General features: G+C 45.7%; 8 protein-coding genes and 1 long non-coding RNA gene across 20 annotated transcripts; 2 read left to right on the forward strand and 7 right to left on the reverse strand.

Moving 5' to 3' along the window:
- Positions 1-4,056: 4,056 nt before the first annotated feature.
- Positions 4,057-30,726, reverse strand: LOC309381104 (meiosis-specific coiled-coil domain-containing protein MEIOC-like). Of its 3 annotated transcripts, none has more exons than XM_081931591.1 (8): positions 30,577-30,726; positions 24,357-24,488; positions 22,317-22,483; positions 20,667-20,768; positions 16,890-18,654; positions 15,946-16,080; positions 11,227-11,407; positions 4,057-6,971 (listed from the first exon to the last, which is right to left on the reverse strand). In XM_081931591.1, exons 1-8 carry the CDS (start codon positions 30,637-30,639, stop codon positions 6,721-6,723), a joined length of 2,796 nt encoding a protein of 931 aa, XP_081787717.1. In that variant the 5' UTR covers positions 30,640-30,726; the 3' UTR covers positions 4,057-6,720. The 3 variants fall into 3 exon arrangements, with proteins under 3 accessions (XP_081787717.1, XP_081787719.1, XP_081787718.1); XM_081931593.1 differs by lacking the exon at positions 30,577-30,726 and adding an exon at positions 27,625-27,812; XM_081931592.1 differs by lacking the exon at positions 30,577-30,726 and adding an exon at positions 26,513-27,600.
- Positions 30,727-32,895: 2,169 nt separating this feature from the next.
- IBA57 (iron-sulfur cluster assembly factor IBA57) lies at positions 32,896-40,880 on the reverse strand. The gene is made up of 3 exons (XM_081882665.1): positions 40,432-40,880; positions 36,760-37,106; positions 32,896-34,534 (listed from the first exon to the last, which is right to left on the reverse strand). The coding sequence occupies exons 1-3, from the start codon at positions 40,731-40,733 to the stop codon at positions 34,140-34,142; spliced, it is 1,044 nt and encodes a 347-aa protein (XP_081738791.1). The 5' UTR covers positions 40,734-40,880; the 3' UTR covers positions 32,896-34,139.
- Positions 40,881-42,856: 1,976 nt separating this feature from the next.
- LOC309353458 lies at positions 42,857-382,146 on the reverse strand. The gene is made up of 2 exons (XR_014161872.1): positions 382,022-382,146; positions 42,857-43,624 (listed from the first exon to the last, which is right to left on the reverse strand). It is a non-coding gene; the product is annotated as an uncharacterized lncRNA (long non-coding RNA).
- GJC2 (gap junction protein gamma 2) lies at positions 46,435-134,732 on the reverse strand. 4 transcript variants are annotated; one of them, XM_081882606.1, is made up of 3 exons: positions 134,664-134,732; positions 115,767-115,863; positions 46,435-49,998 (listed from the first exon to the last, which is right to left on the reverse strand). In XM_081882606.1, exon 3 carries the CDS (start codon positions 49,976-49,978, stop codon positions 48,713-48,715), a length of 1,266 nt encoding a protein of 421 aa, XP_081738732.1. In that variant the 5' UTR covers positions 49,979-49,998; positions 115,767-115,863; positions 134,664-134,732; the 3' UTR covers positions 46,435-48,712. The 4 variants fall into 4 exon arrangements, with proteins under 4 accessions (XP_081738732.1, XP_081738731.1, XP_081738730.1 ...); XM_081882605.1 differs by lacking the exons at positions 115,767-115,863; positions 134,664-134,732 and adding an exon at positions 105,740-105,912; XM_081882604.1 differs by lacking the exons at positions 115,767-115,863; positions 134,664-134,732 and adding an exon at positions 91,297-91,931.
- GUK1 (guanylate kinase 1) lies at positions 157,739-175,227 on the reverse strand. Of its 2 annotated transcripts, none has more exons than XM_081882734.1 (8): positions 175,063-175,227; positions 165,069-165,182; positions 164,135-164,176; positions 163,344-163,440; positions 161,632-161,770; positions 160,334-160,418; positions 158,789-158,874; positions 157,739-157,921 (listed from the first exon to the last, which is right to left on the reverse strand). In XM_081882734.1, the coding sequence occupies exons 1-8, from the start codon at positions 175,097-175,099 to the stop codon at positions 157,886-157,888; spliced, it is 636 nt and encodes a 211-aa protein (XP_081738860.1). In that variant the 5' UTR covers positions 175,100-175,227; the 3' UTR covers positions 157,739-157,885. The 2 variants fall into 2 exon arrangements, with proteins under 2 accessions (XP_081738860.1, XP_081738861.1); XM_081882735.1 differs by having other exon boundaries at positions 165,065-165,182.
- Positions 173,567-182,191, forward strand: MRPL55 (mitochondrial ribosomal protein L55). Of its 5 annotated transcripts, none has more exons than XM_081882769.1 (4): positions 173,567-173,590; positions 177,347-177,511; positions 180,772-180,973; positions 181,945-182,191. In XM_081882769.1, the coding sequence occupies exons 2-4, from the start codon at positions 177,486-177,488 to the stop codon at positions 182,092-182,094; spliced, it is 378 nt and encodes a 125-aa protein (XP_081738895.1). In that variant the 5' UTR covers positions 173,567-173,590; positions 177,347-177,485; the 3' UTR covers positions 182,095-182,191. The 5 variants fall into 5 exon arrangements, with proteins under 5 accessions (XP_081738895.1, XP_081738893.1, XP_081738897.1 ...); XM_081882767.1 differs by lacking the exon at positions 173,567-173,590 and adding an exon at positions 175,284-175,310; XM_081882771.1 differs by lacking the exon at positions 173,567-173,590 and adding an exon at positions 175,284-175,310 and having other exon boundaries at positions 177,352-177,511.
- LOC309353292 (multiple myeloma tumor-associated protein 2) lies at positions 186,858-205,064 on the forward strand. Of its 2 annotated transcripts, none has more exons than XM_081882678.1 (9): positions 186,858-186,951; positions 190,130-190,327; positions 190,971-191,121; positions 191,823-191,868; positions 194,195-194,277; positions 196,933-197,005; positions 198,182-198,261; positions 199,501-199,650; positions 202,952-205,064. In XM_081882678.1, the coding sequence occupies exons 2-9, from the start codon at positions 190,234-190,236 to the stop codon at positions 203,292-203,294; spliced, it is 1,020 nt and encodes a 339-aa protein (XP_081738804.1). In that variant the 5' UTR covers positions 186,858-186,951; positions 190,130-190,233; the 3' UTR covers positions 203,295-205,064. The 2 variants fall into 2 exon arrangements, with proteins under 2 accessions (XP_081738804.1, XP_081738803.1); XM_081882677.1 differs by lacking the exon at positions 186,858-186,951 and adding an exon at positions 186,999-187,074.
- ARF1 (ARF GTPase 1) lies at positions 221,795-240,966 on the reverse strand. Its single transcript, XM_081882753.1, has 5 exons — positions 240,575-240,966; positions 228,483-228,666; positions 227,222-227,332; positions 224,237-224,361; positions 221,795-223,391 (listed from the first exon to the last, which is right to left on the reverse strand). The coding sequence occupies exons 2-5, from the start codon at positions 228,628-228,630 to the stop codon at positions 223,230-223,232; spliced, it is 546 nt and encodes a 181-aa protein (XP_081738879.1). The 5' UTR covers positions 228,631-228,666; positions 240,575-240,966; the 3' UTR covers positions 221,795-223,229.
- Positions 382,147-384,400: 2,254 nt separating the features above from the next.
- WNT3A (Wnt family member 3A) lies at positions 384,401-480,090 on the reverse strand. Its single transcript, XM_081882661.1, has 4 exons — positions 479,518-480,090; positions 433,747-433,988; positions 390,830-391,095; positions 384,401-389,600 (listed from the first exon to the last, which is right to left on the reverse strand). Exons 1-4 carry the CDS (start codon positions 479,586-479,588, stop codon positions 389,121-389,123), a joined length of 1,059 nt encoding a protein of 352 aa, XP_081738787.1. The 5' UTR covers positions 479,589-480,090; the 3' UTR covers positions 384,401-389,120.
- Between the last annotated feature and the right edge of the window lie 42,130 nt (positions 480,091-522,220).

Raw genomic sequence — 522,220 nt, forward strand, 5'->3', positions numbered from 1 at the left:
CTGGATCAAAAGTCCATGTATTTGCATAAGGCACCAGTTGAATAGTGGGAAATAGAACAGGTTGTAGATTCTCTTAATCTGGGTAAACCTCTATTGAGAATTAAGGTAGGGTGCCCTTGTTCTCCCATCACATCTGGAGGAGACTCCTTAGATAAAGTTGTCTGGGGTTTGTGACTAGGTCTCCCACTTTCCAGTAGATGGTTTCACACTGCTTCTTCAGAAGGAATATTACCTAACAACTGTACAGCTACTTCTATGGCAAAAATGACTTAATCAAGGGTATGATTAGAATTACTATGCAGACTCTGTACTCTCCAACACTGTTACTCGGCTCCAATTCGCCAAATGGGGAAGGAAGCAACTTTTGGTAATTTCTCTTCTTTGCAGTCCTCAAAGCCCCCTAAATCTTTTCCAGAAGACTGTGGCAGATTTAGAGATGAGACATGGAAGAGTGGGAATGCTCAAAAATCTCTTCCCTCCCTCTTCCGCAAAAGGCTTACCATCAGCAAAGCAGTTAGATGCAACTGTACACCTGCAGTCCGAAAGACACTTAACATTAAACCTACCGTATTTTTCGCCCCATAGGATGCACTTTTTCCCCTCCAAAAATGAAGGGGAAATCTGGGTGCGTCCTATGGGGTGAATGCAGGCTTTCGCTGAAGCTTGGAGAGCGAGAGGGGTCGGTGCGCACTGACCCCTCTCGCTCTCCAGGCTTCAGGAAGACATCCGCAGCCTAGGCAGCCCTGAAAGCAGAGCGCCCGGCGCTTCGAGAACACATCCACAGCGTGGGGAGCCCTGCAGATAGCAGCCTGCCGCCCAGCGGGCAAGGCGCCCTGAAGCAGAGCGCCCCACGCGTCGGACAGACATCCGCAGCGTGAGGAGCCCTGCAGGAGTTCCCCGCAGGGCTCCCCATGCTGTGGATAGCAGTCTGCCGCCCGGTGGGCAGGGCGCCCTGAAGCAGAGCGCCCCGTGCGCTGGACAGACATCCACAGCGTGAGGAGCCCTGCAGGAGTTCCCCGCAGGGCTCCCCACGCTGCGGACAGCAGCCTGTCGCCTGGTGGAGCGCCCCTTGCACCGGACAGACATCGGCCAGCCCCACAAGCTCGGGGGACAGCAGGGAGGTGCAGCGCCGCCATCCCGCTGTTCCTCGACCTTGTTCGGTTTCCCCGACCTGCTCTTGGGGGGGGAAATAAAGGAAAAAATGTTTTCCTTTATTTCCCCCCAAAAAAACTAGGTGCGTCCTATGGGACGGAGCGTCCTATGGGACGAAAAATACGGTATCTCACTGAAGAGTAGGGCTTGCTTCCAAGCACACATAAGTAGGCTATTAAGGGCTTCTTCCCACTTTGATTTCCCTTATTTCTTCCTCATGGGTAATTTCTCTTCACTGATTTCTTGAAATCACACAACCAGAGTCATTTAAATATTAAATACTTTAATTGTTTAAGTGTTAGCCAGCACACATAATAAGCACTGAGAGAAAAAATTCAAAAAAAGAAAACAGTATATCTTATATGGGAACCAGCAGCAGATAATGAAACATAGAACTGAAAATACTTGTAGCAATCAAGCTCATACCAAGTTAACATTATATATAAAAACAATGCTAGAACAGGTCACTCACCATGATTTTTATAGGATTCACCAAAACTCTTAACTAACCTTTTTCAAGACATCACAACTTTTTGTGCCTTTCTACAAGCAAACCATTTTCTTAACATAATGGACAAGTGCACACATGTTAAGTGACTTCACACAAGTGATGGTTTAGCCATGGCTACACGGCATCCCATTTCACTTAAAGTAATACCACAGGTCAGTGTAGAACAAACATCATCATCATCACCATCGCCATCATCATCAACCAGAAAGTTACAGGAGAGGTAGAAGTGAGATTTTTGCAGGTTTCAGGCCCACAATTGTTTCCAGATACAACGAATTAGCACCTGAACTGACCAGCGGTAAAGTATCTTATAGCAACTGACCTCTCTGTCAACATGTTTCAATTCAAACTAGCCAATCGATCAAATCACAATAGTTTTTTCAATTATGTAAGCAAAGTGTACACATTTTTATCATTCAACAAGATCGGCTGAAGATGCAACAAGGTATTAAACAGCATAGTAAAATAGTATGTCTTCACATTATGATAAAAACAAATTTAAGCTTCTCTTCCAAAATGCACTGGAAATGGTCTCATTTGAAAGAAAAGGCTCATGTTTCTGCACACCACAGACATTCTGTACTCACTTGTTTTGAGATGACCTCCTGCCCAGTATCCAGTCATCTCTTTTTCTTATCAATTTTGCCAACAAGTACAATAATTTATAGTTTATTTGGCAAAGCAGGCAAGATATATTACTAATTGTTGCAGTTTTGTTAAACGTTTCTCACTAACTAGCTAAACCTGTCCACAAGCTGAATAAGTAACTTAACACTTTTTTCCACTCAAAACTGTAGTATTGCTATTAAGTTTAACAAAACAAAAAAACCACCCACATTTTTCTTTAAAAAAATGAAACCTAGAACAAAAAAATTGACTTTTAAAATTACTTACAAGATGCTACGAAATTCTGTTGTAAAAGCACTTACAAGTACAACTATTCATTTTCGTAATTTTATATAAATGTTTACCAAAAGTTTAAGTGTGCTGGTGATTAAGACCCATAAAACCATGCAGGGTACAATTTCAAGCTGGGTTTCCAGACAAGCGAGTAAACACACACACACACACACAATTCTCAAAAACTTGTAAATTTGCAGGCTGACTAGGTGTCTACAGTAGAATATTTAGGCTTAAATGAAAGCAGTCTCTTTTCCTCATTCTAAAGGTGCATTGTTGTTTTTTTACAGATAATCCTGTTTCTAGCATTTATTGGTGCAAAACATTAAAGGAAAACCAAACACCATCAAACATAAAAATAGGAAACTAAAACAATGGTCAGTAAGAACCATTAAAACCAAAATAATGTTGTCTATGCAAAGTATTCCATATGCTCGGTAGAGCTCTGTTCAAAGCAGCAGCCCCGTGACAGCCCCATGGGAGACTGTGAATTTTAAAACTAGTTCACAACAAAGTGTTGAGAGTGTTGCTCCAAAGAGGAGAAACAAAAAGCACAAGTGCTTCTGGGCACATGCAAAGCAACCTTTGGTGAATTCTGTAGCTTTAGGTAACAGAAGATCAAGGTATTTTTTTTAAAAAGGGGAAATGGATCCAGATACTGGTCGGTGGTCTTCTGTTTACAGAATTAAACACTTTCCTGCTATAAAGGATCTGCAGAGTTGGGCGATCCTTTGGAGCAGCTAGGGTGGGAGCAGATGGGATGGAAGGAGAACACCTCCCCGCTATTGAATTTCAATTTGCAGAAGGGCTCCTCTGGAGCCAAGCCATTAATGTACTACTCACTTTGTATCTCATCCTAAGGCTGAAGGTTGCAACATTCTAGTAGCATTTTGTCTACAAATAAACAAGTCCTACGTAAACAAAATGCCAAATAATAAACCAAACTAGACTCACATTTAGCTTTATGGTCATCTGGTTACTATAAGGTTCGTCTTTGCTACTCTTCTCAGTTTCCAACATCCCAGCATAAGAAAACAACAGAACTCATCTTCACAAAAACACACACACATGCACACACTTTCAGACAAATCTCTTATTTTAGATTAGGAACCTCTAAATTTTGCATATCTAAACTGCATAATAATTTAACACTCCTGATATCTGAGTGCTCACAGGGCAAGTTCAGCAGGAGCTGTTAGCGGGGACATCACAGTGTGCTTTATTTGGAACATTGGTACATATGGACATGAGTCAGAGAGGGAAAGAACTGCATTGGTCCTGAGCATGCCTTATCTTCCAGCTTAATGTGTATAGGCGAAGTTCAGGATTAAAAGCAATGCAACTGTTCTGTATCTCCATGTGAAGAGCCCATGTATTGATTCTACAACACATGTAAATGCATGCCCTATGTGGCATTAGTACCATGTGGCCACCAGCCAGCTTAAATTAATACTGCTAGAAAAACATCCTGCACAAATCTAGAACTCCCCCCCCCCCCCCGTTCCAAAGCAGAAAACTGAATTTCAGTTCACATGAATTAAATTTAATTTTATCTTTTGGTGGGTATATGTTATAGCCATTTTCTACTTTAAAAAAAAAAAGCCAGCACAAAAGAAAAATAAATGAGAATGGATGCCTTCATAGGCAATATACGGTAACTAAAACAGGCACGTTTTATATATTCTAAAGCTAGGGAAACCAATGCTGGAAACTGATTATGAAACATTCATACTGTAAACTACAGCTATCAAATGCAGCTTATTATAATCCCTTTAAATATATTGCTTGGTTGCAACAAAAAGTGAGTACACAGTTATATTTTATCTTTTAAGACTTTGAAAGGCACATGACTTATAACCACCAATTATAACCACAGCTTTAAACAGTTTTCACAAATTAATTACTCGGGAGTGTCTAATACACCCATTACTACAAAGCAGTCCTGGAGAAGTACCATGATTTGGTCAACAGAAAAAAGTAAAGACTACCAAACCACTGTTTCTAAACACAGTAAGATTGGTAAGAGTTAAATATGATCAACTCCTCACACTGTAGACTCATTCTAATCCACAAAGCATATATGACCTCATGACATTTAGTGCAAAATGCACAAAGCATAATTTCTCAGCATTAACCTTCAAAGTAATACAAAGGCTGAAAATACCAAATGAAGAAAATGGCACTCTGATTATTATGATTCAATGATTCCATTGTTTTTTAAAATGAAGAGGGAGAGCATGAGGTATCTGCAAGTTCCTGCTGCACACACCTTACAGTCCTTTCACTCATTATTACATTTACTTTAAACATTCACAAAGCCAGGCTCCTTTTTGCTTTACTGCTCCTTTTGTGCCAGCATTTCGTGGGAGGGAGACTGGGTGAAGATCGCGCTACATATTGTCACCACAGTTATAGGTGGCTGCCTAGCACTGCCTGTCTCTGCTCCCTTCTCAGCTAATCAGGAAGTGGCTGGGAGGGGGCAGAGTTTGACCTAGACAGGCCAGAGGTAGAACTTCTTCATTACCTGTACACAATAGGGCTCAAAGCTGGGCCTGGGGTGTGGGGAGAGAGATTAAGTACATTTATGACGAATCCATTTATTATGCTTCTGGGAGCAGTAACCAATTTAACAACTTAGTAAGCAAGTAAAATCCGTTCCAAGCATTCAAACTAGGTTTCTTCTACCAGGATCCCTCACATTTCCAAAATGGTTCTTTGAGCTGAGACAACTGTTCTCCAGAATTTGCCACGGACGTATAAAACACACACACACATTACTTGTTTATCAGTACACAGAGGTATTCTCACGTTTTACAAGATTGTTAAAACATTAATACTCCTAAGTGATGAGAACCCAAACATTAACGCCCCAATCCAGAGATTCCTGTCACACACTGAAGCTCAGGAACATACACACCACTTCCTATATGGACTAGGGTCTCCTCTCGCCCAATTCCAATTTATGTGTGTGTACCCCTTACCCCATTATTTGTATGAAGCTGTCTCCAACATTACAGTGAAACTTTTGGACTAGTGCCTCATATGTTCCAGTTCTTGCCTTATACATTCACAATGGCCATATAATATATCTGATTGTCCAAGACACAGTATGAAGTCTAATAATGATGGTGATTAAACATACAAAATTTCCTCATGCTAAAAATAAATCAGCCAGCTTTGGTAACCTAGTACAGATTAGTTTTATATAGCTATTCCTACAAACATCCCATCTCTACAAACATTATATACTGTGTATATTTATAGGTTATATATACACACACATACAGACCCTGAGCAAACGTAAGCCTGATTATTAGGTCTTGCAATAGATCAAAACATACATTAAAATAAAATAAAAACAATATATTAACCATGAAAATAAATACTCAAATCATTAATAGCCATGTTCATTAAGTGCATAACAAGTTAAAATAGTAGTTTTAAGCCACTAAGGCATCGATATATTCCATTTCTAAAGCTAAACAATTTAATCTCACTGGCTAATGCTCACTATAATGCAATACTTAATACTACAAATTTATAACTCCTTTTGATTTTCTTTCAGAATCAACAGATTCTGTTGTTCTACCACACTTATGGAAGATGAAGTTTCGATTAGAGCAGATTGACACCTGTTGCTAATACACCTTCCAACACTCCTTCCAGATTTAATGCAACTAACATAAGCTGCTGGTTTAATGTAACTACTGTGAGCCAGACCATTGGCAATTTCTTCCTCAGCTTCTGACAATACCACAATAAATGTGCATTATTGATTATCAGTGTGAAACAAACAGTATTCAGTAATGGCTTTGGCACTTAAAATATTAGCATTACAAAACCGAGGAATGAAGTGGCACTATGTGTTTGATTGGTATCACAATTAGCTTTGCCACTTGCTAGTTTCCTAGTCAATGGCTTGAGTTACAGCTTTGGATTGGTGGCCAAGAATATGAACTACTATTGCTTGTCTCCACTTAAGCTGACCTTTTCTATTTTACATCCTATATACCACCAATATTAAGACCGCTGCAATACTACTACAGAAATGCATGTTGTCTAGGCTTGAATCTCAGCAGTGGAAACGCAGCACAGATCCACTAGACTTGGCAGCCAGGCGTATTTTCTACACTGCTGCAATATCTGCTTGGAAGCATTCACTGTGTGACCTGTTGAGGCAGGTTCTCTCTCTTGTTTTCTTTGTCATCATGCTCCACGACGTCCTTCACTTGCAAGCTGCCAATGACAGGACAGAGCTCTTGCAACGCCCTTTCCACTTCTTCTTTTTTTGCTGGCGTGTTCATTGATGTTTTCGACAGGGTCATCTGAAGAGCACACCATAAAGCTGTACGTGTTTTTCGTGTGAAGAAAGCCAAATCTTTAATGGCAACCGCCAGAGCAAGGACATCTATAACAAAACCAGCATAGCATCATTTACAATTTCAAGAGGGATTTTTCTCCCCAATACTGTAATTATAGAGTCTGCTAACGTTTTCAAAGAACCAGCCTCCGGATGTGATTATTTTATTTATTTTGATTTGATAAAATTTATATTGCTTGATAGTAAAAAAACAAACAAACCTCAAAGTGGTTTACAAAAAGATAAAACAAGAAAATCAAGAAAGAATTGCAACAGTACTGCTAAAACAGATTAAAATTACTTCAATTTCCTAAGCATCTGGGTAAGGTAAAGGTAAAGGGACCCCTGACTATTAGGTCCAGTCGTGGCCAACTCTGGGGTTGCGGCGCTCATCTCGCTTTATTGGCCGAGGGAGCCGGCGTACAGCTTCCAGGTCATGTGGCCAGCATGACTAAGCCACTTCTGGTGAACCAGAGCAGTGCACAGAAACGCCATTTACCTTCCCGCCGGAGCGGTACCCATTTATCTACTTGCACTTTGACATGCTTTCGAACTGCTAGGTTGACAGGAGCAGGGACTGAGCAAAGGGAGCTCACCCCGTCGCAGGGATTCGAACCGCCGACCTTCTGATCGGCAAGTCCTAGGCTCTGTGGTTTAACCCACAGCGCCACCCACATCCCAAGCATCTGGGTAGGCTTGTCTAAATAAGAATTTTTTTAGCTGACAAGAGTGCAGTGAATTATTTCACTGCCAAAAGTATGCATTAAGGACTTTCCAAATCCATATCACATCATTAAATAGATGCACAAACAGTCCGTTGGTGATATTTTCATGCATTTAGGGCATAGGACTTAAGGTGCATGTTTCTGCAGGAGACTGTTGTAAGCAACACTACAAATGAACATTTCAAGATTCTACTGCAGGGCTAAGGACACTTTTCATCCTGGCAGCTGAATCCAAACTATGCTGGAAAAAAAATGATCCTGGCCAATCCAATTCCAATTCAATTGGAAGCTCCTGGGTGGAACCAATCTCAGTGAGGTTTGCATTTGGCCTCAAAGCAGTGAATTACAAGCCCCACTTGCCAATGAACCATCAGGGGTTGCAACCTTGCCTTTACCTGCCTCACACCTGAGCAGGGCTTCGGGGAAAACAGTTGCAGGCCAAATTAGACCCCCCCCCCTTTCAGGTTTAATTAGGCCTTTGGGCCGGAAGTTCCCCTCTGCTTTACTTTAGCATTCAGCGCAGGATTGAGACCTCAGTTACTGAGTCTTACTTGAATATTTAATGCTTGGACATAAAATAACACTGAAGTTTTACAATTCTATAACAGAATGAACCACCCGTTTTCTACTTGCTATTTGAACACACCTGTCACAAGTTTTGACTCAGGATCTCTTGTAAACAAAAACAAAATGCCTCTCTGGAGCAACCTACTTTTCTCATGCATCCCGATAATTTTAAGAAGAGCAAAGAACTATGTGATAATAAACATGACGTGTATAATCACAATATTGGCATTTACATGTCATAAAGCAAAGAGCTATGTGGTAATCTGTGTCTCAGTTATAGAAGGTCCTTCTTCAGGATTTTTGTTGACTGAGAAGAGGTCTCTGATGAAACTCCAGATATGAGTTCTGTACTAAAATACATTACAAATACAAAATATAAATCCAGACACTTTGCACCCAACCAACTAAACCTGACAGTAAACATGCAGCAGCTTCTCAAAGCGGAAAGTTGCCACTTCAGCAACTTTCCTTGTACTGTATCATGATGTTACATGTTTTCTCTTTGACCAACCACCACAAGCAAGAAGATGCATAATGTTGCAACATTATGACATAAACAAATTATATTAGAAAAGGAACTGCAACAAGATGTGTTCCTGCTTGCAGCGAGTTGGACTTAGATGACCCTTGGGGTCTCTTCCAACTGTACACTAAGCCTAAAAAGGAATTATCCTACATCATGGGTAGGCAACCTAAGGCCCGGGGGCTGGATGCGGCCCAATCGCCTTCTAAATCCAGCCCGCAGATGGTCCGGGAATCAGCGTGTTTTTACATGAGTAGAATGTGTCCTTTTATTTAAAATGCATCTCTGGGTTATTTGTGGGGCATAGGAATTCATTCATTATTATTTTTTTCAAAATATAGTCTGGCCCCCCCAAGGTCTGAGGGACAGGGGGCAGGCCCCCTGCTGAAAAAGTTTGCTGACCCCTGTCCTAGATCAAACCACCTGGCACAGGGCTTTGAGGCCTCTTGTAGGAGGCAGTGGGAAGGGTGGGGAAATGTCCACTCTAACATAACAGGAACATAGCAAGTCTTATACAGAGCCAGAAGAATGGCAGACAAAAATAATGGACTATGCAGAATTGGACAAAATGACAGGAAGGATTCAAAACCTGTGGGACCAGAGATTTATAGAACATTGGAAGAAGTATATGAACTATTTGAAAAGCAATTGTAACCAACAAATTACGCTAGCAGGACTACAAGAAGTTTTGTAAGGAGGAATATATGAAGTGCTACAAAGTAGATAAAGAATAAAGATATTGGTTATGAGTTTTAAATGTAAGAGGGAAAATAAGAAATGTATACTAAGAGATTAGATTGGAAAATTTTCAGACAGGACTGATGTAAGTCAAAAAAATTGAATAAGATGTAAAAATATGTTTAACTATGGTTGAAAATGGTATGTTAGAAACACACACACACACACACACACACACACACATATATATATATATATATATATATATATATATATATATATATGCAGGTTTTGGTGTCCTCGGGTGTCTTCCCGTGTAAAAGTTGGGGTGTCTAGGCGACGTTTCGACGAGGTCTCACTCGTCATCTTCAGGCTGGTGCTTTCGGCTTCTTGTTACTGGAACAAGCCGAAAGCACCAGCCTGAAGATGACGAGTGAGACCTCGTCGAAACGTCGCCTAGACACCCCAACTTTTACACGGGAAGACACCCGAGGACACCAAAACCTGCATTCCTGTACCCGTGAAAATCTACGAAAGCATATATATATATATATATATATATATATATATATATATATATATATATATATGACGTCTTATACAGAGCCAGACCACTGTTGCAGCTTAGTACTGCCTACTCTGATGGGCAGCAGCACTCAAGGGTTTCAGACAGATGACATTTCCAGTCATACCTGGAGATGCTGAGGACTGATCTTGGGATCTTCCGCATGCAAAACAGCTGCTCCACCAGAGAACTATGACTCTGCCCCCTAATGCCTGCTGTAACAATGTGATCATTACATAAAACAGGGCAGGCTTTTCACTTCAGAATGCAGATTTAACCTAAACCTGTATTAAGATTTTGCTCTCTGAATGGGAACATTAATACAAAAGTCTGTTTTGCAGGTGCCACAAAGAAATTATAGCGGTACCTCAGGTTAAGTACAGTGGTGCCTCGCAAGACGAAATTAATTTGTTCCGCAAGTTTTTTCTTCTTGTGAGCTTTTCGTCTTGCGAAGCACGGTTTCCCATAGGAATGCATTGAAAATCAATTAATGCGTTCCTATGGAGACCGCTTGCCAGGCTGGCAATGCGGAGAAGGGCTTTTCTCCTCACCGCAAGCCTTCAGGACAGGTACGGGAACAGAGGGGAAGGCGCGAGGCACTTCTCCTCTGTTCCCGGGGCTTGCGGTGGGAGGAGGATTTTTCCTCCCCACGCCAACATTCAGAACAGCATTCTGAAAGTTGGCGGTGGCAAGGAAAACCCTCCTCCCACCGCAAGTCTTCAGGACAGCCATCCGAAGGCTGGCGCGGGGAGAAGGTCTCTCCGCTCCACTGCCAGCCTTCGGAGGAGCCTTCCGAAGGCTGGTGGCAGGAGGAGGTCTCTCCGCCCCACCGCCAGCCTTCGGAGGAGGTCCGAGGACAGTGGGGAAGACGCGCTGCGCTTCCCCGCTATCCCAGAGATTTCCCTATGGGCTTTCGTCTTGCGAAGGAAGCCCATAGGGAAATTCGTTTTGCGAAGCACCTCCAAAACGGAAAACCCTTTTGTCTAGCGGGTTTTCCGTCTTGCGAGGCGTTCGTCTTGCGGGGCACCACTGTACTTAATTTGTTCCGGAGGTCCGTTCTTAACCTGAAACTCTTCTTAACCTGAAGCACCACTTTAGCTAATGGGGCCTCCTGCTGCCGCCACACCGCCGGAGCACAATTTCTGTTCTCATCCTGAAGCAAAGTTCTTAACCTGAAGCACTATTTCTGGGTTAGCGGAGTCTGTAACCTGAAGCGTATGTAACCTGAGGTATCACTGTACTTGCCTTTTTCATTGTTGTAACGTGCTATTCCTTGCCTCTGATGATTAGCAGCGTTAACAATCTCATCCTTGCGTCTTGCTCGGGTAGCACAGATGGCTTCCAAATGACATCTCAAAGTGGCAGATATGTTACCATGGATAGGATTACCACAAAGCCGTTCCATTTTCCCAACTAAAGTGTGTACCTAAAAAAGAAGAATACTTCATTAGGGTTTTTAATACTTAAAAACAATCAGATAGCCAAAATCATGTGACAGCAGCTAGGCACTTCACGCTGAATGTGAGAACACAGCTAATCTAAATTTAGTAGAAAATAGTTTGGAGGAGAAGCAGTTAAAAGCAATTCAGCCATGAATAGAAGCGACACTCCTCATTGCAGCATGAGAAACATAAAGCTATGTTATGAAATTACTGGCAGGCAGGGAAAGCAGAGGAAGCAAGAAAACAGTGAAGCGGCCCTTCAGGGTTCAAGCATCCAGCCATCCTCATTTGTATTGTACATTCATTTATATTTTTATCCCACCTCGCCTAAGCTTGAAGGAACACACAAGACACAAAACAGCCACTTTAAACCAGAACCCCAACAGTTCCCAAACGTCTTTTTAAGATGAGTCTTCCAACCCCTTCTGCAATGCGCTCTACGTGGGGCTACCTTTGAAGGTGACCCGGAAACTACAACTAATCCAGAATGCGGCAGCTAGACTGGTGACCGGGAGCGGCCGCAAAGACCTACATTGGCTCCCAGTACGTTTCCAAGCACAATTCAAAGTGTTGGTGCTGACCTTGAAAGCCCTAAATGGCCTTGGTCCAGTATATCTGAAGGAGCGTCTCCTCCCCCATCGTTCTGCCCGGACACGGAGGTCCAGCTCCGAGGGCCTTCTGGCGATTCCCTCACTGCGAGAGGCCAAGTTACAGGGAACCAGGGAGAGGGCCTTCTCGGTAGTGGCGCCCGCCCTGTGGAACGCCCTCCCATCAGATGTCAAAGCGATAAACATCTACCTGACATTCAGAAGACATCTGAAGGCAGCCCTGTTCAGGGAAGTTTTTAATATGTGACATTTTAGTGTATCTTTCATCTTTGTTGGAAGCCGCCCAGAGTGGATGGGGAAACCCAGCCAGATGAGCGGGGTACAAATAATAAATTACTATTATTATTTATTATTACTAAAGGCCATCACAGTTTTTCTTCCTCTGGAAGGCTGCTGCCCGCCTCAGACTGGGCTAACATAATTTCTCAAAAACGTGACGAAGCAAAGCATCAACTAGAAAAATAATCAACAATTTTTGTGCTACCTTAAGCAATTTGACATCATCTTCTTTCAGGAGACATGGCAGAATGACCCTATATTTCTTAATGGGTATAACTGCCACTACCTGCCTGCCTCTCCATCTCTAAGGGGCGGCAGATCTAGTGGTGGCCTAGCTTGCTTCATTTCCACGGAGCTGGCGCATTCTCTAACAGCCCTACCCAGCTGCAATTCTTTAGCAACAGCCGCTCTACTTAGCTTCAAGAGAACTACTCTCTTGCTGGTCAATGTCTATATTCCCCCAGGCCAAAAAAACCCCGTTGTCAAGGCTACATGGGCTGAGCTAGAGGCGTTTTTAGAGCCTCTCGAATCTACTTACCCGTCTGCCCTGACTATTGTGTGTGGAGACTTCAACGCCCGTATAGGAACAGATGACAACAGTCTATACACTCATTTCAACCTATTTATGGACCCTGAAGAACAGACGGATATTGGTGCGACACGACTGTCCAAAGATAGTAGAAGTAATTTCCCAGGTCTCTGCTTAGTGCAGGCTGCCAGACGGAGGGAACTGCTGATATTAAACGGCAATATAGAGGGGGACCGCCCCGGGGAATATACTCATTTCTCCAAGGCTGGGGGAAGCGTTATAGATTATATCTTAATCTCAAGATTTGCTCACAGCTTTGTAAGGAAGTTCCAAGTGGGCCACAATACTCTGAGTGATCACCTACCTCTAATTTTAGAGCTTGCAGGTCGGCCTTTTGACTATTCTATTGCCGAGCCACAATATATACCTTCTGTAAATTTGGATATACCTGCCCCCAAAAGACTCAAATGGTCCCCAATACTGAATGAAAATCTAACCCTCCTTCTTCAGTCAGTGGAGTTAAAGCTTATTCGCTCCGCTATTGTATCAGGCAATTCAGTAGATGCGATTATGGAACGCTTTAAATTACTTTTGGAAAGATTGAAACCCCATTTAACAACAGTGATACATAGCTCCGCTACAAAGAGGGCAAAGGACGGAGCTAGCTGGTTTGACCTGGAGTGCAGGCAAACAAGGAGACAAACGAGAACAGCCTACCAGAGATACAGGAAATCAGGGACTGCCCTCCTACTTAATGCTTATATTTATCTGAGACGGTCTTACAAACAATTACTAAGGAGAAAGAAACTGGAAGCTGAAAGAGCCGCATGGCACAGTTTGGTTAAGGCATCGCACGAGAAAGATACTACTTGCTTTTGGCGAACCATATCTGGTCTACTGGACCAGGAGCGTACTAATTCCATCTGTACAGTGGAACCAATGGAGTGGTTGCGCCATTTTCAATCTTTGTTCTATGACCAGGAAGCCCAACATTACAAACTATGCATTCAATTGGAGGACCTACCTCATTGGCCACCAGTAACTGCAAAGGAAGTTGAGAATTTAATCGCACAATTAAAGAACAACAAGGCCCCAGGGAATGATTACATCCCTGCCGAACTTCTGAAGTCCAACATTGGCTGGTGGGCCCCCCTGCTGGCGTCTTTATTTTCTTGGATCGACTCAACGGGTTTACTCCCAGATGGTTGGACTGAGGCAATAATTATCCCAATCTATAAAAAAGGACCCATGACAGACCCGGCGAGTTATAGACCAATCAGCCTTCTGCCTATACCCAGCAAACTATATGCCAAACATCTTTATATCAAGCTAACTAGCTGGCTGGAAACTGAAGCTATTCTAGCGGAAGAGCAAGCGGGTTTCAGGCAAGGCAGATCCACCATAGACCATTGCTTCACCCTAGCCTATTTAATTGACAAATATGCCAAAAAATCCCGTGGGGTGTTATATGCAGCCTTTATTGATCTAAAGGCTGCTTTCGATTCAATTCCACGTGTAAGACTCTGGGATAAATTGAGCACATCAAGTATAGACAAAAGACTATTATTTCTGATCAGCTGTTTATATAAAGACACGTTGCTGCATGTAAGAACTTCGTTAAATGGCCATCTTATAGGACCAGTTCCTGTCAGTAAGGGGGTCAAGCAAGGTTGCATCCTGGCCCCAGTTCTATTCAACATCTACATCAATGATATGGTTAACTGTTTGTCATCTCCGGACTTCCACGCCCCCAAACTGGCTGACAAATCAATATCAGTGCTTTTGTATGCTGATGATGCGATACTCCTATCTCGAACAAGAATAGGCTTAAATAGGCTCATAGGTGAATTTTCAGCATACTGTAGGAGAGAGCAACTTGCAATAAACTATCAGAAAACCAAAATTATGGTTTTTGCAAGGAAACACAGACAGTACAGCTGGAGGATGGATAACCAGACAATTGAACAGGTTAAAGCCTTCAAATATCTGGGTATCGTTTTCCAGTCGACCGGGTCCTGGGATGTCCATCAAAAATGTGCCAAAGAAAAAGCAGCTCAAAGTATCAAGATGCTGTCCCGCTTCTTTTACACGAAGGGGGGCAGATACATCCCAGCAGCCCTTGAAGTTTTTCAAGCAAAACCTCTGGCGCAGTTACTGTACGGGGCACAAATCTGGACGGGGAACCACTGCTCCAGTCTTGAAACTGTTCAGTCTAAATTTCTAAGGCAGATATTCGGCGTCCCCTCCTGTGTTCCAAACGCAGCATTACGACTCGAGGCCTGCCTTCCATCTGTAGAAACTCAGACCTGGCAGAGAACATTCAACTATTGGCTTCGTCTTAATCTAAATCCACCTGGTCTACTGCCTCTAGTAATGCAAGACCCTCACAAAAGCAAGTGGTTCAAAACTGTGCATCAAAAACTCCTTACATGCGGTCTGCATTCACAGTCCCTACTATCAATGGGCCTCATTAAAGCAAAGAGTCTAATAGGCCAGCGCCTGAAAGACATTGAACGACAAAACAACCTGATTATCTTAAAGAAACTGTGCCCATGGTATACCTACTTTCCCCCTTCTCATTTTGACTCTCCAGCTTCATATTTGTTTAAACTAACCATCCCAAAATACAGACGTGCCTTTACATTGGCTAGATGGGATGTTCTTCCCTCTGCTGTACTCGAAGGTCGTTACCAAAAGGCTCCATTTGAAAAACGACTTTGCCCATGTGGAGATGGTAACACGGAAACAGTGTCCCACGTCCTTCTATCTTGCCCCCTTTACAAAGACCTAAGGAACGAGATTATTACTCCACTCATTCTCTCCAACCCCGGCCGTTCACCAGACATTACACTGTATTTTCTATTATCTGATACGGATAGTCAGATAACAGAGAAGGTCGCGAGGTACATCGAGAGAGCTGCGAAATTGAGGGCCACCATCTGAGTGACAGACTTGTTCATCTGACGGACCTCCTTTTGCTTGTTCTTTTCTTCCTTTTATCCCTATTTTCACTTTTAACTCTTGTATAGCTGTGGCCTGTTGGCTTTGCTAATAAAGTTTTGATTTGATAGAAAGCATCAACTAGATCTGGGGTGAATGTGCTTACTCTCGCCTGCTCTCGGAATTGGTCCACAATCAGACGATCCACTCGGGAAGGCTTGTCGGGAAGCCGGGAGAAGGGAGCATTATTTGAGCTGGATACCTGCTTCCCTGGGAAGTTTCTGGCCAGATCTGCCTCTGCCTGAAGAGAAAGCCAGAGAATTAATGGAATATGTTCCTCTCTCTTGCTCTTTCTCATCCTCTCCACCCATTTGTAGCTGGCGAGAAAAAAAGTAAAAATGCTCCCCAGTTTCCTACCATCAACCCAAAAAAGCCTACAGACAAAAAAAAAAACAAAAAAACACGGGCAGAGAACAACAGGCACTGTGCAGTTTAATCATTCTTGGCCATATAAGAAGGCAATTTCAGCTTTGCCCCAGTCCTTCTGGAAACTGGGGATAACGAAGAAGCCATGCAGATTATGTTATCCAAACTTGGAAAAAGATTTGTCAGGCTAGATATAGTCCCCAGTCTTAAGTTTTCCTACCTCTCCACAATGTTACCAGTAATGCTATTATGAATTATGGCGCTGGAGGAGACTCTTGAGAGTCCCATGGACTGCAAGAAGATCAAACCTCTCCATTCTTAAGGAAATCAGCCCTGAGTGCTCCCTGGAAGGACAGATCCTGAAGCTGAGGCTCCAATACTTTGGCCACCTCATGAGGAGAGAAGACTCCCTGGAAAAGACCCTGATGTTGGGAAAGATGGGGGCAGAAGGAGAAGGGGACGACAGAGGACAAGATGGTTGGACAGTGTTCTCAAAGCTACCAGCATGAGTTTGACCAAACTGCGGGAGGCAGTGGAAGACAGGAGTGCCTGGTGTGCTCTGGTCCATGGAGTCACGAAGAGTCGGACACAACTAAACAACTAAACAACAACAATGCTATTAACATAAAAGCTAATGTCACTATTAACTTCCCCTAGGTTTCACCTTACTAGAGACTACGTTACCTTTTTCCTTTCCCTCTCTAGTGCTCTCCACTGTTCATAACAATCTTCTAGATGACTATGAAGCTCATTTGCAGCTCCACTGCGATGTTTTGGAGGTCTGTAGTGGTTAAGAGGTGGTGGAAAGGCAAAGTATTGTGCAGGCAAATCTCCACAGAAGAGTTCGTTAAAGAAAGGACTCAAATAGGGTAGGTCCTCATAGTGAAGGAGGTCAGCAAGTTCAGACAACGGAAATGGCAATGGAGAAAACGCAACATTAGCTGGTGATGAAAATGTGGGAGGATTAAATGGAGGAAAATTAGGCATATGTTTATAACCAGGCATTAATGGGAAGAGAGGGAGGAAAGAAGGATTGATGAAATCAGACAAAATGCTGCCATTCTGTTCTTCTGTTCTTCTCAATATATCTGGCTGCGTTTGATTTGGGCTTGCATAGCCTGGGTGTGGAATCCAATTATTTTTATGTCTTCTCTCATTCTGCCTAGTTCTCTCATCAGTACTGAACTGGCTTTGCTTTTTATGAAAACTATAGTGTTTCGCAGACTCATTTAGGGAATGCTTTTGTGACAGCCACCTGGAGGAAGCATTCGTGGATACTTCACCACAGTATCCCTCTCTAGTAGCTAAGGAATCCTTCTGGGCGTGTCCAATAGGGTTAGGTTGCTTCCTATTTTCATTGCAGTTTGAAAACCCTGAGCTGTAAGGAATGTTAGCAGAGATGTGTTTCCCATCTTTTCTTGAGTTCAACATTGGTGCCACCTGTGAATAAGAAGGCTGGGCTATAGATTGACTGGTGGAACATCCAACAGAATGAGTTGAACACCTTGAAGACAACTGAGAACTCATTTGCTTTTGCTTCCCATAAGTTACAAACGATGTAGCCACCGGATTTAGTATCTTACTATCCAGCCATGTATATCCATTGTAAGATGAATTCATATTCTGTAGTGCTGGCTTAAGAGGCAAGTGATTGCAGGATGCTTTCTGATGATGTAAGGACATCTTACATTCAGTATTGCCGAAGTCCCCCTCTGTAGTGATGCAACTATGGTTATTTTGTGGGTGGTTTTCCTGCAGTTTTGCGTTCCTTCCTTCTGGAAAGCTATTCTCTTTATTAAGTGGACTGAGAAGGTATGGAGATGAGCAACTAAACTGTTGAGAGTCATAAATAGCTGGAAAACCTGTATATCTTATATTCTGCTGGATCACTGGATCCCATATTCCATCAGAGGGAGAATTAGACAATTGAGTGAAATATTTGCTTGATCCTTCTGTGTCATTTTTCCCAAGCACACCTCTTGCATGGTCAGCTTTCTGGAGTTCTTTAGGAGTATTCGTGCTATCTTTTATTCTAGTATGAGATGAGAAAGTGCTAAAATCAATATGGCTCTTCCCATTGCCACTGTTTAACTGATTTTTGTTATAATTGGGTAGATTCTGATATGCAAGTCCACCTTGGTGATTGATTCCCTTACTCTTAAAAGCCTTGTTTTCTGAATCAGCATTCTTCAAAATCTCATCAGATGACCGACTGCAAGGATCAGACGTCACAAGCCAGGATCCTATAACATGGAGATCTTCAAGTTCTTTCTTTAGTAATTCTACAGATGATGTCTTTTGCAAGTTTTCTTCATAAATATTTTGAGTACCAACAAAGTTTGTAGGATCTCCATTTTCCAAGCATTTTGTAGGAAAAAGCCCTGAGAAGTTTTCAGTTTTTTCAAAGTCGGATGACCACACGGGTGGAAATAATCTTGATAGAGAATTCCTGTAACAAACCAACAATTTAGTGCTGAAGACATTTTGTTTCTATAACATAACAGATGAAGCTGCTTTATACATTCAAATCAATGAACCACTTGCCACTGTATTATCTACATTTAACAGGCAAGAGGTATTTTCCAGCCCACTGGTTGAGATCCCTTTTCAACTGGAAATGTCGGAGACTGAACCCCATTTGCCTCCTCTAACAATCTTTGTTTTCACAAATTCCGAAAAACATGCCATTTATGCTAAAAACATTAAAATGTGAGGATTAATATACTCTTTTGCTGAGCTGAATGTCATCTTAGGAGTTTTATTATGGTGAAAGAGCAGAACAGCTTGACCTATATAGAAGATCTGGGGGATGAGATGAAGCAATCTTAGCCTGATATAGAATTGTAGAGTTGGAAGAGACCCAAAGGGTCATCTAGTCGAACCCCCTGCCATGCAGGAATCCCAACTAAAGCATCCATGACAGATAGCCACCCAACCTCTGCTTAAAACCTCCAAGGAAGGAGAGTCCACAACCTCCATAGGGAGACCATTCCACTGTCAAACAGCTCTTACTGTCAGAAAGTTCTTGTTGATGTTTAGTCGGAATCTGCTTTCTTGTAATTTGAAGCCTTTGGTTTGAGTCCCACCCTCCAGAGCATATATGCTTAGATTACCTAGGAGACCTTTCCTGCCAGCTAAGGCTAACTGCAGAACCAGGGGGAGATTATTATTTGTTTGTAATTATGGCTGGACAGGGAAGGGTTAAATCTCTGCTCCCCAAAAGCTAGTTTGATTAAAATTACCCTCTGTGCCTTATATTACATTTTTTAAACCCTGTTGTGTGTAGTTGCTAAGAACTAACTCTGACCCTTAGAAGCAGACCAAATAGGCTGCTTTTACAGGAATGTTATTAGTTATTCTACAGGGTATTAATTGTTTTATTAGGAATAGCAGGCCATAGAGGGCTGCCCTATGTGATCAGTGAAAGATTTATTTTCTTTCTTTCTTTTTTGAGCTCTGAAGGAATCTCACTCCTAGTTCTGAACTAGTTAGCATTTTAAGTGCCATCTGCTGGTAGAGATAGGTATTTGTTTACCAGTTTAGACTGCTATGGCAAAAGAAAGAACCATTTAAGCAAGTCCAACCTGCTTCTTTTCCTACAATTGTCTAGACCGAATAAGGCTCTCGCTGCCATCCTTGAATGCTATTGAATTCAATCTGATATTCTGAAGGACTCCTCTAGACAACCTGTTTAGCAAGGCCAAGAGGGGGTCTTATCAGATGGGCAGCCCAAGACCTCCATACACGCTGCCCAGGCTTGTGCCCAGGGGAGGTCTCTTCCGACAGATGGATGCCAACCTCCTGGTCTGCTCACACCCAACTTACAGAGAATTTAGACTACATCTGGGCTTCATTGAGCATTTGTTCTGATTTGTCTGTGACACTATATGACAAAGAGCATCCATCCAGATTTGCTTGGAAGGTGTTTACATGTCTTCCCATTAACCACCTATTAATCTACTTTTCAAACCAGTTTCCCATCACCTTATAAACAGCAAAAGTCTGGCCTTTTTAAAGTGGATTGGTTGTGCTACGTCAACAGAGCCTTTAATTCATTTTGATTGTGCAAACTTAGGGCTTGTTCACACATCTGCTTGTCCAGCCACTTTCCCCTAGGAAAACCTGCTGCTTATTGTTGAATCAGAACGTACATCAGTCATTTTTCCTTTGGCTTGATGTTTGTTCTGATTCAGTGGTAAACTGCAGGTATTCCCAGGGAAAGTGTCAGGGCAAATGAAAAAATGCTCTGAAAGCACAGGACAAATGGAAAACCTCTTGGATCCACGGAACAAAGGAGAAGTGTGGACAAGCCCTTAAAGTTTTGATATGCCCTGAATTCCTTCCGCTAAAGACTTTAATGTGCTTAGGATCAATAGTTAGCAAAGGTAAGGAGAGAACAGTTTTCGTGAAGCTTATAGGCGACCTTAAAATAGATATTTATATAAATAGTCATCAGCTTACCAGCCTGTAACAGGTTCTTGCTTGTTTGGCTCTTCTAGGATGCTTGTCACTAAGCCAAACATATCAGGGCCATTGCCAGAATAAGATAAATTTACCTGTGTTCTGAAAAGAGAGATATTTGAGTATCACCTGTACCAAGAATCTAAGAAGAATGAGCCTTCTAAATGAAGTACCTTGAGTTTAGGGGTTTTTTCAGAGCAATATTTTCATGTTACTGAACAGTTCTGTAAGCCACCTCAACCTTGGTGGAAGCAACATAAAATAACTAAGGTAAGCAGAATAAATAATTAATAAAAGCATTTAGGAAACTGAGAAGCAATATTTACTGAAATTAATAAGCACCTCAAATACGAAAAAGCTCAAGTATTACCCCGCTTGGCCTTATCAAGAAGATCAGAGAGCCACTAATGCATGGGAAATAAGAAACACTGTGTGTAGCAGTGAGGTAATAGGATGAGATGTAAGAATGTAACTAAAACAGAACACGTTAACTGTCTTCCATTGTATCTTCCCACCACTTTTAAAGCAGGAGAGAACATGACCAAATAAAGAATCTTGTTCTGTTTTTAATCTTATACATACTGATCCCAGCATAATCACTCTCCCAAATGACATGAACGAAGAAAGGGTATGTGCAGAAATTCTAAGCCAACAAGCCATAGAGTAATCTTGATTTTAGAAAATGCATAGAAATGGAAAGAAGCGAAAGAAAACCAGACCAAAATCAGCAAATGAGAGCTTGCAACCATTTCATAAGCAAACAAGCCAAAGTCAGACATTGTGAAGTAAATTCAGCACCAGTTTGATAGCAGATCAGTAAATAAAACAGACAGAAAAGGAAGCAACAGTGAGCATTGTGCACAGTGTACTATGAAGTCTCACAACCTGGTAAAATTAAAATGAACTCTCTTCTTAACTTGGCTTCTCTCCAACTTACTTCATTAGGCAAAAAGCCAATATAACTCCTGCTAATTGCTTTAATATGGCATTTTAACAATGTCACCAAGCAATATTAAAACTGGGATACAAACATCAAGCAAGGAGACTTCATTCATCAGAACAGCACATGCAAATAGGTAACTTCACTGTATCACTTATATCAAAATATTGCTCAAAGCAAATTTATGAGACATGCAACTACTGCAAAAGGGGGGAGAAATCTAAATATAATGGATTAGTTCTGAAAATGGAGAGGATGTTTCCTAAGTCACTCTACTTACTGCATTAAGCTGTATTGTCATGCACTGTCTGAATTACAACTGCAACAAAGTTGGCCATACATTACAGGAGTTTTATTCTGTAACAATATCTTCACTGCAAACAATTGAGTAATGTTAAGGAAGAGTACTATATAAAACTTTGCTGAAAGGTGTACCCAGTAGTGTAAAAAGGCAGGGGAAGTGTGGGCGTGTACCCAGGGCTCATCCATACTTCTTGTCCCACTCCTTTCCCTCAGGGAAAACTACTCTTTAGAAGCTCAATTGGAGCAAACAGCAATTTGAGATTTTCCTGGGAAAGGAGCAGGGAAAAAGGGGAAACTGCTCAGATCAGTGCTTTCTAGGCACAGGGCAAGTACAAGTGTGGACCAGCCCTCTATCAATTCATTTGTAGATTTCTAGAAAGAACCACAAGGTGGCAATCACTTCATACCTTTTTTTGGTGCAGCCATGTAATGGGGCAATAGCGTTGGCATCATCTCCACATGTTGACCAGCTACTGTAAAACTGGGGAGACTCCACAGTGGACGGTGTGTTAGTTATTCCTCCAAACAAAGGAGAGAAGAGCTGTGTGTCCATTTCTTGCTTTGTGCGGTTTACCTGAGTTGAAATTCAAGAGGGAGACATTTTAAGGGGAAAGAGCTTTTTACAGGCCAAATGACCAGACAAGCTCACTTTGTTGCCTTCCCTTTTGATATTAGAAAATGAAACAAAAGAAAATTATTCTTGTCATTACTGTTTTACAATAATGAAGCATGGGGGAAAGGTACAAGTACTGGCAGTTATGACGTGCAATGCCTTGCTTTAGAAGTGTACTCACAGATCAACATACTCACATCACATTTTGGTAAAGCATGTATGTTCCTACAGAACTATTAACTACACATATGGCAGTCTTCTGAGCAACAGCAGAAAGTAAGTAACAGAGCACAAATGAGACCTAGAGGAATACTATATTCACCAGTGGGCACTGGGAGAGTGTCAGGTCAACACAGCCCTCCCTCCGAAGACAAAATTTAAGATTAGTACTGCATTCTCTACACAGCTACCATTGTTCAAGAGAGTGTGACTTACTTTGGTAGTATTCATACATGCTTAAAAGGGGGAACATGTAATGCTGTCCCCTGCCTTACCCTATTGTCAGAGAATACAGAGTACTCTGTGCAAACTACAATAAATAACCAGTTGGTAAACAGGACTGCATTTGTGCTTCATGTAAAACGTTCAGCAGAGTTAAGATGTTGAATTGCATGGAATGAAGCAAACGAACATTTATTTGATTTTTGCCTAGAAGGACTTCTTACTGTTCAGGGAGAGCCTGCAAAATGCATTTGGGCACCAGAAGGAAACCTCCAGGCTGCAGGCCTAATTAGGTTTTCCCAATGTGGTTTTTTTAAAAAAAAAAACACTCTCACCTGTTGATTACCTGACATCAGGCACTAGACTGGTGAATCTGTGGCACTAAACTACAATAGAATTAGGAGCACACTTTAAGTTCACTTCCAAGTCTTCCTTTTTCTGCTGCCCCCACCTCCAAGACAGAAAAAGGTGGCAAACTCAAAAAAACCAATGGATTCAAGCTGAAAGAAATAATCAGGAAAGCACTTAGTGCATTCCCGGTTTGTCATTTTCAGTTGCTGCGAGTGAAGCCGAGTCATCAGACACCCATCCTATGACACCAAGTGAACAACAGGTGAGTGGTCCTGCTCACTTGTCAAGCTGGAATGCCGAGTGAGCCAGTTCCAGACCTGGCCCACCAGCTGGATCCAACCCCACACCTCTGAATTAGAGTGAAAATAAAAATATACCCTAAGAATTAACAAATAGGGCCTGCAACTAAAAGTTGCAGCCTACCCCATTTTCCTAAAGAAGGATGTTCCTCTTCAAAATTCCAGGTGTCCAAGAACAGTAGCCTTGTAGTTAGGTCTGAGGGTGCTGGAGAGGCAAGGCATTTCCTCTGCTACACTACGTAATTTCAGGGGGCTCAGGTTTAGCTGCCAACACTGTACTTGAGGAGTTGCCTTGCTTGTCTTCCATGTTAGGCATGAATGATTTGACTTCCTCAGTGGCCAGCACACCCAGTGGATGGCATAGGACAGAGAGAATTATCAGTTCCTCTTTAGTCAGCCTACTGCATTTCACTGCTGGCTCCTTCGGGTTCCGACATGGAAACAAAGCAGACTGGTGGAGGAAGAGGGACATAATGGCCTGTGCCTTTTACACCAACCTCTTTACTTGCCTGCATGAATTCCTTGTTGCCGCCAATGAACAGGCAACTAATTAAGCACAAGGCTGATTTGCAAACCTATATACATCTATACCTAGCAAGTCATCAGAGCATGTCTAAACTACCACACTCTTCCGGAATAGTCCTGCTTCATTTCTGAACTGCTACACACATACACACAACACACCCTGCATTTGCCAGGAGGGCGAATGATTCCTAATAAAATTCTATTTGCTGTGGACTCACCTGTGGCTCATAATGACTGAATGTGGTGCTTTGCCTAACCATATCCTCATTTTCAGTGTGCAGATTCTTGTTTCTAAAATGAGTAGCATTTCCAAACAGACAGAGGTTTGAAGTCTTAACCACAGGTCTCACCTGTTCAAAAATAATCCAGCATTACACTTAATAGTAGCTTGCAAAACATTTAATAAAGCTAAACATTATTAAAAGTGAAGTGGCATTCTCCCCAATATTTTGATGAAAAAATCTGCAAAAGTTGAACCAAAAAATGAGAAAACATTCAATATACCGGTACTATTGTCCTTTTTTCTAAGGCTCAGTTGCTTTCCAACCCAGTAAGAAACATTCCTTGACAGGTACTAAATGTGCACCTTGAACTCCAAAACAATCTGTGAAATGCTGTACTAAAGTCTGCAGACTAGCAGATTGATTAAAAACTAAATTATGTGTGATGCCTGGCTGTGTGGAGCCTGTCCCAGCCTTTGTACTTTTTACACACACACAATGCGGTTGCATAGGCTACAAATCAAAGTGCAGGGCCAACATGTTTTAAACCCCTTCCCTTTGCGCTGTTTTGGGGACTAAAACCGAATCTCTCCATTTCCCTTTTGCCCTGCAGGAGAAACAATATGGCTACCTTCATTTTCCCAATACAGCAACACAAAGCAGCTGAAGTGGTGCTGAAAAGTTCTGCATCTTACTTTGTACCTTGCCAATGGTAAGCCATCTATTTCTTCTTCCTTTCTTCAAATTTATATCACTTACCTACTTCAATTAAACTCTCTTCTTTTATTATATTGTTAGCTTTGTATTTATAGATTTTCCTAGTGGCAATGCCTCTACTTGCATTGTTCACTGACACCTTCCTACCCACCCACCGACCTCTTAAACTTCACCAAGCCCTATTCCCCTTACAGCTCACCCCCTGCCCCCTCCTGTCACAGCTCACCAAACCCCCACTCCCTCTATTTACACTGAAGTAGCTTGCCTGACTTGCCTCTTCTTTCCTCTTCACCCTCTGCTGCTGAAGGTTTCTTTTATTCTTTCTTTTTTTGAGGGAGTGAGCTATCATTGAGCTGCAGTTCGCAATGTCAGCTGTCTATGGCTAAGCGAACTACAGTGTGACAATATCCTTATGCAAATCTCAGAATATATTGTTCCGCACCACCCCAATCTCCAAGCGATTCCAGGGGTTCCAGGCTCCTACCCAAGGTTTGGTTTACTTGGAATGAGGAACAGCAGACTGTGGTGTCTTTAGGCTGTATGGCTTATAACCTGAGTCTACGATGCAGGGGCTCACAGCATTAACATCCCAGAAGACCTTGCTTCTCCCATAGTCGCAGTCTTGGAATCATGCAGACATCAAACATGGCCCTCATTCTCTGGCTTCTGCCAGTAGCCTGCTTCTAGCCCAGCTCTCACACACTCAACTCTGGCTCTTGTCCTTCTAGCCTCCAGGTGAGCGAGGGGGACCCTCTGACACAAAACTACATCCTTTGTTAATGTATTTTTAATCTTTTGTTGGAAGCTGCCCAGAGTGGCTGGGGAAACCCAGACAGATGGGCAGGGTAGAAATGATAAATTATTATTATCATTATTTCTTTGTTATTCTAAGGACCATACTTAGGTGGTAACTAGATGTTGCTATTATCTATATAGGAACACCATCTCTTTGACCAGGAAGCCTCTTGACATGGCCTAAAAGGGCCTGTATCTGCTGCTAAGTGAGAGAGACAGATTGGGGATGCACAGGCCAGGTTTTAAAACTTATATTACTTTCCTGTATTAGCAAACTGTAACCTTTCTCTCCACACCCCACTAAGGCAGACAGAAAATTTTCTGCTTCCAAATACGAGTTTTATGGATGGATATAATGGTAGTCAAATTGGGCACTTTTGAAATCATACAGGAACCATGAGTGCCTATATAATAAATATAAATGCAAAATTATTTGGGCATGTTAAAATTAGTATGTTAACAGTTTTCAGTGTTTTAATTTTCTCTCTTGGAATTTCTTAGAACATATGTTGTTAAGTTATCATGGCCTTAAAATATCTAGAAGCATTCCTTTAAAAATAATTTCAAATAAAGCTTTGAATTTATTTGAGTATTTTGGGAAGATGAAGCAACATTCATGCTGCAATCCTATACACACATACCTGAGAGTAAGGTCCATTGAACTCAACAGTTCTTACTTCTGAGTAGACATGTCTAGGATTGTGCCATAAGTGCAGTTTATTTGAGCAGGGAGCAAAATCAAAATTTCAGTTCAAATACTTGTAGCTACTTGGGGGGAAAATAGAAATTATAAGGCATATAAAATTGACATAGTGTATATTTTTAGTTTTAAAAAAAATATAGTCAAACATGCTAAATTAGAGCCAATCTATTTAGGGCATTGCAAACTTTTCACATTAAAAGTTTTCCAGAAAATCCACATCACTTCTCCACTCAAAAGTGGTTTCAAGTATCTGGTTAACATACCCCTTGACATTTAACCTCTCATGTTTTCAGCATTTTGAGTAAAGAAACTCAGCAACTCCCTGTTTAGAGAAATGACAACACTACCACCTTTCTAACCATACAGCAAATTCAGCTTCTTTAAATGCAACTTTGCAGAAGTTACTCTTTACATTTTACACCTTCCCTCCCCAGATTCAAAGTGCAGGAAGGGATAGAAATTAAATTCCCCATCCCACTTAAATGTCCAAACAAACCTGCACAGGGTTTATATTACAGTAGTTGCTTCTTGCATATACACCTTATCATGAACACAAACCCGAGACAGAAAGTCAGGCACAGGCTTTACATACATTCAGCTCTGGTGCAAAATTCAATCTAACAGCTATACTGTGTTACATCGCACCTTGTCCAACTGCCCTCAGTGCTGCTATGTGACGCCTAGACATGACAACTCCGTTACTACTCAGATATAGAAACTGTTGCCAGGCTATTGTGTTTCTTCTCCACCCACTGGAGAAGCAGGATAAACAAAGCGAGGAGAATGCAGGGTTGGGTCTAAACACTGACACAGATTCAGAAGAAAAACTAACAGCATTATCAAGTACTGTACTCATATGCTCTAAGAACCACATTTAATCTGCATACAACAAACCCACAGGAAGCCTGATGGTACTATAAAGCCACAATGCATTTTCTAAACATAAATTGCTATTTGGACAGATCTGAAGTGATATGCCTCCCCACAAAGATTTCAGAATGCCAAAGGCTCTGTCTGCCTTTGCAAAAACAAGAGAAACTCCGAGCTTACGTTTTTGGCCTTCTTCCTTTACGGCCAGCCTCAGCTGTGACTGATGTCACTGGAATACCAGTATGTGAAAGTATTATGGGAATTGTAGTTTTCAGACTATTGTGAAACAGCTATAAAGTAACAAGGCTCTATTACTGCAGTAACTCCCCAGAAACATGCAAGAGCTATTGTACATACAGAATGAACTTGGAAGGGGCATAAATTAACTATTCTGTTCTCTATGTCTGGCTAGAATGCAGTTTCTATGTGAAAAGAGCTCTCTTCTGCTTTCTATCCTTTTAACATTCATAAGAAACAATACAGTACAGTACAATACTGAGCTAGTACCTAGAGGAACCAATGGTATGATGGTGTAAGGCAGTTTCCTACATTCTTAGGAATCTAAAAAACTTGAAAGTGACTTGTGGCAGCTGGCCCAAAAGTCAAAATTACTTTGGAACTGAAGTACCATGTCTGTCCTATTAGAAGTAGACTCAAATTGCTGCACCCATGCTAGTCCCATAAAAAAACAAAATCAAAAGTAACAGTTGTATAATACCTTTATTGAGATAATAAAACAAGTAGGTTTTTAAATTTCTCTCTAGCCCACAGGTCCCATATAATGCAGAGGTGAAAGTGAACAACAAATGTGGTTGCTGGTGCACTGTATTACCGAAGGAGATTAATTTTAGGTGGTAGAATTAGATATAAAATCAACAGAAGCTGAATTTGGGTAGTGTCATCTAGTGGCTAGAGGGTACTAAACCAGTTCTTTATTTCACTTTGTGTTTTCTGCCTCATGGGTTACCTGAGTGTCCCACTAGAACTAGAGACACAATCCAGTTAACTGTTGACTGTCACATTTTCAAAGGGAGAGCAGCTATGCTTCTGTCCTATATAACCTTATACACCAAGCGTTCTCCAGCCCAGCTAAATCTGCATTAGTAGTTCCCTCATTCCATCTTATTATTAAACTACATTCTGGGATTTTTTCCCCCCCATCTAGCAGACAACAGCTTTTATTCCTTTTTAACGTCTAATTCATAACCCAAATGAAGTTTTAACGAACCCAAAGCTCGCTTACTTTTGCTTTCTTCATACAGCCCCAATGAAGACACTCCCCTACTTTTCCTTTCTTTTCTTGGAGGAGAGAAGGCAGTAATACAAAGCCACCCTTTGGAGTGACAGGTGCGCCGTGTGAGAGGTTAGCAATCCACAAGTCACTGGAAGGCCGTGGCTGATTTAAACGCAAATCCACCTGCTCAAGGACTGCAGTTTTAAAGACAGGCCAATTTATTCACTGTGCCAGATTTTGATTTTTATCAGCCTGGCGGCAAGATGCTTTGCTGTGCATTGCTAGTAAATTAAAGGTAAAGGGACCCCTGACCATAAGGTCCAGTCGTAGCCCACTCTGGGGTTGTGGCGCTCATCTTGCTTTAGTGGCCGAGGGAGCCAGCATTTGTCCGCAGACAGCTTCCGGGTCATGTGGCCAGCATGACGAAGCCGCTTCTGGTGAACCAGAGCAGTGCACGGAAATGCCATTTACCTTCCCGCCGGAGTGGTACCTATTTATCTACTTGCACTTTGAGGTGCTTTCGAACTGCTAGGTTGGCAAGAGCAGGGACCGAGCAAGGGGAGCTCACCCCGTCATGTGGATTCGAACCGCCAACCTTCTGATTGGCAAGTCGTAGGCTCTGTGGTTTAACCCACAGCGCCACCCGCATCCCATGTATCGCAAGTAGACAACGTTAAATGAGATTGGGGGTGGGCCACATACACCACCCTGGAGAGGTGGTATAAAATGTAAGAAGCAAATGAATCAATGAATAAATAAAGAGATATATGAGGGGAGTAGCAAAAGATATGTGATTACCTGGGCTGGCCCAAGACATTCTGGCCCCAGAGTCGAACCACCGAAACAGGCATAGGCAATCTTCGGCCCTCCAGATGTTTTGGACTACAATTCCCATCATCCCTGACCGCTGGTCCTGTTAGCTAGGGATCATGGGAGCTGTAGGCCAAAACATCTGGAGGCCACAGTTCTCAAGCTGTGGGTCACCATATGTTGTTGGACTACAACTCCCATCATGCCTGACCACGGGTCATAGAATCATAGAATCATAGAGTTGGAAGAGACCCCAAGGGCCATCGAGTCCAACCCCCTGCCAAGCAGGAAACACCATCAGAGCACTCCTGACATATGGTTGTCAAGCCTCTGCTTAAAGACCTCCAAAGAAGGAGACTCCACCACACTCCTTGGCAGCAAATTCCACTGTCGAACAGCTCTTACTGTCAGGAAGGTCTTCCTAATGTTTAGGTGGAATCTTCTTTCTTGTAGTTTGGATCCATTGCTCCGTGTCCGCTTCTCTGGAGCAGCAGAAAACAACCTTTCTCCCTCCTCTATGTGACATCCTTTTATATATTTGAACATGGCTATCATATCACCCCTTCACCTCCTCTTCTCCAGGCTAAACATGCCCAGCTCCCTTAGCCGTTCCTCATAAGGCATCGTTTCCAGGCCTTTGACCATTTTGGTTGCCCTCCTCTGGACACGTTCCAGTTTGTCAGTGTCCTTCTTGAACTGTGGTGCCCAGAACTGGACACAGTACTCCAGGTGAGGTCTGACCAGAGCAGAATACAGCGGCACTACAGGGTCATGCTGGCTAGGAATGATGGGAGTTGTAGTCCAACAACATCTGGGGACCCACAGGTTGAGAAACACTGTCTGGAGGGCCCAAGGTTGCCTATGCCTGCACCAAAAGGACACCCCCACCCACCCGCCAGGGAAGGAGGCGGGAGTGGAGAGCGACACCAGGACCCGCTGCCCCTGTGGATTCTGCCGCCTGAGGCGCTCGCCTCACGGGTGGGCCGGGCCTGACTTCCCCGCCCCACGTCCCCCCCTAGACCCTGCCACGGGCGCAAATAGGGTCGCCCCTCTTTCCCTTCCCCGCCGCGCCTCCCGCAGGGCCTCACCTCTGGCCGCCGGTTCCCTCCTGAGAGGGGAACAGCCAGAGCACGGGCGCCGTCCGCCACCATCTCCTCCTCCTTTTCCTTCCCGCCTCAGCAACAGGGGCGGGCGCTGGTTGGTTGGACGGAGGAAGTGGGCGGGGCCTGCCGCCAAATTCTTCTCTTTCGCCGCCGCCGGCTCCTCCAAATAGATGGCGAGGGGGCGGGGCCGCGTGCGTGCGTGCGTCTCTAGCAACTCCGCCCACTTTGACAACCCAGCCGGGAACAGGCCAGGCGGCTGCTGCGCGCGCTCCGCCCCGCCAAATGCGAACGTTCGAAGCGCCTTTTTCGAACGGCTTGCGCGCGCCCCCGCCCGCGGCACGCGATTTTAAAGTCGTTAACGGCCGTTAGGCTAAAGCTGATAGGGTTGGGAGAAACCATTTTGTTCGCGGGGGGGGGGGAAGGGAAACGGGAATGTAGAGGGGGAAGAGAGATCATTTTATAAGTTTATAGGCATTAATAACAGTCCTTCCTTTCGGTTTTTTTGGTTCCCACAAGCTTTTTGGGAACTGCTTTTAATGAGGGGGACTGCTGCCCTACTGTTTTTTTTATTGTAGCTATTCAAATGGTTTTAATTGATTTTATACATTTATATAGTCTTATTTCTATGAATGTTCAATTGTTTTGAATGATGGGTTTTTTAATTTAAAAAGAAAAAGTTTTAGCGGTTCTTATTTTTATATGGAGCGAGGTATAAATAAATAATAATAATAATTCTCTTATCTTATTCCACCTGCCCTTTCTATTTCAAATTGAAACCAAATCAAAATGTGAAATATACTCAGAGTCCAGAGTGGATTTCATGCTCTTTATTCATCTCATACTAGTGAGGAAGGAAAGTTTCCCCAGGATGTCTGCTTTATATACATTATTTACACAATGGGCCTCACGTGATTGGCTAATTCCGGGATTCACCTGTAGGCCAATCAGGTTGCGGATTCACTTCCACCTGGAGGTGGATTCGGTGGCTCCTGGATCCTATTGTTATAGGATCAATCAGACTGCTGCATTCTGGATCCTATTGTTCTAGGGCCAATCAGACTGCTGCATTCTGGATCCTATTGTTCTAGAGCCAATCAGACTACTGCATTCTGAATCCTATTGTTCTAGGGCCAATCAGACTGCTGCATTCTGAATCCTATTGTTCTAGGGCCAATCAGACTGCTGCATTCTGGATCCTATTGTTCTAGAGCCAATCAGACTGCTGCATTCTGAATCCTATTGTTCTAGGGCCAATCAGACTGCTGCATTCTGGATCCTATTGTTCTAGCGCCAATCAGACTGCTGCTTAAAACCCTGAGTCGTATTTCCAAAAGCGCTGGCTCAGATGCACTCTCCTTGAACAGTGTAACCCAGTTCCCATGCTCTGATCGGCCTCATCCATCAGCTTGTGGTGAAGGGGAAATTCTATGCCAGCAATGCTCCAATTCAAGCTGCCATTATTTTCTCAGGTTAACAAATATGATAGCATCATGTGGATTGAACATGAAATGACCATTGTTAAGATGCCATACTGAAAGGAGACAGGATGGCTAAATAGTCACAGATGTAGCTAAGAAAGGTTCATTGGCAGAGACCAAGGCAGGGGCTTGGCAGGTAAGTCACACCAGCCCTATCTATTGCAGAACAAGCACCATCTGTTGAATGAGAATTATGAACAGATTCCTTTAAAAGGTGACCTACAACTTGTAGGCCAGCCTGAGGCTTAAAATTAGAATTTGGGTATTTATGCCATATTGAACACATCTACTCACATACCATCATGCTTGTTTCAAGCAGGAGCCAAAAGCTACCAGATAAGCGAGGGCAAGGGTTTTTAGGTAGCTGCAGCAACTATCAAATGCTAGCTGCTACAGTCACCTGGAGGCTTCTCGGCACTTGACGTCAAATTCATTGGCTCCTGTGATATCTGGTGAACACACTCTTTCCCAGCGCCCCAGAAGTTTCCATAGTTGCATGCACCTCTATGGAACAACACACCACCACCTAACTTGTGCATGAAAGGTATTGCACAAGCATTAAAAGTTGTGGAAGTGTCTCTGCGATTTTATATCTTAAATTGATTTTTTTTCTAAAGTGGTTTAAATCCTTTCCCCCTCCTAACTAACCACAAAGGCAAATTATGCAATAGGACTCTGATTCAACATCTTTGAACTTCTTATTTGAAAAGCAAATCCACAATTTTGGTAGGGTTTTATGAGCTGCAACTAGAGTTCTGTAAATTTAAACCTCAAGCAACATTTGCTTCCTCTAATTAACAGCAGCAACGGGCTGCGGAGAATAAACCAGCAGTCAATAAATTTTAATTTAAAAGTATTTGCAACCCTAGTGATAAACAGAAACATGTTTGTAGAAGAAAATTACACAGCGCTTCACTGTTGGGATTTTCACGGTGGCAACAGTTATTCTCTTTAATGTTATTCCGTATGTCATAGATTAATATAATTCCTTATGTCACAGATTGTTACATTTTTTATATTGATAAATTATAATAAATACTTTTATCACACCCCAAAAGCTGCTGTGCAGTTCTGCAAAAACACTGGGTTGTATCCAACATTAGTTATGCTTATAGCAGACCCACTGAGATTAATGGACCCAAGTGAATCATGTCGATTCACTTCAATAGGTCTACTCCAAGTTTGATGATTGGAAACAATCCAGTGTTGCCCAAAGTAGTAATGGCACCATTCAGAAATCTCTCCGTAGCTACAGCACACTTCTCACCACTCTAATTAAATAATAAATCACTATTAATCATACTGCACACGTATGTTTTTTCTCCACCAGCAACTTCCCCATCTCAGACCTCTACCAACTGCAGCAAGAGCAGCTGCTGCAAGAGAGAAGCCCAAAGAGCTGTTCAATCATTTCTTTTTCTTCTGACTAGGAAGTTGTGACTGTTCTGAGGGTGAATCACCACCAAGGGCAGGGATTCTCCGCTTGCTTGGAGCTGGAGCAAGGCACGGCTTTGAAATACACTCTCCACGTGCAAATATGTACGCTGGCTGTTGCAACGGGAAGCCAGCACAAGTAGACAGAAGCTTCCGTAAATGTGGTACTACTTTAGGAGGCTAACATGTGAATCGAGGTTTTAGCAACGTTCCCTGTATATCCGTTTGCTTTGTAACATGAAAAACCTTAATAGAAACTTTTTTCTTTTTGGTAAAAGTGGCCTGGGGTTTTAAGAACTCAGTTCTACTTTCACATATGGTACAGACCCTTTCTGGAAGGAAGGCATGGACAAAAGTGAAGGTTGTTTGGCTAATTTAGAAAAATATATATAGTCCTAAGAGGAAACCTAATAGAGCCAATGCAAACATACTTTAGTCTTCCCTGCTGACCAATGTAAAAAATGAGTGCAACTGGACAGGAAGCCCTCCTTGACAAGCTACACAGAAATGAATTAAGCTGTGTAAGATGAATTGATCCATCGTGAAAAGGAAACACCGTAATTCTGGATGAACTGTATGTAAGCTTTTTGGGCATCTTCAAGACACAAAGCAGAGGATTGTTAGCGCAAAGCTCCTCTACTTATTGGCAGGCTTGGGCCACCATTTTGGGATTGAGGCAGTGACTCTCACATGCAAATCTCCTGATATTTTTAGATGCAGCGGTTCGTTTATGTTAGCCAACCGCAGTAATGCCATTCCAAGTTCATCTACTCCGGCACGGTACTTTCCGGCCGGCTTTCCTGATTCCAATACAATTTCAGTTCCTTCAGGGATGCTCTCGGAAGACATGGGAGTTGAAAGCTGTATGGGCAAGAGGCGTTTACGGATGACACCCATATGATGCGTCCTAGCTGTTAACTCCTGGCCGATGTAACAGCCTTTGGTAAAACTGATGCCATTCATGTAAGTCAAGTTGGATTCCAAAGGGAGGGCTATTCCAGAAGGGAGGTCTTTAATTCCTTCTGGGACACCTGGAAAAGGGAGAAAATAAAGAGGTAAGTGTTGAATAACACTCATACCTTGAGTTTGACTGGCACTTGGTGCTGCTACTGGTGAGTAGCTAAGTGGCTTATGGGGTAAAACATTATGATCCAATTCCTAAAGATGATAAGTCAGTGGGAACAGCACCTTCGTTCTGGCACCTGCACTGATTCTCAACTGGTTCTACACACAACAGATTTCTAACAATGCTTGTCCTTAGGTTACTATCACTTCCCCTGCCAGTCACTGTAGGTATGATCCTATTGTGGGCTGGATACTATTTAAAGGTAAAGGTAAAGGTACCCCTGCCCGTACGGGCCAGGCTTGCCAGACTCTGGGGTTGTGCGCCCATCTCACTCAAGAGGCCAGGGGCCAGCGCTGTCCGAAGACACTTCCGGGTCACGTGGCCAGCGTGACATCGCTGCTCTGGCGAGCCAGAGCTGCACACGGAAACGCCGTTTACCTTCCCGCTAGTAAGCGGTCCCTATTTATCTACTTGCACCCGGGGGTGCTTTCGAACTGCTAGGTTGGCAGGCGCTGGGACCGAGCAGCGGGAGCGCACCCCGCCGCGGGGATTCGAACTGCCGGCCTTTCGATCGGCAAGCCCTAGGCGCTGAGGCTTTAACCCACAGCGCTATTTACCAGTGAGTAAATAGTGAGTAAACGGCAGTATTTTCAATTACAACCTGTTGTTATCTCTTGATGGCCCATCTGCTTTGAGAATGTTTATTGGAAGCTTGTAAAGTAGAAGATCAGCAACTTAGGGAAGACTGGGACAGGAAATTAGAATGAACTTCACAATAGAGAAAACGAATACAGGTCTTTATTAAAAGAAGAACATATACCTTCCGAACTTCAGAACTGCTTGTTCATGAGAATGTTACCGAACTCCCTTCAGGCCTTTCCAACAATTTCTCTGTTTGCCAGAAAAGCACATCTTTTCTGGGACATAGAATGATAGAGCTGGAAGGGACTCAAAAGGGTCCTCTAGTCCAGGCATCCCCAAACTCGGCCCTCCAGATGTTTTGGGACTACAACTCCCATCATCCCTAGCTAACAGGACCAGTGGTCAGGGATGATGGGAATTGTAGTCCCAAAACATCTGGAGGGCTGAGTTGGGGGATGCCTGCTCTAGTCCAACCCCTTGCAATGCAGGAATCTCAGCTAAAGCATCCATGGCTTCACTGAACGTGATCCTCCTTCATGGCGAAGATACTTCTGTGTGAACCAGTACAGAGGGACACCACGCCCTCCAGAATAACAGCTGAAGAAATAGCTAAATTGTCTTTTGTTCACATTTATGCCGTGATAGTGATTATTTCCAAAATAATGTGTTTATCTGGAAAGTACATGCTGTCATGAATGAAGCTGTGTTTCCTTTGAATCCAGAGACTCACAATTCTTTTTTAAAATTACGTTTTGGAGAACTGGCGATTATGGAAATTGTGCACAAATACCAGCAGATCACCACCAAGGAGGTTCACACAATTTACATTAAATTCTATATGGGCCAGGGTAAGAACAAATCGGATCCAAATTTAGCAAGCTGTCACCACTAGCCCACACTCAAGCGTCAGTCTCAATGTCAGTTTAATTGTTTACAAACATTCCATTCACAAAGTGGATAGCTGATGAATGTCACTTTAAATAATGTTCAGGAAAGCTGAGTCTTTAGGTTTTGTTTCATCCTATAGGCATGTTGCCATTCCCACCAACAAACTATTTTTACAACTTAGTGGGGAAAAAACCACAGCCCGGTGGTCATATTATGTTGCAATTTATAAAACAAAACTTAAAATCAGATTTGGTATGGTTCTCTCTATGCCCATTACAGGGTTGGCAATGTGGAGAAAGCCTTTCATAATATATATCAGCCTTCCCCAACATGGTGCCCTCCTAATGTTTTCGACTACAGCTCCCATCATGTAACTTATTGTTTGTAGGTTACTTGAATGGGAAGTGGCATCAGTATCCAAACTGATGTTTTGAAGGTGTTATTATTGCATTATTATATGCTTGCTGCCCTTGGACTCCTTCGGGAGAAGGGGCAAGATATAAACTTAATGAATACAATAATAAATACCACAATCATTCAATTGATGCGCTAAGTGTTAATTCCGCAAACGTTCATGTGTTTAGTTATCATTGTGCAATGCCTACATAAAGCAAAACTTTTGCTTCCAGAACAGCTGTTCAAAGATGGGGGCAGTTTTACCTTGTTTATACCTGTGCCTATGATAATCCTTAACGTTCCCAATCTGGCATCCGGGAACAACCTCCAGTGGTTCTGTGCCTTTGCTGGTTATCAGCCTCCAACCCATAACACCCACTCTGGGGTCAGGCGTTGCAACCACTGCTTTGTCGGCACACTGTTGAAGTTTACAGGCCCCCTCCTGAGACAGTTCCTTTGGGATGACAGCCCACAAGGAGAGGTCAAGGCAGGGGGTGATGTTTACTTTCCTCCGGATTTTATACAGTTTCAAATGCTTTTGAAGGGACTCCAAGACGCCGGCATCACACTCCAACAGGATGTGAGGCTCTTCTTGCTGGCTTTTGTGAATTCTGAAAAAGAGCCAAGATCAGGAGAAAACGAGAGTCGTTAATAGGAAGCCTTGATCCCAGTTCTCTCCCTTTCCTTTGCTGCAAAGAACCTCAAACTTTTTAAAGCTCCTCTTCCTTATATTGTGCCGGATTGTTTCCGGTGGCAGAAAACAAAGCAAATTAAGGCTGCACCTATAGATGCTTACTAAGTACCTCTGAGTAAATATGGGTGGAATTCACCAACCTGGATGGTTTTAAAAGAAGATTAGACAAACTCATGGAGGAGAGAGCTCTTAATGGCTACTAGCCATGATGGTTATTGCTCTGCCTGGAGGCAGAAATGTTTCCGAATACCAGTTGCTGGAAACTATGGGGAAAGAGACTACTCTTGTGTTCATATTCTGTTCCCTGGTTTCCCACAGGAATCTGCTTGGCCACTGTGAGAACCGCATGCTGGACTAGATGGGCCAGTGCCCTGATCCAGGAGGCTGTCTGTAGATTTTCGCTGTCCCACACTGCGTACCTTACGCAGCCCTGTGTCTAGAGGGCGGTCAACATAAGCTAGAGACAGTTGCCTGGGCGAGTTTTCTTTTATGCTGGCTAAACAATTGTTTTTCAGCAGACAAAGATACTTTACTTAGCGAAGTTCTGTCAGACTCCTTCCCTTCCCCAGGGCTACAACTGTTTTGAACAAAGATACGGCAACTTGGGCTTTCAGAGGATCTCCTGGGTGCTGTGGCTTTTCCAATCGCCTAGGCCATGTTAAAAACTAGGCTGTGGGACATAAATCACCAGGAACTAATCTCAGCTGCGGAAAAAACATGTTCCCCTCTTTATTTTCGACTCTCTTGGGTGCAGGAATGTAACCTTAATTATTTACCATTAAGGGCTTTTTCGCTGGCTAGGTTAAATTCTAATCCTTCTAACCTCCTTTGGGGTAGGTTTGAGGGTATGGCAGGAGATAGGCTCTGCCCATGCAATGCCCACCTGGTGGAAACTCTAGCTCACATGGCCCTTAAATGTAAAATGTATGATCTCCGCCAACAATTTCTAGACCATCTATGTATTCCAACATGGAAACCAGACAGATGTCATATGCTTCTTATTACAGGAGAGATACCAGGATCTCACCAAGACAGTAGCTAAGTTCCTCTATTTGATTTTTTTGTCGCCGAACTATGCTACAGGATCCTGCCCTTGCTGGATACCCACGGAGATGAAATAGATTGCTCGCCTCTTCTTCCCTTTGGCAAATGACTGTACTGTTGAAATGGCGATGAGATCGCACTGGCCTATTTATTCTGAATGTTTGTATGTGATGCCAATAAAGGTTTGATGATGTAAAAGTTTTAAGAAGCAAGAAACAAGCTTTCCTTGGTTGGGCTGAAATCAGAGCTATAAAGTGCTAATGATGAATTAAGATGACAATGATCATGTTTGGCAATCTGCTACACTTCAATAGTTTCTTCTTGTTTGTTGCCTATGTCAGCACAATCTTAACCATATCTATTCAGAAGTAAGTTCTACTGAATTCAGTTGGGCTTGCTCACAGGAAAGTGGGGTTAAGACTGCAGTCCAAGGCATTCTTTGACATGAATCCAATTGGGCCACCTATCCACTGAGTTTTGATAGTACAGAATATCTAGGAGTTTTATAGTTTCCCTAATTTTCCAGTCACAATAATAGCTGTTTATAGTATAGATTTCAATGATTATCATAAGCCATGAACACTTATTTCAACAGTGTGCAAATTTTTTGTACTAGCCAGTTTGGCCAATTTCATGTTGGGGGCGGAGGAGCGGTTAATTGCTTCATCTCTCTTCTGCCAGCCCAACTCACTTGCCCACATTCTTGGTCACTTATGGCTACCATGCCAATACTTAAATACAAGGCTATCAGAACAATATGTTCTCTGATCCAACAGAGGCTCAGTTTTTACTGGTTTGGAATCTGCATTTTTTTCCATCCAGGAACTGTATTTGGAAATATTATATATGTTCAGTATACCATATATTTTCCATTATATCTTACAGTTGTTACTTTTTATTTTATTTTATTTTGATCCGCCCCCGCCCCCCCCGGTAGACTTTCTTGCCTATTAGTCCTATGTAGTCAAAGCTAGGTCTCTTTGGTTCTTCAGAGGTCTCTGCCAAAATTCATGTTCTACACCGGCTGGTCACAACAGGCAAAACCCTGGCACCCATGTAAAGAGTTCTTTTTTGTTTTGCAATCCCTTATTTTGCACCACTCTAATTGGAGGAGGTGCGTATCCGATGCCTGAGAGGGTCTCCAAATCCTGGAGCCAGCTTTGCCTTTAAGAAAACTGGCACAGGACTCCAGCCACAATGTCTTGCATGCTGACTTTGGAGCAAGACCCAGAGCATTCAGCGGAACTTCCAAGAAAGCGCATGTAGACACTGACTGTTAAAAGTGCCTTCCTTCCCTTTTGGCCACCCTGCTTATATGTTGCAATAACCCTATACTTAAATATTTCTTTGTTCTATTGTTACTTCATGTACTGCATTCATCATGAGTAGTCACGACAAACCAGTAGATCCTATCTGCTGCAGCCTTCATCCGCCTTCACAGCAGTTGTAACAAACCACTTGTTATCATCTGCCTGTTCTGCCGTTGAGGGCTTCTTGGATCATTCTCAAGGCAAATCTAAAAAAAATTAGTATAAACACCGACAACTGGGAAACACTGGCCTGCAAGCGCTCCAGTTGGAGAACAGCCTTTACCAAAGGTGTCATGGGCTTTGAAGACACTCGAACTCAGGACGCAAGGGAGAAAAATGCTAAGAGGAAGGCACGCTTGGCAAATCCACACCGTGATCAACTCCCGCCCGGAAACCAATGTCCCCACTGTGGAAGGACGTGTGGATCCAGAATTGGCCTCCACAGTCACTTATGGACTCATTGTTAAAACTGTGTTTTTGGAAGACAATCTTAATCTTCCACGAGTGATCGCCAAAGAAGAAGCATTCATCAGCCTTTGCAATAACTAAAACATTACAAATATCTGCACTGCTGAAGGCATTTTTTTCATCCTGCATAAAATAATACTATACCGTTGTTGCTATTTTATGCATCTTTTTTATATATACTGTAAACCGAACCTGTGATTTTCAGATTAAGGGCTGTATATAAATTTAAACTATTATAATAAAACTATTATAATAAAAAGATTAAAAATTAAAACAATACTAATTTTTATAATACTTAAAATAATAATAATATACAGCAGCAATTATTATGCCTGTGGGGGACTAGAAAATCGCGTCCCCTACTTTGCACTCACTATAATGCGCCCAGGCAGCTGCAAAGCAGGGAACGCGTCGACTGACCTGTACAGAATGACGTCATAGAGGCACCTCCCCTGGACGTTGAGGGCATGCGCGTAGATGGCGCGAGGCGCGTCCGCAGCCCCGCCCTCCGCCGCCGCCAAACGCGTCACGTCATTGGTCAGCAAGCCCTGGAGGAAGGTCACCGCCTCCGGGCCTTGGAAACGGAGCAGGGCGCGGCTCAGCGGAAAGCAGCCGGTGGTCGCTTCCACGCCTCGTCCGCCGCTCAGCCTCCTTCCTTCGCTGCCGAAGCGCAGCCTGCGAGGGAGGCCCCTCCGCAGCGCTGCGCTCGCCCTCACCAGCATGGCGGCCTGAGGAAAAGTGCCGAGGGGAGAGGCGCCGGCCTCCCTACCGCCATATTGTGTGTGGCGGAGAGTCTGAGGGCGGGAAGCGAGGCCGAGTGCGCAGGCGCACAGGCCTCCTTTGCTGCCTCGGGCGCACCCTCCTGGCCGTTCCTTGTTACTGCAGCGTGGAGCGTAGCACCGAGAGGGGGCGGGGCTGTCGCTTCAAACCCCGCCTCCCATTGGCCCAGGCGCTTCTGTTGCTGCTACATAGAGCCCGGGGGCCGGATCCGGCCCGATCGCCCTCTCAATCCGGCCCGCGGACGGTGCATGTTTTTATATGAGTGGAATGTGTGCTTTTATTTAAAATGCATCTCTGGGTTATTTGTGGGGCATAGGAATTTGTTCATTCCCACCCCCCCCAAAAAAATAGTCCGCCCCCCCACAAGGACAGTGGACTGAAAAAGTTTGCTGACCCCTGTCCTAAGGTCTCTCTGCAGCTCCAGGGAAGCAAACCTTCCCTGAGTGAGATGGCGTTACTCCCAAGTAAGCGTGCATAGGACTGCAAGCGGATTGGACTCAACCATTTGGGGAACGTGTTCCTGTACCTGTCTGTTGACTGATTCAGTGCACTAATTCCAAACCCTATTCAGTCTGCTGGTCTGTCTCCACAGGGAATCAATGAAGCGCTGTACTCAGACACTTTCTTCTCTATTCCCACAGTAAGAAGTAAAGGTAAAGGTACCCCTGTCCGACAGGGCCAGTCGTGACCGACTCTAGGGTTGCGCGCTCATCTCGCTCAAGAGGCCGGGAGCCGGCGCTGTCCGAAGACACTTCCGGGTCACGTGGCCAGCGTGTCGAAGCTGCATCTGGCGAGCCAGCACCGCACACGGAAATGCCGTTTACCTTCCCGCTATAAAGTGGTCCCTATTTATCTACTTGCACTTAGGGGTGCTTTCGAACTGCTAGGTTGGCAGGAGCTGGGAACAGTGATGGGTCTAAATTACGCAGCATATTGATATCTGAGTCATTATTACTTGGACAGTCCTACTGAAAGCTGCCCTGAGCCATGCTTGATTCTCTTATAATATGCTTCCTAAGTCTAATTATTTCAGAATATTTGTTTCTTGTTGCTTGAATAATGTGCAGCGTACAAGTATCTAGCATGCAGTATGAAATCTCTGGCATAGAATTTTAGAGTTGGAAGGGACCCAAGGGTCTTCTAGTCCAACCCCTGTGATGCAGGAATCCCAGCCAAATGTAAAACGAGATAATTTCTGCTGGTTTCAGTGGGGCATATTGACACACAAGTACATAGCTGTGTAGTATAGTCATATCTGTGTTTTCTTGGCAGATGTTTTAATGGGACTTCCTCTCATTTTGTTCTAATGGGGCTTACGCCTTAGCCTTTTCACGTCTCACTGCAAGAACAATGAATGAGAGTCAAACTAAAATGTGCTACCCCAAAGGAGCGCTGGTGCAGAAATGCACGAGGTGTCCTGTGTAACTCCAAAGCTTGCATCCAACATCCTTCAGCACTATTTGGACCAAATAAAAGGTATTTCCTCATGTGTTCTATTGATGAGGACACATGCAACTTCCCTAGAGCAGTGGGACGAATTTAGAACTTCCCTTGCTCTGCATCTGCTTCAACTTTTGCCCTCAGGACAGAACCTGAGAAGGTATCATTCTTCAGCTTTGCAACAAGAATTAGTGAGCTCAGCACTGATTGACTAGCGCCTGTGTCGTCTCTAAGAAGCCTCTAAAATTTTCTGAGCAGTTTTGTGATGTTCAGATACTCCCTTTTGTTTTTAATAAGTTAATGAACACACAGAGCTTTTGAAAAGGGATGGGGAGAGGGCAGCCTTTCTGAAGGGTAACCACAACAGGGAAGATTGACAGGTGAGCCAGTGTTCCATGTGCTGGTATTTCAGCTGTTGTGATTGACATCAGGAGGAATCTTGGCTGATGAGTGGCAGCAATCTTTACATCAAGTATGTCTTTACCCTGTGTTTTATTGTTAGGAGTTATAATGTAGCAAACATGGAAACATGTCCTCGTGGCTGCATTAAAAAAAAACCACCTTTGAAGGACACATTAACCCTTCTACATAATTGCATTGCACTTCTCATACAACAAACCAGATCAAAAGTTTGATTCCATTTTATTAGTATTGAACAACGAACATCCAACAGTTTTGTGCTGTTGCTTTTTAAAATGTCCTATCATTCTAAATACAATCCAACGGTAACAATTTACATGAAAAATATTTACAGAGAAAAGAGTCAGTTTTGCACTCGAAACGTTTCTCATACAACTTGCAAGTTAGTACAAAAAAATAGTAATATAACAGCATAGATTTGTTATGGCCTTTTAGTTAATTTCAAGTATTTTCCAGTGGAATGGAATGTGAGTGACAGCATAATCTGGCTTCTGTTCTGGTTTTTAAACTTGAAACCTTTTAAAAACCATATTAACTGTTAGAGCTTCCCACATGACCGCCTGGGAACTGCAGGGAAAGTGTTGCAATTTCTTTGTGGCAGATCTCAGTCTCCTTCATAAAACTACAATTCCCAGGGTGCCTTGTGAGGAAGTGTTGACTTTAATAGTTAAAACGATGGGTTCTTAAAAACTTTCTCTACTGCAGATCATTATTGTATGTTGCTTATTCTTTGCAGGGAATCACATTTTTTTAATGCAATAGATACCACAAGACAGGGTCCCTTGAAAGGCTTCTGAACGAAAATTCACGATAACTTCTGCGTTCCAATGCAGTTGTAAAGTGAAGTAGCGTATGCACAAATCTGGCAACACCTGCCACTTTCTATGAACACTTGCTATTTTCCTTCTCCCACTGGGGTCATTGCAGTAACACTGGAGTGTAGAAGGAGTTGACTAAATTTGCATCTATTTATCTAGCAGTTCGAAAGCACAAAGTGTAAGTAGATAAATAGGTACCGCTCCAGCGGGAAGGTAAACTGCATTTCCGTGCGCTGCTCTGGTTCGCCAGAAGTGGCTTAGTCATGCTGCCCACATGACCCAGAAGCTGTACGCCAGCTCCCTCGGCCAGTAAAGCGAGATGAGCGCCACAACCCCAGAGTTGGCCACAACTGGACCTAATGGTCAGGAGTCCCTTTACCTTTATCTTCATTGGGGCAAGAATTGGAAAGGATAGTTCCTCCATCACCCTTACGTAAACCTACAGGGAGTTCATGGCCACTAGCCAGAATTTTCCTGTAATTTCCGATTTGCTCTCTTCTCATTTTGGGAACAAGCGATTAGCCAGCGGCCACAGACTTGGAGGAAACGGATGGGAAAGGTTTGAAGAAACTCAAGAAGCCTCTCTATTTGCTAGGACGAAGTCTGAAAAGGGATGTGGGATATTCACACAGCCATTTTAACACTGAAGTCATTGCTGCAAAGTGCCCCCCACCCCTGGTTCCACTGTTTTTGTTTTTGCTTCATTCTTTCAAAAGCAGAAGCTTGGTGGACTGTTGTCTATAGCGATATTGTGCTGATGATGATGATGATGACCACAATGCTGTTCACCAGGACAAAGATAAAAATGGTTGAGGCTTCAGGGACTAATCTACACTGGGGAGTTATAACTTTAAAAATGTGCTATAAAAATGTGACACCAGAGGGCGCTGTAGAGCAGCGATTTGTCGCCAAAGAAATTGCATTGGGAGCTATATATTTTTACGGCGTTTTCCTTGATTACAGTATCAAAATGGCCATGTGAATTGAAATTTTGAAAGGGTATTTCATAATGACACCCAGTATTTGTGCCTGGTGTGATTTACATCTCCGACAGGAACAGGGAGCTTGTTGGACTTGAACTCCCAACAGTTCCAGACAGCCCAGCCGATGGACAGGGGATGATGGGAGTTGTAGTCCCATTACAAATGGAGGCCCCCTGGGGACAACCTATTTCCCTAGGGAAGGGAAGGTTGCATTGTGGAGCAATGAGTCTCCTTGCCATGAAAAATGGCAGATATGTTTATTTTTTTTCTCACCTTCTGAATTTTTTTTTTATTAAACCTCCCAGTGCTTTATTCCCACCCACCCTCCAACACTTTTGGGAAAAGAGCAGAGATTCAAATATACCTGCATTCACTGCATCCAGAATTGTAAGACTTTCTTCCTAACACCTGAATGAGAAACTACAGGGGCTCCTCAGTGGCAGGCAACAAAGAGGAGCAGGGAGTGCACTCTGTGTGTGCTCAGGGGTAATCTGTTCAAATCTCTAGAGCTCCTTATATCAAAGTTTAAGCAAGAAAACAGCCTGATGGCAGCTGATTCACACAACTATTTCTGTAATGGTTATAGGGGTTGCTCGTGCGTAAGTTGCCGCCGCTCCTGGCTAGGTTACCTGGGTGAACCCTTTCTGTCTGGACAGCCCTTCACTCTGTGGCTGTTTCAGTCGCTGGCAGAATCCGTCAGTGGGCGTTTCTTGAACCTCTTCCAGCAAAGAAGTTCTTTGACGCCAAGTCTCCGCCTACTCTCCCTGCGCGGAAGTCTTCTGCGCAGGGTGGGTGTGGGTAGCGGAGGACCCGTGCTCTCCCCGCTGGTCTCCAGCGAGGAGTCCTGGAGCCCCCTCGCCGATTCCCCCATCTGCCCCCCTTTAGCCCTGGTGTTACGCTGATTTCCTTCCCCAGCCGATGAGCTGCCTCTCTCCCTGCTGGGCCCCTCTCCAGCATCGCTTTGGAGCCTTGCCTCTGCCTCTAGCTCCGATGGCAGTTCCCTGACAATTTCAGTATGGGGATGCCACCATGAAAAGCTGCCCTCCTGCTTCTCAGCACCACAATTTCCGCTGGTGCTCAAGCCAAAAGGCTCCGAAACTGTCTGCTTGAGTTTTGAATTTGAAAGAGTGCTAAAATCAGCAAATTGCAAAGGTATGGGGATTTTTTTTGTTGGTTGTGGAGAGACTTGTAGCTGCAGCTCCTCTGGGCAACCCCCAATGTTTTTTTCCCCGGTAACCCAGGAGTGATATTCAGAGAAGAAAGAAAGAAACTGGAAGACTTCCATGCCGGCAGTGGATACGAACATAGCATAAGGAGAGTCTGCTGCGTCAAGTCAATGGCTCATCTAATCCACAATCCTGTTCTCACAATGGCTGACCTGTGGGAAACCTGTAAGCAGGGATCAGAGCCCAAGAGCCCTCTCCCCTCCTGCGTTTTCCAGGTCAGTAGCCACCAAAAGCCCTCTCTTCCATGAAGCCCTCACTTCACGACCCACAGATTTGCCATGATGTTAATTTCTGCTCCATCATCCCTTCAAAATATAGGCCGAGCCATCAGCTTTCACTGAAGGTACCGTATTTTTCGCTCCATAAGACGCACCAGACCACAAGACGCACCTAATTTTTGGAGGAGGAAAACAAGGGGAAAAAATTCTGAATCTCAGAAGCCAGAACAGCAAGAGGGATCGTTGCTCCAGTGAAAGCAGCAATCCCTCTTGCTGTTCCGGCTTCTGGGATAGCTGCGCAGCCTGCATTCGCTCCATAAGACGCACACACATTTCCCCTTACTTTTTAGGAGGGGAAAAGTGAGTTATAGAGCAAAAAATATGGTAGGTGCTGGGGCTCAGATCTGGTGAATCCCGGAACAGATTTAGCCCTGCTTCATCCCTGGAATATTGATTTCCTTCTACCCCAAATTGGAAATGGAGCCCAGATGTTGTCCCTGTTCTGTGTTCTGTTCCCTGAGATTATAGAGCTCTTGCCTGATGGGAAAGCAATTGACTTTTATTTTACTGTTTCCTTGACTGCATATGTAATTTTCCCTCCTCCAACTAACTGCTTGTCGACAAGTTAGCTATGGTTGCCTCCTTTTCCAAGACATACTTCCAGCAGCCACACAACAGACAGAAATTCAACAGTGTTTGCGCTCCCCATCATTTTGGAGAGGACTGCACCTGTCAAACATCTGCCTGCCACACAGCTGCTAAAACCACAGCCTCCGATTGGAAAAGGGGAGTTGGCAACCCCACTACATTTACAACCCCCCTTCTTATGTTAGCAAAGAGACTCTCTTCCTCCAAAATGAATCCCAATTTATCATAAATATTGACCACGATTTTGGCTTACCCATTGTATGGCAAGGACACTATCCCGACCTCAGTTCCTGAGGCAAACTGGTCTCTAGAGACGTTTGCAGTCTCTAGACTCCGAGGACCAAATGGAGCAGGGGCAAGCGACGGTGGTCATCCATTTGTTGCAGGACTCCCAGTCTGTCCAGCCATCATGGTTAGTGGTCAAGGATGCTGAATATTATAGTCTGGCAATGAGAGCTATAGGTTCCCCATGCCTGAAACAGAGGTTTGGTTTCAACCACACAGAGATCTATTGCAATTTGGCAAGGGGAGACCCAGCTCAATATTTCATTTTGAAAATATAATACATATTGCCTGAGTGCTTTTCCACACGCAGATGTGTAAGTGCTTGCAAATGCAACACCGTGATCAATTTCCCTGCAAATTATGGGTACTCCTCAGATGCTGGCTTTGTCCACATGCCCGAGCAACTGGTATGCTGATTATCTGCAACATCCATGCTCAGGTGGAGGAAAGTGAGGGCGGCCACATCTGGGAGGTGGGCACACTGACTTCTGGAGTCCCAGAAGATCTGCAGAGCCACAGGTTTCCCCCCACATCCCCACTCTACACAGAGACACAACAAAGATATCACAAGTGTTCAGGTGTTCCGTCTTTGCAGCGTTACTTAAGGCACTTTTGGTTAGGGTGTGGTACAAGCAGTGGTTAAAAACCCTTCTCAGTGACAGTGGCCGAAGGGAATGCTCCATTTTCCACTGCAAAGGAAGAAAATGTCCTTGTCTGCTTCTCAGCTCACTGCCGAGGATCAAGGGAGTAAACGCTGCGCATCTCTGAAGCAGGTGACTCCACTGAAGTCAACTGTGAAAATCCCACAGACATGCTAGATTTGGGGTTTCAGCCTCGTCTTGGAAAGCTGACTCCTGCTTTGCGGAAGCCATTAAACAGTTCAGAGGAGGGCATGGCTATGTATATGGATTAGTAAACCTTTAGGAAGTGCAGCGGTGGTCTTCCTGCAAACCTGATCAACTACTCAGAGCAGCGTTGTAAGATGTTGCAGCAGCTTCTGCAGGCGGGCAGGTTGTGTTCCACCAACGAGGTTAGAAATTAAAAGGGTTATTTCAGTCATTTAAAGCAGAATAGAAGGAGGAAAGGGGAGGCATAGTTTGGACTGACAGTTGCTTAGCACAGACAACCCCCTATGGAGGAACAGTGGTCTTGATGCAATAAAGCCTTGGGTGCAGAATTCTCACACTTTTTCCTCCGTAAACCCAGGCCCTGACCACAAACTTGCAAGCTGGTGTGGGCTGCCGTTGGAATTGATGCAGCCAGAAGTGACACGATTTCCAGTTCATGCACAACCTATCAGGTATCAAACTTAAGGAGAAAATGTAAGAGGCAGCAATGGATAGATTGGCAAGTGTGGAACGCAGAAAAGGATGGATTGGCAAGGAGGAAAGCAAAGGAATGGGGAAAGCAGAAGAAGGGAAGGCATCACAAATGCAACCAGCACAGCAAGGGAGGTGATACCTGAGAGCCATACTGAGCAAACTGGAGTCCCAGGCCCTCTACATCACGGGGATAAGCCATTTAACTGGAGGGCAGGCCTTGCAACCAGCACACGCTCTCCCCGTTCCATCTGACAGGGGACACTGCCCAGAAATATACTCTGAAAGCATCATGGCACAACCTCGTGACTTCTCTTTAGGAGTAACAAGACATGTGCAAAGGGTTCTGCCACTTCCAGGTAGCTGATTCGTGCATCGAGGGGGCAGGCTTGGTGAAGGATGGCGCAGAGAGGCTTCTTGCCAACCCACTAGATGGTCCTGAAATGCATTGCTCATTTGGCAAGACCCCCAAAAAGAACCCCATTGCTAGCGCCATCTTGGGGCCGGTTCCGTTCCCGACAGAGAAGCCACCCTCACCTCGTCGTCATCAGGCTATATACCTTGTTAGATCCACACAGAGTTTTTCCCATCCTTGCCGTTTGAGCTACCTTTCTCCGAGCTGGCTTTGGGCTTGGCGCCTTGCTTCTCCTGCGCGGTGTTGGCCCGGTTCTGCTCTGCCACCATCCCGCCGGAAGCCGAGCTGCTGGTTCTGGACGGCTGCCCATTCGCCTGCGTGTGGTTGTAGCTCTGGAAAGCAATGTCCAGCTGCTCCTGAGCCACCCGCAAGTGTTTGTGGAGCGTGGACAAGTCCGGCGGGAGGTTCTCGTCGGGGCTGGTGCACTGCTGCTCCTGGGCCACGTTGGCCAGGTTCTGCTCGTGAGCCATCAGGCTGTTGGGGACCTTGGCCTGCTTGTCCGACTTCACCACCAGGTTGTATTCCGGGGGGCAGGAGATGTTCTTCGGGTAGGCGGCATAATTGTAGGGCGGCTGGCGGAAGCTGTGCACCTTCCGGTCGCGGATGGCGTCGCGGATGGTGCCGATGCCCAGATGACACATCTCGGCCACGTTGAGGAGGAGGCAGAGGCAGCTGACCACGTACATCACCAGGAGGAAGATGGTCTTCTCCGTCGGCCTCGAGACAAAGCAGTCGACGTCGTGGGGGCACGGCTGCCGGGTGCAAAGGTAGTAGGGCGTGACCTCAAAGCCATAGAGCATGTACTGCCCTATCAAGAAGCAGATTTCGAAAGAGGCTCTGGTGAGGAGCTGGAAGACGTAGATCTTCATCAAGCCCTCCTCTTGAATGTGTCTCCTGCCGTCGTGCTTCTTCTGTTGCTGCTCTTTCTTCTTCTCCTCCTTCGTCTTGACCTTCTCTTCGCTTTCCGCCACATCATCCACAATCATGGGCTCTTCCTCCTCGGCTCCCAGGGGGTCCTCCAGGTTGCGGACGGCTTGCCAGTTGAGCGCAAACTGCTTCTTCTTCTTGAAGCCCCGGAACCTCTTCTTCTCCTCCTCGGAGGACCTGGCGATTCTGTGGATGGCGTAGCCCAAGTAGATGACGGAAGGGGTGGAGATCATGATGATCTGGAAGACCCAGAAGCGGACGTGCGACAGCGGGGCGAAGGCATCGTAGCAGACGTTGTCGCAGCCGGGCTGCTTGGTGTTGCAGGTGAACTTGCTCTGCTCATCCGAGTAGATGGACTCGCCCCCGACGGCCGTCAGGACGATGCGGAAGACGATCAGGACCGTCAGCCAGATCTTCCCCACAAAAGTGGAGTGATTGTGGATTTCTTCCAGCAGGCGGGTGAGGAAACTCCAGCTCATGTTTGTCATAGGGGCTAATCATTTATAACCTGCAAGAAAAGGACAAGGGAGGTCGAAGCACAGTTAATGCCGGTCTGTCCCACAGAAGATGCTGCTGATACACCATAATTGTAGAGTGGGCAGGGACCACGGGAGTCATTTAGTCCAACCCCCTGCAATCAGGAATCCTTTTGCCCAACATAGGGCTCAAACCCACAACCCTGAGATTAAGAGTCTCATGCTCTGCCGACTGAGCTATCCCACCTGCTTTCTATTGGGAGTTTCCCAAGGCTTATATATGCTCTGCCTCCCCTGTTTCTGCATAAGAGTAACTTAAATAATGGATAAAAAATGACAATAAATCATATGCAGCAGGTACTGCATAAAGATAAAGGTAAAGGGACCCCTGACCATTAGGTCCAGTCACAGACGACTCTGGGGGTCTGGTGCTCATCTCACTTTATTGGCTGAGGAAGCCGGCGTACAGCTTCCGGGTCATAATAATAAATAATAATAATTTATTATTTCTACCCCGCCCATCTGGCTGGGCTTCCCCAGCCACTCTGGGCGGCTTCCAAAAAATATTAAAATACTGTAATACATCAAAATATTAAAATACTGCAATACGTCATGTGGCCAGCATGACTAAGCCACTTCTGGCGAACCAGAGCAGAGCACGGAAACGCTGTTTACCTTCCCTCCAAAGTGGTACCTATTTATCTACTTGCACTTTGACGTGCTTTTGAACTGCTAGGTTAGAAGGAGCTGGGACAGAGCAACGGGAGCTCACCCAGTCACAGGGATTTGAACTGCCGACCTTCTGATCGGCAAGTCCTAGGCTCTGTGATTTAACCCACAGCGCCACCCGTGTCCCTGCGCCACAGACCTTTGCATAGGTATGCTCCCTCCCCTCACCCTTCTGCCAGGGTGGATGGGCAGGAAATGAGCTGCAGCCGCGGTAGTGCATCTGCTTTGCATGCAGAAGTACCCGGGTTCAATCCCAGACATTTCCAGGCAGGGTTGGGATCTGACCCACTCTGAAATCCTGGAGAGCTGCTGCCAGTCAGTGCAAACCTCACTGAGCTAGATGGACCATCAGTCTGACTTCGTACCTCAGGTTACAAACACTTCGGGTTACACGCAGTGGTTCTCAACCTGTGGGTCCCCAGATGTTGTTGGACTACAACTCCCATCATCCCTGAGCTCTGGCCTTGCTAGCTAGGAGTGACGGGAGTTGTAGTTCAACAACATCTGGGGACCCACAGGTTGAGAAAGGCTGGGTTACAGACTCCGCTAACCCGGAAGTAGTACCTCGGGTTAAGAACTTTACCTCAGGATGAGAACAGAAATCGCGGAGCGGCAGCGGGAGGCCCCTTTAGCTAAAGTGGTACCTCAGGTTAAGAAAGGTTTCAGGTTAAGAACGGACCTCCAGAATGAATTAAGTTCTTAACCCGAGGTACCACTGTATAAGGCAGCTTTCTACAATTCTAAAAATAGAGGCACTGAGTCAGAGAGGTATGAAATCTCCCTGTGACACACAAGAACTTTGTACACACTTTTTCCTTACAAGAGGAAACCCAGGGCACAGCCTGGACTTCCCTCTTGATAAAGACTGGGCAGAGCCATCAGAGGCTGGGTAAAATTGCTTTGCAGGCTGTGGAGCCAAGTGCCATTGGCGAACCCTATTCTGAGACCCTCTGGCAGTTTTGGGCTGTGTTTTCATATCTCTAATAACATTTACAGTGGTACCTTGGGTTACATATGCTTCAGGTTACAGGCGCTTCAGGTTACAGACTCCGCTAACCCAGAAATAGTACCTCAAGTTAAGAACTTTGCTTCAGGATGAGAACAGAAATCGTGCTCCGGCGGCGCAGAGGCAGCGGGAGGCCCCATTAGCTAAAGTGGTACCTCAGGTTAAGAACAGTTTCAGGTTAAGAACGGACCTCCAGAACGAATTAAGTTCTTAAGCAGAGGTGCCACCGCACTTAGCATTTCCACAGTGCTTACCACATCTCAGTAATTCTCACAACAACAGCTCTGTAAGGTAGGGCAGCATTATTCTAAACCGGTGGTTCTCAAAAGGTGTGACAGGAGAGGATGGTAAGTGTTGTGGGAAGATTCAAGCACCATCAAAGAAGCATTTAAACATTTCAATGTAGTATAGCATAGCATAGTATAGTACAGTGGTACCTCTGGTTGCGAACAGGATCCGTTCCGGAGGCCCGTTCGCAACATGAAAAGAACACAACCCGCAGCAGTGCATCTGAGCACATGCAGGTTGTGATCCACCACTTCTGTGCATGTGTGTGACGTCATTTTGCGCTTCTGCGCATGCACAAGCGGCAAAACCCAGAAGTAACCCTTTCCGGTACTTCTGGGTCGCCCCAGGACATAACCTGAAAGAACGTAACATGAAGCGGACGTAACATGAGGTATGACTGTATAGTATAGTGTGTGTGTACACACACACAACCAAGAACAGTATCCACACCTTTCTTCCAGAGCACTGGCTTTTCTCCTACAGGCATATTTTTATGAACAGGAATTTTTCATTCTAACCAATAAGAAAGAGCAGGAAAGAGAAAGGCCGCTTCTTTGCATTGATCAGGAGACGAGAGTTAGTTTGTCTCTAATTAGATAAATGAGATTATCTGGCAAAAGGTACATATGGAAGAGGCTCGTTTATAATTGTATTTTGGGAAATGATTCGCTTTCTTATGTACAGTAGCTGCCTTGTTTTATACCTTCAGCATGTCCCATGATCGTTTTATAGTAGCTGTGTTCTATGTCATAAATCAAGCACTGCTGGGAGCCGACTCTTTTTTATTATTATTTTCAATAAAGAATTCACTGTGGCATTGAGCACATTTATATTCTAAAAGCATGGCCCAGAGAAAAAAAATTAGAGAACCTCTGTTCTAAGCATATTGTACGGTTGTGGCCAAGAGAACAGGGGGAGGGGGCTGCCTAATGTCCCCTAGTGAGGTCAAACCGGAAGTGGATCTTAAGCCCATCAAGCAATTCCTGGTTTGTGCGCCATGATACCTAGCGTTCCTTAGTATTTTTTTTTTTTTGCCTTACTTAAAGTTTATTTAGAACAAACACATTTTTCGAAATGACAGTCTAACATATGCAATCCAGAGTTCTGCCAGCTATCTACCCTCTGCAGAACCTATTTGGGCTTCTGTATTGTGGACTTTCTCCGTCACAATGACTAGAAGAGTGACTAGTGGGGTGCCACAGGGTTCTGTCTTGGGCCCAGTCTTATTCAACATCTTTATCAACGACTTGGTTATGGACTCAAGGGCATCCTGATCAAATTTGCAGATGACACCAAACTGGGAGGGGTGGCTAACACCCCAGAGGACAGGATCACACTTCAAAACGACCTTGACAGATTAGAGAACTGGGCCAAAACAAACAAGATGAATTTTAACAGGGAGAAATGTAAAGTATTGCACTTGGGCAAAAAAAATGAGAGGCACAAATACAAGATGGGTGACACCTGGCTTGAGAGCAGTACATGTGAAAAGGATCTAGGAGTCTTGGTTGACCACAAACTTGACATGAGCCAACAGTGTGATGCGGCAGCTAAAAAAGCCAATGCAATTCTGGGCTGCATCAATTGTTGTTTTCTGCTGCTCCAGAGAAGCGGACACGGAGCAATGGATCCAAACTACAAGAAAGAAGATTCCACCTAAACATTAGGAAGAACTTCCTGACAGTAAGAGCTGTTTTGACAGTGGAATTTGCTGCCAAAGAGTGTGGTGGAGTCTCCTTCTTTGGAGGTCTTTAAGCAGAGGCTTGACAACCATATGTCAGGAGTGCTCTGATGGTGTTTCCTGCTTGGCAGGGGGTTGGACTCGATGGCCCTTGTGGTCTCTTCCAACTCTATGATTCTATGATTCTTCAGAGGGACTTCAGAGCTGTAGTAACTCAACAGGCCAGATTGCTGTTGACCTGCAAGATGCTGCTCCTGTTGTGAGAGCACCACAGTTTCCTCACAGTTAAAGCTGCTAGCTGTCTTTTTTGGACAACTGAGACCTCCAGGTATGGGGCAGTATAAAAAATCAGCTAACAACAACAACAGCAACAACTGTGTTTCCTGTGCCTCTGAAGGGCCAGGTGCTCAGCCTGGGAGTCATTTTGGACTCACAGGTGTCCATGGAGACGCAGGTCAATTCTGTGTTGAGGGCAGCTGACTACCAGCTCCATCTGGTACGCAGGCTGACACCCTACCTGCCCATGGACTGTCTTGCCGGAGTGAGCGTTCCTTATTGAAGTCCAGGCTTCTAGTATGGCGTGGGTGAGCTGGGGGCAGAGCCCAGAGCAGGCCTCAGGAGAAGCTCCACGATTTGGGGCAGGTTCAGGGATGGATTCCCCTGGCCTGGTACAGAGCCCAGCACAAATGCTGTCTCTTGTTGGCATCCGTTGCTGCAATATTTGTCAACTCCTCTCCACATGGTTCCATTCCAGCAGGCCATTATGGGAATTTTGTACCTTAAGCCCAAGTGCCCGAGCGTCCTTTTTTCCTCCTCCCTCTCAATTCCCTTTTCCTTTCATGCTGTGTCTTTGACGTGGTAAACCTGATGGCAGGTACTGTCTTCACACTGATACAGTGGTACCTCAGGTTACAGACGCTTCAGGTTACAAACACTTCAGGTTACAGACTCCGCTAACCCAGAAATAGTATCTCAGGTTAAGAACTGTGCTTCAGGATGAGAACAGAAATTGCGCAGCCGCGGCGAGAGGCCCCATTAGCTAAAGTGGTACATAACAGCTTCAGGTTAAGAACGGACCTCCAGAATGAATTAAGTTCTTAACCCGAGGTACCACTGTACTTGTAAAACTTTTTCAGTGGAAGAGTGATCTTAAAATGCTAATAATAATAATAATAATCACAAATAGCAGTTTTCTGAGGAAGACAGAATGGTTCATTGCTAGAAGGAAACTCTCCTTTCTATATCCTCTTCAGTCTTTATTCAGCTAGCAGGAGAAACATCATTTAAACTTCCCACAAGACTTCCAATGTGAATGGATAGCCTGTGTTACAGCTCTGCCTCTGACTGTTAACAAAGGGCTCAGCTACACAGCTGCGAATATAACGTTTCAAATGTGTTGTAAAGTGTAATATACAAATGTGACACTCGAATGGAGACAGTGATCGATGCAAAATTCAATGTATTTTTCAAAAAAGCATTTTCCCAGCTTTTTTTATATATGTGTGTGTGTGTGTAGATTCCACCAAACTATGTTTGGTCAGAGGGACTGGCTTGGTACAAACTCAGGGTGGAAAATGGGGCTGATAATAGCTCAGCTTCTAAGTAGGAGTGCCATAAAGACTTCCTTGTATAACGAATAATTATGCATTGTAAAAACCATGAGTCACAATCACTGACTGACTTCCTTCTATCTCTCCCCTCAATTTTTTATTAAAGCATGACTTCATTGGCCTAGGTTCAGGGATGGAGAAAGGGGGGGTGCGGTGGGTGTGGGTCGCCCCGGGTGTCACCGCTGAGGGGGGTGACAAAATGCTGGGCGGCACTCACCGTGGGGCCTGCAGTGCGCTCAAGCCACACGTCTCTCCTGGGAGTGACGCGGTGGCTTGGAGATGCGCAAGCTCTGCGCTGCCCAAACGGTCCTCCCGCTGCCTCCCCCCCAGCTATAGGGTGGCTGAGTGGGAGGAGGCAGGCATCCTCCAGAGGCTCCGTGGTGCGGCCTGCCCCTACGGGTGGCTCACCCCATCTCTATGGGCAGCTTGCCCCGCCCCTGGGCACACCGCCCCAGGCGCCCAAACAGCTTCCTCCGCCACTGCCTGGGTGGCCGTGTGCTGCCATGTTGTTTTCAAAGACTCTGTTGTTTTCGTAAGCTGTGCTGATTCACAGGGTACATATGTGAGGCCTGGGGACACAGGATTATTCTATTTACGCATTTATTTATTACTAAAATGTGGATCCAGATATCTTATGCTCTGGTGATGGGAAAGTTTGTGCAGGGACAATTGTGATAAGAACATATTAGGGTTGTCATACGTTCAGGTGGAAGTAAGGCTAAGTACATACAGTGGTACCTCAGGTTACAGATGCTTCAGGTTACAGACTCCGCTAACCCAGAAATAGTACCTCGGGTTAAGAACTTTGCTTCAGGATGAGAACAGAAATTGTGCGGTGGCGGCGCAGCAGCAGGAGGAGGCCCCATTAGCTAAAGTGGTGCTTCAGGTTAAGTACAATTTCATGTTAAGAACAGACCTACGGAACGAATTAAGTACTTAACCTGAGGTACCACTGTAAACAATAATACGTACAAAGCCTTGGGCTTTTAGTCTGTTGCATTAAGACAACTAAGGATCCTGCTGTAGCCCATTAAAGACTAACAAATTATGGGATGCACTTCCGCAGGCCCAAGAACACAAACACACTGCTATCTATCTTTTAGACTTCAAAATACAGACTTTAAGAGAGATACAGGACTCGTTGCAGTTGGAGCTTGGGTTGTAAGAAGACCACAAACTGTATTCGCTAGGCAGCCCCATTAAACTGAGGATGCTACTAGAGTGTTGCTATTCAATCACATGCCGGCAGATTCAGGTTGTGCAGTTGAAGTTCATTGGGGGAGAGGTGTCTTGCGCAAGAAACCCGCTTCCCCCCAAAATAAGTCCTTTTACAATAAGAAATGCACTGGGAGGTGTAGGATAATGCTTTGCTTTGATGCAATGCTATCCGAATTCCTTGCGGATAAATCAGGATGAATGCTCAACAAACCACTCTGGGAGGCTTACTGAAGAGTAAATCGGATTGCCCTGGAACTTTAGGAGCGGGGTGTGGCTGGACGGAAGCTCGATACATTTGGGAAAGTGCCTTAAGAAGTGTGCATTGTGGCCTGAGCGCTCAAAGGCAACAGACCTTTTCTTTGACTGAACGCCATAGCTGAGATCTCTCGTCTTCCTCACCGTTACATGAGCTCCAAAGGCCGGCACATAATGCAAGGAATGTGTTCTACAGATAACAGGGAAAGAGAGAGGTGGGATAGGAAGCTCAGGAGAAGTCCACACCCTCCAACATTTCTCCGGTGAAAATAGGGGCGTCCTAAGGAAACGCGGGACAATCAGAGACCGGGACAGCAGTGGCGTAGCGTGGGTTGTCAGCACCCGGGGCAAGGCAAGTAATTTGTGCCCCCTAACCCGTGGATTTGCGCCCCCTAACCCTAACCCCCAGATGTTGCACCCGGTCCCCCCCTGCACCCCCCATGCCATCCCCCCCACGCTACGCCACTGCGGGACGGCGTCTGTAAATCTGGAAAACAGGGACACTTGGTGGGTCTGGAAAACTCCTGTATGATGAGGACTGCCCCTGGCCTCTTAAGTGAGATGGGCGCACAACCCCAGAGTCTGTCAAGACTGGCCCGTACGGGCAGGGGTACCTTTACCTTTTTAAGGAAAAGTGGGTTTTGAGGCAGTGGAAAAGAAAGCAGGAGAATTAAAATGCAGTGGTTTGGTAGCATTTCATTTTTATATCATGTTCTCACCCACCCTGATACGGTATCTCCTCCATACTTCCCCCGATTCTCACGCCGTGAGACGAAAACAGAGAGAAATTGATAGGAATAAGCTACTCACAAAGGCATGGCTGAAGGCTCCCTTGCCATCCAGATCTTCCCAAGAAATTTTTTCCACAGCCACCGTTTCTTCAGGAAGGCAGCGGGGAATATGCATCCCCATCAGTAAAAAGTCTCGTGAAACTAACGCCCCACCAGCTTGAGAAGGAGACTTTTCAGCGAACTTTTAAACACATCCTGCCGGACTCCGCCTTTCTGACAACGAAGCTGCCACCCCCCTTCTCCACCTCTATTCTCCCCCCCCCAAAAAAAAATCCCAACAACCCCAGGAGCATCGGCTAAGAGCAAAAGCCACGTTTTCCTTCTCAGGAGGAAAAGGAGAAGCATTCGAACAAAAGTTTCATGGGAGTGGATGGGAAGGTATTCCAGTCTCTGCTCTCACTGGGTCCATCCATGCGTCCTGTGCTGGAAAAAGCTGACTAAGCAGGGATTTTATAAAAGGGGGGAAAGGAAAGGGAAAAAAGACCCCACTCTGAAACTCTCCTTAAAATCCTTCTGGTTTAACATTGCTGTGTTTTGCTTTCCCCTTATTGGGCGAAAGTTAAGAGCGCCAGTCTAGGGCATCAGTAACGGATTTGGAGGAGGGAAAGCGTGACTAATGAGAAACATCTGGGAAGCACATGGGCTGGGATCTGGAGGGGAGTCACTGGCAGGAAAGAACGACTAGACTCCTCAAGGAAGGAGCAGGAAAGCCATTTCTACACTTAAACAATGAGAAGCTATTGGCAACTTCCAGGGCAGGAAGGTGGCTTCAACCTGAAACCCAGAAAGCCAGTTCATAAAGTAAGATTTCATAGAATCATAGAGTTGGAAGAGACCACAAGGGCCATCGAGTCCAACCCCCTGCCAAGCAGGAAACACCATCAGAGCACTCCTGACATATGGTTGTCAAGCCTCTGCTTAAAGACCTCCAAAGAAGGAGACTCCACCACACTCCTTGGCAGCAAATTCCACTGTCAAACAGCTCTTACTGTCAGGAAGTTCTTCCTAATGTTTAGGTGGAATCTTCTTTCTTGTAGTTTGGATCCATTGCTCCGTGTCCGCTTCTCTGGAGCAGCAGAAAACAACCTTTCTCCCTCCTCTATGTGACATCCTTTTATATATTTGAACATGGCTATCATATCACCCCTTAACCTCCTCTTCTCCAGCCTAAACATGCCCAGCTCCCTTAGCCGTTCCTCATAAGGCATCGTTTCCAGGCCTTTGACCATTTTGGTTGCCCTCCTCTGGACACGTTCCAGTTTGTCAGTGTCCTTCTTGAACTGTGGTGCCCAGAACTGGACACAGTACTCCAGGTGAGGTCTGACCAGAGCAGAATACAGTGGCACTATTACTTCCCTTGATCTAGATGCTATACTCCTATTGATGCAGCCCAGAATTGCATTGGCTTTTTCAGCTGCTGCGTCACACTGTTGGCTCATTTTGTGATGCCTGAAATTCTGCATGGGTTTCCCCCCCAAATATCCACATTTCTGCAACTGGAGGAAGGCTTTTTGAAATATACTAAGAGTCGAGTAGTGATTTCATGCTCTTTATTTCAGCTCATAGCAACAGTGATTGATTTCCTCCCCAAAAACCTCAGGCTTTATATACATTATTTACACAATGGGTCCCGTGTGATTGGCTCACTCTACTTCCTTCCTGGAGTCTGATTGGTCTGCTCCTGCAGGCCAATCAGGTTGTTGCATTCTAGGATCCTACCTGTTATGTACTGAGCTGAATCCTAGAACAGTAGGATCCAGAATGCAGCAGTTTGATTGGTCCGCAGGAGCCACCCAATCCAGCTCCAAGTGGAAGGGAATCAGCGACCTGATTGGCCTGCAGGAACAGCCAATCAGGCTCCTGGATGAAGTGAATCAGCAACCTGATTGGCTTACAGGAGCAGCCCGGAATTAGCCAATCTTGCGGGGCCCATTGTGTAAATAACGGGGGAAGTTTCATTCATTGCTACTATGAGCTGAATAAAGAGCATGAAATTCACACTCGACTCTGAGTATATTTCACTACCTATCTATTGTTCTAGGACCCAAGCTCAGTAAATAACACTTTTTGGGGGGGAGGGCATTACCCACTTTGCTTAGTCTGCAAATAAATTAAATGAATCAATTGGCAATGCGCTGCATTCACAGCAGTCTGTGCAATTAGCGGGAAAATAATTCAATACTTTGCCCGGTGTTCAGGGATAATGTTTGAGATTTCCAAGACCTTAAAGCTAGAGAAAAGGGGTGTGAGTGTGCCTTTCAAACTCTTGGTTGGAGCCTTCTTCAACCCCAGATGTTAGTCTATTAATTGCCATCATCCTCTGACCAGAACTGATAGGAATTGGAGTCCAACATCTGGAAGTCACCATGTTATAGGAAATTGATTTATACCAGCTCAACTATCTGCCCATTTGCCCCCAGTACTGCATACTCTGGTTGCAGGAGCTCTCCAGGGTCTCAGACAGAGGTCTTTGCCATAATTTGATTCCTGACCCGATTGCCAGGGATGAGACCTGAGACCTCTGTACCCAAGTGCAAACTCTCTACCAGTGAATTACAGTCCCTCCCTCTTGAGATACTAACAGCCCAGTCCGCCGCACATCTACTCAGAAGTAAACCCAGCAGAGTTCAATGGGGTTTACTCCCTGATAAGTGCACAAGACAGCAGCTAAAAAAAACAATCTGCAGGCATTTCTTATTTGTCTTTTTAAGACACCTCATTAAAAAAGTTATCTAGGCACTGCACAATAAAATGCAGCAATAAAACCAAGATGCGGGGAAAAAACCCCCGCAATGAACTTTTAAAACTCCAACCACCATAAAAAACCAAACACAAAATAAAAAGCAATTTTTGAAAAGCACAATAGTGAAAACCAACTGTCAAATACAAGGGGTAAAACCCAGCAAACAGAAGCTAGCTCCCCCACTCACCAAATATCTTAAAAGCTCTGGTAAAACCACTATGTGGGCACCAAGTGAGCTTTCCTGGGGAAATTCTACATCCGGGGGGGGGGGGGCCACCACTGAAAAGGCCCTTCCTCTGCCATTTTCTGAACTTCAAACCAAAAGGGCACCCTGAGAACAGCCTTTGTGGACAATGCTAAGGTAAGGGTAGGGGCATATGGGAGAAGGAGAGATGTACCAAGCGCTTTTATCAGTCCTTGAACTGGACCCAGAGATGAATTGCAAGCCAGACAGAAAATGTTAAGAATAAAATTGGTGTACTATGCTTCAGAAAGGCAGGGAGGACCTGGAAGTTGCCCATTAGCTGTTAGCATCTGAACAGCAGACTGAGCAGGCAAACCAATTACCTGGTCACAGTATCCCTACTATACTAAGAGCTCCATCTGATATGACGGCTGAGGTTCTACCTGCCTGCGCACAGTCTCACCAGAGTGGTACATGCTCTGGTTATCTCCCACTTAGACTACTGCAATGCGCTCTCTGTGGGGCTGCCTTTGAAGGTGGCTCAGAATCTACAACTAATCCAGAATGCAGCAGTTAGACTAATGACTGGGAGCAATCACTGGGACCATATAACACTGGTCCTAAGAGATCTACATTGACTCCCAGTATGTTTCCAAGCACAATTCAAAGTGTTGGTGCTGACCTTTAAAGCCCTAAATGGCCTCGGCCCAGTATACCTGAAGGAGCATCTCCACCCACATTGTTCTGCCCAGACACTGAGGTCCAGCGCCGAGGGCCTTCTGGCGGTTCCCTCCCTGCGAGAAGTGAAGTTGCAGGGAACCAGGCAGAGGGCCTTCTCGGTGGTGGCGCCCGCCCCGTGGAACGCCCTCCCATCAGATGTCAAGGAAACAAACAACTATCTGACTTTTAGAAGACATCTGAAGGCAGCCCTGTTTAGGGAAGTTTTTAATGTTTGACTTTTCACTATGTTTTTATATTCTGTTGGAAGAGTGGCTTAGGCAACGCAGTCAAAGTGGGTGGGGTACAAATAAATGATGATGATGATATGAATTGTGTTTCTTCTTAAGTTATGGCAATTGTTTCTATAATCCTCTCTCTCTATACATGCAAATGTTATACAAATCTCTTGTCCTTTCTTTGTGGGGACGCCTAAGCGGCCACTGTAAAATTGCATATATATGTATTATGTAATTTAAGAAAGAACTAGGCTCTGGTGCTGGTCTGATTTCCAGCAGCAAGAGAGATCTAGACATTTCCTCTGAAACCTAAAATGAGAGACTGACCTAGAGTCTACCAGAACCTCCAGGAAGTTTTGCCATGTTGCAATTTCAAGACGGACGGAAGTTTCATCCCAGGGAACAATGGGATGCAAGGGAGAAACAGGACTGGTGCAAGTTTAGAAACAAGAAAATAAATACAAAGAAGGGAGGAAGCTTCAAGGACCGAGAAGATTTTTTTTTTTAAAAAAGAAAAGAATAGAGACAATAATGTTTACGGTGGGGAAAGACAACGGGAGGATGTCATGCTAGACAGCTAGGAAGAGAGTAAGGGCAGATTTTATTGTTTCAACCAAGGGTTGTGATGGTGTTAGATAGGAAGATAAGAAGCCTCTGGGAGAGATCATCTGCCTTGCAGTACTGATAAAGAGATGTACAATTTGGGGTGGATGAGAATTTAATTTGCAAACCTGCCTAATTTGCAATAGAGAACCAGAATAGAGCCATCCTATGAGTTTTGGGTTAAACCACAGAGCCTAGGTCTTGCCGATCAGAAGGTCGGCTGTTCGAATCCCTGCGATGGGGTGAGCTCCCATTGCTCGGTCCCTGCTCCTGCCAACCTAGCAGTTCGAAAGCACGTCAAACTGCAAGTAGATAAATAGATACCACTCCGGCAGGAAGGTAAACATAGTTTCCGTGCGCCACTCTGGTTTGCCAGAAGCAGCTTAGTCATGCTGGCCACATGACCCGGAAGCTGTACGTCGGCTCCCTTGGCCAATAAAGCGAGATGAGCGCTGCAACCCCAGAGTCAGCCATGACTGGACCTAATGGTCAGGGGTCCCTTTACCATTCATGAGTTTTGCAAGGGTATTCTCCAGCCAAGTGCACAAATACCGGGGTAAAGTTTGCATTAAAAAATGCATGCATTTGTGAAAATAACATGCAAAAAGGCATGATTTGGGGGGCAAATGCTTTGCAGAAATGAGACCAAATTTGCATTAAAAATGTGCAACGCAGGCAAAATTCACACTGCAATGCCAATTAATTTTCTAAGCCTGGAAAAGTAGCTCTGTATCTGCCAGCTGGAGACTCGCTCCTGCAGCTGCTGGACTGTAGTTTGCGGCCGCAGCCCTTTAGCAAGGCCACCATTGTCACCGCGGAGTCCTAATATGGTTTTTAAACAAGATATTGTTCAGGCATAAACATGTGCTTAGGAGATGGGCACCCTCCTCCTTAAATAACTTCCTGCGTTTCCTGAACTCACCTCTTCCTGGCGGCCGATATCTTGGACAGGGGGAGCACAAAGCTGCTGTGGACTTGAGGCAGACACAGGAAGATGAAAAAGAAATGGACACACCACAGACAGGGCACGCTGTGTTGGAAAGGTTACAATCCCAACTTTCCTTGAACACAATCCAAGGGAACTCTCTGGTGCACGAGCTCCCCTGAAAGGGAGGTCCATGGTATATAATAAATTAATAATAATAATAATAATAATTAATAATAATAATAATAATAATAATAATAATAATAATTTGTTTATACCCCGCCCATCTGGCTGAGCTTCCCCAGCCACTCTGGGTGGCTCCCAATCAAGTGTTAAAAACAGTACAGTGTTAAATATTAAACGCTTCCCTGAATAGGGCTGCCTTCAGATGTCTTTTAAAGATAGGATAGCTACTTATTTCCTTCACATCTGAAGGGAGGGCGTTCCACGTGGCAGGTGCCACTACCGAGAAGGCCCTCTGTCTGGTTCCCTGTAACCTCACTTCTCGCAATGAGGGAACCGCCAGAAGGCCCTCGGTGCTGGATCTCAGGGTCCGGGCTGAACGATGGGGGTGGACACACTTCTTCAGGTATACACGTATGAATTTAAAAATATCTTTTAATATAATTTCAGTAAAAAACCAGAGATGTTTTTGTTAGGTTTAATTGGAGATGAAATTCCAAAAAAAATAATAGATGTGAATCTGTTTATGTATGCCACAACGGCCGCAAAGGTACTTCTGGCTCAGAAATGGAAATCACAGGAGCTTCCAACATTGGAAGAATGGCGGACTAAAGATGGTGGAATACGTAGAGTTAGCAAAGTTGACGGGGGAGATCCGGAATCAGTGTGACAAACTGGAGCAAAAGGACTGGAGCAAATTCATATTATATATGAAAGAACATTGTAAACGTTTGTAGCGTAGATTTGAAATGTTTTGTAATGGGAATATAAGGAACTGATTTACATTTAATGGGGCGAAATATAAAAATAAGAGAGAAGGTAAAAAAGTGGTTATGGAAATGTTAAGAATAAAGTAAATATGAGCGGAAGTCAGAAAGAGGGGCAGGAGGAGGTTGATGCTTGGATAGAGTGATGTTTGAGTTTACTGAATTATGTATGGAAACTGTGATTATGATAAAATTGAAAATGCAATAAAAATTATATATATATATATATATAGAGAGAGAGAGAGAGAGAGAGAGAGAGAGGTGTCCATGGAAACATCTAGCCTTGTGTGCAGCAGCTCCGTGTTATTGTGATCTATATTCCATACATTTTGGACAGTCTATTACAGGATGTATATTGTAGGTGAATGCGAACGTTGTGCACATATATGGGGTTGCAATGGAGCCTGCTGGTCTCAGTGGTCCAGCTACCTGTGAAGGACAGGTAATTGTGCTCTGCCTTCAGTCCAGTTGGAGCAATTCAATGAACGGAATTACTATTGCAGAAATTAATACTGCACAGCTTGAAGCAACTGGGTGCTTAAAAATAAGACTCCTTTGGGGATGAAGCATTGCCCAGACCATGGGTAGGCAAACTAAGGCCTGGGGTTCAGATCCGGCCCAATCGCCTTCTAAATCTGACCTGCAGACGGTCCGGGAATTAGTGTGTTTTTACATGAGTAGAATGTGTCCTTTTATGCATCTCTGGGTTATTTGTGGGGCATAGGAATTCATTCTTTTTTCTTCTTCTTCAAAATATAGTCCAGCCCCCCACAATGTCTGAGGGACAGCACTGAGGGACAGTGCTGAAAAAGTTTGCTGACGCCTGGTCCAGACCCATTAGACATTATTCAAAACTTTACTTGCAGAACTTTCTTCACAACAGAGCAAAAACATCAAAGATACATCCAAACAATTCCATAAGACATCTTGTGCTGTCCGGCATAGGCTCAGCATCTTAGAAAATGTGAAACACTCTGAACAAACCTATAAGCAAAGGTATTTCTCTCTTTACAGCCCTCATTAGCCTTGAGTGAGCTCCATTAGACATCCTTATTTCCACGGAGCTTGGGAACAATGACTAATCAATCGGAATCAATCAAAACTTTATTAGCAAAGCCAACAGGCCACAGCTATGCAAGAATTAAAAATAAAATAAGAATAAAAGGAAGATAAGAACAAGCAGAAGGAGGTCCGTCAGATGAACAAGTCTGTCACTCAGATGGTGGCCCTCAATTTCACAGCTCTCTCGATGTACCTCGCGACCTTCTCTGTTATCTGACTATCCGTATCAGATAAGAGAAAAAACAGTGTAATGTCTTGTGAACGGCTGGGGTTGGAGAGAATGAGTGGAGTAATAATCTCATTCCTTAGGTCTTTGTAAAGGGGGCAGGATAGGAGGACGTGGGACACTGTTTCCGTGTTACCATCTCCACATGGGCAGAGTCGTTTTTCAAATGGAGTCTTTTGGTAACGACCTTCGAGTACGGCAGAAGGAAGAACATCCCATCTAGCCAATGTAAAGGCACGTCTATATTTTGGGATGGTTAATTTAAACAAATATGAAGCTGGAGAGTCAAAATGGGAAGGGGGAAAGTAGGTATACCATGGGCACAGTTTCTTTAAGATAGTCAGGTTGTTTTGCCATTCAATGTCTTTCAGGCGCTGGCCTATTAGACTCTTTGCTTTAATGAGGCCCATTGATAGTAGGGACTGCGAATGCAGACCGCATGTAAGGAGTTTTTGATGCACAGTTTTGAACCACTTGCTTTTGTGAGGGTCTTGCATTACTAGAGGCAGTAGACCGGGTGGATTTAGATTAAGACGAAGCCAATAGTTGAGTGTTCTTTGCCAGGTCTGAGTTTCTACAGATGGAAGGCAGGCCTCGAGTCGTAATGCTGCGTTTGGAACACAGGAGGGGACGCCGAATATCTGCCTTAGGAATTTAGACTGAACAGTTTCAAGACTGGAGCAGTGGTTCCCCGTCCAGATTTGTGCCCCATACAGTAACTGCACCAGAGGTTTTGCTTGAAAAACTTCAAAGGCTGCTGGGATGTATCTGCCCCCCTTCGTGTAAAAGAAGCGGGACAGCATCTTAATACTTTGAGCTGCTTTTTCTTTGGCATATTTTTGATGGACATCCCAGGACCCGGTCGACTGGAAAACGATACCCAGATATTTGAAGGCTTTAACCTGTTCAATTGTCTGGTTATCCATCCTCCAGCTGTACTGTCTGCATTTCCTTGCAAAAACCATGATTTTGGTTTTCTGATAGTTTATTGCCAGTTGCTCTCTCCTACAGTATGCTGAAAATTCACCTATGAGCCTATTTAAGCCTATTCTTGTTCGAGATAGGAGTATCGCATCATCAGCATACAAAAGCACTGATATTGATTTGTCAGCCAGTTTGGGGGCATGGAAGTCCGGAGATGACAAACAGTTAACCATATCATTGATGTAAAAGTTGAATAGAACTGGGGCCAGGATGCAACCTTGCTTGACCCCCTTGCTGACAGGAACTGGTCCTATAAGATGGCCATTTAACGAAGTTCTTACATACAGCACCGTGTCTTTATATAAACAGCTGATCAGAAATAATAGTCTTTTGTCTATACTTGATGTGCTCAATTTATCCCAGAGTCTTGCACGTGGAATTGAATCGAAAGCAGCCTTTAGATCGATAAAGGCTGCGTATAGCACCCCACGGGATTTTTTGGCATATTTGTCAATTAAATAGGCTAGGGTGAAGCAATGGTCTATGGTGGATCTGCCTTGCCTGAAACCCGCTTGCTCTTCCGCTAGAATAGCTTCAGTTTCCAGCCAGCTAGTTAGCTTAATATAAAGATGTTTGGCATATAGTTTGCTGGGTATAGGCAGAAGGCTGATTGGTCTATAACTCGCCGGGTCTGGCATCCTTTCAAAATGGAGATTTGCAACCAAATACCTTTGTCACCTGATCTAAAGTTAAACACTCAAGTGTTAGCTAGCAGAATACAGCAGCAGTTAATTATCAACCAATCTAGGAGTTCAGAGACCGCTTACTATACTCCAGTGGAATTTCCAGTGTCAAACCTTTCAGCGATCCACACAGGCATGTTCCATTCCGGTGTCAATCAAACAATTATACTTAACAATTACCAGCTGTCAAAAGAGCCTGCCTTTTGGATTTCTGCCTGAGACCCCACTCTGGGCTCACGTCCTTCTAATCAGAAGGCATACTGAGCAGTGATTCATACAGAGAAGCAGCAAATAAGTTCCATTAGAGTAAACCTGCTCTGGCGTAAGCCTGAAGTCTATGTCCAGTTTTAATTCAGAATAAAAAGTGTTCCTCTGCGGTCAAAAATTTCGGAAGCACTTATCCAAATGTCTAGGTATTCTTTGGAAAGCTTTTGCCAAAGCACAAACAATGGAAACACATAAACAGCCCCCCTCCAGCCCTGAACAAAGGTTTATTACACTAACTAGATATGGACCACAAAAACATAGCATTTCTGGTACAGTGTTTGTGTATGGAGCAACAAAAAATAGCAGGGAAGTCATAAACACTGGCCAAATATTTGGTCTGGCAGGCAGCTAACCATGTATTTCAGGGAGAAGCTCAGAAGCTCAGATAAACACTAATTAGATACGGAAGGTTAAGCTGTCAGCAAGAGTTTAACAAGGGAAACCTTCACCCAGCAGGACAACAGCTCTGAGAATAGAAAACCGGGTCAGATTCTCTCTTGGATATCAGATCCACCTCTTCTTAAATATCAACACTGTGCAAGTTTCCCTTTCTCCAACACCAGCTGGATTCCTCATTTTGCATGACTGACATCTGGCTACAAATCAATGCAAATTCACTGCACATAAAAAGCTAGGCAAAAGTTCCGACAAGTAGAAAAAAATGACAGACTGAGCAGTTTCCTGCCAGCATAGTAGCCTATTTTAAGGCTTAAAATGTTGTGAGGTTTCTTTGAAGCGCCTTTGCTGATTAATCTCTCCTTCTTGCTTCAATTCCTTGTCTCCTCTGCCCTTTAATCTTATTTCCAGTTAATTTTCTCAGCTAACAAGTCTACTACACACCCTTCCTTTAGACAGATTGCCCATCTCTACCCCACGTTCCAAACAGTCTCCCAGTTAGCTGCCCATGTGATATTTTTATCCCAGCCAAACTGACAACTTTCCCTTTCCTCACAGAACTTGGACTTCAAACTGCTGGGTTCCTGGAGAAACTGAGCATTCCATTCCACAATGTCAGCTCAGCCAATCAGTGTCCAGGGCTTCTGCCACAAGCACAACACAGAACAGACTAAGCTTTTTTTCTGAGCACCAATGTAGTAGAATCTTCCTTTGGAAACAATGCAAGGCAAAGGGAAATCATATTTTGGGGATTAGAAAAGAACTACACGTAAATGAAGTTCACAAGGGGAAGGACAGTAAGGAGAGGTCAGAGAACCTATGCCATTGGTAGTCAAGCTGAAGGTCAGGACCATAGCTTGGTACAAGATTTGGGACACAGGTTCATATCCACAAATCTCCCCGTTTTTGCCTATGCTAATTTATATGTGCAGATGCATATGTAAAGGTAAAGGAAAGGTACCTTGACCATTAGGTCCAGTCATGACCGACTTTGGGCTTGCGGTGCTCATCTCGCTTTATTGGCCGAGGGAGCTGGTGTACAGCTTCCAGGTCATGTGTCCAGCATGACTAAGCTGCTTCTGGCGAACCAGAGCAGCGCACAGAAATGCCGTTTACCTTCCCACTGGAGTGGTACCTATTTATCTACTTGCACTTTGATGTGCTTTCGAACTGCTAGGTTGGCAGGAGCAGGGACTGAGCAACGGGAGCTCACCCTGTCGCAGGATTCGAACCGCCAACTTTCTGATCAGCAAGTCCTAGGCTCTGTGGTTTAACCCACAGCGCCACCCACGTCCCACATATGCATATGTACATGCCACAAAAAACAAGGCAACGAATGGCCCGACTTCCGGGACAGCGTGAACGGCTAATGGCGGATTCCCTCCGAGCTCCGGAGGGAGTCGGCTCTGCTGAGGACGGGTCTTGCCGTGCCGGCGACACGGGGACCCTCAGAAACCGCAGGCGCGGAAGCCTGCGGACCTGGTGACTCGGTGGGCACCTTAAGCGCCCTCCCCGACCCACGAAGAGCCTTTTTAAAGGCTACGGAGAGGACCGGAGAGTGGCGTGGTGCTGAGAGTACATCGCTACCTCAGTGGAGCGAAGCCGCGAGCCATGGCCGGAGAGCGCTGTCTTTCTTCCTAAAATTTGGACTGAAACAAGAAACCCATGAGTAGAATGAAATTTCGACCCTAAAAATTTATTCCTGAATTTGAGTACGATCGGGGGATGTGTTAAAAGGAAGTCCACATCCCCCCACCTGTAAGATCCAAAGTAAGGAAAAGAGACTAAGGTGGAGAGACTTTGTGTTTAGATGGACAAAAGAATATCTACACGAATTAAATAAAAGAAGTTATTGTGCTGGAGAGGAGAGAGGAATCTTAGAAACTGCTGTGCAACCCCCCCCCCCCCCTTTGGACCCGGGAGCGTCCGGTGTGCGAGCCCGAAGAAAAAGAATAAAGAGTTTGACAGCTGTCAAAAGAGCTGTCAAACGGGCGGTTGAAGTTTAGAACTGTGGTATTTAATACCTTTCTGGATTAAAGGTGTTATATTTGAACTGAACTGGTTGGAAACAAAGTGACTGTGAACAACAAAGTAACGGATTGTTGGAAAAGAACTATTGGGTGGCTATCCCCTTGGAGGGAATTAAAGATATTGCAATGGCTGCAGAAGGAAAATTACTGGCAGAGATAGAAAGAATGTTCTTTCTCGTGGGAATTTTACAAGAGCAGAGCACGGCTATGAACAAACAACTTACGACCTTGAATCTTAAACTAGGCAGCTCTGCTGAAGATACAAACTTCGCAGCTGAAGCAGAAAAGACAACTTTGGAATTGGAGGGAAAAGATGAAGAAGGAAAGGAAGGACAGATGGAAAACATTAATCAGAAGCCTATATTCTCAATAAATAAAGGAAATAAAGAGGATGATCACTGGATTACAAATCTGCAAAAGGAGAGAAAGATAAAGGAAGAAGTCTGTGGAACATTTGGAATATTGGAATATAAAAGAACAAATAAGTATGACTGGGACTTCTTCTTAAAGTTCGAACATGGAAAATTGGTTGATCCTTTGCAGCAACTGTTTTTGGCAGATTTGGAGGGAGGAAAACAGGAGGGGCTTGTGAGAAAACTCCTTCGAAAATTGAGGGCCAACAAAAAGGACTACCAACAAAACCGGCGGAGAGGGGTTAATTGGGACTTTAGAGCCTCGGATGTGAGAAATCCGGGCTGAGAACCGTTTTCTGAGGACATTGGTTCGGAAGGGGACAAAGACCGGGGCAGGGAGGGAGGGGGGAGTAGATTAGTTAAAACTTTAATTTTTGTATTTGGTTATTATGGTTTTTTGGTTAAATTTAAAAAGGGAGGAATTCGTGGGAGAGAAACTAGGTCGACCTTAGAAAAAGGATTTTGTGTAAAAAGGGAAATTCTGGATATGTAAAATTGGGCCTAGTAAAAAGTGTTAAGCTTTAGAAAAAAGAAAACAATACTATTCTTGAGAAGATGGGGAAATAACTTGCTGAGTTAATCACGAAATTGGGAGGGGGGAAGGGGGGGATGTGGGGAAGTCCGGGAAAGAAGGTAAAGAAAGTAAGGGTATAAAATTATATATGTGTTGTTATGTCTTTTTATGTTTGTTTGTCTATATAAAATGTGAAAACCCAATAAAAATTTAAAAAAACAACAACAAGGCAATGAATGTCCCATCTAAGTCATATATTTCCACACACCCCAACCACGATTCGTCTAGCTCAATTGTTCATTCAGCATTCATCCTGACTTGCTTTCAAAAACCTTACATGGAGGTTAGACTATGTTTGGTTTTAGTTGAGTATTCATTCTGATTCGTTTGTGGGGATGTTTTACAGTCTCTCTCATGGGTGTTGTTGTTGTTGTTGTTTAGTCGTTTAGTCGTGTCCGACTCTTTGTGACCCCATGGACCAGAGCACACCAGGCACTCCTGTCTTCCACTGCCTCCCACAGTTTGGTCAAACTCATGCTGGTAGCTTCGAGAACACTGTCCCACCATGTCGTCCCCTTCTCCTTGTGCCCTCCATCTTTCCCAACATCAGGGTCTTTTCCAGGGAGTCTTCTCTTCTCCTGAGGTGGCCAAAGTACTGGGGCCTCAGCTTCAGGATCTGTCCTTCCAGTGAACACTCAGGGCTGATTTCCTTCAGAATAGATAGGTTTGATCTTCTTGCAGTCCATGGGGCTCTCAAGGGTCTCCTCCAGCACCATAATTCAAAAGCATCAATTCTTTGGTGATCAGCCTTCTTGATGGTCCAGCTCTCACTTCCATACATCACTACTGGGAAAACCATAGCTTTAACTATACGGACCTTTGTTGGCAAGGTTATGTCTCTGCTTTTTTTGCTTTTTCATGGGTGTAGCCAGGATTTATGTTGGGGGGGGGGGCAGAACCGAGCTATCTGCAATGTGATTTTGTCAGTTAGTTAATTATTTTTTATATGTTTACTTGATTTAGGGCGGGCAGCTATGCACATGGCCTCTCTCTGCACCCCTCCACTCTACATCGAAGTTAAAATGCCATTCTGTGTCCAGAAGAGGGTGACAAAGATGGCAAGGGTCCTTCTGCCCAAGTCCAATGAGGGAAACATTGAAGGACTTGGGTATATTTAGACTTGTGAAGAAGGGACGACGAAGAGGTTATCTGGTAGTTCTCTCTGACTATGGCTTTCACAGAGATGGTGGAGCAAATCTGTTCTCTCTTTGCCTCAAGACCCAAACCGATGGGTTCAAATTATAATACAATCCAGGTTGTTAAGAAAGCCCAACAGAGACTCCATCTCCTCAGAATATTGCGGAAGAACGATGTCAATCAACATTTGAATGAGAGCCAGTGTGGTGTAGTGGTTAAGAGCGGTGGACTCGTAATCTGGGGAATCGGGTTCGCGTCTCCGCTCCTCCACATGCAGCTGCTGGGTGACCTTGGGCTAGTCATACTTCTCCGAAGTCTCTCAGCCCCACTCACCTCCCACAGTGTTTGTTGTGGGGGAGGAAGGGAAAGGAGAATGTTAGCCGCTTTGAGACTCCTTAAAGGGAGTGAAAGGTGGGAATATCAAATCCAAACTCTTCTTCTTCTTCTTCTTCTTGATGATCTCCTTCTACCGGTCAACAATAGAAAGTGTCCTTTCCTACTGCATCACGGTGTGGGACGCTCTTTTGACATCAACAGATAGGAAGTGCCTACAGAGGGTGGGGAATACAGCACAAGATATTATGGGCTGTCCCGTGAATCCGCTGGATTACATCGCGGAAGAACGTTGCCTCAGGAGAGTAAGGAAAATTCTCAGGGATGATTCACACCCTGGCCGGCACTTTCTTGATCTCCTGCCCTCGGGCAGAAGATATAGAAGCAGGATTAGTCGCACCAACAGGGTAAAGAACGGCTTCTATCCATGGGCTGTTAGGCTGCTGAATGAAAAGATAACAACAGGGCAACTGACTTTCGGGTTTGGTGGGTGTGCGTCAGTAAACGAGGGGAATTAAGACTAAGATAGCTGAGTGGGGGGTGCTCGTGTAATCTTACTGTATACAAATTGTAAAAGTGACAATAAAGTATTTCAATTTCAATTTATAAGAAAGGGGGTGGACTTTGAGTAAATATTATTAGGCCAGTATTAGCCATTTGACGGTGGGACAGACTGACTCTTCTTCCTTTGAGGCTTTTATGCAGAGGCTGAATATCCACCTATCGTTGGTGCTGTAGTAGGGAGACTGGACTTGAGATCCTTGCCAACGCTGTGATCTTCCTCTCTCACATGGCTCCAGTTCACCCCAACTCCACTCCTTGAGTTTCAGGGTCCCCCTCCTGCCGGCTCACATGACTCCATGTTTTGCACTCTGCTATCAAACTCAAGTACAAAGAAATCTTTTATGACGCTGACCTTGGCTCTCCGTGATTTATTTGCGGCTAGGTTTTTCCCTTCTCTGAGCAATCTGGGCTCCTTCCCAAGACAAGGACAAAATGCTCCAGCTTGTTTTCCACCCAAACATTTGCCCCCAAGGAAAGAAAGCCCCTGCCACACTTCGAGTTGTTGCACAGCAAAGCCGCTCACTGGCGGAGCTCACACACAAGTTGTGATGGGAAAGACAGACACTGCCCTTACACAACCGGCCTCTATTTTTGAGCTGCTTTTGAGCGGCAACTCAGGGGGAGAAGAATGAGGGCTGCATCTCTCAAAGCTGGCCAGCAGAGCTGGAAAGGGAACGATCCTCTCCATCAGTCCCACACGCAGAGGCTTCTTAAGGCATTTGGTGGAACGAACATCAACTACATCAGAAGGAGGACTTTCAGTTTCTCTGGGGCAGATAAGAGATTTGGGTCTATCAGCAGTAATGCTTAACAGCATTTTCAGTTACAGCCCTGCAAGGAAATACTGTATTTTTTGCTCTATAAGACTCAATTTTTTCCCTCCGAAAAAGTAAGGGGAAATGTGTGTGCATCTTATGGAGCGAATGCAGGCTGCGCAGCTATCCCAGAAGCCAGAACAACAAGAGGGATTGCTGCTTTCACTGCACAGCGATCCCTCTTGCTCTTCTGGCTTCTGAGATTCAGAATATTTTTTTCTTGTTTTCCTCCTCCAAAAACCAGGTGCGTCTTGTGGTCTGGTGGTTCTTATAGAGCGAAAAATACTATACTTCATTACAGCGATGGAAGACATGATCAGCAGCACAAGTCTGGAACTGGGTGTAGGGCAGGCTTCCTCCACCTCAGCTCTCCAGATGTTTTGGGACTACAACTCCCATCGTCCCTGACCACTAGTCCTGCTAGCTAGGGATCATGGGAGTTGTAGGCCAAAAACATCTGGAGGGCCGAGGTTGAGGGAGCCTGGTGTAGGGGCACAGATTTTCTCTTTTCTTTAAATTAAAAAAATTACTGATATAAACACATGCAAAATCCAGTAAAAGTAATAAGTGTAACCAATTGAAATGCTTGCAGAGATAGGGAAAAAAATGAAGATACAAGAGAGAGGAAAACCTCGATCCTTGCTGGCGTCTCCAGGCGTGGTTGGGAAAGGTTCACAGCCACAAACCCTGGAGAGAGCTGCTGCCAGTCAGTGTAGACAGCATTGAACTAGACCAGTGGTCTGACTTAGGCTGCATACACATTACTGGCTTATGATGCAGCTAGTTGTTCTTTTTCCCAGTTTGGATTGAATCTGGTTTGTGGGACAATGCATCAAAATGCAGTATTTCCTAAGAAACAATGGGATAACTACAGGGTGCTCATGCTTCTCAAACCAGCAGTGGAAGCATAGTAAATGGGAGCATGCAAAAAGCCTCCAACATTTCTCCGATGAAAATAGAGGTGTCGCCTCCTACATTTCTGCAGGGAAATCCCACCATACCCTTCAACATTTCTCCGGTGAAAATCGGGATGTCCTAAGGAAAAGAAGGTTGAAAGAGGATTTCATGCTCTTTATTCAGCTCATAGTGGTGAGGAGGAATGGAAGTTCCCCCAGAATGTCTGCTTTATATACATTATTTACACAATGGGCCTCACATGATTGGCTAATTCTGGGATTCACCTGCAGGCCAATCAGGTTGCAGATTCACTTCTACCTGGAGCTGGACTGGGTGGCTCCTGTGGACCAATCAGACTGCTGCATTCTGAATCCTATTGTTCTAGGACCAATCAGACTGCTGCATTTTAGATCCTATTCAACTCAGTACACAACAAAGGGCATTCTAGGATCAGCATTCCAGGACTGTCCCTGAAAGAATACGGACATTTTGAAGGTCTGGAGCATGTACAAAGTGTAAGTATCAAACACATATTATAAAGCACATTCCTTTCCGGCACATCAGCACACCTCAAAGCACAGTGAGAGAGGAAAACAGGACATGAAGGAAGATTCCGGGCGCATTGATGGTGACGGCCTTGGCACGCTCTTTAAAAGTTCCCCTCTCCTTTTCGTCTCTTCTCTCTCCAAAAACAGCAGAGCTGGGATAAAAATGTCTGCGGCCTTCTGGTAAGAGGCGATGTCAATTAATTAGCTGCTTTGCTATTTGTTTCCCTTTCCTGAGATTATAGGGATCATTGAGGAGATGTGGAGCCATTGGGGAGCTGTTGGAACAAGGGCTGGCCCTGGGTCTCTCTCTCTGAAGCATCCATTACGGCTCCTGAAACCTTCATAACAGGAAGCAATCAGGTTTCCCATATTTTCATTTGACCATATCCCCCTCTTTTTCAAATGAAGTGGAGCCAGAGACCATATAACTGGAATCCCTTTCTGAATGGAAGGAAACGGGATTCCCCCCCCCCCTGTAGTCCTTGCCAAAGTCCACCCAGAGCTGCCGTCCGCTCCACCTTCCATATTCACATGCAAACAAGGGCTCCGCTTGGAGTTCAAAGGCGAGAAAGGCTTTATAATAGCGAGAAAAGGAGGGGAAAGGAAAGACAATAGGCCGAGGGGAAAGGGAGGGGGCCGGCACTGTTCAATGAGAGAGGGGGTGTCTTTTTCGGCACCTGTGCAAAGGGAGGTGGGTGGCCAGGGGTCATGGCTGCTGGACCAGGGCTCTGGGCAGCCAGTGAGAAAAGGAAGCAGAGGCGTAAAAAGAGAACAAAGCCATGGAAAGATCTGTGCAGCAAGAGCACCGGCGGGAAAGGGAAGCCAGCCCCTTTCAGAAGGTAGCTTTTGCAACAACAACAAAAAGGAAGGGACCTCTCTGGTCCCTGGCCTTTGCAAACCTGCCCACTTTGCACGGTGGGAAAGGAGCTTGGCCAGGTGTCCGCCGTGCATTCCCGAGAGTGCATTTGTTCCCAAATGTTTCGTGGAGGGAACAGAATCCGGAGCAAACCTGCCGGTTACATCACCAGCTCAGCCGTCATCCTTCCAGTGCAGGTCCAGGTGAATTTAGAAGATCAAGAGCTTCAAGGCACTTCTACTGCAGGGTCTATGCACCTCGTGAATCAGTGAATCAATTGCAGCAAACACCATTTAGCAAACAATTTTTTTTTTAAATGGGAGCAATTGCAGAAGTCTGCTTCAAACAGTGGTCCAGCCAGAAAGCTCATGAGCTTGATGCGCTGATTCTGACTCAAGATCAAGTTCCAGCACCATAATTCAAAAGCCAAAGGATTGATGCTTTTGAATTCTGGTGCTGGAGGAGACTCTTGAGAGTCCCATGGACTGCAAGAAGATCAAACATATCCATTCTGAAGGAAATCAGCCCTGAGTGCTCACTGGAAGGACAGATCGTGAAGCTGAGGCTCCAATACTTTGGCCACCTCATGAGAAGAGAAGACTCCCTGGAAAAAGACCCTGATGTTGGGAAAGATGGAGGGCACAAGGAGAAGGGGACGACAGAGGATGAGATGGTGGGACAGTGTTCTCGAAGCTACCAGCATGAGTTTGACCAAACTGCGGGAGGCAGTGGAAGACAGGAGTGCCTGGCGTGCTCTGGTCCAGGGGGTCACGAAGAGTCGGACATGACTGAATGGCTAAACAACATGTGAGAGAGAGGCGTGTGCCGATATGTATGTGTCCAGCACGTGTGTGCTGTTCGTGTGTTTCCTGTGTGCAGAAGCAGATCCCCGGGCAAGGCAGAGACACCACTCTAGCATCGCAGCTTACTGGGAGAACAGTGGGGAGGGCAAATCAGTGAGGAGGTCCGTGTGAGTGATGGATGGGTTCTGCTGTTGCATTTGCACCGTGTCAACCTCCTTGCTACCTTGCCCCTCCCTGTCCTGGTAAACAACAGGGGCTCGCTTGCTGGGTAGCTGGTGTAGTGGCTCCCCCCAGTGGAAGTCCAGTGTGGAACAGTACAATGGTACCTCGGGTTACAGACGCTTCAGGTTACAGACTCCACTAACCCAGAAATAGTACCTCGGGTTAACAACTTTGCTTCAGGATGAGAACAGAAATTGCACGGCGGCAGCAGGAGGCCCCATTAGCTAAAGTGGTGCTTCTGGTTAAGAACAGTTTCAGGTTAAGAACAGACCTCTGGAATGAATTAAGTATGTAAACAGAGGTACCACTGTATATGTTCTGCATGCAAGAAGCCCATCACTCCCGGTTCAACACCTGCAGATTGCACACACCCTGACTACCAGCTGATTGTCAGGGCTTGCATAGCTCCATGCCCATCACTTTGTAAGGTCCGATGATCAGCTGGGCAAAATTAGGGCCACCTGGAGTCAGCAGAGCTTATCTTTTCTAGCTCGTGAGCTGTATTTATTTACCCTTGGTGAAACCTCCAGAGGCCACATGGCAGGGAAGGGGGATGTCAACACACTTTTAAACCCAGGAGAGTCATTGTGGCGCAGTGGTTAGAGTGCTGGACTAGGACCTGGGAGATCAGGGTTCAAATCCCCACTCACCAAGTGACCTTGGGGAGCAGTAAGTAATTCTCAGCTTAACCTACCTCACAGGGTTGTTGTGAAGATGAAATGGAGCTGGGAGGAGAAAAGTTCATTAGGAGAAAAGGGTGGGGTGTGAATGTGGTAATAAAATAAAATAAACATATAAGGTCCGTATAGTAAAAGCTATGGTTTTCCCAGTAGTGATGTATGGAAGTGAAAGCTGGACCATAAAGAAGGCTGATCGCCGAAGAATGGATGCTTTTGAATTATGGTGCTGGAGGAGACTCTTGAGAGTCCTATGGACTTCAAGAAGACCAAACCTCTCCATTCTGAAGGAAATCAGCCCTGAGTGCTCACTGGAAGGACAGATCCTGAAGCTGAGGCTCCAAGACTTTGGCCACCTCATGAGAAGAGAAGACTCTCTGGAAAAGACCCTGATGCTGGGAAAGATGGAGGGCACAAGGAGAAGGGGACGACAGAGGACGAGATGGTTGGACAGTGTTCTCGAAGCTACCAGTTTGAGTTTGACCAAACTGCAGGAGGCAGTGGAAGACAGGAGTGCCTGGTGTGCTCTGGTCCAGGGGGTCACGAAGAGTCGGACACGACTAAACGACTTAACAACAACAACAACAACAAAACATATAAGCACAGACAAAAGGTGCACACACAGAGGCACACAACCCTCTGCTTGCCTGATCTCTGCAGAGCATTTAAGGAGGGAGGATTATTGCCAAATGGATCGATCTGATTACCGGAGAGGTGGCAGTTTGCACCCCCATTTTGGCATAGCTCTGCCCACCCCCACAGCGCTGTATCTTCTATCTTTTTGTAAATATTTTTGCCACTGCCAAAATCAGCATCATCTTCATGGGTCAGAATAATTTGCTTGATGGAGAGTGGGATTGAAAAAGAAGAGTTTGGATTTGATATCCCGCTTTATTACTACTCGAAGGAGTCTCAAAGCGGCTAACATTCTCCTTTCCCTTCCTCCCCCACAACAAACAATCTGTGAGGTGAGTGAGGCTGAGAGACTTCAGAGAAGTGTGACTGGCCCAAGGTCACCCGGCAGCTGCAGGTGGAGGAGCAGAGACGTGAACCCGGTTCCCCAGATTACGAGTCCACCGCTCTTAACCACTACACTACACTGGCTCTCACACTGGGCCCACAAACTGGGGGTAAGCTTTAAAAGCTGGCCATCAGAAGCAGACCAGCACCCTGCAGAACTGGAAAAGTGTGGCTTGGTGTAATTTGAGCCAGCTTGCTGGCTGCAGACAAAACCTCACAATCACCTTCTGGATCAACTCAATTCAAGGGCAGCCCCACCCAAAACACACCTAGATGGCTATATCTGCCTGCAGAGCCCGAATAACTGCATATGTCTTGCACAATGTGTGAATAATTAGCAATACAATAAGCTGTAGCACTATGTTAGCTTCAAGTTATACCACATCGCCTGAATTATATATAAATATATATAATCATCCCCCTCCATGTTTGCAATAGGCACCTGTTTCTAGCACAGAAAACTGTTGTGTCTGCAGTAAGTTCAAAAATAAGTCCACTCTCCACAGTTTAAAAGCCCCCAAATTAATGATAAGACTGTTTTAAAAATACTGCAAGCCTTTTTGTTAATCTTCATTCCCAGCATAAGCAAGCTAATAATAATAATAATAATAATAATAATAATAATAATAATAATAATAATAATAACAACAACAATAATAGAATCATATATTTGTAGAATTGGAAGGAATCCCGCAAGTCATCTGGTCTAACTCCCTGCAATGCAAGAATCACTTCACTGCTGGAAAATCCTTGACAGACAGCCATCTAATCTCTGCCCCGTGATCCTCAGAAGGGTGGTAGAAAATTTCAATAACTAATCACTAATAATGACAGTCTGTTTCGCGGTTGAGCAGCTCTCATTATCTGTAAGACACTGCATCAAATCTCATTAAATATATGTGTGTGTTTGTATGCGCACATGCATTATATATGCACAATCAGGTGCGCGCACACCCAGAATTTCCTCTTCAAATTTGCAACTTATGGGAAACAAAGTTCATAAAAACTCCCTCAGACTTCAAGGGAAAATAAATAAATCATATAATCAGGAGCAGGAAGGTTTCAGCAGGCTGCAGACATGTGAAGAGAACTTACTCAGAATTACCGTATTTTTCACTCTATAAGATGCACCAGACCACAAGACGCAGCTAGTTTTTGGAGGAGGAAAACAGGGGAAAAAATATTCTCAATCTCAGAAGCCAGAACAGCAAGAGGGATCGCTGTGCAGTGAAAGCAGCAATCCCACTTGCTGTTCTGGCTTCTGGGATAGCTGCGCAGCCTGCATTCGCTCCATAAGATGCACACACATTTCCCCTTACTTTTTGGGAGAGAAAAAGTGTGTCTAATAGAACAAAAAATACGGTATTTTCTTTCCCACTCAAGCTTAGGGATTATTAGCATTGGCATGATTATTCCCGAAAACAAGCATTCCCTAAGCTTGCATTGGGAAGAAAATAGCTTTTGGAAATGCATTTGCTCCTTGCTGAAGCCCCAGTACCTTTTCCAGAGAGCTGTTGGGGCAGGCAGCTCCGAGCAGAGCAGGAGAGACGCCTCTTCTTCCGAAGCTCAGGTCCCGCTCGCTCACAGCTGGATGGCAACAAGGCTGATGTGCCAGCGGCAGCAGGATGCTGGGGAAAGTGAGCTGGAGTGGCTTCCTGGAAGTGTTTACATAGGTGTCTCCAATCTCCACCTCCCCACACCCCAAATGACACCCAGGAGAGCTGGCTCTGTTCGTGCAGGCAAGCAGGAGGGGGGGGGGGGCTTGTCCATCACCGCTCCCAGGTGCGGACGATTGACGGTTTCCGTGTAGGCAAATAGGTCCCAGGTTCGTTCCCTGGTGCCGCCAGGTAGGGCTGGGGGTGTTGCTGCCTGAAACCCTGGAGAGCTGGAATTTTCAGATTGGGAAAGGTTATGGAAAACTGACCTGAAATTCTCACCATGCTGTACGTTGAAAGAAAACTATATGAAAACAATGTACCAGTGATATTTGACTCCTAGTAAGTTAGCAAATAGGGCACGCAGGTAGCGCTGTGGGTTAAACCACAGAGCCTAGGACTTGCCGATCAGAAGGTCAGCGGTTCTAATCCCTGTGACGGGGTGAGCTCCCGTTGCTCGGTCCCTGCTCCTGCCAACCTAGCAGTTCGAAAGCACGTCAAAGTGCAAGTAGATAAATAGGTGGGAAGGTAAACGGCATTTCCATGAGCTGCTCTGGTTTGCCAGAAGCGGCTTAGTCATGCTGGCCACATGACCTGGAAGCTTTCCCTTGGCCAGGAAAGCGAGATGAGCGCTGCAACCCCAGAGTCGGCCACAACTGGACCTAATGGTCAGGGGTCCCTTTACCTTTAAGTTAGCGAAAATGTATAAGGCAGGTACTAAATCTGCTGGAAATGTAAAGAAAAAGAAGGCACCTTTTATCCTATGTAAGGTAATAAAAGCATTATGGGGAATAATATATAAGGGAATAAAAAAAGTTTAAAATAATGTTTGGGGGGGGCAGAAGCCTTTTTATTAGGAATTGTAGCTGCTGATATTCAAAGGGAGCAGAAAATATTTTTATTATGCGACAACAGCTGCCTGGATGCTATTAGCCCAGAGATGGAAAGACGACAAAGTATCTAGCAGAGAAGAATGGCAAATTAAACGGTTGGACTATGCCGAAATGGCAAAACTGACTGGAAAGCTCAGGAACCAAAACTTTAACAAAGAATGGGGGAAATTTATAATTTATTTTAGGGACCACTGTAAGCAGATGAAAACATTTGCAGGATTGCAATAACACATGTGATTTAGCAAGTACTATGGAGATAATGGATTTATATAAAATATGGACTAGTGAAAAAGATGCAGTAGAAAAGGTTTAATAATAGGACCCACAGAGGGGAAGGTGGGAAGTCCAGAAATTTGGAGGAATCTATAAATGTGGATATGTATGGTCGTATTGTTATAATTTTATATTTTAAAAATCAAATAAAAATTATTTCAAAAAGAACGAAAGAAACCCTGGAGAGCTGCTGCAAGTCAGGAGGGAGGGAACCTTTTCAGCCTGTGCTGCAGCCCTGGGCCCACGCAATGATGGTGAGGTCCAGCATGTGGTCTCTCTGGACTTTGCTCCCAGGCGCTGATCAGATCCCAAGAAACCTGCTCAAGTCTCCATTTAAAAAATAGATAAAGCTGCCCTTTGTAGGTCACAACATTAAGATGGAAGATTGGGGGAAATTACGGAAAACTGATTTAAAATTTACAGATTGTTCCTTACTGAAGGAGAATTACATGAAGATGATGTAAAGATGGTATACGACACCAGTGCAGTTAGGGGAAATGTACAAAACTAGTTCAAATATATGTTGGAAGTGTAAGGAAAAGGAAGGGACATTTCATCATCTGTGGTGGGATTGTAATGTCATTTTAAAAAATTGGGAAATGATATATAATGAATTGAAGAAAATGTTCCATTTAACATTTGTTAAAAAACCTGAAGCATTTTTGTTAGGGATTGTAGGGAAAGATCTGCCAAAAAAGCTGAAAAACATCTTCATGTATGCGACAACGGCCGTGAGAGTTCTGGTAGCACAAGGATGGAAGACTGAAGAAACCCCAACTAAAGAAACATGGCATGAAAAATTGATGGACTATGCAGAACTGTCAAAACAGACATACAAGCTACGGGACAAGGATAACTGTGACTTTAAGGATGAATGGGAACCCTTTACAAAGTATTTGAAGACGCACCAAAGAGAACTGGACTCCTTGGCTGGCTTTGAATAAACATTCACAAACTTTTCTATTGATGACAATCAGCTAAATAGATTGAAGATCTATACAACTGTGAAACATGCAGAAAACAGCATTCTTAGAGAAACTGGAACTGAGGGAAGCTGGGAGGTGGGGGTGGGTGGGTTTTGTGTGGGAGGATGGGGGGAGGGAGGAAAAATGGGGGGGGTAAGGATGATATGTTTCTGGTTACTATGTTTTGTTTTAATTTTGAATTAAAAAGTTTTTTTTTAAAAAAAAAGATAAAGCTGCCGTCCAAATAAAGCACATTAGCATTTCATGTGCCTGTTCTGGTTACAGCACATCTTTCCTCTGAGGAGTTCAAGGGGGGGTTTCTCCACCTCCCCCCCTCCCAACCCATTTTATCCTCACAACAGCCCTGTGACATAGAGACTGGACCAAGGTCCCCTAGTGAGTTTCATGGCTGAGTGGAGTTTTCCCTCTAGTCTCCCAGATCCTAGACTAAGACTTGATCCACATTTTGTATTTTCTGAGAGTGTGGAAATAGCTGAGGCCTGGATGGTCAGTCCTGTCTCGTTGCAATACAGTCCCCCATAAAGGAAGCTGCCTTGCACCATTGTTCTAGGTAGCTCAGAAATGGCTACACCAGGAGTGGGGGATCTCAGGGGTCATGTGTGGCCCTCAGAGTCTCTCTCTCTGGCCTTGGGCCTTGCCCTCTGGCCACACACCTTCTCCCCAGGCCACACTCTTCAACAGCCATCGCTCACACCCTCCTTGAGTGTTTTGGCCTGGCTAGAGGGGGTCCTTGAATTCTGGACGTGCTTCAGCCTCGGTTCAGTAGACCTGAAGGAGCATCTCCACCTCCATCATTCAGCCCGGACACTGAGGTCCAGTGCCGAGGGCCTTCTGGCGGTTCCCTCGCTGCGAGAAGTCAAGTTACAGGGAACCAGGCAGAGGGCCTTCTCGGTAGTGGCACCTGCCCTGTGGAACGCCCTCCCACCAGACGTCAAAGAGAAAAATAACTACCAAACTTTTAGAAGACATCTGAAGGCAGCCCTGTTTAGGGAAGCTTTTAATGTTTAATGGGTTATTGTATTTTAGTGTTCTGTTGGAAGCCGCCCAGAGTGGCTGTGGAAACCCAGCCAGATGGGCGGGGTATAAATAATAAATTATTATTATTATTATTTGCTTGGACAGAGGTTAAAGAAAAGTGATATCACAGACAGGTTGAACACAGAGGAATAGTGGAGGAACCAGTTGGGGAACCCCAAAGCAAGAAGGCTCACAGCCCGGGGAGCGGTGGTGGGGTGACGACGAGCGGTCATAGGGAGAAGACCGGGAAGAGAAGGTGTTGGAAGCTGAATAGGTAACAGGGCTTAGTGAGCTGGAAGAGTCTGGGGCAGAGAGAAGCCCAGAATGAGAGACAGAAGCTAAGGCCAGAGAGGAAGACAAGGGCAGAGATGAGTCAGGCTGGTGAAGAGTCGCGAGTGTCTTCCCCTCCTGCTGCGAGAACCTCCCCTCCCCACTGGTCTCCCAGAACCAGGAGAGGCATGAAAAGGGCAGATATGTTTGCTTCATGCAGGCTCAGGCTCAGATTGCTTGGGGAAAACCCTGGAGAGGAGGGGACTGGCAGAATCCGAGACCAGGGAGAAGAGTTGGTGGAAGAAGATTGGAGGAAATTTAAAATTTATTTACAGAAACATTGTAAAAATTCTGAATGTTGATGACATTGAAATGAAATGAAGGGGTTCTAGCAACAAGGTAAAATGTAAGATTGGATTGATAATAGATGAAAATTTGAAGCTATAATATGTGAGGAAAAACTATTAAGGATAAACTAATAGGATATGAATTTGCTGAACCAATTTTTAAAAGGGATACAAAAAAGGGAGGCGTGAGGAAGTCAGGAAAATAAGTTAATCAAAGACGAGAAATTAAAAAAGAGGGATTTTGGTGGGGGGTTTTTTGTGTGCTTTTTTTCTTTTTCCTTTTTATGTTAAATGTTTGTATTTTTGTATTTTGTAATTTTGTATTTTTGTGTTTTTATATTTTTCTTGTGTTTTTTTCTTTTTTCTGTTTGTTGTTCTGGAATTCTTTTATTGTTAAAACTTAATAAAATATTATTATATATAAAAAAAGAGGAGGGGACTTAGGCAGCTGTGGGGAGACGGGGACCTTCAGCCTCAGCAACTGCAAGGCCTACCGGAGATGAGTTGCTGTGTTCATTATTCCTGATGCTCCTGTGCAGATCCTAAAGATAAAGAGTTAACTCCAACTGATTTACCGCTGGCTGGCTCCTGACAGATGTACACAGAAACAAGTCCACTGTATGAAGGCAAAATTCACATTTGCTGCACTCGCCACTTTTGCCTCTGGTCTCAGCCACCACTGGCCATGTGGCCCCTGGAAGTCTGAGCAAAAGGGAATGTGTGTCATGGTCCGGTTCATGGGCGATCGAAGTCCCGGCAGGGGACGTCAGGACCGGGAGCAAGATGGCCGGGTGGGACCAGGAACAGGGGTCTAGAAGACATGAAGCCAAGAGTCCGAGGGTCAGAGAGCCGGGAGTCAAGAAGCCAAGGGTCCGAGGGTTGAGAAGCAAGGAGTCATGGAGTCAAGGTGAGAGGATCAGGAAGCAAGAAGCCAAACGCTGTGGCAAAGAGCCAAAGGGAAATGCTGACCTTACGTCCCTTCCTAGCTCTTGCCACCAGGTGCTGTGAGTTACCAATCCGCCTCACCTGTGAGGCCACGCCTTGCCTCTTCAGAACAAACTTAGGAAGGTCCTGCAAAGTCCTATTGGCCGCAGGGCCTGTCTCCTGCACGCACACCTGACAATGTGGCTCTCAGGATGAAGAAAGTTCCCCATGCCTGTCTACTACAGTTTTTAATCTGTGTGCATATTTAATGTGGGGGTGGCGCAATGACAATAAAGTAGCCTTCGGCCGCAGTCTGAAGTGGCGTAGTCCTCGTCTGCACAGGACCAGGCCGCAAGCAAGTCCTTTTTCCTCCCACAACTGGAATCTGGCGTTGGGGTGTGCATGTTTCATCCCAATATAGAAATATGAGCACATATAACCTTGCTGTTAACAAGCCACTCCAGAGAACGAGGAGTAATAAAGAGCCCCCGAAAGAGAGGAGAGGGGGAGAGAAGCAGCTGTAAAAACAAAGATTAAAATGAGCTGAACTCCAACAACGTTCGAGTCAGCAGCCTCCACATGGCAGCAAAACCTCCACCTGGTTCAACGCTGGGTTTTTCCTTCCTTCGTGGGGTGGCATGATTTTCATGAATGAACGAGCATCTATGAATGGTGGAAGTTGTGTGCTCAATCTGGGCTTACCCCCCCCCCACTCCTATTGAAAAAAACGGAGGTAGGGCCCAAAGCTGGCTGCCTAAGGCAGGCACAACGAGGTGACAGTCTGTGAGGATGGAACAACGATGCCAGGAGCAGCAGGCAAGTCTGATTTATTTTAGCACTGTTTCTAGCGTGGACCCCTCCTGTGAATGGAAATGCACCCCCAGAATTCTCTGGCTGTCGGGAACTCCAGAGCTTGAATCAGGAACCTGACGGGAGTGAGGCTGCCTGCCTGGGAAGGCAGTATCAGTCGCAACAGTTAGCAGGCCGTTCAAAAACTCAATTGACCAGGCCTAGGGTTAAAGGTAAAGGTAAAGGGACCCCTGACCATTAGGTCCAGTCATGGCCGACTCTGGGGTTGCAGCGCTCATCTCGCTTTATTGGCCGGGTGAGCCAGCGTACAGCTTCCGGGTCATGTGGCCAGCATAACTAAGCCGCTTCTGGCAAAGTAGAGCAGTGCACGGAAACACAGTTTACCTTCCCGCTGGAGCGGTACCTATTTATCTACTTGCACTTTGACGTGCTTTCAAACTGCTAGGTTGGCAGGAGCAGGGACTGAGCAACAGGAGCTCACCCCGTAGTGGGGATTCAAACCGCCGACCTTCTGATTGGCAAGTCCTGAGCTCTGTGGTTTAACCCACAGCGCCACCCATGTCCCAGGCCTAGGGTTAGGTGTGAGCAAATTTGCCAATTTCAGTTTTCTCATTTTTCAGCTCTGAAGTTACTGTAAGTTCTCCACATTTTCACATTTTCAGTTTGCAATTTTAAAAGCGCCCATGAACATTTGTCAGCAAATTTGTCCTAATATGCAATTTTGCCCAATCTAAGTCATTTTGCAAGCCATAGGCACCATCCACCACAGGGCCTGGTATAAACCCGCTTTATACCAGGTCCTAATAAGATATGCGGGTGGCGCTGTGGGTTAAACCACACAGCCTAGGACTTGCCGATCAGAAGGTTGGCGGTTCAAATCCCCGTGCGACAGGGTGAGCTCCCGTTGCTCGGTCTTTGCTCATGCCAACCTAGCAGTTCGAAAGCACGTCAAGTGCAAGTAGATAAATAGGTACCGCTCTGGCGGGAAGGTAAATGGCATTTACGTGCACTGCTCTGGTTCGCAAGAAGCGGCTTAGTCATGCTGGCCACATGACCGGGAAGCTGTACGCTGGCTCCCTCGGCCAATAAAGCGAGATGAGTGTCACAACCCCAGAGTCGGCCACAACTGGACCTAACGGTCAGGGGTCCCTTTACCTTTAACTAATAAGATGGTATGACCACTGGTGCAGGAAGGTGGGGGCCAGGGGCGCCGACTTATAAAAATTATTGGGGGGGCGTGGGCCCATACCGACTTATAAAAAAGATTGGGGGGGGGCCCAAGACCTCCAAACCGCTGCTGCTGGGGGAACGAAAGGGGTGAGCCCCGGGCTGCCCCGACCTTAAGTGAACCTGTGAGGGCCCGCCCTTTGCGGCAGCCGATTGGCTGCTGCCGTGGGCGGTGAATATTAATGAGCTAGGGGGAATCCCCGCTTCTCGCGGGGCTGACATCAGCCCCGCGAGATTGTTGATGGGTCGAGAGCCCGCAACCCCACCCCCTCTCTAGATCGGGAGTGGCTTTGTTTTAACTCATTACTGAATGTATTTTAAAAGGTAACTATCGTCAAACAAGGAAAATAAAAAATACCAACATAATTTTGTGATTTTACAAAGCATAATATAACTAATAACTTTCTTAAATTATTGGGGGGTGGAGCCCCCCCAAACGAATTTTTAAGGGGGCTCGGGCCCCCTCAGGTCCCATGGAGTCGGCGCCTATGGTGGGGGCGGTCTGTCCTAGGTGTCATCCCTGAGTGGGGGTGACATTGCTGCCCCACCCCCCTGGGACACTTGCAGTGGGCGGCGCCCTCCTGGGATGCTCACCACTTGCTGCAGGCGACTAGCTCTGCCTCTGTGTAGGACCCTGAGATTTAAAAAATGAAACACATACCCAAGTCACCCCAAAGGGAAATTCAAGGAAGGCTCCAAGGCCCAACACAAGGTCCCTTGCAGAACCAGAACCTCCAGCAGGCAAGCAGATGCAGAACATGGTTCTCCAGCTGTTTTTGGACTACAACTCCCATCATCCCTTGCTAGCAGGACCAGTGGCCAGGGAGGATGGGAACTGTAGTCCCAAAACAGCTGGAGACCCAAGTTTGGGAAACTCTGAACTGGAGGCCGCTGAGGAACCGCACATGAAAACCCAGGAGGAACGATTGCTTTTTTCCAGCCCATGAAAGTCATCCCTGCACATGCATGAAAGACAGTGGGCGATTTTGCAAGATGGGGTTGGGGGGTCTGGCAGCCCCAGGACTTCACTTTGGGGTGAGCAGATCCTGGAGGTGAAATGGCGGCTCATCATTCTCCATCCCCAACTAACCTTTGCATTCCTCGGCTAAGGCGAGTCTTCCCGACCTATCCCCAGACAGCTGCCCCAGCCCACTGGAATTCCAGCCTCAACGCACACACACATGGACAGAAAGAATAGGTAATAAACCCTGTATGTCATCGCAGCTTCCTCCAACAATGGAAGGGTCAGTTCCTGTGAGCCAGGGACGGCTGCCGGCATTTCAATAGCTGGAACTAGGTGTAGCTCAGCTCCCAAATCCATGAGTCAAATATACAAGCAATTCAGGGTCCGAAGCGCTCTACCGGTCCGTATCTTAATGCTCTGGCAAGGGAGCAGGAAATGAACAAGGCATTCCTAAAGGCCACAATATTGCTGTTTCAATCCTCGAATTTTCCACCACCGGTTGTGAAACTCCTCTCTTGGCCACCGCCAAGGGGTAATTAAGAGGAGGATGGCAGTGCTTTTGCCAAGGGGTGAGGTTCATGCTGAATCCAGTTCCACCTGGATTTTTCATGGGAAGCCAGTGGTAGAGTGCAAGCATGGCGCTACAGATGAAGAAACTCTGGGCGCAGAGTCCACAGGTTCAACCCCTGCTGTCCTACACTAGTGTAGTTGTGATGGCCTGGGAATCCGATTCAGAGGCTGAACCTGAGGAATCCCAGCCTGCACAGGAGTCCCTGCCTCCAGAACCAGCTGAGCCGGGGCTGGGGCTTGAACCTGAAGGGTCTTCACCTGTGCCGGATCCTCAGGAGCAGACACCAGCTGAATCCGCTCTGGCTCCGGAGGTGATGGAGGACCCATTCCCTGCTCCTCTCCCAGCCCTGTCAGGAGGTGAGGTTGCCTCTGGGTCCAGTAACCCTCCAGTCTCTCCTGAGCTGCAGAGGCTCAGGGCAGAGAGGCAGAGGGAACTAAGTTCTCGCAGGAGGATTGCTTGCCTCCAGGCCAGGAGAGGCGAGTCACCTGTGGACCAGGGCCGCCCTATGCCTCAGAGGAGATAAAGGCCAGTCAGCCCAGTCCCAGGTTGCGGGAGCAACATCGTTGGTAACCTGTCCCTGCCTGCACCCTGACCTGCTCTCCTGAGTTCCTGACCACGCCCAGCTCCTTGCCTTGGACCCCGCTTCGCCCTTGATGGACAGCCTCCATACCCTCGACCTAGGACTGGACTCCGCACGGCAACTCCCCCTCTCCAGGACCAGCACAGTAGTGGTTAGATCAGGGTGGGGTAGGGGACTGGTGGGCCAGATTACTACATTCCCCCACCCATTGCGGGGTGGCCATTTGTCAATCATGTGGTGTCACAATAAAATCAGGTGGTCTTTCTTGCCCACTGAGGTCCTCAGGTTATACACCACTGTCCCATTATACACCACCCCCTAAATGAATCAGAACAAGAGTGCACACAGTCTACCCTCCTAGTAAGCTTCCTGCAAGAAAATCAGGACAAACACTCAGGAAACAGGTCGTCTGGAACAGCCCTCTGTCTCTTGAAACTAGGAAAGTCTAGCTCCAGGGGAGTTATACTGGGATGTGGGGAACTGGAACAGGCTAAGCAACAAGAGTGTGAATGGACGGGAAGGAGGAAACAGCCATTCCCCCCAGGCCCAATCTCCAGTATCTCCTGCCTGACACCCTCAGGGGCTGCTGCCGGTCAGTGTCAACAATACTGTGCTAGATGGACCAATGGTCTGGCTCTGAATAAGGCACTTTCCGGTGTGCCCCTTGTTAGGGCTTGAAGCAAAGAGACAGTTCTTGCCAATGACCCTTGTCCTCCCCTTAGCACACCCTCGGCACCAGTCGCTGAATGAAGCCAGCATCCCTTTCCACGGCCATCAGAGCACACGCCTGCATCCTGCAACCCCTCCTTCGGCCAATCTCAGCCCGTGCTGCAAATATTTGCTTTGGCTCCCCTTGGCGGAGCTCCCTCCTCATCAGGAGCTACAACAATGCGGATTTAAAAATAATAATAATCATTATCATTATTATAATGGGGAAATGCCTCTCTCCACATTCCTCAGGTCGGAGTCTCCTCCCGGGCCAAAGCTTTGCCTGGTTTTATACACGCGTGAACATGGAAGTGGTTTCGTTCCAGGGCAGCCCATCCAACCATCTGGAACAGATATCCCTCCAAAAACAGGACCTGCTTCCCACTGGAGTGCCAAGTTGGAAAGCCAAAAATCCTAGAAAGAGGAATAAAAAAAAGAACTGGAAGAATAAAGGGGTTCTTCTTTTATTGCTTCATGTTTCGAGCATGATTATGCGCAGGAACATGGTCCTGTTATTAGGCTGACTGAGATGGGGCTGGGGGATGAACTTGGCACCGTCTGCATTCAAGGGAAGTGCTACCGTATTTTCCGGCGTATAAGACGACTGGGCGTATAAGACTACTTACCAACTTTTCCAGTTAAAATATAGAGTTTGGGATATACTCGCCGTATAAGACTACTCCTCTTCTAACGCACACCAAATAATTTTTTTAAAAACACCAGTCTCCAGTGCAGCTCGGAAATCCGCTCCACTTCCCAGTAACCGGGGGCTTCTGGGGCCAATTTTCAAGCTTATTTCTGCTTCATCTAGAGAGCTGGGTGTCCTCTGATTTAATTTGCTGTCGTTTTATCCTTTGGTGGGGAGTTGCTGCAGGAGCTGCTGCTGTAGCCGGCGTATAAGACGACCTCTGACTTTTGAGAAGATTTGCCTGGGTTAAAAAGTAGTCTTATACGCCAGAAAAGACAGTAATTCACTGAGATTTGGCCCTAATAGGAACATAAGTAAAGGTAAAGGGACCCCTGACCATTAGGTCCAGTGGTGGCCGACTCTGGGGTTGCGGCGCTCATCTCGCTTTATTGGCCGAGGGAGCTGGCGTACAGCTTCCGGGTCGTGTGGCCAGCACGACTAAGCCGCTTCTGGCGAACCAGAGCAGCACATGGAAACGCCGTTTACCTTCCCGCAGGAGTGGTACCTATTTATCTACTTGCCCTTTGATGTGCTTTCAAACTGCTAGGTTGGCAGGAGCAGGGACCGAGCAACGGGAGCTCACCCCATCATGGGGATTCGAACCGCCAACCTTCTGATCAGCAAGTCCTAGGCTCTGTGGTTTAACCCACAGCGCCACTGTAGGTTATAGAGCCTATTAAAAGTAAAAAATGCCATCCTGAGTGCTTATTGCAAACTAACCAGGGCTACTATCAAAATGTTGGAACAAATGCTCAGACCCGCTTCTTTGAAGTAAAATTACAAGTTAAGCTGCAAACGTTTTGAACTGTGCACTTGGACTTCTTTTAAAGATTGATGTAAGACTTTTTCTATTTGAAATGATGCTCCAAATAATAATAATAATAAAAGGAACAAGGAAACCAGATGTCTCTGCTGCTCAGTGCTAGACACTCCCCTCCTCCCGTATTTAACAAATCTGAATAGTCACTTACTCGGAGTTGCCAAAACCTCTGTCTCTTGCGGTTTCCATTTGACAAACGGTCTTTCAGCAGCATCTGGGCTGCAGCGCAGCCAGTGGCACACGCCGGGCAGCGGATGGCAAATATATATTTGAGAACCTAGCAACGCTTCACTGCTAAGGCAAAAACGACCCCCGCAAAGGAAAACAGAGTGCAGTCCCCCACGTGTCCCCAATTACCAGGACCTAACCACGGCTGGAACATCCATCTCATCGGTTTGGCTCCTCTTTCTGTTTTCGGCTTGGCATCAGGCAGGCACATCTGGAATTCGTAAGCTCCAAAGCCAGATCCTCTGACCAGGGGCGGGTGGTGGCAATTTCACAGATGTTTATATTAGGCAATCCCCAGTCCATGTTAACAGCATCTGGAAACATGGCAGAAAACGAGTTCTCCTCCTGAGAAAACCTTCCCACCAGGATCTAAGGCCAGAGATCATCCCTGCAGCTCTGGAGAGAGCAAGGCAGGCATCAAATCGTAGCTGAGCAACCGGAGGAAAGTTTGCAGAACGCTCTGCTTTGTTCTGGGGTGGCTAGCAAATTTCAGCTGCCAAATGCGCTCCTATTCTTCCTCCATCCCTTTTCTAAGAAAATAGTTTATGCCCTCTGCTCCATGGTCAGATTGTTCAGGGACCTTTGGCCACAGCCCATCCGTGTCAAGGGAGTCTTTATCTGAACTCCACAATTGGCCCATTGAAAGCGTAATCTCTGGAGGCCGTGTGCTTTGGAGAGTCTGCAGCTTGTGCAAAACTGATACATCACTGGAGGTGGTGTGCATAAAGACAGTCATCTTCCTCTCTGTGGTGCGGGGATGTGCAGAAGAACGAGCTGCAACTGCAGAATGCGCCCATTGTCTTTTGGACCACAGACCCTGAGCTTTAACCCTAGAGTCGCCGTTTGATGCTCACGTATGCGCAGAATCCGGGAATCAGGGCAGGACATTCCCCACACAAACTTATTAAGTTATGGGATACGCCACACACGATGCTCAGTTAACGTAAGGCATGTCTTGCTGCAAGATGTCCCAACACCCACCAGCTAATTAGATTCCATTTTTAAAAGAAAAATAAAATTAAAGTAAAAGGTTGAGACAAATTTGAAGGAGGTGTGTCAATAGCTATTGATTGCGATAGGTATGTCGAACCTTCATGTTCAGAAGCAGAAAACCTCCAAACACCAGGCGATGGTGCAGAGTAAACAACAGCAGGGTGTGGAATAAAGAACAGCCTTTCTGTTCTTCCCCTGTGTGTGATACAACTGCACATGATCCTGCAAAACTGTTCTTTCTTACAACTCTGGGGCGCAGAATATGAGAAGGTAAGACACTAAGTTTCTAAACCACACGACGAGAGAAAAGACTGAAAATGTGCCGGCAAGTTCTTCTTGATAAGGTTCCGAGGAACTTCAGCCAGGGAACCTTTAAGCGGGTCCCATTTGCCTTATTCTGAGCCACCGTGGTGAACTTGTCAACGTAGAAAGTCCCACCAGCTCACTGTTGTACTTCAGTGACACTACTGCAAACAGCCAGAGGGTGGCACTGTGTCCTGGGACTGGCAGAAAAGAAGTGAAGTGGGAAGAGCAGAGGAAGCTTCCGTTCAGGCATAGTCTCTGGCTATGTCAGGGGAAGGTACATAAACTGGTGGAAGGGGAGTGACCCCCAGTTGCTGCAATTGCTCCATAGAGCACAGAGCTGGGAACAGCTGCCTAGATGCTAGACAGGTGTGAGTATCTCCGGCAATAAGAGTTACCGTATTTTTTGCCCCATAAGATGCACCTAGTTTTTAGAGGAGGAAAACAAGAGAAAAAAAAATATTCTGAACGAAACAGTGGATGTATGATTTTTGTGGTGCAGGCTGTAGCCATGGACATGCTATGTGATCAGATGGTGAATTTGGGGTGACCCAATGCAAAAATCCTGAGGATCCATGGGCTTTTACCTCCCCCCTCCCAGGTAGCCTCCTTTATCTGTAGCGTCCCTTATCTCCCTGCCCGATCGCTTGCCGATCAGCTGCTTCCTTTCAACACCCAGTTCCTGCTTTCAAAAAAAAAAAAAGAAAGAAAGAAAGAAGCATGATCTGCTTTTCACCCCTGGGCAATTCGGCTCCAGGGACCACACATTCGCACAGACATTTCCCCTTACTTTTTAGGAAGAAAAAAGTGTGTCTTATGGAGTGGAAAATACAGTAACTCTCGGCTCTTTCTTTGGCTGAGAAGCTCCCAGGATTCACTGCAGCTACCAGCTCAGTAGAAGTCAGCCCCTGCCCCTCTAGTCTTATAAAGTCACAGTCTCTGGCCTGGCTCATTATGCGCTGAGCATCGTGCACAGAATGAGGTCAATGGACTGCAATGGCCCTCCTTGGCTCGAGACCGTGAGCCCCCATGTTGCATAAGGATCAGATCTGGGAATCCCTAATACGGTTACCAGATTTTCTTCAATGAATCCAGGGACACTTTATTTTATTTTTGAAGCTGAGTAGCAACAGGGAGTCAGTAGTGGGGATGGTGAGGCGAAAGAGCCTGGGCCCAAGCAAACATGCACAGTGTATAAAGGTGCAAAGTCCTTCTTTCGCACCCTGTGAAACATAAATGTGCAGAGTTTTTTTAAAAAACGGCAATGGCACGCCACCCACCCGTGACTGCCAAGCCTCCCCTGATATCCTCTCTCCTCGCCCCTTTGTTTTGACTGATAGGGGCAGGCTCACGAGTTGCGGACGGGCAGCTGTTGCCCAGTTTTTTTAAAAAAAACTCTGTGCATTTATGTTTCACAGGGTGCGAAAGAAGGGCTTTGCACCTTGCCTGGCAGAGAAACTGTGTGCCTTGCGCCCCTCCTGGGTAATGGCCACCCACTCGTGACTCCCAAAGGGAGAAGAGGACAGAAGATCTGTACCACCGGACATCCCCGGTTCCCCTTTGGCAGTGGCGGCGGCAGTGAGGAGTTCCTGAAGGCAGCCAGAGCCAACTGTGCTACCAGGCTGGCTCTGGGCTGCTGAGGCTGCCACTGCCACGTTTCCCGGGGACAGATTTGCAAATCCGGGGACATTCCGGGGACGGAATTTGTCCGGGGACAGATTTGCAAAACTGAGGACTGTCCCCGGGAACCAGGGACGTCTGGTAACCCTACTATAGAAGAGTGGTGATAAAGCATCTGCTTCTGCGAGTGGTGGGCGGGGACAGGGGCCAGAGCGGGTGGGGCAGCAATGTAAATTTGGCCTTTGTACACAAGGGACACAGGTGGTGCTGTGGGTTAAACCACAGAACCTAGGACCTGCAGATCAGAAGGTCGGCAGTTCGAATCCCCGCGATGGGGTGAGCTCCCGTTGCTCGGTCTCTGCTCCTGCCAACCTAGCAGTTCGAAAGCACATCAAAGTGCAAGTAGATAAATAGGTACTGCTCCGGAGGGAAGGTAAACGGCGTTTTCGTGCGCTGCTCTGGTTCACCAGAAGCAGCTTAGTCATGCTGGCCACATGACCCGGAAGCTGTACGCCGGCTCCCTCGGCCAATAAAGCGAGATGAGCGCCACAACCCCAGAGTCGTCCGCGATTGGACCTAATGGTCAGGGGTCCCTTTACCTTTACACCAGGCTGGTTTCTACATGCAACACGCCTCTCTGGCCTCCATGCTGGCAATTATCATTTCACTGACATCCCGGTTCTCCTTCAGGAAGCTCAGAGGAGCTTGTGTGCAGCCTCCAGGCAGCATCATGTCCAGATGCTTGCCAGGATGAAACCACTTTGCTATAGGAATGTCAGAGCGCCACAATGCAGATGTGACAAGCAAAACAGGCGAATCCTGTCCACCTACTTGCAAGCGCTTCAGCAAAGGAAGCTGAAATTTGTCGCCCCCTTGAAGAGGGCACGACTGAACGGTTTCTCCCTGCAGAGCGCAGAGGAAATAACTAGGCAGAACAACAAGCGGCTCCATTGTCCTACACGGGAAGGACGACGGCAGCCATAAAAGTAGATCAGAAAAGGGGTCCGCTGAGATTGCTCTCTGGGCAGGAGTCAGATCGGCAGGCGCTCAGAAAGAGGAGCCACCTCCACCGGCCAGAGTCCGTGCACAGATGCAAGAAGACACTGTATGGTAGCATAGCCTATCGCGGCACAGAGCACAACAGCATCATTGTGCAACTGGGTGTGATCTTTCAAAAGCCAGTGAAACATGCTTGACATCTGCACTATACATTTAAAGCACTCCTGCACTGCTTTAGCAGTCATGGCTTCCCCACCAAACAAGAACCCTGGGAACTTTGGTTTGTTACGGGTGCTGGGAACTGTAGCTCTGAGAAACAGTCTCCTAACAACTCTCAGCACCCTTAACAAACTACAGTTCCCGGGTTTGTTTGATTTTTTTTGTAGGGGAGCTGGGACTAAAATAGTGCTTTAAACAGATAGCGCAACTCATCTTTATGAACAAAAGCATATATTTGATAAACTGCTTTTGGGTGACCTAAAAGCGTTGAAGCGGATTTCAACAATGCCTTGTGTCAGGGTTTTGTGTGGAATTTAGCTTCAAACACAGGATTTAGCTTCAAACACCCTGCTTTCATTTTCCTTTTATTTTTAAAATGGCGGTTTTCAAGTCCTCCGGGTTCTAGGCAAGGTTTTTCGCCATATTCTTATTATTTTAATTAAACATATTTCTACTCCGCCTTTCTTTCTTTTTTTCTTTTTTTAAAAAAGAATATTTATTAAAGTTTTCAATAGTGATACAATAAAAGTCAAAAAGAACAAAAATACAAAAATAATTAAAAACACACAAAGTTTCCATTACTTATTTTCCATTAACTTATTTCCCAGACCTCCTCGTACCTCCCTTTTTTGTATTCCAATTCAAATTGTTAGTTCAGCAAATCCTTATCAATAAATTTTAACCTATTTCTAAACCTTTTTTTCCATATTCTCTTAAAGCATTACAGCTGGAAACCACTCTAATCCGCCTTTCAGGGCACAATGCCCACGCAATGTGGGCTACAGTTTGATTCATTTATTTTGTAAGGGCGTTAGAACAAATTACAATTTTAAAAGCCATCACTTAAGAGAGAGAGAGAGAGAGCATGGCACATTAATGAAATGCAGGCTGGGGTTAAAAATGGGAGATGAGAAAGCTTAAGTATGGATGAATTATTCGAAGAGAAAGCCCTTCATTTAGCCCAGCGACTTAACAGCTGCTCACGATACCACATTCTCTGACCTCCCTCCTTTGCAAGTTTAGGACATGATCCAGCACTTTAAAGCTGCCGTTCAAGTCAGTCGAACTCTGGCTTCAGTTAGTGGAAAAGAAAACGCCCGATTTAGCTGCTGACTTGAACTCTGGTCTCCCAGGGTCTAGTTGCCCCCTCTGACCATGACGTCACATGCACCGATTCAAAACGATTTGCTATCAGTATTGAGATCATTTACAACTGCCCTGACAGCAACTTGAGCACAAATAATCATAAAAGCACAATAAAAATAATGTTGGGAGGACCTCTGAGAATAAAGAGGGGGCTCTCTTAAGATCAGAGCTCCAAGACCCTCCTTCAGTGCCCCCCCATTCAATTTGCTATGACTCACTCCAATTCTGCGCAATTTTGATTCACTGCCATAGTTTCCATTTGAGTCACTTGCAGAATCAGATTTTCCTTTGACCAAGGAATGCTCTGGTTCCCTGGGCAGCTATGCCATTAAGAGAAGAGGGGTGCTCCCCCTAGTGGTGCTTAAAAAGAAGTTTTTTTGGGGGGGGACAGTACTGGCTCAGAAGAGGACATGCGCAGTAATATCTCAAGTGGTGGCCGCACCATTGATATGCATAAGAACAATATGACATTGGCAAAAATCCACAGCAAAGAGTCCTGTGACATCTTATAGACAATATGAGTTGCAGCCCAACAACATCAAGGGCACTGCACTGGCTATTTTTATTTTACATTGGTCAGGCTGTCCAACTAGTATGGTGTTGTCTACTCTGCTAATGCTGAAGGTCTCCAAAGGCTGAAGGAGAAAGACCTCTTTCACATCACCTGATACCTGAGACCCCTTTTCCATAACAGGAGACACCAGGGATTCAACCTGGGAACTCCCACAGGCGATTGCTCTCCCACTGAGCAATGGTTTCCAATAAGGCCACAGTACGGAGGTTCTCAAATATATATTTGCCATCCGCTGCCCTGCGTGTGCCACTGGCTGCGCTGCAGCCCAGATGCTGCTGAAAGACCGTTTGTCAAATGGAAACCGCAAGAGACAGAAGTTTTGGCAACTCCAAGTAAGTGACTATTCAGATTTGTTAAATACGGGAGGAGGGGAGTTTCTAGCACTGAGCAGCAGAGACATCTGGTTTCCTTGTTCCTTTTATTATTATTATTATTATTATTATTATTATTATTATTATTATTATTATTTGGAGCATCATTTCAAATAGAAAAAGTCTTACATCAATCTTTAAAAGAAGTCCAAGTGCACAGTTCAAAATGTTTGCAGCTTAACTTGTAATTTTCCTTCAAAGAAGCGTGTCTGAGCATTTGTTCCAACATTTTGACAGTAGCCCTGGTTAGTTTGCAATAAGCACTCAGGATGGCATTTTTTACTTTTAATAGGCTCTATAACCTACAGTGGCGCTGTGGGTTAAACCACAGAGCCTAGGACTTGCAGATCAGAAGGTTGGCGGTTCGAATCCCCATGATGGGGTGAGCTCCCGTTGCTCGGTCCCTGCTCCTGCCAACCTAGCAGTTTGAAAGCACATCAAAGGGCAAGTAGATAAATAGGTACCACTCCTGCGGGAAGGTAAACGGCGTTTCCGTGTGCTGCTCTGGTTCGCCAGAAGCGGCTTAGTCGTGCTGGCCACACGACCCGGAAGCTGTACGCCAGCTTCCTCGGCCAATAAAGCGAGATGAGCGTCGCAACCCCAGAGTCGGTCACAACTGGACCTAATGGTCAGGGGTCCCTTTACCTTTACCTATGTTCCTATTAGGGCCAAATCTCAGTGAATTACTGTCTTTTCTGGCGTATAAGACTACTTTTTAACCCAGGCAAATCTTCTCAAAAGTCAGAGGTCGTCTTATACGCCGGCTACAGCAGCAGCTCCTGCAGCAACTCCCCACCAAAGGATAAAACGACAGCAAATTAAATCAGAGGACACCCAGCTCTCTAGATGAAGCAGAAATAAGCTTGAAAATTGGCCCCAGAAGCCCCTGGTTACTGGGAAGTGGAGCGGATTTCCGAGCTGCACTGGAGACTGGTTTTTTTTTATTTTTATTTGGTGTGCGTTAGAAGAGGAGTAGTCTTATATGGCGAGTATATCCCAAACTCTATATTTTAAACTGGAAAAGTTGGTGAGTCGTCTTATACGCCCAGTCGTCTTATACGCCGGAAAATACGGTAGCACTTCCCTTGAATGCAGACGGTGCCAAGTTCATCCCCCAGCCCCATCTCAGTCAGCCTAATAACAGGACCATGTTCCTGCGCATAATCATGCTCGAAACATGAAGCAATAAAAGAAGAACCCCTTTATTCTTCCAGTTATTTGTTTTATTCCTCTTTCTAGGATTTTTGGCTTTCCAACTTGGCAATCCAGTGGGAAGCAGGTCCTGTTTTTGGAGGGATATCTATTCCAGATGGTTGGATGGGCTGCCCTGGAACGAAACCACTTCCATGTTCACGCGTGTATAAAACCAGGCAAAGCTTTGGCCCGGGAGGAGACTCCGACCTGAGGAATGTGGAGAGAGGCATTTCCCCATTATAATAATGATAATGATTATTATTATTTTTAAATCCGCATTGTTGTAGCTCCTGATGAGGAGGGAGCTCCGCCAAGGGGAGCCAAAGCAAATATTTGCAGCACGGACTGAGATTGCCCGAAGGAGAGGTTGCAGGATGCAGGCGTGTGCTCTGATGGCCGTGGAAAGGGATGCTGGCTTCATTCAGCGACTGGTGCTGAGAGTGTGCTAAGGGGAGGACAAGGGTCATTGGCAAGAACTGGCTCTCTGCTTCAAGCCCTAACAAGGGGCACACCGGAAAGTGCCTTATTCAGAGCCAGACCATTGGTCCATCTAGCACAGTATTGTTGACACTGACCGGCAGCAGCCCCTGAGGGTGTCAGGCAGGAGATACTGGAGATTGGGCCTGGGGGGAATGGCTGTTTCCTCCTTCCCGTCCATTCACACTCTTGTTGCTTAGCCTGTTCCAGTTCCCCACATCCCAGTATAACTCCCCTGGAGCTAGACTTTCCTAGTTTCAAGAGACAGAGGGCTGTTCCAGACGACCTGTTTCCTGAGTGTTTGCCCTGATTTTCTTGCAGGAAGCTTACTAGGAGGGTAGACTGTGTGCACTCTTGTTCTGATTCATTTAGGGGGTGTTTATACAGTGGTGTATAACCTGAGGACCTCAAGAAAGACCACCTGATTTTATTGTGACACCACATGATTGACAAATGGCCACCCCGCAATGGGTGGGGGAATGTAGTAATCTGGCCCACCAGTCCCCTACCCCACCCTGATCTAACCACTACTGTGCTGGTCCCGGAGAGGGGGGGTTGCCGTGCGGTGTGGTCTGAGCCCGGTCCTAGGTTGAGGGTATGGAGGCTGACCGTCAGGGGCGAAGCGGGGTCCAAGGCAAGGAGCCGGACGTGGTCAGGAACTCTGGAAGTGCAGGACAGGGTGCTGGCAGGAACAGGTTACCAATGATGTTGCTCCCGCAACCTGGGACTGGGCTGACTGGCCTTTATCTCCTCTGAGGCATAGGGCGGCCCCGGTCCGCAGGTAACTCACCTCTTCTGGCCTGGAGGTGAGCACTCCTCCTACGGGAACTTAGTTCCCTCCGCCTCTCTGCCCTGAGTCTCTGCAGCTCAGGAGAGGCTGGAGGGTTACCGGACCCAGAGGCAAACTCAGCTTCCCCTGACGGGGCTGAGAGTGGACCCGGAAGCTGTACGCCGGCTCCCTCGGCCAATAAAGCGAGATGAGCACCACAACCCCAAGAGTCGTCCGCGATTGGACCTAATGGTCAGGGGTCCCTTTACCTTTACACCAGGCTGGTTTCTACATGCAACACGCCTCTCTGGCCTCCATGCTGGCAATTATCATTTCACTGACATCCCGGTTCTCCTCCAGGAAGCTCAGAGGAGCTTGTGTGCAGCCTCCAGGCAGCATCATGTCCAGATGCTTGCCAGGATGAAACCACTTTGCTATAGGAATGTCAGAGCGCCACTCGGGCCAATGAAGATGTGACAAGCAAAGCAGGCAAATCCTGTCCACCTACTTGCAAGCGCTTCAGCAAAGGAAGCTGAAATTTGTCGCCCCCTTGAAGAGGGCACGACTGAACGGTTTCTCCCTGCAGAGCGCAGAGGAAATAACTAGGCAGAACAACAAGCGGCTCCATTGTCCTACACGGGAAGGACGACGGCAGCCATAAAAGTAGATCAGAAAAGGGGTCCGCTGAGATTGCTCTCTGGGCAGGAGTCAGATCGGCAGGCGCTCAGAAAGAGGAGCCACCTCCACCGGCCAGAGTCCGTGCACAGATGCAAGAAGACACTGTATGGTAGCATAGCCTATCGCGGCACAGAGCACAACAGCATCATTGTGCAACTGGGTGTGATCTTTCAAAAGCCAGTGAAACATGCTTGACATCTGCACTATACATTTAAAGCACTCCTGCACTGCTTTAGCAGTCATGGCTTCCCCACCAAACAAGAACCCTGGGAACTTTGGTTTGTTACGGGTGCTGGGAACTGTAGCTCTGAGAAACAGTCTCCTAACAACTCTCAGCACCCTTAACAAACTACAGTTCCCGGGTTTGTTTGATTTTTTTTGTAGGGGAGCTGGGACTAAAATAGTGCTTTAAACAGATAGCGCAACTCATCTTTATGAACAAAAGCATATATTTGATAAACTGCTTTTGGGTGACCTAAAAGCGTTGAAGCGAATTTCAACAATGCCTTGTGTCAGGGTTTTGTGTGGAATTTAGCTTCAAACACAGGATTTAGCTTCAAACACCCTGCTTTCATTTTCCTTTTATTTTTAAAATGGCGGTTTTCAAGTCCTCCGGGTTCTAGGCAAGGTTTTTCGCCATATTCTTATTATTTTAATTAAACATATTTCTACTCCGCCTTTCTTTCTTTTTTTCTTTTTTTAAAAAAGAATATTTATTAAAGTTTTCAATAGTGATACAATAAAAGTCAAAAAGAACAAAAATACAAAAATAATTAAAAACACACAAAGTTTCCATTACTTATTTTCCATTAACTTATTTCCCAGACCTCCTCGTACCTCCCTTTTTTGTATTCCAATTCAAATTGTTAGTTCAGCAAATCCTTATCAATAAATTTTAACCTATTTCTAAACCTTTTTTCCCATATTCTCTTAAAGCATTACAGCTGGAAACCACTCTAATCCGCCTTTCAGGGCACAATGCCCACGCAATGTGGGCTACAGTTTGATTCATTTATTTTGTAAGGGCGTTAGAACAAATTACAATTTTAAAAGCCATCAGTTAAGAGAGAGAGAGAGAGAGAGAGAGAGAGAGAGAGAGAGAGAGAGAGAGAGAGAGGGAGAGAGGGAGGGAGGGAGGCATGGCACATTAATGAAATGCAGGCTGGAGTTAAAAATGGGAGATGAGAAAGCTTAAGTATGGATGAGTTATTCGAAGAGCAAGCCCTTCATTTAGCACAGCGACTTAACAGCTCCTCCTGACACCACATTCTCTGACCTCCCTCCTTTGCAAGTTTAGGACATGATCCAGCACTTTAAAGCTGCCGTTCAAGTCAGTCAAACTCTGGCTTCAGTTAGTGGAAAAGAAAACGCCCAATTTAGCTGCTGACTTGAACTCCGGTCTCCTAGGGTCTAGTTGCCCCCTCTGACCATGACGTCACATGCACCGGTTCAAAACGATTGAGTATTGAGATCATTTACAACTGCCCTGACACCAGCCTGAGCACAAATAATATAAAAGCACAATAAAAATGATGTTGGGAGGACCTCTGAGAATAAAGAGGGGGCTCTCTTAAGATCAGAGCTTCAAGACCCTCCTTCAGTGCCCCCCATTCAATTTGCTATGACTCACTCCAATTCTGCGCGATTTTGATTCACTGCCATAGTTTCCATTTGAGTCACTTGCAGAATCAGATTTTCCTTTGACCAAGGAATGCTCTGGTTCCCTGGGCAGCTATGCCGTTAAGAGAAGAGGGGTGCTCCCCCTAGTGGTGCTTAAAAAGAAGTTTTTTTGGGGGGGGACAGTACTGGCTCAGAACAGGACATGTGCAGTAATATCTCAAGTGGTGGCCGCACCATTGATATGCATAAGAACAATATGACATTGGCAAAAATCCACAGCAAAGAGTCCTGTGACATCTTATAGACAATATGAGTTGCAGCCCAACAACATCAAGGGCACTGCACTGGCTATTTTTATTTTACATTGGTCAGGCCGTCCAACTAGTATGGTGTTGTCTACTCTGCTAATGCTGAAGGTCTCCAAAGGCTGAAGGAGAAAGACCTCTTTCACATCACCTGATACCTGAGACCCCTTTTCCATAACAGGAGACACCAGGGATTCAACCTGGGAACTCCCACAGGCGATTGCTCTCCCACTGAGCAATGGTTTCCAATAAGGCCACAGTACGGAGGGAGTGTACAAATTTGCTCGTTTTCTCAGTCTCTCCTTTGTACAACCTTCAATTCAGTTTGTTGCATTTCTTTATCGCTTTGTGATTTTTTAAAAAACAAGGGCTCATGAAAACCCATCCGCATATTCCCCCCCCCCAATATACACAAACTGGGATGCAGTTTTGCCTAACATACACACTTTTGAAATCAACCCCCCCAATGTAATGCATTTCTGTATGCAATTTTTCACTAATATATGCAATTTCACGCACACTTTCGCCAAATACACATTTTGTACAAATGTGCCTAATTTCAGCAGGGGAATGGGACCCCGTGGGCAAATTTATTGCGGTGAAAGCTGATGCCGAAAGGTTATGCTGTAATAAATAAATTTGTTTCCCCCGACCACTGTCCATGCTGGGTGGGAATTTGCACTCCAGGGCTGGTTGGCCCGTAGTCCTCCAGAAAGTTATTGGACTACAACTCCCATCATCAGCTCCAGGCAGCATGGTCATGGATGATGGGAACTGTAGTCCAGCAAATTGGTTTTCCTAGGCAGGGACAAAATAAATGAATGCCTTCATCGTTGCACCTCTTTAACTCCACTTAAAAACTGGTCTGCACACACCCGCACGCTGGCAGATCTGTTGCAAGGCCTACCCTTTTCCAGACCCATCGCAAGTTCAGAGGTGGGGTGGAGTCCTTTGAGGAGCTTAACAGCTTCCAGATACAACTCTGCTATGTCGAGGCCTCTCAGAACCACTTCAATTCCTCCTCTTCAGCCATCTCGCGGGCAGTCTGTTTGACAGTCCGCCCTGGGCTATCCATTTCCCTCCTCTCTTGTCATTTTAACAGGGTCGTGAGGTTCCTTTCCAGCTGTAAATCAAGGAGATTCTTTCCTTGGCAAACACCAAACGCCTGGGACCTTCTGCATGCAAGTCATGCTTTGCCACTAAGCTACGGCCTCTCCCCGTATATCACATCTGCACAGTGATCAACCTATTGAGATGTCACTGGAGGCACAGAAATACTTGCATTTGCACAGCCTTGAGAACACTGCACTGCTAAGTACCTGTGAAACTCCAGAGGTGGATCGGGTACCGGACACCTGTAAAACGAGCGTCATCCCTGCTTTCTTCCTACCTGGTTAAGGGGAAGGGATGGAGCTCAGTGGGTGAGCACCTGCCTCGCCTCCAGGAGGTCCCAGGTTCAATCCCAGGCTCCTCCAAGGAAGGCTGGGAATGCCCCGTGCCCTGGAGAGCATCTGCCAGTCCGTGTAAACAATACTGACCTAGATGCACTAGTGACCCGGCTCTGAATGAATGTCCCAGTGTACCATCAAAAGCTTGCTATTTTATCCACAGGGCTGGTACAAAAAGAAATAAGGAAATCTCTTAGAAAATCACATTTATTAAATCCCAATCAGCTTCATCGCAGTGTCTAGGGCAGAAAAGAACTACCCATGTGTAGGGGGTGAAAAATAATAGAAATGAAAGGAGCCACAAGCGTCACCTAGTCCAACCCGCTGCACTGCAGGAATCTTTTGCCCAATGTGGGGTTCGAACCCATGACCTTGAGATGAGATCCGTGCTCTTTCAACTGAGATATCCCAGGTCCAGCTGTGTATCATTATTATCAACATCATCATCATCATCATCATCATTATTCTCCTGCCCTTCAATCTAAGGTCCCGTGGTGGGCTAAAACATTAAAAAACGATGCTAAAAACAGTTTAAAGCAACTTACTATCACAGAAATGCAATGACAAACCTAGACAGCATTTTAAAAAGCAGAGACATCACCTTTCCAACAAAGGTCCGTATAGTTAAAGCTATGGTTTTCCCAGTAGTGATGTATGGAAGTGAGAGCTGGACCATAAAGAAGGCTGATTGCCGAAGAATGGATGCTTCTGAATTATGGTGCTGGAGGAGACTCTTGAGAGTCCCATGGACTGCAAGAAGATCAAACCTCTCCATTCTGAAGAAAATCAGCCCTGAGTGCTCACTGGAAGGACAGATCCTGAAGCTGAGGCTCCAAGACTTTGGCCACCTCATGAGAAGAGAAGACTCCCTGGAAAAGACCCTGATGTTGGGGAAGATGGAGGGCGCAAGGAGAAGGGGACGACAGAGGACGAGATGTTTGGACAGTGTTCTCGAAGCTACCAGCATGAGTTTGACCAAACTGCGAGAGGCAGTGGAGGACAGGAGTGCCTGGCGTGCTCTGGTCCATGGGGTCACAAAGAGTCGGACACGACTAAACAACTAAACAACAACATCACAGGTGGGTGCTAAAAAAAAAAAGACACCTCAAGTGTCCAAGATAAATGGCCCAAATACACCCGCTTCCTGTCATTTAAACCAAAGCAATGACATTTCCTGCTCACGCAGTTAAGAGAAACCCTGCTTCACCCATAGATTTGCACTGTGGTACATGAGAAGCCTCCAAGTTGCTCTGCCTTTAGACTGCACGTACGACTGAGGACTTCAGGGACATTAAGACGAGGGAGTGGATCTGCACTAAGGGACCTTGACTCTACCGCACCCTGCCTACAGCATAAAGGGTAGATCAAAGTTGGCTAAGTAGCGTAATTGATCCTTACAAAGCATAATTCATCCTCTTGCACGCAAGCACACATTTTAGGATTGGGGCTGGGGGCTGACGCAGCTTGCCTCTGAATCTCAACCACCACCACACCCCATCTCAAGACCAAAGTTTAAAATGGAAGGGGAATTATCAAATTTGCAAACAACATTCTGAGGTACGCTGCTTATTTGCAAAGCATTCTGAGAAGGTAGCAGTAGCAACATTTAAGCAGCTTAGACATGCAAGAAGAGGAAGAAAACAGACATACTAGGAACTCCTGGCCTTATCCCTTTGCAAAAGCGTCCCATCGTCTTTCCGGAGCTTGTGGAATAAGTTCCAGTCTCCAAAGGGCAGCCTCTCCTGGGTTCGTTTCCTTTTGGCACAGAGGGTCTCAGCTCTCCAGAAGGCTTTTGACAAGAGTGCGCAGTCAGAGCAGACCTCTGAGCTCCCGGCTTGCTCCCCGTCCTCCCCTCCCACCCCCCCTTGAAACCAATCTCCCTTCCCGCTGCAGACGTCTTGGAGAGTCTGGCAGCAAAGTTTGGCTTCCTGAGTGAGTGAGCTGGGATGGGATAGGAGAGGGAGAGGGGATGTTTGGCTCCCTCCAATAGGAAGTTGAGACTGCGAGACCGACTCAAGACACAAATGGGCTGCACGCTTTCTCCTGCTCTGCTTCCTTCACACAAATGCACAGGCAGGAGTGTGCATCTGTATGCCTCAAAGGCTGCAACGTTTGGAACTTTTCAGAGACAAGACAAGTTGATAGAAGTTTATAGAATCATGCACTAGAACATCAAACAAAGCTGGATGTTGGAAGATTCAGGACAGGGGAAAGAAAGTACTCTCTCACACTGACCTAGCCACTGTGATCCACACGACGGTCACCTCCAGACTGGATTATTGTAACTCGCTCTACATGGGGCTGCCCTTGAGACTCACCCAGAAACTCCAGCGGGTGCAGAATGCCGTGGCGAGACTCCTTACAGGATCCTCGCTGCAAGATCACATTCACCCAGTGCTTTACCAGCTGCACTGGCTCCTGGTGGAGTACAGGATCAGGTTTAAGGTGCTGGTTTTGATCTTCAAAGCCCTATATGGCCTAGGACACATGTACCTATGGGACCGCCTCTCCTGGTATGCCCCGCAGAGGAACTTACGGTCTTCAAATAAAAACATCTTGAAGGTCCCAGGCCACAGAGAGGTTAGGCTGGCCTCAACCAGAGCCAGGGCTTTTTCGGCTGTGGCCCCGATCTGGTGGAACGCTCTGTCACAAGAGACAAGGGCCCTGCAGGACTTGACATCTTTCCGCAGGGCCTGCAAGACAGAGCTGTTCCACCAGGCCTTTGGTCAGGGCGCAGCCTGACTCCCTCCTTTGGCAATCTTTACAAAACTTTAGTTTATGGTTGCCATCAATTTTGATTTTAATTAATTTTTATAATGTTTTTATAATGTTGCACTGTTTTAGTGTTGTTAGCCGCCCTGGGCCCAGCTTCGGCTGGGGAGGGCGAGATATAAATAAAATTTTTTATTATTATTTTTATTACTTCTTCACATGGCGTGTAGTTAGACTGTGGAACTCTCTCCCACTGGAAGCAGTCATGGCCAATGACTTGGAAGGCATTGAAAGAGGACTGGTCATATTCATAGAGGAGAAGGCTATCTACTAGCTACGATGGCTATGCAGTCAGAGGCAGCAATGCTTCTGAATACTAGTTGATGAAAACCACCGGAGAATAGAGAACAGGCCCTTGTGTTTGAATCCTGCTTGTGGTTTTCCCACAGGCATCCGGTTGGCCCCTGTGAGACCAGGATGCTGTACTAGATGAGTCGCTGGTTTGGTCCAGCAGGCTCTTATGTGTATACGTATACACACACACACTATGCCCAAGTCCCATAGCGTTGTAAGAACCTGAAATATACTCGGAGTCGAGAGTGGATTTCATGCTCTTTATTCAGCTCTGAGGAGTGAGGAATGGAAGTTCCCCCAGAATGTCTGCTTTATATACATTATTTACACAATGGGCCTCACGTGATTGGCTAATTCTTCTGTAGCCAATCAGGTTGCGGATTCACTTCCACCTGGAGCTGGATTGGTTGGCTCCTGTGGACCAATCAGACTGCTGCATTCTGGATCATATTGTTCTAGGACCAATCAGACTGCTGCATTCTGGATCCTATTGTTCTAGGACCAATCAGATTGCTGCATTCTGGATCTTATTGTTCTAGGGAGGGAAGTCATGAGCTCAGCGGAGCAAATGTGATTGATTTGTTATTGTAATTTTGTTATATTATATGTGTTTCGTTTTGTGTTTATTAAAGAAAATCATAAAAACTATATTTTAAAAAAGGACTAATATCCACATTGGACAACAGTATGGATGATCCCCAAGAGGTAGCTATTGGGCTATTAGTAACTCAAAGAGCTTCACATCAGAGGGGAGATTAGATGGTTGTCTCTGCTTTAAGTGCAAAGCTTTAGCCACGGATTCAACCATTTCCAAACATTCGAGTTCCTTGGAAATTGATTGGAGACTTATCCATGAGAAGCTCACTGATAATTGATATTGAATTGTAGTTTTCTGTGGTACCTTTTGCATTTTTAGCCTTCGTCTTTCTTGATAACGAAGATTTTTGCAAGTAAAGAAAACACACACATATTGCCATGGACGGATCTATCAATTCTAGTTCTCTTGGTTTCTCACTTTTCCAAACTTAAATTCTGTTCTCCACATTTCTGCAGCAATTCGCCTTTTTATATAAAAAAAGAAGAAAATATCATGAATATTCGTCAGTGCGAATTTCTCCTAACAACATTTTTTGCACGCCTTCTTGATTCATGCAGGCATCTTTGAAAGTGATTTCCCCTAATAAGGATGCCTTTCCCCATGCAAACCATCAGGAGCCATCATTCAGGCTAGCCATTACAGTGGAACCTCGGTTTTCGAACGTAATCCATTCTGGAAGACCGTTCAACTTCCAAAACATTTGAAAACTGAGGCACAAAGGGCTGTTGGTGAATTCAGTTGAGAAAATTGAGAAACGCACTTTAGAAGCCATTCAACTTCTGAGGCGCATTTGAAAATGGAAGCATTTACTTTCGGGTTTTTGGCTTTTGGGTTCTGAAACATTCATCAACAGAGACGTTCAAGAACCGAGGTTCCACCATTAAAGATGTGAGACATGCAAAACTCAGCTGAAGTGGCTCTGCCTATTCTCTACACGCTTGCTTCTGCTTTTAGCAATTCAGCTTCAAAGTTCTCTGGACCTGTTTAGTTCTTCCCAGCTGTGATATCTCCCTGTGCAATGGATTCCAAACTCTGAGAGGATTTAAAACCACCACAACAACAAACCTGCCAGGATGTTGTTTCGTTACTATGCAAAAGTTTGGGTTTATGGTCTGGAACAGGGGCAGGGAAGCAGCTAGAGTCTGTCACACAGCTGCTGTCAAAACGCCTCCACGTTCAATTCTCCTCGGTTAAGAAACTAATGGCGCAGTCTTAAATTGCTCCATGAGGCTCTGTTGCCTGCAGTGGCAACAAAATGGTGGTGCTACTGCAGTCACTGTGAGGTGTGACCTAGCTCCACAGAGGGATGGGTGAGTCATCTTATTCAGCTTATGTTTAAAGGTAAGCCTACCTTGTTCGTGTTTTCTGGAAGAATATGAAAAGTGCAACAGCCATCCTTCAAAATTCACACCTCTCTGAATTTTGCGACGCAGTTCTCCAAGCAAACAATGTTTACAAAAATGCATTATGCTTGCTGAAAGTGTACATAAAATGCATACGCTCATGAAAATAACATTCGGAAATCTTGGGGAATTGCTATTCAAAAATTTGTGTATCAGGCCAAACTACCTATGCCCATGTATATTTGGAGAAAGCTACCCTAGACAGCATCTTAAAAAGCAGAGACATCACCTTGCCAACAAAGGTCCGTATAGTTCAAGCTATGGTTTTCCCCCCCTTCATGGATCACTGCCTTGCCGTGGCGAAGGGGCTTGAAGAACTCAGAGAAGCTATGAACTATGCCGAGCAGGGCACCCAAGATGAACAGGTCATAGTGGAGAGTTTTGACCAAACGTGATCCACCTGGAGGAGGAACCGGCAAGCCACTCCAGTATCCCTGCCAAGAAAACTCCATGGACAAAGACAACAGGCATATAAAAGTTATGACGCTGGAAGATGAGCCCCTCAGGTCGGAAGGCGTCCAACATGCTACTGGGGAAGAGCGGAGGGCAAGTACAAGTAGATCCAGAGCTGATGAAGCGGCTGGGCCAAAGCCGAAAGGACGCTCAGTTGCGGATATGCCTGGAAGCGAAAGGAAAGTCCAATGCTGTAAAGAAAAATATTGCATAGGAACCTGGAATGTAAGAACCATGAACCTGGGTAAGTTGGAGGTGGTCAAAAATGAGATGGCAAGAATAAATATTGACATCCTGGGCATCAGTGAACTAAAATGGACGGGAATGGGTGAATTCAGTTCGGGTGACCATCATATCTACTACTGTGGGCAAGAAACCCGTAAAAGAAATGGAGTGGCCCTCATAGTCAACAAAAGAGTGGCGAAGGCTGTACTGGGATGCAATCTCAAAAATGATAGAATGATCTCGATACGAATCCAAGGCAGACCTTTTAACATCACAGTAATCCAAGTTTATGCACCAACTACTGGTGCTGAAGAAACTGAAATTGACCAATTCTATGAAGACTTACAACACCTTATAGAAGTGACACCAAAGAAGGATGTTCTTCTCATCATAGGGGATTGGAATGCTAAAGTAGGGAGTCAAGAGATAAAAGGAACAACTGGCAAGTTTGGCCTTGGAGATCAAAACGAAGCAGGGCAAAGGCTAATAGAGTTCTGTCAAGAGAACAAGCTGGTCATCACAAACACGCTTTTCCAACAACACAAGAGACGACTCTACACATGGACATCACCAGATGGGCAGCATCGAAATCAGATTGATTATATTCTCTGCAGCCAAAGATGGAGAAGCTCTATACAGTCAGCAAAAACAAGACCTGGAGCTGACTGTGGCTCAGATCATCAGCTTCTTATAGCAAAATTCAAGCTTAAACTGAAGAAAGTAGGAAAAACCACTGGGCCGGTAAGATACAATCTAAGTCAAATCCCTTATGAATACACAGTGGAAGTGAGGAACAGGTTTAAGGATTTAGATTTGGTGGACAGAGTGCCTGAAGAACTATGGATGGAGGCTCGTAACATTATACAGGAGGCAGCAACGAAAACCATCCCAATGAAAAGGAAATGCAAGAAAGCAAAGTGGCTGTCCAATGAGGCCTTACAAATAGCGGGGGAGAGAAGGCAAGCAAAATGTGAGGGAGATGGTGAAAGATACAGGAAATTGAATGCAGATTTCCAAAGAATTGCAAGGAGAGACAAGAAGACCTTCTTAAACGAGCAATGCAAAGAAATAGAGGAAAGCAATAGAATGGGAAGAACCAGAGATCTGTTCAAGAAAATTGGAGATATGAAAGGAACATTTCGTACAAAGATTTCCATAATAAAGGACAAAAGTGGAAAGGACCTAACAGAAGCAGAAGACATCAAGAAGAGGTGGCAAGAATACACAGAGGAATTATACCAGAAAGAAATGGATGTCCCGTATACCCCAGGTAGTGTGGTTGCTGACCTTGAGCCAGACATCCTGCAGAGTGAAGTCAAATGGGCCTTAGAAAGCACTGCAAATAACAAGGCCAGTGGAAGTGACGGTATTCCAGCTGAACTATTTAAAATTTTAAAAGATGATGCTGTTAAGGTGCTACACTCAATATGCCAGCAAGTTTGGAAAACTCAGCAGTGGCCAGAAGATTGGAGAAGATCAGTCTACATCCCAATCCCAAAGAAGGGCAGTGCCAAAGAATGCTCCAACTACCGCACAATTGCACTCATTTCACACGCTAGCAAGGTTATGCTTAAAATTCTACAAGGAAGGCTCAAGCAGTATGTGGACCAAGAACTCCCAGAAGTGCAAGCTGGATTTAGAAGAGGCAGAGGAACCAGAGACCAAATTGCAAACATGCGCTGGATTATGGAGAAAGCTAGAGAGTTCCAGAAAGACATCTACTTCTGCTTCATTGACTATGCAAAAGCCTTTGACTGTGTCGACCACGGCAAACTATGGCAAGTTCTTAAAGAAATGGGAATGCCAGATCACCTCATCTGTCTCCTGAGAAATCTCTATGTGGGACAAGAAGCTACAGTTAGAACTGGATATGGAACAACTGATTGGTTCAAAATTGGGAAAGGAGTACGACAAGGCTGTATTTTGTCTCCCTGCTTATTTAACTTATATGCAGAATTCATCATGCGAAAGGCCGGGCTGGATGAATCCCTAGCCGGAATTAAGATTGCCGGAAGAAATATCAACAACCTCAGATATGCAGATGACACAACCTTGATGGCAGAAAGTGAGGAGGAAATAAAGAACCTTTTAATGAGGGTGAAAGAGGAGAGCGCAAAATATGGTCTGAAGCTCAACATCAAAAAAACGAAGATCATGGCCACTGGTCCCATCACCTCCTGGCAAATAGAAGGGGACGAAATGGAGGTAGTGAGAGATTTTACTTTCTTGGGCTCAATGATCACTGCAGATGGTGACAGCAGCCACGAAATTAAAACACGCCTGCTTCTTGGGAGAAGGGCAATGACAGGCCTAGACAGCATCTTGAGAAGTAGAGACATCACCTTGCCAACAAAGGTTCGTATAGTTAAAGCTATGGTTTTCCCAGTAGTGATGTATGGAAGTGAGAGCTGGACCATAAAGAAGGCTGATCGCCGAAGAATTGATGCTTTTGAATTATGGTGCTGGAGGAGACTCTTGAGAGTCCCATGGACTGCAAGAAGATCAAACCTCTCCATACTGAAGGAAATCAAACCTGAGTGCTCACTGGAAGGACAGATTGTGAAGCTGAGGCTCCAGTACTTTGGCCACCTCATGAGAAGAGAAGACTCCCTGGAGAAGACCCTGATGTTGGGAAAGATGGAGGGCACAAGGAGAAGGGGGCGACAGAGGACGAGATGGTTGGATAGTGTTTTCGAGGCTACCAGCATGAGTTTGACCAAACTGCGGGAGGCAGTAGAGGACAGAGGTGCCTGGCGTTCTCTGGTCCATGGGGTCACGAAGAGTCGGACACGACTAAACGACTAAACAACAACAAATGGTTTTCCCAGTAGTGATGTATGGAAGTGAGAGCTGGACCATAAAGAAGGCTGACTGCCAAAGAATGGATGCTTTTGAATTATGGTGCTGGAGGAGACTCTTGAGAGTCCCATGGACTGCAAGAAGATCTAACCTATCCATTCTGAAGGAAATCAGCCCTGAGTGCTCACTGGAAGGACAGATCCTGAAGCTGAGGCTCCAGTACTTTGGCCACCTCATGAGAAGAGAAGACTCCCTGGAAAAGCCCTGATGTTGGGAAAGATGGAGGGCACAAGGAGAAGGGGACGACGGAGGACGAGATGGTTGGACAGTGTTCTCGAAGCTACCAGCATGAGTTTGACCAAACTGCGGGAGGCAGTAGAAGATAGGAGTGCCTGGCGTGCTCTGGTCCATGGGGTCACGAAGAGTCGGACACGACTAAACGACTAAACAACAACAACAACAAGGGAAGACTTTATATGAGTCATTGCACCCACAGATGCCATATTAGGGACCCCTGACATGCACTTTTGAAGAGGGAGGACCTTAGAGAGATGATAACCAACCCTCTCTTCTCTGGGTTCATTACTATCGGTAATCACGATGCAGCGAAACAGTTTGTCATGCTGACTGCAGTTTCTGAGAAGCAGACAAAGTGATTCTTCTGATTTCTCCCACGCTATCTGCCCTGCTGAGACTCAGCCGATGTCGCAATTGCTAAGTTCTTCACAGTTTTGGGGAGAAAAAGCCAGGGAATTAGAAGGAAAATGAGGTTGTGTAAATAAATGATGCAAAGATTCCATTGCTTCTGCTTAAGAAGCCCAGAGGTAGAAAGAAAAGAAAAATGCAATTCCTGATATCCTTATTCAGGCATGATTCCAAGTTCCCTTGGACGGTGCAAAACTGGTCCTTTTATTTCCATAGGTACCTCTATGTTCCCACACACTGGTATTATACGTTTGGGACACTTATCTCCAAGAGTAGAAATTACGTTCCTGCAACAGAAGTGTAAACCACTGTCGCCCGTCACCCAGTAAAGATTATCCACATCTGTAGACCTTACAACATCTGGCAAACTCAGCCACTGATTTTTATTCATGTGTTTATTGGCGGATACAACAACATTTCTCAAACCACACGCCTCTTCAGGAACCCTTTTCTGCCACAGTAAAAGTCCAGTTTTTGCACTAGAAAGGGAAAACCACAGATATTAACCAAATCCCAACTGTTACCTCACTGAACTGAACCTCCAAATTCAGCCTGAGTGTAAATTAAAGGGATGTGTTTGTTTGTTTGTTTGTTTGTTTGTTTAATTGACATTCCATCTTCCTCCAAGGTGCCTAAGGAAACCTCCACAGCGCTGCCCCTCTTCAAATTATCTTCACACCAACCTTGTGATGTAGGCCCAGGATACTAAACCAGCTTCATGATTGAGTGGAGATTTGAACGCTGGTCTGTCTCCTAGATCCTAGGCAGAATCTACACACAGATAAAAAACGCTGTGGAAATGCTTAAAAAAAAATTAATACATTGAAATGGCCATAACTCACTGTTTCCATCTAGTGTTATATTTGTTTGTTGCACTTTACAACACACTTAAAACGTTTTATTTGCAGCTGTATAGCTGAGTCCCTAGTCCTATACTCTAATCCAGGCATGGCCAAACTTGGCCCTCCAGATGTTTTGGGACTACAATTCCCATCATCCCTGACCCCTGGTCCTGTTAGCTAGGGATGATGGGAATTGTAGTCCCAAGACATCTGGAGGGCCAAGTTTGCCTATGCCTGCACTCATCACTACACGACACTGACTCTTGACTGGTTCCTAACTTTCCCTTTAGGATAAGAAGCAAAGCAGCTGTTGACACAGCAACATGGAGATGGAAGATCTGAGAACAGATGTATTTATTCTATACAGTTAACAAAATTTAAATACCACTTGATGGCAAGGAAAGCTTTAAGTGGGTTGCAAAAATATAAACCAAAACATTAAGTTACAGATAGGTAGCCGTGTTGGTCTGCCATAGTCAAAACAAAAAAAATTCCTTCCAGTAGCACCTTAAAGAACCAACTAAGTTAGTTCTTGGTATGAGCTTTCGTGTGCATGCACACTTCTTCAGATACACAGTATCCGTGTATCTGAAGAAGTGTGCATGCACACGAAAGCTCATACCAAGAACTAACTTAGTTGGTCTTTAAGGTGCTACTCAAAACATTAAGGTTATTGATAAATCAGTTAAAAACGAGTATTTAAAGACATTTGAAGGATGATTAAAATCAACAGGAGCTAAGAAGAAGAAGCCTCCAATTGCAGCTTGACTGCAAACTGAAAAGGCACAGAATCTGAATTATTTTCCTTTCCTGATAAGAAGCAACGCCGGCGAGGACCAGCAGTTGTTGATGCAGCGCCCATTAAAGACAACACAAGAGAAAGTCCAGGCTCAGGACAGCCTGACAGCACATCAAAACATCCACGAAGGATGCATGCAAAGAATCGGAGCTAAGCGCCGCTTTGAATAAACACAGCGTCAAAAGTTGCCAGCTCTTCTGCCTTTGTAAGGTGCACATGAGAAGGCCTGAAAGATCAGGAGGGGGAAAATATGCGCAGGACGATGCCAAGTTGCCCAGAATAAACGGGACTTCGACGTGTTAATGAAGTGGGTGGCATATTTGTTATGCAAAACCTATTTCTCCTAAGGTGATTTGGGAGCTCATATGTCATTACAGTGGTACCTTGGGTTACATATGCTTCAGGTTACAGACCCTTCAGGCTACAGACTCTGCTAACCCAGAAATAGTACCTCAGGTTTAAGAACTTTGCTTCAGGATGAGAACAGAAATCGTGCTCCGGTGGTGCAGCGGCAGCGGGAGGCCCCATTAGCTAAAGTGGTGCTTCAGGTTAAGAACAGTTTCAGGTTAAGAACGGACCTCCAGAACGAATTAAGTACTTAACCCGAGGTACCACTGTATTGTTAACAGGAAAATAATTATATGGGTTTTTAAAATACACATATATATGAAAAAGTAATGTGACAAGTACGAAACAACAGCACAATGGATCTCCTGGCTGCAAAATAAGGCTTCTTTGCAACCCAGCAGACACAAGGAATCTTCCATTATTAAGAAACATTCCATACCTTTCACAGACAGGAAAAATGGGTGGTTCTTAGCTGCGAATCTTCCTTCTTTTTCCCCACAGAGGGTTCGTGCTGCACAGCTTCACCGCCTTCACCTCTGACACAAAAGAGAAGAGAAAAGGAAAAACAATCCCTCATTATCTGAGAAGGGTATCAGCAGGCTCACGCCACCAAGCACAACGAGGCATCGTTCCACAGCCCTCTTTGAAAGGGCCCCATTGTTGCAGGGAAGCCAAGGCTCGTGCGCATGGAACCGCACTCAGCAGATCTAGGATCCTGCCGTCGCGCTGATTCGCGCATCGCTTTGGAAACGGGTGGCCTTCGTGGGCGCATGGCGGTGCTTCAACAAAGCTTTCGGGAAGGGGGACAGACAACTTTTCAGAAAAGTATGACACAAGTCTAGTCCAGAGTATGAGATGACGAAGCCCTAGCCGTGTGTAGCGCATAAGGGGAGAAGAAAGCAGCCCAGTGCCATAAAGGCAGGCGAGAGCGTAAGGCAGCGGTTCTCAACCTGTGGGTCCCCAGATGTTGTTGGACTACAACTCCCATCATCCCTGACCTTGGGTCATGCTGGCTAGGCATGATGGGAGTTGTAGTCCAACAACATCTGGGGACCCACAGGTTGAGAAACACTAGCGTAAGGTATAGAATCCAGCACCCTCCAGATTTGGTTGGACTGCAACACCCATCATTCCTTACACACTGGATCTGCTGGTTGGGGGTGATGGGAGTTAGAGACCCTACCTGTTGGTAGACTGTCTCGCCGGAGTGGTACGTGCTCTGGTTATCTCCTGCTTGGACTACTGCAATGCCCTCTACGTAGGGATGCCTTTGAAGGTGACTCAGAAACTACAACTACCGTATTTTTCCGTGTATAAGACTAGGTTTCTTTCTTAAAAGGTAATGTCAAAAATTTGTTGTTGTTTAGTCGTTTAGTCGTGTCCGACTCCTCGTGACCCCCTGGACCAGAGCACGCCAGGCACTCCTGTCCTCCACTGCCTCCCACAGTTTGATCAAACTCATGCTGGTACCTTCGAGAACACCATCCAACATCTCATCCTCTGTCGTCCCCTTCTCCTTGTGCCCTCCATCTTTCCCAACATCAGGGTCTTTTCCAGGGAGTCTTCTCTTCTCATGAGGTGGCCAAAGTATTGGAGCCTCAGCTTCAGGATCTGTCCTTCCAGTGAGCACTCAGGGCTGATTTCCTTCAGAATGGATAGGTTTGATCTTCTTGCAGTCCATGGGACTCTCAAGAGTCTCCTCCAGCACCAGAATTCAAAAGCATCCATTCTTCGGCGATCAGCCTTCTTTATGGTCCAGCTCTCACTTCCATACATCACTACTGGGAAAACCATAGCTTTTACTATACGGACCTTTGTTGGCAAGGTGATATCTCTACTTGTCAAAAATTAGGGGGTGTCTTATACATGGATAGTGCCAAGGATGGACTGGAAAGTGGTTGTTGCCGCAAAAATAGGGGGCATCTAATAGACGGAAAAATAAGGTGATCCAGAATGTGGCACCTAGACTGGTGACTTGGAGTGGCCACAAAGACCATATAACACCAGCCCTGAAAGACCTACATTGGCTCCCAGTATGTTTCCAAGCACAATTCAAAGTGTTGGTGCTGACCTTTAAAGCCCTAAACGGCCACGGTCCAGTATACCTGAAGGAGCATCTCCACCCCCCATCGTTCTGCCCGGACACTGAGGTCCAGCTCTGAGGGCCTTCTGGCGGTTCCCTCCCTGTGAGAAGTGAGGTTACAGGGAACCAGGCAGAAGGCCTTCTCGGTGGTGGCGCCCGCCCTGTGGAACGCCCTCCTGTCAGATGTCAAGGAAATAAACAACTCTCCAACTTTTAGAAGATATCTGAAGGCAGTCCTGTTTAGGGAAGTGTTTAATGCCTGATGTTTTATTCTGCTTTTAATTTTGTTGGGAGCCGCCCAGAGTGACTAGGAAGGCCTGGCCAGATGGGTGGGGTATAAAATTATTATTATTATTATTATTATTATTATTATTATTATTATTATATTATTATTATTATTATTATTATTATTATTATTATTATTATTATTATTATTATTATGAGTCCGGATAGCTACAGGTTTTGCACCCCTGCTGCCCCCCCCCCCTTCAGAGAACCACTTCAGAGCCTCTTTCCACCTGTGGCACATTTTCTGCAAAGCAATTCCGCCGGATATAATGCATACATTAGAAGGCTTTCTAAAGTCAAAGGAGGCCTGTGTTTCTGTCCACATGGCGTCTCTGAAAGTGCGAATTAGGGACGTTTGCCTGCAGATGAGAACCAAATCCAATGTCACCCACATCCAAGCCGCTAAGCTATGGGGCTTAGTAAAGAACCAGAAATAACACTGTCTCACCCGAAATCTGCACTAGATTTGCGAAAACAAAGGAGACAAGCTCTCTAAGGGTACATCCATACCAGCTGTTGTTCTTGGACTACTCCCAGGACACATGGAGTCTGTCCCCAGCCTCTGGAGAAGAGGTAGGGTCAGGGTTTTCGCAAAAACACCAAACTACCTTCATTGCAACACTGCTCAGCTGCAGTCGGTTTCCTCTGCAAACCGTTGCTCTGTATATAAACACACACACACACACACTTCATGTCCTTTGTCCTACGGTTCCCCTTTAACCTCATCAACCTCGCCACGTACTCTATTGGCTACGTGATGCCCCAGAGTCATGTTTCAGTTCTTCCATGACCTACTTCAGCCGTAACCCCATCTGCATCAGCTCCATTGAGCAAAGGCCTGCCTCTTTATAGACTTCCGCTGTCATGTAAATTGGGAGTTTGGGGACGGGTTTAAGATGAAGCAACTTATTACAAGACTGCAAACGGAGGCAGGGTGCTTTTGTAAAAGGTCCTGAAGATGCTCTTCAAGAGCATGTGTGGAGCATGAGGCTAGCAATTGCCACAAGGGCTGGGCTCGGAATCCCTTTAAATTCCAGTTGCTTGGGAATCCCACTAGTAGGCGAAACACTCCGGTCTTCCTTGTGGGTTTCCCATAATAGGTTGGCCACCATGAGAACCAATTGCTGGACTAGATGGGCACCATTTGGACCTGATCCACCAGGGCTCTTTTTCTGCACTTACGCGTGCTGAAGTATCTGAAAGCAGAGCTGTAGGATCGGCAAAATATAAGGTGGGGGACACTTGGATTGCCAGGAGTACACGTGAAAAGGATCTAGGGGTCTTGGTGGACCACAAGATCAACATGAGTCAACAGCGTGATTCAGCAGCAAAAGAAAGCTACATGCTCTTCTAGGCTGCGTCAACAGAAGTCTAGTGTCCAGATCAAGGGAAGGAACAGTCCCGCTCTATACTGCCTTGGTTAGACCACGCGGGTGGCGCTGTGGGTTAAACAGAGCTTAGGACTTGCCAATCAGAAGGTTGCGGTTCGAATCCCCGTGACGGGGTGAGCTCCCCTTGCTCGGTCCCTGCTCCTGCAAACCTAGCAGTTCGAAAGCACGTCAAAGTGCAAGTAGATAAATAGGTACCACTCTGGCGGGAAGGTAAACAGCGTTTCTGTGTGATGCTCTGGTTCGCCAGAAGTGGTTTAGTCATGCTGGCCACATGACCTGGAAGCTGTCTGCAGACAAATGCCGGCTCACTCGGCCTATAGAGCGAGATGAGCATGCAACCCCCGAGTCGGTCATGACTGGACCTAATGGTCAGGGGTCCCTTTACCTTTATACTGCCTTGGTTAGACCACACATGGAGTCCTGTGTCCAGTTCTGGGCGCCACAATTTAAGAAGGAGATTGGCAAGCTGGAATGTGTGCAGGGGAAGGTGACCAGGATGATCAGGGCTCTGGGAAACCAAGCCTTATGAAGAAGAGTTGGGTATGTTCAGCCTGGAAAAGAAGAGTCTGAAAGGAGATATCTTCAAATATCTCAACGGTTGTCACAAGTAAGATGGAGCGAGCTTGTTTTCTCCTGCTCTGGAGAGTAGGACTCGAACCAATGGCTTCAAGTTATGAAAAAAGGAGATTCCGACTAAACATCAGGAAGACCTTTCTGACAGGAAGAGCTGTTACAGGAAACCAGGCAGAGGGCCTTCTCGGTAGTGGCGTCCGCTCTGTGGAACGCCCTCCCATCAGATGTCAAAGAATAACTATCTGACTTTTAGAAGACATCTGAAGGCAGCCCTGTTTAGGGAAGTTTTTAATGACTGATGTTTAGATGTATTTTTAATCTTTTGTTGGAAGCCGCCTAGAGTGGCTGGGGAAACCCAGCCAAATGGGCAGGGTATAAACAATAAATTATTATTATTATTATTATTATTATTATTATTATTATTATTATTATTATTGTTGTTATTATTATTGTTATTATTATTATTTATTATTCTTCTTCAGCAGTGGAACAGACTCCCTTCAGTGAACGTTTTTAAGCAGAGGTTGGCTGGCCATCTGTCATGGATGCTTTACCTGAGATTCCTGCATTGCAGGGGGTGGGACTAGATGATCCTCGGGATCCCAGCTCTATAATTCTATGTAACATGTGCCTCTGCCAATCAAGTGTAAACAATGGTGAGTTAGATGGACCAATGATATTACTCAATACAAAGTAGTTTCCTGTATTCGCTTGAAATTCAGAAAGTTGTTATCTCTGTCTGGCCTTGGCACAGCAGCTTGCTCTAGCAATAAATAATAATAATAGTAAATCTAATTAGCAATTGGATTTCGATCCATAAAGTCTCTGGGCTTGCTTTCCTAGCTAAAAGGGAGGCAGCCTCAGATTGCACTGTGGATAGCTGGCAAACAATCCCGTCATCTGCAATCCATTCAGGAGTGCCGTGATTTGTAAAGTAATTGAGCAGGCCTTTCATCTTTATGGGGCTCTATGGGTGGCGCTGTGGGTTAAACCACAGAGCCTAGGACTTGCTGATCAGAAGGTTGGCGGTTCAAATCCCTGCGATGGGGTGAGCTCCCGTTGCTCGGTCCCTGCTCCTGCCCAACTAGCAGTTCAAAAGCATGTCAAGTGCAAGTAGATAAATAGGCACCGCTCCGGCGGGAAGGTAAACGGCGTTTCTGGTTTGCCAGAAGCGGCTTAGTCATGCCAGCCACATGACCCGGAAGCTGTACGCCGGCTCCCTCGGCCAGTAAAGCGAGATGAGCGCCGCAACCCCAGAGTCGGTCACGGCTGGACCTAATGGTCAGGGGCTCCTTTACCTTTACCTTATGTAAAAAGTTGCTTTACCTATCCAATTGCAAGCTTGTCTTTAACCTACAAAGGTGCTCTAAATTTGATGAAACATTTGTATTCTGTTTTTCCAACAACAGGTGCCGAGCTCAAAGCGGCTCACAACACAACAGAAATAAAAAAAACAACCAACAATGTCACAATCACTATACTATCGAACAGAACAGAACAGAAAATAAAGCAAATAACAACAAATTCATCAAAATGATCAATGCAAGTCAAGCAAAGTCATAGGAACTCTAAATATCAAAAAATAAAATAAAACCAGGAATCAAAATGATTTATACAATTCAACAAAGTCATAGCAGCTCAAACTCAAATTGCTCAGATGCCCTCCTCACGTTGCGTCATGCATATTCCAATGAAGGTCTACTTTGAAGTAAGTCCCGCAGTGCTCAGTGGGGCTCATTCCCACATACCCTGCCTTCAGCTCCTTAGAGGAATGGAGGGATAGCAATGCAAAATAAATAAATAAATAAATAAATAATAATAATAAATTTTATTTATAACCCGCCTGCCCTGGCCCAGAGGCTCAGGGCAGCTAACGCCAATAAAATAAAATCACAGTAAAAACATAATATGAGGGAAAGAGAGGGAGGAAAAAAACCAATTTAAATACTGGTTAAAATGCAATTTAAAATGCAGCCTCATTTTAAAATAGCTGATAAATCAAGACCATGAGGGAAACATAAGGGTCAGACCGAGTCCAAACCAAAGGCCAGGTGGAACAGCTCTTTGTGATAATATTTTTTATTCACTTTCCAATACAAAATTATACAATCAACACATCTTAATTACATCCAATTTCTCCTTGTTGACTTCCCTCAACCCGCCTGGTAAACCTTCATATCCTTACTTTCTCCACATTTCTTAAAATTATAATTAACTTACTATTAATTAATCTTAATTTTAACATTTCTAATCTTCTTTTCACAGAGCTTCGTTGAAACTTATCTGATTATCACTTATTTTTTGCATATACTCTGTAAATTTCTTCCAATCTTCTGTAAATCTCTGATCCCGTCGATTCCGGATCCTTCCTATTAGTCTATCCAGTTCAGCATAGTCCATCATTTTCATTCTCCATTCTTCTTTCGTAGGTAGCTCCTCTTGTTTCCATTTCTGGGCCATCAATATTCTTGCTGCTGTTACTGCATATAAAAATAACTTCTTTTCTTTCTTGTTTATCTCATTTTCTTTTCTTTCTTGTTTATCTCATTTCCTCAGGTGGAACAGCTCTGTCTTGCAGGCCCTGTGGAATGATGCCAAGTCCCGCAGGGCCCTGGTCTCTTGTGACAGAGCATTCCACCACATTGGGGCCAGTGCTGAAAAGGCCCTGTCCTAGTTGAAACCTTGTATGGACTGCTTTGCAAGGCTAGTCTTCACTCCTGGGGTTGCCAGCTTTCCTGCTGTGTCTCGACCAGCAAGCAGCCCCTAAACACCAAGAATCTGAACAAGCTGGAGAAAAGCTGGCTAAGCAACGACCAGAACCTGGCAAATGGAAGCCCTTCATTGCAGAAGCTTCTGGGTCTCAGCTCAACACCCCCACATGGTGAGCCACTGAACTGCAGGTGGGCACATTCTCCATGAAGGACCTGACTCTTTCCACCCTGTTCCACTAGGGTCCAGCTTGAGCAACATGGTCTTCCTGAGCTCTGACTCTCTGGTTATTCTTTGGTGGTGGTTTCTGGCCTGCTCCTTGTCCCTTCCTGTGGTTCCAAGTTGTCTTCGGTCCCGACCCCTAGCTTGCCCCACAACCTCTGGCTCTCGGCTGGCCACAGGCAGCTGCCCATGACCTTCCTCAGCTCAGCTCAAGCTTCTGAGCCAAGCGCTGTCCATGCATTTCCAAACTCACTTCAGGGAGCTGAAAACATTTTTGTTTTCTATAAAGTAGACGTTCTCCAGATGCTGAATTCTGGAGGAGACACCAAATTCTGAACATGTGCTGCTGCAAGCACATGGGAGCAAGCTATGAATAGCAGGGATGGGGGAACCTCGTACTACCAGAATCCGGTAGGGCCATCCAAGAAAGCTGAATGTTGGAAGATTCAGGCACCAGCTTGGAAGGCTTGAAAAATGAATTAGACAAAACTATGGTGGGCAACTGGGACGCGGGTGGAGCTGTGGGTTAAACCACAGAGCCTAGGACTTGCTGATCAGAAGGTCGGCAGTTCGAATCCCCGCGATGGGGTGAACTCCCGTTGCTCGGTCCCAGCTTCTGCCAACCTAGCAGTTTGAAAGCACACCAGTGCAAGTAGATAAATAGATACAGCTCCAGCAGGAAGGTAAACAGCGTTTCCAGATGCGGCTCAGTCATGCAGGCCACATGACCTGGAAGCTGTCTGCGGACAAACACTGGCTCCCTCGGCAAGATGAGCGCCACAACTCCAGAGTCATCCGCAACTGGATCTAATGGTCAGGGGTTATTGTTGTTTAGTCATGTGCGACTCTTCGTGACCCCATGGACCAGAGCATGCCAGGCACTCCTGTCTTCCACTGCCTCCCGCAGTTTGGTCAAACTCATGCTGGTAGCTTCGAGAACACTGTCCAACCATCTCGTCCTCTGTCGTCCCCTTCTCCTTGTGCCCTCCATCTTTCCCAACATCAGGGTCTTTTCCAGGGAGTCTTCTCTTCTCATGAGGTGGCCAAAGTATTGGAGCCTCAGCTTCAGGACCTGTCCTTCCAGTGAGCACTCAGGGCTGATTTCCTTCAGAATGGAGAGGTTTGATCTTCTTGCAGTCCATGGGACTCTCAAGAGTCTCCTCCAGCACCATAATTCAAAAGCATCCATTCTTCGGCAATCAGCCTTCTTGATGGTCCAGCTCTCACTTCCATACATCACTACTGGGAAAACCATGGCTTTAACTGTACGGACCTTTGTTGGCAAGGTGATAGGCAAGGCTATCAATGGCTGTTAGCCACTATGGCTATTATACCTCCAGTGTCAAAGGTAGCATGCCTCTGAACACCAGTTGCTGGGAATCACAAACTGGGAGAGCGCTGTGGTGTCCAGGGCCTGCTTGCTGGCTTCACAGATGCATCTGGTTGGTCCCTGTGAGACAAAGATTCTGGACTAGGTGGGCTTTTGGTCTGATACCATCAGCCACACTGTTCTTACATTCTTTTGAAATGACTTGGTTCCCTAGGAAGCAAAAATAAAATCTCCATGGAATGGGTGTGGGTAATGAAGGGGGAAAATAAAGAGATGGACTGCCCCGTAAAATTACTCGGCAGTCCTGGTTATGACTACATAAAATCTGGATCTCAAACAGTTTGTGTTCTGCCACAATATTTATGGAAGTGTAGACACGTACCAGACAAACGGGAGTCACAGAACCTCCAGTTTGATGCTCTGCATTCATTTTTTTCCCGTTCCTGGATTCCAAGTGTTTGTATGCTGTTATAACAAAACGTCTATTGTCAGGGCGCAAACAGCCTTCAGTTGATGTTCTCGCTTTTTCCGCCGGTGGCGAAGGAAGAGACAGAGACGGAAAGTTCCAAAATCTAAACTAAACTCACAAAAATGTCCACTTGGCAGCGTTAAGCTAGAAGGTGGAAATACCATAATTCTGCACAACCGCGTCCCAAATTTTGGAATACTGCTCATGGCACGGCGTCCACCAAGTTGTTCCAAATCTTAAGCAGTCTTGGATCAGGCCAGCTGCCCCCTCCCCCAACCCCTGCCCTCATGTGTGGAGATGTTGACCTCCTGTTGGGTTGTTGAAATTCTGGTGAGCCTTCAGCATGTGGAAAGGGGTGGAAATAGGAATGCTCAAATTGTTCGGGCCACTGGAAGCAAAAGGATGAGGTTGTGGCTCAGCTGAGATGCAAACGGAAGGAGCGTGGCCGTGGCAGTAGGGGCTCATCCACCAAAACATTGCCACAAAGGACAGGTGGAAAAGAAAGTACTTCTTCACACAGAGCGTAGTGTGGACTATGGAACTCACTTCCACGAGAGGCAGCAATAGCCATCAACTTGGATGGTTTAGACAAATTAATGGAGAAGAGGGCTATCGAAAGCTACTAGCCTTGATGGCCATGTTCTGCCTCCACAGTCGGGGACATAAATGCTTACAAATTCCAGTTGTTGGGAACCACAGGATGGAAAGCGCTCTTTTCTCATATCTCATAGAATCGTAGAGTTGGAAGGGACCCATGGACAATCTAGTCCAACCCCCTGCAATTCAGGAATATACAGATGTCTCTTACCAGGGATCGAACCTGCAAGCTTGGCGTTGCCAGCACCAAACTCTAACCAGCTGAGCTGTGATGGAATCCTCCTTACTGTTTTCCCGCAGGCATCTGGCCACTGTGAGAACAGGATCCTGGACTAGATGGGCCACTGGAGCATCTCCACCCCCATCGTTCTGCCTGGACACTGAGGTCCAGCGCCGAGGGCCTTCTGGCAGTTCCCTAGCTGCGAGAAGCCAAGTTACAGGGAACCAGGCAGAGGGCCTTCTCAGTAGTGGCACCCATTGTGGAACGCCCTCCCATCAGATGTCAAGGAAATAAACAAATATCTGACTTTTAGAAGACATCTGAAGGCAGCCCTGTTTAGGGAAGCTTTTAATGTTTAATAGGTTATTGTATTTTCATATTCTATTGGAAGCCGCCCAGAGTGGCTGGAGAAACCCAGCCAGATGGGTGGGGTATAAATGAATTATTATTATTATTATTATTATTATTATTATTATTATTATTATTATCCAGCAGGCCCTTCTTGTGTTCTTATCTTCACACATGTTCCAAATCTCCTACCAAAAATAATGAACGTGAATGTCCACACCAATAGGGACTGTGGATATACAGTGGTACCTCAGGTTAAGTACTTAATTCGTTCCAGAGGTCCGTACTTAACCTGAAACTGTTCTTAACCTGAAGCACCACTTTAGCTAATGGGGCCTCCTGCTGCCGTCGTGCCGCCAGAGCACGATTTCTGTTCTCATCCTGAAGCAAAGCACTATTTCTGGGTTAGTGGAGTCTGTAACCTGAAGCATATGTAACCTGAAGCGTATGTAACCTGAGGTACCACTGTAGAATGGGTAATTTTTAACAGATTTTCCATGAAAAGGGGAACTCTGAATTAAAGCGGTGTTGTATTTTTTTTAAAAAAAAGAATCAGCTCCCAGTTTGATAACATCATGTGGGCAATTCAAAGAACTTGTGTACATAAACAGCACCGATTCCGCAATAAACTTCTATGTCTGGAAGTAACTGTAGTTGGATTAGCTTTTTTAAAAGGGAGGAGAGGGGCTTCTGCAAAGCCCCAGGTTGTCCCCCAAATTTCCCATAAAGCCAGTTTTAAAACAAATGACAAACTTGAGATTATTTGGCGCCTCCTCCTCAGACAATTCATTCAGGAAATTTTAAGAGAAGCTGAAGGGGTTTAGAGAAGCTGGAGACACTGGTAATTTTCAATCTCAAGATTCGTTTGAGATGCAGGCGACCCGCTAGAGGTTGCCGTGCAAGGAGAAGTGAAAGAGAATGATGAAAGGAGAATTTGGGGGCAAAGTGGACCTCAGAGGCATCCCAAGACTGTTTGGGATTCAATCACATAAAAGCAAATTCAGTTTGCACAAGTAAAGTTGATCTGCAGCTCTTGCACAACAAACCTGCTCCCCTAAAAGTTCTGCCTTTTTTTTTTTTGTAATGAGGAAAGTGACAGGGAAATGTGCTAGAAAGTTGGGAATAATACCTTCTTGGTACAGCAGTATCTAACCTCCCTGCGAACGAGCCAGGATAAATGTTCAGTAAGAAGGTTGCCCAGAAGCGGCCCAGAATCGTAGCTTTCCTGCGCTAAACAGACAAAGCGAGATCCTCCCATATCACAGCTGACAAAGGAATTGCTCTCTGCACGTGGGCAGGGTGGCAGCAAGCACAGCAGGGTGCCCTATTCCCTCACCCCCCAGGGGTCATTCCCACACTGTGACCTGACAGCCAACCCAGAGAGCCGTCCAACAGGCAAACAAATTGAGACAAGTTTTGATTGATCCCTTGATTGAGGGAGGAACAAAGCGCACTCTGATTCTGCTCACAGCAAGCAAACAGCCTGCCCAGGAGCCGAGTCTCCCGGTTTGTCCAGGAAAAATTGTTGCAGGCAGAGGGTCGGAGGACAACAGGGACTTTTAGACAGCTTAAATGCTGTGGGATACCCAGCCTCATACAGTATAACCAACATAAAAAGGTAAAGGGACCCCTGGCCATTAGGTCCAGTCGTGACCGACTCTGGGGTTGCGGCGCTCATCTCACTTTATTGGCCAAGGGAGCCGGCGTACAGCTTCTGGGTCATGTGGCCAGCATGACCAAGCCGCTTCTGGCGAACCAGAGCAGCGCACGGAAACGCCGTTTACCTTCCCAACGGAGCAGAACCTATTTATCTACTTGCACTTTGACGTGCTTTTGAACTGCTAGGTTGGCAGGAGCAGGGACCGAGCAACGGGAGCTCACCCCGTCGCGGGGATTCGAACCGCCAACCTTCTGATCGGCAAGTCCTAGGCTCCCACAGCGCCACCCGCGTCCATAACCAACATACCTAAGTCTATTTAATGCGTGAAGGGGTTAAGACTTTTGTGTCCAGAAAGTGGTGTTGGGGGGTGAGTGTTCAGACCCCTGGGCTCTCACTTGTGGGGTGCCTCAGGGCTCCGTCCTCTCCCCCATGCTTTTTGACATCTATATGAAGCCGCTGGGAGAGATCATCAGGGGGTTTGGGCTGGGTGTTCATCAGAATGCGGATGATACCCAGCTCTACCTCTCTTTTAGATCAGAACCAGTGAAGGCGGTGAAGGTATTGTGTGAGTGCCTGGAGGCGGTTGGAGGATGGATGGCGGCTAACAGATTGAGGTTGAATCCTGACAAGACAGAAGTACTGTTTTGGGGGGACAGGGGATGGGCGAGTGTGGAGGACTCCCTGATCCTGAATGGGGTAATTGTGCCCCTGAAGGACCAGGTGCACAACCTGGGAGACATTTTGGACTCACAGCTGTCCATGGAGGTGGAGGTCAATTCTATGTCCAGGGCAGCTGTCTACCAGCTCCATCTGGTACGCAGGATGAGACCCTACCTGCCCACAGACTGTCTCGCCAGAGTGGTGCATGCTCTGGTTATCTCCCGCTTGGACTGCTGCAATGCACTCTACGTGGGGCTACCTTTGAAGGTGACCCAGAAACTACAACTAATGCAGAATGCAGCAGCTAGACTGGTGACTGGGAGTGGCCACCAGGACCACATAACACCGGTCCTGAGAGATCTGCATTGGCTCCCAGTCCGTTTCCGAGCACAATTCAAAGTGTTGGTGCTGACCTTTAAAGCCCTAAACGGCCTCGGTCCTGTATACCTGAAGGAGCGTCTCCACCCCCATCGTTCAGCCTGGACACTGAGATCCAGCACCGAGGGCTTTCTGTCAGTTGCCTCATTGCGAGAAGTGAGGTTACAGGGAACCAGACAGAGGGCCTTCTCGGTAGTGGCGCCCACCCTGTGGAACGCCGTCCCATCAGATGTCAAGGAAATAAGCGGCTATCTTATTTTTAAAAGACATCTGAAGGCAGCCCTGTTTAGGGAAGTTTTTAATATTTAATGCTGTATTGTTTTTAACACTCGATTGGGAGCTGCCCAGAGTGGCTGGGGAAACTCAGCCAGATGGGCGGGGTATAAATAATAAATTATTATTATTATTATTATTATTATTATTATTATTATTATTAACCATAGATTAAGCTGCCCTGACAGGCTTAACTCGCCTTGGGAGGAGCTATGTGTGCATGTGCACATTGCGTGGCCCCGATTCCCTCAATAGCGGAGGCAAGCCGTTGTGCTTGGCGGGGGGTTGGACTAGATGGCCTTAGGGTCCCTTCCAACTCTACAATTCTATGACTTGAGACACAAGATGCTTGTGGGCATCTTGCTGGCCCCTGTGAGAACAGGATGCTAGACTAGATGGGGCAGTGGCCGGATCCTGCAGGCCCCCTTTCTCTGGGGGCTGCCAAGTCCTACCACCCCAATCCTGACCTGGCGAAAATCAGTGATTTTCACAAAGATGCCAGACCCAAGCAAAGAGCTAAATGCCAAGTGAAGCCAGATGCAAAATTAAGCAGATGGGGCCCTCACCTGCGTGTGAACTGAGGCAGCCATAGCTGCAGCTGCCTCCCTCCATCCCCGGCGCTCTGACACGGCGGAGACCGTCTGCAATCAATTCTGCACACACTTAGAGAACCTTCAAGTGCTTCAAGAGGGCGAGAGAAGTACGATGTTTAGAAAAGGCACCCAGAAATGGAACGGGGCACGTGGGCTTTGCTCCTGCTCTCATAATACCACAGCTTGCGGCCATTCGATGATGCTTAATGCTGGAATATTTGAGGCACAGGAAAGAAAGGGAATATTTTTAAACTACAGCCGTACCTTGGTTTTCGAACAGCTTAGTTCTCAAACGATTTGGCTCCCGAACGCCGCAAGCCTGGACGTGACTGTTCCAGTCTGCAAACTATTTTTGGAAGGCGAATGTCCGACAGGACTTACGCAGCTTCTGATTGGCTGCAGGAGCTTCCTGCAGCCAATCAGAAGCCGTGCTTTGGTTTCTGAATGTTTTGGAAGTCGAACCGACTTCCGGAACGGATTCTGTTTGACTTCCAAGGTGCGACTGTAGGTAATTCACTTCCACAAGAATCAGTGGTCCCAGCCCAACTTGGATGGATCAGACAGATTCTTAGGCTGTTCTCCTTCTGGGCATCCCATAGGGATCTGGTTGGCCAATGGGAGACCAGGGGGCATTTGGCCTGATCCACAAGGTCCCTTCTTATGTCCTTAAACCTGGGGGGGGGGGAGAGAAGGAAGTTCAAGATCTTCTGCTAGATCTCTGGATGGTTTGCAGAAGATTGGCAAGGGCTTCTGACTTACAATAGCAAGAGCAAAACTATTTTACCCTCCTAAATTAAGCTGATGAAATGAAGACAACCAGGAGCAGGGATAGTCATGAAGTTGGTTAAAAGCAAGCTCCGAACTGAACAGTTGGCTCCTCCCTGCACAGGGAAGATCTCGCAAATGGCCTGTGATACTGATCTCTCCATAATATTTTAACCTCAATGTTATGTACTGAATTGAATAGGATCCAAACTGCAGCAGTCTGATTGGTCCTAGAACAATAGGATCCAAAAGGCAGCAGTCTGATTGGTCCTAGAACAATAGGATTCAGAATGCAGCAGTCTGATTGGTCCTAGAACAATCATGCTCCAGATAGAAGTGAATCCACAACCTGATTGGCTTACAGTAGAATTCTGGAATTAGCCAATCGTGTGCAGCCCATTGTGTAAATAATGTATATAAAGCAGATACTTTGAGGGGACTTTCATTCATTCCTCCTCACCACTATGAGCTGAATAAAGAGCATGAAATCACTTTGCGACTCTGAGTATATTTCACTCAAACTATCTTTTTTACACCTAGGTAAGCTGGTGTAGGGTTGGCCTCATCCCCTCAGAGAGTAGGAGCAGCGAGAGGGAGGGATGAGGGGTGAATCAGGTCCTCTCTCCACAGAGGATGAACTCCTATGAAGTTTTCTGAACCAGAACAAAACAGCTGCAAAGTGAAGAACTTTCAACAGCTATGGACTGGGATCCAATGTACAGCCAATGAACAATGAATGAACAGGTATAGTGTCACATTGCATCCCTAACTAGGTGTTGACTTTTGTATGAATGAACCGCAAACTCAGATCAGGTACTGGAAGCAAATTCCTAAGCTTAGAGAACAGGAATTCTTTAAACAGCTTGGATGCGCTCTTAGTTTAGCCTCTCCCAACTGGGTGCTCTCCAGATGTTTTGGACTTCAGCTCCCATCACCCAGCAGAAACATCTGGAGTGCACACTTTGGAGAATGTTGACATAGTTCCCTCAATCCTAAACACCCATTTATTTGGCAAAGTCCCTTTAAATTTGGTAGAACATTTCTCTCTATATAAGAAAAACGTAAGAATGTCATCACACGGCACTCCATTGGAGGATCTGTTGTCTCACATCACAATCCTGGATTTGCAGGAAGCCACAGCACAGCTCCCATTGAAGGATTTGTCCTGCCTTATTACAATCCTTGATTCGCAAAAAGTCCGGTTGGAATAGGGGAGAAAATGTGAAGGCAAGTTGCACAACAGCAGTGCCCATGGCATGGCAGCAGGATGACAGAAACACTGAGGGGGAGAGAGTGGTTTAAAACAATGGCAAAAGTTTGAGTAAAGCAGGAATGGAGGAAACTGAGTGGAAAATTGTGGTTTCAAACAATGGCAGAAGTTTGAGCAAAGCACTACAGAATACCGTATTTTTTGCTCTATAAGACTCACTTTTTCCCTCCTAGAAATTAAGGGGAAATGTGTGTGCGTCTTATGGGGTGAATGCAGGCTGCACAGCTATCCCAGAAGCCAGAACAGCAAGAGGGATTGCTGCTTTCGCTGTGCAGCTATCCCTCTTGCTGTTCTGGCTTCTGAGATTCAGAATATTTTTTTTCTTGTTTTCCTCCTCCAAAAACTAGGTGCGTCTTGTGGTCTGGTGCATCTTATAGAGCAAAAAATACAATACTTTACTCAAATATTCTGTAGTGCTTTACTCAAACCTCTGCCATTGTTTGTACTATGGAATACCCCTTCATGGATCACAGCCTTGCTGTGAAGAAGGGGCTTGAATAACTCAAAGAAGCTATGAGCTATGCCATGCAGGGCCACCCAAGATGGACAGATCATAGTGGAGAGTTTTGACCAAATGTGATCCACCTGGAGCAGGAACCGGCAAGTCACTCCAGTATCCCCATCAAGAAAACTCCATGGACAAAGACAACAGGCATATAAAAGTTATGACGCTGGAAGATGAGCCCCTCAGGTCGGAAGGCGTCCAACATGCTACTGAGGAAGAGCGGAGGACAAGTACAAGTAGATTCAGAGCTGATGAAGCGGCTGGGCCAAAGCCGAAAGGACACTCAGTTGTGGATATGCCTGGAAGCGAAAGGAAAGTCCAATGCTGTAAAGAAAAATATTGCATAGGAACCTGGCATGTAAGAACCATGAACTTTGGTAAGTTGGATGTGGTCAAAAATGAGATGGCAAGATGGTGCTGGAAGAGACTCTTGAGAGTCCCATGGACTGCAAGAAGATCAAACCTCTCCATTCTGAAGGAAATCAGCCCTGAGTGCTCACTGGAAGGACAGATCCTGAAGCTGAGGCTCCAATACAAGGAGAAGGGAACGACAGAGGACGAGATGGTTGGACAGTGTTCTTGAAGCTACCAGCATGAGTTTGACCAAACTGCGAGAGGCAGTGGAAGACAGGAATGCCTGGCGTGCTCTGGTCCAGGGGGTCACGAAGAGTCTGACATGACTAAACGACTAAACAACAACAACAACTATGGAATATTTGAGGGCTCTGCATCCTTCATCTCTCTCACACGAGGCAGCTGAAGAATAGAAGAAGGAGACATCTGAATACAGTGAGAAAGGGTGAAACTGAAAGGAGAAAAGTGGTTGTTTCAACAATGGCATAAGTTTGAGTGAGGATAGAGAGACACTAATAGGAAAATGGTGGCTTTAAGCAACAGCAGAGGTCTGAGTAAAGCAGGGGTGGGATAGAGTTAATTCATTTTATTTATATATATATTGAATTTATATAAAACGCATGCACATACATCAATCCCTGATTAGAGCCATAGGAAGCTTTGGCAGCACACAATCAGCATCACCACCAAAAACATTTCATAGAATCATAGAATCATAGAGTTGGAAGAGACCACAAGGGCCATCGAGTCCAACCCCCTGCCAAGCAGAAAACACCATCCGAGCACTCCTGACATATGGTTGTCAAGCCTCTGCTTAAAGACCTCCAAAGAAGGAGACTCTACCACACTCCTTGGCAGCAAATTCCACTGTCGAACAGCTCTTACTGTCAGGAAGTTCTTCCTAATGTTTAGGTGGAATCTTCTTTCTTGTAGTTTGGATCCATTGCTCCGTGTCCGCTTCTCTGGAGCAGCAGAAAACAACCTTTCTCCCTCCTCTATGTGACATCCTTTTATATATTTGAACATGGCTATCATATCACCCCTTAACCTCCTCTTCTCCAGGCTAAACATGCCCAGCTCCCTTAGCCGTTCCTCATAAGGCATCATTTCCAGGCCTTTGACCATTTTGGTTGCCCTCCTCTGGACACGTTCCAGTTTGTCAGTGTCCTTCTTGAACTGTGGTGCCCAGAACTGGACACAGTACTCCAGGTGAGGTCTGACCAGAGCAGAATACAGTGGCACTATTACTTCCCTTGATCTAGATGCTATACTCCTATTGATGCAGCCCAGAATTGCATTGGCTTATTTATGACCCTGGAGGTCAACTTTGGGAGAAATTTCCTATCCCACCACTAAAGGGTGTCAGCACCACAACAAAACACCTCAAAGTCATTTGTGGAGATACAACTGGACTGTTTTAAAAGCTCTCCTGTGAATGTGACAGAGAAATACAATTACCAGTCTTCTAGTAGAGAAGGGGCCACCTCATCTCTAGGTATGGCTGAGAGAGTGTCAGGAGTGCATGCAGGAGCCAGGCCCTGTGACCAGTAGGGCTTCGCAGGACTGGGGCCTTCCTAAGTTTGTTCTGGAGAGGCAAGGCGTGGCCGCACAGGTGAGGCAGCTTGGTAACTCACTGCACCTGGTGGCAAGAGCCGGGAAGGGATATAAGGTCAGCATTTCCCTTTGGCTCTTTGCCACAGCAACATGTTTCCTGCCTTGCTGCGTTTGGCTTCTTGCTTCCTGATCCTCGGACCCTTGACTTCGTGACTCCTTGCTTCTGGACCCTTGGACCCTTGACTTTGTGACTCCTTGCTTCTCAGCCCTCAGACCCTTGACTTCATGACTGCCTGCTTCTCAGCGGCGTAGCGTGGGTTGTCAGCGCCCGGGGCAAGGCAAGTAATTTGCACCCCCTAACCAGGGGCAAGGCAAGTAATTTGCGCCCCCTAACCCCTAACCTGCCGCCGCTGCCAGCTTCTTCTTGCTGCTGCCTGGGCTGGGGTATTTACGGTAAGGTAGCCACGGCGGCGGGTCCATGTCAGGTGATCTGAGACGAGTTGCCGCTGGCGCTGCCGCCCAAACGACGCCGCTTGCCCGGAGGAGGGCAGAGAGGCAAGGAAAATGCAACATGGGCCAGCAGCTGCGGTGGCGGGGCTGTGAGGAGGGGCTGCCTGGCGCGTCCTTGACGTGTGGGGACCGTGGCAAGTGCTGAGAGCCGCTGCCTGCCGGACGCCTTCAGCCTGGACGCGCACACAGCTCGTCGGTTCCGCGAGACATGGGGCTCTGTTACAGCCTGCTCCCAAGGCTCTTCGGCGACTCCGGAGGCGGTGAGCACCCCCCCCAGATGTTGCGCCTGGTGCGGCCGGGCCCCCCCCCTGCACCCCCCACGCTACACCACTGCTGCTTCTTGACCCTTGGACCCTTGGCTTCTGGACTCTCGTTCCTGCTCCCACTCCGCCATCTTGCCCCTGGTCCCGACGTCCTCAGCCCGGACTTTGATCGCCCTTATACCAGACCATGACAGAGAGACTCGCTGTCTGAAACCCTGGAGAGCCATTGTAAGTCAGCACAAACTATACTGAGCTAGATGAACCAAATATCTGACTCTACCCAAGGCAGATTCCATTGTCCAAACATGGCTGGCCACTAACCTGGAGCATGCTGGGAAGTTTCAGCAACTGCTCAATCTGGGTGCAGGAGAATGCTGGCTTTCAGTTTCTGAAAAAGGAAAAAAACACAAGGTCAGATCATGTTTAACTTAGGGTTATTTTTGTTTCTTTTGCCATGCAGGCACCATCGCCAGTTTGCCTTAATTGTTCTCCGGCATAGTTCAATACCCTTTTAAAGCCATCATGGACATCACCGCATCTTGTGGGAGTTTAACTATGCGCTGTGTGAAGGACGGCTTTCATTCGTCTGCCTTGAACCATTCAACATTCAAAGCACCATGGCTTTTACTCCATGAGAAGTTGTTATGAGACCCTAACCCAGAATGGCTTAACAACCGATCACTCTTCCATGAAAACTCTGGGAATTGTAGTTCTGTGAGGGGAATGGGGGTCTCCAAACAAACCTCAGCACCTTTAAAAAACTACAAGTCCCAGGATTCTTTGAGGAAGCCGTAACTCTTTAAAGTGGTTCAATACTGCTTTAAATAGTACGGACGCAGACAGAGTCTGGTCTAAGTCCTGATTGCAAGGGCAGAAAGGTTGCTTGAGAGATTCTTTCTCCTACATACACAGAGCATGTTCTGAGGGGTTTGTTTCCTCTGAAGGCCATACCCCAATCCCTGTACTCACGGGCCTTGCTAAAAATAAGTTTCGAAACACTCCTCCATTTTAACCCTGCCCTTACATAATTTTTGCAGCGTCTAATATCTACTGCTGGAGGCGACGAGTGAACCACTTTAAAACAATTTGCTGAACATTTTCCTGGCAGTGATTTTGGGAGGGCGAGCGGCCCAATAAATAACACAGGCACTGGGTCAATAATGCAGGGAGGGAGCCAAATATGTGTTGGGTTTGCCACTGTAGCAGAATGAACACAGGGAACGCAGAGAATCAATGCCTCCGCAAACCTCTTACACTGAGGAAGCACCTCACGAGCAGGACTGGCTGCGCATTTCTCCACTGTATAAAGAAAGCCCGAATAAATTTATTAATTGCAGGGAGGGAGAGTGCTTAATTTGGACGCCCAGGCAAACTATATTGTTTTTTCAGGATTCCCCCCCCCACACACACACAAACAAACAATTTTATGAATTAATAAATACTAAATGCCTTGTTTACATTATTCTGAACACAGGTACAAGTTCTCTCTACACATGTGCAACTATATATTGTTGAGTTGTGGGTGAACATATCAGACGACACAGTGATCCTTCAAACAGCTCTTGTTTGTTCACAGACCAGAACAGAACTGGGCTGAAGGGTTCAGCCAACCTGCTTATATAGAGCTCAACTACAACGCAACAGTAACAACTTTCTGTAACTATCCAATCACTGAATGTCACTTTCAATTCCTTATTTGCATATGTGGACCTGAGTGAAAACTATCTACAGTATCCCCCTGCTGGCCCAGGGTGAGAACTTCAGTACTTAACATATGTGTTGAAGAGGTTGCACTTGTACATTTCAAATATTGTGTACACAGACTGTACACTCGTTGAATGTTACGTGTGAATAACTGCCTCTCCCCATATGAACCAACCCAGACCCCGAGATCAACATCGCATGCCCAGCTTCATGTGCCTCCTCAAGAGGTCTGGAGGGCAGCAATACAAGAAAGTGCCTTTTCTGCATTGGCTCCTTGTATGTGTAATCCTCTCCCCGGAGAGGCCCGCCTGGTGCCTTCATTACACATCTTTAGGTATCAGCAAAAGGCATACCACTTCTCCCAGGCCTTTGGTAGATTAAACAACCTATTGTCTTTTAAAATGTGGGACGGTGGAAATTATTGATTTATTATGTACTGTTGTGCTTTTATAGTGAAAACTGCACTGTGATCCTCGTATGAAAGGCGGTATATAAATTTCACAAACAAATAACTAGAATATTTTAGTATTACAGCCCAACTGTTTGTACATTCATTGAATGTAATGTGTGACACCACTCTTAAATTTGTTTTCTTATGCTTGTTTAGGGCTGGGCGGTGGGCAACAGTCTGCAGTGAGCCAGAAGTCCTGGAAAGGAGCCAATAGCCAAGGCTGAAGAACAACAAAGGGGACAAGAGCACACCACCGCTCAAGAAGGCCATGTTGCTCAAGCAAGTCTCAGCTGTCCACAGGAAGCCCCTTATACTCCTTCCTGTTGAGGCAGATCCAATGGCCAGCCCCAAGTGGGCGGAGTCAGTCCAGGACCTGAAGGTCCTTCACTAAGAAGGCTGTCACCTGCAGTTCAATGGTTCACCACATGGTGGCGCTGCAGAAGATGGTGGACTCTCATTTGGAAGACCATCTATCAGGGGTTCTTTAGCTGTATCCCGGGGGGTTGGACTAGATGACCCTGGGGCTCCCTTCCGATTCTACAATTCTATGATCCCTGTGTAGGGTTGTTTACAAAGGGCTTTAGAAAAACAGATTTCCCCACTTTGAAGTTTGAAGCAGAAATGTGGGTAGGGCCGCCATATGTCTGGATTTTACTGGGATTTCAAAGGCGGAATTGGCGTCCTGTGGGGATTTCCGAAATGCAGCGCTTTGTCCTGGATCTTAGGCAAGTCAATAGAAAAAAAATTGCAGGTTTTTTTGGTGTCTTTGTTTTTAAAAAGCTCAATAACTTTGGGGGTTGCCTAAAAAAAACAAAACCCTCAACATTTTTGGGGGTCTTCCTAAAACAAGCTCAACAATTTTGGGTTGTTATTTTTTACTTTTTGAAATATGGCAACCCTAAATGTGGGGGAATTGAGGCACACTCCTGTCCTCACATCAGCTGATGGGCATGTGAGAGCACACTTTGCTGGATCTAAGAAGGAAGAAGAAGTGAAGAAGAGTTTGGATTTGATATCCCGCTTTATCACTACCCTAAGGAGTCTCAAAGCAGCTCATAATCTCCTTTCCCTTCCTCCCCCACAACAAACACTCTGTGAGGTGAGTGGGGCTGAGAGACTTCAGAGAAGTGTGACTGGCCCAAGGTCACCCAGCAGCTGCATGTGGAGGAGCGGGGAAGCGAACCCGGTTCACCAGATTACGAGTCCACCGCTCTGAACCACTACACCACACTGGCTTGAAGCTCCCAATGCTTCCTTAGAAATCCGGCCCTTTCCTGCCCCACACCTGAGCATGGCACAGGTGGGTGTAGCTTCCTAAAAATGGCCTGGCAAGCAAAATGAAGACACCTGGGCAGACCGTGTTGGGTACAGGCTCAGTAGCAAACACAGTGCTCAGGAGTCACGATGCAGGAGTTCAGGAGCAGACCAAGACTCCGGCAGGAGTGCTGAATTTCGCCCACCGTTGCATTTGCACCATGCCGGCCTTGCTGCCACCGTGTCCCTCCTCCCCTCTCCCCTGATGTTGCAGCAACTCAACCGAATGGAGATTTGGTGAGCAGCACAGGCCTGAGACACCGCTCTGTGTCTCCATGTGGCAACAACTTTGCGTGCTCACCAACGCAAATCCGGCCATTTCCTCTGTGCAAAAGGAAAAGAGTTTATCTTTCGCCTGAGGCACCCACTGTCCCAGGAATAAAATAAAATGCAGCTCTGGTTGAGGACGCCTCAGAGATAAAGTGCCAACTTTTCTGGGGGTGTATCTCAGGAAAAGGGACGCGGGTGGCGCTGTGGGTTAAACCACAGAGCCTAGGACTTGCCGATCAGAAGGTTGGCGGTTCAAATCCCCACGACGGGGTGCACTCCCGTTGCTCGGTCCCTGCTCCTGTTCACCTAGCAGTACGAAAGCACGTCAAAGTGCAAATAGATAAATAGGTACCGCTCCGGCCAGAAGGTAAACGGCATTTCCATGCGCTGCTCTGGTTTGCCAGAAGTGGCTTAGTCATGCTGGACACATGACTTGGAAGCTGTACACCGGCTCCCTCGGCCAGTAAAGCGAGATGAGCGCCACAACCCCAGAGTCGGCCACGACTGGACCTAATGGTCAGGGGTCCCTTTACCCTTTACCTCAGTGTTTCCCAACTTTGGGCCTCCAGATGTTTTTGGCCTACAACTCCCATCATCCCTAGCTAGCAAGACCAGCGGTCAGGGATGATGGGAATTGTAGTTCAAAAACAGCTGGAGGCCCAAGGTTGGGAAACACTGCTTTACCTATCTCAGGAAATGCGACAGGTACAGCTGCCTCCTTCCTCATATCTTGTGCTCATCTCGTTGAAGTAAAAACATCGCCTGAATTAATGTAAGGTATTCTTTTCACTTTTCCTCCCCTCCCTCTTATGCAATCTAATTTTTCTCCACTCTCCTCTGCATCAGTATGTTTGGTGTTGTTCGTATTTTGTCTTTATTAAAACAACAAAGTTTATTCCCCCACCCCCAGAGAGTGCTTTCTGATTACACTCCAGAGGCCACCAACCCATAAATTCACCCCTGGCTTCTCAACAGCACACAGGCAGACCTTGACACTGGTAGTTTTCTCTGTAGATTGAGATTTTCAATACAGAGCAAAGGTTTATCATTGTTTTAAGAGCTCCAGAACAGGGCAATTTCCAGTTCTCCCACCAAAAATCCCTCAAAACATTGCTTTGTGGGATATCTGCCTTCCTCCAAGTTCTTACTGAGTCCATCAGCAACTCCTGTCTACACAGCAAACGAAGCAGTGAGCTCCAACCAATGGCCAGAGAAGTTTTCTCCCTGCCATGAAATCTATGCGCAAAACATGCAGCATGGCTCTCTGTCACCCCCTGTTGGTTTCTTGTGGCAGCTCCCAGACAGAGGCATTTATCCCCATTCACACACACTCTCTCTGCAAATATTCCTCTCTAGCCGTTGCGGATTTCACAGCCCAAGAAAACTCATGTTTTGCATAAAAAGTAGGCAGTGCTCATGTTAGAAATACGTAGTTTTTTTTTCCTTCCTTTTGCTTTCTAGAGAAATCAACCATCAGCGTTCTTGTTCTGCGTCCCCCATAACGGAGAACAAATGTCCTGCCAAATTAAGGGTGTTGAAGAAGTGCAGGATAAATAAACCATCCTCTCTGTACCATCGCACAGCACAGTGTTGAACTATGGAAGTCGCATGGCAGATGAAGGTGATGGACTATATGGAATTGGCGGAAATGACTGGCAGGATTCGAGACCAGGAAGAAGAGTCAGTGGAGGAAGATTGGAAGAAATTTAAAGACTATTTACAGAGATATTGTAAAATTAAGGAATTTTAGAATAATGTTGGATTGGAACTAAGTGGTTTCTAGCTGTGATGGGTTAAAAGAATGTGAAAAAATGGGTTTATATAAGTAAAAATCTAAGATTGTAATAATTTAAGAATAAGATCTGGGTAGCAAAAAGAGGGAAAGAAATTGCTGAATTAATAATTTGATTTGGAATACAAAAAAGGGTGGTCCGAGAAACAAGTAAATGAAAAATAAGGAGATGGAAAGATTGATTGTTTTTAACAATTTTTGTTGGATATTTTTTCTTTTTTCTGTTTTTTTCTTCTTCATTTTTTGTAATGTAAAAATTATTAATAAAAATTATTTTTTTTAAAAAAAAGAACTATGGAAGTCGCTCCCATAAGACGCAGGGCTGATGGCTGCCAACGTGGGGGGGCGGCTTCAAAGGAGGGGAGGGCAAGGCAGATCAATGGAGGGAAAAGCTGTGTTTCACTCAGGCTCTGCTTGTGAACTGCCTATTGGGGTATCTATTCTCCTGTGAGAACAGGAGGCTGGACTGCATAGACCACTGGCCTGATCCAGCAGGCTGCTCTTATCACAGAAGGATCATAGAATCATCAAGTCAGAAGGGGTCATGAGGGTCATTCAGCTCAACCCCCTGCAATGAAGGAATCTTTTGCCCCACGTGGGGCTCAAACCCATGACTCTCAGATTCAGAGCCTCATGCTCTACCGACTGAGCTATCATGTTCTTATCAAAAGTCGTGCTGCAGAGGAGAACAAGGAAAAAGTCAGAGCCCCCCCCCCCAAATAACTACTTCATCTTTCCCTTGCAGAATATTAGCATTTCTATTTATATGAGGTGAGCAACGTGCTGGTGGCGCTGTGGGTTAAACCACAGAGCCTAGGACTTGCAGATCAGAAGGTCAGCGGTTCGAATCCCCACTACGGGGTAAGCTCCTGTTGCTCAGTCCCTGCTCCTGCCAACCTAGCAGTTTGAAAGCACGTCCAAGTGCAAGTAGATAAATAGGTACTGCTCCGGCGGGAAGGTAAACGGCGTTTCCGTGCGCTGCTCTGGTTCGCCAGAAGCGGCTTAGTCATGCTGGCCACATGACCCGGAAGCTGTATGCCGGCTCCCTCAGCCAATAAAGCGAGATGAGTGCCACAACCCCAGAGTCAGGACCTAATGGTCAGGGGTCCCTTTACCTTTACCTATGTGCTGGTAGGGGGCTTACTCTTAGGCCCCATCCGCACCATGTTTTTAAAGTGCTGTCATACCACTTTAAACTGACATGGCTTCTCCCCCCAAAAAATAATAATAATTCTGGGAACTGTAGTTTAAGGGTGCTGAGAGTTCTTAGGAGACCTCCATCCTGCCTCAGAGAGCTACAATTTCCAGAAGGGTTGAACAATCAATCCCTCTTCCCCGGGAATTGTAGCTCTGTGAGGGGAACAGGGGTTTCCTAAGAACGCTTGGCAGCACCCTTCACAAACTACAGCTCCCAGGATTATTTTGAGGAAGCCATGACTGTTTAAAGTGATATCACAGGGCTTTAAGTGCACGGCGCAGATGTGGCTAAAATTAAACACAGTGGAAACAGAGAGAAGGGTACAGCAATGGAAAAAGGGATAAACAGGGAAAGAATATACACATTTGTTTCAGTTACACGGACTAATTAATGCGTGTGGTTACAGAAGGCACAGCTACAGAAACAGGCTGAGAAGTTGCTAACTCTAATGGGTTTGTGGAGGGTGTATTTGAACACACAACACACAGCATAGATCTGAATCCTACACACAGCATCATACACTCAGTTCACACTTCTTGTTGTTGTTATGAATTCATGTGCACTCCACCTTTTCCCCTGACAGGGATCCAAGGCAGCCTAACAGATAAAAATAAGAGCTAAAAACAATTTTAAAAACGAACATTGATAGAGCTAAAACAATGTGTGTGTGTGTGTGTGTGTGTGTGTGTGTGTGTAGTTTTAGCTCTATCAATGTTCATATATATAAATTTGCGCACACTTAAAACATCACCCACACGTTGGATATGCTGTAGTCATCTGCACACACCGAAATCACATATTACACGTTAACAGTTTCATATATCACACTATATATCATCTATGGCAGCACACACTGTCCATGCATCTAAATTCATTAAATATTACACGTGCACTAAATTTTCCTATCATGGATGTGCATGCCTTAATCGAGTGTGCATTTGCCCCCCCCACACACACACACACAGACGGATGCTCTCAAACTTAGTGGGTGGCTATCCGCCTCCCTCCATCTCACGTTTCCTTTATTGTACCCAAGGTGCACCATCCAGATTTGCAGGACCAGCCCCTCCTGTTCACTCAGACCCGAATCTCCCTGTGTCCCGGGAGAGCGCGCCAGCCTCGGGCACCTGGAAGAAGCCCCTTGGTTTCAAAGGAGATCGCTAAGCGAAGGCTTAACACTCTCTCTCTCTCTCTCTCTCTCTCTCTCTCTCTCTCTCTCTCTCTCTCTCTCACACACACACACACACACACACACACACACACACACACACACACGTTGCGCGATGCACGCGCGGCTACACAAAGGATGCTCTGCGCTGCCCTCTCACTCCCAGCTCGTCACCCGCCCCCTTCCCAAGCTGAGCTCGGTTTCCCTAGCCAGAATTTCACGGAGGGGAAAAACCACGCGCTCAGACGTGTTAGGGGGAGCCTTTCTCGCGTGGACCACCACCCTGTCCTTCCACCGTCTCCATCCCGTTACGGACGCGTCTCAGTGACAGCGCGTGTGCTTTGCGCGCTAGTACAATTCCAGGTTCAGTCCTCGGTGGCGTCTCCGTGTAGGGCTAAGCGTGCCCGCCACCCCTCCTGCCAGTCAGTGTCGACACCACTGAACTGTTGGGTCGATGGTCTGACTCAGCACGAGGCGGCTTCCTCTGTTGCTGAGAAAGAGCGGTCCACTCACCTCTTTGGTCCTGTGCTGGCGGTCCTTTCTCCAGAGAGCATCCCAGGGTTAGAGGCAGGAAGAGGGGTGCGTGTGCGCGTGTCAGGGGGGAGCGTTGCTGCGCAGGGAAACCCACTGGTGAGAGAGAGAGAGAGAGAGAGAGAGAGAGAGAGAGAGAGAGAGAGAGAGAGAGAGGAGGAGGATTTTCAGTCTAGCAGCAGCTCAGCTGTAGATTTCGCCAGACGAGGCATAGGCTCGCTAACCTCCCTCCGCGCAACAGCAAGGCGCAACTGCGCAAAAGTGCAAAGCAATCCAAACTTTGCGCGCTTCGGATGCGTCTTTCACCCGGAGCCTAACAACGCCGGCCAATCGTCCTGCGGGGTGGGACTACGGAAAGGGTGGATCTACAGATCCACGGATCCTGAGCTGAAGATCTGAGGAGGGGGCGGAGGAGCTAGACTTGGAGACACTTCCCTCCCCCCAAACCGACGAGGGGGTTGTTCTGCTTTCTGTCCGAGCAAAATATTTGAGCTGATTAATTACTGGGAAAGTGGGGATTTTCCTTCGTTCTAACCTTGATCCCTTTTGAATCTATGGAGAGCACGTGTCTGAGAGCGGAGGGAGGAGGTGCGAGCAACTATCCGTTTTCCCTGCATGTACCCCCCACCCCGAGTTAAAGTTTTCAGAGTTTTGCCCTTATAAAGACTTAGCTGCAAGGAGACGTTTCTAGGCATTTCTGGGTTTTCCTCCCCTCCCTTTCTCTCTAAGCAAAGGAGACGCATCTAAGGTCTGGCAGGATTTATTTGCACCGAAGAAATCGCTCAAGATGAGCATTCCCTCTCCTGGGAGGGGCTACTAAAACAGAAGCGACTGCAGCTGGGTTAGAGGATAGGGGTAACAAAACGAAAGAACAGCCACCTGGGCAGGTAACAACAGGTGCTTCCCTACTAGGGACTCCTCGCAGTAACAGATTCCACTCCATGAAAGAGAGCAAGGCCTTTGAACTATTGGTGCTGCCTTTAGAAACATCCTAGAAACATTAGGATCTCAGCCGTGTTCTTAACTAGAAGGGGGCATTTTGAACCTTTTGTTTATTGATTTCACACATCGCTGTACAGTGGTACCTCGGGTTAAGTACTTAATTTGTTCCGGAGGTCCGTACTTAACCTGAAACTGTTCTTAACCTGAAGCACCACTTTAGCTAATGGGGCCTCCTGCTGCCGCCACGCCGCCGGAGCCCAATTTCTGTTCTTATCCTGAAGCAAAGTTCTTAACCTGAAGCACTATTACTGGGTTAGCGGAGTGTGTAACCTGAAGCGTATGTAACCTGAGGTACCACTGTATACAGAAAGTCTCAAAGTGGCGCTGTGGTCTAAACCACAGAGCCGAGGGCTTGCCAGTTGGAAGGTCAGCGGTTCAAATCCCCACCACAGGGTGAGCTCCCGTTGCTCAGTCCCTGCTCCTGCCAACTTAGCAGTTCAAAAGCACATCAAGTGCAAGTAGATAAATAGGTACCACTCTGGCAGAAAGGTAAACGGCGTTTCCATGCACTGCTCTGGGTCGCCAGAAGCGGCTTAGTCATGCTGGCCACATGACCTGGAAAAACTGCAGACAAACACCGGCTCCCTCGGCCAGTAAAGCGAGATGAGCGTGCAACCCCAGAGTCGTCCACGACTGGACCTAATGGTCAGGGGTACCTTTACCTTTTACCTTTAAAATGCAAAATCAGGCAGAATAAATTAAAAAGCAAAGAACACAACACAATTCCCTAAAGTGCAGAGATGCTGTAAGAAAGGACCATCTCAATAAGAGGTGCATAAATAGCTTGCTGAGTGAGACACACAAGGCTAGCCCCGAGGCTGGGTGATAGTTGCTCATCAGGAGAAGGAGAGCTTGAGGTGGCAGAGAAGTCAGTGTGGTGCACTAGCAGAGAGCCCAACTGGCACTCCTAGTTCGTTTGCGCTACCCAGCCTCTGGGCTGCCTGGAGAGCAGCTTCTGATAAGAAAGGTGCCACCCCAGAGGCTGAAACCACACCAAAGTGTGAATCAAAATGAGCAAGTCAAAGCCTGGCTGAGCTGGAATGTCTTAGCCAAAGCAGGCAAGGATGGCATCATTCTGTGTCCAGGAGCAGCTGTTTATTAGCTCCATCTGGTACGCAGGCTGAGACCCTACCTGCCCACGGACTGTCTCACCAGAGTGGTGCATGCTCTGGTTATCTCTCGCTACTGCAATGTGCTCTACATGGGGCTACCTTTGAAGGTGACCTGGAAACTACAATTAATCCAGAATGTGGCAGCTAGACTGGGGACTGGGAGCGGCTGCCGAGACCACATAACACCGGTCTTGAAAGACCTACACTGGTTCCCAGTACGTTTCCGAGCACAATTCAAAGTGTTGGTGTTGACCTTTAAAGCCCTAAATGGCCTCGGTCCTGTATACCTGAAGGAGCGTCTCCACCCCCATCGTTCTGCTCTGACACTGAGGTCCAGTGCTGAGGGCCTTCTGGCGGTTCCCTCCCTGCAAGAAGTCAAGTTACAGGGAACCAGGCAGAGGGCCTTCTCAGTGGTGGCACCCACCCTGTGGAACGCCCTCCCACCAAATGTCAAAGAGAAAAATAACTACCAAACTTTTAGAAGACATCTGAAGGCAGCCCTGTTTAGGTAAGCTTTTAATGTTTAATAGGTTATTGTATTTTAGTGTTTTGTTGGAAGCTGCCCGGAGTGGCTGAGGGGACCCAGCCAGATGGGCGGGGTATAAATAAATTATTATTATTATTATTATTATTATTATTATTATTATTATTATTATTAGGTGTGTTTCCTTTGGGAGAGCATTCCACCGACAGGAAGGAACCACTGAAGTCCATTCTCTCATTGCCACCCATCTCACCCCTCTCAGAGGAGGCGCATGGAGAAGAGCCTCAGCTTTACCAGCTGCACTAGTTCCCAGTCTCGTTTCAGTCCCAGTTGTTATCATCATAATTAATATTGTGAATTACACTTAGATCCGCAGAACTGTAGAGTTAGAAGGGACCACAAAGATCATTTAGCGCAGCCTCTCTGCAATGGAGGTGTGCTGGTCCTGGGGGCTATGTGAGAGGCGAGGTCTGAGTCCAGTCCGAGGTCGATGGTGCAATATTAAGGCAGTCCATAGAAGTCGAAGCTGGGTGCAAGGCAGGGCATCGGGTGAGGTCAGGAGCTCCGGCAAGAAAGCAGGACAGGGATCAGGCTGGAACTGACAACCATTGATGTTGCTCCCACAACTTGGGACTGGGGCTGGCCGGCTTTTATCTGCCCCGAGGCATAGGGTGGACCTGATCCTCAGGTGACTCGCCTCTCCTGGCCTGGAGGCCAGCACTCCTCCTGTGGGAACTTACTTCCCTCCGCCTCTCTGCCCTGAGCCTCTGCAGCTCAGGAGAGGCTGGAGGGTTACCGGACCCAGAGGCAACCTCAGCTTCCCCTGACGGGGCTGAGAGAGGAGCACCTGCAGGAAATGGGTCCTCCATCACCTCAGGAGCCAGAGCAGACTCAGCTGGTGCCTGCACCTGAGGATCTAGCACAGGTGAGGACCCTTCAGGCTCAAGCCCCAGCCCCGGCTCAGCTGGTTCTGGAGGTGGGGACTCCTGTGCAGGCTGGGATCCCTCAGGTTCAGCCTCCGAATCCGATTCCCAGGCCATCACAGCAGGACTCTTTTGCCCAACATGGGGCTCAAACCCACGACCTTGAGATTAAGAGTCGCCTGCTCTACTGACTGAGCCACATGTTAGTCATTTGTTGTCCAAGGTTTCAAAACATTACACACACACAAACAAACAAGCTCCACAACAGAACAGCCCCAGGGAGTTTACAGTATCAGCAATAACAACAAAACAGTATCAGCTCAGCTGATATTGGGGGCTAGTTTATATCTGGTACCAAAAAGATGTCAGTGAAGGTGCCAAGCAGACTGCAGGGGATGGATGATGAAGAGCCACAACTGAAAAGGCCCTTTCTGTTGTCATCACCATCCAAGCCTCCCTCAGAGGGGTGACTCAGAGAAGGGCCTCAGATTAAGTTCAAAGTGCCTGTTAAAGCCCTAAAGAGCTTGGGACCAGGTTAGCTGAAATATCACTTCCTCCCGCATATACCTGTCTGAATCTTAAGATCCTCTTTGGTCAAGTGAGGCTGCCAGGGTCTTCTCAGTAGTGGCACCCCTGTCATCAACTAGCTTCTCTGGAAAGGATTTCCTTGTGGCCTCTTTGAGGTTCTTTCCTGTGACACCTGAAGACCCAGGCTTTTAAACTGAATTTCGAACTGACCTTGAGCTGTTGTGGCCCAACATGGTTTTAACCAGAGCTGTGTGATGTTTGTGATGCTATCTCAGGGCTCTTCGAGACAACCTATTTCTTGAGCATTTGTCTCGCCCAAAGCTTACATGGAGGTTTGATGATGTGCAATGTTTATATGAAGCACTGGTTTTGCTTTGTCCGTGGGGAAGTTAAAACATCAGTGAGCAGCCATCATGCATTCATCCTTACATGCCTTTCCTTCATTCATTCATCCACACTTTTCAATGCATTTCAAACTGCAGAAGGTCCAGGTTTTGCAGATTTTAATATATATTTTTAACCATTGTGCTTTATTCGACTTTAATTGCACAAACTTAATTTTTTGGCATGTTACTGAATCACTCCTGTGAAATGCTGACAGTCTGGAGGCTTCCTTTGTTACAATACAGTACAGTGGTACCTCGGGTTAAGTACTTAATTCGTTCCAGAGGTCCATTCTTAACCTGAAACTGTTCTTAACCTGAAGCACCACTTTAGCTAATGGGGCCTCCTGCTGCTGCCGCACCGCCAGGGCCTGATTTCTGTTCTTATCCTGAAGCAAAGTTCTCAACCTGAAGCACTATTTCTTGGTTAGCAGAGTGTGTAACCTAAAGCATATGTAACCTGAAGCGTATGTAACTCAAGGTACCACTGTATGTAATTTCGTTGTCCCCGAGAGGGGGCAATGACAATAAAGATATTATTATTATTATTATTATTATTATTATTATTATTATTATTATGTGCAAAGCATCATGTGTATAGAGAGTTTGATGTAAATAAGCAAACCTCTCATCTTCTGATGCAGTTGTTGTTGGGGGGGGGTGGACGACAGATTTATTGCAAGGGATACATGCCACTCGTGCATCACCTTAAAAATCATCTTCATTGGAGATGTATACCTTAGACGTGGAAAGAGGGAATGCACAACTTTTTAAAAATAAATTGAAAATGAAAACCAATTCTAAAAAAAATAAAAAGGAACAGTCCTGAAAATGATGGATCTAAGCAATTGTGTGGGGGTGGAGGTAACAAGGCAAACCTCACACCAGACATGCAACAGTACGTCGAGGAGCATTGCGCCTGCTCTCCCTGACCTTCTGCCTTCTTGGCTAGAAAACAGGGTTTTCCCCCTGACCTTTTGTCCTCTCACAATTTGTTTGTGAGACATATCGCTTGGCTGGATCATGACCGGGGACGCAGACGTAATCAAGTATCGGGGAAAACATTTCAGGTAAGCACCTGCTGACACATGTATTTGCTAATGCTGGAAATGTGCGTAGATGGAAATATGTTAAGTTCAGGGTGGTTTCACTACTGTTTCCAATTGCTGACTTCTGCTAATAAAAGGAGCCTCAGCAGAGCTGGCCGGCAGCTTGCTTGGAGCATGCTTGTCAGTGTGCTTCTGCACAGCTCACCTGCATTCAACTTCTTGTCATCTCCATTATTCCTACAGGGTGAAGGCAGAATTGTTGTTGTAAAGGGTACATGAGTGATCCTGCGCTCCAGCAGCAGAGCAAAGAAGGTTAATCCACCCCAGCATTCTATCCCAACATCAACTGTAGCCTTATTAGACTTTACCGATTGGTGGGCTCTGCGTTGCTCCCGGACGGGAGGAAGGAAGTCAAATGACACTGAGGGTTGGTTCAGAGAAAGAGTTCTTTATTTCTGCTCTCCGGAGCAGCAGAAAGGCACTTGCGTGGTCAGTCCACAGCAAGTCCAAAGAAATGAGAGATTTCATGCAGTATATATATCCTTCAGGCACCCTCTCCCCCCTTCCCCAGGAATCCAGCCACGTCAGCTTGTACACGCAGGTTGACATCACAGATGTTCCTGCTGCGGTACTCTTAACCATAGAAGGGTTTTCCATCCTGTACTTCTGACCATAATAGGGTATTCCTGTTCCTATACTCTTATCTTGGAGCAAGAGGTCACCAACTCCAAGAACACACTCTGGCGCTGTTCCCGGACTAGGTCTGTGCGTCAGAGTGTGTTCAGGATGTAAGATAAGACCTAGACGTGTCATCCCTACTCCACTGGAACAGCCAAGGTCATCCATTGCCGTGACTGATAAAGGAGAGAGCTTTGTTTATACAGCTGTGTTCTTGTTATGCATTTGCTCAACAGCTCATTTTAGAAATGCTCCCTTGGAGAAAGAAGAAAAGGGGGGTTTTGGGTCCCATTTCAAACTGACTGCACAGAAACCCATTCCTTCACAACCAACTGGATGCTTCTGAAAGCTCAAATGACGCAGGGCATGAAGGTGCCAGGCTCCCCTTGCCATTTGGTCGCCAGCTCCTGGCATTTGCAAGTGGAGGTTCCATCATTAAGCTCTAGAAGTGATTGTGGCTCAGGGAGAGATCTTCTGTAACATGGGCTTCCCGTTGTGGTTGTAATCAAACCCCCATCAGGCCCCCGGTCAGCATGGCCAGTGTTCACGGACAGTGGGAGGGGCACTCCGTCAGTAGAGCATGAGACTTTTAACCTCAGGGTTGTGGATTTGAGTCTCACGTTGGGCAAAAAGTCTCCTGCATTGCAAGGGGGGTTGGAGTAGATTACCCTTGTGGTCCCTTCCAATTCTATGATTCTATAGAATTCACAGTCTAGGACCCTCATACCTATAGGACCACCTCTCCCGGTATGCCCCTTAAGGTCCATAAATAGGAACACCCTAGAGGTCCCGGGCCCTAAGGAAGTTAGATTAGCCTCAACCAGAGCCAGGGCCTTTTCAGTGATGGCTCCGGCCTGGTGGAACGCTCTGCCTCATGAGACCAGGGCCTTGCAGGATCTGATTTCTTTCCGCAGGGCCTGCAAGACAGAGTTGTTCCGCCTGGCCTTTGGCTTGGAGTCAATTTGATTCCCTCGCCCTCTTTCTTTTTCCTTTCTCCTCCTGTGAGGAGGCTGCATTTTAATTGTTTTAATGTTGTATTTTAATCTTGTTTTTAAGTTGTATTCATTCAACTCGTTTTTATTATTGGTTTTTAGCTGCCCTGAGCCTGGCCTTGGCTGGGGAGGGCAGGGTATAAATAAAATTTATTATTATTATTATTATTATTATTATTGGAAACACCCTTGTTCTTCCTGCCTCTTTTGTCTACTCCAGGGCTGGGGGACCCTCAGGCAGGGGTCCCAAATGCCAAACCTCTCCACCTGGCCCTTGGAGTTCTCCCTCGGCCCCTCGCTGACTCTCAAACTGGAACGTGTCCAGAGGAGGGCAACCAAAGTGGTCAAAGGCCTGGAAACGATGCCTTATGAGGAACGGCTAAGGGAGCTGGGCATGTTTAGCCTGGAGAAGAGGAGGTTAAGGGGTGATATGATAGCCATGTTCAAATATATAAAAGGATGTCACATAGAGGAGGGAGAAAGGTTGTTTTCTGCTGCTCCAGAGAAGCGGACACGGAGCAATGGATCCAAACTACAAGAAAGAAGATTCCACCTAAACATTAGGAAGAACTTCCTGACAGTAAGAGCTGTTCGACAGTGCAATTTGCTGCCAAGGAGTGTGGTGGAGTCTCCTCCTTTGGAGGTCTTTAAGCAGAGGCTTGACAACCATATGTCAGGAGTGCTCTGATGGTGTTTCCTGCTTGGCAGGGGGTTGGACTCGATGGCCCTTGTGGTCTCTTCCAACTCTATGATAAGTCTCATGCTTCCCTGAAAAGAGAAGACAGAGGGGCATGTGTGAGGATTAGACAGCTTTGTGGTCATCCTCTTGCTTATCCCTAATATCTGGTAATAAGAGAGATAGGCTCCCTATTAGGATACCTTAGCCAACCCCTTCTCCTCTCCCCGCTGCCTCGACCAAAATTGCCATTCTGCATGTGGATTGTCTTTCCAATATTCAAAACATTGCATTCCTCGGCTGGGATGCAGTCATCCCAAAGCAAAACAGAACATTTTGTCTCTTTCTGGTAAGCCTTCCTTGCTGAAGATGTGATATTTAGGGGCTGATGAGCTGGTCGTTCACCCTGCAGTAGTTTGCTGCCAAAGGCTGTTTGCTGTGCTCGGCAACATGAGAGCATTGGGGGAAACCAGCTATGTCATGCCAGCAAGGCGAAAGGTGACCTCTGACCTTCCCTCGGGGGATCGAACACCAGGGCAGGCTTGTCTCTTGTGCTCACCCGAGATTTCAGCGGTGGTGGGGGCTTTTTTTTGGTTTTTTTTAAAGCAAATTCTAAAATAAGCCGACTTCCTTGCGTCTGCCTAAAAGCTTCTTGGCTGCTTAAGGCATGTGCCTGGAAGTGCTTCCCAATTTTTTATTTTTATTTTAAGACGGATATTAGCAAGAACATGCCGCTAGTCCTGATCGTGCAAGCGCTAATGAACCCATGTGCCAGAAGTAAGAATAGACATGGTGCAGGAACAGCGGAAACCCCTGGAGTGTTGTGACCTCGGATTCCTCTTCTTCCAGGGGTGAGGCAAGGACTCAGAGGCAGGAGGGGTCGGCCCCAGAAGCACTTCTGCCAGAGGAGCCTGGGGTGCCAATGTCAGGGAAGGTCCGTAGCTTAGTGACAGATCATCTGCTTTGCATGCAGGAGGTCTCAAGTTCAATTGCCAGCATCTCCAGGTACGGCTGAGACAGACTGCCTACCTGAGATCCTGGAGAGCAGCTGCCAGATATGTTTCTAATAATAATAATAATAATAATAATTATTATTATTTTTATTTATATCCCGCCCTCCCCAGCCAAAGCCGGGCTCAGGGCGGTTAACAACAATAAAATAGTACAACATTCTAAAACCATTTCATTCTAAAATTAATTCAACTCAAATTGATGGCAACCATTAGGCTAAAGTTCTCTGAGGATTACCAAAGGAGGGGGTCAGACTGTGCCTTGGCCAAAGGCCTGGTGGAACAGCTCTGTCTTGCAGGCCCTGTGGAAAGATGTCAAGTCCTGCAGGGCCCTAGTCTCTTGTGACAGTGCGTTCCAACAGATTGGGGCCACGTCCGAAAAGGCCCTGGCACTAGTTGAGGCCAGCCTAACCTTTCTGTGGCCTGGGACCTTCAGGATGTTTTTGTTTGAAGACCGTAAGTTTCTCTGTGGGACATAGCAGGAGAGGCGGTCCTGTAGGTACAAGGGTCCTAGGCCGTATAGGGCTTTAAAGGTTAAAACCAGCACCTTAAACCTGATCCTGTACCCCACCGGGAGCCAGTGCAGCTGGTATAGCACTGGGTGAATGTCAGTGGTATAGCACCGGGTGAATTTCATTTGCTTTAGAAAATGTGCACCCCGCCTGTTTGTAATGGAACTTATAAACAGTTTACAAAAAAAATAAAAATAAGGTTATATCATATTCCAAAATCTGGAAGTAAGAATTGTTGGAGGAAATGTGGAATGATGGGAATGTACAGTCATATGTGGTGGGATTGTCCATTAGTTAATGAATTCTGGAAACAGATTGGCACAGAAATATCGGGAATTGTGGGTAGGAAGGTTGAACTATCTAAATTAATGGTTCTTATTAGTAGCACCGAGTTAGAAACAAAAGAGGAATGTAAGTGGGTAAAATTGATGGTAATTGCAGCCAGACAGGTTATAGCGAGTAATTGGGAAAATGCAGAAGAGCTAGGGGTGAACCATTGGAGGAAAAAACTGAATAATATTATAATCTTAGAATACCTAACTGTGAAGATACATAAAATGAAAGTGTTTAAGGTCAGTGAGAAAGAGGAGGATTGATATGAGAAGATATTGATTTATTTGAGTAGGTTTGAATAATAATAATAATAATAATAATAATAATAATAATAATAATTTATTATTTATACCCCGCCCATCTGGCTGGGCCTCCCCAGCCACTCTGGGCGGCTTCCATAAAAACCAAAAATACAGTAAAATATCACACGTTAAAAACTTCCCTGAACAGGGCTGCCTTAAGATGTCTTCTGAATGTCAGGTAGTTGTTTATCGCTTTGACATCTGCTGGAAGGGCGTTCCACAGGGTGGGCGCCACTACCGAGAAGGCCCTCTGCCTGGTTCCCTGTAGCTTTGCTTCTCGCAATGAGGTTTGAACAATTTGGGGCAATTAAAACGTTAAAAGTTAAATAAACCTTGTGGAGGGAGGAGTGTTAAGGTATATAGAATTGTACATATGGTTGATTTGAATATGTTATTATTGATTATGTATACCCAATGTTTCAGCCGCCTGGGGGGTTTCACTGTTTGTTTTCACTGTGTTTTGGTTGTTGGTAAAAAAATAAAATAAAAAAATAAATATAGTTAAAATTAACCATAAAAGAATATTGAAACACGTGTTTCTACATGCCTGGATAGGCTTGTCAAACAAATATACAGTATCCCAAGTGCAGGCTGGAAGGTACCTGCCTCATGTCAATAGGCAGGGAGTTCCAGAGTTACTTACAACTGCAGGATGAGTATTATGTTGTGCCTGGAACACAGTGCCAATTCTGTAGATCCAAGTGGTCGAGTGGGGCATTTATGGGGTAAGGCGATCCCACAAGTGAATCGGTCCCAAGCTGTTAAGAGCTCTGGTTGACTGGAAGTGGCTGCCTACATTTTGCTTGGGGGAATATTTCCATAGATTAAACGCCCCTCTCGTCCACTGTTCTTCGCCCAGCTGCAGTGCTTTCCTGCAGCTTGGTACTAAAATAAGAGAGTCCTCATTGTGGTGTAAAAGACTGGGAAAGCATTGTGTGAGAATCGCCCTGGCTGTGGGTGCCCGATTTGAGCAGCTGAGCAACTGGGAAATTGATAGAGAGCGAGATCTGAGTGTAAACAGCAAAACCAGCTTCCTGAACAGGCTTTGCCTTCGGAGACTTGCCATTGTTGTAAACCTTTGAGTCGGGTGTCCCACAATGTTTACATCTCATGAGAAGGAGGATCTGGCTGGCCACTGCGAGAACACGATGCTGGACCAAATGGGCCTTTGGCCTGGTCCATCAGGATGCAATTCTCCATTGGTGCCAAACGATGTGCTTTTGCAGACACTCTGTGTGCCATTTGCCCCTGTCATCTCTGCTGCTTAGGAGCATAGGGAGCTGGGCTTCACCAAGTCAGACCACTGGTCCACCCAGCTCAATACTGCCCACACTGACTGGCAGCAGCTCTCCAGGATTGATGACAGGGCTCTCTCCCAGCCCAGACAAGGAATCAAACCAGGTATTTTCTGAATGTAAAGCACATTCCGCTAAGCTTCGATCCTTCCTCCTTGCCTGCGCTGATGCTCCTGCACTGGGATTGCCCTGTTCAGCCTTCTCTTCCCGTTCCCCAGCTGTCAACAGCTTGTCAGTTTTCCTTTGATCTCTTCCTCAAGGTCCTTCCTGGTCTCCAACTTGCCTGTTCTCCCTCTGGTCAAGGCTGTCTGTCCACTACATTGCCTTGGAGGCAGGTGCTGAGAAGCAGCTTGGCCAAAGAATGAATCAAGTGCGTTCCCTGGCCTGTACCACTGCAGGACTGTGTACTGCACATTTTAAGGCTGGCTGAAGACTGCTGTTCTAATCCTTTTTAACATTTTGAGGCTTTTGCTTGGCAATTGTGATGCATTTTGCTTTAATGGCTATTGTATTTCCCCCCAGTGTGACTTACAAGATGCATTGAAGTTCTTTTGAGGATATATTATTATTAAAAAATAAATTCCACCCACCCACCTCCTTACATGCAGAAAACTAGCAGATCAGGGAGATGGGTTTAGTCTGTTGTCCTTCCCAAGGTGTTCTCCCCTGCCCCATGTACACAGCCTTCCACCCAGAAGAAGCATTTAAAATTGTGATCCCACCTATACCTGCAGCCAAAACAAGTACAGTCCAGGAAAAGCTATTCCTCTCACTGGCATCTGTCTGCCTCGAGAGACAATGGAGTGCACCTCCAGGGGGAGGTCAAACCGCTACGTTTGCAGCACTGAAGTAACCTCCCGGGGCGAAAGCCTGGACATTGCGTATGGAGGTCCTGGATTGCCTAGGCAACAACACCATCCTCTTGGTCTCACTGATGTGGCCCAAAGGAAAGAAGAGCAACATGTTTGGCACCCCTGATCACCTTAGTCGCCCTCCTCTGCGCATGTTCCATCTTCTCAATATCCTCCTTAAATTGTGGTACCCAGAACTGGACACAATATTCCAGGTGTAGTCTGACCAAGGCAGAATAGAGTGGGACTATTCCTTCCCTTAGGGACGCAGGTGGCACTGTGGGTTAAACCACAGAGCCTAGGGCTTTCCGATCAGAAGGTCGGCGGTTCGAATCCCCGCGACGGGGTGAGCTCCCGTTGCTCGGTCCCTGCTCCTGCCCACCTAGCAGTTCGAAAGCACACCATTGCAAGCAGATAAATAGGTACAGTTGCGGCAGGAAGGTAAACGGCGTTTCCGTGCGCTGCTCTGGTTCGCCAGAAGCGGCTTAGTCATGCAGGCATATGACCTGGATGCTGTACGCCGGCTCCCTCGGCCAGTAAAGCGAGAGCGCCACAACCCTAGAGTCGTCCGCAACTGGACCTAATGGTCAGGGGTCCCTTTAACTTTATTCCTTCCCTTGATCTGGACACTATGCTTCTATGCAGCCTAGAGTTAGCTTTTCCTTTTCCTGCTGCATCACACTGTTGATCTGAGTATATAAACTGTTGATTGAATGTATAAACTGAAGTCTGGATCTGGCAGCGATCACTTGGGTTTCAACTTAAAACAGCAGCGTGGAAACAGGGGTTTAGAATCACACCAGGGCAGCCACAGGCTCAGCCGTGGATGTGGGGAAACTGAAGAGCCGCTGCTTTTGAACATCTGCAAGGTTGCATCTGGAATTAAGAGGAAGTGGCTTCCAGTAATTTGAGCACTGATGAGGTCAGCGCCGTCAGCCACCCACTCCCTTGGGTCTTCCCCGTCTATTTTGGACATTGACATCTGCCTCCCCTTCCTCCCCACAGCACCTAAAGTGAAAGGCTGTCGAGTCAGACGCCAAACCCCAGCTGGCTTCCTTCTTCCTTTGTGCTGCATCACCCTGGTGCTGAAACTGTCGTTTCCAATTAGCGCAAGACACTGAAAGCGTCCAAAGTTTGCTAAAAATAACTTACTTAGCTGGGGCGACTTCAAGGAGATCTTGGCACAAGAGGCGGCGTTTGATGGCGCCTGCTGATAGATCAATTAGCAGAATTTCCCTTTTAGCTCCTGTCCTGCGATGTGGAAGAGCCTTCTTATGACTGACTTGTTAGACAACTCAGTGTTGTCTAAGCACAAAATTGCCTGCCCGCCCCGTAAGTGACTTCCTGGATCATGCAAGGCAAAGCTTTTCTGCTCTAAAGTCTGTTAAGGACAAACGTTAAGAACATAAACCCAGCCTGATGCATCAGGTGGTCAGTGGCCCACCTGGTCCAGTATTCTTTTTTAAATATTATTATTATTAAAGATTTTCTTGTTTTACAGAAGTGTAATGTCTCTCGTATTTTTTCCATGTAACATTTTTACAAATCCGTTTCATTTGTTGAGACATTAGAGGGAGGAGGGAAAAAGGGGAGGGAGGGAAGAATGGTGGGGGTGGGGCCAGGTGGTGATGTTTCTGTTATGCTTAATGTACGTGGGGTTTGGTGTAAGCGTTGCTCGTGATGTTCACTTGTGTTCCTTTGGTGGTGAGAGAGGTTGGGGTTGGCCTAGGGTGTGGTTGTTTGTTTGTGATTGGCTGTGGTGATCTTTGTTTTCGTGTGCGAGTGGGGCGGTTGGGTGTTTTGGATCAGGTTAGCCATACTGATTTGTTGGTGGATTGTTGTCATTGTCTTGTTGGGCTGTGCATGTGATAAAGGGGAGCCATACCGGGGTGAAGGCGTCTTCTTCTATTTGTCCCCATGTCCGTTTCAGTTTATTGGTTAATTTTATTAGTAGGGCTGTTTCCCATACTATTTGGTATCATTGATCCGTGCTTACTCCTGACAGGTCTCTCCAGTGTCTGGTTATGGTGTTTCTAAGGAGATTTCACCCCTCCCATATCCAAGAATCTCCTGATGAGTCTGGTGATTCTCCAGAGAGGAGGGGCAGTGTTCTGCTCTCTACTTATTCTGCTCCAGCACCACATCAAAGAGTCAGTCAGTCAGTCGGAGACTGAGTGTTAGAGATTGTGTGTATAGATAAGGTTGCTGCTAAGAGCAGCTGCAGACACTCAGTGAAGTGCAGCATTCATTTATGCTTAGACCTCATTAAGCTCTGTATATAGTTGTATAATAGTTGTAGATAGAATAAAAGAAGTTATTCTACAGAGCTGCTCTCCAAGTCGTTTATATACTCTGCTAGACTCTGCTGTGCGACGACTGTCTACTTGTGGGAGTGAATCCGGTGCTCACAACTCTAAGCTGTGAGTCCACAGCACTTTGACCTGTTCCTGTCCAGAAGGTGGTCTCTGGAAGTGCTACCCAGCTCGCCTAGCCCAGTCGGGGCTGAAGTGCATGAGTCCAGTTGGTGGCACTGGCTCAAGGGCGATGCTGACAGTTTCTGGCTGCTGAAAGTCCAGTATTCTGATCTCACAGCGTCCAAACAGATGCCAGATGCCTCTGGGAAGCCTGCAAGCTGGACCTGAGTGAAAGAAGATTCTGCTCACCTGTGATTCCTGGCAAGGGGAATTCAGGAAGCATTGATGCCTCTGACAGTGGAGGCAGAACACAGTCATTGTGGGGCACCAATCTTTGCTACTATTTTCAGAGTAGTGCTTCATGTTGCAGACTTGGAAGCTTGTCTAGATCACACACGGGAAGTATGAAAACGCACAAAGATCAGGTTTCATATTTTCTTCTTTAATAGAAAGTGCCCTAAAAGAATTCCATTACCAGGCTAAAAGGGAATGTGTGCGTGTCTGTTTCTAACACAGAAGAACAAGCAGCAAAAAGACATCGGGAATGGTCTGCAAAGGTTCCAGCGGCTATTCATGATTTCTTGGATCCCTGCGCCTTCTGGATTTCCTATGAGAATGGGAAGAAATGGTTAACACAGTGATTTATATGAAACTACCACGGCCCTGTGATCATCTTCTGAGGCCTTTCTTCATGTGCCTCCTCCATGAGAGGTGCGGAGGGTGGCAACACAAGAACAGGGCCTTTTCTGCAGTGCCTCCCCGTTTGTGGGATGCTCTCCCCAGAAAGGTTTGTCTGGCACCTTCATTATACATCTTTAGGTGCCAGGTGAAAACGTTCCTCTTCAACTAGGCCTTGGGCTGATTGACATCCAATGCCTTTTAAAAATTGGTTGGGGAGGAGCGGGATAATTGGGTTGTTCTTGTTCTTACTTTTATTATGTATTTTGTGTTTTTATATTGTGATTTTATGCTGCAAATTGCAGACTGCCCTGAGACTTGCAGGCACAGGCAGTATGATTTATTTTAATCATCATCATCATATTCAAATGCCTTTATCACTTTGGTCAAGGGACATAAAATAGGGAGAAGCATAAAGTACTGCAGCCATCACATACTTCAAGCTAAAAGCAGCTAACCCTGCAGAGAAAACAGCTACTGTGAAGGAGGAAGGGTGTTGGCTTGGCTGGTGAAGGGGTGGAGAACCTCACACAGGACTTCAAAGCAAGTGAGCCAGGAGCTGTAACCAGGAACCCCTTTCCAAAGGAGTAGGCAGTGTTTTGTCTCTGGCAGCTAAAACAGAAGACAATCTTGTGGCACCTTAAATAACTAACAAATGTACAAAAGGTTTAGTGGATTGTAGCCGATTTCATCAGATGCATGGACGACAAACAAGGAAACGGATCATTCCATGACCCAGGAAATATCCGTACAATTCAGACAGAGAACTGTGTTCCGAGGAAGTGAAATAGCTTACCTCCGCAAGAATATTTTTCAGCTCGGTATATGCTTCTTCCAAATCATTGTTAATGATGATCAAGTCGAAAAGCCCAGGCTCCTTACCTGGCAAATCGAAACAGATGCACAGACACACACCGTTAAACCAGAAGTCAGAGGATCAGAGGCGTGCGGATTGGGAACAGTTATGGACCACCGGTATTAAATTTACGGCATGTAATGCCTTAAGAGAAAATATTATGAAAATGATTTATAGGTGGTACATGACTCCAGTCAAGCTTGCAAAGATCTATCATTTGCCCAATAATAAATGCTGGAAATGTAACGAAACTGAAGGACCTGCCCAAAGATTAAAGCCTTCTGGGAAATGATTTATAATGAAATTAAGAAGGTACTTAAATGTACTTTTCATAAGAAACTAGAGGCATTTCTCTTGGGCATGGTTGACCAATTGGTGTCAAGAAAGGATAGGATTTTTTTTATGTATGCTACCACAGCAGCAAGGATACTTTTAGCAAAGTATTGGAAGACGCAAGAATTACCCACACTGGAAGAATGGCAGACGAAAGTGATCGACTTCATGGGATTGGCAGAAATGACCGTCAGAATCCGGGACCAAGAGAAAGAGACGGTGGAGGAAGATTGGAAGAAATTTAAAGTTTATCTTAAGAACAGTTGTAAAATTGTTGAGTGTTAAAATGTCAAGGGGAAGGAAGATGCAGAATTGCAGCTGAAACTGTCTGATAAATTAAGATGAAACTGAGAAAAAATAAGTCATAAAATATAATGGGACCAAGGGGTTGCTGAAAAACTGTAAAATAAGGATGCAGAGAGGGGGAGGTATGGGGAAGTCCATGAAAGAAGGTTTATGAAAAGGAGGATATGAAAATATACGTGTTTGTATGTGTTTGTTTGTTTTAAAATGAAAAACCAATAAAAAAAATTATAAAAAAAAACAGAAAATCAGAGGCGTGCGAACTACACAGACACTGTTCTGTCTTTGCTCCCTTCCAGATGCAATAACAAGAGTGACTAAGCGAGTCCAGAATCTCAGAAGTGCCCTTTTCCCAGACCCGGGGGAGTATAGATTCTGCCTCTTTGTGAATCAGAGACTGACTTCTTGCAGCCAACTGCCATGGACTGCTTTCACCGTTTGGCATTTTCCTGAGGAAAGGCACTGCTGTTGCCTAGCGAGACAATTCCAAATCACTTCTGGTGGACCTGTGTTAAGATGTTAAGCCCTCGCAAGGCAAACCCCGTTCCCCTCCAGCAGATACCGGAAAAATGTACAGGGGAGGGAGGGATCTGGGGCACAAAAGAAGCAACTGGTGAGGTAGGCCCTATCCACCAAACACAGCTCAGCTCCACCCTTATGCCTTCATTAATCTCCCTCTTGCAATCTCTCTCCGCCGTATATGAGCGCCGCTGGTTCAGACTAAAGGCCCATCTAGATCAGCACCCAATTTCCCACATTGGTCAACCAAAGACGCCGATGGAAAGCACACAAACAGGACACCAAACTAGGACAACAACGCACAAGCACACAAAACTCTAGTGTACTCACTAAGTTCCATGTCGATGCGAGCTGCGTTCAGCCGCTTCTGTAAGCTTTCCTCCGTTTCTGTCTGTCTGTCCCGTAACCGTTTTTCCTAAAGGTTTCCAGAGGGGGAGAAACGAGAACGAAATTCATACCCCCAACATGAACAGGGTGGGTCCCATTCTTCTCACCTCTCAGTGCTCCATGTTGGCAAAAACCCCTCTAGGTCTTAGGCAGGGAAGAAACAGTGTCACGGACCCGCTGTTTAAATGCCCTATGGTGCATTTCACTGCCCCGTATGGAGCACTTTGGTCCTGCCTTCTGTTTACAGCAGCGGCCTGACCAGTGCTTCCAGGAACCTTGCAGAGTACGGAGGCAGCAGACTCCCCCATTGTTGGCTTCCAGTGTCCAGTGACAAGAAGAAGCCCACAGACAAGGAAGTCACTGTCTTAAATCAGTGACCAGTGACGAATCAGCCTGCTGTGGATTAATTTAACAGCCTAAGAAAGCTACCCAAGACAGCAGTCCTCACCACATTTTGTCTTTCTTACAGAATTCATAAAAAGGTAAAGGGACCCCTGACTGTTAGGTACAGTTGCGGACGACTCAGGGGTTGCGGCGTTCATCTTGCTTTACTGGCCGAGGGAGCTGGCGTACAGCTTCCGGGTCATGTAGCCAGCATGATTAAGCCGCTTCTGGTTTATGAATGGCGCAATGAATGGAAATGCCATTTACCTTCCCGCCGGACTGGTACCTATTTATCTACTTGCACTCTGACGTGCTTTCGAACGTCAGGAAGGAGCAGGGAGCGAGCAACGGGAGCTCACCCTGTTGCAGGGATTCAAACCACCAACCTTCTGATCAGCAAGACCTAGGCTCTGTGGTTTAGACCACAGCGCCACCCACGTCCCTACTACAGTATTCATATTAGGATATAAAACCAGAATTCAGAGCCGGCCCTACTATTAGACTGACTGCTCTGCTTTGCTTAACGTTCAATCTCATGCAGAGTTCTATGGAGTGGGCTGCTATTTAGTGACGTTTCGCCTGGCCCTAATAAAGGTACTGGCCAAATGTGGATTTTGGAATTGTTTTGTTGTTGCTTATTTTACTATATAAAACTCTGTGCACGCAGACATTACATCACATCAGGGGTCACCACCGCAGGGCCTGCCAAATGCCGCTGGACTCCAGCTCCCATCAGCCCCAGCCAGCATTGGCAACACTAAACGATGGTGGGAGTTGCAGTTTGGAGGGCATCCTGTTGCCGACTCCCTGCCATGTATCAGTTGCACAGAACTGTAGCTCACCCCCCCCCCACTCACCAAAACTTCTATGGACGGGGCTTGGACAGAGATGTAGATGGGATTAAGGTCAGTTTTCTTGATGTTCTTCACACCCTGCATGTCTATGTCCAAAATGCAGATCTGGTTCTGCGCTTGCACAGCCTGAATAGCGGCTTTGCTGAGAGGGAGAGAAGGTGGTTAATGCTCACAAAGTGGAGGTGCTTTTTTTTATCCAAGAACGGTCTCGCAACAAAAGAGGCGACTTTGAGGACCAGCACCTTGAGCTCGTCGGTGTGTTTCAACCATCTCTAAGAGTCTCAAGGACATCTGGCTGCAACAAGCAGCCTCACATACATTATGCAGGGTTCTTGTGGGGATTAAATGGGATGGAGAAGGAGCTCTTAAGGTGGGATATAAATAATGCAGCAGCAACAACAACAGCAAGAAGAAGAAGTAGTAATAGTAGTAGTAGTAGTAGTAGTAGTAGTGAGGGAATAAATATATGGAAGGTGGGGTAATGGGTGGGAGACCCTGTTCACAGCTTACCCTTCCTCTCATGACACTAGTTTAACTCTAAAGCTTTAGCTCCAAATAATTACCGTATTTTTCGTCGCATAGGACGCTCCGTCCCATAGGACGCACCTAGTTTTTTTGGGGGGAAATAAAGGGAATATTTTCCCCCTTTATTTCCCCCCCAAAAGCAGGTCAGGGATACCGAACCAGGTCGAGGAACAGCGGGATGGCGGCGCTGCGCCTCCCTGCTGTCCCCCGAGCTTGTGGGGCTGGCCGATGTCTGCCCAGCGCGAGGGGCGCTCTGCTTCAGGGCGCCCCGCCCGCCGGGCAGCAGGCTGCTATCTGCAGCGTGGGGAGCCCTGCGGGGAAGTCCCGCAGGGCTGCCTAGGCTGCGGATGTGTTCCCGAAGCGCTGGGCGCTCTGCTTTCAGGGCGCCCGACACTCCGGGAAGCAGGCTGCTCTCCGCAGCCTAGACATCCCTGCAGGACCTCCCGCAGGGCTGCCTAGGCTACGGATGTCTTCCTGAAGCCTGGAGAGCGAGAGGGGTCGGTGCGCACCGACCCCTCTAGCTCTCCACGCTTCAGCGAAAGCCTGCATTCGCCCCATAGGACGCACCCAGATTTCCCCCTCATTTTTGGAGGGGGAAAAGTGCGTCCTATAGGGCGAAAAATACGGTAAATCTGGTTCTTTTCATCATCAGTGCAGGGCAGCCTTCTCCATCTTGCTGCGCCGGGGCAGTAGTCCCAAACATCTGGTGGGCATCAAGTTGGGGAAGGCTGGTAAAGGTCCTCAGAAATTAGATGACCCTTGGGTGGAGCTTCAGGCAGGGGGATTTTGTCACAGCTCACAGTCCTAATCTTTGCTTTCTGTCTCAACCCACTGGGGACAAGGCATGACGCAGCATTTGACGCATGTGGGATGTCTCCAAAGCCAAACAGATTCCCATCACCATCAGTTTGGACAAGCTGTGAATATCCATCTTGTCCAACAAAAACACTGGTTACAAGGTTCATTGAGCCCCTCCAGACAAGCTACTTGCACTAGGAATGTGAAAAATAGGAAACAGCAATGGGGGGTTTGTGTTGAGGACACTTGGGTCCTTTTTTTGGTTGCAATTCATAGCTTCTTGTTTTGTTTCTAGCCATTGTGGTTGCAGAAATGCATTTGAAAATAGGATAGCAAAGAAGAACGAAAGAGCAAAATCTGACAACTGCTCCTGTCCAAACCAAATCACATACCTTGTTCCGTACATGTTCCCAGAAAATTCTGCATTTTCAATGAAGCCTCCAGCGTCAATTTGCTTCTGCATCTCTTCCCTGGTCACAAAATGGTAATCTGCGGGGGAGGAGGGGAGAGGAAAACGAGGTTTTTACATGCCTATCAGAGACACTACACTCCAAGCAGTGTTAGAAATTAACCAGGCGCATTTTGTGACTGTCATGGGTCCAGTTGTGACCACATGGAAATCTCTGGGTGGCAGGTTTGCGACTGGGGGAAGCAAAACGTCACTTAGAGAAGGATCTAACATATTTGTTTTATTCTGAATTGTTTTATTTGAGGTTTCAATGTGTTGCAAACCGTTTTGAGTTTTGTTCTCTGAAATATAAAGTGGTATAGACATGAAAATCATCATCGTCCTCATTCCATGGTGAGGGAGGGGAAACGGCACCTAGACCTTCCATTGTGGCACCCGCAACCTAGGTTTAAGGTGCCATTTAGTGATTAAACTATATATCTGAGTTGCTAATACTGACCCCCCCAAGTGTTCCAAAGATACACTACAAACACCTAATCGTGCATCCATGCACTCACCAACATAACCACCTCTAAGCAGATGTTGCTGGACCACAACTCCCATCATCCTTTGCCATGCTGGCTGGTGCTGATGGAAGATGGAGTCCAACAACCTCTGGTAGGCCTAAACCCATCCAGTCCCACCCTTAGCCTAGAACCAGTTGTTTTGTTAGAGAAATGCTTTTGCTAATCTCCCATTTTCTGTGATGATGGTAGCTAGGACCTGGACACTGACCTTTTCCGTTCACTTCTCCGGGTCTTGGTTGCCTTGTGGTATCTGCAAGCAATAAATATTTTTAAAACGCACCATTAACACACGTTGCGCGTTTCGCCAAGTGGTTGGGAAACCCAAAAAGAAAGGGACGTGCTTCTCCCTCTCTGGCCCCTGCAATGATCAAAAGAGCCTTCTCTGTTTAACTGAAGGCTTTGACTTCTTTTCAAAATACAAACAGCCAGGCCAAGGGACTGATGTTGCTAGTTCCTCTGCCCTACTTTGAAAAGCAGATAAACAGGCAAGAGAGCTTCAGAGGAGAAGGCGGTGGGCTCTTTTCATCAGAGATTTTTAAACAAAGGTTGGAAGGCCATCTGTTGGGGATTCTTTAGCTGCAATTCCTGCTTTGGAGGAGTTAGAGAAGCTTCCGCTGAAGCACAAAGTAGTATATAAATTACCTTAATATTAATCATAATAAGCACTGGCTTAATTTAGGGGGCAGGGATGCGGGTGGCGCTGTGGGTTAAACCACAGAGCCTAGGACTTGCCGATCAGAAGGTTGGCAGTTCGAATCCCCATGACGGGGTGAGCTCCCATTGCTTGGTCCCTGCTCCTGCCAACCTAGCAGTTCGAAAGCACGTCAAAGTGCAAGTAGATAAATAGGTACCACTCCGGCGAGAAGGTAAACAGCGTTTCCATGCGCTGCTCTGGTTCGCCAGAAGCGGCTTAGTCATGCTGGCCACATAACCTGGAAGCTGTACACCGGCTCCCTAGGCCAATAAAGAGAGACGAGCGCCGCAACCCCAGAGTCTGCCACGACTGGACCTAATGGTCAGGGGTCCCTTCACCTTTACCTAATTTAGGGGGCAAAGCTCAAGGACCTGCCAGCCTTCCTTGTGACAACCCTGATGCGAACACACTGCTTCACCACCAGCCCAGCAGAAATGAACTCACTCACGGGAGACGCTGAAGCCGAAGACGTTCTCATAATCCTTCAGGAGTTTCTTCAGCAGAGTGCTTTTCCCCGCACCGGACGGCCCGCTCAGGACAACTGGCCTTGGTCCCGTCATAACTGGGGGAAAGTCGTTTCATCGTTAGAAATGCATGCTGTCTTGGGAGATTGCTTATGGATGCATAACACTAGAACTCGTGGACATCCAAGGAAGCTGAATGTTAAAAGATCCAGGACAGAGAAAAGGAACTCCTTCTTCACACAGCCAATGAACTAGGGAACTAGGCAATGGCCACCATCTTGGATGGCTTTGAAAGAGGACTGGACAAATTCCTGGTGGACAAGGCTATCAGGGGCTATCAGCCTTGATGGCTAAGCTGTCTCCATGGTCGGAGGCAGCAATGCTTCTGAACATCAGCTGCTGGAAACCACAGGAGGGGACAGCGCTCATGTGCTTGTGGTTTCCTACAGTCATCTTGGTTGGCCATTGTGAGAAAAGGTTGCTGAATTGGGGGGCCATTGGCCTGATCCTGCAGGCTCTTCTTACCTTCTTATGTATTCCTGCAGCCTCCCGAATGATTGCGTAGAAACGTGGGATTATAGTGCGCTCTACATGGGGCTACCTTTGAAGGTGACTCGGAAGCTACAACTAATCCAGAACACAGCTGCCAGACTGGTAATTGGGAGCGGCTGCTGGGACCATGTAACACTGAATCTACTTGGGCTCCCAGTACGTTTCCAAGCACAATTCAAAGTGTTAGTTTTGACCTTTAAAGCCCTAAATGGCCTCGGCCCTATATACCTGAAGGAGCGTCCCTAGCACGTTATTAAGCCTGGACACTGAAGTCCAGCTCTGAGGGCCTTCTGGTAGTTCCCTCACTGTGAGAAGTGAAGATACAGGGAACCAGGCAGAGGGCCTTCTCGGTGGTGGCACCCGCCCTGTGGAATGTCCTCCCCTCAGAGATATCAAAGAGTTAAGCAACTATATACTTTTCCGCGGACATCTGAAGGGAGCTCTGTTTTGAGAAGCTTTCAATGTTTGAAGCTGTATTTTTTCGGAAGCTGCTGGATCTGGGGAAACCCAGTCAGATTGTTGGGGTAGAATCATCATAATCATCGTTTATTAAAGATAAGTGCATAGTAATAATAATCGATAACTTATTGTAACGTCTCACATCTCTCCATGTCTAAGTTCTTCTGCACAACAGACAGCCCTTCTAAAGAGGTACCAGCTAAATCAGCTTTCCCCAACCTGGTGCTCTCTGGGTGTTTGAGCACTACAGCTCCCACCAGCTGCAGTCAATGCAGAGGGAGGGGAAAGTAATGAAATATATTTTGAATACTGGGGAGATTTCCCCCACCCCACCCTGGCCATCTCCCTTGGAACTGCTCTGGGGAATATCAACATATTATCCAGGTTTTGGAGAGCCCGCCAGCACCTTTGGGACCTCAGTAGCCAGCACTCCAACCCCTGCCATCCCCTCAGACCTATTCTCATGCTTAGCAGCCACCAAACTTCATATTCATCTCCATCTGGTATGTAGCCTGAGACCCTATCTGCCTGCAGACTGTCTCGCCAGAGGGGTGCATGCTCTGGTTATCTCCCGCTTGGACTACTGCCATGCGCTCTACGTGGGGCTACCTTTGAAGGTGACCCAGAAACTACAACTAATCCAGAATGCGGCAGCTAGACTGGGGACTGGGAGCGGCCGCTGAGACCATATAACACTGGTCTTGAAAGACCTACATTGGCTCCCAGTACGTTTCCGAGCACAATTCAAAGTGTTGGTGCTGACCTTTAAAGCCCTAAACGGCCTCGGTCCAGTATACCTGAAGGAGCGTCTCCTCCCCCATCGTTCAGCCCAGACACTGAGGTCCAGCTCCGAGGGCCTTCTGGCGGTTCCCTCCCTGCGAGAAGCAAAGGTACAGGGAACCAGGCAGAGGGCCTTCTCGGTAGTGGCGCCCGCCCTGTGGAACGCCCTCCCATCAGATGTCAAAGCGATGAACAACTACCTGACATTCAGAAGACACCTGAAGGCAGCCCTGTTCAGGGAAGTTTTTAATATGTGACATTTTAGTGTATTTTTCATCTTTGTTGGAAGCCGCCCAGAGTGGCTGGGGAAACCCAGCCAGATGGGCGGGGTACAAATAATAAATTATTATTATTATTATTATTATTATTATTATTATTATTATTATTTCAGGGCAGGAACAAAAAAAGGGGAGGGTGGAAGCATAGAGACACGGCTGATTGAGAGGTGTGTTCTGACCAGAACAGTTAGCATCTGGTGAAACACAGCCAAGTGGAAGAGAAGCCTGGAGAAGAGGTGAGATGGTCTTGTTCTCTCTCACACATGCACACACAACTCATTTCGCAAGGCAACTCTCAGTCAGGAAAATATAGGAGCTCAAGAACGTAAGAGCCCATCTGCTGCACCAGACCAAAGGCCTATCTCATTTGTCATTCTAATCTCACAGTGGCTAGCCAGATGCAGACATGATCCCCCCAAAACTGGTGGTACCCAGGGGCCAAAAGACTGAGCATATATAGACTGTGTTCGTGCTCTTAATTTGCCATTGTACTATCCATCCATGCTCTACAGCCCTATGCTTACCTGGTGCATTTTTAAAGGAAACACAGATGTCCCAAGAGCTATAGCTTAGCTGATGGAGCTTAAAGTCAAAGTGCATTAGCCTGAACGATTCATCCATAAAGAATGCCCGTCCAGCGCACTCCCTATGCAAAGTAGAATTCGGAAAGCAAAAAAACAACAACCTCACAGTGCTGCTTTCTGCCTTGCAAACAAACTGGATATTTTAATCTAGCATTTCCACGGCTTTATTGCCACTCCCTCGCTTCACTACAAAACTCCCGTGAAACAGATTATTAGTACCATTAGCGAGATGAGCGAGCAAGCCCAGAGTCGTCCACCACTGGACCTAATGGTTAGGGGTACCTTTACATGTACACTGCCCAAGCGAAAACTGGGATTGGGCTTTTAGCCAACCAATTTTTTAAAACTGCTGTATGAGGACATCTCTCATTGTACAGTTATTACTATGAGCCTCATTACACCGTAAAGTCTTAACAAATTTATTACAACGCAAGCTTTCGTGGATTCAAGACCAGCATGTGCCGCAATAAAATCTGTTAGTCCTTCAGGCACCACAAGACTCTGTTGCTTTTGCGACAACAGGCTAGCACAGTTACCCCTCTCTCTACATTTTTATAGCTTGCAACCTGGAAGCAGAACATGGCAGCATTAAGTAACAGGCACAATACTGTATACCGTATTTTTTGCTCTATAAGACTCACTTTTTCCCTCCTAAAAAATAAGGGGAAATGTGTGTGCATCTTATGGAGTGAATGCAGGCTGTACAGCTATCCGAGAAGCCAGAACAGCAAGAGGGATTGCTGCTTTCACTGCGCAGGGATCCCTCTTGCTGTTCTGGCTTCTGAGATTCAGAATATTTTTTTTCTTGTTTTCCTCCTCCAAAAACTAGGTGTGTCTTGTGGTCTGGTGCGTCTTATAGAGCGAAAAATACGGTACTCTTATAGCAGAATGTCAATTTCCTAAGCACAAAATTCAGATTGGGGCATTAGGGGGATGGGGGCTCCGGATACAGACTGCAAAAAACCAGAGTGGGACTGTGCCCTGTATCAGAGCACACCCTTTGCACGTTAACTCTCTTCCCACTGTGGCAAAGAAAGAGGTGTTAGCTGCCTTTTCACCCATTTGCTGCAGTTTAATATGCATTTAACTGCATGCAGGTGTCCTACCGCTTTCAGAACAGAAAGACAACATCCCCACAAACAACATTCAGCAAACAGAACTAAGACTTAACAGCTACCACAATATGGAATATCCGTTTTAATAGTCTTTCCCAACCTGGTGGCCTCCAGACATTTTGGGCTACAATTCCCATCAGCCAGCCAGAGCTTCTCTCTATCCCATTTTACCACACCAAACATACTTTTATAGACCTCTGTCACATCCTTTCCTGGGTAATCTTTCCTAATTTTAACCCACAAGCAAAAGCGTTAGCAATTCCTCTTAAGGAGTATGTTCCACATCTCAATCTTTTCATCGCTTGAGATCAAAGCTATAGGAAAGAGGAAGCACTCGCCTCAACCCCCATCGTCCTGGATTATTATTAATTTTTTAGGAATTCAGTCTTTTAAACTTCAAATTGGCCCTTTACTCAGAAGCCAGACAAAGGTGAATGAAAGTGAGTCAGATGCAGAAGTGTTGCTGCCATTTTTGGGGTAGCAGCTGCAGACATCCACACCACGCCAGCACTCCCAGAGTTTTCTCACATCTTACCTTTTTGCTTTTCTGGGGTCCTCCTAAAATTCCCTGAGAGGCTTTTGCTGTTCTTTTTTTTTTTTTTTTGAGTGCCTAACAAACCGATCCCGACAATACAGGGAAAGGGCAGCGCAGGTAGAGCACCTGTCTATTTGTGAGCGCCTAAAGTCTTACTAATTTCCAGATCTTTCACCTTGAGATAGCCAATGAAAAGCCACCACCCCCCAAATCCCTAATCACCTCCTGTGGTTTCCTCCACACTCCCTCCTCCTGCTTTACATAGCTTAGAAGATTCAGCCACACCCTGAGCTTAACTCCATGAAGCGTACCTTCTGCTTCAAAGCAAATGCTGCCTTCGGAAAGAAGGAGTTTTAATTGAATGCATATTTGTCAAATTATTTATAATATTTCCACCCCACTTTTTCCACAGCCAGGGGAAAGCAGCAGATCACAAAGCATTCACTTAAACACACACACAAACCTACAATAAACACTGCATTCATTTAGAATCACAAGTGAGAAACAGTACCCACAAGGGTGCTACTTACATACTGCTCAACTGTCCTTATTTATCAGGGACAAGACAACCTCAATGTCCTGGGGTCCCTGCCCCCCAATACACTGTCATCCCTGTTTTGACTACTGAGGAAAGTCAGAGACGATAGAATTGACTGCAACACTTCAGATTGAAGGTGGGAGAACTATAATTTTAAACTCTCCTCCCCATTTAAAAGCAGCAACAACGAAAACATAACCAACTCCCTGAGAAACAGAAATCTAGCACAGCAGGGAGAAAGGTTCTGTTCCAGCCCTTCGCCAGATGCGATGGCTTTCTAGGTACAGGGAGATCTCATGCTGTGTCTCCAAAATGCAGCACAAGGCTCTCTTGCCCTGTGGGGTGGAGAAGCATTCTAGAAATCCATCAGAAGATTAGTCTTGAGCACCATGCAAAACAAGCCCCAGCCCTCTTCTCCATCTTCAGGATCAGAGATAATATACAAATAAATGTGCAGTGCTGTGTTGGACACCATAGAGTGGTAGTTAGAGTGCTGGACTAGGACCCGAGAGATCAGGGTTCAAATCCCCACTTATCCATGAAGCTCTCTGGGTGTCCTTGGGTCAGTCACTCTTTCTCAGCCTAAGCTACCTCACAGGGTTGTTGTGAAGATCAAATGGAGAGAGGGAGCACCTCGTGTGCCACCTTGAGCTCTTTGGAGGAATGGTGGGATATATAAATGTAATTAATAATAATAGTCACCATTCCCCACAATTGTGCTGGGCATCTGAGGCCCTCTGTGCACCTTAAAAGCCCTGCACAACTGAAGGATCCGTCTTGAGATTTTGCAAAAAGAAAAGAAAAGCTCAACAACTTTTTAAATATAGCAACCTTCCCAATCAGATGTGCAGAAGATTTTCTCCACAGCCAAAGTGACAACCACCCTTTCCCACATAAGCTGGACTCCAAGCATTCTGCCACTAGGAACTTGTCCCAAGAGGTCAATTTTTTTGCAGATAATCAATGTAGGATGCTTCCCTGCTGCAAGTCCAACACAATGTAGACTGAATAAATTCATCCAAGCTGCTTCTAAGACCCACATTTCCGCATATGTTCTAGCAAGTGACAGAGAGAAAGGGAAAATGGATGGGGAGATAGCAAGAATTTTGGATGGAGATTGCAAAATTGACCCATCCGGCTCAATACTGTCTACACTGACTGGCAGAGTTTCAGGCACGGGCCTCTTCCAGCCCCACCTGGAAAAGCTGGAAGTTGAATCTGAGACCTTCTGCATGCAAGGCAGATGTTCTACCACCAAGCTCTGGCCTTCCTCATAGATTACACTGGAAGGACAGCAAAGAAGGCAAAATATAAACATCGGAAGAGATCAACAAAGCACGTTCTGGGCATCACGCAAGCTTAGAGGAAGAAAAGACGGAGCAGATTGGCATTGGGAGAAAAGAAGATTAGAGGGTGGTTCTCATTCTAGCCTCAAGAAAGGTTGTGCGATTAGGCACTTTTAATCACCGGTCCTATTTATAGCCTTGTCCTTTTTGTAAAGTGCACCTTCCCCAGAATTTCATAACGTGGGACCGAAGGGCAGCAAAAAAGCACATTCGCTGGTTGAAAGGTTAAAGCCAAATGACAAGAAGAGTAAGAAACCAATGGTTATTTTGAAACTCAGTTTGCAAGAGGCCACCACTGGCCTTCTAAAGGACTTTGCTCCTCTTTGATCTTGTAACAGGAAAACAGTGCATATGAATCAGGCCTGTGAACAATTGCAGGAAGGCCTGCATCTACTGGTATATATCTATATGATTTCAGCAAGGATTTCCAACTCACTAATGCTTAACAGCAGCAGCCGGGTACACTTGCTGTGGCCTGCAGAAGGGCTAAGCCAGCTGGGGAATCCTGCCAGGGGCCTGATGGACTTATGCTGCCATGCCAAGAATGCCCCATGTCTCCCAGCCAACCAGGGACTCCTGCCCCAAGCTTCAGACAAGCTCTGTACAGTCCTGGAGTGGGTACATGCGAGTAGTGGGATAGACCAGAGGCAGGAATGGGTGTGGCAGCAAGTGCATCATAGAATTGTAGAGCTAGAAGGGATGCTGAGGATCATCTAGTCCAGGCTGCCTCAGCCCTCCAGATGTTTTGGCCTACAACTCCCATGATACCTAGCTAGCAGGACCAGTGGGCAGGGATGATGGGAATTGTAGTCTCGAAACATCTGGAGGGCTAAGGTTGAGGAAGCCCCTGAAATGAAGGAATATGAAACTATTCCATATGGGGATCAAACCTGCAACCTTGGCGTTATCAGGACCCACTGAGTTATCCAGGCTTAGTATAATTGGCTACTTTCTACACACATTCCTTTCTATCCTCCATCTAGGAAAGATTCTTTAGATCTCCCCCCACCCTGGTTTGAAGCAGTAGGTTTCTAATCCTCATGGCTTTCTAAGGGAAGCTTAGGTGAAGGCAAAACATGGCAAAAAGGATAAATTCCATGGTTTTAAACTTACAATGCATAAGAAGGTGTCGTGCTTATGTATTCATACTGGTCAGCATACCCAAGGGATGCTTTTGCAATCAGATGCTCCCTCCATAGCAAGCAATAATCTCTTCCTGTCACCTCACAGCTAAGCCACTCAAGAACACTGCTGGACGTTTCCATAACTGGCTGCCTAAATTTAGTTATCCAAACACAGGTGAGAAGACAAACCAAATCCTGATGAATAGAAGACATGGAAGTCAGGAGACTCTCAGTTCTTCTTTGGGAGATTTTTCATTGGTAAAAGGTATGGAAGAAGCAAGACACAACAGGAGTCTATCCTGCTGCTCAGAAAGGACTGTGGTCATTTATTACCTACTCAAAAACTGCAGTGGACGTTGGAAATGACAACCCACAGTAATACTCTGTGTGGTGCTGGACTCAGTTGCCCCTGGTATGTGGATATGCAGATGCCTAGTCATTATTACTGACGCATCTGGCTAGAAATCTATCTTACTGCCTTTCTGCCAGCTTTTCTCTTTCATCTTCAATCTCAGCCACTAGCTGAGTTACAGTGACATAATGGAATATTCACAAACATTCCAACTGTGAAGAGAGGAGGCAATAATCAGTTATGGAATGCTTCACATCTGATGTAAGTAAAGAAAATGAAGCCTGGCTGGAGGGCTGCATGTTGGTAAGGCTTCAAGATCTTAGAATTATAAAAGGTCAGAAAAGCCAAAAGCCAAATGGTGCAATGGGAAGATTCATAAGTCATACATGATTAATTATATCCCTGGCAGACAGAAGGGCTGAGAATGAGGGAAGCAAAGGAACTGAGAGATGAAAGCCAACTCTATACCAATTTGAAGCAAACAGCCAAATAATCAGTTCTCTAGTTATACACAAAACTGTTAAGCGTTTTAAAGTTGTGTAAAGATCAGGACAGTGAAGACTACACATTTAAGTAAATTAAGAAGCAGTGAAAACTTGTCTGTTTTTCTACTTGAACTAGCTCCCAGTGGCACACCGGCAAGGCTCTAGTAATAAATTTGTTCCAGCTTACAAAGGCTGCACATGTTTATAAGCTATGAAGTAGCTGCAAAGGGAGCAGGTCGTGTGTATTCCCAGCAGAGGGCAGTGGTAATTGGACATTTCCTGCTTCAGTTGTTTTCGTGCGGTGCTTAATGGAGAGTTATATGGAAATAAAAGTCATCCTGCTCAAATCACCAGACATGTGAGTATTAACCACCAACGGCATGCATAAGATGCTCCACTCAGTTAAGTTTGAAATGGGCACTAATTATTCTAAACTTCTATGTGATTTCTTGAAGATAACTGCAGATGCACAAACCTGCAGAAGTACTAATTACCGGTAATATGCAGATTCACCTCTGAGGGGGGCGGGGGGAGGCTTTTGGTGTTGTTAGCTTTGTTATTTCCTTCCAGGATTCAGTTTATTATGAGCTACTTTGAGCACATGCCAATTTTGTAGATTGGATTCTGTTACCTCCACAACCCTTAGAAGTTTCATTTTCATTATCTGTGCTATACATAGCAGAACTTCTGTTTAAGGAGAAACCAAGTACACAATAATTCCTCTGGATATAGCACAAACCTGAAGATTAGTGACACCCAAGGAAGGCAGATTGCTTCTTCTTCTTTAATTAATTTCAAAACTATGACCAGTAACCAAGACCATTCTGAAAGCTGTCAGGGGCAGAGAGTCCATGCCTCCAGCTTCTACCCCAAGAAGTGTGTTACTTCCAAATCCTGCTGCCATAAATATAAACCAATTAATCACAACTCTTTTTTGCTCCCTGAATAGTATTAGGGGTAAGGAGATGCAACATCATGTGGAGGAGCAGATTTGACAAGGAAGTCTATCCCCTGGTCTGTTATTTAAAATATTTAAATACCACTTTAATTCTGTTTTTAAGTGATGGTATGCACGGGAAAATCTTGTGGCTGATTTGAACAACTCTAAAACCAGGAGTGGCATTGGCTGACAGGGCAAAACGCTAGCAGGGATAGGCACCCTCACCCTCGAATCGTCTTGCTAATTATGCGGTTTAAAACGTGCATTTTGCAATGTTTTATTTTGAAATATTTAAGATATCTTAAGTTGCCTGTTAATTATGTTGCTTCGAATGGATACTGCACTTGACTTTCTTCAGTAACGCTTTTATTCTGGGTTGTTTTATTTGATGATTTAATGTCAACTGCAAACCGCTTTGAGGTTTTTTTCCCCTTAAGAACAGAAAGCGGTGCAGAAATGAAACGAATGATAACAACACACGGTGGTGATAGTGGAAAGGCAGGGAGAGGCGAAGGGGGTTTCTTTGCAGCAGCCAAGTCCTTGCAGGGGCAGGAAAGCGGCGGGAGCTCTCCAAAGAGGACCGCAAGGAGGAAGGCGGGCGGGGAAGACTTTAGGGGTGACACCGGGGGTGAAAAGGGATGGGAGTGCCCGGCAGCGAGGCCCAGCCGCTCAAGCGACCCCGGCACCAAGGAGGCTTTGAAGAGGGGAGAAGAGGCGGCTTGAGGGGCGAGGCCCGCGAAGCGCCGGGGAGCGGGAGCGGAGGGAGGAACCAAGGCGAAGGGTCGCGGGAGCAGGAGGGGAAGCTTTCGGTGAAACACCGCGGAGGACAACGGTTGGGGCGCGTGCGGGGGGGGGGGAGGGGGAGGCCGAAAACCGCGCGCCGCACTCACCTGACAGCGCGCGGCAGAGGAAGCGCCGCCAGCGCATGGGGAGACGGAGCGGAGCCGTTTCCCCCGAATGGTGACTCAAGGAGGGCGGGCCGGGGCAGGGCCGGGCCCTGCCGCCGCCGCCGCCGAGAACAAACCCCGCCCCTTTACTCGGAGCCCGCTTACGTCATCGCCGCGCCGCCGCTTCTCGATGTCGCTGGGTGATGACGCAAGAAAAGAAAGGTTCACGTGAGCGGGACTCTTCGGAGCCGGTAAGGAGGAGCAATCCATTGGGGACAGAGTAGCGGGGGGGGGGGTGTTAAAGTATCAATAGGTCAAACCATTCAGGAAGAGGGAGCCGTGGTTTTGGTGGGGAGAGAGGCGCGCGAAGGCAAGTCTGGGAAACAGCGAGGATCGAACCATCTGCAGGCGGAGGCGCGGGGAGAGCAGGGCTAAACCATTGTTGGACCGAATGGGGGGGAGGGAAGCAGTTGAGATTGGGGGCGAACCATTATCGCATAGTAGGGGGGTTCTGAGGGCCAAACCATTTGTGGAGTGGAGGGGGGGAAGGCATGGTCTTGTTTGATGCTCACGTCTCATCTTTTCCTGCATTTTCCCTCCAGTAGTGTGCATTTATGTGTATCTGCCTATTCTATCTATTGTACCTGCATCGCAGGGGGTTGGGCTAAATGACGGGGGGGGGGGGAGGATTCCTTCCAGTTCTACAATTCTGTAATTTGGGCTCCAGTCGTTGCAAGCACTTGCAGTGGCAGCTGCATGCTCTGTCTCTGCAAATACCGTATTTTTCGCTCCATAAGACGCACCTAGTTTTTAGGAGGAAAACAAGGGGAAAAAATATTCTGGACGAAGCAGTGGATGTATGATTTTTGTGGTTCATGGTGTGGCCACAGACATGTGATTTGACGGTGAGTTTGGGGTGGCCCGATGCAAAAATCCTGAGGATCCATGTGGATCCGTGCTTTGTAACCACGTTTTTGTGCCATTGCGGCCCCACGAAACAGTGGATGTATGGTTTTTTTGGTGCAGGCTGTAGCCATGGACATGCTATGTGATCTGATGGTGAATTTGAGGTGACCCAATGCAAAAATCCTGAGGATCCATGGGCTTTTACCTCCCCCCTCCCAGGCAGCCTCCTTTATCTCTAGAGTCCCTTATCTCCCTCCCGATCGCTTGCCGATCAGCTGCTCAGTGGCTTTGTTTCAACACCCCCTTCCCTCTTGTTTGCCTTAGTGTCTTTTCCTTAGCTGAAGCAGTTCTTTGCTCCTCCTTTTCTTCTAATTTCTCTCCTCATTGCTTGTTTTAGTATTCCTGTCTCCTCTCCTTGCAAGTTCGCTGTCTTTACCTCCCCACTCCCAGGCAGCCTCCTTTATTGCTAGAGTCCTTTATCTCCCTCCTGATCGCTTGCTGCTCAGCGGCTTTGCTTCAACACCCCCTTCCCTCTTTCTAAAAAAAAAAGCATGATCTGCTTTTTGCCCCTGGGCAATTCGGTTCCAGGGACCACGCATTCGCTCCATAAGACGCACAGACATTTCCCCTTACTTTTTAGGAGGAGAAAAGTGTGTCTTATGGAGCAAAAAACACGGTACTTCCATCCCTCGATCCAGGAGGAAAACCCCACCCAGGCTTTGAAGGGGGAAGTGCTGGGCATTTGGAAGGCACCTAGGCTGTGTTTCCAAAGCACTGTGAGAAGACCAAAAGTATCTTAATTGCTAACAGCATAAGAACTTTCTTGTTGGATCAGATGCTTTTGGAACACCTACCTCCACACCACGATGGTTTTGACGGGAGGCCACATGCTAGATATTTCCTCCCACCTTAAGCACACACCTGTTGTTCAGATGTTTACTGCTATCTGTTCTAGATTGTCTCTTTTTAGCCATCTCTGCTAAATCTATATACAGTGGTACCTCGGGTTACATACGCTTCAGGTTACAGACTCCGCTAACCCAGAAATAGTGCCTCGGGTTAAGAACTTTGCTTCAGGATGAGGACAGAAATCGTGCTCTATTAGCTAAATCCATTAGCCAATTGAGGCCCCATTAGCTAAAGTGGTGCTTCAGGTTAAGAACAGATTCAGGTTAAGAACGGACCTCCGGAATGAATGAAGTACTTAACCCGAGGTACCACTGTATTTAATAAGTATTTTATATTGCCTTCCTACTTTGATTCATATTTTTATCAATTAAAATAATATATAATATATATATTATATAAACTTGTCAAATATATTATATATAAACTTGTCAAAGAAGAATAAACTTTTCTCCCTTCATTCGTTTCCATAAAGAGCAGCTGTGGCCCCTTGGATGATGTTCCGAAAAGATCATTGCGGTCTTTGCTCATCATAAAAGCCAAATCCTGTGCCTCGGAATCGCTGGAGATTGGTGTTTGTTTGCTCTGCTTCAGGGACTGTACATGAGCTCAGAATGACGACCGTAATCCGGACTTTAAGGTATAACTCTGTTTATTTAGTGGGATCATTGCGCCTTGTGCTGTCCAGGATCTAGAACTGATATGGCCCTTTTCCACAGTTCTTCTTCCGTTCTTGTACATATTCCATGAAAGTACATTGCATTGTTTTTCAGCAGATCAACAGTAAGCCTGCAGTCTCATGCATGCTTCTGAATACCTTTTGCTGGAAAGTAAAAGGTAAAGGTGTCAGGAGCTCAGCCTACACTCGAGTAGGACCCTGGCAGAGACACCTGCCTGACTGGCATGTTCTCTCCCTCCTGGTCAATCGTTCGGGAGCTTCAAAAGCTTTCTTCTGCCCGAGCATCACAGCGACCGATGCCAACCGACACCGGCACACTTAGGGATCCGCAGAGTTTGTGCATCATGTGTAACAGACCTCAGCAACTCAGCATTTTGGCTAATCTACTTTATTTACATCTAAACACACACGGAGCACTGCAACATGGCTCCCTCTCTCTCTAGCATCAGACAGCAAAGAGAAAAAGAACAAAGGACAATAGTCCCACTTCATGGAACACAGGAACACAAACATCCTGTCTCTGTCACTTCCCACTCTGTGGAGTCAAAACATACGCCGTCATGTGATAGACAAAAATCCCATGACTGCAATCATGGGGCAAGAATTCTAACAAAAGGACCCCTGACTATGGGGTGTGGTGCTCATCTCCTCTTTTAGGTCGAGGGAGCCGGCGTTTGTCCACAGACAGCTTTTCCGGCTCATGTGGCCAGCATGACTAAACCGCTTCTGGGGCAACAGGACACCATGACGAGTGCCAGAGCACACGGAAGCAGCAGGAAGGAAGTGTGTTCTTTGCACTCTGGTCCTACTTGTGGGCTTCTGATGGGCATCTGGTTGACAGATTCTGGATTAGATGGGCCACTGGCCTTACACAGCAGGGCACTTACCGTATTTTTCGCCCTATAGGATGCACTTTTCCCCCTCCAAAAACGAAGGGGAAATGTGTGTGCGTCCTATGGGGTGAATGCAGGCTTCCGCTGAAGCCTGGAGAGCGAGAGGGGTCAGTGCGCACCGACCCCTCTCACTTTCCAGGCTTCGGGAGAGCCCCAGCGCCAGCCCCACAAGGTCGGGGGACAGAGGGAGGCAGAACGCCGCCATCCCGCTGTCTCCCGAAGTAGTTTGGAGGCTGGCGGCGGGGAGACCCCACCGCCAGCCCTGCAAGCTATGGGGACAGTGGGGAGGCGCAGCGCATCTTCCCGCTGTCCCCGGACCTGATCTGAATGCGGGCGGTGGGGAGAAGAGCGCTTCTCCCTGCTGCCTGCCCCACAAGCGCCTGGGGGGGAAATAATTTTTTTTTTCTTTATTTCTCCCCCCCCCCCCAAAAAAAAAAAAACTTGGTGCGTCCTATGGGCCGGTGTGTCCTATGGGGCGAAAAATACGGTATGCTTTTCATATGCTATGAACCAACATGGACCCTACAATCATCATCTTCCTGCCCCTCCATGAGAAGTCCAGAGGGTGGCAACACAAGAACAGGCCCTTTTCTGTGTTGGCTCCCATTTTTCGGAATGCTCTCCTCAGAGAGGCTTGCTTGGCACCTTCACTACATATCTTTATATGCCAGGCAAAAGCGTTCCTCTTCTCTCAGGCCTTTGGCTAATTAAACAACCCATGGTCTTTAAAACTGTGCAGAGGCATTACTGTTTTTGTTTGTTGCTACGGTATGTATTTTGGTGGTTTTATATTGTAAATCACCCAGTGTTCCTCGGATGAAGGGCTGTATGGAAATTTAAAAAATAAAATAACAAGTAGAGAGTAATTAAATGCTGCACATGTGTTAATCTGACTAAAACAGCAGTTCATTTGCACATGTTTGATCCCAGGATCTAAGAACCCTCTTAGGGAAAAAAGAGGCTGAGCTTTGTTTTCCTCTGTTACATCAAACAAAACGTGAGCCAGAGTGAATTCGGATAGGTATTGAACCAGCTTCAAAGCCAGGATTAAATCTTCAAAGGTGTGTCTTCTGAGGGCTTTTAATATATATGAATAGAAATTGGCTCCCTTTCTTGTTACTGAATCATCACCTTAAAATGCCAGCCAGGTGCCTGGAAAGCACATTCAATAATAATAATAATAATAATAATATTTATACCCCACCCATCTGGCTGGGTTTCCCCAGCAATTCTGAGCCCTGTTGTGTTAGGGCAGGTGGTTGCCAGCTGATAGAGACAACCCCAGAGCTAGGTATTAATTCATATTGTAGCTTATATATTTTTCCAGGGTGCGTTTTTTTTAAAAAACAAAAACACTTATTATTTCGGTAACCTTCATGACAGGCCTGCATGAGAGGCTGAATGAGTACCAGGCCAGCTTTCAGTGGAGAGAGAAACTACATCTTGACACAGCTTTGCCTTACCCTTAAGTACCAAATTCTATCCGAAGACACCCTGCAACCCCAAATCCAAAGTCTGCTTGCATCTGTTTTGTAATATACGTATATTGTAAGATACATTCATATTGTAATCGCAGAATGGCAGTAAATTTAATTAAATAAATAAAGAGGGAAGGGGGAAGAGTACAGCTTACAGTGGTGCCCCGCAAGACGAACGCCTCGCAAGACGGAAAACCCGCTAGACAAAAGGGTATTCCGTTTTGGAGGCGCTTCGCAAAACGAATTTCCCTATGGGCTTGCTTTGTAAGACAAAAAAATCTTGCGAGTCCCCGCGGGTTTTTTCCGCTTTTTTCCCCTTTTCCTAAGCCGCTAAGCCACTTAACAGATGATCGCTAGAAGCCGCTAGACCGCTGTAGCGCTAATCCACTAAGCTGTCAATGGGCTTGCTTCACAAGACGAAAAACCGCTAGACGAAGAGAATCGCGGAACGGATTCTTTTCGTCTTGCGAGGCACCACTGTATATAAATGAGGCATCTACCCACCCACCCTTTCTGTTGTTATTATTTCAACAGTATTTGCTGGCATTGTGATATTTTCTGGCTTTCTACACTCCCTCCTGATACCTGGACTAGCAATCTTAAGAGCTAGCAACTCAGTGCATTTTAAAATGAAAGCTGGGACGTCAAAGACGCTGAAATCTGCGGCCGATATAAATTTCATGTTCCTTATGGTGCTACTCCTTGCTGCTTGAGGCTAAGCCAAACTGCCTGTTTACTAAATCACAGTCTTTTTCTTACCAGAGTTGGGATGTATATGTGTTCTTAAAGGGTCTATCTGTGTGTCAATTTTTGCATGCATTTTACAAGTTCTTCTCTGAATCGGTTTCAGGGCTTTGCGGTTAGAGGCCTTCTCCGGACTCCTTCCCAGGACTTGTGGCCTCCACACATCCACCAGGCAGTCCAACTCCAACCGGACATCCATCGCCTGCGTGGCCCGGCAGAAGTATGCCCGGCTCTATCCAGTGTTGCTGGTCAGGCCTGACGGTTCTACATTCTATATCCGTTACAAGGAGCCAAGGCAAATCCTTTCGGTTAGAGTTGCTGTTTAATATTCATTCAATTTATAGTTCCACTGTTTATGAGACGGTCCCAGGGCAGGATAGAACATTAAATACAAGAACATTAGAAGCGGGATCAGGCCAATCGCCCATCAAGCACATTTAAAAAGTATACAACTTAATATAAAAAAATCTCTAAGCATTTTACATAAAAATCCCGTTAAAATTCCTCAAAACTAGATAAGAGCAGAACACAACTATATATCACCAATGAAACTGAATTCTGTGATAAATAAAAATTAAGAGTCAATAAAGTCCAGACGCTAGACACATCTCCACACACTGCGAGAGGAGATCACTAGAGGTGTGTAAACTCTGTTCAAGGAAAACCTGTTGACCGTTGCATATGCGTCCAAGAAGCTTTATACAGCTTGAAAACCACAGGCATTGATCCTGACCATCCATGAGGGGGCTGAATTGATTGCGCACCAGGACTAGTAACCTAATAATAGAATAGTCTTTTGGTTTCTAAAGGGATTTCTCAATGTCTTTCCCACAAGCTGCAGACTTAACATTTGAAGCAGCGGGCATTAAATACTGTAATTTTTGTTCTATAAGACTCACTTTTCCCCTCCTAAAAAGTAAGGGGAAATGTGTTTGCATCTTATGGAGCGAATGCAGGCTACGCAGCTATCCCATAAACCAGAACAGCAAGAGGGCTTGCTGCAGCGATGCCTCTTGCTGTTCTGGCTTCTGAGATTCAGAATATTTTTTCTCTTCTTTTCCTCCTCCCAAAACTAGGTACGTCTTGTGGTTTGGTGCGTCTTATAGAGCAAAAAATATGGCACTTCTCTTTCAGTAGCACCCTGAGGCACTTGCCTCAGTAAGTGTATCCCTGCTGGATTTCTAGAGCTGTTAAAAGGAACAGGACACTGCCTGCAGGGGAAACATGGCGATTCTAGGGGTGTTTACAAGTTTCTATGTATGCATAATTCCGTTTCCAGATACCTGTGGACATCAACACGCTCCCTGATGCCGAGAGGAGAGCCCGCTTGCGGAAACGGGATACTACCAAACTTAAACCCAAAGAGGAGACACGTTTCGAAGACGACTTTAAAGTGGACGATTACAGAAAGTTTTGGAAAAAGAAATGAGATCCTCCACCCGGGGTGGAAAATCAGTCACAATCAGAGACTTCATTTTACATTTTAAGTTGTAAAAATGTCCACAAATAAAGAGATGTCTTCTGTTTTCTTTGTATTCCTGTTTTATTTTCTGGGTTGGGGATCCGTAACGGACTAAGTGTGATTATTACCGTGTCTTATCATCCAGTGGAAGTAATCTTAAGTTGATTGATTAAGGCTGGCTTCAGTCCTATGCACAGTTACCTGGGAGGAAATCCCATTGATCTCGGGGCTGGCTTCTGAACAGACATGTATAGGATTTTATTTGTTTTGGGGGTTTTTTATCATTTTTATTGAATGGTTTTATATTACAAAAAACAATCCAGCCATACTACCACTAAATATAATTAAGAAATAAAAATTACATACATTGATACTTAGTTTGTTATTTGTTATTTACCGTCTTATTTCCTCCCAAACATTGCATACAACAACACACATATGTGCAGACACCCACACCCACACAGAAAATGATAATAATGAAAGTAAATATTTTTTCCCCTTTTATCTTCCAAAATCTTTTCTTCAACTTTGACTTCCTGTCAAGCCCCTTTGCATATGTTTTATCTTACATTTGAATGTACACAAAACAATAAACCTTTCTATATAATTTTTCTAATACATTCTGAAAACATAATAAATCCTTAATTGTAGTCCACCTCCTTTTAGTTCCTTTATCACTCGAATGCTAGCATGGAGTCAAAACTGTTATTGTATTTCTGAACATATTTTTTATAAACATCCCATTTTCCCGCTAATTTTTGCTTTGAGTTTCCTCTGAGTTTACTAGTCAGTTGAGCCGTCTCCAGCAATTCCTGTAATTTGATTTGCCAATCTGTTGTTTTTGGAGCCTCGTGATCTTTCCATCCCTTGGCCAGAAGTATTCGAGCCACTGCTCTCTCAGATTTTTTGGGATCTCTTTATCTAAAATGCTTAATGGAAATGCCTCCGGTTTTTTAGTAAAAGTTATCCCCGTCATCTTTTTTAATTCATCGTATATTTTCATATACGATGAAAAATATACGAGGATTTTATTTGTTAATGTTCATTTGAACAAGGGTTTTGGCTATGATTCAGAAGAAAAGGTAAGCACACTATCATGCAAGAGGCATCTCCTCCTGTGCGGAAGAGAAAGGGGAAAACTTATTCTCAAAGAACGTTGCTACTGCTCTTGGCTTTTGCAAATATATCCGTGAAAATCATTAGCAGTGCAATCCTGTGTATGTTTACCCAGATTATGAATTTCCACCAGGGTTATTCTTTAGTAAGCGCATTTGTAACTGCAGCCTAAGATTGCCCTAAAGTCCGCTGTCCAGTTAATTGGGGACATCTTAATCAAAAGGCTTTGAATCAATAAACATTAAGTTATTCCTTATTATTATTACCATTCATTTAAATGCTTCATTTTTTTCTCCCCCTCAGTATGTACAGTCACTTTAAAAAAAAATGGGCAGAGGGTCCTTGAATAACTTTCTCAACACCTTACCAATCTTTATGGCTGGACTTCACCTGTTGAGTTTGCCTGTAGTGCATCTGTTAAAAACATTAAACTTCTTTCCCTCGAAGGAGGCGAATCTGGCAAAGAACGTAGGAAATGGTCTTGTTCTGCATGAGATCAGTGGCCCACTTTTCAGGGCTATAACAGGACCAGATACAGAGGAAGACTGGCGCTTTATGAATGGGGTGTCAGAAGAGCTGACCGCTTTTTATTTTTAGGCTATGGGGGAAGGGACAAGATTTTGCTGAAATTAGGGTTTGGAGGGAAATCTAGGATGAATCATGGGAATTCTAGAGTAGGAAGGGATCCTGGCGATCATCTAGTCCGATCCCCTGCAATGCATGACAGATGCCCATCCAACCTCTCAGGATTCACTGATTTCATTAAGGCTCCCCCTTTCACTAACCCAAACACTGGCTCCTGCGCATTTAATAATTATAAAGAATTTTGTAAAAAATAGGTGTGGGTAGCTTGAGCAGGAGCAACAAAACTCTTACTTAAATGCCCCTTTTCTGCTTCAGTTGGAAGATTTGTCAGCTGCTGTGCTTCCACGTGCTCTTTTGGAAAAATAATAAATGAGATTACTGTATTAGTTACTGCTATACACTGTTCTTTCACAGAGCAATGCAAACAGATCATAAAGCCTTGGGGAACTTGCAGTTTAAATTTTAACTAGAGGGAAGGAGGAAGTGCAGATGATGGAACGGGTGAGGCGGGAGATCCAATGTTACTTTCAGAGTTGTGGCATTGGAAGGGGCACCCAGGGTCATCTAGTCCGACCCCTGCAAAGCGGGAATCTCAAGACATGGTCAACCACCAAATTTGAAACCACACCTTTCTCCGCGTAGGGATGAGGGCTTAGGCAAGCATCTGGCTTGTCTATAAACAAGAATGTTTCTAGCAGGCCTGATTGAAGTCAATAGGCAGGGAGTTCGAAAGAACAGGCTGTCCCAAGAATGAGAGTTACCACCACCTGCCCCCATTCCCCAATGCAGGGCTCCTGTGCCGCGATAAACCTGCAACGAAGGCAGACTTCAAGCCACTGAAGTTTCCTGCACCATCATCACCTCTCCATGTCCAGAGAGGCTCATCTATAATAATAATAATAATAATAATAATAATAATAATAATAATAAAAATAAATATTATTATTATTTATTATTTATACCCCGCCCATCTGGCTGGGCCTCCCCAGCCACTCTGGGCGGCTTCCATAAAAACCAAAAATACAGTAAAATATCACATGTTAAAAACTTCCCTGAACAGGGCTGCCTTAAGATGTCTTCTGAATGTCAGGTAGTTGTTTATCGCTTTGACATCTGCTGGAAGGGCGTTCCACAGGGCGGGCGCCACTACCGAGAAGGCCCTCTGCCTGGTTCCCTGTAGCTTTGCTTCTCGCAATGAGGGAACCACCAGAAGGCCCTCGGCGCTGGACCTCAGCGTCCGGGCAGAATGATGGGGGTGGAGACGCTCCTTCAGGTATACTGGACCGAGGCCGTTTAGGGCTTTAAAGGTCAGCACCAACACTTTGAATTGTGCTCGGAAACATACTGGGAGCCAATGTAGGTCTTTCAAGACCGGTGTTATATGGTCTCGGCGGCCGCTCCCAGTCACCAGTCTAGCTGCCGCATTCTGGATTAGTTGTAGTTTCCGAGTCACCTTCAAAGGTGCACTACCCATCCACAACAGGTTGCAAGGTGGTTAGAGTGGTCTCAACTAGGGCCAGGGCCTTTTCAGTACTGGCCCCGACGTGGTGGAACGCTCTGTCACAAGAGATTAGGGCCCTGCGGGACTTGATCTCTTTCCGCAGGGCCTGCAAGACAGAGCTGTTCCGCCTCGCCTTTGGTTTTGGACTCGGTCTGACCCTTATGTTTCCCTCCCCTTATGGTTTTGATCTATGGGCTACTTTTAAAATGAGGTTGCATTTTAAATTGCATTTTAACCTGTATTTTAAATTGGGGTTGTTGTTTTTTTCCTTCCTATTATGTTGTTGTAAACAAAAATTGCCCTTTCCCCTTATGGGTTATCCAAGAGCCCATATAGAGTCCTTACATAGGTTCCCTATTGGTAGGGGAGAATAACAGAGGCCAACCAGAGAATATTGAGAAGCAAAGCAGCTAGTAAGCCTGATCTTTATTGCAACAGGGTGCTCCCCTCACACGCAGGAGAGAGGAGGGACCCAGAACAATGGCATGCAAGGCCTTATAAAGACTTTCGAAATTGCCACCCTGTAGATCAAGACCACCCCCAGAAACATCATACATACATCAATCACAGAAGGGGTGTAACCTAAGACGACCCCTCAGATACATCATACCTACATCACAGAAAAAAGGTAAAGGTACCCCTGCCTGTACGGGCCAGTCTTGACAGACTCTAGGGTTGTGCGCCCATCTCACTTAAGAGGCCAGGGGCCAGCGCTGTCCGGAGACACTTCCGGGTCACGTGGCCAGCGTGACGAAGCTGCATCTGGCGAGCCAGCGAAGCACATGGAACGCCGTTTACCTTCCCGCCAGTAAGCGGTCCCTATTTATCTACTTGCACCCGGAGGTGCTTTCGAACTGCTAGGTTGGCAGGCACTGGGACCGAACGACGGGAGCGCACCCCAGCGCGGGGATTCGAACCGCCGACCATGCAATCGGCAAGTCCTAGGGTCTGTGGTTTAACCCACAGCGCCACCCGCATCCCTACATCACAGAAAAGGCGGTCTAAAACAGAAAATTTGAATGTTGCTTTTCTCCTGTCGTTGTTTATCTCCTGTCTGGCAGGTTACTTGATTGGATACCCTGCTTACTTGATTGGATTACCTGGGTAGCCTGGCCAGTCTTTTGTAATGACAAATACTTAGTTCCTGGGCTCACCCTGTTCATACACAGACATACCCTTAAGACAGGATTTGTGAGGAAAGAGACAAAGGGGAGGTTTCCCACTTTCACCTTGGAGAGAAAATATTTGCTCAGTTTAGGAATCAAAATGGTTCCAGGTTGGCCTTCCTGTGCTGATCCATGTATGTGCTTGGTTGGTACACTTATGAATATTACCATATGTCTAAGACCATAAAATTCCTATCACAATATTTTTACTGTAATTTTACTGTTGTTATCCGCCTCTGGCCAGGGAGGGCGGGGTATGAATAAAATTTATTATTGTTGTTGTTGTTTGTTGTTATTATTATTATTATTATATTATTCTGCGGTTGCTAAAGAGAGTTGGCCACCCCCCTCCCAGCAACTTGGTGCGGCCCGTATCCCCCCCACGGGCACGCGGCGCGATGGTGTCTCCCAAAGCTTGCGGAAGTTGCTGCAGGAAGCGGGTTCTGCAGGCAGCACGTGAGTCGCAAAGTGGGGGAAGCTTTGGCTGGGGGGGGGGCGGGGAGTTGCAGAAGTGGGGGGGGGGGAGGCTGACAGTTAAGAGCAGCCCCCCAAAATACAGAATGGCCGGAGTGTGGAAAGGTACGGGGGGCGTGCATTTACTGTATGTAGATTTCTCTTACCTGTTACGCCCATAGCTGTCAACTTTTCCCTTTTCTTGCGAGGAATCCTATTCAGAATAAGGGAGTTTCCCCTAACAAAAGGGGGAAACGTTGATAGCTATGGTTACGCCTGCGTTGCTGGGGGGGGTTGGGCTAGATGACCCCAGGGTCCCTTCCAACTGTACTGTCTGTCTGTCTGTCTATCTATCCAGTGGTTTTTTATTATAAAAAAATGTTTAGGGGTACTCTCATTTCGACTCAAGAAAATCACAGTTTTGTAGCTCAGATCGGGAAAAATAAATACAGGAAATGGGCAAAAGTACAAATATTCACAAAATGTTTAGGGGTATGCATACCCCCAGAAAAAAGCACTTTATCTATCCATGCAATCTGCCCAAAAGCAAGCCCTGCTGAGTTCAGTGGGACTTACTCCCAGGGAAGGCGTGCTGTTAGGTTGCAATGCTATGGATACCGACTTGAGCAGGGGTCAGCAAACTTTTTCAGCAGGGGGCCGGTCCACTGTCCCTCAGACCTTTTGGGGGGCTGGACTATATTTTTTCTGGGGGGGGGAGAATGAATTCCTATGCCCCACAAATAACCCACAGATGCATTTTAAATAAAAGGACACATTCCACTCATGTAAAAACACGCTGATTCCCTGACCGTCCGCGGGCCGGATTTAGAAGGCGATTGGGCCGGATCCGGCCCCCAGGCTTTAGTTTGCCTACCCATGGATTTGAGAGTACTTACCTGTCAAAACTTGGTGGGACTTATTTCCGAGTGAATAAGCACAGGCTTTCCCTCGTTAAGACACTTGGGTATCTTAGATTGTAGCTTTTAAAAATTTCCCCCACTGGCCTTAAGAAACTGTGCATTATCCCACTGAGTTGTTTGTGATAATTGACAAACACAGTAGAGATGGAGGGAAGCGCTTTGCAAGTGAAGACGGTGAAATCTCAGCATTGTTTCTTGGTTTGGAGCCCTAGTGAACACACTCCAGAACCTAAGTTCTGAATAAAGGTGCACAAGAGCAGGCTGCCAAATTATTTTGGAAATCACACCCACCCACCCTGGTGCTCTCTAGATGGTTTGGGCTGCAACACACGCCCTACAACGTTTTTTTGAAGCCTGCTGTCAGAAACTGGGGTTTCCAAGCTGCCAGATTTGTACTAACCTGCCCAGATTGTTGTCATTTAAGTCAGGCATCGAAGTCACGAATTTGATGTTTTATACCTTCGGAGTTGTTGCTGTATTTAATATTTGTTGTTGTTTTAAATAGACTTCAGAGAGAGTCAATCTTGCTTCTATCTGGAAAAAGAATATATCTTTGCAAGTATGAAGTACAGCTAAAGCATCTTCTTTTCATCTTAGGAAAAAGGCACTCTCTGTGCTCCTAAACACTCTACGCTTCATTTCATGAGAGCCAGTGTGGTGTAGTGGTTAAGAGCGGTAGTCTTGTAATCTGGGGAACCGGGTTCGAGTCTCCGCTCCTCCACATGCAGCTGCTGGGTGACCTTGGGCCAGTCACACTTCTTTGAAGTCTCTCAGCCCCACTCACCTCACAGAGTGTTTGTTGTGGGGGAGGAAGGGAAAGGAGAATGTTAGCCGCTTTGAGACTCCTGAAGGGGAGTGAAAGGCGGGATATCAAATCCAAACTCTTCTTCTTCTTCTTCATAAAACAAAGCCTTTTCCTTTCAGAAAGGGACTACCTGTGGCCATATTGGTTTTGCTACAAGGGCTCTTTGTAAAGGTTTGCTAAAGACACAAGATCCATCTTGCATCATCGTTAGCTGTGGCATGTAGCTTGGCACTTTGTGACTTGTGTTGGGGGTTGTGTGGCTCTTCTAAGGCTTGGAATGCCTGTTGTGTTAATTTATCCAGAGTAAGCGTGTTTTGATTATTGGCCTTGGAAAAGCAAACAAACCCAGTTCTCCTATTGATATGTTATTTCATTTACATCATAGAATTGTAGAGTTGGAAGGAACCCCGGGGGTCCTCTAGACTCACCCCCTGCAATGCAGGAATTCTGCCCAAAGCCGTCTCTGGGTGGGCTTGAACTACCAGCCTTCTAGTTAACAGCTATGAATGTATGCAAGGTGTCCTGAACTGTCCAAAGATGGGATATGCACATTGAAGCTATTTTTCTTCAGAGTAGTATTCAGCCAAGTGAACGGATCAGGGCTGGGGAATCTCTGGCCTGAGGGGAAGGGGCACAAGAGGCTCCCTGGGTCTCTGGATCTGACCCCTGAGACCCTCCAAGGCTGCACCCCCTCACCAGATCCACTTGGCACCTTCCTTGGGCATGTGGGTCTGGCTGAAATTTGCCCTTGAACTCTGATGACACCTCTGGCTCGCATGGATGGAGGAGGGTTAAGCACATGGGAGCGAACTAACTTTGGCTGCTCCTCCCATTTTTGCCTCTGGTACGCCCCACCACTGGTATACCTGAAGGAGCATCTCCACCCCCATCGTTCTACCTGGACACTGAGGTCCAGTGCCGAGGGCCTTCTTGCGGTTCCCTCACTGTGAGAAGCCAACCAGGCAGAGGGCCTTCTCGGTGGTGGCACCCGCCCTGTGGAATGCCCTCCCACCAGATGTCAAAGAGAAAAACAACTACCAGACTTGTAGAAGACATCTGAAGGCAGACTTGTTTAGGGAAGCTTTTAATGTTTAATAGGTTATTGTATTTTAATATTCTGTTGGAAGCTGCCCAGAGTGGCCGGGGAAGCCCAGCCAGATGGGCAGGGTATAAATAATAAATTATTATTATTATTATTATTATTATTATTATTATTATTATTATTTGACCTCCACTTCCGAAAGATTACTTAGAAAGGAATGTGGCCTTTGGGCTGTCTCTTCCCACCCAGGCAGTATAGAAGTTTTGCCGCTTAGAATTCACATCTCCCTGGGCTCTGTCACTTAAGTCCACACAAATACAATGAGCAAAGTCACGGCCACTTTTGAGAGCACAACGGAATACTAAAACTTTAACATTTCTTAAGCCTGTTGCTTTCTCTGTTTTCCACGTCCAGGCGCCTGAGGATTGGAATCTTGAGCTCCCTGAGGATTGGCGTTCTACTTTAAAAGGAAGGAAGGAAAGAAGACGTTCCGGGCTCGTTCTCTCCTGTCCTTCACCATGTTTGGCTCGTCCCGAGGGGGCGTGAGAGGAGGGCAGGACCAGTTTAACTGGGAAGATGTAAAGACCGACAAACAAAGGGAAAACTACCTAGGTAGGGAGATGACCCTCTGCTGTCTTTTGACTGCTGAAGGCTGAGTTAGCTCCAACCATCAGCTATGTGCTGAAATGACTATGAGTCTGTTTGAGAAGTCCTGAGTTTGAATCTCGCCCACCGTGGCCTTTGGCAGGGCATTCTGTCTCTCCCCTCTTTCCTCCTCTGCAATAAAGAGATGAAATTCAGTTCCACACTCTGAAGGGTTTTGGTGTGGCAGAGGTGCCGGGGTCTAAGCGAAGAGGACATTTGTTGCAAAGCAGCCAAAATTTGAACAGAGGCAGCCTGGGCTTTGGACCTTCGCATCATCTGGAGCCAGCATGATGTAGTGGTTAAGAGTGGTAGTCTCATAATCTGGTGAACCGGGTTCGCTTCCTCGCCCCTCCGCATGCAGCTGCTGGGTGACCTTGGGCCAGTCACACTTCTCTGAAGTCTCTCAGCCCCACTCACCTCACAGAGTGTTTGTTGTGGGGGAGGAAGGGAAAGGAGAATGTTAGCCGCTTTGAGACTCCTTCGGGTTAGTGATAAAGCAGGATATCAAATCCAAACTCCTCCGTCTTGTTAGAGGTCTCTCAGCAGTCATGCACTCTCTAGTCCTGCTCTGAGTTTTGTTTCCGTTTGTCTTTCTCCGTTTAATCTGCAGGGAACTCCTTGATGGCACCCGTAGGCCGGTGGCAGAAAGGGAAGGATCTCACGTGGTACGCCAAGGGGAAGAAAGGTGACGCACCTCTCTCCCGGGAAGATGAGCTGGCTGCTGTCCGGCGGGCAGAAGAGGAGGCCATGATGGCAGCCTTGTAAGTCTTAGACACAGTCGCCCGGCTATGTTTGCTGCCCACGGGTGTAACAGCAGATGGGTGTGACATGAACATCCCCTCACCCAGTTGAAAAGAGCTGTCCTTCCAGTTGGTGGAAGAAGATTGGAAAAAAATTCAAAATTTATTTACAGAGACATTGTAAGATCCAGGAATGTTAGAAGGATGTTGGAATGAAGTAATGTGGTTTTAGCAGAAACGATATAAAAGATTAGGTAAAAATTGATTTTTTAATTGGTGAGATGAGAATGTAAAATTATAGTATATTAAGATAAATTATTAGGATAAAAACCGAGCGGAAAGGATTTGCTGAAATATTTAATTGAACTAGAATACAAAAAAGGGAGGTGTGAGGAGGTCAGGGAAACAAGTAAATGAAAGACAAGACATGAAAAGAAGGAAATGTTTCTAATTGGGTTTTTTTGTATTTTGTATTTTCTGCTCTCTTTTTTATTTTTTATTTTTTATTTCTTTTCTTTTCTCATTTTTGTAACTCTTTTTGAAACTTTAATAAATATTATTTTTTTTTAAAAAAAGAGAAGAGCTGTCCTTCCTTCTATCCCCGTGATCATCAAAGCCGATAGATTATTTCCCTTTTTATATATATTTATCCAAATAATTTTTATTGGTTTTCTAGTCCACCTTTGCCAGATTTTGTAACTCTCATTTGGATTTCTTTTAAGGGGTTATAAGAACGTGAAGAAGCAGCCGACAGGACTCAGCAAAGAGGTATTTATATATATATATTTTAAAAACATTTGTTTGTGTGGAAAACGTGTGTGCGTGTGTGTTTATGTGCATGTAAACACGCTTGATCCCAAAGCTCAGAGTATACATACATGAAAAAGGTAAACGGAATTGTCTCTGTGAGGCTGTTTCTTTTCTTAGCGATCTTTTGGTGAGTGACTTCTCCCTTCCTCCTTTACTAAATTTTGACATTTTCCGCTCCCAAAAAGAAAGCTCAACAACTTTGACCTGAACCCCACAAAAAAGGGACTTTCCTCCCTAAAAAAAGCTTAACAGCTTTGACCTAGATAACTGCCAGTTTTTTATTCTGTGAGAGGATCGCAATTTGAGGGGGTTTTTATATGCTACGGCTGCAGCCCGGACTTTGGTGGCAAAGGGGTGGAAGGAAGAAGGACTCCCGACAATTATGGACTGGCACAATAAACTACAAGAATTTGCTGAAGTGGCACAGCTGACAAATAGCCTGAGAGGGAACTCAAAACAAAAATTTATGGGAAAGTGGGATAGATATAAGATATATCTTATATCTTGGACATATATTTTGAAAATATAAGTTCAAAAATACAGTAAAGGTTCACTATCTATGCAAGCATTCGATTGACGTTGGAGAGAAACTGAGTTGAGAAACAAGACCAAGGGTACAAATTGACATAGGAATGTCTTAGATAAAATGTAAAGAAATATACAATAATAAGAGTACATTCATTTGTAAAAAAAAAAAATGAATATACAACGGGATAGACAGGAAGTCCAAAGTGTTGGTATATATATGATTTCGGAGTAAGTTTGGAATAGCTTTTTATTTTTGGTTTGTGTTTTTTTTTGGTTTGTTTGGTTTTTCTTGATGTATATAAAGCATACATACAGGTTGAAAATTACAGCATAATAAGTTTTGTGATGTAATATGACAATGTCTGACGATGTAACGTAAGAACTTAAATAAATAAATAATGAAAAGAAACTCTCCCACCCTCCCAGTTGTTTTTGCCCCAGTGTCATTAAAGTCCATTAATTCCTCTGGGTTGTTTGGATAGAGAGCTGGCGTGTGTCTCTATAAACTCACCTGCTGCACATCCATTGCTCTGCCCACTATTGCCTCTGGCATGTGGCCCCTGGAAGGTTACCGATCAGGGAAGGTGGCCCTCGGTCACCACTCTATTCTATACGAGGTTATCTCTGTGCTAGCATTACAGAGGTTCCAGCTAGAGAGCCAGGCCAGGGTCCTGCAATCGGCTCCCCTCCCAAACTGTGGCAAAAAATATCTGGGTTCCCTCAGGGACATTGAAGCCCAAAATGACTTTAATCAACTTCCGATAACTTATAAACTGCTGTACAATTCCCAAAGGCCCCATTTAGCAAACTATCTCAAAGTTCTAGATAACGCTAAACACTGATGGGCATTTTCCAGGGCCCGCTTTAACGCTCTCCCTTCAGCTCTTCTAGAGGGAAGATACAACAAAATACCAATCGAACAAAGATTATGTCCCTATAACAGCAACGAAATCGAAACTATCGGGCATGTCATCTTATACTGCCCATTATATCGAGACTCAAGAAAAGAGCTGATCGAACCGATTCTGAGGAAAATACCTCGTAGTACAGACGACACCTATATTAGACACCTCTTAGCTGATAAAGAGCCCGAAATTAACAGGCCTGTGGCAAAGTACTGTTACATTGCAACAAGAATAAGACGAGCAATGATGTCAGTAATGGAGTTCAAATTGTAAACATCGAAGGAACGATAATAAACAGTAGTGACATTTGAATTCAATTTTTAAAACCTTAAAAGACGAAACCTGGCATAAATATAAGCACCAATTCTGTGAATTGGCCATATTTCCACTGGTATTTGTAGCACAATACTACTTATAATGTCATATTTTTATAAACTGCTTTCTGGTCATTGACCGTATTAAAGATATTTGATTTTGATATCTGGGTTCCCACCTTCCATCTACCGCTGAGTATGCTGCAAAGGGTCTAAAACAGGCATGGCCAAACCGGGCTCTCCAGCTGCTTTGGGACTACAATTCCCATCATCCCTGACCACGGGTCCTGTTAGCTAGGGATGATGGGAGTTGTAGTCCCCGAAACAGCTGGAGGGCCAAGTTTGGCCATGCCTGGTCTAAAAGGAGGAAGGATGACTTCGACTCAAACTTGTAGCAACTCCATGGCAGTGCACAAGTTTGTGCTCTTGCTTCGTTAATGTTTTATTTATATTATTCATTAGATTTGTACACCCTGGAGATCCCAGGGCGTTTCACGAGGTGTCCCCTAATACCTTGTCTGCAAATATCTTTTGCAGGATCTCGCCGAGGTCTGCAAACGTGATGGAGCAGAGCGTGACGAGAAGGCGGTGGATCGTGTCTTGGGCCTGGGGAGTTCGAGGTAGCTGCTACTGCTGCTGCAGTGGACTCCAGTGGCCCTCCCAAAGGACCAATTATTTGTCTGTCCTGTGTTTGGAAGCATACTCAATAAACACACGAGACGTAACCGGCTGCGTTCTTAGATAAGTAAGGTATACTATTCATAGTAACTCATAAGGTTCAACAAACGAACAAAGCAGAAGACCCAGTGGATCGGATCATTCTTTAGTCAGTTCATGCATAAGCTCCATTCGTGGAGAGCCAGTGTGGTGTAGTGGTTGAGAGCGATAGACTCGTAATCTGGGGAACCGGGTTCGCTTCCTCGCTCCTCCACATGCAGCTGCTGGGTGACCTTGGGCCAGTCACACTTCTTTGAAGTATCTCAGCCCCACTCACCTCACAGAGTGTTTGTTGTGGGGGAGGAAGGGAAAGGAGAATGTTAGCCGCTTTGAGACTCCTTAAAGGGAGTGAAAGGCGGGATATCAAATCCAAACTCTTCTTCTTCTTCTTCTATTCCATCTGTCTGTTCGTAGAGTCCAAAAAATCCACATGAAAGGTTGTAACAGTTCCACAAAATCCTTACACAGAGTCTAGACAAGGATTTCCGGAATATTGGCCTTGTTTTGCCATCCTGGGCTTCTTCAGTACTTAAAGCTCATATGTGATATTACAGGACAGTGGCTCTTATGGCATAGTAGTAGCTGCTACTATTATGCCGTAAGATCCACTGTCCTGTAATCCTTGTCTAGACTCTGTAAGGATTTTGTGGAACTGTAACAACCTTTCATGAGGGACGCAGGTGGCGCTGTGGGTTAAACCACAGAGCCTAGGACTTGCTGATCAGAAGGTCGGTGGTTCGAATCCCCACGACGGGGTGAGCTCCCGTTGCTCAGTCCCTGCTCCTGCCAACCTAGCAGTTCGAAAGCACGTCAGAGTGCAAGTAGATAAATAGGTACCACTCTGGCGGGAAAGTAAACAGCGTTTCAGTGCGCTGCTCTGGTTCTCCAGAAGCGGCTTAGTCATGCTGACCACATGACCCAGAAGCTGTACGCCGGCTCCCTCAGTCAATAAAGCAAGATGAGCACCGCAACCCCAGAGTCGGCCATGACTGGACCTAATGGTCAGGTGTCCCTTTACCTTTACCTAACAACCTTTCATGTGGATTTTTTGGACTTTATGAACAGACAGATGGAATAGAAACCATTACACAGATGGACCTTATACATGAACTGACTAAAGAATGATCTGATCCACTGGGTCTTCTGCTTTGTTCGTTTGTTGAACTTTATGAGTTACTTCCATTGAAATTTATAATTTGATATTATGAATAGTATACCTTATTTATCTAAGAACACAGCCGGTTACGTCTCGTGTGTTTATTGTGTTTGGAAGTGGCATGGCTATTCCTGCAGATTTTACGCCGTGTGCATGTCTTGTTCTGTGTACATCTCCCTTAGTCTTTAAACCAGAGCTTACCAAACACGTTAGTGTGTCGGCTGCAGTGTGTAGGTTTGTCATGCAAACGCTCCCCGCGCTTTTCCCGGGCTGGAAAGGGGCTGGTTTAACCTCTGGTTTGATAGTAAAACTGAATCACTGTGTGATGCATGACTAAAAGGTATGAAAAAATTGGAAAGCTCCATTTTAAACCCTTGAGGTCCCTTCCGACTCTGCAGTTCTGATTATGTTTACAGTGCTACCTTGGTTCTCAAACTTAATCCGTTCCGGAAGTATGTTCCAAAACCAAAGCGTTCCAAAACCAAAGCGTGCTTTCCCATAGAAAGTAATGCAAAACGGATTAATCCATTCCAGACTTTTAAAAACAACCTCTAAAACTGCAATTTAACATGGATTTTACTATTTAATGAGACCATTGATCTTTAAAATGAAAGCAATAATCAATGGACTGTGCTAGAAAATAAATAATACAATATTGTAGATGATAAAAAATTATTTATTTATTTTTCCTTACCTGCACTGATGATAGTCATTGTTTTGATTGGGGGGCTTTTATCCATTTCCTCAGTCACACAGTCAATCAGTCGGTAGCGGAACTGGGTTCCACACAGTCACAAAAACAAATTAACCGAAAAAGCCTCAAAAACAAAAAAGCAAAATAAATAGCAAAAATGAAAGCGTCAAACTTAATCTGTTCCGGACGTTGTTTTGACTTCTGAAATGTTCAAAAACCAAGGCGTGGCTGCTGATTGGTGCAGGTGCCCTGGAAACAACAGCCGACAGCCGCATTGGATGTTTGGCTTCCGAAAAATGTTAGAAAACTGAAACACTTATTTCTGGGTTTTCAGCGTTTGGGAACCAAGGTACCACTGTATTTATTTTTTATTTATTAGGGTTATTACCCTGCAGCTCCCTCTAAAGGAGCCCAGGGCCGTTAGGTGTAGAAGTCACAAGAGGTTTACCCCCTTTTTAGCTACTGTTCATTTCAATCTTTTGAATGCATTTAAGTAATCAGTTTTTAACTTTTATATATATATAGAGAGAGAGAGAGAGAGATTTTTAATGTTTTAAAAAAAATATTTTTTGTAAGCCACTTAGCAGTTTTCTTAACATTAGAGCGATATATAAATTTTGTTAAATAAATGAAATTATATTGCTTCATAGGAACCGATTAAGGAGCGAGAAACAACGGTAATATCCCAGTCTTAACTTTTCCTTCCAGGTGTGACGCGAGCAGGATGATGTTTTCCAAAGAAGACAAAGAAGCTGCCAAAATGGGACTTTCAGTCTTCACGGTAAGTTATTGACATTCCCTCTCCACCTCCTTAAAGTGAGGCAGGCCTTAAAGGTGTCGGATGCCGCTGGTCAGCACCCCAGTCTACATTTGTCTGTATATTCCTAAAATAGACCAGTTTCCCTTTCCATTGACAAATGCCCACTGTGGTGTACAGAAGATTAAGAAATCTAAATCATGCAGCTTGAAACACATGTTTAAAGGTAAAGGGACCCCTGACAGTTAGGTCCAGTCGTGGCCGACTCTGGGGTTGTGGCGCTCATCTCGCTTTATTAGCCGAGGGAGCCAGCATACAGCTTCCGGGTCATGTGGCCAGCATGACTAAGCCGCTTCTGGCGAACCAGAGCAGCGCACGGAAACGCCGTTTACCTTCCCGCCAGAGTGGTACCTATTTATCTACTTGCACTTTGACGTGCTTTTGAACTGCTAGGTTGGCAGGAGCTGGGACCGAGCAACGGGAGCTCACCCCGTCGTGGGGATTCGAACCGCCGACCTTCTGATCGGCAAGTCCTAGGCTCTGTGGTTTAACTCACAGCGCCACCCATGTCCCATTACACATGTATAGGAATCACAAAATACTGTTGTATCTGCTGGGAGATCACATTTTTTGTTCCCTTTGTCATTTGTAGATTCTCGACTACTTTTCAGGGCATATTACGCCCCACGAGGAAGTCCACAAATACCAAAGCTAAATATAACATATGCAAACTGCCATATGTTCACAATAATGGTCATTTGCTGTGATACCCAAATAGATAGAAGTTACTGCAAACCACGGTTTCCTTCTGCACCCGAACTGGAAACCATGGACTGCATCACTTCAGGCTAGTTGGGTGTCAGATTGAATGTTTGAATTCTCCCTTTTAACTTAGGAAAAAGAAGCTGAGTGTGTTGGGGAGCTTGCTAAGCTGACCTCATTCTTGCAGGCACGCCACTTTTCTCAGTGTAGAGATTATCACGCCCGAGGGAGTGTTGAAACATGCATCTTTTCCCCCTCCAGCCTGAAATTATGATATAGTCCAGCAAAAGCTTTGCTGCTTGACTTTCCAGATAGCATTAACTGAGCAGAAGGGCTCTTCCCACCAGAAAAGCTTCTCTCTCTCCAGCAATAAGCATCTGTCTAGGTCTGGCCAAGATTCCTTCATTCTTGTGTCTTGTTTTCTCTCTGAAACCCCAGCACCATCGAACAGCAAGCAGTCCAGAGGCTTCGGCTACCAAAAAGAAACCGGATAAAGAAGAGGAAACGGGAGCCGCAGAGTAAGAAACCTCCCAGGCGTCCTCTTGTCTCTCGGGTCTAGGGAGATCATAGAATTGTAGAGCTGGAAGAGACCCCCAAGGGCCTTCTCGGTGGTGGTGCCTGCCCTGTGGAACTCCCTCCCACCAGATAATCTAATACTGGCCTCGATCCAGTATACCTGAAGGAGCATCTCCATCGTTGTGCCTGGACACTGAAGTCCAGCTCCAAGGGCCTTCTGGCGGTTCCCTCCCTGCAAGAAGTGAGGCTACAAGCAATCAGGCAGAGGGCCTTCTCGGTGGTGGCGCCCGCCCTGTGGAATGCCCTCCCACCAGATGTCAAAGAGAAAAACAACTACCAGACTTAGAAGACATCTGAAGGCAGCCCTGTTTAGGGGAGCTTTTAATGTTTAATAGGTTATTGTATTTTAGTGTTCTGTTGGAAGCTGCCCAGAGTGGCTGGGGAAACCCAGCCAGATGGGTGGGGTATAAATAATAAATTATTATTATTATTATTATTATTATTATTATTATTATTATTATTATTATTATTAATTTAGTCCAACCCCCTGCAATGCTAGAAGGGCAGCTGTTTTTCTGAATTCAAAGAGGAGGCCCTCAAACTGGGTAGGATTCTGAGGAGAATGAAAGATGGGGTTATATCCAATGTAAAAAGAGGAGGCTGAACTCCAGACCTCCCCCCTAGCATAGTAACTTTCCATGGGGTAGCTCAGTTGGTAAAGCATGAGACTCGTAATCTCATGAGTCACGAGTTCAAGTCCCACATAGGGAAAACATTCCTCTATTGAGCATTTTCGGGTTGCGCTCTGCTGTGACCAGGAAGTAACCCAATGCGTTACTTCCAGGTTTCACCGCTCAAGCATGCGCAGACGCTCAAAATGACATCACGCACATGCGCAGAAGCTGCGAATCGCGACACGCGCAGATGCGGGTTGTGTTCGCTTCAGGATGCGAACGGGGCTCTGGAACGGATCCCATTCGTATCCAGAGGTACCACTGTAGATGGCTCTTGAGGTCCTTCCAGTTCTACAATTCTATGATTCATGCACAAGGAGCTTTTGGCATGTAAGCGGGTATCAAATGGGTGGTATAGTCCTATCGGGAGTGTACCATGAACTCACCTGCCGCCGATTGAGGATTGGAGCGTGTTCCAGTTCTGGAAGCTGCTCAAATTCTGTATCTTGAGCTGGTGGGTGGGGGGGAGAAGAAAGATATTCTGTCTATTACTCTCTTGCCATGCAGGCCAGAGCCCAGCAAGAAACCCAAAAAGAAGAAAGAGAAGAAGAAGAAGCACAAGAAAGAAAAGAAAAAAGAGAAGGAGAAGGAGAAGCATCGTAGAAAAAGAGAAGATTCTGCCTCCTCCGCCTCCTCTTCTCCAGACGACAGAGAGGGGTAACTCTTTTTTTATATATATAAAATGTTTATTAAAATTTCCGAATTAATAACAAAAACAAAAAAACCACAAAAAATAACAAAAATACAAAAATTCAAAATTAAAAAAGCGATTAAAACAAATACAATTTCCATTACTTATTTCCATTACCTTGTTTCCCAGACCTCCTCTCACCTTCCCCTTTTGTATTCTATTTCAAATTGTTAACTCAGCAAATCCTTATTATAACTTATTATAACTTATTTCTCAACCTTTACGTTACAGCTGATAACCACTTAATTTCTGTCCAACATCATTTTAATATCCATTAATTTTACAATGCCTCTGCAGATAGTATTTAAATTTCTTCCAGTCTTCTTCCGCCGACTCTTTTCCCTGGTCTCGGATTCTGCCAGTCATTTCTGCTAGTCCCATATAGTCTATCACCTTCATCTGCCATTCTTCCAGAGTGGGTAGATCTTGTGTCTTCCAGTACTTTGCAATGAGTATTCTTGCTGCTGTTGTTGCATACATAAAAAATGTTCTGTCTTTGTTTAGCACCAATTGGCCGACCATGCCCAGGAGAAAGGCCTCTGGTTTCTTAAGGAAGGTATATTTAAATACCTTTTTCAGTTCATTATAGATCATTTCCCAGAAAGCCTTAATCTTTGGGCACGTCCACCAAAGGTGAAAGAATGTACCTTCAGTCTCTTTACATTTCCAACATTTATTATCGGGCAAATCTTAGATTTTTGCAAGCTTGACTGGGGTTATGTACCACCTATATATCATTTTCATAATATTCTCTCTTAAGGCATTACATGCCGTAAATTTCATACCTGTGGTCCACAACTGTTCCCAGTCAGCAAACATAATGTTATGACCAACATCTTGTGCCCATTTAATCATAGCAGATTTCACCGTTTCATCTTGAGTATTCCATTTCAACAGCAAGTTATACATCCTTGACAAATTCTTAGCTTTGGAATCTAACAATTCTGTTTCCAGTTTTGATTTTTCCATCTGGAAGCTGAAACCCCAGAGTCGGCCACGACTGGACCTAATGGTCAGGGGTCCCTTTACCTTTAACTTATCTTTGCCCAGCCCTACCTGGAGATGCCATGGCTTGAGCAGGCGCTCTACCCACTGAGCTGCACTCTTCCCCTTTACTGATAAATCTTGGAGGAGGAATTAAAGGTAAAGGTACCCCTGCCCGTACGGGCCAGTCTTGCCAGACTCTGGGGTTGTGCGCCCATCTCACTCAAGAGGCCAGGGGCCAGCGCTGTCCGGAGACACTTCCGGGTCACATGGCCAGCGTGACATCGCTGCTCTGGCGAGCCAGAGCCGCACACGGAAACGCCGTTTACCTTCCCGCTAGAAAGCGGTCCCTATTTATCTACTTGCACCGGAGGGTGCTTTCGAACTGCTAGGTTGGCAGGCGCTGGGAGGAGGAATTGGGGCCACACCAAATGGCTAGAAAGCCACAAGGAAAATCTGGGGAGCTAGCGAGCAATAACTCCTTTTTTAGCCACTGTAATGTTGCTCTTTTATAAAAAACGAAATAAAAGAGTGACAGGCTCAAGGTCACCCAGTGAGCTTGTTGGGCGAGCAGGGATTCGAACCCTGGCCTCCCAGTTCCTGGCCCAACACCTTAACCACTGCACCACCCTGGCTCTTTCCTTGAAAGGTGTGTTGGTAAGCATTTTTCCATTGCAGAATTGACATGGCCCATGGCATGAGATATTCTGCTTTAGTACAGGTTGTAAGAGCAGGAGAACATCTGGGATAACTTCCTCTTCTGAGGGAAGGGCCATAGCTCAGGGGTTGGAGCATCTGCTTGGCATGCAGAGGGTCACAGGTTCAATCCCCGGCCTCTCTAAGTAGGGCTCGGAATGTCCTCTTCCTGAAACCCTGGAGAGATGCTGCCAGTCAGTGTGGGCAGTATTAAGCTAATTGACCCAGTAATAATAATAATAATAATAATAATAATAATAATAATAATAATCATTTATTTATACCCAGCCCATCTGGCTGGGTTTCCCCAGCCACTCTGGGCGGCTCCCAGTCGAGTGTTTAAAACAATACAGCATTAAATATTAAAAATTTCCCTAAACACGGCTGCTTTCAGATGTCTTTTAAAAATAATTATTTCCTTGACGTCCGAGGGTGTTCCACAGGGCGGGTGCCACTACCGAGAAGGCCCTCTGCCTGGTTCCCTGTAACCTCACAATGAGGGAACTGCTAGAAGGCCCTCAGAGCTGGACCTCAGTGTCCTGGTTGGACAATGGGGGTGAAGACGCTCCTTCAGGTATACTCAGCCAAGGACTTTTAGGGCTTGAAAGGTCAGCACCAACACTTTGAATTGTGCTCGGAAATATACTGGGAGCCAAAGCAGATCTCTCAGAACCGGTGTTATGTGGTCCCAGCGGCCACTCCCAGTCACCAGTCTAGCTGCCGCATTCTGGATTAATTGCAGTTTCCGAGTCACCTTCAAAGGTAGCCCCACGTAGAGCGCATTGCAGTAGTCCAGGTGGAAGATAACTAGAGCATGCACCACTCTGGCGAGACAGTCTGCGGGCAGGGAGGGTCTCAGCCTGTGTAAGAGATGGAGCTGGTAGACAGCTGCCCTGGACACAGAACTGACCTGCGCCTCCATGGACAGCTGTGAGTCCAAAATGACTCCCAGGCTGCGCACCTGGTCCTTCAGGGGCACAGTTACCCCATTCAGGAGCAGGGCGTCCTCCACACCCGCCCATCCCCTGTCCCCTCAAAACAGTACTTCTATCTTGTCAGGATTCAGCCTCAATCTGTTAGCCGCCATCCATCCCCCGATCGCCTCCAGTCACTCACACAGGACCTTCACAGCCTTCACTGGTTCGGATTTAAAAGAGAGGTAGAGCTGGGTATCATCCGCATATTGATGAACACCCAGCCCAAACCCCCTGATGATCTCTCTCAGCAGCTTCATATAGATATTAAAAAGCATGGGGGAGAGGACAGAGCCCTGAGGCACCCCACAAGTGAGAGACCAGGGGTCTGAACACTCACCCCCCAACACCGCTTTCTGGACATGGCCCAGGAGGAAGGAGCGGAACCACTGTATCACAGTGCCCCCAGGTTTAAGGCAGCTTCCTGTTTTTCTTGCAACCTAGGAAGCCGAGGTGCATACTTTTAATTCATTGCAAATAGTACCAGCAAGCACGCTGCTTGCAGACTAGAGTTTTTCTCCCTCTCCCTCTCTTTCTCCTGACCCTTTCTGTGCATCCCTGGGAACTGCTGGGTGTCCTGATGATCTGACCCGGCTCTCCTCTGTGCTTGCAGAAAGAGACGACCCGCCTCGCCTCCCGAGCGCCATCCATCATCCTGCCGGCAGGCTGGAGCCAGCCGCCGTGACAGCCATTCATCACCCGCCCAGGAAGAACAGAAACCGCCCAGCAGGTGGCGCCGCAGCCCAGCCTCCTCCAGCAGCATCAAGGAAGGGACCCCCGGCAACCGACCAGCCACAAAGACACAGGCCCCCAGCCGCGGAAGGAGGGAGTGTCGAAGTGGCAGCCGGTCCCCGTCTCCTAGGGGCAAAAGCACCCGGCCCCACAAGCGGCGGAGGAGCAGGTCCCCCACATCTCGGGGAGCCAAGAGGAGGCACGACACAGATTCCGACGACTGAGACTTCATCTGAAACCAAAGAGGCTGCGGCCTTCGTTTTTAGCCCCCTCTCCTTGGTTGCTAACTGGATCGAAGTCACAGCTATTACAAATGTCCCAGAGGTCCTTCTGGAGTCTAGCAGGAAGTCAGGAACGCCCCCCCCCCCAAATAAACATTTGTACCTTAAATGGCTTTGTGAGAAACGCACCTCAGAGTTTAGGCAGCTGCCTAAACTTTGAAAAAAAGTAGCGCAGTTGAATTGATAACTCTTCCGACAAGGGTTTTAAAACGCTAGGAGCGAAACTTTTGAGTTGCGCAGAGCTCTTTTTAGGGCATTGTTTTTTTCGAAAGGGGGGCGATAAATGTCCAGAACAGCTCATGTGTGCCCATAGGAGGAATGTAAAAAGCAGACATTATATTGATGTGTTAACACACACATACACTCAGTCCAAAACAACAACAATTGTTAGGAGGGTTGTGTGGCGTAGATCAGAATGCTTTATCAAAGTAAGAAGAATTAAGTACATCTCAGAGGCTGTACTGCTGCAGAAACACCCCTCTCAAGTTCATGGAGCCTAGTTTGCAGTGTTTTTATTATGTTGGAAGGAGACCAGAGTGGCTGGGGCAGCCCAGTAAGAAGGGCAGGGTATAAATAATAAAATTATTTTTAGTAGTAGTATATGACATAAAAAGTAGGATTCTAAGCCACCCAGGTTCCTTTTCGTTGATGCATGTGGATCGCTTCCTTATTCATCAGCAACGAAGAACCTTGTGCTGTCTTGAAGACTAAATACATTTATTGTGGCTGAAACCTTTGTCAGGTGCATGAAATGGCCCCCTCGGCATGTGGGCTATGTACCTGCATCTGAAAAAGGCACACCCACTGATGCGATCCCGTCGTATAACTCTTGACAAAGGGGGCTCTGGCCCACGAGCCCCCAATACGCCACACAATAAAGGTGTTAACGACAGATCCACACCCTGCCTTCAAAGTGCATGCGATGCACATTTAAAGCGCATGTCTTCCCGCCAAAGAATCCTGGGAACTAGCTTGTTAAGGATGCCGGGAATTGTAGCAGCTCTGTGAGTGGGGGAACTACGATTCCCAGGAGTCGAGGGGGAAAGACATGTACAGTAGTTATTTATAATAAAAACAAATAGACATGTACAGTACTTTAAATGCGCATTGGGTGTCCTTTAAATGTTTGGTGTGGATCTGCAGTTAGTCTTTAAAGGAGCAGGTAGTCGTTTGTTTTGCTGCAGGAGGGTTACTCGGTTACCTGCCCCAGCCGAAAGCGTGTTGTCTCCTTTCACGTACGCGGCAAAGTACTCTAAAGAGGGTCTTGCCTAATGTTCGTTCCCTAAGGTTTGCAAAAGATCACTGGATCGCCAGGTCCCCCAGCCATGCTTGTATTGGGGCTGAGCCACCCTCCCACACTGCCGTCATGACCACATAACCTGGGCAGAGCGGGGGCGCTAGCAAGGTGGGCTCCATGCTTGTGCCAGTGGATTCACCTCTGCCAGTCCAGCCCTCACCTCGGTGTAACCACACAGCCTTGCCATTCTCTCCTGCCAGCCCTGTCCAGGTAAGCAGCAACGAGATGGCAGGGATTGGGAGAGGGCTGCTCTGTAGCTTTGCCCCAACACTAGCCGGGTCTCAACACACACAAGCAGTCGCAGCAGGAGCATCTAGAACTGGCCGCTTGCATTTCTCTCTGCCAAGAGAATAAGGGACTGGACCATTTCCTTAGCGTTTGTAAAACCGGTTTGTTAAAATCGCCCTGCCGTGCCACCAGCTGTTTGTACCTTGCCATTGGTGTTCTTTCTATCTCTACAGTTTTTTTAGGTTTATATAATGTTCTGCCAAGTATTGTAAAATGAATGAAACCATTTTTTAAAGAGAGAGGAAGACAGTTGCGCGTAATGCCCAGACTTCTTTCCAGCTTCTCAAAACCTCGTTTTACTTGGTGAAATTAATTTATTCCGTTGCTTTGTGTCCCGGATGACCTCTGTCCCCCACTAAGCTTTTCTCACCTGGGTATCCAGGATGTGGTAAGCAGGGTGTGTCTCCCTGCGAGTGTCTCGTATTCCTCCTTTGGAGTTGCGGTGCACTAAAAAGGTGAAAAAGCAGGGAAAGGGGCGGCCGCTTGCTGCCTTTTGCAGGTAGCGAGTGGGTAGCCATGTGATTTCTCACGCTATTGCCGCTTGCACAGACAGGTGAGTCGTGGCACAGGGCAAGAAGACGAAGAGTTTGGATTTGATATCCTGCTTTATCACTACCCTAAGGAGTCTCAAGGGGGCGTGGGTGGTGCTGTGAGTTAAACCACAGAGCCTAGGACTTGCCAATCCGAAGGTTGGCGGTTCGAATCCCTGTGACGGGGTGAACTCCCATTGCTCGGTCCCTGCTCCTGCCAACCTAGCAGTTCAAAAGCATGTCATAGTGCAAGTAGATAAATAGGTACCACTCCAGCGGGTACCACCAAATAGGTACCACTCCAGCTGTACGCCGGCTCCCTCGGCCAATAAAGCAAGATGAGCGCCGCAGCCCCAGAGTCGGCCATGACTGGGCCTAATGGTCAGGGGTCCATTTACCTTTTTAAGGAGTCTCAAAGCGGCTAACATTCTCCTTTCCCTTCCTCCCCCACAACAAACACTCTGTGAGGTGAGTGGGGCTGAGAGACTTCAGAGAAGTGTGACTAGCCCAAAGTCACCCAGCAGCTGCAGGTGGAGGAGCAGGTAAGCGAACCCGGTTCACCAGATTACGAGTCCACTGCTCTTAACCACTACACCACACTGCTTTCCCCCTCACTGTGGCTGGTGGAGAGCAGTAGTCAGAGAGGAGCAACCTCAGGCCAGGGTCCAGCCAGGCCTCTTTGGCCCTTGGAAATCTCTCTAGGCCGCACACCCCACAAATGCCTGCTTCACTCTTTGAGGGTCTTTGCCTTGCTGGAATGTTTCCTTGGGCTCTGGTTCCTGCACTGTGGGGCTTGGACAAGATGGGCCTCGCAGTCTCTTCCAACTCTATGATTCTGTTCTGAGCTCATGCTAGTCTTGATGGAGACTTTTCGGGACACTTGCCTCAAAGCCAGCTCAGGGGTTATTTTTTTGTTATTACAGTGGTACCTCGGGTTAAGAACTTAATTCGTTCCGGAGGTCCGTTCTTAACCTGAAACTGTTCTTAACCTGAAGCACCACTTTAGCTAATGGGGCCTCCCGCTGCCACCGTGTGATTTCTGTTCACATCCTGAAGCAAAGTTCTTAACCCGAGGTACTACTTCCGGGTTAGCGGAGTCTGTAACCTGAAGTGTTTGTAACCCGAGGTACCACTGTATTGATATATTGATTGAGTGTAGGGAAACCTCTAAGTGCTTTACAAGAAATGTTTAAATTAACAATTGAAAAAGCAGTTGAAAACAATTTAAAATGCTTTAAAATAATTAGCAGTACAGTGGTACCTCAGGTTAAGGACTTAATTCGTTCTGGAGGTCCGTTCTTAACCTGAAACTGTTCTTAACCTGAAGCACCACTTTAGCTAATGGGGCCTCCCATTGCCGCCGCACAATTTCTGTTCTCATCCTGAAGCAAAGTTCTTAACCCGAGGTACTATTTCTGGGTTAGCAGAGTCTGTAACCTGAAGCGTCTGTAACCCGAGTTACCACTGTATTTGAAGCTTAGATTTAAAAAGAAGAAGATTGCAGCCGTCTGAAGAAAAGTAAAAAGAAAAACATTTCTCTACCATTATTGCCTCTGGTTCTGCCTGCTACTGGTATGTGTGGCTGCTCAGAAGGAAACGTGGTCCTTGGGCACAAAAAATATCCCCATCTCTGTGGTAAAGGTAAACGTACCCCTGACCGTTAGGTCCAGTCGTGGACGATGGGTTGTGCGCTCATCTTGCTCTATAGGCCGAGGGAGCCGGTGTTTGTCCGCAGACAGCTTCTGGGTCATGTGGGCAGCATGACTAAGCTGCTTCTGGCGAACCAGAGCAGTGCACGGAAACGCTGTTTACCTTCCCGCCGGAGTGGTACCTATTTATCTACTTGCACTTTGACATGCTTCCGAACTGCTAGGTTGGCAGGAGCTGGGACCAAACAACGGGAGCTCACCCCGTTGCGGGGATTCGAACCGCTGATCTTCTGATTGGTGAGCCCTAGGCTCTGTGGTTTAGACCACAGCGCCACCCACATCCTGTAGTAGTAGTAGTGGACTGCAGCTCCCATCAGGCCCAGCCATCATGGAAATGAGCCAGAGATACTGGGAGTTGCAAACCAATTAACTTTGGAGGGGCCCCACATTGGCTAACCCTGAGTTAGAGTTTCTAGGTTGGAAGTTGTGACTTCAAACTACATTGAGGCTGCTGCCCTTTAACTGCTTAAGATAAAGGTAAAGGGACCCCTGACCATTAGGTCCAGTCGTGACCGACTCTGGGGTTGCGGCGCTCATCTCGCTTTATTGGCCGAGGGAGCCAGCGTACAGCTTCCGGGTCATGTGGCCAGCATGACGAAGCCGCTTCTGGCAAACCAGAGCAGCGCACGGAAATGCCATTTACCTTCCCGCCAGAGCGGTACCTATTTATCTACTTGCACTTTGAGGTGCTTTCGAACTGCTAGGTTGGCAGGAGCAGGGACCGAGCAACAGGAGCTCACCCCGTCACGGGGATTCGAGCCGCCAACCTTCGGATTGACAAGTCCTAGGCTCTGTGGTTTAACCCACAGCACCACCCGCGTCCCTATTACCTGCTTAATTGGGAGTAAATATTATTCAGCTCAGTAGACTTGTATAGGATTGTACTGGCAACCGTCTTGTGAGCCTCGGCCACACCCTGCATTTTTAAGCACTCTCGCGCCACTTTGGCACTCGTGGATTTCCCCAAAGAATTGTGGGAAGTGGTTTGTTGAGGGTGCTGGGAAGTGTAGCTCTGTAAGGCGTCTCATAACAACTCCCAGCACTGTTCACCAACTGCAGTTTTCATCAGGATTCTTTGCAGGGAAGCCGTTAACCCTTAACTTTTCCCAACTCAGCACTGGGAGAAGGTGAGGTGGGTGGTGGGAACAATTTGAAAAGGACAAGATATATTTACTGGGAAGGTCCGTATAGTTCAAGCTATGGTTTTCCCAGTAGGTGATGTATGGAAGTGAGAGCTGGACCATGAAGAAGGCTGATCGCCGAAGAATTGGTGCTTTTGAATTATGGTGCTGGAGGAGACTCTTGAGAGTCCCATGGACTGCAAAAAGATCAAACCTCTCCATTCTTAAAAAAGCATATAAAAGTTATGACGCTGGAAGATGAGCCCCTCAGGTCGGAAGGCGTCCAACATGCTACTGAGGAAGAGTGGAGGACAAGTACAAGTAGATTCAGAGCTGATGAAGCGGCTGGGCCAAAGCCGAAAGGTCGCTCAGTTGTGGATATGCCTGGAAGCAAAAGGAAAATCCAATGCTGTAAAGAAAAATGTTGCATAGGAACCTGGCATGTAAGAACCATGAACTTTGGTAAGTTGGATGTTGTCAAAAATGAGATGGCAAGATGGTGCTGGAAGAGACTCTTGAGAGTCCCATGGACTGCAAGAAGATCAAACCTCTCCATTCTGAAGGAAATCAGCCCTGAGTGCTCACAGGAAGGACAGATCCTGAAGCTGAGGCTCCAAGACTTTGGCCACCTCATGAGAAGAGAAGACTCCCTGGAAAAGACCCTGATGTTGGGAAAGATGGAGGGCACAAGGAGAAGGGGACGACAGAGGACGAGATGGTGGGACAGTGTTCTCGAAGCTACCAGCATGAGTTTGGCCAAACTGTGGGAGGCAGTGGAAGACAGGAGTGCGTGGCATGCTCTGGTCCATGGGGTCACGAAGAGTCGGACACGACTAAACGACTAAACAACAACAACAACATATTTTACTGGGGCAGGGTGGTGGGTGGATAGAAATGGCCCTGCTTTTTGAGCCTCCATGAAATTGGTACCTATTTTCATTGCTCAGTCTTGGGTACCTTCTGCAGTTTAGTTAGGATGCAGTTTTGAGGAAGAGAATGTATTTTTAAAAAAGTGAACTGCCCAATTACTTTACAAGGGGATGCTTGCAGGGCTGTAAATGCATGGAATGAGCTTTTCTCTTAAAAACATATTTCTTTGGCTTCACTCGGGGTGTGTTTGGGGCCTGAGTTTCCTGAGAAAGGAAATGGGGGCGAGGTGGAAAAACCCTCTTGAAGGACGAACAATAGCTCAATAAACTCTAACCCTGCATAACAAAAGCGGGGTGAAGGGAGGATCCCTCTCACCTATGTGTTAAGTAGCGGGGTCACCAGTGGGAAAAAAGCTTTATGGGCCCTGCCTGGGGGTTATAAGCCCCTGGGCAGAGAGAGAAAGAAGCCGAGCCTTTAGCTGCGGGAAAAGAAACAGCCACTGTGAAATCACAGCCCTTGTAAAAGTGCAAAAAACGGAAGCAGCACACACATTTTGGAAGTTGGGCGATGAAGGCTGAGCTGAGATCACAGAACTGGAGAGTTGGAAGGGAACCCAAAGGTCATCTAGCCCAACCCCTGCAGTGCAGGAATCTCAGTCTCGATTTCTGCTTTCTAGTCTAACCAGAGCAGGTAGATTCAGGTAGGTAGCCGTGTTGGTCTGACGCAGTCGAAATAAATAGAAAATTATAAAAATTGTCCAGTAGCACCTTAGATACCAACTAAATTTGTTCTGGGTACAGTGGATGCTCGGGTTGTGAACGTGATCCGTGTGGGATGCACGTTCACAACCTGCAGCATTCGCAACCCGCAGTGGCGCATCTGTGCACGCGCGGGTTGCGATTAGGCACTTCTGCGCATGCGCAAAGCGCAATTTAGCACCTCTGCGCAGGTGTGACCGCCGAAACCCGGAAGTAACCCGTTCCTGTACTTCCGGGTTTCGGTGGGTCTGTAACCCGAAAAACGCAACCTGCAGTGTCTGTAACCTGAGGTATGACTGTATAAGCTTTCATGTGCGTGCACACTTCTTCAGGCACATGAAAGCTTATACCCAGAACAAACCTAGTTGGTCTCTAAGGTGCTACTGACAATTTTTTTTATTTATTCAGAGCAGGGTAGTTCACAATCATTTCAGAGTTTGGGTAGTTGCAAAGTGAATTGATTTCTGCAATTGAGAATTAGCCAGCTCAGTGTTCTTCAGATGCTGCTCGACTCACAGTCCCTGACCACTGGCCACGCTGTCTGGGGCCAATGGCAGCTGGAGTCCAGTGATATCAGCAGGGTCAAAAGTTCCCCATCCCTGGTCTAGAGGTGTACTGACTGGAAAGCAGCCTCCTGCATCCCTTTGGATGTTTGGGATTGCCAACTCCCATCAGCCCCAACCAGCATTATATAGTTGAGCGTTCTCATTACATCGCAGGGAAAGGGCTGTGGACCAGTGGTAGAGTAACTGCTTTGTATGCTGAAGGTCGTAGGTTCAATCCACAGCCTCTCCATATAGAGGTGGGAATGTCCCCTGCTGGAAATCTTGGAAAGGCTGTTGCCAGTCAGTGTTGGCAATACTAAGCTAGGTGGAGCAGTCCTTCCTTGGCGGTTTCTAAGCAGAGGTTGGATGGCCGTCTGTCATGGATTCTTTAGCTGAGATTTCTGCATTGCAGGGGGTTGGACTAGATGTCCCTCGGGGGCCCCTCCAACTCTATAATTCTATGATTTGATGACACAGTATAAGGAAACTTCCTACCGTTCCTATATCACAACAACCCAATAAAATCAATTTCCTCATTAATCATCACCATCAATCTTTATCACGGTCCAGAGACCCAACAAATCGTTACAAAGCAATGCGCAGTTCAGACAGCCTACCTCCGGGTTAAGCAAGCATTTTGTTCAGACTTAAAGTTAGGGGTCATTGGTTCTTGCAACCACCGATGAAAACTTCACCACTGCTAATGTTCTAGTGTTTGTCCTGTCTTCCAATAGGGACCTGACATAGTGAGCCTCTGATTTTCCCGGGGAAGGTACCATCAAGGGTAATATCAGTTCAGCCCTGGCTTGCTCGTATTTCACACAGTGCAGCAAAATATGTTTTATAGAATCGATGCATTAAAGAATTAACCTGTTTCCCCTGCTTCTTCCACTATAATAATAATAATAATAATAATAATAATAATAATAATAATAATTTATTATTTATTATTTATACCCCGCCCATCTGGCTGGGTTTCCCCAGCCACTTTGGGTGGCTTCCAATAAAACACTAAAATACTACTAATCACTTTAACAGCTTTCCAAAGTTTCTTTGGTTGCAGAGAGTCCTCAAGAGAAGGCAAATTTGTCTTTTTCTACTTTGCTCCAATGCTCCTCCAACGCGCTTCATCTCTGTCTAACCTGCTGCAGATCACCATGCTGTGGTTTATGATACTTGAACCATGCCTTCCCAGTGATGACTTCTTTGGCTGGTGTAAGCAAGCTTGCAGAAAACATTATTGTACTGCTACACTGATAGGTTTGGGCAAAGCATTCTGGCCTCCACTCAGTTTACAAGAAGTAATGATGACATCATTTAACCCTCCCTTCCTCCCTCCCTCCCAAAACCCCATCCCATTCTCAGTTCATGCATAAATCAATGCCGAGATACTTTATGCAGCTCAAAGGTCAGGAAGTGATTCTGACGGGTCTCTGTTCGGACAAAGACCTCAGCTCCGAAGGGTGAGAGTCCCTGCAGCCCTTGAGCTTGTGAGTGATGGGTTCACAAGCCCACCTTCCCAGCCCCCACTCCATTGTTGGAGGTTGAAAGGAAGCTATACACTGTCAGAAAACCAGATCCACTTCCTTGGGGCACATCGGGGCTAGGAGTTCACAGAACTGCTTTGGAGAGAATTGAGACGGGTGACACACACACACACACACACACACACCCTGCCAGTTTGTCCTGTCATCTCATCCGCAACTTGCGACATTTGCAACCGTCCTGATCACAAAATGTGTATGTATATTTTCCTGATGGGCATATGGGTTGTCTGCAATGCTCATCCCATTCAGAGTAGATAGACCCACTGGAATTCACAAACCTACCTAGGTTAGTAATGATCATTTCAATGGGTCTGCTACTCCTTTAACATGTGTTGGGAGCAGCTTAATGTACTGGTGTGACCTGCAAAACAATGGCAGTGTTATCCAGCTTGGTGTCGTAGCCAGCCAGCCACATCCTTTTGCGAGATGCTCTGTTCCATTCCTTCTCCCACTTGGTTTTCCATTTCCCCTCCGCTAAGCATGCTCGGTCCTCGCTGAGTTATTTCGGGGGTTCCCCACACACCCCAGAGTTTGCCCCCTAACATTAGGGAAAGCATTAGGACCTTAGGATGCTCCCAGCCTAGACTACAACTCCCATTGGCACTGGCCAGCATGAGCTGGTGGGAGTTGTAGTCCAAAGCAGGTGGAGGACCCCAGGTTATGGAAGACTGGCCCAGGCTATTGTTGGCTTTGTGAACCTTTGCTCAGCTTATGAGTATATTATTATTATTATTATTATTATTATTATTATTATTATTATTATTATTATTAAATTTGTATACCGCCCTATATCCTCGGGTCCCAGGACGGTTCATAAGATAAAATCACAATATAAAAACACAAAATGCATCATCAAAAACAACCCAATAATGTCCCCCAGTAATGTCAATCAGCCAAAGGCCTGGTAAAAGAGGAACGTTTTTGCCTGGTGCCTAAAGGTGTATAATGAAGGCGCCAGGCAAACTTCCCTGGGGAGAGCATCCCACAAACGGGGAGCCACTGCAGAGAAGGCCCCGCTCTCATGTTGCCATGCTCCAGACTTCTCATGGTAGTTCCCATCATCCTTGGCTGTTATGTATGCTGGCTAGCGATGTTGGGAGTTGCAGCCCAAAAAATCTGGAAGGCACCAGGTTAGGGAAAACTGCAATGCAGAATGATAGAGGCAGGGCCGTCACCACTAAGAGCTGGCTTCTTTTGGTTCCCATCCACAAGAAAAACTTGTGAGAGTCCAGTCTTGCATGGCAGGCAGTGCGGGCGATTCTGAGTTAGATGGAACAATTGTCTGACTCCGTATATGGGCTCCTCCAGAGTGGTGTTTTTTTGGATGGTTGTATTCTGCAAAGTAGGGACGCAGGTGGCGCTGTGGGTTAAAGCCTCAGCGCCTAGGACTTGCCGATCGAAAGGTCGGCGGTTCGAATCCCTGCGGCGGGGTGCGCTCCCGCTGCTCGGTCCCAGCGTCTGCCAACCTAGCAGTTCGAAAGCACCTCCGGGTGCAAGTAGATAAATAGGGACCGCTTACCAGCGGGAAGGTAAACGGCGTTTCCGTGTGCGGCTCTGGCTCGCCAGAGCAGCGATGTCACGCTGGCCACGTGACCCGGAAGTGTCTTCGGACAGCGCTGGCCCCTGGCCTCTTAAGTGAGATGGGCGCACAACCCCAGAGTCTGTCAAGACTGGCCCGTACGGGCAGGGGTACCTTTACCTTTACCTTTTTATTCTGCAAAGTGTCGCTGATGCAACAGTGGCAGATTTAAACTGGACCATCCACACACCATTCTATGGCATTAGTTGCTCTGTGATGCTTCCCCAGTGTTACTACTGTACATTATTGCCACCTGGAGGGCTACTCTTGCGCTATATCAAAACAAAAGCAGAGCACAAAACTAAATAAACATGGAACATTTGTGGAATAAAAAGTTACAGCCTTCTGGCAGGAAGCTATGGGCCATAGCACTGATTGGAAACAAAGCAATATGTTGCATACCCTCCAACATTTCTCCAATGAAAATAGGGATGGGATATTCCAGGATTAAATCAGAAACTGGGATGCCTTCTGTAAAACCAGGGCTGTCCCTAGAAAATAGGGACACTTGGAGGGTCTGTATGCCAGCCCCAAAACAGCTACAGACACAATGAATACTGGAAGTGGGACTGTAGAGTAACTGCCCCAATACCATCATAAGTAGGCTCCTCTTCTTCTTTGGTGATCAATCGTAGCCAAGTAAGATTGTCTTCCATAAACACGGTTTTAACAATGAGTCCGTAAGTGACTGTGGAGGCCAATTCTGGATCCACACGTTCTTCCACGGTGTGGACACTGGTTCCCTGGTGGGAGTTGATCACAGTGTGGATTTGCCAAGCGTGCCTTCCTCTTAGCACCTTTCTCCCTTGCGTCCTGAGTTTGAGTGTCTTCAAAGTCCATGACACCTTTGGTAAAGGCTGTTCTCCAACTGGAGCGCTCGCAGGCCAGTGTTTCCCAGTTGTCAGTGTTTATACTACATTTTTTCAGATTTGCCTTGAGACAGTCTTTAAACCTCTTTTGTTGATCACCAGCATTACGCTTTCCATTTTTAAGTTGGGAATAGAGTAGTTGCTTTGGAAGACGATCATTGGGCATCCACACACACATCCAGTCCAACGAAGTTGATGTTGAAGAATCCTTGCTTCCACACTGGTGATCTTTGCTTCTTCCAGTACACTGGTATTAATTTGCCTGTCTTCCCAAGTGATGTGTAAAAATTTTTCGGAGACACAGTTGATGGAATCTTTTGAGCAGTTGGAGATGGCGTTTATAAGTGGTCCATGTTTCACAAGAATACAGCAAGGTTGGTAGTACAATAGCTTTGTAAACAAGCATTTTGGTTTCCCTGCGAATGTCCCGGTCCTCAAACACGCTGCATTTCTGTTGGGAGAAAGCTGCACTTGCAGAGCTCAGGCGATGCTGGATTTCAGCCTTACACTGAGTCAGACCACTGGTCTACCTAGCTTAGTATTGTCTACATTGACCGGAAGCAGTTCTCCAGGGTTACAGGTGAGGGACATGCTAAGAATTGAATCTGGTGGTATAATGATATAACCCAGTAAGAAGTAATGCGCAATAGGTGTCCTATCCTTCTGCTGTCTCTTTAAATAGCTGTCTGAAGGTAGGGGAGTCGCATTAATATTGGGGGAACAGGGAGCCCCAATAGCCACGGGCAAAGTCTCTTCCTTGCTCCGTCCTGCCTCGAACGGCAGCCAGATGGCTTAATTTGGAGTGTCTCCCGAGCTCCGACAACCCCTAATTATCTTCATTTCCTTTTCTCTCGCTCTAGCCCAACAGGTCACTCCTCAGGCAGAGAGGATTAACCTGTGATCATACATCATTACTGCGTGAAGAAAATCCACCCTTTGCCTTTTCCCCCCTTCTTCCAATTGGCACCAACCATTCCGTGGGTCAGGCTACAGTTATGCGTATACCTAGGGCTGTCACTTATTTTTATTTTTAGGGAGAACATAGGAAGGTGCCTCAACTAAGAGCATGGAATGATTTTTTTTCCTGGGGAGGGGGAAGAGGGACTCTGCCAATATTACGATGCCATTATACAAACATTTGGCGTGACCACATTTGGAACTCTACAGGATATTGGAGAGCCAGTGTGGTGTAGTGGTCAAGAGCAGTAGTCTTCTAATCTGGGGAACTGGGTTCGAGTCTCCGCTCCTCCACATGCAGCTGCTGGGTGACCTTGGGCCAGTCACGCTTCTCTGAAGTCTCTCAGCCCCACTCACCTCACAGAGTGTTTGTTGTGGGGGAGGAAGGGAAAGGAGAATGTTAGCCGCTTTGAGACTCCTGAAGGGGAGTGAAAGGCGGGATATCAAATCCAAACTCTTCTTCTTCTTCTTCTATTGCAGAGCTGGAAGAAGTTCAGAATATGGCAAGCAAAATGAACAAGGGCCGTGCAGCAACTCTCCTATGAGGAACAGTTGCAATATCTTTAGCTGAGATTCTTGAATTGTGGGGGTTGGACTAAATGACCCCTGGGGTCCCTTCCAATTCTACCATTCTATGATTCTATGATCTGGGTTTATTAGTGGTATGGAAAAAATGTGTGTATACGTAATGGAGGTATATAAAATTAAGGATGGGTAAAGAGGATAGGAAATTAAAAGACGCCTGGTTCTTGGGAGAAAAGCAATGACAAACCTAGACAGCATCTTAATAAGCAGAGACATCACCTTGCCATTAAAGGCCCGTATAGTTAAAGCTATGGTTTTCCCAGTAGTGATGTATGGAAGTGAGAGCTGGACCATAAAGAAGGCTGATTGCCGAAGAATTGATGCTTTTGAATTCTGGTGCTGGAGGAGACGCTTGAGAGTCCCATGGACTGCAAGAAGATCTAACCTCTCCATTCTGAAGGAAATCAGCCCTGAGTGCCCACTGGAAGGACAGATCCTGAAGCTGAGGCTCCAATACTTTGGCCACCTCATGAGAAGACTCCCTGGAAAAGACCCTGATGTTGGGAAAGATGGAGGGCCCAAGGAGAAGGGGACAGCAGAGGATGAGGTGGTTGGACAGTGTTCTTGAAGCTACCAGCATGAGTTTGACCAAAGTGCGGGAGGCAGTGGAAGACAGGAGTGCCTGGCGTGCTCTGGTCCAGGGGGTCACGAAGAGTCGGACACGACTAAATGACTAAACAACAACAAAAAGAGGATACCAGTGCATAAAGCCACCCATTGAGGCTGAATGCTGGAAGATTAAGGACAGGCAAAATAAAGCCCCTTTCCAACACACCCTATAGGTATGGAATTCACTGCCATGAGAAACAGCGACGGCCACCACTTTGCGTGGCTTTAAGAAAGAACCAAAGTCATGGAGGATATCAATGGCTACTAGCCACCAATGCCCATTCTCTGCCTCAATAATGCTTCTGAAAACCAGTTGCTGGAAATCGCGAGAGGAGAGCATTCATGCCCTGTTTGCAGCCTTCCCATGGGCTACAAGCTGACCACAGCGAGAATACGGTTTCGGACTATACAGGCCACTGGCCTGGTCCAGCCGGGGCTCTTAGGTTTTCTCTCAAAAGGCATTCTGCTTCCTTGATGAAGTTATGACACCGTTGTGTCTGAAGATGGCACTGTGGAGTTGCACCCACTGAAACCTTCTACAGTGGTGCCTCGCAAGACGAAATTAATTCGTTCCGCAAGTCTCTTCGTCTTGCGAGTTTTTCGTCTTGCGATGCACGGTTTTCCATAGGAATGCATTGAAAATCAATTAATGCGTTCCTATGGAAAAAGCCTTCCCCCGACCTCTTCTGGCGGGCGGCATTTTAAAATCGCCCGGGACAGCGGAGGACTTCTCCGCTGTCCGGGGCGATTTAAAAGCCCCTGGGAAGGCAGGCAGGGGGGACAAAGGCTTTCCCGCCCGGCCGCCCGGCTTCGGGACATCGTTCCGATGCCGGGCGGCTGGGGGAGGCTTTCCTGCCCCACCGCCCGGCATCGGGACGATGCCCCGAAGCCGGGCGGGGGGGGGAGGCTTTCCCGCCCGGCCGCCCGGCTTCGGGACATCGTTCCGATGCCGGGCGGCTGGGGGAGGCTTTCCTGCCCCACCGCCCGGCATCGGGACGATGCCCCGAAGCCGGGCGGCTGGGGGAGGCGTTCCTGCCCCACCACCCGGCATCGGGATGATGCCCCGAAGCCGGGCGGGGGGGAGGCTTCAAAAGCCGTCCGGGGGCTTTTAAATCGCCCCGGACAGTCCCGGGGCGATTTAAAAGCCCCCGGTTAGGCAGGCAGGGGGGGCAAAAGTCTTTGCCCCCCCTGCCTGCCTTCAAAAGCCGTCCGGGATAGCGGGAAGCGCTTCCCTGCTATCCCGGACCGCTTTTAAAATGCTGGCGGTGGGGAGCAAAGCCTTTCGCCCCCGCCGGCCTTCCTGGACCTCTTCTGAAGTCCGGAGGGGGGGGAAGGCTTTGCTCCCCACCGCCAGCATTTAAAAAAAGGTCCCCGAGATTTCCCTATGGGCTTTCGTCTTGCGATGCAAGCCCATAGGGAAAATCGTCTAGCGAAGCGTCGCAAAAACCGAAAAACCCTTTCGTCTTGCGGGTTTTTCGTCTTGCGAGGCATTCGTCTAGCGGGGCACCACTGTATTGCAAAGGCATCCCGGTTTAAATGGCCTTGCCAGTTTTAACAAAGCACCTTGCTAAAACCCTGAGGACCAACAGCTTTTGTGGCAGACTACAGTCCTCTTCATCATACTTTACTATGAAAGCTTATGCCATAAGAACGTGTTCATCTGGGCAGTGCCACAATAGTCTTGTCCCCCACCCCCGCAAGACGAATAGGAAATTGTCAAATTTAGTGACTTTGGGGAAAACCCTTTATTATGGCATTAGCAGTCCTCCCTGGCCTAAATGGATGTGCAGTAGTGACAGGGTGGGAAAGGTTCTCTCCTGATGGATAATAATAATAATAATAATAATAATAATAATAATAATAATAATAATTTATTTATACCCCACCCATCTGGCTGGACTTCCCCAGCAACTCTGGCCGGCTTCCAGCAAAATATTAAAATACAGTAATGCATCAAACATTAAAAGCTTCCCTAAACAGGGCTGCCTTCAGATGTCTTCTAAAAGTCCGGTAGTTGTTCTCTTGGACATCTGGTGGGAGGGCGTTCCACAGGGCAGGCGCCACTACTGAGAAGGCCCTCTGCCTGGTTCCCTGTAACTTGGCTTCTCGCAGGGAGGGAACCGCCAGAAGGCCCTCGGAGCTGGACCTCAGTGTCCGGGCAGAACGATGGGGGTGGAGACGCTCCTTCAGGTATACTGGACCGAGAATCCCTGCTCTTGTGGAGGTGGGGAGAACAGGCAGGGGTGGAATTCTGCCCCCTCCCCTCTTAAATCCCACACAATGTCAGAGGCTGGGGGGGCTAAGCATGTACATCACCCTCATGCCCCCAGGGAATGTGTGACCAGTGTTGGGAGGCAGATTGTTTTGGCAATGAGACGGAGCTTTCACTGCTGAAGCGATTGTAGGGCTGTGTTGGAGGGGAGAATTGAGGGTCACTGGGTGTGCTTCTTCTGATCCCATTCCCTTCTACTCTTCCCCCCCCCCCCCGGTGAATCTTAAGACTGTAAGGAAAGAGCCCAATTGAACAAGAAAAAGCTTTCATCTAGTCCAGCGTTTTGCTAAATTAAACTTAAGCAAGGAGGCATGCCATCTGCTACTGTGTCACTCCAAAACCGAAAGGATAATGATGCCATTTTACAATAAAATTATTTTGATAATTGTTAACTATGGCTTTCTTCTAATCCTTTGTTCTTTTGCTGTTGTTGAGATTTTGTAAATGTAGGAATCCCGTAACAAGATTTGTCCTTCACAGAAATATCTGTAGTGGATCACTCACAAAACCACACACACACACACATATATACACAGTGGTACCTCAGGTTAAGAACTTAATTCGTCCCAGAGGTCTGTTCTTAACCTGAAACTGTTCTTAACCTGAGGTACCACTTTAGCTAATGAGGCCTCCCGCTGCCACCGCCGTGCAATTTCTGTTCTCATCCTGAAGCAAAGTTCTTAACCTGAGGTACTATTTCTGGGTTAGCGGAGTCGTCTGTAACGTGAAGTGTCTGTAACCTGAGGGTATACACAGGGATGCAAGTGGTGCTGTGGTCTAAACCACTGAGACTCTTGGGCTTGCTGATCAGAAAGTTGGCAGTTTGAATCCCCGCGACAGTGAGCTCCCATTGCTTTGTCCCAGCTCTTGACAACCTAGCAGTTCGAAAGCATGCCAGTGCAAGTAGATAAATAGGTACCACTGTGGCAGGAAGGTAAACAGCATTTCCGTGTGCTCTGGTTTCCATCGCGATGTTCTGTTGCCCCAGAAGTGGTTTAGTCATGCTGGCCACATGACCCGGAAAGCTGTCTGTGGACAAACGCCGGCTGCCTCGGCCTGAAAGCGACATGAGCGCCGCAACCCGTCTCTTTTGACTGGACCTAACCATCCAGGGGTCCTTTACCTACCTACACACACACACACACACACACACAAAAACAAACAAACAAACAGGATGGCTTCCTCCAATGAAGTTAACAGAGAAGCCACTGCAGATCAGGATTCATTCAATTTTTCAAGTGGACTATGTTGGGGGGGGGGACACCTGCTAGCACATTTGCAAAGCTAAGCAGGGCCTGACAAGGTTTCAATCTGGATGGGGGACATGTTGAGAATTCTTCATTGCAGGAGGTTGGACTAGATGACCTTCAAGTTCCCTCCTAACTCTGCAATTCTACAACTCTTACGTAGCTTTGCTGCACATCCCAGGGCAGCATGGTGGATAGGAGCATGAGCAGTGCTTTGGCAGTCCCTGGTTCAAGCAAGTCACTCTCAGCCTCAGAGTTGCAATGTGAGAACGATTTGGGACCTGTGAAAGCCCAATTTCAAATTTCTCCAGAAAGGATCCATCCGAACTGGATGTGTCAAAGGCAGAATGGCAGCTGTTCAATGTAAATAAGGTGAGAGCATGTTGCACACACTGACAAGGTCTGACCTACTTAGACCTCTGGACTAGCCAATGAAGCTGAATGTCTGAAAGCCCCTAGGGCATCTGGTTCACCACTTTGAGAAGAGGGTGTTGGACTGGACTTAAGCTCTTAAGTTCTTTCACGTCAAATGACTTTTAAGAGTTTTAATCAACCCCTTGAAGAAATGAAACAAGTGTGTTATTCCAAACACCTGGTTCACTGGGCGAAGAGGGGAAAATTAATCACTTTCTGAATGGCTTCCTCCCAAAGCCAGTTTGGACTTAATGGATGAGAAGCACATAAGCAAATGTACTTGGCTTTTGTATCAGCAAGCTGTTGGGAACATACCCTCAAATAAGGGGGGGAATGGGTTTATGCTAATTTCCCATGCTGCAATGCCACATGGGATATATCTTACAGAATGACTTGAAACACCCTTTCCAAGGGCTGAGTTAGCGGGGGATTGTGCGGTTATCAAATAGTTGTCAACACTCGAGACATCACAGCAGCCTCGGGCAATAGCCCAGAATGGACAATCAGTTTTTAACTGTATGTAACTGAGAACTAAGGAAATCGCCTTTTGCCAATGAACACCAGAAAAGGACATTACCATTGTGCATATTTCACATTTTATCCCACTTCTGCCAAGCCAAATTATGTAGGACCCCAACTCACAGGAGCCAAAATCTACACTTCCCAACACGGGCTGGGTAATTCTGAATTTTCTCAGATTTGTGCGATTTCCACCTGGAAGCTGTTTATGAGGGCCGAATACCAGCTATGTCCAGGAAATTCCAGACGTATGGCAACCCTACTTTTAAGTGTTGCAAACATGTTTACCTAGCTGAAAGCAGGTTTTGGAGGAGCCCCTGCTGGAGGAAGGCAATTCCCTAATTCAGTTATCTACGTAAAGTGTAGGGTCACTCTTGAAGGGTGGCTAAATAACACAACTTTAAAATTACCCAGAGTGTATATGCCTCATTTGCTTTTTTAACAGTTCTGGCCCACTAGCCTGTTCCTGCCAATACTCTGCCCACAACCCATATGGTAACTCACTATAACCCACAATATGTTCCCAAGTAAGAGCTGAACTGGTATGTGGCAGATTACAAGAGGGGCAATTCACAAGTCTGCTTTAACATGATATATACGAGAGAAAAAACAGCTTTACTCTAACTTTGTGGACTACTTTACTTCAATATGCAGGAGCTCAAGGAGGCAGGAAGGGAACTCGTCTAGTCCAAGCGGCTACTCAAAAGCAGAAACTGACGAGCGCAAAGACCATGAAAGGCTTTATTCAGTATGTATTTGGTTATGGAGCCCAGCAAGATGGAACAGGCAAAGCATGAAAACCCCAGGAAATAGTTAAGAGATTTTTATTCTAATAGCTTTAATTACAGTGCTTGTTTGTCGAAATGAAAACTGAAAACAAGTATACAAAACAGTTGATTACTGTGTATTGAAAGCAAATAAAGAGATTTTCCACAACACTAAACAAACCAGTTCTGATAGTTCCTCAAGTTAAAGTTTAAACAGCTCCAGCTTCTTCAGTGTTTTATCAAAATACAAAAGAAAAAAAAAAGTTAAGAGGTCTTCTTGATGGCAAATCTGAACCTTGCAGTATGAGGGATGTGAAGGGGTTTCCACATATACACAGATATGGGAGTGTTCCAAAAAATGGCATCAAACACTTCTAGAATGGAATGAAACTCCAAACTCTCATGCTTTTAGTATTTCCCCCCTAAACATTACATTAGGTGGCTTGGATGGCATTTCTTACTTAAGTACAGTACTTGCTGATGACAGAGCTGAGCACTGCTATGGGCTGCTGTACTCTGTGGAAATCATTTGTCTTCTGGAGTACTGTAGTTCTACATGAGAAAAGTCCAAAACACTTGGGGAGGGGGCGACAACAGAACAGGTAAAGGATGGCATCCAAATTAGACGCAAGAGGAGAAAAACGTTCTTGCCCAAATCTGAGAGAGCACTAGAGGGTCATAGTGTTTTACACGTGCGCCAATTTCTCTTAAGTCTGTGGCCTGAACTGAACTGAACTCTGACTTTAGGAGATCTCACATTCACAAAAAACACAAAAGAGGTTGTCAAGCACAGGAAGATCCAGGATGCTGCTCATTCCATGGACCTATAACATGTTAAATTGCTGGTATTCAAGTTGTTGCAGAACTCACAATGGACATTTTGTTCAAGTGTTTCAGCTTTCCTTCTTTTCTAAAAAAGAAACTGACATCAGGCTAAAAAATAGCCACCAAATCTGGCCTCCCCACAGACCTCGCAAGCCAAGAGGGATTGTATTCAGCTCTAGCGTACAACCAGACAACTGGCAACTTTTCTCTGAATCCACTTCAAATCCCTTCCCCAGTACTAAACAGCGAGTTGATTTTCTTTATAATAAAAAAGCTGAGTAATATTGCATAGGAGTACCAGAAACTGTCTCATTGGAAACAAGAACTATTTACATTAAATAAGAAACCTAAACTGTTTTCAGGCTTGGATTTGCCACATGTACAGCATGGTGAAGGACATCCTGTGACAAGAGAAATGAAAACAGCTTCCGGCACTCAATACCACAAAGTAGCATGGTTTGCCACGTTAGAGTAAAGCGAAGGGTGAAGGAGGAGGAGGAGGAGAAGGAAGAGGAGGAGGAAATAAGGAGGGGTGGAGAAAAGAGGGAAAAGAAGAGTATTTTTAGGGCTTCATTTCTGGTTTCGGAGCTGATTGGACAACCAGTCCAGTCCTTCATAGAGACCGTCTCCACTAGTGGCACAGGTGGCCTGGATATACCAGTTCCTGTGGCGAAGAGAATGCAGTCCTAGTTTGTCTGTGATTTCTGCTGCATTCATCGCATTAGGCAGGTCCTGAAAAATGGAAGCAATTCGCTTTAGAAAGTGGATTTTTGTTTCCTTTAGAGAATTCATAGGAAGAATCCGCAACATGCAGTTCAAATGTGGCAGAATGGTAAGATGTTGCATTGACCATTAATAACGATAACGATATCTTCATTGTCATTGTCCCTTACGGAACAATGAAATTGAAATCTGTGCGATCTGGACTACAGTGGGATATAGACAGAACCAGATCTGGTTCCCTGGGGCCAAAGACATCCTTGTGCTCTCACATGGCTTGCAACAGTAGCAACCCACCCTTCTCAACCCAGTGAGAACACAGAAGGCCCATAGTACAGATCATGACGAGAGTGGAAATTTTGAATCTGGCCGTATATGTAGCATGCAAAATTCCTAAGTTGTCTAAGTGTGGTGGAGAAAAAGTGATGGAAAAGTGAGACTTGTAAAGGCAACAGATGCTCTGGGATATTCATATATTCATACTCTGACAGATATTTTTGGTACTTTTAAACCCCTACATAATGGCATTGTGGTGCCACAATTTGTTTGGAGGTGCAGCAGTTTAGGAAAATCAATAAAGAAGTACTTTTAGTGTGGTAAAATCGTATGTTTTGTGTTGCAAGGGAAGTCCCGGGGGCTCCTTAATGCAACTGTGTCATGCAAGAAACCATATATTTTACTTCTGAAATCTGTCAGTAATATTATTTCCAGCCCATTGCCGACAGCAAAGCCCATAGACATAGGCATAACCAACAGAGGGTGACTGAAAGGTGAGAACTCTTACAGCCCACCATCACAACTGGAGGCAAAGGGAACCCTGGGGTACCATTCTGGCTGTGCTGTTCACAATCACTTACCTGTTTGTTAGCAAACACTAAAAGGACAGCATCTCTGAGCTCATCTTCTGCCAACATTCTCATAAGTTCTTCTCGGGCCTCATTGACTCTCTCTCTGTCATTACTATCAACCACAAAGATCAAACCTACAAAGGAAACAACAGTTGTTTACATGGACAGGCATGGAGACATAGTGCCTTTCTGAAAGGAAGTTTTAAGTATGGAACTAGGTTTATTGTCATAAAAATGTGTCTATACCTATAGGTAATGGCAATCAATAATGTAATTTAAATCAAATTCACTAGTTACGGGGCTAAAGCTAGCAACCAAGTAATAGTGAACTATGTGAAGAAGCCATTTACTCTAGTATTGCTTTTGATCCAGGCCAATGGAGGTATATAATCTTCTGGAATCTGCTCAAAATCCAATGCTATAACAATATCAAAATGATGAGATAATTCTGGGCATTTGCAAACAAGGTAGGAAAGAATGAGCAGGAACCATTTAAATCAGATTCTTGGGCTCTTAGAAAGAAAGCTGTAAGAAGCGACTACCAAATTCTGCATGCTAAAGCCACAGATGAAAGAAAAAAAGACCAATATTTAGAGAAGAATTGTTTAACATGATGGGACTTGCGTATTTTTTTACCTCCATCTGTCAGTCAACATATCCTAAGGTGGTGCTATCTAACCAAGTGTTCAAGAGAAGCCATCCTATAGCTAAGATCAGCGCTATTGCTGATGTTTCCAACAATAACATGCTGATGCAGCCAAATTACCACAAACTGGAAAAGCTACTTAAAATAGCTCACCTTGAAAGTGCTTTGATATCTATATGGGAAAAAGTCGCAAACTTGAGACCTTGCACAGCTTCATTTACAGAATAGGTATGGAGAAGCTATATGACATTACAGTGGTACCTCACAAGACGAAATTAATTTGTTCTGCGAGTTTTTTTGTCTTGCGAATTTTTTGTCTTGCGAAGCACGGATTCACATAGGAATGCATTGAAAATCATTCCCATAGGAATGCAGTGAACGTTTCGTCTTGCGAAGCAAGCCCATAGGGAAATTCGTCTTGTGAAGCAACTCAAAAAACGAAAAACTCTTTCGTCTTGCGAGTTTTTCGTCTTACGAGGCATTCGTCTTGCGAGGGACCACTGTACTACATAGGAATACCTCAACAATCTCCTCTTAATACCCAGATTACTCAAGAAGGACAGCAAAATGCTGGTTGAATGCTTGAGATGCTACCAAAATGACTGACTTTCTTACTTACCAGGATAAAAGCCAATGTCTAGTATTTTAACTTATGAAAAGCAGCCAGTAGACGAGGCACAAATGACCACCTGAATTCATGTCCGAGAAAACATCTGACTCTTGACTTCCTGACCTAAAGCTCGCTTTAGTGCCATGCTGCTGCTGTGGCAACCTTATTATACATGTGCAGGTACATAGGAAGCCGCCATATACTGTAAGTTCATCTAACTCAATTTTGTTTACGTAGATTGGCAGTGGCCCTCCTGGATTTCAGTCAGGATTTTGTCAGCCCTACCTAGATACTCCAGGAAACGTAACCAGGAACCTTCTGCATGCAAGGCATGTCTCTACTACTAAGCTATGGCTCCAACCAGAACCATGAAGGATTCATAGACACAGCAAGTATGGTGAGATGGTTTTCTGTGCAGAAACAAGTATATCATATTGTTTTTCCAGTGATTCTGAAACTTTAGCCCTTGGGTCACAACAACGTTGACACCATAAGACAAAGTAGCTTCAGCAAGGATTTCAAAAGCAGTGAGACAACAGCCAACAATGTCAAGTTATGTGTCTTCATCACCGATGCAGCAGCTCCTGTGCTTAAAGGTAAACTGTGAAAGCGAAACACATGCTGATCGCAGCCTTTGCTAAGTCAGCCCTGAGGGCTGAAAGAGACACTCATAAAACAGATCCAAGATTTAATGCACACAGCAATAACTTTGCTAAAAGATCATGAAGCTAACAATCAATAGGCCACCAAGTGATCTGAAAGTGGTTTTCATTATACAAATTACATACCGTCAGTTACAACATGCTAGCAGGTTTAGAGAGCTGCCTTCAGTTTTCCCTGGACTTGTTCTATTCAAAAGAAGGGACACTTGGCTAGTGTTGCTGACATGAACACCCAAAACGGACCAGTAGTCCATGGGTTCAATTTGGCCCACAAAAGGCCTTCAATTGTTCCCTGGGGTGATGTGGAGGAGTTACACATAGGTGCACAGCTACTTTAAACCAATGTATGGCCAAAACTACTGCAGAAGATACGAGAGGGGACAATTGGGCAAGCTTGCTAGGTACTCCTTTTGTATGGCTGCCAAACACTGACACAAAACCTGAAGCCAACACTGAAGGTACTTGTACTGACCATGGCATACTACTGGAGCTTGTTTTTGTACATCCTATGGAAAGGAATCATATAGAATCTTGAGATTTATTTTTGGGAACACAGAAGCTGTCTTTTGCAGAAAGAATCAGAAGACTGGCCTATGTATCTAGCTCTTTACAGTCTGACAACAGCTCTCCAGGTTTCCAGACAGCAGTGTCTCTCGATCTCCGTTGGAGATGCTAGGGACTGAACCTATATTTTTTTTTGCAGGCAAAAAAATGGTTAGGAGAAAGGAATTGCTGGCATACTTGCGAAGAAAACACTCAAAATGCAATTGCAACGATTATGTCACATATGTGAATGAACTAAGATAAACTAAGCTGGCGCACAATGGAGATGTCCTATCTTAATACTTGCACTAAGAAAAGACTGTCCCTACTGCAAGTTTCACATTCTGAATGACAAAGGTCTGTGGGACAGAAAGACCTAAAGACTTATCCCATCACACTCAGTACTAGACAGATAGTTGATACGTTTACTTCATGCTATCAACATAGTTATGGAGTAACTGAAGATGCCTGAGTGGGTCTCTATAAATACAAAAAATAAAAAAGGATATGTTCAGTTACAGAAAATAGCTCACCTTGTGTATTCTGGAAATAATGGCGCCAGAGTGGTCTGATCTTATCCTGACCACCTACATCCCACACTGTGAAGCTAATGTTCTTGTATTCTACAGTTTCTACATTGAAACCTGAAACAAAAAAGTGGGAGAAAAGTTGAGCAGTTAACAAGTGAAACAACATGCTCATCCATATTACCCAAACTAAGGTAGAGAAGGAAATGGCTGAATTCAATTATATGCCACACACAATCTCCTGACCAACTGGTCCACATTTTAAAAGTCAGTCTTAAAATGTATATTCAGAATATACACTAATACCCCCCACATCAAATATATACTTCATAAGGAGCAAACAGCTTATTTAACACAGATTTTTGCATTTGAAATGGCAAGTCAGTGAGCTACTATAGTCCAAAGAGCTGAATTGTATTGAAGGCCACACTGAAAACATATTGCCAAGTGAAGAGCCACTAGTAAGTTAGAATACGCAATTGCACCTAAATATCATTCACTTGCCATTTTCAAAAGCATACAGGCCAAGCTTCACGTATTACAGTGGTATCTCCAGTTGCGGATGGGATCCATTCTGGAGCTCCGGCCTGATCCTGAGGTTTCCACAACCAGAGGTGCTTGTTCTGTACATGCACACAGCGCGATAGAGTGCTTCTGCACATGCATGAGCAGCGAAACCTGGAAAAATACTTCCAGGTTTGCCGCTTTTGCAACCCAAAGTTTACGTTACCCAAGGGTAACGTAAGCCGAAGTTCTACTGTATTTTGCAATGTTTCTTCTTTCAAATGTTTGCCACAGGTTTTTAAAGGATTTACAGGATGACACCTCTCCTATGGCTAGTTTCTCAATTTTAAAAAGGAAAAACAACCGACGAATGAGATAACATATTATATATCACAGCAGATATTAACCAAAGCAACAAAAATGGCTGTAGCAACATCTTAACATTCATAGACATTGTCAACATTTTCCTCCCTCTACTATTCCAGCATTAGTCAAATCCTTTCTCGAAGAGAAGCAAATTAAGAAATATTGGAGTTGTATCTTGTGCTCTCTAAGCAATGAGTTCTAATGGATCTATAAACATAGTTAGAGCAACCAAATGCTTATTTCACCTGGGTAACAAATGCATCATGAGACATATGCAGACCAACCATATGCGAGCTTACTCAACAGTACTGTCAGTCTGTGTACAATTCCAATCTTTACTTTTAAATATGTTTAAAACAGTCACATATTTGTAAAGGGAAGCTGCTTAATATCTTACCTATAGTAGGGATGGTAGTTACTATTTCACCGAGCTTAAGTTTGTACAATATAGTAGTCTTCCCTGCAGCATCCAGCCCAACCATAAGTATGCGCATCTCTTTTTTGCCAAAAAGGCCTTTGAAGAGGTTAGCGAAAATATTTCCCATGCTTAAGTCTGGTGCTCACTCACTGGCCAAAGAAATCTAGGAGAAAATAAATTCAAAACAGTTAGTTCTGTACAGTGTGATGATCACGCCCTGCTCAATCCTTAGGAGTAAAAGCCCCCGGAACCCAGTGAGATTTATTTCCAAGTGTTAAGTGTGAAAAGCCACCTCACAACAATGGAGGCTCAATGCAGAGCAGAAGTTTTAAGAGTGTGAACAGGGATTAGATTGGAAAGGTCATTTTCAGTGGTGGGTTCTCAGCTTTGGATACTGCAAAAAGACCAACAGTAACAGATACTTTTAGCACAAGACACACAAAATGGGTTTTGTAGGAGACTGCAAGTAGTATGACTATCTTTCGGGGAGGGGGGGGGGAGAGAAGAAAGAAGCTTGAGGAATCCCCACCATCTAGCTGGAATGGTAGCCCCTCCTCCTCCCATCACAGGGCCTTCTGCAGAAGCATTTTGTTTTGAATGAAGCAGTCTTCTAAACAAATGGTCTTTTCCATTCTACTGTTTTGTTTTGAATCAATGCTTGTTGTTCAAGAATCTTACATAAACTTTGTGAGGTCTGCCTGAAAAGGGTTGTATGGATACCTTAAATGAAAAGTTTGCTGCTTTTCATATTCTTCAGTATATAGTATTCTAGAGAAACCATTCAAAGTGTACAAGAAACATTTGTTTATACTACTGCTTCTCACAGATGTGAACATGAAATCTTTATTACGTCAAAACAAAGAAAATGACCAGTGGAGTCGGATTTAGATAATGTCATGCCTATTTCACAACTTATTCCTATTGATTTTCAAGCACTTTTTATTTTGTAACCAAACCTTGTAACAAGCAAGGCAAGGCACCAACAAAGGAGCAGCAGGGCGAGGACACCCCCAAGTTACTCTGAGATAGCATAAGACTGCATTGACAGTATTGTCAGCTATCATGGAAGTCTTACAACTCAAAATACATTGTGAACCTATATATACTGGATTGTATCAAACCAAGCAGTCCTATTAGCACAAGGATTTCCACTTGTGCACTAGATCTCCCCCCCATCCTTGTGCCCCCCCCATGACAATTTGCAGAATAAATTTGGGGGCCACACAGGGGGAGGAGAGGTTGTGTTGCAAAGCCCTAGTGCTAAAATGACTAGCATTCAGGTTCCAAAATGTCTAAGTAAAAGCATAATGCTACCAATTTCCAGCATTTTGAAAATTGTCATAAATATGCTACAGTAACAAGGAAGTTAGTATCATTAGCAGGAATGTCATAATAAAAGATTACAGGTATTCCACTTTCCTTAACGAAAAAAAATCAAATGTGCCTCACTAATCCACAGCACGCTAGGCACCACTTCCCCAAAATTAGGATTGACTTGATAATTAAGAGGTGGAAAAATCAGATTCCAGCAGAGCCATTCTTATAAAAGGGTAAAACACTGTTTCAAAATTTCAAAAAAAAAAACCCCCAACCCATCATCAGCAGAGACTTGGGCAACTAAGCTCCTGGGGTTCTCACTCCACTCCAAATACTAAAAAGGCTTAAAAAAACTAAGGGGGGGGGGAGATGATGGCTACTTGGGGACACAGCTTCTACTTAGCCACACTTGGCAGACATATCGACAGCTAGCACCACGGTTCAGACACATGAGAAAGAAAAAGGAATTATATATTGGTAGCCATGTGGATTTTAAAGCACTTTCTTAGAACAGGATCACTGCTTGTCTTAAAAAAAACCATTACCTTTATTTAGCAACAGATTTCACTGTGGCAGCCAAAAAGAACATTTTATATACAGTGAGTCAACACATGGTTCACACCTTTATTAAACTTACACACACAAAGATCAGGAGTAACATCGTGACTAGCTCATATTAGCAAAGCAGCTTTTTCCTACAGTTTCAGTCATTCTCTCTGTCACCAGAGGAACAAACAACAATCCTTATTTGGTTAGAGGAAGGGCCTTGTAGGAGTAAAAAACAAGTCCTGCTTTCTGGCCACGGTTTCTACATGACAGCTTTTAACTCTCTGCCTGCACCTTGTGAAGGTGCAGAGCCGTTCCAATGCTCTGCACTTATACGCAAATTCACCCATTTTCTCTTTTGCTCCACAACTGAATACTAACCTAGCAGAAAATGCAATTATCTATATTATTGTAGTAAGTATGTATCAATGTTCTTAGATCACTGGGAAGTGGCTTTAAATCAAACTCAACTATGTTATTCTGGGACATCGCTTTTCTTTTGAAGATGATGCCCTGCTAATAGCGTGTCTTTCAGAAATTAACACAGATGCCAAGAATATTCCATGTTTTCTTACAAAACATATTCCACATGCTTGCTAGGAGTGCTCCAAAGATAATCAATCCATACATTTCACATTTCAGCTTTGCAAATTAACACATCCTATCAACTTTGTTAGGACAAGCTGACAGTATAACATGGTAGTCACACAATGTTCGGTTTCCTGCAGATCACTGTCAACACCACTCAACAGCTGCTAATTGCATTTCCAAAAGTATGACTCTCAAGAATGCTTCAGGAAACAAAGACACCTCAAAAATAACAAAGAAAAGACTGATGGCCAAAATTTAAGAAACTGCATTATCGTCACAGTTTTCTGCTAGAAGCTTAAATATTTTGAGATTAAACCCCTGCTTTTAAACATGCCAGACACTAAGCACATGATATGAAACTCATGAGAAAATTGCACGTACCAGGGGCTGTTACCTTTGCTTCAAATACCACCAAAGATATTAACTTTATGCAGCAACAAAACTGAGAGGGGACCACTTACCTGGTGCCATGATCGATGGCATAAATCAACTACAAACATTTAGGTGAGTAGAGTACAGTGTGGGAATCTTTCCTAGGAACTTCTATTCACTGCCACACAGTGAATTCTAACTGCATGTACCCATGCTTAGATCAGAGGAGGGGAATCTGCAGCACTCCAGGTTCCATCAGCTCTAGCCAGCATGGCTGTATGATACAGCTCAACATTTAGAAGTCCATAGGTTCCCTAGCCATAGTTCAGGAAGAAGCTGCATTCAACACTCTTAATACCTGACTATTGTGTGCCCATAATAGCTTATTTCACACAGTCCATACATATCATAGCATAGTTGTGTCTAAGCTACACATGAAATCTTTGTAGCTCAATTGCCTCTGGCTGTTTACAGTATTTACGATAACATCAAAACTAAAATATTTATGCATCGCAGCTGTGTGTATGTTTATACTTAAAGTCTCAACCCATAAACTCTTGAGTAATTCTACAGACTTCAGTAAGACTACTCTGGAGTTGGAAAAGACTAATTTTCAGGTTCCACTGGAACAGGATTAAATAAAAATCATTATTATGCAATAGTTCATTGCTGCATTTCTTGACCATTTTGGAACTTTAGAAAACTATAAATTAAGTGTTAAAATAGTGCCATGGAGATACTGGAGTACAATATGCAACTATTTCTGCCTTTCCCCAAACATTTCCACTGCTCTTTCACCTTTCTTCCTACAGATCCAAGTAACCATTTCTCCTACTTATTCTATACTTTGTCTCCCACCCCCTCCCACCCCTCATGACTACCAACAGCTTTCATTCCCCGACAGAATGTGCAGAGATTTTTGGGTGCAGTTGTGTACCTTCAGCCTGTATGGACTACAAATACAAGATGAGCACAAGAAAAGGAATACCTTAACTTTAAAACTACACAAACTCACTAGCCAGCCAAGCTAGGCAAACCAATGTTTTCAGTATCACGTGCTGCTTGCTACAGAACAATTCCCTTGTGGTCAAGACTGTCTGCACACATTAATCCCCAACTGAGACTTACAGGTTCTCCCCACAATTATAGTTGTGCTTTTCAAAAAATAAACTAAAGAGTGCTTCAAGATACTAGCAGTGTCCTGGCTATTCATGTAAGAAGTGTAGACTGGTAATGTGCATGGATGCAGCATAAGCATTTGTCCTATTTAGAGTTGGCCATTTAGCATCCCTTCCAAGTCCCTTCATGATGAGGCAACAGCCACCAACACATATACTTTATTCACTATACCTTATGGACTGAAGGTTGGTGTGAACCTCATAGAGGGAAATGTTATTTCATATTTAGCACTCCCTGTAATAGCAGACGTGAACGTATATCCATTGCATCCAAAGGAAAAGTGGGGTGAGGAGACTTGTTCAATGGTACAGAGCTCTTTATTCATAAAGAAAATACAGCAGCAGGGTCTTTTAACACCCCTTGCCTCCCCTCAAACATCAGTCCTGTTTGCCTATGTGTACTGGCAGCATGCTGGCATAAGGAGCTCCCTGGCAGTAAGTCTCTGGGTCTCAAACATGTTCTGCTTTCAAAGTCATAACAATTAGTAAAAGAGAACACACTGTGATATCACTGTGTGGTTGCGTTTCCTATTACTGCTTCACTTGCTCATTTGCAGGGACAGGGAAACCATCCAATGACTCCACATTCTGCGGTCTTTACTAGCTGTTACAGGAAGAGGAAGATATTTCATAGGGCTGTTGCTTCTGGAAGCATCTACCTACCCTGCATAATGTCTAGTTTAGTTCCAAATATATATTTCAATAATTCTATAGCTCTTTTAACACAAGTTTTGGGCTCTTGCACAGGAAGGCAGATTGCTAGATACAGATACATGGTGCAACTCTCCACATTAAAAAAACCCCTGCATGTTCCTTCAACATGCCTTCATTTGTGATCAGCAATGAAACCTAAATGGATTGCACCTAGACAAGCAAAGAGCATAAACAGCACACAGGCCTAGAGCAAAATACCTTTTCACAGTAAATGGCTTAAATATTAAGCTGCATTAATTGTTACTCAGCACGGATAGGTACTGAACTGTTTTTACACTCTAGCGAGATTATAAATAAGAGGAGGAAGCAAACAATAGTGTGTAACACTACTGGACTGTGATGCCTATGAAAAAAGAATTTGAGAATGGAAATATTAGCATGTGGTATTTCACTTCTCCAAAAAATTCCTTAGAAGTAATATTGTTGGATTTTTGCATACTGCAAGAAAGACTGCTGAAAAAAATTAAAAAGCTGCAAAAGCTGGAAGCTTACTAAAACTTGCAAAAAGGGGCTCAAGTGACATTTCAAGGCTGGACAGCTGGCATAGCAAAATATTCAAGTTAGTAAGAGGAATTCCTGCAGATCAGTTTAATGGAACTTCACTTTCACATTCTATTCCGACAGTGGCCACAAGGCATAATCACAGTTACTCTGATTAGATAATGTTAATACTGTACTGAATTTTTGTCCTGCAGAAATGAAGGCAAGATCCATTCATTGATACGTCTTCCCTATCTTATGCATGGTACATTATAGGTAGCACCCAGGGAACAACACTCACTGCATTTAAAGCCCCATTTACCTTCAGTGCAATTCTATACATGTTTACTCAGAACTATGTCAGACTGAGTTACATGGTGCTCACTCCAAGCTAACTAGGTATCAGATTGTAGCAATTCAGAAAAGAAGAATATCCAGCTGTTCTCCAATCCTATAAAATAACCATGTTTTAAAATGAATCCTAATTAGACCATATATGATTCAAAGTCTTAATGAAAAAACAATTAAGTCATAAAATATGGTAAAATACATTTTAATTTGAAACAAATAGGACAATGAGAGAGACTCTTACCATATCAGGGTATAAGAAAAGCAAATGATTGCTAACTGCTCAGACAATAAGTGCCCCTGAGCTAGGGTATCAAGATTGCCCCATAAGGACTATTTCCCAGTTTCAAATGGGAAGCAAGCAGCACTTAGCGCCAGCTATTTTAGGTATGATAGTAACACAGGCATTCATATTTTGTTTTCAAATGATCTCTTTCTACAGCACTAGATCTCTCATAGCATGGGCATACTATATCTTGCTTACTCAAATAAGTCACGGAGCAGGTCAAAGAGAAAATTGAACACTTTCATGACAAATTATTTTTGCCATGGAAGAATTTGAACTTTCAATATTACCCAGTCAGTGGGAAAATGTACTAGCTTCAATACCTAAGGTGTCATTAGATTCAAAATTAAGACTAATACAACAGAAAATAATATTTAGAGTTTATTGGACCCTTTACGGTTGTATAAAAAAGGTTAGCTAAGATAGCTCAGTGTTGGAAATGTGGCAATGAAAACATATTAGTACGGTGTTCTTTACTTAAGAAGTTTTGGGAGAAAGTGCTAGACTGTGTAACTATGACTGTGCAGAAAAAGTTAAATCAGAAGAGAATATTTTATTGAACTATATACCTGCAGTATGGAAATTATCAATGGGACAACAGAAATTGATTTTCTGTGCCCTAATGTTGGCCAAGAGATTGATATTGAGGAATTGGAAAAATAAAGATATGATACCCTTCACTCAATGGACTGATATGACATAACTGGCAATTTATGAACAGACTGCTTACAGGCGCAGACTTTGTATGGATAAATACAATAACATTTTGATTTAATAAAATATAAATATTAAAAAGACAAATTATTTTTGCAAAAGTAGTGCTTAGAGTAGCCGAGATTCTCTCCAAAGGTAGGCTAATCTGCAAAAAAATTAAAATGGTTAGTTATGCATTATTTGAATGCTTCCTTTTGTCCAAAGGATGGACTTCACCCAATGCATACATACCTTACCTGGTTGGGGCAATAAGTCACTACCTTAAAAGTGGTTGAAAAAAGGATTAGAAAAAACTCATGAAAAGCAAGTTTAGCAATGACTAATAGCTCTGACTGCTAAATAGGGCCTCAATGTTTTCAAAGGCAGCATACCTTTGACCCTAGGACTCAACAAGCAGCAGCTCATATGGTCAGTTTGTAATCTTCCCAGAGATCTCTGGCTGCTCCACTAGTGAAAACAGAATGCTGAAGAGATGGACACTGGCCTCATCCAGCAGGGCAATAATTGTATGGAGTTTGCTTGGAGAATTAGAGGCACAATGAACATGATTTCCCCCCATACAAGTTTATCGTACATGAGCTATAAAGAAAGAAACCTCATTACAACAAAGGGGTATTTATTGCTTATACTTCCAACCATACAACATGCTTCTTCTATAAAGTCTAAAATAAGACTAACATGTATTAAAAGTGCAATTCTGGTGCACATTATCTTAGAAACTAGGCAATAAATAAATAGAAACTTCACTGAATTACATCATAATCTGAGATTAATGATACCTGTAAGAGATAGCACTGCTTTATAACAGGGCTGATTAACCCCAGGAACAAAGGTCTGATAAAGTTTCTCAGCAATTTTTTTTGCACCACCTCCCAAACCACATGGATTTTGGAAACAATGGGAAAAGCAAAAGAAAAGACAGCATGTGGTGGGGTAGAGAAGTTACTGTCTAGAGCAGAGGTATTCAAACTTTTTATACCTACCGCCCACTAATGCATCTTTCTTGATGGCAAAATTTCCTTACCACCCACCAGTGCTCGATGGAAGGAGGATTCAGCTTGTGGCGTAGAACCCACTACCGCGGACCAGATTGACAACCCCTGGTCTAGAGGGAAGCTTGTGTGGTGCCGAATTGTCATGTCTTCAGCATATGTGTTTCCCCAAGGAATTTGGATAGTACCAGTGGTCTGGCATTTGGTGGCTATTATATGCCCCCATTTATGTGTTGGATGTGGTGTGTGTCAAACTTAAAAAACCCAAAACATTGGGATAAGCACTGCAGTATTTCTGCTCTGTACTGCTTTTCATCATTCTTTTGATAATATTTTTATATTTAGGTCACCTTTCTACCTAGGAGCTGAAGGTGGCATATATGGCTCTCCACCTCCAATTCCGCCCCCCCCCACAGCAACCCTGCAGGGTAGATTAGGTGGAGACAATGTCTGGCTCAAGGTCACCCAGTCAGCTTTATAAAGGTAAAGGTAAAGGTACCCCTGCCCGTACGGGCCAGTCTTGACAGACTCTGGGGTTGTGCGCCCATCTCACTTAAGAGGCCAGGGGCCAGCGCTGTCCGGAGACACTTCCGGGTCACGTGGCCAGTGTGACAAAGCTGCATCTGGCGAGCCAGAGCCGCACACGGAAACGCCGTTTACCTTCCCGCTGGTAAGCGGTCCCTATTTATCTACTTGCACCCGGAGGTGCTTTCGAACTGCTAGGTTGGCAGGTGCTGGGACCGAGCAGTGGGAGCGCACCCCGCCGCAGGGATTCGAACCACCGACCTTTTGATCGGCAAGTCCTAGGCGCTGAGGCTTTAACCCACAGCGCCACCTGCGTCCCTTTATAGCTGCGTCCCTTTATAGCTGAGTGGTAATTTGAATCCTGGTCTCCTAGATTTAGTGCTTTGGGACTTCTACCTGTTTTGTGAATAAACTGACACATGTAACTTAGAGTAAACTAATAAACACCTTAGTCACCAGATTGATAAGTGATGCAATGATGACAACTCCTCCTCTTTTGATTTGTGTGTCTGCAAGTGTACATGCATACTGTGAATGTGTGCGCAGAATAGGAGGGTGGAGTGGCCACATCCACCACTGGCATGTGGCCAAGGCTTGGAAACATGTGAATGCCTTGGGCCAAAAAAGATCACTCAAACACTCACATTTTGAGGAGTGTGGAGTACCTTGGTAGGAACTCCACAACCACTTCAACAGTTAACTTTTTTCTAACTTCAGAAATAATGAGTGTTTCCAGTTAAGGCTTCTTGGTGTGCCCAACCCAAGTAAGAAACTTGAAGTTGAAGACGACAACCGACAAGGTCAAAGATAAACAATGAAGCTGGCTGATTTTATGGCCCACAAAGTTTTAATACAATGATAAGTACAACCTCATGCTACGGTGTAAGCTGATACTTCCCTGAAGGAGTTTGCGCAACAGACAGTGCCTGTTCCCTTGTGGTCGAAAGGACAGCAAAGTTCTTATGGCTGACTAATCCAACCTCCCATATGACAATGTAATCAGTGTTAGAAACTAAGTTATGAAAGTTAGGAGCTAAATGGCAGGTTATAGGTGCAACAAGGGAATGTCAGGCCACAGTTTTTAAATAACAAGAATACAAAGCTGAAAATGAATGAACTGCAGCTAAAATATTATGTTCATTTTTCACAGGCTCTAGTCCTTCCCCTGCCCACCCCCCTAATACAGTGGTACCTTTGGTTACGAACTTAATTCATTCCGGAGGTCCGTTCTTAACCTGAGGTACCACTTTAGCTAATGGGGCCTCCTGCTGCTGCCGCGTGATTTCTGTTCTCATCCTGAGGTAAAGTTCTTAACCCAAGGTACTACTTCGGGGTTAGTGGAGTCTGTAACCTGAAGTGTTTGTAACCCGAGGGGTTTGTAACCCGAGGTACCACTGTATTCTTAAGATGGTCTCTTCCCAGTCTTCAGAGAGTAGCCGGAAGCGGGGAGGCAGAAAAAGGTCCTCCTGTCCTTCCACTCTGCAGTTTTAATCTGAAATCTAAGGTGCAGGACTGCTCCCAGAGCTCAGAAACTGCTTGCGCTAATAAAATTCCGTCGCAAAATGCGGCTAGAACAATGGGAGTTTCGAACACAAGAACAATTCTGTTCTAACCCTGCTCCAGCCAATTAACCACTGAATCCCCCAACACAAGGACTGTTATGTAAAACAACCTGTAAAGCGTTTTTCATCACCCTCTTTCACAGAGCTGCTTAGAAGCTGCACCTAAAGAAGTTAGTCAGAAGAAAATGAGAGAGAGATAGAGGAAGGAAAGGCCTGCCTTGTTCTTACACATGACCATATTCCTTGGCATGAGCCAGCACCACACCAACCTCCTATCAATGTTCATTCTGGAATATATACTATTTTTGTTCACTGAAGATGTACAGCCAATTTTCCACAACAAGCACCAAAGTAATTACCTGCACCTCCCCTACACACTGCTCACAAGCAGTGGAGGCCTTCAACTCTCTCTTACAGCCTTAATCCTTTAAATATAGAAAATTAAGCACCACAGGACATGTGAATACAGGAGTGTGGGTAATATTCCCCTGTTTGCACAATATACCCTTAAGTTCAGATACAGGGGCAAGAGTGGATAGATATACACTAGAAAAGGAGGGAGAAACAAAACTGAATGGTTGGGAAAGCTGAACTTCTCTAATCTGGATCCTTCCTTATTCTGTAGGTTTGACCCAACATACCCAAAGAATGCACAGAAACACTTCCTGGATTTTCACACACTTACTTCTAAGCTATAGAGTTTAAGCTAAAAACATAAGCTAAACAATGTTTTTCAAGGAAGAGAAGAGGTCTGTAGAGAACTAAATAATTTAAACAGTATTCATGAATGGAGGACTAAATGCATTGATGTAATTTATTAAGAAATAAAAACACCACCAAACACCTAAAGTTTCATTACCAATTACAAGGCATACATAATTAAGAAAGGATATTGACCAGCATTTGGCTGATATTCCTTCACAGCCAACTTGGAGCTACTTATCCAAAGGGGCCAAGGAGAAAGACATGGGTACCAAACCCCTTCACTGGAGAAACCTATTGCCCTTCCTCATTCCCTCAGACACACTGCAGTTCTGTCACTACCATACAAGCTGGCAAAAAACCCAAGTAACTCAATGAGAAATATTTCAACTGAAATTGTTTTAGCTAAAAATATAAGAGGATGGATTGTTGCCAGTAGAGTGCATCTGGCTGCATAGATGAGCTGTGCCAATGAGCTCAGGACTGCCAATGTTGTAGTGTATTTCGGGGAGGGGGGGCTATGAAATAATTCTATGGAGCAATGAGACTGCTTTATGTGTCTGCTGCATAAAGCCTCAAATCTCAACCCTGGAAATGGTATCATAACCATTTCTCCCCTGGAAATGGGGGACGAAGAGGAGCTTTCTGTTCTGCCATTTCACACTTTTTCTGCACTTGCGTAACTTTCTGTCCTGCTGATGAAGTCACCAGTGAGTGACTAAGTGATCAAAATCTGCTTCCCCACCCCATACCCAGAAACCTCGGGATCAACTACAGGAGACGAAATAAAGGAAAGATCTGTCCACGTATCCTCTACGTACCCCAAATGTTGAGATCACAAGCTACTTGGGGGGATGGGATGGGGGTGTTGCACTCAAACAACAACTCCAGGGACTCGAACTAAGCAGCAGGTCACGATGGGGCGTGTCCTCATAGTTGTGGGGGTTCCCCCTTCTAAGTCCAACTAAAACTAAGTAGACATGCCTGTCAATCCTCAACTTTCAGTCAAAGAGGGGTTTTTAATTTTAATTTTTAAGCTGCTACTTTAGGAAGGAAAGGAAAGCAACGTGAAAGCGAGTCGGGGAGGAGGGTGGGGCGAGAGATTCCTATACATTTCTTCAAAGACATAAAAATAATAGTAATAATTCTTAAAGTGTTTGAAGGAAGTGCCCGGCGTAGACTGGGGCGGGGGGGGGGGGAGAAGAGAGGTGATCTGACCACAAGGATAAACTGGCTGTTTACAACATTTAAAAAAATAATACAATGAGAGGGTATTTGGGGGGGGGGCAAGAAGGGCGGGCGAAGGAGGCCTGGTTGCTTCCTAGCCGTTAAGGTTCGATGGTTGGCGAGGACGGCGTTCAAGGGTGGGCCGTTCGGCTGCGTCTCGCTTCCCGCGACTATCCAAGGAAGTCTCCCCACCCCGCTTCAGTATTTTTCAGCCTCAGAAGGGCCTCTTCTCCCCCCCCCCCGCCCGCTTCCTCCGCCGAGGCCAAGCCTGCAGTGCGGCCTGCGGCTCCGCTCCCCTCCCCGGCCTGGCGCTGAAGGCCAAACGGAGGAATGGCAAGAGGAGGGCCGAACCCCCGGGTGGAATTCCTCGCCATTATTACCACCCTCCCTCGCCCGCCCGCCGGCCGGCCGACCCTGAGCTAGGCCCAAGCGCCGGCACCGCCCGCCCGGCCTCTCGCCGCTTCCCCGCCCGCCCTCAGCCTAAAAAAGCGAAGCGTTGAGGGTTAGCGCTGCTTACCGGGCGGCGTCTCGGTCTGCCTCGCTGCTTTGAACCGGGGGCTGCTCCTTCCCTGCGTTTTTCTCCTCTCTCTCTCTCTCTCTTTTGGCTCTTTTCCTTCCCCCCCTCCTCCCCGCCTTCCTTCTTTCTTCCTCCCTTTTCCCTCCCTTCTCTTTCCCTCACTGCGCCCAGGCACACAAGATGGCGGCTCCCGGCGGCCACGTCAGTGCCAGGGAACCTCGCAATGCACGACGGGTAAGCAGGGAACGGCTCCCTCTTTCTCTCGGCCTCACTCGCTCGCTCTGTGCGTGCGCGTGGGTGTCCACCACCCCTCCCTCCCTCCCTTCTTTACCTCACGCCGCAGAAAGGGGGGGGGGCGAGAGAAGAGAGAGGAGCGCCGGAGAGCAGGAAGGTTGAAGGAGGCAGGGGGCGGGGCTTTGGGGGGGGCGGCCAAAGGAAGAGCGTCGCGCGTGCGCCAAAGGGAGGGGGGAGAAGGCAGAGCGGGCGAAGAGGGCGGGGTCACACACACACACACACAAAAAGCACAGGGGAGCAAGTGGTGGTGGGGAAGTGTAGTCAAGGGGAAGCTCTAGGAGCATGCGCGCTCGTACCCATGTAGACCGTTAGAACGCCGGCTGGGTAAAGCGAGCGCGCGCGCCTCTTCAAAATGCCGTTGACGGCGCGCGGCGGTGGAGGTCGCCCGGCGACAGTGCGCGCGCGCGCTTTCTCACGCAGAACGGCGGTTAGCCTCGCGCTCGAGAAAAGAGGCAAGGCCAGAACGCGGACAAGGGGGCGGAGCCTTGTTGGCCCAGGCGGTTCTCTTTGCCCCGCCCCGTCGTCGTGAGGCGACCGGGGAACGTGATTTCCCTCAGAATATATGCAATACTGTAGTTCCTCGCGGAGAAATAAGCTTTCTGCTTACTCTTTTTTTAAAAAAAAAACAAAACGTGTTCTTTCAGTTTTAAGCACGTGGGTCCAATGCACGCCTCTTAGGAAGCATGTCCCCATTGAATTCAGCGGAGTTTCTGAGTCGAGTGACAGCCCCACCGCGTCCCCTTGGACGAGTGTGAGGGAATTTATTGAAGATTTCAATACAGGCTGCCAGGGCCATAATGCAGAACAACAAACCCGTGTGTTGCAAACTAAACACAACAAACAATACAAGCAACACGCAGACCAGTATACTAGATATACTGTATACTAGATATGCCATCATGCAGACTGCCATAAAACACACAGGAAGTAACGCCATAAGGATAAAGCAACAGAAGTAGAATGTGTGAATATGCCATAGTTGTGTAGTTGGGGTTGTTTAAAACCACAGCATTAGAAGCTCCACTAGAAAGTACAGTTTTACCTCAGCCAGGTTAACGAGCAGAGTCAAAAACGTTGCTGAGGGCAGGAAGCCTTTCTGTAGAAAACAGAAGTCCAAATGAGAACATAAAGGTACACAAACTTAAAAGAAGTGGAAGCAGACAGCAACAGGGATGCTAAAAAAGAAAAATTTGAAGAGCACCTTCAAAACCATGAAAATATTACTTAAATGCATTGGTAGCAGAAGGTGATCTAGTGAGGTAAATGGATTACAGGTGTGCTAAGGAAGGAGAAGCTGAATGAATTATTTGGATGTGTCTTTGCAGCAAAAGAGTCTGAGGAACTGAGGCGGATAGTGGTGTTGAGGTGTTTATTCTACCTTATTGGCAGAATAAAAGCTGGCAAGTTGCTTGGTCTGGAAGGCATCCACAAGACAGTTCCTAAAAGAACTCAAATGTGAAATCTAGGACTGGGGAGTGACCAATGCAACTCCCAATTTTTTAGAAAGAGACCCCAGGCGATCCTGGAAAACAAGCCAGTTTGCTTAACAGAAAACTGGTGGAAATCTCTTGCCAATAACAAGTCTTTCTGGGGTTTTTTTAATAGATATTTATTAAAGTTTCAAAAATTATATAAAAACAAAACAAAACAACAATACAAACAAACAAAAACAAGTATAATTTCAATCCCTTATTTTCTTATAACTCACTTCCCCGACTTCCTCATACCTCCCCTTTCTGTATTCCAATTTCTAATTATTAATTCAGCAAATCCTCTCCCTTATTTTTCATTTAGTTTTTAACCTTTCTTTTCTTTTTACTTAACCATTACAGCTGGAAACCACATAATTTCTAAACCAACATCATTCTAACATTCATTAATTTTGCAATGTTTCCTAAGATAGTCCTTAAATTTCTTCCAATCTTCTTCCGCCGTCTCTCTCCCCTGGTCTCGGATTCTGCCAGTGCCATGTAGTCTATCACCTTCATCTGCTATTCTTCCAAGGTGGGTAGATCTTGTTTCTTCCAATACTTTGCGATGAGTATTCTTGCTGCTGTTGTAGTGTACATAAAGAATGTTCTATCCTTCTTTGGCACCAATTGCCCGACCATACCCAGGAGAAAGGCCTCTGGTTTCTTCAGGAAGGTATATTTAAATACCTTTTTCATTTCATTATATATCATTTCCCAGAAAGCCTTAATCTTTGGGCATGTCCACCAAAGGTGAAAGAATGTACCTTCAGTCTCTTTACATTTCCAACATTTATTATCAGCTAAGTGGTAAATTTTTGCAAGCTTGACTGGGGAATAACAAGTCTTTCTGAAGTGGAACCAGCATGGCTTCTGCAAGGGTAAGTGCTGCCTCACTTAAGTTCTTTGAGAGTGTCGTCAAGCGTATACGTAGATAGAAGTGATTCAGTTGACTGCTAAGTAAGCTTAGCAGTCACAGAATAAGAGGAAAGGTTATCTCACGGATTGGTTATGTTACGAAACAGGAAGCAGGACTATCTTGGCTCAGAGGCTTCTAAGATTAGCAAACAAATAAACACCTATGTTTCTTCCTACTTCCTTGCAGTATTTGCAAAACTCCTTTTTGGTATGAGGTTTTCTGTGTGCACACCCCACTATATTCCATTCACAGCAATGAACATGACATAGGTGCTGTGTTTGAGTAGGATCATTTGAAGTTCTGTACACATTCACTGTTTCAGTACCTGTTCAGAATGAGACATTTTAAGTAAACAAAAAGACACATTTTTAACATAAAGAACATACAAGCGCAGCCAAACTTCTTGTACTTGCTTTATCAGCTGTAGCACACAGGTAAATTAGATCCCACACGGTGTCATCAGAACCACTATGTAGGTATAGGTTAGAAATCAAAGGTCGTTCATGCTGACTTTCGGTCGCAAGATGGAATCCATGGAACATAGCTTTCTTTGCCTAACTCTAAAGACCCTAAACACTAAACTTGATTGAATAGGGCTTTGTCAGTAAAACTGTCACAGTGCCATAATTGGAATTGTGCTTACATCAAATTCATACACTTCTTGACCATAAAAACCCTCAAAGCATTTTATAAAAAGGAAGAAAAAGAACAACCCTGATTGAAAACTATTAATGAGCCTATACAGTTAAAAGTGATACATAAACCATGGAATGAGACAAACTTACAACTGATCCTCTAAGTTTATTGAAAGATGGATTTTATCCCCAGTAGTTTGGAATAGGTAAGTAACTATTTCCCTCTTTGTTATAAAAGAATTCTCCTTATACTTTATTATTCTTTGCTTACTAATTTATTCCTTGTGTAAATGAGTTATAGATTTTGTTATTGTGCAACAATGTATAATTGGTTGTGTGTGTGTGTGTATGAAAAAAGATGATAAGGATACACAGAAAAGAAAGACAGTAAAAAAAAGCACTTGCTTAATTTCTTCACAACAAATTTCTGCACTATTATACAAGCAAAATAACTTAGCAAGAATATGTTTGCTGGGAGATTATTTTGCATTCTTGCACATTTTTCTTTATAATTTGCTTGAGATCCTCCCCTGTCAGCAGTTATTCAGTTATCCATGAGATTTTAAAGCATTTTTTAAAGAGAGAGAGAGAGATGATCAATTGTAATGGTGGATACTCTAAAATTACATTTTCAAGCTTTTCAGTTCTGTGAATCAGACACATCATTTATTATACAAAGAAACTCACAATAAACTCGCACTAACAGTCAACCCATGGGAGCACATGAAGCAATCTGTTCTGGAGTCTGAGAGAGGGAATCTGTCATTATTACAAAGTATAATTTATGTGGATTTTATATTTATGGGATTGGAGTCTGAGCACTTCAGTTTTATCTTCTTATTCTTAAGTTGATAAGCGACACATTCTAGGAAGACTCCTGCCTTAAAACCCTTAATCCCTTCTAATATTTAAGGAAAAAATTCATTTGCCTTGTGTCTCATTTTATGCTGGGACATGCATTTCTCATATTTTTTCTTTGATGTCTGGTTAATGTGACTTATTTTTTAATTATTTAAAATTCAAAAGCTTGCCATCTCAATATTGGGGAAAGCTGTTTGCGAATATGTATCAGTATTGTGTCTGATGCTGTGACTTTGCATTGCGGTTTGTAATATCTAATGCATTGGGTTTGGCTCTTTCAAAGCTAAGAAGCAGCATGATATATTTTAATATGTATTATATACCTGTGGAGATTATAGTCTGTCGTCCTTCCCCTAAGGGGAACAGATTTTATGGTTTAGTAGGTCATTGACATCTTTAACATCAATGACTCTACACAACACAGTGGGAGAAGATTTTTAAATGTCAACACCAGGAGTGGGTCACTCAACTTCCACTGACTAATTCTTGGAAGTTAATTGTACAGTGTTCTACTGTTAGCCTTTACCCTTCTGCAAACATACCGTATTTTTCACTCTATAGGACGCACTTTCCACCCTCCAAAAATTAAGGGGAAATGTGTGTGCGTCCTATGGAGTGAATGCAGGCTCCTTGGCTTCAGCGATAGCAACGTGAAGCCTCTGAAGCACAGAGGGAGCACTCCCTCCGTGCTCCGGAGGCTTTGGGTTGCTTTCGCTGAAGTCTGGAGAGCAAGAGGGGTCAGTGTGCACCAACTCCTCTCGCTCTCCAGGCTTCATGGATGGCCACCTGAAGCCTTCGGAGCGCAGCGTGAGTTCGTTTTGCTGAAGCCGGGAGAGCAAGACTCTCCTGGCTTCAGCAGAGAGGGAGAGCTGCACAGCGCCCCTTCAGCCAAGCAGGAGGAGAAATGGAAAGGGCTCCATTTCTCCTGCCACTTCACTGAAGGGGCACTGAGCAGAGAGGGGGAGATTTTTTTTTCTTGTTCCCCCCCTCTAAAACAAGGTGCGTCCTATGGTCGGGTGCATCCTATGGTCGGGTGCGTCCTATAGAGTGAAAAATACGGTAATTTTAGGTTCTGGCTCTAATCATAATGCAATGGACTCTGTTCTGTATACCTTAGAGAACAAATGGCCAAAGTCTCTCTTACCCTGCATAACTCTGTTTCCAAGCAGCTGTCTGTGGACCTGAAACAATACACCCCATATACCTGTATTTACTCAGATTTACTCTCACCCTGCCTCCAGCCCGCTCACCACCTTCCTCAGCAGAGTTTGCTCGACGGCATGGCTTGGCGCAGAGCGGCCACTGCCTTCCCCTGGCTCTTCCTTGGCATCCTGCTTGGGAGCCTGCTTCCCCTTGCTTCCCTACAGCAGCAGCTGCCACCTAGGGGGAGCTTGTGGTGCCCCATTCGCTGCCTTTGCTTCTGCACCATGGTGCACCTCATGCTGGAAACTTTGAGTGCGATCGCCCCCCAAAAGATCAACAACTTGTCGCCACCAATCATCCAGATTTTCACTTCTATTTTAAGATTTCATTTTCTTAATTTTGGATTTTAAAAAATAGGGGTTGTCTTGTACATGGAAAAATACAGTATGTGCAAAGGAATTTCCACAAAATTAGATCTACTTAAACATTTTGTAGGTCTAGCCATTCCTCTCCAGTTTTTAAGACAGAGCTGCTTTCTGGGATCATTAGCTACTGTATTTCTGGCCTTTGCAATTAAAAGAGCTGTGGTAAGGGACCAAAACATATTCCAGTTGTTGTTTTTAAATGTCCGTTGTACTTAACGTATGTTGACCTACCTTTGGCACAAATGCAGATACTGCCAGGAACAGGGCAGGTGGCCCAGATTCCAAAGTTATGTTGTCTACCACAGTGGTTCTGAGTACTGGGGACAGGGGCCTGAAATGCAGTGGAACAGCAGGCCAAACTTCATGGATAGGGTTCTTCTAATGAGTTGAATCAGCTGAAGCCCTGCGTGAGAGCTTCTGCTTGCACAATGGGGCTTTCCCACCTCTCCTTTCCCTAGCACCCCCAAAACAATTGGCTGGGGGGTAGGTCAGGAAAACCCCTAGAACACCACACAGAGGGAGGAGAGGAGGTTTCTTCTATCTGCAGGCTGCAGTGCTTGTGCTGTTAGGATGTTCACCAGAGCACATTGTTGAATTCTACCCCATAGTTCAATCCTAGCTTACAACCCTGATTTGGACGAGTTATGACTTCTTTGGAGAGAGAAACATTACTGAAGACCTCACAGTTCTGAAAACTACAATCAGAGCTTTAAAATGCTTTCAAGGTGGTGAATTTTTAGTTGACGTGTGGATGCCGCCCTTAGTAATTAATTATATTAGTGGTTTGTATGTTTGTTAATTCCTTATGGGGAATATTTTTGCAGCTATCATCTGAGAAAGTTATTCAAAATGGGACCTTATCTGGAAATCTGTTGTCAGATGCTTAGAGGATTCTTCAGTGATTTTTGTGCTGTATGGTTCTTTACAAGCCTTGCACTTGTCATAATATTTTGTCTATTGTAAACTCTACAACTGTAAAATCAATAAACAATTAAAATACATAATACAGTGGTACCTCAGGATGCAAATGGGATCCGTTCCGGAGCCCCATTCGCATCCAGAAGCAAACGTAACTAGCGGCGGCATGTCTGCGCACGCACGTGTCACTTTTTGCCGCTTCTGCGCATGTGCGTGATGTCATTTTGAGCGTCTGCACATGCACGAGCGGTGAAACCCGGAAGTAACGCGCTCCGTTACTTCCAGGTTGCTGCGGAGCACAACTCGCACGCGCTCAACATGAAGTATATTCAAACCAAGGTATGACTGTACATAAAATACATAATAACAATTCTACCGGGGCATTGATACTTCCTTAATTAAAATATGTAATAAAAGGAACGATTAAAAAGCATGTCAGTTAAAACAGTTAAAAACAGTTAAAAACAAAAAAACAAAAAGAAACCAAAACAACAACAACCCAGAGAATTCAGGGAAATGTTTGCCTAAACAAATGTGCCTTCAGGGGCCTCCCGTATTGCAGCAGAGAGGACATTCCACAACACCAGTGCCACTAGTGAAAAGACCCATTGCCACATTACTGCATCTCAGTAATCAGCAGATTGTGGTAAAACTTACTGGGTTCCATTAGCTGATCACAATGTCCTTACTGAAAAGTGAAGAGGAAGATGGTTTTTCAAGTCACATGGTCCGAAGTTGTTTAGGGTTTCTTTATTTAAGTAACAAAACTTTAAATCTGGCTCAGTGGGTTATAGGCAACCAGTGCAGATCTCTCAGCACTGTGCCCAACAAGGTGCACCACTCACCACCTAGGTTGTGGCATTCTGCAACAGATGCATGCAGCCTCTGGATCAACTGAAAGGGAAGCCCTATATAAAGCACATTACAACAGTCCAGACATGAAGTTAACAACACATATGTCACATTGGTCAAGATATTTGACGCACCAGCCAAACTTGATGGTAGGCCCTCCTGGGACGACTCCTAAAATATGTACCTGTTCTTTTCAGAGGCAGTGCAGTCCCATTTAGAACAGGCAAATCCCCCAATTTCCAGACCTGGGGACCACTTCCACAGTGTTCAAAATTAGCCAGAAGCAGGCATGTTTTGCTACTGGCACTGGTCCAGTTGTGACCACGTGAAGATCTCTGGATGCCACGTTGGCCACTAGGGAAAGCAAAATGTCACTTAGAGAAGTATCTGAAATATTTTCCTTGAAGCTTGAATTTGTTTTATTTGATGTTTTAATTTGTTGTAAACTCCTTTGAGAGTTGTTCTTTAAAATGTAAAGCAGTATAGAAATAACAACAACAACAATTTCAATTGCAAAAATCCCAAAAAAGACCTGGTGCCTAGATATTCCATTGTGGCAATTGTAACCTAGGTTTAAGATGCCATTTGGCTATTAATTTATATATCTGAATTTCCCACAGTGTCTCTCTTTTATCAGTTTTCAGTTTCAATTGATCCTCATCCACTCTACCACTACTTCTAGACACTAGTTAAGCTTATGCATGACCTCTCCTGACTCAGATTTAATGGGAAAGTAGAACTGATTGTCATCAGCATCCTGATCACATAGCGCTCCAAATCTCCTGGCGATGCTCCCAACAGATTCATATTGATGTTAAACAGCATTGACAGTCCCATGCCATGTGGCACTTACAGCTAAAATGCCAAGATGTAGACTTGTAGTCCCCCAGTGCTATTCTTTGGTACCAGTTATGTAGGAAAGACCCACAGAGACAACCCAGGAGAATACCATGGTCAATGTTATCAAAAGCCACTGAGAGATCCAACAGCAACAGCAGGGTTGCACTCCCCTTGACTTCTTCTGAGTCATCCGCCATGACGATCAGGGTTGATTCCATTCCAAATCCAGGCCTGAACCAAGACTGGAATTGGCCACCACCTTCTTGAGAACCTTACCCTCAAAACAGGTATTAGAGACTTGATGGCAGTTGTCAAATACCCCAGGATTCAAGAAGGGCTATTTCAGTAGCTGGCCTACCACCACCTCCTTCAAGGCAGTTAGGAAAATCCCACTCAGATTTGTTAGCTGCCAACTGGACCCACTCAGTCAACCTCTCTGACTTGCACAAACAATCCAGCATGGGCAAGGGTCAAGATGGCAAGTGGTGCAGCAGGTGGCCAGAAGCACCCTACCCACATCCTTAAGCCTCAATAGCTGGAACTAATCCCTCAGAACTGGATAAGACAGTACGTTGGACATTTCTTCAGAGACTATATTAGCAGGGGAAAGATCAGTATGAAGGTGAACAATTTTGTCTTCAAAGTGCCTAGCAAACTTAATCACAGTAGGCATTTGATGGTTTGAATGTCCCATTGACTGGAACAGGTAGAATAAACCTTCTCACCCCTTAAAGAGCTCTGCTAGGTGGCTACCTGAGAATGCAATGGAGGCAGAAATGTGGACCTTGATGGGAAAGATTTCATTACGTAGGCTCCTTTTTTAGGACTAGCAGAAAACACATAAAGTAAGAAAAATAATCAAATATATGCTAAATCTGGAGCTTCTTGAATCGTCAAACCAATTCCTGCTCCTCTTGGTTTAATAATAATTAAAGAGAAAATGAGTAAACTAGTAACATGTTGTTGATCTCAAGCATGACCACTGGCAAATAAATTAATGTGTAATGCCAGATGAATCAAGCTTATTCTCTCAATTCTTTTTCCTAGAGAGGAATAAAGTTCCATCAACAGAACCTCATTAGGTTGTGCAGCTTATACTAATTTGAGGAGCACATAGCTTGACAGTAAGCATAAGAAGAGAAGACAGAAACCCAAACCAAAGCTGCCAATCTACATCATACAAGAAGTGAACTTTGACCTCTCATAAGAAGGATGGTGATTGTTTCAGGTGCAAGAAGAAAAATGGAAGCTTGTCTGCTTATAAACATCAATGTCAAGGCACATTCCCTAATGGGACACCTGTGTGAGCGAGGAAAGAAAGGAAAAAAACCAATCATGTTTGTAAAAAATGGCAATGACAAATGATAAACTCCCATGTCTTAGCACTACACATGCTTTATGCCATAAGAAAAGCAGGTCTCTGCCTGAAGGGGCTTTAGATTCAAAGTTTGACAGTGGGGAGACACATCAGGAGAAGCAAGAGTAGGAAGGGATGGTTTTGAGCAAATCTTGTTCATATCCTTAGACTTAAGAACCTAAGAAGAACTTGCAGTATCAGGGCAAAGGTCCATCTAGTCCAACATCCTTAACTAGATGCCTCTGGAAGCCCACAAGCAGGGTATGAGGGTAGTTTTCAACGGAGGGATCCTGCTTCCAGCCCTGCTGGTTCCTGATCCCGATCTAGATTGTTATGTTTTGCTGTGACTATTTGAGGTTGACTTCTGGCAACACAGTAATCTGCCTTATACTGAGCCATCCCATTGGTCTATCTAGCTCAGTATTGTCTACACTGACTGGCAGCAATTCTTCAGGGTTTCAGACAGGGTACACTATCATCCCTACCTGGAGCTACGAGGGATTGCTCATGAGACCTTCTGCAATGAAAGCAGATGCTCAACCAGTGAGCTATGGCCTTCCCCCTGACGCCCCATGTTGAAAGAACTACAAGGCTATTCAACAAGGTGGCCTTTTCTCAAAGATGTGGTTAAAGTTGTCTAAATAAGCTTAAAATGTTGATAGATCAGCCTTAGCACTGCTATACATGATTTTAAAATCCTTTTTGAAGCATAGAGAGGAGGGGAATTGGTCCGAACTAGTATTTTCTATATTGAAGTTGTTGGGTTTTTTTTTAATAAAAAAAGCCTCCTTCTTAATTAACCAAAACACAAATGTTGCTTAAGAATTTTCAGCAAGCCCTACTTATTTCAGAGTAACACTGTCTTACATTCCTATTTTAGCTTGGCCCTTGTGTGGCTTCACCTCTCATCTATTTCAATTATTCATTTGCATTGACAGCTGATATATGCGATGTCCTTATCTCCAGGGAAACAGATCGGCTGTTGCCGTTTGATTTATCCTACTGGAATGCATTTCAATTACCATCTTAAGCCTGCGTCCATGATGTGGGGGCTAAGGCAATGATGTGAATCACCCTATTTAATATGCTCTGTTACTTTGCTGAAATCCATTGCGATGAGCGTTCAATGTCTGTAGATAATGGTGTGTGTGTGTGTGTGTGTGTGTGTGTGTGTGTGTGTGTACAGATGCATTTGTCAGTTTGTGGTGAGGAGGGAGAGTCACAGTTTATGCTTTCTCCTTGACACAAATCTTTAGTTGCAATTCCAGCAATATTATAGATATGGAGGGGAAAGCAACCCAAAATAACAGAAAAGTGCAAAGGGGAGCGTAGAAAGGCTCTGCTGCTTGGGCTGTGTAATAAATCCAATTCATATGTTTATATGAATACACTCATCATTTTATTATTATTTTAAAAAGTATAATTCACTTTTGAAAGAGGTGCAGAATTGTTCCAGTGATGATAGTGGGACAATAGGTTTGTGATGTCACTAATACCAGCCAGTCAGGCCTGTGCTGAAACACAGAACTGGTTTTAATTGAGCTTGAGTCTTGACAGAGAATCTTGTATGACTATATACAGTTTGGTATGTGTACTTCTGTAGTAGTGTAACCACGCTAACAGTGGGTTTCTTTCTTTCTAGCAGATTTTTAGACATTGAGGATATGCTTGGAAGTGTGCATAAAATCTAGGATGCCAAATAAATTGTTGAGTAAAATTCCCAGTGGGTGAATGTGGGATGGGGGTTTAGTGTCCTGCATGAGTTCCTATTCCCTCTAATAACTATACAAAATAGGTTAAATCATCCAAACTGGACTCTGTGCTATAATAATTCAGTATTTATGTAAAGCTAAATTCTGTGCCAATAAAAATTGAAATGCAGAAAGTACTTTATAAAGATTTAGTTTTAAAATATTTCATCACAGGTTTGAGAGTGGGAGAAACTGGCAAATAATGTTCTAGAGGTAGTTCATGAAACAAACTGAAATTTGACTAGAGGCCTCTGAGGCAGTATCTCTGGAGGTGTGAAATGGTGTGAAATCAGTAATTAGGAAGCAGCTAATTAGCTCATGCTCACCAAGAGTGCACATTGAGAGAGAGTTATATATAGCTAGAGGCAAAGTGGTGCTCCTTAGGATCACACCACTGCACAAGCATATTGTGCATGAAACCGAGTCTCCAAAGCTGAGTCTTGCCATGAAGTGATATAAAGCAGTGTTTGTGGGCTTCCTGGGGCCCCTCCAGACATCCTGTTTATTGGATGATTTGTCATAATTCATGATGATTTGTGCTCATTATAGTTTGAGGCAGTTATATGCAATTCCACTTTCAATACTGTTCACACCTGCAAAAGTTTCAGGGCAGACATATTGCTTCCTTTCCTGTTGGTGCATGTTCTTGCTGAAATGAAGGGCCAGAACCAAAGTGGGATTGGTCATTAGCTCCACCCCATATCATCAGGCCCAACCCCTAAAGCTGGCATGGGGGACCTCTGGACTGTAGGCCAAATTACGTAGGCCCATCTGGGGTTCTATTTAGGCCTGCAACACTTTCTCCTCATCATGCCACCTGCCCCATACCTGATATCCTACTCGTCACACCCACCTGCCAGTGGCCTGCAGAGGGCATAGGAGCTCAGGATCCAGTCTGCTGGCTGGATCTTAGTTCCCACCCTTGCCTATATAGCCATTAGGAACAGCCTGGTGTTGCCTGACCCATCAGATGATATCCCTTGTCATATTCTACAAAGCTCTACCCCTACAAAGCTGCATCACTCAGCTCCAAGATTCCACCCTATGGATCTCAGAATCTGAGCCTCAAGAGATCTGGCAGTCCTGGGCAGAAACTCAACTGGAGAAGCTTTCTCCATGCCAGGATGTTGCACTTGTAGATTTTTCTTTGCTTGCCTTGAAGTTACTAGAGACCGGAGTGGGTGGGGATGAGCCGGTCCTCTTTTTAGGAAGGGTTCCATGTGATTAACCAGCAGGAAAACTGCGGAAGAGTGGAGGGATGTATGTGTGTGCTACCATGGCCACATCAGAACTATATGTTTCAAGCAGTATCATGCCACTTCAAAGAGTCATGACCCCCCCCACCCGAAACAAACCCTGGGAAGTATAGTTAGTTACATGTGCCGACAGTTCTTAAACTAGGTAGGTAGCCGTGTTGATCTGACGCAGATTGGTCTATAAGGTGCTACTGGACAAGTTCTTAACCTATCTCACTCACAGTGCTTCAGTTTCTAGAGTAGTTTAACAATCAGTCCCTTTCCCCAGTAAATTTTGGGAACTGTAGCTCTGTGAGGGGAATAGGGGTCTTCTTATAACTCTCAGCATCCTTAGCAAGGATTTCCAGGATTCTTTGGTGGAAAGCCATGGCTGTTTAAAGTGGTATGATACTGTTTTATATGTATAGTATAGATAGGCCCCTATGTTGGAATTTTCACTAAAGGAATGGGGAAGTCACGCCATCTTGTCCTTTGCCTCAGATAGCAAAATGTCTTGAGCGGGCCCCTCAGACATATTCCGGATGACATATATTCTTTCATCAGGGCATCCTGACCTGTTGTGATTTCCCTGCAAATCTGAGCATTTGCCACTATATAATACTACTAATTTTATATTAGTTTTTAGGTTTCTTGTGGGTGGCTGTGACGCTAGCAGCTGAGTCATTTTCATGGGGGGATTTTGTTGCTGCCAGGGTATTCAGAGTTCTGTGTGGGAGGCTGATTGAGAGGTGGAATTTTTCTTCACCCTGTGGCATAGTTCTGGAACGAAGAGAAAATGATTTGCCATTGATGTGACAAGTTGCTGTTAGTAAGGTGATTCACTTCAAATTAATCATCACCCAGAGGCTTGAAAGCAGACCATATAGTGTCCCACAAGTGGATCAATCTGCTTCAGGGTTTTTTGTTGGGTTGTCCGTTGCCCTTGAGCAGAGGTGGGACTGACTGTTAAGAGTCATCCCTGACCACTGGTCCTGTTAGCTAGGGATGATGGGAGTTGTAGACCCAAAACATCTGGAGAGCCGAGTTTGCCTATGCCTGCTTAAGAGGATAAAGCCAAGTACCTGCCAGAAAATTTGGAATCCCCCCTCCTCCCGCTCCACCACCAGTCCTGTGGTGAGTGTAGACAGCAGCCATCAGCCTACCTGGGTGCATTTAAGGGATGCCTTCATGCCTGTTTTGGGGCAAGAGTCTCATAAGAGAAAATGGAAGTGGAGGTCTTATCTGCTGTAATACATTCTTTTATTTCATTTCAATTTATTACCTGCCCTTTGCCCTAAGATCCTGGAGTGGGCTACAGAAATTTAAAAGACACTAAAAACAATTTAAAACAACTTACAACACCAAAATATGGTGGGTCCTAAAAATACACATGTCAGCTGTATATTAAAGGTCAGGGTAAAGAAGTACATATTCAGCATATGATAGAAACTGTGTAATGAACTTGCCAGTTGCACCTCTGTGGGAAAAGAGCTCCCCAATTAGGGGCTGCAACACAGCCATCACCCCCTCACTGAACTTCAGAGGGCCAAGAACTACCAAAAGGGTCCATTTGCTGATCTTAACACCCAATAGGGTCTGTAGGGAATTGGGCAGTCTCAGTCATTTAAGGGCTTTTAACACTAATGTGAGGACCTTGAATTAGGCCTGGAAACTAACTGGCAATGCAACTGTTTTAAAATGGGTTATGTGAGACCTAATGGAACCCCAGTCATTTGGATGTTGCATTTTGGACCCATTGAAGTTTCCAAGTCTTCTTTAAGGGCAGCCTCACACAGAGTATGTACATTGCAATAATGCAATCTGAAACATACTAGAGTACGGTATGCAATGGCCAAATAATTTCTGTTCAAAACAGGCCACAATTGGCACATCAGCCGTAGCTATAAAAATGTATACCTAGCCACTGAGGTCATTTGAGCCTCTACTGACCTTTAAACCCTTGCACCTCTAATCTGTGGACCTGTTCCTTTCAATGAAGTGCACCAAACTGTCTTCAGTCTGATGAGGTATTAACTCTTTTGAATGGAAATTCTTGATGCAGGCACATTTACTGGCATTTACTGCATTTCTTTCTGCAGTAAATATCAGTAAATGCCCCCCCCCAAACATAACAAAACCTTGTATTTTATGTTGAAATGACTTCACTGGTTTAACTGGTTGCTGTCAATTTCCCCGTGTTCAAACATCTTTACTTTTGGACAACTGCACAGCAGAGGGCAGCAGTAAGTTTGAGTGGAAATCTGGACTCTGTTGAAGCAGCTAGTAGTACAATGCAAAGGGAATCTAGCCCCAGCAAAATCCTTACCAGCATTCCAAGGGCTCACTCTAGCTGCCAGTATGAAGTCCCTGCAACTCTCTCTTTCCTTAACAAAAAATTAAAAAGCAGCACTACTGACTTAGATTGCTTCCATGTGACTTGTTTATTGATCATTCAGTCTCATTTGTTTTCACAAAGTTTACATGGAATTTAGATAATGTTAGCTATGTACTGAGCATTCATTCCAATTTGTTTCTGTGGAAGTTATAAGACACTGATGGCATCAAGAAATTGTTATCCCATACTTTCCAGTGCATTTTCTCATCACTTTCCTTATTGCAAAAAGTTGATTCTTCTGGGGAAAGCTGGTTTGAAGTGCAATAGCTCCAAATCAGCTTTCACTGCACAATCTGAATTTTCTAGTATGAGGCTGACTTCCAAAATAATGACATACTGGTAGTTTCCTTTGGAATAGAGAACACTGAAGATTCTGTGTTATCTTGCAGTATTGGATTTCTTTCTAAATACACTAGTAGAACATCAGTGGAGGCAAACAGGCTTTTTTAAAAAAATAAAAAACCAGACAATAAATCTGTTGCTGGCTCAGAAAAATCCACAAACCTTTTTTTTTATTCCATTTTCCATAGTCATTACATATTATACAATAATAAAAATCCACAAACCTGGCTCCCCTCCCCTGGGAAGACCAATTGTGTCTGGGACCAATTCTTTATTAGATCCCCTATCCAGATACCTTGAATCGTTTATTAAACCTTTTGTTATGAAGTCTACTACTTTTCTTAAGAATACCATGCATTTCATTAAAGAAAGGGAAGGTATTTCAGTACCTTTTAGGCTCCTGTCTAATAAGAATGAATGTCTCCTCCACTAAACACGGTCATTTCACACAATGAAGCTTGTGCTGTTGTAGCCATTACATTAGATGAAAGATCTCACTTGAATCCTCCCCCCATTTTCTTTTGGATAGTTTTGATTTATGTATTGAAAATATTTCTCCCCAAATTTGAACAGAGATTCTGTTTACAAACAAAAAGAGTGGCAATGGGGACTGCTGGTGCCCCAGTATAGCTGGTTTATACATAGTTAACTTTGAAATTGACACTATTCAGAATCCCAACAACCCTTAAGCATGTGATATTTTATTTTACAGATGTTATATTGATGATTTGATTTTCTCTATGAGGAATAGGGAAAGTGCTACTTACACACTTGGTTAAATTCCTTAAAGGATCATCTTAAGTTTTCCCTTAATACTGATGAACATTCCATTGCAGTTTTAGACACTGAGGTTTACTTTAATGAAAATAACTGTATCCAAGTCCATTTTAAAAAAACAACAACAGACAGAAATGCTTTATTACGTTTTATGTCCTGTCATCCCAGACATTTAAAAACCAATTTGCCTTATGGTATCTATTTAAGGCTTAAATGTAACACATCTAACTCTGAGGAATATAAGGATTTTGCTCATAATTTTGAAGGGAGACCTCTGAGATCGTGGTTACCCTCAGGCAGTAATTCAACAGGCAAGAGAAAGAACCACATGGGTATAAAGGAGCAGTTTATTGGAAACTAAGGAAAAATCTGCACAACATATAGTTCTTTCAAATTTTCTTTGTTGGATGAACACATCAAGAAAGGTATCCTCAGACACTGGCATCTTTTGGGTGACATCCTGGGATGCAATCTTAAACTGCTCATTGGATATTTTTAGGGCTACCACCTTAAGGGACATGTTAGTACATAGTGATCTTGCACCACCTAAAAAATTACCTAATACCAGGGGATTTATAGGTGCAATAGATGTAACTGTTGTCCCTTGGCTATTCAAACAAAAACAATTGATTGTCCAGAAGTGGGTTTTAAATAAGTTATTCACCTTTTTTTCCAATTGTTTTAGTTCAGCAGTTGTATCCCTCATCTGTTGTCCCTGCAAAAAGAAATATAAAGAAAAAAACGACTAGAGTTGTGAAAATTAGGATTAATGAACATAGATCCAAAATTAGACAAGGGAACCAAGACACTCCCTTATTATAACATTTTTAAGCATGGGACATAAGGACACAGATCTTTTTGTGTTATTGAAGGAGTTACATCTCCAGCACACGCCCCTAATGATAATGAAAGTAGATTGCTGTGAAGAGAAGATTTTTACATTCATCATTTAAAGACAATTATTCCTTCAGGTCTAAATTCACATCTTGACCTGAGTCCTTATATTCAAAGGTTGTTTAATAAGATCAATACATCATAATTTGCATTGCTAATATCTTGTTTAAGAAAAACTCCCTCCATGGGTATTTGCATAGTAACATCTTGGCTATGCAGTATTTGGCAACATTCTTGGTATGAATGGCAACTGTATACCTTTAAGGTATGTTTCAGGTGCAACTAATTAACTGTGCACTGGTGTAACTGAGATACAGTAGGATTTGGTATTAAGATCAGGGCACCAGGAAATATTTGTTTCAGTGAAGCTTGTATGATCATAAGATTGATAAGCAACAATTATTTATGTGCTTTATTATCTCAAGGGATTATGTCTATAGTAGCTTTTGGAGTATTTTTGATATCATTTTTATTGTATTAATAGAATTGATTATTTATATCAGCATAGCCTTATGGTTTAAAAATGTTTATAGATGGCATATTGAACAGATATTAATTATTGCTTTGTGTGTTTTGGCTTTATATCAATATGTATATCAACATGATGGATGTATTTGGAAACGGGTGTTTTATGCTACCCCGTCTGTTTTTTTTGCTCATTAGCATTTGATGCTGAATACAGTATTATTCACATAAATTCAATTTTCAAATCAGCCTTTTAGTGCACTTTTTTTTTTTTTTGCTTTAGCCTCAGAAGCCTAGACAAGCCATTGCCAACCTGGTACTCTTCACTTGTTTTGGATTATGACTCCCATATTCCCTCACTATTGGCTGTGCAAGCTGGGGCTGATAGGAGTTGCATTTTAGAACATCTGTAGGTAACCAGCTTGGCAAAGGCTGGGCTACAGAGTTGTTGTGGCCAACTCCATGCCAGTATATCCATTCTAGCTAATTGCAGCTAAAAGTCCTAATCCTGCTCAGCCACAATGAAACTCTGGGTGATCTTGATCTCATCGCTCTCAGTTTAAACCACCTCACACTGCTGTATATATTTCCTTTGGCAGCTGTCTGGTGGATAGACCCATGTTAGGGGGTGGAGGAGTTGTTTCTATGGTTTGATTACCTTGTAATGTGCTTTGTTTTCATTTTTAATTCGTTTTATATGTTGGGGTTTTTGTGTTTTACTATTATTTGTAAGTAACCTTGAGATGTACTGTGAGTAATAACCTTAATTAATTAATAGTGAAAACAAGCAAACCTCTTCGTTCTCTTTCTGAACCCTGTTTTTCATTTGCAGGGGTAGAAAATTCTGTGGTAGTGGAATGGATTGTACCATTTTAGGCTGCAAGTGGAGGATTCCAATATTGAATGTTCCCATGGTTGGCAAAGCAGCAGGGGCAAAAGAGGGTGGAGCAATGAATGTAAATTTAACCTTTGTACACTAGGCTAGTTTCCACACACATTACCTACCCATCTCTCATCCATACAAGCAACCAAGAAGCATTATCAGGATTCTTTCTGATACTTTCCTGCCAGGCAAAAACACTTGAGGAGGGAGTAAAGCTGAGTGGGTAGCTGGCGGTTAGGTGGGGAAAGGGTGAGGCTTGAGAGTACCAAGGAACATACAGTGGCTTGGTGTGTCACATTCATATCTGGGTCTGCAGTTCTCCAACACTGCTGTATTTCATGTGCTAATTCAATAACTCCCTAATGGTACACTGCAACAAATACATGTAAAATCCCCCTGGAAGCCTCAAATACCACTCTCCCTTCCACTACCAGTGGAGGCTACCCATTGCGTCTTTGAGACTTGCTTCCATATCCAATCACTGTTTTTTTTAGGGATGTTAAAATGTGAGTTATTTCCTCTTCCGAGTGCTGCTTTTTGAGCCATCCTGTGCAGTGTGAAGGGGCATGCTTGTAAATGGGCTTTCTGCTTGGCTTCACCAGACAATGAAATGAGACTGCCCCCCTCCCTGGAAACTGAACTGAAACTATGCAAAAGGCAAAGATGTCATATGAGAATTGGAAAAGGTCAGGGGCCTCACTAGTTGTGTGCCTGCCCCTTGTCTGTCTCTAAATTCGACTCTCATGCATGGATTATGGGAATGGGGGTGGTGAGGGGAAATAGAACAAAAATGTAATCCCTTTTTAACATTATTAAGGGGAAGAGGACAATATGAATGTGGGTTTGTAACCAGGCTGAAGGCCGTAGCATTCCTGGGCATCCTCTGTCTCCATCTAATTGCCTTTGACCTACAGTGATGAATGGGGTGGATGAGTAGGTGAGGGAGCAGAAGGCCTATTAATATGTCCCATCATGATCCAATTGCTATTGACCCCCATGTGGCCGGCAGCCTTGCATGTGGTTCTGGTCATGTGATTCCCAAACCCTCTCAGCTTGTGGGAGACCCGCTTTGTTCAAATGGAGCCTGGGTGGTCCCTCCCGGCACCAGTAACTGAAAAGGTTCATCAGAATTGTTGCATAGCTTTATAGCCATAACTGCAGGGAGTTATTCTTTCCAGAATTAAGTCCGTGACCATTGGAAAAGCATTAAGGTGGGGTTTCTAAATTCCAATTATCTTGGTCTCTTGAACAAAAAAACAGATTAGGTCTCGCCAGACAAAGGAATCTCCCCCCTCCCATGTCACTTTTTGTCTTGTGGAACTTTCCTGATGTGTAATGCCCGTATAACTACCCCTGTAGTGAGGCCATCTTATGTTTTTTGGTCAAATCTCCTATTTACAAGGAAGGGACAGATCCATTCAAGGAAGAGGGGGGTGGGGAGGAAAAGCCACAAATGCACATTCAGTTCTTCTCATTAACCAGACCCGAGTGAATGCAGCGTCTCGAAGATATGATCTGAACACAATCCTTGGTGACCACATTAACAGAGATGAATGGAGGAGAGCTTGTCCTTCTGTTCATACCTCAAAAGCCAGGATGTCCTATTCTTCAGTCTGGCCTCTGCCTTTTGATGCGCCAAAGACCTTCCCTTGCCACCATCCCCAGGACCAAGGCCTTTCTCCCACTCTCCAGCTGCTCACTCCAATTGTATAATTTGGAGCGTATTCATGTTAGTTAAGAAGCTGGTAACTCAGGCAAAGAACTTCATGACTGGTTTGTGGTATATATTTTGGCATCCAGTTGCCACCACATTAGAAAATTTAAAAGCTGCCTTATACAGAGTCATGGAGGATAAGGCTATCAATGGCTACTAGCCACGATGACTATGATCTGTCTCCACTGTTGGAGGCAGTATGCCACTGAATACCAGTTGCTGGAAATCAAGTGGGGAGAGTGCTGCTGTTGCATTCAGGTCTACCTTGCAGGCTTCCCTTAGGCATATGGCTGGCCACTGTGAAAACAGAATGCTAAACAGGTTGGATCCTTGGTAGGATCTATCAGGCTCTTGGGTTCTTTTGTTGACCATTGGTCCATCTAGTTCAGTATTGACTGGCAGTGGCTCCTCAGCATTTCAGTCAGGGGGTTTTGCCATTCTCACCCAGAGATTCTGTGAATGAGAGAAAGGGCTGTAGCTCATCTGCTTTGCACAATGATCTTCCCTATGTGAGTAATTATTCAGTTTCTCTATTCTTTTCCATGTGCCATTTTCAGCCAGTGGGACTTTAACTCCTGGGGCTTTGCTAATTAGTGCTGTGGCAAAATTTCAAGTGTTCTTCCTCTGCAAAAGAGGCTTCCATATTTCTGTCTTATTTTCGGGGCACCTTAGAAGAGTTGCTTGCTTGTAAGAATCTGAACAATGTTTTTACATATATCTATACATTTGTCATTTCTGTTAGCTTTTAAAATAAATTTTAAAGGATTTCTTTAGAATTTTGACCTTATGTTGTGAGATGACCAGGGACTGTGTCCTTCCCCCACTTCCAGTAAACATTTATCTAGCACTCTGCAGCCTCCCTGCCTGCCTGCAGTTTCTAATCTGAAAAAGGCCCATGGAGGCATTACCCCATGATGCCTTTCCCCAGGCTTTGATTGAAGCATGGGCATTTGGGAAGGCTGTACAGTACAGACTAGTAGTGAGATGACTTGCAGAAATAATGAAAGAAAGGACATCCACAAATAGGGATGGACAAATCTGTCAGATTCGGTTTATCTTCATTTCTCATCTTTCTAATCTTAAACTGAGTTCATCACATTTTCATATTCGTTCATGATTCTTATAAAAAACTTGAAAAATTGTCAGTACATTTATCCTAATATACTCATTTCTGTATGGAATTTTATCTAATATACACTGTATGGAATTTTATCTAATATACACATTTTTGAAAGCATTTTCCCTTACTATAAGAACTTTTATGTGCTGTTTTCATGAATGCATGCTTTTGTATCCACATTTTCTCCTAATATATACATTTTTGTATACATTTTTTGGCTGGATAAGTGTGTCGCAAAATTCAGAGAAGTGTGAATTTCAAGGGTAGCTGTGTTTCAGTTCCTGTAACGTTTTTGGAAGTGCCAGGTCAAATTTTGTAACCATCCTGCACAAAATACCCCTCCACAACATCAAATGTAATGTAAGCACAACAAAAGCTCTATATCTTTGGGAATTTCATCAATATTCCACCCCCTTGTAATTTTTGAATGCTATTTCTTTTGTTATTAATTGATTGAGAATTTTTTAAAAAATAAAAAACCAGAGGAGACGTTTTTGGCACAGCACTAGTGCTAGTGTTCCATGCACTAATGCACACATGTAGAAAGTATAGGATGCAGGCAGAAATAGTGAGTAGCATCTAAACCAGTCTTCCCTAACCTGATGCCCTTCAGATGTTGGACTATGACTCTCATCACCCTCAGCCATCATGGCCAATGGTCAGGGATTATGGGAGCTGGAGTCCTAAAGATCTGGAGGGCTTCAGGTTGGGAAAGGCTGACCTGAATTATTCTGAAGTGCTTTCAAGATTGATTGGTTGCCTGTTGAGTGAGATTGTATGAGAGCTAAAAGAAGGACAACTGATCAGACAGTCATTGAACAACAACAAAACAGAACATAATGTCTAATATGTTATGTAAACAGAGTGCTTCCAGAATTATATGATGGTACTAAGTTTTAAGTTGTGTTGCTCCTTATAGACTTAACAAATTTCACTGTGATAAAAGTATAAACTTACATAGCATCTCCTGTGTTGGAATTTGCTTTATGCTGGATGGTGTGGGTCATCCTACCTGATTGGCAGGCTGATTTTTTAAAAAACCAAATTCAATGGGCTGCATCTGTGGTTTCTAAAAGATTAATTAATAACCACCACAGTAGGTGGCAGTGGTGGGATCTAACTGGGTTAAGTCAGTGGTTCTCAAACATTTTTTCTCTGGGCCACACTTTCAGAATAAAAATTTGCTCTCGCCACACTTAATTGATAAGAAATACATTTTTTTAAAAAACTCCTAGCAATGCTTGATTTATAACATAAAACACAACTAGTTTATAATATAATCATAGGACATCAAGAAAGTATAAAATAGTGCTACATAAGAACATGAATCATTCCCAAAATATAATTATAAACGAGTCTTCTCCAGCACTCTGTTCGAACAGCAATTCTCAGCAACAACTCAGATTCTCTTTGGTATCATTTGATACTCTTATTCTTGTTTTGAAAAGATGCATATCAATATTCTGCAAATAATTTTTTTATACTCTACTGAAATGTTTAAACGTTTCTTTGAATGAATCTTCCCGCCACACTTACCATCCTTTCCTGCCATACTAGTGTGGTGCACCAGACCCTTTGAGAACCACTGGGTTAAGATGTGTTTGGCATCCTGTATTTAAACCCTAAGTGTATCTAACACAGAGAGAGGCACACTTCCCTCCTCATAGTTGTTACCACAATCCCCTTAAATCTGGGATGCAGAGGCCCAAGGGTGTTTCTTGTCTGAAGGTGTGGTTTCTAGATAAGCTCCAGTGCCTCTTTCTCTTTTGGAAATAAATCACAGGAAAGAGCATTCCAGTCTAGCAAACCACATTTACCAAATTACAGATAACTGAAAGAATGGAAGCTAAGAAAAAGAAAGGGAGGGGAGCTAATTTGTGCAGATCTGAGTAGCACTGCTGGCAGCAAGAGAATCATTAATGCTGCAGACAGATAAAGTCCTTCCTTCTTCCATATATGGCTTCTGGTTGATGAATCTTTTGAAGCACAAAATTACAGTGGAAAATTATTGCTTCTGCTTCAATTGCAGCAGATCTGTGGGCTGGTTCATACATGCAGGTTCAGTACCTCATGACTGTAACATCAAGCAACAATCTGCATGTGTGAATGACTCTTCACAGATAGAGAAAAAATGTTTGGATCTCCTTACATCACTTCTAGTGCAATGATTTTCTGTTAGACATCCCCCCTTCAGCCCAGTTTATTTTTTCTATTGTGACTTCATTTTTCATCCAAGGACTAGGACCTAGGAGGTAAAGGTAAAGGTAAAGGTACCCCTGCCTGTACGGGCCAGTCATGTCCGACTCTAGGGTTGTGCGCTCATCTCACTTAAGAGGCCGGGGGCCAGCGCTGTCCGCAGACACTTCCGGGTCATGTGGCTAGCGTGACGAAGCTGCTCTGGCAAGCCAGCACCAGAGCAGCACACGGAAACGCCGTTTACCTTCCTGCTATAAAGCGGTACCTATTTATCTCCTTGCACTTAGGGGTGCTTTCGAACTGCTAGGTGGGCAGGAGCTGGGACCGAAAGACGGGAGCTCACCCCACCGCGGGGATTCGAACCACCGACCATACGATTGGCAAGTCCTAGGCACTGAGGTTTTACTCACAGCACCACCCGTGTCCCTAGGAGGACCTAGGAGACCAGGGTTCAAATCCCCACTCAGCCTGGTTTGCCTTATTCCAGTGATGGGTTGAGACAGAGTAACTGCCCCAAGATAATCAGACTCCCTTCACTGCTGAGCAGAGGTTTGAAACTGGATCTCACCAGTCCACATGCATGCAGTCCAGTCTTGCCAACCTGGCACCCTCCAGATGTTTTGAAGTATAAGGGAGCCAGCACAGCCATGATCACAGGATCGGGGTCCCAAAGGTCAGAAGGAAGCAAGTCATCAGCCAGCTGTGAACCAGAGGCAAATGGTGCAGTCCAAGATAGGTTAAATGGCAGGTAATAGGCAGGTCAATAATGTAACATGGGATTCGGGTGGCGCTGTGGGTTAAACCACAGAGCCTAGGACTTGCCGATCAGAAGGTCGGCGGTTCGAATCCCCGCGACGGGGTGAGCTCCCGTTGCTCGGTCCCTGCTCCTGCCAACCTAGCAGTTCGAAAGCACGTCAAAGTGCAAGTAGATAAATAGGTACCGCTCTCGTGGGAAGGTTTCCGTGAGCTGCTCTGGTTCGCCAGAAGCAGCTTAGTCCTGCTGGCCACATGACCCGGAAGCTGTACGCCGGCTCCCTCGGCCAATAAAGCGAGATGAGCGCCACTACCCCAGAGTCGGCCACAACTGGACCTAATGGTCATGGGTCCCTTTACCAAGGCCAATAATGTAGTGTAGTGGTTAGAGTGCTGGGCTATGATCATGGTTCGTATTCCAACTCTGCCGTAAGGCTCACTGGATGATAATGATAATGATAATGATTATTTATACCCCACCCATTTGGCTGGGTTTCCCCAGCCACTCTGGGCAGCTCCCAACAGAATATAAAAAACACAATAAAACATCAAACATTAAAAACTTCCCTAAACTGAGTCAGTCAAGGTCTCCCAGTCTAATCTACCTCACAGGGTTGCTGGGAGAGTAAAACTGGAGAGGAGAACTGTATATGGCACCGTGAACTCCTTGGAGGGAAAATTGGATTTAAATGTAATAATCAACAAATAAGCAAGGAAATAAATATGAGGCCAAATGTATGCTGCAATGTCTAGGCAGGCAAAGGGTCAAGTTTAGGATGGGAGGAGTTTGGGGTTTATAGTTGTTTGATTGTAAAAACTGTCTGAGGAATTTGAAAGAAAATATAGAAATGCCTATAAATGATTTTTTTAAAAGCAAATAGGTTCCTTTTAAGTCAGACATACTGATCTGAGCTATGGGGCAGAAAACATTGGGGATTGTGTATATGACCCCTATTAAAGAGCTCCATTAATGTGCCCCATACATTTTAGCATGGCTTCTGTAGGCAGCAATCTCAGCAGAGCATGTTTCATGTTCACTAGCTTGTGTGTGCATGTGTGTATGTAGGCAAGGCAGGTGATAATATATGGATTTGTATATCTGGCACTAAAATGTCTTGGGACAGTCCTACCTTTCCATCCCTCTCTGAAGCAGCTCCTGTTTGAAAGTAATAATCCATGGCGGATTCATGGAAAGTGGAGCTAGGCAGGGACCACACAGAACTCAGCTCAACTCCACAGCCACCCTGTAGTTCACCCCTGCAGGGAAACACTGCGGTTTTTGCCTGACTAGATTTGGAAAAGGCTTCTGGAAAAGTATTTTTGCCTCCACATGCAGCTCTGCATCATAGGAGGTTTTTGGACAAGAAAAATGCATATTTTCAACAGTAAAATGTTTGAGAGTATGCAATTCAGAGTCTTCAGCAGCGATGGCCAAATCTGTCAACATCAGTTTCTCTCAGTTTCTCATTTTTCTAATCTTAAATTCAGTTTTCCACATTCCCACAGTAATTTGTGGTTTCTTTGGGGGTGGGGGTGGGGTAGAATCCTCATGAAAATTAGTCAACAGTTTAGTGTGAATTTCTCCTAGTAAACACATTTTTCCTTGCAGTTTAAACTAATATACACATTTAAAAAAAAAAATTCCTTCCAGTAGCACCTTAAAGACCAACTAAGTTAGTTCTTGGTATGAGCTTTCGTGTGCATGCACACTTCTTCAGATACACATTTTAGTAAGCAATTTCTCTTAACATACAATGTTTTAAAATGTGCTTTCCCCTAATATATCAGCTTTGATGCATTTCCTCCTAAAATATGTATGCTCTTACACATTTGTTGGAGAACTGCATCACAAAGTTTGGAGGAGTGAGAATTTCGAAAGATAGCTGTATTTTGGTTTGATGAGTGCAACTTGGGTAGTTTCACATTAAAATGCAAACAAAATCAAATCACCTCCCCAGTGTTAGCCAGACCAGCACGGGATGATTACTCACCTTACACTGTGGGCTAAATGAGATCCACTCATTCAGCCGCAAAGGACTTCCAAGAAAGTGACACCTGGTATGACCCTGGGGAAGAACAAGTATGAGGGGAGGAAAATCTCTGCTTGAACAATCCTGGTTCCATTTGGACACCATGTAATTGCTTTTGCTGTTCCTGTACTAGATTTGAGGATGGTTTTGTTTAGATAATCCTTTGCAAGCTGCTTTGAGAGACCCCTGAGGCTATAAAACAGAATATTTATCTTTATGTATTTATTAAATTTCTATCCCTCTCTCCATTCACGGAAAGGAGCCAAGTGCAGTAAACAGATAAGTAGTAAAGCAATACAATTAAAAATAAAATAAAACATTAAGAAAAATTAATAACATCCAATAACATTTTAAAACAACCACTTACACTTGCAGCTAATAATTTCAAGGTTAGCTGGGAACAGTATCTTTCAACCATGAAATGTCTGGGTGAACAGGAATCTTTTTAATATTCCCCCCGATTGTTAATATTGAGGGTATCAGACATATCTCATCAGGGTGGACATTCCATGAATGGGAAGCCATCACAGAGAAGCTGCGTCATGGGGCAGCCCCCAGTGGAGGCAGCACCAACAAGAAGGTCCCTATGCCAATTGTAGGACCTGAGATGGTGGATAATGGAAAAGGTACTCTTATAGGTACTTGGGTCTCAATTTGTTTAGGGCCTTGTATGCTAGTACTAGGGACACGGGTGGCGCTGTGGGTTAAACCACAGAGCCTAGGACTTGCTGATCAGAAGGTCTGCGGTTTGAATCCCCGTTATGGGGTGAGCTCCCATTGCTCGGTCCCTGCTCCTGCCAACCTAGCAGTTCGAAAGCACGTCACAGTCCAAGTAGATAAATAGGTACCACTCCAGTGGGAAGGTAAACGGCGTTTCCGTGCACTGCTCTGGTTCACCAGAAGCAGCTTAGTCATGCTGCCCACATGACCTTTATGCTAGTACTAACACCGTGAATTAGGCCTGGTAGCTCAACTGGTGTAGCACTAGTGCAGCGCTTTCAAGATCAGTAATATGGTCTCATTGGGCTGCCCCACTCACCAAACTAGCAGCCACTAGAATATTAGCATTTTAAATTAATACCTACTTTTGCAGTCCCAAGAGCTGCTCACACTCTCAATGTGGTGGTTTAGAGCCTCATCCGCCTTTCTTTTCAGTTTGCATCTTTGGGGACGTAGGAGTTGAACATCAGCTTGACAGACCCACCCAAACACATCTCAGCTGCTTTAACCACATGAACAGAGCAGTCTGTTTAGCTTGGCACTTGAGCCTGGGTACTGTGTGTGTGTGTGTGTGTGTGTGTGTGTGAGAGAGAGAGAGAGAGAGAGAGAGAGAGAGAGAGAGAGAGAGAGAGAAAACAATCCCAAAGTAAAAAAATTAAAATACAATTAAAATCTTGAATTGCTGTAGTTTCACTAGGTTTGTTGCCCTCAGAATTTCTGTTGCTTTCATCTGGTTAAAGGTACAGTTAATATCTGTCAGTCTCCCACACTCCCTATGCAGTTGACAAGCCCTCATGACATTTCCTGAGAAAGTTTTTGGAGCTGGATGAGACCAAAAGTGGAACCGGAGGCAGATTTAGGGAAGTGTGACCTGTTTGGACCTGCGCGTAGTTCCCTGTCCTCTCCCCCAAGGCCAGGAAGGGAGAGAGCCAGGAAGGGGAAAGGCTGCTGGCAATGCAGCTCAGCTCCCCGCCTCCCCCCCCCCCCCAGGATGCAGCCAGGAGCAGTGAGGAAGGAAGCAGCTTATATTCAGGTATTTTTTCTCTCCCTCCTTCCAATTTTAAAGGTGCTGCTTATATTCAGGTGCAGCTTATATTTGGACCAATACGGTATGTTTGGCACCAGCTTGGTTGCTGGAGTTGCTGGAAGGAGGTGTACAAAGCACGATCCCACTGGTTTAGGGACTACACTTTGGATTTGTGTAGGGTTACTCCTTAGCCTTTTCTTCTTCCAAAGATATTCTGCAAGGCAGCAGAGGTTTAGGATTAGAATTTTCCTTCTCCTAGATGGGCTACCTTCCCATTTGCTAGGCATATTAGCTATATATATTACCTCCAGCATCAGTGCCAGTATGCCTTTGAATGCCAGAGGGGAGAGTTACAGATAGGTAGCCGTGTTGGTCTGCCATAGTCAAAACAAAAAAATTCCTTCCAGTAGCACCTTAAAGACCAACTAAGTTAGTTCTTGGTATGAGCTTTCGTGTGCATGCACACTTCTTCAGATACACAGAGGGGAGAGTGCTGGGCTTCTCATAGGCATATTGCTGGCCACTGTGAGAACAAGATGCTGGACAATCTAGCTGCAGGATTCTTCTTATATTTATGTTAAGTCCCTTGGCTTGAATGCTTCCACATTAAAAGAGAGAGGAAGTGGACACTTGTCTGGAGACAGTTTGCCAACCTAGTGGGTTTCCTCCACAACAGTCCCAAGAGAAAGGAACACAGTAGACCTTGGAACATGCAAAACATTAAAGGTAGGGCACCCAGGGACATTTTCTGAGGGGCTTCAGAAGGGCTTGCTACCAAGTCTGACATCCCCACCCCACCCCCAAATCATTTATTCATTGCTCTGTGGCCTGCCATTACAGCAGCACCACCAAGTGAAGCAATGAGTTATTGGGATGGAGAAGGGCCCCTCACTCTTGTTTGCAAGCAGACTTTCCTGCCAACAGCATTATAATGGGCTGCTGCAATCAGGTAAGCCCTCTTGCATGGTTGAAGAGGACCTGTGGCCCAGGCTCTGATTAGGAGGCTGGTTGGTACAGGGGGCCCATTGAAGAAATCCTACCCAGGGCTCTCCAAAAACTGGAGCTCTTGGAGCTATATAGAAGGCAGTGGCACATTACTGGCCTTCTGGATGAACATGGTTCTTAGACTGAGAGGTTTGTGGTCTATGGTTTTAGCATCATGGCTCAAACTGCCTGCTGCTTCCTATTCCTTGCATTGCAGTTTGAAGCGTGGAGTTGGTGTCTGACCCACAAGGCTTATCATCAAAGCCTGGTGATGCCTGATACCTTCCTTTAAACTTGGCTTTCAGAATGTTACCTCTATTTTAGGAGTTTTAGGAGTGCCATGACTTGGTACCTGAATGCCTAAGGAACTATCTTCTGTATGTCTTCCTTCATGCTTTGTTCTGGGTGACTCTGCCAGATGAGATAGGACCAGCATCTACCAGGTGCAAGGCTGGCTATGAGCAGAATTCAGACACCACATGAAATCCTGATGTTTCTAGCTCAATGTTGGAAAACTGAAATTGGGATTTATTTTTCACTTCTGGTTTGGTCTCCCAGATTTATACTGGTTGCTGGCAATTCCTGCCAGTTTTCATTTCTATCATTTGTGTTGTGCTAGATTCTCTCCCCCTGCCCAAAGACTTTTGATTGAGTTGTTTTAATTTTTTAATGTGACGTTGTCAAGTTCCTTAAGTTGTTCTGCATCCCTATATATGGGATATATGTAAATATGTACATAAATAATGAATAGGAAATCTTCTGCATTATCTAGTCATTCACCGTATTTACACCTTGCTCTGCAACCAGGGTCAGGCCATTGGGCCATGAAGTCCAGCATCCTGTTATCACCAAGATGCCTGTAGGAAACCCATAAACAGGAGCCAAGCACAAGAGCACTTCTAACTTGTGATTCTCAGAAACTTGCATTTAGAGACTTAGTGCCTTCAGGAGTGGAGATATAACATAGCCATCCTGGCTGGTAGCCAATGGTAGTCTAAGATGCCATCTAAGAGAGCTTATCCACACTTCCTCATCCACACTTTTGGGGTGGGGTGGGGGGTGAGACAGCTCTTTAGCACTCAGAGGGAGCAAATGGCAATTTGGCCCCCCCCATTGCCATTTGTTCTGATCTGTTGCTAAAGAGCGGGCTTTTCCTGGGAAAGGAATGTGGATTTGAAGCATATTTAGATATACATGCCTGTATTCCGTAGCTTACTTGATTGGGCAAGGAAGTTTTCAGAGCACTGAAAGTGTTGCCCTCAAATTTCTGAAAATGCTGCTCAATTCCTCCCCAGTTTCTGTCACGAGAGCTAGAGATTTCTGAGTCACTTGTGCAGTACTGTCACTGTCACCCTACTCTAGTAGCTTGACCTTGTTTTTATTTTCTTTTTACATTTTGATTTGTTCTCTTCCCTGGCTGCAACTCATGAAAATTAAGGCTGGCGAAGGGGCTTGTGGAGTGTTTCCAACACTAGATGGAGCAGCAGGCCTAAAGAAGAGAAAATGGGAATACTTTCCCTACATGATGAACACCTTTTCTGTTTCCAGAACCATACCCGGGCGGGGGGGGCGGAACACTAGAACTTGAATGTCTCCTGCTTACTTAAATGTAATATGTAGACAAAGGCAAAACTTAGGTAATATATTCACATATGTCCTTTGACCCAGTATGATAAGCAGAGCCACAGCAGGAACATAGGAAGTTACCTACTTAGTCCGACCATTGGCACACCAAGCTCAGTATTCTCCAAACTGACTGGTAGTGGCTTTCCAGGATTTTAGGACATTCCTTGCTCTACCTGAAGATGCCAAGAATTGAACCTGGGACTTTCTGTATGCAAGGCGGTTGTTTTACCACTAATCTTGATGGAGAGGGGATATGAGATTTTGCTTTCCTAGTAGGTATTGAGCAATATACTTTGTTGAGCGCTGGTCAGTGGGCCAGAGAATGGTAGTTAAGAAAAAAGTTCTCAGAGGAACTTAGGAACCTCCCTTATAGTCAGACAATTAGACAATTAGACACTTCCTAGTTGCCAAGTATATCTTCCTGTTTGTCCTGGACTTTGGTTGCCCTGTCTGCTTCTTTATTTATTTTAGATTTAAATGAATGTCGGGGGTTTTTCTGCTAGAAGGAACTCAGCCCTTTCAGATCAATAACAGTAAAAACAAATAAAAAATGTATAGTAAAATTAAAAGTCCACTCTGTTTGGTGTCCTATGATCCCAGCTTTCAAGACATCCCAGTAATATCACCACAGGACTAGTGGTATTGTTATCTCTGTTGCATTCATTCATTCATTCATTGAAAAGTATTTCTAAATCACTTAATAGTTTTTAAAATGTAAATAGCTAATATAAAAACAAACATTTTAATTAATACAAAAATACAGTATAAAACCAATAAAACATGTAAAAACATGTAAAAGCAAATTAAGTAAAAATGCTTAGTTTTACGCGTCTCAGTAACTGGAGTCCAATAAATCCGAACCATTGCACAAGACCACCAGGAATGTAAAATCCCAGCACTCTCAATTCCATTTTTCCAGCAAAGTGCACTTATAAATCTACATCCAAGGCAGAAGTTCCACTACTGAACTACATCCTTCCCCAATTAAATGTTCATATATTGCTTTCTTGGCGTTCCCCCTCATGTTATGGCAGCAACCCAAGAGCTGGAAAACTCACCTACTATAAATGCTCTACAGAAAGCTGACCTCAGCTCTAAAACATCACTGTCCTGCTCTTCATAGAATCATAGAGTTGGAAGAGACCACAAGGGCCATCGAGTCCAACCCCCTGCCAAGCAGGAAACACCATCAGAGCATTCCTGACATATGGTTGTCAAGCCTCTGCTTAAAGACCTCCAAAGAAGGAGACTCCACCACACTCCTTGGCAGCAAATTCCACTGTCGAACAGCTCTTACTGTCAGGAAGTTCTTCCTAATGTTTAGGTGGAATCTTCTTTCTTGTAGTTTGGATCCATTGCTCCGTGTCCGCTTCTCTGGAGCAGCAGAAAACAACCTTTCTCCTTTTATATATTTGAACATGGCTATCATATCACCCCTTAACCTCCTCTTCTCCAGGCTAAACATGCCCAGCTCCCTTAGCCGTTCCTCATAAGGCATCGTTTCCAGGCCTTTGACCATTTTGGTTGCCCTCCTCTGGACACGTTCCAGTTTGTCAGTGTCCTTGAACTGTGGTGCCCAGAACTGGACACAGTACTCCAGCTGAGGTCTGACCAGAGCAGAATACAGTGGCACTATTACTTCCCTTGATCTAGATGCTATACTCCTATTGATGCAGCCCAGAATTGCATTGGCTTTTTTAGCTGCCGCGTCACACTGTTGGCTCATGTCAAGTTTGTGGTCAACCAAGACTCCTAGATCCTTCAAAGGAGCATGTCGGGTGTATGCTTGGTGCACATGTACAGGTGCATAGCTAGGGCTGGATAGCTTGGCCCCCACCAAGGGTGCAGGCCCAGGGGCTAATTTGAGCCCAGAAGGACAACAGCTCAGTGGTAGAACATTTGTTTTGCATGCAGAAGGTTGCTGGTCCAATCCCTGGCATCTTTAGGTAGGGCTGTTTGAAACCTTAAAGAGCCACTGCCAGTCATTGTTAATAATACTGAGCTAGATGGGTCAACTCAGAATAAGTTGTGTTCATAATTTCTGTTTCTCCATCACCATTGACATGGTGCTTTGTCATTCTCTACATCCCATGTTAAGTAGGCAGTTTCCTCCTTTTTGGTTTTTCAGGGCTAGTAATAGATTCCTCAGCCTTAATAGGGACAGTGATGTTGGATGAGGCAGTAGGATTAACCTCTGCTCAAAGAGTTTCTCTTGCTCTCGGATGTTGACTAGCCCAAGGGGTGGTGATTCCCCCTCCCTTCCCCTTCAATTGATTCAGGCCCACCCTTTGGAGATGCAATGGCTATTGCTCAATGGTGGCGGGGAATAAAATGAGTCACAAGGATCAGGAAAGTTCAAGATCCAGGTCATTTCCTTTTTGCCTTGACATGTGAATTTCTGCCTCTCCACACAATAGGGCTCTGACCAAAGGTCAAAGGCTGGGGATTAAACACACAAATGATGATGAAGACCAATACATACATGAAGCAGCTTTATCTGGCTACTGGTATGTCTGGCTCAGCTCTTTCTTTTCCTGGCAGTGGCTTTCCAGGATCTCAGGCAGGGGGTCCCTCCTATCTCTACCCCTGGAGCCCCTTTAAGCCACAGATGCCAGGGGTTGAACCTGTGACATTCCACATGCAAAGCACAACTCTTTACTTGGTGTTAGAGATCAGCCCTGCCCGGACAGACCTCAGCCCTGAGGTCTCCTCAAATGAGGAGCAAGGAATAGAAGCAGGACCCTCCAGCAGATCTCCACACTGCCAGTGACCTTGAAGACCCATCGGATCTGGACTTGGCTGTCCCAGAACTGGAGGTTCACACACCAGCTGCCTAGATTCCTAGCTGGCTCTCAGAACACACCCTGCTGTCCCAATCTCTCACAGGACAACAGGAGTAGAGGAGATGGTGAGCCAGGCAGAAACTTCAGATTGGTGCATATCCACAGGTTTCTGCTGGAATCCCGTTAACTTGTCATACCACAAATGTTCCAGGAGTTGTTTGTTTTATTTTATTCTGCTATTGTTGTGCTATAGCACAGGAGTAGCTCTCTTGATGGCAATAATGCAGTAACATTGGGGAAACATCACAGAAAAGCTAATTAACATGGGATGATGTGTGGATGATCCAATTTAAATCCACCACTAATGTACTATGATTGCCAAATACACCTTTATCCACTATTCCCCGTTCATATTAGACCAGAGTAGTTCACGCCTGCAGGCATTTGAATTTGTATATAGGGAACAACCTCAGTGTTTCAGTAGGCATTCCATTTTGTGTTTGTCCTTGCCTTCTACCGTAATTTGTTGATTTTATTAACACAAAAGACAAGCATGCAGATAGCTGAGCCTGCACCTTGTTGTTGTTTAATTCCCCAACTAGGAAGTGTGCAGAAGCACACAGTCAGGCAACTTTTGCAGTTTTCTGGTTTTGTGCAAATACGTGGGATCAAAAGAAAACAACATTTAAAGCGTAGTCTCGTGGGCATAGCCATGGGGGGGTTGCAGGGGGGTACATAAAGCCTGCCTCCCCAAATAAATCCTGGCTATGCACAGGCTGAGCCCCTCTGTTCAGGAGCATGCTAGAAATAGTTGTGAGCATGGCAAGAAAAGAAATGAAAACTTTGAAGAAGTAGTGGGCATGGAAAGGGCAGTAGCAGAAAGTGATAACTGATCCACCTTACCGAAAGTACTGAAACAAATTATCTGCCACTCCAAGTGAAGCTTGATTTCCCCATATTGGTTGGATTATCCCCCTATTTGGTAAACCCAGATTTACTGGGGGCAGGGGGCGGGGATTGAGTCTGCTGTTGTTTGAGGGTAGCGCCTTGTGGACTACGCAGATTAAATGGAAATGCAAACAGCTACAAAGAAACAGTAAATTTTAGTGTGGACAAGACCAGTGACACATTGCAGAATACACTTGCAACACCCTCACCCCACCAGTTTTGAAGGCCCTGAGAATATCTGTGACTGTGAAATTGTACATTCTTTATAATATAATAATAATTATAATATTGCATTCATTCAGTCTGGATTATCCCTTAATCAATGACATGGTGCATAATCCACCTGCAAAAAAAACACCAGCCCAGATTGGCCCTCAGCCATTGCCAGTGCTGAAGCAACAGCCCTCATCTTTCTGTCCTGGGAAACTGGACCCTTGGAACCGCAGTTCTCTGGACTTGTACAACTGGGCTGGGAATCTCTAGGAACAGGTTTTCAGTTCATTCATAAAGTCATAGCAACCTGTTTTAAATTTGTAGTGCTGATCTATCCTGATGCTTCTCTGCAGTAAATTTTAACTCCTGATGCTTCTCTGTTGTAAATTCATTCTCCTAAAGAGGACTGCAATATCAACAAGCAATATTCATTTTTTAACAAGTTAGAAATGGTATTAGCAAATGTTAACAAACACATGAATAGAGTGGTTGTTGTGGCAATGGTTTTATTTATTCTATTGCACAGTGTTGAAGCAAGGATCAGGCTTCAGTTAGAAAACATTGTATCCCACAATCCTAAGCACCCACCCTTGAAAATCCCATTAAAACTAAAAGGGTAGTATTGATTTTACATATTGTTGGTTGTTTTATAACTGCTGGGTGTGACCTTGGGGTTCCTTTAGTGAAGAGAAAGGAAGGTGGAAATATTTTAATTAATAAATAAAGGCTGCTAAACACAGGCAAGAAGATAGTCTTTACAAACTGGTACCAGCTGCATCAATGTTTATTCTGATTTTTAATTCTGTGTCCCTGGCCCCATTTGAATAGGGGCTGCCACCCCTTAACAGCCCAACCTTTGCTGCTAAGGCTGACAGCTTTGGAGATGCCACAACTTTGTAAGGTGCTAGCCAAACCTTCTGCTTCTTATGAGGTCATTATCTTTGCATGGGATCTTGGACTATTAAGTTTGAGTTGCCATAAATCTCCAAAAGAAGAACAATTTGCTGAGGGCATTGTTCCATGCTGGGCAAAATGTATACTGAGCTTCTTCATGCAATTGGCATTGAAATGATGATGCATTCAAGATAAATGGTGCTTGAGAAAGTTTGCTTGAGAAAGTTCTGGGAAATTATTTGGGCTTCAGGCAGTATCTTTTATACATTTTCTCCTTCAGGAGTTTTATCTCGATTTATGCAAATATCAATAGTCATGCAACAGCATGAGATTGTTTGTGTCATGTACTACAAGAAAATATTTTATTGCACTATGCAGTGAATGTAGAGTTGAGGGACACCCCCGCCCCCTCGCTGCTATATTTACAGTGCAGCAGAGCGAATAGGACTCCGACCCCCTGCGGTGATTCTGTATTTTCCATATTATCTACTCAACTGCAGGCAGGAAGAAGATGTGTGATGCTCTTTTACATGTAGATTGAATTTAGCACCTATTTTCAAAACGTTCAAGATTAACCATTTCCCTATCACTTTTGTTTAGAATGATGTTATTTTTGCAGCCTCTGCTTCATATTGCCGCAGGCCTCAATCCAGGGCTGAGCATCCAGTTGCACATTCCATCTGAAGGCCAAAAGTTTGCTTATTTATTTATTTAGGTGATTTATAGACCACCCTTTGCACAAGCCACAGGGCAGTTTGCAACTAAATTCAACAAAAGAAAAAGAATTTTAAAAAATCCATAAAAGACATAACTTTTAAAAGCAACAGCACAGCAACTCATAAGAAATAACTATCAATTTATCAATATCAGCAGCAACCACAAATCCATTTGTATGGTCAGCATTCTCACCCTCCAAAAGGCTGCCAAAATGGGGCATCTTAGCAAAGCACCTAAAGCTATAAAGAGATGAGGCCAAATGCACCTCAGTAGGGAAGTAGTTCCACTTGCAAGGAGATGCCAGTGAAAAAGTCCTGGTACTGACCTGTGATAGGGCCTTCTCAGTAGTGGCCCCACACTTTCAAATATAATAAGAGACTGCTGGATCATCTACTCCAGCTTTCTGTTCTCACAGGGTCAGACCAGATTTTCATGGGAAGCCCGCAAGTGGGACATGGGTTCAATGGCACCATCCCCACCTGCAATTCCCAGTGATTGGCAGATTGCCTCAAACAGTGGTGAGAGAACATGGCCATGGTGGCTAGTAGTAGTAGTTGTTGTTGTTGTTTAGTCGTTTAGTCGTGTCCGACTCTTCGTGACCCCATGGACCAGAGAACGCCAGGCACCTCTGTCCTCCACTGCCTCCCGCAGTTTGGTCAAACTCATGCTGGTAACCTCGAAAACACTGTCCAACCATCTCGTCCTCTGTCGCCCCCTTCTCCTTGTGCCCTCCATCTTTCCCAACATCAGGGTCTTCTCCAGGGAGTCTTCTCTTCTCATGAGGTGGCCAAAGTACTGGAGCCTCAGCTTCACAATCTGTCCTTCCAGTGAACACTCAGGGTTGATTTCCTTCAGTATGGAGAGGTTTGATCTTCTTGCAGTCCATGGGACTCTCAAGAGTCTCCTCCAGCACCATAATTCAAAAGCATCCATTCTTCGGCGATCAGCCTTCTTTATGGTCCAGCTCTCACTTCTGGTCCAGCTATCACTACTGGGAAAACCATAGCTTTAACTATACGGACCTTTGTTGGCAAGGTGATGTCTCTACTTCTCAAGATGCTGAGATCAGACATGGGGAACCATTTTCAGTTTGAGGGCTGTGTAGTATTGTGGACAACCTTCAAAGCACTGTATGCCAGTGGTGGGCAAGGCCAGAAGCAAAGTGGGTGGAGCACCTTACGCTTGTACAGCAGGCTACATTTCAGTCATGCAAGTAGCAGTTTTCTACAACCCTCCTCACATCTCTCCATTCAGAAAAGTGTGAGGCATTGTCTCAGTTCAATGACATATTGCAGCTAGACAAAAATACTGAAAGATATTGTGGAACATGGCTGTGTAGGGCCATGGCATGAGGAAAGTCCCACGGGCCAGGTACAGAAGCTGGACCTCTTGGGCCAGAGGTTCCACACACTTGTTTTAGATAAAACATTTAAAGAGACAAAGGAGCATGCACACACATACCTGTGGTCAAATCTAGTTTGGCTCTAAGTCAGAGCTTTCCAAACTGTGTGTCACGACATGTTAGTGTGTTGGCTGCAGTGTGTAGGTGTGCTGCCGCTTGCGTGAATGCTTTTTATGTCCCTCCCGGGACTGGAAAGGGTTTGTTTAACCTCCGGTTTGCTAGTAAAACTGAAGTACTGTGTTGCAAAATGATACATGTTTAAAAAGTGTGCTACCAACATGAAAAGTTTGGAAAGCTCTGCTCTAAGTGGTTAAGGCACAATAGCTGATTTGGAAGTACAAAAGATGAGGGAGCAGGGAAGCAAACTTGATCTTGCTGTAGCAAAAAATCTGAGATCAGAACACTAACGTTTTGCATGTCTCATGTAGAATGTGGGAGCGTTAAGGGATTTTCATCTTGCAGTCTTGGAAGAACGACTGTTCCATGCCACATAAGCCCAAATGCTGCCTGGGGCGTCATACATTTTGGGGTGGGGTGCAGAGCAAAATAAACCCAGGACTCCACTCTCCAGTTGCCCAAGGCGGTGTTAGAATTCTGTTGTCTTGTGTTCAGGAAGTTTTCAGTTACTGACTTGGCAAAATTCTTGGCACTAAATAAATATTCCTCAGGTCTGACCACTTTTAGAATATCTGGAGTCATGATTCAGAGAAGAACATGCCTAAATTAAGCAGCGAGCTGGGAGGTAGACAAGGGCATGCTTTTAAAAAGATTACTTGCTGTCTGCATGAAACAAGGCAGAAATTATACCCGACAGTCATCAGACCTTGTTCTCACCTCACCAGCCTTGTAGCATCTGGCCCTATCACTGGCAGGCAAGAAACCTCCTAAGCTGCTTCCCAGGATCTATAAAAGATACTGGCTGACATTCTAAGGTTCCCTATTTATTAAGGAAAGTCCAATCTTAGAGATAATATTTCCTGTCCCCACTGCCTCTCATGCCACTCATTCAGGGATAGGGAACGTGTAGCTCTCCAGTTGTTGTTGGACTTCCAACTGTTCTCCCAACTGTTCCAGTCAGCATGGCCTGATAAGGTAGTCCATGTGTGGGCACCTCAAGCCTTGATGTGGCTCTCCAAGCTTCTCCTTCTGGCCCTCAGGAACTCTCTCTAGGCTGCACTCCTCACCAACCCTTCTTTGCACCCTACCTGAGTGTTTCTACTTGGCTGGAGTGTGTCCTTGAACTCAGTGGCGTAGCGTGGGTTGTCAGCACTCGGGGCAAGTAATTTGCGCCCCCTAACCCTAACCCCCAGATGTTGTGCCCGGTGCGGCCGGCCCCCCCTGCACCCCCCACGCTACGCCACTGCTTGAACTCTGATCATGCTGCTTGTTTGTCTGGATCAGAGGAGAGACTGGGATATCTGAGAGAGTGAAAAAGCCTAGTCTACAAAGGCAAAATTTACATTTGTTGCTGCACCCACTTTTGTCTCAGGCCCCACTCAACAGTGGCATGTGGTCCCTGAAAAGTTGTCCTTAAGGGAATGTGGCCCTTGGGCTAAAAAAGATTTTTCATTGCTCCTTGTACCTCTCTGTTCTTTCCTTAGGTGACCCCACTCACCCGCCTTTCTTTGTACCCTTCTTGTGTCTTTTTCATGTGGAAGGATTGAATCTAGTACCTTCTGCATGTAAAGCAGATGCTCCACCACTGAGCTATGGTGCTTCTGTAGTGTGTATGCATGATGTATATACATGTACAGATTGGTTGCAAGAGCATGGGAGTGACAACTGAACGGGGATTTTAATTCAGCCTCCCCTAGTTCTGCTTCCCACCCACATTGCCTCCCCCCTATTTTTTTTGCCCAGCTTTCAGGTAACAAATCCACCTTGTTCATGGTTGCTTAAGTACCAACTCCCATCCGGCAGGCAAGCATAGCTTGAAGGCTTCAAGTACTTGTGCAGCTAGCAAGGAATGTTTCTTATCTGTATCTCTGCGTTTCCCAGCTTCCTTCTGCCACACCCTGGCTAAGGGAGGTAGATGGATTGTCACTGGTAAACTGCATTTAAGCAAAGAGCGTTATCAGCCCGGCCATGCGATAAATTCCATATCTGCAGATCAAGTGGATTTGTACCATGCTGGTCAAACAGAAGCTGCAACAGTTATAAGTGTCAATCTCAACAATGCACTCTATGGAATGCGCCTTATCTGATTCACCATCTGTATTCTCCCTGCCCCTTGCCACAAACACACACTTTTTTTCTTGAAGCAGACAGTGAGTCCAGGGCCCCTCCAGGCTGGTGTTTGTGTGGGGTTATGTATATTCTGCAACATGTAATTGTTGCAATAATAGTGCTTGATGGTGGATTTATACTGGACCATTCACACATCATTCTGCTTTATTAGTTCTTTGGTGCTTTCCCAATGATTACCTAATTATTGCTATATGGAGTGGCACTCTTTTGCTATGGGACAACAAAAGTGGGACTAAACAACATAACCCCGAAACATTTGTGGTCTTAAAAAGTTACAGGACTTCAGCAAGAAGTTACATGACATGCACCAATTTGAAGCAGAACAGTATGCCCGTCGACCCCAAACCTTTTGCAGGCACAAACAGTACTGAAAGCAGGATTGCTTATAACCATTCCAGTACCAACATGAGCACAAATAATCTAGGGTTGCCATAAAGTGGAAAAAAAGTTCAAAAAGTGAAAATCTGGATAGAAAATTTGTTGAGCTTTTATGAGCAAAGTTGTTGAGCTTTTTAATTGCAAAGAAACTGGACGTTTTTGAGCTATTTCTGAGGAAAGTCCGCAAAAATGACACTGCCGACACATGTCCAGATTTTCCTGGACATTTCACCCTTTTCTGTCTGGGCCTTTTGGATATGTCCGTATGTCTGGGAAATTCAGAATGTATGGCAATCCTAAAATAATCATGTTGAACAATAAAAAGGACATATGGCAGGCCTGCAAAAGATACTTTTGGATCTGCATAGGCTGTAAGGCTGTAAAGTGGAATAGAAGTAGGGGGACACATTCTGTAGCCATGCCTGCTAAAGGAGGGTGGCTAATACTTTAATCCTTGCCCTTTCCGTCCACCTTCTCCACACCATGCATACGTAAATAAACTTTGTTTATACCTCTCTCCTCCATCACTGTATTTCACCCCTAAACTAAGAGGAAAACAGTTTAGCATTTCCTCACTTAAAATAAGCCCCAGTTTTTAAACATACCTGCCCGGAAAATGAATGGTAATAGAGGTGAGCCGAAAGTGATCTAGACAGGAAAACCTTTGCTGTGTGGTGAGCAAAGCTTCTGTGGAATGCAGCAAGCCTGTCCTTTGTATGACTGAGTTGAATCTCACCCTTTGCCTTAATCTTAGAGTCCACATTTTCAGGCTTTTTGCAAAGCAAATTTATTTTTCCAAAGCACGGGGTGAGCTATGCAGCAGCCATATACTGACTCACTGTGGAGATGTTTTCTCTTGAAGTGATGTATTGCAAAGAGTCACCAGACTTGCAGATCCATCAGCAAAATGGTTACAACAAAATGATTTGGGTGGAAGGCAGCTTATTTGTTTTATTTGTTATTGCATTTATATTCCATCCTTCTTCCCAAAGGAGCTTGGATGGATAACTGTACAGCTGCCTTGTGCTTAGCTAGGCAGGCATAGCTCAGCTTTTGCGCAAAAGGGATATGTATCCAGGTCACAAGAAACTGCAGGGAGCATGATTTAGGGCTGCCAGGCTGTGACCTAGTGAAGATCTTGGACCATTAAAAATGGCCCACCTCCTCATCTTCTCCCCATCGCTATTGCAGGGGAAGAGAGATGATAAAAGAGACAGCGGATCTCAGTTCTTTCCAGGTGAATGCTGCACCCATGCAGAGGTAGCCAGTGGCCTGCACAACCATAAACCTCATACATTGCACTGTCTATTGAATGTTGCTGGACAGGCAATGGGTTCTGATGGAAAGAACTGTACTCTGGTGTCTCCTTGGTTGGTTGACTAGCTCAGCTGGTCAGAGCATGGTGTATATAGTGCTGTTGATTTGAGCCATCCTTGCCGCATGACTTCTCTACATATGAGGTACCATAGCTCAGCAGTAGAACAGATCCTTTGTGTGCACAAGGCCCCAGGTTCAGACCCTAGCATCCCAAGTTAAAAGGAGCTTAGGTCAGAGGTCAGTCTCAGTAAATCTTATAGAAGGCTTTAAAATAGGACCAGATTAAATTCATAGAGCACTGGTCAATCAATGGCTTTTCGCTATTTGGGCTACATTCAACTTCTGTGTTTAGAGGTAAAGGTAAAGGGACCCCTGACCATTAGGTCCAGTCGTGGCCGACTCTGGGGTTGTGGTGCTCATCTCACTTTACTGGCCAAGGGAGCCGGCATACAGCTTCCGGGTCATGTCGCCAGCATGACTAAACCACTTCTGGCGAACCAGAGCAGCGCACGGAAACGCCATTTATCTTCCCACCAGAGCAGTACCTATTTATCTACTTGCACTTTGATGTGCTTTCGAACTTCTAGGTTGGCAGGAGGAGGGACCGAGCAACGGGAGCTCACCCCGTCGTAGGGATTCGAACCGCCGACCTTCTGATCAGCAAGTCCTAGGCTCTGTGGTTTAACCCACAGCGCCACCCGCGTCCCGTGCTTAGAGGTAGTATACCACTAATGCAGGGCTGGGGAACCTCAGGCACAGAGACCTAATGAGGCCCTTGGAACTCTTCCCAAGCCACAGTCTTCACTGACACTTCTTTGTACCCTGAGGGTTTTTTGCTTGGCTGAACTGTGTCCTTGAACTCTGATAATGCCTCTTGCTTGTCTGGATTAATTACTGAGAGAGATATGTTTGAGCATGTGTAGAAAGTAGCTTTTTACATTCATTGCACTGTCCACTTTTGCCTCTGGCTCTGCTTACTTTTGCCTCTGTGATAGCTCTGGCATGTGGCCCACAGAAGGTGGCACAGAAGGGAATCCAGCTCTTGGGCTGACAATGGTTCCTTGCCATTTTGGGGCTAATGCCTTCATGCCCTGCCTCTTGAGAAGCGTTTGGTTGGAAGCACCTCTGGGAATCAAGATGCTGGACTAGATGGAACTTTCGTTGTCTGGCAGGGTTCTTGGTATGTTCTAGAAAATAATCTTCCTCCCCATTGATGGGATCTTTGAACAAATGTGAAGCACCTTTCCATAGATAGTAAGAGTTGGGTGCTTAAATGTACAGTGACGTTTACTGGTTAGGAATCTGGTGACCCTAAGCATAATCCAGCTCTCTGCAGGGTGTTGCTATCTTTTCACTTGGGTGTAGTGCTAAGATAGTTCAGCTCCAGCCAAGTTATCAGTTTTGAAACTTACAATATCCCCAGAAGCAGATAGTTTTGGTAAGCACAAATCCTATCAATACCTATCATTTATTGTGCTCCCACAGTTTGTAAGGAAGATAAGAACATTAAGAACTTGTATAAATTAGTATTTTAACAGTCTCAACATTAAGTATTATTAGCGTTAGTTAATAATCCAGAGGACTGGAAGGCAGCCAATGTAACATCATTTTTGTTTAAAAGAACGCTAGATGGGACTCAGAAAATTAAAGACTGAGTAACTTAATGTCTGTTTTGGGAATATTAGTAGAAATTATTATTAAAGATAACATCACCAAGCATATTAAAAGAACATGTCTAGCTGACTAAGAATTAACAAGGCTTCTGCAAAGGTTAAGCCTGGTTTCACTCACTAGTTAAGTATGTGGATAGTGCTCTGATAGAGATGGTATACTTGGACTTTCAAAGTAAACTTAGCAGTCATGAGGTAAGAGGACTGTAGGAGCTTGAAGGGGCATAAAGTCTATACAGAAAAACATAGATATTAACCATAAAATGATTGATGTAGTTCATATAGGTATAGTCTAAGAATATAGATATAAGGCATAGGACATAGGTTATGAAGGCTTACCACCAATATTGTATGACAGTAATAGAAATTTAAGTTAGCATACATAGAATGACTGATAAGTTGTTTGTTTGTTTGTTTTTAAACAAAACAAAACAAAACAGGAACTTGAGGGTGCACCAAAAAAGGGAAATAGGTTGCCTAATAGCTACTGAGCCAAATTCTAAGTTTTGTTGTTAACATTTAAAGCCCTAAGCAACTTGGAACCAGGGTACCTAGCAGACTGCCACCCAAAGTAAAGACCAAAATGATCTTTAAGATATTCTGAGGAGAACCTGCTAGTTGTTCCATGATAATTCAGAAGATCTTGTGTTGAGGAATGCCCTCCTACAGGTAATTCATGAAGTGAAGTTAGTCATGAATCACCTCTTAAAACCTTAAAATGTTTACCCAAGCTTTCCTTGACTCTGACTCTAATACAAATGTTTAGCTTATGATTACTGATGTTTTATGAACAATCGTTATTTCAGATGAATTATGAAGTTCTGGTAACTGGGTAGGTGAATGTATGAACTTCACTAAGGACTTCTGCAAAGGCTTCTACATGGCATAGATCAGGTCTACCCAGCTGACCCTGTGAAATATTTGGGGTAGCAGATACTCTGATTGACATAGTGCAAACCACTGAACATCCCATACTTGAACAATATTTTGAGGACCAGGTGTGATCAAAAGAAAAGGTAGAATTTTCCTACACTAGTGCTCAGTGTTTTCAATTCAGTCCTTGAAAAGAGGCAGTGGTGGAATAATTCTTAATGTGCACTATCCCCTTATATGCAGCTCTTCTTTCAGACTCCTCTTCCTTCTCCTTCCACTTCTGATACCATGTGTTGTCTGCTGAAGCTTCACTGTTGAATTCAGGCTCTGCACAAATGTAGGTCACTTGATTGTGCACCGTGCAAGGTGAGGAATCTGTCTGCCACTCATCTCCCAACAATTAAAGGCATTTCATTTACAACCTTGTGGATGAGGCTTCACAAAGCAAGAAGCTTCCAAATAACCAGCTCCATTCCAGCCCTCACTCACTGCCATTTGGCCACCATCTAGCAACAACTGACTTTGCTTTTGCAGCAAATGGGGAAGCCACAGTCTTCTTAATACTGCAAGCAGAAACCAGATACAGTGGTACCTCGGGTTACAGATGCTTCAGGTTACAAACTCTGCTAACCCAGAAATAGTACCTCGGGTTAAGGACTTTGCTTCAGGATGAGAACAGAAATCGTGATCCAGCGGCGCTGTGGCAGCAGGAGGCCCCATTAGCTAAAGTGGTGCTTCAGGTTAAGAACGGACCTCTGGAACGAATTAAGTACTTAACCTGAGGTACCACTGTACTGCTGAATGACAAGCAGGAGAGAAGGCTGGAAGAAGCCTCTCAGTAGGTGGCTGTAGTAGCTGTCAGAACTGTAACAGTAACCCAGAGACTTCTGACTAGGCAGAAGCTCTATTTAAGGCTCCCATCTGACCTGGGACTAAAGTGGATTAGTATTTCAACCTCACCCATAACTATGCCTTAAAAGGCTGGAAAAAATCCACTCTATAAATCACATGCATCTTGAGCATGACAGTGTGGTTTAGGGATGGTAAAGGGTAACTAATCTGCATTATGCAATCTGCAGCAGTTCATGATAGTCCTGGGGTTTATGCATTTTCCTGAAGAGTCTCTCTTCAAGGCATCAAGCTAAGGAGATATTCAATTTAAACCCAAGCGTGTGGCTAGTAAGGCAGCTTGCCATGTCCTGCCGAGCTGTCAAATTTTCCTTCCTCTGTGCGCCTGTCCTCACACTAGAGCTTCCGTGCCAAATGGGATGTGACATTTCATTTAAAATCTACTGATTCTCTGGCCGACTTTGCTTTGCTATGGTGAAAGGAACTGAACAGCAGGCCTTCCACTCCTCTTGCATAGGCTCTTAGCAGCAAGAATGAATCAGAAGGGCTTACTTCTCTCCCAGTTGCTTAATAATTCACAGCAATCCATCCATGAGACAACATTCCAATCAGATTGATGCATGATTTTTCTTTGGAAAAATAATAGCTGAAATGCTGCCAACTTAGGGATGGGCACCTCTCCTATCCAGGAAACAAGGTGACTTTTTCCTTCGTGCATACACACCTTGGAGAAACTAAGACAGTTTGGGTTACTTGGGGCTGAGGGATAGAGGGGGGCACTGAAAAAACATGGTTCCCAGGACCGCCACTCAGTTAATCAGGATGCCTGAAAGAGACCAGAGAAATTTTGAAGTCAGCCAGAAACAGGACCGAACTGTTACTATTTAATACAAATGAACAAACAAAAAACACCCACAGTTTTTTTGGCAATGCTGAGATAAAAACCAATTCCCTTTTCAGCAGTTCATAGCTTGCCTTGCAAAAATGTTTCTTTATTTGTTGACACTTCATGCATCAGATGGCATGGGCTCCAGTCCAGGAAAGTGCATGCCACAATAAATTTGTTTCTCTGTAAAGGGCCACAAGATTATAACAGATTAAGATGCTGCATATCTAGAAATATTAATTTAAGTTGCCAAATCTGGGGCTTCAGTTATTAACAGACAGGGGCAGCATCACAACAAGCTATGAGCATCATGATGCTATCATATTCACTACATGACCAAGGATGAACTAGTTTCACCTAACTGGCTAATTCAAGAAAGAAGGAGGGAAGGAGGGGCATCAGAAAAAGCTGGCATAAAATACACACAAGTGGATATGTACACAACCTAAGTTCTTTTGCAGAATGGTTTCTACCTGGTAAAATTTTAAATCTGCAAAGAACTTTATTCTCAAAGGCCACAAAAAAGCTCAGAGGTGGACCAATTTGTTATAACTAATGGATTACAAAAAATACCCCAGGAAATGAGAGCAATCCTGAACTGTAATATTACAACTCAAGAAATTGAATGCGCCATTCAGAACCTTCAACTGGGCAAATCTCCGGGACCGGATGGGCTTACTTCCAAATATTATAAGGTACTGAAGGATTCATTGATACAACCATTGCTGGAAGTTTGCAACCAGATTATGGAGGGGAGGAAGGCACCGGAAACGTGGAAAGAAGCTTTCATCACGTTGATCCCAAAACTAGAATCTGAAAAAACTCAACTTAAAAACTACCGTCCTATCTCACTCCTAAATGTGGATTACAAAATTTTTGCAGACATTTTGGCAAGTAGGTTTAAGAAAGTCTTAAATGAAGTGATTCATAAGGACCAAGCAGGCTTTCTCCCTGGTAGGCATTTATTTGACAACACAAGAAACATCATTGACATTTTGGAGTTTTTACAGATTAATTCAAACACAAGAGCGGTGTTGATTTTTATTGATGCGGAGAAGGCCTTTGACAACATTTCTTGGCTGTTTATGAAGAAAAATTTGGAAAGGATGGGAGTAGGGCGGGGGTTTGAAAATGGAATAGAAGCAATTTATTCAGAACAAAAAGCTAAATTGATAGTAAACAACGTGGTGACAGAGGAGTTCAAAATTGAAAAAGGGACACGACAGGGGTGCCCTCTATCTCCTCTGTTGTTTATTTCAGTCCTGGAGGTGCTATTGAACATGATTAGAAATGACCGGTTGACACAGGGAATTGTGGTCGGAGAGAAACAATATAAACTGAAAGCTTTTGCAGATGACTTGGTATTAACATTACAGGAGCCAGCCTCTAGTACTAAAAGAGCGTTAGAATTAATTTCTGACTTTGGTCGGGTGGCGGGATTCAAGCTGAATAAACAAAAAACTAAAGTTTTAGCAAAAAACTTGACAACTACTGAAATAGAGGAGTTCAGAAAAGAAACAGAACTAAATGTGGTCAAAAAAGTAAAGTACCTAGGGGTCCATTTGACCTCCAAAAATTTGAATTTATTTAAGGACAACTATGAGAAATGTTGGTCAGAGATCAAAAGAGATCTGGAAACATGGTCAAGATTAAAACTTTCCTTGCTGGGCAGAATAGCTGCTATAAAGATGAATGTATTGCCGAAAATGCTATTTTTGTTTCAGGCCCTCCAGATCGTGGATAAGGTGGAATGTTTTGGAAAATGGCAGAGGGATTTATCTAAATTTGTCTGGCAGGGCAAAAAGCCCCGAATAAAGTTTAAAATACTAACAGATGCGAAAGAAAGAGGGGGGTTTGCCCTGCCGGACTTGAAGTTATATTATGAAGCTGCAGCCCTCTGCTGGTTGAAGGATTGGATTTTATTGGAGAACACCGATGTCCTTGACCTGGAGGGATTTGATAATGCTTTTGGGTGGCATGCATATTTGTGGTATGACAAGGTTAAAGTTCATAAATTGTTCAAAAACCATATTGTCAGAAGGGCAATTTTCATGGTCTGGTCAAAATATAAAGACTTATTGGAGAGTAAAACTCCGAGGTGGCTCTCACCGATGGAGGCCAAAGCACGTAAAAGACTCAATATGGAGGCCCACTGGCCTAAATATTGGGAAATAATTGAAAAAATTGGAGATAAATGGAGGTTACAGAGTATGGAAAAGTTAAAAAACAAGGTGCGAGATTGGTTGCATTATGCTCAAATCCAGGAAGTCTTTAAAGCAGACAAAAAAGTGGGTTTTCAGGAGGAAAAATCGAAACTAGAAACAGAGTTGCTTGAGCCAAAATCTAAGCTAATTTCGAGAATGTATAACTTGCTGCTTAAATGGAACACACAGGATGAGATTGTCAAATCCTCTATGATAAAGTGGGCACAGGACTTGGGGCATAACATTATGTTTGAAGACTGGGAAAGGTTATGGAACACCGGAATGAAATTCACGGCATGTACTGCCTTGAAGGAAAACATTATGAAAATGATATACCGGTGGTACATGACCCCAGTCAAGCTTGCAAAGATATATCACCTGTCCGATAATAAATGTTGGAAATGTAAGGAAGAGGAAGGGACATTTTTACACCTCTGGTGGACCTGCCCGAAAGTGAAGGCCTTCTGGGAAATGATACATAATGAACTAAAAAAGGTGCTGAGATTCACCTTACCTAAGAAACCGGAGGCCTTCCTTCTGGGCATGGTAGACCAGAGGATGGTCAAGAAAGATAGAACTTTCTTTATGTACGCTACTACAGCAGCGAGGATTTTGTTGGCAAAGCACTGGAAGACACAAAATCTACCCACATTGGAAGAATGGCAGACGCAGCTGATGGACTATATGGAGTTGGCTGAAATGACTGGCAGAATTCGAGACTCGGGAGAAGAAGAAACGGAGGAAGTTTGGGAAAATTTTAAGGACTATTTGAAAAAGCATTATAAGTTGTATGAATGTTAAAAAATGCTCCTTTCTAGGAAGGTATAGCTTCAGTATCGGCAAATTTCTGAATTGATAAATAAGACACTATAAGACAGAAGTGAGATAATGAAACATTTTTATTGTGTGGAAATTAAAAATTAATGCAATTGTACTGAAATGTTTACATCAGATAACACGATAAAATGGAAGATATATTGTTATGTATAAAATAAGTTAACAAATTGCTGAGGTTTTGGTTACACAGGGAATGCAGTGCTCGGGAGATGGGGGGAGTCCATTGGATCTATGGAAGTATGTATTTGAAAGTGGAAATTTGTTTATTAAAAACCTAATAAAATATTTATAAAAAAATAAAATAAAATTTTAAATCTGAAAGTAAAAATTGGTGACTGCTCAGTTTCACCTCAGTCAGAAACATCTATGAGCTTATCTGTCCTGCTGTGAGCACAGACCACCACAACAAGACAATAAGACTAAACTTTATTGTGCAGACATCATTAGGAGTGTTATAGGAGACCAGAGCTCAGATGTTGCTTCATCAGTAGTCAACCCTAGACTGAGGGCTTGTTCACCAGTGGCGTAGCGTGCGGGGTGCAGGGGCGGCCGGCTGCACCGGGCGCAACATCTGGGGGTTAGGGTTAGGGGGCGCAAATCCACGGGTTAGAGGGTGCAAATTACTTGTCTTGCCCCGGGTGCTGACAACCCATGCTACGCCACTGTTGTTCATACTTCCATTTGCCACACTGTTTCCTCCTTGGAAAACCCACTCTTTACTACTGAATCAGAGAAAATAACTGCTGGGGTTTTCACAGATTGGGGTTTGCTCTGATTCAGCGTTAAAAAACAGGCTTTCCTGGGGAAAGTGGCAGGGCAAATGGAAAACTGTTCAGACCTATGCGTAGAAAGCATGGGACAAGTGGAAAACGTCTCAGTTCCGTGCTTTCTAGGAACAGGAGAAGCAGAAGCACGGACAAGCCCTCAGGCTGTGTGCCCACTAAGGTGTTTGTAGCTTTTCCTCAATTTGGAATTGTCCATGCTCATCCTCAACCTGCTGCTTACAATCTATATATTCCGGATCCCTCCATTCACAAGAGTGGGTGTGGTCACTTGACATATGTTCGAAACTTCTCCCCTTGATTCAGCTATCCACACACCTTCCTCCCTGTACATACTCCAGGTGAATGAAGAAGGAAGTATTATTATTATTATTATTATTATTATTATTATTATTATTATTATTAGCAGCAGCAGCAGCAGCAGCAGCAGCAGTAGTGTTAATAATAATAGTATACCACCCTTCATCCGCTGATCTCAGGGCGGTTCACAACATAGTAGTGATTGTGATCTTGGTATATGTCCACCCCAGAATATCATTGGGCATGTGAGGAGACACCCACCGCCACTCTATTGCTGAAACCATCTACCTCTGTTTTCAAAAATGGACATACTACAGGGTAATTGCAGAATCAAATATTCAATGAGCTCTTGTTTTTGGAATGGAACTAGTTTTTCAAGAAGCACTTTCCAGGGGCAAGAAAAAGATATGCAGTAGATCTTGACTGTGTGTGGACTGAGTCGAAAAAACTCAGAAAAGTCTCAACTGATTTTAGAATAAACTCTCATGTGTATGCAGCCTGAGCCCTATATAGGAGCAGCAGTTCTAACCAAATTGGAACCCCTGCCTTCAGTGAAAGGTGTCCCTGCCTTCAGTTAAAAGAGCCCAGCTTACTCAGATGCCTTTTACTCAAAAGACTCTGTAGGAAAGACTCTGGCCATACTGTGACATCTTGGATATAGATTTCTTGAGTCAGAAAATGGCAGTGTCTTGTCTTGCAGAAATTCAAAAGAGGTGGGGCAGGTTCATACCCTGACTTGTGTGGCTGGAATGTACAGAGGTAACAGTGACCATAACTTTAGCTCTGGCCCTGTCCAGATTGTTGCTTATGAGAATGTGGCCTTTGTGCTGAAAAAGGTTCAGAGATACCCAAGGATTCCATCTTTGCTGCGCCTCTTTCATAGGGATATAGGAAGCTGCCATATACTAAGACACATTGGTTCATCAATGTGTACTGTCTCCACTGACTGGCAGTGGCTCTCCAGGATTGCAGGCAGGAGTGTTTCCTGGCCCTTCTTGGAGATACTGGGGATTGGATCTTGGACCTTCCGCATGCCAAGCAGATGCTCTTCCTCTGAGCTTCGGCCCTTCATTTTGCAGAATGGAGATGTTGGCTGCCCTGGTTCTAGAATCATGTCTAACAACAAAACTTGCTACCTTTCTCAAATCTTTGCCTCTCCTGTCGGGGTCAGGCCAATTAAAAACTTGCAACCCTACTTTTCCTGGCAGCATGCAAAACCCGCTGTTTAGTAACCATCTTGCTGATGTGGATTTTCATCACTGTGAACTCGGATGGTCAACAGCTGTTGCTACTGTGTAATGAAGTCAGAGGAGGGGGACCCTGCACTGGCCTGGGTGATGCTTATCACCATCTCGTTATAATTCTCCCATTGTCCTCTCCCTTTTCTCACCCATCCTGGGCTGGCCGGTCCCCATGTTCCTTACACTTGCTTCACCTTTCTCTTGTTTTTTTTTTAGGAACAGAGGAAGCTGCAGCACGTGTGGGACTGCGTCTCGGAGGCTATGGCAGGGCTGATGATTAAATTTGGCACTAGGGGCTCCAGAGTCAGTGGGTGATGACAAGCTGATTGGACACAATATGACCCCAGAGTCTAAGCATCTGTTCTTTAGCAGCAGTGCTCAGAGATTGTAAATACAGCTGACTGGGGGTGTGCTTTTTTTTAAGGGGGAACGCTGTGTGGAACATTGGGCCCTTCAGACCAACCCAGTTTGGGGATGGGATTCAGTCATATAGGAAAAACAGAGGAATTTGCCTTATACTGAGTCAGTCCATCTAGCTCAGTACTGTCGACACTAACAGCAGCTCTCAATTGTTTCAGGCAGCATTCTGTTCATCTTATGTTCTTTAATGAAAGTGGCAGGAAAATGCACTGGAAAGTGTGGGACATAGCTTGCTTGTGGAAGTGCTGTCTAACCACCCTGTAAACAAATCAGAATGAATGCTCAGTAAAAAAAAGTTGTCTGGAAGCAGTGCTTTTTTCTGGGGGTACTCAAGGGTATGCTGTACCAGCACTTTTTTCTAACTGTGTGGGGCACAGTTCCTATGTTGGCTAGCTGGCCTCCAAATCTGTAGAGTTTCTGCTCTCAAGCTGCTATACAGGCAGTGGCTGCGTATTCTCCAACTGCCATATTCACTGGGCACAGCACCTATTTTCCAGCATGTGTTCCTGGAAAATGATCACCCTTATTTTGTATTTTGGGGAAGGTATTGACTTGATAGTCTTATTTACTTATGATGACATTTTTCTCCCACCTCTCCTCCAAGCTGAAGATGGCAAACATGGTTCTCCCATTCTCCATATTGTCCTCACAATAACCCTGCCCCTTGCCCCTCTCTGTAGAAGCCCATGCTGATACCCTTAACTTCCATTAATTTGTCAAATTTTCTTTTTAAGCAGTCAAAGTTGGTGGTCATTACTGTATCTTATGGTAGAGGATCCACTCCTGAGTTTTCCTTCTACCACCCTTTCTTTTGTGTGTCTAGATTTTTAATTCATATGCCTGATGGCAGGGTATGTCTATCTATCTCTCCACGCTGCAGCATCACAAATCCAACTTAAAGGTGTAACGTTGGAAAATGTTGAGCACTTTTCTTATCTGGGCAGTTATCTTTCTAAAAGGGCCAACATTGATGCTGAAATCCTGCATCACCTGAGCTCTGCGAGTGAAGCTTTCTCCTGATTGAAGAGCAGAGTGTTTGAGGACCGTTCCGGGAAACCAAAATGCTTGTTTACATAGCTATTGTACTCAGTGGCGTAGCGTGGGGGGCGGGGGGGGGGGCGGCCGCACCGGCCGCAACATCTGGGGGGCGCGCGCTTGCGCTTGCGCTTGCACTCGCAGCTCTCTGCCCCCTGCTAAAATCCACGGGTTAGGGGGCGCAAATTACTTGCCTTGCCCCGGGTGCTGACAACCCACACTATGCCACTGATTGTACTACCAACCTTACTGTACGCTTGTGAAACATGTACCACTTATAAACACCATCTCCCTCAAAAGATTCCATCAACTGTGTCTCCGTAAATTTTTACATATCACTTGGGAAGGCAGGTGAACTAATGTCAGTGTACTGGAAGAAGCAAAGATCACCAGTGTCAAAGCAATGATTCTACAACATCAACTTCGTTGGACTGGTCATGTTGTTAGGATGCCTGATTATCATCTTCCAAAGCAACTACAGTCGTACCTTGGAAGTCAAACGGAATCCGTTCCAGAAGTCCGTTTGACTTCCAAAACGTTTGGAAACCAAAGTGCGGCTTCTGTTTGGCTGCAGGAAGCTCTGCCAGACATTCGGAAATCACGGAAGCCCCATTGGACATTCAGCTTCCAAAAAACCATTCGAAAGCCGGAACACTCACTTCCAGGTTTCGATCGTTTGGGAGCTGAAACATACAAGTACCAAGGCGTTCGACAACCAAGGTATGACTGTACTCTATTCCAAACTTAAAAATGGAAAGAGTAATGCTGGTGGTCTTAAAAACTCTCTCAAGGCAAATCTTTAAAAAAATGTAATATAAACACCGACAATTGGGAGACACTGGCCTGTGAGTGCCCCAGTTGGAGAACAGCCTTTACCAAAGGTGTCATGTAGTACTTTGAAGATCGACTCCTGCCCCGAAACCTATGTCCCCACTGTGGAAGGACGTGTGGATCCAGGATTGTCCTCCATATTCACCTATGGACACAGCTTTAAGACTGTGTTCATGGAAGACAATCTTACTCAGTTACAAGTGATCACCAAAGAAAAAGAGGAAGATCTCTCTCTCTAGTTACCTTTGTATTTTTTTTAATCATGTGAGCTACTTTGGGTGATAATAATTTTCTGGAAAGTGGGATAAAAATAGAGTCAATAGAATGAATAGCAAATAAATGAGAGGGGGGGAAATCAAAACAGGGGTCCAGCAATTTATTTACATCCTACTTTCAGCTGTGAAATACTAGCTCATTGCTTTTGGAGTGAAGCTGGATCCAAATTAGGCATGTAAGGGTGGACTGAGTTTGTGATGGTAAAAATTGTTGGCTCATTGTTCCAATTTTTGTTTTTTTGCAATGCTGTTTGTTTTTTTCTTGGTTTTGCTGACATGCAAAAATGTTAGGCCACGATCTTCTCTCTCCCACCCCCACCTTTTTTCCTGATCTACAAGAGGCTCATTCATAGGTCTGCCTGAGGCAAATATCCAGACACGTTAGGTTAGTGCTACCTGTGTTGTAACAGAGAATGACCAGAGTCTGCTCCCCCTCCTCTGCCCCCCTCCCAAATTGCCAATTCTTTGAGAAAGATTAAATAGTGACATCTGAACTCAGACATCTGAACTCCCCCCCCTCACATGCACCCAGGTGAAGAGGCTGCTGGAGCGAAGAGATTACTTCTCTGCTAATGAAGTAGTCTGCAAACTGTTTAGTTTTATTTATGTGTGCTTTTGAGGTGTGTGTGTGTCAAAATAAACAATGCATGCAAATAAAACATATGCATTTTTAAAATATAAAAGCCACTAAAATTAATAAACTACTGCAGTCCTAGAATATTGCAATTAATATAAAGTTGCAAACATGTTGTAACGGTGTTGAATTGTCAATCAGGACTATCTGCCCCTAGTTTGATTTGAAGTTTTTTGATGAGTTCTTTCTTGAGGCTAATTTAGCTTTATGTGTTTTTCAACAAGCTGTTTCTTTTGCTTATTGTAGAATCATGTGGTACACATGGGAAAGGTATAAAATTGTTTTTTTACTTTTTTTTAAGTGCCCCCTACAGATGTCATTTTTATTGTGCATTCATGATTATTTGTGCTCATGATGGTATGGGGACAATTATATGCACATCTGCTTTGAAAATCCTGTTCGTGCCTGCAAAAGTTTCAGTTGGAGCCGACTGGAATGGTAGTCCAAAACAAATGGAGGGTGCCAGATTGTCAAAGGCTTCCCTATAATATGGCCCAGCTTCCTTTGCAACACATGGGTCTTTTTATGGCAGTGGTTTTCCAGTAGATGAGTCAACATGAAGGAAGAAGTTACAGTAGAATATTTTTGTAGGGCATAGGCGCCGACTCCATGGGGCCTGAGGGGGCCCGAGCCCCCTCAAAAATTCGTTTGGGGGGGCTCTGCCCCCCCAGTAATTTAAGAAAATTATTAGTTATATTATGCTTTGTAAAATCACAAAATTATGTTGGTATTTTTTATTTTCCTTGTTTGACGATAGTTACCTTTTAAAATACATTCAGTAATGAGTTAAAACAAAGTCACTCCCGATCTAGAGAGGGGGTGGGATTGCGGGCTCTTGACCCATCAACAATCTCGCAGGGCTGGCGTCAGCCCCGCGAGAAGCGGGGATTCCCCCTAGCTCATTAATATTCACCGCCCACGGCGGCAGCCAATCGGCTGCCGCAAAGGGCGGGCCCTCACAGGTTCACTTAAGGTCGGGGCAGCCCAGGGCTCGCCCCTTTCGTTCCCCCAGCAGCAGCGGTTTGGAGGTCTTGGGCCCCCCCAATATTTTTTATAAGTCGGTATGGGCCCCCGCCCCCCCAATATTTTTTATAAGTCGTCGCCCCTGTTGTAGGGTGCCAATAAGGTTTGTCCTTGAAGAAGGAAATCCTTGTTTCCCAAATGCAATGAGCAACAATAAACTATTTCTGAGTATTTTCCCCATTCCACCCCCACCAAATCTAATCTGGATTAGCCATTGCCATATTTAGTCATCTTTTACTTTCTGGGTTTTCCATGGAAATGGTAAATCCTAAATCAAAAGGAAAAATGTCATAGGGCGGCATTTTGAGGAGGGCAATGTAATGTGGACACTGCTCAGAGCTTGCCTGAGCCCCCAGTAAACTGAAATGTGAGAGTGACCCTTAGTGAGCAGTTTCATAAACTTTTGCCTGTGCAAAAGTTTTCTCTGCGTGCTTTCAAGTAAAATGTGGAGGGGCTGTCAGGTTTAAAAGTGGGCAGAAAAATCAGAGAAGGGATATACAATATCCTTCAAGGTGGCCCAGGCTCATGTCAATTTCTATATTTTAATGTGGCAACTAAGGGGTTTGCTGTGGATGATGACTGTGATTGGTTGAATTGTTACCTGACAGAGGAGTGAGGTTAGGCAGCAGAGTGTCTGGCTGCTACTGGTTAGAATTTGCCCAGATCCTAAAGAGGGGGAGTTGGGTAGGCAGTGGGCTTGAGAGAAGGGCAAACTGAAGAAATGGGATGCAATGAGGCGAGAAGATGGTCAAGCAATGCAAGTTGGTGGTGGGAACAAGACTTGAAGATTGGGTGGTCCAGAGAGAGGACTGAGGAAAAACAGAGAAGGCCAGAGGCAAGAAGGCTGAGAGAAAGAAGACAACTGGGAAAAAGAAATGGGCAGAAAGGAAAGGAGCACAGGCCCACTATGGCATGCATAGTGGTTAGAAACTGGGACCCAAACCTAAAGACCAGGGTTCAAAACCTACTCAACCATGAAGCTCAATGGATTAGCAGCCAGTCTCTTGGCCTACCCTACCTCACAGAGATGTTGTGAGGATAAAATGGAGACGGGTGGGGTGGGAAAACCATATACACCATGCTGAGCTCTTTAGAGGAAAGGTGAGATAGAAATGGAATAATAAATGCATAAGGTAAGTCACAAATTGGAGGGAGACTTTAGTCCAGACATGACTGTTTTGAAATACCCAGCCAAATTAAGTTTGGCTGCAGCAGGACTTGGAGTGAGTTTTTAAAGCCTTCATTATGGCATAAAGTGACTGAAGCATCCCACTCTAAGGCCTCTGTGTCAGAACAAGTTGAAATTATTAATTGCTCAGTGATCCTGTGCATCGTAATGGCGATTTGGAACTCTCTTGTGGCTGTCTGCCATTTCCCTTTGTATCATTTACATTTGAGTGACAACAGCTTTGTTCTTCATGTGACTGCTTCATTCCTGACATCTCGCTTTGGGGCACTTGAGAGCATTAATCTGAGATTTCTGGAGCCTCTCCTCTCTCAAGTCCTGGAGAGGCCCCATACCTTTCCTGCTGTTGAGTTGCTGGACTCTTGGTAGAACTTTGTTAGATGGCCACTTATGCGTTGCCAAAAAAGAGGACAGATTTGCATAAAGATTTAAAAATGTATGTTACACATATTGATGCAAATTTAGAAATCATTACTAGAGATGAAATAGAAACACATCTCACCATAGTAAGGTAGGCTGAGACCAGGTGACCTGTGCACCTGCCCATTTTGCTATCCAGGTGCTAACTGTTGATGAGCAACTTTGCGGCCCCCTTTGCTCTCCCTTCTTAGGATTCCATATCTTTAAACCAGATTTGGACCATGCAGCCCTTCGAAAAGAGGACTGTCCTCTGTAAAACAGGATACACAGCCTATTTCAAGGATGGGGAAGTTCATACCTGGGGGCCAAATGCAGCCTTCCAGGGCTTTCTGTCTGGCCCTAGGGACTCTCCCCAGGGCACACACCCTTCTGAACCACTCCTCTTACCAGCCGTGCTTCTCACCAGTGTTTTTGGCTGGCTGGCATGTGCCCTTGGACTCCAAAAACGCTTCTTGCTTGTCTGGTTAGAGAGGGGTGTGCAAGTGTGTGCAGATACTAGACCAGCATGCAAAAGTGAAATTTTCATTTGCTGCTCTGCCTGCTTTTGCCACTTGAAGCCAGGCCACAGCATATGATTGTGACGAAAGGACAGAATTTAAATTAGGGTGACTTGGAATCCCTACTCATAGACAACTAGTATGCCTGTATCTCCCCTTTTTTTTAAAAAAATGTAGGAACTTTCAGTCATGTGAGTCCCTACAGTCCTGTGAGTTCAATCCAGACATAGATTGACCTCTTCACCTGGTGCTGTTGAGTACAGTATTAGACAGAAAAAAAAGTTTCAGGCAGGCATGGGGATATTATGTGGGGTGGGGGCAGTTGTTGATGCTTCCAGCATAAAGGGATGCTCCGGAGACATGGGAAATGGGCTTTTCTGCAGGTGAGTAAATTATTCTTAAACCATCTCAAAGGGAATCTTTTGGAGATGTAAGACTGAATTGTGGTTCCCATCTTAATATGGTGTGTGTGTGTGTGTGTGTGTGTGTGCATGTGTGCATGCTGTAGGCTTGGGACTCAAGTACCTAAAAGGGAACCTCCCTGCAATATCTTGATGGTTAAGGGCCCTATGTTGGTGCTGCCCAGCTGACAATGACCTATGATAGGGCCTTCTTGGTGGTGATTCCTCATTTCAGGAATGCCCACCCTGGTGAGGTGCATCTGTCTGTCTCATTATTCACTTCCAGCAGGAATTAAAAACATTTCTGTTTACCCAGGCATCTGATGACTGAAAGATACTGTTCCTGATAACCTTGGAATAATTAGCTAGCTGTGGGGATATGTGATGGTTGTGCATATTTTAGATGTTCTAAATTAGATGTTTTAAAATATGGGCTGGATTCAACTCATGAGTCCTGCTAGCAGAAGCCAGCGCAATAACTTCTGCTGGTGCAACAGGGATTTCCCCCCTTTCCTCCCCCTACACACCCCTTCCCCCAAATTCTTCTCAGGGGTGGGGTTTAGGAGAACCCCCAGAACAATGAGTAGGGGAAGCGAGGGGGGAACATTCCATCTGGCAAGATGAAATGCTTGTGCTGACAGAATTAGAAGAGTGCTACATTCTGTTTTAATATTCTTTTTAATTGTATTGTTTTATCACTTTTGTGTTTGCTACTCTGAGCTACTTTGGGAGGAAAGGCAGAATAATAAGTAAGTAAGTAAGTAAGTAAGTAAATGCTATCAAAAGTTTGTATTGATGCTTTGAAAAGGAGTCATGCAAACAGGTGCCCTTCTCCTCTTTTCAATCCGGTAGCAATTAAGAGGAAAAGATCCCGATCCTCTTGCCTTGTCAAGTGAGTTTTCATTACGATCCAATCAAGGTGTTTGACATTCCTTTGGAAGCCTCTAGCTCCCCGTAGCATTAGTCAGTTAAGAAACAGATGACTGCCAGCTATGGGAGTATTTGATTTAGCCCCAAGCCAGACAGGTGTGATCAAGAACAGGGGAGAGAGGGAAATATATAAGCAGAGTCCTTTCAGTAGCAATACAGGTGTCTACTGCAATGAAGTATTTTCTTTTATTTTTAAAGCAGACAATAAAGGCGTAATGCAGATCTAGGGAGCGATACAACATTAAAATATAGAACACAGGAAGCTGCGTTGTACTGAGTCAGACTATTGGTCCATGTAGCTCAGTATTGCCTACACTGACTGGCAGCTGCTTTCCAGGGTTTCAGACTAGCGTCTCTCCCAATCCTGCTTGGAGGTGCTAGGAATAGAACTTGAGAACTTCTGCATGCAAAGCATGTGGTCTGCTGCTGATCTACAGCCCTTCCATTAAATAGAAGCATAGGAAGCTGCCTCATACTGAGACAGAACAGTGGTCCATCTAGTTTGGTATTGTCTACACCATGGGTAGGCAAACTAAGGCCCAGGGGCAGATCCAGCCCAATTGCCTTCTCAATCCAGCCCGCAGACAGTCCAGGAATCTGTGTGTCTTTACATGAGTAGAATGTGGCCTTTTATTTAAAATGCATCTCTGGGTTATTTGTGGGGCACAGGAATTCATTCATTTCCCCCCCAATAGTCTGGCCCCCCACAAGGTCTGAGGGACAGTGGATCGGCCCCCTGCTAAAAACGTTTGCTGACCCCTGGTCTACACCAACTCTCTAAGATTTCAGGCAGAGGAAATTCCCAACCATACGTGGGGATTGAACCTGAGACCTTCTACATGCAAGGCAGATGCTCTATCACTGAGCTGCAGCTGAAACATTCCTCCAGTGTGGTGTAGTGGTTAAGAGCGGTAGACTCATAATCAGGTGAACCGGATTCGCGTCTCCGCTCCTCCACATGCAGCTGCTGGGTGACCCTGGGCTAGTCACACTTCTTTGAAGTCTCTCAGCCCCACTCACCTCACAGAGTGTTTGTTGTGGAGGAGGAAGGGAAAGGAGAACGTTAGCCGCTTTGAGACTCCTTCGGGTAGTGATAAAGCGGGATATCAAATCCAAACTCTTCCATTCAAACTGGATCCTCCTCTGCCTCCCAGTCAGTTGGCCCTTCTAATTTGGATTATTATTTTTCAAGTCAAGTTTTTCAAGGCACAGGAGCCCAGGCAATAAAATAAAGATTGCTTGTTGGTAAAGGTTTGCAGGCCATCAACTCAGAAAAAAGAGGTGGAGAGGGGGGTCAATTCAGTGTTAGATTATCCAATATTCTTTGGGGCTTGGTCAAACAGGTTGTGTCGGGTATAATTAATCTGTTATTAAGATCTCACATGGCATTTCAGCAGGTAGTATCCACAGCACTCAAAGTTATTCCAAAGCCTTGACTGATCACCTTAATAAAAAAAATTCCTTCCAGTAGCACCTTAAAGACCAACTTAGTTAGTTCTTGGTATGAGCTTTCGTGTGCATGCACACTTCTTCAGATACACTGAAACAGAAGTTTCCAGACCCTACTATATAGTGAGAAGGTGGGGAGGGGTATTACTCAGAAGGGTGGTGGGAATGGGTGTTTCAGTGTATCTGAAGAAGTGTGCATGCACACGAAAGCTCATACCAAGAACTAACTTAGTTGGTCTTTAAGGTGCTACTGGAAGGATTTTTTTTGTTTTGACTATGGCAGCCCAACACGGCTACCTATCTGTAACTGATCACCTTAATGTTAACCAGATCACCAAAACAACCAGTTGCTTCTGAGGCTGATTAATGAAGGTGGAAGTTCTCTAGACTCCCTGGGATGGGGTTTAGGTTTAGGGGTTTACACTGGCAATGAGCCAGTTGCCTGGTGGGAGGCTGTGAGTAGGGAGGGGTGTGGACTGAGGAGAGTCCTGAGGGCCTGATAGAGAGGCCTGGAGGACTGCACTTGGCCCCTGGACTGAAGTTCCCCACCCCTGGCTTAAAAGGACTAGGAAGCAGGTGATACGGGATACCCTCTGCCTGAGATTCCAGGGAGTCATTGTCAGTCAAGATAGATTCTGAGCAAGCTCCACTGCCATCAGGTGATAGCATTGGGTCAAATAACTGCACCAGCCTCAGGCTGTCACAGCAATTTCCTGCTCCCACCTTCTGCCCTGGACACCAAGCACAGCAGGGCTGTGGATTTCATGGTTGCCTCTTTGTGGTATAAAGGCTTGCTGGGTAGCAGCCCAGGCTAGGATTGCCCCCAAAGTTTCTCATAGGTGTTATCAGTGGCGTAGCGTGGGTTGTCAGCACCCAGGGCAAGGTGAGTAATTTGCGCCCCCTAACCCGTGGATTTTAGCAGGAGGCAGAGAGCTGAGAGTGCGAGCGCGCCCCCCCCCGATGTTGTGCCCGGTGCGGCCGGCCCCCCTGCACCCCCCACGCTACGCCACTGGGTGTTATGGAGGGGTGTGAGAGGAAGCAGGACATGAGACTGCCATTTTTGGTGGCAGCCACACACTCGGCATCACATCTAGGTTGACCTCCAAGTTCACTATAAACTTTGGCAGTCAACAGCTCCTTTCAGCTCTTCAAGCACTGTGATGTTTAGCTCAGGGTACATGCCTCTTGAGAGCCTTTAACATAGTTGGAAAGGAAGTCCTTCAGGTGAGAGGATGGGTTTTTTTCAGGAAGGGGATAAAAGGGCAATTGGCAGGGAGTTTTGGAATTTGATAGAAAACTTTCTCCAGATAAGCTCTTGTTGCTCTTGCTGCTATTGATGCTGAGCACAGTGATGTGATTTAAATGTGCAATGACTGGCTGGCTTTGGATCAGATCATTGTACCTTTGTGGTTGGCACTTTTCTGAGCTATGTTGCTGCAGAAGCCAGAGTGTGAGCAATGGAGAACTTCCAAGAAAAAAGGTGTCAGATTTTAAAAACAGTTTGAGCTGTTCCTGTTAACTTGCCCTTCAATGCCGGAAGTAAATAGGCAAGCTATGGTCACTTGATACATGGCTTGTGCATGTGTGAGAGAGATCCGTTAAATTATACCCTTTATACTATGGGATGGGGGGACATAGGTGGTGCTGTGGGTTAAACCACAGAGCCTAGGACTTGCGGATCAGAAGGTCGGCAGTTCGAATCCCCGCGACGGGGTGAGCTCCTATCGCTCGGTCCCTGCTCCTGCCAACCTCGCAGTTTGAAAGCATGTCAAAGTGCAAGTAGATAAATAGGTACTGCTCCGGCGGGAAGGTAAACGGTGTTTCCATGTGCAGCTCTGGTTCACCAGAAGAGGCTAAGAATGGCAGATGAAGGTAATAGACTATATGGAACTGGTGGAAATGACTGGCAGAATCCGAGACCAGGGAGAAGAGTTGGTGGAAGAAGACTGGAAGAAATTTAAAGACTATTTACAGAAACATTGTAAAATTAACGAATGTTAAAATGATGTTGGAATGAAATGAAGCGGTTTTAGTAATAAGGTTAAAAAGGAATATGTAAAAATGGATTGATAACAGATGAAAGTATAAGGTTATAATATGTTAAGATAAAGAAGTAAGATAAAAACAAAGAGGGAAAGGATTTGCTGAATTGGCCATTTGAACTGGAATACAAAAAAAGGAGGTGTGAGGAAGTCATGGAAACAAATAAATGAAAGGCAGGACATAGAAAGAGGGGTTTATTTTTAATTGTTTTTATTTGTACTTTGTATTTTTTATTTTCTTTTATTTTCTATCTTTTTTCACCATTTTTGTAACCTTTTTGAAATCTTAATAAATATCATTTAAAAAACAACAACAAAAAAACAACAACAGAAGAGGCTAAGTCACGCCGGCCACATGTACGCCGGCTCCCTCAGCCAATAAAGTGACATGAGTGTCACAACCCCAGAGTCGGTCACGACTGGACCTAATGGTCAGGGGTCCCTTTACCTTTACCTTACTATGGGATGGGAAATCTCAGGCCTGGGGGTTGAATGAGATTCTCCGGGTCTTTATATTTGGCCCTTACAATTCTCCTTAGGCCATGCCCTTAACATCCCTTCCCTGTGAACTTCTCCAGTGATTTTGCCTCCGTAGAACATGTCTTTGAATTATAATGATGCACCTTGGATGGAAGATGGAGAGGTGTGCGTATGTGTACAGAAACCTCTGACTTCTGTGCAGTTTTTAATGTAGCCTGCTGTCAAAATATAAAACTCACATCTGTTGCTCTGTCCACTTTTTCCACTGATTTTGTCTACTTTGGGCTCTGCCCCCTCCCACATCTTGGGTGGGGAGTACAAAAATTAAAATGGTACATGAACGAAAAGTGGTTAAAATATATTTTAGGGGCATTAGTTGATAGTACTCATGCGTCAAGGGTATATCTGTAACTGCACTATTTGTTCAGATTAGGTCATTTGGGCAGACATTGTCTTTGTGGAAAAAAACATACCTGCAGTCAGTTATCCTGTGAGCATGCATAAGTTCTTAATTTTCACCTACTAACCAGAATCCCCTTAAAGAGTAACCTGTGATTTATGTAAGGGTAAAGGTAAGATAAAGGACCCTTGGACAGTTAAGTCCAGTCAAATTCAACTATGGAGGTGCGGCGCTTATTTCCGCTTTCAGGCCGAGGGAGCCAGCATTTGTCCACAGACAGTTTTCTGGGTCATGCATCCAGCAAGACTAAACCTCTTCTGGCACATGGAACACTGTGACGAGTGCCAGAGCGCATGGAAACTCTGTTTACCATGGTAGTACCTACTTACCTTCTCACACTGGTATGCTGGTCTCAGTCTAAGAAATAGAGGCCAGAATATTGGTGGAATAAGGCAGTGAAATAAATTAGTAAGCATGAAGTCATTTCTGTATTGACAGGACAAATTTCATTTATCTCTAATGTGAAAGAACCATTAGCAGACAGGAAATAGTTATGTACAATGAGTTGTACCCAACATGTAGGGACACAGATGGCACTGTGATCTAAACCACTGAGCCTCATGAGCTTAGTGATCATAAGGTCAGCTGTTCAAATCCGCATGATGGGGTGAGGTCTTGTTGCTTTGTCTGAGCTCCTGCCAACCTAGCAGTTCGAAAGCATACCAGCATGAGTAGATAAATAAGTACCACTGCAGCGGGAAGGTAAATGGTGTTTCCATGTGCTTTGGCTTCCGTCACGGTGATCCATTGTGCTAGAAGCAGTTTAGTCATGCTGGCCACATGACCTGGAGAGCTGTCTGCAGACAAACACTGACTCCCTTGGCCTGAAAGCAGATTTTAGTGTTGCAGCCCATAGTAAAATTTGAGTGGACTTCACTGTCCAGGGGTCCTTTACCTTACTTTTACCTTTACCTACCCCAACAAGAGGTCCGGAGGGCAGCAACACAAAAATGGGACTTTGCTGTGGTGGCTTCCCATTTGTGGGATGTTCTCCCCAGGGAGGCTTGCCTGGCTCCTTCATTATACATCTTTAGGCACCAGGTGAAAACATTCCTCTTCAGCCAGGCCTTTGGTTGAAGGACATTGTATGTCCTTTTAAATGTGTTTGTGGGAGGGGGTTATTGGTTTGTTTTTGTTTTTATTATTCATTTTTGGTTCTCATTTTGTATATTTATGAAGTGAACCATCCTGTGATCTTCAGATGAAAGGTAGTTTACAAATTTCATAAATAAAACAAATTATGTAGGGAATATAAGGCACCCCTATTCCACCAGAATGACCACTGTTCACCTGGGAGTGGAATGCATATAGTAAATTAGAAAATAGCACAAAATGGCAAGATATTCCCCCAGCATCCCAGGAAACACTGACAATCAGAGAGATTGATGGCAACAACACCTACACACCGACAACACATGGAGTCTGCTAGTGATAGGAAGAGGGAATCCAGTTCACCACCCCTGACCACTGGTGTGCTGGTCCAGGGGGGAGGTTACCGTGGGGCGAGGTCCAGGACCTGAGTTGAGGGTTGGCAGACAGTCCTCCTCGGGTGAAGCGGGGTCCACAGCGAGAAGCCGGGCAAGGACAGGAACTCTGGGGGAACAGGACTGGATGCTGACCGAAACAGCTCTTCGACAACGTTGCTCCTGCAACCTGGGACTGGGCTGACTGGCCTTTATCTTCTCTGAGGCCAGGGGCGGTCCCGGCCCCCAGGAGACCCGCCTCACCTGGCCTTAAGGCGAGCACTCCTCCTGGGAGAAACCAGTTCCCTCCGCCTCTCTGCCCTGAGCCTCTGCAGTTCAGGAGAGGCTGAAGGGTTACTGGGCCCAGGGGGAGACTCACCTGTAGGCACTGAGTCCTCAACCACCTCTGGAGCCAGAGTGGATTCACCTGGTGCCTGCTCCTGAGGATCCGGCACAGGTGCAGGCGCTTCAGAATCAAGGCCCTGCCCCAGTTCAGCCGGCCCTGGAGGCGGGGACTCCTGTGCAGGCTGGGATTCCTCCGGTTCAGCCTCTGAATCGGATTCCCAGGCCATCACAACTGGAAGCCTTTCATGGTCTCTGGCTTCCAAGAGTTCACCAGGAATTATTAGCATGCTCTGCAGCAATAAGGACTAGCAGCTTGTTTTTGTGAAAAGGCAAATAAAAACTGAAGTTCCCAGAATGTGCAATTCTGTGCCCGAGATTACATTACGCAAGCGCATACCAACTTCAGCAGTTCAGTGTCCTATTTGGGCATAGGACACCCTGAATGTAAGGGAGCTAGAGTACTTACTATCCACTACATTTTATTCTTTCTTATATTCCCTGAAAGGAATTCCCCCTGCACCTCTGTTTTATAAGCCTTTTGGCATGCCAGGCCAACAATCTGTCTCAGGAGATGGAGGGAAAATGCACACACAGCGCCTCCCCAGATTAATGAAATTAAACCAATTCATGTCACTTCATGCATTAAGGAACCTGTCACAGAGAGCAAAACAAAACCAGCCAGGCCAAGCACAGCGATTTGCAAGAAGGGCAGCTCCCTCACAACTCAGTGGCAGAGGGCCTGTTTTCCATGCAGAATGCCTTGGGTTCAGTTCCTGGCAACTCCTTAACTGGAGCTGATGAAAACACCTGGGAAACACAGAGGTTCTAAGATGAACAACATGCCCATAGACTAGACTGCAGTATTTTCATGGATAGGTACTCTCATGCATGCAGGGGATTTTTGATTGGTTTTTTTGTTTGGTTTTTTTTGCAACATCTACGCACATCATTTGCATAAAAATCCCAACCCATATTCCTCACCCCCACAAATTTAATCAGAATTTACCCTTTCTGTGGAAAATCTAGTCCGCTAAAACAGCAACACACATTTTCCGTTGGCCCATTTGCAGTAGCTCTATCACCTGTTTGCAAATTATGTGCCTGTCTGGAAGCACCTAGAAACCTTTGCTGACCTAGGGCAAATGGCCCAGAGAGATCTCCCAGTAGATCTCAATCTTCGTGCTGCCTGATGTGGTTGTAGAACCATCAAAGTTTGTCCTGTGCATAAATAAAAGTGTGTGTAGGATTGCGGCCTCAGGCTTCTTGTAGTACATCTTTTACCAAACCAACAAGCACTCTCTTAGCTTTTAAATCAACAGGGTGGAGTGACAGGGTAAGAGATGCTTTTGCAGAGTAAATGAATATAGCAGGAGTTATGAAGACTTTGGGCAATGTGAAATTGTGTGTGCGGTGTGTGTATGCACAGGTGCAGTGTGGGTCGGAAGGGGTGTTACTTGGTAGGGGTATATGATAGCTGCACTACCCTGCTAGAACCGCCAAACAAGGAAATCAAAGTGTTATAAATTTGAGAGGGCATGATGAGGATGGTCACTTTGCTAGTAAAACATAGTGGCCCAGGCACTTGGTATATTCTGAGTCCCTAATCCCAGCCATCAAATGAGTGGCATTGCTACAGAAGTCAAGTCAAGAAGGCTACTGAACTCAAGGAGGGCTAGGTGAAGAAGAGGGGAGGGGGTATAAAAATTGGTGGCCCAAACTGATGAAGCTTTGATCTTTGATTTGATGTCAGCAGAGATGAAAAGAGAATATTGAGGCTTTTACCCCCTTAGAAGAAAAAAACCAGCTGCCACTTGAAACAGAATAATTGGATAATTAAAATGTGATGGGACGATGAGCTGCTTGTGCGTAAAATGCAAGTCCCTCAGAGTTTGATCAGGCTTTCAAACCTCTGCCTGTGACGGAGCCCCTCCAGCATGGCTGCGTCAATCACTAGTAGAATCCGAAAGTGGCTGCTTTCGGAAACGTTTCCAACATAAAAGCTCCTTAACGGAAACACGTCGTCTGGCCTCTCGGCGTGACAGTTTCCGTCGAGGTGTGGGTGTCCCTATAGGAGGTCCTGAGACCTCCCCACTGGTTTCGCTTGAAGCGTCTCTGAGCCATCCCTCCGACTCACTTTCCCTTGGAGTTCTTGCTCGCCCTCTACTGGTTCCCTCTTCCGCTGCTACTGCTCTCTCACCCTCAGTGAGCCTTTGCGCCTCCGGCGCTTTAGATGTCAGTTCCCTGACATCCACCTCCCCTCCAGGGCCCCCCTCACCCCCTCCCGTCTCCTCTCCTACTGGCGGTGAGGAGGTAAAACCCTTGAAAGAACCTCCCTCATCTTCCGACGTCGCGAACACTTCCTTCCACTTGTTGCTGTTCCTACTCTCTAGGTACTCTTCGTCATCAGAGTCCACTCCCTCTTCCAACTCCGACTCCGCGAACCCTTCCATTTCCTCTTCCTCATCGGTGGTGCCGAAATACTCCCTCCTAAACCTTGCTATCGGCTGAGGTTTCCTCGGGAACCTTTGATGGAACGTTTCTGTTAAAACCTCGTCATTGACTTCCTGCGCACTTACCCAGGTGTTTTCTGACTCCGGTTCCCCTTCCCACGCCACTAAATACTCCACCTGATTTCCCTTCCACCTGGAATCGAGGATTTCCGCTACATGGTTGCGGCGTTCCCTCTCTTCCAAGGCTGGTCCCCTGACGTGCTCCCCTTCACCTCCTCCCCTGTATGGTGACAGTAACGACCTGTGGAACACTGGGTGCAATTTCATGTGATTGGGTAATCGGAGTTTGAAAGCTACCGGGTTGACCTGCTGAATCACCTCAAAGGGTCCCAATCTTCTGGGCCTCAGTTTCTTACAACCCCCTTTGAACAGCAACCCTTGGGTTGACAACCACACTTGATCCCCCACCCTTATGGTTTCACCTTCCCTTCTGTTCTTGTCTGCCTGCTTCTTATATTGTGCCTTAGCCCTTTCTAAGTTGAGCTGGAGCTGCTGATGGATGGCTTCCATCTCTTCTACAAAATGTTCAGCCGCTGGGACGCTCCATCTCTCCCCTCCTTCCCCTGGAAATGCCCTGGGGTGACACCCGTAATTAGCCAAAAAGGGACTCATCCCTGTGGACACATTCTCCGCATTATTGTAGGCAAATTCTGCCAACGCCAACTTTTCGACCCAATCGTTCTCTCTGTCATTGACATAACACCTAAGATATTGTTGAAGAATGCCATTTGCCCTTTCCGCCTGCCCGTTGGTTTCAGGGTGCCGGGCAGTTGAAAAATTGACTTCCACGTGTAACAAGCTCATGAGCTTCCTCCAGAACCTGGAAGTAAATTGTTTGCCTCGATCTGAGATCACCCTCGAGGGAGCCCCGTGCAACCTAAAGATATGTTCCACAAACAACTTCGCCGTTTCTTCCGCTGTGACTGCATGTGAGCATGCTACAAAGTGGCACATCTTAGTTAACAGGTCTACTACTACCATGATGGCTGTTTTCCCCTTGGACCTTGGCAGATCCGTCATAAAATCTATTGATATCGCTTCCCAAGGCCGTTCTGGTGTGGGTAAAGGTTCTAATAACCCTGCCGGCGCCCTTCTTTCCCCTTTGGCTCGCTGACATTGGTCACACCCTCTTACATACTACCTTACATCTTCCCTCACCTTAGGCCACCAAAATTCCCTGGTAACCAACCACATGGTCTTGTGTTGCCCAAAATGTCCCGCCGTGGGGCTATCATGCAACTGCTTGAGTACTCTCCCCCTCAATTCACCTTCGGGTATATACAGTGCCCCTTTGTAATACAATGCCCCATTTCTTTCCTCAAAACCTCCGGGGCTCTCGCCCTCCCCCCTGAGACCTCTGAGCTTATCCTGGGCATATTCATCATTTTCCGTTTCCTCCACCAGTTCTCGTTGCCCCACCATCGCCGCCCCACACACCCAGCGGTCCTCCGGGATGACATGTCTCTCTTCGATCACCCCCTCCCCTTCCCAATATTCTGGTTTGCGTGAGAGCGCGTCCGCCCTGACGTTTTCTGGGCCTGGCACATAACAAATCTCAAAGTTAAATTTGGAGAATTCCTGTGCCCATCTCACTTGTCGTTGGTTGAGCACTCGAGCTGTTCTCCAATACTCTAAATTTTTGTGGTCGGTGCACACTTGCACCTTGTGTTGTGCCCCAATTAATAAATGTCTCCACCTCCGGAATGCTTCGTGAATGGCAAGTAGTTCCCTGTCATACACCGTGTAATTCCTCTCGGACTTATTCAGCTTCCGCGAGAAGAAGGCACACGGTCTCCACTCCGACGCACTCCTCCCCGGTTGAAGAAGGACCGCCCCTACCGCCCGGTCGGATGCATCTGTTTCCACTCTCATGGGTTTTCGTAAATCCACATGCAGAAGTTGTTCTTCCGAGGCGAAAGCCCTTTTCAGTTCTTCAAAGGCTCGATCCGCCTCTGCCGTCCAAACAAATTTCTTCTTGCTGCTGAGACAGTCGGTGATGGGCGCCGTCAAGTGGGCAAAGTTCTTGATGAACTTCCGATAAAAGTTCCCAAATCCCAAGAATCTTTGCACGTCCTTCTTGGTCTTCGGTGTCTTCCATTCCAGTACCGCTTGGACCTTGCCTGGATCCATGGCCAATCCCTTGTCTGACAAGCGGTACCCCAGGAATTCCACCTCCTTGGTATGAAACTGGCACTTCTCCAGTTTCACCCACAGCTGGTTGGCTTGCAGCCTGCCCAACACTTCTCGAACGTCCCTCACATGCTGTTCCTCATTTTCCGAATACACCAACACGTCGTCTAAAAAGGCCACACAATTCTTGTAGAGCAAAGGTCCCAGAACGTGGTTTATAAAAGCTTGAAAACACGCGGAGCCCCCTTGTAGACCGAAGGGCATAACGAGGTATTCAAAGGCTCCCAACGGGGTAAACATGGTGGTCTTCCATTCATCTCCCTTCCTTATGCGTATCAGATTGTACGCCCCCCGCAGGTCCAGTTTTGTAAAAATCTTTCCCTTCCTTACTCTGGTCAAAATGTCATCAATTCGGGGCATAGGGAAAGCCAGGGGCTCCGACACTGCATTGAGGGCCCTGAAGTCACACACCAGTCTCGGTTTGTCTGTGTTCTTTTTGTCCACAAAGAACACTGGGCTGCCCCCCACCGCTCGGGACTCTCTGATGCAACCTCGCTTCAAGTTTTTGTCAATGAACTCCCTCAGCTCCTGCATCTCCCTGTCTGACATGGCGTACAGCTTGCCTACTGGGAGTTGGGCCCCTGGGAGTAGGTTGATTTGACAGTCAAAGGGTCTATGCGGTGGCAGTTTGTCTGCTTCCCTTTCGCTGAATACGTTGCTCAGATCTGCGTATTGCGGGGGCACCTTCCCTTTGTCCATCACTTCCATCCCCGCTAGGGTGACTCTGTCTCCTCCCGAAACCTTCCCCTCCTTGCAGTGTTCTAGGCAATGCGCTGACCCAAAGGAGACCACCCTCTGATGCCAGCCCACTAGCGGATCGTGTAGCGCCAGCCAGCTCATCCCCAAAATGATGGGCGCTCCTCCCAGGATGGCCACATTAAACGCTATCTGTTCGGTGTGCCTTGCCACTCTCATTATCATCGGGACAGTCTGTTGGCTAACTTCTCCCCCCAACAGCTCTCTGCCGTCAATCGTAGTCACCTGCAAGGGGTTACTTAAAGGGATAGTCTGTATCTGGTGCTCAGCTGCAAACTCCTTACTCATGAAATTACAGGAGCTGCCTGAATCCAAAAGCGCCTTGACCTTTAGTGGGTGTCCGTTTGGCAGTTCTAGTAACACCTCTATCACTAAAGCGGGTCTGGGGGGTTCTGGCATGGGCACTTTCATTGCTCTTTGGCCTGGCTGCTGTGCCCCAACGGTGGCAGCCAGGCGTTGGCTTTTACTTGCTCCTTGCCTTCCTCTTCCTTTCCCCCAACAGCTCCTGCCATCCCTTGCCATTCCTTTCTTTGTGGGCAAACTCTGGCAAAGTGCCCTGGCTGTTGGCAGAGATAACATCTCTTGGCGCTCTTTCCCTCCTTTTTCCGCCCTTCACTGGGATTTGAAACTGCGCGCGCCCGCGCTGTTCCAACTTCCATCGGCTCTGCCGGCGGGAAAGGTGGCTCTGGAATGTCTGGAATGCGGAACTCCCTCCAACGGTCTCCTTTCCCTTCCCGCTTTTCCATAGCCCTCGCCTCCTGGCGCGCTCCTATGGCCAGCGCAGATTTGGTTAACTGGTCCATAGACTCCGCCCTGGGGCCCCGGGAAAGCTCATCTTTGACGGTTGAAGAAAGCCCCTCTTCGAAAAGCATTTGGATGGGCTCCGCCGATAGGTCCCACCCCAATTTGTGAATCAACATGGTAAATTCAGTCCAGTACTCACGGACAGATCTGCTTCCTTGCTGGCAAGCCATTAACTGCCTTCGCACCACCCCCTGCTCAATATCGCTGGAAAACATCAGGTCCATGGCACGAAAAAACTTCCTCGTGTCCTTTAAGATCTCATTATTCGCTGCCATCAGGGGTCTAACCCAATCTTTCGCCCCGGATTCGAGATGGCCAATCACATACGCCACTCGCGATTCCTCATCGGGGAAGTCATCAAACTGCAAGTTTAGAGCGTATTGCATCTCTGTTCTAAAGGCATGATAGTTCCTGGGATTCCCCCCGAATTTCTGCACCAATCCTGGCACCTTTCTGGCGAGCGGGGTGGTTTTCTCCTTTCCCTTTTCTGCATCCTGAGCCCTCCTCTCCTCAAGCCTCGCCGTTTGCAGCGCCAACTGGATCTCCAACGCCCTGTACCTTTCTTCCAGGCTTGGACCTCCTCCAGCTGCTCCTGCTTCCCCGGTTCCGGCTGGATTGCTCATGATGCTTCTCCCTGCACAAGCTGGCTTTCGGAGACTTTCGGATTGCTGTGATGGGACGATGAGCTGCTTGTGCGTAAAATGCAAGTCCCTCAGAGTTTGATCAGGCTTTCAAACCTCTGCCTGTGACGGAGCCCCTCCAGCATGGCTGCGTCAATCACTAGTAGAATCCGAAAGTGGCTGCTTTCGGAAACGTTTCCAACATAAAAGCTCCTTAACGGAAACACGTCGTCTGGCCTCTCGGCGTGACAGTTTCCGTCGAGGTGTGGGTGTCCCTATAGGAGGTCCTGAGACCTCCCCACTGGTTTCGCTTGAAGCGTCTCTGAGCCATCCCTCCGACTCACTTTCCCTTGGAGTTCTTGCTCGCCCTCTACTGGTTCCCTCTTCCTCTGCTACTGCTCTCTCACCCTCAGTGAGCCTTTGCGCCTCCGGCGCTTTAGATGTCAGTTCCCTGACATAAAAGGTCTTCCCTTATGTCAAGTTTTATTTAGATGCCTTGATTCAGCACTGGAATGTGTCACACAGAGGGTTTTTGAAGAACATTTACCTTAAAAATTGTGTTGGAAAAATCTGCAAGACCAGCCCCCCCAACCCCTTTTAAAGCAGTTCTGTTGCTTCTGAAACATGGAGGATTTTTTTTGCTGGGTTACAAGTTAACACACAAATACAAATGGTCATGTTTGCAATCACTAAAAGCAATAAATTTGGGCTCCTCCAGACTGATGGGTTTTTTTTTTTGCAGGTTTATTCTGCAGTATGTTATTGATGCATTTGATTGGTGCATTTGTTGCAGACTGACACCAGACCATCCATGTACCATTTAGTCGTTGTTCTATGATGTCTTCCCACTGTTGCAACATTGTTGTCAACTAAAAGAGAGATGTTGTGCTATAGTGCAACAGAAGTGGGACCAACCCGCTCACCGAAACATTTGTGGTATGAAAAGCTACAGAATTGCAGCAGAAAGCTACGAAACATTAAACGGATTGGAAACAAAGCATTGGGATGTATTCTAAGCAAAATAGCTCTAAGCAAAATTGTGCAATGTGGCTCCCTAGATCTTTTCCTGGGCTTCCCTTAACCCTCCGGAGCAGATTTGGGGACTGTGTGTGTTTGTGGGGGGGCATAATCCCATTGTGCTAGCACTAATCCTTGCACTATTTGTTGCACTGGTATGTCTGCTCCAAAACTTTTGCTAGTGTAAACAGTATTAAAAATGGGATTTTGTATAACTGCCCTGATACCATCATGAACACAAACCATCATTAATGCACAATAAAAAGGATGTATTGAGGGGTTATAAATTTGTCTCAGAGCAGAGAAGTGATGTATTGGTGCATTTATAGGGAAGAATCAGCAAACATCACCTTCATATCCTGTCCAAGGCTGGCTTCCCTCAGACAAGCATTCTGAGCCCAGCTGATTTCTGAGTGCTGCAGGAGGACCTGCAAAAGGAGGTGCTTTTTCCTCCCCCCTCCCACCCACTGATTCTCCCCTGCAAGTGTTTTCTTCCTAAATTGTAAATACAAAAAGAAAGAAAAAAGGGAGCGGTCATGTGGTCATTGAGTCCTCCAGCCAGTGTTGTTTTTAATAATCTCATTAGAAACTAATTAAAGCAAGAGTGTCTTGGTAGAGCCCTTGCTTCTCAGGCAGAAGGTCCCAGGCTCAGTCACCAGCAACTGCAGCTAGGCCTGGGATGAGGAGATTTCACCCCTCCCATATCCAAGAATCTCCTGATGATCTCCTGATGATCTCTGCTGACTCTCCAGAGAGGAGGAGGCATGTTCTGCTATCTACTTATTCTACTCCAGCACCAAGTCAGTCAGTCAGTCAGTCAGTGTGTTGGAGAGAGAGAGACTGAGTGTTACAGATCGTGTGTAGAGATAAGGTTGCTGCTAAGAGCAGCTGCAGACACTCAGTGTAGTGCAGCATTCATTTATGCTCATTAAGACCTCATTAAGCTCTGTATATAGTTGTATAATAGTTGTAGATAGAATAAAGAGGATATTCTACAGAGCTGCTCTCCGAGTCGTTTATATACTCTGCTAGACTCTGCTATACTCTGCTGTGCAACGGCTGTCTTCTTGTGGGAGTGAATCCGGTGCTCACAACTCTAAGCTGTGAGTCCACAGCACTTTGACCTGTTCCTGTCCAGAAAGTGGTCTCTGGAAGTGCTACCCAGCTCGCCTAGCCCAATCGGGCTGAAGTGCATGAGTCCAGTTGATGGTACTGGCTCAAGGACGATGCTGACATGGGAATGTCCCCAATCTGAAATTATGGAGAGTGCCTGCCAGTCTTTGTAGACAGTCCTTAGCTAGATGACCTGACTAAGTAGAAGGCAGTCTCCTATGTTCTTGTGGGGCAGGAGTGGGGAATCTGAACTCATGGAGAGCTGCTGCTAGTCGTTGTAGACTATACTGAGCTAGATGTACTAATGGTCTGACTCTCTGAGGAAGCTTCCTCTTTTCCTAAGAGCCTCTTGTGAAAATGCCTCCTAAACTAACAGACAGTTTGTAGGTAATAAATGGTAGATCTCGTCGCCCAGGAGAAATACAAATTGCTAAGTCAATGATTTTATCAGTGAAGGGTCTGAAAACACCAAGAATCTGCTCTGTCCCCGGATTTTCCTCTAACTTGTGCTGGAAGAGCAAGCTGAGTCAGAAAAGTGCATGGCTCTTTTCTCAGATTCCCACTGAGGAAGCCATCATGTCCTCGGGCCTCTCCGTTTAATTAGGGTCTTTGGCACAAGACCCACCTCGCACCTGCGTTTTGTCTGCATATCGGTTTCACAGACCTTTTCGCAGATGACTCAGCAAATGACTACAGCAGGAATGGATGAAAAGTTCAGGGCTCATTCCAGAGAATCCAACAATGAAGGCAAATTTCCAGAATGACAAGAGTTGCTGGTCACTTAAGCACTACTCTCACCTTCAGGCTGAGGAGGGGTGGGGTTCATGTGAAAAGTCAGTCCAGGCTATAGGATGCTATGCTGGTGTTAATTTAGAGCTCCTCCAGGTGGTCTGTTTATTGAGAATTCATCCTGATTTGCTTGCACAGTGCTTAAGTGGAGTATATACAATGCCTCATCTGGATTGGGCACCCATTCTGATTTGTTTCCAAGGAAGTTATATATCTGGGAAAAGATATATAATGAACTGAAGAAGATTTTAAAATATACATTTATAAAGAAACCAGAAGTCTTTCTGTTAGGAATATTAGGAAATGAGATAAAAAGAAAGGACTGTAAATTCTTTCAATATGCAGTGACAGCAGCAAGAGTGCTACTGGCCCAAAAAATGGAAACAACAGGAAATACCAACAGTGGAAGAATGGAGAATGAAGCTGTTAGACTATGCGAAGTTGGACAAATTGACTGGGAAGATTAGATACTTAAGAGACCAAAAGTTCATCGAGGACTGGGGGAAATTTGTGGAATATCTGGAACATACAAGTGAGGGACAGATAACGCTAAAGGGATTTAAAGAAGCACTGTGAAAAATTAAGAAGTATTGTCTAAAGGGAATAGAAAGAAAGATATAAATAATGTCAATATAAATCTAAGAAAAGTAACTTAAATAATGACTACGGATGATTTACGGAAAAGCTGAAGGAAGTCCAGAAAAGGAATAAGTTGTGAAAAATTTGATGTGAAATTAATATGTTTTTGATGTAAATTAATAAAAAAATATTTTTTAATATATATATATATCTCTCTCCCTGTCAACTGATTATTTCCCACATGCGTCAGCATATTTCCTCATCACTTTCCAGATGGATGGGACGGATACTGTTCATGCATAGATTCCCCCCCCCCAGCACCCATACAATGTTGTTGGTGTCTAAATGTCAGCCTGTATTCCCACTCCACTTTCAATTTAATCTAGATTTACTGTTTCAAGGGTGGCGGTGCAGTCTGATAAATAAATAAAACCTGTTACCAAAGACTCATTTGTGATATGTCGGGAAGAGGACCCTTTTGCACATCAAGCCTCTGTCTGGAGGCACCGGGCATGGTACATGGATTTTCATGCATAAAACATGTCAGTAATAAGTAACTTCTAAACTTCTTTGTCCCCAGGGCTCAGGATTAGTATCAAAGCATAGGGTTGTCCTTGGGATAAGAACTGGGGTATTAAAAGGCAAAGACACACTCTGTTGGCACCTGTGAACTATAGGAAGGCATGATTTCTGGAAGTGATAGCTTACCTATCATTGCCAGTCTTTGTCTTTGATTCACATAAGAACGTATGAGGAACCTGGCTGCTGGATCAGGCCAAAGGCCCATCTAGTTTAGCATTCTGTTAAACTAGATGGGCCTTTGCATATGGAAGGCTTGCAAGCAGTACCTGGGGAAACAGCAGCCTTCCCATTTGTGATTTCTAACAACTGGCATTCAGAGTGGCATGCTACCTACAACAAAGGAGATATAGAATCATAGAACTGTAGGGTTGGAAGGGACCTCAAGTAAATCACAACTAAATCAATGCAGGAATCACAACTAAAGCATCCGTGACAGGTGGCTATCCAACTGCACACCACACCAATTTTTTAAATTGATAAATACATTGGAAAACAAAAGGAAAACTGAAATATACACAGAGTTGCAAGGTGATTTCATGCTCTTTATTCAGCTCATAGTGGTGAGGAGCAATGAATGCCAGTCCCCTCAAAGTATCTGCTTTATTACATTATTTACACAATGGGCTGCACATGATTGGCTAATTCCGGAATTCTACTGTAAGCCAATCAGGTTGTGGATCTACAATATACCTCAGAATGCTACCATCAGGGCACAACTTTGGGGCGGATGCCCAGAGCCTCACTCAGGAGAATGAGCAAAAGGACTCATAAATGCAGCAGGTTTGATTCACAAAATTTTGAAGTACTGTAAAGCAATAGTGCCATCTAAAGAGCGCCCCCCCCCGGTAAGACCATTAAGCCCAGAGTCTAAAACGATCTATCTGCCCCACTGCGCTGCAATGCCAGTGTCTCCTTGACTAGACCAGGGAATATAGAAAGGATTACAGTGGTGCCTCACAAGACGAAATTAATCCGTTCCGTGAGGCTCTTCGTATAGCGGTTTTTTCGTCTTGCGAAGCAAGCCCATTGACAGCTTAGCGGATTAGCGCTACAGTGGTGCCCCGCAAGACGAACGCCTCGCAAGACGGAAAACCCGCTAGACGAAAGGGTTTTCCGTTTTGGAGGCGCTTCACAAAATGAATTTCCCTATGGGCTTGCTTCGCAAGACGAAAATGTCTTGCGAGTTCCTGCGGGTTTTTCCCCTCCCCCCCTTTTTCTAAGCAGCTAAGCAACTTATCAGCTGATCCGCTAAGCTGATAAGCCGCTAAAAGCCGCTAAACTGCTAATAGCGCTAATCCGCTAAGCTGTCAATGGGCTTGCTTCGCAAGACGAAAAAACGGCTATACGAAGAGCCTCACGGAATGGATTAATTTCGTCTTGCGAGGCACCACTGTATTAGCGGTTTAGCGGCTTTTAGCGGCTTATCAGCTTAGCGAAGCAAGCCCATAGGGAAATTCATTTTGCGAAGCGCCTCCAAAACGGAAAACCCTTTCGTCTAGCGGGTTTTCCGTCTTGCGAGGCGTTCGTCTTGCGGGGCACCATTGTATATGAATGTCTGCAACCCTTCAATATTAGCAGGGAAGTGTCTCTGAAGAGCAGTCAATCCTGTGCCAATATGGACCAAACCATGAGAATATTTGGGCAGCCAAACCCGCTATTCACTGTCAGGATTTGAACCTGGAGCCTTTTGCACACTGACTATTATCCCTGCAACAATTCTGCTAACACGAGTCTTTCAGCAGGGCTCAGGAAAGCCTGCGATTTGAAAACCTCAAGGAACGCACGCCTCTGTTTTCTGCCTTGCTGCCCTCATCCTTCGAAGGCCTCTTCCCTCAACATGACTCATGTCAATACTGAAGGTTAATTAAGGTTAATTATCTTCCCCGCTTAGCAGCACATGCAAGTTCAAAAGAGGACCGGGGGAATCTAACACCCCTCCTGTTGCCATGAATCATTTACTGTAAGTGGCAGGCAGCCAGGATCTCTGGCATCAAAGCCAATGCTTCTCCACACGAACAGTCAACTTGTGAACCTGGTAATTTCAGATGTGCTTATAGTGAATGCCTTTGCCAAACATTTTAGATTTTTCTTTGGTTGGGGGGAAGAATGAGATGGAGCGAAAGAGGCTTCTTTGATGTCTCCAAGACTAGAATTAGCATATTAGATCATGCATCACTTTGTCTTCCTTTTAATAAAAGAAGGATCCGGGCATATTGAAAAGAAGCACAAATATTATTAAAGACTCATGAGCTGCATTTGAATCCAGTGATCTGACTTCGAAGTGGGAGAGGGTAGACGACCTGAAGAAATTTAGCGGTAACCACGTGATGGTGTAATAAATCAAGTAGTGGACATTCAGCCAACCAGATTCCCAGCATTTGGTGACTACAAATCATGTTTGTGTTTTGGACAGTTTTTAGAGCTGAGCAAAAATGTCATCCTGAAATTCTGCACTCTGTTTGCAGATGGGAAAACTGGGGATGGGATGTCCTTTTGCAGAATATCTGTGTTTGTTTGTGTGAAAATCTCCAGCAATTTCTTGGGTGGAGCTTAGCAACTGGGGAAGGGGCATAGCTCAGTTGTAGAGCGCGTGTTTTGCATGCAGAAAGTCCCAGTTTCAATCTCCAGGTAGGGATAGGATAAATCCTGGAGAGCCACTGCCAGTCAGTGCTGACAACACTGAGCTAAATGGAGCAGTGCTCTTGCTCAGTACAAGGCAGCTTTCCAATGTTTCTGTTAGTAGTGGCACTACTTTCATTGGGATTGGGGGGGGGGGGTTGTGTGTGGTTGGAGGATGGATGGCGGCTAACAGATTGAGGTTGAATCCTGACAAGACAGAAGTACTGTTTTTGGGGGACAGGAGGCGGGCAGGTGTGGAGGATTCCCTGGTCCTGAATGGGGCAACTGTGCCTCTGAAGGACCAGGTGCGCAGCCTGGGAGTCATTTTGGACTCACAGCTGTCCATGGAGGCACAGGTCAAATCTGTGTCCAGGGCAGCTGCTTACCAGCTCCATCTGGTACGTAGGCTGAGACCCTACCTGCCTGCGGACTGTCTCACCAGAGTGGTGAATGCTCTGCTTATCTCCCGCTTGGACTACTGCAATGCACTCTACGTGGGGCTACCTTTGAAGGTGACTCGGAAACTACAACTAATCCAGAATGCGGCAGCTAGACTGGTGACTGGGGGCGGCCGCCGAGACCATATAACACCGGTCTTGAAAGACCTACATTGGCTCCCAGTACGTTTCCGAGCACAATTCAAAGTGTTGGTGCTGACCTTTAAAGCCCTAAACGGCCTTGGTCCAGTATATCTGAAGGAGCGTCTCCACCCCCATCGTTCTGCCCAGACACTGAGGTCCAGCTCCGAGGGCCTTCTGGCGGTTCCCTCATTGCGAGAAGCAAAGCTACAGGGAACCAGACAGAGGGCCTTCTCGGTAGTGGCGCCCGCCTTGTGGAACGCCCTTCCAGCAGATGTCGAAGCGATAAACAACTACCTGACATTCAGAAGACATCTTAAGGCAGCCCTGTTCAGGGAAGTCTTTAACGTGTGATATTTTACTGTATTTTTGGTTTCTATGGAAGCCGCCCAGAGTGGCTGGGGAGGCCCAGCCAGATGGGCAGGGTATAAATAATAAATTTATTATTATTGTTGTTGTTATTATTATTATTATTATTATTATTATTATTATTATTATTATTATCAGCGGCAATAGCAATAGCATTATCAGAGCTCTTGTGTTGGCAGTCTGGCTGCCATTTTGTCCCCTCCACATTTCATTTGCCAGTTGTTGCTCTTGTTTCCCAAAGTAGCAGGTGGGAAATCATAGAATCATAGAATTGTAGAGTTGGAAGGGAGTCATTTAGTCCAACCACTGCAAAGCACGGATCCTGCCCACATCCATCCCTGGATGGGCTCAAACCATCAACCTTTGGGTTAATAGTCAGACGCACTTACCTATTGCTCCACAGAGATTCACAGGTTACTAGGAGAAAAACAGGGGAAAGACTGTAGCTCAATGGCAGAGCATCTGCTAGGCCTGCAGAAGGTCTGAGGTTAAATTTCCCTCAGCTCTAGGTAGGACTAGGAGAGACTCCTTGTCTGAAACCCTGGAGAGTCAGGGTATTGAGCTGAGTATTTTAAATTTTGAGCTATGTAAATTGAGCTATGTATTTTAAATTTTATCACTTGCATTTGGGTTCAAGGGCAGGATATATATTTAATAAAATGAATAAATAAACAGTGTGTGTGTGTGTGTGTGTGTGTGTGTGTGTGTATTACAGAACACACTAGAAAACACAAGGGGCAAAGAAAAAAGGGAGAGTCCCTGAGGCACTTGGATCCTATGTCCCTAGCACCATTGGGGCTGTTTATGTTCTTGCAACCCATTCAGTTTGGTGTCAGTTCCTGCTTGACTTGTCAATTCTCACACCTCCCTATCTGCGAAGCTCTGCATGCAAGCTGCCGTTGCTCTTCACACCTCTGCAACCTCACTGGATGGAAACTTTTGATATATGCCCCACAGGAATGGCTAAATGCGCCTTTGCCTTTGTCGGTCTGAAGACTTCATTGTGAAGCTTATTTATGACTTTTCTATATGGCACTTTCCCTTCAGGGAAGCTCAGAGCCGCTTTGGTGTGAAGCTACCAGGCAGTCTCGCCAAAGACACTGGAAGAGGCAGACTGTATGCAAGTTTACGTAGCAATGCTAGAAGCCTCCAAGATGAGTAAATTGGAGTGATTGGTCTTCAGAGGAGAGAAACTTAGAGGAACAGAGAAACTTAGAGGAACAGAGAACCAGTGGAACATGGTTCTCTTCAGATATAAACTGTATAGGATGGACCTACTGGAGGTGGTATTACTCTGTATATCAAAGAGGGCACTGAGTCCAGCAACCTAGAAATCCCAAAGGGGACTCCATAGAACTGTTGTGGGTGGTGATACCAGGCTGTAAGAGTAATTTAGTACTGGGAGTGTACTATCACCCCACTGTTCAAAATGCTAAGGAAGATCTTGAGATGAAGAATGAAAGCAAGGAAGCAACCAAAAGATGGAGCGTTGTACTTGTAGGTGACTTTAACTACCTTTCCTTAGTCATATGTGCTCCAGTAACGAGGAGATGTCCTCTTGTGGATCAATAATTGTTTAAGTAGCAGGAAAGAGAGTAGGGGGGGGGGAATTCTCCAAATGGAGGGATGCAGAGTCCCCTAAGGTTTGTCATTGAGACCTGCACTTTTTTTACCTGTCCCTGAACGATCTAGAGTGAGGGGTGAGCTGTGAAGTTGCCAAATTTGCTGATGATTCAGGATTATCAAAACAAAAAGAGATTGTGAATAGCCCCAAAAGGACCTCTCCAAACTGAGTGAATAGGAGATAAATGACAGCTATAATTCAGTGTGAAGAAGTGTAAAGTGATGGATGTCAGGGCAAAAAAATCTTAATTTCACATATGCACTTGTGGGGTCTGAACTGTCTGTGACTTAACAGGAATGAGACCTTGGGGTCATAGTGGATAGCTCAATGACCCAGTATGCAGCAGCTGTGAAAAAGGCAAATTCCATGCTAGGAATAATTAGGAAAAGAACTGAAATAAAACTGTTGATATCATAATGCTATTAGACCAACCAGTGGTATGACTGCAGTTGGAATACTTCATACAGTTCTGGTCACCTCACCTCAAAAAGGATGTTATAGAGGCGGAGAAGATTCAGAAAAGGTCAACTAAAATGAGCAAGGAGATGGAGCAACTCCCCTAGGAAGAAAGGTTGCATCATTCAGACTTTTTAGTTTAGAGAAAAGGCGAATAAGAGGTGACATGACAGAAGTTTATAAAGTTATGCATGGTACGGAGAAAGTGGATACAGTCAAACCTCAGTTCCTGAATGGCTGTGTTTTTGAATGTTTCAGCTCCCAAACGCTGAAAACCCGGAAGTAAATGCTCCGGTTTTCGAACATTTTTTGGAACCCGAACATCCGACGCAGCTTCCGCATGAGTGCAAGAAGCTCTGGAGACTAATGAGAAGCTGCACCTCAGTTGTTGAACGTTTTGGAAGTCGAACCGTCTTCCAGAACGGATTTGTGCTGGTCCCGGGGGAGTTACCATGTGGCGTGGTCTAAGTCCAGTCCTAGGTCGAGGGTATGGAGGCTGTCCATCAGAGGCGAAGCGAGGTCCAACTTGGAAGGCTTCAAAAGAGGATTAGACATGGAGGACAAGGCTATCCATGGTTACTAGCCACAATGACTAGGTTCTGCCTCCACTGTCAAAGACTGTATGTTGTTGTGAATTACAAATTAGCATAGTACTGGGGTGCTTGTGTCCTGCTTACAGGCTTCCTAGAGGCATTTGGTTGGACACTGTGAGTACACGATACTGGGCTAGTTGGACTGATCCAACAGGGCTCCTCTTATTTTCTCATGTTCTTGCCTCTGGACCAAGGCTAAGCTCCACTCAGCTGCAGCAATACATGCTGTGCACTGCGACTGAGCCCAGGGCTGTGAGAAATGACTTGGCAAGGAGTTCCCAGCTCTTAGTGTGAGAGCACACAACTGAGACTTTCTATAGTTGAAATTATGGTGTAGGATCAAGGCCAGCCATAGATATTCTGCTACTTGATGCAAAGGCCAAGCTGGCACTCTCTGATTCCACATTTGACCAGACTGGCAAATGATTCTTACTCAGTGGAGGCTGGTTGTTGTTGTTTACTTGTTTAGTCATGTCTGACTCTTCGTGATCCCCTGGACCAGAGCACGCCAGGCACTTCTGTCTTCCACGGCCTCCCGCAGTTTGGTCAAACTCATGCTGGTAGCTTCAAGAACACTATCCAACTATCTCATCCTCTGTCGTCCCCTTCTCCTTGTGCCCTCCATCTTTCCCAACATCAGGGTTTTTTCCAGGGAGTCTTCTCTTCTCATGAGGTGGCCAAAGTCTTGGAGCCTCAGCTTCACGATCTGTCCTTCCAGGGAGCACTCAGGGCTGATTTCCTTAAGAATGGAGAGGTTTGATCTTCTTGCAGTCCATGGGACTCCCAAGAGTCTCCTCCAGCACCAGAATTCAAAAGCATCAATTCTTTGGCGATCAGTCTTCTTTATGGTCCAGCTTTCACTTCCATACATCCCTACTGGGAAAACCATAGCTTTAACTATACGGACCTTTGTTGGCAAGGTGATTTCTCTACTTTTTAAGATGCTGTCTGGTACAGATGGAGGCTGGTACACTAGGTCAAATGTGGCACTGTCCCACCAAAATCACTCAGGCGTTCTCCATCTGCCTGCCTTCTTTCTTACATCCAGTCAGTCCAGAAGGTGGTCTTGGATATCGGCTTCCTCCACCTTAATCTGAGTGTTACCCTGATAGAACTAAATGAGATGGGGGCAAAACTGGAATTAGTTTACGTTGCCTGTCATTGGCTCTGTCTTTACCTACTGTTGGTCTCTCTGCCTTCTGCCTCAATAGTTCTAACGGGCACCAGACCCAGCCACCACCACTGATCTTACTTCAACATTGGTGATGAGATAGCATCTTCACCACAGGCTAGGGCAGGCTTTTGTGTGGCAACAAGGGGATGGCTGGAGGTGGGGCTTAGAAGGAACAGCTGGGAGCTGCTGCCCCCCCGGTATCTGTTATTGAAAGTAGTTACTTCTATTTTCCTAATGTTAAAGCTGGCCCTTATCCCCTCACTTTCAGCCGTATCTTTGCAACCAGAAGCTCTTTGCCCCCACAAATAGGAGCTTGGGAGGGAAGTTGCCGCTGTCCAGACTTGCCTCTGTGATGACCACCATGGCCGCCGCCCCCCACATATGTGTGCACCGCAAATAGCTACTCTGAGAGCTGGGGCAAGGGCACCTTGCTTAGCTAGCACATCTGATGCTACCAGCTTGCGTTCCACTCCGGCTATAAACACTAATTTGAAGCCTGGCACAAGGCAAATAATTGTTTACCATGGGGCTGATGTTAAAGAGCATCATTATGCGGCTTGCACCAAATGCACTATTTCGGTTGCCCTTTGTGCCGTAGATGAGGAAAGGCCTTTTTCCCAGATGCACGCCGGGTGGGGGAGGAAGAAGTCAGTTCATCTAGTCTGGTGTTGCCTTTTCTGACCAGTATCGGCTCTGGAGAGAGAGAGAGAACACCATGTCTGTTAAGGGTTATCACCAAAACCATAGAATCATAGAATCATAGAGTTGGAAGAGACCACAAGGGCCATTGAGTCCAACCCCCTGCCAAGCAGGAAACACCATCAGAGCACTCCTGACATATGGTTGTCAAGCCAAACCAGCATTATATGGGCATATGAAGTTGCCATATATTGATCCATCTAGCTCAGTTTTGTCTACTTGCCTGGCAGTGACTTTTCACGGTCTTAGGATCAGGTCCATCCCATCTGAGATCTTTTTTAGTGGAGATATTCAGGACTGGAACTAGTGTATTCTTCATGCAAAGCATGTCTGTACAGAGCTGTGAAATCTCTGTGGCATGATCTCTCCCCTGTAATGTTTCAGAATGCTCCCCACATGTTATGGCATTATTGCATGAGCTTTTACATCCCACCAGCGTTAGCCAATAATGTGGAGCAGGAAGAACCATACTAGGATGAAGTGGCAAGCTTTCCTAAGTCTTTCAGAGCGGAAACACGTACATGGGAATGTCAGGTGCTCTACCCAATTAGGAATGGAGGAGGAATTTGTTTGGTCTGCTTTTCACAGCAGAGCAACCCAATCCAATGTTCCAAACTTGCTGGCAGATTGGAACACAACTCCCAATGTACTTCTCTGGATTTTGCAGTGCAGTCTAGTGTGCAAATATACATGTGTGTTTGTATGTGTGAGTGTGTGTGTGTGCACACGCCTGTCATGACTGTGGCTTGCCTGGGCTGCCTATCACAGTCTTCTAATGCTGCTGCTATGGCCTGGCAGCACTTTGAAGTCTTTTATCACACTGTTGTCAGCAGTGCCGACTATCTGTGGCCAAGTGAACTGAAGCATGCTGACACAAAAATGGAAAGAAAATGTGTACCTTAAAAAACATGCTTTGGAAAAATATGCACTTTTTGTAGAAGTGAAGAAGTGTGCATGCACACAAAAGCTCATACCAACTAACTTAGTTGGTCTCTAAGGGGGCTACTGGGGGATGCGGGTGGCGCTGTGGGTAAAACCTCAGCACCTAGGACTTGCCGATTGCATGGTTGGCGGTTCAAATCCCCGTGACGGGGTGAGCTCCCGTCGTTCGATCCCAGCTCCTGCCCACCTAGCAGTTTGAAAGCACCCTTAAGTGCAAGTAGATAAATAGGTACCGCTTTATAGCAGGAAGGTAAACGGTGTTTCCGTGTGCTGCGCTGGTGCAGGCTCACCAGAGCAGCTTCGTCACACTGGCCACGTGACCCGGAAGTGTCTCCGGACAGCCCTGGCCCCCGGCCTCTTAAGCGAGATGGGCGCGCAACCCCAGAGTTGGACACGACTGGCCCGTATGGTCAGGGGTACCTTTACCTTTACCTAAGGGGCTACTGGAAGGAATTTTTAAATTTAATTTAATTTAATTTAATTTGTTTTGACTACGGCAGACCAACATGGCTACCTACCTGTAACTACAATTTAAACGTGGACCTTTCGTTCATTCTTTTAAACAGTCCACACAATCGGGAAAGAATGGACCTAAGACTGAGTGGCAGTGAAACTGAAAAGGGACAGAATTAGGTTCCTCAGTCCATCTCCACACCCAATATGCATTCATAGAAGATTATAACATCTGCAACAGACTTCTTTGTCATATATACGCACGGGGCTTCTGAGAAGTGAACTTTTGAGACAGCTGGCAATGCTTTTCCAAACACTGCCCTAGCCATATGCACTAGGAACTTGCTTTTCAATAAACAAAAACAGAGATCCTCAGAATTTGGATCCCAATATAGGCGTCCCCCCCTTTACAAGTGATCAACTCATGTGCAACCATGTATATGTGCAGAGCCATGAAATAAATAAATAGATTCAAACCAGGAAATGATGGGACAGAGCTGGAGAGTCCATGTGGCTCGTGAGGAGGCCCTTTCTGGAGCCCAAAGAGGAGATGGAAGAAGCCCCAAAGAGACTGGAGGTGCACTGGGGCGTTGTTTAGGTTGCTGAAATATACTCAGAGTCGCAAAGTGATTTCATGCTCTTTATTCAGCTCATAGTGGTGAGGAGGAATGAATGAATGTCCCCTCAAAGTATCTGCTTTATATACATTATTTACACAATGGGCTGCACATGATTGGCTAATTCCGGAATTCTACTGTAAGCCAATCAGGTTGTGGATTCACTTCTATCTGGAGCATGATTGGGTGGTTCCTGCCAACCAATCATACTGCTGCATTGTTCTAAGACCAATCCAACTGCTGCATTCTGAATCCTATTGTTCTAGGACCAATCAGACTGCTGCCTTTTGGATCCTATTGTTCTAGGACCAATCAGACTGCTGCAGTTTGGATCCTATTCAACTCAGTACATAACAGTTGCTCAGCCTCCCTGCCCAGCAGTTGACATGGATGGTAGTACAGGAACAGCCGCCATTTTCCCATGCATCCTCCATTCTCCAGCTGGCTCCCTAGTTGAAGAGATACTTGTGTGGAGACAGTGGGAGAGAGAACTGGAGAGCAGGGAAAACTGAGCATTTAGAGGCTTTTTGGAGGGTGTTCCCCACTTACACAGTTTTCCCTTATGCGCTCGGGGGCCTGGAAAGTAACTCCTGTGTAAGTGGGGGGATGCCTGTACTGAATGTTTTTGCTTGTGAGACCTTCTTGATGTTCTAGTTCACACTGTCTTGTCTATTGTAGGACATCTCTCTCCATTCTTGCCTTCCGGGAGCCTCCTCTCTAGTACTCCTCTTAATTAACTGAATGTATATTTTTTGCAACAACTCTGTTCCCTTTATACCATCCTAAATTATGCCCTCCTCAACATATATGGCTTTCACATGCGCCACAGTTACATTAGCATCTTCTGCTAGTCATCGTTTCTCCAGGCTAAACATCTTTAATTCTTTTCATCTTTCCTCATGAATTAAGGATCTTTCTACAACTTCCAAATAACTTCATTGAAACTTTCTTCTCCCACCCCTCCTCCCCAAATGCCTCTTGGCTCAAAAGTTGGGTTTGGAACTGATGTGTCATGATAAACGTGGGTGGGTAGAACATGGCTGAAAAGAAATGGCTGGTGTCTCTAACATCCTGTGCCACCAGCAAAGTGCTGAGATGTGTGTGGTTAGAAAATGGGAAGTGAGGAAACTGTTAACCAGTCCTATTGGAGGAGAACACCTTCCTGACCTAAAATGTTGCACTCTAGTCTTCTCCAACCTGGTGCCTTCCAGGTGTTTTGGGCTACAGTTGTACTCAACTACAGTGCAATCCTATGGTTCAGTTATGTCAGCTGGAAACCTCTGGGCTGGCACCAAAGGTTGGCAATGATGGGCACCTGCCCAGGCTTATTGTCCAGCGGGGGGCCTACTGCCAGCACCCAGACCCTGTTCACCTGCCCTCTCCAAACATGCCGAAAGTGAAAAGAGCGAAGAGAAGGACCAGTGGCTTCCATTTACTTTGCCATCTTCTTATAGGCAGTGGCATGGATTAAGATGAGAATGAGAGTAAAAGTGAAGCAGTGATGACAGTGGTAAGATGGGGGGGGGGCTACTCAGGCACAAGGGCTCACCAAGGGCACCTTGAATGCCCCTGCCTCAAATCTGGAACCAACACCAGTTGTAGTGGCTTTGTGATTATGATAGTAACTTCCGGGACCGCTGAATTATGCCACTGCCTAATTCTAAACATGAGAGAAGATGAATCACAGTCTTTCTTGAAATAATTTTTTAGGACACTTTGAGAGGACCTGTTTATTCATCCTGATTAATTTGCAGGGGGATTAGATGACAGTGAGGTTTGGCAATGTTGCATAAAAACAAATGTTATCCCACATTTTCCAGTGCATTTTCATGTCAGTTTCCTTAACATGAAAAGTGTAATCTTTTGGGAACGCAGTTTTTTTGCACAAGACCTCCCTGTAATCACTCAGCCTGAATTTGCTGGTATGCGATTCAATCCCACCTGCATTAGTAACAGTCTGGAAGCACCCTTAGAGCAGTTTAAGCACTAAACCTCTATTTCTAATCTGTTTGTCCATACATTCTCTGTTTCTTTCTCTCTCCCTCCCAACAGTCTGGGTCTAGAGTATCTCAAGGTCGCATGTGCCTACCTGACTTAAAATCTTCTTTGGAGGCTACCTGAAATATACTCGGAGTTGAGAGTGGATTTCATGCTCTTTATTCAGCCCATAGTGGTGAGGAGGAATGAAAGTTCCCCCAAAATATCTGCTTTATATACATTATTAACACAATGGGCTGCACGTGATTGGTGTAGTGGTTAAGAGTGATAGACTCGTAATCTGGGGAACCGGGTTCGTGTCTCCGCTCCTCCACATGCAGCTGCTGGGTGACCTTGGGCCAGTCACGCTTCTCTGAAGTCTCTCAGCCCCACTCACCTCACAGAGTGTTTGTTGTGGAGGAGGAAGGAAAGGAGAATGTTAGCTGCTTTGAGACTTCTTAAAGGGAATGAAAGGCAGGATATAAAATCCAAACTCTTCTTCTTCTTCTTCTAGTTCTGGGATTCTCCTGTAGGCCAATCAGGTTGTGGATTCACTTCCACCTGGAGCTGGATCAGGTGGCTCCTGCAGACCAATCATACCGCTGCATTGTTCTAGGACTAATCAGACTGCTGCATTTTGGATCCTATTGTTCTAGGACCAATCAGACGGCTGTATTTTGGATCCCATTCAACTCAGTACATAACATTACTGTCAGGGTTTCAGGGAGAGAAGAGCAGATGGGGGAGGAGACAGAGAGCGAGGGGGAAGAATCCCAGAGAGATGAGGAGGAGGATGACGATGACCAAAGGTCGTCCATGAGTCTGTCCAGTGAGTCAGAGGACTCCCAAAAGGGGGCCCCCCTGGTCAGACCAAAGGGAGGCCAAGGGGGAAGCAGTGAGGAGCAGGGGAGCGAAGGGAGAAGCTCCAGTGTGAGTTGGGCACCGGAGCCGGCTTCTCAGCCGGAACGGAGTGAAGGGGGTGGAGTTACCAGTGTGTCAGAGGGAGCAGAGCAAGAAGGAGACAGGGGAAGGAGATCGGAGCAGGACGCTCAGCCGGAAGGGGTGGAGAGCAGCACCGGGAGCAGTGTAGCGGTCGAGAGAAAGGTCAGAAGCAACGTACGCGCGCCAAGTTCAAATGTAGAGGCGCGCGGAAGTGAGGAGAGCCCTGGGGAGGAGCCCGGCCCCAAAGCGAGAAGGAGGGGGGCAGAGGCATCAGAGGATTCAGCCTCGGGCGAGTCCCGGCGAGGGGGAACCCAGGGGGGCAGAAAGACCCTGCGGAAAAGGAAGGAGAGGAAGAGGTGGTCCAGCACAAGCCTCTTAAATTGGTGTAGAGGCGGTACGGATTCAGAGGGTACTTCAGCGGTCTAATGTTACAGACGTAGAGTCACAAAGATGGAATGTAAATGGAGCAATGATCTTCAATAAAGACTTTTTGTAAATAAACTGGATCGGATTTGGGTCTCTTGTGAGCTGGGACCAGACGGGTGGCTCTGACAGTAAGTACCCTCTCCCAAGAACGCAAAAATTTTTTTTTTGCAAAGCTCACCAACGGGAGCAGCCATGAGCACGGAGGAACAGCTGCTTACGCTGAGGAAGCAGGTTACCGACCTCACAGCTGCAGTCATTGCATCTCAGAAGAAGAATGACGAACTGGAGAAGGCTTGCCAGGACCTGCGAACAAGGTGGGAGCATGCAAGAGGGGCAGGGGTCCCGGGTTCTAGATCGGAGGGAGTTGCACTTGGACGGCGGGGGGGCGCCCTAGTTACGCACTTTGATGGCAACCTGCAAAACTACCCTAACTTCAGAGCAGACGTCGTGTATGCACTGCATTTGCTTCGTCATGATTTTAAGGATGAGGAGGAAAAAGTGGGGTTCATAATTTCGCATTTGCATGGGGAGGCCAGAGCTTGGTTGCGCAATTTGTGGCGCGAAGATGGCCCTGCCCGCCGCAATTCTGATGAATTTATTAAAGCGATGGATGCTTGTTTCCAGTCATCTGTGGATGTGGATATTGCTCGTAGGCAGATGCACGGACTGCGGCAAGGCAAAGCCACTGTACGTCAATATCATTCCAGATTCTTTGCGTTACTAACTGCGTTGGGCTGGGAGAAGGATAGTAAACCAGTAAGAGATCTGTTCTGGGAAGGTCTTAGCCCCCCCGTCAAGGATGAGATCGCCAGAGGAGATAGACCCCAGACCCTAGAAGACGTAGTGCAGAGGGCTTTGGCAATCGGAATACGACATGAGGGACGCCCGTGGCACGAGGGGGAGGGACCCCAGGCGCGTGCACCAGCGAGAACCCCCCCCTTTTGTCCCCAGGGACTTCAGCCAAACGCACCCCTCGCCCTTGGGGAGGCAGGGAGAAGAGCCGATGGAAATTGGTGGTGCTAGGGCTCAGACACCATCCAGAGCCCCTGTTTCCGGTGCAGTGAAGGCGAAGCCTCCTAGAGGGACCAGGAAATGTTACATCTGTGACAGTGCACACCATATGGCGAAAGAGTGCCCCCAGAGGCTCCAAAAACACACTGCAGCTCTAGCAACGGTAGCAGCGGAAGTGGTGCAAAGAGAGCAGCCTCAGGGAAACGACAGTGCCTGGCTGGAAGCGGAGCTACTGGGGCTCAGCCAGGCGGATCTGTAGAACAGTCCCCAGCACCCTTGCAACGCACAGACCCTTTACCACCCAAGCCAGCAGTGCAACTCACTGCAACCCTTCAGCTGCCGAATGGACACTCCCTGGAAGTTCCCATCACGATTGATTCAGGGAGCAATGCGGATTTTGTGGGGATACAATTTGTCAAGCAGCATAGCATAGCGCTCCTGCCTGCAACGACGCCTCTGAACGTGGTCACGGTGGACGGCAGGAAATTGCTGGGAGGGCAAGTTGTGCAGCAGACGCCTCCCATGGTGATGCAGATTGGAAACCATCGAGAAGTCATTAGCTTCAATGTCACCCACCTGTCAGACACGCCCATTGTGTTGGGCATGAGTTGGCTGGAGAGGCATAGTCCCGCTGTAGCGTGGTACCAGCGGCAAATCACCTTCTGCTCATCGTATTGTGCTCAGCATTGCATCCAAACCAATCAGGAGGAGGGGGCTGAGCAGCAGCTGCAACTGGGCATGGTGCAGGCAGTGCCTCACAAGTACGAAGGATTCTTGGAGGTTTTCTGCGAGAAAGAAGCTGACAAGTTGCCGCCTCACAGGCCTTACGACTGTGCGATCGACCTGGTGCCGGGGGCGCAACTGCCAACTGCAAAGCTGTATTCCATGTCTGAGGACGAGATGCAAGAGCTCAGAGAGTTCATAGAGCATAATCTGAAGCGCGGGTTCATCCGGGAATCCAAAGCAGTGGGAGGCAGTCCTGTTTTCTTTGTGAAGAAGAAAGACACGCCCCAAAAAAGACTCATTGTGGACTACCGGTTCATAAACAGACTGACTAAGCCCAAGGCCTTCCCCATGCCCAAGATTGACGACCTCCTAGCGACCGTTAGGAAGGGTAAGATCTTCACCAAGTTGGATTTGCGTGGAGCGTACAACCTCATCCGCATTCGGAAGGGCGATGAGTGGAAGACTGCCATGTTCACGCCTCTGGGCACGTATGAATACAGAGTTATGCCGTTTGGTCTCCAAAATGGCAGCCACGTTTTCCAAGCATTTATGCATCACGTGCTGGCGGGACTCCTCTACAAGAAGTGTGTATGTTTTCTCGACGACATCCTGATTTTCTCGGAATCGCCGGAAGCTCACGAGAAGGATGTAAAGGAGGTCCTACAGAGGTTGCGGGAGCACAGGCTGTACGCCAAGTTGGAGAAATGCCAGTTTGATGTGACGGAGGTGGATTTCCTTGGCTACAAGCTGTCCGACGAGGGGCTGGCCATGGACAGAGTCAAGGTCCAAGCGGTGTTGGACTGGAAGAGCCCACGCAATCGGAAGGAAGTCCAGAGATTCATCGGATTTGCCAATTTTTATCGCAAATTCATCAAAGGTTTTGCAAAGGAGACGGCAGCAATCACGGACACCCTCAGTTCCAAGAAGAAGAAGTTCGCTTGGACGGAACAGGCAGAGCGCTCTTTTCGGAAGCTTAAAAGCCTCTTCGCCTCCGAGGAACAGCTACTGCACGTGAATCCCGGCAGGCCCATGCGGGTAGAAACCGACGCGTCAGACAGAGCGGTTGGAGCCGTCCTTCTGCAGGAGGATCCGCAAGGCAATTGGAGGCCGGGCGCCTTCTATTCCCGGAAGCTCAGCAAGACGGAGCAGAACTACACCATATGGGACAGGGAGCTGTTGGCCATTCATGCAGCTTTCAAAGCGTGGCGACACTTCCTCATAGGAGCCAAGCACACAGTGCAGGTGCGCACGGATCACAAGAACTTAGAGTATTGGCGAACGGCGAAGCTGCAGACCCAAAGACACATGCGCTGGGCAGAATTCTTTGCGGATTTCGACTTCAAAATAGAATACATTCCGGGGGACTCCAATGTTATAGCCGACGCACTCTCCAGGAAACCGCAATACCTTGAGGAGACGGCACCAATAGCAGCGAAGCACATTTTCGCACCCCAGGCGTGGGCGTGCGCAGCCATCGCAGTCGATCTGGACGCGGTGCGACGCGCGTTGCAAGCGGATCAATTTGCACAATGCAAGATGGAGGAGCTGCGCAGCGGGTCGCAGAGAGACGATGAGTTCCAGTTGTGAGTTCCAAACGACGAGCTTCGCGCAAAGGTTCTGCAGCAATTGCACGACGCCCCCAGTGCGGGCCACTTCGGCAAGGAGAAGACAATAGAATTAGTGGCCAGGGACTTTTGGTGGCCCCAGATGCGGGGAGAGGTGGCGGATTACGTCGCCAGATGTGACACCTGTCAGAGGTCCAAACCAGTACACCAGAAGCCAGCGGGATTGCTGGAACCGCTGGAGACGCCGCAGCAGCCGTGGGAGAGGGTAGCCCTGGATTTTGTTACTGACCTGCCCAGCTCCAGGGGCAAGACGGCGGTACTGGTGGTTGTGGACTTGTTCACCAAGATGGCGCACTTCATTCCTTGTGCCAAGGTGGCGACGGCAGAACAGACCGCCAAACTCTTCATCGACCACGTGTTCAGAGTGCATGGACTACCGCAGTCCGTCCTGTCCGACAGGGGGCGCCAATTTGTTTCCAACTTCTGGCAGAAGCTTCTGGGTATCCTGCACGTCAAGATCGACCTAGCGTCGGCGAGACATCCACAGACCAACGGCCAAGCAGAGAGGGTCAACGCGATCATGCAGCAGTACCTGAGGTGTTACGCCAATCAGCGACCCGCAGCGTGGGTGGACTACCTGCCGATGGCTGAGTTTGCCTACAACAACACGAAGCACGCATCGACGGGGGTGACGCCGTTCTTCGCGAACAATGGCCGTCATCCCAGAACCTTTCCGAGGCTTATAGCACCAGGAGAGGGAGTGCCGCAAGAGGCCGACCAGTTTGCAGCAGAGTTGCAAGAGGTGCACGAGGAGCTGAGGAGACATTTGGAGCTGGCCAAACAAGCCTATAAGGTGCAGGCGGACAAACACAGAAGGGCGGGAGAAGACATCCAGGTGGGGGACTGGGTATGGTTAGCGGCCCAAGCGATGCCAGCCAAATCGTTAGCCAAGAAGAAGCTAGGACACAGGCAGCTAGGACCATACCAAGTTGAGGCTAGGATCAATCCTGTAGCATTTCGCCTGGCCCTTCCAGAAGGCTCCAGAGTACACCCGGTCTTTCATAGGTCGGTGCTCACTCCCTACAAGGCCCCGCATAGGTTTCAAGAGTCAGAAACAGTAGCAGACCCACGCAAAGAGTCACCCAAGAGGGGGGGGGTCGCCTAGGGCCGAACCCCTCAACGAGGTCACAGAGATACTGGACTCGAGATGGGGGGCAGAGGGGGTTGAATACTTTCTCGCCAGAGAGGGCACCCCAGCCACTGCCAATAGTTGGGTGCCGGGCTACGCGTTAGACGAACCCCTTTTGAAAGAAGAGTTCCATGCACTTTTCCCACATAGACCCATGCCAGCTGAGTACTTTGATGACTGGCTTTTCACACCCACATTGTCAGATAGCACGTTCAGGGGTTTCTCTTCCTCCGAGGAAAGAACAGCAGAATCGAGCCCGCCCAGGGGATCGTGTTCGGGAGTGGACACACTACCTTCGGATTGGTGGGAGGAGCAACCAGAGGAGGAATGGCGTAAGAGGTGGATGATGGGGCCTTGGCGGGCAGCACCAGAGGAAGTAGCAATGGAAGAAGAGACTGAGATGGCTTTGGGTGAAGAACCCGAGTTCGAACACACATACACAGAACTGCCAGCAGAGAACATTGACGTAGACGACCTGTATCCTGAGCCTACCCCCGAAGAGCCACAGTTTCCACAACCGGCACCCGCCGAGCGGGAGGGGGGAAGGGGGGGCTTCGAGGGGGGGATGGATGTCAGGGTTTCAGGGAGAGAAGAGCAGATGGGGGAGGAGACAGAGAGCGAGGGGGAAGAATCCCAGAGAGATGAGGAGGAGGATGACGATGACCAAAGGTCGTCCATGAGTCTGTCCAGTGAGTCAGAGGACTCCCAAAAGGGGGCCCCCCTGGTCAGACCAAAGGGAGGCCAAGGGGGAAGCAGTGAGGAGCAGGGGAGCGAAGGGAGAAGCCCCAGTGGGAGTTGGACACTGGAGCCGGCTTCTCAGCCGGAACGGAGTGAAGGGGGTGGAGTTACCAGTGTGTCAGAGGGAGCAGAGCAAGAAGGAGACAGGGGAAGGAGATCGGAGCAGGACGCTCAGCCGGAAGGGGTGGAGAGCAGCACCGGGAGCAGTGTAGCGGTCGAGAGAAAGGTCAGAAGCAACGTACGCGCGCCAAGTTCAAATGTAGAGGCGCGCGGAAGTGAGGAGAGCCCTGGGGAGGAGCCCGGCCCCAAAGCGAGAAGGAGGGGGGCAGAGGCGTCAGAGGATTCAGCCTCGGGCGAGTCCCGGCGAGGGGGAACCCAGGGGGGCAGAAAGACCCTGTGGAAAAGGAAGGAGAGGAAGAGGTGGTCCAGCACAAGCCTCTTAAATTGGTGTAGAGGCGGTACGGATTCAGAGGGTACTTCAGCGGTCTAACGTTACAGACGTAGAGTCACAAAGATGGAATGTAAATGGAGCAATGATCTTCAATAAAGACTTTTTGTAAATAAACTGGATCGGATTTGGGTCTCTTGTGAGCTGGGACCAGACGGGTGGCTCTGACAATTACCTTTGGAAGAGAGATAGCTGGCTGGTTCTCAGGCAAGCAATCTGCTCTGTGATAGCACCCCAACTCTGGAATTTCCTACGAAGAACAATTAATCAAGTCAAATATTGCCACATTTAGGCACCAGCCTAGAACGTTTCCTTCCTCCCAGGCATATAAGAGTGTTTGAGTTAAGAATTTGATTACAGTGATATCAACACTGACTCTTCTTTAGCAGTCTTTAAGTGTATTTTTTGTGACAACACTAATCATAGACTCATAGAGTTGGAAAGGTTCATGACCCTAGGATTAAGAGTCTCACGCTGTACTGACTGAACTATGTTTTATTTCATAAGCCAATTTGGAGACCTCTTGGTTAAAAGAGGGGATAAAATGTTTTGTTTGCTTGTTTTAATTTTTATTTATACTTTTCCATTACAATTTTTCACATTTTATTGAATATAACAGTACATTCATAATCTTCAAATTCCCTTCCCCCTTTCCATGGTTCTGTTTATTTATCAATTAACACTGCATATTCTAATTACCCCAAATGTTCATATTTCTCCCTTCCCCCTATATGTCTTCAATACTTTCAACTGCTGAATTTATACTAACCCTGCTAACAGGGAATAAAATATTTTGAACCAATAAGATCTATCTGTCCATCTCATCTCATGTTACAGATGGTAACAGCAGAGAATTGGAAGCATGAGATCCTAGGCGGGTACTGCTGTTTGGAAAGCTGTTTAGAAACTTAGAGGCATTACAGCTCAAAGTCAGTACTTACTGTAGAACACCAAGCAGCAGGAGCCATCTATCATAGTAAGAACTTGGAAGTCTGGCATGAAGAAAAATAAAGGCCCATTCTTGACTCAGCCAGATTTTATTAATTATTTCCCACAGCAGTTAATCCAGGGATAATTGCTGTTTTATTACAGGGTTAGCCCCTGTCTTGCACTTTAGCTTCTTAATACAGTTTCCAGAAAGTAAAGAACTCTTCTGAATTTCTGTGATGGCAGGGAGAGGGTGGTATTGGGGAACTGAAAGATTGCCCCAAGCATAAAAGCTACTAGGTAATGGAACTAGGTATAGTCACCTATACATTGTAAAATGACACGATCATCTTTATGGAAAATAAAAGAATAATCCTATCCAAACACAGCTGACTAAAACACAGACAACTAAAATAGCAAGTTGAAAACATCACCTATTCAACTGTGTGTTTGTGTGTGTGCGCGTGATATGTGTTGAATTTTTTTACAAAGTCTGAAAGGGAACTGTCCAGTTTAGAATTTTAATACACGTTCAGTGGGACATTGTGAAATTAAATTGCTTAGACTTCAGAATGCCTTGTCGGGGACATCTCAAGATTTATCTGGTGGGGTAAAAACCCAGGATTAAGCACAAACTATTAATTGATGTTAAAGAGAGGGGTTTTTTCTGAAACTATCATGAGGTGGCTTGTCTCTCCTAGATCCGGGAATGACTGATGTTACAAAATACTGACTTGCTGGATCTAGAAGGATTTAATAATAGATATGGCTGGCATGCCTACCTAGGATACGAGAAGGTCAAAGTCCACAAAGGCTTCTTGAACCACATGGTTAGGAAATCGTTATATATGGTGTGGGCTAAGTATAAGCACTTATTAGAACCCAATACGCCATGGCGACTATGCCCAACAGAAGCATTCTCTGTTAAAACAAAACATGAGAAGTAATTGGGCAACTTACAAAGATCTATTGGGAGAAAAAGAAAATAGGCTAAAATTATTATTTTTTTGAAGAAATTTGGACCCATTTGACTGATTGGTTGCAATATTTCCAACTATATGAAACATTTCAAAAGGACAAACAAAAAAGGCTTTTCCACAGAAATTTCAAGACTTGAGAAAGATCTAATTCAAACACACAAAAAATGGCTCTCTAAAATGTACAGACTTCTCCTTGACTGGGAGGTCAAGGAAGAAGAAGTAAAATCTGTTATGGTAAACAATGGGCCAGAGATTTTAGTTACAATATTCAAATGGAATCATGGGAAAGGTTATGGAGGGAGGACCTGAAATTCACCGTGTGCTATGATTTGAAAGAGAATTTCATGGAAATGCTCTACAGATGGTACTTAACACCTGTAAAATTGCCCAAAATGTATAAATCTAGGTCAAGTGCCTGTTGGAGATGCAGGGAGGTAGAAGGTATGGTGATCCACATGTGGTGGAATTGCAAAAAAAAAAAAAGGAATTTTGGGAAACAATATATATCAAGCTTAAAAAATGTTTAAATGTTCCTTTCCTAAGGAGACAGAAGCCTTTCTGCTGGGCATAATGAATAATGAAATTCTGAAAAAATTATGGAGAATTTTCATGTATGCAGTAGCAGCAGCAAGAATTCTAATTGCAAAGGTATGGAATGGAGATTCTATTCCCTCTGAATTGCTTGCAGAGCTAGCAAGATTGACAGCAGGGTTCCGAGACCATACAGACCAAATATTCAATAGATAGTGGAACATTTACAGAGAATACCTAAAAGAATATTGTAAAAATCTAATTTTTTGGGCAGACCTGTATTGACCTCTGCATGAAATAAGAGAACTTTACAAAACTAACACAACCGAATAACCTAGAAGAGATAAAGTTAAGTGCACAGTCAAAAATTGTAATTTAGGAATCACAACGGGGGGATTGTAAGTCGTGTTGGAATTAGCTATGTGTGAACTTAATTTTTTTTTGTAATGCGTATCGATTTTGGATTGTTTTTGCTGACTGTTTTGTTTTGTATTTGTTTTGTTTTTAAAACCAATAAAGCCTTTTAAAAAAATCCAAAACAAAACAAAACAAAATCAGAATACCTTCTCAGGCATCAAACATGCAAGTGTGTAAACCACCAGCTTCTCTGAACTGTAAATATCATTACATGTGCTCTGAATATTGGAACACGGGAAGCTGCCTCGTATTGTCTATACTGACTAGCAACAGCTCTCCAAAGTTTTCAGTCAGGGGCCAGCTGTACTTGAAGATGCTGGTGATTGAACCAAAATCCTTTTGTATGCAATGGTGGAGCTTCATGCTCCTGCACCGGGGGGGGGGGGCGGAGAGCAGGTGGGGGCGGAGCTGGTGTGTGTCCTGGAGGCGTGACACGTGTTCTGGGGGCGGGGCATGCTGCCTTCAGGGGTGTGACATGTGTCCTGGGGGTGGGGCACACTGCCTGCAGGGGCGTGGTCTCCACCGCCGGAGGGGGGGGCAGCCGCAATGGCACCACACTGGGATCGTGCTGCTAGGGGTGGTGTGCTCCCTCCACACTCCTCTTCCTCCCCCAGTGTTTGTATGCAAGGTATGTGCTCTACTACTGAGCTAGGGCCCTTACCTCAGAATTTAGCATTACAGTGGTACCTCGGGATAAGTACTTGATTCGTTCCAGAGGTCCGTTCTTAACCTGAAACTGTTCTTAACCTGAAGCACCACTTTTAGCTAATGGGGTTTCCCGCTGCCACAATTTCTGTTATCATCCTGAAGCAAAGTTCTTAACTATTTCTGGGTTAGCGGAGTCTGTAACCTGAAGCGTCTGTAACCTGAAGCGCATGTAGCCCGAGGTACATTGCATTCTAGATACTATTGCATTGCATCTATCAAATAGTATAAAGAGCAGGAGGTAGCAGTTACGAGTTACTGGTCTTCAGCCACAGCAGGCACTGCGATTCTCCAGTGGTTTGACTTCACCCCTAGAGCTGCACTCCATTGTCTCTTGAGAGAGACAGATGCCAACAATTTCTAAATTTGCATCTGGACATACCACTCACCATATGCTAATTTTATGCAAATTGATGTCATATTTTGTCCCCCCCACCCCGCTTTTCTTTTGGTTTTGCAAATCCTCTCTTTTTTTTGGCAATGTATAACTGGCCCCCCTGTGGTAGAGCCAGCAAGGCCTCTGTCACTAATGATCAACGAATGTTACGTCATACCAGCAAAAGTCTCTCCTCTGTTATTCGCTCTCCAATGTTTAAGGATACATTGCATTGGAACATGGAGGCTCCATTTAGCTTATCGTAGCTAATTTATGTCTTGAGGTTGGCAGGGAGGGAGAGTGAGCATATCACATTGTCATGAAACCCAACGAAAAACCCGTCTTCCTGGTCGCGGATTCTGCCGGTCATCTCTGCCAATCCCATAAAGTCTGTCACCTTTGTCTGCCATTCTTCCAGAGTAGGTAGTTCTTGTGTCTTCCAATACTTTGCCAAAAGGATTCTTGCTGCTGTAGTAGCATACATAAAAAATGTCCTATCCTTCTTTGGCACCAATTGGCCAACCATGCCCAAGAGAAAAGCCTCAGGTTTCTTAGGAAACGTCCACTTAAGGACTTTCTTAATTTCATTATAGATCATTTCCCAAAAGGCTTTCCGCGACCAGGGGAAAGAGACAGTGGAAGAGGACTGGAAGAAATTCAAAATATATTTTTAAAATTGTTGTAAAATTGAGGAGTGTTAAGATGTCAAGGGGTAAGAACTAGAGAATTACAGCTGTAACTAATAAGTTTAAGGATAATTAATAGAAGGGAACTAGTAGATAAACTGACTAATGGGTTGCTAAAGAACTGTAAAACAAGGATGCAGTGAAAGGGAGGTATGGGGAAGTCGGAGGAAAGAAGGTGTATGAAAATAACATTATGATTTAAATGTTTTGTATGTATTTGTTTTTTGTTTTGTTTGTGTGTTTTTACTATGTGTTTAAAAAATGAATAAAAATTATTAAAAAAGAAAAAAAGAAAAACCCGTCTTCCTGATGCTGCCCTTTCAGATTAAAATGCCCTCTTCAATTATAGGGGTCACCGCTTCCTTAATAAAAAAAAGAGAGAGACTGAGTCATTATTTCCATAATAGCATGGAAAATACATTTCTCAGGCCTGCCTTCTCGGTACTGTATCAAAGCCTTGTTTTCTGCTTCGCCATCCCTCTCCTGGTTGCAGCCCCCCCTCCCTCTGCCTCCACTGCAGTGAACAGGTCTATTTTGTCGTATGGCTTCTTACCTGTGATTAACACTCTGACCTTGCAATTACGCACATCTGGATGGGGCTTTGTTCCGCTTTGATGTTTTTTCAATAACTTTTCTCCTTTCATTCCTCCCTCCCCCACCCTGCAACCTGGCTCTCCAGTATATGTCCCCCCACCAAACCCCAGTAATCTGCCACATTGCCTCTGAGCTCCCAAAAGCCCCAATGGGCTCTGAAATTATATGAACTGTAGTGGCATTCCTGCTTAATGGTTTCAGGTGAGCTGTGGACTTGCTCTGATGGGAAGTCTTGGACCTCTGAGATGACCCTTGTCAAAGTGTGGGGGGAATTGACAACAGGCTCTTGTCCCATCCTCTTGTTCGCTGTCCTTTTATGATTGGCAGGGGCTACTATTTTGCTTCATTGTCTTTCAAATCTAAAATCTAACAAGAAATGAACAAAATTTGGATAATATGCTGGGTAATGAGATAATGGGGGCATTCTGCATCTCTCTGAGGGCTGATTCATGGCCAAACAGTGCTGTACAGCTTAACTGTCTCTAACATTCCTCTTCAAAAGGAGTTGTAGTCCGGCAACATCTGAAGGGCCACAGGTTCCCCACCTTTGCCTTAAATGATGTAGGGAATAACAAAACATTAAATACATCTTTCTGTTCTGGTAACTGACCACAAGGGTATTACCAGCGGCTATTAGCCAGGTGCTGGAGGAGACTCTTGAGAGTCCCATGGACTCCAAGAAGATCAAACCCATCCATTCTTAAGGAAATCAGCCCTGAGTGCTCACTGGAAGGACAGATCCTGAAACTGAGACTCCAATACTTTGGCCACCTCAGGAGAAGAGAAGACTCCCTGGAAAAGACCCTGATGTTGGGAAAGAAGGAGGGCACAAGGAGAAGGGGACGACAGAGGACGAGATGGTGGGACAGTGTTCTCGAAACTACCAGCATGTGTTTGACTAAACTGCGGGAGGCAGTGGAAGACAGAAGTGCCTGGCGTGCTCTGGTCCATGGGGTCACAAAGAGTCGGACACGACTAAACGACTAAACAACAACAATTAGCCAGGACAGCTTAATCACTCCTCCATGTTGAGATGCAACATATCTTTGAATAGCAAATGCTGGGGGCAAGCGATTGGAGTGTCGCCATCACCTACACGCTTTTCTTGTTCATCCCCAGAGGCACCAGCCTTGTCCTTCAGGACAAAGTTGCTCAAGCTAAGCAGATGGGTGACTGAGTGGGAATTCATGTTCACCACCTTGAATTTCATCACAGAAGGAAAGGGGGATATACAAATAAATGTTACATAAGATCTGAGAATGCGAAAACCTAGGTGTTTGACACCCCAAGGAAAACCTTCAGATTCTGAAACACTCTAAGGCTGAAAGCATATTGCTAAGGACTGGCGAAGAAGAAAGCTAAAAAAGATGTTGTGGGGGCTCAGGAATTCCCTGAACTTTTAGAAGATTAACTTTTCCAGGTGAAAGAAAGCACAGGGGGATAGTCTTTCAAACTGCCTTCCAGCCCCAACAGGCAATGGCTGTGTTAATTAGATTACAAATGCTCTTTTATATTTGGCAGATAGTTTAGGAGGGCCAAGGTGGGGCAATGACAGGAGACGCACTGCTTAAAGCACACACAAACACCTGTAGTTCCACCTTCTAACTGGTTCATTGGCTACTTTAGTATTTCGAGGCCTTATTTGCAGTGCTATTTTTCTAGAAGAAAAGGTGCCGGAACTCACTGTGAACACCTCTCTTGTTCTCCTATAACAGCAATGGCAAGAAGATGCCACATTGGCTATTCCTGATGTGGAGAGAACTGATCAAAGACTGGTTAACACTAATTCTACGGTGGAAGAAATTACATTCTGCTAGGATTCACAACACATTCAGTTAACTGATATTCATGAATTAAAAAAAAGGTCCAATAGCACCTTAGAGACCAACTAAGTTTGTTCTGGGTACAGTACCTTGGGTTAAGAACTTAATTCGTTCTGGAGGTCCGTTCTTAACCTGAAACTGTTCTAAACCTGAAGCACCACTTTAGCTAATGGGGCCTCCTGCTGCTGCCGCACGATTTCTGTTCTCATCCTGAAGCAAAGTTCTTAACCCGAGGTACTATTTCTGGGTTAGCGGAGTCTGTAACCTGAAGCGTCTGTAACCTGAAGCGTCTGTAACCCGAGGTACCACTGTATAAGCTTTCGTGTGCAGCTTATACCCAGAACAAACTTAGTTGGTCTCTAAGGTGCTACTGGACAATTTTTTTATTTATTTCAACTGCGTCAGACCAACAGGGCTACCTACCTGAATCTGATATTCATGAGTTAACCAAGCTGTTACTCAGTGTTTTCCAGGATCTATGAATCTATGAGGTGGCTTTGAATCTGTTTTTGGTGTTGGAGGTAATGCACCTCTGAACGCCTGTTCTTGGGATATCTGGTTGGCCTCTGTGACAACAGAAAGCTGGACTACATGGGCCTTTGGTTGGATCCAGCAAGACTTGTCTTATATTCTTATTTCCTCCTTTTAAAGCAGAGGTGGGGACCCTCTAGCCCATGGACCATCCCCATATGACCCATAGTCTCCCCACATTGCCTGGCACCCCCACTAATGCTCTGTGGTGTGATTGGGGGTATGTTTGTCACAGTTCAGAAGAGAAGGGTTAACCTCACCACACAACTCTAACCTTTTTAAAAAAATCTAAATGTGCATAGCAGAAGCCATTTGTTTTGTTATATGTCAATCAGAATATGCACACTTTCTTGTGAGAGCCATTGTGGTGTAGTGGTTAAGAGCGGTAGTCTCGTAATCTGGGGAACCGGGTTCGCGTCTCCGCTCCTCCACATGCAGCTACTGGGTGACCTTGGGCCAGTCACACTTCTCTGAAGTCTCTCAGCCCCACACACCTCACAGAGTGTTTGTTGTTGGGGAGGAAAGGAAAGGAGATTGTTAGCCGCTTTGAGACTCCTTAAAGGGAGTGAAAGGCGGGATATCAAATCCAAACTCCTCCTCTTCTTCTTCTTCTTCTTAGAAACTTGATAGTTTTTACATTAGATTTTTTGTTTAAAATAAAAAACTCACTTGTTATATAATTTCTCTGGCAATAGCAATGCAATGCTTGATTTGATTTTTAAAACAAAATAAAAATGTATAGACTGCTTAATCGACATCTTCCAAAATGGTGGCTCCTATTTCATGACTGTTATCAATTATTTTAATGTATTACATTATTTTAAAAAAATAATTGTATTGTGTTGATTGACATGAGTAAATGTTTTTCAAAACATGAAGGGCACGTATGTAAATCTGGCTGTTTACAACTGGCACTAGTATCCAGTTTCCCACTCTTCTTTCTTTCTTGCCCTGTGTAAAAACAAAAAAACCTGTTTCTCACTTTCTGTCACTCTGTTTTGTGACCAAGAAACAGAATTCTGGTGAACACTATGTAAATGAGGAGTTGGGACTATGCAGTTATGAACCAACTTGATTCTTAATGGATTCCATTAAGTTCTGTGAGACAAAATAAACAGTTTGAGTTGAATCCAACCAAGTCATTGCATGAATGGAATAAATTCTGCTCATGCAATGAAATTTCAATGTCTCTCCTCCCCTTTGGTGTAGCCCCCTGTACCAGGTTTGGAGGAACTACTAGAATAGATGGGAGGCTACAGGAACGTGCAAGGAAAGGAGAGGGAGGGGAGGTTGTGTTGTGCAAGCACAAGTCATCCACAACAACTTAGCGGAATACAACCCTTTGCAATCTGAAATATAGATGAGAGGGGGAAGCCCTGATTCTCCTCCCTGGGAGCCCCCTCGGGCAAGGTGCAGACTTAGGGTGAGGTGGGAGTCCCATCCAATGATGTCCCCTAGTGATGAACATTTGGCTAGTCCATCCTTTTGGATTTTTCAATGCTGGCAGGAATGTGTTATGGTACTGCAAAGTCTCTTTCTTCTGTATATTCAAACCAAAAGAGAGCAACCTTTTGCCAATGCCAGTGGTTCATGCAGTTAAGAAATCTACTTTTGGATTGCAGTTTTCAAGAGCAAAGTTGGACGTGGTCGAGAGCAAGGGTTTTCTGTTTAATGTTGACAACAAACGGAGCTCCAAGCTGATGTTTATTTTTATTTTTTTAAGATGCAGCCGTTGTGGGGGGAATAGATGAAGGAAACATTTTGAGGGCATTCCATTCCTCTATTTGCGTTTGCTGACTACTAAACAGAGCAAAACAATGTATTTCCTTGGGAACCGAAGGCATTCACCAATGTGGAGAGTGTCGGAAGTCGTGCTTGTTTATTCCATGCCTGCGATCTTGTGTTGGAAATGCACAATTGTCTAACTCATTCAGAACATGCTTTTGTGTTACATGCATGATCTTCAGCTCCAAGCTTCTCCAAACAATTATCTAGGAAGTGTAGCTTCAATCTCCAGACTGGTTAGCAAATGTACACAGCCTGGGAGACGATAGAGTTGCCAGATTGTCACTTGGAGATCTGCTCTGAACATTTAAAGCTTCCCAATGCATCAGGAAATGAGACATGAGGGGATTCTGTGACCTGTTCCTCCTCTAATCTTGTCCTCTACTGTAGCTGTCACACACAGCAACTGTAATGAGCAGTAACTGTGTTCACAGAACTGATACGCTCCTCGTTTGATTCCCCCGCATAAACAATACTAGGTTTATGTATTTTTACAAAAGTAACACATGAAGTATTATTAGAGCTTGCTGGTGGTCAAAACAAGTGAACTGGGGGATGTCAGGAAAGGATTGAACCTCTGAAGCTGCCTTCCTAGGCTATCGGTCTGTCTCACTTTCTACAGGCTTACAGTGGCTTTCCACGGTGTTTAGTTAGTGGCTGCCTGAGCCTACCAAGAGAGGCTAAGGAGTGACCCTGAAAAGGGAAGGTTGATTCTCAGCAGTATTTATTTTTATTTTTCGAATCCTAAACTGAGCTCACCACATTTTCACACCAGTTTGCGAATTAAAAACAGCTATTTACTGAAATTTGCTAGCATTTTCGTACACATTTAATCTAATATACACATTTTTTGTATGCATTTTTGCCTAATATACACATTTTGCAAGCAAGTTTTCCAAGTATAATGCATTTTTAATGCCCACTCCTCGCCCCCAATGCTCATTCCCCCCCCCTTTTTATTGATTTTGTGAACTGCATCACAAAATTTTGAGAAGTTTAATTTTCAAGGTTGGCTGCTACATTTTTGTGCCTTGTTTCTGGAAGTGCTAATTGGGCAGGCTTGCATGTGAACAGAACCAAATTTCTTCCTTGTCTCTGTCTTGGACCTTCTGCATTTAACACCTATGTTCTATTAATGAACTGCAGTACCGCCCCTCAAGTGCCACCCATAATCCCATCCACATGCCACCACTCAGGGACCTTTAGGGAACCAATCACAGGGCCAAGGAAGCTTCCTTGTACCAATAGGCCAGAATGGGTCAGGTGATAATTCCAGGTAAGTCTGGCTTGGTGGTGTGAGCAACTGGCACACCTGTTCTTGCTGTTACCCCCTACAGAAAACTGCTTAATCAAAATTAATCAAGGGAAGATTTGGGGGATAGTGGGGGAGGTTGTGTTTTTTGAACCCTGGGGTTTGAAACTTGAGATTTGAAAACGCTGAACCTTGTTGCTTACAGAATTGTCTACAACCAAGCAAGCTATGTGGAATAGCCAAATTATTTTATTTTATTTAGGTAATCTATATCTCACCCTTTGCACAGGCCATGGTATAGCATTTGAGAGATGACCTGCATTTTTTTAGTATCTGACGCCATTTGAGAAAGAACATGCAACCGTAATTAGCATTTGACTATTGACAGTTTTTCAGATTTCATATAGAAGTTTGCCAAAATATTCTTTCCCAACATTAGTATTTATTTGGCAATATCTAGATAAATATCTGTTAATATTCATGAATATTATTTTCCAGAGACATAATCAGATGCATGTAATGCAGCTATAAAATAGCTATCCTTGGGGGCAGCAGTGTAACTTGGGGCAAATGTTGGAGCACAGAGATTAGGGTTGCAACGCGAGGGTTGTTTTCCCAGCACCTGCACCTGTACTTTTAACAGCATCTTGATCTGCAGGCATTAGCAATTGATGTTGTTCATAATCATTCCATGAAGAGTTTCAGCTGCTGATTTCTGCTGACCTCACTTCTAAAGTACATGCTACCACCACAGGAGGGCAGCTTAGCCATAGACATCCTAGATGACGGGGGAACCTTTTTCATTTCAAATGTTGCATTCCCTTGAGGGCACCCTTCTGGAGGCTGCCTCCCATTAGTGGGTGGAGTCAGGAGCAGAAATGGGCGAAGCAACAGCTGCATTTCTTAATATTGCACAGTGAACAGCAGCCACAGGTTTCTGTACAACCCCCACTACCCACCCCAACCAGGCAAGGAAGAGGCATTATCACAGTTCAAGGACACATTCCAGCCAGGCAAAAACACTCAACTAGGATGCAGAGCAGCATGGGGGGTAGGCATGGTCTGAAGAGAGTCTATCCTTTTGGGTAGACAGAGAGGTCTGAAAGGCCACATTCTGAAACTGGACTGGAATTTCCTTGTCCCTTCTCTAGATGTAGCCAAATGTTGAAAAAAGCATGTGGTACAGGCCCTCTGAGATTCTAGTACTTCAGGATAGGTAAAGGTAAAGGTACCCCTGCCCGTACGGGCCAGTCGTGTCCGACTCTAGGGTTGTGCGCTCATCTCACTCTATAGGCCGGGAGCCAGTGCTGTCCGCAGACACTTCCGGGTCACGTGGCCAGTGTGACAAGCTGCATCTGGCGAGCCAGCGCAGCACACGGAACGCCGTTTACCTTCCCGCTGGTAAGCGGTCCCTATTTATCTACTTGCACCCGGGGGTGCTTTCGAACTGCTAGGTTGGCAGGCGCTGGGACCGAATGACGGGAGCGCACCCCGCCGCAGGGATTCGAACCGCCGACCATGCGATCGGCAAGTCCTAGGCACTGAGGTTTTACCCACAGCGCCACCCGTGTCCCTAATGTACTTCAGGATACATGTGGATATATTGCTGCCCACGAGTAAGCACTTAGACATCATTAGCTACTTAAGATACGCAGCTACTTCATATATTTATCTATCAAAAGCCAAATATTAGGTTGGAACTCCTTGTTTCTTCTCTTACAGCCACATGTTCTAGAGAGCATAATGCTATATAGGGAATGACATGTTGGAATACTTCCCAAGATCAAAGACTCCATGCATGTGGAAATCTGGAACCTTAGGGACATGGGTTCCGGACATCTTTCATAATGTCCTAGTTGTCTATGTGCAGAGAATTTGGAGGGAAGCATTAAAACCATGTGCCATGGGTGGCCTGTATTTGTTCCGAACCAATGTTGTATATCAATAGATTTGCCTTTATCAATTTCATTTCTACTTTTGAGGCTTCAGACTGTTGCTGCATGAGGATATTATCACCTGGAAAAGCTACCCTGAGAAAATGCCACAGCAAAGTCCAGCTTCTGTGACTTTGCTACACAGGCAAAGTACCAGAAGAGAGACCACTGAGCTTCTGTGTAACCTGGGGAACTTACAGTATTTCAGTTTCTGAATAAGAGTGTTAGAGGTGTCAAGGGAAGCTTTGGTTTGAGGAAGGATAGCTGTATTCCTTTTAAGAAATCAAAACAGACGGAGGAAGATTACAGCAATTAAACCAGCAGTTAGCCATTAATATGACAGATGTGGTGTTAAAAATATCTTCCTAATCCCTCACTTTATTATTATTGCACCAAACTCCCTCTCTCTCGTTTCTTTTTCTTTCATTCTTTCTGTTGTTGTTGAACGTATTGCCTGCGGTTAGCGCAAAGCACACACCTTAGCTGGTTTTTTAATCCTCTCATACTTTGAATAGATGAGTTGTTGTCAGAGGGTTTGCTTTGGACTATGGCTTCAAGTTGACAGAAAGCTGCTGTCCCAGGTCAATGAGAGTGTCTTTCACCCTCTTCCCTGCTCTGAGAACTCCATGCCAAATCAACCATTTGCCCCGATAAATTGCATTCAAATTCTACCTAACTGGGGACTGGAAGTATGGTTGCCATACGTCCAGAATTTCCTGGACATACATGGAATACTGCAGTCAGAAACAGTGTCTGGGTAAGGTAAAGGGACCCCTGACCATTAGGTCCAGTCATGACCGACTTTGGGGTTGCAGCGCTCATCTCGCTTTATTGGCTGAGGGAGCCAGCGTACAGCTTCCGGGTCATGTGGCCAGCATGACTAAGCCGCTTCTGGCGAACCAGAGCAGTGCACGGAAACGCCGTTTACTTTCCCGCCGGAGCGGTACCTATTTATCTACTTGCACTCTGATGTGCTTTCGAACTGCTAGGTTGGCAGGAGCAGGGACCGAGCAATGGTAGCTCACCCCGTCACGGGGATTCGAACCGCCAACCTTCTGATCGACAAGCCCTAGGCTCTGTGGTTTAACCCACAGCACCACCCGCGTCCCATAACGTCTGGGTAGATATTGGCAAAAATAAAAATGCCTGGGAAAATCCGGATGTATGGCAACCCATGTCAGCAATGTTTTTTTAAAAAATAATATTTATTAACAGTTTAAAGACTATAAAAGAAGAAGAAAAAATCAACAAAACAATACAACACAACACAATACAAAAACAAAAACATTATGTAACATTAACACAAAACAATGAATTAACAAAACAAAACAAACACAATTTAGAACACATCCAATAATTTCAATATCTTAACTTTCATTCAATTGTTTCCATGACCTCCTCACACCTCCCTTTTTGTATTCCACTTCAATTAACTGTTTCAGCAATTCCTTTCCATCTTCCTCTGTTTTCTGTCCTGTAATTTATCTTAACTTATTCTAACCTTATTTTTTCCCTTTAATACATTAAAAATCTATTTGTACTTAATTCCTTATAACATTTCTGCTAAAGCCATATAACTTCATTCCAGCATTTTTCTAACATTCATTAATTTTACAGTATTTCTGTAAATAATCTTTAAATTTTTTCCAATCTTCTTCCACTGACTCTTCTCCCTGGTCTCGGATTCTGCAATGTTGTTTTTTCCCTTTTCCTTAAAAATAGCTCAAAAGCATATTTTTTTAAATGCGATTTTGCCAAAAAAGCTCAACAACTTTTGAAATATGGTGACCCTGCTGGAAGAGACCCCTGCCTACAACCCTGGAGAACTGCTGTTGATCAGTATAGACAGAACTGAGTAAGATGAACCAATGGTCTGACTCAGGACAGTATAAGGCTGTCCTGTGTTCATTTTCTTACAAAAACGATTGAACATATATGTCAGGGTTTCTGGGAGAGAGGAGGAGATGACAGAGGAGACGGAGAGCGAGTGGGAGGAGGGGCAGAAGGATGAGGAAGAAGATGACGGAATTCTAAGGGAATCCACGAGTCTGAGCAGCGAGTCAGAGGATTCTCAAAAGGGGGTTACCTTAATCAAGCAAAAGGGAGGAGAAGGGAGAAGCGGAGAGGAGCCCAGTGGAAGACAGACGCAGCAAGAGGCGTCTCAGCTGGAACGGAGTAAAGGGGGTGGAGTCGTCAGCCTCTCGGAGGGAGCAGGATTAGGAGAGAACAGAGAAAGGGGGTTGGAGCAAGGTGTTCAGCCGGAAAGGGTGGAGAGCAGAACAAAGGGTGGTGTAGCGGTCGAAAGAAAGGTCAGGAGCAACGTACGCGCGCCAAGTTCAAACGTAGAGGCGCGCGGAAGTGGAGAGAGCTCAGGGGAGGAGCCCGGCCCCAAAGCCAGAAGGAGGGGGGAAGAGGCGGCAGAGGATTCAGCCTCAGGCGAGTCACGGAGAGAGGGAACCCAGGGGGGCAGGAAGACCCTGCGGAAAAGAAAGGAGAGGAAGAGGTGGTCTAGAGCCAGGCTATTAAGTTGGTGTGGAAGAGGGGAGGAGTCAGAGGGGACTTCAGCGGTCTAACGTGACAGACGTACGGCCACAATGCTGAACTGTATGAGAAGCAGAAATCTTCAATAAACTTTTCCTGTAAATAAACTGCAACGGAGTGAGGTCTCTTGTGAGCTGGGACCCATCCTGGGTGGCCGCGACAGTAAGCCCCCTCTCTGAAAGCAAAAATTTTTTTTTTGCGAAGCTCACGAACGGGAGCAGCCATGAGCGCTGAGGAGCAGCTGGTTGCACTGCGGGATCAGGTTACCGCTCTCACATCGGCAGTCATTGCTTCGCAGAAGAAGAATGACGACTTGGAGAAGACGTGCCAGGATTTGCAGGCAAGGTGGGAACACGCGGACAGGGCGGGGGCCCCAGGATCCAGAGCGGAGGGCATTGCGCTTGGACGGCGGGGGGGTGCCCTGGTTCCGCATTTTAATGGCAACTTGCAAGACTATCCCAATTTCAGAGCGGACGTCGTGTATGCACTGCATTTACTCCGTCACGATTTTAAAGATGAGGAGGAGAAAGTGGGGTTCATTGTTTCGCACCTGCATGGGGAGGCCAGGGCTTGGCTACGCAATCTGTGGCGCGAAGATGGACCGGCCCGTCGCAATTCAACTGCGTTCATCAAAGCGATGGATTCTTGTTTTCAATCCTCTGTGGATGTGGACATTGCGCGCCGTCAAATGCACGGGCTGAGGCAGGGGAAAGCGACTGTGCGCCAATACCACTCTAAATTTTTTGCATTGCTCACCGCCTTAGATTGGCCAAAGGACAGTAAACCGGTCAGAGATCTTTTTTGGGAGGGATTGAGCCCCCCCATCAAGGATGAGATCGCTAGGGGGGACAGACCCCAGACCCTAGAAGACGTGGTGCAACGGGCTTTAGCTATTGGAATTCGACATGAGGGACGTCCGTGGCACGAGGAGGACGGGCCCCAAGCGCGTGCGCAAGCGAGGACTCTCCCTTTTGTGCACAGGGATTTCAGCCGTGCGCACCCCTCGCCAATGGGGAAGGACAGCGAGGAGCCAATGGAGATTGGTGGTGCTAGGGCTCAGAAGCCATCCCAGAGCCCTGTCCCTGGTGCAGCCAAAGCGAAGCCTCCTAGAGGAACCAGGAAGTGTTACATCTGTGACAGTGCGCACCATATGGCGAAAGAGTGCCCCCAGAGGCTCCAGAAGCACACTGCGGCACTGGCAACTGTGACAGCAGAGGTGCAACCAGGGGAGCGACTTCAGGGAAACGACAGTGCCTGGCTGGAAGCAGAGCTCCTGGGGCTCAGCCAGGCGGATCTGTAGACAAGCCCCCAGCATCGCCGCAGAGCGTGGACCCTTTGCCTCCCAAACCGGCAGTTCTGCTCACAGCAACACTCCAGCTGCCTGATGGGAGACTCCTCGAGGTTCCAATAACGATCGATTCGGGAAGCAACGCCGACTTCGTGGGACTGCAGTTCGTTAAGCAGCACAACATGGCGCTCCTGCCTGCAACGACGCCTCTGAACGTGGTCACGGTAGACGGCAGGAAGTTGCTGGGGGGGCAAGTGGTGCAGCAAACCCCTCCCATGCTGATGCAGATTGGCAACCATCGAGAACTTATTAGTTTCAATGTCACCCACTTATCGGACACGCCCATCGTGTTAGGCATGAGTTGGCTGGAGAGGCACAGTCCCGCGGTTGCGTGGTATCAGCGGCAGATCACCTTTTGTTCATCGTATTGTGCTCAGCATTGCTTTCAGACCGATCAGGGAGGAGAAGCCGAGCAGCAGTTGCATCTGGGTATGGTGCAAACAGTGCCTCACAAGTACCAGGACTTCTTGGAGGTTTTCTGTGAGAAGGAAGCTGACAAGTTGCCGCCTCACAGACCTTACGACTGCGCGATTGATTTAGTGCCAGGGGCGCAACTGCCTGCTGCCAAGCTGTACTCCATGTCGGAGGACGAAATGCAAGAGCTTCGGGAGTTCATAGACCATAACCTCAAGCGCGGTTTCATCCAGGAATCTAAAGCAGCGGGAGGCAGCCCTGTTTTCTTTGTGAAGAAGAAAGACACGCCCCAAAAAAGGCTTATAGTGGATTACAGGTTCATAAACAGCTTGACTAAGCCCAAAGCTTTCCCCATGCCCAAGATTGACGACCTTTTAGCGACCGTCAGGAGGGGCAAGATTTTCACCAAGCTGGACCTACGTGGAGCTTACAATCTCATCCGCATCCGGAAAGGAGATGAGTGGAAGACCGCCATGTTCACCCCTCTGGGCACATACGAATACAGAGTCATGCCTTTCGGCCTCCAAAATGGCAGCCACGTTTTTCAAGCATTTATGCACCACGTGCTAGCAGGTCTCCTCTACAAAAAGTGTGTCTGCTTTCTCGACGATATCCTGATTTTCTCGGAATCGCCGGAGGATCACGATAAGGACGTGAGGGAGGTCCTGCAGAGGCTGAAGGAACACAGGCTGTACGCCAAGTTGGAAAAATGCCAGTTTGATGTCAGAGAGGTTGATTTCCTTGGCTACAAGTTGTCCGACGAGGGACTGGCCATGGACAGGGCTAAGGTTCAAGCGCTGTTGGACTGGAAAAGCCCTCGAAATCGGAAAGAGGTCCAGAGGTTCATCGGCTTTGCCAATTTTTACCGCAAGTTTATTAAAGGCTTTGCGAACGCGACGGCGGCTATCACTGACACCCTCAGTTCCAAGAAGAAGAAGTTCGTCTGGACCGAACAAGCGGAGCGGTCCTTCCGGACGCTTAAGGGTCTTTTCACCTCCGAAGAGCAGCTGCTCCACGTGAATCCCGGCAGACCCATGCGGGTAGAGACCGATGCGTCAGACAGAGCGGTTGGGGCCGTTCTTTTGCAAGAGGATTCACAAGGCAACTGGAGACCGGGTGCGTTCTACTCCCGGAAGCTCAGCAAGACGGAGCGCAATTATACCATATGGGACAGGGAGTTGTTGGCCATTCATGCAGCTTTCAAAGCGTGGCGACACTTCTTGATAGGAGCCAAGCACACGGTGCAGGTCCGCACGGATCACAAGAACTTAGAGTATTGGCGGACGGCTAAGTTGCAGACCCAGCGACACATGCGCTGGGCGGAGTTCTTCGCGGACTTCGACTTCAAAATAGAATACATCCCAGGAGACTCCAATGTTATTGCAGACGCGCTATCCCGAAAGCCGCAATACTTGGAGGAAGCAGCTCCAATCGCAGCAAAGCACATTTTCGCACCGCAGGCGTGGACGTGCGCTACCATCGCAGTCGACCTGGACGCGGTGCGACGCGCGTTGCAAAGGGATCAGTTTGCACAGTCTAAGATGGAGGAACTACGCGGAGGGTCGCGAGACAACGATGAGTTTCAATTGCAAGATGGACTTTTGACTCGTAAGGGTGCCCTTTACGTGCCCACCGACGAGCTTCGAGCCAAGGTTCTGCAACAATTGCATGACGCCCCTAGTGCAGGCCATTTCGGCAAAGAGAAGACGATGGAGTTGGTGGCTAGAGACTTTTGGTGGCCCCAGATGAGAGGAGAGGTGGCGGACTACGTCGCCAGGTGTGATATCTGCCAGAGGTCCAAACCAGTGCACCAGAAGCAGGCGGGATTGCTAGAACCGCTGGAGACACCGCAGCAACCGTGGGAGAGGGTAGCGTTGGACTTTGTTACAGACCTGCCCAGCTCCAGAGGTAAGACGGCGGTGTTAGTGGTGGTGGACTTGTTCACCAAGATGGCGCACTTCATCCCTTGTGCCAAGGTGGCGACGGCAGAACAGACCGCAAAGCTCTTCATCGATCACGTCTTCAGAGTGCATGGACTTCCGCAGTCCGTCTTGTCCGACAGGGGGCGCCAGTTTGTTTCCACTTTCTGGCGAAAGCTTCTGGGCATCTTGCACGTCAAAATCAACCTGACATCGGCGAGGCATCCACAAACCAACGGTCAAGCGGAGAGGGTCAACGCGATCATGCAGCAGTACCTGCGGTGCTACGCCAACCAGCGACCTGCGGCGTGGGTGGACTATCTGCCGATGGCTGAATTCGCCTACAACAACACGAAACACGCATCCACCGGGGTGACGCCTTTCTTCGCGAACAATGGCCGTCATCCCAGGACCTTCCCGAGATTTGCGGCACCAGGAGGGGGGGGGCCTCAAGATGCCGACCAGTTTGCAGCGGAGTTGCAAGAGGTGCACGAGGAGCTGCGGAGACATTTGGAGCTGGCAAAACAGGCGTATAAGGTGCAGGCCGATAAGCACAGGAGGGCGGGAGAGGACATCCAGGTTGGGGACTGGGTGTGGTTAGCAGCCCACGCGATGCCGGCCAGGTCATTGGCCAAGAAGAAGTTAGGACACAGGCAGCTAGGGCCATATCAAGTTGAGGCTAAGATCAATCCGGTGGCTTTTCGTCTAGCCCTTCCGGAGGGTTCCAGGGTGCACCCGGTCTTTCATAGGTCGGTGCTCACTCCCTACAAAACCCCACACAGGTTTCAAGAGTCAGGAGCACCCCCAGAGCCACGTAGGAGGGCGCCTGACAGGGGGGAATCGCCAAGACCAGAACCTCTTAACGAGGTCACAGAGATACTGGACTCGAGATGGGGGGAGGAGGGAGTTGAATATTTTCTCGCCAGGGAAGGCACTCCGGCCTCTGCCAATAGCTGGGTGCCGGGTTACGCGTTGGACGAACCCCTGTTGAAGGAGGAGTTCCATGCACTTTTTCCGCACAAGCCCATGCCCGAGGAGTATTTTGATGATTGGCTTTTCACGCCCACTTTGTCGGACAGCACGTTCGAGGGTTTCTCCTCGCCCGAGGGCCATACGCCCGAAACAAGCCCGACCAGGGATCCGAGACTGGGGGGGGAGGAGACAGGCCCTTGTTGGTGGGTGGATCAGCCAAGGGAGGCATGGAGTCAGAGATGGATGGTAGGTCCTTGGCAGGCAGCGCCAGGAGAAACAGTGATGGAGGAAGAGACTGTGATGTCTTTGGGTGGGGAACCCGAGTTCGAACACACATATACGGAGCTGCCAGAGGAGAACGTTGAAGTGGACAACCTGTATCCTGAACCGACCCCGGAAGAACCACGTTTTCCTCAACCTGCACCCGGCGAGCGGGAGGGGGGAAGGGGGGGCTTCGAGGGGGGGATGGATGTCAGGGTTTCTGGGAGAGAGGAGGAGATGACAGAGGAGACGGAGAGCGAGTGGGAGGAGGGGCAGAAGGATGAGGAAGAAGATGACGGAATTCTAAGGGAATCCACGAGTCTGAGCAGCGAGTCAGAGGATTCTCAAAAGGGGGTTACCTTAATCAAGCAAAAGGGAGGAGAAGGGAGAAGCGGAGAGGAGCCCAGTGGAAGACAGACGCAGCAAGAGGCGTCTCAGCTGGAACGGAGTAAAGGGGGTGGAGTCGTCAGCCTCTCGGAGGGAGCAGGATTAGGAGAGAACAGAGAAAGGGGGTTGGAGCAAGGTGTTCAGCCGGAAAGGGTGGAGAGCAGAACAAAGGGTGGTGTAGCGGTCGAAAGAAAGGTCAGGAGCAACGTACGCGCGCCAAGTTCAAACGTAGAGGCGCGCGGAAGTGGAGAGAGCTCAGGGGAGGAGCCCGGCCCCAAAGCCAGAAGGAGGGGGGAAGAGGCGGCAGAGGATTCAGCCTCAGGCGAGTCACGGAGAGAGGGAACCCAGGGGGGCAGGAAGACCCTGCGGAAAAGAAAGGAGAGGAAGAGGTGGTCTAGAGCCAGGCTATTAAGTTGGTGTGGAAGAGGGGAGGAGTCAGAGGGGACTTCAGCGGTCTAACGTGACAGACGTACGGCCACAATGCTGAACTGTATGAGAAGCAGAAATCTTCAATAAACTTTTCCTGTAAATAAACTGCAACGGAGTGAGGTCTCTTGTGAGCTGGGACCCATCCTGGGTGGCCGTGACAATATATTCTCATGAATTCAAATTTCCTTTTACTACCCCCTCACTGCTGAGGATGTGATAAATTTTAGGAGAAAACATTATGTACAAAATATTAAATGGGTTAAGATTATGCCAGATGTCATTTACAGTGGTACCTCGGGTTAAGTACTTAATTCGTTCAGGAGATCCGTTCTTAACCTGAAGCTGTTCTTAACCTGAAGCACCACTTTAGCTAATGGGGCCTCCTGCTGCTGCTGCGCTGCTCAAGCACAATTTCTGTTCTCATCCTGAATCAAAGTTCTTAACCCAAGATACTATTTCTGGGTTAGGGGAATCTGTAACCTGAAGTGTATGTAACCTGAAGCGTATGTAACCCAAGGTACCACTGTACTTTAAAATGCACCAAGTATTATGTGAGGTTTACAAAGTGGAGCAATTTAAATTTGAAAACTTCAAAACACAGAATTTCTCAGGACAGGCCCGCTCCAGATTTTGTTTCAGTTGTAGATACTGCTGGCAAGGAGAGTGAGTGATGACAAACAGTTCGAGGATATGTGAACTGTTACTATGAGCTAGTAAATGTAAGATCATCCAGTGATGTTGGTTTGGACAAACAAAAGGAAGTACCTCTTTGGTAGTTACCGCAGGGATGTGAAAGCTCAGGTGTGGAGGCCAACTGTGGCCCCCCAGGACTCTCATTTTGGGCCTTGGAACTCCCCCCCCACCAGGGCTCACCAATTCCCCAATATGAGCCCTGCTTTGTACCATATTTCATTGTTTTTTCTGCTTGGAATCATAGAATCATAGAGTTGGAAGAGACCCCAAGGGCCATCAAGTCCAACCCCCTGCCAAGCAGGAAACACCATCAGAGCACTCCTGACATATGGTTGTCAAGCCTCTGCTTAAAGACCTCCAAAGAAGGAGACTCCACCACACTCCTTGGCAGCAAATTCCACTGTCAAACAGCTCTTACTGTCAGGAAGTTCTTCCTAATGTTTAGGTGGAATCTTCTTTCTTGTAGTTTGGATCCATTGCTCCGTGTCCGCTTCTCTGGAGCAGCAGAAAACAACCTTTCTCCCTCCTCTATGGGACATCCTTTTATATCTTTGAACATGGCTATCATATCACCCCTTAACCTCCTCTTCTCCAGGCTAAACATGCCCAGCTCCCTTAGCCGTTCCTCATAAGGCATTGTTTCCAGGCCTTTGACCATTTTGGTTGCCCTCCTCTGGACACGTTCCAGTTTGTGTCCTTAAACTCTAATAGTGCCTTTTTCTTGCATGGATTGCAGATAGAGAGGACTGTGCAAATGCCTTCTCTTCCAATTAGGAAGTGAAACTAGCTAATTGTTCAAATATTTACATTAATTGCTCCACCCATTTTTGCCTCTGGCTCCACCCACCACTGGCATAAGGTTTGCTCAGTCAGTTGTACAGATGCTAACAGTTGATTGGCAACTTCAAGGTTCCCTCTTGCTCACCCTTCTTACTGCACTTTAACCTTAAACTGGACTTGGACTGGCGGCCCTTCAAAAGAGGAATGCCCTATGCAAAGCGGAACAGATGGCCACCATATCTTCAATATGGTATGCAGAGGGGAAGAGAAAGGACTTTCCCCACATGTTTTATAACTTGATGGCCACTTTCTATTGGACTCCTGTGGTACTGAGTTCAGTTTTTGTGGGTGCTTCTAGACATGGATGATTTACCACAGGGGTCACCAAAAATAATTTGTGGGCACCACATGTGTGTTGCAACTCTTCTGTTCCCCAGCCGTAACCCCCACCCTGAAATCACTCTCATGCTGCAAATAGGTTTGGAAAAAGACCTTCTATAGGTCAAAGACTAATCTCAGTGGGTCAGTGCAACTCTGTAGGCACCAAGCAAGGCTTCTGTGAGCACACGTGACACTTGCAGGTGCTACATTGGTGACATATGATATAGCAGCATTCAATCGTCGCTGTTCAGCTTCAACCTAGAAGTGGAATAGCAACTTCAGACTTCCCTAGTGGACTTCTCACAGTAACCAAACAGATGTCCCAGTGGGAAGACCGCAAGCAGAATCTGAGTGCAACAGCAACACTCTCCACACCTGTGATTCCCATAAACTGGTATTCAAAAGTTTTCCGTAGACTGCTCTTTGCTCAGATTCAATGGTAAACAGTGGGTTTTCCTGGGGAAAGCTGCAGGACGAAACAAAAAACTCTCAGACACAGACCTGTGTCTCGAAAGCAAAGCCCAAAAGCAAGTCTGGATGAGCCCTTACTTAGAAGCTAGTCCTACTGAACAAAGTGAAACTTTTGTAGAGTTGGAAGGGACACCCAGGGTCATCTAGTCCAGTCCCCTGCAATGCATGAATCTAAACTAAAGCATCCATGACAGATGGCCATCCACTCTCTGCTTAAAAGCCTCCAAAGAGGGAGAGTCCACCACCTCCTAAGGAAGACCATTCCACTGTTGAACAGCTCTTGCTGTCAGAAAGTTTTTCCTGATGTTTAGTTGGAATCTTATCTCTTGTAACTTAAAGCCATTCGTTCAGGTCCTAACCCCCAGAGCAAGAGAAAACAAGCTTGTTCCCTCTTCCATGTGACAGCCCTTGAGATATTTCAAGATGGCTATCATATCTCCTCGCAGTCTCCTCTTTTCCGGGCTAAACATGCCTAGCTCCTTCAACCGTTCCTCATACGGCTTGGTTTCCAAACCCTTGATCATTTGTGCATCTGATTCTTCCTGCCTAAGTGCAGAACCCTACATTTTTCCCTATTGAAATTTTGTTTTTGTTAGCTTGGGCCCAGTTCTCTAATCTTTTAAGGTAATTTTGAATCCTGATTTTGTCTTCTGTGGCATTAGCTACCCCTCCCAGTTTGGTGTCAACTGCAAATTTGATGAGCACCCCCTCAATTCCTTCCTCCAAGTCATTTATAAAGATACTGAACAATGAAGTGTCCAGGACAGAAACCTGCAGAACCTCCCCTTGTCAGTTTCCCCCCAGCACGATGAGGAACCATTAATGAGTACTCTTTAGGTTTGGTCAGCCAACCAGCTACAAATCCACCTAACAGTTACCTCATTTAACCCACATTTTACCAGCCTCCTCACAAGAATATCACAGGGGACTTTGTCAAAAGCCTTACCGAAATCAAAGATACACTATATCCACAGCATTCCCCTAATCCACCAAGCTTGTACAGTGGTACCTCGGGTTACATACACTTCAGGTTACATACACTTCAGGTTACAGACTCCGCTAAACCAGAAATAGTACCTTGGGTTAAGAACTTTGCTTCAGGATGAGAACAGAAATCATGCTCCAGTAGCACGGCAGCAGTGGGAGGCCCCATTAGCTAAAGTGGTGCTTCAGGTTAAGAACAGTTTCAGGTTAAGAACGGACCTCCAGAACGAATTAAGTACTTAACCCGAGGTACCACTGTAATTCCATAAAAAAGAGAGATTTGTCTGGCATGACTTATTATTGAGAAACCCATATTGGGTCTTATTAATCCCAGCATCCTTTTCTAAGTGCTCCAAGACCAACTCTTGAATTATGTGTTCTAGGACATTTTGTGAACTCAAGCTCACAGTTGGTAGTTACCTGGGTCCCCTTGCCCTTTTGAAGATGGGGACAACATCTGCCTGCCTCCAGTCTGCAGGGACCTTACCTGTTCGCCAATAATTCTCAAAGATCATAGACAAAGGCTCTGAGATTACATCTGCAAGCTCCTTTAGTGCAGCTCATCAGGTGCTGGAGATTTGAATTATTTAAAGTAGCTAGGTGTTCCCTTACTATCTCTTTTTCTATCTTGGGATGCAGCTCACTCCTTGCATCATTCTGTTATCACCTGGTTGGGCTACATTTTTCTTTTGGGTGAATACAGAGGAAAATAGGTGTTGAGTCGTTCTGCCTTCTCTCTGTCACCCAATAGCATTTCTCCGTCTTCTCCATACAGAGGAACTACCACTTGCTTCTTCTTCTTCTTGCTTCTAACACAGCCAAAAAAACTTATTATTTTTAACCTCTCTTGCAAACCTGACTTCCTTCTGAGCTTTAGCCAGCCTGAGCTGCACCCTGCAACTGTTGACTACTCATGCAGTGGCGTAGCGTGGGCTGTCAGCACCCGGGGCAAGGCAAGTAATTTGCACCCCATAACCCATGGATTTGCGCCCCCTAACCCGTGGATTTGCGCCCCCTAACCCATGGATTTGCGCCCCCTAACCCTAACCCCCAGATGTTGCGCCCGGTGCGGCCAGCCCCCCCTGCACCCCCCACGCTACGCCACTGTACTCATGTATTCTTTTCCTTTGTGTTTTCCCCTTTCTTCCATTTTTATACACGCCCTTCTTAAATCTCAGCTCATCTGTAAGGTCCCTATTTCAGCTCATCTGTCAGTCCTGCTTTACCCAGCCTCACATGTTGCCCCCCCCCCCAATTTTCATTGGAACCATTGTGAGGGAGGAAAGGGTTAAACACTGCTCCCACCCTCCACTGCAACCATGATTTTTCCCATGCTGCAGTTAGGACTTGGGAATCACAGATAACAGCCATTGCATTCGGAAAGGGAAGGGTTAAAGTGATAGAGCTGATTCTTAGAGAGGAGAGACAGACTATTATTATCATTATTATTATATAAAGAAGAAGTATAACTAGAAAAACTGTAGGGCAATCTTATTGGCTAGAATAGCTGCACAATAGGCCATTTGTTGTTGTTGTTGTTTAGTCGTTTAGTCGTGTCCGACTCTTCGTGACCCCATGGACCAGAGCACACCAGGCACTCCTGTCTTCCACTGCCTCCCGCAGTTTGGTCAGACTCATGTTTGTAGCTTCGAAGACACTATCCAACCATCTCGTCCTCTGTCGTCCCCTTCTCCTTGTGCCCTCCATCTTTCCCAACATCAGGGTCTTTTCCAGGGAGTCTTCTCTTCTCATGAGGTAGCCAAAGTATTGGAGCCTCAGCTTCAGGATCTGTCCTTCCAGTGAGCACTCAGGGCTGATTTCCTTCAGAATGGAGAGGTTTGATCTTCTTGCAGTCCATGGGACTCTCAAGAGTCTCCTCCAGCACCATAATTCCAAAGCATCAATTCTTCGGCGATCTGCCTTCTTTATGGTCCAGCTCTCACTTCCATACATCACTACTGGGAAAACCATAGCTTTTACTATACGGACCTTTGTTGGCAAGGTGATGTCTCTACTTTTTAAAATGCTGTCTAGGTTTGTCATTGCTTTCCTCCCAAGAAGCAGGCGTCTCTTAATTTTGTGACTGCTGTCACCATCTGCAGTGATCATGGAGCCCAAGAAAGTAAAATCTCTCACTGCCTCCATTTCTTCTCCTTCTATTTGCCAGGAGGTGATGGGACCAGTGGCCATGATCTTCGTTTTTTTGATGTTGAGCTTCAGACCATATTTTGCGCTCTCCTCTTTCACCCTCAATAAAAGGTTCTTTAATTCCTCCTCACTTTCTGCCATCAAGGTTGTGTCATCTGCATATCTGAGGTTGTTGATATTTCTTCCGGCAATCTTAATTCCGGCTTCGGATTCATCCAGCCCAGCCTTTCGCATGATGAATTCTGCATATAAGTTAAATAATAGGCCGTTTATGCCTGAATAAATTATGCAGCTGTTCCAAGCAGTTAAAAAAGTTGTATTTTCTGAGCTCTGGGGGGACAGACATTGAACAGGGAAAACACGAGAGAATGATGTTTTGTTCACAACATCATGCAGATGCCCTGTGAATGAAACAAGTATGGGTATTCCATGGTAAATGCCCAGTTTGGAAGCAGCCTCTCACACACATTTCACACTGTCTCTGAAATAAATAACAAACATATCCATTCTCTTCCTGGCACAAAACTACCCAGTGTGTCCTGGATGTTTTCCCAGTCCTTCCCCCCCCCTCCCACTTTAAAACATTCCAGGCTTCATTGCTGAACTTGGCTGGGACTTGGAAACATGAATAAGCTTTGCCTGTCTGGAAGCCAACTGGCAAAGGTGCCACCCAGAATGGTACCCTCCCATGTGTTATGAGGGAAATGGCTGGTCCGGATTCTCCTTGTAAAGCAATGTGCTGTTTCCAGGCTGGATAAAAGAGACAGAAGATCTTTTTGTTGCAATGCTCCCACCCCAAAGGGTGAGAGAGACACGAGAGACATATTGGGCCTGCAGGAAACTGACCCTATTGGGCCTGCAGGAAACTGAAGAGCATGACCTACTTCCATTGTCACTAACTAATGGTTGCCAGCACACTGGCATGTGTGCATCTGTCTGGGAGAAGTGAAACAAGTGACTGAAAAATGTTCTATTCCATAGTAAAGGTAAAGGGACCCCTGACCATTAGGTCCAGTCGTGGACTACTCTGGGATTGCGGTGCTCATCTCGCTTTATTGGCTGAGGGAGCCAGCATACAGCTTCCGGGTCATGTGGCCAGCAGGACTAAGCCGCTTCTGGCGAACCAGAGCAGTGCATGGAAACGCCGTTTACCTTCCTGTCGGAGCGGTACCTATTTATCTACTTGCACTCTGACATGCTTTCGAACTCCTAGGTTGGCAGGAGCTGGGACAGAGCAACGGGAGCTCACCCTGTCACGTGGATTCGAACCGCCAACCTTCTGATAGGCAAGTCCTAGGCTGCTGAGGCTCCAATACTTTGGCCACCTCATGAGAAGAGAAGACTCCCTGGAAAAGACCCTGATGTTGGGAAAGATGGAGGGCACAAGGAGATGGGGACGACAGAGGACGAGTTGTTGGATAGTGTTCGCGAAGCTACCAGCATGAGTTTGACCCAACTGCGGGAGGCAGTGGAAGACAGGAGTGCCTGGCGTGCTCTGGTCCAGGGGGTCACGAAGAGTCGGACACGGCTAAATGACTAAACAACAACAACAGGCTCTGTGGTTTAACCCACAGCGCCACCCTTGTCCCTATTCCATAGGTGTGGCCAGGTAAATTCAAGGCTGTCTCTGTTATGAGACAGGGTGGGATTTGGTGGGAATCTGGTGGGATTTTTGGGGTCCCCATAAAAGAGTCATCTTCATGCTGCGTTTTAAATAAGAACTGCTGCTGTGTCTCGGGTGCTTCCAGAGAACCTGTTTATTGAGCATTTGTTTTCATTTGTTTGCAGGAAGATTAGATGATATTACATCAATCAAGGGTGATCTAACACTTTCCAGTGCGTGTCCCTATCACTTTCTTTATTGCAAAAAGTCTGACCTTTGTGGGAACTTCCTTACACAATATGAGGGATACTGAGATAACTGCTGCCTATCTTTTTGGTGCAGCAAAGAGGAGCAGCAAAAGGGGCAACCCAGATGGGTGGCATAATAATAAAACAAAAAACAAAAACAAAACAGCATTTATTAGAAATGAATTAAAGGTATACAATACTCACTTAACCTTTCAAAATAGTCTTTTACACTTCATTGCAGGAGCAAGCTGCTTCACTTCTGTATGGCTTGCATAGCCTCTTGAAATTGATGTTGTTGTTGTTGTTAAGCATGAGGTTGCAATCTGTGTTTGTTTGTTTTATTATGCATTAGGAAAACGGTAAATGCTGTTTGGAAAACATGATGGGTCTGTATGAAATCCCTGCCCCCATTGCCTGATGCAAATAGACCTGTGCTTTGTTATGGCATGTCTGCTCCCCTCCATCCTGCCTAGCCAACAATTGCAGCCCATGAAATTGTGTTGCCCACAGCATAAAGAACATCGAAGCTGGTCTTGCAGTCCCTATAATTTCCATCAAAATCCACAGGAACTCTGTATAGGGCCAAGCACAGCTTATTAACTGATGTTAACATGTTGTTATCTGCTCACCATGTGGGAAAGCTCAGCATTGTTCTTGCAGACAGTAGGATTTTAAAGACGGAAGGGGACAATGGCGCCAGCAATGGCATATGAGATGTCTTGTGAACACTCTGGTGCCTAAGCTAAAAAGCCCACCTCTTTAGGAACATAGAAACACAAGAAGCTGCCACATACTGACTGAGTCAGAGTATTGGTCCATCTGTCTCAATACTGTCTACACTGACAGGCAGCGGATCTCCTGGGGGCATTCCCAGCCCTGCCTGGAGATGCCAGGTATTGAACCTGTGACATTCTGCACACAAAGCACTACCACTAAGCTATGGTTCTTCTAACTGGTAAATGTGTATCTTTAAGAAAGGAGTGTGGCCTTGATTTAAAAGCCTTCTGTGTAAACAGCTCATCCTCCTTCGCTGGGCATCTTCACACATCTTGCCAAGATGGTTGCACCAAATGAGAATCCAGCCTCATGTTTAGCAATACAATGCTAGCCCAAGGAATCAGTGGTACTGGAAGCTGTCTGGGGCAGAAGTCCATGATCCCACTCAGCCTCATGAGCAGGGGGCCCCTCCAAATGCAGCTTTGACACATTTTGAAACAAATGATGTACTACACATTATCATCTAAAGTGGGAGTCCTTTATACCATTAGCTCCAGAGTGTAAGGGACCCCTGACCATTAGGTCCAGTCGTGGACGACTCTGGGGTTGCGGCGCTCATCTCGCTTTACTGGCCGAGGGAGCCAGCGTACAGCTTCTGGGTCATGAGGCCAGCAGGACTAAGCCGCTTCTGGCGAACCAGAGCAGCGCACGGAAACGCCGTTTACCTTCCCGCTGGAGTGGTACCTATTTATCTACTTGTACTTGATGTGCTTTCAAACTGCTAGGTTGGCAGGAGCTGGGACCGAGCAACGGGAGCTCACCCTGTCACGGGGATTCGAACCGCCAACCTTCTGATCGGCAAGTCCTAGGCTCTGTGGTTTAACCCACAGCACCACCCGCATCCCTGCTCCAGAGTGTAACATTAAGTAAATTTGCATCCTTCTTACATAACAGTGTTGGCAATTGTGAAGTGCTCACAGTCATAGGAGCATAGGAATCTGCCTTACAATCTGGAGCCTGACAATTGGTGCATCTAGATCAGTATTATCTCTAAACTGATTGGTTGCATCTCTCCAGAGTTCTCTCCCAGCCCTCCCTGAAGTTGCTGTGGATTGAATCTGCAACCTTCTGAATGCAAAGCGGATGCTCTGCAACTGAGCTATCACATGAAACCACCTTGTAACTAACCCTATTCAGGCATTTCGATATACATGTGTGGGCTTAAAGTGGGGAAGGGAGCAAAGGCATACATGCGCCACTCTTAAAATTCTCTGGCCCTACTTCCAACCTCTGAAGTGTGTGCGTTTCAGAGACGGTTCTTGCATGTGAACCCCACCCACATGAAGCCCACACATGTTCACCAATGCTCACTGAGGCTTGCAGCGGTGAACTTTACCCATAACGGTTAAATTAAACAATGCATAGGAATGTCTGATGGAAAATAATACCCAAATATAACTACTTAACTCTGTGTTGGATGGTGGCTGTAAAAGTCTCTCTCTTTTGTTTTTGATGTGCCCCCCCCCTATCTAGATACCTCTGTATTGTCTGGTTGCAGGTTTAATTATTCATTTTACATACTAATTAACAAGTAGTGCTTTCCTGATAACAGATAGCCCTCCAGCCAAATGCTCGGGAAAGCAGAATGTATAGAATATATAAATCTATTTTGGGAGAGTAGCCAGAAAAGGGAGGGTTGGAGGGGATAAGGGGTGGGAAAAAAAAACCCCTTAAAGGATTAGAAATAAAAAAGAAGGTATTTTGTGCTAAGCTAAATATTATTTTGTTTCTATTGAAAGGGTTAAGAAAACAAAGGCAGACTTGACAATTTCTCCCCAGTGGAAGCTGGGAATGGTCCACAGTGGCACAATGCTATCATTATTACATGCCCCTATTCTCACTGGATTTTCCACAAAATCTTTAATAATTTGATTCTTTTCAGCCCCAGCAGCCAGCTGAGCTCTTTAAGAAACAGTAACAAAACCCAGAGAAAAACCTACTACTGAGAAGGGAGCTTTGGTGTAGAGAAGAAATGAATCAGATTAGGCCTGGGCTGAATAGAACCAGGCAGGGCCTAGCAGTATGGCGCAGCCTGAAGCCCACAGTTTCATTCATTCCAGTACAATATCACCACCAGAGCCCAGGCCTACCTACTAAATTACACCATTATAGGCCTAGATTGATACACAACTTTCCCTCCCAGGCGGAGTTGGTAGCTGGAAGCCGGGGAGGTGGGTGGGTGGGGGGGTGTCTAGGGGGAAGTGGACTCCCCCCCCCCCAGTGTTTCGGGAGTTGCTGTCTCTATTCAGCGCATGTATTTCCATTCATATTAAGCATATCAGTTCTTAATTGTGCCACACACACAAATTACAAAACATTGGACAAAGCAACAGCCACATTCCTCAGGAGGCAGAGTTGGGGGGCGCGGTTTGCACAAGTTCATTAAAAACTTGTAAGGTTGTGTTTTTTTTTAGGTTGTTTCCCAGAAGCCTTAGCAGCCTGGAAGCCTTTCATAATCTCAGTGCCTCTTGTATTTGTTCCTCGGTGACTCACTTTCACGTAACAGTTGGGTCTCATGTATTAAGTTGAGATAACATAGGCTTTTTGACCTGCATCTCAGTGGTTATAGTTGGGGACCCCAACCCCCCCTCTCTCAGCCCCTAGTCCTGCCATCTAGTCTATTATATTAAACTACTTCAGAAAAGTTAAAAGACTGTTCGTGTTGGGTACTTTTTGGTGCTCAATATTAAAAATGGGTGAATGTTTACATTTAATTTTCTACATACAAAGACATATGCATGTTGCTCGTATTTATCTGCATGGAACCAAGCTCATCGTTCGGTATTCCTGTATTTCAGCCAGAGTGGATATGAACTGGCTGGATAAAATTTTAACTGTCTCTCCTCCCTGCCCCCTGTTATGGTTTTGCTCTTTAAAGATCCATACACCAGACTATATATAGTCCATAGATACTGTAGTTTGTTTGTTTTTGTTTGTTTGTTTAGTATGTGTTAAAATGGCTTGGTTTTTTTAATGCTGACTGTATTACAAAAGGTACGTGGAAATTAATTAGACTGTAAAAATAATTTGGGGAAAAACAATTATCAAGAAAAACAATTCTGATGATGTTTGGCAATGTTGCACCCTTTAGAACCATTGAAACCATGTCAGAGCTCTGTCAACACGCTGGCTGACAACCAAACCCCTAACGCTGTTTCATTTTTCATTTCAAGATGAGATTGGGAGTTTTAACAGAGATGCTTGTGTAGCTCCAGGCTTGGAAGAAGAAATGAAATGGGAATATGTTGGAAAGTGGCAATTTTGGCTGGGGTTCTCTGGAGGATTGGAAAGAACTTGATAGTCATGAGTTGATGCCTATTGTGAATTCTTTTTAACCAAATCTCTGTGCCTATCCAACATACTCCTAACAGACTGGTCCAAGTAATGGACACAACCCATATAAAATGCTTTTACTTCTAATTTATTTCAGCAGCAGGGATTTAAGTACACACTTTTTTTCATTATAATTTTTATTAAATATCCAAAAATATTCTGTAACATTTATCATCATATACAAATTAAACCCTTCCAAAAAAACAAGCATTTCTGCAACTCTACAGAGGAAGTAGAGATGTGTGGTGTTGGTAGATGACTCCCTACTGAGAAGGATAGAGGTGGTAGTGTGCGGAAATAATGCGGTGTCCTGGGAGGTGCAAAGATTCACAACGTGACAGAGAAGTTGCCAAGTCTTATAAAGTCCACTGGCCACAAACCCTTCCTTTTGATTCATGTGGGTACAAACAAAAAAATTTCCTTCCAGTAGCACCTTAAAGACCAACTAAGTTGTGCAAGTTTCTTGGTGAGGTTGATGGACTTCCATTTCATGCGGCTCAATGTGGTGCCTTCCATAGTTCCAGTTACAGATAGGTAGCCGTGTTGGTCTGCCATAGTCAAAACAAAAAAAATTCCTTCCAGTAGCACCTTAAAGAGCTTAGTTGGTCTTTAAGGTGCTACTGGAAGGAAATTTTTTTTTTTGACTATGGCAGACCAACATGGCTACCTATCTGTAAGTGGGTACAAACGATATTGCCATACACATTTGACATATACAAGGGACTATAAGACTCTGGACAGGAAGCTGAAGAGCATTGGGGCACAGGTGGTTTTTCCATCACTTCTTCCTGTTGAAGGTTGTGGCCCTGGAAGACAGGGGAAAATACTGGATGTAAACCACTATCTGCACAGGTGGTGTTGTCAGGAAGAGTTTGGCTTCTTGGACCATGGTCTGCACTTCCTTGAGGAAGGACTTCTGGCAAGATACGGGCAGCATCTCAGAGCGGTTGGCAACAATGTGTTTGGTAAGAGTCTTGCGAACCTGATCAGGACAGCTGGACAGCTTTAAACTAAATCCTGAAGGGGAGGGAGACAACATTCCAGACAACAAGAGAACACCTGGTACTGGGGATAATAGCTTCATTGATGTACAGGACACTGAGATGGTGCCCTCAAACCTGCTAAAGGGCAGAAAACTACAAGAAAGAAGCAGGTGGAGGAAATCTCATGGTTTCAGTTGTCCCTATACTAATGCACAGGGTATGGGAAACAAGCAAGACAAATTGTAGCTTTGAACACAGGATGGTAAACACAGTATAACCTAATAGGCATTGTTGAAACCTGGTGGGATGAGGCTTATAGCTGGAATGTGGAAATTGAGGGGTAAGTAGGAAGGAAGAAGGAGTAGCATTATATGTAAAGGATTTGTACTTGTGAAGAGATTCTTGATCTGGAGTACTGAAGGCAAATTGAACATAAGAAGGGCATGTATAAGAAATGGAAGAAGGGGGAAATCATGAAGGAGGAGTATACACGAGGAGCCAACATGTGCAGGGTGAAGGTCAGGCCAAAAACAGGAGATTGAGAGGAGATATTTTAGCTATCTTCAAATATCTAAAGTGCTGTAATGTGGAAAATGCTGCAAGCTTGTTTTCTCCTGCTCTGGAGGGTAGGACCCGAACCAATGGATTCAAGTTACAAGAAATAACATTCCAACTAAACATCAGGAAGACCTTTCTGATGGTAAGTTGTGTTTGACAGTGGAACGGACTCCCTTGGAAGGTTGTGGACTCTCCTTCATTGGAGATTTTTTAAGAAGAGGTTGGATGGCCATCTGTCATGGATGCTTTAGGTGAGATTTCTGCATTGCAAGGAGTTGGACTAGATGACTCTAGATGTCCCTTCCAACTCTACTAAAGTTTCACTTTGTTCAGTAGGACTAGCTTCTAAGTAAGGGCTCATCCAGACTTGCTTTTGTGCTTTGCTTTCCAGACACAGGTCTGTGTCTGAGGGCTTTTTGTTTCGTCCTGCAGCTTTCCCCAGGAAAACCCGCTGTTTACCATTGAATCTGAGCAAACAGCAGTCTACAGAAAACTTTTGAATACCAGTTTATGGGAATCACAGGTGTGGAGAGTGCTGCTATTGCACTCAGATTCTGCTTGCGGTCTTCCCATTGGGACATCTGTTTGGTTACTGTGAGAATAGGTTACTGGCCTTTGGCCTGCTACAGCAGAGATCTTATGTTTTTAAGCTCACCAGGTGATCCCAGATCAATAACTTATATATCACTCTTTCTCAGCCTGCTACTGCAGAGGGCTGTTGTGAGGAAGAAGAAGCATAACCCACAATCTTGTAGATCACTCTGATTTCAATGGAAGGAGACTTCAATGGAATGAGAGTGGAATGCTATACTAATTATCGTTATTGTAGTAATAATAATAATAATAATAATAATAATAATAATAATAATAATAAACAATCATTTTCTCCCCTCAAAAGTGCCACCAGCATACAGAGAGCCTGTATCACTTACCAGGGTAGTGTAAAAGGTCAGGGGGTGGTTGCAATGTCGGGGGGGGGGGGGTGGCACTTCTAAGGTCAGTGAGGAGGAACTAATATCTCATGCATCGCACATTCCAAAATTTTATGTCTATCTCCATATCAGCTGGAAACTCTGTTGCCCACAGCTAACTGCTAATGAAGGTTCTACATTTTTACGTCCCCCGTCTTCCCACCGTATGTGTGTGTGTGTATTTGGTGCACTGCATTTTTCTGGCATTTCTTGACGTGTTTTTTCTTGTGCTGCATTGCTCCCAGAGAGCAGTGTGGTGAGCAGCAAATCGTTATTAAGTCCTTTGGCATTCAGTCTACCGGCGTTTAACCCTCTGTGTGCAGCAGCAGCAGCCAGACTCACGCCTCTCGCGTTGAAGTTGCCCTCCAGACATAATGGACAGGCGGGATGGCATGTGGAACTCCTCAGGACTGGGCCATCCGAGGCTGATCTTGGAATATACAGAATTTGCTTCTAAACGTGAAGGACACCTACTTACCTTCTAACCTGTATGGAACAGTGGTAATTGTCATCTTCCAATAATCACCTGTGGGCCCAAACACAATTTCTGCTATGAAGATTAGACCCCATAGCACAGTTCTGCATTGTACTGAGGGCTCACCACTCTGAACTCCCTCAGTTAGCTGGTTAAGCTATTGTCCAAGATTGGGGAACCACATGCTAGGGGTGGGCAGAGCTAGAGGCAAAAGTGTGTGGAGTGATTGATGTGACTCTTACCTTTGTACAGTAGGCTACATTCCAGCTAAGCAGAAGCCTTAAGATTTCCACATCCTCCCATAAAAATCACCTCTCCAGCTTTCATTCAGGCTAGCAAGACATGTTATCACAGTTTAAGGACACATTCCAGGCAGACAAAAAGCAATTGAGGAAGGTGTAGATCAGGCCAGAGATGGATGTGGCCTGGGAAGACAGGAACATAGGAATTCTGAGTCAAACAATTGGCCGATCCAGTGGCTTGGGGGAGGTCAGGTCAGGGAGGCCATGGCCCCGGGTGCAGAATATTGGGGCGTGCAAATCAGACATCCCCATGTGCCCAGCACGAGCCCCCCGTCAGCTGATGGGTGCTGGGTGAACGTAGAGGGTGTTTTTCACCCCCCCTCACAGTGACGAGTGCTGGGGTAGTGCACTCCTGCACACAAACACATCCCCACCCAGGGTGTTTGTGGACAACAAACTCCAGCTTGTCTATACTGACCATCGAGGCTGAGGGGTCTTCGCCCCTCTCCATAAAATATTTGTGGGGGCGCTCCCCCAAGTTGATTGTGATTTCCATTCAAATGGTGTACATGTACTGTGTCATGTGACTGATTGCGCAGTGACTGATTGTGCTTACCTGCCCTCCCCATATTTTATTCAAGTTGGCACCTCTGATACTAACCATCAGCAGATCTCCTGGGTTTCAGAGAGGTGTCCTTCTGCAACCCTACCTGAAGAGGCCATCAAGTGAACCTGGGACCTTCTGAATGCAAGACAGACACTCTGCCACTGAGCTATGGCCATGAACAGGCCCTGGACCTGAGTATTCTGGTTTTCCAGAATACTCCTGCCAAGGAGCCAACCTAGGGCAGAGGTGACTTGAAGATGAGAAAATGCCCATTTAGAAGAAGAAGAAGAAGAAGAAGAAGAAGAAGAAGAAGAAGAAGAAGAAGAAGAAGAAGAAGAAGAGTTTGGATTTGATATCCCGCCTTTCACTCCCTTTAAGGAGTCTCAAAGCGGCTAACATTCTCCTTTCCCTTCCTCCCCCACAACAAACACTCTGTGGGGTGAGTGGGGCTGAGAGACTTCAGAGAAGTGTGACTGGCCCAAGGTCACCCAGCAGCTGCATGTGGAGGAGCGGAGACCCGAACCCGGTTCCCCAGATTATGAGTCCACCGCTCTTAACCACTACACCATACTGGCTCTTCTGGGTTTTAGTGGTTTAGTGGCTCTTCTGGGCAGTGGTTTTAGCTGCCTCTTTCGGAAAACTGATATTCCCCAGCATTCCTGCAGTTTTGCCAAAAGTGAGGCATTTCATCAGCCTGATATTACTTACAGCCCCACCTTGAGATCAGAAGAGACTGGCACAACAATCCTCTCTGTACCATCTCTACTCGTAGATGTCTAGTTGTTTCCCAAAGCTTCTTGTCCTGGGACAGCAGGTAGCTTTGCTCCTGACAGCCCTGAGAACAGGCCATGACTGAATGGGATGGCACTAATTTAGGATTTCCTAGGACTCTATCTATCAGCAGAAGAGTTGTATCTCAGTGGCAGAACATCTGTTTGGCATGCGGAAGGTCCCACATTCAATCCCTGTTGTCTCCAGCTATGGCTGAGAGGGAACCCTTCTTGAAAACCTGGAGAGCAGCTGATGGTCAGAGCTGACAGTACTGAGCTAGATGGACCAATGGTCTGACTCGAGGGAAGGTCATCCTGTGTTCCTGGAGCAAAAAGGCAAGCAGGCTTGATAGCCAAGGATGTGAGGTGGGGGAAGTTTGGGTCTGGTTGCCCCAGTCATTCTTTCAGATGACTCAGGGCTTAGATAACGCCATACCCTCCAACATTTCTCCAATGAAAATAGGGATGCCCTAGACCTAAGGACAAGTGGGACCGGGACGGCTTCTGTAAATCTGGTGGTGCTGCATGTAGCACATATTAGGTCCCTGCTGTGTGCAAGCTACTGTAAAGGGGTCAAGATATTGTCAGGCCCTGCTACCATACTCCTGGATTCAAGACATTTGGAGCCTTACAGTGGGAGGCTTTGTTTTCATCCTGGGAGAACATTGCAAACTGGAGTAATATAGAGCAGTTCATGACTGTCATTATTTTCAAGCAGGATTCAATAACATACCAGCAAATTCAGGTAATTACAGTTAATTGGGAGGTTTTGCGCAACTAACCTGCTTCCCCAAAAGATCAGACCTTTTGCGATAAGGAAAGTGGGGAATAACACTTGCGTCATGCGACATCATCAGACCTTCTCCTCATAAATAGATCAGGATGAATGCTCAATAAACAGGTCATCTGGAGTTGCCCATAGTCCCAGCTCTCGATGAGTTGGTAAGCTTACTTCTGGGGCTCATGAGATTGAATGGGATTCCGTACAAAACCAAAACGTTGTGTGTAGAAAACTAGCATGTTAAAGAGATGTCCAGACTAAAATTCTTATTCCTGACATGATAGTTTTCCATTTTGTACAGAAAACCAATCATGTAAGCTCCCATCTGGAGTTTGAAGCAGTACCACTCACTGGCAGTCTTACTATGATCCTAAGAACCAGCACACAGCTTGAGATGTTTAGCTATTTTGACAATGGTGTTCCTGGTCAGGGGTAGGCAGGTGGAGAGCCTAAAGAACTAAGAGTTGAGAACTGAAATATGAATGTATAAATAGATTGGAGAGTGATAAGGAGCTAATCTTGTGGTCCTGTTCTGTATGATGTGCTTTGAGTAAACATTAAGGGTAAAAAGGAATAATGGTAGTGTGTGTTGCTGTTCTCTGCACAAGTAAAACTTTTAAGCACTCTCTCCCTAAGGTTAAGCTTGAGAGAAGCTGCAGTTACCGTACCTCTGCAGATGACTTTATAATGAAGGAAATGAAAAAGAGCCTAATTGATGGAAGATTATTCATGAAGAGGGTGGCATACAATGATTTATAGTAACTGAGATTCAATTATCTTGATTTATTGTTGTTTACAGCAGAGGATAATTTAGAATGTCAAAGCGAAATTAGTAGATGAAGCTTTGTCTTCAAGGTAAGACCACATATAAACAGGCTGGTAGCTATAGTAAAGCATAATGCTTTAGATGCCTTGCTTCACAATAAAAGCTCGTCCTCACTTCCATTTGTCCCGTGTCTTGAAAGCACAGGTCTGAGCAGTTTTCTGCTTTCTAGGCACAGATCCAAGTGGTTATGCCTTTGCCCTGCTGCTTTCCCCCAGAAAACATGCTTTTTAGCGCTAAATTGGAACAAACAGCTATCTGTGGAAAACCTGCTTGCCATTTGTTTTGATTTGGCGCTAAAGCGTTGCTTTTCCTGGGGCAAATGGAAATGTGGATGAACCTTAAGTGGTTGTGTGGGAAATGGCACATGTATGCATGTATGGTTTTCCCAGTAGTGATGTATGGAAGTGAGAGCTGGACCATAAAGAAGGCTGAAGAATTGATGCTTTTGAATTATGGTGCTGGAGGAGAGTCTTGAGAGTCCCATGGACTGCAAGAAGATCAAACCTATCCATCCTTAAGGAAATCAGCCCTGAGTGCTCACTGGAAGGACAGATCGTGAAGCTGAGACTCCAATACTTTGGCCACCTCATGAGAAGAAAAGACCCCCTGGAAAAGACCCTGATGTTGGGAAAGATGGAGGGCACAAGGAAAAGGGGATGACAGAGGACGAGATGGTTGGACAGTGTTCTCGAAGCTACCAGCATGAGTTTGACCCAACTGCGGGAGGCAGTGGAAGACAGGAGTACCTGGCGTGCTCTGGTCCAGGGGGTCACGAAGAGTTGGACACGACTAAACGACTAAACAAACAAACAACAACAACAACAACATGCATGTGTATTTGTAAGGTGACAAGATAATGTTTCACAAATTTTGCCAACCAACATTCACTATGATCTCTCCACACTCAAGAGGCAAAATATTATTATGTGTTTTTCTCTCTCCTCCCCCCCCCCGGCCCCTTGAAAGTGGCTGTACATCCACCAAGTGGCTCACAGAGGGCTGGTCGCTTGTGCATCCATCCCTCCTATTGGGCCCACTTCCCCACCCTGGAAATCAGATGTGAGCTCTGCCAAGCATCGCTAACAATGGCAGGCAATCAATGGGAGAAATGGGTGCTGGGAGCCCCCAGGGTGCCAGCAGGTGTACACCAGGTGTCGTAATCAAAGTATGTCATGCCAAATCTATAAGAGGAAACTCCCAGCAGCAAGAAAATGCTTCTAGGTCTTGATGGGCCACAGCTCAGTGGGTGAACATCTGCTTTGACTACAGAGAGTCCCAGGTTCAATCCCTGGCATCTCCAGGTAGGGCTGGTAGAGAACTCTGCTTGAAAACTTGAGGAGCCACTGCCAGTCTAGAGAATACTGAGCCAGTTGGACCAGTGTGCTGATTCAGTATAAGGCAGCTTTCTATGATCCTAGGAAGCTCATACACATCTAATGCCTTTTCTTTATCCCCTATAGTCTTCTTGGTGTGAAGCCTGCATTGTGTCATAGGGCTCTTTCTAGGTCTAGCTTCCCCAACCTCTTGCTCTCCAGATGTTTTGGGCTACAGCTCTGATCAGCCCCAGCTAGCACAGCAAGAACTTGCAAGGGCTTCATGCCTTCTGGGTCCTACCTGTGTGAAAAACAGGCGAAAAGTCTTAGAATCATAGAATCATAGAGTTGGAAGAGACCACAAGGGCCATCGAGTCCAACCCCCTGCCAAGCAGGAAACACCATCCGAGCACTCCTGACATATGGTTGTCAAGCCACTGCTTAAAGACCTCCAAAGAAGGAGACTCCACCACACTCCTTGGCAGCAAATTCCACTGTCGAACAGCTCTTACTGTCAGGAAGTTCTTCCTAATGTTTAGGTGGAATCTTCTTTCTTGTAGTTTGGATCCATTGCTCCGTGTCCGCTTCTCTGGAGCAGCAGAAAACAACCTTTCTCCCTCCTCTATGGGACATCCTTTTATATCTTTGAACATGGCTATCATATCACCCCTTAACCTCCTCTTCTCCAGGCTAAACATGCCCAGCTCCCTTAGCCGTTCCTCATAAGGCATCATTTCCAGGCCTTTGACCATTTTGGTTGCCCTCCTCTGGACACGTTCCAGTTTGTCAGTTTGTCTTATTATAGCTGTGCTGGCTGGAGCTAATGGGAGTTATAAACACCTAGAGGGCACCAAGTTTTGGGAAGACTGCTCTAGGTGAAAAATTCCTCTTCCTCTCTGCCCCTCCCTTTCCTATCCTGCCCCAAACCTGCTGAAGCCCACAAAAGCAGTTGGAAATTGCAACTGAAAAGACAGCATCAATTGGTGCCTTGCTGCCTTTGAAAGGGTTTATGGCTTTGGGTTTCAATAGAGCCCTGAACTCATCCCCATTTCCCTGGATTCTCTATTCATTGAGGATATAGGCTCTTGGGCCTGCCACTTTGGCCAAAGGGAAATGGAAGTTAGCAAGTACTTGAGAGGGTGTGAAATGGAGGGTGAAGCCATGGGGGAGGGTGCTGGCAGAGGCGTGAGAACCATTTGCAAAGCTGGTCCCTCCACTAATGACCCCTGTAAATGCAACCCACCCCCAATAGTCAGAACTACTCTAACCCTCTCATCATCTCCACCTGAGAGAAGATCCCTAGGCTAATGCGGATAATGCCTGAGGGCCAGAAGAAATTTTTGCATTACTATAACCTGCCCCGCCCCAGTTGGCTCCTAGCAGCCCACCCCCTCAAATATCACACCATAGGGCGAATAAGGAGGGCGTTTCCCCTCTGCCTTTGATGTGGGCCCATGACATTTGCTGGGAACCAGTGGTGCATAATGTGGTTTTGTAATAATTTATTATTTTGCGCCTAGAGTATAAATCTTGCTAAAATATATGTAGCATGTAGGAGAGGTCAAACACACACACACAAAGGGAAGAAAAAGGGAGAAGCATGCAAATGATAACAAAGCTTTCTGATGCATCCAAATAATCTATTCCATATTGCAGAAATGAAAATTAGAAATGGCCTGACTGCATCAGGCCACTGTCTCCAACAGTGGATAGCCAGGCATCCTGAGAAGCTCACAGGCTTGGTGGTGTTAGACGTGCCTCCCGTGTTTATTCCTTGGCCACTGGAAATACGAAGTACCATGCTCCTGAACAAGCAACTTTTTTTCAGCCGCTAAAACCCTCTGAATTTCCCTACTCTTCTTTTAATGCTGTTTAAGCTAATAGCCGTCACATCCTGTGGAACTGAATCCCATAAAATCAAGGAAGCCTTGCACCATGAAAAGCCTACATTTTGTTTGCTTTTGCTTCCCGTCAGTTTCATTGGTTGATGCTAATTTGTTTGTTTGATTGATTGATTATTACTTTATATCCCACCTTTTATATCCTCCAAGTAACTCCAGGTGTCTTACACGGTTGTCCTCCCCTCACATTTTTATCCTTGCAATAATTGTGTGAGGTAGGTTAGGCTAAGAGACTGACTGGGTCACCCAGTGAGCTTCTTTGGCTGAATGGGGATCTGAACCCTGGTCTCTTGGGTTCTGTCTTTCTCTCTAAATCAGCTGTCATTTTATAAACATTTGCTCCCTCCTTGAATGTCCTTCTCTTCCTTATTCAGGAGCTGCAAAGCTCCTTTCCTCACAAGGCAGTGTGCTCAGGCTCCTGAGCATTTTAATCACTATTCTCTGAACCTTCTCCAGCCTTTGCTCAACCATCAACCATGACATCCGTCTGGTCCATCTAGAGGAGCTGGAAGCTGAGGGCACTGTGATACACTGGTTCCACTCCTTCCTCCTGGGCCATGTCCAGAAAGTGGTGTTAGGGGGGTGAGTGTTCAGACCCCTGGGCTCTCACTTGTGGGGTGCCTCAGGGCTCCGTCCTCTCCCCCATGCTTTTTGACATCTATATGAAGCTGCTGGGAGGGATCATCAGGGGGTTTGGGCTGGGTGTTCATCAGTATGTGGATGATACCCAGCTCTACCTCTCTTTTAAATCAGAAGCAGTGAAGGCGGTGAAGGTCCTGTGTGAGTGACTGGAGGTGATTGGGGGATGGATGGTGACTAGCAGATTGAGGTTGAATCCTGACAAGTCAGAAGTACTGTTTTCGGGGGACAGAGGGTGGGCAGGTGTGGGGGACTCCCTGGTCCTGAATGGGGTAACTGTGCCCCTGAAGGACCAGGTGCACAGCCTGGGAGTCATACCAGCTCTATCTGGTATGCAGGTTGAAACTTTACCTGCTTGCACACTGTCTCGCCAGAGTGGTGCATGCTCTAGTTATCTTGTGCTTAGACTACTGCAATGTGCTCTGTGTGGGGCTACCTTTGAAGGTGACTTGGAAACTACAACCAATCCAGAATGCACCAGCTAGACTGGTGACTGGGAGTGGCCACTGAGACCATATAACACCGGTCCTGAAAGACCCACATTGGCTCCCAGAATATTTCAATCAATCAAAGTGTTGGTGCTGACCTTTAAAGCCCTAAACGGCCTTAGCCCAGTATACCTGAAGGAGTGTCTCCACCCCCATCGTTCAGCCTGGATACTGAGGTCCAGCTCCGAGGGCCTTCTGGCAGTTCCCTCACTGCGAGAAGTGAGGTTACTGGGAACCAGGTAGAAGGCCTTCTCTGTAGTAGTGACCACCCTGTGGAACACCCTCCCATCAGATGTCAAGGAAATAAACAACTATCTGACTTTTAGAGGACATCTGAAGGTAGCCCTGTATTGGGAAATTTTTAGTGTCTGATGTTTTACAACTTTTTATGTGCTGTAAGGTAGATGGGGTATAAATAATAAAATTATTATTATTATTATTATTATTATTATTATTATTATTATTATTTCTTGTCTACAGCAGTGGGACCTTGCTCTTGCATGTCTCGCTCTTTCTGCCTCCTAGAAAAAGGTCTGCCAATGTTTTGTTTCTCAGTGTTCAAAACAAGACTAGCAGTCAGGATCTCTTTACAGGTGTGGCATTACTAATAAATGCCAAGTGATAATTACTTTCTTAACAACTGCTGGCGAGTCCAACAATCTTCTCAAGATTCCCAGCAGCTACAGGATATTCTGGAAACTGGCCAATGGTCCAGTAGGCCACAACCTATCTTCTTCCTGCCACTTCTCTACAACAGGGGTGTGCAGACTTCAGCCTTGTTGGAACGACAGTGGTACCTCGGGTTAAGAACTTAATTTGTTCTGGAGGTCCGTTCTTAACCTGAAACTGTTCTTAACCTGAAGCACCACTTTAGCTAATGGTGCCTCCTGCTGCCGCCGCGCTACTGCTGTGCGATTTCTGTTCTCATCCTGAAGCAAAGTTCTTAACCCGAGGTACTATTTCTGGGTTAGCAGAGTCTGTAACCTGAAGCGTCTATAACCTGAAGCATCTGTAACCCGAGGTACCATTGTACTTTGCTTTATACTATAGCCCCAAGATCTACAAAGCAGAGCCAGGTGGGAAAGACAAACAGTTATAATGAACGAACAGGGTACTTCTGAGCACGTTCTGTGCTTAAGAAGCTTTGTTCAGTATCAGAACTGAATTGAACTCACATTCCCGTGCCTTTCAAATGTATGCAGTGATGTGCCTTTTCTATTCTGAGTTCACATATTTCTGTGGGAAGCACCAGGGTGATCCAGCTCAGTTGGTAGGGCATGAGACTCTTCATCTCTGGGTCGTGGGTTTTAGCCCCACTTTGGGCAAAAGGTTCCTGTATTGCAGGGGGCTAGACTAGACGACTCTTGTGATCCTTTACAATTCTACAATTCTATAATTCTTTGACACATGTGTGAAGTAGCCCTTTATGTGAAACCTTCCAGTTTTCTTTGCACCAAAACAGTCACCGAACTGTCCACAAAAGGGCATCCTGCAGATACCATCTTATCAGGAGATCCATCCTGGAAATATTGGAACTGGGCCTTTATTGCAGTGGCACCTAACCTTTGGAACTCCTTCGCATTACATAGCAGGCAGATCCTTATCCCAGCTGATACCTGTCTTGGATTTGAAATTTTTTAATATATATACAGTATGGTTTTTTTTAACTGTTTTTAATATGAGTAATGCTCACAAATTTGTTTTTTTATAGACGCAGCTGTTTTATGTTTTTTATTGCATTGCGAAATCACTTTGTGATGCTTCACAGGAAGTGATTCCTTAATTAATTAATTATTTAATTAATTAATTGGTAATATGTCCATCCCTCATTGACTACACCACTCCACAGGCCACGTATCAGTGTCAGATTTGGATGGGAAAGACATGAGTTCATAAAAAACATTAGAACATAAGAATACAGTGGTGCGTCGCTAGACGAAAAGAATTCGTTCCGCGATTCTCTTCGTCTAGCGTTTTTTTCGTCTTGCGAAGCAAGCCCATTGACAGCTTAGTGGATTAGCGCTACAGCTGTCAAGCGGCTTCCAGCGATCAGCTGTTAAGCGGCTTATCAGCGGAACAGCTGATAAGCGGCTTAGCGGCTTAGGAAAAGGGCGGAAAAAGCATAAAAAACCCGCGGGGGGACGCAAGATTTTTTCGTCTTGCGAAGCAACCCCATAGGGAAATTCGTTTTGTGAAGCGCCTCCAAAATGGAAAACCCTTTCGTCTAGCGCGTTTTCCGTCTTGCGAGGCGTTCGTCTTGCGGGGCACCACTGTAGCCTGGCTCATCTAGTCTAGCATCCTTTTCTCATAGTAACCAACCAGATAACCATGGGAAACTTAGAAGCAGGACAAAAGCACTCTTCCCAGCAAGTGGTTTTCTGAAGCATTACTGCATTGACCGTGGAGGCAGAGGACAGCTATCATGGCTAGTAGCCATTAATAGTATTTTCCTCTATGAGTTTGAATCCCTGGCTGTCCATGAAGGTCCCTGGGTACCAATATAAGCAATTAAAAAGTCAGATATGTTGACGATGTTCAACAGCTACAAACTGGCTGTCAGTGATAAGTCAAGACAAGATAAACTAGAAGTGGGGGTGGAGCTGGAACTGATGCTATGCCCACCCAGGTGTGGTTCAAGGAGGCCACAGAAGGGATGTGTGTCAATGCTCTGGTCTGTTGTGACTGTTTTCGACTAGAGGCAGGAGTCTTGCCTGCCACACTCTCCTTGCTCTGAGCCAGCCCTCTGATGGACGGCACTGACCTTTCCTTAACTCCCACCACAGAGTTCATTGCTTAACACTTTTCACCTGCTGACACACACAGGTAAGCCCCAGAGTAGCTTGTAGCCCCAAGGAATGCATTCTGGCTGAGTGCCTAAGAGTGCATTTATAATGGAACACACACATTGACTCTCCACCTGCCAATAAAGGGTAAGGTATCCTTAGTGAGCAAATTCCAGAGCCAGGGCACGGAGACGTCCAGTTGCTGATTATGTTCTAAGACTGGGTTCACACAGGCAAAGTCAAACAGTGTTTGGTGTTTCTGTAGAGGATGGAGCTCTGCGGGAGAATGAATGGGGCAATCAATCAATCAATTAATTATTAATTATCATTAAATTTATATCACACTTTTCCTCCAAGAAGCTCAAGGTGATATGCATGTCCCCCCACCCTGATTTTTATCCTCAGAACCGCCTTGTGAGGTAGATTAGGCCGAGAGATTGTTAGGATGCATTTCAGTTTCTCATTTTTCCAATCTTCAGTTTTCCACATTTCAGCATGTACGTTTAAAAAAAGCCAAAGTCCTCATCGAAATTCATCAGAATTTTAATCCAGATTTCTCCTAAAATGCACAATTTTGCAGGTAATTTTGTGTAATGTAGGATGCAGGTGGCGCTGTGGGTTAAACTACAGAGCCTAGGACTTGCCGATCAAAAGGTCGGCGGTTCGAATCCCCGTGATGGGGTGAGCTCCCGTTGCTCGGTCCCTGCTCCTGCCAACCTAGCAGTTTGAAAGCACCTCAAAGTGCAAGTAGATAAATAGGTACCATTCTGGCGGGAAGGTAAACGGCATTTCCGTGCAGTGATCTGATTTGCCAGAAGCGGCTTAGTCCTGCTGGCCACATGACCCAGAAGCTGTACACCAACTCCCTTGGCCAATAAAGCGAGATGAGCGCCGCAACTCCAGAGTCGGCCATGACTGGACCTAATGGTCAGGGGTCCTTGTCTAATCTACACATTTTGTATAGCATTTCCCCCTAATATAATGCATTTTTATATTTTATTTTATTTTTACTAATGAATGCATTCCATGCACACTTCATCCAGGTATATGCATTCTTGTGCATGTTACTTGGCTCGAAAACTGCACTGCAAAATTTGGAGAAGTGTGACTTTTAAAGGGGACCAAGGGTAGGAGAGGACTATTGGCCCTGCTTAGGGGTTTCCCAGAGGCATCTGGTTGATGATGGTAAGATATTGGACTAGTGGGAAAGACCCCTGTCTACCTGAGACCCTGAACAGCTGCTGCCAGTCAAAGGGCTAGATGGGACAAATAGTCGGTCCTCGTATGTCAGCTTCTTAGTTGACTTTAATTGGCTGCTTGCATCAATTAATGGGGGGGACGCAGGTGGCGCTGTGGGTTAAAGCCTCAGTGCCTAGGACTTGCCGATTGAAAGGCCGGCGGTTCGAATCCCTGCGGCGGGGTGCGCTCCCGCTGCTCGGTCCCAGCGCCTGCCAACCTAGCAGTTCGAAAGCACCTCCGGGTGCAAGTAGATAAATAGGGACCGCTTACCAGCGGGAAGGTAAACGGCGTTTCCGTGTGCGGCTCTGGCTCGCCAGAGCAGCGATGTCACGCTGGCCACGTGACCCGGAAGTGTCTCCGGACAGCGCTGGCCCCTGGCCTCTTAAGTGAGATGGGCGCACAACCCCAGAGTCTGTCAAGACTGGCCCGTACGGGCAGGGGTACCTTTACCTTTACCTTTATCAATTAATGGCGATGACAAACCTAGACAGCATCTTAAAAAGCAGGGACATCACCTTGCCGACAAAGGTCCGTATAGTTAAAGCTATGGTTTTCCTAGTAGTGATGTATGGAAGTGAGAGCTGGACCCTAAAGAAGGCTGATCGCCGGAGAATGGATGCTTTTGAATTCTGGTGCTGGAGGAGACTCTTGAGAGTCCCATGGACTGCAAGAAGATCAAACCTCTCCATTCTTAAGGAAATCAGCCCTGAGTGCTCACTGGAAGGACAGATCGTGAAGCTGAGGCTCCAAGACTTTGGCCACCTCATGAGAAGAGAAGACTCCCTGGGAAAGACCCTGATGTTGGGAAAGATGGAGGGCACAAGGAGAAGGGGACGGCAGAGGACGAGATGGTTGGACAGTGTTCTCGAAGCTACCAGCATGAGTTTGACCAAACTGCGGGAGGCAGTGGAAGACAGGAGTGCCTGGCGTGCTCTGGTCCATGGGGTCACAAAGAGTCGGACACGACTAAGCGACTAAGCAACATCAATGGCTACTAGCCATAACTTGAGAGAATGCACAAGAGGCGAGAGTGCTGTTGAGCTCAGGTCCTGCTTGCCAACTTCCCATGGGGCATGTGGCTGGTGAGTGAGAGAACAGAGTGCTGGGCCAGATGGACCTTTGGGCGGATTCAGCAGACAGGCTCTTCATATGCTCTTATGTTCTCAACAGGGAGACTGTTGAGCAACAATAAGGACCATTGATCTACTTCAGCATGGCAGTGGGCAGATTTCAAGGCCCAAATGACATGTGACACTAATCACATGGTTCCTCCTTGAATGGAATGGGATGAGACATCGGTGGTGGTATGATTTAACTCTTTGCTCCTGCTGTGAGTCAGATCCGGATTGGGGTCCTGCTGTTCCTACAAATGCATTGTGGGGGGGGGGGGGAATCTCTCAGTAGATCAAAGGGGAGTCCCTCATCCAATGCAAATTACAGGTTTGAGGAGGGGGCCTGATCCAGATAAGAACCACAGCAGGGTGCAACCCCCTCCCTGCAGACCCTCCAAGTGTGCCTATTTTCCAGGGGCAGTTCCAGATTTACAGAAGCTACCCCTGTTTCTGATTTGCTCCTGGAATGTCCTGCTTTCCCTTAGGATGTCCCTATTTTCATTGGAGAAATGTCGAAGGGCGTGGTAGGAAATCCCTGTTTTCATTGGAGGAATGTTGGAGGGGACATCTCTATTTTCATTAGAGAAATGTTGGAGGATATGCAATGTCCTGTTGTGAACTGGGCCCCAACACTGGCACTCGAGGCAAAGTTAAATGATAAACACCAAGTGTATAGTTTGGCCTTTTAAAACAATACAACTCCTTGGTCCCCCCCCCCAATACAATAACTTTTAAGGCAACAAAATTAAAATTAATGCATATTTTTTAATTTTCATTATAAAGTTAAACACATCTATGAAACATAACTGGTAAAAAAAAAAAAATACAAGACATTGCTAGCAGGTTGTCCGTAAAAAAGAGGATAAAAAGACAAGGGGCCACGATCCAGGACTCTGCAGACTGCAACACACAAATGGAAGGGATCCACTTGAGGAAAGGGTGGCCCATCCCATTTTCAACAGCATTGTACAAGAATCTCCAGAGTGTGTGCAGGATATTTCTAAACACAGGGAGATAGTAGCAGGCCCTGTTCAGGCTGAGTTTCATGTGATCTACTAGATCGCTCCTTACTTAGATGACAAGAGAAGTAGCAGATTGACAACACTGTTCCCAAGGAGTTATTTCTGCAAATATATACTCTTACTAATATATACATTTATTCATAAAATAAATAATCATAAAAAACCCATCAGACTTAACAAAATACCAAAGGGGGGAGGAAGATAGAGAGAGAAAGGTGGCGACTCTTCTTTTGTACAATAGCTTTGGAATTTCAGGGTTTGCTTTGTTTTTGATAATACATGGGTTCATTATAAAGGGTGAGCAGGAAATAGGGGCAACTGATAAGATGTTCAGAGTTGGGCCAGTCATGAAGCAATGTGAAGCAGCTGCTAGTGGCCACAGATTCCAGATGGGGGCGCCATTTCCCGGCTCCAATTTCAAGATATACAGTATGTATATATATATATATATATATGTGGTGGGTGGGTTTCAGGATTACAGTACATGGAGAAAGTGTTAAACCCCGCTGTTCCGTTCACCATGGTCCCATTCCTCGTCCATTGTGGCTGCTAATTTACAGCAACAAAATAGCCAGCACTCCTCCATTCATCTTGATTTGCTCGCACAAACTTCATGAGGAAGTTAGATTTTTATCTGGTCTTTATTGAGTGTTGATTCTGATTTGTTTGCAGGGAGGCTATACGATAATGACCATTCATCCTGCTTTACTTGTATGGTGTTCATGTGTCTTCCCATTAGTCATTTGTTCCTCTCACACTTTTTAGTGCATTTAACCATTGCTTTCCTAACTGCACATTTCAAGCTCATGACTTCCCCCAAAGAAACCTGGGAGCTATAGTTTACCCTTCACTGAGCTACCATTCTCAGCGCCCTTAGCAAGCCACAGTTCCCATGATTCCTTTTGGGGGATGGGAGGTGTATGGTGTGGATTCAGCTCTAGGACAACAAAACTCTTTAATCCCCTTTAATTGTAAAAATCTAAATTTGCTGGTATGGACATGAATCCATCCCACAAAATACTGACTGGAGACACCCTACATGCATTCTATATAATCTGTCACTAAGAATGGTAGATTCTTAAGACTGTGACCTCATTATTCTCACACAGGCAGACATTTTTTGTTTTCGGTCTACCACCTCAGACTTGACTACAGTATTACCCCATACCAGCATACACACAACACGCATACAAACTAGATGTGAAGAGGACATTTTGTGACCCACCCCACCCTTGCAGTTGCAATACAGCTTTACCCCCTCAATCTAAACCAGGTCTGTGACAGTCCATGTCAGAAATGGAGAACCTGTGTTGTTGCCCCATAATCCCTGACCATTTGCCATTCTCTTGTGGGGCAACAAAAAATAGCTTCCGGAGAATCACAGTTTTCTGGTCTTTGTGCTGTCCAGATGTTGTGGACTGCAAACCCCTTCTGCCTTGATTATTGAATATGCTGGAAGAAGCTGATGGGAGTTGGGCATCTGCAACACTTGGAAGGCACAGTGTTGGCTACTCTGTCATAGATTGCGACTGTGTGGGCTTAGAGTGGCTGCTAAGCACAAGAGATTTGGTTTATAAAGTTGCAGAATCAAGGTAGTTCTGCCCATGGTTGCCTGGGAACAGGGTAGGGGTTTCCTGGGAGCTCCTCATGACCTACAAAGGGCCCCACAAGGTTGGTGCTACATTAAGGCTCCTCATATTCACCCTGAGATGTCTTTCCAGCTAAAGAATGAGGAGCTACTGACTGGGAAAGGCCATTTGTAACCGTGAGAGATGATTCCAAGAGGTCAGTCACAATCACAAATAAATACGAATAAATAGAGCTGAGAATTCTGGAAAAATGGAAACAAAAGGATTTTTAAATGTTTCTCAGCAGGGCTGTTGAGCCTTCTCCAGGGTCCTTTGAAAGCCTCCTGGGACGCTGGAATGAGAGGGAGAGAGGTGTCTAATCAAAAGAAACAACCTCACAGAAGAGGACCTCATTCATTTTGAGACTCGACATATCATATTTCCGCTATGATTGCAGCTGTGTTTCTGCCCTGGGGTGAATACAGAGGGATTCATAAGCTCTCTACCATTTAAACTATCTGTGATCACTGGAAGAGCACAGAAAATTCATTTCAAGTCTGTCGAGGGCACTGAAAAGATCTATGCCTATTTAGCGCACAGTCCAGCATATATCTACACTTGTATTGGGGCACAATCCTTCTGACACTGAGAAACTTGTAAAGTCTTATTTCAGCAGGAGAGAATTAAGTGTGTGCTTAACTTTGTCATAGTTGCATTTTTGACTGGATTCAACTTGTCATATCCCCCATCCCTGACTTATATCAAACCATTACAGTTAAGAACTTAATTTGTTCTGGAGGTTCGTTCTTAACCTGAAACTGTTCTTAACCTGAGGTACCACTTTAGCTAATAGGGCCTCCCACTGCCACTGCGCTACCACCGCACGATTTCTGTTTTCACCCTGCAGCGAAGTTCTTAACCCGAGGTACTATTTCTGGGTTGGCGGAGTCTGTAACCTGAAGTATCTGTAACCCGAGGTACCACTGTAGTTGAGATTATAGAAGATGTGTCAACACCCTCCCCAATAATGCTTTCTCTCCCCTTCTCTGCCTCCCTTTACATGAACTGTAGCTCAGTGGTGGAGCTGGCTGGGTTTCCTAGGGGCGGGAGTTTAATAACATTTGGAGACACCAAGTTGGCTCTCCCTGCCACACATGAGAAATCCAGAAATGTGTGGGAAGGCTAGTCAGCATATTTTCAATGGGTTTTTCTGGGCATCTTTGTAAGGCTAAGGTAAATGGCTATCTGTATTCACCCTCAAGTACATCTCCACAGCCAACACATCATTCCATCTTGAAAGGGCTTCCAGATCTTTTGCTTGCGTGATGCAGGGCACACTAGGAACTTGGGGAGTATGCCAGGGAAAGACAGGTACTTCTGCCCCCTCCGAGATCTAGGTATTTGCTGAGGAAATTGAACCATCTGGGTGTGTGTGTGTGTGTGTGTTTGCAATGTCTGAAATTTCAGCTGTCTGATCACACAAATAGTCATGTGATGAAAAAAAGAGGAAATATGCATCTTTGCCCTGGAAAATTGAAATGGTACGAACTCCCTAGGTTAGCTTTGAAGGATTTTCTTCTGAAAACATGACCTACATAAAAAAGGAGTCAGTTACCAAGTTTTTGATTTTGTGGGAACTGCAGATACGCCATTCTGGGGTTATGCTTGAGGGGGTATGTCTAGATAAAGGACAATTTGCACATATCAGTTGCGAAACTCTGGCTGAAATGGTTTCATTGATCAGAAACCTGCCTGAACATTCATGATGGCTCCAAAGAATGCCCATTCAACATTTCACTTCTCATATTGCATGGCTTGGATGAAGACCCAGGGTATGAAGGTGAAAGGGTGTAATTTCCTATCCTATTGATTACTGTGATTTAATGTCATTTAACAATCTACTGCAGTAAGGCCTGGCAGCCATTTTGTCCTCAGAGGCCTGCTGTTGATCCTGAGGGAGCCAACTGTTTAAGCTACAATGTTATATTCCCGGTAGACAGCCCACCACTGTGACATTATTTCCTATGGTAAAATCCCACCCAGTACAAGTGGTCTAATAAGCAGTGCCCACTTGAAACTGTGAGATGGTATACATATGTATGTATATATGTAACAGTGTGTGTGTGTGTGTGTGTGTGTGTGTGTATGGGATTTTTACCATATGAAATAATGCCACAGTCGTGGGCTGTCTATTACATTGTTTAACAAGAATAACACACAAGTGCCACCTCACTTCCTGTTTCCTTCTCCCATAGTAGAAGCATTGTCTGAATCATCAGTCAGTTCAGGATTTGAATATATTACAAAGTTTGGCAGTTCCACAGAGTGAAGAGTCATTTGCAAGTTCCTCCAGTTCCTGTGAGAGGTTGAACGAGGGCCTTTAAAAACAACAACACACCACCTGTTGTTAATTCTATACATAGAAACTTAGCTACAGGCTGGGCTGGAACATTAAGAGTCATTGCGCTAGAAGCTTCTTCCATGCTCATAATGCACAAATAGGCCATGTTTCAGGAAGACGCACAACATTCAAAGGACACTTAATAGCACGAGTTTTGCCATGTGAGTTGAAAGGAAAGAGCAGGCACTCCAGAACCTTCTGGAAACCTGCTCGCCATCCACTATCCAGCTTGATGTTCTTGACTAGTTAAAGAGACCTGTGGGGCAAAAGGTCAAAAACAGCTGTTTGGTTGGCATCTTGGTTTGTCAGGAATTGCAAGGTTAACATCCAGATGTGATGGTCGAGAAGAAATGATACCTATTCTAGCCAACCAATGCTAGCTTCTGCGAGTGTGTGTGTATGTGGATCTCAAGAAGTCAGCTTTCTCCTATAGAAAAAAGTAATCTTTGATTCTTTTTCCGTGGCCATCCCATCTTACTTGCACGTGTGGACATCATAGACCCGTATGCACTCCTGACAGCTGACATAGCAGCACCAATGGAAGATACAATGGCACTTCTCCTTCCTCTTCTCAGTCCGTGTGTTGTGTCCTCGCCCGCAGCACAAGAGGTCGCAACCATCAATCCCATGGGAAGTGACGTTGCAGATCCTGTCGCGGGTGCCAAAGGAGCCAGTCTCAGGGTTTGGCTCGCAGAAGTTGGGTGAGTTCTCATAATAGACCAAATCCCTCTCGGTTGGTGCTTTGAAGAAGTTATATTTGGGCCGCAGTGTCTCCACCCAGCCGCGGGACTCCCTATGCTTCTCCACCACCATTTCTGAAGCGCTGTCATATTTGTCCTTGAGGTAGTCGCCAATAACCCGGAAGTCAGGCTGGGACCACCAACAGGTCTTTACCTCACAGCTGCCTGACAATCCATGACACTTGCATTTGAGGTGCATGTGGTCAATAATGGACTGAAAAAGGAAAGGGGGGGGGGAAGAATGGCAAGGAAGGCAGAAGAAGGAGAGACAACATTAGTTTGTAGTATGAGGAAACATTCAATATGGCATTTTTAAACTTTGGAGGGTTGGCAGTTCCCAGTTATCCAGTAGTGGTTGGTGGTGCAATTCTGCTTATCTAACCTCCTGTCTCTGTGGTTTACATGGAGGGGGAGCAGAGAGGTGGCAGCGTGGTTGCCGCGGTGCAAATGCAACAGCTGGAATGACAGATTAGCTCCGCTGGTGCATTTGCACAGCACCGACCTCACCCCTTTCCCTCCTTGGTAAACAGCAACGACACTTCTGGCAGGAAGTCAGGCGTGTGCCGCAGCTCTGCCAATGGCTACAACAAATATCTCAGCATTTTAGGATGCTGGCACAGTACCAGTTTACAGTCTAATATTCGTGCATTTGCTGGACCCAGAAATCTTCCCTCACTTTAGTACTTTTGTTATATCCATGTCCTGAGAGTTGCCAACTGATTTTAAGGTGCAAGGTCAGATTATGAAGCTCAATCAGGCAGATTGGGGGTAAAATTCCTTTCAGCTGCGCCAGGCTTTTACCTCCCCTACACCTGATGTCACATATGACATCAGGCGTAAGGCAGGTGGGTGTAGCTTGGACATAATGTACTCCTGGATGTGACTAATTAGACCCACAGGTCAGAGGTTCCTCCTTTCTGCTCTAAAGAGCAATTTGAATGTTCCTGCCACCATTACTTGTTACTGTTGAAGTTGCCACCATGGAGATGTCTTTTTTGACATTTGGAAGAGCATGTGCTTTGCATGCAGAAGGTCCCTGGCATCTTCATATAGGGCTGGGGAAGACTTGTCTAAAATCCTTGAGAGCTGCTGCCAATGTAGACAATACTGAGCTAGAGGACAAGGGGCAGCTTCCAATATGTTTGACAGTAAAACCTTAGCTAGTTGTAGAGTAGAAGTATACTGAGAACAATGAGATTGTAGGTGACTATGCAACTTGCTTGTTTTTTTCCTTCTCTCCTCCTTTGACCATGGAGGAAAAGTTCGTCAGCCAGACGATTGCCCCCTAGCAGCCTTAAATGGTGCAGTCAAGGAGAACAGGATCAACTGGATTCACTGATTGTGCAATTTGGTGCCTGCTTTTATATCTGAAGCAAGTTGCTAAATTATTATAGTGTTGCAGTCACCACTGAGGGAATAGAACAAAACCACGTTTTTCCTTACCGTCCTTCCAGCTTCATTGTTGTGTCTGTTCATGGCCGACCGAGCATCTGGCCTGTTCTCTCGTGCATCCGCAAACTCCCGAGACACCATGCTCCCAAACTCCACATCCTCGCTGCAGCCTCCCCATTTCCAACCTTCTCCTGGAGGACCCTTGTGCCGTGTGTCACAGCCACAGATGGTGGCCGATCCTTCCGCACAGGATCTGGTCACTGCAAAAGCCACACCAGCAGAGGCGATAGCATGAACGAAGGCTGACTCTCTGGTGGCTGCAGGGGAAAAAATTAACATCATGCTCAGTATCCGTCACCCAAGGACAATGGGGTTACTTTCACAAATATAGCTCGGAGACTGGAAGGTTGGAGTAGAAAATTCATCAGCCACATTAATCGGAAATTATTTATTTATATTAATATTATACACAGGAGTTAAATGTACCAGTTAGAAATACTGGAAACCAGAATTATTTCCAGTGTGCTGCTGGTTGCAGCTCTGGATGAATTACTGCTCTGGGCTATTGTCCAATCAGAAGCCACACTCAGATGTGGACCCTTAAGCTTAACCTCCCCTTTAATATTGGAGGCCATTCATTAAAAACCTATAGCCATCCCAGGTTATAATTGTTTAAGACTCACTGAGCCCTTTTCTACAGTACAAATTGAATCCAATACCTAACCTGTTTAATAGCTATGACCTCCAATGAATGAATGAATGAATGAATACCTTAACGCAGGGTGGTCCAACATCAGTTTGCATTTACTTAAAGAAAATAAAGTCCTCGGGAAAATTCACCAGCATATTAGTGCTAATTTATCTTTACTATACACATATTTTGTATGGAATTTTGCCTGATTTACACATTTTTGCAAGGAATTTCCCCTAACATCGTGCATTTTCACACATTATATTCACTAATATAAGCATCTTGATATGTGCATTTTTGTAGTTATTGCGTGCCCAGGCTCTGCACTCCTACCTTCCCTGAGTGGTTATGAAAGATGGACACAACAACTTAGATTGGATCAAATAATTTCATAGGTTTCCATGAAAATGTAAGCCAAACCAAATTTCTTCCCTACTCCTATCTCTGGAGCAAGCAATCTGGGTTCAGCTTTGATGCAGAGAAGGAGAAGGGGAGCGAGAAAGGGCCTCTGAGACTTGTGAATTGCTTCCTATGCCTGATAAAGGGTTTGGCTCTGTCTGTCTGTCTAACCCTCCCCTCCCCACACACCACCATCAATGGCTAATAGCTGCCCTGACCCTCTTTAGCTTTGGTGAGCTTACCTGAGGCGTCCTGGGCCTCAGGGCCAAGAGAAAGGCTGGCCTTGGAGATGAAGATAAACAGGAGGAAAAGGACGCACTTGTAATGGAAATGAGGGGTTATTTAGCTGCCATATAAAAATGTAAGAGCCTCAGCTGAGATAAGAGGAGGGAGAGGGAGAACGGCAGGGCTTGTTTTTGTCAGCCAGCCTGGGTGGTTCTTGGTAGCTGCAGAAGAGACAGGCAGCAGGTCGCGACTTGAGAGAGACGAGGCCTTTCTGGAAAGTCAGCTGTCAGTGAACAGAAGTACGGGGAGGAATCCTTACCTAGAGGGAACAGAGAGCATTCCTAACAGAGGAGCGCAAAAGGAAGCGAGAGAAAAGCCAGCCTACACCATTTCACACACCTTGGCAAATTCACAGAGGAAAAGGATGTCCGTGGTTACTAGCCACGATCTACCTCTACAGTCAAAGGCAATGTGCTTCCATATATTAGTTGCGAAGACTGCAGGTGGGGAGAGCAGCTGTGGCACCCAAATCCTGCTTTTGAGCTTCTCATTGGGGCATCTGTTTGGCCACTTTGAGAATAGGATGCTGGACTAGATGGACCTTTGACTTGATCAAGCAAGGCTCTTCTTTAGTTCTCATGAAGCCTCCAAAGGAGCTCCTTCCAAGGCTCTGAGGAAATTGGGGAGGGGGGGTGAACTGAACATCTGTGGGGTGCACTTTATGAAGAGGCTTGGCTGTGGCGATGGAGGTTGAGGAGACAGGGAGGCGCCCTGAAAAGTACAGTCATACCTTGGAAGTTCTAAAACGTTTTGGAAGTTCCATACCTTGGAAGTTCCAAAACGTTCAAAAACCAAATCGTGGCTTCTGGTTGGCTGCAGGAAGCTTCAGCGGAAGCTCTGTTGGACGTACGGGTTCCAAAATACCATTTGCAACCCAGAACAACCCCTTCTGGGTTTGCGGCGTTCAGGAGCCAAAACATCTGAGTTCCAGGATGTTTGGGGTCCAAGGTATGACTGTACTGGTAACTTGCATCTTACACTAAGCACCTGGAAAAACTTTCTGACAGAGCTGTTCAACAGTGGAAAGGTCTTCTTCGGAAGGTTGTGGCCTCTCTTTCCTTGGTGGTTTTTAAGTAGAGTTGGCTGGCCATCTGTCATGGATACTTTAGCTGAGATTCCTGCACTGCAGGGGGTTGGCCCTCAGTGTCTCTTCCAACTCTACGATTCTACTTATTTTACTTACCGTATTTTTCGCTCTATAGGACGCACCTTTTCCCCTCCAAAAATGAAGGGGAAATGTGTGTGTGTCCTGTGGAGCGAATGCAGGCTCCTTGGCTTTGCCACGTCGCCCCTGTCCTGGAAGCCGGAGGAGGAACAGAAGGGTCTCCTGTTCCTCCTCCTGCTTCGCAGCGACGCGCCTGTCCAGCGAAGCCGGAGGAGGAACAGAAGGGTCTTCTTCTGTTCCTTCTCCTGCTTCGCTGAAGGGCGCTGCCCCTTCTCCCTCTCTGCGCAGCACCTCTCCTGTGAAGGAGGGGCGCTGCACAGAGAGATAGAAGGCGCAGTGCCCCTTCAGCGACGCGTCTGTCCTGACTTCTGTTTAGCCCTGCGCAGCCTCTTTGGGCAGGGGGAGCCTTCATCCCACTGCCCTGAAGAGGCTTGGTGCGGTTACCCCAGAAGCCAGAACAGCCACACGGTATCCCAGAAGCCAGATCCCTCTTGCTGTTCTGGCTTCTGGGGTTCAGAATAATTTTTTCTTATTTTCCGCCTCCCAAAACTAGGTGCGCCCTATGGTCCGGTGCGCCCTATGGTGCTAAAAATACGGTACATGATTGCAGCTTTGTCCGTGTTAGGGGGGAAATAAATAAAAGGCGTGTGGAGGAAACTTATTCTTCAATTATTCCTTCCCTCACACCCCCACCCCAAGCTATGATGGTGGGCTTACCCAGCTTTGCAAAGGACAAAGGCAGTGTGAGTGCTGTGGCCTTCCCAAAACCCAGTAAGTGAGGACCTGGGCTTTGGAAAGGGGATGCAAGGTCTCTGGCAGGGTCCTAAAGTGCTTCTGTCTCCTCCCCAAAGCCAGGCAACTGCTTACCAGGCTTTGGGAAGGAGGTGGGAAGGCTCTGGAACCATGCCAGAGCCCTTGCACCTCCCTCCCAAGCCTGAGTAGGCATCCCTCCACCTGGCACGATGGCGGCTCTGGGAGGTTCCTGGCTTTACATGTTTTTGCATTTATGTGTGGACATCCGGAACAGAATCCAAAATGTCTGTATTCTCAAGAAGCAGCCAGTCTTTCAACCAGCAGAATGCTGCTGATTCATAGTAAAGTTTAAAGTCTGGCAGGGCAAAACCACCCCTTTCCTTTGCGTCAGTTAGTATTTTAAATTTTATTCTGGGCTTCTTGCCCTGCCGGACAAATCTAGAAATATCTTTCTGCCACTTCTTGAAACAGTCCATCTTGTCCATAATTTGCAATGTTTGAAACAAAAACAACATTCTAGGCAAACCCTTTTGGTACTAGATTCTGGCTCTTGTAATGTTAGTACTAGATCATCTGCAAGCAAGCTACCTGTATTACAGACCCAGTAGGCGGGCTAGGAGAAGTTAGGCTTGTGAAACTAGTTTGCTTTGGACTGGTAACATCAGCACCTGGAATTTCTGGGTTGCTTGCTGTAGCCCCCAACCCTAGTAGGGTCCACGGCAGATTTGGGGCTTGGCCTGGTCTCCAAGCAGCAGCGTTTAGGTGCCATTTTAAATTTTGCACAATGCTCCCAATGTGGCAGCACCACTCTGGAGCACTGTGGACAATTCCAGTGTCAGTGTTGCTGATCCCACTGCCTTTGCCAGAGAAACCTGACAAGGCCCACCGACAGAGGAGGAGCCCCACCAGAGCGTACTTAGCACATATCCTTTCAAAAGAGTTTATCTATTCCCCTTTCAAAGCCAGCTATGATTGGGTTGGGGGAACCCTGGGCCTAGAGGTCAAATGCAGGCCCCTGAGCCTCTATTTCCAGCCCTTTGGGCTGTCTGCAAGCAACACCACCAGGACAGGGAACAACCCTTCTTCCCAGATCCCCGTTCCTCACCTGTCCTGCTCCTTGCTCTCCTTGAGTGCTTTTGCCTAGCTGAAAGTGTCCTTGAACTAGGATGATGCCTCTTGCTGGCCTGGATAGAGAGAGGGGTGTATAGGAACCTCTGACTTTTCTGTGGCTGGGATGTAGCTTCTGGATAAAGGTAATAGTCACATCTGTTGCTCCACCCACTTTTGCCTCTGGCCCCACCCATGCAGCTGCTGGAGAGTTGTCCATAAGATAATGTGGCTCTTAGGCTTAAAAAAGTTCCCCACCTCTGCTAAAAGCTAATGCTACAGGGAAACCGCCTTTGTCACAATATGCAACACCAAGGCACCAAGGCTGACCTTGGTGTGCAATATACCAGTAATATCCCTTGGATGTACTAGCAATGAGGGGAACGTTTGATTCCGTTTGCATTTAAAGCTAAACCTTTCTAATTTGCATTTTCCAAAACACCATGAAAATTTGTACTTCTTTGAGTTTTGCAAGGCAGTTTTCTAGTAATGTGTACAAAAATGTGTTACTAGGGTAAAATGTGCATAAAAATGCATATATTCATGGAGATCACATAGAAAAATGCATTATTTGGGGGGAATTGATTTGCAAAAATGTGTATATTAGGCAAAATTATATGCAAGAAACCTTGTATATTAGGAGAAATTTCTACTAAAATGTTGATGAATTTTCATGAGAATTAAAAAAGAAATCACAAACTGAACTTAAGACTGGAAAAATAAGAAACCCAGAGAAACAAATATTAGCAGATTCGCCCATTCCTAGAAGTAACTCTCAAAAATATTTTTTTTTTAATTATTTTTAAAAGCAAGTCCTATGGTTTTCACATAATCAGTTTACAAGCAAAATCCACTAGACACACAAACAAAATTCCAGATATAGGACTGTTCATAAAGTATAGAATGCCTTTGTTTACTTAAAGCAGCTCTTTTCTGACGCTGAACTCTTTGCTACCTGTGTTTGGAACTGCTTTTTTAATACCGATTTTATATAATATTTTTAAAATTGCATTGTATTCATAAGCCATATCAAGTGGTCTTGTAGGACTGCTGCGCAGAATCTGACTACTGTTCACCTAACCAGCCAATCAGCAATATTTGCATTTCATTTATTTAGGTGTCCTGAGGCCTCATTCTTTGCCATTTGTACAGAATTAAAATGATAAAACCACCCAACTATAGCCATCATAAACTAAAATGCCATATATAAAGTAGAAAACCCCAACTGTAAGAAAACTACATTACATCATCACTGCTTTAAAGCAAGCTTAAAGAAGATAAAATCAACCAATAGAGAACGCTTTCAAAAAATAAGCTGCCTTTTAACTTGTTGGCAACATTCCACCTGAGAATGAGGCTGGTACTCACCTTGAGAATGCATTTCCCTAAATGCTCATGATTAATTTCCCTGGGCCCCACTCACTGAGTCACTACTATACTATGCTCCCTTTTCTGTTTTAGAAAACTAGAGGGCTGATTGGTGTCCTATTGCTTCTTTAAGCCCCTTTGTTTAAGCTGTTTATGCATTTGGTTGCTTGATTTCAAGTTGGGCAGCCTCCCAAAAGTGCAAAGAGTGTGTACAAAATTTGCATTTGCATACACACACACACACACACACACACACACACACATGCATATTTCAAACAATTTCTATAACTGAAATAGAAATACAACACATCTTATCCTAGTTGAAAAGACTGTAACCAGGTGACCTGCCTGCCTGCTGCTAACTGTTGATAGGCAACTTCAAGGGCCCTCCTGCCCCTTCTAGCAGTTCATTATCTTAAAACTGGACGTGGACCACGCAACTCTTCAAATATATTCAAATGAAGGACTGTCATAACAGCATAAGAGCCAATGGCCCATCCAGCCCAGTATCCTGTCCTCACAGCGGCCAACCAGATTCCGATGGGAAGCCCACAAACAGGACCCAAGTGCAAAGGACTTCCCCATTCATTGTGGTTCCCAGCAACTGGTTTTCAGAGGCACACTGCCTCTGACCTTCATGTATTGAAGGTGTCTTGGGTTTCTAATGGTTAGTGCCCATGCCTCCTGTTGACCATACATGCATACATTTGACCATGCATTTGTGAAGGGACCATACATGCATATGCCCCCTACACACAACCAAAATGTGTGTGCAATGGGAAGGTGATGTCTGCAAAATTGCCTTGGCAAGGGTCTGGAGCTAATCAGTACAGCCCTACAAACCTCTCACATGAGCTTGCAGTGTGTGAGGGGGTGAACCCCTTTCTGTCTCTCAGACTGCAAACTCCCTCTCTCTCTTGTACATGCACATCGCATGTCTGCGTGCTGTGGAGCAAGCAGATCTGGGTTCTGAATATTGTGTTTTCTGTCCAAAAGCAAATCTAGTAAGATCTGGGCAGTCCATATAATAGAGAGTTCCAAGGGCCAGGTAGAGAGGCCTTGGGGGCAACATTTGGCTCGTGAGCCTGAGGTTCCTCACTCCATTCTACAGTTATGCCTTGGGTTTCCCCCCACCTGGTTATGGGCCTGCGGGCCCATGAAAAGCTCCACCTCCCCATCTTGGGTCCTGCATTTCTCACCAGGATTGTCACCATAGAAAAGGCACAGCTTTGAGACAAAGAAGAGAAGAGCTCCACTTCTGAGAACCCTCCACAATTTAGTAGAACTTTCCAGAGGCCCATGCAATCACTTATAATAGTGATGAGCAACCTGGTTCTCTCCAGATATTGGAACACCACTGCTCATCATTCCTGACCATTATCCGTGTTGTCTGAGGCTGGTGGGAGTTGGAGTGGAACAATGTCTAGAGGTAACATTCCATATCCCTGATCTACAAGAAGTGGGATAGTATGTTATGTGAACATTACATCTACAGGATTTATCTCCTTATTTTAACTTGGTCAACTTCAATGGAAGCCACAAGGTTTATGCCTTTGAAGAAAAACCTTTCTTCACTTTATTCCAGTTGAGTTCACTACCTCAGTTGAGTTCACCCTAAAAAGCAGCTTTGCGTCAATATTTGGTTTCCAACGTTCCCAATATTTTTGCCATAAGCGAAGTCAACTTCCCAACAGCTTGGATCTCCCTCTTCTTTTTTTTTTTTTTTGGATGGAAGCAACATATTACTCCCTTCCCGCCTTTGGGCACTCCCTCCCACACATTCCCAGCATTCTCCATAAATTACATGCATGCGAAAGACTTCCAAGTCTCTTCTAACTCTTTTTTTTTTGGTTTTGTTTTCTGGGATGATCTCCATCTCGGCTTGGTGCCCTGCCAAGGTTTAATAGTTTTGATTACCAAACTATCTGTTCCTGTGTAAGCATAAAAGCCTTTAAAAATACATGTATTCTCTATCTTTGCAATGCCCCAGGAAAAAAAGGTGCCTGGGTGAGGGAATTTCCCATGTACCTTCATGACTTCACAGCCAAATCAATAGGATGTGTACCAGCAAAATATAGCCTTGGGCCTATGAAGGGAGAAAAAAAATGGGGTGGTGTATTGACAGGTGGCTTTTAGCTGTAATTTTAGCCAGATCCAGGAAGGACTTCTATCAGATAGATAATCAGAGGTAAGGATGAAGGTTTATGATACTACCTCCGCTGTTGGAGGCAATATGCCCCTGAATACTAATTGCTAGGAGTTCTGTTGCATTCAAGTTCTACTTGCCTGACTCCTATAGGCATCTGATTGGCCAGTGCGAGGAAAGGGTGCTGGACCTGATGGGCCACAAGTCTGATACAGCAGCCAGAGTCTTCTCATGCATCCCTCCCTGGTGTACATTCTGAACCAGGTTTTGAGTCAAGAAGAAAATGAACCCAAGATTACATGTTTGTTCTCATGAGCTTACACTTCTTCTAAAATGTGCTGCACCTTGTGGTGGTGGTGGTGTTGTTTAGTTGTTTAGTTGTGTCCGCCTCTTCGTGACCCCATGGACCAGAGCATGCCAGGCACTCCTGTCTTCCACTGCCTCCCACAGTTTGGTCAAACTCATGCTGGTAGCTTCGAGAACACTGTCCAACCATCTTGTCTTCTGTCATCCCCTTCTCCTTGTGCCCTCCATCTTTCCCAACATCAGGGTCCTTTCCAGGGAGTCTTCTCTCCTCATGAGGTGGCCAAAGTATTGGAGTCTCAGCTTCAGGATCTGTCCTTCCAGTGAGCACTCAGGGCTGATTTCCTTAAGAATGGAGAGGTTTGATCTTCTTGCAGTCCACGGGACTCTCAAGAGTCTCCTCCAGCACCATAATTCAAAAGCATCCATTCTTCGACGATCAGCCTTCTTTATGGTCCAGCTCTCACTTCCATACATCACTTCTGGGAAAACCATGGCTTTAACTATACGGACCTTTGTTGGCAAGGTGATGCCTCTGCTTTTTAAGATGCTGTCTAGGTTTGTACCTTTTGGTACTCTGACTCAAAGCAAGAGATGTTCTGCTGTGCATGGGTGACAAATGCCCACTTCAGAGAGCAGTGGTGGGTGATGCCCTTGGGATTTGTAGGGTGAAAGGTAGGGAGATCGACAGTAGGTGGAACCTGAGCCAATGACAGGCAGAGCCACAACCCCCTGACAGCTTGTAGGGAAGAAGGCTGCTAGGGTGGGGGCTGCTTGAGGACAGAATAAGCGTGGTGGAGCAGCTCTCCACGCATCCTAATGGACCAGCCATCACGGTGAGACTTGTGTAGGATATTATGAAGATTTCTGTGGGTTTCCAAGTTCCACCTCTGATTTAGTGTCAGAGTACTGTCTGCAATTCTTGATAAGGCCTTGTTATGTCTGAAGTCTGAATGCACCAAATTACCCTCAGGAGGCATAATGCTCCCATCAGATAAACAGCCATGCAAATAATTAAGGAAAATTTATTAAGGGAGCAAATCATGCCAGGAATACCACACAGACAATTGACTAAAGATAAGACATATGGTTGGGTTAAAGAGATACCAGTATAAAACAGGGGTGGGGAACCCGTGATGCTTCAGATGTAGCTGGGTGACAAGTCCCATCTTTCCTGACAGTTGGCCATGGTGGTTGAAGGTGGCCATGATTGCTGGTCAGGGCATGCGTCTTCCTGACCATCTGGTTCTCAAGCCCATCCCATTTTTAAAAACCATGCATGATAAAAGATCTGTTCAAGCTAAATAAATAAGAGCACCTTAAAAGGTAAAGGTAAAGGGACCCCTGACCATTAGGTCCAGACTCTGGGGTTGCGGTGCTCATCTCGCTTTATTGGCCGAGGGAGCCGGTGTACAGCTTCTGGGTCATGTGGGCAGCATGACTAAGCCGCTTCTGGCGAACCAGAGCAGCGCATGGAAACGCCGTTTACCTTCCCACCAGAGCGGTACCTATTTATCTACTTGCACTTTGACGTGCTTTCGAACTGCTAGGTTGGCAGGAGCAGGGACCGAGCAACGGGAGCTCAACCTATCGCGGGGATTCGAACCGCCGACCTTCTGATCGGCAAGTCCTAGGCTCTGTGGTTTAACCCACAGCACCACCCGCGTCCCTAAGAACATCTTAAGCCACCTCATAACAAGTTGCAGCATTGGTCCATTTAGCTCAGTATTGTTCCATTGACTAGGCAGAGGATCAGCAGAGTTTCAGGTAATCCTTCACAGCCTTACCCAGAGATTGAACCTGGGACCTTCTGCATGCAAAGTTTATGCTCTACCAGTGAGCCATAGCATTTTCTGTGTCACGAATTTCCATATGTTTTGCAGGGAGGGGTTATGGGACAGCCAATGAAATTGCCAGGCTTTATGCCCTCGTAGCCCAAGTTAGTAGCCTTGGCAGATCTGAGAGATTGCAGAGACTGTTAGGAATGCTTTGGTTCATACACTATGCAGGGCCCAAATGGCTTAGGAGTTGTTTTTAAATACTGCTTAACATACAGTGTTGTTGTTGTTGTTTAGTCGTTTAGTCGTGCCCGACTCTTCGTGACCCCCTGGACCAGAGCTCACCAGGCACTCCTGTCTTCCACTGCCTCCCGCAGTCTGCTCAAACTCATGCTGGTAGCTTCGAGAACACTGTCCAACCATCTCGTCCTCTGTCGTCCCCTTCTCCTTGTGCCCTCCATCTTTCCCAACATTAGGGTCTTTTCCAGGGAGTCTTCTTTTCTCATGAGGTGGCCAAAGTATTGGAGCCTCAGCTTCACGATCTGTCCTTCCAGTGAGCACTCAGGGCTGATTTCCTTCAGAATGGAGAGGTTTGATCTTCTTGCAGTCCATGGGACTCTCAAGAGTCTCCTTCAGCACCATAATTCAAAAGCATCAATTCTTCGGCGATCAGCCTTCTTTATGGTCCAGCTCTCACTTCCATATCACTACTGGGAAAACCAGAGCTTTTACTATACGGACCTTTGTTGGCAAGGTGATGTCTCTACTTTTTAAGATGCTGTCTAAATTTGTCATTGCTTTTCTCCCAAGAAGCAGGCGTCTTTTAATTTCATGGCTGCTGTCACCATCTGCAGTGATCATGGAGCCCAAGAAAGTAAAATCTCTCACTGCCTCCATTTCTTCCCCTTCTATTTGCCAGGAGGTGATGGGACCAGTTGCCATGATCTTTGTTTTTTTGATGTTGAGCTTCAGACCATATTTTGCGCTCTCCTCTTTCACCCTCATTAAAAGGTTCTTTATTCCTCCTCATAATTCCTTCCTACATACAGTGGTACCTCGGGTTAATAACTTAATTCATTCTGGAGGTCCGTTCTTAACCTGAAACTGTTCTTAACCTGAGGTACCACTTTAGCTAATGGGGCCTCCAGCTGCTGCCGCGCCGCTACACAATTTCTCTTCTCATCCTGAAGCAAAGTTCTTAACCCAAGGTACTATTTCTGGGTTAGCGGAGTCTGTAACGTGAAACGTCTGTAACCTGTAGCGTCTGTAACCCGAGGTACCACTGTATTTACTTATGGCAGTAGAGAATGAAGTTTAATTGATGGGAAAAATATATAATATTAGAAGCATATAACCAAAATTATTAGTTGGCTCATTCAATATGTGAAGTTCCTTTATTGGTCACCGCCGCCCATGTTCTTAAACATACTTTCACTACACTTCCTGTTTCTTAATATGGTGGCTTTTCCACATCCTCCGTACCACCACCTTGCTTCTGGGTTTTTTGCCCTTTAGGTCCCCTAACTCCTATAACCTCTTAACTTTGGCCTGTCCCAGTGCTGTCTCCCAACCAACCACTATTTTCTTCCCTCACAGAAATCGGACTGCAAACATTCTTTGTTCACTGAGAAGTTAGAATGTTTGTGAATATTCTCTACCATCACCCCAGCTCAGCCAATCTGTATAAGAGACTTTACTGATCAAAATCACAATATAATATAAGTAACATTTGGGTCCACTTCCAAAGTCTAAGAGGTAGTTCAGCAATGGAACAGGCTACCTTGGGAGGTTAGAGAATATGCTCCCTGGGAGGTGTCAAAAGAAAAATCTGGACAAATAATTGTCAGGGAATACAAAGATAGTTGTGGGGAATGGCATGGGCTTCCTGCAGAACACAATTCCCCATGGGAAAACGTGGTGGGTGGGGTTGGTGAAGCTCAGGAACAGGCTCATCATCATATAGGAAATGTATTTGCTCTAAGGAGCGGGGGTTTCATTTATATATTAATTTATTTGCTTCCTATCGTTGTGTGTGGCCTGGCTCACTCACTTGAGTCATCAGGACGTGTTTGCTGTGCTAGTGTTTTTCTGTGGCCCCTTTATTCTCGGGGGAGTAGGGAGCTGGTGTGGAGCTAAATAAGCAGAAATATGCTGTGCTGAATCATACCAGGGGTCCATCTGGCACAAGGGTGAGGAACCTTTTTCAGCCCAAAGGCTACATTCTCTCCTGGGCAACCATCCAGTGGCAAAAGTGGGTGGAGAAATGAATGCAAATGTTACTTTTATACGGTAGACTCTTTTCTACACACACACACACACACACACACACACACACACACACACACACACGGGCACATTCCAGAAAGGCAAAAACACAGAAGAAGGGTACAAAGAAAGGGCTACTGAGGTGCTTAGTCTGGAGAGAGGGGGAGTGACTTGGGGAGAGATTGAAGGGCCAGCTAGAGATGCCTGGAGGGCCACATACTGCCCCCAGACCTGAGGTCCTCCACTCCTGGCCTAGCACAATGTTTTATTTCCAAAAGTAGCAGCTAGATGGCTTTGGGAAACGCACAAGAAGAGCATGCACAGAAGAGCCTTCACTGTATCCCCTGCCCCTGAATCTGATATTCAGAGACACAGTTCTCCTGTAGTGAAACCATTCCCTGGGCTTGGCCACAAAGCGTAGTGGTTGACCGTGAGCCCATCAGTCGCTTCCCCTTTTGCCTGCCACACAGGGTTGGAATGAAGGCAAAATGAAGGGAAGGGGGCATAGTATATAGGAAGGACAGAATATATGGGTAATGAAGATGAGGAATTTGGTTTGGTTCACATTTGAAAGTGAACCTATGCAGGTGGCGCTGTGGGTTAAAGCCTCAGTGCCTAGGACTTGCCAATCGAAAGGTCGGCGGTTCGAATCCCTGTGGCGGGGTGCGCTCCCGCTGCTCGGTCCCAGCACCTGCCAACCTAGCAGTTCGAAAGCACCTCCGGGTGCAAGTAGATAAATAGGGACCGCTTACCAGCGGGAAGGTAAACGGCGTTTCCGTGTGCGGCTCTGGCTCGCCAGATGCAGCTTTGTCACGCTGGCCACGTGACCCGGAAGTGTCTCCGGACAGCGCTGGCCCCTGGCCTCTTGAGTGAGATGGGCGCACAACCCCAGAGTCTGTCAAGACTGGCCCGTACGGGCAGGGGTACCTTTACCTTTACCTTTAAACAACATGCATATCAAAAGACTAGCAGATCTCCAAATTTTGTGACACAATCCTCCAACCAAATGTGTACAAAACTGCACATTTTAAGGGGGAGTGTGCATAAAAATACATATATTAAGGAAACTTCCTTGCAAAAATACACACTAAAATGCTGGTGATTTTTTTAAAAAAATGTAGACTAATGTGGAAATGTCACTGATTAAATTTAAGACTGGGAAAATGAGAAACCGAGAGGAACCTAAACTGACAGATTTGCCAATCCCTAGTGTCTAATCCTTTTTAAAAGCCGCTTAAGGTAGAAGCCGCCACCACAAGGCCATTTTGAAGCCCGATGATCCTTGTTCTCCCAACCCTTATGATTCTGGGCAGGGCAGCATCCTGTCCCAGGACAATCTGCATATTTCCAGCCCCATGAGTCTTCCTCTGCAGTTCTTCTGGGGTCTGCACAGCGACTTTAAAAACAAGGGGGAAAAACCCAACAACCAACCAACCAAAACACCCCCCTTCCCCCATCCATTCTACAGAAAATCATTTTCTGTGATCAGCAGACTCTGCTAAACAAAAGGATCACCCTCAGCCCACCTGAGAACGGAATGCAAGAGCTCCCTCGCCCTTGGCATGATCTTTCTTGACAGCCCAGCTTGGTTGGAATGGCAAGTTGTCCTTATTACCTGCTGGGGTGAATGAATCCCCTTTTGTGATGGAGGTGTCACGGCACGTTAGGCTAACAATGGCCCAAGATATTTTATATGAAGTTCGCCCTTGCACTGATTAGCAAGAACCAACCAAGTCATAGCAACCTAGAACTATGCGTTGGCCGGGCCCCGTCGCCGGCCGCAAGGGAAATCCCTATTCAAGTGGTTTAATAAAACAATCTAAAGGGCGTGTGAATCGTGAAAAGCACTTTCACTTTTTCTCTTTAGCTTAATCTCCTGGTCTCTGGGATATTGTGCTCCTAGCAGACCCCAGCAGGGTGTGGGCTAAGGTCCCCCATCAAGTCCTTTTACGGCCCCTTTTCTCTGCAAGTTAATGATATACTGGTGTGATTGCCTCCCACCGCCAGGAGAAACACGCATTTGATGAAAAGGATGGTCCTACTAACACATCCTAAAAGGCAACAATTTCTCATAGGAAGGTCACAGGTCATAACCTATGTTTTTTGGGATGTCTACCAGCCCCCCTTTCAAAAGATGACTGAAGCTCAGAGTTGTTCCCAAGGACCTGGCTTAGACACCCCCCCTCCTGACTCATTTCCGACAATTAATTTCCTTGATCTCCTTTGGATTGCTCTGTTCATTTCTGGCTTTCTGGTGGTGTTTTAATTTTTTCCTGGGGTGGACTGAATATTAAAGGCCGCCAGCATCAGCAGCTTTTAGGCAAAATTATTGAGGATAGCAGTCACCAATCACTGTTGGCCCCGATCACTACAAATGGAGCCTCCAGGATCAGAGGCAGTGTACCTCCAATTACTAAATGGTAGAAACAGGCAGCAGAGGATGCTCATCCCATTTCAAGCTCTGTTCAGACTCACATTGGAGACTGGTCTTTGTTCTGACTCACTAGAACTACTCTTATATTTTTATGGTTCAGTCTGAGGTATCTGGGGACGCTATGGAATAGGGTAGGAAGGATTTGTGTAAAAATAACATTAGATGCATTAGATTTCACACCACTGAGGGATTCCTTGGTCTCTACTTGTTCAGCTTTATTGATTGATTGATTGATTGATTGATTGATTGCTGTTGGTTTATTGTGTTTCTTTTCTTTTTTTCCATTTCTTTTTGTATTATTTGATTGCGATATGGGAACCACTTTGGGGTCATTTTTTATGGAAGGTAGCCTATATGAATCACCAACGAACAAACGAACAAACAAATGCATATATTGAAAAGAAATATGGAAAAACACCTAACAGTCCAGTTATACGCTGCATGTTTACTCAAAGCCAAGTCCTGCTGAGCTCAGTGGAGTCCGATGGGGGAACACAGAGTTGCCTATTAAGCTTCCATGTGCATCACATCCCCTCTGATCATTAAGAATTTCTATGGAGTCTCTGAAGAGGGTGTTTCATTTTTCCTATCCTGTTTACAGCACTCCTTATATATAAAAGCACAACACTCATTTACTTTTCACAAATATCCTGTAGGGAAGGCCCCAACTGCATGCAGAAGGTCCCTGTTTAAAACTCTGGCATCCTCAGGTGGGACTGGGAAAGACTTCTGCCTGAGACCCTGAAGAACTGCTGCCACTAAGGGTAGACTACACTGAACTGGAGGAACGCGGATGGTGCTGTGGGTTAAACCACAGAGCCTAGGACTTGCCGATCAGAAGGCTGGCGGCTCGAATCCCTGCGATGGGCTGAGCTCCCATTGTTTGGTCCCAGCTCCTGCCAACCTAGCAGTTCGAAAGCACGTCAAAGTGCAAGTAGATAAATAGGTACCGCTGCGGTGGGAAGGTAAACGGCGTTTCCGTGTGCTGCTCTGGTTCGCCAGAAGTGGCTTAGTCGTGCTGGCTACATGACCCGGAAGCTGTACGCCGGCTCCCTCGGCCAATAAAGCGAGATGAGCACCGCAACCCCAGAGTCGGCCCAATGGCTTTACACTGTACCTATGTGCCTATCTGATGAAGTAGGTGATTATTTATTATCATTTAAAACAGGGGTGAGGAACTGCAGGCCTGGGGAGGCGGGAAAGTGGGCTTCCAGGATTTTCAGGTGTGTCCTCAGGTCATAAAAGCCCAGGTAAAGGGTTAGAACAGCTGTTGAAGCGGAAAAAATGGTTGTGTTAGCATAATACCCAGCATTAGTCATACTCAGAGCAGTCCCATGGCAATCAGTGGACTTAAGTTTATTAAGTTTATTACCCTTTGTTTTCTGCACTCATTGTTCTGAATGTTCTGTTCCCTAATTAGAATTAATGCTTATGTTTCAACAATAGGAATGGTTTCTAAAGTTAGTATAGCTCACCCCTTTCATATTGCGTGGATCTGTCCAAATAAGCATATGTAAAGGGCACCCTGTTGCTCCCCGTAATTTAGTAGGTGGTGGCATTGTAAGGACCAGTACTTTTTTCTGAGGGTATTTATACCCCTAAACATTTTGTGAATCTAAGTTTGACCTCCTTGAGGGGCATTATTTCAATATCGGTAGGAAAATGATACCTCTAAACATTATTTTTAAAGAAAAAAAAGCAGTGGTGATGACCATCCATGGAAGGCTGCACTCAGTGCAGTAATAGACCCAATCAATTTCTCAAAAACCAATGCAATAAAGTACCATGAATGAGCATAGTTCAGGCATCAAGAAAGCCAGGAGTACCCAAAACAGGCTGGTTAAATAAAATCTGGGACATTGCCCAAATGATCAACTTCATAAATATGTTTAGGGTTAGTGAGGGAAGACAAAGTGATAACACCTTGATTAAAGAATGGAGTTTGTTTCCTATTGGAATGAGAGAATGAAGCATGAATGAAACCCTTATTTGGTATTGAGGAAATAGTATAAATTGAATAATATTAGGAATCATTTCCTTTGTAGTTTTCTTGTTCATCCTGTTAAATTGTATGTTTATATTATTTTTAACTTATTTATATATGTATACATGTTCTATATTTTTATTTGTGTTCTGCATCTTCATATTTAAGGAATAAAAAAATCCAGCCATCTACAACTCAAAAGCCGCTTTGAAAAGGAAAGTTTGGCTAAAAACCAGAAGCATTTTTACAAGGCATTGTAGGGGATGATATAAATACAAGTGATTGTAAGCTTGTATGTATTGATTATAAGCTTGTATGTATTGATTGTATGCAATGACGGCAGCAAGAATATTATTGGCACAAAAATGGAAGCAAGAAGAATTACCGATGAAAGAAGATTGGAGGATGAAATTGATGGACTATGCAGAATTAGACAAACTAACGGGAAGAATTCGAAACCGGCTGGACCAGAGATTCACAGAAGACTGGCGTAAATTTACGGACTATTTGAAAAGTAGTTGTGATGACCAGATTACATTTGTAGGCTTGCAGGAGGTTTTGTAAGGGGAAAATTTCAACTATTGCATTGTTGGACAAAAAGGATGATGTTAGTTATGATAATTAAAGGCAATATGAATTTAAGAAATTATACAAATGGAAGATCACCAGAGGTGCTGATGGAAGTCCAAAAAGATTGTATAAGAGATGAAATTTTGTGGAATGTATGACAATTTTTATGTTTTAAAATTAATAAAAATTAATTTAAAAAAGAAAAAGAAAAGGAAAGTTTTGATAACCCTCCTCTTATGGGATCATGTACACCTTTTCCTCTCTGCACATTCCCCAAGTTAATGAAGAAGGAAGTGGAGATTGTGATATTGGTATATGCCCACCCATACCATGAGGCAGGTGTGGATACACCCCCCTCCTCAAATGCTGGGATCGCCTATATTTGTTTTCAAATGGACACACTGTGGAGCAGTGTTTTTCAACCTTTTTTGGGCAAAGGCACACTTGTTTCATGAAAAAAATCATGAGGCACACCACCATTAGAAAATGTTTAAAAAATTAACTCTGTGCCTATATTGACTATATATAAAGTAATTCTCTTGAATAGGAATCAAATAAACACAAAGAAAGTATTTTATAATTACTTTATTATGAAATAGTAAGTAAACAGAAATATGAAAAATTATAAAATACTTTATTTTTAAATCTTTCGAAATTTTCAATTTCCCCCACGGCACACCAGGCAACATCTCGCGGCACACTAGTGTGCCGCAGAACAGTGGTTGAAAAACACGGCTGTGGAGTAATGCAGACTTAATCTGCAGCAAGCTTTTATTTTTTGAAAGAAACCAGTTTCTCAAGAATCACAGAACTGTAGAGTTAGAAGGGACCCTGAGGATCATCTAGTCCAACCCTACAATGCAGGAATATGCTGTTTTCCCATACGGGGACCGCACCTGCAATCTTGGCAATATCCGCACCACACTGTAATAGACTGGATTGTATGTGGACTGTGTAGAAAAACAAGTACTCCATCTCCACTGATGCTAGACTAAAATGCTGTGTGTACACAACATTTGACTACTGGAGAGCATGTAATCAAGTTCAAGCTAAACACATATGTCTGGATTGGAGACACTTGTAAGTTGATCTCCTTAAAAGAAGAGTAGGATAAACCACACAGTCATTTGCAAGTGCATCTCATAAATCCCACCGAGTTCAATGCTGAATGCCAAACTAGATGTGAGTAGCAGATCTTAACACAACTTAATATGGGAGACCTTAAGGGGGCTCAGAGAGGAGAGAGATGCTTAACTCCTTTTCCGGTGAATCCTTTTCACCATTGCCTCAACTACTTTTATCCTTACAGGGAGAAAGGTGCCCATGTACCATCAGCTCCATGGGTTGGAAAGCACCTGGAAGGATATTTTGATTGGGAAAACACACCATGGGAAAAGAGTTAAAACAAGCATCTTTCCTCTCCTCTGATGCTCTGATACCATTCAGAACCCAATCCCCCACACCTGCAGCCAAGTAAACCCCAAAACCATATGTCACATGCATTTCTAGTTTGTTGGCTCTGAGTGAAAATAGTTACAAACCAGTGGTGGGGAACTATTTTAGCCATCCTGGACATCTTTAGGATGAAGAACAGGATATAAATCCAATAAACAGAAAATGATGGGAGTTGTAGTCCAACAACATATGTATTATTATTTAATGAAATTTAAACACCGCTTGATTGAAAAAACAACAACCCGGAAAGCAGTTTGCAAAAAAGATAAAACGATAAAATGATCAATAAGAAAAAGTAACAACAATTGAAGTCAAAATGACAATAGACTAAGGGCACCAGGGTCCATTGCTGTAAGCAATGAACTGAATCATTGGGGATGTGGGTGGGTGGAAGAAAAGACAGATACAGTGCTCATTTGGCTGTATAAAAAAAGGTAAAGGTACCCCTGCCCATTCGGGCCAGTCTTGCCAGACTCTAGGGTTGTGCGCCCATCTCACTTAAGAGGCCGGGGGCCAGCGCTGTCCGGAGACACTTCCGGGTCATGTGGCCAGTGTGACAAGCTGCATCTGGTGAGCCAGCGCAGCACAGGGAATGCCGTTTACCTTCCCGCTGGTAAGCGGTCCCTATTTATCTACTTGCACCCGGGGGTGCTTTCGAACTGCTAGGTTGGCAGGCGCTGGGACCAAACGACGGGAGCGCACCCCGCTGCGGGGATTCGAACCGCCGACCATGCGATCGGCAAGTCCTAGGCGCTGAGGTTTTACCCACAGCGCCACCCGTGTCCCTTAATACAGGTGCAATTTCAGTTGCAAAGGCAGGATCATACTGGTGCTGTACCAAGTGGTGATTAGCGCCCATTGGGACTGGTCAGCCATAAGGCAGGGAGACCAACAGTAGATGGAGCCAAAGGCAATTGCAGGAAAAGCTGACTAATTTTAGTTTTGTTGCCATCCTCCTCCTTGTTAATTTTTGCACGTGCACCACTGACACCAAGGAGAAGGAAGCTGATAGGCATTGCCACCCCTTGGATTGGCTTTATGCAAGACATCAGGCAAGTAGGGGCTGGCTGAGGTTAGTCTGAAGTTATTGGGCAGTGCCCCATTTGCCCTGATGGATCAGCCTCCACTGGCTGTACCCAGTGTTTAAATATGTCTGCCTTCACCCTAAAGGGGAAAGAAGCAAAGGTAGAGAGAGGGCTGGAGGCAATAGATAAATTTAAACATCTTTAGCAGGGATGCCAACTAATTAAAAAACATCTTAGCTGATTAATCTTCTTTAACCTCAGAACGCTCCTGATCCCCTGACCCAGTATGGGGCCATTTTTCTGCCGCTGGACCTGCATATCAACCTCAATTCATGTTAGAGCTAGCTCTAGCAATATCTCTTTTTAAGTGCAGAAAGCTTTCACCGAAGGATTTTGCAGCATCCTTTGTGGTTCTAAATGTTTCCTACTCAGACTTCCCTACACCCCTCAACACACACACACGCTTTATCTCCTATCGTTTGTATCCATCTCCCATTTTAATTATTTGCCTTGCTTTTCCAGCATCCTCTACAACACCTTCAAAGGAAAGGGTGTTTCCTAAGCTCTGTTAATGTATGCTTGCTCGGACTGACTCACTTGTACGTGATTAATGCGTGTGCCATTTGCCTAACTATTTCTCCTGCTGCATGCTAAATATGTAAAAATTTAATTAAAGTGTTATTCATTAAAGACCATATCTGGGCCAATTTTCAAACATCCAAAGGGCATATTCCAATTAGGAAGTATATGCCAGCAAAGTATGTTGCAAAGTCGCTCTCTCTCTCTCTCCCCCTCTCCTCTCTCTCTCTCTCTCTCTCTCTCTCTCTCTCTCTCTCTCTCTCTCTCTCTCTCTCTCTCTCTCTCTCTCTCTCTCTCTCTCTCTCTCTCTCCCTCCCCCAAAGCCATCAGGTTCAGTATGATAAAGAATCTTGCTTTTAAAATAAAAATAAAAATAAACCACAACCATATTTTCAGGAATGTATTGTAAAGAAAGTGGGGACTGTTTCAGCAAGACACCAAATCTCTATCATTGTGCACACACAAACAAAATCAGTATGAAGAATTGTAGACTGCTCAGCTCTTAAAGTCAACCCTAGAAGTCTGCTGAATTTGGGGTCTGTGGAGTGAGCAAGGCACTCTCGATTTTCCTGGAACAGTACAATCTGCAAATGCACACACACACAGGCTTCTGAATTTTTGGGTTTCCCATTCAGGCCAGACTTACACAGTCCACCAAAAAAGCTTCTTTTTTAAAAAAAGCATGCTGAAAGTGCCTGTCACTGGTGGTTGCTGCCCATTGGGGCTGGTAGGGCAGAAGCCCAACAATAGGTGGAGCCAGAGTGAGTGACAGGCAGCATCAAACAAATTTTAGTTTTGCCCCATCCTTCTCCATGCTAAGTTCTACAAGGGGCAACACTAAGACAAAGGAGGAGCAAGCTGGGATGCAGTGCCACCCTTTGGACTAAGGTTAAGGTAAAGGTAAAGGGACCCCTGACCATTAGGTCCAGTCATGACCGACTCTGGGGTTGCGGCGCTCATCTTGCTTTACTGGCCGAGGGAGCCGGCATACAGCTTGCGGGTCATGTGGCCAGCATGACTAAGCAGCTTCTGGCAAACCAGAGCAGCGCATGGAAATGCCATTTACCTTCCCGCCAGAGCGGTACCTATTTATCTACTTGCACTTTGACATGCTTTTAAACTGCTAGGTTGGCAGGAGCAGGGACCGAGCAATGAGAGCTCTCCCCATCGTGGGGATTTGAGCCGCCGACCTCCTGATCGGCAAGTCCTAAGCTCTGGGGTTTAACCCACAGCGCCACCTGCGTCCCTTACCCTTTGGACTGGTTGCAAGGTAATAGCTAGGTGGGAAACTGAGGTTCATGGGGCAGTGCCCCATTTAAGAACTTAAGAAGAGCCTGTTGAATCAGACTAGTGACCATCTAGTCCAGCATTTGGTTCCCACAGTAGCCAACCAGATACCTGTGGGAAGCCTGTAAGCAGCACATGAGTGCAACAGCTCTCTGCCCACTTGCTATGCCCTGCAACTGGTATTCAATGTCATACTGTCTCTGACTGTGGAGGCAGGGCATAGCTGTCATGCCTAGTAGTCATTGATAGCCTTATCCTCCATGACTCTGTTTGGTCTTCTTTGAAAGCTATCTAATTTGGTACCCATCACTTCCCCCTGTGGGAGCAAGTTCCATAGTTTAACTACGTGTTGCATGAAGAAGTGCTTTTATCTGTTTCCCAAACCCAACAATGTGTCCAGTGCATTATGTTAGGGGAGAGGATGCATTCAAATGCATATATTAATGAAGCTAACATACAAAAAAATGTGTTATATTTCAGCAAGTGGCTTTGCAGAAATGTGAATATAAGCCCAAATGACATACAAAATACAAAAATAAGGAGAGATTCACATTGTAATACAAAAAATAAATAAATTCATGAGAGTATTTTTTTTAAAATGCAAATTGCTGTGGCAGGCAATGTGGATAATTGAATTTAAGAATGGAAAAACGAGAAATGCAGAGAACCAAAGCCAGCAAATTCACCCATTCCTACACATTTGTCACTTATTCTGGAGTTCCGAGGTTCTGGCTCCAACCCATGTGAACTACCATTTTGTGCCTGGCCTCGGGTGTTGGACATTGGGGTACTCTAGTAAAAAGCCAAGTAGATCCCATGGGGTTGAAGTCCATCAGCCCCTGTTCTAGGACGCACTCTCGGTTAACAAAGAGTTCACATGGTTCATGTGGCGCTGCCCAGCTGAGGAGAGGGGCGGCAACACTGCTGCAACTCTCCTGCATCTCTCCACCTCCCGGGTTAAACCTGACCCTGGGCTAACACCCCAGAGGACAGGATCACACTTCAAAACGACCTTGACAGATTAGAGAACTGAGCCAAAACAAACAAGATGAATTTTAACAGGGAGAAATGTAAAGTATTGCACTTGGGCAAAAAAAAATGAGAGGCACAAATACAAGATGGGTGACACCTGGCTTGAGAGCAGTACATGTGAAAAGGATCTAGGAGTCTTGGTTGACCACAAACTTGACATGAGCCAACAGTGTGACGCGGCAGCTAAAAAAGCCAATGCAATTCTGGGCTGCATCAATAGGAGTATAGCATCTAGATCAAGGGAAGTAATAGTGCCACTGTATTCTGCTCTGGTCAGACCTCACCTGGAGTACTGTGTCCAGTTCTGGGCACCACAGTTCAAGAAGGACACTGACAAACTGGAACGTGTCCAGAGGAGGGCAACCAAAATGGTCAAAGGCCTGGAAACGATGCCTTATGAGGAACGGCTAATGGAGCTGGGCATGTTTAGCCTGGAGAAGAGGAGGTTAAGGGGTGATATGATAGCCATGTTCAAATATGTAAAAGGATGTCATATAGAGGAGGGAGAAAGGTTGTTTTCTGCTGCTCCAGAGAAGCGGACACGGAGCAATGGATCCAAACTACAAGGAAGAAGATTCCACCTAAACATTAGGAAGAACTTCCTGACAGTAAGAGCTGTTCAACAGTGGAATTTGCTGCCAAGGAGTGTGGTGGAGTCTCCTTCTTTGGAGGTCTTTAAGCAGAGGCTTGACATCCATTATGTCAGGAGTGCTCTGATGGTGTTTCCTGCTTGGCAGGGGGTTGGACTCGATGGCCCTTGTGGTCTCTTCCAACTCTATGATTCTATGATTCTATGACCCAGAAGTGGAACTACAGCTGGGCACGAGGGAGCTGGCAGCTTCCTCTCTTGTTCAGCCCTCCACAGGAGAGGGGTGCCACCACAGCAACGCTGCTGCCGCCATGTCTCCTGCAGTCAGACATGACTCGGGAGCAGAACTGAAGCTAGGTGTGAGCACTTGCTCAGGGGCAGCAGGGGGTGGTGACTCCCTAGATATGGGGGGGGGGCCTCAGCTCCCTGCTTAGAAATTTTGAGGGAGCTGAAGCCCCTTCCGCCCCCTATAGCTGGTGCCCCTGAAGGTAGCCAATATGGTGCCTTTTAGATGCCACTGGACTCCAGCTCCCAGCAGCCTCAGCCAATGTGGCTAATGATAAGAGATTATGGGAGAAACATCTGGAAGATGCCACATTAGCAACCTCTGTCTTACCCCAGCCTTCACCAACCTGGTGCCCCCATATGGTTTGGTGCAGGCTGAGGTGGATGGGAGTTGGGAGTCCCAGACATTTGGAGGGACCAGGTTGGTGGAGCATTTCTGTTTATCCAGGCATTTGAAATATTGTGCTTTGGGTTCCCCTATCTCTGCTGCTATCATTTTTGTTGTTTTACTTGAATTGTCATAATTGACCTGTAATTCGTTGCCATGAAGTAGATGAATGGTTGCAGAATGACATATCCTCTGTAGTCCATGAAATTAAGCAGTGGCTCAAGAGTGGCTATTTGATACTTCTTCATATGTTGCTTTGCAGCCAGTGGCGATTGATGCCCATTGAGGCTGATGGGTCAGAAAGCAGGGAGCCCAACAGTAGGTGGCGCTAGAGCCAATGACAGGCAGAACCAATTAATTCTAGTTTTGTCCACTTCATCCTCCCTGTAGGGTTCTGCTAGGGCAACACTGAGATGGAGGAAGAGGAGGAAGAAGACAGGCAGTGCCACCCGCAGGACTGTTTGTAAGTAGGAAGGCAAATTGATGGGGGCTGGCTGAGTTTGGTGGGGTAATGTCCCATTTGCAGAGGTGGATTTAGGAGAGCATGGCCGGTTTGGTCGCACTGGGCACAGAGCCTCAGGGACACCACAACTATTATGTAGACTGGAAGGTGAAAGGTGGAGAGACACCAAATTGTGGCATTGCACAGGATGCTGTTAAAATTTGAGACCCCAAAGTCAGCCGCTGCCATTTGCCATGATGGACCACCCAACAAGCTCTGCAGTCTGAAGTAACTAGTGCCATTAGTGAATGTCACCTAAAATGAAATTATTAGATATAATAATAATTTATTATTTATACCCCACCCATCTGACTGGGTTTGGAGAACTTCTTTGAGCAAAACATCTCACTCAAAAATATTTGTCGAATGTAGGAAGGGGCTATCCTGTGTATTCTTATTTAAAGTCAAATGGTGACAAGCTGTTAAGTAAATAACCTGAGATTTTCCACGATCACCACCAGCAGCTTCTAGAATCCATGGGAAGGGGAAGTAGAAGCTCATGCGATATCTTCACGAAACCAATGGACCTAACCCTAACTGGAGACGCTACTGAACCTTCTTGCAATTGATGAAATGCATAATTGGTCAATCCTTTTCTGAAATGAAATTGCTATTTAAAGAGCTCCAAAGTGTGCAATGCAATGATCTCATAGGGCTTTAATGCTGATGGTATTGACACAGCTTGGTTTTTATTGTATCGTTCATCATCACCAAAGAAGCAAAGAAAAAGGAGCTGTTCAGCAATGGAAACCCAGTGCCTGATGAAGTCTCATTCCACCTCGTGCTGTTGTGTACAGTTATTGCCAACTTCCTTTCCCCCCGATCTGCTCCTATGCTTTTAACAGTAACCTGAGACAAACACATTTAGCAAGTGATTCAGGTAACCCTCCACCTGCATTAGTCATTTGCGCTCGTCTGCTAAAATGAAAAATGTGGGGCCAGGATACCAGTGATGGGCAGGACCAGAGGCCAAAATGCATAATGCAATTAATGTAAATTTTACCTTGGTGCCATAGGCTCATTTCTACATACAGTTGCACACCCCTATCCATCCTGCATCTATGTAACCAAGAGGCATTATAAGGGTTCAAGGGCACATTCCCTCAAGGCAAAAACACTCAATGTGAATGCAAAGGGGGTCAGTGAGGATCATGCCTATAGGGAAAATATCATATTTATCAGAGGATCATGTTTATGGGAACAGAGAAAGCAGCCAGCCAGTCCATTCATAGAATCATAGAATCATAGAATCATAGAATCATAGAATCATAGAATCATAGAGTTGGAAGAGACCACAAGGGCCATCGAGTCCAACCCCCTGCCAAGCAGGAAACGCCATCAGAGCACTCCTGACATATGGTTGTCAAGCCTCTGCTTAAAGACCTCCAAAGAAGGAGACTCCACCACACTCCTTGGCAGCAAATTCCACTGTCAAACAGCTCTTACTGTCAGGAAGTTCTTCCTAATGTTTAGGTGGAATCTTCTTTCTTGTACTTTGGATCCATTGCTCCGTGTCCGCTTCTCTGGAGCAGCAGAAAACAACCTTTCTCCCTCCTCTATGTGACATCCTTTTATATATTTGAACATGGCTATCATATCACCCCTTAACCTACTCTTCTCCAGGCTAATTGGTCCATCTAGCCGAGTATTGTCCACCCTGATTGGCAGTAGCTCTCCAGGGTTTCAGACAGTCTTACCTGGAGATGCCAGGGATTGAACTTGGGTCCTTTGCAAACAAGATGATAGGGGGTTGATGTGGCCTGAGGAGGAGAACGCTAAGGGCCAGATAGAGAGGCCTGGAGGGTGATGAGTAGTGGGAGCACGCCTTGCTCCAAAAGCAAAAAACTTTCAGCATTCTCTAGGAAAGTTTGGGAGGTGAGTGAGAAACAAGGACAATGTGTCCTTGGACCCTTATAATGCCTCTTGGTTACATAGATGCAGGATGGATAGGGGTGTGCAACTGTATGTAGAAATTAGCCTATGGCACCAAGGTAAAATTTACATTAATTGCATTATGCATTTTGGCCTCTGGTCCTGCCCATCACTAGTATCCTGGCCCCACATTTTTCATTTTAGCAGACGAGCTCAAATGTGGGCTCCATTTTAGTAGCAGGAAAGTGAAGGAAACATTTGGTGTTTGATCTTCCTCCGTTTCCATTCCAGTAGCACAATTTGCTTTGGATATTGGGGGCCTGACTCAGCTATTATCCTGATTTTTGAGGAAGCTCCAAAGATTCTGGGGAACTGACTAGGGCAAAACTGGAGCGACTTGCGAATGATTAAGGCCCAGCCATGATTTATGGGAAGGGAAATTCCTGACAGTTAATGACCGGCTTGGGTTGAAGGCCTGAGGCCTTTGGGAGGGTTCTCAATTATTTCATTGGTTTGTCTGTTGCCAGGAAAGGCCCAACCCCAAGAAATACAGATCTTTTATTAGAAACTTTGGCAATATGCATGCGAAGGGTACCCTGCCCTCATTTGGCTGACTAAAGCTGTGGAAGGCACAGCCATTTTGAGACCAGGTTACCATACCTGAAGTATGTGAAATGATTCACCAAATATCACAGTGCCAACCGTTTCTCAGCCTTTTCGCCTTATACATGCCCTTACAATTAAACACAAATTTAGTGATGATTAATTGCCCGAACGCCTCTTTTTCTCCCATCCTTCTTTCATTTCCAGTTCATGAGAACATGACATTCCATGTCAATGGGACCAGTGGGAAAAGAACGTTCTAGAAAATATTCGTGCTAATGGGACAACTGAAAAAGAAAATTCTGGAAAACATGTAACACTCTGGTGTCTTCTGACACAATTAACCAGTTGGCACGAGAAGAGAAGAATCATCACTTTCTTTCTCAGTTATGTCTGGACTTTTACAACTACTGAAATAGTTCTAACCCAAAATATCCTTTTTGTGATATCTCCTAGGCATTAAGCATTTCTTCCCATGTTCTTAGCTGTCTGTCAGACACCATTATCTCCCATTTCTCTAAGACACATACTCCTCAGATGATCATCAATTTTCCCTTCCTCAGTCTACCATATTCAAGATGTTGCCAAGTCCTCCAGATTTTCCTTCAACATCTCAAACACGCTTTCTTCTACTAAGAAAATCTTCCTCCAGTGCTGTCCGCCTCTCAGGGCTGGCCCAAGACATATTGCACTGTGTGTTGAAGGACAAGATGGTGCTTCCCCCATCTTCTACCACACTGGTGGTGGATCTTACAAGGGGAGCAGGCTAGCTTGGTAGGTGTAGAAAAGGGCATATGGAAACACACAACCCTATCATCTGATAACTCACCACTGCTCACTGCCTCTCCCATTTTGCCACTTACAACCGAGCTGCTTAGGCACTAGAAATCCTGCCATTGCATCACTGCACCTGCACAATATGCACACATATTCTCCAATGTGATTGGGAGCCGAGGACCATGAAGCGGTGTGGCTCATGCATGGCTCAGAACATTGTGCACTGCATATGAGCAGACCAGTGGAGGATGGTTCATTTGGACAAATGGGGCACTTGCTCTGCCAACCTCATTCTGTCCTCAGCCAGCTCTCAGTTGCCTGCCTTCTTACTTAACAACCAGGGTCGTTTTAAGCATATGCAGCACCAGGGTGCAAAGATCTGCCCGATGCCCTGCCCCAGGTTGCCCATACCTTTTTTTAGAGGGGAACCCCAAAGTTGTTAAGCTTTTTTTAGGGAGGAAGCTGATACCATGCTTATCTCTGCTCAGGAAAAGAAAACAGGAAACATAAGGAGCCCAGTGCAACAAACCAGCCTGAGGTGTCAGTGAGGCGCCTTGTGGTGTAAGTAGCGTGCACTGGGCGGGCTTCTCCACAGCCCTACGCCAATCCCAGGCACATAAGAGGGCGGAGCCGGCCGGCCACCTCAGCGCCTCTCTGGCTCGCTCATCCCCAAACTCACGCTGCAGAGCCAACCTCAGCAGAAGAGCCCGTCACAGAGCTCCAGCCGATGGACGGGCTCTTCCCCAGACTCCAACTCTCTGGCCCCGGACTCTTGGCCTGGCGCCCCTGAGAGCCCAGCGCTCAGGTGCCCCGCACCCCTGGCGCCTATGGTTAACAAGGCCCTGTTAACAACCAGTCAAGACTCTGTTATTCAATACAACGTCCCTTTCCACACAGTTTTATTTCAAAGGAGGATAGTGATGAACATTAGTTACTCATAGGATCCCAGGGCGGAGTACATCTAAACAATATAAGACCTACCTCCCAACAAAGTAGTAGGTATATAGGAGGAACACTAACAATAGTTCACCTGTCAAAGGTCAAGGAGAAAGAGGAACATTTTCAGTGACTGTATAAAATTTGTAAACAGATGGTGCCTGATGCACCTTTATACAGGAGGAGTTCCACAGTTTTGAGGCTATTATGGAGAAGGCTCACTAATGGGCCATCAAATTCATGGATAAATCCATAGCGGTGATTAGCCATCATTGCTCAGTGGTGCATCAATATTCAGAGGCATCTTACTTGTGAATATCAGTTGATAGGGGGGACATAAAATGGGGAAAGGTCTCGCTGCCTGCTTGTGGGCTATGCACATATAGGGTGATCCCAGATTCAACCCACATCATCTGTAAATAGGGCAAGGGAAGACGCCCTGGAGAGCCAATCCCAGTTGACATAGAGAAAAGAGAGCAGGATAGACCAAGGGTCTGATTCAGTATAAGACAGCTTCCCATGTTTTTGTGGACTGACCATCACTGGAGACAGAATACAGGACTAGATGGAATCTTAGTCCATCCATGCAGGACTCTTATTAAATTAAAGTAAAGGTAAAGGTAAAGGTACCCCTGCCTGACTCTAGGGTTGTGTGCTCATCTCACTCTAGAGGCCGGGAGCCAACGCTGTCAGAGGACACTTCCGGGTCATGTGGCCAGCGTGACGAAGCTGCAGCTGGCGATCCTGCACCAGCGCAGCACACGGAAACGCCGTTTACCTTCCCGCTATAAAGCGGTACCTATTTATCTACTTGCACTTAAGGGTGCTTTCGAACTGCTAGGTGGGGAGGAGCAGGGACCGAACGACGGGAGCTCACCCCGCCGCGGGGATTCGAACCGCCGACCATACGATCGGCAAGTCCTAGGCACTGCGGTTTTACCCACAGCGCCACCCGCGTCCCTATTAAATTATTAAATTAGGAGCTATTAAAAATTGAATGCATGCTGGAAAAGATCTAAAGGTGCACCACTGAGTCTCTCTTCTGTAGTGCTGTGTTCCTGAGGAGTTCCGAAGCTTATTAGTGGTTCCTCAATGAGGAGATCAGTGTACAAGCAGAGCTATTGGCAGCCTACCTATTGGTTTACTCTACTTAATCACGGGCCTTCTCTCCCTTTCAAACATTTACAAGTGACCCATTTTTAAATAGAGATAAGTACCAGGAGCTATGTTTTCTTATGAAAATAGCTAAATAAAGTTAGTCAAAGGTTGGTTTGAGCCTGTATTCCACCCTTGTCCCACAACCACAACCCTTAGCTCCAGGTTGGTTTTTTTTGAAAAATGATATTTAATTCATAAATTTGTATACTTTCCTATAGTAGAATAAGTGTGTGTGCATGCACTGACACACAAACACATACACAGAGTCCTGTGGGTTCAGGGCAAGAGTCCATTTATTCCACCATCCTATCTCTCACAGTGGTCAGCCAGAGGTCACTAGGAAGTTCACAAGCAGAACTTTATGCTAATAATCTGTTGCTCCCTTGCAACTGGTACACAGAGGGATAGGGGGTTCATAGTCAGCGTCACTAAAAGCCATTGACTGACTGACTGGCCTTTGGGATTTTTAAGGCCTTATGGAAAGTTTCCACCATGTGAACCTGTCTCAGAAAAAACACCATTCGATTCCACAGGATGAAACCAATCGGCATAGGAACATAAGAAAAGACCTGCTGGATTAGACCAAAAGCCCACATAGTCCAGCATCCCATTCTCTCAGTGCCTGGGAGGTGCCTGTGGGAAGTCCACAAACATGAAATGGTATGCTAGCGTTTTTCAAACTTTCAACCACACATAGACCTTTCCCACATGTACTTGTTTGCTTAGGAAACCTCTGCATATCTGATATAGTGCCTCTCTATGTGTGTTGTGGGACATGGGTGGCGCTGTGGGTTAAACCACAGAGCCTATGACTTGCTGATCAGAAGGTTGGCGGTTCGAATCCCCATGACGGGGTGAGCTCCCGTTGCTCAGTCCCTGCTCCCGCCAACCTAGCAGTTCGAAAGCACATCAAAGTGCAAGTAGATAAATAGGTACCGCTCCGGCGGGAAGGTAAACGGCGTTTCAGTGTGCTGCTCTGCTTTGCCAGAAGTGACTTAGTCTTGCTGGCCACATAACCCGGAAGCTGTATGCCGGTTCCCTCAGCCAATAAATCTAGATGACCGCTGCAACCCCAGAGTCGGCCACGACTGGACCTAATGGTCAGGGGTCCCTTTACCTTTACCTATGTGTGTTGCAGAAGATCCTGGGAAAGCATTCTGGGGTACACACACTGTTTTTGACCAGGCCCGTTAGGTCACTTCTGCATAAACAGAGGTGTGTTCTCAAATGCAGCCGACATCCCCCAGCCAACGTTCATTGTCAGGGAAGGTGATAGTGGTGGATGAGTGGTCCTCTGAGGTGGCTTGTCCATCATGACCGGTCTCATTCAAGAATCCTTGAAGCATTCCTCAGGACACAGTTTGAAAACCACTTCTGTAGGCCATGACTTTCTGATGTGTTTGGTGTGCATCTGATGTATGTGTTCTGAAGGCCAGCCTGAACACCTAAGTGTGGCGGACGTACAACCCTTCTCCCCTCCCTCCTCCTTTCCTCTCACATGGGCAAAGACATAAGGCCACAGAAAGGGACGCTGTTTCCCTCAAAGGTGGTGGGAGTGTTAAACGCTAATCAACAAGCTTCATCCCCAAGCGCTGAAAGGATACGGGCTACCTCTCAACAAAGCTTCTAATCCCATTGGGCACGACCTTTGACACTATTAGGAGTCGCAGTGACCCTAATCCAATCACATTGATTAACTGGAGCAGAGACCCTATAAGTTGACCCCCTTCTGTCCTCTCCTCTTCAACCCCGGCCAAACAGTAGGAGGGGCTGAGTTGCATTTACACCACAATAGCCCAAGACTGAGAACTGGTTTCTTTACCCGGGTGACTTCAACACCCATCACTGTATCCACTTTCCAATAGTTCATTAAAAGCTGCTTCTCCACAATGACTCCTGGCCATTTCTCAGTCTGTCTGGCAGGTTTAGAGCTCTGGCCAGTGTGTAGCGGAGCGAGAGGAGGCAAGCTGGGAGGGGCTGGAACAAGAGGAAACTGATGGAGAAGGCTTCCCTTTTGAAACATTTAAATGAATGGGCTGGGAAGGGGGTGAAAAGAAGGGGGCGTTTAAATACTCGGTGAGTAATTTACTCTGAGTGGAAAGGGGAGGGCTGAGGGGAAGGGGAACTTTTTTATTCTGGGTTAATTATCTGCTGTGAGGACTTTTAAAGGGCTGGAGTTTTCTGAGTGAAGGAATTTTCCAATAAAAGCTGTTTTAGGAGATCAGTGGTCATTTGAAAACACTGGAGCAGTTGGCATCTTGTAAATGGGTGGATGAGGGGATTTAATTGAATAATGAGAGTCTCTTTCTCTAAAGGAGGACCAGGATTGCTAGCGTAATGTAGTCGCTGAGGGCAGCTCTGAATGTCTTCCTGAAGCTGCCATGGAGAGAATGGTTGAAGAAGGGTATCAGTTTAGTTTGGAGAAAAGGCAAGTGAGAGGCAACATGATAGAAGTTTATAAAATTATGCATGGCATGAATACAATTGATAGAGAAAAGTTCCCTCTCGGATAACACTAGAAAAAATGTTACACATAGGTAGCCGTGTTGGTCTGCCATAGTCAAAACAAAAAAAATTTCTTCCAGTAGCACCTTAAAGACCAACTAAGTCAGTTCTTGGTATGAGCTTTCGTGTGCATGCACACTTCTTCAGAAGAACTGACTTAGTTGGTCTTTAAGGTGCTACTGGAAGGAATTTTTTTTGTTTTGACTAGAAAAAATGGACATCAGAAAAAGTACCTCTTCATGCAGCACATAGTTTAAGCTATGGAGCTTGTAGCTACAGAATGCAATAGTGGCCACCTGCTTAGATGCCTTAAGGAGGCTTAGACAAATTCAGGGAGGAGAAAGCTATTGACAGCAACAAGCCATGATGGCTGTGGTCTGCCTCCACAGTCAGAGGCAGCAATGCTTCTGAATACAGTTGCTGGAGGAACCACAGGAAGAGAGAGTTGCTTCCCTACTCAACATGTATAGGAAATGCACATTTTAACATAGGAAATAGAGGCACATTTTCACTCCCCCTTGTCTTGACATCAGTCAGCTGTGTGGGGGAAAGGCAAATTCCACGCTAGAGATATTTAGGACTGAAAATAGAATTGCCAAGATTATAATGCTGTTATACAAATCTATGGTGTGGCCACATATGGATTACTACCATGTACAGTTCTGGGTGCCTCACCTCGTGACAGATATTATAGCATTGTGAAAAGTTCAGAGATGAGCAACCAAAATGTTGGTTTAACCATCAATCCCTCTTCTGGAAATTGCAGCTCTTTGAGGGAAACAGGGTGTTCTCCTAACGATTCTCAGCACCCTTAACAAACTACATCACCCAGAGTTTTCTGGGGGCAGCCATGACTGTTTAAAGTGGTATAGTGCTTTAAATGTATGGTGTGAATTTGGTCTTGGACCAGAGAAGAATCTTAGCTTCTGTGAGAGTGTTGGCGGTTGCTTTAAGCTCTGAAATCCAGCCCTTTCCTGGGTAGCTCAAGTATGTTTTTCCCCTGAGGGAGCTCTGAAGAAGGCGTCTGAGATGTTTATTCCTTTACCACAGCAGCAAGAATACTTATTGCAAAGTGCTGGAAGACACAAGACCTACCCACTCTGGAAGAATGGCAGATGAAGGTGATGGACTATATGGGATTGGCAGAAATGACTGTCAGAATCCGAGACCAGGGAGAAGAGTCGGCGGAAGAAGATTGGAAGAAATTTAAAGACTATTTACAGAAATATTGTAAAATTAATGAATGTTAGAATGATGTTGGATAGAAATTAAGTGGTTTCCAGCTGTAATGCTTAAGAGAATATGAAAAAAGGTTTAGAAATAGGTAAAAATTTAATGGTAAGGATTTGCTGAACTAACAATCTGAATTGGAATACAAAAAGGGGAGGTATGAGGAGGTCCGGGAAATAAGTTAAAGGAAAATAAGTAATGGAAATTCTGTGTGTTTTTAATTATTTTTATTTTTGTATTTTTGTTATTTTTTCTTTTTCTTTTTCATTGTATTATTATTGAAAATCTTAATAAATATTCTATTTAAAAAAGGAGATGTTTATTCCTTTACCTTCCTCCCTTCCCCCTGCCAACACTGTAGGTGAAGCAGAGCTGAAGGGTGGCTTGATTCTCCCATGAGGGACAACATTTTTCAATTATGAAAAAGTAGCAACACCCCCCACCTTCCCCGACATACACACTGCCAGGCCCTGCTTGCCCTCCACTTTTTGCCCGGCTGATTTGTGACAGGGGTGGGGAATGAAGACATTTCACTTTCCATTGTGGTGAGGTGGCCATTGGTAGGTAAAAGCATGGATGGGTCAGAGCTCAGGATCAATCTCTTGCTCAGGTGTGAAGGCACATAAGTGGCTCCTCTGGGCAAGTCATCGCCTTTCTCAGCCTAACCAGGTAAGCAAGGGTCTTGTGAAAATGACACAAAAAAGATGTGTTGTGAAATCATCTCCCTAAGGCCAAATTTGCCACTTCACCGTGTCACAGGTGGATGTTTTCAGAAAACAATACTAGAGGAGCCTTCAGCATTCTAGTAGTCCAGTCTTGCTGTCTTCCTCCTGCAACATCTCCTCAGAATAGCACGTGGCACTTAATTTTTTAAGGTTATATCCTCTTTCCTTGGTTAGGCCCTGGTCACACCCAATCTAGCCCATTATGGAGCCAGTGTGGTGTAGAATTCGTTGATCTAGTTGGGCAGAACAACGGGAACTTTAGCAGTGTATACATAAGCTCTCTCTCATCATTTCTGATTCCTGTTACACTCTAATTCCCATTGTCACCGTCATTAATGTGGAATTGAATAGTATCATATGGGCATCCACTTTCCACCCTCATGGTTCAAATTTCAACATTATTCAGGGGGTTGATTTAAGGGCACTGCTATACCCAAGTATGCGTTGTTGGGATCTCTGGGAAGCCCGGGAAACAAGAAAGGTTTGAAACTTGAAATGACTATGATTGCTGCACCTAGGATAGTCATAGCAAGAAACTGGAAATTATATAAACCAGATGATACCTTGCAAGGGTATAAAAGTGCATGGGATATAGCTTTGTTGACAAAGTTTACATTTTATAAAAGGGAACGTGCATGAAACGAATTCATTGAAAGATGTAGTCCGGTTACAGTGCAATTATAGGAACGCAAAATCACAAAGCAGTGTCTAACCTTATATATTACTTTCACTCACATAATTTAACATTCTGCTTAAAACCACATAATAAATAAGGACACTTAATAAGTGTATGGAAAGCTCTTTAAAGCATAATTTAATTTATAGTTGAGTACATAAATATTCATATATAATATGAATATTATTAGACATATTTGGATGCCGTTTTGTATTTCTTCTGTGATAATCTTATTTTCTGTAGCAAAAAAGTAGGGTGTGTGTGAACAACAGCAACAACTTTTTTATTTATATCCCACCCATCTGGCTGGGTTTCCCCAGCCACTCTGAGCAGCTTGCAGCATATCTAAAACAAAAACATTAAGCCTTAGAAACCTCCCCATACAGGGCTGCCTCCAGATACACACACCACAGCTCTACAACTTAAACACTTTATTGGGCTTTTGCAGAGGCCTCTGACTATAGTTCCCATATGCAGAGTGATCATAAATGTACCATGCAGCAATGGAAGTATGAAGCAGGGTATCTCTAGAGATGGCAGGAAATTTGGCACAGATTGGGCCCTTTCCACATAACTTTGTTGGAGGTTCTGATCCATACCTTGAAGGGTGAAGGTTACACAGAACTTCCTAGGCCAGTGGGAAGATGGGCCCCTCCTGACGGGCGTGTTGTTTTGTTTGGGTGGGTGGTTGCTTCCTGCAACATGTCACTGCAGTGGCGTAGCGTGGGTTGTCAGCACCCGGGGCAAGGCAAGTAATTTGCACCCCCTAACCCATGGATTTGCGCCCCCTAACCCATGGATTTGTGCCCCCTAACCCCCAGATGTTGCGCCCGGTACGGCCGGGCCCCCCTACACCCCCACGCTACGCCACTGTGTCACTGAGGCAATAGTGCCTCAGTCACTTCCTTGGTTTTTTGGGAATGCTCCCTAAATGTTATTGCGTTAGTGCCATGTGCAGGGGCCCTTTTGTGCCACAGCACAACAAAAATGGGACAAAAAACAAACTGGAACATTTGTGGTATTAAATTTTTGTAAAGGATTTCAGCAGGAAGTTACAGGACATATACCAGTCGAAAATGAAACAGTATGTCTGCCCTGAAACTCTTGCAGGCATGAATAGTATTGAAAGTGGGATTGCGTATAACTACCCTGATATCAGAATTAGCACAAATCCTCATGCATGCACAATAGAAAAGATGTCTGGAGAGACACAATGTCTTTGCAAAAGCCCCAAGCCAAGCACAGACCTGATAGTACTTTTCCCAAAGGACTCCTAAATTGTTTGGAACCCACAGATCACTGCTTTCCGGTGCAACAAATCTCAAATATAATTTAAAATCAAACTACATATAGTTCTTGTGCAATTCACAAAATATGGGTTGGCTATTGGTCACCTGTAGTGTTAGAGGGCCTAGGAAATGTGGGACTTTCAGGATGAGGGTAGGTTTGTTGAGGACCCAGGTAGGAATGGGGGAGAAATTTGATTCAACTTGCATTCAAAGGCAAATTTATCAAATATGCACTTTCGGAAACAACACATGAGCCAAAACGCAGCCATCCTTTGAAATTCGCATGTCTCTGAATTTTGCAATGCAGTTCTTCAGCCTAGTAATGTGTACAAAAATATGTATACTATAGTAGTATGCCTTTAAAATGCATATATTCATAAAAATAACATATATTAGGGGAAATTACTTTGCAAAAATATGTAAATTAGGAGAAATGGACACTAAAATACTAATGAATTTTCACAAATGTAATTTTTTAAATTGCAAACTGATGTGGAAGGGTGGGGGACTTAATTTTAGATTGGAAAAATGAAAAAAATTGAAGATATTGAAATGGGCAGATTTGCTCATCACTGGAGCCAAACCATGAAATGAAACCCTCATAAGTAAAGAAGCTGAGAGTGGGAAGCTCTGTATATAGGAGGACAGCAGAGGAGGCCCCACTGGTGTTGCTTGTTGTAAAGGCACCTGGAGTAGGGCCTTCTCTGCAGTGGCTCCCCAGTTGTGGAATGCCTCCCCTTGAAAGCATGCATGGCCACAACATCAATGCGCTTTCGTTGGTTGGTGAAAGCTCATTTGTTTTTAAAAAATCTCTGGAGGTTGACTATTTTTCTCTGTTGGTACTGCTGTTAAATGTCATGAAATGGTTATAAAGTAAGACGTGCATTTTGTATTTTATGAAATTTTGTTGATTTTGTAATTATAATTATATTTGTATGGAAACGGCCTTGAGGTCTGTGTGACACACAATGGTATCTAAGAACCTGGGACTTTTTATCCCAGTTAGTCGTCAGAGCTACAGCCCTTCCCCATACTAGATCATAGGAAGCTGGTTTATACTAAATAAGACTGTTGGTCCCTCTAACTCAGTATTTGGGATTGGCATGGACTATTCTGGATTTCAGAGAGGATTCTTTCCCAACCCTACCTGCAGACACCAGGGATTGGACCTGAGACCTTTCATGTTCAAACTGGGTGCTCTGCCACTAAGTTTCCTTATGGGATATGTATGAAGTACGTATACAATATGGATTGGTTGCAAGAACAAGGTTGCTGCATCCACTGAGCTACGACTATTTCCCTAGATCTTATCTAGGAAATTTGCAGAGCAGCTTCTTGTGTTCTTAAGGCTTGTTCTGGGATGCACCACCGCTAGGGCAGTCTGTGGGGCAGAGTCAGCCGATGGTGGAGATATATACCGTATTTTTCGCTCTATAACACGCACCCGACCATAACACGCACGTAGTTTTTAGAGGAGGAAAATCCGTAGGCATGCCACCCGTAGGCATTCCCTCCATAACACGCACAGACATTTCCCCTTACTTTTTAGGAGGAAAAAAGTGAGTGTTATGGTGCAAAAAATACGGTAATTTCGGGTTAGTTAATAATAATAATAATAATAATAATAATAATAATAATAATAATAATAATAATAATATCTTTATTGTCATTGCCCCCTCTCGGGGACAACGAAATTACTTGACTGCTCCATAAAAACACTAATTAAAACAATACAGTATAATACAGCAAGGAAGATTAGATGACTTTCAAAGTCCAGGCTTCCCATTCAGGGCTGAGATCGCTCTGGAGAAGAAGCTGTTCTTAAGGCGGCTCGTTCTTGCCTTCATTGTCCTGTATCTCCGTCCCGACGGCAGGAGCTCGAAGAGACAGTGACCAGGATGCGATGGATCTTTTACTATGTCCAGCGCCTTCCTATGGCACCTTGTGGCATAAATCTGCTCTAAGGTGGAGAGTGGGCAGCCAACAATGCTCTCTGCTGCCTTAACAACTCTGCACAACCCCATCCTGTCCTGGGCAGTACAGCTTCCGTACCACACACATAAGCCATAAGTGAGCACGCTCTCAATGGCACAGTGATAGAAGGCAAGCAGCAGTTTCTGCGGAAGATGGTCTTTCCTTAGAATTCTCAAAAAGTACAGTCTCTGCTGCGTCTTCTTCACAAGCCCCCTGGTGTTGACACTCCAGGACAGATCCTCTTGTAATTCAATGCCCAAGGGCTTATTTGGGGCTTATTTTCAGGTACAGAGATGTCCAGGCTAGCAAAATTCCTCCACTACAACTGAATCAAAACTGGGAACTAGGAATTGCTATTAACGAATTGCTATAACCAACTTCATAGCCTCATTCAGTACACATAAATAAGGAAAGGCGAGTCCTTTCCACAATTTCCCTATATACTGTTTGCTAGTGAAAGCCCTAGCCTTTCTCTCCCCCAAGGGTGAACTTAGAAGGTCAACCGTACAAATCACCATCAAGATGGACTCTCTTAAACATATTCTAAGGGTCGCCTTGCACTTCTGACGGGAGGTCAATTGGTGTTTGCTCTAGCATTAGGGTAAGCTAATCTTAACAGCAGTGTCAGTCCCTTGGGGAAGTGTATGAGGCTGCTATTTCCATAATTACACCCAGAGAGGCTTAAGTTCAGTCCAGTTAAACCAGGCCTGTGTTTATGCTAAAGTTGCTTCCTTCCAAAGCAGGGTTTTGATCTCAACAGAGGTCATGTTCAAAAAATAAATTTGGGGATACGTATAACTGAATGGCGGGTGGTGCTGTGGGTTAAACCACAGAGCCTAGGACTTGCCGATCAGAAGCCCGGCGGTTTGAATCCCCGCAACAGGGTGAGCTCCCATTGCTCGGTCCCTGCTCCTGCCAACCTAGCAGTTCGAAAGCATGTCAAAGTGCAAGTAGATAAATAGGTACCGCTCCGGCGGGAAGGGAAACGGCGTTTCCGTGTGCTGCTCTGGTTCTCCAGAAGTGGCTTAGTCATGCTGGCCACATGACCTGGAAGCTGTACGCTGGCTCCCTCGGCCAATAAAGCGAGGTGAGCACCGCAACCCCAGAGTCATCCACGACTGGACCTATTGGTCAGGGGTCCCTTTACCTTTACCTATAACTGAATGCAGAGATGCTGCAATGCATTCTGTGGGCTTGTCCACACTTCCACTAAAAAAGCACTAATTCGAGAGGATTAGCCAGTGTGGTGTAGTGGTTAAGAGTGGTAGTCTTGTAATCTGGGGAACCAGGTTCGAGTCTCCGCTCCTCCACATGCAGCTGCTGGGTGACCTTGGGCTAGTCACACTTCTCTGAAGTCTCTCAGCCCTACTCACCTCACAGAGTGTTTGTTGTGGGGGAGGAAGGGAAAGGAGAATGTTAGCCGCTTTGAGACTCCTTAAAGGGAGTGAAAGGCGGGATATCAAATCCAAACTTTTCTTCTTCTTCTTCTTCTTGTGCTATGCTTTCTGGCCGTGGGTCTGAGTGGTTCTCTGTTTGCCCTCCACTTTCCCTGGGAAAGCCCCTCTTTACCACTGGTTACTTGAGTTGAGATTCCTGCATTGCAGGGGGTTGAACTAGATGACCCTTGGGATACCTTCCAACTGTACAATTCTATGATTCTGTGATTCTATGAGTTGGAGCAAACATCAATCTGCATAAAACGCGGTGGACGTTTGCTCTAAGTGGACTTTCCTGGCAGAAAATGGCAGAACAAGCAGCCCTATGTGGGGTTTCCTTTCACTTAGCCCAGGAAGTAGCAGTTAATGCAAAATGTTGTGGCACTATTGCTGACAGGAGTGAGACAAACAAGATGAATTTTAACAGGGAGAAATGTAAAGTATTGCACTTGGGCCAAAAAAATGAGAGGCACAAATACAAGATGGGTGACACCTGGCTTGAGAGCAGTACATGTGAAAAGGATCTAGGAGTCTTGGTTGACCACAAACTTGACATGAGCCAACAGTGTGACACGGCAGCTAAAAAAGCCAATGCAATTCTGGGCTGCATCAATAGGAGTATAGCATCTAGATCAAGGGAAGTAATAGTGCCACTGTATTCTGCTCTGGTCAGACCTCACCTGGAGTACTGTGTCCAGTTCTGGGCACCACAGTTCAAGAAGGACACTGACAAACACGAACGTGTCCAGAGGAGGGCAACCAAAATGGTCAAAGGCCTGGAAACGATGCCTTATGAGGAATGGCTAAGGGAGCTGGGCATGTTTAGCCTGGAGAAGAGGAGGCTGAGGGGTGATATGATAGCCATGTTCAAATATATAAAAGGATGTCACATAGAGGAGGGAGAAAGGTTGTTTTCTGCTGCTCCAGAGAAGCGGACACGGAGCAATGGATCCAAACTACAAGAAAGAAGATTCCACCTAAACATTAGGAAGAACTTCCTGACAGTAAGAGCTGTTCGACAGTGGAATTTGCTGCCAAGGAGTGTGGTGGAGTCTCCTTCTTTGGAGGTCTTTAAGCAGAGGCTTGACAACCATATGTCAGGAGTGCTCTGATGGTGTTTCCTGCTTGGCAGGGGGTTGGACTCGATGGCCCTTGTGGTCTCTTCCAACTCTATGATTCTATGAGACTCTGTCAGTATGTTGCATCTCAGCTCAGAGATCCTCACTGGCTGCTGTTTTGTTACAGGGCAAAATTCAATGTATATAAAGCCTAGTACAGCTTGGAAACAGTTTACTTGAAGGGTTTCCTTAGCCCATAATATGGTCACTTGACTGCTCCCTGCCTGATGGTATTCAGCAGAGTCCTTCACTGGACTATTTTTAGCATCTGCTAAAAAATTTTGTTTAAGCAAACCTTCTCAGACATGTATTTTAATATGTAATTTCATTTTATAATCTCTCTCTCCCTCTCTCCCTCTCTCTCTCTCTCTCTGTGTACTGCTAACTTTATTTTGAAGAAAATTAGGCTAACTTCTTTTATTGGGAACTTAATATTCCCTATTTCATGCAAATCACTAACTGGTAGATAAATGAATAAACTAAATCAAAAAACAAATGCCAACATAAGGAAGTCTAAGTCCCATTTCATGCATTAAAGGTAAAGGTAAAGGTACCTCTGCCCGTACGGGCCAGTCTTGACAGACTCTGGGGTTGTGCACCCATCTCACTTAAGAGGCCAGGGGCCAGCGCTGTCCGGAGACACTTCCGGGTCACGTGGCCAGCGTGACAAAGCTGCATCTGGCGAGCCAGAGCTGCACACGGAAACGCCGTTTACCTTCCCGCTGGTAAGTGGTCCCTATTTATCTACTTGCACCCGGAGGTGCTTTCGAACTGCTAAGTTGGCAGGCGCTGGGACCGAGCAGCGGGAGCGCACCCGGCTGCAGGGATTCGAACCGCCGACCTTTCGATCGGCAAGTCCTAGGCGCTGAGGCTTTAACCCACAGCGCCACCTGCATCCCTATTTCATGCATTACACATCAGCAAACCTTATTACTGAGTGCACCTTTGAGAACAAATCCTGCTGATTCCCCAACCAGCATCTCTATATCTTGGGTGAGATTTTCAAAGCCATATAGAGCATTCAGCCTTCCAACCTGTGTTTTGGACACCATGTCCTTTGGTTTACTTCCACCTGAATTCACTTGGCACCCAATATTTGTGCTTTGGTGCTTCCTTCCTATCAAAAACACATAGACATTCTTGACCCAACATCCTGTGGAAGGTTTACCTCCCATCCAAGCTGATCTTATATTTCTGTCACCAAATCTACACGTGGTCAAACATCTCTAATTGTCAACTTGCATCTAATCAGTGAGAATGTTTGGGAACATTCCACAACATCATCCAAACTCAGCACTGTGAGTGCTGTATGTGCACACAGTGGTGGCAACCAGATGGTGATAGCCACCCTATCATCTTAGAACGAGTTCTGCCCTTGGCCATCTGCCCTTGGCCACTGCACTCCCCAGCTACCCTCCCTGGGCATAATACTCATCTCTTCAGGTACCAATGCCTGCTTATCATTGTCTTTGAAATTCTACTACTGCATTGTGACAGCAGCCGCACCCCAGGAAACTGTTCTGACTGCCTGACTAAACTAGGTGAGGATACTTGGTGGGTCTCGAAGCCTTGGTAAGTTAGGAACATCTCCTGCATGTGAAGACATGCTCTACCAACTTGAGTGGACAAGACCAATAGTGGGTCCAGCGATCAAGAAGGTAGTTTCTGCATGTGCTGTAGAGGGAAGTGAGGGGCAGATGGGGCTCATCAACCTGGGGAAATAGCCCATGTAGGAGAAGGAAAGCTTTGATCCTAAACCTCTACTGCCTTCTTTGGGAGAGGAAAAGGCTAAGGAGAAAACCCTACATAAATCCAGAGTGGAGTCCCTAAGACAGTTGGGTAGTGCCTTGCAATGCCTCCTTCTAGCAACTCCTGCAGCAAAGCTGATGCTAAACATATTGCTCTGTCTTTCCTTGAACCACATCAGTGAAGCTGAGAGGAGGGTTCTGTCGTCTGGGCAGCCGAGGCCCTATATACACAGTGCCCAGGCTTGTGCACAGGGAGGTCACTTTGGTGGTGCTAACTTAGCGCTTTGACTTTAACCCTAGAGGTACACTCCATTGTATGTCAAGACAGATGGATTACAACAACAACAACAACAACTGCATTGGAGCATAACTGAAACCACAAGCACAGTCTGATTCCCCAGACAGGAAAAAACACACACAGAAATTGTCTATTTCTCAAGAGATTTCATCAGCTAAACTCTCACCCCCCCCCAAATCCATTTTCTCAAATTGATCATCTCTGTCATTCATTTCAGAACATTGTGTACTCACCTTTATCCAACACTGGCCCAAAGATAGCCAAGCTGTCGTTGACAGTGGTGCAGTTCCACCTCCTACCGCGAAACTGGTGCTGGCATTCCTGGATGCCGATTTTCACCCCTTCGGCTACGCTGGGCATGATCTCCACGTAGTTCCGACAGAACCGTAGTTGCTTGGGCACCAAGCCAGGGATGCTACCACAAAGGATGGGCTGAGTTCCCAAGGAGGAATATTGATGGCCAATCGCCAAGGACCTAAAAAGAGAAGGAGAACAGTGTGGTCTTTCCATTCTCAAGAGAAGTGATCAACTGACTAACAGAGAACCAAAGCCCTTCCCCAAGCCCATCTGCCTCTCACATCCAGCCTGCCTATGCAGATCTGTAATTTCCCAGATACAACTCTTGAGAGATACTTTGGTATACATGGCCTAAAATGTGGCCCCCCAGATGTTGTTGGACTCTGATTCAGCGGAAAAGGGCTGCTTTTCTTTTTTTAAAAAAAATATAATTTTTATTAACCGACCAATCAAATCACATCACATAAATTCCGAATTACAAAGCCGGATTTTGTTGAGGGTACCCATATTTCAAGTTCTGAAGGGGGATTCCGATCATCTTCTTGCTACTGCGTTAATGTCCAAATCAGTCCAAACAAAGTTCATAATTCTATTCAGTCTTATCTTGCTGTTTCCACATCACCTCTTGTTCATATTTTTTCTCTTTTTTCTTTATGAACTCTTCTGATAGTCTCCTTAAGCCGATAAACACCATAAAGGGCTGCTTTTCCACGGGGAGAAGTGGTGGGACAAGCAGGAATATGGATGAGCCCTAAGAGGTGGTTTCAGATCCGTACTCAGTGACATATTTGTGGCAGATCTTGGCTGCACAATATGCAGACCGCCATAAACTGTCCTAGGAACTTTCACCATGTTTTGATAATTGTTTTATATTACATTTAAATTTTATGTAAACTGCTTGGAGTTTTTTTATGATTCAGTGGGATGCAAATTCTGCCAAATAAAATAAATTTTATTTTATGTACACTTTTTGATTGCACACTTTATAAATATTTCTACATAACATTAATAAATGGAGATCCTCTGAGGCACTGAGTGGACATGAGAGAGGGGAGACCCAGCTGGCTTCCACGTTGTCCCATTCCCCTGAGCATTGATTTAATCTGGCTTCTCTACTAATATTTTAATTGCTGAATGTTTACATCATTATTTTGTTGATCTGCTTTTACAATTTGTATTTAAGCTTCTTAGTTGTTGGTGTTTTGCTGCAAGACACCTTATGAACACTTCAGTGTAGAAAGGTGAGATATAAATGGTTGAAATGCAGTCACCCCCTGAACTCACTCCGAGCTCATTGTTGGTTTGTGTGTTCAAGTGGTGAGTCAGAGGTTGGAATGAGTTGAAAAAGAATCACCAGCCAACCCAAAAGGGTTTTGATTCACTTCTTCTTCGTCTTAGAATTTATGATCATGTAAAGCAGGAGTGGGTAACCTCTGGCCACAAGCCTAATTAGGCCCACCAGGCCTCTCCATTTGGCCTGTCCCAGCCAAGCCATACCCACCTGCCCCAAAGGAGGAAGGTTTCATAGAATCATAGAATCATAGAATCATAGAGTTGGAAGAGACCACAAGGGCCATCGAGTCCAACCCCCTGCCAAGCAGGAAACACCATCAGAGCACTCCTGACATATGGTTGTCAAGCCTCTGCTTAAAGACCTCCAAAGAAGGAGACTCCACCACACTCCTTGGCAGCAAATTCCACTGTCAAACAGCTCTTACTGTCAGGAAGTTCTTCCTAATGTTTGCTGTGCTTGAAAAGGGGCTGTGCTTGAAAAGAGGAGGATGCTTATTACGTTTTCAAAAAATTGTAAACTGTTTTGGGTATTGGGAGAAGACAAATTAAATCAGCCACCATGATGAGAAATGGAATGTGTTGGTCCGGACACACCTTCAGACAGGCAGTTTCCCTATTTTTCACCCACCCTTCTGAAAGGCACTTCACTAGATAATGAGCAATGAGCCGATTAGTGATTTATTTCCCAGTGTGCTTGGGGGGGGGGCGGAGATGACACTTTGGGGGGGTAAGAGCTGCAAGGGACTGGCAATTCCATACTGGAGTCATCATCCAGCCTTTACAAAGCACATCTCTTCTAGACGAGCCTGGGGCAATTCACGAAGTGGGGTGGTAAGTCAAGATTAGTTGGCTTTTTCAGGGAAATGTTGGCATGTTTGGAGTCATTCCTCATCATACCTGCAGACCAGAACTTGCCACAGATTTGTGTCATAGACCAGGACGTCCCCCGCCCCACAACCCCCAGAGAAGAGCTCCAAGGACTCAGTGACTATAGTCCTGAATCATTGCAGTGGTAGGTGCAGTGGTAGGTCTCTCTAACTGTTAGATGATCATCTTAGTACTGGGAAGATCCAGGTTTAAATCTCTACTCAGCTATGAATCTCATTGTGGGACCTCAAACCCATCACTCTCCCTTAGCCTAACCTTCCTGGGTGAGGAAAAACCTGTGTGTAGGGGGGTGAGAATATACACTGCTTCGAGCTCATTGGAGGAAAAGTGGGGCAGAAATGAAACGGATATTTATTTAAGCAAATGGGGTAATCCGTGAAGTAGCTGCCCCACTAGAAATGTCTACTGATGAAAAATCCCAGGGGGCACTGAGACCTCTATCCTCTGCTTTGAAGGAGGTACCTGACTCTCCAACAGCCCCAGACCCACCTGCGGGCCAGGAAGACCTACCCATCCACCAAGCATATGGGGCATAAGCATCCCGGCCATGCTGGGATACAACCAGACCTGGTGTCAGCAGCTGATCTACTGAGGCGACTGCCAGGGCCACCAGGAATAATACCACCTTGTCAGGGCCTCTACTGCCACCATCGCCATTGCCTGCCAACACTTGTCAATCCTGACTGTGTGGGTGAATATCCTGGTTGGTTCTGCACCTGCTAGGAACACACACACACACTTTCCTTGGCTGGGTATTGCATCATGGGTGTAGCATATCAGGAGTACAGAAAGCTGCCTTATAAAAGAACAGACCATTTGTTCATCTAGTTCAATATTATCTACACCAACTGGCAGAAGCTGTCCAGGGAATCTCTCCCAGCCTTATCTGGAATTTCAAAACTTCTGTATGTTAAGTAGATGATCTACCCTGCTTGGCTTCCAGTAACAGTCTTGCTGCATCAGTTTAGGTATGCCAGTCCAGGGCTAGGGAGTTTCTAGTGCCTAGAGAATGCTGGCACTTGGCCAAAGTAATGGTGGACACTGGCATGTGATATGCCAGAGGAGTGGTCAGGACTAGAAGGAGAGCTATTAGCACCACTATGCCAAGAGTCCATTGAGACTATACGCCCACACATGCTGCCATAATAGAGTAAAGGTAAAGGGACCCCTGACCATTAGGTCCAGTCGTGACTGACTCTGGGGTTGCGGCGCTCATCTCGCTTTACTGGCCGAGGGAGCCGGCGTACAGCTTCCGGGTCATGTGGCCAGCATGACTAAGCCGCTTCTGGCAAACCAGAGCAGCGCACGGAAACGCCGTTTAGCTTCCCGCCGGAGCGGTACCTATTTATCTACTTGCACTTTGATGTGCTTTCGAACTGCTAGGTTGGCAGGAGCAGGGACCGAGCAATGGGAGCTCACCCCGTCGCGGGGATTCGAACCGCCGACCTTCTGATCGGCAAGTCCTAGGCTCTGTGGTTTAACTCACAGCGCCACCCGCATCCCACCATGATAGAGTACTGCCCCTTTATATCATGGGCAGGTCCCTCAGGGGCAGTGGAGTTTTAAACACACATACACACCTCTTTCCCACACTTACTCAATGCTAAGTCAACAGCAGACCAGTGGTTACCCTCTAAGCCCCGGGTTTTTCAGTTATTCTGGTATCAAGCCTGTTTGTGCAGCCAGATTCCCAGTGAGCTCTCCGTGGTTCTGATTAGTCACTTGCTAATCTCCCAGGGACCACATGGGTGGGTGGGGCCAGATGCAAAAGTGGGTGGGGCATTTGATGTGATTTTTCCCCCTTTGTACTGTAGGCTAATTTCTTTACACACCTGCATAGCCTTCTCTAGCCATCTATGCACCTGTCCTTCCATCCAAGCAAGCAATAACTATTATGAAAGTCGAAAAATACCTTCCAGTCAGGCAAAAACATTCAAGGAGGGTGCAAAGCAAGACAGTTGATGGGTGTGATCTTGGCAGAAGGGGTGTAGCTGAGGAAGAGCCCCAGAGGCCAGACTGGCTTGGGTGGCTGCATTTGACCCCCATGCTTGAAGCCCCCATCTGTGCACTGACCTGAATCTTGGACATGCCTAGCCAGAATACCCCAATAGGACCCAGCCCAAAATGGGACACTTTGGGTCCCACAACACATGGTTCACTAAATGACTTTATGTGCACCTCCAGACTGCCAGTAATTTTCAGGATGGATGAAAACTTGATGTTTGCACAACTGTAGGGGGTTAAAGCACTCTGTCGTCCTACCTTTGCAGCTCCAGATGTTGTCGAACTACAACTTCCATCCTCCCTGGCTATTGGCCACAGGTTCTGGGCTTGATGGGAGTTGTAGTTCAGCCACCGTCTGGAGAGGCAAAGATTCCCCAAGTAGAAGAACAAATCCTTTTCTCCCCACAAAACAACAACAACAAACATCAGGCTCTTTGCAGTTTGGAAAGTGGAAGGGAAACGTATGGGATGAACAAACGACTCATGGGAAGGCGCGTAATCACCCTGCAAGCAAACCAGGATGAAGGAAGTATGAGTGCTCATGACTGTATCAAATCACAGAACCGTAGAGTTGGAAGGGACCCTGAGGGTCATCTAGTACACCCCCCTGCAATGCAGGATTCCTTTTGCCCAATGTGGGCCTGAAACCTATGACCCTGAAATTAAGAGTCTCATGAGCAAATCATAAGGATGCTCAATGGATATTGGGCATAGTCTAATCACTGCGTAAGGCTTTTTGCAAGCAAATCAAGATGAAAGCAGAGTAACCCCTTCTGGAAGGGTCCTGTGAATCCCATGATTGGCTGACCATGCCATACACATGGGAGAGAGTGTTAACCCTTTCTCCTCCATGCCATTTTCCTGACGAGAATACCCCTCCTCCTCCCTTTAAGCTGCCAATAGCAGCAAATAGCTTCGGGGGCAATTTTCACCAGGAAAATGGTACAGAAGGAGAAGGGTCAGCTGGGTCTTAAGATCTTCAGGGAATCATCTCCATGCTTTGCTGCTAGATGAAATCTGTTGTGTGGCAATGTGGGACTGAGCCTTTTTTGGTGGTGGCCCCTTTCTTGTGGGATGCCCTCTCCTCTCAAGCATGGCAGGCACTGTTATAACTCAGGCACCAAGTTTATGTCATCGCTACATTTATATTCCACATTTTTTTTAAGAAGCTTAGGGCTACTCCCCGCCCTCCTCACTCTGTCATCACAACAATCCTGTAGGTTAGGCTGAGAGACATTGACTAGGCCAAGGTCAACCATTCAGCTCTGTTGGCTGAGTTGGGATTCAAACCCTGCTGAGACTCCAAGACTTTGGCCACCTCATGAGAAGAGAAGACTCCCTGGAAAAGACCCTGATGTTGGGAAAGGAGAAGGGGACGACAGAGGACGAGATGGTGGGACAGTGTTCTCGAAGCTACCAGCATGAGTTTGACCAAACTGTGGGAGGCAGTGGAAGACAGGAGTGCCTGGCGTGCTCTGGTCCATGGGGTCACGAAGAGTTGGACACGACTAAACGACTAAACAACAAAGTATGACATTCTAACTGCTACGCTACACTGGATCTCAAGTCAAAAGCTACCTCTTTGTTCCAAAATTTTAAATGTTTCCGTCTGCTCGTGCTGTTTTGCAGTTGTCCCATTTGCATGTACTTTTAATGAGCTTTCTGGTTGTTTTATTGTGTTTATGTATAAATTCACCCGAGCAATTTATTTTATGTTGCATGGTATAGGTTCCTTTTAAAATTAATAATAATAACTCCCCTCTGGCTGTGGTCTAGATCCAGATAATTTCTTCTGTGGCTGTTCTTAGTTTTAAAAGAGGGAGAAGATGGGAATCTCATAAATCACAGGATTCATACAGAGTCTTCTCTGGTTTGCAGTGGGTTTCCCAGCCTTCAGAAATGTGCATACCACCTCCCCTCCATACTCTCATAACAAGAAATAAATAAATATACATAGCAAATTGATTTTTCTCTTGCAGGCCGGAGCATGCTGTATAATTGGAGGCATTGCCTTGTCAACGTAGACCGGTCAGACTCGACTCGAGACATACCTTACAGCTGTTTATGGAACCACAAATGTTATCCTCCTTGAATTTTTCCCTCGCCCTGTGCTTGAATTCAGAGGCTGATTTATATTGAACCAGACCAATGGTCCGTCCAGCTCAGTACTAGGCAGTTGCTCTCCAGGAGTTCAGGCAGGAGATATTCCCAGCCTTACCTGGAGATCCCAGGGATTGACTCCAGGACCTTCTGCATGCAAAGTGGATGTTCTGCCACTGAACTATTCCTTTTTCCAGTAGTATTCCCATATTTGGGGAGAGGGGCTTTGGACAGAATCTGCCCACTGGTCCCAAGAGATATGAAGCTGTGATTTTGCCTGCAGCCGGCACTGCAAAACTCTTGACCAAATAAGGCACAGCCAAATAGATCAATAGGGAAATGACAATAGATCAGAATGTGCTGTTATGTGGTTCCTACCTGACCCCTTACAACAGCTTCCTGGTTAGACTTCCAACAGTTGCCAAGTCTCCAGTGATAGACTACCCTTGTCTCTCTGGTTGCCATCCCTGCCTCCAATGCAGCAAGTTCCATACTTTAACTATGTGTTATGTGAAGAAGTACAGTGGTACCTCGGGTTACATATGCTTCAGGTTACATACGCTTCAGGTTACACACTCCACTAACCCAGAAATAGTGCTTCAGGTTAAGAACTTTGCTTCAGGACAAGAACAGAAATCGGGCTCTGGTGGCGCAGTGGCAGCAGGAGGCCCCATTAGGTAAAGTGGTGCTTTAGGTTAAGAACAGTTTCAGGTTAAGAACGGACCTCCGGAACGAATTAACCCGAGGTACCACTGTACTGTACTTTCTTTTATTTGTCCTGAATCTTCTGGGTTCGCCATACACTCCACTGTACTACACAACAACCCGTTAGGGATGGACTGGGAAGTAAGATTGCAAAATACAAAGGCATACGTGTTTTTGTGTATATATGCAATCCCCAGAACATAACCCTTGTGCAGGTCATGATCAGACGGTAGTTTGCTTTTATTACCTTGCACATACTTTTGTATTGCATCTGGGCTGGGAGGTCTGGAAAACCTGCTCCCTGCCTTGCAGGCCTGGGAGTATGGGGCCCGGATTGACTCCAGCTACAAAAGCTGAGGCTGCTGAACAGACTCTTGGGTTGAGGTATCGTTTGGAGGGTATTGTTGCTGTTTTTGATATTAATGTTTTGTATCTTTATTTTAGATCTCGTTGTGATTTATGTGGAAATTGTTTATTGTACTTTTTGATATTTTATTTATGTCTACTTTTGTTTTGTTCGTAATTTTGTATTTTTTTATTTTATTTTGTAAGCCACCTTGAGCATGATTTTGTCTATGAAAAAGCAGCATACAAATAAAATTATGTATGTATGTATGTATGTATGTATGTATGTATGTTGTAGGCTACCTTGAATTCCAAATGCCATGGATGCAATAGGAGTGCATTAGTAGTATATTTTTACTGGATCATCCATACAGTGTTCTGCTTTATTCGTTGTTCTTCAATGCTACTGCATTATTGCCGTCTAGAGGGGCACTTTTGCACTATAGCACAACAAACGCAGTATAATCTTCCCACCCCTGCAGAGAATTTGTGGTATAAAAAGTTACAAGATTCCAGCAGGAAATTATGCAGTGTGCACTGATTGAGAGCAAAGGAGTATGCCCTTCCCAAAATCTTTACAGGCGGCAGTGGCGTAGCGTGGGTTGTCAGCACCCGGGGCAAGGCAAGTAATTTGCGCCCCCTAACCCGTGGATTTGCGCCCCCTAACCCATGGATTTGCACCCCCTAACCCGTGGATTTGCGCCCCCTAACCCTAACCCCCAGATGTTGCGCCCGGTGTGGCCGGCCCCCCCTGCACCCCCCCACTGACAGGCGGAAACACTATTAAAAGCAAGATCACATGTAACTGCCGCAATACCATCATGAACACGAATCATCATATACGTGCAATAAAAATGATGTCTAGAAGCGCCCCTAGACGTCTTCCTGCATAAATGCACATGTACTGGATTATACATTGTGCAGGCATGATGAAAATCCACAGAAATCTATAGATTTGCAAAACATATCTTACATTGTGGACTGTGCAAAGCACCACAAAACCGTCAGATTTTAACACGGTACTTAGGAGTACAGTACTTGCAATTTCTGTGGCATCTTAGCTTTCCAACTGTCTTCCCTTAAATGTTAGTTGGAAGAGCATTCAGAAAAGGAAATGCACAGTGGCACAAAACCAGGATGGATTGCAAGCATTTTAGAGGACAAAATAAAATAGCAATTTGCTTCAGATGTCCCAAAGAATGTGAAGGGCATCAGATTAGTTCTTTATTTTGAGGGGGAGTGGGCAGATCATTTTTTGGTCATCATGCCTCCTTCACTAGTTTTTTAGTTACAAACTAGATATGTGGTGGGAACTGCGCCCAGTTCTTAAGACAATGATCTACAACCAGTGAAATGTTCCACCTTTTCAATTGGCAGAGAGGCAAGAGGAGGCTATACATGCCTGTTCACCAGATTTATTCTTTTTTCTCCTCCCAAACAGCAGAATACATCACTTGGCACCTCGTGGGTGACTCAGCCGCCTGTTGTCTCTCATCACCACGGAGCTTTATCAGGATTGGGTAAGTCTTAGTTCTGATGATGAGTCAGGACTTTGCAATACAGAAGGTTGGTGGTGAAGATTGATGGACTACTGCTGAATCCTAACACTGGACAGGAACCCCAGTGGTGGATTCCCCAAGGGTGATGGTGAGTCAGAGCTGAGCATCTGAGGTGAGATGGACCAATATTTATTTTTTTTATATGATTGATTGCTTGGCCTTCCCCGTTCAAGTTACAACAACGATAGAATCATGCAGTTTTTAAATTCAGTATCCCAGGCAAATAATTAGAGTAGCTAATAATACTAAGGTAAGAGCAGCGTGCTGGATCAGGCCAATGGCCCATCCAGTCCAGAATTCTGTTCTCACAGTGGCCAACCAGATGCCTGTAGGAAACGCAAAGTATGACCTGAGCACAAGAGCCCTCTCGCCTCCTTTCTTCTGAAAGCATTGCTGCCTCCGACAGCAGCATAGCTGTTGTGGCTAGTATGCATTGAAAGCCTTCTCTTCCATGAATTTGTCCGGTCCTCTTCTAAAGGCACCCAAGATGGCCATCAGTGCCTCTTGTGGGAGCGAGTTTCATACCATCATCATCAACAACAACAACAACATAACAACAACAACAACAACATATACCCTATGAGAGAGAGAGATAAAAAGGTAAAGGGACCCCTGACCATTAGGTCCAGTCGTGGCCGACTCTGGGGTTGTGGTGCTCATCTCGCTTTATTGGCCGAGGGAGCCGGCGTACAGCTTCCGGGTCATGTGGCCAGCATGACTAAGCCACTTCTGGCGAACCAGAGCAGAGCACGGAAACGCCGTTTACCTTCCCGCTGGAGTGGTACCTATTTATCTACTTGCACTTTCACATGCTTTCGAGCTGCTAGGTTGGCAGGAGCAGGGACCGAGCAATGGGAGCTCACCCCGTTGTGGGGATTTGAACTGCCAACCTTTTGATCGGCAAGTCCTAGGCTCTGTGGTTTAACAAGCAAAGCCACCTGCGTCCCTAAGGGAGAGAGAGAGATACTTGCTATTAAAATACTCTGACTAGGTATAAGGACGATTAGCAAATCTCTCTGAGAAAGCCATGGCCTTTGCTAGACAAGGTGCAAGGCAAGGCCATGAAAAAAGTGTGAGGAAAGAGAAAGGGAGAGGAAGGGAAAGAAAAGGAATGAGGTGATTCAATAAAATAGAACAAAAGGCGTATTGGGAGGGAAAGCACAGGACAAAAGATGCTTAGGGTCCTCGAGCCTGGGTGCTATTTTTTTGTGAGTATATTCTGCAATATGTCATTGGCACTTCCACTTGTGCCATGCCTAGAAAGCACAGGTCCAAGCAGTTCTCCCCTTGCCCTTCTCCTTTCCAAGGGAAAAACCTGCTCTTTAGTGGTAGATTGGAACAAATGGCAATCTGGGGAAATCCCAAATTGCCATTTGCTCTGATTGAGCACTAAAGAGCAGGTTCCCCCCCCCAGGGGAGAGCAGCAGGGCAAGGGATGTGTGGATAAACTCATAGTGGTGGATTTATATTGGACTATCTACATATCATTCCGCTTTATTAGTTGTTCTTCATCGCTTCCGCATTAGTGCCATACGGAGGGGCATTCTTTCATCATAGCACAACGTAAGTGGGGCAAACATACCCAACCTGGAACGTTTGTGGTATGAAAAGTTTCAGAATTTCAGCATGGAATTTGGGGGCATTAGCTGGTTGGAAACAAAGCAGTATGTCCGCACCAACACTTTTGCAGGCACAAATGGCATTAAAAGTGGGTTTGCATATAGCTGCTCCAATACAGCCTAAGCACAAATCATCATGAATACACCATATAAAGAAGACCCAGAGGGGCCCTTACACAGGTTGCGGTTTTCCAAGCCAAATACTGTCCATTAATATAAGAAGAGCCCTGATGGATCAGGCCAATGATTCATCTAGTCCAGCATCCTATTCTCATAGTGGCCGACCAGATGCCTGTGGAAAACCCTCAAGCAAGACTCAAGCACAAGAACACTCTCCTCTTCTGTGGTTTCCACCAACTGGCACATTAGCTAAGCACAAGGGTCTCCATCAGGAGATTGAGAAACATCCTGTTTTCCTATTCCCCCTGCCCACCCCAAAATCCCTCGCCAGGTTACAATATGTATAGCAATGGGAGAACTTTCCCTATTGCTTTCATCCGGCTGGTCCATTTCTTACTTAGTCAAATCCCCCAATTGAGAGGGCTGGCTGCAGGACGTGTGAAAATTAGCACACAGCTATCAGCTTGGGAGGCTCACAAATTGAGCAGAAGACTGGATAGATGTTGGATGTGACACTTCTTTGTCAATGGGTGCTTTTCACAACGCCTGCAAGGACGCCACCCACTCCTGCCTCCCCTGCTGAGGGCCTTCTGTGTCTGTGCAACACCCTGTTCACACACTTCATTTTGTTTACATTTTTTACCCCACCTAAGCTCCCAAAGAGCTTGCAAAATAGAAAACAGTTTTTTTATATATCGAACAATAAACCAGTGGCGTAGCGTGGGTTATCAGCACCCGGGGCAAGGCAAGTAATTTGCGCCCCCTAACCCATGGATTTGCGCCCCCTAACCCGTGGATTTCCCTAACCCCCAGATGTTGCGCCTGGTGCGGCCGGCCCCCCCCTGCAATAAACAAAGATTAACAGGATTAAAACACCCAGAGAAAGTATCAACACCTCTCTAAAATTTTGCATGAGGGACAAAATGACTGAGGTTCAAGCTAGGGATATTCCATTGGATGTGGGTAGATGGGGAGAAAACATCAAACATTCTAGGTTAAGAGGAGCACATAACGCATAAGAAGGGCCTGGCTGCTGGATCTGGTGAATGGACCATATTGTCCAGCGCTTTGGACTACCAGATGCCTAGGAAGTTTGAAAGCAGAACCTGACCTGCACATCCCCACCCAAGCAAGCAGGAAGCATCATCGGAGTCCAGGAATACCTTCCAGCCAGACAAAAAACATTTGAGGAGTGTGCAAAGCCAGGCCAGTCATGGGTGCAGCCTGGGGAGAAGAGGTATAACAAGAACACAAGAAGAGCCTGTTGGATCAGGCCAGTGTCCCATCTAGTCCACCATCCTGTTCTCAAAGTTGCCAAGCAGATGCCTGTGGGAAGCCTGCAAGCAAAACATGAGTCCGACAACACTTTGCCCACCTGAATTTCCCAGCAGCTGGTATTCAACATCATACTGCAGCCAGCAGTCAAGGTAAAACATAGCTATTGTGGCCATTAGCCATTGAAAGCCTTCTCCATGGCGACACAAGATCTACCCACCTTGGAAAAATGGCAGATGAAAGTGATAGACTATATGGAATTGGCTGAAACGACTGGCAGAATCCAAGACCAGGGAGAAGAGTTGGTGGAAGAAGATTGGAAGAAATTTAAAGACTATCTGCAGAAATATTGTAAAATTCATGAATGTTAAAATGATGTAGGATTGAAATGAGATGGCCTTAGAAACAAAGTTAAAAGAATTGGTAAAAATTGGATTGATAATTATATGAAAATAAGAAGTTCAAAATGTTATGATATTAAATTAAGATAAAAACAATGAGGGTAAGGATTTGCTGAACTATCGTGTAAATTGGAATACAAAAAAGGGAGGCGTGAGGAGGTCAGGAAAATAAGTAAATGAACCTTAAGATTTGGAAAGATTGATTTGTTTTTAATTGTGTTTTTCTACTTATTATCTATTTTTTATGTATTTTGTATTTTTCATCTGTATTTTTGTATCTTTTCTATTGTTATTTTTTCTTTTTTCTTCTTTATTTTGTATTTTTTTCCTGTTTATAAAATTTTAATAAATATCTATTAAAAAAAAAAGAAAGCCTTCTCCATGGCTTTGTCTAATTCTCTTTCAAGGCCATCCAACTTGGTGGCCACCGCTACCATTTGTGGCAGCAAATTCCATAGTTCTAAGTATGTGCTGCAGAAAGAAGTACTTTCTGTCTTCTGTCCTGAATCTTGCAACGCTCAGCTTCATGCAGCGTGCAGACTCCACAGCACCCAACTGTCTTTCAGCAGTGCAACTCCCATTAATGATTTCTTTCACACAGCACTGCAGAAGCTCTGGCTGGCCTCCAGCTAGTGATCTGCTAGCACACACAGCCACTTGCTCACGGTTTGCTAGAGATACCAGCTTTGACTTGCCAAAGGAGGGGAAGAAGCAGCCAGCCGGCATTGAGCGAATCCGCAAAGGCCTGTGCCAAGATCCCATGTGTGTTTGCTTTAGAAACCGGAGACAAACCCTCCTCTCCTCCTCCTTGTGATAAAAGTGGCAGGGTTATTGGGTTTGACAGATGGCTCCTTGTGTGTTACCTGTCAGTCTGATGGTACAATTGCCTTGGAGGATTATGCAATAAGGGCCATGATTAGACGACTTGAGTGAGAAGAATGGACAGAAAAGGAGCAGCTTCTAGGGCTTAGGGTGGCAATGTCCTGCTTTCATCTCACAAGTGCTGGAGATCTGAGTGGAACAGCCTTGGCCAACCTGGGGCCATGCAACTCCCATCAGCCTCAGCTTGGCCAGGGCTGCAATGAAGGTTGTTTAGAAAGGGACCTTAAGCAGTAGAGGTTCCTTTGGGGATCAATGTATTTCCATCCCCTGCTGGTTGCCTTTGTTGCAAAACTGGCTCCATTTCATCCCATATGTGGGCAGAATTTTTAAAAGGACTAAATCATTTTAAAATCTGCCCTAAGATGAAAGAAAGAAAGAAAGAAAGAAAGAAAGAAAGAAAGAAAGAAAGAAAGAAAGAAAGAAAGAAAGAAAGATACTTCAGAGGTGGTATGTGGACTGGCTATTTCTACCTTCAGTGTTTTACAACTGCATAGAGCAGCTCTATGGTTATGTTGTTAATTTCCCCCCAAAATGTTCCAAGCAAGCAACTCTGATAAGAACAGATACTACACTTGATCTTGGCCAAAAGGCCAAGAAGCGATGCAAGCAAGCAACTCTGATGCTGTTTGGCTGCTGCTGACTTGGGGTGCGTAATACCGTATTTTTCGCACCATAGGGCGCACCGGACCATAGGGCGCACCTAGTTTTTATCCATAGCCCTGTGCAGCCTCTCCCTGCTGGAGGGTTGTGCGCGGCTATGGAACAAGCCTGCATTCACTCCATAGGACGCGCACACATTTCCCCTCCATTTTTGGAGGGGGAAAACTGCGTCCAATAGAGCGAAAAATACAGTATATTATTCTAGAATCAATGGAGACTGGGTACTTGGGGTTTCACCCCCCCCCCAGTCCACACACAATCTAGATCCATTGCCCTTTTTTTGCTCTTGAAAAACGCTTCTTGAAAACCTGGTTTCCTTTTGAAAATAAAAGCTTGTTGCAGATTGTTTCTTCATTACCTTGCAGTGCATCCATTTCAAAAGAGGTGGAAACAGATATAGGTGGTCCTAGCAATGGAGGGTCCTAGCAATACGGATGGTCCTTATCCCTGCCCTGTGACTTTGATCACAACATGTGCAGGAGGAAAGAAGTGGGGATAGCCTAATCAAGAGGAGGGTTTTCGAACATGTATCAAGCGCCACACCCACCCTTGTAGGAAGCAGTAACTAGAATCAATCTAGATCGAAAGCATGCTGAGGATGAGCACGAACAATTCCTGATTAAGAAAAAGTATATTTTTTTGTGCTATAATGGGTTGGTATGTACACAGCCTTGGAGAGAGAGGGGGAAATAGAGATGAATTTTGCACATGTTGGCTGTTCTACATTGGTACCTCGCAAGACAAAATTAATTCGTTCTGCGAGTTTTTTCATTCTGCGAGTTTTTTCGTCTTGCGAAGCACGGATTCCCTGGGTATTAACGGTTTTAAGAAAAAGGAAACAAACTTGCAAGACGTTTTTGTCTTGCGAAGCAAGCCCATAGGGAAATTCGTCTTGCGAAGCAACTCAAAAAACAAAAAACTCTTTCGTCTTGCGAGTTTTTCGTCTTATGAGGCATTCGTATTGCGAGGTACCACTGTATTTTGTTGTAAGGTTTGCATTTTATATCACATAATGCTTTGGGGTGACTTTGGCCAAAACCCCTCTTTTAACCATAAATAAATGGAAATGCAATTATTTTTGCATCTTCCTCCTTAAAACTCTGCTCCTGACCCTAGTCGCTTATCGACAGCAGGAGGCAGACAAATTAAGAGCTTGTTCAACTTTGGCCCGACTAAGGAAGGATCATCTCCACTGGAGCCCCACGTGGTTCCGTTGAGTGGTAGGAGATCTCCGTTAGGCAAGGAATCCATTGAGGAATCTCAGCTTGCAAAGAAGCCATTCTCTTGACCTGGGTCACAAATGAGTACTTGGAGGCAATTCTCCAGGAGGACAAAGCTAATGCAAACATTGGTTCTCAAAAACAAATTGAGGAGACCCGTGCCTGTTGCGTTCCTTGAGATACTTGAACCTGTGCCAGCCCGACAGCTGCTAAACTAACATTTGTACCAGAGGAGGAGGAATTAAGACTCTTGGGAGGATGCCGTAAGACTTCCTGGATTGCGGAACAGAGCTTTGGAATCCAGAAGGAGAACAACAAACACTCCTTTCACAGCTCCAAAGCACTGGAGGATTAGGGATGGGGTGAAGAATGTTGTCAGGGAAAGATCTGGCAGGGTGGGGACATAAAAAAGTCAGGTGCAGATCTAAAGGTGCTTATGAAGGCCTAAGGGCGTGGAAGCCACCTTGGTAGGATGTTCAGAGAGGGTTGGACCCAAAAGAAACCTGCAGAACTCTGGTGAAGGAACTTTGTGAACTGAAGCCGGCCTAACGAGCTACTTTGGACAGTCGGGGTTCAAACCTCAGAGCCCCCTTCAAGCACAGAAAGGAACAGGCATGCAGCATTTGGCTTCTATGATTGGTTGGCAAGATGAAGGCTTTGGGTTGGCCGTGCCTCATGCCACTAAGGACTAAGCTGTAGGCAGCCATTAGAGCAGGGGCAGACAGGCTTTTTCACCCTGAGGACCACATTTCTTTCTGGGCAATCTTCTGAGGGCCACAGGTCAGTGGTAAGCAGGGCCAGAGGCAAAAGTGGGTAGAGGAATGGACGCAAATTTTTCCTTTGTACACTAGGCTAGTTTCTAACTCACACACCCCTCTCTGTCCCCCTTCCAGGTGAACAAGAGACATTATCAGAGTTCAACAACACATTCCAGCAAGAGAAAAAACACTCAGGTCATTGAGGGGATCTGGGCCCAGTACAGACGTCTAGGGCAGCACATTCATTCCCCCCCTGGCCTGAGGTTCTACACTCAGAAGTAAGGTTGGGGCTGGAATTTAGAAGCCAAGGGTCTCTGCAAGGCTAAATCTTGATATCACACAGGAAGATGTCATATCATTCTCTGAGCATAACCAAAACAGCCTAACAAAATCCAGTTAGACATGCCCATGACTCTCAACCTCAACACAGGGAGCAACCGAAGACAGTATCAGAGTTCAGGGACACGTTTTACTTTGGCAAAATTGTCCAAGGATGGTCTTAAGGGGGAGGGTGTGTGGCCTGGGGACACAATCCTGAGATTCGTGCAGACAGGTTTGGAGGGCCGCATTTGAAGTTCCCCAGCCACGATCTAGCCCAGCATTTTCTACCCTGAATGTCGTTATGGTTAATGCCAGGGATTAAAGTTGGGAGACATGCAAGGCATGTGCTCCACCCAATGAGCTATGACTCGTCCCCTCTTTAGCATCCCCGTCATTGATGAAGATAAAGTCAAGAGACTGCTCCGTTGATCCTGAAAACTACAATGGAATAAGTGCTCCCTCTCTTTTCTAGGCTTCCCCATTTCCCCATAGCCTTTTCCCATGCTACCACCACCACAGAAGTTATGGGCCACAGGGGCGAGGCTTATCAGCTGGGCTCTTCCTACCAATCACCACCCTCTCTTTCAGTTGCGTGGCCTTCATGTGGGAAGGACCCACACAACTGGCTCCTTTCATCCTATGTGGTTCTGGGCTTTAAAACATCTGTGGGGTGACTCGAGACAACGTCATGGCGAAGTCAGAAGCATGTGTGATGTGCGAAGGAGACCTAAGCCATATGCATATCTCTTCCAATGTACATAAAAACGTTAGGCTGTCATTGCACAGCTCCCATTGGAAGATTTGTACTGCTACATCAAACCTGGATTTGCAGGAAGAAATTGAGTTGGGAAAGTAAAAAGTGAACTTAATGGTTGCTTAAGAGTGGGAGGAGAGAATCTCTAGGGGGTTAATATGGGAGGAATGGGGGGGCGGGGGGGCGGGGAGTTGGTGAGCAGTGGCACAGCCCCAAGTATTATACACACACGTATACAGTGGTACCTCAGGTTAAGTACTTAATTCGTTCCGGAGGTCCGTTCTTAACCTGAAACTGTTCTTAACCTGAAGCACCACTTTAGCTAATGGGGCCTCCTGCTGCCGCCGCGCCACTGGAGCACGATTTCTGTTCTCATCCTGAAGCAAAGTTCTTAACCCTGAAGCACTATTTCTGGGTTAGCGGAGCCTGTAACCTGAAGTGTATGTAACCTGAGGTATCACTGTACATTGGGAGCTCAGTTCATGATGCTGTGTAGTGCTTGAGCATGGATCCTGGAGATTTGAGCCAGTAAATATATATAAGATATAAGATATACATATCACACACACACTTGGATTGTGTTTAAGACTGTCCTGCTAAATGCCAGGCATGGCACCCCCATTCACCTCCCTACTGATCTGCTTGCTTGACCAAACTGGATGATTCTCCCCACCTCCCCCGCTTTCCTTCCAAGCAGAAGACAGCTACTTCGGCTGCTGTTGCTGCATATTTCAAACAAGCCCGTGCAAAGGATCGGAGACGCTTTCCTTTGCACATGGTGCCCCGGGCCACAGATTTTGCCTCCTTACTTTGACAGCATTTTTTCTTTTTGCTTAATAAAGAATGTACAGCAGCAGGCCTTCACCCCAAGCTATTTATCTGGAGCACACAGGAAAAAGCCACAGCGAGCAAAAAAAAAGGGAGAGACATCCAGGTGAGCGGCGGCTGTGCAGAGGTTGTAACATCCTTGCACAACGGGCCTGTGAAGGAAGCCCTATGGCGTTCTGGGCTTGGAAAGTGGTGGTTCGAGGGGCTTGGAGAACCTCAGCATCATGGACTGAGCAAAGCCAGAATGAGATCAAGCCCAGTATCCTGCTCCCTATAGCAGCTAATGGTCATATGCCTCTAGGATGCTCTCAAAGCAGGGCATAAAGGAATAGATGTCTTCCGTTGTTTTGCCCCTAACATCAGGCCATCAGAAGTATCGTGCCCCAAAATATAGAGGTTCTATTTCACAGCTAATGGCTGATAGTTGACCTTTCCTCCACCATTCATGTCTCTAAACCCCCTTTAAAAGCAACTAAGAGTCCCTCCAGGTGTCTTTTTAATTGCTCATTCATGATGATTTGTGCTCATGATGCTATCAGGGCAATCATATGAATCCCACTTTCAATAATACTTGCAGGTTTGCGGCAGTCACATGGCTTCATTTCCAATTAGTGCACATCTCATAATTTCCTGTTGAAATCTCATAACGTTTTAGGCCACAGATTTTCTGGTTGATTTTCTGGTTTTATTTTTCTGATTTTTTTCTGGTTATTTTTGTCCCACTTCTGCTTCTGAATCTGTTTCATCAGCTGATCCTCCTGAGTTCTAGCACTTTGGGACGTGAAGAAACACTCTTATCCATATCCCACACAGCATGCATCATTTCTTAAGCCTCAATAATGTTTGGTGTCTTTTCAGTAGTGTTCCCACTTGTCATAGCTCTATTTGGATGCCCTTTCTTCCAGTTTTCCCACCTTCTTTGAGATACCAAAGGGTTGGAGAACCGTGGCAATCCAGATGGTGTCTCAGACTACATATCCCAGCAGCCATCATGGTCAATGGTCAGGGATGATGGAAGTTGTAGTCCAGTAACCTATGGAGGGCTACAGATTCCCCATCCTTGACAGGTCAACCACACTTGCCCATTTAGCATGTGTATGTCTGTCCCTTAGGATATCCCTTGTAAACCACAACAGAAGAAGGGCACAATTCTATATTTATGCTCAAACAGTAGCTAGAACCCTGTACCTGTTTTCCATAATGTGAGGACTTGACCATCTTAAAAACAAAACAAAACTGATGTGGAAATGTAGGGAACTGAAAAAGGAGGAATTGAGTGAAAGTGACAGATCTGCTGATCTTTACCTGGAACACACACAACATTCTCCTGGGTCTGCAGGAGAAAATGGGAGCTGTGGGCAAGCTGTTTCTCATGAACGTTTGCTCACTACTACTGATCTTCTGGCTATGATTCTATGAAAGCTGGGTCAGTGCTTCCAAACTCAGCAAGGAGCATCGGGGATGGCCCTCCTAGTTCTCATGGAGGAGAACATCAGTTGAGGGTCGATTACACCATTTCAGACTGCTGGGGGTTGGGGGAACGGACTCTATGCAAAATAAAATTTGAATGCACACAGAGAGAAAGCAGTGCCCAACCTGGTGATAACAGAATAAACTAAGCAAGCATGAAGCTGCAGCCCAAGATAGAAAAAGAGATGGTAAAGGAACACCTAGCTACTTTAAATGAATTCAGATGTCCAGGGGCTGATGAGCTGCACCAAAAGGTACTAAAGGAGCTTGCAGATGTAATCTCAGATCCCGTGTCTATAATCTTTGAGATTTCTTGGAGAACATGGGACTGGCAGAAATGACTAGCAGAATCCGAGACCAGGGAAGAGAGACGGCAGAAGAAGATTGGAAGAAATTTAAGGACTATCTTGGGAAATATTGCAAGATTAATGAATGTTAGAATGATGACGGTTTAGAAAATAAAGGGGTTTTTCAGCTGTAATGATTAAGTAAAAAGAAAAGAAAGGTTGAAAATTAAATGAAAATTAAGGGAGAGGATTTGCTGAATTAATAATTAGAAATTGGAATACAAAAAGGGGAGGTATGAGGAGGTCGGGGAAGTAAGTTATAAGAAAATAAGGGAATGAAACTTTACTTGTTTTTAAATAGTTTTTAGTTTTGTATTTTGTTTTTTATTTTTTGGTGTTTGTGTTTTGTTTTTATTACTTTTTTTTGTATAACCTTTGAAAATTCAATAAATATCTTTTTTTAAAAAAAAGAGATTTCTTGGAGAACATCCTAGTAGACTGGAGTGGGCAAATGTAGACCCCAGCTTCAGAAAGGAGAAAAAGAAGACTCAGATAACCACTGACTAAAGCTTGACATTAATACGAGGAAGGGTTCTAGAACAGATAATTAAACTGTCAGTCTGTGGTGACCAAGAAAAAGAGACGGTGGAAGAAGATTGGATGAAATTTAAAGTATATCTGAAAAATTGTTGTAAAATTGATGAATGCTAAAATGTTAAGGGAAAGGAAAATATAGAATTACAGCTGTAACCGATAAGGGTTAGAAGAAACTTAAAGAGAAAATAAGTAATTAATTAATTGGTGTGAAGAGTTGCTGAAATTTTTTTAAAACAGAGACACAGAAAAGAGGAGGTAAGGGGAAGTCCGAGAAGTAAGGTTATGAAAATAAGTTTTTGAAATTATACATGTTTATATGTTTTGGGTTTGTTCTTGTGTGTGTATTGTTTTGTCTCTTATCTGTGTTGGAAAACTAATAAAAAAATTATTAATAAAAAAAACTGTCAGTCTGTGAGCACTTAGAAAAGGATGCTGAGATTACTAAGATCCAGCATAGGTCAAAAATAAGTCATTCTTTTTTTGATAGAGTTACAAATGTGGTGGATCAGGGGGAATGCTGTGGATATAGTATATCTTGATTTCAGTAAGGCTTTTGATGAAGTACCCAAATGTTTTGTTGTTGTGTTTTGCATAGAATGGTAAAATGTTGGCTGGATGAGATAACTGTTAGCTGGTTGGTTGACTGACCAAACCCAAATAGTTCCTCATCCTCCTGGAAAAAAAGAGATAAGTGCGGTGCTACAGGGTTCTGTCCTGGGCCTATTGCTGTTCAACACCTTTCTAAATGTGACAAAGGAATTCAGAGAATGCTCATCAAATTTGCAGATGACACCAAACTAGGAAGAGTAGCCAATGCTGCAGAAGACTGAATCAGGATTCAAAATGACCTTAACAGATTGGAGAACTGAGCCCAAAGTAACAAATTCAGATATCTAAAGGACTGTCACATGGAACATGGACCAAACTTGTTTTCTCCTGCTCCAGAGGGTAGAATGTGAACCAATGGCTTCAAGTTACAAGAACGGAGATGTCAACTAAACATCACAAAGAACTTTCTGATGGTAAGAGCTGTTTGACAGTGGAACAGACTCCCTTGGAAGGTGATGGACTCTCCTTCCTTGGAGGTTTTTAAGCAGAGGTTGGATGGCCATCTGTCATGGATGCTTTAGTTGAGCTTCCAACTGTACACTTCTCTGATTCCAAGAGAGAGATCTACCCTATCAATGAGATGGATTCTAACCTAAAGGTTAAAGGTAAAGGACTCCTAGATGGTTAAATCCAGTCAAAGGCGACTATAGGCTGTGGCGCTCATCTCTCTTTCAGGCCAAGGGAGCTGGCGTTTGTCCGCAGACAGCTTTCCAAGTCATGTGGCCAGCATGACTAAACCGCTTCTGGCGCAACGGAACACCGTGATGGAAACCAGAGTGCACGGAAATGCCATTTACCTTCCCGCCACAGAGGTACCTATTTATCTACTTGCACTAGCGTGCTTTTGAACTGGTAGGTAGACAGGAGCTGGGACAGAGCAACAGGAGCTCACTCTGTTGTGCAAATTCGAACCGCCAACCTTCTGACCGGCAAGCCCAAGAGGCTCAGGGGTTTAGACCACAGCGCCACCCGCATCCCTTATCTAACCTAACACTGGTCACATCTACACAAAGATTCCTGGGAACTGTAGTTTGTTAAGCGTGCTGGGGATTGTAGGTCTGTGAAGGGATTTGGGAAGGGATTTGTTTCAAATGTGCCTTAAATATATGGTGTGCATGTGACCGCTGAGCAGTAGGATTTACTTAGCAAATTGTAAGTTACAGGTGGGACAGTGTTCTGTGGCCACTCAGCACTTTCACTTCTCACTGCTCTGTCTTGACAATCACCCACCCACTTAGGATTTTTTTTTTAAATTAAAAAACTTCTTTTTGGTTTTTTACTTCTGTTCTCCTGAGTCTGCCGATTCCTTTGTGCTTGGGATGGTGCTGTTTTGGCTCCATAATTATTGGCACTTACAGCCTGAAGTTTGGAAATCAAGGGAAAGTTCCTATTCTTCTTTAGTTGTGCTTAAAAGACATGTTAATTGGAGTGCTGGCAGATATATTTCGATGTAATCAACTGAACAACTGATTATGCAGTTAATGGGCATATTAATCAACCATTCAGCCCAGATGTTGATTGAAATTAAGCAACTTGCGCAAATCATACATTTGCTTACATTGCTGGAACCCCATTGACATGGATTTTGGAGGATTCCCCTCACGAAAATTCATCAGTATTTTAGTGTGGATTTCTCCTCATATGTTTGTATGCAGTTCTGCCTAATATTCACATTTATGCAAAGCAATTTCCTTAAAATAATATTTCCTTTCAGTTACTCATTTTAATGGACACTTCTATATGCATTTTTGTACACATCACTTGCCTGGAGAACTGCATTGCAAAATTCAGCAAAGTGTGGATTTTGAAGGATGGCTGCTTTGGAAAGTGTGAATTAAGTAGGTTCACATTTAAATGTAAACTGAAACATATTTCTCCTCACCCCTAGTTGCAGATTACCCCTGGCCTCAACAAAACCCTTACTACTTTCTCCTGACCCAGGCTCCCTCTACCTGGCTCAAATCTCCAGGATCCATGCTCAAGCACTACACAGCATCATGAACTGAGCTCCCAATGTACAGTGATACCTCAGGTTGCATACGCTTCTGGTTACAGACTCCGCTAACCCAGAAATAGTGCTTCAGGTTAAGAACTTTCCTTCAGGATGAGAACAGAAATTGTGCTGCGGTGGCAGCGGGAGGCCCCATTAGCTAAAGTGGTGCTTCAGGTTAAGAACAGTTTCAGGTTAAGAACGGACCTCCGGAATGAAATAAGTACTTAACCCGAGGTACCACTGTATGCAATCAACAATGCCCCCCCCCCCTGCAAAACATCCTGGGGGGGGGGGCGGCGGCAAAGCGTTAAGATAGGAGGAATGATCCAGTAAGCATGCCCTGTCATAAATAGCTGCCCAGATGAGCATTGGATAAGCGTCCCCATAGCTTCCAGCCATATAATCCCTTTCCAGATTGTTTCTTTTTATATAAGGGCCACAGTCAGTGCTCAGCATTTAGAGTGAGACAACTCAATCCCACCCCATCATTATAATGTCCTCTTGCCAGACTTTCAGTGTAGGTAGAGAACTGCTCCTCTAATGAAGGACACATGGCCAGCCTACGGGTATTGCAGCTAACTAAAATAACACATGAGGGACGCGGGTGGCGCTGTGGTCTAAACCACAGAGACTAGGGCTTGCCGATCAGAAGGTCGGCAGTTTGAATCCCCATGACGCTCCCATTGCTCGGTCCCAGCTCCTGTCAACCTAGCAGTTCAAAAGCACGTCAAAGTGCAAGTAGATCAATAGGTACCACTTTGGCGGGAAGCTAAACGGCATTTCCGTGCGCTGCTCTGGTTTCACCAGAAGCGGTTTAGTCATGCTGGTCACATGACCCAGAAAAACTGTCTGCAGACAAACGCCGGCTCCCTCGGCCAGTAAAGCAAGATGAGCATTGCAACCCCAAAGTCGTTCGCGACTGGACTTAACTGTCAGGGGTCCTTTACCTTTTTAAAATAACACATGCTGAAAGATTCAAGAGAGGCAAGAGAAAGCATCTATTCACACAGCGCATAGTTAAACTCTGGAGTTCACTAAAACTAAGCCACTAAAAATACACACACATACATCCATAGCATGTTCAAAGCACTGCATCCCCGCAAAATCCTGAAAACTGTCATTTGTTAAAGGTGCTGGGAATTGTAGCTCTATGAAGGGTAAACTAGAGTTTGCAGGCTTCTTTTAGGGAAGCCACATCATTTAAATGTATGGTGCAAATGTGATATCCAGGGTAAAGAGGCACATCTTCAGTGTATACGACAAAAGCTATACAATGAAGGTGCCAGACACACCTAGGTGGGAATGATCATGGATTTCATACGGTGAGCCAGAACATTTTAACTTCAGTTTGTTGTTGTGCCACATCCTTCTGAACATAGAACAATCTCCCAACAGGAGTAGAGTTATAGATCTCAAGTCAGAAACAGCTCTTCTGAGATTTTTACAGCAATTATTCCAAGTTTCAATTCTTCCCAAACTCAAGAAACACACTGGACTTATCTCCACCACCCTGAAAGCTAGAAGCCTAGTTACCAGCTTTTAGGAAGAAAGCTGCGGATGCCAAATCACACAACTCCAGCTCCTCTCCATGTGTGATGGGCCCACAGCCATGTGAAATACAGCCAGATAATTTGATAACCACCTGAACTGTAAGGCTGATCACCTGAGCTAAAATATGTGTCCTTTATTGTTATCTATCTGATATGGATTTTTGAAAAGGATAGAAACAGCCTGTAGCAAAATCTTGCCATTCATGAGAGTTTTCTGTCTTCTGTCAATGCAGTTATTTCTCCCTTTGGGTCCTTTTGCAAAGATCAAATGATGAAAGTCAATGAAGTTTGGGGCATTTTGAGATAAGCACCCAAAATTATTCGGATGCTTCACTGAGAGACCAGGTCCCCAGGTGCTTTAAACTTTGGATTGGAAATTTCCAAAGAGCAACCTCTTGTGAAATTCCCTCTCTGCGGTGGCCTTGACGCTCTGCCTGGAGCTCATCTCCAGCGGCTCCCAAACTATGTCCATGATGGATACCTTGCTGGTTTTATTGTTGGAAATTAAAACTCCTGAGTTTCAAATCTGCCTGGAAATTGGATCTTCTCCAAGGAAACCCTTTCCCTGAGTTCCACACAGGAAGCTATTCACTGGTTGTGAATCCAGATGGACAAATCTGTCAGTTTCTGTTTCTCATTCTTACAATCTTAAGTTCCATGACATTTCTGCATCTGTCTGCAAATTTCCTAAACTTTGGGCTTATCCACACCTCCACTTGTCCTGCTGCTTTTCCCCAGGGGAAACTACTCTTTAGTGCTCAACCGGAGAAAATGGCAATTTAGGTTTTCCCCAGATTGCCATTTGTTCCGATCGAATGCTAAAGAGTAGGTTTTCCCAGAGCAAGGGAGAAACTGCTTGGACCCATACTTTCTAGGCACAACACAAGTGGAAGTATGGATGAACTCTTTAAAAGCATGTTCAACTGATACAACCATGCGTTGCCTCCCCAATGTTTACCCCTGCCTCCCCTCCCCCTCCCCCCATTTCGGTGTACACCTATGACCCTGTCTCTAATTTTAGATTGTAAGCTCATCGGGAAAGAGTATTACTACTTAAAAGATTCAGGGCATGGGCTGATAGATACAAATGTGCATACAACTGACACATGCTTATAAACACACACACACACACACACACACACACACACACACACATTGATAATACAAATGTTACAGAAGCAACCCAAATAATTTACCTCTCCAAATCAGGTAAATTCTTCAATTCAGTTTCATCCCGCCCTGATAGAATCCTTCCTCCATTCATTTACTCCCAATTAATTGCCAACAGATACTGCCTCAAATCAATTCAATTCTTCTTTTCACCCCATTTCACTAGCCCCCACAAATCATCTTTTATTGTTGAAAGCTGCTTTGAGGCCTACATGATGAAAAGCAGGATATGAATTTTAAAATAAATAAATAAAATGATTTGGGTCCTGTGCCCCATAGGCATATTTCTATCAACCCCTTTGTCCTCACGGCAGGGACCTGTTGTATGTAAAGCACAATGAGCACGCATGGTGCTATATAAATAGTACAACAACAACATGATTCTCTTGTCCATTGATTTTTCCCTCCCTCCCCCACTATACTTGCACCCAGTGAAGCTGAATGTTGGAAGGAACAATCAAAGGAAGTACCTATTTACATAGTGTATAATTAAACTAGGGAGCTTACCCTCACAAGAGCCATTGATGATGGCAATAAACATGGATGACTAGAGATGTAAGAAAGCAACATTTTCCATTCTGCCCTGCATTCACCGCATGTCTGCAGCGGGGTTTCTGTTCTCCTGCAATTCGCCTTTCATCAAAAAACTAGGTCAATTCATTGTGCTGTCCCTTGCAGGATAATCATGTAACTTAACATTGTCATTACATTATTCCACTCCATTAGTTTCAAGGCAAGGGAAACCCAATGTAAATGGGCCAGAGGATGTAATCAAGTACATATTGTTTGTGGATGGAAAGCAACAACAACAGATTGATTTCCATTCCAGACATGGGATCAATAACCAAACACTGGCAATTGGGGCTCCTGTTTTTCTGCTTCCTCTGGAATCCTCCCTACTCAACCCTACTCATAATGGATAAAATAAAAAGTCACAATAGTGGCTACAGTTTAAAATGTGGTGGGCCTTGATTGGCCCAGCCATACCCCTCATACACAATCACCATGGCTCAAAGAACAAAGCAGTGGTGGAGAAGACGTTGCTGGAGGTCAGCTCCCAACATCCCTGGGACTGGCGAGTGTGAGCCGGAGGACCACAGAATCCCCCATCCCTGCCACAGAGGAGAGCTTCCATTGTGGATGGAGGATCTTGTGCAGCATTAAATACAACAGCCCAGGTTTTTTGCCCACCAGAATTCCCCCCTGCAGCTTCTGAGAGGCCCTTCGTAGACCAGGACGGAGGCCCCCGAGCTTTGTAGTTAAGGATTTCTGCACCTGGGATGGTTGCATTTGACTCCGCGTTTGTGTTGTTGCCAGATAGGTGCAGACAGACTGGAGGGAGTTCAAGGTGCTGAAAGCAAGGCCAGAGGGGATGAGGAATTTCAAAGAGCAAAATATGTGTAGCTCGGCCAAACCATCACATGATAATAGATCACAAACACGGGTCGGGTGCAAGTTATACTGACTCTCTCACACACATCGGGAGAGAGGATAAATGGGATTTAGTTCCATGTAATATAGCACTGGGGGTGGCTTGTCTGTTGTTTACATGATATCTGCATTGCGAGAAAATGCAGCAATGATCTCCTTGCAGAAATCTGTAAGGTAAAGGTAAAGGGACCCCTAACTATTAGGTCCAGTCGTGGCCGACTCTGGGGTTGCGGCGCTCATCTCGCTTTATTGGCCGAGGGTGCCGGCGTACAGCTTCCGGGTCATGTGGCCAGCATGACTAAGCCGCTTCTGGCGAACCAGAGCAGCGCACGGAAATGCCGTTTACCTTCCTGCTGGAGTGGTACCTAGTTATCTACTTGCCCTTTGACGTGCTTTCGAACTGCTAGGTTGGCAGGAGCAGGGACGAAGCAACGGGAGCTCACCCCGTCGCGGGGATTCGAACCGCCGACCTTCTGATCGGCGAGTCCTAGGCTCTGTGGTTTAACCCACAGCGCCACCCGCATCCTGCAGAAATCTGTATTCAGTCCAAAAACCGATTAACAAAACAGAAAACCCTAACCCTGAAATTACATGCAGAGAAGTTATGCGGCCTGTGATTGCCTCCACAAATGGAGGCAGGAGAGCTTCTGAATCTCACTTGCTGGAAACCTCAGTTCCTGCCTGCAAGCTGGCATCCTGCACCTGGTTGGCCACTGTGAGAACAGGATGCTAGGCTAGGTGGGACACTGGCCTGATCCAGAAGGCTCTTCTTATGTTTCCTTATGCTTACTGTAAACTTCAAAGTGTCTTGGCAATGGCTGGGATAGTCTCTGGAACCAGAGAGTGAAGTGCTTGGAAAATGAGGCTTCTGTGAGCTGTGTTCCTTATTGCTCCCCAACCCCGCCCCCCAAAAAAAAATCTCTCAGAAGCTGCAGATATTACACAAGTTAAGGAAATGTATGTAAATTGTTTAAGCTGCAGGATGTACACATGTAGTAGAATTCGGGGACAGCCCAATCACAAAATGGGGCCCCCTTCCCAGCTGGAAAGAAGGAGTGTGTGAAGACTTACATCAGAACAATGGCAGGGGGAAATAAAAGAGATACATTAGGATCTGATGCTCCTATGGATCCTGCTGCATAAGGCAGTCAACTCATCTTGCCTCCTGGGTGGCCTGGCCCTGATAGAATCCCACTTTTGGAGGGCACAGTATTATAATTAATAACACTTGGCATCTATCTAATACTTGAGAAGGGACGCGGGTGGCGCTGTGGGTTAAACCACAGAGCCTAGGACTTGCCGATCAGAAGCTTGGTGGTTCGAATCCCCGCGACGGGGTGAGCTCCCGTTGCTCGGTCCCTGCTCCTGCCAACCTAGCAGTTCGAAAGCACGTCAAAGCGCAAGTAGATAACTAGGTACCACTCTAGCGGGAAGATAAACGGTGTTTCCGTGCGCTGCTCTGGTTCGCTAGAAGCGGCTTAGTCATGCTGGCCACATGACCCAGAAGCTGTACGTCGGCTCCCTCGGCCAGTAAAGCGAGATGAGCACCGCAACCCCAGAGTCGGCCACAACTGGACCTAATGGTCAGGGGTCCCTTTACCTTTTACCTATCCAGTACTTGAATGTTTTCAGAGCACTTCACACATATTATTTTGGTAATCCTAACAAACAGAAATCACCCTGGCAGGTCAGCCAGTAACATACTGCAGCTGGGAGGTTGCGGCTCTTTGCCACTATCTGCAGCAGCTCTAAGGAATCATACAGTTTATAGATCAGGTCTATTAAGCTTAGCCACTCAAATCCACACAACACCTCCCCTGTTCCAATCCTGTAGCCTATCTTCACCTGTGCCGATCTTTTTTGTCCTTGCAACAGCACAGACAGCAGTATAGAGGTGTTAGAAAGTGATATGGAATAGAGGGTCCATATCAGCCTTTTCTTCAACAGAGAGGCTTTGAGTTGAAGGGAAGATAGAAACCAAAGCCCAGCTATATAGAAGCAATTTGGGGAAAGGTGGATAATCCAGCAGGAAACAGAAGATGGAAAGTAAGTCACTGAGGTCATGCAAGGCCACTCAAAGACCCTTGACCCCTACCAATCAAACTGGATTTTTGCCCACAGCAGATTGCTATATCTTTCATGAGACGCTTCTTTCTGGGAACATATCATGGTTTTGGAGTGTCCTGAACACACACACACAAAGTTATGCACCTGTATTATTGCACATGACTGGACATTAGAGATCAACGAGAGTTGTTTTCACAACATTATAATGCACTCAAGTGCAGTGGTACCTCGGGTTACATACGCTTCAAGTTACAGACTCCGCTAACACAGAAATAGTGCTTCAGGTTAAGAACTTTGCTTCAGGATGAGAGCAGAAATCAGGCTCCGGTGACGCAGCAGCAGCAGGAGTCTCCATTAGCTAAAGTGGTGCTTCAGGTTAAGTACAGACCTCTGGAATGAATTAAGTACCGTATTTTTTGCTCTATAAGACTCACTTTTTCCCTCCTAAAAAGTAAGGGGAAATGTGTGTGCATCTTATGGAGCGAATGCAGGCTGCGCAGCTATCCCAGAAGCCAGAACAGCAAGAGGGATTGCTGCTTTCACTGCGCAGCGATCCCTCTTGCTGTTCTGGCTTCTGAGATTCAGAATATTTTTTTCTTGTTTTCCTCCTCTAAAACCTAGGTGCGTCTTGTGGTCTGGTGCTTCTTATAGAGTGAAAAATATGGTACTTAACCTGAGGTACCACTGTACACGTAGCACTCATGGAAATTGCCCTTACACCAGTAATGTTCTAGCTTCACAATTACAATTAATATAGTTCACTGATCCTCATATCCACACTTGTGTGGATTGTTCAAGCTGTAGAGGATGTTCAGCAAACTTGAATTTTCCCTGATGCATGAAATTGCCTAGACCAAACTTGTCTGGTTTAGTCAATTTCACCATTCCATTAACCTGCATGAGGCTATGCTTTGGAGGTAATTGCACTTAGGAGGAGAAAAAGACAGAAGAGATACCCTAGGTGTGGACTTTAGCTTTCCTGATGTTGCTGAAATACAACCCCCATAATCCCTGGCTACTGATCATGCTTGCTGGGGCTGATGGGAATTGTAGTTCAGCAACATCTGGAGTCCTCCACACCTTCACCTTCATTACATTTGTATCATTGCCACACTACCAATGTACTGGAATAGGGTTATGTTAATGATAGGGGTAAGTGTGGGTCTTCTTGTTGCTCCAGAGAACTAATGCAGCACAGTCCTGAAAAACTGGTCACTATTAAGTGCCAATGAAAGAAATGAGATATTTGTTAGGAACATAGGAAGCTACCTTATACCAAGTCAGACCATTGGTTCATCTAGCTCACTATTGTCTACACTGACATGCAGAAGCTCTTCAGGGTTTCAGGGAGCATTCTCCTTCAATCCTAGTTGGAGATGTTGGGGATAGAACCTGTGACCATCAACATTCACAGCAGATGCTCTACCACTGAGCTATGGCACCAAATCACGGCTAAGTCCTCTACCCTGTCCTCAGCTCCATTCCATGGTTCAATCACACTTTGCTGGATTATGCCCAATGTCCATACGCAACTTTGGTTTCCAGTTGGTGAAAATGTTCCATAATTGCTTAAGGACATAGCCCTGCTTAGTTAGACTAATGGCCCATCAAGTCTACCATCCTGTTCTCCCAGTGACCAGCAGTGGGAATCCCACAAACAGGATCTGACCACCTGTGGTTTCCAACAACTGTTATTCAGAAGCATTACTGCCTCTGCCAAGGAGGCAGAGCATAGCCATCGTGTCTAACAACCAGGGCCGGATTTAGATGAAGAGAGGCCCTAGGCTACTCCACTTGTGAGCATCCCCCCCCCATCCTCCCCCCTCATGACTAGAAGAAAATGGAAGTGTTATAAACAAAGTTGAGTGAAGCCAAGGATGATTATGGGTATTTAAGAGCCAGTGTGGTGTAGTGGTTAAGAGCGGTAGTCTCGTAATCTGGGGAACCGGGTTCACTTCCCCGCTCCTCCACATGCAGCTGCTGGGTGACCTTGGGCCAGTCACACTTCTCTGAAGTCTCTCAGCACCACTCACCCCACAGAGTGTTTGTTGCAGGGGAGGAAGGGAAAGGAGAATGTTAGCCGCTTTGAGACTCCTTAAAGGGAGTGAAAGGCGGGATATCAAATCCAAACTCTTCTTCTTCTTTAAAATTCTGCAATTCACAATTTATCCTCTAAAGGATATTAGAAAACTTCATCAAAATTTGTCTAAGTTTGTCACTTTCAGTGTACAGAATGCTCAGTGCGCACAACCTCTCTTGAGACACAGTTGCCCTTAATTCATTTTTCATTCTTTTGATTCTTGAAAAACTCCTCTCTCCCGAGCAGTTAGTGACCATAAAATTAAGAAATAGCCGCAAGATTGCTTCCACATTAGGAAAGGCCACCTGAATTTTTTCCTTGTATATAATTTTATAAAGGTCTGTATGAGTCAGAGAGTGCTCTGCTGTAAGCCTATGGCTTTGTCTCACGTACAGGTGAAAGTGCAAAGTTAAATAAGTTTTAGGTCCATATCTTCTGGGTATGCTTCCATTAACAGTTCAACACCTTGCTAAATTTCTTGCTTAGATGCTTTCAGAGGAGCAAGAATGGAAGACAATTGTGCAACATCACTGTACACAGTACTTCTTTTTAAATTGGCTTCAAGTGCATCTAATATAGGAATAAAGGATTTTATCCTAAACTTATTGTAATGGTTGTGAGGGGTTACTTGTGCATAGCCTTACTTCAGTTCAGTTAGTTTGCTTGCCCCAACCATGCCTAGGGTCAGAGCTCGCCCTCCGTGACCTGTTAGTCACTTGCAGAATCCGAGAGTGGGCGTCTCTTGAACCTCTTCCAGCATAGAAGCTGTTTGACCCCGAGTCTCCTCCTATGTTCTCTGCGTGGAACGCGTCTGCGCAAGTAAGGGGAATGCAGGGGCGTCCCAGCGCTCTCTCCACTAGTGTCGGGGGAAGGGTCTTGGAGCCCTGTCACCAATTCCTCCATCTCCCTCTCTTCTCTATGGGTGTTACGCTGAAATCCTTCCCCCCTGCTCGTCCCCTCTCCGGCATCGCTGGGTAGCCCTGCCTCCGTTTCTCGCCCTGATGGCAGTTCCCTGACACTTATCTCTTAACGAAAGTGCATCTAAGGCCCTAGGCTTCAGCCTACTTAGCCTATACATAAATCCGGCACTGCTAGCAACCCTCAATAGCTTTCTCCTCCATGAATTTGTCCAATCCTCTTTTAAAGCCATCCAAATTCGTGCCCATCACTGCTTCTTCTGGAAGCAAGTTCCATAGTTTAAAAATGCACTGCATGAAGAAATACTTTCTGTTATATATTCTGAATCTCCCAACATTCAGCTTCTCAATCATAAATGGTGGGGTGGGTTTGGTTTCCTCATAGCATTTAATTTTTAATTTTTGTTTCTCTGCTTTGCTTCCTGGAGGGGACAGGAAGGTCCACCCACCCTATGTGGCAAACTGCTTTATGGAGGCCCTTAGGAACACTAGGTCTCGGCAACGCCAGAATGTGGAGGAAAACCCACAAATTAATGGCATATATCAGTAGCTCGCTCCTTGGCACAGACACCTCCGTGCTGTAACTTAATATGACTTTGTTAGAGCTAAGCTGATATCATAATAGCGATGGAGGTGGCCCACTCTGTCTGCTTGCCAACATCAACTGAAGACAGCTATTAACCGCTTTTCATTCCACACTGGAAGATGATGCCAGCATTTAGCTCCACACTGTCGGAAAAGAGCAACACACAAAGCCTTCGTTGCAGTCATGCCTTTGCAGTTTCAGTTAGTGAAATGCCTGTCACTCTGATGGGCAGGACTGTGTGATGCAGACACCCCCTGGCATAGGATGCAAGGTGCCTGCTACACTCCATATTCAGAGGCAAATGGCAGCCTCTCCCCAAGGACAGGTTTTGTTCTCACTGCAATGTAGTATGTTTGTATAGCTCCATTCTGGGCCCCATAATATGGATGTGGGGTGTTTGTGGGTGTCCTTCCTTTCATTCTACAAATCATCTCACTATTTGTCTGCCCTCAGCAGCCTTACTGGGTGCCTGTACTTCCACTAAAGAACATGGAAAGACATTACTAAATAACTCCTAAAGGTAAAGGGTAAAGGGACCCCTGACCATTAGGTCCAGTCGTGACCAACTCTGGGGTTGCAGTGCTCATCTCGCTTTATTGGCCGAGGGAGCCGGCGTACAGCTTCCGGGTCATGTGGCCAGCATGACTAAGCCACTTCTGGCAAACCAGAGCAGTGCACGGAAATGCCGTTTACCTTCCCGTTTACCTTCCTACCTATTTATCTACTTGCACTTTGACATGCTTTCGAACTGCTAGGTTGGCAGGAGCAGGGACCGAGCAATGGGAGCTCACCCCGTTGTGGGGATTCAAACCGCCAACCTTCTGATCGGCAAGTCCTAGGCTCTGTGGTTTAACCCACAGCGCCACCCGCTTCCCTAAATAACTCCTACCCTGAAGCTTTTCCAGATTAGGCAGGCAGGGAGGTTGCAGAGAGCTGGTGATATTTTTTTTACAGGAGGAATGGAGAACCTGTGTCCCTCCAGACATTGCTGAACCACAATTCTGATCATCTCCTGGTTGGACAGGTTGACCAAACATACACATTGGGAAGGACCGTAGCTCAGTGGTAGAGCATCTGACTTTCATGCAGAAGGTCCCAGGTTCAAACCCCAGCATCTCCGGGTAGCATTTGGAGGTACCGTTGTCTGGAACTCTGAAGAGTCACTGCCACTCAGTGAAAACAATCCTGAGCTAGATGGATCAATAGTCTGAATTATTATAAGGCAGCTTATACTACACACCACCGCCAGTTGCCAGGTCAGGAGCATCCCAGACCCTCAAATTTCAGGGCACAAACATGAGACCTAGGGGCATCTCCTAATGATATTATGGGGGTGAGCTGTAACGATTCTTCCTCTGTTCTCCCTCTCACCACTGAGCCCTGGAGATGGAGGTTAATTGGGAGAGGGGAGGAGGGAGCAGAAGAGGATAGATCCCACCTCCCCGAGACGATGGAATAATTGGCTGAAGCTTGCAAGTTGCATGCATAGCCTTCTTAATGTTCTTTTAAACTTAAAGACACTCCTGTCCACCTGCAGATTCAAGCCCTCCCTCTGCCACCTGGTGGGGGCCAGGCAAATTTGGAAGCTTCAGGTCAACTCCAGATGTCTAGCGACCCTACCCCCAATTCGCCTTTTAATGATAAGGGGAACTCAAAACCCTCTAAAGAAATTCTTAAGTGCCTGAAAAAGGAGGCCGAAAAATGGAAGCCTCTTTTGGGGGGTGGAGGAGGAAGCTTTCGACAAAACAGAGGCCAGGTTTCTGCAAAGCACAGGCCTAGCTTAAGAAACATCCCAGCGGTGTCTATGGACGGAGCGTGGAATGCCATCTTCTCATTCAGGTGCCCCAACACCAGCACACCTGGTGGGAGTAAAAACCTCAGCCATCCAAACATGATGCAGTGTGACTCAGAGAGGATTTCCCCTTTGTGACACGTGCTTGTGAAATGTTTGGTAAATGCTATTATTATGGCTCATAAAGTCCTTTTTAGGTCAGCAGGCTTGTAACTCAAACCATGTATTCTAGGAACAGAAACCAATGTAGAGACATCTCCAGAAAAGATGTTGTGTTTTTTTTTCTTTCCCTGAGGATTGCTGTTTTTCTAAGGATGTGAGAAAAGCCTTGGTGGATCAGAGCAGTGGCCCGTCTAGTCCAGGATCCTGTTCTCACAGTGACAAACCAGATGCCCATGCGAAGCCTGCAAGCAGGACATGAATCAAAGAATCATAGAGTTGGAAGAGACCACAAGGGCCATCGAGTCCAACCCCCTGCCAAGCAGGAAACACCATCAGAGCACTCCTGACATATGGTTGTCAAGCCTCTGCTTAAAGACCTCCAAAGAAGGAGACTCCACCACACTCCTTGGCAGCAAATTCCACTGTCAAACAGCTCTTACTGTCAGGAAGTTCTTCCTAATGTTTGGGTGGAATCTTCTTTCTTGTAGTTTGGATCCATTGCTCCGTGTCCGCTTCTCTGGAGCAGCAGAAAACAACCTTTCTCCCTCCTCTATGTGACATCCTTTTATATATTTGAACATGGCTATCATATCACCCCTTAACCTCCTCTTCTCCAGGCTAAACATGCCCAGCTCCCTTAGCCGTTCCTCATAAGGCATCGTTTCCAGGCCTTTGACCATTTTGGTTGCCCTCCTCTGGACACGTTCCAGTTTGTCAGTGTCCTTCTTGAACTGTGGTGCCCAGAACTGGACACAGTACTCCAGGTGAGGTCTGACCAGAGCAGAATACAGTGGCACTATTACTTCCCTTGATCTAGATGCTATACTCCTATTGATGCAGACCAGAATTGCATTGGCTTTTTTAGCTGCCGCGTCACACTGTTGGCTCATGTCAAGTTTGTGGTCAACCAAGACTCCTAGATCCTTTTCACATGTACTGCTCTCAAGCCAGGTGTCACCCATCTTGCAAACACACACACACACACACACACCTCCTGCAGTTTCTTGCAACTGAAACTCAGAATTGCATTGCTGCCTTCAACAGTGGAGGCAGAACATAGCCATCACCCTTTACAAAGGTATGCCACTTGCTCTGATCCCTACCTAGCCTGTGTTTTGTGACAACATTGCAGCTCCCATAAACTTAAAAAGACATTTCCTTCCCTGACTCACATACCTGAGCGCAGAGTATGGAAGGCTTACGATGAGCTCATGCGTTCCATTCTCCCCGGGGACGTGTTTCCTACTGTAAATTCTTTAGGGCTTTGTCCTATCCAGTTTTAAATAGTTCCAGAAAGAGTGATTCTAACTCCTTCAACTTAATGCATACCTTTGATGGGAATACTTCAGGTAAGGGCAGTGGTGTAGCGTGGGGGGTGCAGGCGGGGTCGGCCGCACTGGGCGCAACATCTGGGGGTTAGGGTTAGGGGGCACAAATCCACGGGTTAGGGGGCGCAAATTATTTGCCTTGCCCCGGGTGCTGACAACCCACGCTATGCCACTGGGTAAGGGCCGTTCAACCCCGAGTGCTGACAACCCACGCTATGCCACTGGGTAAGGGCCGTTCAACCCCGGGTGCTGACAACCCACGCTATGCCACTGGGTAAGGGCCGTTCAACCTCTGGCATCTCCAGGGTGGGCTGGGAAAGACTCCTGTCCTGGGACCCTAGAGAACCGCTGCTGGTCAGTGCAGACCTTACTGAGCAAGATGGACCAACATTCTGGTGGTGCAAGGCAGATCACTATGTTTCTTGTATGGAGAAGGGCTGTAGCTGAGTGGTACTGCAGCTGACTTGCATGCTGATGGTCCTGGGTTCAAGCGGTGGCATCTCCAGGTAGGGCTGCGAGAGACCCCTGTCCTGGAACCATGGAGAACCACTTCCAGTCATCTGGTTCCCTCAAGTCACCTTCATTTGCTCTTCCCCCGGCCCACAATCCGGGTCAAGGTAGAACCAGAGAAGGTTGTTTGAGGTGTCAGATCCTGGCTGCAGAGTTTCCCATGCTACATTCAAATCTGGAGGCTTTGACAAGAGCCTCCAGCACCACCCATGCACCCAGCAACGGACTCAGTGCATGCAGCTCACACTGCTGGCTCCCTTCAAAAGGTGGTAGGTAAAGGTAAAGGGACCCCTGACCATTAGGTCCAGTCGTGGCCGACTCTGGGGTTGCAGCGCTCATCTCGCTTTATTGGCCGAGGGAGCCGGCATACAGCTTCCGGGTCATGTGGCCAGCATGACTAAGCCGCTTCTGGCAAAACAGAGCAGCACACGTTTACCTTCCCGCCAGAGCGGTACCTATTTATCTACTTGCACTTTGACGTGCTTTCAAACTGCTAGGTTGGCAGGAGCAGGGACCGAGCAACTGGAGCTCACCCCGTCACGGGGATTCGAACCGCCGACCTTCTGATCGGCAAGTTCTAGGCTCTGTGGTTTAACCCACAGCGCCACCCGCGTCCCTTTTCAAAAGGTGGTACCCAGTTCAAATTGATAGTTTAGAAGAACTCTGTGCACTCAGAGGGGGAATTCTCTGTGGATTTCTCAAGTTTTCTTTTAAAGCTACCCCAGTTGTTGGCCATCGCTTTAGCTTGTGGGAGTGAATCTAATAGATCAACTGCACTATTTAACTATTCCATTCAATATCCCATCAACCAGGGTTAACAAAATATCCATGGTGAATGGTTGGCCACTGTGAGAACAGGATGCTAGACTAGATAGGCCTTTGGCCTGAAGCTACAGGACTCTTCTTATGGTTGCTTTCCCTTCCCTCCATCTTTTTTTGGGGGGAGGGGGTGGGGGAGCTTCTCACAAAATTCCTCAGATATTTTGAAAGGGGAAAGTCCTCAGATTTCAATTCACAATTTTCACTTTGAGCAAAATATCTTGCCATAGCAGAGGTGGCTAGTCCCTGGTGAGCTATTTGAGAAACTTGGCTACTTACTAGAACACTTGCTGGCCAATCCTAGAATCCCTCAGAGGAAAAATGTTTGAAGCTTTCTGGACAAAAATGCTGGGGGGGGGGGGCAAACCGCTGGCTGCCATAACAACATCCAGTGTGTTTCCTGGATCTACGGCTGCTGGATGAATAAATATTGGGTACAAAGCAGATCTTAATTCTGCACTCAACGCTACTAATCCAGCTGTGCCAAAATAAAACCCTGTGCACAGTTGCTCTTGTCCCACTGAGTTTAATGCTAGTCTAAGGCAACCCCTGACCATTAGGTCCAGTCGTGGCCGACTCTGGGGTTGCGGCGCTCATCTCACTTTATTGGCCGAGGGAGCCAGCGTACATCTTCTGGGTCATGTGGCCAGCATGACTAAGCCGCTTCTAGAGAACCAGAGCAGTGCACGGAAACACCATTTACCTTCCCGCCGGAGTGGTACCTATTTATCTACTTGCACTTTGACGTGCTTTCAAACTGCTAGGTTGGCAGGAGCAGGGATCGAGCAACGGGAGCTCACCCCGTCGCGGGGATTCAAACCACCAACCTTCTGATTGGCAAGTCCTAGGCTCTGTGGTTTAACCCACAGTTCCACCCGTGGCGTCCCTACAAATCAGGACCTATGCAGCTTACTTCAAGGCAAAGGGGGGAGGGTCTAGGTACAGCCTTAGTTTCTAGGATTTGTGCAAAGGACTAAGCTTTCCACCAGCGTAGAGCTGAGAAGAAGCTTCTCAGAGAATGTGTTTCTTGAGAACATTTATGATATTTTTATCGCCCCCCCCCCCCACAAAAAAGGGCCACTTTTCGGTTTTTACTCTGAATAGTCTCAACCATGTTTGGATGACAGAGACCATTCCCCTCCACTTTCCATGCCAGGAATGAAGCCAGGGTCCTGGGCATTACAGATGATTCAAAATGGTGGCCATGGGATGCCAACATGGTTACAGCTGGAAGGGGAACATAAGAACATAAGACTAGCCTGCTGGATAATGCCAGTGTCTCATCCAGTCCACTATCCTGTTCTCATATTGGCCAAGCAGCTGCCCATTGTGGGAAGCCTGAAAACAGGATTTGGGCACAAGAGCACTCTCCCCTTATCCATGAATTTGTCTAAATCCTCTTCTAAAAGCCATTCAAGTTGATGGCCGTCCCTGCTCCAAGTGAGAGCAAGTTCCATAATTTATGTGCTCTGTAAAAAGTACTTCCTGCTAAACCCCAAAATGGAAACTGTTGGGACAGTTTCTCCTCCATTTCTGGAGAAAAATGGGGTGAACTGGTCTCCCAAGTTTCCATGCCCACAAAACAGGGTGAAGAATTCCAAGAGGCCGTGTGACCTGGGCTCCAACCCAACTCGCTAAGGCAGATGTGCACACACAGAGCTGAAATGGGGAAAGGGTAAAAGAAGCTGGATTAACTAACTGTCCAGGACAGTTTGCCTATTCACACAAGCACACACACCCAAAAATAATAATTAAATGTCATTAACTATCCAGAAACTAGTTTACACAAGGAAACAAATTAGGTGTGTGGGGGTGGCTGCTCAGCATTTTCCACAACATCCACCTCCAGACACGCCCCCTCCGCCCTTTGCAGTTCAAATCTTGGTCTGATGGAGAAGAAATATGCACACCAAGAGATGCAAGATTTGATGCCCCCCCCCTCTCTCTCTGCTTTTTCTATAAGAGAAAACGTCTTTGTTCCTAAAAAAAACACCCCACAATTTGTTCTTTAAAAAATAATAATTCAAAAGAGGCGTGACTCCAGATGCGTTAATAAAAATAGCACAGGTTTCTAGAGGCAGGCGCTACAGGGATTATTATATTATGATTGTGAAATTAAAATTTGTTTTCGCTTTTTTGCGGGGTGGTGGCAGTGACGGAATGGCAGCCTTGGTTTTGCTGGCTTTTTTCCACTCAGGCCATTTAAAACAAAAACAAAAAGCTGTTTGCGGATCTTGCTGCTGAAATGGTTTGGATAAGGTTCCTAAATCAAATGGAAATGGCTGGGTTTGTGGGGAGAGGAGGGTTTGGAGAAAGGTAATGAGGGCTGCTAATGAGGGGTGTGACTTTTACAACCCCTTTCGGATAATATGGAACTGGGGTACGAAAGCGGAGGATTTCTGAGCTACAATCCTAGACCCATTCAATTCAATAACACCTTCTTCTGAGTCGAGATGCTTATGACGCTATGTTACTTCTGAACCCAGTGGGAATAAACGTGCATAGGATCAGACTGGGTGTGAGCAAAGGTACTCTCTAAAGGGATCCCATTATTTCAATTCTAATTTATAGACCAGCGGCTCACAGCGATGAGGTCTACTCACAAGAAGAGTCTGCTGAATCAGACTAAGGGCCCACCTAGTCCATCACCCTCTTCTCACAGTGGCCAGTCAGATGATCAGAAGTTGTTGGTTCAATTCTTGAGGTTTACTCCTGTGTAAGTGAACTAAGTGGAACTTACCGTGCTTCCCCCCACAATGGTCCCCATCGCATTCCAAGAGTTTAGAACTCTTCTGAATGTGACATTTCACTGCAGATTCCAAAGGCAGACGCAGTCAGGTCTAGTGTGTGTTTACTCGAAAGTAAATCCCACTGTATTCATCCATGAGGGTTATTGACTCTCACAGAAGTGTGCATGGCAAGGAATTTGTCCTAACTTGGAAATAAGTCTAGTAGGTTTCAATAGAGTGTAATCCTAAATGGGAACGTTTGGATCTGAACATTAAAACTGTGCCCTCCAGTCTACTTATTCCCAAGCAATCATGTTTAGGAGGATGAGGTATGAGATAAGCTCCCCGAATTTAATATGAGTGGTTACTTTACAAATCTGAGCTCCTCCCGTCCTTTGGTTTTTATTTTATTTTGAAACAGGGTTTTATTTATTACAGCAGGTCTGAGCCAGTTTTAAAAGGGGCAGACGGTAGTAAAGCAAAAACCGCAGTTCAATGAAATCTACTAGTCTTCTATCAAAAACAATAGCCAGGTTTCAACACCTGAAGTCTGCATTCCCACGTGCCCCCAAAAGGATATTGCCTGTTTACTACACGTGTGAATGGGATAGCACGTGATGAAAGGGAGCCTTTTCCTTCAGTCGGTCTGAGTTGTAGAACCTTGGCTACAGTGTATAGCTTCGATACAACCACTCAGCTTTCTTGCTCGGATTAACAACATCCACACGTGCCACAAATAGCAGAGCTTCAAAGTCACTTTTAGCATAGGGTGTGAAAAGACTCTAAAATGTATGTTTTTGTTGACAATGGGTTTGCATTTGCAACGCGCGCGATTTTAAACAAGCAAACAGACGTCACGTGTGAAAAGGTGCAAATGTACTAAGGCTTCCAGACAGACCGTAAACTGGGGCACCTATTTCGCTGGTTTATACCTTGATGGAGAGCTTCGACACGATACCCCAACCACCCCAGTTTGGAAGAACACTAGTTAAGATTTCAGAGCTCTCTTCCCCCATAAATAAAATTAATACAGTGCGTGGCATGGCGGAGATGCTTAATATAAATTGTTCGCTATGTAACCTGTTTTGGACGCCGAGGAGCATAAAATAAACTTTGATTTCAGCATTTCAATCTGATTTTAGTGCCTTTGAGCATGTGCAGAGTGCTTGCCGACTAAACACTGCCATCTCATTTGCAGACTGGGAGCAAAGACAGCGAGTATCATTTCCAGGCAGGTTTGAACCCCCGCCTCAAGAAACAGAAGCTGCAGTTCTGAACATATTTATCTGGAAAATAAATCCCAGGATCCGAAAGATTTCCTTCTGAATAAATCTGATTAGGATTGCCCTGTAAAGATCACACTTGCACTGAAGATTCTGGTCTTGACTTGCAAGTGCAAGTCTAGCCATGCCTACTCAGAAGTAAGCCCACTGAGTTCAATGACACTTATTCCTAGATAAATGTGTGTAGGGTCGTAACCTATATTTTTTAGGGCGGGATAGGGGGCGCGTTGAGCGAAAATATAAGGAAATTGCCCTCTTCTTCCTTGTCGCTTTCCATAGGGGTTTTTTTGGGGGGGGGGCATTTATAGTGAGATTGAAGGGCTTCGCTTATTGGGGCTTTCTTCGAATTTGAATAAATAAGTATCTACTTGCTTCCCTGCCCCCACGTTGCTTGCAGCCCAGGTGTGCGAGGTAACCTGTCTTATCAAGGATTTAATATTTACATTTTATTATCTTGTGCCCTCTGTCATACCTGAACTATTTGGGGAATTCTGCCGACGACGACGCCCGCCTCCCCCCCCCCGAAAGAAAATGAGAGAATGAGAGAGAGAGAGAGAGAGAGAGAGAGAGAGAGAGAGAGAGAGAATGTATGTTCAGAGACGTGTACATTATAGGAGTCCAGACAAAACAAACGCGCTTGACAGACATGGTGGCCTTTTCCTCAACCGCGTTCCCTCTCCACACGCCCGCCTTGCTACTTTCTCCCCGCAGCGCGTTCCTTTATGGGTCTACTCAGAAGCAAGCCCCATTGATCTCAGTGGCTATAGGATCGCAGCCTTAATCGATCTTATTTTCTAAAAGGAGAGATTCTCCCTCCTTCCCCCTGCCCACCCAGTTTCCTATATATTAATTAAATATCGTTCTTCAAGGAATGGAAAAAAACGAATGTTCTTTGGAATTCTATCTGGAGGGGGGAGGGAATGTTTGTAAGCGATTTTTAAGTAGAATGTTTTGGATTTTGGATCGAAGTCGTATTTGCAATCTCGCACATATTGCTGATCATTTAGGCTGCAATCATATGCTTACTGACGCGGGAGCAATTCCTAATGAATGCAATGGATTTACTTCTGAGTAGACATGTAAAGGATTGCATTGCTAGTAAAAGGGAGCCGCTTCTTTCAAATTGCTTTATACGTGCCTCTAAAACACACAGACACACACACACACAATGTATAAAAAGCCCTCAAAATTCTGTAACCACTTTCGGACCTGCTATAAAAGGAGCCTTTGTAAGCTGATCCTCATAAACACGGTTACTTGTAAGGAATGGTCTGTTGTTTTCAATGAAAACTGAACGTGCAAGTCAAGTGTGCTTCAGTCTGCCACTGTCCTACACATATATAGAGCTGTAGAAGCAGTAATTCATTATACACCTGAGTACTGAATTACTCTCAAGAAACTGTCTTAACTCCCTTCTGTTTCCTCTGGGAATCTGGGTGACCCCAGTTCTCCGCCCCGCATTTTGACATAAAGGCGAGTGGTGAGTACAAACACAGACACGAGCTTTTTAGGAGATGCCAGTTTTGTCCTTTCCTCCGGATTTTAAAAAGCAAGGTGGCTTAAGGAGACTAAAACGGCTTTAAAAAAAAAAAGTGTGTGCAAGGGAAATGGCGTTTTTGTACACCAGCAGAAGCTCTTCCTGTATTTCCTACACAGACTTTTGCTGGGTATCAGCTTGCTCGGCTTTATGACCTCATAAAAAAAGAGATTGATCGAGTGTATCAACCTTCTTCTGTCTTTAGATCACCCTAACGAAATGAACATCCATTCCTTATATTGTCCTGTGTTTCAGACAGTAGCCGGGCTTAATATTTTAATACGATGTGCATAGATGCTCTTCAAAAACCGTCTTCGTCAATGCCTATATCTGACATAAGGCATCACTCATGAGATCCAAATCTAATTTAATTTTTTAAAATGTCCTAAAGGTTATCCCCAGAAGCAGAACACCGAGAAACCAGGAAACCATCCATGTATGTGTAAACCAACTGCCTTCCTTTGGTTTAGACCTTTTACACACTTTTTAACATTTTAAGAAAGCGCATCTGAGCTACAAACAGGCAGGTGCATTTGCGCACAGAGGGCCTTTTTATGCGCAAACTGCGAGCAAGTGGTGAAGCTAACCCCGGACTGCACCACTTGGGCGTTGGGGAGCTTTGCACGCTCGGTTTGCGCTCTCTCCCTCTTACACACCCACCCACCCTTTTCTTGTACTCCCGAAGACGGTGCTGTTTTTCGATGTGCAAGGAAATTTGCCGGTGGGACGACGGTCGTGCGGGTCCATTCCCCTTCCTCCCTATCCCCACGGCTGCCTCAAGTGTCCCAGTCCGTGAACCCTTATGCCGCAGCCGCTTTATTCTACCGAGTGCACCAACTGCTCCAGCGGAGCCTCTGCCGGGAGCACGTGCGTGTGTGGGACTTCTGTGTGGGGTTGCCTGCGGGGCGACTCGACACAAGACTCGGCTCTGCAGCTTGCTAGTCGGTGGCGCTCAGGCAATACCTCCGGGGATGGGGGTGGCGGAGGGCTATTAAAATTCCAGGAACGCCCCCAGCCTCTAGTAAGAACTTGCAGCGCTCGCCAAGGCCTCGATTCCCTCCTCTGCGCTCGTGGGAATGCGCGCCCCGGCGGGCGAAGAGCGCTACTCGCCCCCCTCGAAGCCTTCTCCCGGGTTCGCTCCTGCGGCGCTCGGCTCGGGGGCGCACTTTTCGCCCGGCTGAAGCCCGCGAACGACCGCGGTGGCTTCGCCGCCGCCGCCTCCTTCCTCCTTCCCGACTCCCTGGAGTCTGTAATTACCGCCGATCGGGCTGATGTGCCGCAACACGCCCGCGCGCCTAACTCTCCTCTCTCTCTCTCCAAGTCTCTCTCTCCTTTAGTCCCTTCACATTTGGCCGCAAAAAGCCCCAAATCCGAGCTCTTAAAGAGGCAGGGCGCAGCGTCGCTAGCCTTTCCCAGTTACCTTTCCCAGACTTTTTCTCAGAAACATGAACACCAACTGGGCGAGCGCTCTGCGCTTTGATGGAGGAAGCGAGGGTCTGACAGCCATTCATTTAAGAGTCTGGATGGTTTCTCCATTCCGAGCGCAATCCTTCCCTCCCCCCCCCCACCAAACCCTAATCTTTGCCTAACCTTTCGCCACCACCCTCAATCAGATTTCCTTCTTGGGTCGCGTTTCTCTTTGCTTCCAGGAATCATTGGGAATGGTTGCGGGACGGGGGCGGGGTGGGGTGGAGAGAGGAAAAATAGGTTTTGCCTTCCGGACACCCGCGCAAGCCCCAGTCAATTTCGCCTCCCTTCCCGAAGTCTTTCGTTCGAGGCTGGTCAATTTCAAACGCCGCCGCCTCCAGTCTCTGTGCAACCTCCCCCGAACAGAAAGAGAGAAAAGGGGATCATTTTCCAGGAGTTGAGGACTCCCCAGACTGAACCAGCCTCTCAGCCGTTTCCTTGGAGGAAGAGCCGGATCCGAAAGGCGCCTCGACCCAGGCGTAAAAGAGGGATCGAATAGCCTAAGAACCTAAGTAGGACCATCTCTGATATACTGAAGGAGAGAGGACGCCGGGGAGTTAGGGATCTAGATACAGAGTCCATATCTCTGCACTGAGTGCTTAAAGAACCTTCACTGTCTCAAATCGGAATAGAGGATTTTTTGGGGGGGAGGGTGTCGATGATGCCCTGTCCCCACTGAATCTGCCGGCAGCTACTATAGACACCAAGGAAAATCTGTGTATATTTTGTCGATAGGTATCTACAGACACACACCTCTCAGTTCTACGGAAAGAGCATTGACGCAGATCCTGGCACCCACATGTTGACAGAATTTCATCCAGGCACAATATTTAGGGATTTCGTTCCAAGTTTCAAGATCCCCTGATTGTCGGTTGTTGTTTTTGTTGTTATTTAAGAAGCGGGCGGGGAGGCTCGCGCCTTACCAAGGGGAAGGCAAGTCCATCTCGGTCGCCACGAAAAAAAATATATATATTGCGCGCTTGTACAAAATTTTGCTCGTGCTTTTAAAAAAACACACGTACACATAATTTTGCACGTCAATCTATACATATATATATATATATATATATATATATATTCCTCTTGTCGGAGAGCGTTTGCTTTCCTCTTCCTCTCCTTCCACATGACTAGCTTAAAATCACCTTGAAAAACTCGTGTCGACTTGTATCATTATCTGTTTAATTCACTCAGTACCTTTTGTTCTTGGCAGGAGAGGATCAAAGCAAGTTTTTTTTTTAAAAAAACACACAACCCAGCAACTCTGATCTCTTCTCTCTCTCTCTCACCCCCTCCCCACCTTTTCAGGTTTTTGGGGTTTTTTTTAACTTTACAGTAGGAGAACGGTAGATCAGGGCTAACACAGTCAAAATAAACATACAGCTTAAATAAATAAAAAGACTTTCGACAGGGGCTGGGGAGTGCGTTCTTTAAAAAAAAAACCCTTTTAGGAACCGCAATCTCTTTCCCCTCCACATTCAACATATTCGGGAACGGGAGGGATCCAACATCTCTTTGAAAAGCGAGCGCTAGAGGGAGAAAAAGGGGTTCACCCCTACCCCCAAATAATCAATCAATAAGAAAGTCAACTTACCACCAGATGGGATAGCTTGAGAGACCTTGGGTCAACCCACAAAGAAACAGGAAATATCCCAAAAGGGCCATCTCGCCCCCCAAAAGTTGGCAAAAAAAGGCCTTTTAATATCTGCCCCCTCTAAAACCAGCAAAACGTCCAACTTTCTCTTCTTGGATGCAGGGGAGGGGGGCGGAGAAAATACCCCCACCCCCCAGAAAAAATTAAAAACCAACCCAGCCCAAGCAGGTAGCTAGTTCTCCCTGTATATATCTATCTATGGGTGTATATAGGTATATAGAAATATCTATATAGAAATTATCTTCTTTCTCGTCTTCTCTCTCCAAGAAGACGAAAACAATAAATAAGAAAAAATAAATATCGGAGAGGTGGGTTTTTTAAGGGGGGGGAAATCCCTCTTCTCGCAGCCAAGAGACACTAAAGGCAAACATTTAGCAGGGGAGAGAGGAGGGAGAAGAAGAAAAAAAGTTTGGAGCAGCCTTGCTTGAGCGAGAGACCCAATCAGCACTTATCGCCAAAGGGGAAATTGCCGGGGCTTCTCCAGCTCCTTCTGCGCTGTGCGTCAATCCAGCAAGCCAGGCGAAGGAATGAGCTAATTGCGAAGAGATAGTGTTTTAATACTCATTAAGGACATGTTGGCCCACCAGCCCCCGGAGGGGTGGGGAGGATGGGAAGTAGAGAGGGGGGTTGGTTTAAGAAAAGGGGTGGGGGGGGGCGGAGAAGGAGAAAAGGGGAAAGGAAGATTTAGGGGGTTTAAATAGACAGGGGGGACCCCTGTGGCTCAGGGTAGCTATAACAACCTGTCCGGACTTCACTCCCTGGGTAGAAGGAGCCACTAAAATGCTTTAAAAGAAGAAAGGGGGGTGGGGGTGGGAGAAAATCCACCTATAAAATATGGGGGAAAGTAGGATTGGGTCGTTATAAAGACCCGAGTCGCCGATCTTTTACTTGCATGTGGGAGCGGGGGTGCTTCTCACCCAACACCCGAAATAAATAAATAAATAAATAAATAAATATTTATTTATTATATCTGTTTTATCGCTCCCAAACACCAGCATCAGGCTCCTGCTCAATGTTAAGAGTCGCTTTCCCGCTCTATTAATAATCATTTTCAAAGGACTTTCCTTCCTTCCTCCTCCTCCTCCGCCGCCCCCACCCCCCCGGCAAGCCAACCCTCTTGTTTTACATTTCAACAAAATCGGAGGAATTCAGGAACTTTCAGCCAAGGCGAGACATCCATTGAGGAACCGGTGTGTGATCTGGGAGGGGGGATCTTTATTTCTCTCTCTCCCCCCATCCACGCCCGCCCGCCCCCCGCGGCGGAACGTTCCAGTCCTCGTTCACACGATCTCTGCTTTTACCCGACTAAATCATCGCTAGGTTGGCGTTTGGATGCAGTGTTTTTATTATTTTTATTATTTTATTTTATTATGTGTGAGCGGAAGGAAATCCTCGCACCCAACAGCGTTGTTCCCAAGCAGCCGGCTTAAGTGTGTAAGTGAGAGAGCCTCGTTGAGGCGGAGTACACGGGTCCCCGAAACGCAACTCTTTGCTTTCAAAGGCTCCTTTTTGGGTGTGCTTCCAAGACAGAACTTGGAGGCGACCCTCTGCCCTCTTACTCTGGAGTAAGCCCCTTTAAAAACACCAGGGAGTTACTTTGGAGCTGCGCGCGTGGTTAGGATTGGGACGGTTAAGCGGAGCAGGACCGAATCCGTTGCGCTCCGAATTCACCGGGCAGCGAAGTTGTTGCGGCAGATTGCTTCACTTTCGAGGGATGGAGAGTCAATTTCCTTATGACACCCGGGGCGGGGGAGAGACACTTCTCATCCACAACACATTCAAGTTGAGGAATCTGGATTTAAACCGGTTTCATCCGGATGAATCCTCAGGAGCCCACATTCCAGACCGAGAGAGACACATTTACCTGGGATTTCCACCGCACTAAATTTCCATATCCTCTAGTTCGGCGGCGCGCTTAAATCGCTGCCTAGCTGAACTCTGAACAGATCACCGCACATAAGAATCGGGATCGCCCTTGCAGCGTTAAGGGAGGTGGAGTGGAATCTCACTCCGTGATCCAGAACTCAATTAAGCAGGGCGCGCGCTAAATTGAGATAGTTCCTCGGAGGTAAGTCCTCACTGTGAGTTCCGCGGCGCTTCCTCCAGCTCCAGTAAACATGGGGAGCAGGATCGCAGCCTTCCTTCGGCTTAGATTTTTGAGGCTGCATTCTTATAATTACTCGAAAGTAAGCCCCCATTGAGTTCAAATGGACTACCTTCTGAGGAGGCGTGTATAGGCGTGCACTATTAGAGAATTTGCTTTGCACGTGTTCTATTAAACGTCTGGAACTAACGCCAATAAGGCAAACTGAGAGACAGAGAGAGGGAGGGAGATCGTTTCACAGTACAGATTCAGAGGATCGAGTGCATGTAGCCTCAGCCGTTTGGGGGAATAAAGGGTGGATCTCTTCCGCCTCCCCCACCAGCAGCGATCCTTCCCGAATCTCCTCGGTTCCTGCGAGCACCAGCGTCCATTACCGCACAGAGGAAGGAAGACCCGCTAGAAAAAGGAGTCTATCCACCCACGCGTGCCAAAAAAACACCCAACATCCCCATCAGATCCTCTGTTTGCTATTTGCTGGGCATTAGACAAAGAGGTGGAGACGGCGGTGGGTTTTGACAGGTTTCGGCCCTAATGGAGACCTTCCTTGCCACTCCCCATCGCCCCAGACTTTTCTTGACCCCTACACAGAAGGTCCCATATAGGTTTGGGGATGGAACTTTTCAGAGCCTGGGTTTCTGTACGTTTACTTGGAAGTAAGCCCCAGTCCATCCGGTGGGATTACTCGCTCTCATCCTCCATGCCTTGAAAGACGTACCAGAAATGCCACCTCATCTTAATATTGACATTAAAGTTTAATTTTTTAATCATTAAAAAAAAAGATCACACACAAACGAGGCCTGGAAGGAAATTATATTTTAAAAGCCCGCCCTCGTGCGATTATATTTTGCGGGTATTTTAAAACCTTGATGTGTTAAGGAATCCGAGATATTGATATTGATATAGACATGAATGAATGAATGAATGAATGAATGAATGAATATGTGGTGGATGTGAGTCCCTTAGTCCCCAAATCCTTCTTTTAAAAAAACCAATTGTACTCTTTCTTCTGTTTCCCAGCGTTCAGAGATCCCGATCCGCGGCCTATTTAACATTTCAGTCGTATGCATGCTTATCTATAGGAATCCGGACGCGACTGTGCGCTAATTTGTTTGAACTGAATCCACTAAAAGTTCCAATCAGCTTTAGACTCCGAATCTAGACACATATGCTTTGAAAACCAGCCCTTTAGGCTGCAGTCCTCTACCCGGTTACCCGGGAGTAAGCCACATCGAACACAGTGGATTTACTCCTGAGTAGCCCGCGAATACGGTTGCCCTGTCAGCCACTTAAACACGCCCACTCGGAAGTAGCTTCTGTTGCAGACCAGTGTGGTTTTACACCCGAGTAGACGCATTTAACTTTGAGATACTTAGTTCACAGCTCAACCCTACGCAAAGAAATCCAGCTGTGGCCAACGGGGCTTACGCCCATACGAGGAAAGCGTGTTTGGGATCACAACCTAGATCTGTGCTGCGGGCAGACCCTCACCAATCCGGAGTCAATCCGGTTTCACATCGGAAGTCCCTCTGGCGCTTAAATATGGCGGGGGGCTCTTTTTGAATGGCGTGGGATTGGCCAGCTACGTAGTCTGGTGTGTCTCAGCGATTGCGACGCCCTTAGTTTCGGACCCACACTTGCACGCATCTTTTCGGATGACGCTCCCAGAACCCCACCCGTGCCATCTGCTCTATGCGCTTCTGCCAAAGAGGATCTGATGTGATGGTTGTCGGTGGGGATAATGGAAAAAGAGCGGCGGGGGTGATGGAGAGAGAGAGAGAGAGAGAGAAGCAAAAACAGCCGCGCTCTCTTCTCTTGGACTTTCCCTCTGCATTAGGTGAAAATCCCAGGCAATTATAGCATTACAGGGAAAGGAGCGAGTGCCTCCGTGTTCAAAGGCAGGGGGATTTTCACAGCCTTTTCAAGGGAAATTGCTTCTATTTCAGACTGAAATGCACACACCCAAACACGCGTCCTTCTAATACACAAGCCGAGCGAAGCAGAAAGAAAGGGACGTGGGGAGGAAGGGGAGGTAGACAGCCGGCTGGATGGCGGGGTGTGTCTCCTTCCCTCTTACAATGGGATGCTTCTTCAAACAGACACCAACCCTTGGTGGACTTATCTTCGCCACTCCTTTTTAAGCTGCTCTGAAAATTAATGATTTTTTAAAACCTGGAAATCATAACTGAAATTCATCACTGAGGACAACCGTGCTGTGCAAGACATCAGTTCAGGTGGTTTAACACTACCACTGCTAAACCTCAGCTGCAGATGCCCCTTTTGAAGCGTAAATTGAGGCACCCGGTGCCACTGACACAAGAGTAGGATTGATTGTGCTAGCTGGGGTTTAGTAAAGGTAAAGGGACCCCTGACCATTAGGTCCAGTCGTGGCCGACTCTGGGGTTGCGGCGCTCATCTCGCTTTATTGGCTGAGGGAGACGGCGTACAGCTTCCGGGTCATGTAGCCAGCCTGACTAAGCCGCTTCTGGTGAACCAGAGCAGCGCATGGAAACGCCGTTTACCTTCCCACCGGAGCGGTACCTATTTATCTACTTGCACTTTGACATGCTTTCGAACTGCTAGGTTGGCAGGAGCAGGGACCGATTAACGGGAGCTCACCCCATTGTGGGGATTCGAACCACCGACCTTCTGATCGGCAAGTCCTAGGCTCTGTTGTTTAACCCACTGCGCCACCCGCGTCCCCAGCTGGGGCTTACATCTGAGCAAATCTACCTAGGGTTGGGTTGGAGCTTTTTTTAAATAAACAAACAAACAACAAACAACAACGTCCTATTTACAGAAATAGAAACATTTGTTCAACTCATATTTTGGGAAACTGGAATCTCCCCGATGGAAAGACATTGGTTGCTTTGCTTTGACTTAACAAAGCTGAGAGCTATTTTTGCTACAAGTTATGTTGCTGATACAGTGGTACCTCGCAAGACGAATGCCTCGTAAGACAAAAAACTCGCAAGACGAAAGAGTTTTTCATTTTTTGAGTTGCTTCGCAAGACGAATTTCCCTATGCAAGTCTTGCAAGTTTGTTTCCTTTTTCTTAAAACCGTTAATACACAGGGAATCCGTGCTTCGCAAGACGAAAAATTCGCAAGACGGAAAAACTCGCAGAACAAATTAATGTCGTCTTGCGAGGCACCACTGTACACTTTCTCTTCCTGCTTTCAGCTCTCTTAAGATCTTGGTCTACAAGTTAAACCTTGCTTAGGCTGCCCAATCAGACTTGTGAGTGGGGCTCCCAGGCCATTTCTAGGCATAGGTAACTCTCATTTTCAATGGCATTTGCTTCCAAGAAGGGGTGTATAAGTTAACAGGCACCATTCCTACTGTTACTGGCATCCGTATGTCTCAGGAGACAATGGAGGAGTGTGCCTTTTGGGGTGTACTCAAACCGTTGGAAGGCTCAGTGGCGTAGCGTGGGGGGTGCAGGGGGGCCGGCTGCACTGGGCACAACATCTGGGGGTTAGGGTTAGGGGGCTCAAATCCACGGGTTAGGGGGCGCAAATCCATGGGTTAGGGGGCGCAAATTACTTGCCTTGCCCCGGGTGCTGACAACCCACGCTACACCACTGGGAAGGCTGCAGTACGTGCTGTGGCAGTGGACTACAAGAGAGACATGTTTTGTTCCAGCCAGGGCAGATGAAGGCGTCTGGTTGTGCTGATGCTGATGCGCCAAGCATTTCTTCCAGGCACTGCAGGCGTCTGCTAGGGATTCCCAAAGGTTGAAGTTGATGTTGCCAGCTTTCATGTCACATTTGCAGACATCTTTGTAATGCCTGAAGCCAGCTCCCCGTAGAGCACATCCTTGGGGATCCTGCCATCTTCCATTCTGTGGACATGGCCAAGTCATTGCAGAGGCACCATTGCTAAAAACGACTAGCCATGATAACTACCTTCTGCTACCAGTGTTGGAGGCAGTATGCCTGGGAACCTCAGTTGGGGAGAGAGCATTGCTATGCTCAGGAGCTGCTTGTGGGCTTCCAATGGGCACCGGGTTGGTCACTGGATTAGATGAACAAGAATGAGGACTCCATGGCCCTCTAGAACTTGATGCACTCCAGCTTCCATCAACACCTACAAGTACAGCCAATGGTTAGAGATCATTAAAGTTTATGTATTATTTATTATATTTATCTCTCACCTAATCAGTTAGATAAGGGACATGGGTGGCGCTGTGGGTGAGCTCCCGTTGCTAGGTCCTGGCTCCTACCAACCTAGCAGTTCGAAAGCACGTCAAAGTGCAAGTAGATAAATAGGTACCACTCCGGTGGGAAGGTCAACGGCGTTTCCGTGCGCTGCTCTGGTTCGCCAGAAGTGGCTTAGTCATGCTGGCCACATGACCCGGAAGCTGTAGGCCGGCTCCCTCGGCCAAGAAAGCGAGATGAGCGCCACAACCCCAGAGTTGGCCACGACTGCACCTAATGGTCAGGGGTCCCTTTATCTTTACCTTTTTTAATCAGTTAGATGCTGGCCCCTGTCCTTCAAGCAATGAAGACCAGCTTCATAACCCACCCCCAGGAAAACTGGTTGTTGGCACCTTTCTGTCTCATGAGACATTGGAGTCAACTTTCTGAGGTCAAGTCAAATCGCTGCACTAGCAGCAACAAAGTGACCTCCCTGGAGCGCAAGCCTGGCAGTGTGTCTGGAGGTCCTGGGCTGCCCAAAGGAAAGTAAAGGAATATATTTGGCATCAGCTTGGCTGCAGGAGTCTCCAGAAGGAGGCATAGAAAGTGCCGTCCAACTGCCTTAGGCCTCCTAAGACTTTTCTTCTCCTGAAGATCCTGCAAGGAGGTTTGGGACCAGAGTTTTCCTTCTAGGTGGGCTGCCTTTCCCAGGTATTTTATTACCGGTATGTTGTAGTATTAACAAGCACTCCGGCGACTTCCAGATGGGGGCTTAATAATGTACGGAGGTCACTGAGCTATTGCAAATGGGTCATTGGCAACAGGCTTTCTAAAATATGTGCATGCACAAAGAACACTGCATAAAATGTGCATGTACTAAGAGCATTCGTTCCATAATAAAACCTATCTGGAAACACCTTCCTGGTAACAAATCTTTTCCAAATGAAAGAAAAAAGCACCCGAAAGTGTGGAATAACTACCACGATAGAGATATTGTATAACCTCCTCCCAGATTTACAAATCAGGTAAAAGGTAAAGGGACCCCTGACCATTAGGTCCAGTCGTGGCTGACTCTGGGGTTGCGGCGCTCATCTCACTTTATTGGCCGAGGGAGCAGGTGTACAGCTTCCGGGTCACATGGCCAGCATGACTAAGCCGCTTCTGGCGAACCAGAGCAGCGCACGGAAACACCGTTTACCTTCCTGCTGGAGTGGTACCTATTTATCTACTTGCACTTTGACATGCTTTCGAACTGCTAGGTGGGCAGGAGCAGGGACCGAGCAATGGGAGCTCACCCCGTTGCGGGGATTCGAACCGTCAACCATCTGATTGGAAGTCCTAGGCTGTGTGGTTTAACCTACAGCGCCACCGGCGTCCCTACAAATGAGGACCTATGCTCAATAAAAAGACTGCCTGCAAGTGAGCTGAGTCAAACCAGAAGCAGCGGGAGGAGAGAGCTTTTCCGAAGGGGAGATGTAGGGTAAAAAGTGGAATGATGACATTCCCTCTCTCTGCACACGTCAGACCACACAACCCATTCCCCCACCAAAAAAACTGTTTTAGAATCTGGTCCATGAAAATGGTTTGCTGTGTGGGGTTATTTACCTGTTTTGTGGGGAAAGCTTTAAACTGCTAATGCTTGTTTTTCTTCAACACAGATGATATAATATTCTGGAGGACACTCTGAGATCTGTATGTGGATTATGGTTATTAATTTATTACCTGACTTTCACCCTAAGGTCCCAGGATGGGTTACAGCAGCACAACACACTATTTAAAGCAATTTAAAACAACTTAATTGTGAGGGATGGGACACAGGTGGCGCTGTGGGTTAAAGCCTCAGTGCCTAGGACTTGCTGATCGAAAGGTCAGCGGTTTGAATCCCTGCTGCGGGGTGCGCTCCCGCTGCTCGGTCCCAGCGCCTGCCAACCTAGCAGTTCGAAAGCACCTCCGGGTGCAAGTAGATAAATAGGGACCGCTTACCAGCGGGAAGGTAAACGGCATTTCCGTGTGCAGCTCTGGCTCGCCAGAGCAGCGATGTCACACTGGCCACGTGACCCGGAAGTGTCTCCGGACAGCGCTGGCCCCTGGCCTCTTAAGTGAGATGGGCGCACAACCCCAGAGTCTGTCAAGACTGGCCCGTACGGGCAGGGGTACCTTTACCTTTACCTAATTGTGAGGGTGATAAAGGCTATCCTCAGAGGGGTTCACCTGGCCCCCTCCTTTAACATCTTTTCAAGCCTTTAAAAACAATTATTTTATTACTGTAATGCCTGCATTTCGATGTGGTTTAAGAACTGTGGCTTTTAGCTCAGCAAATAACTTTTTCTTGTGGCTCTCTGTATCATGTGGCTCTCCGTATCATTGCTGAAATAGTGTTAAGTTCTGCTTTGATGTGGCTGTCCTGTGTGTTAGTGCTGTTATTGACTCATGCTCCAAACTGTGGTTTTAAAGTCTTTCTCCACCTGTGTTGCACCCAGAGAACTCGGGTTATTGACCAAGTGGTCAACGGAATGTAAATATGTAAGAAATGTCCACTACTCTTGCTAGAAGTGGCTCAGGGGATCATTCTCCTAACCTGATACAGTTGGGTTGCCAAATTTCAAACAGTGAAAATCTGGACAGAAAGGTTGTTGAGCTCATTGCGCAAAATCGCAAAAAAAAAATGCCACTTTTGAGCTCTTTTTATGGAAGAATGGCAAAAACGGCACTGCCCAACATGGGCTGCAATACATCTGGATTTCCCCATACAGTTTCCCGATTTCCGCCCAGGCACTGCTGCTTGCAGTATTCTGAATACAAGTCCAGGAAAATCTGGACGTATGGCAACCCTAAAGCAGTTTTCTTTTTTGGGGCAGGGAGAAGCCTCAGCCCTGGGAACCAAATGTGGCCTTCTAAACCTCTTTACTTGGTCCTCAGATCTCTCCATACGACACACCTCACTTTGTACCCTGAATATCCACCCCTCCCCAAAGCTGGAATGTGTCCCTTAACTCTGGTGATGCCTCTCTTTTGTCTGGATGGAAGAAATTAGCCCTCATGTGGGTGGCGCTGTGCATAGGCGCCGACTCCATGGGGCCTGAGGGGGCCCGAGCCCCCTCAAAAATTCATTTGGGGGGGCTCCACCCCCCCAATAATTTAAGAAAATTATTAGTTATATTATGCTTTGTAAAATCACAAAATTATGTTGGTATTTTTTATTTTCCTTGTTTGACGATTGTTACCTTTTAAAATACATTCAGTAATGAGTTAAAACAAAGCCACTCCCGATCTAGAGAGGGGGTGGGGTTGCGGGCTCTCGACCCATCAACAATCTTGCGGGGCTGGCGTCAGCCCCGCGAGAAGCGGGGATTCCCCCTAGCTCATTAATATTCACCACCCACGGCGGCAGCCAATCGGCTGCCGAAAAGGGCAGGCCCTCACAGGTTCACTTAAGGTCGGGGCAGCCCGGGGCTCGCCCCTTTCGTTCCCCCAGCAGCAGCGGTTTGGAGGTCTTGGGCCCCCCCAATATTTTTTATAAGTCGGTATGGGCCCCCGCCCCCCCCCAATATTTTTTATAAGTCGGCGCCCCTGGCGCTGTGGGTTAAACCACAGAGCCTAGGACTTGGTTCGAATCCCCGCGACGAGGTGAGCTCCCATTGCTCGGTCCCAGCTCCTGCCAACCTAGCAGTTCAAAAGCACGTCAAAGTGCAAGTAGATAAATAGGTACCGCTCTGGCAGGAAGGTAAACGGCGTTTCCGTGCGCTGCTCTGGTTCACCAGAAGTGGCTTAGTCATGCTGGCCACATGACCTGGAAGCTGTACGCCGGCTCCCTCGGCCAAGGAAGCGAGATGAGCGCCGCAACCCCAGAGTCATTTGCGACTGGACCTAATGGTCAGGGGTCCCTTTACCTTTACCTTACAAAGCTAACATTTACATGAATTGCTCCACCCGCTTCCCCTTCTGCCACTGGCACGTAGTTGCCTAGATCAGGGTTTCTCAAACTTGGGTCTGCCATTGTTTTGGGACTACAATTTCTATCATCCCTGACCATTGGTCCCGCTAGCTAAGGTTGCTGGGAGTTGTAGTCCAAAAACAGCTGGAGACCCAAGTTTGGGAAACCCTGGGATGAGAATGTGGTCCTTGGGTTGAAAGCATGTTCCCCACCCCTGCCCTGTGTGAGGATGATGTGGGCGGTATGCATTTACCCTTCACACAGATATGTCCCACACAGCAGATGTTTTGCCTGGCAGCCAAGGGAATCCTGGGTGAAAATGTCACCTTAGCTTTGAGTAGAGAAGGTGGGTGGAGACAAGCCATCACCTCTCGCCCTGTTGGTAATAGGAATACTTATCCACAAGTGAGGGCAGCCAACACAATGCTCCCTCAAATTGGTTGGACTCCCAAGTTCCTACAAGCCCCAGCCAGATTGGTGGATGTTCAGGAATGATAATGATAATTTAATTAATATGCTACTTCTATGCCAGAATGGCCTCTTCTGAGCAGTTTACGGCATAATTAAAACACACAGTAGCAAATCCACTAGGGCATTAAATCAGCCTTCATTAAAATATACAATAAAACAAACAATTAAAAAGCATAACAATTAAAACTTTTTTTTTTTAACCCCAGTTAAAACAATGAAACCAGAAGTTCATTTCAGGGAAACGCTTGCCTAAACAGGTGCGTCTTCAAGAGATGGCAGAATGCCAACACTGAGGGAGCCTCTCGCATTTCAGCAGGTGGGGGGCATTGCACGTCACTGGTACCACCAGTGCAAAAGCCTGCCTCTGAGCATAATGCGCTTACCAGGCAGTGTGATAAGGATGATGGGAGTTGCAATACAACAGCATCTGAATGGCACCATGTTGGCTAACCCTCCTCTGTAGGGTTAGTGAAGTATTAGTAAAGGTAAAGGGACCCCTGACCATTAGGTCCAGTCGTGGATGACTCTGGGGTTGCGGCGCTCATCTCGCTTTATTGGCCGAGGGAGCCGGCGTACAGCTTCCGGGTCATGTGGCCAGTATGACTAAGCCACTTCTGGCGAACCAGAGCAGCGCATGGAAATGCCGTTTACCTTCCCACCGGAGCAGTACCTATTTATCTACTTGTACTGGTGTGCTTTTGAACTGCTAGGTTGGCAGGAGCTGGGACCGAGCAACGGGAGCTCACCCCGTCACGGGGATTCAAACCGTGACCTTCTGATCAGCAAGTCCTAGGCTCTGTGGTTTAACCCACAGCACCACCCGCGTCCCTTTGTTGTGAAGTATTAAAGGTAAAGGTAAAGGTAAAGGTACCCCTGCCAGTACGGGCCAGTCTTGACAGACTCTAGGGTTGGGCGCTCATCTCACTCTAGAGGCCGGGAGCCAGCACTGTCCGCAGACACGTCCAGGTCACGTGGGCAGCGTGACGAAGCTGCTCTGGCGAACCGGCACCAGAGCAGCAGGGGGAACGCCGTTTAACTTCCCGCTATAAAGCGGTACCTATTTATCTACTTGCACTTAAGGGTGCTTTCAAACTGCTAGGTGGGCAGGAGCTGGGACCGAATGACGGGAGCTCACCCCACTGCGGGGATTCGAACCGCTGACCATGCGATCGGCAAGTCCTAGGCGCTGAGGTTTTACCCACAGCGCCACCCGCGTCCCTTCGGTTGTGAAGTATTACGCATGCCCAAATGGCATGATGCAAAGGGTAGGGCCCCAGATGATTAGAATGTCATTTTTTTGCTCTGCTAATCAGAACCTCTGAAGAGCAGAGATGTGGTGCTCTGGGTTTTTAAACCTTTTCTTCTCATGCCATTTCCCCCGCTCCTCTGCCCCAAGCTGTTGTTACTTTTGTAGGGGGATAAAAGACACGAAATGATGTGTGTAGTGATGTATGGAAGTGAGAGCTGGACCATAAAGAAGGTTAACGCCGAAGAATGGATGCTTTTGAATTATGGTGTTGGAGGAGACTCTTGAGAGTCCCATGGACTGCAAGAAGATCAAACCTCTCCATTCTTAAGTAAATCAGCCCTGAGTGCTCACTGGAAGGACAGGTCCTGAAGCTGAGGCTCCAATGCTTAGAATCATAGAATCATAGAGTTGGAAGAGACCATCAAGTCCAACCCCCTGCCAAACAGGAAACACCATCAGAGCACTCCTGACATATGGTTGTCAAGCCTTTGGCCTCATGAGAAGAGAAGACTTCCTGGAAATGACCCTGATGTTGGGAAAGATGGAGGGCACAAGGAGAAGGGGATGACAGAGGACGAGATGGTTGGACAGTGTTCTTGAAGCTACCAGCATGAGTTTGACCAAACTGCGGGAGGCAGTGGAAGACAGGAGTGCCTGGTGTGCTCTGGTCCATGGGGTCATGAAGAGTCAGACACGACTAAATGATGAAACAACAACAAAAGACATGGAAAATATATTTTCCTGTGGCCATTATAGATGCTGACATGGCCCTTATTAACCGAGTGGAATAGATTAATAATATGGAACAGTTGTTCCTCTCTATAGAACTGTGCTACCAGAAAAAACAAAGAAGCCCTCCTCTGTACCACATATGGTTCATAAATGATGAGGGAAAGGTGTTCTGCATACACTCAGAGGCAATGATAATTGCAAATAGCTTGCAAAAATGGGATCTCATGGTTAAGAAAAGGCAAATCCACACTTCTGCCATGTTACACTTTTTGAGGCATTTGTCATACTCCCCTTAATGATCCCCATACTGGTGGAAGCTCTCTTAAGAAAACAAATGTCTTTGGAGGTGGGCTGGGAGGGATGGACAAGAAACAGGGCCTTCTCGCTGCCTGCCCCCTTGTGATAGAACACAGCTGGCCCCAGCTTTGAGAGGTGCAAAATGTCTGCTGGCTTTGAAAGAACTTGGAGGAAAAAACTAGCATTGATATTTTTTTTCATCACATTCCACAGAGGGAACAGACCTTTGAGCAAATGAAGCGGCGTAACAATGTGGTTAAAAGCCTAGAGTTATGAAATAGGAAAGCCACAATTCAGGTCTTGTGGCTGACATGAAAGGGGCTTCTACATCTTTCCGAAGGGACTGCATTCCTTTTTAAGGAATGCAATGATGTAATGCATGAGAAATGCTTTGAAGGCTCTGTGGCAGCCTTTCCCAACCTGGGGCTCTCCAGACGTTTTGGGCTACAACTCTCCTCATGCCCCAGACAGCACGGCCTAGGACCCTCGTACCTACGGGACTGCCTCTCCTGGTATGCCCTTAAGGTCTGCAAATAATAACACTCTGAAGATTGCAGGACCCAGGAAGATTAGACTGGCCTCGACTAGAGCCAGGGCCTTTTCAGTTGTGGCCCCTGGTGGAATGCTCTCTCACAAGAGACCAGGGCCCTGTGGGATTTGACATTTTTCTGCAGGGCCTGTAAGACAGAGCTGTTCCGCCAGGCCTTTGGTCGGGGTTCAGTCTGATTATTTTCTTTCTGTATAAGAACAAGCATTAAAGAGGCCTCCTAGCCCGCTCACAGGTCCTTTATAAGACCAGTGGTAACATTTGGCCCTAGGGACGTGGGTGGCACTGTGGGTTAAACCACAGAGCCTAGGACTTGCCAGTCAGAAGGTTGGTGGTTCGAATCCCTGCGACGGGGTGAGCACCTGTTGTTCGGTCTCAGCTCCTGCCAACCTAGCAGTTCGAAAGCACGTCAAAGTGCAAGTAGATAAATAGGTATCGCTCCGGCAGGAAGGTAAACGGCGTTTCCGTGCGCTGCTCTGGTTCGCCAGAAGTGGCTTAGTCATGCTGGCCACATGACCCGGAAGCTGTACGCCGGCTCCCTCGGCCAATAAAGCGAGATGAGCGCTGCAACCCCAGAGTCAGCCACAACTGTACCTAATGGTCAGGGGTCCCTTTAACATTACCTTTAACATTTGGCCCTGGAGAATATGAACCATTCTCAATTTTACCCATGGACTGCCATCTGTCCAAATATTAATTTGTTCTGAACTAATTTTAAGAGGTATTTTAATTAATTGATTGCCTGTTCTTATGTTCTTTGTATACTGTGTTTGTTTTATGTTGTTAGCCGCCCTGAGCCTGGCTCTGGCCAGAGAGACGGGTACAAATATAAATTTATGATGATGATGATGGAGGATAGTTTGTAGAAACCAGCATAATGTACAAAAATAAAATTTATATTCCTTGCTCCACCCACTTTGCATATGCACATCATCATTGGTGACCACACGCTTTAGGCTGTAGACGGTTTTGTCTACCTGAGTTCCACCATAACCAGCAACCTTTCCATCAGTGCTGAGCTGGACACACGCATTTGCAAGGCAGCTACGGCAATGGTTTGCCTCTCTAAATGGGTATGAAAGAATGTGAGATGCTTACATCCGATATCAAAATGAAGGTCTACCAGGTTTGCTGCTTTACGGAAGCGAGTCATGGGAAACTTACAACTGTCAGGAGCAATGCTTCTTTGCCTTCCACATGCACCATATTAGAGGATTTGGGGTAACACATGGCAGGACAGAGTTTCAAACAAACAAGATGTGCTCTTCCAAGCCCATATTCCCAGCACGTTGGCACTCCTGTCTTGGCGCCATCTACATTGGCTTGGTCATGTCTACAGAATGGAAGATGGCAGGATCCCCAAGGAGGTGCTGTATGGGGAGCTAGCTTCAGGCACCAGACCCATTGGCGGACCAACTCTGCCAATTTACAGAGATGTCTACAAAGATGTCTGCATAATCTGTGTCTGTGGGAATCCCTTGCAGATGACCACAGTGTTTGGAGACAGACAGTGAGGCTGTGCATCTATAGCAGGGACCAGAGGAAGAATGACCGCTGGGAGGAGCGCAGAGAGAAGAAATGTCATGGTGTATCTGCTGCAGCACAACCGGACGCCTTCATCTGCCCCAGCTGCAACAAAACATGTCTCTTCCGTATTGGTCTCTACAGCCACAGCAGGCGATGCAACCTTCCAACAGTTTGACTTCACCTCCAAAGGTGCACCCCTCTATTATCTCCTGAGACAGATGGATGCCAAGAACAAACAACAATGAGCAGGGACAGTGGTGACTGAGATCCTGGCCCTGGTGAAGTTGGCTAAGCAGATGTAGCTGTGAGCCCAGGGAGGAGAAGCTGTGGCCCTGCAGACATCTTCAGCCCCAACCAGCATGGCCAATGGTTGGGGAAGGTGGGCTACAAGTTCAGTTCCCCATCCTTACTTTAGCAGAAGAGGCAGGTGATGGACCACAGGGAGAGAACAGGGATATCCCTGGAGATGATTGGGCATGTGTGCTTTTTCCAATCAAGTGTGCCTCCTAGTGGTCATCATCTGCTTGACAAGGAAGCTTGAGCAAAGGCTTCAACTGGAGCCTTTGGTACTGGAGTAGCCAATAGGGTGCCCTCTGGATGTTACTGGACTGCAACCCCCATCAGCCCCAGCCAGCATGGTCAAACATCAGGGATGCTGTGGGTTCCTATCAAACCACACCCAGAGAGAACTACATTGACTACCACTGCTCTGACCAGACAAGATGGTGGAAGGGAATCTTAAATCTGGGTCTGGTCCAGAGTTGGGTATCTACCTTGCGGAGGCCTCTAATCAAAGGCAGAAAGTGTGTGTCGGGTGTGTGTGCGCTGCTGTTTAACCCTTCCCCTGCCTTCAGCTCTACTTTTACCTCAATTAAGAACTTAAGAAGAGCCTGCTGGATAATGCCAATAGCACATCTAGACCAGCATTCTGTCCTCAAAGTGGCCAACCAGATACTTGTGGGAGACCAGCAAGTAGGAATCAAGCGCCCCGGTTTCCAGCCAAGGGTATTCAGAAGCATTGCTGCCTCCAACTGTGACAGTACAGCACAGCCATAATGGCTAGTAGCCATTGACAGTCCTCTCCTCCATGAGTTGGGGTCCACAGAAGTCAATGTGACTGGGGAGAAAAGTAGCTATGGGGAGAGGGTTCAGCTCCCTTCACCCTCCTTTTTCGCTCTCAGTGTTGGGGACATGGGTGGAGCTATGGGTTAAACCACAGAGCCTAGGGCTTGCCGATCAGAAGGTCAGCAGTTTGAACTCTGGTGACGGGGTGAGCGCCCGTTGCTCAGTCCCAGCTCCTGCCAACCTAGCAGTTCAAAAGCACACCAGTGCAAGTAGATAAATAGGTACCGCTGCGGCAGGAAGGTACCAGTGCAAGTAGATAAATAGGTACCGCTGCGGCAGGAAGGTAAACGGCGTTTCCGTGCGCTGCTCTGGTTCGCCAGAAGCGGCTTAGTCATACTGGCCACATGATCCGGAAGCTGTACGCCGGCTCCCTCGGCCAATAAAGCGAGATGAGTGCCACAACCCCAGAGTCGGCCACGACTGGACCTAATGGTCAGGGGTCCCTTTACCTTTACTTTTACCTCCAGTTTTACAATGGATCTTGGATAGCAGGGCTAGGAAGAGCACTCTCTAGTTAACTTATCATAGGGAAGAGCCATAGCACAGTGGCCAAAGACATGCTGTCATTGCTGGCGTCCGTACTATCCCGTTTTCATTCCACAGAGAAGCTGGGAAAGCAAGGCCTGCAGCACCACGGAGAGCTCTGTATGAGCCACTTGCTCTAGTGAACACCACCTACTAGTGGAACTCCGTAAAGGTCTAGCCTTCTGGCTTGAAGACCAGTATTTCTCCTGTACTCCATGGCCTCCTGCTTGGTGTGCTCCCTATGCTGCTGGTCTGGAATAGTAGGAGGCACTCCGTTCCTCATGCCCAGAGAAAGGTGGACCTGAAGGTGTTGGCCCTGGGTGTAAAGGCACTGGTGCAATGGGAAGTGCTTCAGAGAGCTCCTGCCTTGCTAGCCTTGAGGTTGGTGCTCCCCAGAAATAACCATCAGACTCAGGGTTAGGCTTGGTTCCTTAGCCAGTTAGCAGTGATGGCCAAACTTGGCCCTCCAGCTGCTCTGGGACTGCAGTTCCCATCAACGCTGACCACTGGTTCTGTTTTCCAGGGATGATGGGAGTTGCAGTCCCAAAACAGCTGGAGGGCCAGTTTTGGCCATCACTGCCCTATAGCCTCCACCTCAATGTTAGAGTCATGATACAGCTGGCAGGGCATTGTTGCAACAGCTGTCAGTGGCTTCCTTTCCATAAATGCAGTTGGTATCTATCTCCACATCTCAATTTTAATTCCATGAGAACATCCATCTTTAAGGGAAGACAACCCTTTGTGGGAAATCATTTGTAGGATATGAGTCACAGCAGTAGGAGCTCTGTTGTTGTTGTTGTTTAGTCGTTTAGTCGTGTCCGACTTTTCATGACCCCATGGACCAGAGCACGCCAGGCACTCCTGTCTTCCACTGCCTCCCGCAGTTTGGTCAAACTCATGCTGGTAGCTTCGAGAATACTGTCCCACCATCTCGTCCTCTGTCGTCCCCTTCTCCTTCTGCCCTCCATCTTTCCCAACATCAGGGTCTTTTCCAGGGAGTCTTCTCTTCTCTTGAGGTGGCCAAAGTCTTGGGGCTTCAGCTTCAGCATCTGTCCTTCCAGTGAGCACTCAGGGCTGATTTCCTTCAGAATGGAGAGGTTTGATCTTCTTGCAGTCCATGGGACTCTCAAGAGTCTCCTCCAGCAAGAAGCTCTGTTCGGACAGCAAAAAGAGCAGTGGTTGGGAAATACCAGTGTTGTTGATGATATTGTAATGAACAGCAGTGGCTGGCGACCATTTGGGCTGGTAGATGGAAGGGAGGAGGCCAGCAGCAGGTGACCCAGTGACAGGTAGAGGCAACAAATTTTAGTTTTGTCCCCATATGCCCAGGACTGTTTGTAAGAAAGCAGGCAGGTGGGGGTTGGCTGAGGGCAGACTGAGGTTGGTGGGGCCTTTCCCATTTGCCCTGATTGACAACTAGCATTGCATATGGACTATTTTGAAAATGTACGTTTGCTATTTTTCACTGAAGTCACTCTGAATATTATTTTAGTAAGTGGACCTATACCCAGGTTAGCTGAAGAGCCATACCCTCTCATTTGAACCTCCCCAGCCTCTGAGATTTTCAGGGGAGGCCCTTCTCTCTGTTTGGCCACCCTCAGAGGCAAGTTTGGCGGGGATGGAGAGGGCCTTGGTGGTGGTAGCTCCCAGGCTTTGGAACTCCCTTCCTAGAGAGGGCAGATTGACTCCTTCCTTGCTGTCTTTTTGCTGGCAGGTAAAGATTGTTTTATTTTGGCTGCTTTTAATAGTGTTGTCTTTAGTTATCTTGCTATCTGTTTCTTAATAGATTTGGTTTTTTTCCATCGTTTCAATTCCATTATAGTTTAATTACGGTACTTTTTAGTTATTATCTTTTATGGGTTTTTAGCTTTCTGTGTTTTAGCTGTGCTTGTTTTAATTTTTGTGAGCTGCCTTGAGTCCTGGTTTTGGCAGCATATGATATAAATGGATGAATGGATGAATCTAATCTCTAAACTGCTGAAAATCCCTCTCAAAATAAGTTCTTCCCTAAGAGTAGATCCTTGACAAGAATTGTTTGAACTGCTGTTTTCACTCAGAGCAGGAAAGGAAAGCTATATTTGGAGGTATTTTGTTTAAAAAAACGCTTATTTCTAAAGGTGTTACAAACACACAAATACGCACAGAGAGCAAAGGGTTCTCTAGAACAGAGAGTCAAGAAGTGTCCAAGTTGCTATTTGAATTGACTTCAGATATATATACTGATATTTTAAATTATGTGTGCTTCTGTGTGTATCTTAATCATTTTTATATATGCAGTTTTTAAGCTGCTTATAAATGAATTTGTCCTTTTTATTGTACAGTATTATAAAATTGCTTTGGGATTTCTCATGGGAAGTAATCCATAAGTTAAATTCATAACAAGAACTTTATTCTACCTCCCAAAGGCTAACAAAAATAATTCTTATTATTAATAATAAACATATTACTGGAAGAAGAAATGGAGAAGAACACGGATTCTGTAAGAGGGATGTCCGAAAAAGGGAGAAGAAAGTGGGGAGGATTTACAATGCCTCTCCCCCATTTTAATCACAAAAGACAGAAAACTTTGTCAATGAAAAAAAGTATTGCCTTCCGTGGCTTTCTTCCCTTTCTTCTTCATAAACAGAGAGGACAAGGGGTCACAGCCCTGGGGGTTTCAAAAGATGGCTTTCCCCTCTCCAGCGAGGGAGGATATTCTTTCCAACTGTTTACAAATTAGAGAAAAGTGAGGACATCTTAATGTTGCTGACAAATGGGCACCTGTCCTGTTTTCTGTGGTTTATTTGGTGGGTGGGTGTGTGAGGTTCAACATCCTTTAGTTGGGTGAGTTGTTTTTTCCACATTTCATTTCCATATTATTCATTCATTCATTTCATTTATTCTCATCGTATAGGCCTGAGATAGGTTACAAGCCCTTAATATACCATCAGTGCACCTGATGAGTTGCAAAGTACAAGCGATTAGCCCCCTGTCCCTAGGAGCCTACAGTCTAATTTTCAACACAGGGATGTCAAAAGAACAGATCAGGTTCTCAAACTCTCCCCGTCTTGTCCTACACTTCAGTATTGCTGGGGGTGTCAGTGAACTGCTTCATTTTCTTGTTCTACGAAACAAAGCACAAACCCCACTCATATTTTAATTCCAAATTCTCTTGCCTTTTGGATGCCTGTCTTTATGTACAAAGTTCTATGAAGTCGATCTCCACCTTTAGAAAAAGATTGTATTATTATTTAGAATGGCAGTTTATCAGATTTCCGTCTCATCCTTTCTCCCAACAGAGCCCAATAAAATGCAGAGCCACATACAGGTAGCCTTGACCGTTCTACCAATATCTACCCTGAATGGACCTCGTGGACCACCAATGGTCTGTAGACCAGAGCAAGAACCTCTTTCACTATATAGACTTTATAGAGGGCCGATGTGGTGCATAGGGACGTGGGTGGCGCTGTGGATTAAGGGCTTGCCTATCAGAAGGTCGGCGGTTCGAATCCCTGTGATGGGATGAGCTCCTGTTGCTCGGTCCCTGCTCCTGCCCACCTAGCAGTTCGAAAGCACGTCAAAGTGCAAGTAGATAAATAGGTACCGCTCCGGCGGGAAGATAAACGGCGTTTCCGTGTGCTGCTCTGGTTCGCCAGAAGCGGCTTAGTCATGCTGGCCACATGACCCGGAAGCTGTACAAGGGCTCCCTCGGCCAGTAAAGCGAGATGAGCGCCGCAACCCCAGAGTCAGTCACAACTGGACCTAATGGTCAGGGGTCCCTTTACCTTTAATGTGGTTCATAGGCTCAGCCATGAAGCGTCGTGAAGCCCATTGAGTGACCTTGGCCCAGTCGCTGTAGAATCATAGAATTATAGAACTGTAGAGCTGGAAGCATAGGAGTCAACTCATAGAGGTTGAGGTCCCTTCAGCTTCCCAATAAAATATTTGAGGGGCTGCCTCACAAGATTATGAGCACTGCCATTCAAATAGTGTGTATGTGTGCTCCGTATCTTGTGACCGATTATGTGGAGTGGGGCTTACCTGTCCCCTCCAATATTTTATTAAAGTTGGCACCTTTCATTGGAAGGGACCCCATCTTGTCCAAACCCTGCAATGCCGGATTCTCAACTAAAGCATCCAGGACAGATGGTTATCTGCATAAAAACCTTCAAGGAAGGAGAGTCCACCACCTTCCACTGTTGAACAGCTCTTACTATCCGAAAGTTCCTCTTGATATTTAGTCTTATAACCTGAAGGGAACCCAAGAGTCATCTATTCCAATTGCCTACAATGCATGAATCTCAACACACAGTCCCCTGTCCAATTTGAAACGGACCCCGCTTAGCTTTGCGAATGTGCTAGCAGTTTTATTGTTGCACCACTAGGAGGACAGGTTTTTTTTGAAAGAAGGTTTCCAAAACTGGAATGCATGGAATGTTTGCATTTAAAAACATAATGGGGTGGGGGGACTCAACATGAAATGGTGTTTGCAAGGGAAGATGTGTATCTTGTTGTAAAGACATTTCCTTTTAGTAAGAACTTCCCTGCCAAAGACAATAGGTAAAGGTAAAGGGACCCCTGACCATTAGGTCCAGTCGTGGCCGACGCTGGGGTTGCGGCGCTCATCTCGCTTTATTGGCCGAAGGAGCCAGCGTACAGCTTCCGGGTCATGTGGCCAACATGACTAAGCCACATCTGGCGAACCAGAGCAGCGCACGGAAACGCCGTTTACCTTCCCGCCGGAGCGGTACCTATTTTTCTACTTGCACTTTGACGTTCTTTCGAACTGCTAGGTTGGCAGAAGCAGGGACCGAGCAACGGGAGCTCACCCCGTCGCAGGGATTTGAACCGCCCACCTTCTGATCGGCAAGTCCTAGGCTCTGTGGTTTAACCCACAGTGCCACCCGTGTCCTACATGCCATAGACAATACTCTTATTTTTTTCTTTTGTGAGTACCCCACTTACCTAATCAGGAGCATGTGTCTTCCTGCCTCACTCAGACCGGAAGGATAATTGAATTTGAAATATTTGAAATATATGCACCAGGGCTTTTAGCTTGGCATTTTTTGCTCCCAGGGATTCTTTCAAGGCAAAATATGTCATTTTGTGTGTGACCACACACACACGAGAGAGAGAGAGAGAGAGAGAGAGAGAGGTGTATTACTGGCAACTATGCCAGTGATTCCACCATATTAAGAGGGACACCTTCTGGTGTTCCATGCAAAACTGGCTAGAGATTTGTCTTAACTCAGGCAAGATCATAGAATCATAGAGTTGGAAGAGACCACAAGGGCCATCGAGTCCAACCCCCTGCCAAGCAGGAAACACCATCAGAGCACTCCTGACATATGGTTGTCAAGCCTCTGCTTAAAGACCTCCAAAGAAGGAGACTCCACCACACTCCTTGGCAGCAAATTCCACTGTCAAACAGCTCTTACTGTCAGGAAGTTCTTCCTAATGTTTAGGTGGAATCTTCTTTCTTGTAGTTTGGATCCATTGCTCCGTGTCCGCTTCTCTGGAGCAGCAGAAAACAACCTTTCTCCCTCCTCTATGTGACATCCTTTTATATATTTGAACAGGGCTATCATATCACCCCTTAACCTCCTCTTCTCCAGGCTAAACCTGCCCAGCTCCCTTAGGCGTTCCTCATAAGGCATCGTTTCCAGGCCTTTGACCATTTTGGTTGCCCTCCTCTGGACACGTTCCAGTTTGTCAGTGTCCTTCTTGAACTGTGGTGCCCAGAACTGGACACAGTACTCCAGGTGAGGTCTGACCAGAGCAGAATACAGTGGCACTATTGCTTCCCTTGATCTAGATGCTATACTCCTATTGATGCAGCCCAGAATTGCATTGGCTTTTTTAGCTGCCGCGTCACACTGTTGGCTCATGTCAAGTTTGTGGTCAGCCAAGACTCCTAGATCCTTTTCACATGTACTGCTCTCAAGCCAGGTGATCCAAGCCAAGATCTTTGTTGGGACAATTGCAGTGACAGACCTTGGCGTCTTGAAATTCAGTTGTGCCCTGTGCAATGCCAAAACGACTATTTAAAGTGGTAAAATATTGTTCTAAAAATGTACGGTTTAAAAGCTGTCTAGGACAAATAGCCTGTCTCTTTATAAAGCTCCCTCCTGCATCCACATAGTGATGGAATAAACACGCATGAATCTCTACTGCCACCTCCTGGCCAGAACTATGGAATGCCTATTTGCTCCCAGCCAGGAATTGCAGTTTTGATGAAAAGCTATAAAAAGTCACTTTCACAAATGATATTTATTTGGCTACAGTATTTACATTTCTCATGTATGTTTTCCTTGTGCAGGCTTCCTCAAACCCGGCCCTCCAGATGCTTTGAGACTACAATTCCCATCATCCCTGACCACTGGTCCTGCTAGCTAGGGATCATGGGAGTTGTAGGCTAAAAACATCTGGATGGCCGAGTATGAGGAAGAAGCCTGTCCTAGTGTAACACTGATATGGGCTGGGAAATCGCACAAAAAACAGCTGACTCCCACCCTCCGCCTCATATGGCCAACACATAATATGGGATCTAAACAGTGTAATAAATGAATAGAATAGTCTTACATGAGGGAATAATTTCCCCCCAAAAAAACTGTGCTTTGCACCCTCTTTGAGTGTTTTTGCCTGGCTGGGATATGTCCTTGAACTCTGCTAATACTCCTTGTTTGTCCAAGTAGAGAATAAGAGGGGTGTGTCTAGAAAGTAGCCAAAGGTAGAATTTACATCAGTGGCTCCTCCCACTTTTGCCTCTGGCCCTGCCCACTACTGGGGTGTGACCCCTGGAGGATTGTCCAGAGGGGAAAGCAGCCATTGAAGAAGGGTCTTAAGCCTGCTCTTAAAGATGTTACCTGTGGGAGCAGACTGAATGTCACCCATGATGTGGGTGTCCTATAGATGAGGTGCCACCACCAAGAGTGACCTGTCTTGGGTTACCACCTCCCTAGCTTCTGCTATGGATAGAACCACAAGTAGGGAATCTCCTGCTGATCGCAACACCCAGGTCACCTGCTAGTGAGGAAGACCACCCCCCCAGGGCTTTCTCTGCCCGTAGCAAAATTTAAGCTCAGTAGTTCACTGCCAGCCAGTGCAGTGTAGATTCTGGATTGGGTGCTGTGCTTCCTCTTGTCTGCACCCTCTTGCAGATGGGCAGCTGTATTCTCCGCCAACTGAAGCTTCTGAACAGTCTTCAAGTATAGTCCCACTGAGAGCACACTGCAGTAATCTATCCAGGATCTATCTAGGAATGGCTGTAGATCTGCATAGATGCCCCCTAGGCAATGAGGTCATATGAGGCCTTCCTGACAGTAAGAACTTCCTGACAGTAAGAGCTGTTTGACAGGGGAATTTGCTGCCAAGGAGTGTGGTGGAGTCTCCTTCTTTGGAGGTCTTTAAGCAGAGGCTTGACAACCATATGTCAGGAGTGCTCTGATGGTGTTTCCTGCTTGGCAGGGGGTTGGACTCAATGGCCCTTGTGGTCTCTTCCAACTCTATGATTCTATGAGGCTGTAGTGACAGCCTGGGAGCAAGAGGGAAGGAGGGAGGGAGGGAGAGGGAGAGGGAGAGGGAGAGGGAGAGGGAGAGGGAGAGGGAGAGGGAGAGGAGAGAGAGAGAGAGAGAGAGAGAGAGAGAGAGAGAGAGAGAGAGAGAGAGACAGCACAATTAACTTAGACTACCTTCCATACCAAAATTAAAAAGGCAACACCAAAGCACTTCCATGGCTACAAGTTAAAGAGGCACATTTTGACACTGTCTCTGGCCCAGGTGTGAAAGCAGTGCTTTCCCCCCCCCCCTTAAAAAATGTTTTGGGGTACTCTCATTTTCCTACTCATATTGAAATACTGCCCCTCAATGAAGCCAAACTTAGATTCACAAAATGTTAAGGGGTATGCGTCCCCCCAGAAAAAGCAGTGTATGAAAGTACGTACACACACACACACACTCACACACACACAGAGCAAAACAGCCTAGCATAAATGCATTTGCAGCCACAAGGTGGTGATAGATCTCTTTGAGCTACCCACACAAAAGTTGCAAGCATAGTTGTGATGGCCAAGTGTGCAGGAGAAAGCTGCAAAGTGACAGCAGTGTAATAAACTCGTTAGCATTTATTAAAATGTTGCAAAGTAGCGAGAGAACTTGAGAGGCCCCTTGCACACTTCTCCAGGCTGAATGTGAAAGCAGGCTGATTTGGTTAGGCCAGGGGTCAGCAAACTTTTTCAGCAGGGGGCCGGTCCACTGTCCCACAGACCTTGTGGGGGGCCGGACTATATTTTGGGGGGAAAACGAATGAATTCCTATGCCCCACAAATAACCCAGAGATGCATTTTAAATAAAAAGACACATTCTACTCATGTAAAAACACGCTGATTCCTGGACCATCCGCGGGCTGGATTGAGAAGGCGACTGGGCTGGATCCGGCCCCCGGGCCTTAGTTTGCCTACCCATGGGTTAGGCCATGCCGGATAAAGAGAGGAGCCCAGATCTCCCTAAGAGCTGCTCCCCCCTTGAAAACATAAATGCCAGCAGTTATGGATGTCTGGCTCTAGCACACACATCCCTTGCAAGGCGAAGAGCAGAAGTCAATGGGAAGGCGGTCAATCTTTATTGGGCAGAATACCAGTTTCTGGAAACTGCAGGAAGGGAGGATTTTCTTGTGCTCGGGTCCTGCTTGTGGGTTTACGCCAGGCCTCTCTGTTTGGCCACTGTGAGGAGAGGACGGTGGACTGGATAGGCCACTGACTAAACCCAGTAGGCTCTTCTTATCGTCTTACCTTTCTATACAAGCACACACACACTTCTCCACCCCAAGGAAGCAAGAGGCATGATCACAGCTCAAGTACAGACACAAGATCGACCCACCCGGGAAGAATGGCGGATGAAGGTGATGGACTACATGGAACTGGCAGAAATGACTGGCAGAATCCGAGACCAGGGAGAAGAGTCGGTAGAAGAAGATTGGAAGAAATTTAAAGATTATTTACAGAAACATTGTAAAATTAAGGAATGTTAGAAGGATGCTGGAATGAAGTTATGTGGTTTTAGTAGAAATGTTATAAAGGTTTAGGAAAAAACCAGACTGTTAATTGGTGAAAGGAGGGAAAGTATAGTTACACTAATATTAAGATAAATTACAGGACAAAAATTGGGAAAGATGGAAAGGATTTGCTGAATTAGTTACCGAACTAGAATACAAAAAAGGGAGGTGTGAGGAGGTCAAGGAAACAAGTAAATGAAAGATAAGTTATGGGAAGATTTGATGTGTTTTTTAATTGTTTGTATTTTTGTGTTTTTCTCCTTTTTTTACTTATTGTGATGTGTTCTTTTGCTTTTGTTTAATATGGTGTTTTTATTTTTGCTTTTTGTAACTCTTAAAACTCTAATAAATATTATTTTTTTAAAAAGAAGAAGATCACAGCTCAAGTACACATTCAAAGCAGACAAAAACACCTGGAGGGAAGTGAATAGGAACACTGATGGATGTATAGCCTGGGAAGGGAGTGTCCCAAGGATCAGATATGGAAGCCTTGAGGGATGAAATTCACCTCTGGAGAAGAACAATAGCAGTGAGCTAGGTGTTTTCAAGGTTACCAGCATGAGTTTGACCAAACTGCGGGAGGCAGTGGAGGACAGAGGTGCCTGGCGTTCTCTGGTCCATGGGGTCACGAAGAGTCGGACACGACTAAACGACTAAACAACAACAACAGGTGGGCCAGGCTTGGTAGAAGGCAGCTTCCTAAGCTACTTGTCCCGTCTGGCTGATTGTCCTCAGATCCTTTTGAAGTGTTGGTGTGTAGCTGATGCCTGGACTCTGACCTGCAGCTACCTCCAGGCAAGAGCTGAGGAGGCCTTGCCCGCCTTCAACACCTCACCACAGGCCATTTATTTGGACCTTGGTGGAGGTGCAGAACAGGGCCTTCTTGGTGGCTGCTCCCAGACTCAGGAACTCCCTACCTGGAGAAGCCAGACTGGCTCTCTCCTTGTAGACCTTTTGTTCCAACAGGTTTTTGGGAACTGACTGCCTGTAATGAAAGGGCTGATGCTGTGCTGCTTTTATTGAAAATATCTATATGTTTTAATATATTTTATATATACCTATAGTTTTTATTCTATTAATGTTTAATTGTTTTTAACGATTATTATTTTTATTATTAATTAAATTTGTATGCCACCCTTCATCTGAAGATCCCAGGGCGGTTCACAACATAAAAATACAAAATGAGAACACAAAAATGCATAACGAAAAACAAACAAAAACAAACCAATTAAAATAATTTTAGCTGTTCCTATTTTATCTGTAAGCTGCTTTGAGTCCCTTTCTGGGGAGAAGGTGGGGTATAAATGAATATATGATGATGATGATGATGATGATGATGATGAGGGGGATGGTGATAATTTATTTCAACTGAAACATACTTGATGAAAGCCCCAACGAATTGGGCCACACAAGGTGAGCTCCACTGAACACACCCAGCCTGAAGAAGTTCTGGTCCTTGTAGCCCCATCTGACTGAATTATTTTGACGTCAGCTGTTAGGCGAGAAGGCCAAGGCCAAACCAGGACTATGACCTTCTCTTCCAGGCAGGGCCTACCGAGGAGGCCCACATTACAGTTTTAACTTTCCTGCCCTGCCAACAAAGTCTGCGGAATCTCACTCCTAAGGACGAGCTGAGAAGAACACGAGAGAACAGAGGGTTTCCTCAGCGGCCTGAGCTTGAACTGTTGGTAGCCGCCGGGGGAAGCGAACTCTGTCATGCTGAAGGAAGCCAGGCCCATCTTCTAAGCTTGCTCAGTCATGTTTTCAATGCACACGTTGGGTGGCAGTGCTGCAGGGCTAACCCCATGACCAAATGGGTTGCAGGTCAACCTCGACTCAATTTCACGACTGGTCAGCACCATCTGATCAGCAAAACACCACTTGATATTGAGGGACGATTTCCAATCATCGTGGGAAAGGGAGGTCATTAACGAGGTTCAATCCTGCGGCTTTACTCACCTTTACTTTGAGTCTATGACGTACAATCAAGCTAGAGCTGTGATCTCCCGGAGACTGAGTGACATTGCCAGACAAGAGGACATAGCCCAGGTAAAACCAGGGATGTTCCTAGGGGACCAGATTTATCGGACCGTACCAGCCCCCTACCTTGCAGAAATCCACTATGTGGAATACCGCAGACTTCTTACAGCGGCTAGATTAAATGTCCTTGACTCTGCGATATTGTGGGGAAGGTACAGGGGAGTACCATATGCCCAGAGAACCTGTCATTGTGCTGTGGGTGTGGTTGAGTCCACTGAACACATTCTCTTGACTTACCCTTCTTATGCAGAGCTTAGACAAAATTTTATAGATCCACTCCTATGTCAATTTAGCTTCCTACCCGGAGAAAACCAGGTCTTACACTTGCTGAATAATGTCACTAGAGCTATACCTTCCTTGGTGGCCAAATTTCTTTTTTTAGCTTTTAAGCGTCGCAAGACTATAATTGACTGTATTGATATGGGGCTATCTGTTTAGCCCATTTTAGTGTTGGCTAAGCTCTAAAATCTTCCTGGATGTTTAACTGTATTGACAAATGTACTTTTTTCTGACTGATGGTCGAATAAAAAGGTTGATGATCAGCAAAACACTCCTCCCTGCTGAAACGAAATCAGAAAGGCTGTAAGCTTGGGCTGTCTGCCAGTGAGATATTGCCTCAAGCAACAATCAGATCGATGTTTGAGGGAGACCCTCTTTTCTGTTGGTGGGACCCCAGCTACAGATGGTTCTGAGGTAGTATTTTGGAATTTCCCACTCTGAGGCACTGTAGGAGACTCAAAAGGGCAGCTCACAGACCCAGCCACATGTTGTCAAGGGCCTAGGGACAGTTGGGCTCTAAACCTGGGTGTTGTTCATAGCAATAGTAATGTTTAAGGGGCAGATTGGGCTTGTCAACCTTGGAAGGTAGCCCATCTTGGAGAAGAAGAAGAAGAAGAAGAGTTTGGATTTGATATCCCACTTTATCACTACCCGAAGGAGTCTCAAAGCGGCTAACATTCTCCTTTCCTTTCCTCCTCCACAACAAACATCCTGTGAAGTGAGTGGGGCTGAGAGACTTCAGAGAAGTGTGACTGGCCCAAGGTCACCCAGCAGCTGCATGTGGAGGAGCAGGGAAGCGAACCTGGTTCACCAGATTACGAGTCTACCGCTCTTAACCACTACACCACACTGGCTCTCAATAAAGGAAAGGAAAACTCTCATCCTAAACCTACGTTGCTCCTCCACATGCAGCAAGACGTTTAGCTCCACCTTGGATGCAGGAGTTGCTGGAAGAAGGCGTACAAAGTGCCATCCCACCGTCTCAGCGACTCCAGTCTGGATTTGTGTAGGGTTTGGTCCTGAGCCTTTTCTTCTCCTGGACCAGCACAATGGCCTTTGCTGTGCGTGTGTGAGAGAGAGGGAGGGAGGGAGGGAGAGAGTCTACCTCCTACATGGTTGGATTTCCAATGAAGACAAAATACATATGGAAGCTTTTGAGACTTGACAACCTGCCACTTGCAATTTCAGCAGCTCACATTGTTTATATTTCATATTTAAGGTTGTGTTTTAAATATGCTTTATTGTATAGATTGCATATTTGCATATTGATGGTATTCACAACCATTGGCTTATATAAAAGAAAGGGTTGCATAAAAATGGAAATAATGATAATGTAGATGATAATGATCTATAGTAACAAATTATGGAAAGTCCAGTTTAAATCTTTTTTGAAGTCTGTGCCAGAATATAGAACCTACTTTCTGAGTTGTAGGGTAAGAGGTTAGGAAGGTTTTTCAGCCCAAGAGCCACATTCCCACAGGGGCAGCTTTCTGGGGGCCACCTGGCCAGGGTGGGTGGGGCCTAAGGCAAAGGTGGGTGGAGCAACCATATGACCCTTGTAAGGTAAGCTACATTCTTGCTAGGCAAAAGCCAGGGATGACTATACACACAAACGTCAGCGAGAGTCATGGTCACAGTTAAGGACACATTTCAGACAAGAGGGTGCGAAACAGGGATGTGATTGGAGAGGGGTGTGTGGCCTCAAGAATGGGGCACTGAGGACTGGATAGAACAATCTCATCCAATTATTTTTTTTTGGGGGGGGGGTCCTTTCCTTTTTAAAAATGCAGATGTATGGTTGAGTCCATCATGCTCTTCAGCTTTCCAAACATGGGACGCCTCATTTGCTAGTCCCTGACCTTTGGACCCAGGTGGGCAGGCATGGGTTTCTAGCAATGATTTACAGGCTGTGTACTGCCCGGCATATTTCTTGATTGAAATCACAGGGTTTTTTTTGCTACCTGGCGCACACAGTGATTGAATCCCAGGCCTTGGTTGACATGCTACTGATTGAATCGCACCGGGACCTGCCCTCCTTCCATAACCTGCAGAAGCCATGAAAACAAGGAAGCACAACCAGATCTTCTGAGGGCTGCTTTTGATGTTGATATAGGGGAAGAAAGAACCTTCTTCTGGAGGAATTAATATGCCTTCTCTGTGTAAAGCAAAGCTCCGTTGCAACGAACAGGTGTCCCCAACATTGCAAATTGCCGCTATCTCCATAACCACTAGATGTCTCTGTTTATCCTGCAGAAGAAGGACCAGGGTTGCAATAAACTGCTGATTGTGGTTTGCAAGGTACTGTGGGCACTGGGCAGGGATGATAAATCATAGCTAGGGAACTATGGCTCCAGTTGGACTCCAGCTCCCATCACCCCTAACCATTGCCTATTTTGGGTGGGGCCAGTGGCGTAGCATGGGTTGTCAGCACCCAGGGCAAGGCAAGTAATTTGCGCCCCCTAACCCCTAAACTGCCGCCGCTGCCAGCTTCTTCTTGCTGCTGCCTGGTCTGGTATGGTGTGGTTCTCTCCCGTGCTCAGTCCTGCGCTGGGCGGCAGCTGCACTGTCCCTCCCCCAGATAGTCCCTCGCTCTCTCTCCGCACCGCACGCCTGGCACCCACCCCCTCCACAGTGGGCGGCGATCCGGCGGCTTGGATCGGATTTGCACAGCCAGCACTGCAGTGAGAGAGAGTGAGTGAGCCAGGTAGGGGCAGAGAGCTGCGAGTGGGAGCGCTCCCCCCCCCAATGTTGCGCCCGATGCGGCCGGGCCCCCCGTACCCCCCACGCTACGCCACTGGGTGGGGCTGATGGGAGGAGGAGTCCTAACAACATCCAAAGGACCACAGCTTCCCATTCATGTTATAAATCCAGTGGAGCAACCCAGAATATGATTCTTTTCTCTATGGCAGGAGTAGCCATAGAGCACAATGAGTCAGTGTGTCTGGCTGAAGCCAGAAGGTTGATGGTTCGAGCCCACCCAGGAATGGTTATGGACAGGATTCCTGCATTGCAGGGGATTGGACTAGATCAGGCATCTCCAAACTTGGCCCTCCAGATGTTTTGGGAGCACAACTCCCATCATCCCTAGCTAACAGGACCAATCGTCAAGGATGTTGGGAATTGTAGTCCCAAAACATATGGAGGGCTGAGTTGGGAGATGCCTGGACTAGGTGATCCTCAGGATCCCTTCCAACTCTGCAATTCTATGGTTCTGTGATGCCTTCTGGGTGATATTTGGCTTCAGCTTCCATCAGCCCCAGCTGGCATGACCAATGGTGAGAGATGATGGGAGTTGTAGTTCAAAAACAGCTGAAGGGGACCATGTTAGCTATCCCTCCTAAGAGCATCAAAGGAGCCGGCTGGATCAGCTCAAGTGCCTGTGTGGTACAGCATCCTCTTTGCACAGTGGCCAATAAGATGCTCCAATGGGAAGCTTGTAAGCAGGATCCAAGCACAAACGCAGCTCTCCCTCAACAAGAGGTTGTAGGAATGATTTCTGGGTGGGGAGCACACTGCCTGCACGCATGACCTTGGGGTGCGGGGCACACTCCCCCTCACAGATAAAGCCACAGCTGTCTGAACATCCTGCCCTCTGTCTAACCTTCTGCGGTCTCAATAGTCTGTGGTGTCCTGTCTGTGACCTTTGTCTCTGAGACCTTTGTCTCCTCCGTCATACATTGTGCAAGGGGGAAATGATGCGGTGGAAACAGGTGCCAAAATAACTTTGTGCCACCCCATGATCCTATGACTGGAAGATGTGTAAAGGCCCCAGCCCAAAATGTATCTGCCTGGGTTTGCATATTGTGTCAATAAAAGGAGCCTCCACAGAGCTGGCTGGCAGCTTGCTTGCAGCTCACCTGCATTACCAACCCCTGCCTCATGTCCTTCACTTCAGAGGTAATCAGAAAAATGATTGCCTTCGACTGTAGAGGCAGAGCACAGCCATCAGGGCTAGCAGACATTGATAGCTTCTTCCATAAATATGTCCAATTCTCTTTTACAGCTGCCCAAGTTGGTGGCCCTCACTGCCTCCTTTGGGAGCCAGTTCCATAGTTAGACTACGAAATGTGTGAATAAATAGTTTCTTTCACCTTTCCTGAATCTTCCAGCCATCAACTTCACTGGATGTCCAAGAGTTCTAGCGTTATGAGAGAAGGAGAAAAACCTTTTTCTATCTACTTACTCCATGCCATGCGTAATTTTATAAACTTCTATCATGTCACTTCTTTAAACTAAAATGTCCCCAATATCACAACCTTTTCTCATGGGAGAGTTGCTCTTCCCCTTGACCATTTTGGTTGCCTTTTCCTGAGCCTTTTCCAACACTTACAATATCCTTTTTGGAGTCTACAGAGTAGATTCCAAATGCAGCCTCGCCATAGATTTGTATAACAGCATTATAATTTTGGAAATTGTCTTCTCAGTTCCTTTCCTAATGATCCCTAGCATGAAATTTGCCTTTCCCACAGCTGCTGCTACATCTTAGGAAAAGCATCTTGTTGGCCACTGCAGAAATGCCATATGGGGGACACATAATGTTGCAATGCTGTGAACTCTTTTGGCTGCTTTTCAGACACCCTTCTGCTATTAATCTATTGAATGGATTCGATTTTTAAAAATCATTAATATCCAAAATCGGAAGCTCAAAGTGACTTGGCGACGTAAAACAGATCAAAGCCATCCATCTAGACATTGCAGAGCAAAGTGAAGCAACTACTGAACTATCAAAATGTTTTCCAGGAAAATAATAATAATTCATAGATTAGATGCTCACAGGAAAGAACCTGGAGGGAATATTTTCCACCGGGGCTTGAACACTGCTGTTCTGCAGAAGACCCTATGACTAATTTTCTTAAGCTACAAAAGTCTGCAGCACCATAATATATCATATGGTGAGCCCAGGGTTTATTGAAGAAAAATTGGAAAGACAGAGGTTTATGTTTTTTGGAATATGATACATAGTGTATGTTATTAAAAAGCATGCCCCCCCCTCTCTCTCTCTCACACATTCCCTTTATTTAAATGGTGAAAGATTTATACAATGTGACAGTCCTTTTTTCTGGAAAAAAAATGTTTAGGGATACTCTTATTTCCCTACTCATATTGAAATGTTGTTGTTGTTTAGTCGTTTAGTCGTGTCCGACTCTTCATGACCCCCTGGACCAGAGCATGCCAGGCACTTCTGTCTTCCACTGCCTCCCGCAGTTTGGTCAAACTCATGCTGGTAGCTTTGAGAACACTATCGAACCGTCTCATCCTCTGTCGTCCCCTTCTCCTTGTGCCCTCCATCTTTCCCAACATCAGGATCTTCTCCAGGGAGTCTTCTCTTCTCATGAGGTGGCTAAAGTACTGGAGCCTCAGCTTCAGGATCTGTCCTTCCAGTGAGCACTCAGGGCTGATTTCCTTCAGAATGGATAGGTTTGATCTTCTTGCGGTCCATGGGACTCTCAAGAGTCTCCTCCAGCACCATCATTCAAAAGCATCCTTTCTTCGGCGATCAGCCTTCTTTATGGTCCAGCTCTCACTTCCATACATCACTACTGGGAAAACCATAGCTTTAACAATACGGACATTTGTTGGCAAGGTGATGTCTCTGCTTTTTAAGATGCTGTCTAGGTTTGTCATTGCTTGAGGCCAAACTTAGATTCACAAAATGTTTAGGGGTATGAGTACCCCTGCGTCCCCCCAGGAAAAAAGGCACTGTGAACTGAGAAGAAGCCAGAGTATAGAGAACCTTAGTAGATGATACCACGAATCTTAGAGGGTGGGTGTGTTATAAGGGAGGAAAAGGTCTTCCAGCAGCTTTTCTCATGGAGTGATCCAAAGCGACTGACTTTAAAAGCAATGAAGAACTCCTGAAGAAACCAGAGGCCTTTCTCCTGGGCATGGTCGGCCAATTGGTGCCAAAGAAGGATAGAACATTCTTTATGTATGCGACAACAGCAGCAAGAATTCTCATCGCAAAGCACTGGAAGACACAAGATTTACCCACCTAGGAAGAATGGCAGATCCAAGTAATGGACTACATGGAAATGGCAGAAATGACTGGCAGAATACAAGATCAAGGAGAAGAGCAGGTGGAAGAAGACTGGAAGAAGTTTAAAAACTATCTACAAAAACATTGTAAAATTTTTGAATGTTGAGGACAATGAAATGAAACGAAGGGGTTCTAGTGAATAAGATAAATAAGAGTATGAAAGAAGGCATAGATATTGGATGAAAATTTGAATAATATAATATGTGAAGGAATTTTTAAAGGATAAAATTAAATATGATTGAACTTGCTAAAATTAATCTTTAAAGTGGAATACAAGAAAGGAGGGCGGGTGGAAGTCAAGAAAATAAGGTTATGAAGGATATGAATTTGAAAAGAGCTCTTTTCCCCTTTTTATGTTAAATTTTTTTAGGTTTGTAATATTTTTTTCTGTTTTTTTGGTGGAGTTTTGATTCTTCCTTTTTGTTGTTTGAATGTTGGTGTCTGTTGGGGTTTTGATGTTTATTGTTCTATTGTAATCCTTTATTTTTCTTTTGAAAAAAATTAATAAAATATTAATAAAAATAAAATAAAAGCAATGAAGAACAACCAACAAAAAGCTAAAATACAGCTATACAGCTGGAAGGCCATGGTACTGCCCTTCAAATAAAAATATATATGGATAAATGTGGTTCCAGATGTGCCAGATGTGGATTACACAAGCTAGAGACCAACACTCCAATGGCCCGTTCTCGTCACGTTGCTGCCCTCTGAACCTCCCATGAAGGAGGCCCACAAAGAAGGACCTCAGATGATGATTGAAGTTGGTCTGGGTTGGTTCATGTGGGAAGAGGTGGTCCTTGAGGTACAAGGGTCCTCAGCCAGATGCTTTATAGGTCAAAATCTATTGTGTTTATTCGCACTTCCGAGCTGTTGATCTCAATGTGACATAGAGCTTCAGGAGCTTTAAGATCTAAGGGAGCTGGGCATGTTTAGCCTGGAGAAGAGGAGGTTAAGGGGTGATATGATAGCCATGTTCAAATATATAAAAGGATGTCACAAAGAGGAGGGAGAAAGGTTGTTTTCTGCTGCTCCAGAGAAGCGGACACGGAGCAATGGATCCAAACTACAAGAAAGAAGATTCCACCTAAACATTAGGAAGAACTTCCTGACAGTAAGAGCTGTTGGACAGTGGAATTTGCTGCCAAGGAGTGTGGTGGAGTCTCCTTCTTTGGAGGTCTTTAAGCAGTGGCTTGACAACCATATGTCAGGAGTGCTCTGATGGTGTTTCCTGCTTGACAGGGGGTTGGACTCGATGGCCCTTGTGGTCTCTTCCAACTCTATGATTCTATGATTCTATACTGTTTTCCAAGGTAGCCCAATGTATGATGAAATGCAGAAGTCCAGCCTAGAGGTTACCAAAGCACAGACAACTGAAAGTAGGCTCTCCTTGTATAGATTGGGGAGCAGTTCAACCACCAGCTGAAACTGATGGAAGGCACTCTGTGCCATCGGGGCCACAGGAACCTTAGGTAACAGTAGCTGATCCAGAAGTGCATATTTCCAGTCTATTTACCTGACCTTCAGAGGGAGCATAACTCCATCCAGAACAGGCCACATCCCATCCACCCCAAGTCTATTATAAGCCCAGCTTGTATACGTAATTGTCAGCACTTTTGAATTGTGCTTGGATACCAACACACAGCAGGTGGAAATTATAGAACTCAGGTCTGTGCTCCTGGTAGACCCTGAAAAGCAGTAGGTGGTAGGATATACTTTTTTGCAAAAGCAACAGCTTTAAGGGCAGCTCTGCACAGAGCAGATTGCAGCACTCAATCTTTCTAAATACACAGGTGACAACAGCCAGATCCCTGCTCTCTCGAGGGTTCAAATCAAACTGCTTTGTGCTTGGGTTCACAAACCATGGAGCAAAATAATTGTGCTGGTTTTAAAGTGGTCTAAGCTTTGCAAGGGACGCGGGTGGCGCTGTGGGTAAAACCTCAGCGCCTAGGACTTGCCGATCGCATGGTCTGTGGTTCGAATCCCCACTGCGGGGTGAGCTCCCGTCGTTCGGTCCCAGCTCCTGCCCACCTAGCAGTTCGAAAGCACCCTTAAGTGCAAGTAGATAGGGAAGGTAAATGGCGTTTCCGTGTGCTGCTCCGGTGCTGTTTCGCCGGAGCGGCTTCGTCACGCTGGCCACGTGACCCGGAAGTGTCTGCGGACAGCGCTGGCTCCTGGCCTCTAGAGTGAGATGAGCGCACAACCCTAGAGTCGGACACGACTGGCCCGTACGGGCAGGGGTACCTTTACCTTTACCTTTAAGCTTTGCAAGGCCAAAATGCCTTGTAAGTAATTACAGTACTCAATAATGCTTTGCTTCGGTGCTGTAGTGCTTCCTGGTGAATGGAGGTCCCTGTGGTCTCAGCTACACCGATTAATTAAAAATATACGTGCTGGAGAGCATATATGTATGGTTCTTTAAGGCTACTTACGTTGGAGTAAGTCCCATTGAATTCAATCAGACTTACTTTGGGGCAAACATTAATAAAATTGCTCTGTAAATGAATGAATTTCATCTTTGCAGGAAATAACAGTAATGGGGGGGGGGGAACCTACTCATGCTTCCTTCAAACTCAGTTCCATTATTCCCAGACAAGTGTACCATACAGGATTGCAGCCTCAGGGTTGTCTCCAACTAAGTTCTACTCAGAGTAAACCTACTGAAATTAATGAACCCTGAGTCATGTCCATTAACTTCAGTGGGGCTACTCTACCTTTTACATCAGGATCACCAACCTAAGGCCCATGGGCCAGAAGCGACTCACGAAGGTAGTTTGACCGGCCCCCGAACAGCCCCCGAACCGAGCCGCCCACTCTTGCGCTGTGCTAAACTGGTGCAGCGCGATGTGGGGACTCACTTCTGTGGTGCTGAAAACCGCATCTGCGCAGATGCAGACACTGAAAATCTCTGCGGGATCCGATCCAGCCCAGGCAAGATCCCTGTTTTACATTCATTGAAATGTTTAGCCCACCCTAAGCATAAACTTATCCCTGGAAAAGACCCTGATGATGGGAAAGATGAAGGGCACAAGGAGAAGGGGACGATAGAGGACGAGATGGTTGGACAGTGTTCTCGATGCTACCAGCATGAGTTGACCAAACTGCGGGAGACAGTGGAAGACAGGAGGGTCTGGCGTGCTCTGGTCCAGGGGGTCACGAAGAGTCGGACACGACTAAACAAGAACAAAGCCTAAACTTGGGGCAAAAAACAGAGATATATATTATCCTCTACAAACAAGATAGAATGCAGCAGGATCTAATAAAATCCAAATGGATTGTGCTGATAGCAGGCTGAACAGCTGTTCAAGCAGTAGTGGTTGGTACTCCCTTTTTCAGATGGAGGGCTACATTAACTTCTGGCAAGCAAGCGTATTATTGGAGTTCAAAGGCACATTCTATTCAGACAGGAACACTTGAAGGGGGTGTAAAGCAGGGTCCATGAGGGGTGTGGCACGGGGACAAGAGGTGTTTCCTGGGAAGAGTTCCGAGGGCCAAATAGGGAGAGCTGGAGGGCCGCATTTGGGCCTGAGCTTTCCCATTCTTGCCCTGAAGACCTGTCAGTTCAAAAGAGCAGCACTCTATGTCAACCCTGCTCTCCATTTATTAAGAATATCCAATGAAGGGTGAGGCACTTTCTCCTTTCTTCCCTAAAAGCGTCAAGCAACACAGCAGCTCTGCATTCTTTCTCCACTAGGCCCTGGCTATACTGATTTCCAGATGTTTCCAGTGTACCAGCTGTGGGTCACCTGCAGGCTAAATCAACTTCAACTCAGGACTGACCTGCGATAAACTAGTAATGTAAACAAGCCGAGGCTGGAAGGACGTGTCGATTTATTTATTTAGGGTTTTCTTTTCTTTTCTTATATATATAAAAAGCTTGTCCGATTCCCCCAGGCTCAGGGAGGATATCGGGCTCTTTGCAGAATATAAATATAAAAATCTTCAATATGAAATATTCAAAGTCGAGGTAAAGCTGCAGCGCTTGAATGTTTCCTGCCCAAAATCATGGGGCAGATTTCTGTATTGTGGACCGGTTGGCACCAGTGTCCCTTTATACAAGCTTTCTTAACCTGGTGCCCTGCAGATGTTTTTGGGACTGCAATATCCATCGGTCCTGACTCTTGATTATGCTGGCTGGGGCTAATGGGAGTTGGAGTCCACAGTATATGGAGGGCACCAGGTTGGCTACCTTTGTCATAGCCAACCTGAGAGCCAGTGTGGTGTAGTGGTTAAGAGCGGTAGACTCGTAATCTGGTGAACCGGGTTCACTTCCCCGCTCCTCCACATGCAGCTGCTGGGTGACCTTGGGCTAGTCACACTTCTCTGAAGTCTCTCAGTCTCACTCACCTCACAGAGCATTTGTTGTGGGGGAGGAAGGGAAAGGAGAAAGTTAGCCGCTTTGAGACTCCTTCGGGTAGTGATAAAGTGGGGTATCAAATCCAAACTCCTCTTCTTCTTCACAAGCAAAGCAATCTGTCTGTGTATACTCTTCTTCTTCTTCTTCTTCTTCTTCTTCTTCTTCTTCTTCTTCTTCTTCTTCTTCTTCTTCTTCGACTATGACAATGTCTGTGGGCCCAAGGAGTTGTGATCCAGAAACATCTGGAGGACAACAGGTTGGCAAAACTTCCTTCTGAGTTGCCTGGCTCTCTCCAGTAGAGTTGCCAGACATCCAGGTATGAACAGGTTTGCCTGGCCATCACCAGGAGGGTGAGAGTGCTAATAATAATAATAATAATAATAATAATAATAATAATAATAATTTACAAAGAATCATATAAATGAAGCTGGAAGGGACCCCAAGGGTCATCTAGTCCTACCTCCTAGCCAAGGCGTGAACACCTTTGTGTAGGGTAAAGACATTCCCCCCATCAGTGTTTCCTGGTATGGACACCAATGGAGAACAAATTGGTCACTAATGAAGCCATGCTGATGTGAGCTGCAAGTGGAGAAGGGGTGATTCAACACACTGAAACCAGCCACAAATTTGCTGCACTTGAAGGAAGTGAACACACCCTACTTGTCCAGGATGTTCCTGGTTTGGTTATTCCAGTTTCAATAAGACACGTCTCAATAAGACGCCTGGTCAGTAGCATTTCACTGATGGAAGGAACCAGTGGGGCTTATCGTGACCCACAGACACCCAGAGCTTCATCTGGAGATGGGGGTTAACTCACTTGAACCACGTGGATAGATGATTAACCATTAAAGCAATAGAGGTTGCCGACCCATTAACCACGTAGGAAGGCTTTCTAACTGGGGTGGGGGCTGCTTTGGATGCCTCCAAACTCCCAACCTACATTGCTTTCGTTTACCACCTTCTTACTGTCATCTCTTCTCTCCCATCTGCTCTGAGGTGTTACCTCTTTCCAGCTATCATAATTTTGGCTGCATGCTCCTGGGGGCGGAGACCTTTTTTGGCGGCTGTTGCATGTGTGAAGCAGCCCTACAGCCACTTTTCACTGTTGTTGTTGTTGTTGTTTAGTCGTTTAGTCGTGTCCGCCTCTTCGTGACCCCCTGGACCAGAGCACACCAGGCCCTCCTGTCTTCCACTGCCTCCCGCAGTTTGGTCAAACTCATGCTGGTAGCTTCAAGAACACTGTCCCACCATCTCGTCCTCTGTCGTCCCCTTCTCCTTGTGCCCTCCATCTTTCCCAACATCAGGGTCTTTTCCAGGGAGTCTTCTCTTCTTATGAGGTGGCCAAAATATTGGAGCCTCAGCTTCAGGATCTGTCCTTCCAGTGAGCTTTGCACTACAATGCCAAATTGTCCCAGGCAGGTTGGCGGAAGCTGAGATAGCCTGATCCCTGGCAATGATAATGATGATGATATGCAAAACAGTTTCTGCCATAGGTGCTCGTTGTATCTTCAGGTTTTTTTTGTACAATCAATCAATCAATCAATCAATCAATAAAATTGTTTTTATGGTGCATTTGTAAATCACCTTGAGACACGGATAAAAGGTGATTCATGAATTTGTTTTGTTTTTTAATTTTAATTTATTTAACATAATTGTTACAAAATATAAGCAAAATATTGCAAATACATACATACATACATACATACATATTTCAAATAAGCACATATATATGAAAAAAGGAACAAAAGAAAAAAGAAGAAGAAATAAAGAGAAAAGAAGAAGAAAAGTTGGAAGAATTGCTTCCAAATTTATTCTACAAATATCTCAATATGAAAATAATAATAAAATTCCATTGATTGACTTCCATCGCTTACACTGCACTTCCTATATACATTTTAAGCAAGACTGTATCTGTTCCATGAATTTGTAAATAGTAATAACAGTGCTGCTGTGGCTGTCTCTACAGCTGTTTTCTGATCTGTTGCGGAAATCTCCACAGATCGCTCACATGCATGGGCATAGCCAGGATTTTTGTTGGGGGGGGGGCAGGCATTTGTTAGGGAGGCAGAACCTCAGATTTGTATTCATTTTTACTGATTTTTACTGATTTAGGAGGGGCAGCTGCTCCCCTGCCCCCCTGGCTACACCCAAACTGGCATGGGTAACTATTGAGCTGATCACCCAGTCTGTGCTGAACTTGGTAAGAGGGGTGTGTGTGTGTGTGTGTGTGTGTGTTTCCATTAACATCCATCGCTGCAACTGGAACTGGATTGAGCCCCTGGGAAACATACTGTAGAGTAGAAACTCATGAGTCTGAAAGAGGGTGGTTGCCAGATTGCACACGTCTCAAGCCCCAGATCTAAAGGAGATGAGCAGGATTCATCTAATGTGCCCTGTGAGTGGAAGCTCTGTGGAAGGACTTCCATTTGTGTAATGGGGGTTTCACTGTGCCCATCTCAATTGGCTCTGAGACAGTCAGGAGAATCCCCAGAACAGGGGTGCATGGGTGTGTGGGGGAGGAAAGGAAGACCCATTCCACCTGGAAAACTGCAAGACTTTGCAGAGGGAACATTTATAATAGTAAGACGTTGACTTTCACCCTATACAGTATTGGGTTTAGGGATGATGTTACCTTTCGCTTCAAGGGACGCGGGTGGCGCTGTGGGTTAAACCACAAAGCCTAGGACTTGCCGATCAGAAGGTCGGCGGTTCGAATCCCCACGACGGGGTGAACTCCTGTTGCTCGGTCCCTGCTCCTGCCAACCTAGCAGTTCGAAAGCACGTCAAAGTGCAAGTAGATAAATAGGTACCGCTCTGGCGGGAAGGTAAACGGCGTTTCCGTGCGCTGCTCTGGTTCACCAGAAGCGGCTTAGTCATGCTGGCCACATGACCCGGAAGCTGTACGCCAGCTCCCTCGGCCAATAAAGCAAGATGAACGCCACAACCAGAGTTGGCCACAACTGGACCTAATGGTCTGGGGTCCCTTTCCCTTTCCCTTACCTTTCACTTCAGAGGCCTCTCATCTCAGGAGAGGTGTCTTGCCCCATGGGAGAGACCACTGGCGCACTGCCTCTTCTGAGATGGTGCCTGTCAGTCGCAGTAAGCTATTCATATTATTGTGATATGTTTCTGTACTAAAAAAATAACGAATAATTACAAAAAATGTGCTGTCCAATTGCTTGGGATCAACCGTTTCATCTGTCAAAAAGCTTGTCTGCTCAATCACTTTATTAGTTTTTATTTTTGTTTTCAAACCTCTCTTTTTATTCTAGATTTTTGTGGTTATAGTTTAAAACGCAAGTCCCTCTTTTGGGGGAGGGGCACAATAACAAGAATGGGTTAATGAATGAATGCACACCAAGAAAAGGCAATTCATTGTAAGAGAGCTACTGCCAGGGCCAGGATCACACCAGTGGAAATTCACAAGGTACAGAAATCCAAATGAACCCCAAATTTTATTAGCGGGTTTCTGTCCCTCATGACTATGGTGGTAACCTTGAGAATGTGTGGGCAATTTGAAAGTATGGCAAATTTTAGAAGCCAAGATCGTGAACAAAGGGGGTATATCTGAGGGTGAGGTTTCATCGCCCAGCACTGCATCATGTTCCCCATGATTGACATTAAGAAACCAAGCAAATTTTGCAAAAGTAAACAGATGCATGCATGAATAGCTTGATTTGCAAATACAAGGACTGCAATTTGGACTGATTTACTTATCATTTATTTCTTGATAGTATTTAGAACCTCACCCTTTAGCCAAAAAAACGGCTCCCGGAGTGGCTTACAAAAATTAGCATTAAAATGGTCCCTGCCCTCAGGTTTAAGATCTAGAAAGACAGGACATGCTAGGAAAATGGAATGGGTGGGTCCGTGGGGGAAGAGAGAATAGCAAGCTCAAACTCTGGTTCTGAAATCAGAGTTCTTGTACTGCAAAGAAGATAAAACAACTCCTTGCCAAGATCATTGATGGATCTGAGTACTTCTGGAGTTACAGCCCATTTTTAATTTACAAAGGTGTTTCTAAAGTGTAGTTTGTTTTCTCATTCTTTGACTATTCAGGCAGATTAACTGATGAAAACCTGAAGTTCTTCTCTCACAGACCTGCATCAATTACATATGCTTTTAGGTAGGGATGGACAAGTCTGTCAATTCTGGTTCTCTCAATTTCTCATTTTTCCAACCTTAAATTTACTTCTCCACATTTCCACAACAATCTGTGTTTTTCCTTTTTTAAAAAAATATCCTCACGGAAATT

Source organism: Podarcis melisellensis (genome assembly GCF_964234715.1).
Source record: "Podarcis melisellensis genome assembly, chromosome: 12".
NCBI classification, from domain to species: domain Eukaryota; kingdom Metazoa; phylum Chordata; class Lepidosauria; order Squamata; family Lacertidae; genus Podarcis; species Podarcis melisellensis.

Bases quoted from the DNA above. Each gene is read 5' to 3' on its own strand.
- LOC309381104 (XM_081931591.1), bottom strand. From the start codon at position 30,639: ATGGTGGCGGACGGCGCCCGTGCTCTGGCTGTTCCCCTCTCAGGAGGG. The intron at 16,081-16,889 runs GTAACGTAGTCT...CTTTCTCTTCAG, and splicing joins TAGAGAGGGAAAGGAAAAAG to GCAGAGGCAGATCTGGCCAG. The intron at 11,408-15,945 runs GTAAGCACATTC...CTTCTTTTTTAG, and splicing joins AATTCCGAGAGCAGGCGAGA to GTACACACTTTAGTTGGGAA.
- IBA57 (XM_081882665.1), bottom strand. From the start codon at position 40,733: ATGCTGGTGAGGGCGAGCGCAGCGCTGCGGAGGGGCCTCCCTCGCAGG. The intron at 37,107-40,431 runs GTCAGTCGACGC...GCTCTTTTTCAG, and splicing joins TATGACGTCATTCTGTACAG to AATTCACAAAAGCCAGCAAG. The intron at 34,535-36,759 runs GTAAAACTGCCC...TCCCTTTTCCAG, and splicing joins TAGGCACAGGTATAAACAAG to GTGTCCCAGAAGGAATTAAA.
- GJC2 (XM_081882606.1), bottom strand. From the start codon at position 49,978: ATGACAAACATGAGCTGGAGTTTCCTCACCCGCCTGCTGGAAGAAATC.
- GUK1 (XM_081882734.1), bottom strand. From the start codon at position 175,099: ATGCGCTGGCGGCGCTTCCTCTGCCGCGCGCTGTCAG. The intron at 164,177-165,068 runs GTGAGTGAGTTC...TATTGCTTGCAG, and splicing joins CTTCGGCTTCAGCGTCTCCC to ATACCACAAGGCAACCAAGA. The intron at 163,441-164,134 runs GTCAGTGTCCAG...CCTCCCCCGCAG, and splicing joins CGGAGAAGTGAACGGAAAAG to ATTACCATTTTGTGACCAGG.
- MRPL55 (XM_081882769.1), top strand. From the start codon at position 177,486: ATGACGACCGTAATCCGGACTTTAAG. The intron at 177,512-180,771 runs GTATAACTCTGT...AATCGGTTTCAG, and splicing joins ACCGTAATCCGGACTTTAAG to GGCTTTGCGGTTAGAGGCCT. The intron at 180,974-181,944 runs GTTAGAGTTGCT...TTCCGTTTCCAG, and splicing joins AGCCAAGGCAAATCCTTTCG to ATACCTGTGGACATCAACAC.
- LOC309353292 (XM_081882678.1), top strand. From the start codon at position 190,234: ATGTTTGGCTCGTCCCGAGGGGGCGTGAGAGGAGGGCAGGACCAGTTT. The intron at 190,328-190,970 runs GTAGGGAGATGA...TTTAATCTGCAG, and splicing joins ACAAAGGGAAAACTACCTAG to GGAACTCCTTGATGGCACCC. The intron at 194,278-196,932 runs GTAGCTGCTACT...TTTTCCTTCCAG, and splicing joins TTGGGCCTGGGGAGTTCGAG to GTGTGACGCGAGCAGGATGA.
- ARF1 (XM_081882753.1), bottom strand. From the start codon at position 228,630: ATGGGAAATATTTTCGCTAACCTCTTCAAAGGCCTTTTTGGCAAAAAA. The intron at 227,333-228,482 runs GTAAGATATTAA...TTTTTGTTTCAG, and splicing joins AACTACCATCCCTACTATAG to GTTTCAATGTAGAAACTGTA. The intron at 224,362-227,221 runs GTGAGCTATTTT...TTTCCTTTGTAG, and splicing joins TTATTTCCAGAATACACAAG to GTTTGATCTTTGTGGTTGAT.
- WNT3A (XM_081882661.1), bottom strand. From the start codon at position 479,588: ATGGCCCTTTTGGGATATTTCCTGTTTCTTTGTGGGTTGACCCAAGGT. The intron at 433,989-479,517 runs GTAAGTTGACTT...TTCTCTTTTTAG, and splicing joins TCAAGCTATCCCATCTGGTG to GTCCTTGGCGATTGGCCATC. The intron at 391,096-433,746 runs GTGAGTACACAA...TTTCCCCTGCAG, and splicing joins TGGGCCAGTGTTGGATAAAG to CCACCAGAGAGTCAGCCTTC.